This window comes from Megascapheus bottae, chromosome 13, assembly GCF_031878675.1.
Source record: "Megascapheus bottae isolate mThoBot1 chromosome 13, mThoBot2.hap1, whole genome shotgun sequence".
NCBI lineage: Eukaryota > Metazoa > Chordata > Mammalia > Rodentia > Geomyidae > Megascapheus > Megascapheus bottae.
In genome coordinates this window covers 32,268,196-32,844,911 of record NC_143521.1, presented here as the reverse complement: position 1 = coordinate 32,844,911, position 576,716 = coordinate 32,268,196, and the positions used below count along the sequence as shown (strand labels likewise).

The following is a 576,716-nucleotide window of genomic DNA, read 5'->3' as shown; positions in this document are numbered from 1 at the left end:
TAGCAGCTGAAGGATGCTTGGTCAAAGTCTGGCATTGTTTTCCCCTTTTGCCTCAGAAGTTCTGTAATTTTACAATGCAAGCATTCAACACTGTTGGTTGTCAACGAACTGCCCCCGTCATTTTCTCTTGTACTCCAATTCTATTTCAGACCATGTGCAGAGTCGATATGGGGTGTGGAAATGACTATTTAAAGCATATAACTGTTGTTTTAAATTATTCTCACTCTAAGTAAAAATAGAATACACTCTGTTATCTTGAGTGAGAATTGTTGAGCTGCATAGCTCTGTATTCTGAATTTACTTGACCATAAGGCTGCTCAACTCTGTCTTTCACAAAATAGAACTGGTATAATTATGCATAGTATTCTGCATACCATATGGAAATAAACTACTTTTGAATGTGTGTGTGTGTGTGTGTGTGTGTGTGTGTGTGTGTGTGTGTTAGTACTGGGACATGAACTCAGGGTCTGTTATCAAGTTGAGTGTGAGGACAGTGAAGAGACAAATAGAATTAGTCAGAGCACAGTGGTCTATGTTTGAAGAGTACTGAGAACTCTAGCTGTGCAGCATCTAAAGATTGGAAGGATGACCTTGGATGCAATGCCTTCCACTGCTGATTGGGGGAGCCCTGGGTTCCGGTCATTTTTACTTCAAGGCCTTCAAGACCTTTGCTTACTTATATTTTATATCCACAAATAACAAGATTTAATACTTCCTATGGCTTTTTGTGAGCTAAGTATTACGGAATTCTAAAGCCCAGCTATACAGATTATAAAATTGACTATGGAAGAATGTTTATGGAAAAGACTAAAACAATCTATAAATATCTGGCACAAATTGGTACTTAAATATTTGTTACAGGAATGAAGGTAAGGGTAATTGAAAATAATGAATTCCATTTCCAATGAAATTGAGAGGCTGTCTCTAGCAAGATGAATTCATTTTGTAGCTTCCTAATATAATTATATCTGCTTAAACTCAATTTAAAGAATAGTTGTTATAGCTGGGTGAGGTGGCTGCAGCCTGTAATTTCTGTTATTTGGGAGGCAGAGATTGGGGAATTAAGATTTAAGGCAAAAAGAAGTTCTGGAAATTTTTCTCTACCAATGGCTGGGCATACTTGTTATCCAGCTATGAAGAAACAGAATAGCTGGGCTACAACAAGAGGAAACATAGTCAAATAGCAGCACAGGTCAATTTAATATAAAGAAAGACCCTACCTTGAAAATGACCAATGCATGAAAGAGTCAGAGGTGTGGCTTAAGTGGTAGAATGCCTGCCTAGCAAACACTTGAGTTGGATCCCAGGACCACCAAATTAATTAAATCAGTCACTGCTCAGTGACATATGAACTATTTAAATATTGTTTACAGTTTCAAAGTATATAAACTTTAAGGATAACAATTTTCCAGATGTTTATATTAATGTGCTTCTATGAGATTACCTATTTTCACATATCATACTCAGTCTCCAATGATAATGAACTCTTTGGAATAAAGTGTTTTCTGAGTATATTCCAAACAATTCATGGATAAGTTTTTTAATTAACATTTAACCTACATTTAGTGCTAGAGACATCTCTCAAAATAACCTTACATGGCATGTGTAGAGATTTATGCCTAGCACTCTAGTAAACGGATAGTAATGGAGCCTATTAAATATGGGAAAACATTAAGCAGGACATATGTTATCTATAAACTAAAGCCAATAAATATAAAATCCTATCTGAAAGAGAAAAGAGTTAAAATGCTTTTCAGTGTATTTGAGCTTTCTCAAGGGCAATTTTATAATTAATATCAAAGCCCTAACAATTTTTTATTGCTCCAGTTATTCCATTGCTTATGCACAGTGAAAATCATCATTAGAGGTCATTTTCACCTATGTTAAACTTTTTAGCACAAAAATTAGAAATATTTGTATATGTTATGATTCTACTGTGATGGAAAATTATATTCCGTATGCCTACCAAACTATGGTGTTTTTTGGAATACTTAGTAGTATTGTAAACTATTAAATAAAATGACATAAATATATATTTATAAAATATCTAATTTTTGGTTTAAAATGAATAGCTAGTAGCTCACACCTGAAATGCTAGTTACACAGGAGGCTGAGGTCTGAGGCTTGAGGTCCAGCAGCACAAACAGGAAAGTCCATGAGACTTTTATTTCTAATTAACCACCAAAAAGCCAGAAGTGGAGCTGTGGCTCAAATGGTAGAGTGATAGCTTTGAGCGAAAAGACTCAGAGACAGCTGAGTGTGGTGGCTCCCACCTATAATCCTAGCTACTCAGGAGGCTGAGATCTGAGGATCAAGGTTCAAAGCCAGCCCGGGCACAAAAAGACCTGAAACTTTATCTCGAGTTAACCTCTAGAAAACGGGAAGTGGAACTTGGCTCAAGGATAGGGTGGTAGCCTAGAGCTGAAGAGCTCAGGGACAGTGCCCAAGCTGAGTTCAAGTCCCACAACCCACAAAAACAAAAACAAAACAAAAAAAAAAACCTCAGTGCTAAGGCCTTGAGCTCAAATCCCAGGACTAACACAAAACAAAGAAAAGGGGAAAAAGAAAGAGAGGGAGGAAGGAAGGAAGGAAGGAAATAAATAATAGCTACATGCATTGGAAAAAAGTAAAAATTTATATTCTATATATTCTAAAACACTATCAGGTGCTGCTACTGCAGGACATACAAATTTTTATAATTAGATTTTAGGCTTTTAAAAAATATTTTCTACAATTAAAATGTAATTTTACTATGATCAAAATGTAATGATGCCTACTCAAAGAAAAGAGTAGCACATACCAGCTTATTGATGCCCCTTTTCATCAAAATCATATATTCTTAAATATATATTAAATCTCTCTCCAATTGCTAGAAGTGTTCTAGATACACAGAAACCAGAAAGTTCAAGTTCGTAACTAGAGTTAATTTGGTTCCTATGTTAACATCGTGATGGATCAGTCATCCCTAATTAAGGTCATAAGAACATGTACTTTTACACTTATGTCATTTACAGTACCCCTTTTAATTTATTCCCCAAGATGGTATTTGACCTTATACTTACAGGCTGAAGAGCCTGGGTAACTTACACAAATTCTTTGTCTTTGGATTACTATTCTTTGGGTTGCTGATTTTAACTGGCTAATTGGTCCTGGAATTAAAAAAAAATCCAAACTCAGGAATCTAACACTGTATACATTTGCTGAAAATGCAAATAAATATATTTTAATAAATCTAAATTAATGAATATCATTTTACCAAAGGTAATCATCATAGTTAATAATTGCTAAGGAGTATAGCTCAATGATGGCAGCATTTGACTGGCATGCATGAGAACCCTTGCTTTCTCCCCCAGCACTGTAAAGAATAAGTAAGTAAATAAATTTAAATTATAATAGAAATAATTCTCCTAGCAATTTGAGTGTTTTGTTTAGTTAATACTTGAAACATGCAGAAAATATAGCAATTATTTATCTACTATGTGAATTGACATGTTTATTGACATTTCTGCTTCAGAATGATTTTTCTCTAAGTAAATAAACTATTGTTAACGATAATGAAAGAACCATCAGGGATGGTGAAACTGGCCATTGGAAATTCGCTGTGGACTTGACACCATGTACTAACACAGTAGGAAAATCACTAACACTAGATGGCGCTTAGTGGCTTTTTAGCTGGTGCTTAGTGGCTTTTATGTCACTAGATTGTCTTCTGTCACATTCTTCCATTTTTCTTTTTACTTCTGATGAATCATGGGAGGGAGGGGAGGAGAAATGTCACCAGAACTCACCATGAACTTGTAGGTTGGACGCAGGCAGCTGTCCTGCCAGCCAGGACACATCTGAGGCTTACTACTCACATCAGTTCTTTAGTAGCATTCCCATTATATTTTAATGTGACTTTATGATAATGTTATTATATATTATTTCTAGGTGTATATGTGTTATGTGCCAATACCAAGGCTTGAACTCAAGACTTTGTGATGTCACTCAGATTTCCTCTTCCTTCACAGCTGGCATTCTACCACTGGGGCCACGTCTCCAGTCCAGATTTTTTGCTGGTTCATTTGAGATAGTCCCATGAACTTTTCTGCCTGAGTTGACTTTAAACCATAATTCTAAGTTCTCAGAATTATAAAGCAGAGCGAGAACAAGGCCTCGCATTCAAACTTCACTATCAACACAAAACAAAATGTAACAAAACAAAACACAGGGCCAGACACCTTTGCTCATGTCTGTAAATCCTAGCTACTCAGGAGGCTAAGATCTGAGGATTCTAGTTCAAAGGTAGCCCAGGTAGGACAATCTATCAGAATCAGTCTGAACCATCTGGCTTATATGCTTTTATAAAACAAATCTAGTGTTATGATAGGATTTACCTCTATGTCAGTTAGTGGGCCTGGGTAATGTGCCTGAGCTCTTCAGCTCAAGGCTAGCACTCCACTTTGAGCTACAATGGCCACAGTGCCACTTCTGGTTTTCTGGTGCTTAAGTGGACATAAGAGTCTCATGGACTTTTTTGCCCAGGCTGGCTTTGGACCATGATCCTCAGATCTCAGCCTCCTGTGTAGCTAGGATTACAGGAATGAGCCACCAGTGCCCAGCTTTGGGTTTGTTGATATTTTAGTTATTATAAGCATCCTCCCATATCATTTACAATAATTTTAAAACATCATTAAAACATCATTAAGTAAAACATAGATATACCCTAAATTGAATAGGGTATAATTTTTCTTTAACCTGGAGGGATTTTCTTTTGATTTTTTAAATCAGCTTACAATAGTCATAGAGAGAGCAATTTCATTGTTACATTTCCACACATTTACAATTTGTTCCAATCAATCACAACCCCTCTATTGCACTCTGGTATCCTTGGTCAATTTTCATAGTTAAAACTACTTCTACTATATTCATCTTCTTTCAAAACAAGGTGGCTTTTTGTATTTTTTTTGTTTTTTTTTGTTTTTTGCTAGTCCTGGGCTTGAGCTTAGGCCTGAGCATGGTCCTTGGATTTTCTCTACCACTTGAGCCACAGCACCATTTCCGGCTTTTTCTATGTATATGTGGTACCAATGAATTGAATCCGGGCCTTCGTGCAAGCTAGGCAAGCACTCTACCACTTAGGCCAAATTCCTGGCCCCGGCTTTTTGTATTTTTATTGTTTTCAAGTAGTTGTACAAAGGAGTTTCAATTCACCCTGTAAATTAATGAACTTCATTTATCTTGATCAATGTCACCTACAAGGAAGCTTTTTGTTTTGTTTTTGTCTGCTCATTTATTATTACAAGTATTGTTGAGATAAACATTTAGGAACATAAACTTTTTCCACATTAATACTTGTTCCTTGGATTAAAATACCTGATTTAGAAGTATCTGGCTCTACCTTCTATGAACATGAATAAATCTTGGAGAGAACCATGGAAGTGCATTGCAAAAGCTTGCTGTAGTTAATGCTAGCATCAGATATCCTCACTGTAGCAATATTGCATCTCAAAGGACAGGACAAGGACAAGGAGAAATAGAATTAGAGGGGGACACCAGTAAGAAAAGGGGATTCTGTAGGCTCTTGAGAGAGAAAATTCATGCCTGACTTTTATCTTTTTATGTTATATGGCTTTCAGCTTTGTTTAATGTGCAAAGCTAGGTATGTAGATAATCATAAGTGATAGAATATTCAGGTTCTGTGGGCCTCCAACTTTATCATTTGGAAGGAAGGTGAGGGAAATGAAAGTACCCAGAATCGATACTTTAGAGCATCTCTGGCCAAGCTGGGGCAAAATCATAAGACCCTATCCAAAAGGTAATTAAAGCAAAAGGATGAGTGAGTCAGAAGAGGCATGGCTCATGTGACTGAGAAATTGCCTAGAGAGTGCAAGGCCCTGAGTTTAATATCTCATAGTTTTAAAAAAAAGGAAGAAGGAAGGAAGGAAGGAAGGAAGGGGAAGAAAGAGAGAAAGAAAGGAAGGAAGGAAGAAGAAAGGAAAGAAAGAAAAATGCCCAGCCCTTTATCCTGAAATCAGGCTGCTATGGTTTGGGTGTGATCTTTCTATCTTTCCTAGGCTTATGTATTGAGGACTTGGTTGCCAGCTGTTGGAATTTTAGGAAATGATAGGGTGGTGAGGGTTCTGACTTCATAAATGGATTAATCTGGGCAATTTGCAATAGTCATGAGTGAAAAACAAAGCTTTGTTTTTAAGCCAGGTGCAGTGGCCTCACACCTGTAATTCTAGCTACTTAGGAGGCTGAGATCTGAGGATTGAGGTTCAAAGCCAGCCAGGGCACTAAAGAATGTGAGACTCAGACATCCAATTAACCACTAGAAAACTAGAAGTAGCTCTGTGGCTCCAGGGACAGGGCGGTAGCCTTGAGCTGAAGAGCTCAGGGACAGCCACCCAGGGCCAGAGTCCAAACCCCTCGACTGAAAAAAGAAAAACAAAAAGAAAACAAAAAAAAAACAAAACTTGTTTTTGTGAGTCACTGGAATTTTGGAGTCATTTGTTACTGCAGCATAGTGTATCTTACTCAAACTGACACATCAGCCATCTCCTAATCATTCTTAAGACTAGACATTACCATTAGAGAGAATCTATAGTCAATATATGGCTGCACTAATTAACAACCTAGGAAATTGCCTGTTTGGGGAGCCTCCAGTGAACAGCTTTTGGCAGGAGGCAGATTCTACATCTCACTAAGGAAGCTAAAAATACTAAGCACTTGTTCTCTCAGATCCTGCACTATAAGGAAATAGGCATGTGATCTAAAGTTACCAATCACACTATTCAGATCACCGAATCTTGATAGAAAGAATCAAAGACAGACCAGAGTAGAGCATTAGTTTCTATTCTAGTGACAGTATCCACTGTCCAACAGAATGACCACAACTAGAACAGACTCAAGCATGACCATGTGGGTTCGATGGTGACAAGATTTCCAGGCATGTGTTCTGTATTGTCTAGCTGTCTAGTTCCCCAGTAGCTGTTCATTTTTCTAAATGTAATTTTTCATTATTCACCCAATATCCTTGTAATCCATTGTTAAGTCATCCAAAGTTGTTTTCCATTACTTCAAAAACAAAACAAAACAACAAAAAACCCCAAAACAACCCTATTAGTATAAATCTACAAGGATCAAAATAACTTGGGTTCCATATAAAACCATGGTTTAAAAGCTCAATTTTGCAGTTAAAATCTACTTTTAAATGAAGGTTCATCTTCTTCTAATTCTTCTGAGAGACATTAAAAGGGAATTTCATCCAAGAGCAATATTCTCCACACTGACTCCACCTCTTTACTCACCTCCTTTAGAGAAATTCTCCTTATTCCTCAAGCTTCTCTAAAATTTCACATTCTTCCCCTTTCCATGTCTATACCAACAACTCGAGAATTTCCTTTCCTCTTATCTTCACTCTCCCCCCGACTCTTGGTTATTGCAGTCTTTGTAATTTGTCTGGCCAGGCCCTTACTTCTTACATTTTACCTTCCAGATATTTTTACCTTCTCTTATTTTCTCAATTCTGCATTATCAATTCTGCAAAACTCTGAGAATTAAGCTTGCCCAGACGAAATTCTGCTTAAAGTAGAGGTGGCAAAAAGGTAACTCATAGCCACATTAAACTTCTAAGTGTTGTACAACATTACTATTGTCTTTATTGAATTTGTTTCTAGTACTAAATAGTGTATGATTTCTCCTAAACATTTAGATTTCTGGGTCTTCAAAACAAATTCAAAAAGTATGCCAACCTTGGGGCCCTCATGTCCCCATGGTGAGAGGCAATTGGAGCTACCCCATCTGATGGGGTGTTAGTCTAGTTCTTCATGGTGTCTGCCCAGAAGTCTTCATTTCAGTTTCCTGTCTGCCTTGTACAGGCATTGTAATTTGCAATATTTGTTCCAGGAAGCACACCGAGAAGGACTCAAAATGTTTATGAGATTAAAAATCACATCTTCAGCAGGGTGCTGCTAACTGACTCCTGTAATCCAAGCTGCTCAAGAGGCTGAGTTCTGGGCCAGGAGTGTGGCCTAGTGGTAGAGTGCTTGCCTAGCATACAGGAAGCCCTGGGTTTGATTCCTTAGTACCATATACATAGAAAAAGCTAGAAGGGGTGTTGTGGCTCAAGAGGTAGAGCACTAGCCTTGCAAAAGCTCAAGAACAATGTCCAGGTCCTGAGTTCAAGCCCAAGGAATAGCAAATAAATAAATAAATAGATAGATTGAGTCCTGAGAATCACAGTTCAAAGCCAGCCTAAGAAGAAAAGTCAATGAGACTCTTATCTCCAACTTTTTGTGTGTGCCAGTACTGGGGCTTAATCTCAGAGCCTGGACATTGTCCCTTAGCCTTTTTCCCTCATGGCTGGCATTCTAGCACTTGAGCCACAACTCTATTTCCTGCTTTTTCACTGTTAATTGGAAATAAGAATACCAGAAATCTTCCTGATCAGGCTAGTTTTGAACCCCGAGCCTCAGATTTCACCTTCTGAGTAGCTAGGATTACAGGTGTGAGCCACTGGTGCCTGGCTCTTTATCTTCAATTAACCCGCAAACATTCAGAAGTAGAAATCTGGTTCCAATGATAGAGCACCAGCCTTGAGCACAAAAAGCTAAGTGAGAGCATAGGGCCCCGAGTTTAAGTCCTTGTACCTACACACACACACACACACACACACACAGAGGAATAGACACTTAAAGTTATAAACCCTGTTTATAGGCCAGGAGTGTGGCCTAGTGGTAGAGTGCTTGCCTAGCATACAGAAAGCCCTGGGTTTGATTCCTCGGTACCACATACATAGAAAAAAGCTGGAAATGGTGCTGTGGCTCAAGTGGTATAGCACTAGCTTTGAGAAAAGTCCAAGGACAGTGCTCAGGCCCTGAGTTCAAGCCCCACAACTGGCAAAAAAAAAAAAGGAAGGCACCAGTGGTTCATGCCTGTAATCCTAGCTATTCAGGAGGGGGAGATGTAAGCATAGGAGTTTAAAGTCAGCCAGGACTGGAAAAATCTATGAGAGTCTCATTTCCAATTAACCAGTATAAAGTTGGAAGTGGAGCTGTAGCTCAAATCACAGAATGCCAGCCTTGAGAGAAAAAGCTACAAGACAACACCCAGATCCTGAGTTCAAAGCTCCAGGAGAGGTACCAGCACACACAAAATAAATAAATAAATAAATATTAAAACAACAATAGTAACAACCATAATAAGTGAAGAATTTTATCTTTCTCTTCCAAATCTGTACTAATATTTTTTTGTTTTGTTTTTGCCAGTCCTGGGCTTGGGCTCAGGGCCTGAGCACTGCCCTTGGGGTTTTTTTGTTTGCTTTGGGTTTTTTTTGCCAGTCCTGGGCTTGAACTCGGGGCCTAAGCTCTGTCCTGGGCAAGGCTAGAGCTCTACCACTTGAGCCTCAACACCACTCCCAACCTTTTGTGTATGTGGTACCAAAGAATCGAATCTGGGACTTCGTGCATGCTAGGCAAGCACTCTATCACTAGGCCAAACTCCAGCCCTGTCCTTGGGTTTTTTAAAGCTAGAGCTCTACCACTTGAGCCCAGCACCACTTCTGGCTTTTTCCTATGTATGTACCAAGGAATTGAACCTGAGTTTTCGTGCATGCTAGGCAAGCACTCTACCACTGAGCCAAACTTCTGGCCCCATCTGTATTAATTTTTATAGAGAGTAGTGTCTTACTTGTTCCTAAATGATCAATTAGACTAAAATGTATTCTTACAAATGCATTGTAAGTCCCCAAGGAGAACACTTTTGAGGTTTCTATATCTCTACATGAAAGAGAAAATTGCAACACCTTTTAGCTACTATTGGAGACTCCAACTTCAGCCTCCCAAGTGCTGAGGTTACAAGTATGTACCATCACCACTCCAGCAAAAACAAATTATAACCTATGCTGGCCTTTACTTGAGATCTGCGCAACCTCATCTCTATCAGCTTGTAGACTACTGGTGAGCACCACCACAGCTGGCTCAACTTTAATATTCCATAATTGTGAATAAATATACAAGAACAAATTTCAATCTGGTAGGAGAGAAATCTATGCCAATGTTAAGGGGGGAAGGAATCCAATAAAACATTGGTTGAAATCATCTTAACATGGCTCATATCTCTGGAACAAACTTGGAAATTTTAGTATATTTTGGAATTTATCACATTTAGGATTTTGTGGAGGGAAACTGAGGGTTGGACATTGCTTAGAAGGAATACCTAAGCGTAGAGAAATAGCTGGGCGCAGGTGGCTCACCCCTGTAATCCTAGCTACTTGGAAGGCTGAGATCTGAGGATCACAGTTCAAAGCCAGCCCCACAGGAAAGTCACTGAAACCCTTATCTCCAATTAACCACCTCACCTCAAAACTAGAACTGTGGCTCAGAGTGGTAGAGTGCTAGTCCTGAGCACAAAAGCTCGGGGACAGCACCCAGGCCCTCAGTTCAAGCCCCATGACAAAAAGAAAAAAAAGAAAAAAAAAAGTGGAGAAACTTCCCTGCTGCCTCTCTACTTCATGTACTTAAAAGAGAATTTATACATGGCAGATTTGGGTTTCTTTACAGTTCTATTTTAGCTTCCATTTCTTGTCAGCTCTCTTGGCACTTTCTTCTATTTTCTTTTAATGTTTCCTTATAACATAGATGGTAACCACAGACAACAGAATGTTCCACAAATTGATGCCTTAAAGTACAACAATGTAATTACTTTGGAAAATAATTAGGAATCAGGAATTGTTGATGATTCTACCAGTAGGTATATATACCAGAGAAACTCCTGCATGTGTGCCCAAGGAGATATGTACAAAAATGTATTCGTGGCATTGTTGGTTAGAGCTCCTATTAATAGCTGAATAGATAAATTGTGGTCTATTCACAACAGACCAGAATGACCACATGATAATGAAAAGGAAATGAAAACATCCCCATCCTTCTTATATCACCTGTTCTAGTCTCCCAGCATGCAATCTACTCCACCTGTATCCATCTCCACCACACTATCTGATCTTGGCAGCCATCATCTCTTTAAAAAAAATCATCAAAAAAGCAATCAATCATCAATAAAGCATTCAAATCAATAAAAAATAGCTTTTTACTTGGCTTCTCACTTCTGCACTTTTGCTTTCTTTAGTCCATCCTCTACACAATATGAAAAACTCATTTTTTTAACTGGAAATTGGGTCCTGTAACTCAAGTGCTTAAAACATTTTGTGAATTTTGCAGTTGAAGACTAAATCCAAAGTCTTTACCTAGACTTATAAGGCCCTAAATAATCTAATTTCCACCTAAATCCCTAACATAACACCTGGCATTTTTCCTTACTACATTTATTTATGGAGGGTTTTTTTTTTAACTTTTTTTTTTATTGTAATTAGTAAAAGGGTTACATGATATTTGCCAGATAGAAGGTGCATTAATTCACATACATTGATACCCTTTCACATGTCTTGGTACCCGTTTCCCTCCCCCCCCACACCCCCCACCCGTCTTGGTTTTCCCCCCTATGGAGGGGTTTTTTTACCCTCTAAATTTTCAGTTTTCTAAGTTCTTTTCATGTCAAGATCATCCCATCTTTTCCACCTACCATTCCTTCCACTAAAAAAATTTTTTTCACCTTCTTTTCAGCTTAAATATGACTTCCTCAACGTCACCTTCTCACATACCCTATTTAAAATAGTTTTATTTACTTATATATTTTTTTTCTGGTCTTGGGGCTTGAACTCAGGGCCAGGACACTCTCTCTCTGTTGTTTTGTTGAAGGATAGAGCTCTATCACTTGAGCCACAGCTCTACTTCTGGCTTTTTAGTGTTTAACTGGAGATAAGCGTCTCACAGTCTTTCAGGACCAGGCTGACTTTGAACTGTGATCTTCAGAACTCAGTCTTCTGAGTATCTAGGATAGCATACATGTGGCAGCAGTGCCTGGTTGTTATTATTATTATTATTATTATTAAGTTTTTTTTGTGGGTCATGGGGCTTGAACTCGGCCTGAGAGCTATCCCTGAGCTCATCAGCTCAAGGCCACTGCCCTACACATTGAGCCACAGCCCCACTTTATGGTTTTCCAGTGGTTAATTGGAGATAAGAATCTCAGGGACTTTTGTGCCTGGGTTGGCTTTGAACCTTGATCCTCAGATCTCAACCTCCTGAGTAGCTGGGATTACAGTGTGAGCCCCAAAGTTTAGTTTATGATGATTTTTTTTTTTTTGCCAATCCTGGGCTTGTGCTCAGAGCCTGTACACTGTCCTTGGGTTCTCTCAAGGCTAGAGCTCTACCACTTGAGCCACAGCACCACTTCTGGCTTTTTTTTCTGCGTATTTGGTACGTAAGAAGCAAACCTGGGTTTTCATGCGTGCTAGGCAAGCACTCTACCAATAGGCCAAACTCCCGGCCCCATGAATTTTTTTTAACAAAATGAATACTAGGAAGCTGAAACAGGTACTAGGAAGGGAGGACAACGAAGGGAAGGCAGCACACAAATGGAGGAAGGTTGAATAAGTGCAGTCATTATATTGAATGAGCGTTATGTAAAAACTGAGCTATCTAAGTGGAGCATTGGGATAGGATAGAGAAAAATAAGGAAGAACGATGGAAGGAGCGACACTAATCAAGGTACACTGAACTCACAACCTGACTTCTAGAATTGAAACTTCTTTGTACAACTACTTAATAAAAACAATTTTTTAAGTTTAGTTTATTACATTTCTGGTGCTCAATCTTAAACCCTTGTACATGGTAACCACGACCGAACTACACCCCTCACCCACCTTTCTCATACCTTGCATTATTCATTTTCTTCAACAGGCTTGTGTCTGTAATCCTAGCTACTCATCTGGCTGAGATCTGAGTATAGTGGTTTGAAGCCAGCAGAAAAGCCTGTGAGAAGTCTATTTTATCTGATATGAGGATGCAACTCCAGCCTGTTTATGGGGGCCGTTAGCTTGATAGAGTTTATTCCAGCCTCTCACTTTCAAAAGATGTTTGTTTTTTGGGGTAAGATGTGTCTCTTGAAGACAGCAGAACGATGGCTCTTGCTTTTTGATCGAGCTAGACAGACTATGCCATTTAATTGGAGAGTTAAGTCCATTGACATTGAGAGTTAGGATTGAGAGATATTTATTAGTTCCTACCATTTTTAAATGCTTTCATTAGGGCCTGTGTCTTGACAGTTCTTGTGGTCCTTAGTGGTATGATGTTTAGGTGCCATTTCTTTCCCTATATTGCATTTATTTTGGTTTTCTATGTGTAGAACATCTTTAAGAATTTTCTGTAGTGTTGGTTTTGTTGCTACATATTGTTGCAGCTTTTCCCTGGAATGGAATGTTTTTATTGTTTCCTCAGTTATGAATGAGAGCTTAGCTGGGTACAGTATTCTTGGTTGGTAATTATTTGACTTAAGGGCATGACATATATGCTTCTAGTCACTTCTTGCTTGCATGGTCTCTGCTGAGAAATCTGGGGTTATTCTTATTGGTTTGCCTTTATAGGTTATTGATCCCTTTTCCCTGGCTGCCTTTAGGATCCTTTCTTTGGTCTCTATTGATCCAGTTCGGATTACAATGTGGCGGTGGGATGTTCTTTTCTGGTCAGGTCTGTTTGGGGTTCTAAAAGCTTCTTGTATCTGGATGGGCCTGCCCTTCTGGATATTTGGGAAATTCTCTGAGATGATTCCCTGAAGTATATTTCCAATACCATTGGCCTCTTTCTCCAGACCCTCCTCAGTACCAATCAACTCTAAGATTCCACCTCACTCCAGTTAGAATGGCCAAGATCAGGAAAACGAATAACAACAGATGATGGAGGGGTTGTGGCCAGGAGGGATCACTATTACACTATTGGTGGGAGTGCAAACTCGTTCAACCACTGTGGAAAGCAATATGGCAATGCCTCAAAAGGCTAAACATAGAGATCCCCTATGACCCAGCAATTCCACTACTTGGCATTTACCCAACCATCCAGAAACTAGGGCATACTAAATCCAATACCACAACAATGTTCATTGCAGCATTATTCACCATAGCAAAAATATGGAACCAATCTAGATGTCCCTCAGTTGATGAGTGGATCAACAAGTTGTGGTATTTGTACACAATGGAATTCTATGCTGCTGTCAGAAAAAATGCCCCATTTGTTAGGAAATGGAAAGTCTTAGAAAAAATCATATTACGTGAAGTAAGCCAGACTCAAAGGAACTTAGGCTCAATGGTTTCCCTCACTTGTCATAATCAGTAGAAACCTTGGGCTCTACTAGTAGAGATCTGCAATAGAGCAAAACCTGATACATAAGGTCATATAGTATGAAGCTAATTGAAAAGACCTCCAGGCTATTGAAACAAAAGCCATATAATGAATGATTGTTGTCCTTAATGTACTATGTTATCTCTCATCTCTTTTGCTGTCCCTTGGTTATCTCATATTGTTACAGTATCTCACTTTGTTATCTGATATATTGGATTTATTTGTATTTGGTTATTTGAAATTGGATAGGGAAGGAGGGAAAACCAAGACGGGGGGGGGGGGGGGGGGGGAGGGGAGGGTAATGGGGACCAAGACATGTGAAAGGGTATCAATATATGTGAATTAATGCACCTTCTATCTGGCAAATATCATGTAACCCTTTTATTAATTACAATAAAAAAAAAAAGCCTGTGAGACTCTTATCCCCAGCTAAGCACTTAAAAGACAGAAAGAGGTAGAGGTGTGGCTCAAAGTAGCTGTAGTGACAGCCTTGAGAAGAAATGACTAATGAATATTACCTAGGCTCTGAGTTCAAGCCCCAGTACAGGCACCAAAACTAAACAAAGGACTTCTCACAATTTATAACTATAATATAATGGTTTACTTATTTTTTTTAGGTTGCTTTGCTATGTGGGCCCTGTGTTCTTTAATGTTGCAGCCCCTCCATCTAGAACAATGCCAAGAATGCTAGTGCAACTCAGCAGATAGTAGTTGAGTGAAATCACTTAGAAAGCCACTTGAATATTGTTCCTTTATCCAACTGTTAGAAAGAAACAGATGTTCTTGGCAGTATTAGAACTATTCAGAGTATAATTCACAGAAACCCATTAAATCTGAAACCAGTTTGTAGTCTCCAAGACCTAACTCCAGGGGTCTCACTGATCATTTGCCTCTATATGCCCCACAAAGAGACCTAGTGAGGGGCAGAGAAAGGAGATTGGATACTTGGGAGCCAAGGAAAACTGTACTTGAGTACATCTTTCCATCTTCTTCAGCTGTCTTAAGGGTTATAGACATTAGCTTTAGGTTAAATTGGGAACAGGTGGTGAGACAGGTATGCTTGGTTAAAATGTTTCCCATTCACAGGATCCTTATCTCAGTCATTTTCTCTAGAAGAAGTTATCTCTTCTCACTTAGAGTGAACAGGGACCAGTCAGCCATTGTTGCCTAGCAGGTGGTCTATCTTGAGCTTTAGACACTTTATGCTACAAAATAAGAAGATATATCATCTGCCTATAGGGGAGTTTGCCTTTTGCTGCAAGGTAGTTATTGAGAGTAAGTAAATCTTGTTTCTCTGGAGCCCAATGTGACTCCAGGAGAGAATGGCTCAGATCAAAGGGCACAGATGCAAAGAGGGTGTCTGAAATGCCTAATCTTTAGGATAAAGATTACCCAGCAAAAAGCAGCTTTTCAGTTGCCTTTCCCAGTTCCTATTTATGTGAGGTTTCCTGGATCTTGAGGGAATTTGGTTTTACATGTTATACCAGAAGGGATAAATAGCTATAAAACAACTTGGTAGAAGCACCATTATAAAGCAGAATAAAGAGGGAGTAAAAGTCAGAAGGGATACAGATCAAATAAATTGCATAGGAGATCCTCTTTTAAATACCTACATGACCATGGACTATTAAAAAAATAATGTTTGAGGCCAGCAGAAAGAACCTTCTCTAATCCTACTTATGTAGAAAGCCTTGGTTAAAAATATGAGTTTGTCTTCCTTACAAGATGTGTATCCATGAATCTTGTTCTTCTTGGAGCCCAAGGTGATTTCAAACTTACTACCCAAGAGTCTGACCCAGATCCGAGATTATAGGTAGAATGTGTGTGGAAGGGAAAGGGAGGAGTTAGTACACAGCTTTTTACAGCTTTTAGTGAATTCACCAGCCCAACAAAAGCAGCTTTAAAGTTACCTCTAACAAACCTAACAAAAAGACTGTTATTAAAAAATTCTTGGGGCCAGGAGTTTGGCCTAGTGGTAGAGTGCTTGCCTAGCATGCATGAAGACCCGGGTTCAATTCCTCGGTACCACATACATAGCAAAAAGCCGGAAGTGGTGCTGAGGCTCAAGTGGTAGAGTGCTAGCCTTGAGAAAGTCCAAGGACAGTGCTCAAGGCCTGACCCCAAGCCCAGGACTGGCAAAAAAAAAAAAAATTCTTGTGTCGAGCTGGGAGTTTGGCTTAGTGTTAGAGTGCTTGCCTAACGTGCATGAAGACCTGGGTTTGATTCTTCAGTACCACATACACAGAAAAAAGCTGGAAAGGGTGCTATGGCTCAAGTGGTAAAGCTCTAGCCTTGAGAAAGCCCAGAGACAGTGCTCAGGTCCTGTGTTCAAGCCCTAAGACTGGAAAAAAAAATACATGTGTCTCTTGATTAGCTAAAGGGAAAGGTATTAGTTAGATGTATGGAACCATTCAAAGCCAGAATTAGAGTAAGGCAAAAAACTCAGGGATTTTATCTTATTTGTAAGCTCACAAATTATTCTTTCCCAGTTTCTCAAATTCTGACAGAAGACATGAGACAAAAGGACTACATATGATTTGTAGCAATATTAGTAACAATGTTATCAGTGTTTGCACTGGCTCTGAGTTTCAGTTCCCACAGAATTACATGAAGAGTCAGGTGAGGGTCTTGTGCTCATTGAGTTTCAAGTGAGAAACCACAATCTTAGGAAGCCCAACATTTATCAAATATATGAGCATACCTGGCCTCTTTCTTTCTTCCTTCCTTCCTTTTTTTTTTCTTTCTTTCTTTTTGCTCCTGATGGAGCTTGAACTCAGGGCCTAGGTGCTGTCCCTGATCCTCTTTGTGCTCAAGACTAGTGCTCTACCACGTGAACCAAAGACCCACTTCTGACCTTTTCTGCATGGTCTCACAGACTTTCCTACCCAGGCTGGCTTTCAACCATGACCCTCAGACCTCAGCCTCCTGAGAAGCCTAATTACAGGAAGGAGCCCCAGGAGCTTGGCTAAGGGAAGACCTTTTTATCTTTGCATTGAAAATAAACAAACCTGTTCTTTTAGAAGATGTTATGTCTATTTCAAGGCAGTTTACTATACAGAGATCCCTTGAAAAGTGAACTAGTACCTTGCTCACAAATGCAAAAGCTCCCAGGCCAACCAAATATCCCCCAACTAACAGAAGGATAGGAAAAACAGGAGCTAAGTAGACAAAAACTCTTGACATTTTCCACAGGCACATCTTGGGAGCTGTGATACTTTCTAGAATGGCTGAGGAAGTAAGGCCAGCACTTTTGTACCACTGAATTCAGGAAATATCTGTTGATTGTGTCTTCACTATTAGAGCTGCTTCTTGAGAAAAACACTGGTATCTCTGTCTAAAAGGGAATGTTGAAAATAGCATTAACATGCTTTCATAACATCCAGTATGGGAGACTGAATAGATTAGAACACTGGTAAGTTGAAATTATTAAATATTAAAAGGGCCAGACTCAGACAATAGAACTAGGAAGAAAACTCTCTCTCCTCCCTACCAGTCCCCCCACCCCGGCCCATCTTCTTGGGAAAACTACATTGAACTTCTCTTTGGCTCCTTCTCTATAGAGTTTCTGCTAGTTTCTTTCACAATTTTTCTTTCACTGTCAAATAAAGTTTCTGTCTTTCAGTTTTTCTGCTGTTCTTAACTTTGTTTCCATTCTGCTCAATTGGACAAAGACCCACTCACTGGTGTATCAACACAAAATAGTAGCAAGCTCCCCTCCCATTATGTCCTTTTAGATTAAATTACAAGGACAGGAAGACACATGGGGCTAACACCAACTGCCTTCCCCTTTGAGATGATAAGAAGCTGCCTCTCTTCCACTAGATAGAGACCAAAAATTCACTCTGGCCAACTCAGAGGACTTATGTCTGTCATCATAGCTACACCAAGACTGGGATCTGAGGAACAAGGTTTGAAGTCCAGGGAATTCTGTCTCCTATTAACCAGCAGGCTGGAAATGTGTCTCAACTGATAGCCAGCTGTGAGTGACAGCCAGTGTGAGTACAAGGCCCTGAGTTCAAGCCCTGGTGCCAGAACAAGCAAATAGAGACAAAAAACTGAAAGGTAAGTCTAGTAAAAGGAAGTCCTAATGAGGCAGGATATATTAGGAAAAATGAGGTGAGGTAAATGGCTACCAGGAATTCAAAACCTCAACTTAAAACAAATACAGGAGACTGATCTTCACTAATTAACTTCCCTTAAGATAAAGGGACCAAAGTCATTTTAGGGGAAAATGAGGTAGGATAGACTGGGAGAAATGAGGCTGGAGGAAGGCAACTTAGAAACAAGGTTTATAGAAACATAGAAGCAATATGTTTCTAAATTTAGAACTTAGAAAGTATAGTGCCATAAGTGATTATAGCAAAGATAACTTTGAAGTCAGACAGCCCCCTCCTCCTTTATCATATAAATGCCCCCTGACTGGGGCCAGGAGGGTGGGCTAGCACTAAGAGTGCTTGCCTAGCATGCATGAAGCACTGGGTTCCATTCCTGGGTACCACATATACAGAAAAAGCCAGAAATGATGCTGTGGCTCAAGTGGTAGAGCACTGGCTTTGAGAAAGTCCAAGGACAGTGCTCAGGCTCTGAGCTCAAGCCCAGGACTGGCAAATAAATAAATAAATAAATGCTCCTATGTCAAAAAGTTTTGAGTCTCTCCCTTTGAGAGCACTCTCTGTTACAACGTGCCTCTGCCTTTCCTACTTCTGTTTTTCTGCTTGTCTACTTGTTTGCTTACTCAATAAAACTCTGCGAAGTTTTCTATTTTCTTTTTTGCCATTCCTGGGGCTTGAACTCAGGACCTGAGCACTGTCTTTGGGCTTTCTCAAGGGTAGCGCTCTACCACTTAAGCCACAGCACCACTTCTTGCCTTTTCTGTGTATGTGGTACCAAGTAATCAAACCTAGTCCTTTGCGCATGTTAGGAAAGCACTCTACCACCACGCCACCCTCCAGCCTCATCTGCCAAGTTTTCTTACTGTTATAACTTGTCCAGAAATTCTTATTCTGCCATTGAAGTTAAGGATCCTAAGTAAGAGTCCCTACTTTTAGAGGGAAAGTTCAGTCATCTATTGTCCTTGTGTTTAAAACAGTAAATTGCACCTGATTCTAGCCACTCAAAGACATGAGCACATACATTCTCCCAACTTAGCAAGAATAAAGATCTTGGATGAGAGCTCCCATTTGGAGTTTTAGTCCCATTTCCTGCATGGGAAGTAGAAAAATGTTTCATTTTCCTATTCTCTATTTACTTACCTGCCTACTTATTTATTTATGCCAGTACTGGGACTTGAATTCAGGGCCTGGATGCTGTCACTTAGCTTTTTACTCTAGACTGGCACTCTACCACTTGAGCCACAGTTTTACTTTGAGCTTTTTGGTGGTTAATAAGAGACTCATGGACTTTCTTGCCTGGAATTGCCTGTAGCTGTGATTCTCAGATTTCAATCTCCTGAATAACTAGAGTTATAGGTCTGTGCTATAGCACCCAGCTACCTTAACCTCTTACACTAAGTCCTTGCTAAAACTTCTACCCTGTGACACATTCCTTGTTGTGAAACCTCTTGAAATGTTTTTTCCTCTTGTGTATTTCAAGTACCTTTGATTTTGCCATAAACCTAAGAAGCTGAGGGTATGGAAAACAATTCAAATAGGGGTATAAACACAATTTAACTTCTTGGCAATAACTCTTAATTCATAACAATGATAAATCTGAAATTATTGTGTAAAATAGCTTCTCATTAAAAAAAATACTTTTGGCCTCACTGGGATTTGAACTCAGGGCCTCAAACTTACATAGCGTGCTTGCTCAGCCAGTGTTCTACCTCCAGCCCCAATTCCTCATTGCTATTTTGAATTTGTCTTTCAAAGACTATGTGTGGCGAAGGGGCAAGTGGGATATTCTTTGATGTTTTCTTACCTAAGAAAATTTGAAGAATGCTGACTCTCTATAAATAAAAGTAAAACTAAAATATGTCTCACGACTTTTTAAAAATTCTAAATGAATACTAAAGAGATTAAAAACCACTTTAGATATTTTTAATATATTTTCATATGGATTTGAAATTCTGGTAAGCAGAATTCTTTGGATATTGAAGTCATAGTCTTAACAGATATACAAGCGATCAAGGCTTGCTGTCACTAGAGTAAATATACTGTCTAAATACTCTTTAATTTAGTGTTGTAGCTCAGTATTTTGTAAATAAGTCAGTAATTTCATTTTTGTTTAGTTTTGTTTTTGTGACAGTACAGGGGCTTGAACTCAAGGCCTGGATATTGTCCTTTACCTTTCTCACTCAAGGCTAGTGCTCTACCACTTGAACCACAGCTCCACTTCTAGCTTTTGGGAGGTTAATTGAAGATAAGAGTCTCAGACTTCCCTACCTGCACTGGCTTTAAACCTCAATACTCAGATCTCAGCATCCTGAGTATCTAGCATTACAGGCATGAATCATAAGTGGCAGGATATACATTTATTATTTTTTTCAATTACACTTGAGGTTATGCTGTTTATCTTAGATAAGAAAACCATGAAATTAATGTTGGGCTTGAGCCAGTTTAATTTACCTTACAGAGAATTCAGCAGAGTAAGCACTAAAATGCCAGCCCAAATTACGAAAACAGTTTTCAAATCAAGTATTTTATATCTCAACCAGTTTACATTTCAATGATAATGTATGTAGAAGCCTCTGTGCCTTTAAATTACTGTTAACACTTTTTGACTTTCTGTTCTTGAAACTGAAGATCATTTCTAATTTTTCTCATTTTACTCCAAGAGAAAACAAATCATTTTAGCCATATTTAGCAGTAGAGCTAATCTATGGTAGTGAATGTAAATAGAGCAAATTGCACATCTTTTCATGTGAGGAAAGTAAGTCCTATCAACAAATCTTCATTTGGAACTCAACAAAAGATGCTAATTAATGAAAAAAGGAAAACAGTTTCACAGTTTTGTATTCTTTACTATGCTCAGTCAGAGTAAGAAATACCATTAACGGGGCTAGGAATGAGGCCTAGTCGTAGAGTGCTTGCCTAGCACTGGGTTCAATTCCTCAGTACCACATATACAGAAAAAGCCAGATGCTGTGGTTCAAGTGGTAGAGCACTAGCCTTGAGAAAGCTCAAGGACGGTGCCCAGGCCCTGAGTTCAAGCCCTAGGACTAGCAAAAAAGAAAAAAAAAGACTATTAATACAATTTAACCATTTTAGAACATTTTAGCACAGTGTTGTTCAAGGCACATTATTGGTGCACAATGAGCCAAGGACAGAAATTGGGATTGAGCATTTAGAAATAACATGACAGTGCACATTTTTGTTTGTTGAATCTAATAATTAAACAGTTCCTGCAATATCCCAGCCATTTGTGTGTGTGTGGGAAAGCCCTGAACCCTCCAGCAATAGAGTCACCAGCACTCAGTGAAACAAGCTAGGAGCCATTTTAATAGCAGCACAGTAGCGTCTCTCCACCTTTGAGCTGCTCTCTATCAGCCGCTCTCTATCAGCCAGCGGAGCTGAGCTTTTAAAGGTAAACACCACACGCAGGTGGTAGTCACCATATGGCGTCACCTTACAAGACCCACAGTCAATAACAAGGAGGAATCCACACTCAGGTGGTTGTAACCACTCACAGATGGTCGAGCAGGTTACGCACTTTTACAAAAACAATTTGGCAGCTAAGTCTGCCATGTTATTACAGTTCCATTTTGTATATGGTGTGTGGGGGGAGATGGGGGGGAAGATTGGTACCTCAGGCCCTCACAGTCTTGTTTAGCTTTTTTGTTCAAGCTATATCTCCACCTACATATTTTAGCTAGTTAATTGGAGATGACAGTCTCTTATATTTGTCTGCCCATGCTGACTTTAAATTGAAATGTATAGATCTCAGCTTCTTCAGTAGCTAGGATTATAAGCATGGCCCACTTCATATGTCTTTTTAAAAATGTCTATAGACATAATGTTTTATTACATAGATTAATATGTATCTATGACATACAAACCCTCAGCTTAATTTTAATCATGTTCTAAAATCTAAGTGCCAGTGATTATATATAGAGATTCCCTTCTTGAATACTTGTTCGTTAAACATGTCATTTATAATATGATGTAAAAATCAATGTTAATAAATTCTTCAACTGTGTGAGCCTCAGAATGTCTGAAGCTTTTTTTTTTTTTTTGGCTAGTCCTGGTGGGCCTTGAACTTTCTTTTTTTTTTTTTTTTTTTTTTTTTTTTGGCCAGTCTTGGGCTTGGGTTCAGGGCCTGAGCACTGTCCTTGGACTTTCTCAAGGCTAGAGCTCTACCACTTGAGCCTCAGCACCACTTCCAGCTTTTTTTTTTTCTATGTATGTGGTACCGAGGAATCGAACCCGGGTCTTCATGCATGCTAGGCAAGCACTTTAACACTAGGCCAAACTCCCAGCCCTTAATAAAATGCAAGCTCAGCAAGGAAAGAAGTACATTGTAAATTGTAACATGAAAGAAGTAGAAAGAAGGATCCTACCAAAATATAAGTGTGGTCACATTATTTGTTAGCTTAGAATCCTACATTGTCTTCTCACCACATGGAGAGGGAAAACATCTGTTCAACCACTCTATAGAATTTTCTCTTGCCAAAATTCATCCCTCCAACATCCTTTCCCTGAGCTAACCACAAATGACCTGGTTTTCCCCTGAAAGTAGACCTATAATTGACCCAGGGTCTGTTAGTCATGCCCTTTTGTTTTCCTGTGGAGTTTACAAACTCACTTCTATAAAAATCTCCACTCAAAAGAGGCTGAAGGCATACCATTCTTGGGCATCTATTCACAACACCACAAACCAGCATACCATAAAGACACTTGCACATCCATGTTCATTGCTGCACTATTCATAATAGCCTAGTTATGAAAACAGACCAGATGCCTACAATAGATGAGTGGATCCCCAAAATATGGTACCTATACACAATGGAATTTTAAACAGCCATTAGAGAGAATAATATTATGACATCTGCAGGGAAATGGATGGACCTAGAACAAATCATGTTAAGTGAGGTAAGCCAAACTCACACAAACAGCGCATGTTTTCTGTCATAAGTAGAAGGTAGATCTAAAATACACTGGGACATAATAAATTATACTGACATTCATGTGAATGCCTAGAGACCAAAGGAGACTACTCTGAGGAGAGGAACAGAAAGAAATAATACCTTTGTGCATCTGATCATATAAAATACTATTTATCAAAATGAACCCCAGGAAATGAAAACAAGAGGTTTTTTTTCTTTTTTTTTCTTTTTTTTTTTTTTACTGTAATTAGTAAAAGGGTTACATGATATTTGCCAGATAGAAGGTGCATTAATTCACATACATTGATACCCTTGAGGTTTTTTTTTTTCTTTGCTGCTGTTTTTGTTTTCTTTTTCTCTGATTTGTTCATTTATATGTCTTTGGGAGAGCAAGGAAGGCATAGAAATGAAGTGACAAAGGGTGAATCAATGCAGCACAAAGTACTATGTTAACTATGTTAACTTGTGGGTGGTAATGGGAGAGAAAAAAACTGAGAAGGGAAGGGGTTACATTGTCCAAAAAGAAATGTGCTCTTGGACTGGGAGTTTGGCCTAGTGGTAGAGTGCTTGCCTAGCATGCACGAAGACCCAGGTTTGATTCCTTGGCACCACATACATAGGAAAAAGCTGGAAGTGGTACTGTGGCTCAAGGGTAGAGCTCTAGCCTTGAGGAAAGTCCAAGGATAGTGGTCAGGCCCTGAGATCAAGCCCCAGGACTGGCAAAAAAAAAAAAGGAAACTTGCTGTTTACATGACTTATGTGACCCCTCTATATAGCACTTTATAATAATAATTTTATATTTATGATAATTTATAATAACAATTTTTTAAAAATTAAAGAGGCTGAAGGTATAGCTCAGTAGTAGAATAGCAAGAATCTCAGCTTTACACACAAGAAGCCCTGAGTTCAATCCCCAGCCCTGCACCATTCCTCAAGTGCAAAGGCCTATCCTGAGTCTCCCATGTATCTACTAGTACATCTTCTACTTCTATTTCCCTGATTAATCCTTCTCCGTGGTGCTATTTCTGTGCCCTTTATTTGACCCCTTCCTGCCTTATTTGATTGCTACTTTAATAAACTCTATTCTACTTTATTCTTCCACTGCTTCTTTTTTTTTTTTAGAATCATAAGCATATAGTTTTAGGTGACTTCCTGCTTCTTATGCTAAAGGTGACACACTATAAAACCGATTTTGATCTAGTTATCTTTGAGATATGCATTGTTCTTCCCTTTTTATTGAAGTATAGTCTTTCATTGTGCAAGTGTGTTACCATTTGTTCAAGTAGTTGTCTCTCCTTAATAATATTTGGGTTGGTACCAAGACATGTGAAAGGGATCAATGTATGTGAATTAATGCACCTTCTATCTGGCAAATATCATGTAACCCTTTTACTAATTACAATAAAAAAATAAAAACTAAAAAAAAATAATAATATTTGGGTTGTCCTTAGTATTTTGTTACAAAGATGATGATAATGAATAGTCATGTATGTAGGATTTTCCATATATATATATATATATTTTTTTTTTTGTGGGTCATGGGGCTTGAACTTGGCCTGGGCACTGTCCCTGAGCTCTTCAGCTCTAGGCTACCTATCCCTGGGACTGGGCTGTGTCCCTGAGCTCTTCAACTCAAGGCTACCACCCTACCCTTGAGCCACAGCCCCACTTCCCATTTTCTTGAAGTTAATTGGAGATAAGAGTCTCAGGTCCTTTTGTGCCCGGGCTGGCTTTGAACCTTGATCCTCAGATCTCATCCTCCTGAGTAGCTAGGGTTACAAGCTTGAGACATTGCCCCCAGCTTCTTCCATATTTTTTGTTTGTCAGAGCCTTGGAAATAAGATTTATGGACAACTCCCTTTTATAAATAGAGAAAATTTGTGAAGTTTTCTGTTCTTTGTGACCAAGCAATTCATGATTGTGAGAACTCCCATCCATGCAGTAGGTTAACTTCTATTCTAGAGAGGATTTACTTCTATCTCTCTAATATCTTTCATATGCCTCCCCCACAAAACATTGCAGTTTTTCTTGCTTCTATAACTTACGTGGCACTTTTCACATTGCTTTGCATAGTCACTTGTTTATATCTCATCTTTCTAGACAATAAATTGCTGCAGACTTAAGTAACATATTCCTCTTTTTTTGTCATCTCTGATAGTGAACTTAGCTTGAACTGGTAATGGATTATCAAATGAATATATACAACAGGTTCATCCAGCACATGACAGTGCTCCTCTAAATTCATCCATAAATTAATGTCTCGAATAATACCTAACAATAAACCCCAGATGCACAATGAAAAGAAAAGATGCCAACTACTGGTGGCTCACACCTATAATCCTAGCTACTGAGAGGCTGGAATCTGAGGATCATAGTTCAAAGCCAACCCAGGCAGCAAAATCCATGAGACGCTTATCTCCAATTAACGACCAGAACACTGGAAGTAGAACTTTGGTTCAAAGTGGTAGAATGCTAGCCTTGAGCAAAAGAACTCAGGGACAGCGCTCAGACCCTCAGTTCAAGCCTCACAATTGACAGAAAAGAAAGAAGGAAAGAAACAAAGGAAAAGAAAAAAACCTCGTAAAAAACTAAGGGAAAAAGAAATAATGTTCATTATTTGTTTGGCAGTTGATGGAAATTGGATCCTTTCAAATAGCTCCTGTCTGGTGGTCCTTCAAAGGAACAATAAATGTTCTGGTCCAAATCTAAGTTTCTAGAGGTAAGCACATGTCTATTGCAATAGAACTAGCAGCTACATTATTGGGCCCAGGGAAAAGATCAATTTCCACATGGAGGGGATGACCTCTGATGATCACTTGACCAAGTGGAGGGAGTGTTCACATGCTTTTCCTGGGCCCCGACAGGCTAGATCTACTCTTGGAAGGACCTTGTGCAATATTATGACATGACTGTGAATGAATCAGAAGTGAAGAAATAGAAAGGCATGTTTTGTTTTTGTTTTCTTGTCTGTGGGAGAGGTTGAGGAAAATCATTCCCTTCTACAATATTTGAAAGCAATCCATACTTCCCGCTTATAGTACACAGACCTCCAAGCCAGGATGATCACATTTAACACTGTGATCTGTTTTGCCACCAATGCCTAGTGGTATTTCAGTGGTTTGTTGAAGAGCTGTCTACAGATGATATCATATCAGGATTTGGATTGAATGTGTAAGGACTCAAAGGATGCTTTAAGAACTGCTGATAGCTGCTTCTGACTCAGGGTTGACTAAACACCTGATATCTCCTGATCAATTTCAGCTGAAAAAAAAAAGTTCATGGCAAAAGTTCAAACTATTTGGTGATATTGTGTTGGGGGAGCAAGGAGACAAGTCTTCTAGCAATGCAGGTAGACGGGGTAGGCCAACAAACGAAGCAGATCTGTCTGGTTTGTGGGCCACCACTCTGAGCACCTCACCTAAGATAAACCATACTCACTGATAACATGGGAACCACCTGTGCCAGTCCCTACCTTACATCTTACCCTCATTTCTCCAGAGGAGAGTGCAGATGTGAGATGCGGGATCTAGTTTCTAGGTACTAGAGGGAGATCGAATCTGTTTATACATTGGTAGATTCTTGTACATTGGGGAGCCATGTAGATTGGGCTCTACTCCAGCAGATCTGATTACCAATTCTGAATGCTAGAAACAACACTTGCAGGTAACAGCATCCCTAACCCTTTAAATTTGACCGTTCTTCCATGTACAGTGCTGGAGGGCATGAAAAAACAAGTAATGGACATCACCTGATTTGGGCATTTATCAAGAATTAGCTTCCTATCGTACTGGACTCCATGCTTCTTGCCTCTTATTTTCTTGACACTATTTTTTGGCCTTTCTGTGTGTGCTCGACTTGGGGCTTGAATTCAGGGTCGGGGCACTATCCCTGAGCATTTTTTGTCCAAGGATATCTTTCCTACCCCAGCTGGCTTCCAACCATGATCCTCAGATCTCAGCCTCCTGAGTAGCTAGGATTATAGGAAAAAGCCACCAGAGCCCAGCCTATTCTTTGGCTTTTGATGTCTGTTTGTAGTCTTTCTTATTTCAAGACCTCTTCCACTTTTCATTGTCAGATCTAAATTCCTTTGTGTGTGTGTGTGTGTGTGTGTGTGTGTGTGTGTATAGGTCATGGGACTTGAACTCTGCCTGGGTGTTGTCCCTGAGCTCAAGTTTACCAGCTTGAGCCAAGCCCCACTTCCCATTTTCTAGAGTTTAATTGGAGATAAGGTCCTTTTGTGCCTGGGCTGGCTTTGAACCTTGATCCTTGGATGTCAGCTTCTTGAGTAGTTAGGATTACAGGCATGAGCCACCACACCCGGTTGGTCTATATTTCTTATATAAATTAACCATTAAATTTTCTGGGATTCTTTTCTAAGAATACACAGGAAGGTCCCTGGATAGATACAAAGGAGGCCTATTTGGGGGAAGAATGGTGGTGAGTAGATGAGGAAAAGGAAATGGCTAACCAAATGTGTGCATATGGAGATAAAAAAAAAAAAGTGGGTATCCTGGGTAAGAAAGCCTATGTCCAGAACTGGAGTAGTTTAAAAGCAAGAGGATATATTTCTGGAAGTGTGTAGTAGTTTCTAGACTACTTTGGAATGTGCTCATTCACACACATAGACATATAGGATTTGGGGACTGCTAAAATGCCTTTGAGCCATTGAGTAATAGCTTTTCATTCTAAATACTGTTAGTGCTTTGTAATTTTCCCATACTCTCAGGAATTTCACTAAGAGCTGCTGTGCAAGTAGGAGCAAGTTATGGAAAGGGCCACACCTGCCTAGAAAAGAAGCAACTCTTTCATCTAGCAACAAAGCAGGTTTATCATACAAGAGAACACCTGCAAAGCTCATTGGAATCAGTGTGATGCATTGGCTCTACTACTTGTTTTTATTTCAGTATCATTTCAAGAGTGGCTTTTTAAGCTTGTGCTCACACTTCTGAGTCACCAGAGAAGTGTTGTAATTAACCTGAAAGAGGAAAGTTTTAGATAGAAAAAAGCATATTCTTGTCTCCAAACTTCTCAGTAAAACTATCCTGAGCAACTCTTTTTTGGTTGTTTGTTTGGTTTTGGTCGAGAGGCTTGAACTTTGGGTCCTGGACACTGTCCCTGAGCTCTTCAACTCAAGGCTTCTCCCCTACCACTTGAGGCACAGCACCACTTCTGGTTTTCTAGGGGTTATTGGAGATAAGAGACTCTCAGACTTTAGTACCTGGGCTGGCTTTAAACCTCTGTCCCACATTTCAACCTCCTGAGTATCTAGGATTTACAGGCGTGAGCCACCACGCCCGGCTTTCCTCAGCAATTCTTCAGGGCTGTTGGCAGTCAGGAAGTGGAGCATGACCTCATTTTTTTAAGGATGATACATGCAGGATGGCATGTTGCTCTTTTGGAAGAGGAGAACACAACTTTCCAAAACCAGTCATCCATAATGCTTAGGGATGTTCACTTTAATGATTCAAGGCATAACACATTTATCTGAAGTGCTATTTTAGATCATTTGACAAGCATTTATTAGGCTTCTAAGCAGGGTAGTGACTTACCTGAAGGGTCTCCTGGTTGTTGTATACCCAACAGGAGTAAGTAGCAGAGTAGAAGAACCGATTAATGACATACTAAAGTCATCTGTGTAAGAGAAAATGGCAACTTGAACCACAGTTTATGCACAGGTCTGGGGAATTATTCAAAGATACTTTAAATGTAGAGCCAGCAAGACCTACTCACAAAGCAGATTTCGTGGACAAAACAAAATGAGTATGGATGATCACCACCAAGGTATTTTGCCTGAGTATTTCACAGAAAAGAATGGAATGGTGTACTTCAGTACAAGCAGATATGGGTATATGTTTGTGGTATGTATATGTCTGAATGAATTGCAAGTTCAGTTTTGGACTTGAGAAGGCTCTTATACATTAAATGTCTGGAACAGTGCCTGCCACTGTATCAGACAAAATTAACTGAGTAAATAAATGAAGATTTAGAGTAAAGCAATTGAATCAAAATACAAGTATATCTGTTATGGATTTTTATGTTTAAGCATATTCACACTCATGATATTTTATCAGAATTCTTAACTTTCTTTTACTAAATATTGAATTTGGTACTGATATGGGAGGTCCTAGAATAGGTAAGGACCTGAGATTAAGGGAGTAGAAGTCAAGGTCAAGCACCACAGTTATGGTAAGCTTGAGTCCACCATCAGGCTTGCAGATCTTCAACTGTTCCACATTATTGTACATCAACATCTCCTTGCCTCACATGAGCGCTAACTTCATAGTGGAGATGGAACTTTTTTTCCCCTCTCAGGATATATATTTTTAGGGTTTTTCTTTGAGAAACTGGCTAGTTAAAAAAATCTTTTTTTTTTTTTTTTTTTTTTTTTGCCAGTCCTGGGTCTTGAACTCAGGGCTTGGGCACTGTCATTGGACACTTTTTGCTCAAGGCTAGTGCTCTGACTCTTGAGCCACAGCACCACTTCCAGCTTACCCTGTGTATGTGGTACCGAGGACTTGAACCTAGGGCTTTGTGCATGCTAGGCAAGCACTCTACCACTAAACTACTCTTCCAGCCCCAGGCTAAAAATCTTTGTCACAACCCATCAACTCAAGTGAAAACTGCCACATGTGAAGCTGTCATGACTTTCATCTGATTGTGACCTATCTCTCTGGAAACAAATTCAGATATGTAAGAAACAGAAATGATGGCCGGGCCAAGCCGGAAGTGCCAGAGACGAGACTGCAACAAGCGACAGAGAGCGAAAGCAAGCAAGCAGAGCCCAACCGAGTGGTGGCCGGAGCAAGCGGGGCCAGGAGCGAGCGGGGCCAGGAGCGTGAGGGAGGGAGCCTGACCGGAGCAAGCGGGACCGGAGCGAGCGGGGCCGGAAAGAGAAGGGGGCCAAAAAAAAAAAAAAAAAAAAAGAAAGAAATGATGGCCGTGAGTTTGGCCTAGTGGTAGAGTGCTTGCCTAGCATACACGAAGACCCGGGTTCAATTCCTTAGTACCACATACATAGGAAAAAAACCAGAAGTGGTGCTGAGGCTCCAGTGGTAGAGTGCTAGCCTGGAGGAAAGCCCAAGGACAGTGTTCAGGCTCTGAGTTCAAGCCCTGGCAAAAAAAAAAGAAAGAAACAGAAATGATATTTAATCATACAGATGATACACATATTAGTTTGCAATTACTGTTAATAAGAGAAGGCATCTTTTGACTGAAGGGACCCCTCTCTAGATTTCCCTTTAAAATACAGAGTCCCTTGAGACCTCCCTTCCATCCCCTACAGGCATTTCCCATCTTCATGACAAAGGAGTACTTTACTCAAGCTGGAGTCTGTAAATTCCCTGATATCAGAGCTCAGATTAGGAGAACAGCTTAACCAGGTGGTTATCAGAATTCCTCCCCCACCCTATCCCCTTCACCTGCCAGGAAACTCCTTCCCTTTCCTTGGTCATCAGAGCAGTGTGCCAGAAGCCCGCCCAGATGATAGGTCAGCTCAAACAGCAAAGGTGTCAGTGGTTGCCCCAGCTGTCACTCAAGTATGTTGAGATTCCATTGGCCACCTGTGTATGGCCCAGCCCAACCACATGGCTAGTGGCCTATAAAAGAAGCCTGTAAGACTGGGCAGTGTTCCTCTCTCACTGATGTCTTAGAGACAGCTCTGACAGATCAGTATGATTCTCGATGCTAGGCATGGAATAAAAAACTGTTTAACTTCCGCTTTTGTGTCAGACTCATTCCTTTGATCACGGACCCTAATATTGGAAGACTGGACCCTAACATTGACTACGTCAGTAAAATCCTTACCAGTACTAATATTTTTTTTTTTTGCCAGTGCTGGCTTGAACCCAGGGCCTGAGCACTGTCCTTGGACTTTCATCAAGGCTAATGCTCTACCACTTGAGTCACAGCACCACTTTTGCCTTTTTCTATGTGTGTGGTAAAGGAGGAATTGAATCCAGGTCTTTGTGCATGCTACGTAAACACTACCACTAGGCAAACTCCCAGCCCTAGTTTAAAAAAAAAATATATATATATATATATATTTTTTTTTTAACACACTCAATGTTTCTTATTCTGGCTATGAATAAACATCTTTCTGGTCCTTGACTTTTCAAGCACTGAAATTCTAATTAGTGTGTATGTATGTGTGTTCATGGGGCTTGAACTCAGGTCCCGGGCCCTCAAGCAGTTTTGCTCAAGAATAGCACTCTATGAGTTTGAGCCACTGTTCTACTTCTGTTTTCCTGGTGGTTAATTGGAGTGAAGAATCTCACAGACTTCCCTGCTTGGGCTGGCTTTGAACCACAATCCTCAGATATCAGCCTACAGAGTAATGAGGAGTAGAAGCAAGGGCCACTAGTACCTGGGTTTTCTAATTAATTTCCAACTAATCAGATATTGTACAAAACATGGCCAAGACAAGAAGTGTGTGTGTTGGTACTTGGGCTTGGGTGCTGGCCTTTAGGGTTTTTGTTTTCCTCAAGGCGGCACTTTACCATTCAATCCACACTTTTACATTCATCTTTTTGGTGATTAATTGGAGGCAGTAGTATCACGAACTTTTCTGCTTCAGCTAGGGTCAAACAAGGATCCTCACTTGAGTGAGCTACCAGCATCCAGCAATAGAGTGCATGAAAACAAAACAAAAAGTTTAAAATGGGTGCTGGGAGTTTTGCCTAGTGGTAAGAGTGTTTGCCTAGCACACATAAAGATCCGGTTCTATTTCTTGGTATCACATACATAGAAAGAGCCAGAAGTGGTAATGTGGCTCAAGTGGTAGAGCACTAGCCCTGAGAAAGCCCAAGGGCAGAGCTAAGGCTCTGAGTTCAAGCTTTAGGACTGGCAAAAAAAAAAAAAAGTTAAAAATAGTTGCAGCAAGAAATCCATCCCTTGGTATAACAAATGGTTCATTTTCATCAGATGAATGACAAAAACAAATGAAAAGACTTCCTTGAAAAAAAATGCAAAAAAACCCCCCCAAAAACAAAAAAACTGGGAATACCTGTTGAGAGCTACTGATCTTGTAATGTTAAAGTAAGCAGAATAAGGAGCTCTTTGTGATTGTCCGAAACAGGTTTCCCAGCAGGGTGAGTACTAGTTTTATGCAAAGATCAGCTTTGATAGGAGGGTTATTCTAGACAAGTAAAATACAACCAGCCAGGAGGGCGGCCATTAAAAGTCCTTCAGAGAAGTCCACACCCAAATGTAATAGTGCTTGGAAGGGTGGAGGAGGCAAGAGTGGGAAAGCAGTAAAATAAGCCAACTAGTTCACAGTTGGCACCGAAACAGCAGCGGTGGTGATGGTTTGCTTTTGCAGCAGTACTGCAAAAAACGGGAGCCATCCGAACAAACTTTTACTTTCACTCATCTCCAGTGTTCATTACCTGTCAACATGGTTGTTAATTTTACTACACATTTTTTTTTAGAAAGTCAAGACACACTATGTATGAAAAAAATATTTTTTTGGGGGTGGGGGGAAGATCCAAGGAAGGTGCAGAGAAGCCGGTTTCTGTGCCTTGCTTCCCCAGTGAGTTGTAAACTTCCAATCGGAAAAAAATCCGCTTCAAATACATAATAAATAATGCCTTAAAAAGTGCTGGTGACTAGCCCACAGTGAGCACTACACAAAGTATGGTTATTATTTCGACCTTGGACCTCTGAGCCTCTGGAGATTCGGGTTTCTCGTTTTTGAGGCAAGAACCCGGTCACAGATGGTCTCTGGGGCTCCAGCCAAGCTCTGACAAGCTCCGATTTCAAGAGGGAACCAAACGAATGTGTGCCAAACAAGCAAACCCTCCCCAAGGGGCCCGACTGAGGCCCGCCCACAAACCCGGCTCGGGTGTCCCCCTGGCCGCGCGTCAGGGAGTGAAGAATCCGCTCCACGCCCCTCACGCAAGCCCGAGAAGCCTCGCTGATCCACAGCCACGTTCGCAATCTCAGCCCCGCCCGAGACAGGGCAAGCTGAGCTTAGGGTGGGGCCGGCGACCGCTGGGGCCGCACCCCACAGGCGACCGGCCCGGTCCCACCTCCGCCAGCACCCCGACCACACCCCTTCCTGTGAAACGCCACGCCCACACCAGGCCCTGCCCCGGCGCCCGGCACAAACCACGCCCACACCAGACAAGTCCCGCCCCCTCCGCCAGGCCCCCACCGCGAGCGCCGCGCCTGGTCCTTTCAGCGTCGGCGGGCGGCCACGTCCACTCCCGACGCTCTGAGGTCACCGTCGGGGCCGAACTGCAGGGGGCGGAGGGACGGAGGGAAGATGGCGGCGGAGGCCGGATATTGGCGCCGCCTCCCCCAATCCCGGAGCCGGCGCAGATGAGGCGGCTCGGCTGGGGCCAGCGGCGCTTCGGAACCCGAGCCGGGGGGACCCTGGCGGTGGGGCCTGGCCCAGCCCTATGCGGGCGCCTCGGCTAGAGTGAGCGGCGGCGGCGGCGGCGGTGGTGGCGGCGGTGGCGGCGGCGGCGGTGGCGACGCCTCGCTCCTCCGCGTCTTTCCCGGGCGCTGTGAGTCCCCGCGGGTGGCGGGCGGCGGGGCCAGGATGGAGGACGTTAACTCCAACGTGAACGCCGACCAGGAGGTGCGGAAGCTGCAGGAACTGGTAAAGAAGCTGGAGAAACAGAACGAGCAGCTGCGGAGCCGCTCGGGCGCGGTGCAGGGCGCAGGCCCGCTGGGCCCGGGCAGCCCGCTGCGGGCCGGGGCGTCCGCTCCGGGCTCCGGCGCCGCGTCCCCTCGAGGCTTCCCCTTGGGCCTCAGCGTTAAGTCCGGCGGCGGGGCCGGGTCCGGCCTCCGGCGGACGAGCAGCGAGGAACCGCGGGACGTCACCTGCTTGCTGGCGGCGGGCGAGGGCGGCTTGCTGGACGAGGTGGAGCCGCTGAGGCCCGACGAGTTGGAGCGCCTGTCAGGCTGGGAGGAGGAGGAGGAGAGCTGGTGAGCGAGCGCGGGGCGCCGGGCCGGGGGCCGAGGAGCAGCGGGCCGGGGTCGCCCCCGCTCCGTCGCCGCGCTTTGTGTGGCCGGGTGGTCTCTCGGATAGCGGGACTCCGTGGCGTTTCTCGCTCTGACTGCGGGAATACGGCTGGAGTTGGGGCTGCCGGGCGGGCACAGGGAAAGGGGCACAGCGCTAGTTCCTTGGGGGCTCCGGGACCCTGTGGGTGCTAGTTGAGGTGGGGGAGGGTGTCCTGTAGTTGACACAGCTTCGGACGGTCTGTTCGCCTAGAGGAGTCAGAGATGGAAAGCCGCTTGGTAGGGAGGGCCCAGCCTTTGTGTGAAATACCGGCTTTGGGTGGGTGTTTTGGATATTGGGGAGGGCTCTGCTGGATGAGATCTCGTCACCGGGTACCCTGAGCTGGAGGTGGGTAGGGCAGACCCGAGTCGTTCTCGTCCCGTGCGGCGGGCGGTCAGTGTTTTGGACCGGGCGTGAGGTTGGGTGTATTTCTGGTAAGGGGAGGCCGAGTGAATCAGCGCGCTCCCCCTTGGGGGATGGGGTGACGCTTTGTGTGAAAAGGGCAGAGCACGGTGTTGCTTTGTGTGAAGAGCCCCTAGCTCGCTCTTTTTTTCTTAAAGCAAGAATTGGGCCTGACAATGTCCAGAGCTGTGACGTGATAGTCATCAAACCTTTCATTTCCATGTCGTCTAGGGACATAGAGTCCTCCTTAAAAGTCTGAAAAATTTCTTGATGAACTTGTAACTCATACCTTGATATCACTTTCACTAATAGGAAAACGACACGGAAGGAAACTTTTGCCCTCTTCATTTTATTGCCACTTAAAGATGTCTGTGGGAAACTATCTTTTACTTGATTCAGCCTTCTTAAACTTAACTCAAATATCCCTTCTCATCGTTTAAACGGAAAGTTATGAGGTAGCAAACTCAAAGCCCTTCATAGACTGCAGGCCTGGAACTTTGAAGTGTTTTTGAGCTTTGCCTGGGTCATGCCCTGGCTTTGCCATTCGCTGGTCATATGACCTTGGGAAAGCTACTTTGAGCTTCACTTTTCCCCTCTCTATTTGATAGAACAAGTTTGAGTTCTTCTATAGAGTTGCAAAGATTAAATAAAATAATCTATTTCATACTTTTGCATCTGGAACCGGCATAAAGTAAATTCTCTGACTAACTACTGTTACTTTTAAACCTAGTTTCTTAAATCAAGAATATTGAGTGTGCTTATATGAGTGCAGCCTGAGATGCTAAAGGTTGTTGCTTGTTGAAAGGCTGTAATAGTCATGCTGAGAGTTAAGTTAAACAAGATAAGATGTGTGCAGTGAATTGTTGGTAGACTGATGAGACAAGGAGGACTGACAATTCCCAGAAGCTGGCAAGAAATAAGGTCTAAAGTATTTGGGAGAAACTTAAAGGAGGAAACAAAATGGCATTGAAGTTGAGGTAGGGTGTGACAACATTTCATGCTGTGGCAACTACATGTGGGATTTTTGTTTTTCTTCTTTCCTCTGGTCCTGGGGCTTGAAGGCAGGGCCAAAGTGCTGTCCTTGAGCTTTTTTTTTTTTTTTTTTTTTTTGCTTAAAGTTAGCACTCCTCCACTGAGCCACAGCTCTTCTTGCTTTTTGCTAGTTAACTGGAGATGAGTCTCATAGTCTTTCTTCTCCAAGGCTGGCTTTGAATGGCAATCTGTAACTAAGGTTGCAGGCGTGAGCCACTGGGGCCTGGCTGCATTACAAGGAGTTATTTCTAACTCCTAGCTGGGAAGATGAATGACAAAGGTACTCAAGAATATGCTATCAAACCTTTATGTTATTGCCATATGATAACCAAGTATTATTAGAACTGACTATAATAATGACATTTTCACAATAAGGGAAATCACATCCTACCAATGGAATTCTGGGCATGTATACACTTGAAACGAATCTAGAATCATTCAGATACCATCACAAGTCTCTTCCAAGTGATGATGATGATGCTCATAATAATAAGGATTAACTTCACTCATCAGCCCATTTTAGATTATGTATTATTAGAACACATTGAATCCACTTGGAGAAGCTGATTAAGTCTTGGGCTACTTTGGTTTCTAAGCATAGAATTTGTTAAAGTAAACAAGTGTCAGAAGTTTATTTCAACAAGATGAGATTACTGCTTGCTTCTTTGACCTGACTTGATTTTTTTCTTAAATTCTTTTTGGTGATAGTAGTAGGGTTTGAACTCAAGGTTTCTCCCTTGATATTTAGGCTGTCTGCCAGTGGAGCCACACTTATAGCTAGTCCTTTTGATTTTAGGAATTTTTGGAATATGGTCTTGGATTTTTCCTGGGCTAGCTATTTATATTTCCTGTGTAGCTGGGATGACAGGAATGTACTCCACCTAGCTATTTTTTGAGATGGACTCTTGTTAACATTTTGCCCTCACTAGCCTTGAACTGAGATACTTGGTATCACTGCTTCCTCGGTAGCTGTGATTATAAGAATGTGTCATATAAGCCAGGCACTGGGTGGCTCCTATAATCCTAGCTGCTGAAGGAGGTTGAGATGTGAGGATCATGGTTCAGAGCCAGCCTGGGCAGAAAACCTATGAGACTCGTCTCCAACAAACTACTCTGGAGCCAGAAGTGGTGTTGTGGCTCAAGTAGTAGAATACCAGCCTTGATACACTAGTATAATTTTCCTGTTTCATTTTGGAAAAAAATTATACTACTTGGTAAGCTGTTTTTGTGACACCTCCCCCCTCCCAGCCCCCAACACACGCATACATACACATGAATGGATTTTAACCTTCACTTTGAAGAAGATTCTAGAGAAACTCAAAAAAGTCTAGGGAAAGAAGAAGCTCAGGAACAGCACCTGGGTGTCAAGGTCCTTCGTCCCAGTCCCTCTCCATCAGCAGGAGGGATAGGAGAACACGCCCCTACCAGGACAAGCCTAGCCTAGTGAGGGGCCATTGACTACCTGCACCCAGATGCATCAGGCAGGTTCTTCAAGGTAGGAGTCTCTCTCCCCAACCTCCCTCCTGAGGAAGTCCCTCCAGCTAATATATCCTCACTATGGGTCTCAGGAGAGAGTGATAAAGCAGTAAAACACATTTGTAACCAATGGTTATCAAGTCTTGTACCCTGCCCCTTGTCTTGCCTTGTCTCAGCAGAAAGTTATTAGACATGGCATTACTCTGCTCCCAGCACCTGGGCTCTGAATTGAAGCCTCAGGACTGCCCCTCCCCCATCAAAAAAAATGCCACTGCACTGGCCTAGCTTTGTACATATCTCAATACTATATATGATTTAAGCTTTTTTCTGAAAATATTTTTGTGCATTAAAAGTTGAAGGGCTGATAGGGCCAGGAGCATAGCCAAGTGGTAGAGTGATTGTGTAGGGAGCCTTGGGTTGTGTTCCTTGGTACCACATACATAGAAAAAGCGCTGTGGTTCAAGTGGTAGAGCGCTAGTCTTGAGCTCAAAGGCTCAGGGACAATGCCCAGGTACAGAGTACAATCCCCAGGACTGACCAAAAAAAAATGTTGAAAGGCTGAGAGAGTTGTTGGTCAGTGGTGAGTACTTGCTTAGTTTGTATGAGGTCCTAGGTATCGTTCTCAGCACCAGGGCAAAAAGTCAGATAAATTATAATTGGATAAATTATGTATTCATGGTATAAGTTGAAGGTTGTGGATGTTAGTGGCAGAAAGATTCATAAGTAACAAGAATTTTTTAATTTATTTGATAACTAGTATATGCATGTATCTGAGTAACTGAAACCAAAGTTTCACAAAACTGTAGTTACTTTGTGCTATAAATGATACACTATTTTTACTATTTTATTTCATTAGGGAAAAATGATACTACTTGTCTTCGTGACATTCCCTCCTCTTCCCCTAACACATATACACATGAATGGGTTGTAACTCTCACTTTCAAAAAAAAAGATTCTAGAGTAACTTAGAAAAATCTAGGGAAAGGAACTAACATTATTGTTTATCATAGTATATAAGGATGTGCCAGGCAGTTTACAAATATTTCTTTTGGTGGGGGGAGAGTCATGGGGCTTGAATTCTGGGCCTGGGTGCTGAGCTCTTCAGCTCAAGGCTACTGCCCTACCCCTGGGACTAGGTGCTGTCCTTGAGCTCTTGAGCTCAAGGCTACCATCCCACCCTTGAGCCATAGCCCCACTTCCCATTTTCTAGTGATTAATTGGAGATGAGTCTCCCGGCTTTGTATATTGATGGGGCTGGCTTTGAACCTTGATCCTCAGATCTCAGCCTCCTGAGTAACTAGGATTACAGGTGTGAGCCACTGCGCCTGGCATTTTACAAGTATTTTTGCATTTACATCTAATTTTTTTTTCCCGGTTGTGGGGTTTGAACTCTGGGCCTGGATGCTATCCCTGAGCTTTTGAGCTCAAGGATAGCACTCTGCCACTTGAGCCACTGAGCCACTTCTGGTTCTCTGGTGGTTAATTAGAGATAAGAATCTCACAGATGTTTGTGCTGTACTAGCTTTGAAATGATCCTCAGATCTCAACCTCCTGAGTAGTTAGGATTACAGGCATGAACCACCAGAGCCCGGCTTGCGTTTAATTTATGTACATTTATAAAGTATATATTATTTTCTGCTTAAGGGAACTTAGTCTGACTTTCAAATAACACACAGTAAATGATGGAGCTAAGATTACCAGTTCTATAAATCAAACAATGCTGTTTCCAATATTTTTCTACATATAATGCTTTTTCCACATGACTGGTCCCTTTAAACATTAGAAGATCATGATGATACCCTCCCCACCATATACTCTGAACATTCTCTTCTGCAGAGTAAACCCCAGAAATTTCTTCTGTGTGTGTGTGTGAAGATGACGGGAAAATTTATTAGGAAAGCAAAACGTTTTCAGTAGACGGAAAGAGGGTCATCTGTTAGGGTAAGACTGTCAATGCACCATGGAAAGGTTGGTTTTTTTTTCTTGCCAGTCCTGGAGCTTGAACTAGGGGCCTGAGCACTCTCCATAGGCGTTAAGGCTAGAACTGGATCACTTGAGCCATAGCACCACTTCTGGCTTTTTCTGTGTATGTAGTACCAAGGAATTGAACCCAGGTCTTTGTGCATGCTAGGCAAGCACTCTATTAGGCCAAACTCCCAGCTCCCATGGAAAAAATTTTTTTTTAATTTTCTTTTTTTTTAATTAAAGAATTTATTAACATTGATTTTCACATATTTCAAATGATGTATTTAACAAACAAGTATTCAAGAAGGGAATCTCTATAATCACTGGAACTTAGATTTTAGAACATAATTAAAATTAGGCTGAGGGTTTATGTGTAATAGATACATATCAATCTATGTAATAAAACATGTCTATAGAGTTGGGGCGTCCTTCTCCGACATCTACAAGGGGGATAAAATGGCGGCAGAGCCTACGAGTAATCCCAGGACCACAGACTGCGGAGACCAGACTGTCAGTGCAGATCTACCTTTATTTTACAAAAACGTGCTAGCTAAATACAGACAGAGCAGTCGCAGCCACGTCATCAAATAGGGACGGCCATCAGCCATTGGTGTTGTGAGTCACGCCCCACTTGGTCCAAGTGGGTGGGACCAGGCGCCCTCTGACTCCTGACTGCTTGTGTCACTGAGTGTGTATGTGCTGAAGCACAGATAGCAAGCAGCAGGCTACCCCCACATAGAGTCATGTAGTTGTGTTTATATTTCCAGTACTATATCCATAGTATTGGGTGTGCAAATATTAAGTCCTTGCTCTTGTACTGTGTGGATATAATAGCCACATATTAAGGTTACCATGCGCCTTTTGTTCCTTTGGTCTTGACTTAATCAACATGATTCGCTCCAGATTCATTCACTTCCCTGTGAATGCCACTATTTTGTTTGTTGGCTATGTAGAATTCCATTGTGTGTGTGTGTGTATCACATTTTTTATATTCATTCATCTGCAGTAGGGCATCTAGGTTGTTTCCATCACCTGACTATTGTGAATAATGCAGAGATGAACATAGCTGAGCAGGTGTCCTTATGATGTCCAGGATAGATGCCCAGGAGTGGTATGGCGGGATTGTAGGGAAGGTCTATTTTAAGTTCTTCAAGAAACCTCCACACTGTTTTCCAGAGTGGCTGAACTTGCTTACAGTCCTACCAGCAGTGCATTAGGGGTCATTTTTCTCCACAACCCTGCCAACATCTGTCATTGTCTGAGATCAAAATCTTGGCCATTCTTGTTGGGGTAAGGTGGTATCTTAGGGTTGTTTTTATTTGCATTTCCTTTATGAACATGGATGATGAGCATTTTCTCGTATATTTTTCTGCCATTTTAACCTCTTTTGATAAGTCTCTCTTTAGTTCCCTTGCCCATTTAGTGATTGGTTTGTTGGGTTTGGGGGGATTAGTTTCTTTTTTTTTTTTATCAGTCCTGGGCTTGAGCTCAGGGCCTGAGCGCTGTCCTTGGATTTTTCTCAAGGCTAGAGCTCTACCACTTGAGCCTCAGCAGCCACTTCGGGCTTTTTCTAAGTAAGTGGTACCAAGGAATTGAAATCGTGTCTTCATGCATGCTAGGCAAGCACTCTACCACTAGGCCAAACTCCTGGCCCCTAGGGGGATTAGTTTCTTGAGTTCTCTGTAGATATTGGATATTAAACATTTGTCTGCTGTATTATTGGTAAATATCTTTTCCCAGTTGGTTGGCTGTCTTTCTACTTTAGTAGCTATGTTATTATCTGTGCAGAAACTTTATTTTTAGGTAGTCCTATTTGTCAAGTCTCTCTCCAATCTGTTGTGACCCTGGGGTTCTGTTAAGGAAGTTTTTGCCTGTGCGTATGAGTTCCAATGTCTCCTACTCTGTTATGTAGCAATTTCAGGTCTGATATTGAGGTCTTTGATCCATTTTGAGATAATGTTCATGCATGGCGACAGGCTGGGATCAGTATAAGTTGACTATAGCTATGTGGTTTTATTCCTGGATCTTCTATTCTCTTTGATCTTCTGGTCTATTTTTTTTTGCCAATAATATGTTGTTTTTGTTATGGCTCTATAGTAGAGTTTGAAGTCTGGTATTATAATACCATCTACATTGTTCTTTTTGCCTAGAATTACTTTGGCTATTCTGGGTCTTTTGTTGTTTGATATGAACCTTTGGATTACGCCCTCTATTTCAGTAAATGTCCTTGGGATTTTGTTGGGGATTGCATTGAAATTGTATATCAATTTTGGCAGCGTGGCCATTTTCACAATGTTGATTCTTCCTGTCCATGAGCATGGGATGTCTTTCCATTTCTTGGTATCCTCTTTGATTTCTTTGTTTTGGCTTTTATAGTTTTCATTAAATAATTCCTTCACATCCTTGGTTAGGTTAATTCCTAAATATTTTAGTCTTTTGGGGACTATTGCAAATGGGATCATTTTCTTGATTTCTCCTTCTGTTTGTGTTGGTGTACAGAAAGATTACTGACTTGAAGGTTGATTTTGTATTCTGCCACTTTGCCAAAGTGGTTTATTCTGAGAGTTTGGGAGTGGAATTTATTGGGCCGTTCAGGTATACAATCATGTCATCTGCGAATAGGAGTAATTTAATTTCTTTCCCTATGTGGATCCCTTTGATGTCCTTTTCTTGCCTTATTGCCTTGGCTAACAGTTCTAGCACTATATTAAAGATAAGTGGAGAGAGTGGGCATCCCTGCCTTGTTCCTGATTTCAAGATAAATAGTTCTAGTTTTTCTCCATTCAGTATGATACTAGCTGTAGGTCTGTCATATATGGCTTTCATTATTTTTAAGAATGTACCTCTTATTCCTATTTTCTGTAGTGCTTTAAACAAGAATGGATGCTGTATTTTGTCAAATGCCTTCTCAGGGTCCAGAGAAATTATCATATGATTCTTAACCTTAGCTGTAGTAATCCAATGATGTATTATATTAATTGTTTTGCAAATGTTAAATCAGCCTTGCATCTGTGGGGTGAAACCTACTTGATCATAGTGTGTAATTTTTAAAATTTATCTCTAGATTCTGTTGGTTAGTATCTTAATGAGCAGCTTTGCTTCTGTGTTCATCAGAGAGATTGGTCTGTAGTTCTCTCTTTTTTTTTTTGTAGGATCCTTCCCTGGTTTGGGGATGAATGTGATATTGGCTTCATAGAATGAGTTTCAGATGGCTCTCTCTGCTTCTATTTCTCAGAAGAGCTTCAAGAGTGTAGATATTAACTCATCTTTAAATGTCTTACAGAATTGCACAGTGAAACCAATTGAGCCTGGGCTGTTCTTAGTTGGCATGTTTCTGATTGCTTCCACCATCTCACTGAGGAAATTGGTTTGTTCAGTTGACCTATCTCTTCTTGGTTCAATGTGGGCAGCCTATGTTTATTTAAAGAATCATCTATTTCTACTAAATTTTCCTGTTTTGTTGAATATAAGTACTTATTCATGATGGTCTGGATTTTTTTGTATATCCATTGTGATTGTTCCCGTGGCATCCCTAATCTTGTTTGAGTCTGCCCTCTCCTTTTATTTTATTTTTTTTTCCAGCCCTAGGGCTTGACCTTAGGGCCCAAGCACTGCTTTGGGCTTTCTCAAGGCTAGTGTTCTACCACAGCACCATTTTCAGCTTTTTCTATGTATGTAGTATTGAAGAATCGAACCCTGGTCTTTGTGCATGCTAGGTAAGCACTCTAACACTAGCCAACCTCCCAGCCTGCCTTCTCCTTTTTTGGATTAATCTTCCCACGGGTCTGTCAATTTTGTTGACTCTTTCAAAAAACCAGTTTTTCATTTATTAATTTTATTCAATCTTATTGCAATTTCATATTTCAGATTTTATTTTTGTTATTTCTGCCCTACTTGTCTTAGAGTTAACTTTTTCTTGCTCCTCTAGGTTCTTTAATTCCTTCTTTAGGTTATTTACATTTTTTTCTGTCTTTTTAATATGGGCGATAAGTTTGCTCTTTGGGACTGCTTTTGCTGTGTCTCATAAATTCCTTTGTGATGTATTTATTTTCATTGCATTTGTAGGAAGTATTCAATTTCTTTTTTGATTTTTTTTCTGTAACCCAGGGGTTATTCAGAAGTGGGTTATTCAACTTCTATGTGTTTGAGTGGTTTTTACACTGTACTATGTTGTTCAGAACTAGTCTGATTCCACTGAATCAGATAGCATGCAGGAGGTTATATCAATCCTCTTGTATCTGCTTAGGTCTTTCTTTCTTTCTTTTTTTCTTTTTTCGGTCAGTCATGGGGCTTGAACTCTGGGCTTGGGCACTGTCCCTGAGCTCTTCAGCTCAAGGCTACTGCACTAGCCCTTGAGCCACCACCCCACTTCCGGTTTTCTAGTAGTTAATCGGAGAGAAGAGTCTCATGTTCTTTAGTGCACGGGATGGCTTTGAACTGTGATCCTCAGATCTCAGCCTCCTGAGTAGCTAGGGATGCCTAGTTACTGGGACTTGAGTGCCTTTCTATGCTTAGGTTCTTTGTGTGAACTGTTACATGATCTCTTTTGGAGAAGAATGTTCTGTGGGCTACAGAGTAAAATACATTGTGTTTTACTGTTGGATGGAAAACTCTGTGGATGTCTGCTAACCCCAGCTGGGCTCTGGTGTCATTTAACTCAGAGGTTTCTTTGCTTATCTTTTCCTTGGCTGATCTGTCCTTTGGTGAGAGTGGTGTATTGAAATCTCCCCCTATTGGGCCAGGAGTTTGGCCTAGTGGTTAAAGTGCTTACCTAGCATGCGTGAAGACCCGGGTTCGATTCCTTGGTACCACATACATACAAAAAAAAAAATGAAATCTCCCCCTATAACTGTGTTAGAGTTTATATTGTCCTATAGGTCTATGAGAGTTTGCCTGACATACTTAGGTGCTCTCATGTTGAGAGAGTTAATGTTTATAACTGTAATACTCTGGTTATAAATTGAATTCTTTATTAATATGTACTGATTTTACTGAGAGGTTAATTTTGTTAGAGATTAAGATTGCTACTCCTGCTTTTTTGAACGTGCATTGGAATGAAAATTTCTTTTCCATCCCTTCAGTTGGAATGTTTTTCTGTCTTTGGCAATTAGGTGGGTGTCTTGGAGACAGCATATTGATGAATCTTGTTTTCCAATCCAAACTGCTGTTCTTTTGATTGGAGAGTTAAGCCCATTCACATTTAAGGTAATTATGGAGAAGTGGTTAGCATCGGTCATTATTATTCCTTCTGTGTTTCTCTACCCCTTCTTTGTGCTTACTGATCTATAGGTGATAGCTTTTTGATGTGATTTCCTGCTGTTCTGCTCTTCGTTCTTGATTATTTAGTACTTTTTGTAATGTTGGATTAGTGTGTATGAATTCATATTATTTTGTTTCTCCCTTGAATGTAAATGCTAATTTCGTTGGATTTATCAGTCTGGGTTGGCAATTGTTGGTCTTCAGGGCTTGGATGATATTTTTCCCTGTTCTTGCATTGAGGGTGTGTGTGGAGAGGTCTGCAGTGATTCGAATTTTCTTGCCATTGTAGTATAGTTCTTTTTTGTGTTTGCAGCATTTAAGATCAGCTCTTTACTATTCAGATCTAATGTTTTTACTATGATGTGTCTGAAAGAGTTCCTTCTGGGATGTTGTTTATAAGGCTTCTGTTATGTTGGTGATATTTTCTTTTTTGAGACCGGGGTAGTTTTCTGCTATAATCCTGATGAATAAGTATTGTATTTGCTTTGTTTGAAACTCTTCTCCTTCATTGATTCCAGTTATACAAAGATTAGATTTCTTGGCTGTGTCTGCCCCTTCTTGGATTGATGACTCTGTTCCAGCTCTTGTGCTTTATCTTCCATTCCTGATATTGTATCTTCCATCTCAGGTATTCTATTACTTATAGCTTCTATTTTGGTTTGAATTGTGGACATTGAGCCCATCATGTCTGATCTGAGGGTGTTCATCTTTCCATTTAAAGAAGTATAAACTTTGTCTATTTTTGTCTCTACTTCTCTTTTAAAATCAAGAAATTCCTTGACAGTTTCCTTTTTATATTCCTGGACTTGTTTTTAGAGTTCTCTTTTTATTTCTTTGGTCAGATCTAATACCTCTTTGAGTGGTGTCTTGTCTTCCATCTCTTCAGATATCTTTTTGCGTGGTGTCTTCTCTCCCATCTCTTCACTCTTAGTTCCTTTTAGAAGTTGCCTGGGACCTTGATTATTTATATATTTCTTGATTTGTCTTTGTGATTTGCACATTGGGACTTCAGGGCTTGCCAATTACTGCCATTAGTTTGGTCTGTTGGTGGCTGATAGGTGGTGGTCTTTACTTGGTTTTGGACTGGTGGTTCTCTCTGGGTATCTGCATATGCATGGTTCTCAGCCCAATAATGAAATTGTTATTAGCTCCCTAGCTGACTTCAGGTAGCCGAGTCCAGCTGTGGATGTGCGTTTTTGGTATTTCTGGGGTCAGGAGGAGTGTATGGCTGGTTTCCAGCAGGGGGACACCAACTTTGGTGGCATGTTTACTGGTCCCCAGCAGTGGCACACAGTTATCTGTGTATACCTGGGATTTGGCTAGATAGCTCATTCTCAGCAGCAGGGATCAGCTGTTGATGTGCACCTTTGGTTCTATTGCAGCGGGGCACACACCTGATTCCCGGTATGAGTGGGTGGCTGTTGTTGGCATGCCTGCCTGCTCCAAATGGTGATTGACACTTGCTATTGAGCGTGCCTAGGTCTCAGCTGAATAGCACAGCTATAGTTATGATTGTTTCTTTATGGTCCTTTACAATCAGGAGGTTTGTCTTTGTTGGGCTGAGATGCTCAGTTGGTCTGCTCCCGTATTGGAGGTGAGTGACAGGTCAGGTGAAGACCACTCAGGATATAATTTCATGGGCCAGGAGTTTGGCCTAGTGGTAGAGTGCTTGCCTAGCATGCATGAAGACCTGGGTTCGATACCCCAATACCACATATATAGAAAAAAGCTGCAAGTGGTGCTGAGGGTCAAGTGGTAGAGTGTGCAAGCCTTGAAAAAGTCCAAGGACAGTGCTCAGGCCGTGGGCTCAAGCCCAGGACTAGCAAAAAAAAAAAAAAAGGAAATTAACATGCATTTTAAAGGTTCCCCATTTGTGTTTATTTGGTATTTGAGATTTGGGTTTACATGGACTATTACGAATTTAAGTTTCTTTCTGTGCAATAAATTAACATGGAGTCTTTAAAATGTATTCCATCACTTTTACAACCCCCTCAATTTATAATACACACACACACACACACACACACATATATCTATAAATATTTCTTTTTTTTTTTTTTTTTTTTGCCAATCTTGGGCTTGAACTCAGGGCCTGAGCACTGTCCTTGGACTTTCTCAAGGCTAGAGCTCTACCACTTGAGCCTCAGCTTTTTTCTATGTATGTGGTACCAAGGAATCGAACCCGGGTCTTCATGCATGCTATGCAAGCACTTTAACCACTAGGCCAAACTCCCGGCCCATCCATAAATATTTCTAATTTATAATCATGCTCAATAATCTTACCCCTTCTCCTTTTGTTTCATTTTCTTCCAGGCTATATTCATCACCAAAGAAAAAACTTACACCAATGCAGAAATCAGTTAGTCCATTAGTTTGGTGCAGGCAAGTTTTGGATTACCCAAGTCCTGATGTTGAATGTGCTAAGAAGTCTCTTATCCACAAACTTGATCAAACAATGTCAGGTATGTCTAAATTTTAATTGTGAATTCATCTCTTTGTTTTTAGTAAAAAAAAATATATATAGAAATATTGCTAAGCCACTGGTAGCTTATGCCTGTAATTCTAGATACTTAGGAAACTGAATTCTGAGGATTAAGGTTCAAAGCCAGCCAGGCAGATAAATCCAAAACACTCTCATCTACGCTTAACCAGCAAAAAGCTGGAAGTGGAACTGTGATTCAAGTGGTAGAATGCTAGCCTTGGGAAAGCCCAAGGTCAATGCTGAGGCCCTGAGTTCAACCATAGAACTGGCAAAAAATGAAAACCAGAAATAGTGTTTGATATGTATTTATGGAGACAATTCTTTGCTAGGAAGCATTTTCTGAATCACCGTGAGTATATATAGTCATGAGAACTACCCTATTATTCACTTAATAGTATTTTTAATCACATTTTTACTTAGTCCTATCCTAAAGAATTCGATAAGTAGGAGTTTGTATAATATTTTTCAGTACAATTTTTATCAAAATCAGAATGTGTGGTATCATCTAACTATATATATGAACTATATATATGACATGCACTCTGTGTATGTATATAAGCTTTTCAAAAATCCACTCATAGCTTTTTAAAGTAATCATAGAAAAATAGACATTATTTTTTTTTAAGTCATAACAATATTGATAGAACATTTACTAAAAAACTTGCTAGTAAGATGGACTTGGATGGGCCAGGAATTTGGCCTAGGGGTAGAGTGCTTGCCTAGCATGCATGAAGACCCGGGTTCAATTCCTCGGTACCACATACTTAGAAAAAGCCGTAAGTGGTGCTAAGGCTCAAGTGGTAGAGCTCTAGCCTTGAGAAAAGTCCAAGGACAGTGCTCAGGCCCTGAGCTTAAGCCCAGGACTGGCAAAAAAAAAAAAAAAAAAAAAAAGATGGACTTGGATTAATTCACTGATAGTCTATGATTTATTCATTCTGCATTATTTTTGTTGTTTGGTGTGGCTGCTATTTTTATTGTAATATTGAAATATTTAGTCTTTCTTGTGGTACAATTTTTCCCACTAAGAAGAATGATTTTTTTAAGCTAAGATAGACAGTGATTTAATGAAATTTTCAATAGAAAAGATTTTGAAATTTCAATATTAAATTTGAATTTTCCTCTTCTCATTAATGCAGCTTTCAAGAGGCAGAATTTATACAATAATCCTTTCAACTCTATGAGTTACACAAGTCCTTACAGTCCAAATGCCAGTAGTCCCTATAGCAGTGGTTTCAATTCTCCATCCTCAACCCCAGTACGACCTCCTATTGTCAAACAGCTGATACTTCCTGGAAATTCAGGTAAGGAATAGTCTTTTAACTTAACTGCCTACCTCAGAAATAACTTATTAGTAGTTCAAGTCCATTTTATTTCTGAACTTTTAAATAGAAAAAATCTTAATGAGGAGTCACTTACTTTACTGGGCAACAACAGTACAATGTTAAGTCATTGTATTACATCCATGTAATTTTCTTCAGTGAGAACTTAAAAATACACACATAGATATGTACATATATATATGTATGTATGTATGTGTGTGTATATATACAATTCAAGTTACAAATTTTAAATATCTTGTCTAATTAAATAGGATCACAAGCTTCATCTTTTAATCAGTAGTTATTGATTGTGTTGTAAAAGTTTTCATCAGCCTGCTTGGGTTGAAAAGGTTAAAAATTCTTTACTAAGAAGTTTTTTTTGCTAGTCCTGGGGCTTGAACATAGTGTCTGGGCACTGTCCTTGAGCTTTCTCAAGTCTAGCACAGTACCACTTGAGCCACAGTACCACTTCTGGCTTTTTCTGTGTATATGGTACCAAGGAATTGCATGCACTCTACCACTAGGCCAAACTCCCGGCCCCTTTACTAAGGATTTTTAATAAGCTTCAGTACATCAGCTAAATACTAGCATAAGGTTAAAATGCAAGTGTGCCAAAATATAATGGGGACTGTTTAATGCGAGAAATACTTTGGTATAAACTGGGGAAATTTGTGCTGCACTGGCTCTGTGGCTGATTCTGTCCCTGCATAACTTACTCCCTTTATAATTCATCCATTCATTACTCTTATAGCTGCAATTTTATGTCTTATTAGTTACATTATCTTTTTTGGGGGGAGGGTCAGTCCTGGGCTTGAGCACTGTCCTTGGACTTTCTCAAGGATAGAGCTCTACCACTTGAGCCTCAGCACCACTTCCGGCTTTTTTCTATGTATGTGGTACCGAGGAGCCAAACCCAGGTCTTCATGCATGCTAGGCAAGCACCACTAGGCCAAACTCCCGGCCCCAGTTCAGTTATCTTAAATAAGGTATTAACCACTTTATTTTTTTTTTCATTTCGTATTTTTTTTCTTTTTTAAAATTTTTATTGTAATTAATAAAAGGATTACATGATATTTGCCAGGTAGAAGGTGCATTAATTCACATACATTGATACCCTTTCACATGTCTTGGTACCCATTACCCTCCCCCCACCCACCACCTCGTATTTTTTTTTTTAACCTGTGTATTCTCTAGTGACTTTGATTCTGTTCTTTGCTTTATAAGTAATTTGCTACTGCTTACATTTATGGTGATTCCTATTGAAAATTTTAACCAGCAGTATAGGATTTGATTCAGGCCTATTTGAACCTATCCTTGTTCTTTTGCTGTCATGTGAATTATACTCTTTTTTTAATTGATAATACATATGTTTAATTTTTTGTGTGTTCTTTCTCTCTTTATCTTTCATGTTGGAACTGGCTCATATAGTCCACAATTCTGAAAAATGGGTGTTTCATATAACTTTTATTCCAAATATTAGTAAAAATGCTGGGATTTTATTTTTTAATGGGAGTTGGTGACCCAAGAAAGCAATTTTCTTAGAAACAACACTCTTCAGGCCATATTCTTTATCCATCTGACCATTTGTCTGTCCTTTTTTTAGTTGACTACTTTAAATTTAGAAAAAAAAATCATGGACTGAGAGTTTGGCCTAGTGGTAGATTGCTTGCCTACCATCAACAAAGACCCAGGTTCAATTCCTCCATACCATATAGAAAAAGCTGGAAATGGTGGTGTGTCTTAAGTGGTAGAGCTCTAGCCTTGAGAAAGCCCAAGGAAGCTCTCAGGCCCTGAGTTCAAACCCCGGGACTGGCCACCAAAAAAAAAAATCTAAGCTGGGTGCCAGTGGTTCATGCCTCATGCCCCTTATCCTAACTACTTAGGAGGCTAAGATCTGAGGATCATATTTCAAAGCCAGCCTGGGCACAAAAGTCCATGAGACTCTCATCTTCAATTACCAGAAAATTGGAAGTGATGTTGTTGTGACTCAGTGTGGTGTAGCACTAGCCTTGAGCTAAAGAGCTCAGGGACAGTGCCTAGGCCTTGAGTTCAAAACTTCACCATAAACTCCCCCCCCCCCAAAAAAAAATCTAGTCATTTTCTTTATCTTTTGTGCTTCTAAATATCAGAGCATTTTGGATCTCTATTACTGGTTTGGCAAGAGAATCTTGTAAATAAAATCCACATACAAGAAATTAACCTACTGTTCTTTTCTTGTTTTTCTTAAATGTCTAAGAAATGTACTTTTCTTACTGAGAAGTAGATCCTTGTTGATAACTGAATATGGAAAGAAAAAACTATCATATATTGATCAGAATATATTGATATATTGATATATTGATATTGTAGAACAGCTCCATCAGTTATCTTGAAGAAATTGAAATTCTTTTTTTTTTTTTTTTTTTTGGTTAGTCATGGGACTTGAACCCTGGGCCTGGGTGCTGTCCCTGAGCTCTCAGCTCAAGGCTACCGCCGTACCCCTTGAGCCATAGCACCATTTCTGGTTTTCTGGTGGGGATAAAAGTCTCACAGGCTTTAGTGTCTGGACTGGCTTTGAACTGTGATCTTCAGATCTCAGCCTCCTGAGTAGCTAGAATTACAGGCTTGAGCCACCGGAACCCGGCTAGAAGTTGAAAATCTTTAACGTAGAGTTAGTGAATAACAGCTACTTCCTAGGCACTATGTTGAAAGCTTAATTGTCCTATAAGAGACTAGAAAAGTTATACTTTAAAAGATGTTCTTGTGGGGCTGGGAATGTGGCTTAGTGGTAGAGTGCTTACCTAGCATGCATGAAGCCCCTGGGTTCAATTCCTCAGTAACTCATAAATAGAAGAAAAAAAAAAATAGCCGTAGCACTGTGATTCAATGGTAGAGTTCTAGCCTTGAGCACAGAGAAGCTCAGGGACAGAGTTCAGACCCTGAGTTCAAGCCCCATGACCAGCAAAAAAAAACCCTAGTATTAAAAAATTAAAATTAAGCATAAAGGATATAATTTGTAGTAATTGAACAGATATTCACTCAGTTTTTGTCTTAACTAATATTTGGGTTTTTCTCTCCTTTTTTTAAGGTAACTTCAAAAGTTCATCAGACAGAAATCCTCCACTCAGTCCTCAGTCCTCTATAGATAGTGAGTTAAGTGCTTCAGAATTAGATGAAGATTCAATTGGATCCAATTATAAGTTAAATGATGTAACTGATGTACAGATTCTAGCTCGGATGCAGGAAGAAAGTAAGTATTTTAGCTGATAAAAGTTATGATTTTGACGGGGTGGGGTGCCGGGAGTTTGGCCTAGTGGTAGAGTGCTTGCTTAGCATGCACAAAGACACAGGTTTTGATTCCTCAGTACCACATACACAGAAAAAGCCAGAAATGGTGCTGTGGCTCAAGTGGTAGAGCTCTAGCCTTGAGAATGCCCAAGGACAGTGCTCAGGCCCTCAGTTCAAGCCCCAGGACTGGCAAAAAGAAAAAGTATAAAAGAAAGTTATGTGTTTTTTTTTAACTTAAAGTATTATGGGAATATAATGTAAAAGTAGAAATAGTTAAATGGGCATTTCAGTGCTCATTTACTCGTTTTCAGAGTGTTTTGTTGTATGAGGAACAGAGAAAGGCAAGTTATATTCAGGTTTTGTGATTGGTATTCAGGCCCTTTGTGTTACTTTCTATTGGCACTCACTAATGTAATTATCACTGTTACTGCATATCTTTTTGTGTAATATATCACAATTATGGTCTATATTTAAGTACTATAAGAACCACCCTGAGTTTTTTTTTCATATCCCAAAGACGTTTTTGCCTTCTTGGTGACAAATATTTTCTGAGATTGTAAAGATATAATAGTTACCTTTATGAGAAAATTGTAATTATGACATTAAATAAAGGATTTGATGATACTTTACAGCATGGTCTTTGAAACTTTTTAGGTCACTTTATTGAGAATCCAATAAAAATTGTAGCTTCTGTGATCCTCAGTGTATATAAGCATAAACTTGTTCATGCTTTTTTGAGGGCTCAAGGATGACCTTGCCCTCTCCAATATAAGATGATTGTGGTAATATATTATTTTGTCTGTGCATTTTGTAAAACACCGTCCTTTTAACCTTTTTAATGAAAGGATCTTTGTAATATTTCACTTTGTAGATTAGCCAGTGACTGAGGATAGTGTAGCATCATTAACAATTTTTGTTTAAAAACTTCAGTGTCAGTGTACCTAAGTCCTTAAAAAAACCCACAGTAATAGAGTAAGCTTTATCTACCTGTAACACTTAAGAAACTACAGGGTGAGCTGGGCACTAGTGACTCATGCCTATAATCCTTGAAGTCAGCCTAGGCAGGAATCTTTATGAAACTCTTATCTCCAGTTAACCACAAAAGGCTGAGCTGTGGCTCAAGTGGTAAAGTCTTATCCTTGAGCACAAAAGCTTAGAGACAATGCCCAGGCCCAGAGTTCAAGCATCAGGACTAGTGCCTCTCCCCCCAAAAAGAGAAAGAAAGAGATTTACAGACAGACAGATACATAAGATTTTTCTTAGTCTGCGGATTCATTTCCCATTTTAATGCAGAAAGGTAAGAGCTTATTTCTCTTTGCTCCTAAAAACAAATAATAAGATGCTCATTTCTTCTGTATTTTTTTTTTTTTTTTGCCAGTCCTGGGCTTAAGCTCAGGGCCTGAGCACTGTCCTTGGACTTTCTCAAGGCTAGAGCTCTACCACTTGAGCCTCAGCACCACTTCCAGCTTTTTTCTATGTATGCGGTACTGAGGAATCCAACCCAGGTCTTCGTGCATGCTAGGCAAGCACACTACCACTAGGCCAAACTCCCGGCTCTGTATTTTTTTTTTTTTTTTTTTTACTTCTCAGAGGTTTAGTGATTTTGTTACCTAGCCAGAAAAGGTCAGTTATTTGTGGAAGAAAAGATGCTACTACAAAATTTTTTTTTGTAGTATTAAGGTTTGAACTTAGACCTTATGATTGCATGGCTTAACTTATTCAGTTGACACTCTGAACATTTGAACTATACCTTTAGCCTGACTTTTTACTGGTTATTTTGGAGACAGGATCTTGAGGACTTCCCTGCGTAGGCAAGCCTTAAAACTGTGATCTTAGTATCCTGAGTTGCTAAGAATAAATTCTATACCTTAGAATAAACTTATTTATTTGAACCCTAGCCTTTTAGATCTCAGTATTTTTGAAAATCTCAACTAGTTGGCTATTTTTCTTTACTTTAAAAAAAGTTGTTTTAATAAAGGGGATGTCCAGCAGGGTTATACATATCAGGTAAAGAGTACATTTTGGGGGGACAGTGTCATCCTTTCTTTTGTTCTCTCCCAGTTTGTCCTTCTCATTCCCACCTATAAGTTGTATAGTTCATTTTCAGCATAGTGTCTGGTAAGTCACTGGTGAATTTATATACTCTTAGTCCCTCCATTTCTGTGCCCTCCTTCCCCTCCTAAAGGCTGACAAATGAACAAACAAGACAAAAAGAAAGCAAAATCAATGAAGAGGAAAAACCTCTTTCCATTTTCTGGAATTCATTTCACTAAATATTATATGATCAGAGGCATATAGATATTAGGTCTTTGTGTTCCTCTCCTGAGAATATCCTTCTTTGATCTCACCATATATGAATGCCAGAGTCCTGTATGATTCACCATGTTGCTGTTATAAAGCATTTGTACAGAGATAATTAATTTCATTGTGCCATGAGTACAATGCATTTTGATCCATGGTACTCATTTCATAATTCTCCCCCTTCTCTCCCAACTCTCCCCATCCCCTCAAATTTTAGACAGCTGTTTAGTAGTTACATTTTGTTTTGCCATAAATACCAGAAATTTTAGCCTTTTGTAATAAATAATAGAAATTTTAGCTTTATTTCTAAGCAAGCCATCTACATATAAAAATAATTGTAATCCTAATGAATTAAGAAACAGACAGACGAGAGTCACAGGAGAGGGGAAGTAGGAGAAAAAGGAGAGGTGGTAACAATGCTCAATAGGAAATGTATTCACTGAACCCCTTCATCTTTACAATATAAGAAAGAAACATTGCAAAAAGTGTATGAAGGGCTGGAAGTTTGGCCTAGTGGTAGAGTGCATGTACGAAGACCTGGGTTCAATTCCTCGGTACCACATACACAGAAAAGCCAGAAGTAGTGCTGTGGCTCAATTAGTAGGGCACTAGCCTTGAGGAAAGCCCAAGGACAGTGCTCAGGACATGAGTTCAGTCCCCAGGACTGCCCCCCACCCCCTAAAAAAGCATATGGAATGCTTCCTTAAAACAAGAGTCTGTACCCTGCCCCATTATTTAGAGATGATTTGGTGGTGGTGGTGGTGGTCATGGTCATGGGGTTTGAACTCTGGGCCTGGGCGGTGTCCCTGAGCTCTTCAGCTCAAGGCTATCACCCTACACCTGGAGCCACAGTGCCACTTCTGGTTTTCTGGTGATTAATTGTAGATAAGAGTCTCAGGGACTTTTAGTGCCTGGACTGGCTTTGAACCCTGATCCTCAGCTCTCAGCCTCCTGAGTAGCTAGAATTACAGGCATGAACCATCATGCTCAGTTTTATTTTTCTTTAATTACAATATTTCCAGAATTTTTTTTTTCATGGGGAACAGGTGTCAGTCCTGGGACTTAAACTTAGGAACTCAGCACTGTCCCTGAGCTTTTCTGCTCAAGGCTAGTGCTCTGCCACTTGAGCTACAGCTCCACTTCTGTCTTTTTGGTAGTTAATTGGAGATGAGTCAAACCGATTTTCCTGCTTGGACTGACTTGAAACCTCAATTCTCAAATCTCAGCCTCGTAAGTAGCTAGGATCACAGTGGTAAGCCACTAGCTTTTGGCTATAATAATTAGAAATTTTTGTAACAATGAGAAATGTAAAATTACAGATTCAGGTTATTATCTAGCTCCTTGATTTTTAAAATGTAAATGTAGTTGTGTTCTGCTTAAGATCTTCTTAGTGGAGAGACTGAATTATGATTCTGGGTTCTCCCCTCCTTCTTTCTCCCTTCCTCCCCTCATTTCCTCCTCTCCTCCTCTCCTCTTTTCTCCTCTCCTATTTCCCTCTTCCCTCCCTTCTCTTCCTCCCTCCCTCCCAAAGTTTGAACTCTCAGGCCCTCAAACTTTTCTTTGCTAGCACTCTGCCACTTGAACCACAGCTCCAGTTTTGCTTTTTTTGCTGATTAGTTTGGCACAGTCTAGCAGACTTTTTTCGCCTTAGCTGACCTTGAGCCTCAGTCCTCTGGATCTCAGCCTCCTGAGTAGCTAGAATCACCAATGTAAGCCATAGGCACCCACTATCAGTTTTTCCTTTTTAAAACGATGCTCTTTCACTGATCTGTTGGATTTCCTTAGATGATAGTGCTGTGTTTGTTATAACTAGACATGAAGTAACTGTCGTTTGTTATTGTGGCTCCAAATCCAACTGAAGGGCTAAATGGACCCCAACAATTTGAGGGGTTTGAGTTTATTGGGGAATCTTTTTAAAGTACTCTGTTATCTTCAGTGCGTGCGATCAACCTCATACATACTATGCAAATTCTGTCACTGGACTACATCTGGAATCTATAGGTTTAAAGGTACTCTAGGGTGATTCTAATCTAGTTTGAGGAATGTTATGAATAGTACTTTCTTTTTTTCCATCAGTCATGGGGCTTGAAATCAGGGCCTGAGTGCTGTCCCTGAGCTTTGTCACTCAAGGCCAGCAGTCTATCACTTTTGAGTCACAATGCCACTTCCAGTTTTCTGGTGGTTAATTAAAGATAAGCGTCTTTCCAGTCCAAAATGACTTTAAACCATGATCCTCAGATCTCCAGCTTCGATAGTACCTTCTATGTATAAATATATACTTAAACATTTAAATACTAGCTGGGCATTGTAGCTAACGCCAGTAATCCTAACTACTCAGGAGGCTGAGATCTGAGGATCAAGGTTTAAAGCCAGCCCAGGTACAAAAGGACCTGAGACTCTTATCTCCAATTAATCTCTAGAAAACAGGAAGTGGGGCTTGACTCAAGAGTAGGGTGGTAGCTTTGAGCTGAAGAGCTCAGGGACAGTGCCCAGGCCAAGTTCAAGCCCCATCACCCACAAAAAAAAAAAAAAAATTTAAATATTATTCTGAAGGCCGGGAGTTTGGCCTAGTGGTAAAGTGCTTGCCTGAAGACCTAGGTTCCATATTCATAGAAAAAAGCCAGAAGTGTTGCTTTGATTTAAGAGGTAGAGCTCTAGCTTTGAGAAAGTTCAAAGACAATGCCTAGACCCTGAGTTCAAGCCCCAGGACTTGCTAAATAAGTAAATAAATAAATGTTATTCTGTAGCATCCTTTTTTGGTAGGACTTGCTGGAAATATCTAGATTCTGTGTACATTTTGCATTGTAATTTGAATGGAAGTATTATGTATGTAAAGAGTTTTATTTGTGGGCCTGGAGTTTAGCCTAGTGGTAGAGTGCTTGCCTAGCATGCACGAGGACCTGGGTTCAATTCCTTGGTACCACATACATAGAAAAAAAAAAAGCCAGAAGTGATGCTGAGGCTCAAGTGGTAGAGCTCTAGCCTTGAGAAAGTCCAAGGACAGTGCTCAGGCCCCAAGTTCATGGCCCAGGACTAGCCAAAAAAAAAAAAAAAAGAGTTTTATTTGTTCATTGATATATTCCGCTCACTAGTCATTTTTCCACTCAGTTTTTCTTCAACGCTAATCTCAAATTTAGATTACTGCCATCAGGTGTAAATTTTTTTTTCATATATGATTATACCTTATAATTTATTTTCGATTTAAGAAATCTAGGAAATAAAATTTATAGATTTTCATTAATTGCTTACTTTTAAGTTTTAAAAATAGTTAAATGTTTGAAAATATAGTTAAAATAAAAGAATATATTCATTATTGACAGGTCTTCGGCAAGAATATGCAGCCACTACATCTCGGCGCAGTTCTGGCTCATCTTGCAATTCTACAAGACGGGGTACTTTTAGTGATCAGGAACTTGATGCACAAAGTTTAGATGATGAAGATGACAATATGCATCATGCCGTATACCCTGCTGTTAACAGGTTTTCACCATCACCACGCAATTCACCTCGACCATCACCTAAGCAGTCACCCAGAAATTCACCTCGTTCACGATCTCCTGCACGGGGAATAGAATATAGTAGAGTGTCCCCACAGCCTATGATTAGCCGCTTACAGCAACCTCGCCTTTCACTTCAAGGCCATCCCACAGATTTACAAACAAGCAATGTTAAAAATGAAGGTACAATTTCAGTAGATTTTGTTTCTTTTTTCTCTTTTGTCGTACTGTGTTTGAATTAGGGCCTCATACTCTTATCACTGAGCGGCATTGCTAGCCCTTTTTTGTATTGTTTATTGTGATTTAAAATCTTATTTTTTGCGCAGATCTGTTTGGCCCTTAATCCACCTATTTTAGGCTTCTCATGATAGCAAGAATAACAGGATGCTCCACCACATTCAGCTTCTTTCATTGCGGTGGAGTCTTATGGACTTTTCTTTCTTCCTGGGCTGGACTGGAACTTTAGTCTTCCCCACCTCAGCCTCCCATATAGGTAGGATGACAAGCAAGGGCTACCACTCCAGTTATTGGTTGAAAAGACGTCTTGAAGAGCTTGAATTTAATCACAGTCCTCTCAAACTCAACCTCCCCACTACTATTATAGTGTGAGCTTTGGGGAACTAATGAGAGGGTGTCTTATTCTACCTATTTTCAAACTCTGAATTGAGATTCTTTTTTCTGTTGTTTTACTTCCCATCTTTTCCTCTTTATAATTTATGTAAATGAATAATTTTGTTTTCAATTCTAATAGTTTAGTTCTCCATTAGAATGATTGTATTTGATTCCTTTTTAATTGAAATTATATTATTGTAGAAAAACTGAGACGCAGTCTTCCAAACCTGTCCCGAACATCTAACACACAAATTGACTCTGTGAAAAGCAGTAGAAGTGACTCAAATTTTCAAGTGCCAAACGGAGGAATACCTCGCATGCAACCTCAGGCTTCAGCTAGTATGTATCTTTCTCATGCTTTCTGGTATCAGTAACAGAAAATGAAAATTGCAGATTTTTATTATGTGATGAATTAACTGCTTTAAATTGTTGCTACAAGATAATAAAACTGTTTTATATAGGAATCATTTCAGGGGAACACTAGGGGATTTAAAAGCCTGTGCTTTTGCCCTCTCCCACTTGAGTTGTACCTGTTTTGCTTTATTTGGGGGATAGGGTTTCACTTTTATGCTAAGCCTTCCTGGACACAAATCGTACTATTTCTGTTCCCTTGGGAAGCTGGAGTGACAGACATGCACTATGGCGTCCAGCTTTTGTTTAAGATGGGGTTTCTTTTGCCTACACTGGTCTCAAATTGTGATCTTCTGCCACCCAAACAGCTTGAGTTCAGATGTGAGAGCCACCAGCACCCAGCTTTATAGAGTTTTTAAACAAGCAAAATCTATTTTTAAATACAGTACATTAACTTTTGCTTGTAGAGGATTAGAAGTAGAAATAGTGACTCTAATATCCTATCCAAACATATCACTTAGTACATAAATTTTCTTTTGGAAAATCTCTTTGGTACTGAAGGTGTGCTCAACTAATAGAGTGCCAGACTGGCAAGCATAAGATTCATATTAAGTTAATACAACAGTTAAAGAATGTCAGTCATTAATAAGATAGAGCTAATGAAACTCATGAGTTATAAGCCATGCTTTTATAGCATCTGCACATAATCTAAAACATTTATACTTGGCTTTCAGTGCTGCTGAATTTTTTTTTTTTTGTCAGTCCTGGGGCTTGAACTCAGGGCCTGAGCACTGTCCTTGGGCTTTCTCAAGGCTAGAGCTCTATCACTTGAGCCACAGCACCATTTCTGGCTTTTTTTTGTCTATGTATATGGTACCAAGGAATCGAAACCAGGTCTTCATGCATGTTAGAAAAGCACTGTACTACTAGGCCAAACTTCTGGCCCCAATGGTGCTGATGTATAGTTGATTTGAATTATTACGATTTGAATTTTTAAGACAAATTAACATGAGCCAGGTACTGATAGCTCAACACCTACAATCCCAGCTACTCAGGAGGCTAGGATCTGAGCATCTCAGTTCAAAGCCAGTCTAGGCAGAAAAGTCTGTACGACTCTTATCTCCAGTGAACCACCAAAAGCCAGAAGTGGAGATGTGGCCCAGGTGGTACAGCACTAGCCTTAAGCATAAAAGCTCAGGAACAGTGCTCCGGCTTTGAGTTCAAGCCCCAGGACTGGAACAAATAAAACAAATTCTTACATGATAAAGCTTCAAACATCAGTACAACTGATAGAGCCATTATTCCCAATACCAATTCTGACTCAGAGTTGTTTTTCACAAGAAGAAAGTGCTCTGTACTTGAACTGTTCGAGTATCACAAAAATTTATGGCAATGAAAAATAACTTTTCGTAAAAACAAAAGAAAAAGGTTGGAAAACACATGTCAGTAGAACAATATATTGGCTATATATTACGCTACATGGTAATTACTTGCCTATATAGGGATAGAATTGCCATTGAATAACCACTGGCTAATTTCTTAAATTTAATTTTTTTTTCTGCCAGTCTTCGGGCTTGACTGCAGGGCCTATCATGTCCCTGAGCTTCTTTTTTTTTTTTTTTTTCTTTTCTGCTGTCATGGGGCTTGAACTCTGGATCTCTGCACTGTCTCCGAGCTGTTCAGCTCAAGGCCACCTCCCTACTCCTGGAGCTACTTCCAGTTTTCTAGTGGTTAATTAGAGATAGTCTCTCAGTCTTTAGTGCCAGGGCTGGCTTTGAACCACAATCCTCAGACCTCAGCCTCCTGAGTAGCTAGGATTACCACACCCAGCCATGAACTTCTTTTGCTCAAGGTCAACACTCTATCATTTGAATCATAGTACCACTTCTGGGTTTTTCAGTTTATATGGTCCAGAGAAATTGAACCCCTGGCTTCATGCATGCTAGGCAAGCACTCTACCACTAGGCCACATTCCCAGCCGTAGAATTTTTTTTTTTTTTAAGGAAAATTATTGTCCCTTCTCCCCAAGTAGTTAATAATTAAGCAAAATGTAATAGAGAAAACACTAGTGTTCCAATTATTATGCAATTTCACAAAAGGGTATTTTTATATTTGAGTAATGTTTTGGCAGAGTAGTTAAATTATTCTTTTTTAGTTGTATATAATTGCTCATTTTTATATTTGCAGCTACAGTAAAGACTACTTATAATTTAAAAGGTCACATAATGTGTATCTTTTAATAGAATTAAAATTGCCAAAATTTTTTGGAAAATAGATTATCTAGAATATCAATAGACTTAAACTTCTGTTTATAAAATTACTTTAAAGAATTTTGCTTAAAGCTTATAAATCATGAAACATCAAAATAGTATGTTACTCGTTTTTCCTGAAGTTTTATGTAAATCTTTGATACTTAAAATGTACATGTAAGTATCTCTTAATTTCTATGATTTTTGTAATAGCCTTTTTATTTTAATTTATAATTATGTACATATGGTAGCAAGTTCTGTGTAATGAATTTAGTTTGCATTTCTTATGTAAACTTCTGTTTCTAGTGTTACACTCCATTTTGTTTTCTTTCAAATTCATTTTTTTCAACTCTTAAGTGGCACAGCTTCAGTTCTTACTTGCTGGTCTGCATGAAGCTAACTTTGCAAAGTTGCTTACTTCTACCTTATTGAACCACTTCTTTTGCCTTGTTATTATGCCAGTTGCTATTTTTATATGCTTATTTGCTGTGGCTGCATTATTGTGGATGCTCACATTTAAATATGAGTTTTATGAGAGTTTTACTGTATTTTAAACTTTTGTAATGTCAATTTTCACCATTTTTATTTAGGAAATAGTTTTAAGAGAACATTACAAGTATCATGGGTACAGGCCATTTTCTCTGTTTCTTCAATTAAATGGAAGAATATTTGTCAACAGATTTAGCAGAAAATGGGATTTTCAGAAATAGATGGGGGAAATACTGGCTCATAAATAGTAGGAGTACACTCTAAGACTATTTTTAATCTACTCATTTAAAAAATAGCTAGTTTGGTTAGTATTTTAAAATACTGAAAAAGTTTTACAAAGTATACCTGAGTACAGTGGATCTATAGGACCAACATTGTACTCTGAAGTTCTGTGGTCTAAAGTTTCCAGGACAGTTGTCAGCTTGTACATTGTCCAGATGATTCTTATATCTACAAGGAAAGAACTAATTTATGTAATAGGAAGCATGAATTGAAATACATCTAATTATAATGACTTTAGTTCATAGGCTTATCGTTAGAATGGGTAAAGTATTTATGGAACATCAGTCTAAGAATAGGTAGTGCAAGGGGTAATCCTAGCTACTCAGGAGGCTGAGATCTGAGGATCAGGATTCAAAGCCAGCCCAGGCACTAAAGTCTGTGAGACTCTTATCTCCAATTAACCACTAGAAAACCAGAAGTGGCGCTGTGGCTCAAGGGGTAGGGCAGTAACTTAGAGCTGAGGAGCTCAGGGACAGAGCCCAGGTCCAGAGGTAGGGCAGTAACCTTGAGCTGGAGATCCCAGGGACAGCTCCAAGGTTGAGAGTTCAAACATTACAACCACTACCACCACCCCCCCCTACCACCACCAACAACAACAACAAAAAATGAGTAAGTAATTCAGTGATGTTGAGTCAGTTACCTAAACACAGGATTTCATAAATGTAGTATTTTTGATTGAATTGAGGTGATTGGAGACCTAGAATCTCATTCTTAAAAAAGTCTCACCTAATTTTGAGGCATAGTCAAGTTTGAACCACTGATTTGAACCTTAACTGAAATTGTATCAAATTTTAAATTTTTTATTATAAAGGTGATATACAAAAGGGTTACAGTTACATAATCAGTTATTTAATAGAAATTATTGGGTATATGTTCTGTTTATAGTATAAAAAATATAAATGTGTTGGGCCTGGAGTTTGGCCTAGTGGTAGAGGTGCTTGCCTAGCATGCACAAAGACCCAGGTTCAATTCCCGGGTACCACATACATAGCAAAAGCTAGAAGTCCTGTGGCTTAAGTGGCAGAGTGCTAGCCTTGAGCAAAAAGTGTCAGTGCCCTGAGTTCAAGCCCTAGGACTGGCAAAAATAAAAAATGTGAATAAGACAGCCTGTTTCTGCCAGTATTAAGGAATGACAGTCTAGGGCTTCTAAGAGAAAAGAGATATATAAATCTCATGAAGGAGGTGGAGGAATCCAGAAAGTCTCAGCTAGCTCAAGACGAGCTTACATGAGTTGCCAAAAGAGGGATCCTCATCCATGAAACATGTAATGGAAATTGATTTTTTTTTTTTTTTTGGTCAGTTGTGGGACTTGAACTCTGGAGCTGGGTACTGTCCCTGAGCTCTTTAGCTCAAGGCTAGCATTTTACCACTTGAACCACAGCGTCACTTCCGGTTTTCTGAAGGTAAATTGGAGTTAAGAGTCTCACTGACTTTAGTGCCTATACTGGCTTTGAATTGCGATCCTCAAATCTCAGCCTCCTGAGTAGCTAGGATTATAGACGTGAAGCACCGGCACCAAGCTTGGAAATTCTTAAGAATGACAGCTTGGCCCTAGTGCTTACAGAACTGTCAGATTGTCCAGGCCTTCATTAAGGTGCTCATTCTCTTTAATAGCTTACCATCACTGTTTCCTCATTTGTTTCTCATCTACTTGAACATAGTGATAATGGTAAACTGCAAGATTGAGACACATGCTATTCTGAAACATGCTTGAAGGATGTCAAATTGCTATGAAGTTACTTTTTTTTTTCCCCTCTTCAAGTTCTGGGCTTGGTCTCAGGTCCTGAGGTTTTCTCAAGGCTCTACCACTTAAGCTACACCACTCCTGGCTTTTTTCTGTTTATGTGGTACCGAGAAATCAAACCTGGGTATTCATGCATGCTAGGCAAGCTCTCTACCACTAGGCCAAACTCCAAGCCCTGAAGTTATTCTTGATACCAGTATGTCAAGAACCTAAACTGAACCCAAACAATACTAGACGTTCTAAGTAACTTTGATGTGAAATACAGTGTTAATTTGGGAGCTATTAATGAAATTAACAATTTTAAAACTTAATAATTGCAGCTCCTGTTTATAACTTACACCAGTAAATTTCTTCTTTTGAGGGAAGGGTGTTTTTTCACTAAGTTGATTATTGTTTCTAGAACTTCATAACAGAAAACAGAAGCTAGATTTTTTTGTTGTTCCTAAATTCTTCCTGGGATAGTGTACCCTCTTACTACCTGCACTTGGCAGGAGGGGCAGCACTTTCATGTTTTGATGAAAAGAGGGAAAAGAATGTGAGGAGACCTCAGAGGACACAGTTCATATGCAAAAATAGAGTGAAAATGGTTTGATTTTGGAGACAATGGAGATATACTAGAAAGAATAAGAAATACAATTTATACGATTTATAAGAATAAGAAATACGATTTATGTGAGAAAGTTATAACATTAAAGAATAGTTAAATGTTAAAAGAGAAAACAAAGGAACAATTTAAATTTATGTTTTTTTTTTTTTTTTTTTGTCTTTGCCAATTCTGGGACTTGAACTTAAGGGCCTGGGCACCATCCTTAAGCACTTTTGCTCAAAGCTAGTATTCTACCACTTGAGCCACAGCACCATTTATGTGGCACCAAGGAATCGAACCCAGGGTTTTGTACATGCTAGGCAAGCACTCTACCACTAGTCATACTCCCAGCCCCAAGTTTATGTGTTTTCATAGCTAACATTCTATTATTATAGAAAGATTTGGTATGTTTCACTTAAACTAGCACATTTTGTCACTTAGAAAATGACTACCTTTCTGTACAAAAAGGATTAGATGAGAATAATTTAAGATAAAAATTTAGTTCTTAGCCAGGCACTGATGGCTCTTGCCTGTAATCCTAGCTATTCAGGAGGCTGGGATCTGAAGATCACATTCCCAGACAGGAAAGTCTGAGGCTCTTATCTCCTGTTGACCACCAGGAAACCAGAAGTAAAACTATGGCTCAAAGTGGTAGACTAACCTTGAGCTGGAAATTTCATGGACAGTACCTAGGCCCTGAGCTCAAGCCCCGTGACGGACAAAACAACACAAAACAAAACAGAGTTCTTGTTTGGCTGACAATCATCTGATGATTGTGATAGTTTATGAAAATCATCATTCAGTCTATATCAAATAAATTCAGAAACTGATTGTATATGTAATCCCATTCTACTGTGTATTTCTGGAAAAGTGTGGCCCTTGTCTATAGATTGTTATGATTTCACTGTGAAATCACAGTGATAAGAGTCCATTAGATTTATCATAACTGTATTCAAATAGATTATTGTGGATGGTATTTGGCATAAACTATCGTAAAAAGTGTTTAGTTGTTAGCAATTTTAGTAAAGATTTCTTGTTTTCTTTGCCATCATTTACTGCTGAGTTCTCTTCTTTAGAATACTAGTCACATTGCAATTTCATATTTCTAGGGTTTCTTTCTACTTAATCTGGAATACTTTTTCCCAGTATCTAAAGCACTCACCAAGTCTCACTTTTCATCTGTGTGCAAATATCCTCTTAAGGAAGTTTTTCTGGTTACTTATTTGTAATTGCCGCTTAAATCTTCTTGTCCTCCTTTTCTACTTATTTTTCTCCTTGGCATAGCTATCACTATTGGGAAAGTTATACATTTTGCTACTTTGTTTATATTGGTTGTCTCCCCTTTTCTAAGTACTAATTTGATGAGAATTAAGAACTGTTTATTGAGTTGGTTGGCTACTGACTCCATTGTACCCAAAGTAATACGTGGAACAAAGCAGATACTCAGCTGCATGAGTAATTAAAAATAGGATGATTGTGTAGATGATGGATGGATGGATGAAAACATGTGAGTAAATATGTAGGTAAAGGATATTTGATGATTATAGTGCATTTTATGATACAGGTGCAAGGTAACCCGTTCATTTATAAAGTGTTTTTTATTCAATATGAAGTTTTTGCTAGTCTTCCTGTTTATTTAAGTTAAATTGGTATTAGACACTATTTGCCTATACTAATATATAGTGCTAAAAAAATTAAAAGTCAAATACATTTTGTAAGTTCATTAGCTGTGAGGTAATAATCATTGTCCAACTTGGTTAGAATTGAGCATATTCTTCTCTTTGTTCTCTAATAATTGATCAAATATTACTTTTAACCCCAGGGCTTATCTCTTCCCCTGCTACAATCTTAGGTATGGGATCTCTTTGATTTAAAGAAAAAATTTGTATGTCCATCCTAGAAGTATTGAAGTTCACACTAAGTGGAACAGGTGACTGCCCTGGTAGATGTGGGACTCCATAGGTAGTCCACGGTCTTAAGAATATTTGGAACCGTTCTCACCTCAGACCTGGGCTGAATATTAAATGATACTGTGAGAAAGTTCTTCATTGATCACATTAAAAAGCATATGCTAAGCTGGGCACCAGTGACTCATGCCTATAATCCTAGCTATTCAGGAAACTGAAATCAGGGCAGAAAAATCCTTAATACTCTACTTCCAGTTACCCACCAAAAAGCTGAAAGAGGAGCTGTGGCTTAAATGGCAGAGCCCTAACTGTGAAGGAAAAGAAAAACTAAGGAACAGCTTCCAGGCCGAGTTCAAACCCCAATACCAGTTCCAAAAAATACCAATACCCGATACCAGTACTTTCAGTGCACACCAACACTTACTTGCACCTCCAAATATGCGCGCGCGCTTTGTGTGTGTGTGTGTGTGTGTGTGTGTGTGTGTGTGTGTGTGTGTGTGTGTGTGTGATTTAAATACTACACTAAGGGATGGACGTTAAAATTAGTTGATTGTACAAGATGATGTTGAACACAGTAAAGCCAGCAGATTATGACTTTCAGGAGACTTTCCTGGTTCTGGATTTTCTTCTCCTTTTCGAGTGTGGGGATTTGTTTTTTTAGGGCATTTCATCTAACAATGACTGCTTTGCCAAAATGCGCTTTTTTACATTGAAGAAGTATTGCTTTTGTTTTCTATGCTGTGTGCTTGTGTTCATCACTTTTATCTTTTTATTTGTATTCTTTGCATCCTATAGCATGTTTGCTGGTGGCTTGTTTTCTCTTAGATATGTCAGCTAAGTGACATATTAGAGATTTTTTTCACCAATGAAAAAACTGGTTGTAAAAGTATGCAGTATGCACTAAGATTGTCATCCTTTTTCTTTTCTTCCTTGTGCTGCACTGAGCATCTCTTTAAAATCCCTCTGCTTCTAGGGTCTAACATACTTTCATCTTATGGTTTCTCTTCCTTGATAAGTTTTAAAGTTTATATTAAAATATTCAAATTTACAGAAGCTATAGCCTTTATCTTGTACTTCCAAGCAAATATTACAGTTCTTTATTTTTCAACAGCTTCGCAAAGGCTGAAAAATTTGCCTCGTACTTCCCTCAAAGCCAAACAGTTGCTTCAAACTTCATCTACAAAAAGAGGTAACTACAGCCTCTTACTAAGTTTAAAGTTTCAGCAAATGCTGTAGCTAAACCTTACACCTCTTGGCATTCTGAGCCAGTGATGTCTACAAGGCACATTTCAGTCTCCTTTTTCATAATGTGGATTAATCCCTTTTATGTGGATAAATCCAGAAGAAACATTTTCTACAGAGGTATGTATTTGATTGTTCTTCTGAAAGGAATGGAGTACCATTTTTCTTATCACAAATTAGCATTTAACTTAATGTGAGTGCTCTAAAGTAAATCAAATAGTAGGCATTCCGTGTGTTGTTTAATCTGTGAGACAGTCAGTAGAGAAACCTAAAACTGACAAAGCAAATCAATGGTACATATATTACATAGAAAAAAAATAGTAAAATAGAGAAATAGAGTAAATAGTAAAATAGAAAAAAATACCTGGAAAAAAGTTTAGGATCCAGCAAGTCATAATATTGGATGTATATCCAAGAGGAGTGAAATCAGTAAGGTGAGGAGATAACTGTACTCCCTTGTTTATTGTGGCACTATTGATTGTCACCAACAAATGAAATATTTGTCTATTAAAAAGATGAGAGCCTGTCATTTGTGACAGAAAATTGGATCTGGAGGACATTATTTAATGTTAAATGTAATTAGTCAGGCGGGAGTTTGGCCTAGTGGTAGACAAATATGTATGATGTAACTCACACATGGTGAGTTTAAGCCGGACATGGTGGCTCACGCCTGTGATCCTAGTACTCATGAGGCTGAGATTTGAGGATCATGGTTCAAAGCCAGCCCACGCACTAAAGTCTGTGAGACTCTTGTCTCCAGTTAACCACCAGAAAGCTGGAAGTGGTGCTGTGGCTCAACGGATAGGACAGTACTTGAGCTGCAGAGCTCAGGGACAGTGCTCAGGCCCAGAGTTCAAGCCCCACGACTGACCCCACCACTACCAAAAAAAAAATGTTGAGTGAGAAGAAGGGAAGATTTGTCATTGGGTACACAGTAGATTGGAGAAATAAGTTCTAGAGTTCTAGTATATAGAATAGAACTTAAAAAACAAGAATTGATAAATGAGAGGTTTTTAAATGTTCTCATTTTAAAACATGGTAAATGTATGAAGCTACGGGTATATTTACGACTCTGACTTTATTAGTACACCATGCATGCATGATTTGGACCATCACAATTTACCCTATATGTATAAATATACATATTTAATAAAAAGGATCATTCCTGTAATACTAGCTACTCAAGAGGCTGAGAGTTGAGGGTAGTGGTTTGAAGTCAGCCTAGGCAGAAAAATCTGTGAAACTCTATCTCCAGTTAACCACCAAAAAGATGGAAGGAGAGCTGTGGTTCAAGGGGTGGGTACAGCACTAGCCTTGAGCAAAAAAGCCAAGTGAGAGCACAAGGCCCTGAGTTCAAGACCCAGAAAATCACATGAGAGAAGTGAGAAGGAAGGAGGGAGTAGGGACAGGTGAAAACTGATAAACTAGGCTGTAGCTTAGTAGCAGAGTGTATGTTAGCATGTGTAGGGTCCTAGGTTTGATTCATAGTACACCCCAACCACATACACCAAACCTAAAAAAAAATTACATTACCTTAGCTGGGTGCCGATAGCTCATACCTGTAATCCTAGCTACTCAAGAGCCTGAGATCTGTGGATCATGTTCAAAGTCAGCCTTGGCACTAAAGTCAGTGAGACTCTTGTTTTCAGTTAACCACTAGAAGACTGAAGTGGTCTTGTGGCTCAAGGGATAGGGCAGTAACCTTGAGCTGAGGATCTCAGATATAACGCCCAGGCCCAGACTTCAAGCCCCACAACTGAAAAAATAAGATAGTACATTTCTTTTTTCTTTTCTTTTGTGGGTCACGAGGCTTGAACTGTGGGCTTGGCATGCTATCTCTGAGCTCAAAGCTACCACCCTACCCCTGGGCCTGGAAGATGTCCCTGAGCTCTTCAGCTCAAGGCTACCCCCCTACCCATGAGCCAAGCCCCACTTCCTGTTTTCTAGAGGTTAATGGGAGATAAGAGTCTTGGGTCCTTTTGTGCCTGGGCTGGCTTTGAACTATGATCCTCAGCCTCCTGAGTAGCTAGGACTATAGGCATGAGCCACCGCATCTGGCAAGACAGTACATTTCTAAACCATGATGAAAGGATATGGAACTTGACTTGATGTTAATATAAGTCTTGTTACATTATAAGATTCTTTATAATGTGTTTTTTTAAATAAGGTAGGTTTATATAGTTTTAAAGTTTTACTTAGAGGCATTATGTTAATGTGTTTATTTACATTAAAAAGACCATAACTTCTGGCCAAAGTTTTTGTCTTACCTGTCTGTCTACTTACCCACTTACTTATATTAAGTAGCTTTACAAAGGATTTTCAGTTCTGAAAGTCATATGAATACAATGCATCTTGAACAGGATCTCTTAATTTACCCTTAAAGGTTACTGTGTGCTATTTTTGTAATTCTGGTTTGCCAGGCTTTCTTCTTTCCATGATTAAATGACTTAACAGTCTAGTCTAAGTTACTGTGAATTAGAATTCTTGCTTATCTACCTGTCTCTTATTCACTAATCCAAGTTTTAATATTTTATAGGTGGTGTTGTGGTTTGTAGGTTGTCTTTATACTTTTCTCTACATTCTGAGCTAATTGAGCAGTGGCTACAGGATATAGAATGAGATGGAATTAGAAGGTTTTTGTTGTTGTTTTTGTTTTGTTTTGTCTTGTTTGCTTTTGCCAGTCCTGGGGTTTGATTCAGGGCCTGGGCACTGTGCTTGGACACTTTTTGCTCAAGAGTAGTGCTCTGCCACTTGAGCTACAGTGCCATTTCCGGCCTTCCTTTTCTGTATATGTAGTACTGAGGAATCAAACCCATGGCTTTGTACATGCCAGGTGAACTACCACTAGGCTGTGCTCCCAGCCCTAGAAGTATTATCTTAATTACTGATGAAGAATTAAGAATTGAGGGATATCTCTTTGATATAAGGCTAAAACCCTCTCCAATAAGAATAGCCACTCATCTGATTTTTTTTTTCTTTTTCGGTCATGAGGCTTGCACTCAGGGTCTAGGTGTTGTCCCTGAGCTCTTTCGCTCAAGGCTAGCTAGCACTCTGCTACTTTGAGTCACAGCTTCATTTCCAGTTTTTTTGGTGGTTGTCTGTAGGAGTCTCATGGGACTTGGTCAGGCAGGCGTTAGCCTCTTGAGTAGCTAGGATTACAGGTATAAGCCACCTGTGCCCAGCATTACTCTTCAGAATTTTAACTTTTTTGTATGTGCATCCACACAGATGGCAATGAAACTATAGTTTCTCTCTTTTCAGCCCTCTTTTTTCCCCACTAAGGCAAGGTACTGTTAGCTCAGCTTACCTTGAACTTTCCATCAGCATTTGTTGAGGAAATTGTTGTTTCTCTAGTGTATGTTTTTTAGTTCATTTGTCGAAAATAAGGTCCCTGTAACTAGGTTTATTGCTGGTCTTCTGTTTTGTTCCACTGATCTTAGTATCTTTTTGTGCCAGTATCATGGAGGATCTGTTATTAGGGCTCCATTATGCAATTTCTAGTCAGGTATTGTGATGCTTCTAGTGTTATTCCTCTGTTTGGGATTACTTTTACTATTCAGATTTTTTTGTATCCCTGTAAAACTTAAATTGATTTTTCTGTCTCTGGGAAGAATGATTTTGGGATTTTGGTGGGAATTTATTTTCACAGCATTAATTCTGCCAATGCAGGAACATGAGAGACATTTACCTCTTTGACTTTTTCTATTTATTTGCTTGTTTGTTTTGCCACTCCTGGGGCTTGAACTCAGAGCCTGAGCACTGACCTTGGGCTTTCTCAAGACTAGCACTCTACCACTTGAGCCACAGCACCATTTCTGCCTTTTTCTATGTGTGTGGTACCGAGGAATCAAACCCAGGTCTTTGTGCATGCTAGGCAAGCATTCTTACCCCTAGGCCAAACTCCTGGCCTGACCTTTTCTATTTCTTTTCCTTAGGGTTTTATGGTTTTCATTGTAGAAAACTTTCACCTCTTTGGTAGATTGAGAATGAAATCAAGAAAACAATTTCAGTTTGTTCTTTGTTGGTATATAGAAAGCTATTGACTCATGCTTGTTGACATCGTATCCTGCTGCATTGCTGAAAATGTTTATTCTCTCTAGAAGATTTTTGGTGGAGTTAGTAGGTTCTTCTAAGTATAAAATCATTTCATCTTTAAATAAGGATAGCTTACTTCTTTCATCCCTGTATGAATCCCTTTGATTCTCTTCCCTTATTCTTCTAAGAATTCTTGTACTAAGAAAGAGTGGGGACAGTGAATACCTGTCTTCTTCCTGACTTTGGAGGAAATTATTTTTAGTTTTTTTCCTATTGACTCTTGCTATATACACACCTTTATTATGTTGAAGTACATTTCTTCCATTCCTGGTTTCATCAGAGATTTTACTTTATTTTTTTTATTTTTTTTTGTCAGTTGGGTCATGGCTCAAGGCTACCGTCCTACCACAGGGCCTGGGCGCTGTCCCTGAGCTCTTCAGCTCAAGGCTACTGCCCTACCCCTTGAGCCACAGCACCACTTCTGGTTTTCTAGTGGTTAACTGGAGATGAGTCTCATGGACTTTAGTGCCCGGGCTGGCTTTGAACGAGATCCTCAGATCTCAGCCTGAGCAGCTAGGAGTACAAGTGTGAGCCACCATGCCCAACTGAGCTCTTACATTTGACCACCATTTTGCCTATTAGTAGTTATGACCTATTACTTATTAGTAATTAGAAATATATATCTCCTGAATTTAGGAGTGAGGACTTCAACTCATCTCTGTCTCTGAGCTTTTATGCTCAAGACTAGCACTGTACCACTTGAGCCATAGCTCCACTTCATCTTTTTGGTGGTACTTTGGAAATAAGTGTCTCATGGACTTCCCTGCCAGGATGGCTTTGAGCCATGATCTTCAGATCTTAGCCCTTGAGTAGCTAGGATTACAGGTGTGAACCAATAACATGCACCTCCTGAAAATTTTAAACAATAAAAATCTCAGACTCACTAGAGACCTGCACTTTACCCCTACATCCTGCCCCAGCAGTGATCAGGTATTCTTCCACTTCCCTCAAGTTGGTGTCAGCAGAGTTCCAGCTGAGAGTTGGGACATCACTCACCCTCATCACAGTAGCAATGGAGACATCAAATGGGAAGTGTCAGGATTTGTACCTCTGTGTACCAGATCAGGATGTTTTAAATCTTACAGGAAACTGCCACATTGTTTCATCATTATAGCAGTAGTGTTTTACATTCGAAATGCTCAGCTAAGTAATATTTGTAATTTTAATTATTTTCAATAGATAAGAGTGAGCAATGTCTTATACGTTTTGTCCAGCTATAAACAGAACACCTGAGTAAGACAGAAATGTGCTCCCATAGTTCTGAAGCCTGGTGAGTTTTAATTGAGGTGTTGCCATCTGAATGGGCCTTCTAACTACATGATGACACTGTGGAAGACCTGAGGGCAAATAAGAAAGTTTGTTTTCACTGAACAAAGACAGAAGAGCCTTGCTCCCAGAAGTTTTTTGTTTGTTTGTTTGGGCTTGGGCTTGGGCTTGAGCTCAGGGCCTGAGCACTGTCCTTGGACTTTCTCAAGGCTGGAGCTCTACCACTTGAGCCTCAGCACCACTTCTGGCTTTTTTTTTTCTATGTATGTGATACAGAGGAATCGAACCCAGGTTTTCGTGCATGCTAGGCAAGCACTCTACCACTAGGCTAAACTCCCAGACCCCACAACCTTTTTTTTTTAATAACTGCACCAATTTATTCCTGAAGGCAGAGCTTTCATATGTTAACATCTTCCAAAAAGTATTGCACTGGTAATTAGGTTCCCAGCACGTGACTTTGGAGATACATGTACCCTACAGTGGGTAGCTTACCTTGAGGACTTATTTCCAAGATGTTAGGAATGTTGAATATCGTTTCACTTCACTCCTAAACGTCCATATGTTTTCTCTTATGAATAGAAGCTAAAGTCTTTTGCCCTTTTTCTTTTTTTCCCTTTTTTTTTGTCAGTCATGGTGCTTGAACTCAGGATGAGGGTGCTGTCCCTGAATTTTCTTTTTCCTCTAGCACTCTACCACTTGGAGCCATAGCTCCACTTCCGGGTTTTCTGGTGATTAATTGGAGAAAAGAATCTCAGCCTTTCTTCCCATGCTAGCTTTGAACCTTGATCCTCACATCTCTACTTGCCAAGTTCAGGTTTAGGACACCAGTGCCTGGCTCTTTTGCTAATTCTGTGTTCATTTTTATTATTTACTTGTAAGAATTCTGTGGCTTCTGAATTAAAGTCTTTCTTATCAGATATATATTTTGCAAGCATTTCCTCCAAGTTTATTGTTTGCTTTTCATATTTTCTTAGTGACTACTTGCTGATGTGAATGTTTTACTGAAGGTTTTTCTAGTTTGTTTAGTTTAAAAAATAATGAATGCATATTAAATTTTTGGCTTTCTGTATTTTTTGGTATGATCATACGATTTTCTTTCAGTCTATTCATGTGTGAACTTACATAAACTACCTTATGACCTTACATGGGTGTGATGGAACCTTTTGTATATTGTTGGATTTGGTTCTTTTTTTAATTGTTATTAAGAAGTTGTACAAAGAGGTTATAGTTTCATAGGTCAGATTATGGTTACAGTGCTGGATTTTTATTTTTCTAAACTCTATTAAGGATTTTTATGTACATGTTGTTTTATTTGACTTTATCAGGGTAATGCTGATCTTATTCAATGACTTCTTCCTCTATCGTCTTGTTATAGTATTGAATCTCTTCCTCAGCACTGTAAGAAAAGAGAACCATTGATTTTATAATGTTATTTGGAAGAATATTTGAATTGCAAATTATATTTTATTAGAATACCTGAATGGCTTTTTTTTGTTATTATAAAGGTGATGTACAGAGGGGTTACAGTTACATAAGTCAGGTAATGAATACATTTCTTTTTGGACAGTGTCTTCCCTTCCCTCATTCTCTCCCACTTTTCCCCTCCCATGCCCACCCACAAGATGTATAGTTCCTTTTCAACATAGTGTCTCTAGTGAGTACCACTACTTCATGTTTTCACCCTTTGTCCATTTCTGTACCCCCTCTTGCCCTCCCAAAGACAGATAAATGAACAATCAAGACCTCCCCCCCAAAAAAAAACAGCAATGAAAAAAACCTTCTGGTGTTCATTTCAATAAATACTATTTTATATGATCAGATACACATAGGCATTGCACCTTTGTGTTGAACGGCTTTTTTGAGTCAGCAATCACTCCTAATATTGGTATTTGTCTCATTCATTCTTATATTTATTGATATTTTCAATACTATTTTAGTCTTCTAGTTTTGTCTCTTGTTTATTTTTTAATGTATTGGGTTGTTCTTTGATCTTATTTCTGTAATTTAATTTTTATGTTTTAATTGTTATAAAGGTGATGTACAGAGGGGTTACAGTTATATAAGTCAAGTAATGAGCACATTTCTTTTTGGACAGTGTCACCCCTTCCCTTGCTCTCTCCCAGTTTTCCCCTCCCATCTCTTAATGGCTTCTTAAGGTAGAAGATCACCTCATTAATATTATACTTCCTTTCTAATTAAACATTAAGAGCTTTAGATTTTGCGTGAGCACTGATGTTGATACAACCTTAAGATGATTTCATTTTCAATCAGTTCAGAGTATTTTCTAGTTCCCTATGATTCAATTAACCCATGTATCATTGAATATTACTTTTGCAATTCCAAAATATTTGGGACTTTTTCCAGGTATCTCTTTTATTTTTATCTCTATAAATTATTGATTGTACTGTGACCAGAAAACATACTTTATATGAAGCCCTCCATATAAATGTATATGGAGTAATATAGTAGCACTATTCTCTAAATATACCATTTACTGTGCAGAAGACATAACTACTCTTCTGCACTATTCTCTGAGCTACTTTTGTTGGTTTGGTGTACATGTTTTTTACAGTACTAGGTACTGAATTCAGGGCCTTCCACTTGCAAGGGAAGAACTCAACACTTGATCCATGCTTGTAGCTTTTTCTACTTTTAGTTTATTTTCCAAGTAAGGTGCATTTGCAACCTTGCACTGTGATTCTTCTATCTCTGCCTCCCAAAGATCCAGGCTTCCAGATATGCACCACTATGTCTAGCTTGAGTGACGTGTGCCTGCACACATGTATTGGTTGCCAGTCCTGGGACTTGAACTCAGAGTCTAGGTACTGTTCTTGAACTTTTTTAAGACTATCACACTACCACTTGAGCCACATAATTTCACTTTCATCTTTTTAGTGGTTAATTGGAGATAAAATCTCATAGACTTTGCTGATCACTCACTCAGCTGCTTTCAAACCATGATTGTCAGATCTCAGCTTCCTAAGTAGCTAAGATTATAGGCCTCCCACACTAAGCTTATTTATATTTTAAATAGGTAATCTTACAGCACAACTTAAAAGTAAAATTTGGGATTGGAAGTATAGCTCATAGTAGAGCACTGAACTAGAAGGCACTGGGTTGGTCCCCAGAACTGCCAAGTCCTCCCTCTTCACTGAACATTGATTATTTTAAAGTCTTTTGTGTTTCTTGATAGGAACATTCACAATTCCTGGCACTGATCATGGCTTTATGCAGATCAGTGTTAGCATCTGCTATTATTATCCTTCTCTTAATATTTATAATAGTGAGTAATTTTGAAATAATGTGTTTAAAGAAAATGAATGTAGTAATACTAGATTGCTTTCGACTATGAAAATTGTGGGGGGATAGTTAAGATTTGTTTCAATCTTCTGCCCGCCCCCCCCCCCCAGTCCTGGGATTGAGCTCAGGACCTGAGCCCTATATTTTGGACTTTCTCAAGGCTAGAGCTCTGCCACTTGAACCTCAGTACCGCTTCCAGATTTTTTTCTATGTATGTGGTAACCTGAAGAATTGAACCTGGGTCTTCATGCATGCTTGGCAAGCACTCTACCACTAGGCCAAACTCCCAGCCCCAATGGCGATGCATTTTTTCAGATATTTTTATTTTTGCTTATTTCCTTGTTTCATACGTTTTTATATTTTGTTTTGAAAAGTAATGTTTTCTGAATGTAGAATTCTAGATTGGCAGGCTTTTAAAACTTTAATGAGATTCTTTTGCTATCTTCGTTTCTATAGAACCTACATTCTTTTTTTTTTTGGTCAGTCCTGGGGCTTAGACTCTGGCCTGGGTGCTGTCCTTGAGTCTTCCACTCAAGGCTGCTGCCTTACCCTTGGGCCTGGGCATTGCCCCTGATCTCTTTGGTGCAAGATTACCACCCTTCCTCTTGAGCCGCAGCCCTACTTCCCATTTTTTCTAGTGGTTATTTGAAGATAAGAGTCTCAGTGGTTCTGTGCCCTGGCTGGCTGGCTGGCTTTGAACCTGGGTCCTCAGATCTCAGCCTCCTGAGTAGCTAGGATTAGAGGCATGAGCCACCGGCTTGTGCCTATAATATTTTAGCATTTTTCCTTTTCTTTTTTAAAAAAATTGATCTTTAAGATTTTTAAATTTTATTATAATATTCCTTAGTGTAGTTTTCACTGTTTTGATGCCTTGCTTTGAGGGTTTTGGGGGAGTTGGTTTTTAAACATATAAAAACAAATATGTGAGAATGACTTACAGAACAAAAACCTACTTTGGCTCATGGTTTTGAAGCTATAATCCATCATGATGGGAGAACATAGCACAGCAGCTCACAGTCAGGAAGAGAGGAAAAAAATGCGTAGCTAGTGGCTTTTTCTGCCTTCCCCCGCTGAGACCGAGCCGCCCAAATTCAGCATAGATTTTTCACCCTCAGTTAATCCTTTCTGGGAATACCCTCACTGATACACCTGAAGGTGTGCTTTGTGGCTCTCCCCAGGCACTTCTCAAGTTGAGAGTCAAGATTTGCCTTGCATATACTTCCTTCTCGCCACCACTGTTGAGATAGAAGTGAGGAAGATGAAATTGTGTACAATAACTCATTACTATGGCCCAGGTTTTCCCTTCCCTCATATCCCTCTCAAGTTAAAAAAGGTTGAATAAGATTCATTCTTTTCCCCTCTCCCCTTGTTCTGTCCCCACTCCTTTCCCTTCCTGTCTTGAGTCCCTTTCTGCTCTAATGTCAACTAATATGTTGATATTATCTGCATTGTTATCATCCATGTGTATCTGAATGTCCTTTCAGAAGTGACATAATCAAACATGATTAAGCATTTTATTTCATTTCATATCTGAGTATTTTAACATTAAAATGTTCTAATAAAATTGACATTCTTTTTAACATCCTTTTTCCGTAACTTCGAAGACATTTCTATATGCCCCTTGATTTACAACTTTCTTGTTTTGTGATATGTACAGCAAGCAGTCTGACCAGAATTTTTTTAAATAATATTGTGAATTTCTAAATTTTAGTCATCTTGTGATAAAGGACTTTGGGGATACAGCCACCAGATATTTAATATCTGAGCTGATTCTTTGGGAAGAGAAATGGGTTTCAAATTCTTTCAGCCCTATAGTCAACCTTTGTAATGTTCTTTTATGGCCCAAATTAGTTACTATAGTGAGGCAGAATCCTATAATGCATTTTCTTTTCTTACATTGTAGGTTACAACATCTGGCCTACTTAAAACATTTTTCAAAACAGTTGTAACCTTTTGAGTATGGACTTATTTATTTAGAATTTATCAATTACCTTTTTTCCCCTCTATTTAGCCCAGAAATATCCTTTATCCCTTGTATTTGTGTAAGTGAAGTGTTGAGCATACAGATACTCTAGTTCCTAGTCATCAAATATAGAATAAAATAGTGATTTCACTTAGGTTCAGATTCCACTGAAGACATTGGTTTTTCTTTGCCATTCCACAGTACCTTCTCCAGGCAAATTCCGCTCCCCTGCAGCACCATCTCCCTTGGCTCTTCGACAACCAGTGAAAGCATTTAGTAACCATGGCTCTGGTTCTCCTGGTAGCCAAGAAACAGCACAGTGCACACAAACCACCTCCTTACCCGGGCCTCCTGTGGTTCAGAACACAGTCTCAGCAAACCCCAGCAATATCAACAGTACTACTCTAACCAGACCTGCAGGGACAACTGCAATGAGAAGTGGCTTGCCCAGACCCAGTGCTCCTTCTGCTGGGGGTATACCAGTGCCTCGCAGCAAACTTGCACAGCCTGTTCGCAGGTAAGTGGCAAATGCTCTGTCTCAGAATTCTTGAATGTCAGCTCTGTATTTGATACTAAGCATAGAGAATCTTAATGGATTCCCACTAGAGAATTAGTACAGTTCAAATAAAGCATTCCTTCATTATTTTGAAGTAATCCTCATTTAGGGACATTATATCATTTTGATTCAGATTAAATTTGTCTAGATGATTAGTATGATAAACCATCTTATAGGACTTATAAAAAAAAGAGTCAAGGGCTAGGAATGTGGCACTAGCAGTAGAGTGCTTGCTTAACATGCACGAAGACTTGGGTTTGTTTCCTTAGTACCACAAACATAGAAAAAGCCAGAAGTGGTTCTCTGGCTCAGGTGGTAGAGTGCTAGCCTTGAGAAAAAAGCCCCAAAACAGTGCTCAGGCACTTAGTTCAAGCCCCAGGTCTGGTTTAAAAAAAGAGCCAAGTTCGTTGAAATTTGTTCATTTTTAGTACAGTGATAGTCAACAAAGATAATACGTTAGAATCTAGAGTCATATTTCAGATAAAACTTTTAGCTACCAAGCTTGAGTGAAATCTATAAGCATAGTTTTCAAATCTGATACAAGTCAGAATTATTAGTAGAATTTTTATAAATGTAGAATGACTGAGTGGAAGTGGCATGAAGCCCAAAATCCTGTGTGTGTGTGTGTGAGAGAGACTTTTTGCTATTTGTTTAATATCATTTGAGGTGATTCTGATCCCAGATGGGTTGTTAACCATGTATTTGCAATCTTTTATATACTTTTCAGGAAATAGTGGAATTCATTATTAATAAAAATTTAAGCACTTGTTTGAAAAAAAAGTCCTGTCATCCCATAGAATTAAACAGAATTACAGACTTCCTTAATTCTTCTTTTTTTTTTTTTTTTGCTAGTCGTGGGGCTTAAACTCAGGGCCTGAGCACTATCCTTGGGCTTTTCTCAAGGCTAGCATCTGCCACTTGAGCCACAGCACCACTTCCAGCTTTTTCTGTGTATGTGGTACCAAGGAATTGAACCCGGGTCTTCATGCATGGTAGGCAAGCACTCTTACCACTAGGCCAAACTCCTGGCCCAGACTTCCTTAATTCTAACATAAATATTGTACCCTTTCAGATTCCACCAAGAGAGTACAATGGCTTTTTTTTTTTTTTTTAACCAGTCCTGGCACTTGAACTCAAGGCCTGGCCACTGTCCTTGAGGTTTCTCAAGTCTGGTGTTCTACCACTTGAGCCACAGCACCACTTCTGGCTTTTTCTGTATGTGGTAACCAAGGAATCAAACCCAGGGCTTTGTGTGTGCTCAGTAAGCACTCTACTGCTAGGCCAAACTTTCAGACAAGTACAACAGCTTTTTGCTCTGTACTACATGATACAACTTATATTATTCACAGTAATGAGTAGGTTCTCCTGCTTTTTAGAGGAAGGTATTGAAGTTTAATGAGACTCAATTAAGTTATCTAAGGCCACACAACTAAGACAGTCCATTACAAGTTCTTTTAACCAGTACCCCATTCTGCCTGCTTCTTCAGTGTCAGATTTATCTTTCTGCCTCAGAATGATTAATAGGTTGGTTGTCATGTGGTTGAAAAAGTAATACCATCTTCATTTTAATCTTAGAGCTGTGTTAGCTAAGACATGTTAGAAGAAGACACCTGGTTATGAAAATGGGAGGAAGAGAAAGTGGTACTAGTGGCCTTTTAGAGTTTTGGGCTTAGATCTTTGTGATTATGAGGCTGAAAACTAAACCTAAAACTGTGTTTTAAGAATGGTATGATTAGTGGGGAGGGAAATGGGGACCAAGACATGTGAAAGAAGGGTATCAATGTATGTGAATTAATGCACCTTCTATCTGGCAAATATCATGTAACCCTTCTATTAATTACAATTAAAAATATATGAAAAAAAAGAAATAAATGTAGCTGGATTGATAGAAACAGCCAAATGGGTGCAATTAAAATAAACTTCATTTTTTTTTCTTTAAAAAAAAAAAAGAAAAAAGAATGGTTGGTTAGCAGAGCTCATGCCTGTAACATCCTAGCTACTCAGGAGGCTGAGATCTGTGGTTCAAAGCTAACCTGGGCACTACAGTCTGTGAGACTCTTACCTCTAACCACTAGAAAACTGGAAGTGGTGCTGTGGCTGAAAGGTTGGGGCTATGGCCTTCAGCTGAAGAGCTCAGGGACAGTGCCCAGGCCCAGAGTTCAAGCCCCATGACTGACAAAACAAAAATAATAAAATAAATGGTATGGTTGTGTTTTTATAAAGATATGCCAATCATTATGAAACTAATTTTTTTTTTCAGATCTTTGCCAGCTCCTAAAACCTATGGTAGCATGAAAGATGACAGTTGGAAAGATGGCTGCTACTGACCAGCAAAAACAAGGTTGCACAAGTCCACAGCTTCATGGATACCCCTTCACCACTCTGAAAAACAACTTTTATATGCAGACTGTTCTGATACAACTCTTGGGATTCATAAAATCTCAGCCCTCTCTGTCCTAAACTAGCACAACTGACAGAGATGATCAAGCAGCACTTTAATGACATTTAACATCAAATGTGTTTGGTGATCATACAATCACTTCCATGGATTCACTTTTTAGTTTTGTTTAATAGAAATGGTTGATTTTTTTTTAATATTTGATGGAGACCAAGGTAAATACCAAGTGGATGCCAAAGAGAAATGCCCATTTGTAATGAAAGTGTACTTTTGTACACGGAAAATGGTTGGGTGCAGGCTATCCAAAACCACATTCAGCCATTAACTGTATGAGTAGTATCAATAAATATTTGTGTCAATGAGAACTAATATCCTGACTAATTATCTAGTGTCTCACTAGTACATGAAGATTGGATTGGAAGACAGAAAGAGGAAATGAGCAAGAGATTTCAAACATTGAGGAGAATTCTATGAATTATTTTTGGCAAATTAATTGGAAGATGTTGTTTTGTTTAGTCTTAAGTTTTGGGCATAGCTCATCTATCACCACCACCAGATGATGGTGCCATGTGCATCCATTGTGTTGTTGCATTGACACATCCAACGTGTGTTTGTTTTGATTGCCAAAAGGGCTTGATATCAGTTGTACAACATTTCTAAACTTTATAGTTCCTGGCTCAGGAAAGATGGCCTTTGCTATTGAAACCTACTTCTTCAGGCTACCCGTGACAGAACCAAAAGATCTCGTTTCCATGATGGGGAAGAGCAAGTAATGCATGTCTTTATTCTTGATATAACACCTCAGTGCTTACAACCTGGAGCAGAACCATACAGTAAGAGAGAGAGGGTGGAAAATCTATGCACTTAAATCTACAAAATCTCTGGTGACGACAGTGGTATTGTTGCTATTAATGGCATAATGGTCTATTTTGTGGTAGGTAAGTCTAGCCTATTAAATCCTACTTAAGTCTATCCACTTTAAACTGAGTAACTGAATGAAGTATCTTTTTTCTAAAATATTGCCCCTTTTGACTTAGATTCTGCCTTATATCAGTTTTTCCATTTTTGGTAACCTATTACATCTGACTCATAACTTGTTTAATACATGCTTGCTGTCTCATGGCAGATGTAGCCTTGAAGTTACCTGTTTTGATTTTGTCAAAACTAAAACTTCCTCCTGTAGTAGGCTTGTCATTTTTGATGATGAAGTCTTTTAACAACTCTCAATTAGTGGCAGTTAAGTCACCTAAAAGATTCTAGATATTTAAACGTAAGTTTATTTCCTGTTAATCAAAGATATTCTTTAAGTTGGCAAAAAGAAATTGAGAGAGAAATGGAAGACTATATTCAGGACAGTATTGAGGTTGAAGAATGAGGAGAGACAAGGAGAGTGATAACTAAAACCGTGCCCCCATTCTGCCTTGACCTATGCTGGGTTAATTAGTGCCAGTGTGTCCTGGGGTGGCATTCCCTCAGCATAGTCCTGGGTAGTTTGTAGCAGAATGCAGGGAAGAAATTCCAGGAATTTGAAAGTGATGGCGTGGGTCTGGAGAGGATGGTGTCAGAATTCTACATGATCATAAACTAAAAAAATGTTGCTTTTCAGAAGAAAGAAAAATAAAGTATCTGCTTTGGTGGGGGAGTATCTCATGAAATCTAAGTAAGTAAAAGAAAGAACTAGCCACAGTGTATTTTTAAAAATGGTATACACACAAAACAGGTCTCGGTTTTCAGTGCAACTTTAAAAGAAAAAAAATATATATATGCTGCAATCTATTAAAATAAATTTTAACTGTTAGAAAACATCGGTTACATTTTTTTAAGTTAGATAATCAGTTTCAAGAGGAGTATTCAGGTTATTTAACTTTGTTTTTAAATGGCTGCATCAGAAAAAAATCTATTTTTTTTAATTAAAATATTTCATCACTTGTTAAAGTGTATTTTCAATCTGAGTTTGGTAAAGTATTATTTTACTTGCTGTTGTACTACCACAGACGGTTGGCTTGTAGTTTCCTAAAGAGAAAAATTGCCTTTTTGCTAGAAAGCCTTTGTGTATTGCCAGTTTTTCTGTTTGGGAAAATCTAAGGGTTTACTGTGGTTAGTCTTACAGAAGAAATGTGGATTTGATAAACTAGTGCCTATGATTTTAACTTATGTTTGATATATAGTAGTAAGGATTTTATGAATGTTGATTATTTTGTGCCAACAACCCAGAATTGTCACTTATATATGTAAGCAGAAAACTATGAACTCTGCTTCCAAAGTTATTTAATTTTCTTGGTGTTTGAATGTTATTTTTTGTAAGTGTGTTAATAAAAGTGTAAAGAATTGGAAAATATAAATATTCTTAACTCAAGCATTTGCTGGATCATTTTTCTATAAACCTGTTTGTATACTATAAAACACTCTCTGAAGAGTTGACTTTTTTCAGTTTTCATACCCTGGAAATCACATTTTGTAAAACTGGGGACCATTCATAATTACCAAATACTTTTAAAAATTATCTCAGTGCATCGCTTTTATATTTAAAAAAAAGGTTTTTTTGAAGGAAAATCAGATACATATGTGGCCCCAGTGTTTGTATGACTCTAGGATGATCTAGACTGTGTATGTTTAAATTGACTTTTTACTGACTGTACAGGTGTCCATTTTTGACATTATGCATGGTCCTTTTAGATCACATGAAGTTTGATTTGCAAACATTTCTATAGCCTAACTTGTATATGTGGTTGCCTCCTTAATAAACAGCCTGACCATAATGTTCATTATTAAATTTATATTCATTTTCAAGTGTTTTATTAATTTCTGGATATATTTCTCCCTCAGTTGCCTTCTAATTAGTTTTAATAAATTTTTCATTTCCTTTTTTAAATACACAACTCAAATCCCATTGCCCTTTTAGAGTTAGACTCCATAGTGTTGGATTGTATCATGATATTTCAAATATGGATTATTTGGCGTGAATTTAACTTACTCCAAATTGGTTGTTCTTGGAAATTTTTCACCTGCTACAAACTCGTATTTATTTAGAAAAAATTAACATAAATGAAACAAGGAAGTTTAGGGCTTCCAAGAGGGAAAATGAACACGTTCTCAAGCCCAATAGAATATTGAGGTAATCACATGGATTGTTTATGGCTGGAAAATGAACAGTTGTGCACATTATTTAAACAATCCCTTCACATTTGAATTTTTCCAAGTCAACTAGAAAACTTTAAAATACATTGAATAATAAATATCATACACTAAATAAGTTTGTCTATACAAACTTGTCTATGGTGCAACAGGAAACTTCATATGAAGTATATTCTGGCACATTTACTGTATTACATTTAGAGAAGCTAGATATAGTGGTATAAGCTCAGCACTCAAGAAGAAGGCTGAGGATCATGCATCTGTGCCTATCCTGAAGTACATTTTGAAACCCTATCGCAAACATGGTTTACTTTGAATTACAAGCAGAAACTTAGCTGAAGGGAATACTCTAATGTATTTTGAATTATCCTAAATAGAAATCTGGGTAGGTAAATGGCCCTGTGCAAAATGAAATAGCTTTTACTCATGTGCAAGATTTGCCACAATCTGGTTACAACTGAGTTAGCTGCATGCCAGTTTTAAACCAGGGTCCATCTATATTAGGTCACGTTATTTTCTCTTTAAAAATGAGGGGGAGGGGCCGGGAGTTTGGCCTAGTGGTAGAGTGCTTGCCTAGCATGCACAAAGACCCGGGTATGATTCCTCAGTACCACATACATTGAAAAAAGCTGGAAGTGGTGCTGAGGCTCAAGTGGTAGAGTGCTAAGTCTTGAGAAAGTCCAAGGACAGTGCTCAGGCCCTGAGCCCAAACCCAGGACTGGCAAAAAAAAAAAAAGAGGGAAAGGTATGAAAGTATATATACATGGAGTAAGTCTGGTGGTCTGTTGTACAATTGGGTAATACTTTATGTTTCAAAGAAATAACAAGGGTTATTCTGAATTTTCTTACCACAGAGAACTGATAAATGTTTAAGATGATGGATTTGCTAAATATACAATTGCATGTCAGTTTAAAATAAAAAGTAGAAAAATACACTGATCACAACAATGCAAAAAAAATGTAATGATTTTGGAAGTAACAGACTCATTGCTTTAAAAGCAAAAGTAAACTGAAAATGTCAAGAAATACAAGGAAGAAAAGTGATGCTTGCCCACAATCCAACCATTCAGAAATAAATGTCTAAGCATGCTTATCATAAATGGTTATAAATGTGGAAGAGTAGGACATTTATTTTTTGCCAGTCCTGGGGCTTGAACTCGGGGCCTGGGCATTGTCCTTGGGCACTTTTTGCACAAGGCAAATACTCTGCCACTTGAGCCACATCTCCACTTCCAGCTTTTTCTGTGTATGTAGTACCAAAGAATTGAACCCAGGGCTTCGTGCATGCAAGGCAAGCACTCTACCACTAGGCCACATTCACGGCCTAGATATATGCAATATTTCTTTTTTTTTTGTCAGTCCTGAGGCTTGAATTCAGGGCATAGGCACTGTTCTTGGGTATTCTCCAGGCTTCCACCCTACCACGTGAGCCACAGCACCACTTCCATCTTTTTCTGTGTATGTGATATTGAGAAATTGAACCCAGGGCTTCATGCACTCTACCACTAGGCCACGCTTCCAGCCCTTATTTCCTTTCCTCCTATCTCCCTCCCTCTCTCTCTTTTTTCCTTTCTTTTATCTTGGGGCTTGAACTTGGACCTGGGGCTTCTACTATGCTATTGTGCTCAAGGGTAGTGCTCTACCACTTCCAGCCCCAGCTCCATTTCCAGTTTTCTCATAGTTGTAGATAAGCTGCTGGGGGCTCATGCCTATAATCCTTGCTACTCAGGAGGCTGAGATCTGAGGATTGCACTTCAAAGCCAGCCCAGGCAGAAAAGGCCATAAGACTCTCCAATTAACCACCTGAAAATCAGAAGTGGAGTTTTGGCTCAAAGTGGTAGAACACTAGTCTTGAGAAAAAACAGCTTTAGGGACAGTGCCTAGGCCCTGAGTTCAAGTTCCATATCTGATCCCCCCTCCCTACACACACACACACACACACACACACACACACAGTCTCACGGGGACTTTTATAGATATAGATACAGATACATATTATGATGTGATATATGGCCAAAACTGGACTTCAGTATCCAGCTTTGAAACTGGATAATTATGCACCCGTTAGAAAGAGCAACGCAAAGCAGCTCTAGACAAAATGATGTGAGATGACATGTGAGATACTTAGTTAAAAGAAATGGCAGTTGTCAAACTGCCTTGTGGAATACAGTTTGTCGAGAGCTGGGGGTGTAGCTCAGTAGTAGAGTATATGCTTAGAGACCCTTGCATTTTGTCCCCAGGATACTCATCTCAACATATTTTCACTTCTGCTTGATTGATTAGCAGTGACTGTCTTTGTAGGAAAATCAGCAATTGCTAGCAGGTTACCTGTGGAGAAGGAAGTGGAAATCAGCTTCATGATAGCAAGGACTCTTTACTTGGAGGGGGGAGGGGGTTGTTTATTTTTGTCAGTCTTCCTGCTTGAACTCAGGGCCTGGGCACTGTCCCTGAGCTGTTTTGTTCAAGGCTATAGAACTCCACCACTTTGACCAAAAAGTTACATTTCCCTATGTCAATAAAGCAGGAACTGTTATTCAGGCCTATAGCCTGAGCTAAGTGTAGGTAGGAGGATTATGATGTGTGTCTGGGTTTTAAACAAAAATTCAGAACTATATGTGAAAAAGCAAAGAGGGCTGGGATGTGACCTGCCTAGCAAATGTGAGTTCTAACTCCAGTACTACCAAAAATCAAGAATAAAAGTGAAATATAGCACCTAGCTTGACTGCCCTACTGAAGACGCATCTCACTGGATGAAGCAGGTTAACTGCTCTGCTGCTTGTGATGTCATTGTAAGATTATATTTTCCTTTATTATGCTGGGCTCCATGGAGGGTTTTATAAAGAGCAATGGCTGCTTCTCCCTCTGGTCTAAAATTAGCAAGAGCATTGTGCATTATCTGGCTCTTAGTCCTCTGTATCCAGGTCCTGGCCAGCATTTCCTTGTGAAGTATAGGACTGTGGCAGCTTTGAAGGACCTAGAGGGTCTACTGGGCCCTTGCTCTGTGGCATTTTCCCCCCTATTGTCAAAAAGTTCAGGTTTCTTCATGATGCTCAATCGCATGTTCTAGCAGCTATTTGAAGTGCTTTACCTAACTAGATACCAAGTTTCTAATTTGGCTAGAGAAAACAGCAAATGAGAGAGGAGAGATGTCCTGTGGCATGGATGCTTCCTCTTGCCTTCTGACACACTGGTCTGTGTTATTTATGTAAATATAATCTTAGAAAGGAGTCATGAGCACGGAATAAGTGACACTTAATGACACTTTCAGTATCAAATGCTCTGGGTTCTTCAAGCCAAGATGGCTTAAGATGCTCTTATCTACTCTCAACACTAGAGGGAGCGCGTGCTTGCACTCAAAGGACAGATTTTTCATACTTGTGGAAATAAAATTCGGATATGTGATGATTCAATGTGGTATCTTGGTCCCATCTTGAAACAAGGGATAGCAAGTTAAAAACGAGGAAATTGGTCAGGCGCTGGTGACTCACGCCTGTAATCCTAGCTACTCAGTAGGCTGAGATCTGAGGATCACAATTTGAAGCCAGCCCAATCAGGAAAGTACCTGATACTCTTCTCTCCAGTTAACCAGCAGGAACTTAGAAGAAGAGCTGTGGCTCCGAGTGTTAGAACACTGGCCTTGAGCAGAAAGCTCGGAGACAGCACTCAGACCCAGAGGTCAAGCCTAGACTGACTGACTAAAAAAAAAAACTTTAAGTGATGTATGAAATTTGTTCTTGATAAAATGTTGTCCTTAATAAAATAGGAAGTGGCACTGTGGCTCCAGGCGTAAGACTGAAGAGCTCAGGGACAGTACCCCAGCTCAGAATTCAAGCCCCATAACTGAGACACACACACACACACACACACACACACACACACACACACACACACACACACACACACACACACACACACACACACAATGTTTCACATAGATTATCACAAATGCACCAATGTGGGGAAATGGTATAAGTTCTCTGCTGGTGTTTTAAGCCATGTCTTCGGTACTACTTTTTGTTAGTTATTTCTGGACATGAAGGAGGGCAGTGTTTAAGACTTCTACCTGGGCTCACTTGCAACCATAATCCTTTGGTTATCAGCCCCTGAGTAGGTAGGATTACAGGTGGAAGACCTTGGGACCTGGCTGTAAATTAATTTTTTATAGAAAATGCTTAAATGAGACTGGAACTTACTTTCCATTTTCTTTATTCTTGGAGCCATGAAATACACTTTAGGAAGACTAAACATATGGACAAAGTAGCCACTGGAAAGAAGGAGTTTGCTCAGTGAGATTTAATTATATGACAATATAAGTAGAATTAGACTCATTAAACAATGTAAATATAAAAATAAAACTTTGGTTTCCTAGCAACAGGAACAGTCTCGAGACAAAATTCAGAACCAGTGTCAAAGAAGTTGTTTGAAGTCTCTTGATAACTCATGTATGGATCACCTTGAGATCTACCTTATACTGATGTTCCAGCTGAAAAGACATAAAATGGATTCTAAAGTGTCAAAAATATGTTGCCATTGTTTGGGGAGCAAACAAAGAGGTTCATATAGCACAGATTGTGATATTTCAAGGTTGAGAAGATTAAGATCTTTTTAAACATTTGTTGTCCTGGACACTTCATGGACTTTTTAAGTCATGTGATTACATTTGGAAATTTCCTTCTTATTTTACAAATATACAGAGGCAGGGACCATGTTTTGCTCCTGATTCTTTGCTCCTAAAATACCTAGAACCTAATAATTATGGATGAATGAGTGAGTGCCTGAATGAACAAATGAATGAATGAATGCAGGAGAACAAATGCTTTAGGATGAAGCATGAATTTTTAGATGTGTCTTGCTTTAGGCATAAGTCCTAAGAGCCTGTCCCTCAATAAATATATCAGGATTATAAATTTAGCCAAAGAATTAACTACATATATTTGGTACTTGAAGCCTTGATCATGATATAAACTCCCTGGATATGTATAAAAAGTGGCCTATAGGGCTGGGAGTTTTGGCCTAGTGGTTAAAGTGTTTGCCTAGCATGCACGAAGACCCGGGTTGGATTCCTTGGTACCACATACATAGAAAAAAGCCGGAAGTGGTGCTGAGGCTCAAGTGGTAGAGCTCTAGCCTTGAGAAAGTCCAAGGACAGTGCTCAGGCCCTGAGCTCAAGCCCAGGACTGGCAAAAAAAAAAAAAAAAAAAAAAAAAAAGTGGCCTATAAAGCAGATCAGGCCTTTGAATAAAACAAATTGTGTCAAATCTTCCAAACAGAAATGAAATGCAAGGAAGACATTCCGTTATCCTCTGGCTTTCTGTAGCTCCCAGCAAGATGTCTTTATGAAGAGTCACCTCTCCATCCACCATCTGTGGAAGCAAAGTAGTAGCACACACAGGCAGATAACAGAACATAGAGGAGAAGCTACTGGCAAATGATAAAAGTGGTCCAAAGAGAAAAACAGGTGAACAGTTCTGGCTCACCAGTTCCCTGCTCACCTTGAAGCAATTCAGAACCAGCCCAGATCCTCTGTTCTTAAAAACACCCTCCAGTAACCGGGAGTTTGGCCTAGTGGTAGAGTGCTTGCTTAGTATGCATGAAGACCCAGGTTCGATTCCTCGGTACCACATACATAGCAATAAAAGAAATAATAGAAAAAAAAAGCCCAAAGTGATGCTGTGGCTCAAATGGTAAAGTTCTTGAGAAAACCCAAGGACAATGCTCAGGCCCTGAGTTCCCTCCCCACGACTGGCAAAACAAAAACACTTTCCAGTACTCCAGCCCCATGGTAGGCAAGTGGTTCTTCCAAGCCTGTGCCCTGTTCTCTAACCACATCCTCCCCTGCTTCTCCAGACTTCCTCCCTCCGACAAGTCTCATGCCCCTGTGTGGAAGCTCAAGCCTGTTTGTTCAGCCTAACTTGATCTAACGGCTGGACATTCATTTAGGGCTCCTTCTGGGTTGGTCAGAGGCATAATCACCTGCAGGGACTGACTCCCTCTGTCCAGTTTTTCTCTCTGTCCCCCTCTCCCCAACCCCATCTTCCAAGATTCTCCACCATCACCACACCCTTCCCATGAAACGCTGAGGGAAACGGGCCCTGCAAGGCGGCTTCCTGCCAGAACAGGCTTGCTAATGAGCTGGCAATTGAATTTGCCTGTTGTACTGGTCGGGTTTGGGTACCTGGGAGCCAGTGTTGGAACACACACTGGCTGAGATGATGATGAAGTGCAGATGTCAGCACGTGGGTCTCAAATCCTGCGCTGCCCACCGCGCTGCACTGTGTGGGAAGGAAGTAGAATGGTGGTTTGGATCTGGGACATCCCATATACCTAGGAGTTCATTTTCCATTTATTGTGAGCTATGAGTAAAAACGCAACCTTTTCTCTAAAAAGTGGAAATAAAATTTATCCATAGCCTCGATAAAAACAATAAAGAATTGAAGAACACAGTGAGACATGCCGTGTCTAATTTTGGGAGGGGAAATCTGAGCCAGTCGAGGGAAAGAATCTGAGCAACAAAACTTTTGTGCAAAGCAGGTGTGCTGCCACTGAACCCTTAGTCTTGAGCCTCCATCCTCACATGTGGAAGAGAACAGAGTCAAGACTCAGGGCCACCCGTGAGGTAAAAGGGGTGACATTTTCTATAGCATAGGCACACCAGTGCGCTATGCAAGAAAAGAAATGATCAGAACTCAAGATCTCTGCCTTCCTATAGTAACTGAATAGGGAGAGAGAGGAAGAGAGCTGGGGGGTAGGGGTACAAGAGTCAAGAGTGGAAGAAATCATGGCCATCGATTGGTTCCAATAAGGGACTATTTAAAGTGTTCCAATAAAGTTTAACATATAGGATGAAAGTGAAACTACCTGAAATTGCTAGTATTTGGCCATTTATTACCTTCAAAAACAGAAATCTTACATATTTCAGTGTATTACATGTGTAACAGATATTCATAAATACGTTAAGGGGCTATAATATTTTGAACAGGAAAGACCGAATGTTACAGTGGAAGAAGGAAGAACTTTGCTTGAATACTACCTTGGGTTTTATCAAAAAGCAATGTTTGTTGTGGTGTGGCGTGAAGTCACGAATTTTATCACACAGCTGTAACCTCAGCCTGGTATATGTTTTTTATTATAGAAGTTATTAACATTGATTTTTACATTGCGTTTCAAATGACACATTTAACAAACAAGTATTCACAAAGGGAATCTCGATATACTATGATCACTTCAGCCTGGTATATTTTTAGTTATCCAATTTATAAATGAAATTTTGAATTTGAAGTATATAAATGACAGCATAAAGACTCGATGCCCAAAAGAAAGGAAGAAAAAAATGGAGGGATAAAAAGTGAACAAATGCTCACTGGACAAAAACTCACGGAACAAGATGGTGGGGAAAACCGGGAGAGAGCAAGGGAAGGAGTGACTGTCCAAAAAGAATCTACTCATTACCAGCTGGTGTAACTGTAACCCCTTTATGTTAACAATTACATTTTTTTTAAAAAGAGGAAAATTTGAAAAAAAAAAAAAAGGCAGAGAACTAGTTTCCCATCCTAATTGCCCCTTGAGTAAAAAAAAAAAAAATGCCAGCCAGGAGCTGATGGCTCACATCTGTAATCCTAGCTACTCAGGAGGCTAAGCTCTGTGGATCATGGTTCAAAGCCAACCCAAGCACGAAAGTCTGTGGGGAAAAAAAGTGTCAAATTAAAATCCTAACATAGAAATAAAACATTTATAAGCCTGTATATGATGATGTTATAGGAATGGCAGAGTACGTAGTGGGGGGATATTATAATGCTCTAGCAGAGTAGAGGGGGATCATTTCCAAAATCAGATGGAATTATTGATCCTTATTGGTTTCCTTATTTGTTTCACATGACAGAGGAAGGCTAAATACATAGCAAAGTCATTTATTTGTCTAAGACACACAAATCAAATCCTTTTCCCAGGCTGCTGATTTCTAAGTAACACCACATAGAACCTTGTGGCTCTGTGGTATGTGGGTAAATGTTTGATAAAAACCAGGCTTTGTCTATAATATTTGCCTGGTTTTGTAATGCAACTAACTTCCCCTGATGGGCCAAGAGTGTAGCCTAGTGGTAGAATGCTTGCTTAGCATGCATGAAGCCCTGGGTTCAATTCCTTGGTACCACATACACTGAAAAAAGCTGGAAGTGGTGTTGTGGCTCAAGTGGCAGACACTAACCTGCCCAAGGACAGTGCCCAGGCCCTGAATTGAGCCCCAGGACTGGAAAAAAATTCCCCTGATACTTTTCACAAGGTCTGTTTTCAGCCACCAACATGACTGTATTGAAGGTAGAGTTGGAAAGAAAGCACAGGAATGACTCTGGGAGAAGATGATCCCAGCATAACTTGTGATTGTGACCAGTTCTTATTTTCTTATGAAAAAGACAATGGGCCGGGAGTTTGGCCTGGTGGTAGAGTGCTTGCCTGGCATGCATAAAAACCTGGGTTTGATTCCTCAGTTACCACATAAATAGAAAAAGCTGGAAGTGGTAATGTGGCTCAAGTGGTAGAGCTCTAGTCTTGAGAAAGCCCAAGGACAGTGATCAAGCTCTGAGTTCAAGCCCCAAGACTGGCAAAGAAAGAAAAGGAAAGGAAGAAAAACAAAAAGAAAAGAAAAAGACAGTGGATCTTCAAGATGGTTCTTGGTCCCCTCAAGAGGCACAATTCTATCTACTACTCAGAAACATGGAGGGGACTTAACACATTCTACTGTGTTAAGCCACAGAGATTAAGGGCCTGTTGTTAAGGCAATTAGCAATTGCCTTGAGAGAAACTGCAACTACACTCTAAAATGTTTGATTTTTTCCCAGCTCTTTTTTCCAGCTCAACCTCTGACCAAGCATCTCATTATTTAAGTCATATACTTAGCAAATTCTGCTTCTTAAAGATCTTTACTTAAATTTTGAACTTAGACAATGACAGATGCTGGTGGGGTTGTGGAGAAAAAGGAACCCTACTACACTGCTGGTGAGATTGTAAACTAGTTCAGCCACTCTGGAAAGCAGCGTAGAGGTTTCTTAACGAACTGAAAATTGACCTTCCCTATGATCCAGCCATACCACTTCTGGTCATCTACCCTGAACATCACAACCCAAGATATGATAAGGACACCTGCTCAGCTATGTTCATCTCTGCACTATTCACAATAGCCAGGCGATGGAAACAATCCAGATGCCCTACTGCAGATGAATGGATACAGAAAATGTGATATATATATATATATATATATGTATATACAACGGAATTCTACATAGCCAACAGACAAGATAAAATAATGGCATTTGCAGGGAAGTGGATGAATCTAGAACGAATCATGTTGAATGAGACAAGTCAAGACCAAAGGAACAAAGGCACATGGTATCCTTAATATGTGGCTATTAGATCCAAACAGTACAAGAGCAAGGACTCAATATTTGCATACCCAATGCTATGGACATGGTATGGGAAATATAAACACAACTACATAGACATAAAAACCTATGACTCTGTAGACATAACGTTTTATTACATAGATTAATATGTATCTATGATATACAAACCCTCAGCCTAATTTTGATTATGTTCTAAAAACTAAGTGCCAGTGATTATATATAGAGATTCCCTTCTTGAATAATTATTTGTTAAACATGTCATTTGAAATATGATATAAAAATCAATGTGAATAAATAGTTTAAAAAAAACAAAAAAAATTTTACTTAAAAATCAACCATTAGGGCTGGGAGTTTGGCCTAGTGGTTAAAGTGCTTGCCTAGCATGCATGAAGACCCAGGTTCGATTCCTCGGTACCACATACATAGAAAAAAGCCAGAAGTGGTGCTGAGGCTCAAGTGGTAGAGCTCTAGCCTTGAGAAATTCCAAGGACAGTGCTCAGGCCCTGAGCTCAAACCCAGGACTGGCAAAAAAAAAAAATCAACCAGTACCATAATGAGGCATTTATCAAATTACAAAATAAATGATTCATAATTTTCATGAAAGTCTTTCAGGAAAACATGAATAGCAGACATTTTACTTAGTTTTAAATTAAAAAAGCTTAACTATAATCCAATTATTTTGAAAGCATTTCCTATCAGCAGATTGTGATTCAGTTCTATTGAATAAGCACCTTAACCCTTGAAAATACAGCTACTAACAGATGATGTACCCACACTTGATTTTCTTGGCACACTTTTACCCTGGAACCTACCAATGGTGGAAAAATGATCCCTATTGCCAGGGTCAGGTAAATTAATTAAAGACTGCAGTAGAATTTCTTAAGAAAATTTCTTATATTAACACAAGCTCTAAAATAGAACCCATCTAGTGCCATATGCTGTCATTGGCCTCCACTGATTTTTGTCTCAGTACTAAGTGTAGCCATAAGGAGAGAATCCAGAGGCTAATGGCAGTGCAAATTAAAGCCATGAATCTAATTTGGAACTACTTGAGTCATCAAAATGTAACTGACCAATTAGACAAGCCAGGGGATGCTATCTTCTTGCATACGAGGGAGGTATCCTGACCAGGGTACCAGGAGTACTCTGAGTTTTCACTGGGCATTCCCTCTCCTCTTGGAGGCACTTTTATTTTGGTTAGTAGAAATTTCCAGCAGCAAATTTGGCTGTCATCCTCTCCCCTTCCTGAGACTCGATTGGCAATCAACTCTGATATGACATCATGGAAGGCAGGGACTGGAACAGCATTTTTTAAATGACATGTTCCTGTTGAAAGAAGAGGGTATGGCCTCATTTTTCAGCTAGAGGTTCAAAAAAGTTTTGTGTATGTCTTCCATATTATAAATAGGTAAAGTCCCAAATTAACCATCAGAAATAATCAGGAGACATTCTGATATCCCACATCATTCTGAAATAGTTGAAGAGCAGTAGCAGGGGTGTAGGCTTGCGTATTGCTAGCTGCCAAGGGCCTCTACAACTGTATACAAGTCCAGTGGTTATAATCTATCGTAAGGTTCCCAATACGTGGTGTGTAAATCATCATGCAATAGAAGGGTTATTACTGACATGTAGGTTGTAGGTGTTTTGCTGCATTTGATTTATGAAATTGACTTTTGAGAAACAGTTGGCTAGTTAGGAGACTGGAAGGACTGCAGGGTGAAGCACACCAACTGGACTAAAAATATATGATGAAGAGGAATGGGATGCCATGTATCTCCAGCTTTGAAGGTCATGGGACTTGCTTCTAGTCCTAAGGTTGGAATGGAGAATTTCCTAGTTCATCCAAGCAATAGGTCATGGAAGGAAAATTTGTATTCTTTTTCTGCCAGTCCTGGGGCCTGAACGTGGGGCCTGGACATTGTCCCTGAGCCTCTTTGTGCTCAAAGCTTGCTCTCTACCACTTGAGCCTCAGTGCTATTTCTGGCTTTTTCAGAGTAGCTTATTGAAGATAAGTATCTCAGAGACTTTCCTGCCCAGGCTGGCCTCAAATCGTGATCCTCAGATCTCCGATACCCAGTAGCTACGTTTATGGATATGAGCCATCAGTGCCCTGCTGATAGCAATGTTTTTTGTTTTTTGTTGTTTTCCCCAGTCCTGGGCTTGAGCTCAGGGCCTGAGCACTGTCCTTGGGCTTTCTCAACGCTAGAACTCTACCATTTGAGCCTCAGCACCACTTCTGGCTTTTTTCTATGTATGTGGTACTGAGGAATTGAACCCAGGTCTTTGTGCATGCTAGGCAAGCACTCTACCACTAGGCCAAACTCCCAGCCCCTGATAGCAATGTTTATAATAGGCAACAATTGTCAAGTTCTTACAAGAATAAGATCAAGTTGCTTTTATGAAGATTTACAGCTACTTAGCTGAGAGCTGAGGGTTATAGTTTAAAGCTAGTTTGGGCAGACAAACCAAGAGATTCATAGTCCTAATTAGCCAGTTGAAAAGAAAAAAAAATCCTAGAACTAGAATTGTGACTCACATGATAGAGAGCTAGCCATCACCAAGAGATTAACATTTCAACAGGTGGACGGGCAAGAGGAGGGGGCAATTTAGTGTACCAGAGGGAAGTTAGCCACAGGGGCAGGGCTCTGAGAGACAGTTCACAATGTCTACTTCTCTCTCTGATCTTGCTCCCCTTTCTTCTTCTTTGAAAAGTAGTTTTTATTGAGATATAACTTACATACTAAAAAATGCACAAATCGCCCAGCTTTGTCATTGCTGTAGGGTCCATAGATTTCTCGCCCACCTTTTGGAAATAGCCCCTAAAATTCTTGGAGTTATTAGGGAGGGAAGGAGTCTTGCTTCCAATTTCTCACCTAGATAACCCGGAGGTTGGTTTTTCCTTGTTTGTTTGTTTGTTTGTTTGTTTGTTTTCCAGTCCTGGGATATGAACTCGGGGTGTGGGCACTGTCCTTGACCTTTCTCAAGGCTAGCATTCTACCACGTGGGGCACAGCACCACTTTGGCTTTTTCTGTGTATGTGGTACCAAGTAATCTAATCCAGGGCTTTGTGTGTGCTAGGCAAGCACCCTACCACTAGGCCACACTTCCAGCCCCTAAGGTTGTTTCTTATGTTCTGTGCTCTGGACGATCCTCCCCAGCTTAACCTCACCCTGGGGCTCTGAGAGCCTAGTATGTATAAATAGATACCATTCAAGGGGCCTGTTTCTCAGGATATTTTTTCTACTTAAAGTAGCAGTTTTGATATTTTATAGCTGGCGGAAGTTCCAGAATAGTTTATCTTCAGCATTGCCAGGAACAATTCATCTTATTAAAGCCTATTCACCTTTAAAGGCTCAATTCAAAGGTCATCTCTTACATAAATGCTTTCCATCTTTCTCCTGGAGGAATTAGACTTCCTTGTGCTAAAGAAAAAAAAAAAAGCTTCCCTATTCCCTCCGACTGCCTCCATTCCAGTGCTGTAATTCACAGGCTGCTTCAGCTATTCCTATGTGTCTCTCTCTCCACCCTACTTACCAGCTACCCAAAACAGGCACTTGGAAATACATGGCTCATGTTCTGCATCCAGTTTAGTGCTGACTGGGCTTCATGCTCACTGAGTTAATTAATTGATAAAATTATGATTGAAGCCAGTCGTAGTGTCTCATGTCTGTAATCCTAGCCACTCAGGAGGCTGAAATCTGAGGATCACGGTTCAAAACCAGCCCGGGAACTAAAGAACATGAGACTCTTGTCTCCAATTGATCACTAGAAAATGGGAAGTGGGTTATGGCTTAGCCTTGCAATGAAGCGCTCAGGGACGGTGCCTAGGCCGAGTTCAAGCCCCTTAACCCACCAAAAAAACCCCAAAAAACAATAAAAACATTACTAGACCTCAGTATTTCCATTGACAAGTTCAACTGATAAAAACAGCCTTTGATCAGACTTTTTGTTAGTGCAAGTTTTGGGACTGAGAGCTGTCCTTGAGGGGTTTCGCTCAAAGCTAGCTCTCTACCACTTGAGCCACAGCTCTACTTCAGGATATTTGGTGGTTAATTAGAGATGCATATCATAGGACTTTTCTGCCTGGGCTGGCTTCAAATCACAGCTCTCAGATCTCAGCCTCCTGAGTAGCTGATTACAGGTGTGAGTCACTGGCACCGAGATGATTAGAGCATTCTGTCTTTTGTTGACGACTAGTAACATTTGCTCTCTTAGAGGCTGATGTTATCTAAATTATCCTTTGAGATTCTGTGTGTCTCACTGGTCACTTGTGAATTGGAAGGGATTCAGCCCACTTTCTGAATAAAGTTCTGGCTACAGCTAGGGGTCAAATTCTTTCCAGGTGGAATTTGGTTCAGCATACCAGTTTCCCTGAAAGGATGTCCACCACTCTGCTTGCTTCTCCTGCATCTCTGATGATGTAGGTCTGTGCTTGGAAGGAGACATGGGATTACATATCCCCCGGCAAAGAGGCGGGGTGCTGAGAGAAATGAAGTGGCCCCAGAACTAGGTAGACTTAAGAAGTAGACTAGAAGAGAGAAAAACACTGACCACCCCCACCGCTACACACACACACACACACACACACACACACACACACACACACACACATACCCCAAAGTGAAAAAAAAATCCAAAGTAACAGAATAACACTGATATTGAGTCTAAGGTCAGCTTTGCCTAGAACTGGAGAGATGTAATTTTTTTTTTTGCCAGTCCTGGGCTTGAGCTCAGGGCCTGAGCACTGTCCTTGGGCTTTCTCAAGGCTAGAGCTCTACCACTTGAGCCTCAGCACCACTTCTGACTTTTTTTCTATGTATGTGGTACTGAGGAATTGAACCCCAGTCTTCATGCATGCTAGTCAAGGACTCTACCACTACGCCAAACTCCTGGCTCAAAAGATGAGATTTTTGTTTGAGCACCACTGGCTCATGTTTGTGAGCTACTCCGGAGCTGAGGATCCCCATTTAAAGCTAGATCTGGCAGAAAAGTCCATGAGACTCACCTCCAATTAACCACCCAAAAGACCAGAAGTAAAGTTGTGGCTCAAGTGGTATATTGTTAGCACAAAAGTGCCTAGGCCCTAAATTCAAGCTCCAGGATAGGCACACACACACACACACACACACACACACACACACACACACACACACACACGCGCGCACACACACACACACACACACAGGGAGAAAAGGAAAGGAGTCTCCAGATGGCATGCTGTAGTCCTGGAACATGAATTTCTTTCTTGGTGTGTTCACTGGGTTTGTATCACTTGACCAAGTAACGAACAAAACTACTTAAGAGAGGAAAGATTTATTTTGGCTTATGGATTCAGGGTAGTTATTTCATAGTCCTGGCTTTGTCCATTCTGGGCCTGTGGCCGGGAGGACTTCACGGAGCTGGGGACATGTGACAGAGGCTACTTATCTCATGGTGGACAGGAAGCAAGTGCATAGCGCACTCCTGTAACCTGCCTCCTCCAGTCATGCTCAGCTCCTGCAATCTCCATCGTCTGCCCAAACAGCACCTCCAACCGGGATCAGGTGGGGAGCCCAGGAGCTCGTTAACACATGAGCTCGTTTCTTTCGTGGTCAATAACCAGGAATATAGTACACCAGCGCATGCAGTTCTTCAACTCTAAAACTGTCTTCGTCGTGGATCTCTGTAGTGCAATAGACTTCCTCCCCCGCCACCTCCCTACTCTCCCTACCTTTTCTCCTTTCACCTTTTGTCCACTTCTAGGATGCTCAGTCTGCAGTGTAAGACAGGGCTTGGCTTTGTATGCTAAGTATGTGTTCTTTGGACATGGTCTTGCCTTGGACTGCCAGCTCTAGCACAAAAAGCGCTTTGGTCAATCTAAGAGTTGGGGATTTAACTCTTAAATGGAGTGGAAGAGCACTTGCCCTGCTCTCTGAGTCTTTTCCTCAGCTCTGTCAAATACATGACAAAAATAAAAAGGCCATCCTATGCTGGGCACTGGTGGCTCACCAGTAATGCTAGCCACTCAGAAGGCTGAGATATGAGGACTGCAGTTCAAAGCCAGCCCAGGCAGGAAAGTCCGTGAGAGTCTGATCTCCAATTAATGACCAGAAAAACTAGAAGTGGAATTGTAGCTCAAAATGATGGAGGACTAGCCTTGAGCCAAAGGAGCTAACAAAGAGAGTAGGCCTTCCTGAGATTAAGCCCTAAGACCACACACACACACACACACACACACAAAGTTCAGTTCTTTTTTAGAGGTTCTGATTCAGTCTCATGCCAGGCCCAGTGGCATGGTTAAAGAGATAATGAGTCAGTCTTTTTTTCTTTTCTTTTCTTTTCTTTTTTGTCAGTTATGGGGCTTGAACTCTGGGCCTGGGCACTGTCCCTGAACTCTTCAGCTCAAGGCTACCACCCTACCCCTGTAGCCATAGTGTCACTTTTAATTTTCTAATGGTTAATTGGAGATAAGAGTCTCGTAGACATTAATGTCCAGGCTGGCTTTGAACCTTGATCCTCAGATCTCAGCCTCCTGAGTAGCTAGGATTACAGGTGTGAGTCACCACACCCGGCCATGAGTCAGTCTCATAAAATAATAGATAGCATTTTAAGTGAACATTGTCTGCTCTGAGCTAGTCATTGCACTAATACCTCGATGTGCATCCTTCTGCTCATTCTACAGCACTTCATCCAGCAATTGACAAGGAAACAGGCAGAGAAGTCAGCTATGATTTGAGTGTGGGGATTCCTTGTCTTGGAAGATGAAGGTCTGTGAATTCAAAACCCATATTCTTTCATTGGTCTCTACATACATTTTTTTTAATTTTTAAATTATTTGTAGCATTCCCAGATTCATTTCTATTAAACGAATGACAGTATCAGCATCTTCATTAGAAATGTACTTTCTGGAAAAGGAACAGAGCTCAGTAGTAGGGTCCTTGCCTGGCACTTGTGAGGCCTGGGATTTCATCTTCAGCCCAAAAAGAGCACAAGTAAATAAGTAAGTAAATAAATGGGTAGTTATATTTTTGAGGCCTTTCCCTCATGCTTTGTGAATCAGAATTTTTATGGATACTCAAGTCATGTCTATATACATGAAAGTTGGAGAAATACTGTGAGTTTTTGTTTTGTTTGTTTTGTAGTGCTAGGATCAAACCCCAGGGCTTTCTACATACTAGGCAAGTACTTTACTGCTGAGCTACCTTCCCCCTGAAGCACCATATTAATGCTTTCTCTATTCATTTGTACCTCATTTTGTTATGAAACAAATTAGCAGTGTGCTTTCTCATTACATGTGTTATGAAAATACCTCGAATTTGATTCATTATTGGTTACATCCATTCAATGAGATTTAGAGGAACTAATCTGATTATTTCTCCACCAGACTATTACAATTATTTCTTATTTTGGTTTATCTGCTTCCAATCTCGTCTGTCTTTGAATCCTTTCCAAACAAATTTTGCAACAGTGGCACACATTTGCAAATATCATGTAGGCGCCAGATCCACAATAATAAGAACAAAGTGCTGCTGTTTGGGTTGAAGTGTGTGTAAGGGGAGGGCAGGGGTCAGAGCAGGTCTTCTTTTCCCCCTGAAGTGACTCTGACCCTTTAGATGTATGTGGAGCACAGACAATCACACTTGTTCTATTTGATTTCAACCAGGGCATTGTGACTTTTCCATGATCAATTATGTGACACATTAAAAATAATTTAGCAATTCATTCGGTACCTATCTTTGGTTTGAAAACTTGGCTTGACATACCTTGAAGTGGGTTCAAGTGTCACATTGACCTGAATTCCAGGATGCTCTGTAGACAAGCTAAGTATGGGTAACACCTGGAGAAAGAACTGGGAAGGTGTCAACACGAATATGGTTTTAATGAAAAGGTGAAGAGTCATATAGACAGCCGTAGGCAGGTTGTAGGTCACTATCAGGAAGAGCTTTCTTAAAACCACCCATTTGGAGACGGGGAGTTTGGCCTAGTGGTAGAGGGCTTGCTAGGCATGTACAAAGACCCAGGTTTGATTCCTCACTATCACATATATAGAAGTGGTGCTGTGGCTCAAGTGGCAGAGTGCTAGCCTTGAGGAAAAGCCCCAAGGTCAGTGTCCAGGGCCAGAGTTCAAGCCCCAGGACTGGCAAAAAAAAAAAAGGAAAAACTCCCATCCCCTCTGAACTCCCTTGCCTCTACACCTTTCACAAGTCTGTGTCCTCATGGGTGCTCCTCTGCCTAGAAACTAGAAACTCTTGACTTTCCTGTCCGAATTTTACCAAGGTACTACCTTCAAAACAGATACACCAAAGACAGGGTTAAGAGAATGAGTGAATGGCTGAATGGAGTGGAGGTACTGGAAGAGAGTAAAGGAAGAAACAGAGACATGTAGATCTCTGACCTTCACTTCCTGCTGTAATTTCTCCCGGGCCCAATATGCTGTTCTTGGCTTTGGGCTTTCTGACACTTCTGCGTGTGACTCTGAGGCATCTGTCCACATTTGTCTGAATGCTTTTCAAAGGCAGAGATTTTGTCTTATTCATCTTTGTGGCCTCAGGGCCTGTGACAGTGAAGATTATTATTTGTGTGTTTGTTTTATAATGGAACAAATTAAAGGATGCTACTTTTTGTTTTAGGGGGTTTGATCTCTCTTTCCTTAGCTCAAGAGGGCGCTTGAAAATATTCTCTTCAAGTAAAATTAAATATAATGTGTTTCTTAGGGATGGAATTTACCATCAGTATCTCTCCAGTTTCCATTTTTTGATAATTACAAGAATTATTTCTATTGATCCCCTAAAGGACAAGCAGTATTTTATCATCCATATCCTATTCTGTTTATGTGAGATACACATTAGGAATTTCCTCGTTTGTGCCAAACCCGGCAGTGCACAGAGCCAGGCTTTTTTTTTTTTTTTTTTTTTTAAGTAACTCATTAACTTGGACATAGGAAGTGACGAGGTAATCCATCTCTTTTTGCTCTCTTAGGAGATAGCTTCTATTTCTTTGGCCCACAGCCTTTTTCAATTTAGTGTATATATTTCCAGAAAATTCTTATTTTCTTCCCACTTCAATGGGTAGTAAATGTTAAGTGATTTAGACTATTTTCAATGATAACTGTAGAGCTCTTGATTCTAATGTCTACTTCCCCATAATTCAATACTGAAATCAAGCTGTAGTCCTGTCCTGTCTCACCAGCATCTTCATCTCAGCCCTCTGCTCTCAGCCTTCTTTATTTGCTGCTTTCCCCTCCCCCACAGAGATTTTAATTTTGTTAAAACCTTTTTACTGCAGCTGTGACTCAAGCAGCCAGCTAGCTGCAGAAACACGATGTCATTTAATATTCCAGCACACAGCCCAGACAGTTCCCCATCGGGTCACTTGGAGACACACTGTTGAGACTGCTTTATTTGACAATGATTGGCACACCCCGCTGTTGACAAAAACAGCAGACAGCATGAAAAACCAGCTCCAGGGCTCTGCACAATAGCTGTGCTTTTAGTACTAGCCCATAAATGGGGGCCAGTTTACAGAAGTGGATTGGTCAGCAGGTGACAATCTGTCCCTACATCCATAGTCTTGATTTGCTCTGTGGTCCATTCATGAATCTACCCCATCCACTCATTCAAGCAAGTCCCAAGTGTTCTCTTTCTGGCTAGGCGTCTTGCAAAAACCCAGAGCAATGAGCGCACAATTCTTCTTTAGCAACTGCACTTTTGTGGAGAAGGCTGTTTTCAAGAAGTATTTTCATTGAGTCTGGAAAAAACACAAAGACAGCCCTTGGTATCAGGAGGATTTCAAGGATTATAGAAGCCATGAGATTTGAAGTGAAGTTTAAAGGATGCACTAAATTATTCCAAATTGGAAAAAGGAGCAAATGTATTGCCCACCAAGGAAATACAGAGGTAAAGAAGCAAGAGACTGGCTGGGGTGGTGCTGTTAGCCAAGGTGGAAAGGAGATCGAGGCTGAGAAGGGCTAAGAAGTCAGTTCTCAGCATGATTATAGGATCTTTGGTGGCTCTTGGGTGCAGATGAGTTTTGCGGCTAGAAACAAGGAGTTGAGGGTCAAAGCTGATAGTGTAGAGCAAAAGACATCTGACAAAGACAGCACCTAAGAATGTACAGAGTAAGAAGCACAAAAAGTGCCAAGCTAAACTCATGGGTCTGACTAAAGGATAGGAACACAGGGACAAAGCAGAGAAATGCAGCCAGAGATCAGGAATACACACTGTTTCCACAGCCTCACTTTTGTAGACTTCCTATCTGATACCCATTCAGAAATGTGTTTCAAAACAAATCAGGGCGCTGGGAATGTGGCTTGGTGGTGGAGTGCTTGACTAGCATATATGAAGCCCAGGGTTAGATTCTTCAGTACCACATACACAGAAAAAGCCAGAAGTGGTGCTGTGGCTCAAATGGGAAAGTGCTAGCCTTAAGCACAGAGAAGCTCCAGGACAGGGCCCAGGCCCTGAGTTCAAAGCCCAGGACTGGCAAAAAAAATTAAAAAAAAAAGTTTATTAAGCTGGGCACCATGGCTCATGCCTGTAATCCTAACTCTGACAATCGCAGCTCAAAGCATGAAAGCCCCATGACTGACAATAAACAAGCAAACAAATACATTCTGTCAAGGAGATTAGAGCTCATGCTTTTTACATGACTGTAAAAGCCCTAGACACCTTGCCCACCACTTATGCTCTGCCCTGTGTACTCTGCTTTCCACTGGAACTGATGTCTGCTCCTCCCCCCACCCACAAATCTGTGACTTTCCTTTGCATTTTGCACATTCAGCCTGTGAAGACCAGAGGAGCGGGGAAGTCCAGTGGCCTGAGCACGGGCCTGAGGAGATGAGAGGCCTTCGCCCAGGCCTCTGGATGGGCCTGTGAACAGGTGAGTGGCCTGACAACAGGAAGAGAGCAAGAGGCCTGTGGAGAGCTGAGGGAGAAAAAAAAAAACAAAAACTGGCCCCTTGGAGCCTGCAGGTGCTCCTAGTTCTGAGGCAGTCCTGGACAAGGCAGTTGCAGACGGACTAATAAAACTCCTTTTTCACCTTTAATTGCCTCCATGGGAGTTTTCTCGACCTTAGGTCATTACAAGACTGCAAACCAGAACTCACCTCTCCAGCTCCATGTGAACCTGCACACCGAAAGTTTAGTGTATGGCATTATGGGGAGCTGCGAACTGAGAGCCCTCACCACACTTCACATGTTGTTGGGTCTCCCATCACCCTGCTGTCTGTCATTCCACTTTCCAGTGACATTTTGGAAGATAGAAATGTACAGTTAAGAAATGTAGGTGTTAGCTGAACTCGGTGGCTCCCACCTGTAATCCTAGCTGCTCAGGAGGCTGAGATCTGAGGATCAAGGTTCAAAGCCAACCAGGGCACAAAAGGACCTGAGACTCTTATCTCCAATTAATCTCTAGAAAATGGGAAGTGGGGGTTGGCTCAAGGGTAGGGTGGTAGCCTTGAGCTGAAGAGCTCAAGGACAGTGCTCACGCCGAATGCAAGCTCCATGACCCCCCCCCCACAAAAATGTAGGTGTTTATGCTACAGTATTGCAAAAGGAACAGATAACCAAACTGTCTAACAGAATAGAAAAAATGTAATTATATGTCACAGAATAGTGTTCTGGGAAACCAGATTCCAGATGTAATGATAGTCTTATAACATTATGTTGCCAAGTGGTGATATAGCCATCTTTGTTTTTGTAAATATACTCTATGATCACACAACAATGAATCACTAACAATGGCTGGGTGCCCATGGCTCACACTAACTACTCAGGAGACTGACACCTGTGGATCATGGTTTGAAGCCAGGCCAGGAAAAAAAAAGTCTGTGATACTCTTAACTCCAAAACCACACACACACACACACACACACACACACACACACACACACACACACACACAAAAGCTGGAAGTAGAAACAGCTCAGCCTTGAGCAAAGAAGCTAAGGGATAGCATCCAGGCCCTCTTCAAGCCAAGCCCTTAGGTTTAAAAAGAAAGAAAAGGAGGGGGAGGAAAGAAAAGATGTACGGAATGTAAAATTGTCAGAATAGTCTCAGAATCATATGAAATTAGCGTCCTTTATAATTTTCCCAATGAAAATGAGTTAGACAAAGGCCATTTCTATGATTGGTTAACTATGGTAATGGAAAAGAAGTTTTTACTATTCTAAGAGAAATTTACCATTGCAGCATGTTGGAAAATAACACTTCCCAAAAATAAGTATTAAAAATAGCCTTTATATTTTTTGTGGAGTGACAGAATATCAGACAATTCTAATCTAAACCCATTAGTGATATCTAATTGTTTTGCTAGGTATTGTGCTTGCTGTCAACTCCCCTGTTTTTCAGTAATGAGTCTCAAAAAATGACTGCTTTTTTTTTTAACCTTTAGGTCAAATAAATCCTCAGTTTAATATCCTGCTAGAGCTTTGTAGATATTGTTTGTTCCTATTCATTTTATCAGATGACAGACACCTCTTGATACCAGGCTTTCTGCCACATGAAGATAATTATGTGAAGTTGCTAAGAAAACATGCTTCAAACATGAAGTCTCTGAACCCAGGCTTCAAAAAGAAGTTGAAATTTTAGGTTAAAGAATAGGTGAGGGGCCGGGAGTTTGGCCTAGTGGTTAAAGTGCTTGCCTAGCATGCATGAAGACCCGGGTTCGATTCCTCGGTACCACATACATAGAAAAAAGCCAGAAGTGGTGCTCAGGCTCAAGTGGTAGAGCTCTAGCCTTGAGAAAGTCCAAGGACAGTGCTCAGGCCCTGAGCTCAAGCCCAGGATTGGCAAAAAAAAAAAAAAAAAAAAAAAAAGAATAGGTGAAAGCACTGTTGTTTAAGATTAGGGTTAATTATGAAACAAAATTAGCAGAGAAAAGAGAGCAAAAATATTCTCCTATATAAAGCAAACACTCTTACCTCACTGAAAAAGGTACAAAAAGCCACGGCCATGCCCTGAGCTGTGAACAACACGTTTGCACATAGCAGCAATCCTCAGAACACTGATAGGGCCTCAACCCATGTAACCTTTAACAGTTTCTACAAAGCATCTCCACGCCAAGCTTGTGTGCCTCCTCTTTGCCCAACTAATACATTCCTTGCAATTGAATGCCATTTAACTATGTGGAAATCTTAGCCTTTGGAGACAACCTCAAATGTCAACTTTCTTACTTCTGGTAAGGTTGGCAAAGAAATATTGGAGATATGTTAAATAACGGATTCGTTGTTTAACTGAAATTTAAATGTAAATACACATTTCATATGTTTTTTGTATTTGCTACATCTGACATCTCTACCAGTGGTACTTTCTTCAACATGACCTCTGTCTACTTGGTCCACTAGGTCCACCAGACAGTCCCCAGCAGGTTTTTGTTAGGTTTGAAATGGTATGGTCACTTGACTTTGGGGATTCAGGCTTGGTAGGTAAGTAGGTACTCCACAGCTGAGCCCTTTTTGACATAGTTTTGAGATAATGTTCTTGCTTTTTCCTGGGCCTGTGCCTGGACTGTGAACCCTCTATTTTAGGTTTCCTACAGTAGCTGGAATGACAAGAATGTACCACCACATCCAGTTCACAAACCTTTCTTCCAGCACCAATCCTAAACCATGATACTCCTGATTTCAACCTCCCAAGTATCTAGGATTACAATGTGAGCCACCAGTGCCTGGCTAGAAATTTCAATGGGGGGGCAGTACTGGGATTTATACTTACGATATTGTATGTTAGAGGGCAAGCACTCACCATGTGAGCCATACCTCCAGCCCTTCTCCGGGAAGATGTTAAATCAGTAGCACATGTCCAGACCCTCACTTACTTCATGAATTTCCTTAATATGATGTTGGCTCTTATCAATATGTAAAACTGATTCCTAAACTAACATTACTGACTCTTTATGTATATTGTAAACGTTTTCTCTTATTTTGTAATTTGATTTTGCTTTTGTGTGTGTGTGTGTGTGTGTGTGTGTGTGTGTGTGTGTGTGTGTGTGTGTGTGTGCCAGTACTGGGGACTTGAACTCAGGACTGGGGGGCACTGTCCCTGAGCTTTGGTGCTCAAGACTAGCATTCAATCACTTGAGTCACAGCTTCACTTCCAAATTTTGGTAGTTAATTAGAAATCAGAGTCTCACAGACTTTCTTGCCTGGGATGGCTTTGAACCATGATCCTCAAATCTCAGCCTTCAGTAGCTAGGATGACGGGCATGAGTCACCCATGCCTGGCCAACACTGATTGTCCAGCAGATCCCTTTCTATGTTCAGTGTTCACTGGTGGTACACATGGCTTTCAAGTCTCTCCTCTCCTCTCCCTCCTCCCCCTCTCCCAAGCTGGACTTGGTTGGATGAGGCAACCTCTTGTAATGACTGCTTATTTAATCTGATTGTGGATTTTAATATCTTTAACTCAAGAGGTGCTCTGAGGAAAATGGTCTTGGTGCATGTTCTTGACTTATCCCATGGTTCTAGGCATTTAAAAGTGCTGTGCTGGTCAACTTTCTATCAATGCAAACAAAAAAACTGAGATAATCAACTTATAACAAGAAAAGTATTATTTTGTTTCATAATTTGGGAGTTTCCAGGCCACGATGGATGGCCTCGTTGCCTTTGGTCCCTGTAGTGAGATAGCGCCTGACACAAACGGTATAACAGAACTGCTCACTTCATGGCTAGGAATTACTTGAGGGTGAAGAAGGGATCAAGATCTTACAATCCCTTTTGAAGATACCCTCCAGCCACCAATGACCTACAGAACTCCCACTAGGTCCCATAACCTCTTAAATGTTCACAACCTCTCACTCATGCTATCCTGGGAACCAGGCTCCGCATTCAAGACTCCAACCAGAGCAAGCTTCTGCAGTCTCCTTTTCCTGTCTGTTTCTCCTCATGCCTTCTCTGGATTTGGTTAGCATGTTCACTGATACATCTGAATATTTTCCTTTCACCTGTACACACATAAATGCAAAGTTGGGCTTAAATTTTTTCCAGTCCTGGGCTTGAACTCAGGGCCTGAGCACTGTCCTTGGACTTTTTCAAGGCTAGAGCTCTACCACTTGAGCCTCAGCACCATTTTGGCTTTTTTCTATGTATTTGGTACTGAGGAATCCAACCTGGGTCTTCCTGCATGCTAGGCAAGCACTCTACCACTAGGCCAAACTCCTGGCCCCAACTTAATGTTTTTAAATCATGACCCACTTCCTCCAAAGTTCAGTAGATACATTTGGGGGCGGGGTTTAGTGCTTTGGAGAAGTCCAAAGGTACATTACTTTTCCTGAATGGTCGCAGAAGAGCAGCCTCCATAGGATTAATCGTCTAATGGAGAAGACAAGTTATTCGTGGTTAAGAGTGCGTTCTCATATGAATGTTAGCCTTATTTTTCATATCTTCTGCCCTTTACACAAGATTTGGGAGGAAAAAATGCAAATTTGTGACCCTACTACACCATTAGACAATGTATGTCATCCATCTCCATCAAGGAGATGTCAGGGAAAGGGACAGGGACCTGGGAAGAATTCATTCCAGCCCCAGGCCCATGCTGGTGGCTCATGCCTGTAATCCTAGCTATTCAGGAAGTTGAGATCTAAGGGTCATGGTTGGAAGCCACCCCCAAAGTCCCCTAATTAACCACTAGAAAACAGGAAGTGGCCTTGTAGCTCAAAATGGTAGAGTGCTAGCCTTGAGCAAAAGAGCTCAGGGATAGCACCCAGGCCCTGAACTCAAGTCCCTTGACTGATAACAAAACAAAAAGACTAACCTGGAGCTAAGACTGAGCCTCGAGTTCAGCCTAGCCACCCATATGTTGGCTTTCACAGCTCAACTGGTGGTAATCCTTACAGTTACTTCACACGGCTAGCTCAGTCCCTCTGGAAAGGCAACCTCTCCTAAGAAGCCTGAATCAATTTGTTTGGGGATAAACCTGTCTCAACCAGGGAATCTCAGCACTTCATTTTTTTGCAGGCATATAATCCCAATGCCAGCGCTTTATTCAGAACACTTTATAAATCTGCGGCCACGGACATATCTTCTCCTCACCTGCCAATAACTTCTTAAATGTACTTTTGTTTTGCTTTGTTTTGTTTTGTTTTCTCAGATACTCAGAAGAAGCTGAGCTCTCCCTGAGCTTCTAAAAACCTCTCACTCTGCAAACACAGACAATTACTTGTGGTTTTGGTTAATGAGGCCAACATGTCAGATTCCTCCTTTATTAAAAAAAAAAATCAAGCTTGTCACAGTAGGATAGCAATTCACAACAAATTATTGCATATTTCAAAAGAAATAGTAGAGAAGATTTTGAATGTTCCCAACACAAAGAAATGACAAATGTCTGAGGCAAGGTGATCACTGGCGTCATGTGCATTATTCATATATCACAGTGTGCCCCATAAATATGTGCCTATGTTCCATTACTATGTATCCAAATTAACCTTTTCTTTTTTTGTCAGTTATGGGGCTTGAACTCAGGGCCTGGGCAATGTCTCTGAGCCCTCTACCACTTTGAACCACAGCTCCACTCCCAGCTTTCTGCTGGTGGATTGGAGTAAGAGTCTCATGGACTTTTCTGGGCTGGTTTTGAATCACTATCCTCAGATCTCAACCTCCAGGGTAAGTAGGATCACAGGCATGAGCCACCAGCAATAGACTTTTAAATCTACTTTTGAGTGGAGTGTGGAACAGTAGTTTTTCTCCATGGCTTTGCTGAGAAAATCAAATGCCCCCAAACCACCAGCATTCATTACTGCTTTCTACTTTAAGACAGAGCATAAAAACCATTAAAAATGTTTTGTGTAATTCAAGTCAGAGCCAGTGTATGCTGCTAGAGAATGGATCTAATTGAGCCAGGTCCAGGTCTTGATGCCAGGCTGCAGTCTATTTAAGCAATTTAAACTGTTTATGTAGAAGGTTTGTGTGCAAGCATAGATCACTCCTCCTCCACCTGCCCTCCCTTACGTTCTCCAGATTTCATTAGGAAAGGGGCAGAGGTCTGGTGTGCTGGTGTGAGCAGCAGGGTGACCGGAGATAACAACGACGCACTGCATATTTCCAAAAGCCAGAAGAAGGCACGTCTTCATTCTAAAGAAATGATCCGTGTTTGGAGAGATCGAACCTAATTTGAACATACCATGTAGACAGGAAGATCCAAACATCACACGGTACCTCACGCACAAGGATGATGTATGACTTAGAAAAAAATATATTTTTTAGAAATTAAAAAGGAAAAGAGGCCGGGCCCTTTCAGAGGACTTGGTGGGTAGCCAGGCGGGGTGTCCTGGCTTGCACTGGTCCTGTCTTTGTTCCACGCTGGCTGGCCGCAGGCACACAGAACCACTTAGCTTGGATTAAAAAGGCGGTCCTGGGGCGGGGCCTGTGGGAGCGGGGCGTGGCCGGCGGGGCGGGGCCGGCGGGGCGGGGCAGGGCCAGCGGGGCGGCTTCACCTTGCGGGGGCTGCACTTTTCCTAAGTGCCAGCCAGAGAGTGGAGAAGCAACGGAGCCCCAAGTCTGCTTACCCCACTGACGCCACCGGGCACGTCTGCGGCCCCCGAACGGACGGACCGAGGCGCGCGCGGCCGACCTCAGCCTCCCGCCGACAGCACCATGGACGGCTCCGACAACGCCACCCAGCTCTTTGCCGCGTCCTCCCTGCCGCCGGACAACGCCACCCTGCCACCCAATGCCAGCAGCGCGAGCCCCGGCATGGACTTCCCGCTCGTCCCCGCTTCCAGCGCCGGCCCGGGGCCCGAGGTCGATCTGGGTCTCAACCTCAGCTTCAGCCTTGGTCCGACGCCGACGCAGACGCCGGTCCCGGAGCCCACGAGCAGCGCCTGGGCGGGCGGCGGCGGCACGGAGGGCCCCGGCTCGTCGCCGTTCCCGCGGCCGTGGGCCCCCCACGACCCCCCGTTCTGGGACACGCCGCTCAACCACGGGCTGAACGTGCTGGTGGGCGCGGCGCTGTGCATCACCATGCTGGGCCTGGGCTGCACCGTGGACGCCCACCGCTTCGGCGCGCACGTCCGCCGGCCCCTGGGCGCGCTGCTGGCCGCGCTCTGCCAGTTCGGCCTCCTGCCGCTGCTCGCCTTCCTGCTGGCCCTGCTGCTGCGGCTGGACGAGGTGGCCGCCGTAGCCGTGCTCCTGTGCGGATGCTGCCCCGGCGGCAACCTCTCCAACCTCATGTCCCTGCTGGTGGACGGCGACATGAACCTCAGGTAGGACCCCCGCCCGACCGGGGAGCAGAGGGGGTGCAGGTGGTCCGGGGGAGGGGAGGGAAGGGCCGAGCGGGGGAGGGGGGTGTGACCCTGGGGACCGCTGGGCCGGGACACAGCTGCTGGAGTGTCACCCGGGGGTGTCACCACGCGCTTCCTGCCCGGTGGCCCGCGGTGAAGACAAAGAGAAGCGGGGAGGTGTTGAAGCCAAGCAAACTGGAGCCACGGGCCCCGTGAAGACGAGTCGTCGTCTCTTCCGAAGCAGCAGCGTGGAGTTTCATCCAACAAGTAGCGTCCGCCGGCGCTGGGGAAGGCGACAAGACAAAAGGACAAAAGCCCCTGCCCTCAGAGTCGCTCGGACCCCGTCCTGACCGGGGTGGCTGCCTTCTCTTGCCTTGGGGACCTCTTGTTTCCATGGGTTATTTCTGTGATCTGATGATCCTGCAGCCTCCAGGATTTCCTGTGCGCCCCCCGACCCCCGGGTCCCTCCGTGGAGGGAGCGGGCTGGGTGGAGGGAGAGGGCTGGCGGGTTCTTGGGCTCCCAGCCCGCCCCGACCTCTGGTTTCCTGTCCCGCAGCATCATCATGACCATCTCCTCCACGCTCCTGGCGCTGGTCCTGATGCCCCTCTGCCTGTGGATCTACAGCCGGGCCTGGATCAACACGCCCCTGGTCCAGCTGCTGCCCCTCGGGGCCGTGACGCTCACGCTCTGCAGCACGCTCATCCCCATCGGCCTGGGCGTCTTCATCCGCTACAAGTGCAACCGCGTGGCCGACTACATCGTGAAGGTAAGGAGGCGCCCTGCCTGCCGCCTCCGCCGCCTGGAAAGGGCTGGGAAGGCCTGGGCAAAACCTGCGCGCATCAACTGCCCAACATTCAGTTCTACCTTTTAGATCTGGGGAAGTGGCGCTGTGGCTCCAGGGGTAGGGAGGTAGCCTTGAGCTGAAGAGCTCAGGGGACAGGGCCCAGGCCCAGAGTTCAAGCCCCACGACCCACACATAAATAAATAAATGAAACAAAAATAAAGATATAGTTGGGGACCCTGAGTGTGGCCTAGTGGTGGAGTGCTTGCCTAGCATGCACGAAACCCTGGGTTCAATTCCTTGGTACCACATACATAGAAAAAGCTGGAAACAGTGCTGTGGCTCAAGTGGTAGGGCACTACTAGCCTTGTGAAAGCCCAAGGACAGTGCTCAGGCCCTGAGTTCAAGTCCCCGGCCTGGAACAAAAAGAGTTGAAGCAGGGTATTATAGTTCATCCTATAATCCCAGCACTCTGTAGGCTGAGTGAGGCCAGAAGCTCCGCTTGGAACTACCTATCAAGAAGGCTCCAAAGACACAGCTTGATTGAAAACAGCATCCTCTGGGGGGGGGGGGAAGCGTGGGGGAGGGCCAAAGGGGATGACACTGCAAGTCCATGGCAGGGTTTTCCCACGAAATCCATAGCATTAAAATGGAAGCAGATTAAAGAAGAGAGGGTTTGCATTCTTTTTGAACAATATTTCTATATTTTCAAAGGTGGAGATCTAGCTCTTTGTGCCTTTAAAATACCTTATCAATGAAAAAAAGTCAAAATTACTCAGATTAAGACACTGAAAAATTATATTGGGTCGACATAATGCAAGGTAGAAAATATTGTTCTGAAGCAGAATAGAAATTGGGTTCTGGATAATATAATTGATTTTGTCACTACTTAATTTGTGTTTCATTTCCAGTTCCCATTGTGTTCTCTTCTTTGATTTCTGAAGGTAGTGATAGGGTGGGGTTTTTCTTATTCTAGACTGTACTTTCAAACAGTTCTATTTTCAAACAGGCAATATTTCCAATATTGCTTTATTTAAATCATTGGTGTTTTTGCAGTGGTATAATTTTCTAATACTTGTAAATTATACTTCTTTGAAAGCTAAAAATTAAGGAAAAAGAGTAAGCCATAAATAGGAAGTTCATCAGATAAAAATCTATAATTATCATAAAACATACAGCTTAATTCCTATAGACAAGTGATGAGAAAAGCCCTCTCAGCATTTCAATTTTATAGACTTAAGATATAATCTTTGGTGTTTTACTTATGTTAGCTTATTTTCTGAAATACTCTGATTACACAGAGGAACCAACTTTTTATGAATGTGAAAAAAAGAAGGCTCTATTCTGTATATAGGTTAAGAAATGAGTAAAAGAAATCCTGATAAAAAATCCTACTCCATACTAAACCTATATATATATGCATGCAATAAATATGTACAAGCATATAAATATGCATATATTTATACACGTTTCCTACAAGAACTTGTAGATAATCTTAAAATGCATACAGAATTAACCAAGTTTTATCATTAAGCTATAATACAATGGCATTTACTACAAAATGATAGGAATTGCAAAAGCTACTTAGAAGAAATAGTTGAAATAATAGAAACAATTCAGTAAAGTAGCTATCTTTGCAATTAGGCAACTCTACCCATGTTCTTTAATTAGCACATCATCAGGACATGGGTTTTAGAACTAATTACAGTTTTACCAGCACATTTGATCTCCTCGAATAATTTTATAGTTTTAATGAACTTTGGAGCCAATATTTTCAAAGTGAAGAATCAGATTTCCTGTCAATGTTTTCAGTATAACACACTTTAATGTAAGTTAGGATGTGCAGTATTTTGGTATCTGCCAATTGCAAATATGTAATATGCATACTTCCTATAGTAATTATTTTAGCATCTTTTACATCCAATTTTTGATGAGTCCAGATAATGATCTGCCAATCCTACAGTCTCTAAAAGGATTCTTTCTCACACAGCTAGAGAAACACAGGAATAATCCTTATATCTGTTCTCTCTAGATCTCTAGTTTCCTACGCTCATTATAAAAAGCCAGGGAATTACCAATCTGGAGGAGAACTTTCAGATTCCTACCTTGCTATTTACACAGCTTATTCTACTTGAATAAATGTTAGAACATCAATATGATGTGTTTTAGAGAGTCAGTGGTTCTAAATCCAATACTTATCTATTTTAATAACTCCCAAGGACCATTAGAAACTTGCAGATGGGATATATTTCTCATGAACATATGAAAAAGGGGGGGCGTTGCAACATTGCAAAGAATTCCTCACATCCCTGGGGGTGATGGGCTCAATTCTAAGTGCCCCATTTTTATGAGGCACATTAACACATTAAACACACATACTGAACAGTCAGGAGTGAGCAATAAAGTTACATGATGGACGCTGAGAAGCTGGGGACAGTCTGCCTGGAGAAAAGTAGAGCATTAATTTATCAGCTTTCAAAGACTTTTTTCAGAAGGCTTTTTATTGTGCCCATAAAAGCAACAGCTAGAGGTTAGAGAAGGCAAATTGTCATTAGACACAGGACGAGTGGTGTTGTCCTTCATGGATTTTGAGGCCTCCAGAAGCTGTGACCTATATCCATCAAAGCTGTCTGTCCATTTTGTGTGGGAGGTGGGATTCGATGGGTGTCTCCTGCCTGAGTTCTTCTTCAGCAGTTTTCTTCCTGATGGCTTGTCTGTGCATTTCTGTTACTAGGTTTCCCTGTGGTCTCTGCTCATGACTCTGGTGGTCCTTTTCATAATGACGGGCACTATGTTAGGACCAGAACTGTTGGCAAGTATTCCTGCATCTGTTTATGTGGTAGCCATCTTTATGCCTTTGGCAGGCTATGCCTCAGGCTACGGCTTAGCTACTCTCTTCCATCTCCCACCCAACTGCAAGAGGACTGTTTGTCTGGAAACAGGAAGTCAGAATGTGCAGCTCTGTACAGCCATTCTCAAACTGGCCTTCCCACCACGCTTCATAGGAAGTATGTACATGTTTCCCTTACTTTATGCCCTTTTCCAGTCTGCAGAAGCAGGGATATTTGTTTTAATATACAAGATGTATGGAAGTGAGATATTGCACAAGCGAGAGCCTCTAGATGAAGATGAAGATACAGACATTTCTTATAAGAAACTGAAAGAAGAGGAGATGGCAGACACCTCCTATGGCACAGTGCAAGGAGATAACTTAATGATGGAAACCACCCAGACTTCGCTCTGAACTTGGAGAGGCACAGGAGCTCATGTGTCAATGATATATTACTTCATATTTATGGCCTGCGATAGGCGTATGTTTACATAAGGGGTAACAATTGGTTTCCCTTCTATCTAATGGTTTTGATCTTCCCTTTGTAGGGTTGCAGTGGCTTAGTAACCAAGTGTCTTCACAATTTACAAATCACTGTTGGAACTTATCATCCATCTGGATCACCCAAATTGGAGCCTCATCTTGTTACCCGTGTTTCTAGATTTCTTTCCTCACCAATTTCTCTGAATGTTTCGTAGCTAGATCACAGTATTTGAAAAACAGGGGTTGAGAAGTATAGAATTTTGGTGTATCCCATGAGTAAGATGAGTGATTTTTTTTGTAAAGCATAAATGAGTTTAATGCAATTGTAAAACAATGTGTTGCCCCACAGTGTTGAATTTTGACCTTTAGAAAAGTCCAGAACAGGTCAACAAAGCAGTATGTTATTGTCAAACCAGTATCCTGTCACAAAATGACCATGTATTTGATGACTTGATCTGACATCTATTTATTGATAATGAACCACTTAACATCTTTCTAGCGGACAAGACCTCTTCTTTCCCCTTGGGCTTCTGCGTTTATGTGAACACATCCCTGGGCAGTGCGTGGAAGAATGGTTTTTGGTAAGGGCAAATCGCTACTTGCAGGTCACCCATGGGGGCTGGGGTGGGGGACAGGAGGAGAACAGCCGGGGCGCATCTCCACACGTCGAGAGGGCTGGGGGCTGGGGAAGGGAACCGAGTTTGCCCCGAGGACAGGTAATCAGCATCAGGCCTGTTCCCAATTCTCAGCATTGTGCTCAGGGGCGGCGACGCAGGCACGTGGGGACCATCAGGGACTGGGGGCCCTCGGGAGATGGGGACCACCTGCCTCCGCTCCGAGGGCTGATTCTCGGGTGGGCGTCCTGCCTCCACCGCTTCCTTTACAAATCTCCACTTTTCCTGGCAAAGCAAGCCCTCTCGGCGCATCCCCTCGACGCGGGCGCCCAGCCCCGGGGTGGGGAGAGAGGGTTTCCCGGGGCGGGGCGGTGGGGCTGCGCTGGCCTCGGAGCTCCCGCCTCCTCCTCCGGGCCGCCTATTTAGGGCGCGGGTGCGGGCGGGAGCGGCTGGGCTGCGTACATGGCGACCCTGGGGGCGGAGGTGCTGGGCGCCAACATGTACCCGGCGTGCGCCCCCTGCGCGTACCCTGTCCCCGGCCCGCTCGCCGCCGCGGGCAAGGCTGTGGCCGCCGCTGACGGCTGGTGGCTCCGCGCCGGGGGCTCCTCCACCTCCGCCGCCACCGCCGCCGCGTCGTCGTTCCCGAGCTGCGCGCAGCCCACGGCCGCCGACTCCCTCGACGGCCTCCGCCGGGCGCAGCTCCTGGCGCTGCTGTCGCGGATGAGCGCGGGCGTCGGGGCGCGGCCGCGCGGGGTCGGGAGCCGCGAGGTGGCGGTGCAGGTGACCCCGCGCCGGGACGCCGCCGTGCAGTGCTCGCTCGGGCGCCGCCCGCTGCCGCGCCGGCCCCGCACCCCGGCCTCCCCGCAGCCCGCACCTGACCCCGGCGCCCCGGCCTCCCCGCAGCCCGCGCGCCGGGGCCCCGCGCCCGGCAGCCTGGCGGGAGGTGGCCCGCGGCCCGCGCGCCTCCCGCGCACCGTCGCCGTGTTCTCGCCCGTTCCCCGCCGCCTCATGGCCTTCCGGGAGGCCGAGCGGGGGCCGGAGGGCGCGGCGAGGGAGACGCCCCGACGGCCGCGGGCGGAGGAGAAGGAGGGAGAGGAGGAGGAAAAGGACAAGGCGGCCCAGGCGCTGGGCGCCTCGCGGGAGACATGGGGGGCGCGGCCGCCCGCAGAAGCCGGTGAGGACGCAGCGGCCCCGAGCCCCGCGCCGGCGAGGGACGGGGACGGCGGGGTCAGCGCCGAGGAGGCCCCCGAGCTGGAGCTGGGCGCCGAGCGTCTGCCCTTCCAGGTAAGCCTTTGCAGGTGAGGCCAAGGTGGGCTCTGGCATGGGGTCTCCCCTTGAGCCTGCCATTTTGGGGACCCAGGGAGATGTCCAGGCAGGTCTGGTCAGTGTGAGATTTCACAGACGGTTTTTGAGGCCGGGATCATCTTTCCCCAGTGGCAGCCACTCTCCAACCAGGTCCCCATTGGCCAAGGAAAGGCCTGAGTGGTGTTTTTTATCCTCCCGTGTTCCCTTCTAAGAGCTGCCACACATTGCTGTGGTGGTGGCAGTGGGTTGTGGAGAGAAAATATCTTCTTGTGGACTACAAACGGACCTAGAACTTTCTGTGGAGTTGAAATTAGTGATTCTCCAGCTTCCCAACGTGCTGGGGGTTTGCACCACACATGGCTTTGCCTTGCTTTAAATAAAACGCCTCCATTTCCCAGGCCTGACTCCTAAAAGGTCAATCTCCTCAGAGAGCATGAGGGAAAGCTTACGAAGACGGACATACATATACTTCCATAGTTCCTATTAAATGAACTTTGCTTACAGATACTTGTGGCAGGACCTTTTGATGGAAAAGTTAACCTTGAGTAAAGATCGTGAAAGTATCTTAAGAGATGGAGTCCTTTTTAGCATAGCAACTTCCATCTGTGAATGATCTGGCATTATCTTACCGAGAAAAAGCCTACTCAAGGAGCTGGAAGTTTCTAAGAACTCAGTGTTTAATTTTTCACTTGCCTAATAAGTCAGATTCACCTGGTGTATAATTTGTTTGACTCACTATATTTTGGAGACTTCCCCACACCTTGTCCCACTTTCCTCCCTGATGTGGAATGAAGTTGCCAATTGTAAGGATCACCTAGAACCTTCCCAACCTCTGAAAGGTTCTTCAGTTGTGTGTTGGCTAAACTCTGCTACTGGGTTCAGTTCTTAGAGCAGAAGTACGGCTATTACCACTGCAAGGACTGCAACGTCCGCTGGGAGAGCGCGTACGTGTGGTGTGTGCAGGGGACCAGCAAGGTAAGAGATGCTGTCGGGCCATGGCTTCTTCTGGCACAAAGGCCTGCGGGGCTCTGGCTTTAAGTTTGTTTCTCATCACAGGTTTACTTCAAACAGTTCTGCAGAACTTGTCAGAAGTCTTACAATCCTTACCGGGTAGAAGACATCACCTGTCAAGTAAATTAAGTGTTTACAGTTTTGTCTGAACTGGGTAGTGGAGGGTGTTTAGCATTTTCTCGACTGTAACTAGTTTTCTAAGGGCTTCTTTCTATTCTTGCAAAAGCCTGGTTGTATTAGGCTTTTATGGAACCTGTGTATCAGTACAGAAGAATGCTTGTTTGCTTGCTACTCACAGCCCGATGTGAAAGAAAACTAAAACTAAACAACAAAAAATCCTACTATGGGGCCGGGAGTTTGGCCTAGTGGTAGAGTGCTTGCCTAGCATGCACGAAGACCCGGGTTCGATTCCTTGATACCACATACATAGAAAAAAGCCAGAAGTGGTGCTGAGGCTCAAGTGGTAGAGCTCTAGCCTTGAGAAAGTCCAAGGACAGTGCTCAGGCCCTGAGCTAAAAGCTCAGGACTGGCAAAAACAAACAAACCCCTACTGCTTAAAATAGTAAACCATGTTTCACTGTAATATGAAGCTGCCTTTCAGGAAGCACATTTTGCATATACTCCTCTTGTCTAAGAGCTCAAAGAGGGAGTTTAAGCTCATGCTAAGCTCTGTCTTAGTGGTGAACTTATGGCTGGCTTACAATTAAGCACTGTCAGCATGGGGCCAAGGGTTTTGATAGTCTAGCTGTATTTACCTGTTATCACACAGCAAAGAAGTCCAGATCGCTATTTGAGTCTAATCAATGCCCTTGACTTTAAGTTGGATTTTGGGAACCATGAACATCCTAGGGTGTGTGGAAAGTATGGAAAACCATTTAAAATCATTTAGAGCAGGTACCCTTTGCAGAGGCTTTCAATGACAAGTGCACCCCCACTCGTCTTCTCCCTTACCCTCAAAAGCAGGGTGAAACTTGTGAAGTTTTCTGGTGAAACAAGTCCCTAATTGAGAATCGAACCTGCTGCCATAGAGCCCCTCTTTCCCCTGTTCCTATTATGAGATAGGGATGAATCCAGTGTGACAGAGGCACCTGTCTTAGTAGTCAGGACATGTTTGGAAGTCACTCTGAAGTCTTAAGGTTCATCTTTTTTGTTTCCTTCTCACTGTTTCCAGAGCTGTAAAAGAACTAGATGTTCCTGCCCCGTAAGACTTCGCCATGTGGACCCAAAACGCCCCCATCGGCAAGACTTGTGTGGGCGATGCAAGGGCAAGCGCCTTTCCTGTGACAGCACCTTCAGTTTCAAATACATCATTTAAAGGATGCACAGATTGTTCTGCCTAGTGGGTGGAATGGAACAAACAAGCGAGTCTTTTCTGTCTGCCCTTTATCTCCACCTCTCCCTTCTCCAAATCCTTTGTGAAAGGCAGTGTATTCTGAAAAAGCCCGCAAATAAAAATACTGCAAAAACAACCCTAAAGATTTTTATGCAGTTTATATCAAGGTTTAAGAAGAGTGTGCTAGCTGGGCGTGGTGGCTCACGCCTGTAATCCTAGTGACTCAGGAGGATGAGATCTGAGGATCAAGGTTCAAAGCCAGCCGGGCACAAAAGGACCTGAGACTCTTATCTCTACTTAACCTCTAGAAAAACTGGAAGCGGTGCTTGCCTCAAGGGTAGGGTGGTAGCCTTGAGCTGAAGAACTCAGGGACGGTGCCCAGGCTGAATTCAAGCCCCATGACTCACAAAAGAAAACCCCCCCAAAACAAAAAACTTGCTACTGACAGTCTGGGCGTATCACCTTGACCTTGTTATCGTCTTTTAATGATGTGTACTGGGCTAATCTGTGGTGGTGAGGTTTGCAGACACTAGAGAACTGTTGATAGGGGCACCTAACTATGAGAGGTACAGTGTGGATCTATACACAGAGCTGAAGCCCCTAAGAAAGATGCTTAGCAAATTAAACAACCTTCTAGTCATTAGAGCTTCCTTTCAGGCAAGGTCAAGGTACAGCCTTGATGTGTAGACTGGTAACCAGGGCACACAGGTGGGGGTGGAGGTAGGTGTTTCTACACACTGGTCAACGGGCTGCCGGGGTGGGGGGGGGCAGCGCTTGTTGATGTTACAAATGAGGCCTGAACAAGGTAGCTGGTTTGGGGCAGCTTCTTTAAGGTGAATAACAAAATTCAAGTGGACTCTGGGTAGTTTTATTTTGGGGGGGCGGTGCTAGAGATTATCCCTGGGGTCTCAAGACTGCTAGATGTACCATATCCCTGTCTCAAGACTGCTAGATGTACCATTAAGCTACTATATCCACAGCCCCTTGTAGCTTTAAAAAAATGAATTCTAAGAGGCTGACATCTGAGGATTGTTTTTTTTTTTTTTTGCTAGTCCCGGGGCTTGAACTCAGGCTCAAGTGCTACCACTTGAGCCACAACACAACTCCCAGCGTTTTCTGTGGTACTAAGGAATCAAATCTGGGTCTTCACGCATGCTAGGCAAGCACTCTACCACTAGGCCAAACTCCCAGCCTGAGGATTGAGGTTTGAAATCAGCCCTGGTAGACAAATCTGAGCAACTCATCTCCAACTCGCTACCAGAAAGTTACAAGTGACGATGTTGCTCAAGTGGTTGAATACTGGCCTTGAGAAAAAACAAATGAGGCCTCGAGTTCAAGTCTTAGTACTGGCACCCCCTATTTCTCCACCCAAACCCCCTAAAAATTTCTGGCATGATAGTTTGTACCTGTAATTGCAGCGCTGGTAAGGCTGAGGCCAGAAGTTTGAGGCTATCGTAGGAGATCCTGTCTTAACTGCTGAGAGCTAGGAGCTCAGCTGCTCATGCCACTCTGGAGCCCAAGACCTGGAGTATCTAAGTTCAGGGCCAGTGTGGGCAGAAAAATCTTTAAGAGTGTTTTCAAAATAGCAAGGGCCAGGAGTTTTGCCCAGAGCTTGAATGTCTGCCTAGCATACATGAAGAGTGAGGTTCAATTCCTTGGTATTGCATACATAGATAAGTCAGAAGTGGTGGTGTGGCTCAAGTGGTAGGGTTCTAGTCTTGAGAAAAAAACTCAAGGATAGGGCTCAGGCCCTGGGCTCAAGCCCAGGACTGGCAAAACAAAACAAAGCCCAAACCACAAAATAGCCAGGAATCTGGAGTCATGGCTCAAATGGTAGAGTGGCAGCCAAGTAAAACAAGCCAAACAAGTGGACAGCCCTATGTTCAAAGTTCAAACCTCAGTAGTGGCACTGAAAAAAAAGTATGTGTGTGTGTGTGTGTATATATATATGTGTATATATATATATGTGTATATATATATATATATATATATATATATATATATATATATATATACCGGGATTGGTTCCTCAGTACCACATACATAGAAAATCCTTAAGTGGTACTGTGGCTCAAGTGGTAGAGCACTAGCCTTGGGGAAGGCCCTAGGACAGTGCTCAGGCCCTGAGTTTATTCCCCTGGACCCCCCCCCCAAAAAAAAAAGATAACGACAAGTAAATGAGCTAATGTTGAGAGACTAGATAAACTGGGGGTGGGGGTGTGCATAAAGGTGGATGTTTGCACTTGTTCTAACATGTTTAGGGACTTGTACAAGCAGATTGTGGCGTGTGTGTGTGTGTGTGTGTGTGTGTGTGTGTGTGTGTGTGTAATGGGGCTTGAACTTAGGGCCTAAGCATTTGTTCTTCTTCAAGGCTAGCAGTCTAGCACTTTGAGCATAGACTCCCCTCAGTTTTTTTTTTTTTTTTTTGCCAGTCCTGGGCTTGAGCTCAGGGCCTGAGCACTGTTCTTGGGCTTTTCTCAAGGCTAGCACTCTGGCACTTGAGCCACAGCACCACTTCCAGCCTTTTTCTATGTATGTGGTACCAAGGAATTGAACCTGGGTCTTCATGCATGCTAGGCAGGCACTCTACCACTAGGCCAAACTCCCGGCCCCTCCCTTCAGTTTTTAGGTGGTTAATTGTCTCAGTCTTTCCTGGCAGGGCTGGCTTCAAATCATGATCCTCAGATCACAGCCTCCTGAGTAGCTAGGATTACAGGTGAGCCACCAATGCCCAGTTGCAAATATAAAGTTTTTAAAACAGAAATTCTATTAAGATGGGTAGTTACATCATTCCTTCATGTTTTTTGTTAGTTTTCCTAACACGGCAACTAGTTCTGTGTTACTACTGAGGAAAGTAAGGGCAAGTAGGTATTTGGCACTTAAGTTACAACAGCAACATCTTATCAAGATGACTCTGTCATCTGCTTATACACATGATCTATGGCTTAAAGAATGGGAAGAGGTTTTCTAAAACAAATCAAGAGGCTAGAAGGAAATGTTCCAAAATGTTCTCCCTGCTGCCAAGGGAAGGGATGACTACTGTCTTATTTCTTACACTTTCTAAAGAATAACCTAAACGGTGTAATTGCTCTCCCTGAGGTGATGGTGTGACCCGAGAGGAGCCCTGCTCTGGCTATGAGTCTTTTCAGAGACCATACAACGATTTCCTCAATGAAAGTTATGTTGTAGATCAGGTAAATTATTTTCTAAATTGTGTAAAAGCCCTTTATCTTGTTTTGCTATTTCACGAATTTACTATCTAGAAATAAGTTTACTGAATTTATTATTAAGAGCTGTATGTGGCAAAAACTAGGCTTTAAGTCATAAGTTAAACAATGGCTTTATTTTCTTAATAATTTAAAACTTCAGGGGCCAGGAGCATGGCCTAGTGGTAGAGTGCTTGCCTAGCATGCACGAAGCACTGGGTTCGAGTCCTCAGTAGGAAGAAAAAGCCAGAAGTTGGTGCTGTGGCTAAAGTGGCAGAGCATCAGTGTAGAGAAAGTCCAAGGACAGTGCCCAGGCCCTGAGTTCAAGCCCCAGTACTGAGCAACCTATCTCCCCCCTTAAAAAAAAAAACAAAACATTCAGATTCAGAGGAGCAATGAAACATAGATAAGGAAGATCTAATTGCAAAAACAAACAAAATGGCCCTAATGAATTTGTATCCTGCAGGTATAGTCATTTTTGTTATATTAGTACATTAGTTGTACATAAATTCAAAAAGCCAATTACAACTATTTCAAGTTTTCTTTTTTTTTTTTTTTTAAACTTCTGGTACTGGGGTTTGAACTCAGTAAACTCTTCTTACAAGTTTTTTCACTCAAGGCTGAGGCTCTATCTCTTGTAGCACAGTTCTGGCTTTTTGCTCGGTAATTGAAGATAAGAATCTCTCAGATTCTTATCTGTGAGCCAGCATACCTAGTTTATTCCTAATCCTCCAATCTCAGCCTTCTCAATAGCTAGGGTTACAGGTGTGAGCCATGGGAGCCTTTTTAAGGAAAAAATGACAATTACTTTAAGTGCTGCATATTTTTAATCTTTAAAAAAAATGCCACAGAAGCCAAGAAATACAATGGTTTATTTTTTTATTTTTTTAAAATTTTAACAAAAAGGATGTAGGGAGGGTGAGAAGGTAGGGGGAGTAAGACAGGATGTAAAGTGTGGTTGTGTCTCTGGACACCAGCCCTCTCTGCCTGCCCCATACCCAAAAGTTATTAAATAATTTAAAGGACACCATTTACAGTACCAGAACACCATCAAAATATTGTTTTTTCTTTTATCAGGGTCAAAAAAATACAGTGATTACGAATGCGCCGTGACCAGTAGGGAGCAGAACTTTGGCCAGCAGCCCAACGGCGTGCACAGTGCCTTCAATGAATGCACTGGAGCATAATTACATTTCTGGCAGGGTCCACACCCCCAAGAAAGGCAAAGCTAAGCATTTCATTTCTGCATTCCAAACTCTGCAACCACAGAGCCCAGTTTCAAAGAAAAGTCACAGTGGATAAAGAGATGCATATAAAAAATAGAAGGTGTTCCTTTCAAATCAGGAGTCACGGGACTACATTCATTTCTTTTACAAAATGCTATTTTAAAAAAGGACAGAGAATCCAGTTCATCTTATGCTACAGACTCAGTGGATAAATAAGTATAGTGAGAGTTTTGGTAGTCAGTCTTCAGGCTTCTTTTGTGTTCTCCAGAGCCCCAGGTTCCTTTAACACGAAACAAGTCAGTCCAGAAGAATTGCAGAAAAATGCATTTGCATCTCTTCTTTTGAATTCTGCAGACCTCATAGCTTGTAGGCTGGGTGGTCTACCATAAATGACCACAATTCTTCCTTTTAGCTTTGTACACCTACTCTTGTATAACAGTGCATGGCACAAATGTACAAGAAAATACTGGTTTTAGGCTATACAGTTTCTATAATAATTATGGAGTAAAATAAGTTAACTTTTCTAATGAGAATCGCTGACAGCCAGCATACATCTTTATTTTTACATTTTAAAGTCTCTGCAGGCATCTACTTTGGTTAGTTATCAACAATGGTAACGTAAGCACTGATCAGAGAACTGAGCAGCATTCCAATAACCTTAACAGATATATTATTTCTTTTTGAAATACTGGGAAAGCCCAGATTTAAAATATTATTAAAATGTCTAACATTTACACACTATGAAGAGTTAGAGCTAATAAAATAAAATTTCTTCAAAAATAATCTTGCAGTGCTCTTTTAGGCATGCTCTGAGCTATCACCATCAGACATCCACACCTTGAAAAATACCCAAACATCCCCACTCACACCCACACACCCACACACACATACACACACACAAATTCCTTACACAGACCAAAAATAACCACCCCCCAACACACAAAAACAATCCAAACCCTTATCCCATAAATTGAAAGAAGTCAATGGTTTCTGCAAATAAGTCTGTGTATATCCGCGTGAGCGGGTTTTCATGTAGATGGTCAAGCACTAACTGTAGATTTTGTGGGTGAATCTAAGTAGCTTTGCAGATCATCTGCTCAAGAGTCAGCTGTGACTTCAGCCTCATTTCTCCTGTTCATTTCATCTGTTTCTGATGTTCCAGTATCAGGTCTTTATTGCAAACGTTCTTGGAATTCTTTGCTTTCACCAGAAAGTAATGTATTTGTATGCATCACTTTTAGCCCTTTTCTTTTCATATTGGATATGTATTAAAAAAAAAATCCTTCTTCATACAGTTAATTGTGGGAGGTATCGGCAGCTTGTTACAACAATGACAAGTTTTTTTTTTTCCTTCTTCAGATCTTTGCTTTTGCTAGTTTTAGTTATTCTTTAATTGTAGGTACTGCCAGAAAAGTTATCAATGAATTGCAAGGGTTCATAAAAGGTGCTTGGTTAATATACTTAATTATCTTCAGTTCAGTTTCTCTCCACAAAGCCTGAAATGTCTCAGAATCCAGTGCTCACCATATTCCCAATTGGTTTGGCCTGTGATAGGGGTTGGTATGTTTGCACCATGCGCAGAGACTCTCTTATTTCCAGGTTGAGTTCCATCAGTTTGTAGTTGGCTTCTGACATGTCCAGGTTAGAGCCTATGACCGCAAAGCTGCCTGTCTGGCCCAGTGTCTGATGGTGGAAGTAGATGTGCAAGAGCGTCTGCACGGCGTCATCCTCGCAGCTGCCGAAGATGTCATTGGGCCAGAGAGTCCTAAAATACACCACCGTTCGTGGAAGCCGTTAGTCACAAATAAAATAGGTATCTGAACAAATATTACTCAAATGATTACCTGCTTGTTAAAGAAACAATCTAACAGAGTCGAGTTTCCCGTCAGAGACATGGCTCACTGAAACATGACATCAAAGACCAAAACCTACACATGTCTCCTGAGAGAAGGGCCCATGTAAACCCTTTAAACCACTGTATGTTTTACCTGAATGCTTTGACTTGGGCAATAGCTGGCACAAATTCCTTATTTTTCAAAGTTTCAATGAGAGAATGAATGGCAGTTTCTATGGTGGTTTGTGCAGCCTTGGAAATGTCGATTTCTTCATTTTCCGAAGCAGCTTCCGCATCTTTGAGGATACTCTCCAGGTGGGCCAGTTCCTCTGACATGTTGATGACCTAGAATGGAAACAACTCTCGGAATTGGTTCTAAGCTCCCAAGCATTGGAGCTTCAATTTCATTTTACTTTTTATTTTTTTGCAGTCTCACTTGGTAACCCTGGCTGCCCTCTAATTTTAAGTCCTGCCCATCCCCTTCAAATGCTAGCATTAGAGGCATTCACCACTACGTTTAAGTTTTTTTTTTTTTTTTTGGCAGTGAGGGGGGGCGGGGGGTTGGTTGTGGGACTTGAACTTTGTGAACTCTGGTCCTGGGCACTGTCCCTGAGCTCTTTAGCTAAAGGCTATAGCTCTACTATTTGAGCCACAGCACCACTTCCTGTTTTCTGGTGGTTAACTGGAAATAAGACTTTTGTGCTTGGGCTGGCTTTGAACTATGATCCTCATATCTCAGCGTCCTGAGTAGCTAGGATTACAAGTGTGAGCCACCAGTGCCTTAATTATTTTTTTGACAAATTAAAATGTTTATATTGTCTCAACACATGATAATAGATTCATTTGTTGGGGAGAATCAAGATGTCTATTTAAAGTTATTTAATCAAGGTACTTTATTATAAGCACGGATATGTATGTACATTTTCTTGTTTACAAACGCAATCATTTTTCCAATTCTAGTTATCTTTGTGCCTATACATGAATGGTTTACCTTTTTTTGCTGGGGGGGGGTGAGGTAAGGGGGGGGAGTTATGGAGCTTGAACTTTGGCCTGAACTCTTCAACTCAAGGCTACCACCCTACCCCTGGTCCAAAGCCCCACTTACATTTTCTAGTGATTAATTGGAGATAAGAATCTCTTGGCTTTGTATTGCCTGTGCTGGCTTTGAACCTTGATCCTCAGATCTCAGCCTCCTGAGTAGCTAGGATTACAGGCATGAGCCACCATGCCCAGTGTGTTTTTACCATCTCGATTCTTATATGCACCCATAAAATTAAATACAACTAGCCTATAATTTAAACCAGATGTCTCAGTATAATTTTATGTTCGTTGAACTGATGTATTTTACTTGACTTTTAAAATGGCACATCCCATTTCTGTTACTAAAGCCTTTTATCTTGAGTCTATGAAGACAGCTAGGTATTGCTGGTCTTTCTAGTACAACCTGACAGTACAAAACATTAATAGCAACAATAACAGCAACAAAAGATCATAAACTGACAAAAGTGATTCAAGGTAGGTAGCTATGCTAGAAATGAATAAATGTCCACCCAGTGCTTACCTCTGCTTCGTTTTTTATTGTATTAACTTGGCTGATGAGTTTACAGTAGGCTTGGAACAGAAGCAGCAGTTGGAAATGCAGCTTGTATAACCTTCTGCAGAGCTCCAATTCCTATAAATAAACAACATTGCATTTAATTTGCGTGTTAGCATATGTGGCTAACAATTATAATCATGTTAAAATGGTCTTGGGATTTTTCTGTAGTAATCAAATTAATAGGGTGTGAATTTTAGGAGGGGCAGATGAAGGAAAGATGCTTTGAAGACAGGCATTTAAATAAAACAAGGCTCTTTGGTAACATATTCCACGTTTACTTCGGACACATAGAAGGTGTCAGAGGGCAATACAGTAAATGATTTAAGAAGGATAAACTCATAAACTCAATTTACAGATGCACAAGCTTACTAGGGATCCTACTGCATCTATCAATAAGATACTGAGAAAGAAAAGGGAAACGGGGTCATCACCTCTTAACCTAAAGAAGTGTCTGTTTAAAAATGAAGTCATTTTTCTAAGCAAAATCACTTGGCAATCTCATTTAAAAGTGAGACTGAAATGGGCATGTGCACTTCGATTAAAAAGGTTTTTAAAATTGGAAGGAGATATGTTAGTTATATCTAGAAAAATGTGTCTGCTAATTGCACATATATACTTTTATATGTATATAAATGGTAAAACCAAATTTCATTATTTTATAGAATTAACATTTCATGTATTAGGGATATGCAAACTGAAGCACACACTATTTTAAAAGTAGTCTACAACAAGGTCACAAAAGGACAAATGAAAACCAGTTTGTCTGGCAGAGATAAGGAGTCCATAAATCAAGACAGGTCACTTACTGCTAGAATTTCCATTTGCTAAGCAAGAAGGTGATCGGGTCACAAAAATACAAAGAAAGAAAAAAGACCAAGAATTAGTGTAAGAAATTTTAACTAGGGTCACAGATGTCTCAGGTAAAATGGAGAACATATATTTATACCCCAACAAAAATGTTATTTCTAAAATACAGTTTTCTAGATTTTATTGCAACAATTTAGGATGGCTCTTTTTTCCCCTCCCAACTTTCAAATAACTCAAATTTAGGCCATAGTTTTTGTGTAAATGCTACATAGAATAAAACTAATGTGATCTTGGGAATCTTGGCTATTCAAAGTGTCTGTTATCCAAACATTTTAGCTTTTCTAATGAGCAACAATTGAAACCGTCAGACAAGGCCCAAGTCTTAACAAAATTTTCATTAGTAATGTGGAAAATGGGTAATAGAAAGTGAATGAAATGCTATTATTTTCAAGAAAGAACTGCTTATGATCTTAACTACTTACCCATGAGAAGATTCTAGACTTTCTACCCTTCAATGTCTAATTGGTCCCAGGTTGTCTTGTGCTGAACCACAGGGCAGAATATCAGTGTTTTATAGTGTACCCCAAATGTCATCTAGTGTCAGAAATGTGACCTAACTAGGTGTGAATCAAAGAATATAATGTATATAAAATACATCATGAAAAGTCTTCATTTATGGATTATCTTAAAAGTTACACTAAATTAGCTACAGCAACTTGGTGCAAGTCTCATTAAAATAGCAATTTATATCATGTAAATATGGCTTCCAGAAGGCATTCTTAAGCCTGCCTTTTTACACGAAATCCTCTTGAGGACTGTTGACATAGCATTTATTCCTGTTGATTTAGAAGGGATTTGCTAAGCAAAGGTGAACTTCAGTCCATTCTGTTCACTAGGACAGCCCATGGGTAAATAGAAGCAGAGCACAGTAGCATAAGGTTTTGCTTCTAAGGCTTGGATTTCTGTAGTTTATTTCATGTGGAATTTTGAGTTTGAACTAAAACTTCTCATTTCTTTGGGCATAAATAGGAAAAGCTCTACAGTACCTAGCCAAAGCCTCTGCCCGTGCTTACTGTAATGACAGCACTGTAGATGTCCTCCTATGGCTGTCAACTACTAAAACAGATTGCAGCTGCTTTTCAGTATGTTGACATTTGCATGTATATGCTGTGTTATTTCAGTCAATAAAGCTTTATTGATTATGCACATGATCACTAGTATACAATGACAGCAGAGACACTTGTGTAAAAAAAGTGCCTTCCATGCACACAGCACTGAACACGAAAAGTAAGGGAAGATACAAATCAAAGGCTTGAACACATAGTTTGCAGTTTTTCATTTAGTAGGAAATCTGAAGCTATGCAAGTTGACCGAGAGTCCTGAAGAAAGGGAAAGCAAGCCCTCTGCATAGTCATCTAATTTGTAGGGAAAAGTTACCAAGAGAATCACTGAAACACTGGCCACCAGGCCTTTCGGCTCTAATTTTGGGCTAGTACTAACTCCACATCGCTTAATTTCTTCATCCAGAGGGCTGGAGTTTCCCCCTCAACTAGCATAGGACTTGAACTGCTTTGTCTTGGTTTGAATCCTGGTCCCACTTTTTCAAATTTTGTCTAAATTAACTTCTCTGTGCCTCAGTTCTAAAACAGGAATGACTAAAAGGAACAAACTGCTTGCCTGGGTTGTAAGGACAGCGACGATGATTGCAAATACCTATTAGACCAGTGCTGAGAAGAGTACAGTAAATGAAACTCATTTTTCTCCACATTTCATTGCCCTAAAACTTTGTATTTCATTATAGCTTTTGTAGAGATTAGAAATCTATATCATGTAACTACTTAATTGTAGACTGTCTAGTCCATAAACGCATTTTTCCAAATGGAGTCACTAGATCTTGAAAATATTCTCACACCTCTTTCCCTACAAAATATAGTGCTGCTATTTTCATTGACTTCATACCAGGGAAAAATTAATTTATCTAATCAGAATTTCACTCATTTGGATACATAGCCATAGGTTTGCTTTTGAACATGTACAGAACACTAATGCCGAAAAAATTTCTTGCTCTAAGAGTTGATGCATCTAAATGCCAGCCAGACAGCCGAGATATCCCACAGGTTATCTACTGGAAGTTATTAAGTTTCCGTCACAAGCTGGTGGCTCATTTTTATAAAAGTGAATTTTTTCATTACTAAACTAATATTTCACCAAACCTAATTTTTACAGAGATTGTTCTGATAAGCAATATGAAAAGGTCTGCAATATTCTCTATTTCTAGGAATACGAAGTAAGAACATTTGATCACATATGCTGCACAGAAACACATTAAAAGCAAGGATGAGAGACTTACCTGTGTATCTCTGTTTATCCTATATATATCTTCTTTGGCACCAAATGTCCTTTTACAATTGTCTAACCACTGAAGAAATAAGTAACAGCAAATTTTAATGCAGTTATTGTTTAACACATGATGAGATTATCCATAACAAAACTACAAACTTTAAATGACTTGAAGATCTCAGATTGTAGATAGAACACTTTCATTGAACACATGAGGGCCTGGGAAGAAGTCAATATAAGATCTGCACTACTGTGACTTTCCTAATGAAAATTAGTATAAAACAGTCTTCTAGGTAAGAAAAGCCTTTTGTTTGCAGATTTTATTAGAAATCTCCATGATCTGTTCCTGACCTTTCCCTAATTTAAGAAGAGATAAGGAAAGATTTTCTTTCTCCCTGGTCAATTTAATAAGGCAACTTAGAACTGACCGGATCTGTTTGCTTATCAGAAGTGTAATTCTCAGAAGACCACTGTCAGTTTTAATTAGTGAAACAGAAACCAAGGTACACTGAAATCTTTTGCTTCTTTTTAGATGACAATAAATGGTCAATGTTATTTCTAAAGAATAGTGGATGTAAATTGTGGTTCAAAGCTAGCCCAGGCACTAAAGTCCATGAGATAGTGGATGTAGAAACCAAATATGTTTTTTCTTTTTCCAAGGGTTATTCTCAAAGTTGATATTTAAGTACATTTTCTTCTGTTAAATAAAAACAAAAAGAATAGAACTGTGGCAGAGCAGAAAAGAATGCTGGAATCACAGAATTTCTAAACTGAAATAAGTTCCTAGGTTTCTAGGTCACTTCTTTTGATGTTCCAAGTTTTTTTTTTTTTTTTTGAGGGGGATATATTAGCTGTATTACATAGTTACTCTGAAGATACTTCAATATTAGACATTTAAAATTCTCAGAGGCATCTTAATGTTCTGCATAGAAAGAATTAAAGTCAGGCATCTCAGTTATTTCTAGAACTGTCTCTTTGACCTTCTGTTCCTTTTATCCCAATCACTCAGACTGTATCGGGCCCCTTGGGCTATTTTCTTGACAGCATCTCTGGAGAAAAACATGTTAAGCTTTTCGGGTGAGATGTGGCCAGTGGCAGCCACTGTCAAAAGCTATCAACATATTTCTTAACATTAGCAGAATTCACTTGACACCTACCATAGCTGGGTGAATTTATCTCTATTCATATACATTAAAATGTTTATACACTAAATTATCATTATGGCAGTTCAATTTTCCCAAGAATACCAATAAGCTTGGAAAAAATAATTTCGGTTGATTCTTTAATAACCTACTCATTTTTTAAAATCACATACATATTCAGCATATTAGGGAGCACTACTGAATGTAATTATTATTTCTTTGCTGGTTATGGGGCTTGAACTCAGGGCCTAAGTGCTATCCCTGACCTTTTTTGAGCCACACAGTTCTGTTTCAGGTTTTCTCATGGTTAATGGGAGATAAGAGTCTCATGGACTTTAATGACTGGGCTGGCTTTGAACCATGATCTACATCCTAGCTACATTAGTGTAGCTAGGATTACAGGTATGAGTCACCAGTGCCTGGCTTCAGTGCAATTATTTCTGATTGTTAACCTGTTAAAGACAAGCCTCAACTACCTGCAAAGGGCAGGCCCACACCTTTGCCAATGCATGAAAGACAGCAAACAGTCCCAGACCCCATTCTAATTGATCTCCTTTGCTCAAAGCCCCAGTGAAAGTTCATATTTATCTAATGAGGAAGCTCTGCTCTGGGTCTGATAAACAGGCTTATGTAAAAACTCAATGCTCCAAGGCAAATTACATGCACTGAGAACTACCGGCCAGGACTGGGTCACTACAGGCAAGTCCTGAAGTGAGCTCTGTATTTGTCCTAGTGCTGCCTCTAGAGGTCTTCCTGTACATGTCCCTGGGGACAGGCTAAAGGGACAAGTTTGTATCCACAGTTTCCCATTGTAATTAAAGATTGTGAGAGAGTGAATGACACAATTTTGGAGAAAAGGGAAGTTCAGAGAAGTGAGGCCAGTGCAGTGCTCCTTCCTCTGGGGACCTGGTCATTGTTAATGATGAGCGCAGGGAGTAGGACAGGCTTACTAACAACAAGAAACCTAGTGATTTCTAGGCACACTGTGCTAGGGAGATACATGTCAAAGAATATGTAACAAAAATACTGGTGGGATCTGCGTAGATACCTCAGTAGTAAGGTGCCTGCGTAGTATGGCACAAGGCTAAGTTTAATCCCCAGTACCACCAAAAAAGGTCAAACTAGTAGAGTGAGAAAACTGCATAAAGTGTATGACTGGTAGAAAAGGAGAAGGGAGAACACAAGTAGGGAAACAAGACTAAACAGGGCAAGAAACAAGAAGATAGTGATTTAGGAATACAAATATACAAATATAATTTTGAGAACATTCTTTTTTACTGCATTACAGTAGTACTTCTGTTTAAATTCTGTGATTACATTGTGAGATCTGTTACTGGATTCTCTATTATATTCCATTAGTCTTTGATCCTGTTTGAGGTGTGTATTAAGTCATACTGGGCGTGTCTAAATTTAAACTTCGTTGTTGTTCTTTATGGACAAATATGGAAAACCTCTTTTTGTTGACCAGGCTTAGCACTTGAACTCAGGGACTGGGCACTGTCCTTAGGCTTTCTCAAGGCTAGCACTTGACCACTTGCACAACAGCACCACTTCTAGCTTTTTCTATGTACATGGTACTGAGGAATCAAACACAGGCCTTCGTGCATGCTAGGCAGGCCCTCCACCAGTAGGCCACACTCTTGGCCCCAAGAAAAAACTTTTTTTTTTTTTGTGGGATGTGGGGCTTAGACTCTGGGCCTGGATACTGTCCCTGAGCTCTTCAGCTCAAGGCTACCACCCTACCTCTGGAGCCACAGTGCCACTTCTAATTTTCTAGTGTTTAATTGGAGATAAGAGTCTGAGGGACTTTAGTGCCCAGGCTGGCTGTGAACCTCGATTCTCCAATCTCAGCCTCCTGAGTAGCTAGGAGTACAGGTGTGAGCCACTGCACCCAGCTGGAAAAACCTCTTTATAAAGAAGAATAGTAAACATTTTAGGTGCTACAAATACTTAAGTCTTGTAATATGAAAATAACAAACAAATGAGATGGCTGTGTCCCAGAAAAGTTTATTTACAAAAATAAGCAGTGGGCTAGATATGATCTGAAAGCTGGAGTTTGCTGAACTATAAGAAAATCATGTGCACTACTGTTTGTATTGTATAAACTTTAAAATTGGATAAGGAATTTCTATAAATGGTCAGAGATTTGGAATCAGGTCATAAATCTACAGTTCATTTTAGGAGAAAAAAATTATATTTTTATTGAGTATTCTAATGTAAAGACAGAACATAGTTAGATCCTGTACTTATTTGGTGGTCTTTTTGAGGAGGGATGGGAAGAGGCAGGAAGTATTGAGGTTGTACTTGGTTAAGTACTCTACCACTTGACCCACACCAGTTCTTTTTATTTTCATTATTTTTATAAGAGGATTACAACCCTGGACTAAAAAGTGAACCCTTCCATTTTGCTTCCTAAACAGTGGAGATGATAGTCTGTTTTCTTTTTTTTAAAACTGTAATGTATAGAGGGATTACAGTTATATTCGCCAGATAGTAGGTACATTACTTCTCACACATTGATACCCCTTGACTGTGCAGTTCTCAAGACTGCTGCCCTACCCCTTGAGTCACAGCGCCACTTACGGTTTTCTAGGAGTTAATTAGAGGTAAGAGTCTCATGGACTCTAGTGCCTGGGCTGGCTTTGAACAGTGATCCTCAGATTTCAGCCTCCCGAGTGGCTAGGATTATAGGAATGAGCCACTGAGCCTGGCTTATTATGTCAGCTTTTTGAATAGCTAAGATTGTAAGTATGGTTGTCTGGCATTCACCATATTCCTTACTCTTAATTTATATACTTGTGATCATCAGTTTCTTACATTTTTTGGGGGAGGGGGACTGGAATTTGAACGCAGAGTCCTGTGCTTCCTGTCCCTTATTTATTTATTTATTTATTTAGTTTTTTTTTTTTTGCCAGCCCTAGGCTTGAACTCAGGGTCTGGGCACTGTCTCTCAGCCTCTCTGTGCTCAAGGCTAGTGCTCTATCATTTGAGCCACAGCACCACATCCAGCTTTTTCTGTGTATGTGGTATCAAGGAATCAAACACAGGGCTTCATGCATGTTAGGCAAGCACTCTGCCACTAGGCCATGCTCCTGGCCTGGCCCTCATTTTTTTTTTTTTTGTGGATCATGGGGCTTGAACCAAACCTGGGTTCTGTCCCAGGGTTACAGGCATGAGCCACCTCGCCTAGGCCTCCTTTTTTAATAACTCTTTTTGTGACCACTCCATTTCATGGAATTTTTCTACTTGAGACATTGTGTTGTTTTAGATATTGAACTATTTTGGATTTCAGATGTTTATATTTAGTACTTGTATCTTATATTCCTAACTATAATATAGAGGACAAGAATCAGACTTTACACTTCATTTTTCATACTTGTGAACAGTCATCTATTCTGAAACAAAAGTGCGTTTGCTATGCAGTTTGCCTTGAAAGGGAGAAGCATATTTTCTTTTCATATTTTGTACTTACCACTTGAAAACACACCAGATTCATGCTACGGGGCTATTTTCCAATGTGAGATTGGAATGGAAGCATTTCTTAGCAGGTAACATTAGCTCTACCCTTTGCCCACACATTCACACATCACTGGGGAAGGGGGGAGTACTGTTGGTGTTGAGACATTCTAGACCACGGTTCCGTCATGCATTTGCAAATTTGCTTCTGTTTTTCCATTTGCAATGTTGACAGCAGCTAAGTCTCCACACTGATGCCTTTTGTAAATCTATTGTCTTCCAGGCTCTCTTAGCCTTTGGTAGGACCAACTTCTCAAAACCAAAGGCGGAGTCAATGAACAGGGAAGAGAGTTTCTAGACCCCAGCACCAGCACAAGCCCCAGGCTAGTGCTAAGAGGGCATCTTGTTCTGTCCGGGTTATTCTGTGGACAAACATAAACTACCTTTTCGCCCTATAAGATGACTGACCTGTTCAGCTGCTTCTCTTTTGGCATTGTAGGTATCCAGGTGTTCTTGCAGCTCCAAGACACTGAACTTGAGTGTTTCTAGCAAACCACATGACATCAGCTGTCAAATCAGACACACATCGATCCACATTACACTGTGAGCACAGTCAGGAGAATAACTTCTGGATCAGCTGCTTATCCCTTACCACACTGTCCCATTTTGGCACAGGCAGGAAATGGCACAGCAGACACTCAGTACACATCTCTGAGGAGCTATCCCTGAAGATTTTAAGCCCCAGTTTTCTGAGCATACAGCTGTATAATCTACACAACATGTGCTTGGATGCAAGTCAGAAAAGATCAAGGCACTCTGTCATAAGGAGGCCACTTATCTTCTATTCATGGTCATTCAACAACCAGGAAAAGGAGACATCTCTACCCTTCTGCTTCACCATCTGGGAATCTGTGGAGCCAGGATAAGGGCTGGGAAGATTAGAAGCAGAGCACGGGGGCTTTATGTCGAATAGTCTGGAATAGCATGTTGCCTCTATATATTATCAAATTGAAAATATGAACCCTGACACTTTAACTTTTAGAATTCCTCTTAAAGAAGACCCCACTGAAGGATGCCATTCCAACTTCAATCTTTCTAACAAGGCTGCATGTGAGTGCTTACCGTTTCAGCATCCACAAAGACTGTTGGACACTCAGAGCACATCATCATCACATCCAAGGAACTTTTAAATTTGGTACCAATGCGCTGCAGACTCTCACCCAGAAAGCCGACTGCTTCGTTAGTTATCTCTCCAAATTTCCTCTGAATTGTCTGCGAGGGAAAGCGCGCAACACTTAGTATCATATAAAGGCTTTTTACCTTTAAATACAATAATTTACAACTGGAATACACTTTTCTTTTACAATTATTGTAGTGGCGTATACAATCTGAAACTCACCTATAAATGTTACACATTTTACATACCTCTTTAGGAAATATAGCAATTTCTAAAAATGATGAAAACAATAGTATTAGGTGGAAAAAAAGCCCAATGTCATATGACATTTACTTCCTGAGACAGAGGGGCTGTAGGCGGCTTATCTCTGCAAGCCATGCCCTTGCACGTGGAGAATTCATCTTCTAAAGTCAATTTCTATCTGAAAGGAATTATTTTTTTTTTTCCAGTCCTGGGCTTGAGCTCAAGGCCCGAGCATTGTCCTTGGACTTTTCTCAAGGCTAGAGCTCTACCACTTGAGCCTCAGCACCATTTCTGGCTTTTTTCTATGTATGTGGTACTGAGGAATTGAACCCGGGTCTTCATGCATACTAGGCAAGCACGCTACCACTAGGCCAAACTCCCGGCCCCCTAAAAGGAATTTTTAAGTGTAGTTCATGATTCTTGGTATAAGCTGCTGTCTGTGTTGTCATAAAAAGTTATTAAGGGTTGTATGTTCTCAGAATCCAAGAGTATTTATTCACATAAGCCACCAGGCAGTGACAGACCCAGAGTACTTGGTGAATTAGAATAGATTACCGCTGTAGTTATTGCACAGATAGTTAATGCCTACCTACATATGTATGTATAGTGCTGTTAGATGGCACTGGGATTCAGGGAGAGAGTGAGGGAGGGGCTTAAATGGTGGCATTTCTCTGTGCTGGATGTTTCTGGCTATAGAATACCGATGTAGTACCCACATTCCATAGAGTACTTAAAAAAGAGCACTGAGCAAGTGTGGAGCATTCAGTGATTGCTCAATGCATGACAGCTCTTACTGCTTCAGACTGAAAGCACCCACAGCAGCTTCAGGGCTCCGTTCACACAATGATGGAGGCAGCAGTTCATTTAATACCTACTTATCAACTTGATGGACTTTACAGAAAGCCTGAAGCCTTTGGTTCTGGGTCTGTGCAATGGAAGCACAGTGCAGGAAAAACTCATCAGATGTTACAATGAGCGTTTATTCTAATTGTCTTAGGATGTCCCCGAAGGAACTAATAATTACATAATATTTCAGCAGCCAAGGACATTTTGTGAATTTAAGTACTACTACTAGCTTAGTAGTAGTAAGATTATCAGTATAGATAGCAGAAAAAAAACCCCAAAAAACAAAAAACAACCCTGTAGCTTCATCAGGAAATTCCATAGTGGGGAGAGGGAGAGAACAGTACTGGGGTTTGAAAACAAGACCTTGTGCTACTAGGTAGGTGCTTTACTGCCTGGCCACATTTCTGTGTGTGTGTGTGAGTGCATGCACATAGATGCGCCCATCCTGGGGCTTGAACTAGGGCATGGGCGCTGTCCCTAATTTGCTCAAGGTGAGTGGGCTAGGGCCACAGCTCCACTTCGGATAAGGGTTTTATGGACTTTCCTGCCTGGACTTTCTTTGAACTGGGATCCTCAGAACTCAGCCTCCTGAGTAGCTAGGATTATAGGCATGAGCCACTGTGCCTGCTTCTCATGGTTGTTTTGGCCTGCATTTGGATGGAATCCAGATCTTAAATTTGGCTGTCCACAAAGCTGTGATGACACATACACATGGCTGTGCTCGGCTGTAAGTTGAGAAGGGATCTCAAACTTTTGTTGGGGTTAACAACAAACTTTCGTCCCTTCAAAAATAGTGAAGTTCCCGGCCTGAGCTACCCCATGGCTCTGTTAGGTGAATCTGATGTGAAGTCTCAAACCTTCAGCCTCACTGACCTGAAACAGCCTCGAAAACACATGAAAAGTAAACACGGCACAGGACCCGTCTGTGTCTGACAACATTTGATTGACGTGGCAGCGCCAGGCTTCTTCTTCATCATCATAGGCCACTGGTTGAAAAGCCGCAATTATGGCAGAAAGAAAGGGTGAGGGCAGAGGTGAGGTCTGCACTTCTGGAAAACCATCCTGCTCGTCCTCGTCTTGACTGTTAATAAATATCACAGCAGCCGTCAAACTACCTTAGAAGAATGGGTTGAGTCATATCACCACACACACACACACACACACACACACACACACACACACGCACAATTTAGGAAATACAACAGACTAACTTGCCTCCCTATATTTTTTGCACATCATAGATCACAAGTATGCCCCACATTAAACTTACTGGTTGAGATATTCTGTATGGATCATTTAATCCAAGTTTCACAACTCTAAAAAGGTTGTGATGTATGTAACTGTATTTCTATTTTGATTCTGCAAAATATGAAACAGTGTAGTGGATTAAATAATGTACATGGGTTACAGGGTAGGAAATATTTAAGCCAGAATTTGAACCAAAGACTATACATGCAAAGCCAAAGCTACTTGTCAAGGCAAAGCACACGATGTCAGCTCAGCTATATTTTGAGTACATGCTGAGTCTAGCAGTAAGGTAGATAAAATGAAGCAGAAGACATCTCATTTCTCTGGAGTTTATGTACCCAGCAGTCAGGCACTATACAAAACATAAAACAGTGAGGATGCTTGTGATGGATACTCTGATTTGAATTACTGAAGATGAAGAAGTAGTTGAGTCAGACACTTCATAAAGAAATGTGTTAGGGTCTTAAAATTACATGATGTCTATTATAAGAGAGCCCCATAAGGCTTTACAGAAACCAGACCCACACTGGGTACTGGTAGTTCATACCTGTAATCCCAGCTTCTCAGGAGGCTGAGATCAGAGGATTGTGGTTCAAAGCCAGTCCAGGCACGAAAGTCCATGAGACTTTCATCTTCAATCACCAGAAAACTGGCAGTGGCTCAAGTGGTAGAGTACTACCAAAAAAGGCTTGGGGACAGTACCAGGCCCTGTATTCAAGCCCCAGAACTGGCACTGGCACTGGCACAAACGCTCACGCACACACACACATACACACAAATGCATTTTTATAAAATGCTTTTTTTAAACAAAAAAGTAGTTAAAATCATTTTATTTTTCATTTATTTATTTATTTTGCCAGTCCTGGGCTTGAGCTCAGAGCCTGAGCACTGTCCTTGGACTTTCTCAAGGCTAGAGCTCTACCACTTGAGCCTCAGCACCACTTCTGGCTTTATTCTATGTATGTGGTACCGAGGAATCGAACTCGGGTCTTCGTGCATGCTAGGCAAGCACTCTACCACTAGGCCAAACTCCCAGCCCCTCAGTTTAATTTTTTAAAATGAAGAGTATGCTTATGGACAAAAACACCTGGGGCTCTTTAGGAGGGACTGGCACGGAAAACTCATTGTGTACTGCCAATGGTATCTCACCTAGACAGTCCAGAGAAATCTGCTTCTTCTTCTTCACATCTTTCATCGAGCTCTTTCAGAGCCAAGGTAACATCCTCTTCACAGACTGACTCTGGGTAGCTTTCAGGAGCCAATGCTCCTGAAAGCATATCAGTTTCGTCTAAGTCAAGAATTCCTTGACAGAGAGAGTCCTCCTGCTGGTCTTGAGTAATGTATGAGCCTTCATCTTCAAAGGCTGTAACGTGATCCTCCTTTAATACTGAGCTCGTGTCCTGTGAAATGACCCATTTTTAGTGAACTTCAACATTATAGAAAGTACTTTAGCAATAGCTTAGAAATGATTCCCATCCACCCACGTTTCTTTGATCAAGGAATCTTCCTTCGCATGGTCTTACTTTTAGAGCTACTGGACTCATGATTATATAAGATTATTTTTATAAAGAAGCTTGGGTTTTTGCTTTGGATATATTTTTTTTTTCAATGCCGAGTACAAGTACCGAACTCAGGGACTCACGCCCTATTCAGCTCTAAGTATTTTGCAATTACACTTTATAGCTTATTGCCATAAAGACAAATAAGAAACCCTGTCTTTCTGTTCTCTGTTATATATAGGATTCAGGTGTTTACTTGGAAACAGTCCTTTGGGAAAAACAGTTTGTATATTCTAATTCTACACAAAGAAAACTTTCCTAACTAACAATTTTCTCTTTACTGTATTCCCATTATTTTAAATCAGTAAATTCTCTCTTCAGCAAGGACATGAATCAAAATACTGAACCCACTGGTACTGGGCTGTGTTCACCCAAGGACCAGGTACTGAGTAGTTAGAAAGACCCCCAACCTCCACCATCACAGAAGTTCTTCATGGTATCAATGAGCTCAATGCCGAGATGCAGGGGCAGTTATAGGTAACAAGATGGCAGTAACACATTTCAGCTTTGAGCACAACCATTATCCCTCTAGAGGTTGAGATGAAAAGACAGTAGGAAATTAAACTGTACTTCTGAAATCCCTAAGTAAATGATACTCGAAATATTAGATATAATAATGTTGCCATATGACTGGCATGGGCTAGAACTGATACATACTGGTTCAGTGAATGGATTATCATCATCAAAAAAGAAAAATGCAGGGATGAACAATGATACCTGCTCTAGAAGAGTGGAGGGTAGTAAGAGTGACAGATGGGGTGAGTTTGACAGGGACATATGGTAGGCAAGGGTGGCTGTATCACAAGAAAACACCTCTTGTATAGCTGACACATGTCAGCTGAAGATGCTGTCAAAGCAGACAGCATGAGGACACTGATTTTGCTTTGCCATTTGAACAGATACTAGCTTAAACTTAGGTTTGAACCAAAGTACTAGCGTTCCCAGTTTTAGGAACAAAGATCAAATTCTTCCAGTACCCACACTTAAGTGACTTTAACGTTACACTAGTTTTAAAATACTTTTTTTCATGGCTAAAAATAAGTTTTTTCTCCAAAGCAGGAAAATTTGTTGAGGATTGAGCCCTTGACCGTAGATTAGCCTGGACCTTGACCAGATCTGGACGGGTTCTCTGGCAAAAATTATTGCCTAACCATAATTAGCTGCCACACTAACAATTGTGTTAGGCCAAATGAAAATAGTGGCTAGTAGCATGATTCTAAGGTGGATATGGTCACTATACAGGGCATTGATAAGGGGAAGACCGCACATTTTTGGAGTCTCTTGGAGGAAACAGCATATAGGGTCTTAGACAAAGACAGGAGGGGTGACATTTCAGTGAAGGAGAGCTAAGATATAGGTATATAGGAGAAAATATAACCTGGACTAAGGGAACATGGGCTAGGATGGAGCTAAACAGGGAAAGCAGCAAACCCTGTCTTCACAGAACAGCATTTAAAAAAGAGTACAACACAGCCATGTCGTAATGATCCTAATAGTTTTCATTCAATAGATTCTGTGGTTTTCCTTCTGAATGTCTTCTTTTTTTTTTTGCCAGTTGGGACTTGGACTCAGGGCCTGAGCACTGTCCTTGGACTTTCTCAAGGCTAGAGCTCTACCACTTGAGCCTCAGCACCACTTCTGGCTTTTTTTCTATGTATGTGGTTCCGAGGAATTGAACCTGGGTCTTCATGCATGCTAGGCAAGCACTCTACCACTAGGCCAAACTCCCGGCCCCCTGAATATCTTTTTAAAGATTCAGCCATGGAATGGACAAGCACTAGTCATTTGGGAAGATACTTATATGATGATGTCAGACATCACCAAGGATTCTTACTGGAATGCTTCTCTTCCTCCATCACATTGTATCTCAATCAAACATTATTACAAGCCAAATAGTCTACCTTGCTTTTCATTAATTTACAAACTTACAGTAGGCTATTGTTTGTTACGGAATTGCAATTTCAATTGCAATTGTTGTTTCTTTTGGCCAGTCCTGGGGCTTGAACTCAGTGCCTGGGGATCTTTGAGTTTCTTATGCTCAAGGCTAGTGCTTCATCCTTTGAGCCAGAGCTCCCCTTCTCAAAATAATGTTTTAATCAATAATTATTATCACATTATATACATGAAAATTTCTAATATCACCTCAATTTCACAACGAAAGTACTTTTTGGCTAGAGGAATGCATTCCATTGTTTCTATAAAGATTTTTGAGAATCGAATGTCCTTGAATTTCATGTAATACAAAGATACACACACATGCAATGCTATATCAAGATTAATTTCCTATAATGAGTAATTTCTGTGTAAAACCTTTGTGAAGGTGTCTTAATAAATAGAAGTGAAAAATTGAATGCCTTCTAGATAGCAAAGTAGAATTTGTATACATTACAGGGAAGTAGGGGATAAATAGCTAAAGTTTCTGTCATGACATGAAATACATTAGCCTATCCTTCCCCCATCTTTGGTGGTCCTAGGGTTTGGACACAGGGCCCTGTCCTTGCTAGTCAGGAACTCACTGCAGAGCCTTGCCTCCAGTCCTTGTATGCATTGGTTATTTTTAGATAAGGGCTTGCTCCCTGACAAGGTTTGTGTCTGGACACTCATCTTCCTACTGTTGTAGCTTGGATGGCAGGCCTGTGCCATCATACCCAGCTTCTTCTACTGTAATGGAATCTTCCAGACTTTTCTGCCTGCTGGCCTTGAACTGCAATCTCATAATTGTATTATTTAAGAAGGTGCTTTAAAAATTTTGGTTTTATTTGAGTATAGTAGTGTTTCTCAAAGTCCTAGCCCTCCTACTTTTCTTTATTAGAAAACAATTTTGAGCCACTTGAAATTAGGTCAATATAGCCAACAGATGCAATGTTATATCTTGATAGCCATTCTTTTGACAGTGATTTAAATGTCAGAACTGTTTTCTAAATGAAAAGGCATATTTTAAAAATAGCCCTTTTAGTCTTACCCTGATCTAGTGTCCCAAGAAGTATATAGTAACTATTATAAAAGATACAAAAGTAGTAAATTGAAGTGGTTTTCATCTAGGAACAGTGCTTGAAAAGTAAGTTCATTAAGTTTTGTTGAATGAAAACATGCTCCATCTGAAAGAATGCAGTATTTCCCAAATATCAATTACTTCAGGAGTAACTGACATTAAAGAACCAAAATATCAGTTACTTTAGGAATAACTGAAATTCTTAATCAGAGGATATTTTTCCCTTTGTTAAAAATTAAAATAAGACGCTAACTAGATCGACTTTGTTTTTAGTCTATTATTTGTTTTCCTTCCTTCCTTCCTTCCTTCCTTTCTTTCTCTCTTTCTCTCGTTCTTTGCTGGTTCTTGGGCTTAAACTCAGCTTAGCACAGTCCCTGAGCTGTTTTGCCCGGGGCTAGCATTCTACCACTTGTGCCACAGCTCTATTTCTGGCTTTTTAGTGGTTAATTGAAGAATGTATCTCACACTGACTTTCCTGTCCAGACTGGCTTCCAACTCAGATCTCTGCCTCTTCAGTAGCTAGCATTACAGGTGCGAGCCTCCAATACCTGACTGAAGCGTTCTCAATTACCTCAAGAAGTAAAGCTCACTAACATAGCTATTTCTCGAAGGGATGAAAAGGATGTGAAGATAATGTCTACAGGATCCCTCATGTCTTAGATCCTATTCGCCTCTCCTAGGATTTCTACCCTTCTTGCACTTGATTTATTCTTCCTACGGAATGTATCATGCAACTCCCATTGTCATGCCGTTCCATATGCCACCGCTCTGCACGGAAGGCCTAACGCTGTCCTTCAACACCAGGCCTCTAGTGCACAGCCTGTCACTGTTCTCTAAGTTTTCACGAAGCCTTCAACATATTCACTACTGAGTTTCTCATAATGAGATGTAATTGGAAAAAAATGCCTCTTCTCTCGTGATCCAAACAGCAAACTCTCTGAGAACGTGGTCAACCCCTACTCCCTCACTAGATGTGACATCTAATGCAATCGTAGTATTTGTGTGTTTAATTATCTAAGCCTTAGCCATGTTAGTTCAAGCATTTTAAAGTCTGCTGATAAGAAGCCAGAATGCTTTCAGTTCAAAATACATCTGCTTACTGCTGAAGATGGCTCAAACATAAAATAAATTCTCAGACTAAAAAGAACATGTATGAGACTTTACCTTTTTAAAATAAGACAATCTAGTAACTGGATTATATTTATAATAGCTGCATTAATTTCTTTAACACTGACAAAAATTACAATTTGTAATACTTACCAAGACATAAAAAAGTACATTTCACAGAGCTGTAGCAATTACATTAGAAAATCTATAATAATCTTTAAGCAAAACACTAAGAAAACTAATACTTACTTATTTTTGGTCAGTCATTAGCTTGGAATCTGGCTTACTTCTCACAGGCCTTTCCAAAAAACACAATACTAGTGGTTCAAAAGTCCTTTGAAAAGGTTACTGAACCAACTGCTAACACAGCTGGCCTGAGGTCCTCAACCCCTTATAGCACCAATCACATAAACCCCACACAAAGCAAGAAGGGGAAGAGAAACAAAAGAAATGTAGCACCCCAGGCGACGCCTGCTGTCACCAGAGAAGCTTCTGCATGGTAACCAAGTCATACTCTGCAATGCAAAATGCTCATATTGACACACTCAAGATTATTTTTAACCTGTAGGTCATTTCCTCAACTTGTCAACTTAAAAAAAAAAATCAGATTTGACTATTTTGTTTGAAACAACCCAACAGGTTAGAAATACTAGGAACAAATCAAATGATTAGCACATTAGCTGAAAACTCTTGGAAAGAAAGCAAGGGATGTGGCAGAGTGCTTCAAGTAACCTAGATTGGCCATGCACCAGCCCCATGTCTCCCCACCTCAGGCAGCTGGCTGCTAGCATTATCTAGACAAGTCTCCAAACTGGGGGTCTCAGCTCTGATTTGTAGCACTTCTTCTGTCGTGTTGCTGCTGGCGGAATCCTGAGACTGAAGAAGCAAGTCAGGATGCTCTGGTGTCAGTTCATCCACAGCAGAGTCACTGTTTAACTGGAAGGAGACATGGTGGAATGAGGAGTTTGTTGTTTGTGAGCCAGCAACAGTCACAAGGGTCACATGTAACTTCCCACATCATCAAGTATTTTAGGAGCTTCTGGGATTTCCTAGTTACCCCTCCTTCCATCCAATCTACTCCAGAATGGGTGCTGGAAACACAAACAGTAAGTGTGTGTCCATGCAGGTTTAGTTCAACGTGGCTAACTGAAATGGAAGAAGTCTATATAACTTTGTTAGCTTTGAGTAGAAATTCATACTGTTGTGGTTGTTTCAGTCAGCTTCAAAACTTATGAAGGCAGGAGCTCTCCGACCTGTGATTTTAGTGTCAGAGAATTCAGTAGGGTGAATTTTCACGAAGTACCTTGGGTGGGCTACAGTGGCTGTTTGCTTATAGAAGCAAAAATTCAATACCATTTTTAGCAAGATTTTTTTTTTTTTTTGTCAGTAGTGTTTTTTGTTGGTCCTGGGGCTTGAACTCTAGGCCTGGGCGTTGTCTCTTCAGTTCAAGGTTACTGCCCTACCTCTGGGCCTGGGCGTTGTCCCTGAGGTCTTCAGCTCAAGACTGCTGCCTTACCCCTTGAGCCACAGGACCACTTTTGGTTTTCTAGTGGTTAACTGGAGATAAGAGCCACATGTTCTTTAGTGCCCCAGATAGTTTTAAACCTCGATCCTCAGATCTTAGCCTCCTGAGTAGCTATGATTACAGGTGTGAGGCACTGTGCCCTGCCCAGCTTTAAGATTTTAAAAAATTCACAAAAACAAAGTCAGAGTGGAAAAAAATTATTGTTTAACAATAGTTAAGTTTGTTTTCTCTGAAAAGTAGTCATTATTAACTAAAAAAAAATTATCTATTAGGGCCGGGAGTTTGGCCTAGTGGTAGTGTGCTTGCCTAGCATGCATGAAGACCCGGGTTCAATTCCTTGGTACCACATACATAGAAAAAAGCCGGAAATGGTGCCTTGAGAAAGTCCAAGGACAGTGCTCAGGCCCTGAGCTCAAGCCCAGGACTGGCAAAAACAAAAACAAAAAAAACCAAGCATTTGGGCCGGGAGTTTGGCCTAGGGTAGAGTGCTTGCCTAGCACGCACGAAGACCCGGGTTTGATTCCTCAGTACCCCCCATACATAGCAAAAAGCCGGAAGTGGTGCTGAGGCTCAAGTGGTAGAGCTCTAGCCTTGAGAAAGTCCAAGGACAGTGCTCAGGCCCTGAGCTCAAGCCCAGGACTGGCAAAAAAAATAAAATAAAATAAAATAAAAAATCTATCAGTTGATATGCAAGGGAGGTGTAGACATACTGGGGCAACAAAATGTCAAAACAGAAGATAGGAGTTGGCCAACCACAAACTGACAACGTGTCACTTCACCCAAAGCCAGCTTAGACATCATGGCTATTAGGCCCTGACCTGCAGAGCGTGGTTGTTTCCTTAATGCAGTTCCAACCCTACTAGCGCTGCAGTTTTTGTCTATTTCCAAGGTTTTTTTTGGTGCCCATAGTGGGGTTTAAACTCAAGGTCTGGGTACTGCCCCTAAGCTTTTTTGGTTAATTGGAAGTAAGAGTCTTATAGAGATTGGGTTGGCTTTGAACTACAGTCCTCAGTACTCAGACTCCTGACTAGCTAGGATTGCAGGCATGAACCGCTGATACTTGACTCTCCCCCTCTCTCCTCTCCTTCCCCTACCTCCCCAGCCCCCAACAGCACTACCATCTGAATTGAGGGCCTCACGCTTGTGAGGCAGGTACTCCAGTCATGCCTCCAGCCCTTGAGCCTTTCTTGCACTCTCATATTTCTAAATGAAAGATGACATGATGACTCTTGCAGCCTTTCTCATTTCTTCTTTAAATCTGCATCTAGCCCCTGGGATGTGAACCAGAATTCCCATATAATTCATGCAATCTTGAAAGGGACCAAAGCTGTGCTTGGTCTTTGTACACCACACTAATTAGGGAAGAAAAGCAGATATGGACTAAGGAGTAGTGTTTACCATACCGATACCAAGAATATATACAGTTTGAGAAGAGGTCCTTAAAAAATGCCCAGAGCAACTCACTGTGATGAGGAAAGAAGTCAGATGAACTATCCTCCAGCGGCTAATGAGTGCATGTATCAACCTTAGAACTTCAGAACTCTTATTCTGGTAAGTGCATTCTGTCCACAATGAAACGACAGTCGGAAGCCCCGGCACTGGAAATCACTAGCGGGGAGGTGGGTGCGTACCATCTGTGTGCGGGACAGGATCTGGCTGGCCGTGAGGGCTGCGTCCTCCTCGGAGGACTCATCGGTGTCCTCCTGGTTCGTCAGTGTCAGGCTGGGGGTGCTGCTGGAGCACTGGTATTCCTGGAGGGACGGTGTGTCCCCCTTGTCGATGCTGTCCAGTGAGCGCCGCCGGACTCCCCAGTTGAAATTGTCCATGCTTTCACCCTGGAAAAGCAAGATAGGACTTCTAAGACCTCAAAGGTAGTTTATGAATATTGTCACTCTATCTATACTGAGAACACTCTATATATACTGAGGAAAACATATACTGAGATGAAAAAAAATACTGAATACATCATCAAAAACAGAGTTTCAATTATCCCTTTCATTTCTTTAACCATTTAAATCCTGATTAAATGTTTACACTTAAAGAGATAACTTGGTTAATAGCCTGTTTTTTTTGCTTAGTAATTTTCTTGATATTCTATCTTGAATGACTGTGGGACTCTACTATGTCTACACTCTAGGTCATTTCTACTCTAATACACGAGCACGAATGAGAGCACAGGAAGACATACACACCACAGACGACAACGACAACAATCCACAATACCAGGCTGCAACTTACCTGCAGCTCCTGGTTAGCAAAAAGGAAAACACACAGCATTAGAAAGAACGAAGACAAACATTCAAATATACACTACATTGTTTTGGGAAAACCAATTTCTAAAACTCAGACTGATTCAAACTCTGGATTATGCTTTGTTCAGGAAGTGAGCATGTGACTTCAACTACTTTTCAATACAAAATATACTGTGAAAAAGTCAGAGACGGACACTTAAAACAACATTTCTATGATACACTTTGGTGACACAAACTTATCTTTAAAATTTACATGGATTTCATACTTGGTACAATGCAGAGAACTGACTTAAATACTCACATTCAGCTGACAACATATAAGGTCACAATTATTTTAATCTGTACAACTGTCCTGGTTAAATGCAATGGTCATTTAAAAAATTATTAAATTAACTTAAAATCAAGATCAAAGAAATGGTTGCAGTTTCAAAAGGTCAAGAAGTATACAAAATTTCATTCCACTCATAGAATATGTTGTGTTTCTGTTAGTGTAAGCTGATTTCCATTTTGTAAGGATATAATTCTCCCCACCTTAGACTTTTATATGATGAACTACACGAGTTAGCAAAATATAACTTATTTCTATCTCTTTACCAAGAAAGAAACTATTCAGAATAGAAGCTTTAAAATCTTAAAAAAAAAAAAAAAAAGACGAGTGGTAGAGCGCTTGCTTGCCTAGCATGCAGGAAGACCCAGGTTTGATTCCTTGGTACCACATACATAGAGAAAAAGCCGGAAGTGGCTCTGTGGCTCAAGCGGTAGAGCTCTAGCCTTGAGAAAGCCCAAGGACAGCACTCATGTCATGAGTTCAAGCCTCAGGACTGGTAAAAAAAAAGATTATTTAATTCAAATGGAGTTTTAAATAGAAGACAAGGCTAAACACAGTGTCCGGTAGGCCTGTCCATTTGACCCCCAGGTCTGCCCTGAATGTTTCTCAAGGAACCTCAGAAGCCCCTTGGGCTCTGCAAAACTACCTAGACTTTGGAAACCATCCTTCTAGAATACATCATTTCAAGTAAGATTATTATGTAGCATATCCACACAACATCAACAACAGCCCTCAAAATGTATGGCAAATATACAGCAGGTTTCAAAGTTTGGGGATATTTTAACTTCATTAGTGACAAAGCTCGTTTTTAAGCAATCAAAATATATCCTATACCAGGATTATGACCAGGATATAGAAAATACTTATCATTGGTTAGGCTTAATTAGAAGGTCTAAATTAGCATCTCTATATCTCTTCCCAGGTTACTATGATTTGAATTAAAGGCAGAACTATACCATATTCAATCCCTTCAGATTAAGGTTCTACTAAAAGCAGAATTTATTGCAAATGACATTTTAAATTACTAGATGAACATGAGCGCATCTCCAGTGCTCCTTAAAGACAAAGAAAGAAAGAAAGAAAGAAAGAAAGAAAGAAAGAAAGAAAAAACCAAAAGAAGAATTATTATATTATTATAAAAATGTCAGGCGGCTGTAGTTAATAAAATGGGTACTGGGACCCAGAGTTTGGCCTAGTGGTAAGAGTGCATGCCTAGCATGCATGAAGACCCAGGTTCGACTCCTTAGTACTACAAACATAGATAAAAGCCAGAAATGGTGTGGTGGGCTCAGGTAGTAGAGCTCTAGTCTTGAGAAAGCCCAAGGATAGTGTTCAGGCCCTGAGTTTAAGCCCAGGACTTGAAAAAAAAAAAGAAAGAAAATTAACTGTGCTGAAATGTGTTTTTAGACATTTAAATTCTGAAGAACAACAAAAACCCCAATGGCAGAATTTAGATATGATTTTTAAAATATGTGTGTGTGTGTGTGTGTGTGTGTGTGTGTGTGTGTGTGTGTGTGTGTGTGTGAGAGAGAGAGAGAGAGAGAGAGAGAGAGAGAGAGAGAGAGAGAGAGAGAGAGAGAGAAAGTGCACAAAGAATGCATACATGAACTTGGCTTGAAATAAAAACGATTTTGTAGCCACAGCCCAACAAAAGAATTGCTTCCTAACAGCCTAGGACAGCAGGGCAATGTTATTATGTCTGTTACAATGCTCATTTCAGAAGTGGGTATATGTCTCAATCTGAGTCAATAAGATGGAGCAAGAAGTTTGCTAATAAGCATATTTCTGGAAGTGACCCTCACTTCCTCCAAACACTGCTGTGGGAAGGGAGGGTTAATACACATCTGTGACATCTGTGACAGCCACTTGGCTACTGGCCAGGGTTAAGCTAATGGGCACAGCCAGAGACTTCATTGGGTCACACTAAATACAAACTTGAACTCTGGACTGAGTCCTAGAGACGAATACTAACAAATTCAACTTTTTTGCATTTAGAAAATATCTAAAATCACAGTCAGCACCTTCTAGAATGGATTGGTTTAAAAGAGAAAGCCTTTTAATATTGAAAAGGAATAAGGAAATGGGAAAAGTTAGTGACATCATCAAGAAAAAAAGTATTTAGGAACGTCAAAGGGAAAATCTCAGTCGTCTGCTAGAGAGAAGCATTGCAGACAGCCAAACCTTCGTTGGTAATCAATTTAGTGACAACTGCTACGTTCTTTAAAATTAAGTTTAATGTAATACTTTTACTATTTTTCTGCAAATTAATCTGTATACCATGCAAATCATTTAAATCTAAGCATAAATAATGATGGGGCTAGGTGATGTTAGCTCATGCCTGTAACCCGAACTACTTAGGAAGTGCAGATCAGAAGAACAAGGGTTCAAGGCCAACCATGACAAGAAGTTGCAAGGCCCCACCTCAACCATTAACTGTCACCTCAGTTACACTGGAGACTGAGATTAGGAAGATGGAGGTTCCAGGCCAACCTAAGCAAAAAAGCTCATGAGACACCATCTCAACAAGAACAGCTGGATGCGGTGATGCCTGTCATTCTAGCTATGATAGGAAATGTAAACAGGAGGAACACACTGAGACTGTATTTGAAAAATGAAGTCACAAAGACTGAGGCAGGAAGAGTACCTACACCTAGCAAGACTGATGAACTGAGTTCAAACCCAACTACAATCGAAAGCTCTTCCCTCAAACTGTGGCACAGCAGTGATCCCTCATATTAAAGAGAAGACAGGTAAGAGGATCGATGTTAGAGGACAGCCTGGACAAAAGCTAGCAAGATGCTCAGTGACATACTCTCGTAGTCCCAGTTATATGGGAGGCAGAGGCGGAAGGATCACTGTTTCAGGCTAGTCAGGCAAAAGCTTCAGAGCCTTTCTGAAAAATGAACTAAAAGAAAAAGGACTGAGTGAGTGGCTGCAGTAGTAAATCAAATGTTGAGCAAATGTGAAGCCCCGAGTTCAATCTCTAGTAATGTCTCTAACAAAAGAATCCAAGTTTTACAAATATAAAAGGGCTGGATGCATGGCTCAAATGGTAGTGCACTAAACTGAGCAACCAAGCCTAGTAAGTGTGAGACCTGAGTTCAAACCCTAGTATTAAAAAAAAGGAAAAATAATAAAAAGAAAAAAAAAGGTAAAGCCCATATTCTTACCTCTGCATCTTCCAGTTCAACATCTAAAAAGTCAAAATCTTTAAATACGCCAAACTGTTGTTCACTGGTATTGTCCTCCCCAGCCACTTCCTCCTCCTGCGTGGCGTCTTCTGTGGTGGAAATCAGGCTGGTCTGCTGGTCACCAGCTTCCAAGTCCTCATTAGATGAAAATATAACCTGGTGCCCGAAAAGTAGAACACATCCCCCCATCAGCTTTGTTACTGTGTCTGGTATCAGCACCCCACGCGTCCCTGTGGCCTCATCTTCCTGTGGATCCTGAGCTCACACTCATCCCACCTCATGCCTAACTAGTGGAGTATCTACTTTGCCAGGGTAGTTGCCAGGCATTACAGCAAACCCCTTTTCCCCATTCTTGATACTATACAGTCGACCAGCAAGGTAATTGCTGCGGGGAGGAATGGCAAGCTCCAAGGGATCGCTGTCACAAGAAGCACCTCCTCCAGCCTCCTCTGGGCTCCAACTCCAATGCCTTGGTCCCTGTCAGCTGGAAAAGGCCACAGTTGTCACAGGTACACCGAGGACAGGAAGGCTAACCATTTGTGGAGTAGAAGAGTCAATTCTCAAGCTTTTATACATATACAAATTGACTCTTCTACTCCACAAATGGTTAGCCTTCCTGTCCTCGGTGTACCTGTGACAACTGTGGCCTTTTCCAGCTGACAGGGACCAAGGCATTGGAGTTGGAGCCAGAGGAGGTGGAGGAGGTGCTTCTTGTGACAGCGATCACCTTGGGCTTGCCATTCCTCCCCGCAGCACTATGCTGGTCGCCGTACTTATTACCGATGATGGGTGTCTACACGGAAGCAAAATGTCTGCATGTCATTCAAGTAGTGCACCACCAGACAAACCAGTGAGGGTTAGAAGTGGACCTACAATGATGTTCTCCACAAATATTCAAAAAAAAACACCACATAAGCACAGAGAGATAACTGCTGAAAGAAAAATCAACGATCAAGTGTTTATTTTCACTAAGAGACTTAATTGGTATGAATCACTTTATATATGAGATTGAAAGTTTATTTTTCTTCTCAAGGTGCTAGGGATCCAATCTAGGGCCTTTGGCATGCTAAGAAAATACTCTATCACTGATCTGTATCCCTATTACCTAGTATATAGAATTGAGCCAGTAACCAGCTACTAAGAGGCTGAGACAAGGAGGCACAATTTTGAGGCCAGCCTGGGCAAAAAGTTCATGAGACTCCATTTCAACTAATAGAAAAGCTGAGTGTGGTATTTTCTACCTGCCATCCTAGATTTGTAGAACAAAAAAAGCAAGGGTCTATTTGAAATAAAAAAAAACAACAAAAATACCAACAGAACCAGAAAGTGGAGGTAGGGTTTGAGTGGTAGAGCAAAAAAGCTAAGCACGAACATGAGGGCCTGTCCATGAGCTTTATTACTCAAGGTTAGCCCTCCACCACTGAGTCACAGCTCAACTTCTGGCTTTTTGGTGGTTAACTGGAGATAAGAGTCTTGGACGAAGACTTTACTGTTGGGCTGGCTTCAAACCACGATCCCAAGATCTCAGTCTTCTGAGTCATCCAGCTATGTTTTGACACAGATTACCCTCTCCGTTGCATGGAATAGACACTTAAACCTGAACCATCTTTCAATGTCTCCTGCCTTCCAAAGAGGACTTCTCCTAGACCCTCTGAGTAATGACACTGGGATATTACTGTGCTGACTTTAATTTGTTAAAGTGCCTGTCTCCCTGAACAACACGTACCCCCGGGTCCTATGTGACTTCACTGGACCTCCAGCAGATATCCAGAGCCTATATATAGCAGTGAGTAAGAAGCTTCTGAAGAAATATTAAAATGGAACATATAAATGTTTTGGGAACTGTCTTCAAACAAAAGAATGAAGCAATATATGATCAGAGTCTGTTTCAGGAGAAACAGAAAGAGCATGCTTTTCTAGCATTCTCCCACACTACAATTTCATCTTAACCATACTCAGATGACATTTCCTAAAATAAACATTATCAAAAAATGCATTTTGTACCTAAAATACAACTAAAAACGTTTTGGATAAAGTAAGATTAAATTGCCATAAAAATATGTTAATCTGTATAATCCTAGTCAATATAATAGGAGATTCCAGGCTTTTATTCCCTTAACTGTCCTGAAATAACCTCTAGTAATTTCCTTCCTCAGAAATTCTTCCTTTGATTTTCAAAAGATGATTTTGATGATACCTCCAGACTACTAACAATGGGCTCAGAAGGGTTCTGGGTTCTGAAGAAGAAAAAAAAAATGGGGTAGGATGGAGACAGACTCTCAGCAAGGGTCTTCTTTCTCTTTCTCTTTCTCCTCCTCCTCCTCCTCTTTTCTTCTTCTTCTTCTTCTTCTTCTTCTTCTTCTTCTTCTTCTTCTTCTTCTTCTTCTTCTTCTTCTTCTTCTTTTTTTTTTTGCCAGTCCTGGGCTTGACCTGAGGGCCTGAGCGTTATCCTTGGACTTACTCACTTGAGCTACAGCACCACTTCCGGCTTTTTCTATGTATGTGGTATCAAGGAATTGAACCTGGGCTTTCATGCATGCTAGGCAAGCACTCTACCACTAGGCCAAACTTCTAGCCCTTCTCTGTCCCTCTCCCCCCCTCGCCTGCCCCCTTCTGTCTCCCTCTCTTTCTATTATTTTTTGCTAGTCTTGGGGCTTGAACTCAGGGCCTGAGCACTGTCCTTGGGCTTTCTCAAGGCTAGAACTCTATCACTTGAGCCACAGAACCATTTATGGGCTTTCCTATGTATGTGGTATCGAAGAATTGAACCCTGGTCTTTGTGCATGCTAGGGAAACACTCTACCACAAAGGCTCCTTTTCTTGAACTTAGATTCTCTCTCTCTCTCTCTCTTGCTTGCTTGCTTTTTTGGTCCAGTCCTGGGGCTTGAACTCAGGGCCTGGGCACTGTCCTTGGACACTTTTTGCTCAAGGCTAGTGCTCTGCCACTTGCGCCACTTCTGGCCTTTTTCTGTGTATGTGGTACTGAGGAATCAAACCCAGGGCTTTATGCATGCTAGGCAAGCACTTGACCATTAGGCTAGGCTCCCAGCCCCTTAAGACTTAATATATGCTTCTCCCAAACTGCCATTTGTGACTACCGAGGGTCACTTACCTCTCTACCATGACTTGCTTCCTGAAGCCAATCTTTTAAGGACACATTATAGTATTCTATAACATTAGTTTATTTACTAGGAAGCATTTATCATAATGCTTCTTTGCCTGTTTTCTCTGTAAGTTTCCTATGTGTCAGCATTGCCCCTCCTATCTTGGTTTTCATAGCAGCTACCACACAGTGTGGATGTGTGTGACCTCAGCTAATGCTTGCCGAATGAGAGTACAAACAAATGAATGGGAATTCCTAGTAGAGAATCTCTATCAATTCCTGAGCATCTTACCTCAGAGATGTCAAAATGAAAATCTAAGGTCTTCCCAGGCAACTCCTTGGAGACGTTATTGAAGATTTTGGTGAAGGATATTTCAGGAGAGCCCATGTCTCCTCCGTAGGCCTTTGGGATGTCATTTGGCACCACAAGGCTTGCAGAACGTGACACCACTAGTTTTAATATGTTGAGGGCTTCTTTCCAGTAAGGACTCTGGTTTAAAACATAAAGTCACACATGGAAGTTATAAATGCATTTAACTGAGAACAGGATTTTAGGGTAGCTGTGGATCACCAAAATATTATTTCTACAAAAAGTATGTGAAAGATTCATTTTCCTTTGAAATCCTTCATAGAAGGTTTGAATAGCAAAAGGAGAAAAAAAAATACAAGTTGTTATTTGTAACTGGTAGGCTTATCAGCAACTATAGATCTAAGGATGTTACCATATTGGAATACCAGCTTTTCTCTCAGTAAATTCTTTTTTTTTTTTTTTTTTTTTTTTGCCAGTCCTGGGCTTGAGCTCAGGGCCTGAGCACTGTCCTTGGGCTTTCTCAAGGCTAGCACTCTACCACTTGAGCCACAACACCACTTCTGGCTTTTTCTATGTATGCGGAGTGCTGAGGAATCGAACCCAGGTCTTCATTCATGCTAGGCAAGTACTCTTACCACTAGACCAAACTCCCAGCGCTGATTTTCCTGTTTTAAAAATATCTAGGAAGGTTTTTTTTTTTTTTTTTTTAAATAACCAGACATTAAAAACCCAAACTCTAAAATATAGAATTTTAAAAATGGTTTCTCCTAGCCAAGTGCCCATGGCTCAAGCCTGTGATTCTAACTACTCAGGAGGCTGAGATCTGAGGACAGTGGTTTAAAGCCAGACCAGGCAGAAATCTCCAATTAACCACCAGAAAATTGGAAGTGGCACTGTGGTTCAAAGTGGTAGAGTGCTAGGCTAGAGTGAAAAAGCTCAGGTATAGCACTCAGGCTCGAGTTTAAGCCCCACAACCTACAAAAAGAGAAACAGAAAAAAGGCTTCTTCTTCTAAAAGTAACATGTGTCTATCATATAGAATCTAGTTAACAAATAGAATGGTACAAAGAAAACAACGAGTCATAATCCAGTTCAGAAATGGTAAGCGCTTCCATTTGTGTACATATATTCCATGTAGCTGCTTCCAAAAGGAGAATAAAGAGTCCTTTGTCAATTACTTTGAAGACATTATGCTTGGAAATTTATATTACTTCTGAGCTGTTGTAATTATACACATTGTTTCTTGCTGAACCAGGCTACCTGCAAGTCTTATAGTCACTCACCTGTACATATTTGCTAATAATCTTTATGATCTCCAGGTTAAATTGCTTGGCTGGGGCTGCAGACAAGTCAACGTGACTTAACAGGCTGTAGATAATCTGCAGTAACGATTGCTGCATGCTGGACAGTCCTTTTTCTAACAACTAAAAGTGATCATAAAAAGTAGAAATTAATCAGGTTAAATATAAAAACAGTATTTATGCTTATGGTGTAAACATAACAGGCTTAACCTAGGAGTTTATGGTTAGATAATAAGAGATCTGGAAACAAAAGGAGTAAAAGCTCATGTCTACCATTTCTACTTTTTCTTGCTTCAGAAAGAATAGGGTAATTATTCATCGTAATAGTGTCTCATTACCTTAATTAATTAAGTGAACTGTCACTGACTGTAGGTTCAAAGGAAAACTACCATTATCAAAGAATAAGAACTTGATTTTTTGAGGGGCTGGGAGTTTGGCCTAGTGGTAGAGTGCTTGCCTAGCATGTACGAAGACCCAGGTTCGATTCCTCGGTACCACATACATAGAAAAAAGCCGGAAGTGGTGCGAAGGCTCAAGTGGTAGAGCTCTAGTCTTGAGAAAGTCCAAGGACAGTGTTCAGGCCCTGAGCTCAAGCCCAGGACTGGCAAAAAAAAAAAAAAAGAACTTGATTTTCTTTTTTTCTTGGTGCTGGTACCAGAACTCATGGTCTTGAACTTTTACTTGACTTGCTTACTCACGAGATATGCTTCAAATCAGCATTTTATTGATTAAATTGGAGCTAGAGTTACTTGTACTTTTCTACCCTAATTGGGAATGTGGCTTAGTGGTAGAGTGCTTGCCTTGCGTGTATATAGCCCTGGGTCTCTCAGTACCACAAAATAGAAATGGTGCTGTGGCTCAAGTGGTAGAGAGCTAGCCTTGAGAAAAAAGAAAGTCAGGGTCAGTGCCCTTGCCCTGAGTTCAAGCCCCAGAACTGGCAAAAGGAAAAGAAAAGATGGCATGTGTGTGTGTGTGCTTTTTGTTCAAGTTTGGTAATCTACCACTTGAGCCACACTTCCAGTTTCTTTCAGAAAAGATTTTTAAGTTACTTGAAAATTTTGTGCAAGTAGTTAACAATAAAAATTTGTAAATTTACCTCTGCCAGGTATGTCACAAGGCTGAATGTGGTGTCTGAGAAAGAGTCATGCAGGTATCTGCACACGACATTGATCCAGTTAGAACAGTCTCTGGAGTACGTGTGCGTACTGTACAAACTCATCATGTGAGCCAGATTCACAAGTGTGGGACATTTTTCTTCTGCACAAACCTAGAGAACAGACGCAATTAGTTCACTTGTCAAAAAAAAAATCAAGATACATGTTTAAGCCTGGTTTTATGCCAATGCATTTTTTAATGATACAATTGTGTATTCTAAAATTGCAGTGCAATTCAATTAGTAGAAATATCAAACGGAATAGCAAAAATGACAACATTCTTAAGAGAACAACAGATGGAAATAGGATTATTGCATGAAACTCTTCTAAGAAGTATGGCCTTTTCTAGTCTGACATTACAAAAATTCAGGTAAAAATCCACCACCCTATGGTCCTGTAAACTTTATTCATGATTACTTTGTCACTGTTTGGCCCAGTTCTACATTTCGGTATACAAGACTCAACATGAGCTTTCTAAGCTGGTGTGGAGTAGTAGTGTTAGGGAGAAAATGTCAGTCTTCAGTCTCCAGGGTATCTCAAAGCAGCCTCAACATGTGAGACGTATTCAAGCACTTCATCGGTGCCATGTCATCTCCACTAGATTACAACCTGCATTCTAGACCCAAAAAACTCCTCATCAGGTAATCATCTAAACTTGGAGAGCTATGGCCAGCCTTTTGGGGGCCAGTCCATAACCAAAAGGAATTCTCAAAGTTTACTTGCTTCTGTATTATGGAATCTGAATTAAAAAATGTTTGGGGAATCCTATTGACTGGGTGAATATGTTTCTTACCCTCCTCTAGAGGATCCCTGAATCATCTAGAACTGCAAAAGGGCCCTGCTACTCTTATATACCTATTTATCATGAAAGATTAGACTCAGTATGTCTGCCTTTTATTTTCCTTTATTTATTGATTTTATTAATGTTTAGCATATACTTGTTTTGTATATAGTTCAACAACTGCCTAAAGCATTTAGTAATGAAACTGAGTATTATCTTTAAAACACACACACACACACACACACACACACACACACCTTTCTCATGAATTATAAATTACTTAGATAATTCAGAAGCCATTTAACAGAGTTGGTGAATATCAAATTATCACTGATATCATCACTGGATAGGTGTAAGATATAAAAGTATATAGTATATATAGTATATAGTACCTGAAAGTTATTCTACAGAATTACTAAAAGCAACTGATTTTTTAACTTATGAAGCACACAAGAGAAAAACTATTATTTCCATTCAACATATAATTTTCTGTGTATTTTTTAAAATCCCATAATCTTACTGTTTCACAGTATCTTGTTCAAATATCTTAAAAACATAACAAAATTTCTTGAGGGATGAACACTCATTAAATTTTCCTTTTTATGTTTTTTTGTTCTTTTTTGTTGTTGTTTCTTGAGATGGCTCACTATGGAAATCAGGCTAGATTACATTCTTTTGCCCTTAGCTTCTCTTTCAAGTACTGTATTGTGGGTGTGCCATTGTGCCAAAGAATGGCTTTCTTTTTTTTTTCTTTTTCTCTTTTTTTCTTTCTTTTCTTTCTCTTTCAGCCTCCTGAGTAGCTAGGATTACAGACGTGAGCCACTGGTGTCTGGCAGAATGACTTCTCTCTAAGAAATTATTATTATTTTTGTCGGCCACGGGACACCTGGGCATTGTTCCTCAGCTCTTCAGCTCAAGGCCCTACCCACCCCCCTAGAGCCACAGCACCACTTCCCGTTTTCTGGTGATTAATTGGAGATATGAATCTCAAGGGCTTTATAGTGCCCGGGCTAGCTTTGAACTGGGATTCTCAGATCTCAGCTTCCTGAGAAGCTAGGATTACAGGTGTGATCCACTGTGCCTGGCTAAGAAATTATTTTTACAAGACAGATTTTCTTGGAAAATATGCTGTGACATTTTATAAGAAATGTCCTAAGATTCAATTTTGAGATGTTTAAATCTCTAGGTTAACAAATGTTTCAGACTGTTTCATAACAAATTTTCTCAGCATACTATTTTTGCCATAATGAGAGAACCATATTAGTCCTAAGTGCTGTCTCATTTTGAAATTCAGGGCTCTCCATGGGCACACACAGCAGAACTGGTGCTATTTACATAATGAGGAAGCACATAATGGCAGAAAATTACTCTCAACAGTTCTAAGTGGGAGAATAAATTAAGGAATGCATTTAATTCACACCCTGCAGGTTGTTGAAAGCATAAAGGGAACTTTTGTATGCAGCTCAACAGGAAGAAAGCAACCTTCAAAACAATTTATCACAGAAAGCACCATTTGAGTTCTTAAAGAAAAACAGCTACCTGGCAGTTTCCCCTGGCCTCCACTTAATACTCAGGGCTGACATGCTCACCAGACCAGACTCCTCAGGGAGGCGAGCTCCTCGGCCCACTCCACAGGCTGCTTTGGGGCCTCTACCTCCTCTACCACAGTGCTTGTGTCATTCATTCTCTTAAAATCCCACATTGAACCAATAGGCACATTTGTTCTTGCATTTTCTAACCCATCTTTTAGGAAAAAAAAAAATCCTTATTTTCTAATGACATGTCATTAGAGGATGAAAAAAGTTATTTTAATATTTGTCATTTTCACATCTTATTAGTGCAAACAAGAACATGTAGAGTTGGTTTTCTTTAGGTAATTATTTTGTGTGTGTGTGACTGTCCCCTAATACTGGGACTGGAATTCAGACTCTGAGTTCTTACTTTTTTTTGTTTACTCTACCATTTGAGCCACACTTCAAGTCTTGGGCTTTTTAGTGGTTAATTGGAGCCAAGAGTTTCTTAGATTTGTCCACCTGGGCTGACTTCAAACGTCAATTCTGAGAACCTTGGACTCCTAAGCAGCCAGGATTACAGGTGTGCGTCACTGACTCCTGGCTCAAATAACCCATTTCAAAAGATAGGATTTAAAAGATAAAAAAAAGAATCAGGGGCCAGAAACACAGCCTAGGGGTAGAGTGCTCACCCTGGGTTCAATTCCTTGGTACCACATACTCAGAAAAACTGGAATTGGTGTTGTGGCTCAAGTGGCAGAGTACTAACTTGGAGCAAAGCGTCCAAGGACAGTGACCAAGCCCTGAGTTCAAATCTTAAGACTGACAAAAAAAATCATAGTTTTATTTGATTCATTTAAAATAAAATCAAGAATAAGGCACATTTTGGGCTGATTTCCTCCCAGTACTGTTTTTATTTAAGAAATGAAGTATGTGTCTATTAACTAAACAATAGCTTTATAAAAGCTATTTTTAAAAATGGTAGTATAATGGCAATATAGGATCCTTTCCTCATCAAACTCAGTATACATAGCAGAACTGGGTCATAAGAAGGGGTGTTTTTCTTGACTTTGTATGTTTCCTTTGTTCATTTTCTGAACTGTTAACTGATTCTCAGGTTTTAAGAAAATTGCTTCTATAAAAAGCTGTTTCTGAAAATTTTCTTTCCTTGTTCTCTTTGGCTGAGAATTTAGTTTTTTTTTTCCTCCTCAAAAGGCTTTTAGCCTTTAGCCTTCATTCTGAGAGTCACTCAAAGTTCACCTCATTTATTCCTGTCCACAGACTACTAAATCTTTCTTTAACTCATCCTTATGCTGTCTATATTTTCAGCTGGAAAAGCTGAGTGGCCAAAATTTGTAGAAGTGATTTAGGAGTTCCTTTTGTTTTTAAGTTTTGTTTCTTCCCTCCCTGCAACTTGTATTTGTTTTGCTTCCCAAGTGCTAGGATTATAGATCAGGAACTATGACATCGTGTGTGTGTGTGTGTGTGTGTGTGTGTGTGTGTGTGTGTGTGTGTGTGTGTGTGTGTGTGTGTGTTGAGGCGGGGAGGGATGGGACTTAATTGTTAAGATAGGAAATCAGGATGGGAGCATGGCTTGGTGGTAGAGTGCAAGCCTCCAGGTTCCATTCCTTGGTACCACATACATAGAAAAAGCTGGAAGTGATGCTGTGGCTCAAGTGGTAGAGTGCTATCCTTGAACAATGCCCAAGGACAGTGCTCAGGCTGAGTCCAAGCCCCAGGACTCGCAAAAAAAAAAAAAAAAAAAAAAAAAAAAGATAGGAAATCATTTAAAAAAAGAGAAAACATCAAAATCATATTTTACAACTAAGATGTACTTTAAAACTCACTAAGTGATTTACAAATAGCCACACTATGGTTTGCAGAACTATACAGTGGGAGGAAAAGTGCTGAGTAAGGAGGAAAAAAAGGAAAGAAAGTAGAGAAGAGGAAGAGGGAATAAAATGTTGAGAGCAAAAAAGACAGAGGGAGAACTTTCAGTATCTCAAATACACTGCCTGCCCTGCTCCTCTTCATGGCCTTTCACACACAAACCCTTCAGCCCTGGATCCCACACTTGGCCTTTCATCTGGAGACCTTACTGGGCTGATCCTGTTCTGTCCTGGATACCAGCTGAGGTGGGACTTCCTCTGGAAGACCTCTACTGTATGTGCTGCTGGGGAGCTCTTCACTATCACTGAGGAAACACCAGGCTTTAGGTGATTGTCTACTTCCCTGACTACATTTCCCACTACTTTGCTTACTATTCAATTATTTCCAGCTTTAACACAGTGCTGGAACAATATTTGGTAGAGAAACTGACAGAGAGAGAGAGAGAGAGGAGAAAGAAAGAAAAGGAGCAGAAAATGACTCAGACTCAAGAGGAGGGTTACACTAATTAATAACTTTATTCTCCTGCTATTTACATTACTATGTAACTTCTATATAGACAAACAGAACAAACATTTAAATGTCAAATTCCCATAGGACAGAACAGTAAGATTTCTTAGAAGAAATTGAAGAACAATGTCCTTATAGTATTAGTTGTAGTATAAGATTTGCTTACCTTTGCTATTCGACTAGCTGTTTCTTTGCAAAACTGAGTTGGGCTGTCAAAATGCTGGATTAAATGAGGCAATAAGCAAAGGATGTTAAGAGGAAAGCCTATCAAAAAACAAACAAACAACCAATTTTATTGCATACCATTTAACAAGTTTAAGGTACTTTACTTATTTAACTTTTGGTGGTGTTAGGGGTTTGACTAGGTAGACACTCTATCACTTGAGTTAGAGCCCCAGCCCAAGGTATTTTTCAGATGATTTGCAGTTTACTCTTCCTTCCTTTCCTGGAGTACCTGATCTCTTACATCCTTTAAATAACTTAAGCTATCTAACATATTAAAAAGACCTGGCAGAAAGCAGATTTCAAAACAAATGATGACTTTATACTTCAATTACAGTAAAGTGCAATTATATGAACATTGCTACAATTACATTAACATCACCTGACAACTGGGAAGGATCCACCAATGTGTGTTTGGAGACAGAAATAAGTTTACTGAGGAGGTGTACGGTCATTTCTTGAGTAGACACTGAGGTAAAACCTTTAAGGAAGAGCTGTTGAAGGCCTGGAAAATTATTCCACTTCAGTTTGTTTTGTACATTTTCAATCTTCTCTCGACTCTCTGATTTATCCAAAGGCAAGTGGATAAGCAGTTTGTTGAGAAGCCTGAGAGCCAGGAGGTATTCGTATTCATAGTCTGATTCTAATAAAGATGCTGCTATCCAAAAGATGGTGGCCATCAAGTTGGTAGGCTCAGTAGTGGAGTGCACATCATACGTGCCTTTCTCCCGCAGAGAGGAAAGGCTTCTAGTCCTAGCTAAGCTACTGCTATGGTTTATCCGTCCATCCATTATATCCAGTGTGTTACTGCGCCGCCGGTCACCTCTTCGGTCACCAAATAGACTTAATCTCAGAGAGTTACTTCTTGTATTACTGTTGTATCCCAGATAACTGCTATCATTAATGGGACTTGTGCTTAGATTGAGTTGTCCAGTGCTTTTCCTGTTAGCTGCATACTTGTTTCCCATTATAGGATCACGGTATGAGGTTCTTTGGGAAGGGAAAAAAAGAAACAATGAATGTATGTCTCCCTAAGTCACTTCTTTGCATATTAACTTTATGCCCTTTAAAACTGAAAGACAGTAACTATTACCAGAACAATTCTGTCTCAGCTGACTGACTTTCTTTCCTTCATTTCCAGTTTTGACTCCAGAGGAAATGTACAACAAAGAGTACCATTTGTACGGTGGACATTGCTTTTTGAGGCAGGATGAGGTTTGAATTGCTGAGAAAATTCTGCTATAGTAATCAGTATCAGATCTGGGATTTAGGAATGAAGCATGTCCAAAATAGACCTTATGTGCTTACCATCTTCAAGCCGAAAAGTCTTGCTGTGCCTTTCTTTCTTTCTTTCTCTCTCATCCTCTCATCCTCCCATCCTCCCTCCCCCCTCCCTCCCTCCTTCCCTCCCTCCCTCCTTCCCTTCCCTTCCTTTCCCTTCCCTTCCTTCCTTCCCTTCCCTTCCCTTCCCCTTCCTCCCTTCCTTCCTTCCTTCCTTCCTTCCTTTCCTTCCTTCCTTCCTTCCTTCCTTCCTTCCTTCCTTCCTTCCTTCCTTCCTTCCTTCCTTCCTTCCTTCTTTCCTTCCTTCCGCTGGGGCTTAAACTCAGGGCCTGGGCACTGTCCTTGAGCTTTCTCAAAGCTAGCGCTCTACCACTTGAGCCACAGCACCACTTCCAGCTCTGTCTACATATGTGGTATCAAGGAATCTAACTCAGGGCTTCATGTATGCTAGGCAAGCACTCTACCGCTAGGCCACACTCCTGGCCCCGTGCCTGTTTCTTTACATGGCACATTCTCTCCAAGAAAACCTAACTCGAAGATGTAATTTTGATTACTCCTTCTTCTTCATATCCAACCATCACTGAGTAAAATGATATTCACTGAACGCCTTCTAAATGTACCAGCAGCATGTACGCAAAAAGCAGGAAAATGAAGTCAAGACTATTAAAGGTGACAGACAACACAAATGTACACATTTATAGTTAATTACTGTGATTCAACTATAAAGAACTGGTTAGCTCCAAGGTCATACTTGAGCTGAACCATTAAAAGCAGACTGTGTGCTCAGGGAGTGGCAGCAGTGAATCTTGTGAAGGGGCCCAAGAGCAGAGTAGTAATGACACAGACACTGGAAGCGCCCCAAGACACCCCAGAAGCCCTCTCCATCTCAAGCCTGTGTTCCACTCTACTCAGCTACTCCTGTGGGCAACTCTTACTGCAGATGATGGAGTAACACAATGTCATGACTCTGTGTATTTTGACACTGGTATCCCATATTCCATAGATTGCTTTGTTGAAGCTCTTACTGAGAAAGGGCAGAAAGAAGATCATAATGTTTCATGGTTTCAGCCAAAGTATCAATTGCAGATTCCAAGGTAAGAAGGAGCTCAATTACAAATCCCTGAGGAAAGAAAGGTTAGGTTTTAATTAATTATGCTTGAAAAAAAATTGCAATGGATTTCCTGATGAGATTTAAAAAGACAACAAACTTGACATTAATATCACAAAATAATTAAACTCCTGAGTAACATAATTTTGCCGACTGATGAAAACTCATCAAACTAATGGTATAAATTGCTTAAAATGGCACTCTAAGCTACCCCAAATTTCTCAGGTGACAATTCTAAGAATCTTCTTTGTTCTTTCATTAAAAATTGTAAGTCTTAAAAAATATCACTTTAGAAATATGCTCTAGGAGGTACTGGTGGCTCAAGCCTATAATCCTAGGTAGTCAGGTGGCTAAGATCTGCCACCTGCAGTTTGAAGCCAGTCTTAGGCATGAAAACCAGTGAGACTCTCATCTCCAATTAATCACCAAAAAGCTGGAAGTGCTGTTGTGTCTCAAGTACTAGAGTACCAGCCTTGAGTGAGAAAGCTCATGGACAGAGCCTAGGCCCTGACCTCAAGCCCAAGTAATGGCTCCCCTCCCCACTCCTAAAAAAAACCTCTAAACATGACTGCCTTTTGTTATGCCCACAGCTTTCCTGTGGTAGATCCTAACTTACCACCATCTCACCCTGCATTCTTACAACAACCTCTTGTCCTGCTTACATTCATTCTTATCCTTCCGATGGAGGTTTATCAAATTCAGCACCTCAGTTTATAGGCACAATGCATCTTGATCAGTGTCAGCCCTTTTCATAATTCTCCTCCTCTCCCAACCTCCCCTCAATTTTCCTAGTTCGATTTTCACATCAAGCTTAAGTTACATACTGCAATATTTCACTTAATAGTCTTTAAAACCAAAATATGACTTTTCTATTATTTAAATTGAACATTTTTTATCATTCTGGAATGGTATTCAGGTGTGCAGTGTGTCTGTAAAGCTTTCTCTGTGGGGTTTAAGACTGGGTATGATCCAAACTTGGTTATTAAATATATATTTTAGATTATTTAACAGTAAGTATAAAACTTTAACTTGGCTTAATTATCTGCCTGCTTGGAAACTTGGAATGAGCAATTCTACATGACCATTATCTAGCTCTAACTACACGACTCTATTTAGCAGCAAGTGCCTGACCACCAGAAACTGTCCAATAACGGACAAGAAAATGTAAGGACCCACCTGGGCGTCTTCTCCTGGGTCCCCTACAGTTTCCACAAGCCTGGAGAGAACATCAGAAAGCATAGCTGCAGACAGTGGCTGCTTCAGGGCCCTGAAAATCTGAAAGGATCTCCCAGCATAGTGTCGAGAGGAACAAGAAAGCGCCGTCTGCAGAGCAACTTCACCAAGATGATGTTCCAAATGAATGCCTTCTGCAAAGGCAACAGGCAGTGGCTCACGATCACATTAAAACCAGAATCCCGTATGCTCTCTGGCCCACCAGTCAACACTTTGACTTGTGCAGGTCTATGCTTGGTCTTTGATTAAACTCCATTTGCATGTTAGATGGAGCTTCATCCTAGTCCCCAGGGAAGAAATCCTTGGGACCTGCATTTTTCAACCACAGCACCACTAACATGTAGCCCAGGTAATTCTTGATGCTTTGAAGGGCTGTTCCTAACACTATGATGTGACCCACATCTCTGACCTCTCTCCATCAACCCCATGGACCTACTCAGGAACTGAAACAAGAGTGTCTCTCTAGTCACTGTAAATGTCCCAGAAGCAAGACCAGCTCTGCAATGTTCTACATGACCAATGCTCTGCAAACACACGTCTTTATTCATTGTTTAGCTCTGTTAAATACTAAAGAGCCTTAAATTATATAAGTTTCATACATTTAGTGACTTAATAAATTTTTTTTCTAAAAGGCTTTGATTCAGACATGAACTACAATTCAGCTAAGTTTTACCAAAATTTCAACTGTACCTTAAAGTATCTCATTAAAACAATTTTTTTCTAAAATAGTTACTTGAGAGATACCTGAGCTTGACTGCTTAAAAACAGAAACCACATGTTTCAAAAATGTAGTTAACTGTTCAGCACTCTTTATGTTAGGGTTCTTGGCAGAAACATCCTCATGGTTCCAAAGAGGCCCTCTTTTCCTAAAACAGAGGACAGATGAATTTATAACTTACATCCAGTTTTACATCCAGTTACTCCCCCTAAACTGTGCTTGAACAAGTAGAAAGGATATTAATTGAATAACAACAGTAGGTTATGGTCTACTTTTATTATTCATGTACATGGATATGGAATAGTTTGGAGAAATATGTAATTACAAAGTCTACTTTCATTTACACCAAATTTTCTAAAAAAGTGAAAGGAAAAGATGATTGGTTACTATCTATACATCACAAACAAAACACAATGCAAAGGCAACAAGTTACTCAATAAAAGTACCATTTAAAACTGCCATTGTAATCTCAGGCCACCATTTTGGTTAAGCTTATATTCAAAGTGCGTTCAATGTCCTGTACGTGGGCATGACATTCTCTGCTAAGCCACCCTATTCACTGCTATGAGGCAGCTTTTCTCCACACATGAATTCACCATCTCCCCCTCCTCATTTAGTTCAGTGTTACTGTGGGTGTGCATGTCCACAGCGGAGGACTCATACATGCAAGGCAAGGGCTCTACCATTACACTACATGCCATGTACATGACAGACCACTAGTTCAACGATTTTTAATATCATTTATAACCATAGGCCTTGATTTCATGGCTTTCCAGCTTGAATTTTTAAAAGATTTTTAATAAGTTTGTCTAAAAAGCCTCTTTTTCTCAGCATACCAGCCAGAATGGATCACTTCTCTTTCCAACCACCTTTTGTTTCCCTGTGACCCAATGTGTTGGCTTTCTCTGTGTGACCCAGATCCTTTCTTCCCATCTATTTTCTTTTGTATCCAAGTACTTTGCATAGACTGTAATAAGCATTTTCTAACTGACTGATAATGAAGGAAATCAGAGTATTTATATAATCAGGCAATACAGTATGTTCTTTGTGCAATTAGTAAACAAGCATAATTCACTCTTCTCAGGTACAACTACATCCACGTAAATACCACATGATACCAACACCGCGTAAAACCATTTTGTGTGAACATGGCTTAGCTGCTGGATGGTAAGAGCTGCAAGGGTACCTTGACGTAATAAATTCCATGAGGGTTTTGACTTTTCCATCCTGTTCCACTGAGATGTCCACCTCGTTGAGGAGGGTGGTGTGCAGGTGTGAAATGGCAGCGCTGTTGTTTCCTAAGCTGATACTAGACGAGGTAGAACTTGAGCTAAGCCCTGAGTCGGTCATGGGGGAGGGCTGGTAATCAGGTATAAAATCGTTAATGCCTGCTGAAAGAGAAAGCTGTCATGAGTACCCACACAGAAAAGAATAGAAAAGACACTTAAGAGAACTACCCTACCCACAGACACTCACCAGCGTGTGAGATGGGGAGGCATCTGTCAGTGCGAGCCAATGCAAAAGGGCTCTGCTGATGATTCTCAGAAGCACAATCACAGTAAGTAATTTGTTTACAGCCATCCACAATTACCAAGCAGCCCTCTGCTGCCATCTACCAAAAACGGATGGAAGTGCCAGTCTCTTAACATTTTGGCCTATTTTATCAATCTGTATTAAAGAAGTCCCTTTCTTATAAGGTGAACTGATTTTTTAATTCCTTGTGGAAAAGATTCTATGTTTTTATTCATTTTATTAAGAGATTTTAGTACCCGTTTGCAACATTTATAGTAAAGCATTAAATATTATTCAGTTATTAATGAATACTATATTCATTAAGCAGCAAGAAAATACTTTAAAACAACAAACTATGGAATTTTAAATAAAGTGACTTAACATTAAAAAGCAGTTTTATTCCATTTTTCTTTTAATAGCTTTAAATATCTTACTTTAAACATAGTTTTGAAAAGATTTGTTTTAAAATCTTGCCTTTCAAGTTTGCAAAAACTAGTTCCTTACTAACTACCTGCTTTTAAGTAAATGATAAGGTTTTAAGTAACATTCATTAACTCTGTATGTGATATCTAATTTTAAGAAAGGATAATTTTATTTCAATTTCCAAAGATAATGATTTTTTTCAATCGTCTGTTTTTAGCCTGAAGGTATCAACGAGTGGAACTCATTGGGATCCCTCAGGGAGAACCACAGCGGACTCTGATAGTAAAGGACATCAGAAACAAACACTGAGATCATTTTTATATAGAGCTTCATTCATTTGGGCTTCATTACTTCAAAACATGTGAGTTTTTAAATGCCACAAAGATAACCAATTGGATAAAAATTTTCATGTCCAACTTGGTCAAATTTTTTTATTTTGGGAGTGCAAGGAATCCAATATAAATCACCAAATTTTCATAAATAGCACTCACTATACGAAGTACTTCCTTTGTAAGTTTAACAAACACATTCAAAACTTAAAAGTTTCTGTGATATAAGATCCTTAAGTGTAATTCAGAAAAAGCGTGAGAAGCTTTTGGCGCCCCTCGTTTTAGACTAGACGTAGTGGCATCTCAGGAATACAGAATTTAAAAAGGACTCTCTCTACCTTGCAAACTTTTGAGAAAAGTGAAAAAAAAAAAAATCTCAAGATGAAGGCATTTCTAGGCAGTTCGGAAGTTCTCTACTTCCTCTTACTCATGTGCCCAGAAGAAAAAACATCCATATGAAGAAGTGGATCAAACAAAATATTCTCAATTATTCAAGTCTGTCTTGTTGTTTGGAGGCCTGGCCCAGCCCCTAGAATCATTGTTGGAGGAAGATGCTTTACTGTATGGACCCGTGATTAAACAAAAGCCTCCAAAACCAAATGAGGAGGCAAAAGTTCCACAAAAATAGTTTCCTCTCTTCAATACAGAGAGAAGTGGAAAGCCAAATAAGAGTGATTCTTCAATTCCTTTGAAAATTCCTTTGCAAAGAAATGTAATACCAAGTGTAACCCGTGTCCTTCAGCAAACCACGACATCAGAACAGATTTTCTTTTTGGAGAAGTAGAAAAAGCGGATGATTCTGGAACTGGGAGAAGATGGCTTCGCAGAATATACTTTAAGTAATTTTCTTAATTTTGATTATGTTTACCTAAGTTTAAAAAACCTTACTAGCGAGAAACTACTGTTAACTAATTAGCATTAATTAGCACTTCCTGTTTAACAACTTGCTTAATCCTCTTGAAAATATTCTGAAACAAAGGTATGATTATCCTCAGAGGTGACACTAAAGCACAGAGATCAAGTAATTTTACGAAGAACATTTAATTTGTAAGCTACAAAGTATTAGAATTATTTGTTTTCCTTGGGTACAGAAAAAAAAATCAGTCACTTGGTGACAAAATTCTAATTATTTGGTAGGTATTCTGCCCAGAATCTAGTAAAAACTCACTACTTGGGCCAGGAATTTGGCCTAGTGATAGAGTGCTAGCCTAGCATGCAAGAAGATCAGGGTTTGATTCCTCAGTACCACATACATAGAACGAGCTGAAAGTGGTGTACTGTGGCTCAAGTGGCACAGCTCTAACCTTGAGAAAGCCCAAGAACAGTGCTCAAGCCCTGAGTTCAAGTCCCATGACTAGCAAAAATAAATACTCATTACATATATATATATATAAAGAGCAATACAGGCTCAAACTTTTTTTCATCATCTAATTGCTATTGTCATTTTTTTCATATATTTTTTATTGTAATTAATAGAAGGGTTACATTATATTCACCAGATAGAAGGTGCATTACTTCACATACATTGATACCCTTTCTCATGTCTTGGTCCCCATTTCCCTCCCCCCCACCCTCACCCCTCATTTTGTTTCCCCGCCTTCCCTATCCAATTTCTAATAACCAAATACAAATATATCCAATATATCAGATAACAAAGTGAGATACTGTAACAATATGGGATAACCAAGGGACAGCAAAAGAGAGGAGAGATAACACAGTACATTAAGGACAACAATCACTCATTATATGGCTTTTGTTTCTATATCCTAGAGGTCTTTCATTTAGCGTCACATTGTATGGCCTTATGTATCTAGGTTTTGCTCTATTGCAAATCTCTGCTAGGAGAGTCCAAGGTTTCTACTGATTATGACAAATGAGGGAAAACATTGAGGTTATGTTCCTTTGCAGACTCAAACTTTTTAAGGCTAATGCACTTATTAACTGGTAAATAAACAAACAAATGATATTCAAAATAATATGACTATATTAAAGTTTTGTTACCATGTGAAAGAAAGTTTTATTCTAGTATTTCACCAGATTTCATAGTAATATAGATGCAAAGTAAATAAATACCTGTGAAAGTATAATCTAAGTGTGCAATTTGTTTGACTGTTAGCACCCTGGGCTCATTGAACTCCTTGTTCCTGAGTAGGACAGAAGCAACAGTTCGGATGTTACTGTTGGGTCCCATCACTATTAATAAGTGCAGAAGCAGGCGTTTACAATGTTCATACACCTCAGGGTGGCAGTGGTCAAACCCTGAAAAGGACAAAAGAAAATTGTCTTCACTCAGAAGAAATGACCAAACTCAGGTCAAAGAAATGTCCGGGGAATTGGTTCCACTACCTACCATCAATGCCAAAGTTTCACATAAATGGGGGAGTATCAGCAAATAGCACACCTCCTCCTTCATACTCAACCCATGAGATGCTATGTAAGTGGTTGTAACACAATATTGACTAGGAAATAATGAAAAGAAAAAAAAAGCTGCACCTGTTCACTATGGACACAAATCCCACACGTATCCCCGATGTTTCCCCAGAATGTTTATAAACAAGGTTAATCAAATCCATGGACTTGGTGAGTTATATGTTCACTGGATACAGAGTATACTTTACATGTTTAATTTTTTTTATTGGTCTTTCCACTATTATGAAGCTTAGTGTGCCAGGAAGAATCACCATGTTTTGTTTCATTTTTACATTAGTTATGTGGAGGTTTATAATATATTCCAATCTCACCCTCTTAAACTCTGCTTGCCTCCTTCCTCAAATAATTTCATTAGGTTTCACTGTAGTGTTTTCATAGATGCAAACAATTTACTCAGCCCATGTTCATTATCTTTCATTCTCCTTGTTAGTCTCCTCCCTCCCATCAGATCCCAACCTCTTACAAGCCTGTTTCTCTAAGTCCTCCTCATTGTTAGTTAGCTTTCATCAAGGCTTGTTGTGCTGTTTTCATATATAATTGCAATGTATTTCAAAATTATTTACTGTCTTTTTCCTTTCTGTTTTCCCTCCTTTCCTAAACAGTCCCTAAGGAGAAATCACAGTTTTAAATTTATTTCAGGTCTGAAATTCAGTGAGCATGTGGAAATTATCCTCTTGTTATATTACACTAAATATAAATGAAAAAAATCCCCAAAACTTAAAGGGACAGGCTTTATGTGTATGCCTAGCAAGCAGTATAAAATGTCTGAACTGCTAGGTGCCCAGGGCCCACACACATAATCCTTGCTACTTGGGAGGCTAAGATCAAGAGGATTATGATTCTATGGTAGCTCCAGCAGAAAAGTCCAAGACTCCATCCCTGCAGTGGGAAGCTGGATTCATAACACAGAGGAAACAAGATCCTATCTTAAAAATAACTAGCAAAACATAGGGCTGGAGGTTTGCCTTAGTGGTTGAATAACCAGCCGGGAAGCATAAAAAGATGACTATTTTGATTTGCTGCAGGAAGCAAATCCTAAAAGCAACAAAGCTTTACAGTCATGCAGTCACATGTTTATCACACTTGGAGTTTCAAGTATAACAATCACACTGTTCAACAGTGAAAAACACAATCTATTTGCATTTTCCATTCACTCTGCTAGTCTGTGACCCCACAAATAAATTCATTTCTGTTTGAGCTACATAAATTTCCTGGGTATGGTGTACATGTGTTGGTGTGGGGAATTTCAGGGGCACCTGGACAGGAACAAGAATAGGAGTGACTTGGGGAGATCATGGATGAGGGAATTTCAGTGGTGGAGAGTGTTTTTCGCATGTATACAGTCCTGAGTTTGATCCTAGGGATGCAAATTAACATGCTCGTGGTTGGAAATCAGGCTGAAGTCAGATAAGCCAAGCCCCAAAAGCCAAATACCTCATGTTTTCATTCCTATGTGGAATCTAGACCTAAGCCAATAATGATCACGATAGCAGTAATAATAGTAATGGGGCATAAGTGTAAAAGGGAAATTGCTGGATGGAGGAAGGAACCAGAAGGAAAAGGTAGGGGGAAAGGGGCAGTTAAGTGGGGAAGAGGCGCGAAGTACATACACAGGTGAACATGATAGCATGATGAAATCCATCAGGTACTGTTTAGAAAGGTGGAGAGGGAGGCAAGAGAATACTGAAGAGACGGTGAACTTCCAAAGAAATTGGACATATCTATGCCTAGGCAGGAAAGTTCATGAGACACTGTCTTCAAAATAACCAACAAAGAGCAGGGCTGCAAGTACAGCTCAAGTGATAAGAGCAGGAGCTGGGCAAAAAAGCTGAGTACACAGGAAGATAAGGTCAAACCCCAGTACCATCAACAAAAAACAAAAAGAGGAAAAGAAATCAGGCTAACTCCCCCTTAGAATGGCAAAGTGTCATGGTGCAGAACAGAAATGTCTAAGAGCTTTCTTTTAAGTTGTCATACAAACATAATGTGCAGGAACTGAAAATGGAAGATATCTTACCTATAAAAATTGCATGAAGAAGAAGATGGAGATAGCTTCCCCATTCCACCTTCACACTGTGATCAATGATCAGATCAGTCAGAAGGATCACGGCTATGTTACACCTGTGATAAACAGACTGTTATTAACGTTTTACCAGATCTGAGGAAACCTAGAAAAAGGTTTGCGTAAATTATTCAAAGACTCAAGGATTGTATTTCATGGAAAAATACTTCTTAAAGAAAAAAAAGGGATAACAAATGCAGCTGAAGAAACTGTTAAAAGTGATAGCTTCATAATAAAAGATAATGGCTCAGAGGTCCTTGAGTCAAGGGCTACATTTTATCTTTCTACCTTAAAATTCAGCCCATCGCTTGCTACAGAGGTGTTCAATATAGGTGTGGTGCATCGCTAACTTCTAAAAGAACGTAGACCTTGCTCAATTGTGATTTTACTCAGGGGATGTCGATTCAAAATACAAGTGCTGACTACAAGAAAGTCACATTTTTTCAGATGTAGTAACTGGGTCCCAGAAAGGTCAAGTAACTATGCCAGACACCCAGAAAGGCAGCAACAGAAATGAGATCTCATATTATCGATTACATAGTTAAACAACCAAGTTTTTTTAGATTTCATAAAATGGAAAGCGGTCTAATTTTGTCTAACTTGGTGCATGCAGCATCTTGACAAAGAAGATGGCGTCTATTCTGTGTTGTCAGAGAGCAGAAGGAAGCTGAAGTGTGCAGCAGCAGCGTGGCTGTGTGGAGGAGGATTGAGGCTCTAGGTCCACCTGTGAAGAGGTAATCCAGGTGATGACGTTTCAGGCACGTAATCCACCAGCGGTGACCAGCAGCCTCCAGCTGGTGGGAAGGGCAGTGGCTCTCCTTGGTTATGCTCCATCACTTTCAGTCGCCAATTAGAATAAAGTGGCATTGAATCACCTATCAAAATAAAATGATCTCATTTTCTACATCATCTCATTTCTGCCAGTATAAGCAAATGCTAGCAAGACACCAACAACTATTTATAGCATTGGAAAGTGATCAAATGTAATTTCCCACTAGTTCAACTTACATTTTCTAGGAGGACCTGGGTACAAATAGTATCAAATTAGGCAGAGAGAAGAGATAGAGGTAGAAGTACAGGTGGAAGAGGGGATGGATGGGGTGGGGGGAACTAACGTAGGTAGGTAGACAGGTAGATATGTAGATAGATAGATGACAGAACTATCACTTCAGATTCCATCCTTTGTATCAAAACAAAACTGCACCGGTCCCCCTTATGATTGCCCAAATGATGACCAAGCCAGATCACAGCATAGGTGTGCCCTGTAGCAACGACCATCTAAATTTCCTGGACCAACACAAACCAGCTAATACAGAAATCTGTTCTATTACAGTAGGGCTGCAGGGTGCAGTAAAAAAAAAAAATGATGTCAGAAAATGTAAATTCTGTGTGACATAGGTAAGTCACTTAACCTCTCTGGACCTCAGTTCCATCGTGCACAAAATGGAGATTAGGCCAGATCACCGCTAGGGTTCCTTCCTGGTTGGAAAGCTTGTGCTTCTCTTCTACCTTCCTCAATGTTATAATAAAACTCCAGTGCAATACTCCCTTGGATATCCAAGAAAGTACATTATAGAAAGATGAGCATCTGTGCAGAAAGAAGCAAGCCTGTTCAACAAGAACAGGCTCCTTCCAGTGTCTGCTCCATGACGCTTCTTCAAGAGCAATTCTACTTCCTTTGATTCATCTTAAGAAAAGTATTTGTTTGGGTTACATACTCACTACTTAAATTGCTTATTTAAAATTGTTGCTTAAAATGAAGATGTTTCAGATTATATTGGAGCACCACTAGTGGCAGTTATATATACACTTAAAATAATTTCCTGGAAAAAATACAGTTTATGAACTTTAATCCAATTAACAACACATCTCCTCAACAAGATTATATAAAAACATTTGGAATTTTTACTTTTTTCTTCTTCATAAGATCCTCCAGAGCTGCTACTGTACCGAGATTCTAGCCTGTGATGCTGGCGGTTTAAGTGACTGTTCAGTCCGCTGTAGATATCCAGGTGCACATAGCTATAGTAATGAGAAAGGAAGTTAATCACAGTTCATGGTAAACTGGTATCTGTACTTTGTGTTCTACTCTCTATTGTTTAAAGAAACATCATCAGGCACAACGCACTAGCAAAAGTGCATGTTGGTATATATTAATTTCTATCTTGTAATGCAAAAGCTTAGGCTTGTAGGCAATTATCCATACCTAAAGCTTCTCTTAACGTAGGGAGTCTCATGAAACCTATTTTATATAAAACAAGTAAGAGTATTCACTTAGAAAAAGCCTCAAGGGGCTGGGAGTTTGGCCTAGTGCTAGAGTGTTTGCTTAGCATGTGCAAAGACTGGGGTTTGATTCCAGAAGTGGGGCCGTGGCTCAAGTGGTAAAGGGCTAGTCATGAGAAGGCCCAAGGACAGTGCTCAGGACCTGAGTTCAAGTCCTGAAACTGACAAAAAGTAAAAATAAAAGCCTTGAAAGCAAAGCAGTATGAAGGATGACTTATTGTAGATGGGGATGAACCTCAGGGCAGAGGGCTTTGTCAAGCATGAGCAAGACGTGGGTTCAATCTCTAGTAATGAGGGAGTCAGGGAGATGACTTACCACATTATGCCTTTTTACCATTACTAGATATTAAGAAATCTAGCATATCAGCACCCTTAGTTTTTCAAGATTAATGTGAACATTTCTCCAAATGGGAACATTTCTTCCATAGAATGCAACACAAGTCAATACACATTCCAAGGCAGACATTGCCATCAACTGTGAGGATAATCAGGATCTGTCACACGGAAAGGTTAATGAAGAAAACAGAAGGAATTACCTCTCCTCAAGGTTCTCTTTTATGGGCTTATTGTCAGGGTTGCCATCTGTGGGAGCTACCATTGTATTGCTACTAGAAGTAGTTCCTGCCATGGAAAATAAAACAGTCCCAGTTAACTTAGAAGATAGTCAGAGACAAAAGATGGCAGTCAAAACTCCACTGAAATAAAAGCAAACTGATTTTTTTTTTTTTAAAAAAAAGAACGTACTCATAAAAACCAAGAAGAGGGCCGGGAGTTTGGCCTAGTGGTTAAAGTGCTTGCCTAGCATGCATGAAGACCCGGGTTCAATTCCTTGGTACCACATACATAGAAAAAAGCCGGAAGTGGTGCTGAGGCTCAAGTGGTAGAGCTCTAGCCTTGAGAAAGTCCAAGGACAGTGCTCAGGCCCTGAGCTCAAGCCCAGGACTGGCAAAAAAAAAAAAAAAACCAAGAAGAAAAAGAGACATCAGCAGCTCACTGTTGGATGCTTGACAACAAGTAGACAAAGAAGTAATTAAGTATTACAATGGCAGGAAGCCAGGGAAGCTAAGAAGCTTTCATAATGTTGCACCCTCCTCAAGGCTGGGGGGCAGCACAGAGCATCTATAAGAAAGGGGTTGCTACAAATAGAATTCTGTTAGTCTAAAGGGATATTCAGTGGTGAGTGGCTATCTTGCTCAAAGTCTTTATAGTGAGTTCTTCAGAGGAATTCTGAACCAGGGCACACTGTACAGCTAGAGGAGAAATCACACGTGAGGAAATCTGAAATCACCTTTTTTGCCCTGCACCCTTCTGACCATTGGCCTTTCACAGGCCAGAAGACTGTGTGCATGTTTGTGGATGGAAGTTATGTAATCCACAGGTATATATACACACACACATCTTCTACTGAATAGATTAATTAGTAGAGATTCTCCTTCTTAGAAATATAACAAATCCAAGAGATTATTAGTAATAGTGATATCACCAAACAAAGGAGACAGTCAACAAGTTCCAACTATACTTATAGAGCTTATTAGCTCTTATATACATATATACTTATATATATATATATATATATATATACTTATATATACTCTACTCTTAACGAAAAGACAATTCTAGAACTGTTAGGCTTTCAAGGAAAGCTTTGTGAAAACAAATGAGAACAAGCTGCAACATAGAGAAAACAGGAACTTCAATTGGAAAAAAGAAAATTTATGTCACTTACTGGATACAGAAAAAAACCCCAACTGTCTAACCATGAAACCTGAATCATATACTATTTTAAAAATCCTAATTACAGGGTGGGGAGTTTGGCCTAGTGGTAGAGTGCTTGCCTAGCATGCACGAAGGCCTGGGTTCAATTCCTCAGCACCACATACATAGAAAAAAGCTGGAAATGTTGCTGTGGCTCAAGGGTAGAGCTCTAGCCTTGAGAAAAGTCCAAGGACAGTGCTCAGGCCCTGAGTTAATGCCCCACAACTGGCAAAAAAAAAAAAAAAAAAGGTTTCATTGTGATATTTGGGCTGGAGTTTGGCCTAGTGGTAGAGTGCTTGTCTAGAATGCACGAAGACCCGGGTTCAATTCCTCAGTACCACATACATAGAAAAAAGCCAGAAGTGGTGCTGAGTCTCAAGTGGTAGAGCTCTAACCTTGAAAAAGCCCAAGGACAGTGCTTAGTCCCTGAGCTCAAGCCCAGGACTGGCCAAAAAAAAAGAAAGAAAAAAAAATCCTAATTACAAAACTCTTAGGCTCATTATCTAACTATAATGACTCTGTACATCACTTTCACAATAAAAACATAAATTAAAAAAAAACAAAAAACCCAATTAGGAATAAAAAAATTTTCAAGAAATGAAAAACTTCAATAGAAGAGATATTAGAAATTATCTAGAAATTAGGACACAAGGCTCTAATGAAAACAGAAGAAACGTAAATTATAAACATAAATATCTTGAATTATACAACGTTACTAACATACTAAAAGCATTTAATATAAACTCAAAAAAGAGTTTAACAGAATTTTTATCTGTAGCTGGGAATTTGGCTTAGTGGTAAGGTGTTTGCCTAGCATGCATGAATACCCAGGTTCGATTCCTCAGTACTACAAAGAAAAAGGCAGAAATGGTGCCGTGGTTCAAGTGGTAGAGCTCTAGCCTTGAGAAAACCCAAGGACAGTGCTCAGGCCCTGAGTTCAAACCCCAAAACTGGGGGGGGGGGGGGAGAGGAAGAAATTTCAAAATTTCATCTATAATAGCTTAGATATTATATAATGTTAACTGGAAGGTATTACCTTAGGGATGTAATTTCTTCAACTCAAAATATTGTAATTAGATAAGTATGAGTTATGCATATTTGTTGCTTTCATGCACACTACATGTATGTAACTATATCAATGTACTACAAAAATTGTAGAATTTTTACTCAAAAAACTAGACACCTTCTATATCAAATTATAATGAAGTTATACAAATCATTTGTAAATTATATAAATTTGATCAATTTAATGTGTCTATTACACTCATTACAAAAACAATTCATAACACAAGGATATTTCTATTTTAATTCAGAATAAGGTTTTATCTCAAGAGTATTTTATTTATTATTTTTTGCCAGTCCTGGGACTGGAACTCAAGGCCTGACCACTATTTCTCAAGGCTAGAGCTCTACCACTTGAGCCACAGCACCATTTCTGGCTTTTTCTATGTATGTAGTACCAAAGAATCAAAGGCAGGTTTTCATGCATGCTAGGCAAACACTCTACCACTAGGCCAAACTCCTGACCCCTATCCCTCAAGAGTATTTAAAAAAAATTCTTTCACAGTCAAATTTCTTTAGCTATATGAGGATTTACCAAACTTTGTCAAATGAGTTACTACACATGACTCTTATCTGTTCATGATTCCTCAATAATGATATGGAAAGGCACTTGCCCTTGTGAAAACAGACATGTTTTCTGCTACCAGCAGCCAGTTTCCTGTGCTCACCTGAGGTGACAGAGGGGATTTTGCAGCTGGAAGTAATGCGGTAGTAGGGGGGGTTGTCCATGTGAGTGACCCCTGCACTGACAGGATCCGTCAGCTGTAGCTCGCTCACCAGCTCCTCCAGCAACTGCATGGTTTTGTCTCTACCTAGATAAACGATAACTTTCTTCACCTGTACAAAGCAAACCGTTTGGAAGAGAAAGAAAGCAAAAGTCTCATTTCATAAATGTGTCCACTTACACTCACTCCAAGTCCAGCTTTCAGTGGAACAGGAATAAGCACAATGCACTCATAAAGCAGCCATGATGGGCTCCACCATGTGTGTGTGTGATCTGTGGGGCTTGAAGTCAGGACCAGGGCCACAGCTCCACTTCTGGTTTTCTTTTCACTTATTTACTTTTTTATTGTTGGGGTAATGTATAGAGGGGTCACAGTTACATTTGCCAGGTGGTAGGTGCATTACATCTCACACATTGATACCCCTTTCTCATGTTTTTGTCCCCGTTTCCCTTCCCCCAACTTCTGGTTTTCTGGAGATAAGAGTTGCATAGACTTTTCGACCCAGGCTGGTTTTGAATCACAATCCTCAGATTCAGCTTCTTCTTAATTTTTTTTTGTGGTGGGTCATGGGCTTGAACTCGGCCTGGGCGTTGTCCGGAAGCTCTTCAGCTCAATCTCTTTACCCTACCCTTGAACCAAGCCCCACTTCCCATTTTCTAGAGGTTAATTGTAGAAAAGCCATATAACGAATGATTGTTGTCCTTAATGTACTATGTTATCTCTCATCTCCTTTGCTGTCCCTTGGGTATCTCATATTGTTACAGTATCTCACCTAAAATCACAGATGTCAGGCCACCAGCCCCCAGCTAGCTACACAGCTTTACGATCTTCCCTTTACTTTTGTTGAAAAAGAAGAAAATAAAAGCTTTTCTATGTAAGTTTCTGTTTAAGCTTTAAGTATTTAAAACTCTCCTTTGATATTTACTGAGCCTGTCTGTAAATCCACGACTTATCTTTTAGTTTGACTTCCTCCTCTGTGTTGAACAAAAGCAGCAGAGATGTCATTACAGCGAGGAAGAACTAGAGCTAGCTCACACAGAGAGCCCTGGATGGGGAGGAGTGCAGATCTCAAACTTCTGGCCCAGGCCATCTGCAAAGTTACTTGCCATTTTCTCACTGGGGGCCAATTATAGTGCTTATATCATTCAGTTGTTCAGAGGGCTGACTTAAGGTTTACAAAGCATTTTATTATTACTCAAAATGTGCTCCCAAGCAGCTAAGCACTGGTGGCTTACGCCTGTTGTAATCCTTGCTACTTAGGAGCCTGAGATCTGAGGACTGCAGTTTGAATTTAGCTCAGGCTTTAGGAATCTCCATGAGATTCTTATCTCCAAATAACCACCCAAAAGCTGGAAGTGGAGCTGTGGGCAAATGGTAGAGCAATAGTCACAATAAGAAAAAAGTTAAGGGACGGTACCCGGTCCTTGAGTTTAAGCCCCAGTACCAACACCAAGGAAAAAAAAGATAAAAGTAAAAAATGCTGTTCTTATAGCACAGTTATCACAATTTGAAACTGGAATCAAAGAGTTTAGGGCCCCATAAGATTTCAGAGTCTTATCTCCAGATGGCCCACAAGTCCACAGAAACACAAGCATCCATGTTTCAGAGAACGCTGGTCAATGTTAAATCATATCCAACATCTTATGGGTTTTCAGTGGTAACTGACCTCACTATCTACCCAAGGGGCTCAGTTCCCTAATTCTCTGTTCTGTGGATCAGTTCTATGTGAACAGGTAGTGCGCATTCCCACTTCAGGGCCCTGGCTCTTCCTCACTGAAGAGCCCTCAGTTGACATTCAAGCCTCAATTCCACTCTCTTCTTCAGGAAGTTTTCACTGACTTCATAAACAGATGTGGACTGGAATTCTAGTCCTGTTAAGTTGCAGAATTACAGCCCTATTAAAGCCTAAATGGCTCTGTGGCTTTGAAGTCAGTATTACTCTCTCTGCAAAAGTTATCAAATAAATATTTATTCTAAAATGAAATCTATTAACATAGGTAAAAGAGCCTTTCATTTTTGGTGCTGTTGCTTAAGAAATAGTAATTAGGAAGCCAAGCACTGTGATGTATTCTTATAATTCTAGCCACTGACGAAGGTGGAGACAGGAGGATTGCAGAGAAAAAGAGTGTGAGCATGTAGAGGCCATTCGAAGTATTAGAAAATTGATGCTGGAGGAAATACCTGAAGGAAGTGAGGAATAAACGGTGTGACAAGAAAGAGAAGTACAAAGGTCCTGAGGTAGGAATGCCTGGTGTTATGAGCATGGCTGGAGGGCAAGGAGAAATGTAGATGTGATCCTAGATCACTGTGGGGGTCATGTGATCTGGGAATATACAGCCATCTTTCCCAGTGTGTCTTAAAGAATCTCAACCCAGTGATACACTGTGAGAACAGTTCACATACACTCAAAAAAGACTGGTTCTGATGGAACCATCCTGAAGAACTAGTCCTCTAGGGAACAGACTCTTGGGAGATGATACCAAGTGAAACAGGTATCTGCTCGCAGGTACACTCAACTCAACCCTCATGTTTGGTAAGTTTAATGTGTTTTCTAACTCTGGATGGTTTTAACTTCTCTATTTCTCTTTACCTCTATTCTCAGACTTGCTTTTGCTTGCTTAGACAGGATCTCAAAACTGACCTTTTCTGTCCAAATGTCAGCTTCTTCTATAAATGTACCCAAATTTGGTGGGCTCCCCTGCAATTCCCTTTGCTCTCAAGTATCACCTTCTCCCTGCAGACAACTAGGGTTCCTTGGTTTTATTTTCCTTTATGCCCTTCCATTGTAATTTACTAACTTGCTGATAGTTAAAAGTTAAGTGAGGGGCCGGGAATTTGGCCTAGTGGTAGAGTGCTTGCCTAGCATGCACAAAGACATAAGTTCGATTCCACAGTCTCACGTACATAGATAAAAGCCAGAAATAGTGCTGTTGCTCAGGTAGTAGGGTTCTAGCCATGAGAAAACCCAAGGACAGTGCTCAGGCCCTGAGTTCAAGCCAAGGACTGGCAAAACAACAACAACAACAAAACCCAACACTGAAGTGATATTCATAAGCTTTGTAATTCAGAATGATGATCCTTATCAGTGTGACTATAAAAATGAGTACACATGTAATAACCCAATCCCAATAAAGGAAACAAAAAAGTGAAGTTAATAATAATACATACGTAAGGCAAGAGGCTTGGTTCACTATTCACCCCACAAATACTGATCAAAAAGTGCAAAATGATCTTCAGGTTCTTCGGCCAGCCATCTGCAAGTGTGGTCCATACATTCTCCATTTCTGACCAGGCCAGATCATCCCCATACTACAGATACAGACATCACAGGCTTCAGCAATGAGCGCAGAGAGCCAAACATACTGCCCATAAACACTCACAAGTAACAATTTCACAGCTTTCATTTTCTCCACACATTAGAGGAATAATCTTTCCATAAATCTGAGCATTAATTGCACTAATCTCATTAGGTTTTAGTTAAGGAAAAAGATCCATGTGACGAGAGTTCGTTTTTTGTTTTTTTTTTCCCTTGTGCTAGTACTGGGGCTTAACCTCAGGGCCTTGGTACTCTGCAGTATATTTTTCACTCAAGGCTAGCTATCTACCATTTAAGCCACAGCCCCACTTCTGGATTTTTGGAGGTTCATTGGAGACTAAAAACCAAAACAAAACAACACTCTCATGGACTTTCCTGTCGGGCTGACTCTGAACCTTGGTCCACAGATTTCAGCCTCCTGAGTACTGAGAATTATTGACATTAGCCACCAGTGCCCAGCAAGAACACTTTTGTTTCCCTTGTCTTTTAAAGGGGCTCTATAATTCTCTTTGGTTATTACAGGATTACTGATCTCTGCCAGCATCTGCCCAGGTTTCCCTCCCTCAACTCCATTACTGCGCAGCATCCCCTTTTACCTTTGCTGTCATATACATCAGGTTGTTCAAAACCATGGCAGTGGCTTGTGGGGATCCCCAGCCTTCTCCCCGTAACCAGCGCCTGCTAGTCACCATGAGTTCTCGGTCTTTTAATGACTCCTCCTCCTCCTCCTCCTGCCGTCTTGCTGTGGGCAGAGGCTTCAGATCCACAAGCTCGATGTTGTTCATCCAGGGCAGCAGGTAGTGCAGCATGACCTGCCGCCCTGCGGGGTGAGCTGTCTGGATCCTCTGGCTGATCTCTAGTTCCAAGCAAATCAAATGAGATAAGTGAGTCACTGTGGTGTCCTTCGACCTATGATGAATTTCAGTGTCTCCTTCTTAAATGTCAGGAAGCCAGATTTTACTCAGGACACTTAACCATGATAAATTCTACTTCTTCTTTTCATAAAATTCACTCGATGACATTATAAAAAATGAATAGCTAATTCAAATCACATAATTATGGCTGGTTTTATTTCTGGGGGGGATAAGGTTTTGCTATTATAGTTCAGGTTGGCCTCAAATTCCCTTTCCTAAGCATCCAAAGTGCTGGGATTATATGTGTGAATCACCATGCCTGGCCATATTTACTTCTATGAAGTATAAATAATGTCTGGGTTGGAGGCATGGCTCAGGAGTGTCAGCCAATTAGTGAAAGCAAGTGCCAGATAGCAAGTTTGAGTCCAGAGCTTGGACAAAAAAAGTATATTGTTTAATGAGATTGTAAAATGGTGCATACTGTATGGTTCCTCCAAAAAGTTAAAAATCAAACGGTGCCATTGGCTCATGCCCATAATCCTAGCTACGCAGAAAATTGAGATCTGAGGACCAAGGTTAAAAGTTAGCCTGGGCAGACAAATTTGAGAGACTCTTGATTTCGTTAACCAAAAAGCCAGAAGAGGAGTCATGGATTAAGCTGTAGAGTACTAGCCCTGATGGAATAAGCTGAGCTAGCACAAATCCCCAAGATTAATCCTAGTACCAGTCCTCTCCGCCCACAAAGTTAAAAATAGTTCTGCCATCGAGCAATCCCTACTACTCAGTAAATACCCTGAAATAATTGAAAACAGAGGCTCAAATGGGTATTTGTACACCCATGTGCACCACAAGAACTGTTCATAGATGAGGGAAAAATGTCAGTTGATAGACAAAGGCTGAGTAAATAAGATGTGGTCATGTACTATTGAAAACCTCACAGCACTAAGAGAGGAAAATCTTGTTAAGTGCTCCAAAGTGGATCAAGACATCTGAGATAATTCCATCACAACAATGAAAACAATCTAAGATTCTACTTCTACTGTACATTTACAGTAAAATATAATGTAATATAGAGTGGTGAGCACCAGTAATTGAGAGGGAAGAAAAAGCCTACAGAGCTTCAATTCTACAGGATGAAAAAGTTCTAGTAATAATAATTTACAACACTGCATATATTCAACACTTCTAAAACTGTATACTTAAAAATGAGTAAGATGGGGAATAATAATCTCTCTGGCACTTGTACCAAATATTGTTAGCTTATACTATCTGTGGTTTAAGTGTCAAAATGCTAGCCTAGAGTGAAAAAGCCACACATGAATGTGAGGCCCTGAGTTACACCTCAGTCCTGGCACAAAAAAGAAAACTGACAGTGAAAGAATACCTAACCACTCACCTGAGAATATGGCGAGTGTGAGTTCAGGATAGGCCCTTGCTAATTCCTCAGACAACTGGTAATATGAGACAGAATACAGATGTGGCAGAGGAGACAGCTGGCTGAGCACTCCATCTGTTCTCTGAACCTCCAATTTGTGAGCGTAGCGAAACATCTTCGGTTCCAGAATCTACAGGATGACAATTCCACTAGATTCTGTTAGTACTTTATGAGCCTCTGAAGTTCAGCTATAATTATAAAACATTTCCCCAACAGATAGTCCAGTTTAAAAAGCACATGCTTATGTATTTTACAAGAAATAATAATTAGTAATGCCAGGAGATGTTTGCAAAAGGCAAAAACTAATTAGAAGTATTAATGATTTGACTTTAATGCCACAGGTATAGGTTAGTAGTACAGCCTGAAAATTTACTTGTAACTTAATGTACAGTTACCTGAAAAGGATCTATCACTTGTCTAGATAAAAAATACGACTATAAAAATCTATACAGTCGGGCCGGGAGTTTGGCCTAGTGGTAGAGTGCTTGCCTAGCATGTACGAAGACCCGGGTTCGATTCCTCGGTACCACATACATAGAAAAAAGCCAGAAATGGTGCTGAGGCTCTCAAGTGGTAAAGCTCTAGCCATGAGAAAGTCCAAGGATAGTGCTCAGGCCCTGAGCTCAAGCCCAGGACTGGCAAAAACAAAAACAAAAACAAAAAACTATACAGTGTCCAAGCACCAGTGACTTGCAACTCAATTATACCTACTTAGGTATACCTAAGTAGGAGACTTAGGAGACTGAGATCTGAGAATTGAGATTTGAAGCTAAGCAGAACAGAAAAGTCTGTGAGACTCTTATCTTCAAATAACCAACAAAAAGCCAAAAATGGAGCTCTGAATCAAGTGGTAAAGTGTCAGCCTTCAGAGGACAAAACCGAAGAGCAGTGCTGAGACCCACTTCTAACATTGTGTGTGTGTGTGTGTGTGTGTGTGTGTGTGTGTGTGTGTGTGTGTGTGTGTGTATAGTGGAAGAATTCAAAAGGTATTTCACAGATAAACTAAAATCCCCTTTCATATTATAGAATATGAATTATATATAATATATACATATAATATATATAGATAATATATACTATATTATATTACACATATAGTATAGTGCTAGATCATTACTTCTATTCTTAATAAAGGCATTAAGTATAATTTCTAAGAAGGTCCTCCCAGTATTAGTAATATTAGCATCTTTTCTAATCACTTTAAGTCCTTGGTAAGATCAAAGACTTTTGTCCAATTAGTTAAATGCTGTATAATAATAACATGCCTGCAATCTAAGAAAACTGATGTGGTACTATAAATGAGCTAATTACTCTTCACATAGCCCCCAAACAAACATTAACAGTTACTTGTTACCTTCATCTTAATAAATTTGTATTTGTAAATACCTTCACATACGTAAGTGTTAATATGTGTAATAGTTCTGTAACATACTTCTGAGTAGTTATTACTTACAGACTTAAACATCTATACTATATTTTCACAATAAACAATAAGGCAAAATAGTTGTACTAGTATGTTTTAAAGGTAAGAAAAAAATTAGGCTTCGTTAGACCCTCAGTTAAAAAAAAATTAATAGCTGTTTACAAACCTGCAAAAGCTGCATAGCAACTTCATAGATGCTTCTAGAAGCGTCAGCTGCTTTAAACAGTATCAGATTTAGGAGCATCACTGTGTCACACTGAAAATCCCTGAGGATAAATTTCACATGTTAGATAGCTAACCATGTTTAGAGGCTGCAGACCAGTGAAAAACACGCACAAAGGGCAAGAGTATATGTATCTTCTAGACCTAAGGGGCAACATCAGGGACAAAGAATTTATGGTGATCATTATCCTTAATAGACAAATTACCCTGGTACTAAGGGAGAGAAAATACAAGTATTTAAGTATTTCTGAAATAAAAAGGAGACATTTTGTTTTAAAAAATGTACATGAAATATAAGCCGCAGGGCCCAGAGTTACCTGTTCTGGAACACATTTGCGATGGCTTGAAAGCAGCCGGCTGCCACCCTCTTGGAGCCTGTGTAACACCGGTCCACAGCCCAGTACATCAGGTTGCTCTGATCAGGGTTCAGCTCCAGCAGCAATGTGACTGCTTCACAGCCCAAATGATGAACCTGAGGAATGTTCACAAATTGCCAGGGAGAGGATTATTACTTGCTTGTGCACTCTCCATCTTTTCTTAATGTATTTAATACACAATTCATTTTCCTTCTCTTTAACTCCTTTAGTGAGGCAATAAAAAAAAAAAACAGCAAGGGTAAATTATATTTGGCTCCCCGTTTTCTTGCAGATTCTTTCGTATGAATAATTCTTCCAACACAGCCTACAAATGCCACTGATGATTATGAGTAATGAGTGCTTTTAGAAAAATGAACTGGTAGTCTCAAATTATTTTTTAAAATCAAGTTCTAGTCTAATTTGTCACAAGAAACATTATTTTGAGGGAGAGGAAAATGTAAGCTCCCTCTCTCTCTCTCTCTCTCTCTCTCTCTCTCTCTCTCTCTCTCTCTCTCTCATATTGGTACTCGGATTTAAACTGATTGCATGGGCACTACCCTTGAGTTTCTTTTGCTAAAGTCTAGCAAACAAAGAATATACTTCTTCCACAGACTCCAATGTACTCTGTATTAATATTTTAACGATTCAGAGCCCTATTTAGACACTAAGTACTTTTTTTGTTCACTGGTTATCATTCTACCAATTCAGCCATGCCTCCAACTCCTGACAGTTTCTTTTTAATGATCACACATTAATTGTGAATAGTGCAATAATAATTAATTATGAAATTAAGGGAATGTTCAGAATTACCTTTTTGTCCAGAGAGTCCAAGATGTTATCCAACCATTTGTACAGATAGCCATCTGATGAAAGTCCTACATTATCTGCAACAGGGCCACAACATAGTACAGCAGACATAGCCTTCAAACAATAATATTAGAATTACATTTAAAAATTTTAAGAGGGTAAATGTTGGTTGCTTAATGAGAATAGGCGAGGTATTTTCTCTCATGTCTATCTAGCTACAACAGCTCAAACAAAAAATGTAATAGTAACTTTTTTTTTTGCCAGTCCTGGGTTTCAACTCAGGGCCTGGTCACTGTCCCTGAGCATCTTTTGCGCACGGCTAGCACTCTACCATTAGAACCACAACACTACTTCTGGCTTTTCTGTGTATGTGGTACCAAGGAATTGAACCCAGTGCTTTGTGCATGCTAGGCATGCACTCTACCACTAGGTTACACTCCTGGCCCAACTTTTAAAACTTTTATAGGAAAGTAAATTTATCAGAGTTTAAACAATACTGAACAGAACTGAAAAAGGCTAAGAAAAGTTATTCAAGGAAGCATGACATTCCTTTGACAGAATCCCAAATTCCGTATAAATTGGTGATCCAATTTTATACATTATGGAACTCTTGTTCTGAAATAAAGTTATGGTGTTTTGTAGATATAAATACATTCTAATACTGTTGAGTCCTGTGAAGAAACCCCTCAACTTATTTATGATATCAGAGACACAACAGTATATCTAACTTTACTCTAACATGAGAAAAAGAAAGAAATTGGGGTTATCGGTAAATACCTTTAATGCACAGTACTGATGTCTATTGATTTGCATATTCCTATCACTGTATCTGTCCAAGGGCGTGAACATAATGCTGAAAGGGCCTGCCCAGTGACTGAACAGCATGAACAGACTGTGACGAAGGCTCTGTTGAGGAAAAATACTTCTTCTCTGGTGCACTGTAAATAAGAACATAGTGCTTCTTTTTATCTTAACATGACACCAGTTTCTTTATTGTGAAATATGGAAGGCAGTAAAATAGAAAGCTTACATTTTCATTTGATGCATTCAAAACCTCCATAGTAACAGAGGATATTTACATATATGCAAATCCCAGAAACATCATCATGATAGACAAACTAGTGCAGGGAGGCTTGCACAGAGAAGGGAGTAAGAGCTGTGCTTCCCTGGACTATCACTGGCGTTGTAATCTTACAAGGAATCTTAAAAAAATTAGTTTTAATATGACAGGGATACAATATGGGAAAAAATGGAACTAAAGAGAAACATTTCTTGGTCCATATATAGGAAATTGAAATTAAATTTCCCCTTACAAAGAATCATGACTTGCACCACAAACATAAGAGAAGCAAATTTAGTCAGGTGTTGATGGATCAGACATGTAATACTACTTTCTTGGGACGCCAAGATCAGGAGAATGGAAGTTCAAGGCAAACCTCATTTCAGTCAATAGGTCTTATTAGCTACATGGGAGGCATAAATAGGTACGTACAATAAAGTCCAGGGCAGCATGGGCATAAGAGGGAAAAAAGGGCCGGAGCAGGTATGTCTCAAGAGGGAGAGTGCTTACCAAGCAAGCCTTGAGCTCAAATCTCATACTTCAAAAAAAAAAAAAAAATAAAGAGCCCTAGGGCTTTGAGAAATAGTAGTTTAGATGATGTTTTCAGTTGTTTCCTGAATCAATATTTACAAAAATTTAAAAGTATTATGATGGAAATGGCAAGAAAAGTTCACAGTCATAGTAAGATACTAGTTCATATTTTTATATTGGGATTCTTTGGAACAGAAAACTTAGAGAAAGGAACATTTGTTTCCTATAACTAGCATAACTTTCCTTCCAAAGATCAAAACAGGGCTCCTGAACTTGAAATTTATGAATCTAATTTTGTGCTTAAATGACCCTGTTATAAAATACAACCTATGCTTTTTAGAAGCCAACTGCTAGCATAGAGTATTCAACAAGTTAATATTTTTCAGAGAGAAAATTACTATTTATGCAATTCATAAAAAAGTCAGCATATTGAAGATCACACTAGTAATTAATTCTTTAAAATGGAATTTCGTACATTGATTTTCATGGCACAAGGTCAGTCAGAAACAGGAACACATCTGTTCAATGAGTCTATCAATAATACTTTATATACTTTATATATGTGGCCTATATTCTTACATAAAAAAAGTATCATGTTGGAGGCCAGGAGTTTGGCCTAGTGGTAGAGTGCTTGCCTAGCATGCATGAAGACCCGGGTTCGATTCCTCGGTACTCCATATACATAGCAAAAAGCCAGAAGTGGTGCTGAGGCTCAAGTGGTAGAGTGCTAGCCTTGAGAAAGTCCAAGGACAGTGCTCAAGCCCTGAGTCCAAGCCCAGGACTGGCAAAAAACAAACAAACAAACAAATAAAAAAATATCATGTTAATTTTTAGTGATCATTTGGAGTAGTTCATTCTTTGCTTGTTGAGTCTAAAATAAATTTGTCCAAAGAGTTTATCTTATCTAAGTGATCTTTTAAGATCTAAAGAGCTTATCTTATCTAAGTGATCTTTTCAGATCTTTGTGTGAGTGCCTTGACTATGGAAAAAATCTATCTTGGGGTTGCCTTTTGGTTTCTAATCACAGGCACTAATTTATAGGTAAATAATCTCTGGCTAACCGGGTGGTGCTGACATATTTCCCAGGATGTTCTCAAGTTGCTTTCTTAGATTACAAAACCTACAAAAGGAAGAAAAGGTCACAAAGAGCATTAATGCGTAATGATGCATTCCTCAACGGAAACAATACCTGGAACATTCTGAATGATATTCGCCACTAAGGCACTAAAATGGCATCGTATATCCTTCAGTGTGTCAGAATCCTTTTCATTTTCTGCTTCCAGGAGTTGTCTGGTGAGATCTACATATTCCAGTAGAGTGTTGTTGAGGAAATGTGTTTCATTATCAAGGCCACCACTTGCACTGAAAACATGACAGAGAGAATGTGACTTCAAATTATTGTTTACCTCAAAATAAAATCCCAGTGATCAAAATCAGAATACTGTACACTAAACTTTGCATAGTCATGCAGAATAACATTTAACATACAAAAATTCAATGAATATGATTGTGGCTTTCTTACCTATAAAAATTGAGCCCAGTTGCTGGTGGCTTTTACTTGGCTAAGAACTAATGATCACAGGTCAAAGCCAGCCTGAGCAGGAAAGGATATGAGAATCTTATCTCCACCTAACTACTGAAAGAGCCAGAAGTGGAGCTGTGGCTCAAGTGGTAAAGTGCTAGCCTTGAGGATAGAAACTCAGTACACAGGGCCGAAGTTCAAGCCCCAGGATTGGCACAAAAAAAGAGAGATATAAAATTAAAAAATTTAAAAAGTGATAGTGCATCTTAGCAGCTTCAATGCTTTTAAAAGTTATATTATCCCTTAGCCTAATTTTGATTATGATCTAAAAACTAAGTGCCAGTGATTGTATATAGAGATTCCCTTCTTAAATACTTGTTTGTTAAACACGTCATTTGAAATATGATGTAAAAATCAATGTTAATAAATTATTTAATTTAAAAAAAGTTATATTATTTGGGGCTGGGACTTTGTCCTAGTGGTAGTGCTTGCCTACCATACACGAAGACCCAGGTTCCATTCCTTGGTACCAGGTTCCATTCCTTGGTACATTAAAAAAGCCAGAAGTGGTGCTGTGGCTCAAGTGGTAGGGCTCTACCCTGGAAAAAACCCAAGACATTGCTCAGGCCCTTAGTTCAAGGCCCAGGACTGGATAAAAAGTTATATTATTCAATTTAATTATGAATGCTAAACGTTACTTGCTCTCTTAAAACACATGATGCTTAGTAAAGAAAGAAGGAGCTAATGGGAAAGAAAGGATCAGTGTAAAAAGAGAGGGGGTTATGGTCGTTTGCAGTCTCTGTGGCTATTCATAATATGACTTAGGCTGGCAATCTTCTTGGAAAGGCATGATGGATAATATAAAAATTTAAGGAGAATGAATTTAAGTAAAAGCAAGATTAAGTCCTTGAGTTTCCTCAAGACTCTGAAGCTAAGATTCCCTTTGAGGAAAGATTTCTGTGTGTCAATCACACCAGTCAAGAGATAACTGGTTGGAACTTGTCTTCTTTCTCCCGTGTCAAATGAATGAATTTGCGAATAATTTTTCTTTCCCTCAATGAATATATATTTCAATTATGGATGAAGACCAATTAACACATGGGAAAGCATTTAGTGGACTGAAAACTGCACAAAAACTAATCTTCACTGAGGAACTACTTTGTAACAGGGACCAGGAAACAGACCTTTCTTAATTGGAATTCACATTTTCTGACTTAACCAACAGGAAAAAAAAAGTATGCAGATATAATCATCCTCTAATAATAAGGAATCTATTAATTACACTTACAAACCAAGCAGATGTATTCAAAACTACTATTGTTCAACAGTGAGGAGGACTTTTCTGGTTAAATCTTCAATGTGCCATTATTTTTCAATTCCCCAAAAAAGTACCACTTAAAGATCCTTCACTCAGTAATATATTAAAAAGAAAAAATGATTCAGACATATAGTAAAAAGAAATAAAGCCTCAAATGTTCAATCTTACTTTTCCTAATTTCTAATATTGTATTTTAGTGGGAAGACAGAGAATATTGTTTCCTTTTTTAAAAAATTCCGCTTTTCACTAAGAAAATTTGTTTTTTTTTTTCAAAAAAACCTATTTGATTAAAATTCTATTTTTTTCATATATTTTTTTATTGTAATTAATAGAAGGGTTACATGATATTTGCCAGATAGATGGTGCATTAATTCCCATACACTGATACCCTTTCACATGTCTTGGTCCCCATTTCCCTCCCCCACCCCCACCCCTCATCTTGTTTTCCCCCGTTCCCTATCAAAATTCTATTTTAAAAGCACTTTCACAAGCTTTCAATGCTAAACCTGAAAGGTGTTAGTCACACTGAGAAACAATCAGAACAAAGCCAAGGAACCCACACATGGTGACTACGCTTGTTAGATTATTAATGCTATTGCCCTTGAGACTTCTTTGCAGTTACCTCCTCTGGATATAGTCAGATCCATTCTTATTTCCTTCAGTGGTTGGATTAACACCATTACCCTTCTAAGAAAATAGTTTTCTTTCTTTTCTTTTTTCCCCGGTTGGTTGTGGGGCTTGAACTCTGGGCCTGGGCGCTGTCCCTGAGCTCTTCAGCTCAAGGCTACTACCCTACCCCTTGAGACACAGTTCCACTTCCAGTTTTCTAATGGTTAACTGGAGATAAGAGTCTCATGAACATTAGTGCCCGGGCTGGCTCTGAACCGAGATCCTTAGATCTCAGCCTCCTAAGCAGTAGGACTGTAGGCATGAGTACCCGGCAAGATGCTGGTCTTAAAGAGTCATGAAGCCTTTCTCTAGCAAGAACTTGAGGTTTTGTGATTTACTTTGTGAATGATAGAAATTTACTTTTTAATGTATGTGTGTGGATTTCAGAATTTTTCTCAGCAGAATAAATTGGAATAAATTAACCTCAATTAATATTTGCTCTTTGGTGAAATGATTTTTCTTAAGCCCCAAAGAAACAGATATTCAAAATGAAGAAATAGGTGAATTTGTCAGGGCAACTACACTGCAATCCTCCTGCCTAGAAAACAACATTACAACAAATAAAAAAATCAAAAGGTACATTCTAACCCCTCCCCCCACACCAAGCAATCTAGTTCTGTGGTATGTTTTGTTTTTTTCTTTTTGGTAGAATTTTTCATATGTTTTTTGTTTATTGGTTAATAGATTGGATGCTTCCTTGGTAAAACAATGTTTACAATGATACACACTGACATTTTGGCTGGGAGAAAGACTACATTCCCTAATCATTCCAAAGTGGAAAAAACCCCACATCCAGTACCAACCTGTGACTAACAACACCAGCATCTGCCAGCAGTTCAAATATTCGTACCAGCTGTACTCGTAGTATGTCTCGACGCCTGCGCCGTTTCATATTCTACCCAAAGACACAAATGTATTCATTAAACAGCCACCAAGGACATGCCAAGAAAACGTGCTATGTGACTTGGAAAGAACAATGTTGAATACAGAGTTTGGGTTTTCATCAAAATGATTGTGATTGTGCAATACAGATTTGGAGCACTCACTCAACCATTGCAACAAAGGAGTTAATGAGGTAAGTAATTACATGATACTTTCAAATAAATTTGATTTATTTTTGGGTGCCAGTACTAAGGTTTGAACTCAGGGAGCAGATACTGAAAATTACATGGTTTACATGATGATACTTCAAATAGATGGGGGAAATAAAGATACTAGTTACTTCTAGGTGATCTGCTAACCTGATGATTTTATTTACTGTTATCAGGGTTTGAACTCGGCCTCATTCTCACTTGGCTTGCTTGCTTACTTGGCCTGTACAACTAGAGTTGTGTGGTGCAGGTCTCCTCATCACTTTCTCCTCTAGCTCATCACTTATGAAGCAGCTTTCATAAGGCATAGCAATTAAAAACTTGGTTCCAGTGGCTCACACCTGCAATCTTAGCTTCTCAGGAACCTGAGATCTGAGGGTTGAGGTTCAAAGCCAGCCTGAGCAGGAAAGACTGTAAGATTATTATCTCTAAATAACCACCAGAATGACAGAAGTGGAGTTGTTGCACAAGTGACAAAGCTCCAACTTTTGAGTGAAAAAGCTAAGGAACCGGCTAGATGTTAACGAGCTCAAGCCCTGTCAAAGTAACAACAAAAACCCCCAATTAGTCTCTTGAAGTATCATGCCCACAATCTACTTCTCAGCCTTCCCTAGGTAGGACAATTGGCAAATGACCAAATAACTACATTTCTTGCTTCTCTGGGGTCTTTCTAAAGTTGACAGAAACTCTCTTTGATGGGGCAGATTGAATCTTAGGCTCATGTTCAAGGCATTATCACTGTGTAGAGGTAATAGTTTTCCTTAAGAACAACCCCGTCCCTGCCCTGAAATTCAGAAGCATGAATGCCACTCCTTTGTTTTGTTTCCTGGAAGAAATCATCACACATGCTTCCTGATCTTTCTGAAACAAAATACTTATCAACAAAATGGGATTGCTGCTGCTTCTCTTCAAGGGGGACGAAGAGGAGAGTGAGCAATCACCTGGACTGTTCCTGTTTGCAGGATAGCTGTCACCAACTCCTCTCCAGTTTAAATCCAGTGGTAATTCTCCAGCAGTGCTCTATATCAGCTGTATCTAAGGTCCTCTGGGGATTTTCATTCAGTAGACTTGGGAATCTGTAATTCTTACCCAACTCCTTGGGTAATTAAGATACATATCTTGTTATATAGTCTATCTTTTTTTTTTTTTTTTGGTCCTGGGACTGAACTCTGGGCCTGGGCATTGTCCCTGGGCTCTTCAGCTCAAGGCTACCCCCTACCTACCTCTTCCATCACAGCACCACTTCCAGTTCTCTGGTGATTAATTGGAGATAACGGTCTCATGAACTTTAGGCAGCCTATCTTTTATAAAATTTGTAAAGACTGTTTTTTCTGACTAGAATGCCTTTGCCTTGTTTGTACTCTGGGATACATGCTTGAGAAAAATTCAACTCAAGTGCCAGCATTTCCTTGATCATGCCTTTCTTTCCCCAGAAGGAAGACTCTGAGGTTTTCTCCTCTGTAATACCTTTCCCTGTCATTTTATTTTATTTGTACTTCTAAATTACACAGATGACTGTCTCACTAGAGGTTTGATTCCAAACCCAGGGTCAGGCTACCAAAGCAGGTGAAAAGTGTCACAGACAGTGAAGCTGGCAAAGGTGAAAACATTGAGGTCATTTACAGGAAACACTTGCCAACTCCAATCCATACTCTACTTCCGGCTCTTATATAAGATACCTTTATTTAAAAAATCCATTGAAAAATTGCTGTATCTATGTTCTCCTGTGGGGGCAAAGGAACATACCTGGGTAAATCAAGTTTACACACTATATAATCTTTCTCTGTTAATCTCAAGCTTCTAGTACAATATGTAGGATAAAATGTACAAAAGTGAGTGTTAGCCAAATAAAATTTAATGACAAAAAAATGAAAGTTACCTCTGGTCTTCTTTCAAGTGCTTCTTTAATTATTGGATGTAATTCCTCTATTAATTCCCTAGAAGAAAAATGATATACTTTTAAAAATTAATAGCTAGACAGAATCTGAGGATATAATAATGATATAAATTGGTGTTTACAATCATATTGATTGTATTGTTTTAAACATCATCTTTGTTTTCTTTTGAATGTAAAATAACACATTACATTATAGAACTACAAATAATACAGGCCAGTTAATAAATTTATAGAGTATTAACAATGTTTATTCTCCATCATTTTATAATCATATTTTATGTGGCTGAAGCATTATTACATATGAATGCTGGTATCATTTATTTATTACTTAACACTAACAGTTACTTTCACATGTCAACACAATGGGATACCACAAATTTCCTCACCATTTTTATTAATTATTGAATGAATCAATTTCATTGGACTTACTTCTATAACTGATTCTGCAACTTGGTTCAGTAATGACTATTTTCATTTCTGATTTCATCTTTAGGGACTAATTTTACAAATGAAATTACTGGGTCAAAGGGTATGCACTTCATAAAAATTGTTAATTTCTATTTAATCCCCTCTATAAGTACTGGGGAGTGAACCAGTACTTGATAATCTAGTACTCTTTTAACATTTGATGAGTGGATCAACAAGTTGTGGTATTTGTACACAATGGAATTCTATGCTGCTGTCAGAAAGAATGACATAGCCCCATTTGTTAGGAAATGGAAAGACTTAGAAAAAATCATATTAAGTGAAGTAAGCCAGACTCAAAGGAACTTAGGCTCAATGGTTTCCCTCATTCATCATAATCAGTAGAAACCTTGGCCTCTACTAGCAGAGATTTGCAATAGAGCAAAATCTTGATACATAAGGACATATAATGTGAAGCTAATTGAAAGGACCTCCAGGATAGTGAAACAAAAGCCATATAATGAATGATTGTTGTCCTTAATGTACTATGTTGTCTCTCATCTCCTTTGCTGTCCCTTGGTTATCTCATATTGGTATAGTATCTCACTTTGTTATCTGATATATTGAATTTATTTGTATTTGAATATTTGAAATTTGATAGGGAAGGGGGGAAAACCAAGACGGGTGGGGGGTGTGGGGGGGGAGGGAAACGGGTACCAAGACATGTGAAAGGGTATCAATGTATGTGAATTAATGCACCCTCTATCTGGCAAATATCATGTAACCCTTTTACTAATTACAATAAAAAAAAGAACCCCCCCCCAAAAAAACAATGAGGAAATAAAGACTCAAATATACTAATCTATTTAATTGTAATCTAGCCAGATAACTGCAAAAAGGCTGCTGTGAAAAAATCCTAGTAAGTATTCTGCTCAAGTTTCCCATGCCTCTAAGAAACACATGTACAGAGAGAAAATACAATTACCTAAAAGCTCCTGGGTTGGTCCTGCCAAGTCCTAGAACCAGGGATTCTGTGATTTCCATGCTCTCAGAGCGCATCATTGGAACTATGTGCTTAAACAAGGATGAGGGGGATGGGATACCAATAATCTGAGAAAAAAGTATATTTACATCAGCAACTACTACTTAATTTGACATTTCAACAGCCTTTGGTCAAGGACAACAAAGGGACAGAATTTTGGCAATGAATGCTGCTTCAAATTCATGTACAGTATATACTCTAGAGAAATTGACTTATCCAATAAGTTCAGAACTTGTTTGTGGCTCTCTTAACATTGATTCATCATCATAAAAACAGCTGATGCCCCCCAGCAGACACTACATATCTTTTGATCCATGATAAGTAGAAAAAAAATTACTTCTAAAATAGTCATCAGTATTAAAGTAGACACCTTGGTCTTAAATGTTCCTTCAATCATGCATTTGGTATCTTTTATGAGTCCCCACTCTACAATTTAAGAATTCCAGGGATGAGAAGAAAGAGAAAAGTATTTACTTTTCCCTGTTGAAAAGCACTATCTGTATCATTGATTACCACTAGAAATCCACAGTAATAGGAAGTGGATTTCCTGAAGTATTTTCTTCTTCGGTGTAAGTAAGTAAAGCACTTGCAACACTCATTTTATGGTGCCCTTTGGATTCCAAGGTGGATCTGGAAAACTTACTTTGGAGTCAATGCTATAGCCACTGTCAGGGGTGGACGCCAGCGTCTCGGGAGGAGAACATCTCACAGAGCCTGCCGATGCTGGAGATGACATGGACGTTGCCGCACTGCAGCAAAGAATCAGATAGTTTCTCCACAGGCCAATGTATGAGTCACTGCTTGTGGTTGTATTTACTTTCTTAGCATTGATAGGGCTACTAAGAAAAAGCAGTACAAAAAAAAAAAAAAGGATTAGTATTTTTAATACAGGAAAAGGAACTCTTAGAAAGGGGAAGTGACTGGCAAACAACACCTCCCGATAAAATGTTGAGCCATCTTTATAACCCAATTTTGCCATTGACTTTCAGGATAACTTCTGTAATGGCAGTGTTTTTGTTACAAGTATTAGGATGATATATTTGAGCGAGGAGTGTTTCTGAAAGCAAATTGGAAAATGACCAAACACAGATTCTGAGCCCCATTTTGCCTGTTTAATCACTCAAGATTTAATGGCAAGTCACTGATTTCTGTATCTCCCTTTCTTTCATTACATAGGAGAGACATACCAATTTCAGACAGATGGAAATCTGAATATATGAGAAGGGACTTTGTTTAAAAGATATCTTAACAAATATACATGTTTATTTTTATAAGAAAAATACATGAGAATGATATACATTTTATTGCCATAAAAGGTATATTCCAATCATAAAACAATGTTTCTAATGATCCAATCATTTGGAATTTTACAAAAAATTGAGCATCTTACAATAATTATATAACTTGTTATGCAAGTAGATATTTCTACTTTTCTATAAATTCTTCCTTTGGGGGAGTTAAGATAATAATATGATGACAACATACAATGAACAATAAATAGTGAAAAGACTGATACACACAAAGTCAACGTGTTTCTAAGATCAAATTTTTTCAATTTTCTTCTTCCTCTTTTAGTTATTAATATAGGATACCACACTAGTTATATGTCTTCTGATTTGTATCATTTTTCAAATACATAAACCACAAGTTTATATTTTAAAATTTATACTAGGAAACTGGGCACTGGTGGCTCATCTCTGAAATCATAACTACTCAAAATGCTGAGATATGAAGATCATAGCTCAAAGCCAGCCAGAAAAGCAAGTCTATGAAACTCTTATCTCCAATTAACTATCAAAATGCCCGGAGAAGAGTTATGGCTCAAGTGGTAGAGCACTTAACTTGAGCAAAAAAAGCTGAAGGACAGTGCCCACCTGAGTTCAAGCCCCAGGACTGGCACAAAACAAAACAAAATTGTGTATTAGGAAAATCACTTACTTTATATCAACCTGGGGGGACAACAACTGCAGCCTTGTGTATGCAAACATCCAGGCATAGCTTACAGCTGTAGAACAGTGTTTAGGAAGGTTTTCTTGCTTTAAAAAACTAGAGAGACTGATGATCCATGGGTCTTGGCCTTGGGTTACATGTGCAAATATCCATATGTGTGATGGACTAATCACATCAAACTGGTGACTAATAGGAGAAGAGTTCCATTCTGCTAATGTCTGTAAATCTATAGAGCTCGGGCAATACAATAAAGTAGTCTAGAAGAGAGAAAAACAGAGAGAATTACTGCACCTTTTAATGGTTCGCTATCTTAGCATATTAACTGCTTTAAACTAGAAGTAATCTACTGGGGATTCTAGAATATGAGATAATATGAAATCCAAGATAGATTAAAGAGAGTAATGAATTTGTAAAAATTACATACAAGTTATCTGAAGTAACAGAAATATGTATTTTTCTGAGAGCAATGGAAATTTGACCACATGGACTAATGGGTTTTCCATTATTCTCAAAAGGATCAATGGACCAAAAATGCTAAGAATTACTACTTAAGAAATACATAAATATTCAACTTTCATAGGCAAGCTGAAACTGCTGAAGAACTAAAAAGTAAACTACTGACTTTCATGTTGATATGCCCTAACTATGCATGAGTGACTGGAAGAGGATAAACAGTGGTGTTTCTTCAGAGGCACACATTAAGCATTTGTCTGACAACATATAAAATGTGAAACTGAAAAACTAAGATTTACCTTCAGAACATTCTTGGCATTAAGCACTGCTTTGGGCACTAAAGGCAAGTCATCTAATACTCTCCTCTGTAGTTCAGTTTTTAACAAAAACAAGATCCTTTCAATTGTGTAGACTTTAATCATCTCTTAGGCTTAGAAAATATTGCTAAGTTCTTTTGGTTGTATATAACTCATAAATTGTAAGAGCCAGCTGTTATGCAGAAAGCACATTAACATTTTGTCCACGGATTCCAAAATAGGATGAAAAGAAAAGCCAAGTAGCCAAGTGTAGATATTATTCTTCTATCAGTCATGAGTTTTCACATGGCCACTATATGAGATCCCCATCCCCACCAAATAAAGTTAAGAAAGTTTGTGTTAAGAGGCTGGGAGTTAGGCCTAGTGGTAGAGTGCTTGCCTAGCATGCACAAAGATCTGGGTTCAATTCCTTGTTACAACATACATAGAAAAAGCCAGAAGTGGTGCTGTGGCTTAAGTGGTAGAGCACTAGCCTTGAGAAAGCCCAAGGATAGTGCTGAGTGAATGCCCCAGGACTGGCAAAAAAAAGTCTGTGTTAAGTTGAGCAGGAGCTGTAGCTAAATGGTTCAGTATTTGCCTGCATATACAAAGCTCTGAACTCAATATCTAACATTAATAGTGATAATAGCACTAAATTTTCTCTGCAATGTTTGCTGAGTGTTTCTATTCATTTTACTAAGCCAAATTACAGATGGTGTTTGCATAGAATATTGAACTACATACAGGACCCCCTGCAATTCATCTCATGTGATAAATCAAAAGCATTCACTGCAGTGGAGTACAAGCTTTTCCTTTGAATTTCAACAGTGTTTTCATTATTTTAATCAGGATCAGTACTACATCAAAAACTATGAGCTGTTATGAATAGTAATAATCTACAATACCATTAAATTTAAGAGAAATGTCATAGATTTGAAAGATGGTGATTTTTTTCAAGGTACTATTATGTTTATTTTGATAGGAATAAAAACAAGCTATAGCACAAGCGAGGGTAAGGGTGTGTGTGTGTGTGTGTGTGTGTGTGTGTGTGTAGTATATATGGTACTGGGGTTTGAACTTAGGGCCTTGTGCTTGTTAGCCAGAACTACACTCGTGACCCAACAAATGCCATTTTAAAAATAATTTTTTATTTTTAAGGTATTTGTCAATAAAATTCACTTATGCTTCTTTGTATATGTCTGTGTCTGCCTTAAAGAGGCAGAGGGCCTGTGCCAGGAGTTTGGTCTAGTGGTAGAGTGCTTGCCTGGCATGCACCAAGACCCAAGTTTGATTCCTCAGTAGCACATACATAGAAAAGCCAGAGGAGGGCTGTGCCTCAAGTGGCAGAGTGCTAGCCTTGAGGAAAAAGCCCAAGGACAGTGCTCAGGCTCTGAGTTCAAGTCCCATGACTGGCAAAACAAAAAACAAACAAACAGGGGAAAAAAATCCATACCTGATCAGCTCCAGTGAGATGTATGAAGCTCTCCAAAATGGATGGGCTCAGCCTGTCCATCACATCTATTGCTAATTCATCATCACCCTATAAAAAGAAGACAGTGTCTTTAAAACATTGTGAATGTATGCATAAGCAAAGTAGCCATCGCTGAGTAAACACTGAGAAATCCACTTTGCATCTTTGTTACAAAGGGAACTGAGTGCAGACACATTAGCTTAGGTCTTCTTAGGACGATTTTGTTATCTCGGGGTAAGTTCCACCAATGTGATAGCAAAGGAAATGGAAGAAAGATGGACACCAGGATGGTTTTAAGTACTTCCATTAGATAACTAAGTGAAAAGCCCAAATCTTACCTTAGGTATTTCCAAAAGTGCAAACAAAGCCCGAATTTCTCTAAGGACACTGACGGCTAATCTTCTAGTGGCAGGTCGGCTGCTACAGAGAATAACAAGTGCAAACCCTTCTACGACATGGAACACACTGGAGTATGGGCTCCTTTCCAGAGGAGGGGGATGGGATGCTCCATTAGCAACACCATGCTTGAAAAAATTAAATATAATTTAAAAATACAATAGAAATATTTGCATATGTACACTCTAAAGAAAGTCTGTCTTTCTAGAAGTTTAAGTATTTAATTAATGCAATATGCATCAAGAAAAGATGTTTCATTGGCAGCCTGGACTTCTGTTATCTTCTGACTACCTTTTTTTTTTTTGCCAGTCCTGGGGCTTGAACTCAGGGCCTGAGCATTGTCATTGGGCTTTCTCAAGGCTAGAGCTCTACTTTAGCACTATTTCCGGCTTTTTTAATGTATGTGATACCAAGGAATCGAACCCGGGTCTTTGTGCATGCTAGACAAACACTCTATCAGTAGGCCAAAGTCCCAGCCCCTCTGACTACCTTTTAACCTTGGAAAGAACACTTGTACTATTTCTACAAGAGGGGGCTGGAATGCATCTTTCATACAGTAGCCAAGCATCACCTAGGAGTTTGCTACAAACAGGCTTTCTGTGCTTGGTGATTTGTGTGTGCATAAAGTTTGAGTGGCTTGGTTGGCTTAGATGGTTCTGCTCTATAATGCCAACGTTCTGTAATTTATACATTATAACCCAACAATGTGACCTCCTTTATGGGTAAGGAACCCAAATATTGTAACCATGCAACACTAAAACAATCAAATAATCCAAACAGAAGATACTGAACATTTTTTATTATATAAGCTTTAAGAATACTGGAAATACCCCTAAGTATGATCTAGAATTTTCTATGCTCATTAAAATCTGACTGCTACCAAAGAAAGAGAGGTAGAAAACTAGACAAATACCTTGAGTAAATAAACTGGAAATTCAGTACAAGAGATTAAAAAAAAATAGTGTTTGAGAAAGTAAATGTGTATGAGCATCATTATTGATCATTCTCTACTCAACACAAAAGGACAGTGTGAACTATTTGGTACCTGTGAGTCCTGGTTTTTGTTATGCATCTGCGCTGCTTGTTTCCACTGATTTATTAATTGTACCAACATCTTTACAGCATTATCAAGAAGGGTGGGGTGGACATCAGTCACTTCACGAACAATAAAATAAACAAATCCTGAAAGAACATCCTCCCGCCAATCTGGAAAATCAAGCATTAGTGCCTGCAGAGTATTGAAAGCCAGAGCACGAAGTTCTTCATCCATATGAACCGTGAGCCTACAAAGAACCAAATTTTGTTAGCAAACCTCAGATTCTTTCCTATAGTCTTATCATATAAAACTTAAAACTATATTAGAACATGTTTTTCTTCCATGTTTTGCAAGAAATAAAAAGACAGAAACAAAAGCTCACTTTTTTGTGCTATATTCATTCTTATGCTGGCTTACACTCATTTAAATTTGCATATGAAGAGATTCATATTAGTTGTTTTTTTCAAAACTGTATCAGAATAAAATAGTTTGATTCTTAAGAAGCTTAGAATACACATAACATCAGAATCCCAGTTAACAAAATTCTTCAATCTTAAAATACTATATATTGCTATCCTATAATTCAGGAGTGGGAAATGTCTGGCCTGCAATCTGAAGAAGGCCCCTCAAAATTATTTGGTACATGACAAGACAGAAATGTATGTTTCCTGTCAGCTGTTCTTGGCCAGCTGCCTGTACTGGAAATCTTGTATGGTCCACAAATGATGTTATAAATATGCAAATGGCCCTTGGCAGGAAAAAGGCTCCTCATCCCTACATGATGTCCAATCATAAATATCTTCATCTTATCTCACATTATTTAGTCTTTCACCATCACTGGAAAGAACATGACTTAATCATTTCTTCTAGTCAGCTGATGTGATTGTTAAACATTAGATGATGAGATGATGAAAGAAATAGAAAAAACTGAGATGGAATCAATTTAATAGAAACAATTCTTGAAGTTAGGAATAACATCATAAATAAGGTATGCAGCTAAAATGAATGCGTATACTCAATACATAAGGCCATAAAGATAATTTAAGTCTAAGTAAATCATATGTACAAAATAAAATTACTTGTGAAAGACATTAAAATAATATAGAACCATGAACATAATTTTATATAATTTGAACAGAATATAGAAAATGTAAGTAAGAAAGCCTTAAAAAGACCAGGAACATAGCCTAGTGGTAGAGTGCTTGACTAGCATTCAAGGAGCCCTGGGTTCCATTCTTCAGTACCTCATACAAAGTCAAAAGTGGTGCTGTGGCTCAAGTGGTAGAGCATTAGCCTTGAGGTGAAGAGCTAAGGGACAGTGCTCAGGCAAGCATTCAAGCCCCATGACTGACAAAAAAAAAAAAAAGCCATTAAAAGCACTGTAATAATAGTAATAGTATATTAATAAGAGTTTCTGGTTTGGGCCAGTAAAAACTGTCCAGGAAAGGTTATTTCCAATTGACAAGAAAAATGCTGGAAGTGACACTGTGGCTGAATGGTAGAGCACTAGCCTTGAGCAAACGGCTGAGGGACAGTGATCAGACCCTGAGTTCAAGCCCAGGACCAGGGATTGAGGGGTAGCCACCATACATACATATGCAGCTTGGAGAGGAAGCCCTGGGATTTAAATAAAGGGCCATATCACCATCTGCATGCTGCAAAACTCAGCTCTGATCTTCTCAAGCCATGTTCTGGGAAGGAATCTGAAGACAAATTGTTCTACAGCTACACTAATATGGAAGAAGTCACTTGACAGCAACAGCAGCAGTTATATACGTGCATCCTAACAAACAGGGTTAAAGAAAGGCTTTCTAGTGTACACAATGTCTCACAGCCACATCAAGGGAGATGGCTGTGGAGAGGGGAGTGACAGTACTACTTTAAAGATTATTTGAACATCTAGGAATATCTAAGTATCTTACACCTAGCTATGTGAGATAAATGCATGAGTTAATTACTCATTGTAAAGAGAGATATGAATGGGGCTTGGCCAATTAAAAGCAAGGAAATTACTTAACTTCCCTTAGAGACTGCATGCAGGTCTACAAATTTCCAATGCATCTTTGTTTGGCTGTGTCTTTAAGTACAGAAGATTTAAACACAGAAATTCTAAAGGTTATGAATACAGGACAAAAGAGAGCTGACCTTAGGATCTTCCTGACCATGGAAGTAAAATGATCATAAAAGAAAGACAAAAATCAGCCACACAAACTGCCATTCCCTGTTCAGATACATGTTCCTTAACATGGTTCCCACCCCTAGCTGCCACAGGCGCAGTTTCATTCTGTTGGGGCCATTCCAAGTCTATCTTGTAGCATCACCTTCCTCTAAGACATAGATTTAGGTGAGTAGGAGAAAACTGAACCGATTTGAACAGTAGCTGTTCATTGCTCTCCCAAGGAAGAATAGTCAAGGTTTATAGAGTTCCCATTTCTAATGCTAACATTTATTTGATAAGCTCTGCCATTCATTCAGGCAGCTTCTCCCTAGGCTGTCCTCAACTCATAATCTTCCCGTTTTAGCCTCCTAAGGACCAGGACCAAAGGCATATACCCCCACACCAGACACGAAATACTGTAGTGTAATTCATGGGAAAAAATTAGGAGTTGGAATAGGAAATGAAGGAAGATATCCAAGAGTGCAGTTTCTGCTCACCAAACTCACTGGAGACAAATATCATTCTATCTCTGCAGTGGATGTTTTTAAGAAGGGATGGAAGGAGTTCTTAGAGCAATTCATTTGCTATATTCATTGTGGGTTTAGTGTCAGGCTACATAGGAGACTGAGATCTGAGGATCATCGTTCAAAGCCAGCCTGGGCATGAAAGTCTGCAAGGATCTTATTAACCATTAGAACACTGGAAGTGGTGCTGTAGCTCAAGTGGTAGAGCACTAGTCTTGAGCTGAAGAGCTCACGGACAGTGTTAAAGCACAGGGTTCAAGTCTCCATGACAATAAATAATAAATATGGGTTTATAATGTTAGTAAAAGCAGAAGTGTATCATAAATTTGAAGCGACAGTAACACAGCACAGAGTAATTTTCCATTACCTTGCTAACAATTCAATGAGGTCAGTTCTGCTCATACCATCTGGAATCAATCTTGGAATTGCAGCTATACAAGTTCTAAACAAATCAATTTTGGGTTTTCTTTCTCCCCTGAAAGATGAAAAAAAAAAGGATTCAAAAGTAAGTATAATGCATTTAGACAAAGAAATTAAATTTGGAAATAAAATCAGGAAGGAGGGATAACACCCACAGTAAAACTTGTGTACTGTAAGAAAGCAAACATAAAGCCTAGTGGTAGAGGTGCTTGCCCAGCATGCATGAAGACCCGGGTTTGATTCCTCAGTACCACATACATAGAGAAGAGCCAGAAGTGGCACTGAGGCTCAAGTGGTAGAGTTCTAGCCTTGAGAGAGTCCAAGGACAGTGTTTAGGCCCTGAGTTCAAGCTCAGGACTGGCAAAAAAAAAAAAAGCAAACAAAAAACAAGATGATTGGGAGGGAAATGGGGACAAACACATGAGAAGGGGTATCAATGTTCAAGAAGTAAGGCTTCAACTACCTGATGAATGTAACTGTAACCCCTCTGTATATTATCCCGACAATAAAATAAAAAAATGACAGAATAAAAAAATAGATGAAAAAAAAATCCACAGGTCTGGTAGGTAATTATCAGCCCTTAAACAAAATAATTAAAGCAGATTTGAAGCATAAAAAGTATTCATTAATAGAAAACAAGGCCAGGTACTGGCAGTGAGGCTAAGCTGTGGAAGATCACAGTTCAAAGCTAGCCCAGGCAGAAAATTCCATGACAATTCATCTCTGAAACAACCACCACCAACTAGATGCCCGGCTTAGTATAGTGCATTAGCCAAGCAAGCAAGAAGAGCAAGCATGATGCTCTGACTTTAAACTCTAACACTGCCAAAAAACCAAACCAAACAAAAAAGCACCAATTGTATAGCAACCATATTACACATTATTTAAACAAATTCAATTATTTGACATATTCAAACTTCAAGTAAATTTAGCCATCTATAGATATTTATATAATATTTCATACAAGAGTATTGGTGTCTAAATACAATTTTTTTTTTTTTTGGTGTGTCACAGGGCTTGAACTCGGCCTGGGCACTGTCCCTGAGCTCTTCAGCTCTAGGCTATCGCCCTACTCCTGGGCCTGGGTGTTGTCCCTGAGCCCTTCAGCTCAAGGCTACTGCCCTACCCTTGAGCCAAGCCCCACTTCCCATTTTCTAGAGGTTAACTGGAGGTAAGAGTCTCAGGTCCATATTCTGGCGGTCCTTTCATTCAGCCTCAACAAAAGCCATATAATGTGTGATTGTTGTTCTAGTTTACTATGTTATTTCTCATCTCTTTTGTTGTCCCATGGTTAATCTCATATTGTTACAGTATCTCACCTTGATATCTGGTATACTGTATATATATTTATTTGTTTATTTGAAATAGGATAGGGAAGCAGGGAAAATAAGATGAGGAGAGAGAAAGGGGGGAGGGAAGTGGTGACAAAAACATGAAAAGGGCTATCAATGTTTGTGAAGTAATGCACTTTCTATCTGGCAAATACAATGTAACCCTTCTATTAGTTACAATTAAAAGAAAATGTCCAAAAAAAAAAAAAAAAAGAGGCTCAGGTCCTTTTGTGCCCATGCTGGCTTTGAACCTTGATCCTTAGATCTCATCCTCCTGAGTAGCTAGGATTACAGGCGTGAGCCACTGAGCCCAGGAATATTAGGATTTTTAAAAAATGTAATAGTCTAGGGCCGGGAGTTTGGCCTAGTGGTTAAAGTGCTTGCCTAGCATGCATGAAGACCCGGGTTCAATTCCTCGGTACCACATACATAGAAAAAAGCCGGAAGTGGTGCTGAGGCTCAAGTGGTAGAGCTCTAGCCTTGAGAAAATCCAAGGACAGTGCTCAGGCCCTGAGCTCAAACCCAGGACTGGCAAAAAAAAAAAAAAAAAAAAAAAAATGTAATAGTCTATACTAAGAAGAGTATCTGAATCAGAAACTGTCATATGTCACTGTTGGTTATGTTTCCTCTTGTCTGCCTCGGGTATTCACATATCAATGTACATGTTTAAACTTTATATAATCAAATGTGCTGATTTTTTAAAACCCCACTGTATTGCTGTGTGGGCAGAGTGCTGGGAGAATTAAACTAGGTTTTGTGCAGGAGAAGCCAATGCTCCTGTACACTCAGATCTGTTTTCTTATAGTTAATCATTCTGGTTTTTTTATTTTTTTTTTACTTTAAATGCCTAATCTCTTAAAACATTTGCTTATTATATCCACTAAATATTTTAGTGAATTTATTTCATCCAAATTGTTCTCTATAATAAGATAATCCTTATGCAGAAAAGAATTAGGATAGTCTGAGTTTCCTTTCAGAGATTTTTCCATGGCCCCCAAGTGCATAAATTTTAGTTACCATAGTTTAGTTAAATAACACCAGTCCCCAACAACATGGTTGAATTGCACCTGATACCTATTACCTTTAATGACACACACTAATGGTGCACTAATGCTGGCTGATTAGTCTGTGAGGCACTGTTAAAGTGACCCGTGGCACTATGTCTTTGAAGGCTATTAGTTACAAGAGTACATCAGATGTCTAGTTCCTACACTTATAGGAAAGTGGCCTGCTGTGGTGCCTGCTTATTTCCAAATTGCTAATCAAAAGAGAGGATTCACCCACAAAGATGGAAGTTCAGGAAAGAACAGAAAAGTGGTAATACTGTAGTGAATGCTTACAATTTTATGTTGTCTCAGGATCCATTAAACACATACTAATTTTCTCATGTCTCTCTTGACAGTTTCTACCATTCATCATCTGCCAGTTTTTCAGTGTGATTCATCTGTGTATCTGCCACCTTCCTAGGAGTTAGCTAGATACAACCCACTTGCCTGGTCCACATGTACCAAGCATGTGTCTGACCACAGGGTCCAGCAGCATAGCATGGTCTCCGTTAATTTGTCACTGCTTTCCTTAAACACACCAATGAAAACTCCCTGTAGGCAACTTGTTTGAGTAATACACTGGCCCCAATAAAGACACTGGCCTTGGATTAATTTCTCTGTCTTCACAAATTCTCTGACCTCTATATGTGTGGCCTCCAGTCAGGCTCTGCCTAAGAGGTTTAAGTCTTTGTTTATCTTGTGCTTCTATAAATCAATGAAGAAACACTTTCTGTCTTAAAGACCTTAAATTAAAATGCACAGAGGAGAAATTTGAATTGAGTGTTAATAGAGTTATGGAGAGAGAACAGGAAGGGAACGTTGACAGTGCTGTCATTTGAGATGCTACAGAACAGTCAGAGGAACTGAGTTAAAGCAAACATTAACGAGGAAAGTGTCATTATAAAAGGAAGATGTACCAGAGGAAGTAATAGAAAAACAAAACAACAAAGACATTCAAAGAGTCATTATAATACACTAGTTTATAGTAACAACATGTTAGATAAATTTAAAGATCAAATCACCAACTTAATATTTTCTACAATATGTAGGTAGACTGCTCCATGACAAGAACTTGTTGCCATAAAAATGCATCATCCTGAGGAGGAAGTTTCTAACAATAAGGAGAAAAGGTGCTAGAAGACAATCTCAAGCTTATGGGTAAGGTGGAATGAAGTACTATTTATTCGAAACAAAACAAAAGAAACAAACAAAAAAAACCCATTCTATCCATCTGTACTGTCCAGTTACAAGACACAAAAGTATCTGATCTATATTTTCAGTATTTCCATTTCTTGATTAGCAAGACTCTGGAAGGAAGACCATTTGTCTGACTTATAAAGCTGTCCTTGCCCACACACACCTGGGGTAATGAGGATTTATTCAGTATTCATGGAGGAAGTGCAAGGCCTGGTCAGTCAAAAAACTAGACAGGGATCCAAATGAATTCTGTATCTACCCTAGTTTGATAATCATACCAAGGACAAAACTGAGCACATGGAAGGATACAGATAGCAATGTGAGAAGTATATAAAGAAATAGGTAAGCAAGAATCAACTATCTGTACTCTTGGAAAAGCTCAAATAATAAGGTAAATCATTTACTACGTACGTGATCATATCTTCAGGTTCCTTATTAGACATCTGCACACTAGTCATACACATTGGTCTCCCAACTTCTTTGTCCAAATGTCGGAGAATGCTATCTAGTGCTTTTCGTACTTGAGGATAGTAAACTGACATTCCTAGGGGAGGAAAAAATACAAAACTTCAAAATTATAAAATATCAGAAATTAAATAAAGAATACTTAAAAGAGGAACTTCAAGTTACATTTGCCTTTTTATGATGATCAGCTTCAGAATATTAAGTGGAGAAATTGTGCACTATTATGCAGAGAACTCAAATTAACTCAAAGAAATTACACATTTCCCACAGTATCTTGTGAGAAAATATTTAACGAGGATTCTTGACATGAAGATTACATATATGATCAAAATGCATTTACATGGTAGGATGGTATGTCATCCTACCATGGTATACACTGAGATAAACATATACATTTTAGATTTATTCATACTGGACAATTGTACAAAGCAATTTAGTTCAGGCAATACTAACCTATTACTTTTGCCTCTTCATCTGTCAAGGTTTTATTGAGAAAAATTTTCTTTACCCGAAGAGTATTTCCTGAGGGAAGAATGACTCCCGTTGTTGGCATTGGTGGCTCACCATCTTTCTGCTGCAAACTGTCTGCTATTACAAGGAAGACTCTGAGACCTATGTTCATTCTCTTCAGAGAAAACAGTTCCAAAAGGAAGAAATCAGTGTGGGGCATTATCTTTCCTTACATTTAAAATGTCTCATCAAATCATGCTGGGGGAAGCGGAGGACGAAAGGCAGAAGGCAAACCTTTCTGTGTATCATTTTTAATGAGGTCACCAGGACTTAAAGATTTTACTTTGGTATCAAACTCTCAAATGCTACCTATTTACCTCTGCAGTCAACTGTCCCTCATAATCTCTAACGTATGTTTCAAACTCACCATTCTTCAACTTGATTCTTCTGGCCCATCCCTCTTTTCTAAGAAGATAACTTTTCTCCTACTTCATAGAAAATGTAAGAAACCACCATCTAAACTTCTCAATACAAATCCTACCAATTTATTTAGAATGATTCCTGTTCTTCCTTCCTTTTGTTCTTGTTTCAGTAGGGGTGATGGTGATGGAAACCCATCTGCTCTTGCACTTTTCTGAAAACACACCATCAATGATCTTTGCTCTTCTTTGTAATCCTCAACATTCTCCTTTCAACTGAACATATCCCATGTCTCTTAATTATGTCCAATCATTATAATGGAAGAAACTCTCCCCATAATATTTGTATGAAGTAACTGTCATTCTTCACATTGTATCCCATTTGAGAGAGGCCTGGGCATCAAATATCCCTCCTCTCCTGAAACACTGCTGATACATCATATTAAAAAGGCTCCAAACAAAACCATGAACTTTCCTCCAAACTTGATTGCTTTTCAGTGTCTGGTCTGCCTTCGGTCTACATCACTACTGTCCTAGTCTAAACTGTCATCTATAATCTGTAACAAGAAGATGTGCACACCCCAGTAGGTGGGCAAAGTAATACAATGGATCACAGGAGGACAGAACTCTTTTTTTTTTTTTTTCTCATCAAGGTAAGATTCAGACTTTAGGCCTTGCAGTGACAGCAGAGATGCCTTCCCATAGTGTACCTATCATAAGGTCCTGTGTCACACACCCACACAAGACATTGTGGATGTGCTGAGCTTGGCTGACATACACCCATTTATATATTTTCTTAAGTATATTGAGATTTGTATATATTCAATTAAATGGGTTAACAAATTATTTTATCTCATTTTCACAAAAATGACCTTCACAAGCATAAGATAATACTACTTTTAGTATGAAAACCTCAGTAGGAATAAAAATTACTTTCACAAATTTAAGCGAGAGAATAAATGTCTCTGTGTGTATATATACATATAGGTGTATATATATATATATACATATGTACATATATGTATGTATAGAGATATTGTTTTTTCTTTTTTCAGTCCTGGGGCTTGAGCTCAAGGAATGGGCATTGGCTTTGAGCTTTCTTTAGGCGCTATAGCATTCCACTACTTGAGCCTCAGCAGCACTTCCAGTTTTTTCTGTGTATATGGTACTGAGAAATAGAACCTAGGGCTTCGTGCATGCTAGGCAAGCACTCTACCATTAGGCCACGCTTCTGGCCCTGAGAGAATATTTTTAAATCTGGAAATCTGAAAGTATGCTAAGTATATTATCGCCAAAAACACTGGTGGTCTACTTACTTTAAAAATCTGGAAGTTACTATTAGTTTATCTTAAAAATCTTATATATGAAAAGCTTCAGTAACTCTACAACATAGTAGTTAACCACAAACAAATCCATCTTAGGATTCCCAGTACAATAATTTAAAACAGGAACAAAGGCCACATTGACTTGGCTTTTCTATATCAATTGTTATTACATTCCGATAGGTTATTGTATTACAGAGCACTTCCAACAATCTGAAATGTAATGTCTCAAGAGTGAAGGGGGCAGAAGTATAGCATTAAGCATCTTTTTCTCACTGTGAACTTCACTTGAGTGAAAGGATTTTAGGCATTCTCTACAGGAGAACACCAGAAAACACTGTGAAGGAATGTTATTTATTTTATTAAAGTGTACCACAAATATGAATCACTCCAAGTAGAAGAAACCTGAATTCATCTTGTAAATTGTAAAAGCCAGCTAAGCTAGATGATTTGGAAAATGTTCTCGCTCAGTCATTTTCTACCATGCTTAACACCACTGTTACAGCATTCAGCCAGTACCTACAAAGCTAAATAACTTGTCCTGTACCACATCTGTAGTTAGGACTCATATTTAAACATAAAAGCCCTGACTTCAAAAACTAGGCTCAAATACTAGTACATATATTTACCTCTGGATTAATAGTGAAAGTTTTAGTAGATTTTCCAACACTTAGAAGATCAAATATTATTTCTTTCATTGCAAAATCCAAACGTTCCTAAAAGGAAATAAAAATTAGTAAGACCTTGTACTTTGCTGGTATAGAGTAAGTATATATGTTTAAATGCATTTATATAACATAGTATATATGTTTAAGAATTATACATATAATAGCAACAACACAAATTTCTGTCCTTAAAGTGTTCATGAGTTCAGTTAGCAGGAAAGAAAAAAATGTGAGAATTAATTAAATCTAAAACATATGACTAAAATATACTACTTAAAATAAAACTATTTAACATCTAAACTACTAGTTCTCAACACTCATTCACCAATGAATAGTGGGTGCCATGAAGAACAACATTCAAGGAAAGAGATCTCCTAGGAAAAGTTAACTAAGAACATAACATCTGAAGTGAGTTAACACAGATCAAGCAGAATATTGAAATTAAGTGATTAATCTAAGGGAAAGATAAATTCTAGAAAAGAAAAACTGGCAAATGACGGAACTTATTTCTAAGCCTAATCAGTTTGCTTTTATTAATCTTTTTTGATATAGTATGCTAATTTAAGGAGCATTTTTCTGTGCTGAAATAAATAGAAATATTTAAATATTTCCTATTTTTTCACTGCTAAAAGAAATTCATTATGGATCATGTGAATCATCATTTCAGTTTAAAGTGAACATAATGAATACCCTGAAATCAGTTTTTTTCTTTAAGCGAGGATATCTATTGCAGTAGGACCTATGTCCCAAAAGAGAATGTGACTAAAACCTTGGACTTGCTCACTTAAAACCTGTGTAATCCCATTTTAATGAACCTTCCGTCACCAAAGAGGCTGAATGCTAAAATTGTAGTTCTCAAGGTCCTCTGTTACAACAGGATTTAGCATGTGATTTACTCATGTGACTCTGGAAAATGGGGCAATGGCAGTAGAGGAAATAGATGAGGAGTAAAAGGAGGGGAGGGAGAGGAGGAGGAAGAGGAAGAGGAAGGAGGAGGGAAGATGCACCTCTGGTCAGGGAGTAAGGAGTCTGTTTTACTGGTGGACCATGGCGGAAGCGATACGATGCTGCAGCATATTTAGAGGAGACAACTTTCCTTTCTTTTTCTTTTTTTTTTTCTTTTTTTTTGGGGGGGGGGGCGTTCACTTGTGGGGCTTGGACTCTGGGCCATGACATTTTCCCTGAGCTCTTCAGCTCAAGGTTACCACCCTACCCTTCCTGTTTTCTAGTGGTTAATTGGAGATAAAGAGTCTGTCATGGTCTTTAGTGCCCAGGCTGGCTTTGAACCCTGATCCTTAGATCTCAGCCTCCTGAGGTACCTAGGTACCTAGGATTACAGGTGTGAGCTACAGAGCCTGAAACTTCCTTTTTAAAACAGATTCTGATTTTGACTGAAGTGGCCACTTCTTCAACAGTCTAATTCTAAAGTGCTCTCCTCACTATGAGATTAGTGACAATTACTAACAATTCATTTAGCTATCACTCCTTCCCTAAATGGTCCCATGGGGTTCAACAAGAATGTCTACTATCTGTACCTAAGTACCTGGATTAATATAGACTATGACAACAATTTTCTAAGAAATCTTCCAAGAGATTTGGAGATGAAAATATTACCCTCTGTATTTGTTTTTTAAAAATGTTACTTTTAACAATTCAATATTATACTACAGTTTTATCAGCATAGATAGAGAAATAGATAGATCTGTAAGAATTAAAATTCCTAATTACTATGGGATATGCTTCTGAAGGCTTTATTAAGTGATAATGAGGTGGAACACTCACCTGAGCAATGAACTGAATAATCTTCACAAATATGTTAAGAGGTGTGTCACGGGGCACCACGCTTCGAGAGCCTTTTGGGAAAAGTGCTGACACGATGCTCATTAAACGACTATAGGGTGAAAAGATTCGGTTACCATGAAATGACAACATCAAGAACACATTAGCAAAGAATTACGATTCTTATCAGGGCAGATTTATATTCCTTCTCAAGATATCTAATTATAATTCCACCAGTGTGATTTCTAGTAAGATTTCATCAGGTACTTTATTTTGAAGCCAGGGCTTTACCCACTGAGCAACAGCTGCATCCCAAGATTGTGTTTGAGGAGAAATTTAAAAGAAAAGCACTCACCTTTGAGTTACAGTGTTGCTTTCACATTTTATTCTAATAACATAAACCCACAACAATCTATACAAAGATTCCAGTGCAACTCGAGACATTTTAGGATCTTTATTCTGTTTAGAAACAAAAAGAGAGTAACAGTAACTTTAAAAAAACATACTAGCAATCCTTTAAAGTCAAATACTTTCTATTGTCAACTGTCTTTTTTTGTTGTGTTTATGTAAAAAGTTTACATATCAAGTAAATAATTTAGTAAGGGGTAAGTATACATGGCTCAAAAGTAACCAGAAATAATGCAATTCCTGATACTTTCCAAATAAAACACTAAAATATTAAGTTTCTATTAATATTTCAAAGAACTGCCAAAACGACACACACATAAATTATTGATAATTGCTTATACCACAATATGAACATCATGACACAAGAAAAAGCACCCATCTTTATGGTGATTCATTTACAGCGACAATTTTAATGTGTTTATCTCCTTTAATTATTTACAAAATAACTAAAACCAGATACAATGGTGCACATGTACAATCCCAGGACTTGGAAACAAAATGAGGCACAGAAACTGAGAATCACAAGTTCAAGGCCACCATGGCCTACACAGTGAGACCCAGTCTCAAACAAAATCAAAATAAAATTAGTTAAAAAAAAAACAAACCAAAAGGATAAGAGTTTTAAAAAGTGCACTCATCAATATGACTATCAAAATTACTGGGTGCCCCTGGCTCATGTGTGTAATCCTTCCTTATTCAGGAGGCTGAGATCTGAGACCAGCACCAAAAAAAGGGGAAAAAAAAATATCTAAAGTATTGTTTTCTTCATTGTACTGGCAAATGTTCTGTTTTTAACATTTTTAATTTCTAATAGCTAGATATCAGTGAACACCTTATTTTAAAATTGGGAGATTCTGGTAAAGAATGAGCACTTGTTACATTTTCTGTCTTTTAAGGACATTTCCAAGGGGTGAGTTTAATAGTAAGCTTTTGGAAGAATGCTCCTGCTGTGAGCTACTCATTGACAACAGCGGAAGCAGGTGGGAATAAATACTTCAGACATGCAATACAACATTGGCAAAGGGAAAAAATGGCACACATAAAAGAAATAAAGCAATATTTGACTTGTAGCATCAACACAACTCACCTGAAGTGTTTCTATTTGTTTTCTGATACTGTTGTTAGATGGCATCTAAATAAAGCAATGTGAGACAGCAAACATAAACATGAGATGCAGCACATGCATGTTAGGTGAAAATAAGCACAAAACAAGACAGCTCCTCACCAAGGTCTCTATTTAGAAGAAATTTTTATTTTCAAAACAGTGGCCAGAAGCACCAAGAAAAAAAAAATTCTATGTCCTAACAGATACACCTACAACACTCAAACTAAGAAAACCTAAATGTTAACTGCCGAATTTTTTCCTAAAACACTGCATGTGAGTTTGAGTAACTTCAGCGTTTTGTTTTGTTTTTAAAAACAGACTATCGGAAAATAATGTCCAAACTATTTCTGTAAGACATCTACTCTTGTTCATCTGTCTCTCTCAATAATTCCTCAGAAATGCTAAGAATAACTTTCCACATAAGTACCTCAATATGGAAATGAGAATATACCAAATTCGTTTTCACAGAAAAATTAAAAATTGAACTCGTCAGCAGAAATCAAGAGATACATGTTATTTATGGTCCATTTTTCCTGGCTGCCAAACTAAAAACTTGTTATGATGTTTTTTAACAAACTGTATAATATCTTAAAGTATCTATAAAAATCCAACCTATTTACTTTAATGACTCTAAATAACAATGCCTCCTTAACATCCCAGAATGACAGCCAACCTATTTTCTCAAACTATACAACATTCCATATGGTGTAATCAAAGATAACAGCGTAGGCAGAAAGAATAAGAGTTATGAAGCTGGGTCAATCTGGATTCACAGCTACCTGATTATTTACTGGCTTCCTAAACATGAGTAACTTGTCTTCTTTCAGCCTTAAGCCTTAACACAATAAAAATTAAGTAAAACGAGTCTAGCATCCAGTAAACATCAGTAAAACTCAGTATGAAGGAAGAGTTGGTCTAAGAAATGAAAACCAATTTTAAATGTTTTTTTTTTAATCAAGAGATTTACTAGAATAATGTAACTCACTAAGTAAGATCCTGATCTTAGTTCGACTTTTCCAGTACAAAAAAAGAAATAAATAACTGACAATTTCTTCCTTCAATGCTCACAACTCCTTACCTCAACTAAGCAAGGCAGCCACATTATCTAAAACTGAAGGAACAGGAACGAAGTCATAGAATTTCTGCTGAATAGAGCCTTAATGTAAGTTACGGGTTAATGGCCAAGACAATTATTCCAAATATTCATGCTAAGTGGCTCTTATCTCCTTTAATCTGGCAGACTGATGTAGTCATTAATGAAAATGGACAATGGGCCAGAAATATTAAAAAGGAGGTAAGGAAAAAAATAAAACAGTGCATTTTTAAATGAAAGCCTTAAGAAAAAAAAGTTAAGGTACTGCGAAAGGATTGCAAGTATGTTAGGTGGGAACATATATATAAAAAAAAATTCCAACAAGCAACAGAAAAGTATGAATTATCATGAAACAAAGCAATCTTCCAGAAACACTTAAAGGCACGTATTTAAAATATCTTATGCAAAGTATGAAAATCATACTACTCAGTAAGTGATCCTTATTGAAATAAGGATATTAACAAGTATAATGCAATGAATCACATTTCTTGTCTGGTTTTAAGTCAAAAAGGGATTAATTAATTTACTTTGGTCCTAGGAATTTCATAAATAAAGCAAAGAGGATATATAAGCTCTTATCCAAATATGAATAATATTATTATATATAAGAAAATAGAAAAAATGATTTTTAAAAAACATATAATCCATATATCTTTGAAATAAAATTTTTTTTGAAAATAATGCCTAACAACATGAAAAAGATACACAGGATTACATCTGGTGGAACATTCCCAAAGAATAAGGTAGGGGCCGGGAGTTTGGCCTAGTGGTAGAGTGCTTGTGCATGAAGACCCAGGTTTGATTCCTTGGTACCACATTCATAGAAAAAAGCTGGAAGTGGTGCTGAGGCTCAAGTGGTAAAGCTCTAGCCTTGAGAAAGTCCAAGAACAGTGCTCAGGTCCTGAGCTCAAGCCCAGGACTGGCAAACAAAAACAAAAACAAAAAACCACAACTAAAGAACAAGGCAAACAGCTGTCCTGAAGCCCACAGAGCCACCATGAGCAGAGTGGTCTGAGTTAGTCAATTAAACTATCAGTGTTAGGCCGGGAGTTTGGCCTAGTGGTAGAGTGCTTGCCTAGCATGCATGAAGACCCAGGTTCAACTCCTCGGTACCACATACAAAGAAAAGAGCTGGAAGTGGTACTGAGGCTCAAGTGGTAGAGCTCTAGCCTTAAGAAAGCTCAAGGACAGTGCTCAGGCCCTGAGCTCAAGCCCAGGACTGGCAAACAAACAAAAAAACTATCAGTGTCTCCACATTTCATGGTTAAAATGAGATACTCCGTCTCTAATGTACCTCTGAATATAACAGGAAAGACAGGAATGTTTTTATAGTTTATAAGCAAATATTTAAATAGACTCCTTTAACATTCAGATATTCAAAGGACTAGTCACACGACATGCAGATGAGAACTACTCCCGCTTTCTTTGTCAGGCATTAATTGTGCTCCTACCCAGAGAAGAAAAGTAGATGCGGCTAGCAGAGCATGCTGGGAAGAAGACAATCTCTCTCTCTCACACTTCTATTGTCAGTACAAGAATGAACACGGATGTGCCAAATAGTGTTAGTGACAAGTGTCTGTTCACACAAGTTCTAGTATTTCCGGAGATTGCACATCTGTCTAGCTGGACTAACATCATGTGTATGTAATCACACACCATTACACTACATGTGAAGTTAGTGACATATTATTATCAAAGCTAAATATGGATTATGCAGACTTGAGCCAACATTACTGAATTTTCTTGACAAAAGACAAGTTTATGGAGAGTTTTGTGAGATTTTTCATTCAATATTTATTCACTTCCATATGTGATTCCCTATAGAAGAAATAAAGTACATAAAAAAGGAATGAGGAAAAATACTATTCAAGTGTAGCAACAGGAATGAAAGTTTTATTATATATTGTTCAAAGTATACATATAAATGAAGATTGATATTTATGAGTTGGAAATTTAATTATTTCTTACCTTTAAATGTGACAAACAGTTCTGTAGGAAAATATGCCAGTTATTTAAAAAAAACTGCTTCTGACTGACACATAAAAGGCAGGTAATTAGTGGATACAAAGCCTGTAAGAGACAGGAAAAGAGAGGATTAACATTCTTCATGGAAAAGCACTGGATTTGTTTTATTTTGTCTCTTAAAAGAAGGGAACTGAAAACTAAATCTTCTTAGGCAGTTTTCCCATTTTTAGTAAATACACCTCCACAGAACCACTAACGGAGAATGGCAAAGGGTACATTTTCTCTAAGAAAAACTGCTTGACCTGTCATCCAAGTTAGCGTATGTTCTTTCTAGAACATGGAACATGCTCTCCCTCATCAATTAAAATGGTTATTAACACAGACCATAGGATCTGAGGCGAGACTGTCATTTGAATTTCAGTTTATACTGGCTACACTGGGACTTCGGTGTCTCCAGGCCTTATTTTGCAACACATAAAGTGGATGACACCAACTGAAGACGTCTTGGGGTCATAAGGCTTCATGTAAAAGAAAGCATTGTTAAAGTATTTGACAGAATGCCTCAACACAGTGTTATTATTGTTGTTTCATCTCTAGTTTTACTTGAATATTTGAAAATTTCCTCAACTGTCTGCAAGCTATGGAAAGAAAATGAAGAAATTAGTTGAGTAAAGAAAATGCCTTCAAATCTGACACTGTATTTTAGTTCTATAGTCCTACTTGAGAGGTTCATGGTGGATCAAGGTTCGAGGTAAGCACCAGAAAAGGATTTGTAAACTCCAACTCCACCAATAAAAAGCTAGGTATATGCCTGTCATCCACACTACATGAAAAGCACAAATACGAGGATTACAGTCTACACTGACATTGGCATAAATGTGAGACTGAAAAATACCTCTAAAATCAACCTAAGCACAGACAGCTCACACTGTAATCCTAAGTGTTCAAGAAGGTGAGATTTGGGGCCGGGAGTTTGGCCTAGTGGTTAAAGTGCTTGCCTAGCATGCGTGAAGACCCGGGTTCGATTCCTTGGTACCACATACATAGAAAAAAGCCGGAAGCGGTGCTGAGGCTCAAGTGGTAGAGCTCTAGCCTTGAGAAAGTCCAAGGACAGTGCTCAGACCCTGAGCTCAAGCCCAGGACCGGCAAAAAAAAAAAAAAAAAAAAAAAAAAAAAAAAAAAGATGAGATCTGAAAGAAATGGGGACCAAGACATGAGGAAGGGTATCAATGTTTGTGAAGTAATACACATACATCAAATTTGTCCTTGCATTACACTTTGGGGATTTTTTTTTTGCCATTACAGACTTTGACACTCTTTTAAACATCTACTGAATTCATAAATCAACTATTAAAGTATCAAATTATGCATGTGAAAGTTTGAAATATGTCTCCATACCAATGAATGCTTCTTCCTGGAGCTCAGTTCAAAAGTGGTTTGATAAAGCATCTCTACGAAATTCTTCAAACAAGGAACATTCACTTCATTTTTAACAGCCTAGAAACAAGGTAATGCAAACAAAAAAGAGAATGGTTACACACATTAAACTCTACAAGGGCTACAAGAACTTTCTATAAGGACTAAAGTTAGTTAATAATTCACTGAGATTAGAGTTAAGTCTTATGTACCAAGTGTTCAGTCAATAAGATAAACCCTATCTTTCCAACAGAAGATCAAGTGAAAAAGAAAGGCAAACAGGCAGAAAGCACAGTTAACAGGTGTGGGGAGAGCAAGCTGTCTGGGCTCAATAGTCTTCAGAAGGTTGGCCTTTTAGACAAACTTCATCAGGATATGACATCTAAGCCAAAATCAATAAATCATATTACATCTGCTTCTGTGTAAGCCTTCTATGTAAAAACCTCTGACTGCACCTCCCACAGCTGGACTCCTGGGTATGAGCATCTGCCACATGGTTTGCTTATCCTCTCCAGAATAGCTCCAATATACCCTTATTTCTTCCTTCTGTCTGAAACACCCTTCCTGAGAATGTAATAAGTCTTTGCCATAATCTGACACTCTATAAATCCCATGTTTGTTTCCTGGTCTCCATACTAGATGTAAGCTCCAGAGCAGAATGTCTTTTCTATCTTGCTGTCTCTCCTGTGCACAGACAAGGCCCTACACATAAAAAGCATTCGATACACATTGTGAAGGAAGAGAGGTCAGCCAGAGAAAGAGGGAGGGAGGTCGTTAGAGAGGCAAAGTGTTCTTGTCAGAGGCTTGCCTGTATAGGCTTAGGGTCATGGGCTGAATTATGTTCTCACAAAAATCAAGTGAACTAAACTGGAAAAAAGGTCATTACAGATGTCATTAGTTAAGCTAGGATTAGAGGGCCTCTAATCCAGCATGACTGATGTTCTTTTGAAAAAAGGAAACATCTGATCTGGGTACTGGTGGTGTATGCCAACAATTCTAGCTACTTAGGAGGCTTAGATGCAGAGAATCACAGTTTGAAGCCAGTCTATGTAAAAAATTTTATTGTGATTCTATTTCCAAAATAATCAGCAAAAAGTTGGACTGTGACTCAAGTAGCTAAGTGCCATCTAGCATTACAAAAAGAAAAAGTGTTGTCTACCTTACAAATGTAACTGTAACCCCTCACACATCATCCTGACAATAAAACTAAAAATAATAATAAAAAAGTGTTGTATATTTGAGGAATAGGATTCAGATACAGGCTGAAAGGAAAGGGCCAAGTGACAACGAATCCAGACACCCTGTGCTGCTTCAAGAAAACAAAGAATGTGAAAGATACAACGAAGAAGCTGGCAGAAAAAAACCCTTGCTCACAGCCCTTATAAGACCAAACTGTGGATCTTGCTTCTAGCCTGTTACTATGAAACAATAGACGTTCTGTCGTTAAGCTACCCATTAGGTGGTAGTAATCAGAGCAGCCCCATCAGACTGATAAAGGGTGACATAAAAGCAAACATGGAATCAGAGAACTGGGCAACACAGTAAGCAATGGACCATCTGCTTCTTTGGATGAATTACCTGAAAAGCTACCACCTAAGATCAGATATCTGCCACAAAGTTTCTGAGTTTCCCAGGAAATTACTATTTCCCACAATATGAAACCAAACAACTTCTAAGGAAAGGGAAGGGCATGCTAATGACAACAGATTAATGACAAGGCTTACTCAGTTAAAAACATGGGTAGGAAGATAAGAACCAGTTCTCACAGCAAACCAGTAATTCATGACTTTTGTCACTATTTTTTATTTTTATTTATTTATTTTGCCCGTCCTGGGCTTTGAATTCAGGACCTGGGCACTGTCCTTGGGTTTTCTCAAGGTTAGAGCTCTACCACTTAAGCCACAACACCATTTCTGGCTTCTTTTTTTATGTATGTGGTACCCAGTAATCAAACCAGGGTCTTCATGCAAGCTAGGCAAGAACTATACCACAAGGCTAAACTCCCATCCCAAGTCACTATTTTTTAATAGTGCCAATGTTTACTCAAGAAAATAATACAGGTTTAAAAAAATACATGTACCAATCACTCTGTCATGTTTTCTTACTGAGAACTGCAGGAAAAGTTAAGAAATTAACTTTCTACTTGTTCACAGCATTAGTATTATAAACTAACTCATAATTTGCTCATAATTGTCATAAGTCAGCAAACTGAACTTTCAAAATGAAAGCCACTTTTCAGTATGAAAATAAGCAGCAGTTTCTGAAATTTTAAGCAGAATAAACTAGATAAAAGAAAAAAATTAACTTCTATTTCTAGTCAGAGTAAAGGAGGTTCTACTTATTTTACCATCTGAATCAAGAAAAAAAATAAAATAAATAAAATGATAAAGGAAAACATACTAACAGCCAACAAAACAAGTGTCCCCTGGAGAATAGGAAAGCACTTTGATAAACTCCCATGCTGGCCTTGTAATAGTGCCTAGAAAGTACTTTCAAGGAAGAAATAGAAGCACGAGGTCCTAAGGCTTTAACAACAGAGGAATGGCATACAAATTAAATATACTTACAGCAGCTACAGGGATAAGGATCTCCACAAATAAACCAGCAAGTGCATGTTTTATATCTTTATCTTTTACTTCTAAGAAATACTGAGCACATTCCTTAAAGGGAAAATGGTATATTTAGATTAACAACGAAAGGAAACAGATTTTGTAATATTACAACAATTTTGTGAATATTCTTTTAATTTACAAAAATAGTCAAAGCACCCACAAGTCAAAAAAAATCTCAGTCTGTGAGAACTTAAAAAGTTAAAATCAGGAATTCATGATGCAATTAATTTATCTACCTTTGGGTGCTTATGAATGGTCATAAGAATATGAACTCCCTTGTTAAGCTGATACTAATTTCTACCCCGTAGAAAGTATATCACCTGCATAAACTGAAATGATGCTTCAAAATCTTCTACAGGATACATTTTCACCCGGAAAAATTTCATTCCCATTATTAAGCTGATTACACTTTGGACCACGTGTGGACTTTGTTCCTTCTGTCGTAGTTCTTTCAATTCAGTCACAAACTTCTTCCTTACAGCCTGAAACCTTTAAAGTACAGGAGAACAAAATTTGATGTGAATTAAAAACTGCAATTTCCCACATGATCTTTAAGGATGAAATCAAAAGGTCTGTTGCCTGTAACACCTCCTTTTTCTGACCTTATTAAAATGATCAAAAAAGAACACAAAGGGATATGTAATTATATAAATTTTTTCCTTGGTTTATTTTTAGGAGTTCTTCATTCCTGTGATACTATCAATCAGAACAATTGCTATTTATTAATAATCAAATAAATGACATGCTCATACAATATGCCGATATTAGGAATTGAAACTTCAGTTTTAAAGTCTCTTTTCTAAGTTTGTGATGATATAGACACCACATTGAAGACTATAAATCTTTCAAAGAAAGAAAGAAGCTAGTTACAGAATGCCAATGATTATCTAAAACTAATATCTCAGGTAAGGATTTTGGTTTAGTGGTAGAGTGTTTACCAAGCATTCATGAAGCCCTGGGTTCAATTCCTTGATACCACATACACTGAAAAAGTTGGAAGTGGTGCTATTGCTCAGTGGTAGAGCACTAGCCTTGAGAAAGCCCAAGGACAGTGCTCAGGCTGATTTGAATCTGGAATCATACTCAGGACCTTTGGGTCTGTACCTGACACGAGGAATCTAACGCCAGGTGGACCAGCTTTCCCAGGTCAGGTACCAGGAATTTGGTCTAGTTTCCCTATTCTCACAGTGTACTCTACTGAAAATATCTCAATTGTGCTACAGCTCTGTGACAGCTGGACTAGCAAAGTTTACCCGACTTCAACAGTTGATTAGGCATTTAGATTATATCTTCAATACCATGATATAGTATTCTCCCCAATCTAACTTGTTCATGTATTACTTAGAACTTCTGGGCTATTTGATATCACAATTCTTTTTTTTTTTTTTTTTTTTTGCCGGTCCTGGGCTTGATCTCAGGGCCTGAGCACTGTCCTTAGACTTTATCAAGGATAGAGCTCTACCACTTGAGCCTCAGCACCACTTCTGGCTTTTTTCCATATGTGGTACCGAGGAATCGAACCCAGGTCTTCATGCATGCCAGGCAAGCACTTTAGCCACTAGGCCAAACTTCCGGCCACAATTCATTTTTAATTAAGAAAATATTCCTCATGTCTACAATTTTATGCCTACATACAGAGTTTGAATTCTAGGCTTCTAACACTTAAAACACAATCCCAGTCATTTCTTGCTTCAGTCTTTTTTTTTTTTTTTTTAAGATATTGCCCTCTTTGCCCAAGCCAGCCTCTGACCACTGTCTTGTCAATCTGTGACAACCCAGTAGTTTGGATTTTAGGCATATACTATCATGCCTATCTTGTCTATAAAATAAATATTTCACTATCTTTTACTCGGGCTGGCTTCACAAACATACCAGGCTTTGTCTATTTCTTAATCTTTTTTTGTAGCATGGGTTATCCCTTGTGTATTAAAGGGTAAAAAAATGAAATAAGTCATTACTTAACGTTAAAATTCTAACTACTGGGCTCGATGTGGCTCAGCGATAGATTACCTAGTAAGCACAAGACACAGAGTTTGAACCCCAATACTGTCCCACCACCTCCAAAGGGATACTAATCATCAGACATTTACAATAATCTTAGAATTTAGAAAGGTTGTTATGGGGGAGGGGCATGGTATATGGCAAATATCCTTTCAAAGGACCTAAGTAAATATGAACCAATCATTTTCTCTTACTTATTTCCCAGTAGCAACAAAAGGAAATCCAAAAAATTCCAAAATTTTTAGAGCAATCACAAGCTGTAAACAGTACTTTGCTTAGTTAGGATCATGGATCAGTACAATTCAGTGAGGGCAACATCTAAACAATATTTCAGCAAAAGAATCTTATCTTTCCTTGGTATCTCTTCTACCTATTTGAAACTTTCATATTTAAGACAAAATAAATAGAAGACATTGTGTTGCAATCTTGAGAATAAAAGGACACAATCAAAAAGGAAGGAAGTTATCAGCTCCTGTAAAGAGCTCTAAATGGATTTTTAAAAAACACTTAGCTGGGCACGGTGGCTAACACCTGTAATCCCAGCTACTCAGGAGGCTGAGATCTGAGGATCAAGGTTCAAATCCAGCCCGGGCACAAAATGACCTGAGACTTTTATCTCCAATTAACTTCTAGAAAATGGGAAGTGGGGCTTGGCTCAAGGGTAGGGTTATAGCCTTGACCTGAAGAGCTCAGGGACAGTGCCCAGGCCGAGTTCAAGCACCAATACCCACAAAAATAAAATAAAAAACACTTATCACAGAAGGGTTAAATAATAAGAAATAAGGAAATTTGTGTGGATTATTTGTGAAATTCTGACTTGCTTAATTCAGACATTCATGAGAACTTTTCAAATAAATTGAAGCAAGTTATGCACAGGAAGAATGGAGAACACAGTATCCTCTATGGAATAGAAATAAAAGCAGACTCTGTGATCACACAGTGACACCAGTGGGGAACCTAACTAACACTGTGGATATCTACTCTTATTAGTTAGTTACGAAGTATTCTTAAATGTACATCAAATACAAAGCAATTTGGTGTAAACTTACTTTGATTGGGCAAGAACCCCTATTACCTCTGCATATAAATCTGCAATTATATGCACATTCCCAGTGTTGGTTCCTGAATATCTGAAATAACAAAGCAAACATCATAATTCAATAAATGTTTCTTTTTTTTTTTTTTTTGCCAGTCCTGGGCTTGAGCTCAGGGCCTCAGCACTGTCCTTGGACTTTCTTAAGGCTAGAGCTCTACCACTTGAGCCTCAGCACCACTTCTGGCTTTTTCTATATATATGATACCAAGGAATCGAACCCGGGTCTTCGTGCATGCTAGGCAAGCACTATAACCAGTAGGCCAAACTCCCGGCCCCTAAATGTTTCTTTTTTAATGCTCTTTTGTAAATGAACTTTAAAATTATACAAATTTTCTTTGAAAATATAGGAACTTTCCTCTGATGTATTTTAATTTTCCATAAAATTTAATCTTCAGGTTCCTAAAAATCCTATCTGAAATGGTAAGAATTATTATTATTATTTTTAATAAAATCCTTCCTAGGGGGCAGGAGCACAGTCTGGTTGTCAAATGCTTGTTTAGCATGCACTAAGCCTTGGGTTAAATTCCCCGGTACCACATACTCAGAAAAAGCTGGAAGTGGCACTCTGGCTTGAGTGGCAGAGCACTAGCCTTGAGCAAAAGTGACCAAGGACAGAGCCCAGGCCCCGAGTTCAAACACCAGGACTGGCCAAAAAAAAAAAAAAAAAATCTATAAGCAAGATAATTGCTTTGAACTCTAAAATGAAATCATCAGTAAATTTGATTTAAACTGTCTCAACCTAGACTGGGGAAAAAACAACCATTCTTAGTTGGCATTTTACTTACCCTTCCTTATGTTTAAAGTGCTTAAAAGCTAAGTTTAGAACTTCGTGAACTAAGGGATCAGGTACAGGATGAACAGGAATCTAGAAGGTAAAGAAAATTATATAAGGAAAACAAACTACATTAGTAGGTCATTGCAAATATTTTCATTTTTGTTAATCAACTGACCCCTAAGATAATAAATAAATACATGAAGATACATGCAAGAAAATGAGGTTTTATATGCACTGCTGGTGGAAGTGTAGAAACAATTTAAGGAATGGGACCAGAGTATGTCACCCCATAATAAGCTATATGGGATACAGGTTGTTCTGAGCCAAAGGCAATCAGAAACAGATGTCTTCATTGTAATGAATTTAAAATTACTTGAGAGTATATGTTTTTCTAAAACTACATAAATTTTCTGATTAGGTTTTGATTTGCCATGAAATTTAATCTATAGTTCTTAAAAAGCCAATTAACAGTGGTAAAAATGTGTGAAGAGGGCCGGGAGTTTAGCCTAGTGGTAGAGTGCTTGCCTAGCATGCACAAGGACCCAGGTTTGATTCCTCGGTACCATATATACCTCTGGCCTTGAGAAAGCCCAAGGACAGCACCCAGGCCCTGAGTTCAAGGCCCAAGAATGGAAAAAAAAAAAAAGTGTGGGAAGATCTTCTCTGAGCCAGGAAGTGGAAACTAATCATCACTGGAGACAGGAAACCAGTATAGAGATACATCTATACAAATAAGCCTTAGTAAATAACCCTTTTATCTTTCATTAGTTTACTCAACATATTTATCATCAATCCATAACCCACTGTCCTAGAAAGTAAAATCTTTTTCTGTCTTACTAATTCCCTACAACTTTGATAAGTGGTATCTTAGATAAATGATATATAATCTTAGGCTAACCATTCTTCATTTCTTTTCCACAAGAACCTACCTAGTTACAGCCTTTTAATCCTTGTAGGTGAGCACATTCCATTATAAAAGTGTAAAGATCAAACTGGGCACAGATGACTAATACGTTTAATCCTAGCTACCCTGGAAGCTGGGATCTGCAGAATTACAGTCACGGCCAGCCTAGGCAGAAAAGTTCACTAGAACCCATCTCCAAAATGACTAGCAAAAAACGGAATTGGAGATGTGGCTCAAATAGTAGAGCACTAGCCTCATAAGTGCAAGACCCTGAGTTTCATAGTACTACCACCTCCACCAATGTGTGCATATGTGTATAAAACAATTATTTCTTATTGCTATGTTAATTTCAGAATACTGACTGGCCAATGAAGCAAATATATGACAATTTTTTAACCCAGTATACTTCACTTTTATAAGTAAACTATAAATTGTCTTTAAAATAAATACTTTTTTCATTATAATGACAACAGTATAAAGACTAGGGACTTTTAACTTGCTATGTAACTTTGAGTAAATTCCTTCTTGCTTTCAAGGGCAGATAATACAGAAAATCTATATATTATTTGCTCCATAAGAATGCAAATTCTAGGCCATTAAAATTAGAGATTTTTCTCACCATTCCCATCTTTCTATGAAGGAGTTCTACCAAAATTCGTACTCCTTGAAAATTACAAGTAGATAAAAGGCTTAGAACGTAAAATGAAAATACTAAAAGCACAACAGACGAAGTCACCTTTGTGTTCTCCCAGCCGTGTTTTCTTGGATTAGGACAACAAAACAGCCCCCAAATTATTGGAATCACTTCTCTTGTTCTGTAAGATTTTAGGCAGCTGGGTCACTACTTCCTAATATCTACAACATAGCCAGTTGTTGGCAAAATTGGGCAAAAACAGGATGTGTTTGATTGGGCAACCTGATGCCCAATTCTTGCTCAATAATCGATGGTGATCCTTAAATGGTACACAAAAATTCAACTAAAATTCAGTATCAAAAGATGATTGGGGGGGAGGGGAGGAAGGGAAATGGGGACCATGACATGTGAAAGGGTATCAATGTGTGGGAATTAAGGCACCATTTACCTGGCAAATATCATGTAATCCTTCTATTAATTACAATAAAAAATATATTTAAAAAAAAAAAAAGATGATTGGAAGCTAGGAGTGGTGGCTCATGCCTTTAATCCTAACTACTTAGGAGGCTAAGATCTGAGATCAAAGCCAGCCCGAGGTACAAAAGCCCATGAGACTCTTGTCTCCAACTTATTACTATAAAACGGGAAGTGGGGGGCTGTGGCTCCAGGGGTAGGGTGGTAGCCTTGAGCTGAAGAGCTCAGGGACAGTGTCAGTCCCAGAGTTCAAGCCCCATGACCCACCAAAAAAAAAAAAAAAAAAAAAGGTTGGTTCAGATCTTCCCAATGCCATAGTGCTTATATTTAAGTACTCGTCTACTCTTTTTTTTTTTTTAAAGAGTATTCATGCATTGTACGGCTCTTGTACTAACACTAAAATTTAGCTTTCACTCCCAAATTATTCTTCTCATTGTTTTTGGAAAAACATTAACAAAGTTAATTTTGTTCTCATGGTCAATAACAGTATTTAATTTCATATTTAAATTAAATAAAAATTTTGAGACCTAACGTGTTAACACTAAACTTTAGCCATATTTGAAATGATACTAGCTATTTCTACTTCATTTCATATCACTAATTTTACTAGCAGGAATAAATTTTTGTTTTTAAAGGAAGAACTGGCAAAAAAATTTTAACTACACTGTAAAATTTTCACCAACTCACTACACCTAAGAACTTTTATCCATACATGAAAATAAAAGACATAATTTATTGATAGCTCAATAAACTGAGCATTATTACATTTAATATAATTTAATTCTCTTGATTTATAAGAAATGATACTATGATCATCCATTTTTATAAAAAGGGAAAAGTTTGTAGATAATGGAGTTACACAGCAAGCAAGAAAGGGAGCTGGGAATTAATATGTTCTCTGGCCATTTCCTAGGGTTCATAATGAATTGTTGGCACAAGATAATTTCTCTGAGCACAAAATGCTCTAACCAAGTCAGGCACGGTGGTACAAACCTAGAATGCCAGCATCAGCATTTGGGCGGCTGAGCTAGGAGGACTCTAATTCAAGAGTCACCTAACTCTAGCAAGACTGTCTCAAAAGTGTTAGGGATGATGCCCTGTAATCCTAGCTACTGAGGAGGCGAAGCTCTGAAACTTGTGGTTCAAAGCCAGATAAGAAATGGAAGTTTCATGAGACTCTAATCTCCAATTAACCAGCAAAAAGCCAGAAATGGAACTGGACATCAAGTGGTAGAAAGTCAGCCCTGAGTAGAAAAAGCTAAAGAACAGAGTGGGGATCCTGATTCAAGCCCTAGTACTAGTACTAGTAGTACCACTACCACAGAGGGGGAGAAGGTAGGAAGCAAAAGGAGACAGAAAGGGAGGGTGAAAAAAGGATGGGGTGACTTCTTAAATATGTGGATTATTTTGTTGTTATTGCTTTTTCTTTTCTGATAACTGGGGATTGGACCCAAGACACTGCACTTGCTAGGCAAGCACTGACAAAGCTACATCCCAGCCCAAATACATGGATGTTACTGAAGACGTAAGTTATCCAAGGAACAGTCATTTACTCCATGAAAAATCAGCATTAAGCTACAGAGAAAATGATTCCTGAACCATTGTGTACCAATACTTCATTAGTCTAGAGACTTATAAAAATAGAAACTGAAAAATATTATAATGTGGGTTATTATGCAAGACAAAAATAAAAGATCTAGTAGATTCAAGATATTACACTTTGACTACTCTCAAGATCTATTAAACTCTATGTAATCTTGACAGAAGAAAATTGGGTTCATTTGTTGTGATATCAGAAAGTTCTATTTTTTTTACTTCATTTCTGTAGTTTTGGAGAAGCTAAAACAGATTTGCCTTTTACTCCTGGAAAGGGCTACCAGGGAATTTTATAGTAAAAGAATATCTACATTTTTTGGTGATCTATTTTTTTCCTTGTTGAGTACATTTGAACCAAGGTATTGAAAGAAATGATGAATGACAATGGAAAGGCATGGCTAGTAGGAATAATATGGTGAAAAAAAGACAGATTCCTACTAGAGCCACCATATTTCTGTCCCACACTTGGGGAGTCCACACAATCCATAAATCAGAAATGATTGTGTGCAATGAACTTGAAAAATGAGCCAACTGAAAAAAGTTGATTGATTCTGAAGCTTTCCTTTTAGCAAGGATTGTGGAAGAAGACAAGGAAAAGTAAAATTGAGAAGGGGGACCGTAACTATGAGGAAGATGGGGAGGCGAAAGAATAGACAGCAGGAGGACAAAGAGAGGCAAAAGAGCTCCGCAGGTTTCCCATGAGTTGAAGCCCTAAAGCCAGTGCAAGAGGCAGTACTTTTTTGATGCGAAGGGACTTACTTCTAGGGGAAAGTCATCTGTAAAGGAGAAAAGACATTGTGGAGTCTGATTGTAGAGCAGCCAAATGTCTGAGTAGGGAGTATGCAATTGGTCAGACTGAAAGAAGAAACCCTATGCAAAGTCATCAACAACACTCTGTAGCATTCAACCAACCAAGTCCATGCATGGTACATTCTGATCCCCAGCTCCTCCCACCCTACTGATTCTAACTTCAGGGTCCTAGCATCCCAAATGAACATATAGCTATGGCTCATTAGCATAAATTCTGAAGGAAATTTGTTCTTTATAGCTACTGAAAAATCTTATAAAAGATATGGATTAAGGGTTATGGATTACCTTTAAGGTGTCTCTCTTTTACATATTTGTAATTATTGTAGAGTTCAGAGTACAAGATAACAATTATTTCACTTCTATTATAAATGTAACTACAAATGATTATAATTCAAAAAACATGTAGAAAATAGACTACCAATTAGTTTTTATATTTACCTTTGCTATTTATCATTATATACCCATTCTATGTAACCAAATGAAAATTACCTATCTAAATGTCATATATGAAATATGACTTCTTTCTTTAGGCTCTCTTTTTTCTAAACCACACATGTTCATGACTAGAAATGTAATGAACATATTTGAATGATATATAACCTTACTGTGAACTTTCAAAATCAATAAAAATATCTCTACACTGGTACTAACGTTGCATTAAAAATTCGAAGATGACATTGACATGAGGCATTTTCATCTTTACTGTCCATTTTATTCAGAAGTAAGTTCAGAGACTGCAACAATGCAGAGCACAGTAGGCATTCTAATGCTCATGAATGTATGCACAGAACCCATCACCTATCTGAAAACTATTTGCACTTGACAACTAAGTCTCACCTTTATTAAATCATCTCATTCCTCAGCTATAACTGCATAATTATTACATGTTGAAATACAGCTGCAGGCTTAGAAAGAAAAAAATGAAGCAGAAGTAAGAGGGGATAGAAGTAGCTAAATGACAGGCTGACTATAGTTAAAGCTAAAAACCCATATTTAATCTGATTTCCATTCAACTGCAACTTGCTAACAAAACTCCATATCTAAGATGTCATATGAAAGAAAAAAAAGAATAGGGAAGATAGACAGGTACAGGCAGGAAAGCCCCAGGCAACTGAAAGAAGTGTAATTAAGTTCAAGGTGTTTAGTTTATGCAAGTCAGAACTAGAGAGGTAAGATACTAAATGAAGAAACCAAAATATGGATTCGGTGTGAACAAAGGATTAAGAAATACAGATTGCAGACCATGCACTTACCTGTTTTAGAACTTCAACTAAAACTAAACAAAAAATGAAATCTACTGCTAAGTCTCGTCTTTCCAGAAGATAATCTCTTTCTCGTTGCTGTTCATCTCTGAAACAAAAATGCCAAATTAGTCTTGCATTACAACTGAGTTTCAGGACTGCTGGCTGGCAGTTCATGCTGCATAACTGTATTCCTGCTTGCTTGCTACAAGTTAAGGAGGGGATGGTTAATAATTGAAATAGTGTACACAACATGTTGTTTCATTTTAGACACTGAATATTCACACATACACTTCTCTACTATATCTATAAGAAATCAAATGTAAAAATTATTATAAAGAAGAAAACTATTTTTAAATTTCTTTTTTTTTTTTTTTTTTTTTGCCAGTCTTGGGCTTGAGCTCAGGGCCTGAGCACTGTCCTTGGACTTACTCAAGGCTAGAACTGCACTTGAGCCTCAGCACCACTTCTGGCTTTTTGCTACGTATGTGGTACCGAGGAATCGAACCCGAGTCTTCGTGCATGCTAGGCAAGCACTCTACCACTAGGCCAAACTCCTGGCCCTATTTTAAATTTCTTTAGAGAAGGTAGCATTGCTCCATCTTAAAATTGAGAATGGAAACGAATGTTCTAACTGTTTTGAGGTGAAAATACAGTACGAACTACAAAGCTAAGTTGAAAAATCACAAATGGCATCTGTGAAAATGGATGATGCTAAATTATGGGCAACTGCCTGAATACTACAGCTGTTCTATGCCATCTATGTCTTCCTAAGGTGGAGAAGACAAGTTCTAAGATTTGAGGCCAAGAGAGTGTCTAGGTATTTTATTCGTACTGTATCATAATTTTTCCCTTTACAAACCATGTGAATAAAATCTTAACTTTCTCTATGACTGTTAAGGCTCCTGTGGCTGAACTGCAGAAGTTCATTTTCACATAGCTACTACTGGGAATAGCATTGCAGGGCTCCATCTAGTTTAAGTGGTACTTCCTGATCTGTGATTCAAGTACGACTCTTCCTTTCCTACTTACTACCACCTTCACAACAAAAGTTAAGTCTTGCTCTTTGCTGACAAACGAAGGAACAACAACCTTCAGCAGTCAACATTATTACTACCTTTGCCAGAGACGTTCAGATATGAGGTAAAAAGTGAGGAAAAAATGCCACTCTTACCCCTTAGACTTTGTGCTAGATCGAGGCCTGTACTCGTAAGATTCATCTTCAGCTCCATTTTGTCGTCTGTACCAGTCAAACAAGGTGCGGAGTAAGGAAGGGAGACAGTGCTCTGCTACTGAGCTCATAGAGCTTATCAACTGAAACAAAAGGTACACCAGAAAGTAAAATCCAGCATCAAACAAAGCATAATAACTCTACTTGATACCATTTGGAAATGAAAAAGCATAGCAACTCAAATGCAATAACTGTGCTTAAAAATTAAAATAAGAGCCAGGTTAGCCACATAATCAAATTAGACAGACAGTTTCAACCATTAATAACTTTATCCAAAATCATTCAGCTTATTTCAATGGCATTCAAATTCTTTTCACCTTTATATGACACTCACATGTGTGAAACCATGCCCATCAGCAACAGCTCTGACCATGCACATGGCTTCTTATGGCAGAACTCTTAGAAAAACCAAGAGTAAATGATACCCACTTCCTGTCTCAACAGCTTCTCTATGCTTATGTGAACAAAAGATACCAAAGTATTGCCATTATCTGCCTGAAGTAGCTACTATTAAAGGGCTGATGACTGTTCTTTATCTTGAAGCTTCCAACAGAAAACTCTCTGTATAAGCATTTCTGTATCTAACCTAACGCACTGCTCATAAAATTAATGTTTCTAAATCATCATTACATTCAAATATGCTCCGTGTATATCTGTTGATTGATTTGAAAAGGTAAAATAGGTTGTACAAATACTTGAGGCTCTGTAAGTTCTATGACCATAGGAAGAGTTAATAAAGATATGTCATTATCTCTAGAAATCAAACATTTTAATTCCCTAACATTTTATATTCTGCATAACTTCCAAATAACTTCATCCAGGAAAATAAGAAAAGAATAAAGTAATTTATTGATTACCTTGACTTACTTTTTGGTTACTTCTATCATCCTTTATAACTATTGTTACCATAATTTATATAGTTTCTAATACAAGCAATTAACTCTATGTAACTGTTTTTAAAAATTGCATTTTACCAAATTAAGAGATATACTCAAAGGAAATCCTTTTTAAAACCTAAAAAAAAGAACAACAAAACATTTGCTACTGAAGTATTTACCAGAACAATTTATCTCACAAGGAAAAACATCTCTAAGACATGATCATCCATAGTTTTTGATAGTTAATATCGGAAAACAAAGAGAATCATGATTCTTCATTGATTAATGAAGTGTACTCAACATGGGAATAATCTAAGATTTGAGAAGCACTATGTAAAGTGATATGATTATAAAAAAGAACTTGTGTGGGCCAGGAGTTTGGCCTAGTGGTTAAAGTGCTTGCCTAGCATGCATGAAGACCCGGGTTCTATTCCTCGGTACCACATACATAGAAAAAAGCCAGAAATGGTGCTGAGGCTCAAGTGGTAGAGCTCTAGCCTTGAGAAAGTCCAAGGACAGGGTTCATGCCCTGAGCTCAAGCCCAGGACTGGCAAAAAAAAAAAAAAAAAAAAAAAAAAAGAACTTGTGGGGCTGGGAGTTTGGCCTAGTGGTAGAGTGCTTGACTAGCATGCACAAAGACCCGGGTTCAATTCCTCGGTATACATACATAGCAAAAAAGCCGGAAGTGGTGCTGAGGGGAGCTCTAGCCTTGAGAAAGTCCAAGGACAGTGCTCAAGCTCTGGGCTCAAGTCCAGGACTGGCAAAAAATAAAAAATAAATAAAATAAAAAGAACTTGTCTGCCTATTTCTGGTTCCTTTTGAGACTGGGGTCTGCTTGCCTTGGTGTGTGTCAGCCTATCATCCAGAGAGCTGCAATAAACATAGGAGTTGTACTGTCCTACATCACGTTGTGGTTCTGATATTGCAGAACTTTAGGGAACATGATAATTAACAGTACATTTCCACCAATTAATGCTAGTCTTTTAATCCAGTGAGTTAGTCTAATCTAAACATGGACTTCTTTTTCCTGTTTTTTTTTTTATTATGTAAGTATATATATTTTTTCCTTTATGTGGTACCAAGGAATTGAATCTAGGGGCCTCATGCATGCTAGGTATGCATTGTACCACTAAGCTACATTCCAGGCCCAGACTTTTTTTTTGGGGGGGGGGGGTGCAGTCCTGGGCTTGGACTCAGGGCCTGAGCACTGTCCTTGGGCTTTTATCAAGGCCAGTGCTCTACCACTTGAGGTACAGCACCATTTCTGGCCTGTGTATGTGGTACTGAGGAATCAAACCCAGGGCTTCAAGCATGGTAAGCAAGCACTTGCTTTACCACTAGGCCATGCTCTTGGCCTGCAGACTTTTTTTTTGGTCAGTCATGGGCTTGAACTCTGAGCCTGGGCTCTGTCCCTGAGCTCTTCAGCTCAAGGCTACCACCCTACCCCTGGGTTGAGCATTGCCCCTAAAGCTCTTCATCTCAAGGCTTACCACCCTACGCTTGGAGCCATAGAACCCTTCCCATTTTCTAGTGTTAATTGGAGATAAGAGTTTCTTACACTTTAGTGCCTAGCTAGCTTTGAACCACAATCCTCAATTTCAGCCTCTTGAGTAGCTAGGAGGCCAGACTTTTTTTTCTTAAGATATATCTTGAGTAATGTGGCCAGGAATACTGGGTGACAACAGAAAGCTAATCCAGGTTATTGATTATTTCAAATAATCAACATATAATAAAATAATTATGATAAAACAGTATTTGAATCAACATATAATAAAAGCAGAAACAAATAATATTATGGAATGGGTCACATGACTTTTTAGAGACTTTCTGAGAGAAATTTCAAAGTTATACTGTTAAAATGATTAATGATGAAAAGTAAAGAGTAATAAAATGCTAAATCAAATTTTGATTTAAGGTGAATTAAAATCAATAAAGTTCATAATTTGTTCTACTACTTGATTAAAAATAAGCAACTATTAGCTGGGCACTGGTGGCTCACACCTGTAATCCTAGCTACTCAGGAGGTTAATATCTGAGAATTGTGGCTCAATGCCAGTCCAGGCAAGAAAGTCCATAAGATTATGACCTCAATTAATCACAGGAAAAAAAAAAAAAAGGCTGGGGGGTGGGGGAGCAAAAGTGGTTGACTCAAGCAGTAGAGTTAACTAGTCTTGAGCAAAAAAGCTCAGGGACAATGCCAGGCCCAGAGTTCAAACCCTAGGACTGGAAAAAGAAAAAAAAAAATCAACTACTAATATCAAAAGAAATTTCTTAATGTGAGACATATTTGGATCAGATCATTAGATTGCACAATTTCCTTCAAGAAAAATGTATCCCATCTCCTCTTCCCCCCGCAAAAAAAAAAAAGACATACCTGGTCAAACTGAAGGTCTTCACCTCTCTGAAGAGATCTGGATAATAACTTCTCCTACAATTAAAAAAAGTATAAATACAAAATATTAGAAATCCTCCATATAATACACCATTTTTACCTAAGAATTTGTTGTGCTTTTGTTCACTTTGTAATTAGGGTTTTTTGTTTGGTTTGGTTTGGTTTTTGTCAGTGGTGGTGCTTGAACTCAGTCTGGGCGCTGTCCTTGAGCGACAGGGCCACTTATGGTTTTCTGGTGGTTAACTGTAGATAAGAGTCTCACAGACTTTCACGCCTGGGCTGGCTTTAACTGCAATCCTCAGATCTCAGCCTTATGAGTAGCTAGGATTACAGGCGTAAGCCACCAGTGCTGGGGGATGGATGTTTTAGAGAAATGTAAACTCCCATCTTGCTGAATCACAGTACTAGGACTCAAACTTACACTCTCCCAGCTATACTCTAATAGGAATAACTGTGTCACAAGATCAAGTTCAACAGTGTTTAGTGTGCTTAGAAGCTAAAAGTTCAACAAAGGTCCTGTTTAGATTGAAGTTCAATCTAAGTTACCAGTATGTTTTTATTATTCAGTTCATTCATTTGCCTACTGTTCAGAGTCTCCCATGATGATATTAGCTGGGCTTATGGCAGCAAGGTGGCTTTGACTTGACAGCTGGCTTTGCCATCATCAGGTAAGCAGTCTTAGGCTAAAATGTGAACTCTCTGAGCTTTTGGTTTTCTCATCTGATAAAACAAACTACCAAGATGCTAGCCTTAGGTATGATGAAAAAAGAGGTGTTCCATTTGTCTCTATGTACTGTAACAGTTCAAAAATAAAGACTAAAATTTACCTAAAAACTAGCTAGACTGGCAGCAGCTTATTTCATCAAAATTCTCACTCATTATTATATGATTTAGATGTAAGTCTGCTGCCAAGTCTATTCTTTTATCATTTCTTTGTTCATCGGTAGCACAATGGGCAAAGCAATCTACACATTTTATGCAGAAACTCTCAACTCTTGACAATTTTTAAAGTCTTGAAAGTAAACTATGAACTCAGCTTATCATGTACAACTGGTTTTGTCTTTTTGTTGTTGTATGGGGTATTAACCCAGAGCTTTGCATGGGTACTAGGCAAGTAAAGTGAAACTCTTGTTCAAAATACCTCAAGTAGAAAAGGGCTAGAGGTATGGCTTTGACAGAGCACCTACTTAACAGAGCACAAGGCTCTGATAGTTCAATCATTAGTACCACCAGAGAAAGACAAATTAGCATTGAGAGATTACAGTATCAATCTAGTTGTAACTGAGGGAGAAGGGAATCTATCTCCTTGTGTAAGTACTGGAGACTGGACTCAGAGCCTCATACTCTCGCTTGACCTTCCCCCCCTCCCCCCCTCCCCCCTCCCCCCTCCCCCCTGGTAAACTGGAGATAACAGTCTCTTGGATTTTTCTTTTCAGGCTGGCTTCGTATGTTATTTACAAACCACACTTTACGTATTAACTTGACTGGATAAAGAGATATGAGGAGACGGGGTAAAGCATTAGTTCTGGGTATGGTGGTATGGGTGTTTCCAAAGGAGAGGACATTAGAATCAATGCACTTATTGAAGTGCATGGACACCATCCAATCCACTAAGGGAAAATTCAATTTACATACTTACCATATTGAAGAGGGATTCAATAGAGTTAAAATTTCCTTCTCTCATTATGACCAAACTTTATCAAAATAAAATCACAAGTGTATTTTTGCCACAGAAATATAAAATTTTCCCTATGTGTCTGAGAATCATGTTTCTAACTAATTTAAATGGGGCCAGGCAAACTTGGTTTCCAGACTGGGGTCTGGGGCTTGTCCAGATCACAGAAGCCCTCACAGGCTTCACACTTAAGCTGTTATCTTACAGAATAAGTCTTCAGTCCCTTCAGCCAAATTGTACACTATTCATGTGTGACATGATGACTATTCTATACAATAATATATGTACCAAATTAATTAGCTCTAAAATTTAAGTAAGACAATGAGTAATATTCTTACAAAGTCCAGCGAACATTGCTCCCAAAAGCATCTGACAACTTTAAAAGTCCATGTAAGAAAACTTTGTATCTAAGATGGAAGTTGGGGTATGGTAGCCAGTTTTCTCCCAACTTATCTGATCTCCAGTTCTCTGTAAATACTGAATTTTTAGATCTTTCATGCCCAGGCTGGTTACAAACTGTAATCCTCAGATCTCAGCCTCCTGAATAGTAAGGATTACAGGTGTGAGCCAATAGGGCCAGGCTATGAATTTGAAAAATTGCTAGCATTTACCATCATTACGAAAGCATGTACTAAATGTACTGCATTAAGCATCAATCACTAAAAAGAACTTTGTTAATGTCTCAGCTTCATTATAGAATGGCTCAGGCTGTCCTACTCATACTCATTGGTTAAGCTGACATACAGCACTCTCCACTAATTTATAAAGTATATTCCCAAGACTCCAAGTGGATACCTAAAAGCAAAGAAAGCACCAAACCCAAATCACTGCTTTCTTTTTAATATCACAATAATAACAAAACAGAACAATTACCACAATATACTATGAAGAAAGTTACATAAAATTTTCAAATAGTTTATTTCTGGAACTTTCTACCTTTATTTTTTTTTTCTTTTGTCAGTCCTAGGCTTTGAACTCAGAGTCTAAGCGCTGTCCTTGGGCTTTCCTCAAGGCTAGAGCTCAACCATTTGAGCCACAGCACCACTTCCAGCTTTTTCTGTGTATGTGGTACTAAGGAATTGAACCCAGGACTTCATGCATGCTAGGCAAACAGTCTACCACTAGGCCACACTCCTGGCCCACCTTTAATATTTTTGCATCATGGTTGACCTACAGTAACTAAAACCATGGAAGAGGGAAAACTGTACTAACTTTCAGGACACAATAATTTTTAAAGCGTTGACGGTCTATGTAACTTACCTCTAAAGATAAAATATATTACTATCTACAGTGACATAGGCTTATATAAAATGATATAGTGGCACTTTTTTCACAGAAACACCAAAATGGAATAAATACAAAAATGGCAATTGAAACTGGGGGAAAAAAGTAAATATATATATTATTTTCATTTATAGAACTAACATAAAACTGCTAGAAAGAATAAGGCTAATTTAAATAGGATGATTTATATAAGCTTTAGTAAAACTATTTCTAATTTTCATATGGATACTATTTTCATTACAATATAAAAATGAATGATTTTAATGTATACAATCCTTCATATTCTAATTTGCTTCTACATTGTGCATACACAGACTACCAATAGCAACAGATAAAAGAAAGCAGGAGAATTTACTAAAAAGATTTTCAAGCACATGAAAATAATGATACAGAAATACAAAAGTAGGCTGGAACATGCATAACCAACATTCTCTCCACTAAGATAATGGTAATATAATTTTTATATTAACAAAATCAAAAAAATCAAAGAGAAAGTGAGTGAGAACATAATTAAGTCACTGGCCACAATGACCACCCTGGCTCACCCCTGTAATCCTAGCTGCTCAGGAGGCTGAGATCTGAGGACCACGGTTTGAAGCTGGCCTAGGCTTCATGCATGCTAGGCAAGCACTCTACTACTAGGCTAACTCCGTCCCCAAGATTATCTTCTTAATAAAAGGCAAGATAGGTTCCAACTAGGAGATACAACAACTGAAAATGAGGAACAACACTGAAGATGGTTAAGAAAATTTTGTATACTAAAGTCCCTCGTTGTCTTCTGCCTCTAGCTTCTGATTATGCTTGCTAGCAGTCAATGCCTAAACTCTTCCACCTCTAGGTAGTACAAGAACCATCTCACAGTACTTTGATTAATTACAGGGGAGAAAAATATAGAGCTGAAGTTGCTGGTCCAGATTAGACACTGAAAACCACAACAGAAATCTGTTCCAGGTAGGTTCCCCAGGCTGACACCTATAATCCTAGCCACTGAGTTAGCTGAGATCTGAGAATCATGGCTTGATACCAGCCTGGACAGGTAAGTCCATGAGGCTCTCATCTTCATTAGCCCCATCCCCACCCCAAAGCTAAAAGAGGAGCTGTGTCTCAAATGAGAGAGCCCAATTTTTTTTTGTTGTTTTTTTCAGGAGCAAAGGAAGTTTATTTTGCCCATGAGCAGCAGGAGGGACAAGCATTTGAGAGTGGACCCTGTGCCTTTGACCAGGGGAAAGCTCCAATTTTGAGCAAAAAGGCCAGGGGATAGCAGACATGCTCAAGCTCCCTCCCTCCCCACTTCTCTCTCTCTCTCTCTCTCTCTCTCTCTCTCTCTCTCTCTCTCTCTCTCTCTCTCTCTCTCTCTCTCATATATATATATATATATATATTACATCATATACACACACACATACACTCACACATGTCTCCCTCTTAAAATACACATATAAAAATAAACATGCCAAGGAGAAGACAAAACTAATGAGACAGTTCTGGCAAACCAATCACACAGGAAAAAGAAATTCTTTTGAACTACATATGTATCTAATATTCTCAAAAAACAAAGGAAAGTGGTGTGTAGTGGCTCATGCCTGCAATCCTAGCTATTCAGGGGGCTGAGATCTGAGTACTCTGGTTCAAAGCCAGCCTGAACACTAAAAAGCTCATGAAACTCATCTTCGATTAACGACAAAACTCAGAAAACTGGAAGTGGTGCTGTGGCTCAAGGGGTAGGGCGGTAGCCTTGAGCTGAAAAGCCCAGGCCCAGAGTTCAAGTCTCATTACCATGGGGGAGGAGGAGAGAAGAACTGCGGATTTTTTAAAATACTGGGGCCTAAGCCAGCTACTTAAGGTCTAGATGATCAAGCTTTTTCTACCTTGTTTTCTAGTCCTTGGCAATCTACAAGATTAATAGGCAAGCAAGGCTTTACCTGGGCCATTGCCCAAGATCGATCAATCTCCTTTTAGGAAGAACCTGAAGTATTGAACTGCATAGTTTCCAAGCTGCAATTTCAATCAATGATGCCCTTCCTCAATCTTTCTTCTAAAATGAAGCTGTGCTCAATATCAAACTCAGCTAATCTTTGGCTTCCTTTAGCCTCCTTAACCTGCTTTTATTATGGTTTCTAATAAGGGAATTAAAAAGCCAGTTTTCTCATTTTAGTGGTAGATTAAGTTCTTTCAGCAAAAGCCACTTACATTTGTGCTTCTAAGTGTTTCTGTAACTCGCTGTCCTGGCAGAACACGAGCTCTCCAATCTCCTTGTACCTGACAAGCTTTGGATGCTGTTGATTTTAAAGTGACTCTGCAAGAATGTCCTTAGAAATCAAAAGAACTCTTTGGATGACTGCTTATCATCTCCAAAGGGTGATAAGCAGAATGAATTTCAAAATAAGTAAAAATCATAATGTTTTATTTCATAAATTAATATGTATCTATGATATATACAAACCCTTAGCCTAATTTTGAGTATGTTCTAAAAACTAAGTGCCAGTGATTATATATAGAGATTCCCTTCTTGAACACTTGTTTGTTAAACATGTCATTGATGTAAAAATCAATGTTTATAAATTCTTTAATAAAAAAATAGTAATGGAGGCCAATAAACATAAAAAAAACTGTCAATACTGGATTAAATGTATCTTAACTATCTAGATGCTATGGATTTCCAATCTACCCAGACCTGGATATAAATGAAGACAAAGCTGACAAAGTTCTGACCTAGAAAAAAAGAACTGCTGTGGTGGACAGAAGTACAAGGGGTAAGTGTCTGTACAATTTGACCAGGACTTGGGGATTTTCCTGCTGTGTACCTCTTCTCTCCAAGAGTGACGACAGGATAGAAACATTGATGTACTTCTGGAACCCACACCACTACCTATCTTTTAGAATCTTAACAGACATCTCTGAAATTATCTGTTAAATGAATAAATAAAATACTGTAACACCAAAGTATTCAAAAAGAACTGAGAAGTCTGATAGAAAAATGACATAATGTCTTATTAGAACAGAGTACACACAACAGCAGTGCCTTTTAAGGCTCAATTCAATTTAAAATACAGATCTCCAGCCTTTCCTTTTCCTAAAAGTATCTACAGCATGGGCAGTGCTTCAGATACAGAGAGGAGACTACCTGGTCCCTGGCATCAAATAGCACATCAGATTATGACAGTCAGGATCTACATGTACATACAGACATGCCCATGTACAATTAACATGTGGTCATATTAGAGACACTATCCACATTATTATGGTATTTAGGTTAGAATAGGACCACTATGAAATGTTTATAAAAATTGAGTAAAGTTGTAATAATAATAATAATACAGATGTAAAAAGTATTTTCAGTTGTGAGAAAAACACACGCGTGCACACATCTGTGCACACACACATGCGCGAGCACGCTCACATGGGCTCGCACGCGCGCGCGCACACACACACACACGCGCGCGCCAAGGTGTATGCGAGAAGTATTTTAAGTATCATGACAAATTAGAGTAAGAGAACCATAAGACATTATGCAAACTAAAACAAGGCTAAAACCTGGAAATACCTATCAAGAACTTGAACTTACTCTTATGATAATGAGTAAGAGCTCTGAAGAGAGAGGTGACAATATCTGAGTTGTATATAAAGTAAAGCCCAGTGAATAAACGGAAATGAGAGGTTGATGGCCACTCTGTCACACCCCGTGTGGCAGTACCTGAGGTCAAACACTAATGAGAAGCAAAAAGGAGAAAGGTTTTTAAAAATAATAACTGTCATCTTATAAGCTCAATCAAATTAGGTAATCACATCCATATTTTCTCTTAAAGCTTTCAAATTTTGACATTTTAAAATTAAAATTTCTTTAAGAATATATAATATTTGAAAACTGATTAAGACCAAACCACAGTGTTTTCAAAATGTGTTGGGCACCAACTGAAAATCCTTGAAGCTGTGCGGGATCCTAGGTGTTGGTACATTTTATACATTTCTACTTTTCTGTATTTTCCAATATTATAACATATTTTAATATTTATTTGTAAAACTTTTCCTTTCTTAGGTGTATATTATTTAAGTAGGCTACTAAAGCAATGTATCAAATACTTAGAGATCATTAAAAAAGGAAATCAAAGTTTAGTGGACTAAGTGCATTTTTGACTAAAACTTATCATTTGGTCATCTCTTTTTTGTTTTATATCTTTTCTTGATACCAGTATAGGGACTAAAAGTTAAGGATTCATGCTTGTTCTTCCTTGCTTTGGTATGTATAACTTTTTTGGTATTTTACAACTTCAGCCACACCTCCACTTTTGGCTTTTGCTGGTTGACTAGAGGTAAGTGTCAAGGATTTGCCTACCCACGCCGGCTTTCGACCACAATCCTCAGATCTCAGACTCCTTGTTAGCTAGGATTATAGGCGTGAACCACTGGCATTCAACATTACGATTATTATTTCTAAAACAGAACTTTAATATTGTGCACATACTATAAATATATAAAAATCAATAATGAAATTTATAATGCAATATATAATGATGTGCATGGTCTTGAAATATACACTTAATCAATATTTTAGCTCTCTATCTTAAATATTTCACAGATTCTTTCCTCAGTATAATACCTGAATGATTAGGAAGAGGCTCATCTTTGCAAACAGTAATTTTAAGTCTTGTTTCACTAAGAAAATTAAGAGCATGTAACAATTGTCCCTTCAACGAGGTTGTCACCTCTCCTCTCTTCTGTTCTATCTTTGTGAGGAAGCACATAGCTCCTGAAAATACTATTATAGTATGTGCCCATTCCACACTTTGGCAATCAAAGCTCTGGACTTCAGACAAGAAACAAGTCTTCTGAGTCTCAAGCTGATTAAACACTTTACTCTAATCCAGCTTCATAAGGAACAAATTAATTTCACCTTCTACATCCTCAACTTCATCAGCATCAATGCCCATCTTATCTCATGCACTGTCATCTACTCCCTTAAAACCCACAGTAACTTATTTATACTGCCACACCTGTGTTTGCAAAGTTACGTGAACAAAGTTACGTCAATAAGCTGACTGTTCTCTAAAACAATCAGAATGCTCTACTTCCAATTCCAATAACTTCTTATTGAATTGTTTCTCTGTAGGCGCTCTACCACTAGGCCATGCTCCTGTCTACCACTTCAGTCTTAACCCATCCCATACCACAGGTTTTCCAGTCACATTATTTCCTTTGAAAATTTTTGTTAATGCAAAAGTAAAAAATAAAAAAATTCAGATTTACAGGTCAGCTTTACTCACCAAGGGTTCAGCCATTACAACTTCAATTTTCTTTTCAGCTTGAATGGCAAACTCTGCAAAGAGGCTCTTGATGACATATTCTCCAGGCTTGACATCAGGGTCAATCGTAATGTTTGACATGATGATATTCTTCTTTCCACAAGTGGAATGAAAGTTAGAAGAAGCACAGTATTTGTTTACTTTGCTCACTGGTGCTGAAGCTAAAAGGGAAAGAAACAAAAGAACTCTATATTAACAGTCAAGCTCGATGAGACCTACACCTTTACCTTATATACAGCCTGCCCTAAACTCCACCTACACCACTGATTTCAATTTCCCATCTCTTCTATTTTTCCCTTACCTACTTCATTTTTCTCTGTTACGCTTGCCACCTAACAAACTGCCAAGTATATCTACAATGGCATTATATACCATGTATATTATATACTGTGTTTTTTCCTATACTCCTACTGTGAGTTACTAATGAGACTACAGATTCTTGTTTGTCCTTTTGTTCACAGATGAATCCAACTAACTAGAACAATGACTGGCACACACTAGATGCACAAGAAATATTTATTGAGTATATGAACTTTAATCGGTGACTGCAGTAAAAAAAAATAAAACAAGGGGCCGGGAGTTTGGCCTAGTGGTTAAAGTGCTTGCCTAGCATGCATGGAGACCTGGGTTCGATTCCTCGGAACCACATACATAGAAAAAAGCCGGAAGTGGTGCTGAGGCTCAAGTGGTAGAGCTCTAGCCTTGAGAAAGAGTCCAAGGACAGTGCTCAGGCCCTGAGCTCAAGCCCAAGACTGGCAAAAAAAATAAAAAAATAAATAAATAAATAAAACAAATAGAAAAGGAATTACTTTGGAAAGCATGCTCACAGACTACTTCATTGAACACAGATCCTAAACAGTAAAAAAGAGCCAGGTGAGGGAGCTCACGCCTGTGATCCTAGCTACTTAGAAGGCTGAAATCTGACAATCTAGGTTCAAAGCCAGCCTGGCACGACAAAACCTGAGACTCCTCTCTCCAATTAATCACTAGAAAACAGGAAGTGGGGCTCTGGCTCAGGGGTAGGGCAATAGCCTTGAGCTGAAGAGCTCAGGGACAACACCCAGGCCCAGAGTTCAAGTCCCATGGCCTCCCCCAAAATAAATATAAATTAATTAATAAATAATTTTTTTAAAAAAGAGGCAGCATGGCAAAAAACCAAAAACAGCACAAGACTGAGAACAGATGTTTGAGAAACATGAAGGCCAAGTGAGGGAACAGGGGTAGGATCATTTGTCAGAAAGTAAACTTTAGAGAACCTTTTAGAGCTTGTTAAAGAAATTAGATTTTATTTCTAAATGCAACTATATTGGGTGGAAAATATTAATATGGAGACAAATGAGATCTTATTTCTCTTGACGATTTCTCTCACTTCCCTGGAGAATGGTTTTGAAGAGGAAAAACAGAATCATTATAGAAATCCAGGTGAGATGATCAAAGCCTAGGCTAAGAGGAAAGCAAACATACAGGAATGGGGGGAGGGGAAAGGATTTGACATTTGTATCTTTTAGGGGCTTAGCTATCCAAGGGAGGTAATGATGGCTCATGGAGTCCTATTTGAATCATTCAGAGGACTGTGTGTCATCTACTCAAATGGGGATACTAGTATATGGCAAACATTAAGTTGGGTGAAACTTGGTGGAAAAAGAGCACACACATTTTGCATGCTAAAGGGTTACCGCTGTTTCAACTGCTGCAGCCTATCTTCATGCATAGTATGAACCCTCCCTCCTTCAACTTCAGCTTGTTTGATCTCCTTTGGCCTAAGATACCTACAGTATTCATGGGAAATTCACAAGTTTGTACTTCTCCATCTCCACCTAAACTCTACTGCCTTTTTCATACAAGTAACTACAAGTTACCTTCATTCTTGAAGGGGAAACAACATAATTATTCCAATACTGCATTTCTTTGTATATAAAAGGGCAATAAATCTGTTCAAAACACATAAATTCAAAACTTACAATAAAAATTGCTATCAAAAATCTACTCTATCAAATATACTATGAAAATATACAGAAATCTATAAAAACACTATTCATCTATGAAAATATTAATCTTAAAAAATATATTTTTCACTCCAAGTTAAAATATATTATGAACTATATTCTAGAAGCAAAACTGTATAATAAAAAATTCAAAACAAAAATTCACAGTTCTTAGCCAGGCGCTAAGAATATGCCTGTAATCCTAGCTACCCAGGAGGCTGAGATCTGAGGATCGAGGTTCAAAGCCAGCCTGGGCACTGAAGTCCCAATTAATGATCAGAAAATGGGAAGTGGGGCTGTGGCTCAAGGGGTCCCTTGAGCTACAAGAGCTCAGGGACAATGCCCAGGCCCAGAGTTCCAGCCCCACAACTGACCAAAACAAAACAAAACAAAAAAACCCACACACAGTCTTTAAACACAGTGAACATTATTTTACACAAAGACCTATTTGTTTACTCTTATCATGATCCAACATTGTGCATTATTGAGGAGGGAATTCTGTTAACAAATGTCATGGTGGAAAAAGATCCTAAAAAAAGTTTTTAATTATTCTAAGTTGCTAAGAGTACTACTCAGACTTTATCAAATAATCTACTTTTTTATTTGTATTACATTTAATATATTCTGAAGATTTCAGTTACTTCAAATTTTATATCCCACTTTTAACTTTACACAATATTTTCCCAGACTGTACAGTTCATATAACCCATGTAGAAGCTCTGAAGAGGGATGGGAGAAGATTAGAATCAGGATTTAAACTCACAACTGATGCTTCAGGATAATTTTCCATAGGATTTGTTTGTCCAGCACCATTGTTGTGTTCTTGGTGCAAATAATCTACTTTTTGCTAACTTCTACTTACTTAAAAATTAAGCACAGGCAAATATCCTGAGGTATAACATATTTACCAATATAGACAAAGTTGTAGGAAACCTTTCCTGAGTCCAAAGCAGAAAAACTTCAAGTTTGAAAATTAAAATATATTTTTCTCATTAAAGTTACCATTAGTTGTATTCATTTTGTTTCTTAGTAGGTATCAAAACATACTTGTTATATTTAATAATACAAAAAAGTTAACAATAAACATATTTATTGATAGTTATATCAGGCCACTAAGCAATCTAATCTCACAGCATATAATTAGCAAAATTTAATGCAATGCTACATATTTTAAATGACATTTAAAAAATGCTCGATGGCATGGTTGAATGTTCAAAATATAGTGTTTGATGTGAAAAAACAAAAACAACAACAATAAATAAATTAGGAAATGTGTGCAAAACCAAATAAAGTCAGGAACATATTTGCAGCACATAATGAAGAGTTAACTATATTTACTTTCTTTTTAACAGCTGTTTTTCATTGTAAAGATGATGTACAGAGGGATTACAGTTACACAGGTCAGGTAATGAGTACATTTCTTTTTGAACAGTGTCACTTCTTCCCTCATTTTCTTATCCACAAAACATTAATGAGATCAACTAAAGAAATATTAACATTCTCAAGTTGAAAATAGAACAATTTAAAAAGATAAAACAGAATAAACCAAAGTAGAATTTAACCCAGCACATTGAAGAAAATCATCAGATAATCTATTTTCTTTATCAAAATTGTTCCCTCTGACTTCATATTCCAGTATACTGCCCAGCCTTGGTAAGAGTATATGAAATTTTTTAATGTTCTGCTAATAAGAGAGAAGCCCAGATAAATCAGTTTAAGCAAAAAGAGTAGTTCCCACATAGTGACATTTTACTACTTGAATTAAATATTTTATCATTTTAAATAATAATGTTTCTCTCCATGCTACTATAAAATTTGAAAAATTTATGTAAGCTTGAGAGAGCTAAAGGCATACGTATTAAAGTATAATTCTTTTTTTTTTTTTTTTTTTTGCCAGTCCTGGGCTTGAGCTCAGGGCCTGAGCACTGTCCTTGGACTTTCTCAAGGCTAGAGCTCTACCACTTGAGCCTCAGCACCATTTCTGGCTTTTTTCTATGTATGTGGTACCAAGGAATCAAACCCGGGTCTTCATGCATGCTAGGCAAGCACTTTAACCACTAGGCCAAACTCCCGGCCCTAAAGTATAATTCTTAAGAACAAAATCAGGTACTGAATTAGAAATAGTAAAAACTCAATGTCATATTAAACATCCTTGGAATATAAATCTATGAAATTCTAACTGCTAACAAAAGGAATAAAGTAAGACTTAAGTATTTACATGTTTTTGCAACAGAAAATAAATATTTTAGGTGGACTATAGCACTGTGCTGATTTATTTAATATAGTCAATAAAATGACTATATTGTTCATATTCTTTCACCTTTTATATGCTTAAAAACACAATTTAAATCCAGTCAAGAGAAATACAGACAGACCCATAACCCTTAAATTATAAAAGTTTAGGTTTATAACTTTATAAGAGCTTTGATAAGGGCTTTTCTCTGTCTCCACTATGCTTTACAATGTTCTAAATAAAAGCATCCCTAAAAATATATAAGATTATCAAAAGGTAGAGTCTTTCTGATCCCTAGAGAAAGATATGGTATAAAAAGATCTCCACAGAGTCTTCTGAAAGATACCAAGCAGGGCTTCATGGATTAAAAACCTTTACTGTGCCATCATAGATGTATCCCTATATTCATATTACACAAAAATACTCAAGGGCAGATGATACAATTCTGAAATATAACAAGGTACTATATAACTTCTATTTTAACAAATATTAGTTATATTCATTAGCAGTAAACTTATCAATTATCATTTAAACAATAAAACATAAGAAGGAGCTAGTGGTATAACTCAGTAGTACAGTAACTTGTCTAGAATAGGTACAAGGTCTTAGGTTTGATTCCCAGCAGCATAAATTAATTTAAAAAAGAAAATGTGAACTGGGCAACAGTGGCTCAAGCCTATAATCCAAGCTACTGAGGAGGCTGAGATCTAAGAACAAAGGTTTGAAGCCAGTCAGAGAAGGGAAGTTCATGTAATTCTTATCTCCAATTAGCCACCAAAAAAAAAAAAAAAATATATATATATATATATATATATATATATATATATATACAGAAGTAGAGGTGTGAGTCAAATGCTAGCCTTGAGCAAAAAAATGCTCAGGGACAGGCCCTGAATTCAAGACCCAAGATCAGCACACTAATAATAATTATCATAATAATTATTATTATAAAATGCATACGGTAAAATAACCAACAGAAGCAAAATATATCTTCATTTTAAAAGCAAATTCTTAGTTTTAAAAAAAAGAGATGACATTGATCAAGATACAGTGTATTCAGAATCTCCTTTGTTAAGTGGCAACTTTTGTACAACTATTCAAACATAATAATAAATCTATGCCAGTGAGCTATTTCACATATTCCAACAAACTGACTCCAGTGTTTCTATAGAAAGAAAAAAATGACCTAGAATAGACAACAAAATACTGAAGGGAAAGAATAAAGTCATGATGATCCCTGACTTTAAGACATATTATAAAGCTACAGTAATCAAGACATTGTGTTACTGGAAAAAGAATAGACAAACAGATCAATGGAACAGAACAGACAGCCCAGAAATAGACCTACACAAATACAGTCAACTGATCTTTGACAAGGGAGAAAAGACAAGTCAGTGAAGAAAGGAGACTTTTCAACAAATGGTGCTAAAGAACTAAAAACATTGTTTTTAAAAAAAATAAAAGAAAGAATCTAGACACGGAATTTTTACCTTCTACTGAGACTAAAAGTAGTTCCTATTGCAACTGTAAAGTGCAAAAGATTCACTCCTAGAAGATTAAAGAAAAAAAACAAAGAAAAAAAAACCCAAACTAGGTGATCTTGGTGTAAATAAACCCATACATTAAAACCATGATTCATGAAAGAAAAAAATAATCTAGATCCAATTTACTAAGTTTTACACAAAAAAATTAAGAGAATGAATGAAAAAAATGAGCTGGGAGAAAATTTTACAGGGCTGATACTAAAATACATAGAGAATAAGAAAAATTACTCAACTAAAAAATGGGCACAAGCTAACTGCTTCACCAAAGACATACAGATGTCAAATAAGCATATGAAAAGATGCTATATTTAGGGGATTGCAAACAATGGCAATACCATGACAAGAATGACTCAACTTTCAAAAGCACCAAATCTCAACAGGGTTTTTAGACTTCCACACACTGCTAGTGGGAATGAAAAATGCTACCAAAATGTCTTCAGAAAGCTTAATTTCTTATGACTAAATGCCAAGTCAAGGGGTTTACGCCTGTAATCTTAGCTGCTCAAGAGGCCTAGGTGGGAAAGTTCATGAAATTTTTACTCTAGCCACCAAAATGCCAGAGTAGAGCTGTGGCTCAAGTGGCAGAATGCCAGCCTTCAGCAAAAAAGGCTAAGGGACAGTGCCCAGTCCTGAGTTCAAGCTCCAGCTCTGGTACACACATACACACACACACACCGACAACAACAACAATCCCCTGTGCTTCAACAATCCCCTATGCATCCAACAATCATGCTCCTTCATCTGTATCCAAAGGAGTTGAAAACTTGTAACACAAAAAAAGCTTCGTGTATGTGTTTATGGATGTTCAACTCAGAGGCAAATAAGATGGTGTACAATAGTATCATGAAGCAGTAAAATCAAGAAATGTGAAAACATGTATGACTAATCAAAGAAGTCAATATGAAAAACTACAACTGTGACATTCAGGGAAATGGAAAACTTGAGTACTGAATACCAGACAGAGGAAGGAAAAGATGAAAAGGCTGAGCACAGAAGATGTGCGTGTATGCATGCACATATATGTGTGTATGTGTATATACAGACAGACAGACACACGCACACGCGCGCGTGCACACACACACACACTCTCTCTATGTGTGTGAGCGCGCGGCATGTAATAATAAAGGAAATGAGAAGATGGTATATATGGGAAATCTCTATTTTTCTATGAACTTGAAGTGCTCTAAAATAAATCTTTTCATTTAAAAGGAGATAAAGGAGCCAGGTGCTAGTGGCTCACACCTGTAATCCTAGCTACTTGGGAGGCTGAGATCTGAGGATCATGGTTCAAAGCCAGCCCAGGCACAAAAGTCTGTGAGACTCATCTCCAATTAATGACCAGAAAACTGGAAGTGGTGCTGTGGCTCAAAGTGGTAGAGCCATGACCTTGAGCTGAAGAGCTAACCGACAGGGCGCAGGCCCAGAGTTCAAGCCCCATGATGGATGGAGGGGAGGGAAAGGGGAGGGAAGGAGAGGAGAGGGGAGGAGAGGGAAAAGAGGGGAAGGGAGGGGAAGGGAAAAAGGAAGGAAAGAATTACAAGCCTATTCTACTTGATCAGAACAAGCGCCTGAAAGAATTCGTATCAAACATATGTTCAAGTTAAAACTTGGAACAAGCTAAGACAGACATTTTGAAAACAAAAACTAGTTATATGATTCACTAGTTAAAAGGAGAAATGAAGAAACCAAAGCCAATATTCTGGAAATGTAGCAAACTCTAACTCTGCATGGGGTATATACCTTTGGTGTTAGTATATCTTTCAACAAAGTAACCAAATAAAGAGATGGGCAGACTGGCCTGGAATTTATACTCCTCCTGCTCATACTTCCTGGGAACTGAGATTATAAACATATGCTACCACATGCTTATAATTTATAGTACTTTCCCAATATTTAACCAATTCTTCTGAGTTCATTTACTGAAATTCTATCTCTGGTTTTACTATCGTGAACTAGGTCTATACTCACTTTCACAGCTTTCTACTCTCTCCATCTGTCCCTGTTGATAGCACAACACTCAGTTATTGTACCTTTTAATAGGTTTTAACACCTGTTGGCACAAATATTCTCTCTTCTTCAACATCTTCGACTGTTGTAATCATTTGTATTCTCAAATTTATGAAAGTCTCCACACATTAAATAAAACTGGCATCCTTGCAATAGTAAGATTCTTCATTTAGAAACCAGCATATCCTCAAGTAACTTGTATTCTTTTGTGTACCCAAGGCAAAATGTACCCTTCTTTCCTTAGAATATTTATCTGAATCTTCTTCTTATTCCTAAGTAATTTCCATCTATTTTCTGTGAGTCCAGTCATTTCCCCTCAATATTCAGTTCAGTGCTTTTGCTACAGGTTCAATTTCAATGGGTAGAAAAATCAAACTTTTGTTTGTTCTCTGAACAGATGTCCTAAAACATTTATTTATCCTAATCTAAACTAGTCCCACTGAAAACAGTTTCTAAACATAGCAGTCCTATGACATCTTTGGCACGCTTTCAATGCTTTTTACTTGAAGTCTGCTACAGAAATAACACTTATTATGAAGCATAAGCAAAATGACCTGTCATCTAAATAATCCATTATTCACTCAGCTAGAGAATCCCTGAGTTATTATTTTCTGGTACTTTTAGGATAAGCTTTCAGAGCTCAGCTAAAAAGTACTCTAAAACCTTAGAAGATAAGGTAGCATTTTAAAATTTTATGTGGGAGCTGGGCGCTAGTGGCTTACTTCTGTAATCCTAGCCACTTAGAAGGCTGAGATCAGATGATGAAAGTTCCAAGCCTGTCCTTTCCAGGCAGACTCCATCTCCAAAATAACCAAGCAAAGAAAAAAGTCAGGGTAGAGGCATAACTAAGCTGGTAGAGTGCTAGGTGGCAAGCAATTCAAGCAAGATCACAATGCCATGAGTTCAAGTCTCCCTCCCATTCTCCCCCCACATAGACACTGTAACAATCTTCCACAGATTTTTCTCTTGTAGAAAAACACAAGTTTAGCCGGGTGCAGAGGTTCATGCCTGTAATCCTAGTACTCAGGAGGCTGAGATCTGAGGATTGTTGTTCAAAGCCAGCCTGGGCACTAAAGTCCATGAGACTCATCTCCAACTAACCATCAGAAAACTGGAAGTGGTGCTGTGGCTCAAGGGGTAGGGCTGTAGCCTTGAGTTGAAGAGCTCAGGGACAACACCTAGGCCTAGAATTCAAGTCCCATGACTAACAAAACAAAACACCCCCCCACACCCCCCCACACGAATGCACACGTGCATCTGAGGCCCTATTCAGGGCATCCCTTAAGAATTCAACCACCTGATCAAATGCTGCAGGCTCATTCCTGTAATTCTAATTACTCAGGAGGCTGAGATCTGAAGATTGAAGCTCAAGGCTAACCCAGGCAAGAAAGTCTATGAGACTCTTGTTTACAATTAACCACTAACATGCCAAAAGTGGAGCTGGGGCTCAAGTGGTAGAGCACTAGCCTTAAGGTCCTTTGTTCAAGTCCTAGTACCAACGAAAGAAAGAGAGAAAGAAAGAAAGAAAGAAAGGAAGGAAGGAAGGAAGGAAGGAAGGAAGGAAGGAAGGAAAGAGAGAGAGAGAGAGAGAGAGAGAGAGAGAGAGAGAGAGAGAGAGAGAGAGAGAGAGAGAGAGAGAGAGAGAGAGAGAAAGAAAGAAGAAAGGGAAAACAAAACAAAAGAATCCAAGCACCAGAATATTGCAGGCCCTTGATCAGCAAATAACTCAAGCTCTCTATCTGATATAGCCATCTTCTCCAACTCCTGAGCATCAGAGAGAAGAAAAAGACAAGACAGGACTTCCTCTTAATATCTAAACTGGATACTGTCCAACAGAGGCTAAGGCTACTTTCCCTTCCATCTCTTAGGATTTCTCCTGAAAATACAGTAGCAGTCTAACCCACACTGAACTGACAGACTGTACATCTAATGGTGTCTCGCAGTCACAAACAAATAAAAGCAAATGTTAAATATTTATTAAGCCCCATCCCACTTGCAGGTTATCTCACAGACTGGAGGTTAAATGGTCCTGAAAAAGTTGCATTGAAAGTTTCCTTCCCAGAGTAGCTCTATTGAGAGATGCTGTGGACTTAGAAAGCACGTCTCTGTGGGAAATCTGCAGGGCACTGTGAGTGGAAGCCCCAAACCCCTTGCATCTTCCTTTTTGTTTCCTATACATGAGGTGAGTGTCACATGGTCCACTACATTGCCGTTCTGCACCCCACACCAGAAGTGTAAAAACGATGCATCTGGCCCATCGGTCGATTGAAACCTTGAAAACCTGATTACATCGATTCCTGGTCCTGCAAGCGGGAAAATTATTCCATTTATACATAACCTCATGATGTGAAGAAAATCTTGGCATCTGTTCCAGGAAATCAAGAAGTGTGCAACTGGGTTGGAGTCCTCTCAAGCAGCCTCTGTTTGGGTGATGTGTAAAGTTGTGAGAGTAAAGCCAAAGCCACAATGGGTACATGTGAAGGGCCTACTGTAGGCAGTTGTAGGCAGTCTGCAAAGTTGCCCAGGAAGAAGCCATGGGGAGGGGGGGGGCTATAAGCAAAGCAGTGCAGAAGCCAAGTGCAAAAATTTACAAGCCTGTCACCCACCACAGTGGGTTCAATCCTCAACACGAATCTTTAATGTTTGTCTGCTAGTTTGGGTTTTGCTTTGGACCAGTCTCTCCTTACTAATTTCCTAATCCTTTCAAAATAATAGTGTTTACATGTGCCTGTCCAATCACTGTATCTTAGAAGTAGGTAATCTGCTTTCTGTATTTGCAGAGTGGTTCACAACTGAGTTTGTCTTGAACCTCAGAGGAGATTTTCTACTAGGACTTCTGAGGTTCTATGAATCTTCAAGAGGGGCCACATCAAAGATCCATAAGCTACTGGGAGTATTCCCCCAAGGAATAGTGGGACTGTGGTCCCTTCTTCTTCACTTCTGCTTCTAACCATTGAGGTGAACAGTGTTGCTCTACCACCCTCTCTTTGCTGTTGTCACCTTGTTGCTTACCAAAGACCTAAAAACCATGGTTTCCACTCAATCAAACTCTACAGCTTCCACAGAGGCCATGAGCTACAGTAATCCTTTTCTCTTCATAAGTTGTTAACTTAGACATTTTGTTATAGCAATAAAAAGTTTAACAATCTTCAGATACCAATCATATTATACATTTCATATATATGTACTATATATAATAGATATATTATTTAATAGATATATAACATTCCTGGAGTTCTGACTTCAGTAACAGAGTGCTTGCCTAGATGTTGAAAAATACATAAAATTTCCAATGTAATAATCATATAGAAATGAAAATGGATTAAAAAATACTATAATCACTTAGAAATGAAAATGGAGCTAAGTCTTTCATTCAGAAAATAATGTAGGACAAGTTTAATAAGAAATATATAGAAGTTGCCATTTAACAAAGCAGCATACACATTTCACATGTGTCTACAATTACTTAAAGATAATTTTTAAAAAAGAATTCACACACAAAAAGAAAAACAGATTATATGGAAGAAATTATAAGGATTTCTTAGACCATAAAATAGCTGAACACATGGAAATACATACTGGTAGATGGGAGAGCATAACATAATTCTCTCAAAATTAACAAGTTTAATGTAATTCTAATTAAAATGTTGATAGTACCTTGTCTAAACTGTACATGGTAACGTAATATTAGAGTAGGCTTGTGGGAATAAACATCCAACCTACATGACAAAAATTATATTTTATTATCAGCCACCAGTAACTTATGCCTATAATCCCAGCTACTCAGGAAGCTGAGATCAGAGGATTGCAGTCAAAACCAGACACGGCAGAAAAGGGCAGAAAAGTCCATGAAACTTTTATCTCAGAAAAGTCACCATGGTGACTCACGTGATAGAGCATTAGTTTCAAGCAAAAAGAGGCTCAGTGTCAGTGCCCAGGCTGTGAGTTCAAGCCCAAGGACCAGAAAAAAAAATGGTATTTTAATAAAAGAATACTTTCCATAATCATTATCAAATCATTATCATTCTATAATCATTATCAAAATAGTGGGTCTTCTGTATTCCAAAAACAAAGTCTGATGCATATGAAATTGAAAATTAACTTTTTAAAGACTGTATAAAGAAAACCAGATGAGATGATTGGCCAAGATGGAAAAAAAATTAACAACAAAAAAGATGAGTACATTTTACCAAACTTTTAATGTTTAAAATACTGAGAACAAATGATGCCATAAACAAGGACAAAGTTGGAAAATTGTGATGTAAATAATATCAAGAAAATGACAATAAAGAAAACTTGGCGAAGGTAAATTGGAAATTCATACAAAACAAAGCTAAAAGTCCAATAAACACATCAAAAACTGCTAAAGCTTAGTCCAATCCTGAAAAACGTAATCTCACAATGAGATTTAGTTTTATATTTGTGCATGTGAATGTGTGTGTAACACAACGCACACTTGCTGAGGGCAGTGAAACTGCATCTGAGTATGGGTAGTGCAGAAATGCTCTGGACAAGGCTGTGGTTCCCCACACAACCTTCGGATGAGACCTTCACTGTGTATGAACTTACTCCCTATGGACAGCAAAAGGAGCTCGGGCCAGCCGTAGCATTAATATCCACTTGGCATGTTTCTCATTGTGAATTAGTAAATTGGAAAACTTCTAAAACCTATCTGTCATAGTGTTTATTATGATTCTGTCCTCTGGAAAAGATTTCACCTCGGCTCTCAGCATGATGGCAAAGCCAAGCATTCTGACTGGATCCTGAACTTCCCCAACCATCTCTGGTGACATTTTAAATCAGAACCAAAAATCTCTGGAGTGGGGCCCCAGCATCTGTGCATTTCTGGAAGCTTTACCACACTGACTCTATTGCAGACATTTCCTTACACACTATTCTCCTCAAATGGAACAGTTGGCTCCATACAATGAGTTCATCAAAATTAAAAGTTTCAAAAGCTACATAAAAATAAGAAAACCTAGCCAGGCCAGTGGCTCATGCCTAGAAATACTAGCCATTCAGGACTCTGAGATCTTAGGATCTCAGTTTAAATCCAGCTCAGGCAGCAAAGTCCATGAGGCAATTATCTCCAATTAATCACCCCCAAACCAGAAGTGGAACTGTAGCTCAAAATGGTAGTGTACTAGACTTAAGTGAAAAAGCTCAGGGACTGCACTCAGGCCTGAGTTCAAGCCCCACGACTGACAATTTAAAAAATAATTAAATAAATGAAATGCCATTTAAATAATACCATGAATAACCCATTGGGCAGTTGAGAGAAATTTAAACATATGTAGGTGGTTGGTAGAGATCGAACAAGGTAAAACAATTAAACACTCTTGACAGGAGTTTTATCATACCAGAATTTTGAAATATCAGTTTTTCTCTTGAGTTTCCATCACTCCATTTCACTTACCTAGCCTCCATGCACTTATCATGTACATGATTTTGAAGAAAGGGAGTTCAAGGACATAATAATTTAAAATCATTAATTCTTCTGTGCCGTATACCCACATGTAGTCTAGTGAAATTCCAATCACCAAGGTAACCCATTATTCTTTTTCTGCCTATATTCTCCACAAACTAAAACATACAAAATCTTCCTCCACAGTTCTCCTTTCCTCTTTCCAGATGAAGTTTACAGTTTCCAATACACTCCAATAGGCAGCCTTGAGCAGCAAACCATAGTCTTCTCTGCATAAGAATAAAGTAATAACTTTAAAAGTATTAGTTATTAGGGCTATTTTATTGGAATCATCCTTCTTTTCGCTTTCATGGTTTCCCTATAATAAAAATGACTCATGGCGGGGCTGGGAGTTTGGCCTAGTGGTTAAAGTGCTTGCCTAGCATGCATGAAGACCCGGGTTCGATTCCTTGGTACCACATACATAGAAAAAAAAGCCAGAAGTGGTGCTCAAGCCCAGAACTGGCAAAAAATAAATAAATAAATAAATAAACATTGAATATATATAAAAAAAAATGACTCATGGCCAGGTGCCAGTGGCTCACATCTATAACACTAGCAACTCACAAAACTAAGATCTAAGGATTATGTTTTGAAGCTAGCTATAATCCTAGCTACTCAGGAGGCTGAAGATGACAGTTTGAAGCCAACCTAGGTATAAGACTTTTAGCTCTAATTAATCACTAGAAAGCTGAAAATGGAGATGTGGTTCAAGTGGCAGAGTACCAGTATGAGCAAAAAAGCTAAAGGATCTGTTCAAGCCCCAGTACTAGCAAGGAAAGAAAATCATGAAGCCAAATAAACACACAATGTTTCGTCTTGAAAAAAAAAAAAAAAAAAAAAAAAACTTTGTGAAATAAGTAGGCTGATGATTCCCAAATTCAACGCTGTCTAGATCTATCACAAGGGTACCCAATTATAGAGCATTTACTTTCCTTCTTTGTCTAATATTTCCCAAAACAGATTTCTCTGAGAGAAGAATATTTCAGCAATAAGCAATAGATTTTTTTCACTTTGATCAACACTAATTCTCAACAGATTTATCACTGAAATTACTGTCAATGGGAATGAAAAATTATCCTGTAAGATTTTTACAAAAACCTAGTTCAGTCTCCATCTCTCAAGATATATTATTCCTACCATTTAAATATTTCCCATATCTGTGATTAGATGGATGAGCTTTTCTGTAAGGGCCATAAAAGGAGTATCTACCATACAATGTATATTACATAACTGTTTGGCAAATTAAAGAAATACCTCGGTATTTTTTCAACTTTCTTTCCTTATCTGGCCTACTGCAATAACATTCTTTCTCCCTGCATACTGTGTATCTTTTCAACACTTTTCTACAACTCTCATCCTATGAAAGACATCTGATAAAATCACACAGCAACTGTTATTATGAATTTCATCAATGGTTCCCATTTCTCTTTTAAGATTAAGATCAAAAGGCTGGGCTTGTGGCCTAGTGATAGAGTGCTGGCCTAGCATGCACGAAGCCCTGGGTTCTATTCCTTGGTACCACATACACAGAAAAACCCAGAAGTGGTACTCTGGCTCAAGTGGTAGAATGTTAGCCTTGAGAAAGCCCACGACAGTGCTCAGGCCCTGAATTCAAGCTCCATGACTGGCAAAAAGAAAAAAGAAAAAAAAAAAAAAAAAGAAGATTAAGACCAAAATTAGTAACAAAGATTTCAAGATCTTATGTGATCTAACTATGGCCTATCCGTGCTACCTCATTCTCATCACTCTTCCAAGAGCTGCTTCTCCCAGAGAAACTAGCTAATTCCTTCCACTTCTTGCCCTTGATTATCACTTCTGCCCACCTAATCTTCTTCCAAACTGTTAGGTACTTCTCCAGATTGCTTAACTTACCACTTCCTTAGGAAAGTAGTTCATTAAAAGGGGCAGTTAAATGAAGTTAAGTGGATAAAGAGTTTGGAGCTGAGCAGGTAGCACAGTGGTAGAGCATTTGACTAGCATTCCTAAAATCCTGTGTTCAACCCCCAAGCACTATAAACAGAAAGGGAAAAAAACTGTGTGTGGAGTTGAGGTATTGTTAGTATTTGCTTGTCTGAGCCCCCAGTTTACTTCCTGTAAAATCAGACATTTGTCAACTGATAAATAAGCAAAACATATTCATACAAAGGAATATTATTTCATTATAAAAAGTATTATGCCACTGTAAACAAAAAACAAAACTATGGAGCAATAGGTATGAAACTTGGAAATAGTGAAAAGAAGGTAGTCACCCCCACAAATAAACCACCTCTATTTACGTTTTCAATGACATGAACTTCTTTTGGAGATGATGAGAATGTTTTGCAATTAGGGCTAATAGCTACACAAATTTGTAAGTACATAAAGAACAAGCAAATTGAAGATTTTAGGAAGATGTATTTTACAGCACGTAAATTATAATAAAGAAATTCTGAAAACAATAATGGTCCTCATCAATTTTTATTATTATGTGAGATGAGCATATACCCATACAATGTGAGAGCATATACACATAGTGCATCCCAAAATACCAGGCCAACAGATGGCAAGGTTTATTTCAATCAAAAAACACACAAATATTAACTGAAATTTAGATGAGGGAATACTGCCTATCTTGTAATCCAAGCTGAGTGTTAAAAACTATAACTTCTCAGGCTGGGAGTTTGGCCTAGTGGTAGAGTGCCTGCTTAGCATGCACGAAGACTTGGGTTCAATTCCTCAGTACTACATACATAGCAAAAAGCCAGAAATTGTGCTGTGGCTCAAGTGGTAGAATGCTAGCCTTGAGAAAGCCCAAGGACACTGCCCACACCCAGGACTGGCAAAAAACAAAAAACAAAAACTATAACTTCTCATTATGCAAAAATCCAAGTAATCTATGCAATTTAGTTCCTTAACCTACCAGACATTACTCATACTTTATGAAAGTATTTAAAACACAACAATTCATCCTATGCCTCCAAGCATAAAAGCCAAGTCCTACAAAATACATTTAAATAAAATGATGTAAGCAAAATTCTATGAGTGTTACAGTACATGCATCTGTGGACTTAATTAACACTGCAGATAATAACTGGACAGGATCTAAGTACCAAACCAATGCTTTGTCTTATCAATTCTAGGGAACTAAGCCAATCTTTTAAGTGATAACACCCTTACTACACAGCTGGTTTAACAGAATGTTCCTGATTCAGTAATGCCTAAAACTGTTGGCACAAAGACAAAATCCTGAATTTAGGCCATATGAATGTCACTTCATTGTTGTTACTGAAAAAAATAAGCTCAACTCTAATCAAACTTCAGCAGCACTACATCAACATTGTGCCAACTAAGCAGGCCCGAATCTGAGAGCACCAGCAATTAATATAAAAGTACCAGCGGGGGCGGGTGTGTGGGTGTGTGTGTCAGGAGTTTGGCCTAGTGGTAGAGTGCTTGCCTAGCATGCATGAAGACCTGGGTTCGATTCCTCAGTATCCCATACATAGAAAAAAAAAAGCTGGAAGTGGTGCTGTGGCTTAAGTGGTAGAGTGCTAGCCTTGAGAAAAGCCCAAGGACAGTGCTCAGGTCCTGAGTTCAAGCTCCACAACTAGCAAAAAAAAAAAAAAAAACCAGTACCATCAACTCTATAATACAAGCCATGCAAGCTGAACTTACAAATACAAAACATTAGTATAATCAATGATAAAACACTATACATAATACACTATACTATACACTGCACATTACATATTATACTATATTTTTTCTTTTTTGGAAGGCAGGAGCAAGATCTAAAATATATAATTTATTTAATTAAAATGTATTTTTCATTTCTTTCTTTATAAAGGCTATTAATAAATCAGCTTTTTCTATGTTTGTCCCAAGAAATTCACTAAGTGAAACACTCACTAAATGATGAAATATTTTAAATCACTATGGTATCATTTTTTGCATTCTTGCTTCAAAAATTGCTCCCTTGGAAGGCATCACTGTGTAGTACTATTAATACCCAAAAAGGAAAAGAAGGATTATATACGTAGTCTATCTTCTTTGTTACTGTTAATTCATTTCAACAAAAATTACTGCATCACTATATAATTTCTTAGTTGCCTATACATTACCCAGAGCTTAACTGATTATTAAATTTACAAGAACAACAAAAAGATAATCAATCTATACCCCAGAGGATGTTACACTCAAGTAAAAGTAATGACACAAGGGTAAGTTGTTCAAAGATGATGCCAAGATGTTCAAAGTGGAGCACAAAACAGGAAGCACTCAAAAGAATCTGATTCCAAGGATGGATAGTGAAAGATAATCATGAACTTCTTATGAAACAGGTCTGAGGATGCACTGCAAATAGACAGAGGCAGAGGTGCATTCTAGGCACAGGCAACAGCTATTCCCAAGGCATAGGATGCTTTCAGGGATAGATAGACATAGCAGAAGCGATGAAAAATGAGCTAGGACTGGAGGAGGAAAAGCTCTGTCTCATAAAGGACTGAAAGACTGAAGTGAGGGGGGGACATGAAGAGCAGTTTGTTAAAAGGGACCTTGCGCAACAATTGGAAGACACATCAGGACATAACAAGAGTGCAATGGCACTGACCCAGGTGACTGTGGAGAGAGGGGTCTAAACTACCCCATAGCTACACAGCAACAGAAGCCTGGAGAGAGCAAGGAAGCTTAGCAACTTGAGTAACAACTCCTGAGCAATGATAAAATGGGTGGAGGGGAGTGGGAATTGATTGGCTCCTGGTTTCTGACTTAGGGAGACTGGACCTCAGTTCTGTATACCACCATGGGATATATCCAAGTACTCACCCTCAAACCCAAGAAAGACTCTTTCCCTCTAAGTCTCTTCTGATCAGGATTCCTTCCATCTCTGCACTTTCTGTTCCTTTCATCTATAACAGTTACCTCGTAAGTCAGAACATACATACATCATCGCTCATGCAACTTCCTTACTGTAACTTTCCATGGTATTTTCTGTCTCTAAATTCAGACAGCAAAGATCATTTCTCACTTCCTCCAATCTACTACAGTACAGTATATGCTCAACAAACGTCATCTGATCCTCGTTATGGTTATAAAAAAAACACTCTAGAAAGAAAATGCTAACTACCATCCTTTTCTATAATGCTTTTATCCCTTCCTCCCCACATTTCTCTAATTCAATGGAGCTAAGTGAAGATACAAAAGATATACAAGCTGCTGAGATCCTTTCCTTTTCCAGGGCTCTAGGAGATATGATTAAGGCCTAATTGAACATTGGTTCATACCAACAATTTATTTTCAATATTAATGAAGTGCTTTAAATCTGAAATAAATAAATAAATAGGGATATACTAGAAATGATCCAGAGCAATGTAATGCCCACAGACTGAATCATTTTACTACTAAGAGCTAAAATTCAAGGCTTCGCAAACATCTGTTTTCAGTACACTCTTGGATTCAAGGAATATGACTAAATAAGACTTGCTGTGGCTGGTCCAGGCAATAACATGTAGGAATATTTAAATAACCACAAAATAACTACAGCAGTTGACAAGTACCTAAACAAACCAAATTTTTACAGGCAAGGCAAGCTGCTAGGGTATCATAATACATTGCTCTTCCATAAGAGCCTGTTAATTTTATCTTCATCTCAATTCACTTTATTATTTTAAAATAAGAATAAATGGAAAGATGGAGAAATGAGAAATATTAACAAATATACTATCATATATGTCAACAAAAATATATTCTGTATTACTAGCTTCCTTTGAACTAGTAAAAGTACTGAAGTTCAACTGGTCAATAGTTATAATTCTCTCAGCATTTTAACTATGTATATTCACTTTAAAACTTTCTGAAAACTAACATTTTTCTGACATCTGGTGCAAAATACCTCTACCAGGAAGACTTACTTGAAAATAAAAAATGAAAGGGCATATGAAGGCAGAATGTGTGGCATATTATAAATCTCCAATTATTTTCAATTAAAGCCTTATCTCAAAAAGACTTTTTCTTTGGGTCAGCATTTGGTCTTTGATACTATTTGCTTATAAAACAAAACTATACTAAATAAATGTTTTCATAAAGAGTTAGCTGGAAAAAATTTAAATTTCACTTCTTATATTTTATTCATTATCTCACTCGGGCAGCAGCACACAGTTGGGAGTGAGAGCTGAGTTCTTCCACTCATCCACATGACCTTGGAAAAGTCTCCCATTTCCCATACTTTAGATTCTATGGTCAAAACAAACACAGGCACAGAACCCACAAGTTTGTTTAATTCACTAGCTTGCTGTAATTATGGCAAAAAGTACACAAGCTCTGGTAATAAATAATTTTTATAAGTGTTTTGAGATCGTCAGAAAAACAAGTATGCTAGGAATGGCAAGAAGAAAATTCCTCTTTCTACCAAACCCACATTTTAGAAAGGGAGTTATAGGCAGGATAATAGCCTGGTAACATTAGTTTTACTGAGCTAACTACACCCTGAAATAACAGTAGTTCGTTGTAAATGTTCTTTACCAGAAAATGTGTTACATGTAAAAATTACTTGTATGTATTAAGTAGTTACACAGTAATTTCAATGATGAGAATAGAAGGAAACTCTTACATTAAAATAGTCCGATGTCTTAGCTACTGTAGGCTCAAACATACATTTTGTGCTGACAGAATTATGGAATAGTACTGGTCTCAGACAACCCTGCAGAAATTTTTATCATTTCTCACCACCTTCACTTCCCTCATTTTTGCCCAATTATGAGAAACTTTGCCAGCACAACACGTAAGAAAACCGAGGCTGGCAAATTTCAAGAGACTTAGACTACTTACTGATATTCTATCTGCCCAATGTGTGTGCATCAAGATTTTCTACCTACCTTAATGATGGTCATTCAAAAACATATTCTTGATGGTATTTTTCAACAGCTTTGAATCTATTTGGATGAGTCTAAAAGAGAAAGCATGCAAGGAATGGCAACAAGAATCGACACCTCAGCATTCCTCCTATTCAGGAAGGTATACTTACAGCTGCTGCTCCAGGACTTTAATAAAGACTTAATGCTAATTTCAAAAAACACAGAATCTTGTACACTCAACATTGTGTCTCAACCGGCTGCAAGAGCAGCAACGGCAGTGGTAGCAGCAGAGGCAGGGGTGGTGGCGGCGGCAGCAGCAGAGGCAGCGACAGCAGCAGTAGCAGCAGTAGCAGCAGCAGCAGCAGTAGCAGCAGCAGTAGCAGCAGCAGCAGTTTTGTTGACCAGTCTTGCCGCGCTGCTGTCCCCTCTCCTCTCACAGGCAGCAGAGGTTTGGCCAAAGTGCCTTGGCTTCATTACCATGCAATTTCACAGTGACGCACAAGTATAGGGGAAGCGCTCTGAATGCAGATGAACCATCCAGTTGAATTAAAGCTCACAAGTTTATTACAAGTGCCCTGAAGGACACCCTCACCTTTCTTTTTGCAGACCTGCACATGGCCAAAATTATCCTCTCTGTTTATGTCCCTGTTATCTGTTTGGAGGAGCAGAGCCTCCTTCTGGCTGCTTTCAGTTCATCACTACTGCTAGTAAACGGACATGGGAGGGAGTGCTGCCCTTGGATGCTAACTTTTCTCACTGTCTAAGGTCCCTAGGAAAAACAATGCAAAGATCTTTAAACCTTTTCCTTTAATAGTTGATTGTCCTACTCCCCAACTTAAAAAAATATAAAAATCAGTGGTGTTTCTCCACATGAAAGTCAGTTTTCTCTAGGCATTTGGGCAGTACATTTTCTGCACCCCACTCTGCACCCAGCATGAGCAGTGGCTCTCAGCATGCCTATGATGGACACAGTGTAGCCTCCCTCCCTGCTGGAGATAATGCTGGCTAATGAAATGAGAGATGATGTCATGAGCAATGGCTGAGCTTCTGTCCACCTCTGAAACTACCCGGCTCATGACCTTTTTCTGCTACATACAACTGACTCAAAAGAGAAAAAAACTTCATTATATTAAGGGAAGAGCATCAAAACAGAGTGGTTTATTCTTCCTACAGCACCTAATGACCCTGAAAACCTTCCAGTCAAAAAGTGAGCAAACAATGAAAACTAACTTGTTCCAATAAAAGACACATTTGTAAATTTTGTTCTTTTCCATAGAATAAACTTTTAAGCCAGACACTGGTGGCTATCATATATAATCCTAGCTACTCAGGCAGGCTGAGATCTGAAGATCACAGTTCAAAGCCAGCCCCGACACTAAAGTCCAAGAAACTTATCTCCAAGTAACCACCAGAAAATAGGAAATGGCATTGTGGCTCAAAGTGGTAGAGCACTAGCCTTGAGCTGAAGCGCTCAGGTACAATGCCCAGGCCCAGAGTTCACACCCTATGACCGACTCCCACCGCCCCCCACCAAAAAATTAAACTTAAATAGATACAGATAAAAGCCTAAGAATTTTTCACAACTAAAACAAATAATAGATTATATCAACATCAAACTAAAACTGTTCGGACCTCAAAGTAGTTTACTGTTACTTTGGAGTTCATGAAGCATGTGTTTAGGGTTTTCTTTCTCTGTGTGTGGTAATGTGTACTAAACCACCCACCATACTATGCCTCTTTTAGATAGCACAGAAAATTAGTAAATACAATGAAGGAAGTCCTAACTACATAAAACTTACAAACTGGAAACAACATCTTTCAATGTATAAGTACCACATGCTAAGGGGGAAAGGTAAACCACATTCATAAAGAAATGTGTACTAACAGTGGTAGTGTGGGCAGGTCACCTGAAGTTGCTGGGTTTTCTTCTTTCCTTCCTTCCTTCCTTCCTTCCTTCCTTCCTTCCTTCCTTCCTTCCTTCCCTCTTTCTCTTTCTCTTTTTCTTTCCTTCCTTCCTTCCTTCCTTCCTTTCTTTCTTTGCCAGACCTGGGGCTTGAACTCACATCCTGGACACTGTCCCTAAGCTTCTTTTTGCTCAAGGCTAGCACTCCACTACTTGAGCCATAGCACCACTTCCGGCCTTCCTGTGTATGTGGTACTAAGGAATCGAACCCAGGGCTGTGTACACATTAGGCAAGTACTCTACCACTAGGCCACACTCTTGACCCCTTTTGTTTTTATTTTCAGTGGGCCAAGAAATCTGATTCAAGAATGGGCTACCCTCACTCATAACAGCCCTAAAAGTCAATTCAAATGAGGGATGCAAATGCTAACCCCAGTCTAGAACCTCCATTCCAAAACACTTATTTTGCTACATATCAGACATTATCTCAGCATCACTTGAGGTTTTCTTGTTCTAAGGAAAAACAAATGCCTTCAGGTGTTGACTGAATAAAGGGCATTACCCTGTCTTAAGTCCAGCCTTGACCATTACATTCTTGTATTTTACCACTGTGTTAATATGCAAAAGATTCCATGCTGTACAGAAACTATTTATTTTTCTTCCTAAGGAAAAAGTACTCCCTAAAGTGATCTTTTCATCAAGTAACTGTTAATAGATTCAGGGAATAATGTGGTCAAGATCCAAACAAGGCCATAAAATCAAGGAGCAGAATGGAACCATGTCAACAGACAAGTAAATAGGACATAGTTAGAAATATTTTGCTATGTTCTATTTCTATTGAGCCAAGCTTACTTAAGACTTAAAAGCTACTTAGCCGGGTGGGTCACGTAACCCTAGCTACTAGGAGGATGAGATCTGAGGATCAAGGTTCAAAGCCAGCCCACACAAAATGACCTCAGACTCTTATCTCCAATTAGCCCCTAGAAAATGGGAAATGAGGCTTGGCTCAAGGATAGGGCGGTAGGCTTGAGCTGAAGAGCACAGGGCCAATGCCCAGGCCTAGGGGTAGGGTAGTAGCCTTGAGCAGAAGAGCTCAGGGACAGCACCCAGGCTGAGTTCAAGCACCATGATGCACCCAAAAAAAAAAAAAAAAGCTACTTAAATACCATTAGCTACAAGGCCCGATAGAGACAACTGAGGCTCATTCTTAAAACTGTATAAACTATACTAGTGATCATAAATAACTATTTACCACAAAATTGCTGGATTGTGGTAACTTGTATGAAAGAAAGGGTTAAATGATTTCTCACCGATTTATGAATAATGGATTTTCTTCTGTTTAAGCTTAAGCTTGTCTGTGTAGATCTAAAAGAAGAAATCAGAACTTGAAGTCTCTACTCTCTCTCATAAGTCTAGCACTCCATTACATATATCCTAGACAAATTAGTTCCTCCGGGAAATAGATTTCAGAGCTTATTTGGGAATTCTATTTTGTATCAGAAGTTCACTGTAAACACTGACCTAAGGAAAATGGAACTGAATACAGACTATTTCAATAGCCCACGTGGACAAGTATGGTTTTCTCTGAATTTTATTCTAAAATAAAAACAATAAATCAAACTGTCTTATTATTTCAACTACTGGTCAAAAACATCATAGTAAAACTTAATGGAGTAAGTATTGCCCTTCTAACCCTTCTCAAATTTTTCTTATTCAAATCACTGAGAAAATTACATACACATCCAACAATTCTTTTAAAGACCAAGCGAAAGTTCCACTGTATTCCAACTTATTTCTCAATCCCTTAGTAACAAATCCAATTTTTAAATTTAATGCCATTATTCTTCAAATGGGTTCTCTGCCAATTAATCACAGAAACTAAGATAGAGAGCCTAAAGACTATTGAAAGTTTATCAGAAAAGTAAGCATGAACGTTTTCCAATCTATGCTTTCTATGAAGTCAGAATTCCCCAAGTTGTATAAAGTCGTGTATATTTTGATAGCATCATCATAAAAAGATAGCCTCAGAAATTATTTTTGATAGCTTGTCCTTGAAAAAGCAGAAATGGTCTGACCTGGGTGTTTTCCTTCAACTATACTCCTTCTTGAGTTTTAGATAACAATACATTTCAATAATGATCTGTTCCTCAGAAATTCACAACTTCAGTATCATCAGCCTGTATGAAGGTGCTCCCTGCCTGGCAGGGTCTATGGTCAACAGTGGAGATGAGGATGATGCCGCATCATCCTTCACCAGCTTAGACAACAGGCTTCCTTCTTCTTGTAGTCAGTTCCCGTTTGCTATGCCTTTCAAAATGGTAACAACTCAAGGTATTAACCACTTGTTTTACATTTCTCAGTGGAAAGGAAACAAATGTACACTTCATTACATCAAAACAAGGCACACTAGAGAAAAAAATCTCAATGAATCTAATACAATACTGATATTTAGATGGAGTCTGAACAAGATCAAGTGTCCTTGATAAATAATGAAATTTGGGTTCTTCGAAAAAGATACAATTCATTAGAATTTAATATTCCAAATACTCCAAAATAAGTAAAATTCAATTTATAATTCATTCTTAGGAAAAGAACAGAAATAGATGGATTTTTCCTCATATTAATATCTCAAAAAATAATCATGAGGGCCGGGAGTTTGGCCTATTGGGAGAGTGCTTGCCCAGCATGCACAATGACCCAGGTTCGATTCCTCGGTACCACATACACAGAAAAAAGCTGGAAGTGGTGCTGTGGCTCAAGTGGCAGAGACCTACCCTTGAGAAAGTCCAAGGACAAGGCTCAGGCCCTGAGCTCAAGCCCAGGACTGGCACAAAAAAACAAACAAAACAAAACAAAACAAAAAAACCCATGGTATCCCAAACTAGTGTACATAGGGAAAAAAATAAAATTTATTAAGCTTAGCCTTGGGTAAATCTACAGAACAAAGGGATATTGAAGAAGAGCAAAAGGACCAAGAAGTCATAGAAACAGACAGCAATCCCTCAAAGCTCTTGGGCAATTTTCTTTTATTCATGAGGGGAAAAATAATAAATCATTGGGGCCGGGAGTTTGGCCTAATGGTAGAGTTCTTGTCTAGCGTGCACAAAGACCCAAGTGCAATTCTTCCGTACCACACACATAGAAAAGGCCAGAAGTGGTGCTGTGGCTCAAGTGGTAGAGTTCTAGCCTTGAGAAAGCCCAAGGCCAGTGATCAGGCCCTGAGTTCCAGCCCCAGGACTAGCAAAAACAAAAAACAAAAATTGTTTTCAAGTACATGCTACTCAATGATAACTACAAAATAGTGTATTTCATCAACTGAAGAAAATTTAAAAGAGAGAAAATTTAAATACAGAATTACGAAAGACAAACAAAATCCTACTGTGTTTTGGGAGAAACTAGCCCTAAGACAGACAAGAGCTATTAGCAAAAAGGTTTTGGGTCATATCCAAATTAACTGCTTATATTAGAAGGATTAATCAAATTTCTAATCATAGTTACAAGTGGATCTCCATAGAGTCCAGCAATGCATTAACATATTCAAATTAGCAACACAAAGCCTGTGAAAGTCATTTTAACTCAGCACTGTCATTTCAGAGTGAAAACTATAGAACAGCAATTATATTTCTTGGGTATGCCATTAAGGTACAATTACCATCAAGGTCTTGACACAGGTATTTATTAATAGTCCAATTTGTTCCTAGGTTTTGGTTTTAGCTCCTTTTTTATCTTTCACACACATTACAAAAAAAATTGCTTCCTCTGCTGTGAATGAAAAAACCAGACCCTGTAATCATGCTTTCTTCTTTGCCCTCACAGCTATGCCAACTTGTTATCTGCTAAGATTATTACGAGGAAAAGTCCATAGTGTCTGACTATGTTTAAAATATATTCTTGAGATCATAAAAACTTCAGACAGTAATTTTTAAGATATTAATAAAAATCCAGGGTGGGAATGGGAGGGAAAAACAGGGAGACAGTAAGGGGAAGGAGTGACAATATCCACAAAGAAACATCCTCTTTACCTGATTTATGCAATTAAAACATCACCTTTATAACAATACATCACCTTTATAACAATAAAGAATTAAAAATTAAAATCTAAATTTTTAAGCCTTCTATTCAAAAAGATCTCGGTTACTAAGTTTATATTTTTGCAACACATTACATATGTGTGTGTGTGTGTGCATATATATATACACACACACATGGGGGGGGACAAGGAAGATATTAGAATCATTAATACTAAGATACCTTCATTGTCAATATATGTAAATGACATGTTTGGAACAGAAAAGGGTATCTACCACAATTGGTTGATTTAACTAGGAAGAGTACAAATAAACTTCCATGAACCACCGATAGGGTGAACATAGATTTACTGCCCCCAGAGCAGGCCTGCTGTAAGCATGAAATGGGTGACACTGCTGACACAACAGAATAAGGAGCATGCCACACTATCCAGGCGGGCCTATGGCTCCCTTACCCAGGAAGCACTGTTCACAGAGAAAAGGCTTTCTTTACCCAAAGCCACACTTATCTTTTCTGTATTTGCCCTAAACGGTCAGTAGTAGAGTAAATCTTCAATCATTGAGAGGTGAGTTGGGTCAGGGTGCGATATGGTTGTAAGAATGATAAGGAAGAGTAGAAACCAGGAAATAAAGAGCTACCAAAACACTGAGGCATGAAGACAAGAAACACACCTACGATGTAGAGTTAGAAAAGATGAAGGGACTGTCCACTGCCACCAAACAGATGAATCAAAACAGAAAAATGTTTTTGCCTGGATAACTTTCATCACAATGAACTGTATTAAAAGTAATTTAAGGGCCGGGAGTTTGGCCTAGTGGTAAGAATGCTTGCCTAGCATGCACAAAGACCCAGGTTCAATTCTTTGGTGTCATACGTAGGAAAAGCTGGATGTGGTGCTGTGGCTCAAGTGGCAGAGTGCTAGCCTTGAGAAAAACCCAAGGACACACACATCTTGGTTAAATCATTTCTAGTAAGTTTAAAAAATACAATGGGAAAATTCAGAAGCCTAAGAGAAATTTTTATATTCCTTCAAATAACTTTTTAGGATGTTTTAAGAATATAGCAACTTGTATACCTCAGTCATCAAAGGACCTACCAAATCTTAAGATATTCTTTAGAGGCCAGGAGTTTAGCCTAGTGGTAGAGTGCCTGCCTAGCATACACGAAGACCAGGGTTCAATTCCTTGGGACCACATACATAGAAAAAAAAGCAGAAATGGTGCTGTGACTCAAGTGGTAGAGTTCTAGTCTTGAGAAAGCCTAAGGACAGTGCTCAGGCCCTGAGTTCAAAGCCCAGGACTGGCAGAACGAACGAACGAAAGAAAGAAAGAAAGAAAGAAAGAAAGAAAGAAAGAAAGAAAGAAAGAAAGAAAGAAAGAAAGAAAGGAAGAAAGGAAGGAAGAAAGGAAGAAAGAACAAGAAAAATTATCTGACTTATAAACCTACAACTCCTTTGTACCTCACCTTTATCATAACAATAAAAATATTTTTAAAAAAGAAATCAAATAGACAAAAAAAAAAACCTTTAAAAGTCTACGTGAGAACCAGGAGTTGGCCTATTGGTAGAGTGCTTGACCTAGGTTCAATTCCTCGGTACTACATACATAGAAAAAGCCAGAAGTGGTGCAGTGGTTCAAGTGGTAGAGCTCTAGCCTTGAGAAAGTCCAAGAACAGTGCTCAGAAACTGAGTTCAAGCCCCAGGACTGGCAAAAAAAAAAAGTCTAGGTGAAAGAACAAGAATTGAAATACAGTAACTATAATTTACATTCCTAAGACTAGAAATCATTGTGAACTATCGCTTTTCTGAAAGTAAAACTATGATGTATAAAATATAAAATTCAGGAAAATACAACTTTAAAAGAAAAGCGGACTGATCTTCATCTGTCATCCATTTACAAAAATAAAAATAAATCACCTGGCAGGGCACTGGTGGCTCACGCTTGTAATCCTAGCTACTCAGGAGGCTGAGATCTGAGGATCAAGGTTCAAAGCCAGCCTGGGAACAAAAGAACCTGAGACTCTTATCTCCAACTAACCCCTAGAAAATGGGAAATGGGGCTTGACTCAAGGGTAGAGTGGTAGCCTTGGGCTAGAGGGCTCAGGGACAGCCCCCAGGCCCAGGGGTAGGGTGGTAGCTTTGAGGTGAAGAGCTCAGAGACAGCGCCCAGGCCCAATGACCCACCCACCCTCCAAAAAAATCACCTAAGATTGTCTGGGTAACCTTTTTCTTCTTTTTTTGGGGGGGGGGGCCACAATCCTGCCCCAAGGTTAACTCTTATCTAATTTTTTAAACAAAGAAATAATTCAGTCAATATACTTTATGATTAAAATGTGATAATGTATTTCTATCCACTTAGGTGACAGGATGGAGCTGAATGTGTGCTGGTGGCTGTTGCCTTGAGGAAAGAGTTCCATTGTGGGAAGGCCCAAAAAACAATATGATTGATAAAAGCCACTTCCAAACCAGTAGATCAAGGAGATACAGTAAGCAACCAAGGGTAATCTTTAAAGAATAAACCATCTAGTTCATCTAGCCTTCCAAAAATGGTCACAGGATCACAAGATTTTTTTTAAATCAAGTCTTTATGACCACTTATCAAAATATCTTATATGTTATAGGAAACAACCAAAGCCATGATAATAGATGATGTAGTTGAACATAGTACAGGTAAAAGACTATCGCAAGGATTACAGAAAATACAAAAATCGTAACAGTGGGTCTCAACACACTTTATATTTCCCAGAGAGGTTACCAGTACACAGTCTCCAGTGATAATATTCTTTTCCATATTTTGTCTTAGGAAAACTCTGGCCTCCAGGACAATCCTGGCCCATCATGAGTTTTTGTAAGTACAAGTCATAATGGGCCAGTCATGCACATTGACTAATGAATCATCTATGATTGCTTTTATAACCAAAGTTAAAGTTGGGTACTTGTGACAGCGATCTATGGCTTGCAAAGTGCAAATATTTACCATCTTGCCCTTTGTAGAAAAAATTTGCTGGTTCCTCTTCTGGATAATTTGTTCAGTTTGATATGTTCTCTGTCTTTAGAAACTGATAAGATGGCTGGAGGTTTTTTGTTTGTTTTTGTTTTGTTTTGTTGTGGGTCATGGTACTGAACTTGGCCTGGGTGCCTGGGCACAGACCCTGAGCTCTTCAGCTCAAGGCTACCCCCTACCCTTGAGCCAAGCCCCACTTCCCGTTTTTCTAGAGTTTAATTGGAATAAGAGTCTCAAGTCCTTCGGTGTCCAGGCTGCCTTTGAACCTTGATCCTCAAACCTCAGCCTCTTGAGTAGCTAAGATTACCACTGCCCTCTAAGCAATGTACTAGATGGTTATGAAAGAAAAATCAGTAAGCCAACTACAGCAACTGACAACAGCTCTCATTAAGTCAAAGTCTGTTCTATAAAGGACAAAAATCAGAGCTGAATTTGACTGCTTATTTTGCTGTGCATCACTGAGCTAAGCTTTAGGGTTACCCTCACAAACCAGACCAGCTGAGTATTCAAAAAATTCACACTAACTGCTCAAAGACACAATACTTTGATATGAAATGGCATAGCCAAAGTAGTAGATAATGCACAGAGAAATGAACTGGGATGAAAGGGTCAGGGAAATCACCTTAAGGCTAGTCACTCAAGAGATTTCTCCTCCCCTACACAATTACAGTTTCATAAAGTGACCAGGAATTGGAAGCAGTGATTATCTATAGTTGCCTCATCTCAAAGGTCACCATTAGTACTTGGGTAGGGCTAACCTTTGAACTATACAGTACTTCCTGAATTCTCTTTATAGAGTACTTTATTTCTATGCAACCAGCCTAGCATATGCCTTTAACTACATCTTGACTTTACTATCTTAATCTATTGCTTTTCATTTAACCATACCTTTATTTTCTTTAGTGTGTGTGTGTGTGTGTGTGTGTGTGTTGTTGTTGTTGTTGTTGTTGTTGTTGTTGCTTGCTTTTAGTTTGGGATTTTGCTTTTCAGGTGGGGTTTCACTCTGTTGCTCAGGCTGTCTTCAATTTCTCAATTCAAGCAGAGTCTCCCACTTCAGTCTTCTGGAGTGCTGGGATAAAGGCACATCGCTAAATTCAGCTAGTATGTTCTGATATATTTTAGCTATCATGCTCATTGTTATGCCTTTATTAAATTGTCTCCTATGTTTTAACTGATTACTAGTTATCTTTCTCATTTCCTTGGATTTGATATCATCTTCCTTTTGCTTGTTAAGTAAGAAAGAAGCAGAGTGATCCCTGAGAGAACCATCAGCAATCAGCCAGGAAGACCAATCTCTATACTACATTTGGACTAGGTGCAGCCTTAATCTAGTGCTGGATCCAAACAAGACTTATCCTTTAGCTGATGAAATCTAGTCTAGTCCAAGAGGAACCCTGGTAGAAGCAGGAAGTCTAAAGCATCAGGGGTAACTCCAGGGAAAAGACCTGGAGCAGTAGCTAAAAATCACCTGATAAGAGGAACTGAAATACAGTCATGCATAGACATACATTCTGAGAAATGCAATTCCCTTGTGTAAAACTCAGTGTACATTTTTATAAATCCAGGCAGTCCTATCATTTAGTGATATATAATCTTTTGAGACCACCACCATATATATGTATAATCTGTTATTGACCATGATATCACGTGGTCTATAGCTGTATTTGGGGGAGAAATGGGGAGGGTGGTTGAAGGTTGAATTCAGTGTGTCCCCCTTGTTAGACAGGCACTCTACCACTTGAGTCCTAACTCCAGATCTTCTTGTTTCTATTATTTTCCAAATAAGAGTCTTACTTTCTGTCTGGTTGGCCTGGACCACAATCTTCCTATTAATGCTTCCTTCTTACATAACTAGGATGACAGCTTGTTTATTAAGATGGTGTTGTCTCAAACTTTTGTCAGTCCAGGATGACAAACCAAGATCCTCCGATCAAAGCCTTCCAAGTCGTTAAGATTACAAGCATGAGCCATCATGCCTAACTTGCATGGCTGTATTTTTATCAGCCCGGTTAATGACTCAAAATCTACACAGTACATAGAAAGGGAGAAAGCTATGCCCTGCTTCGTAAAATGAAAACAAATGCTGTATTTCAACTGGTTTCCTCCAATTTCTTTCAAAAGTCAAAGAAATAAAGGCCCTGATTCTAACTCTTAACCATAGTTAAATGCCTCGATTTTTTAAAAATATACAGCCATGTAACCTGAGGAGGAAAAAAATCTAAAAAGCCTTCTTATAAAGTAATTAGGGTAGCTAAAACAAACACTAGTTCATCTCAATTAGCTCCCAGTACTTTCTGAACACTCATTCTTGTCATCTAGTCTTCAATGGAGACTTAGTTGCTTACTACCCATCCATTTATTCTCCTCATTTTTTTTTTCCAAAAACAAGTTGTTGTTTTTTTGTAAAGCATGTCATGATATTCCTCGACCCAGCACCAGGAGCATCAAACAAAACCCTCTTAGGCAATTTAATTCCTAGAGTCATTTAACTCCTAGAGAAACAAAACTGAAAAGATCAATTGTAACAGAAATGCAACTACAAAGAGTGTGTATACCCCTTTCTTTGCTAGTCAAGTATAATAGAAGCTTTTAAAATGGAAGTTGAAAACATGTGCCATTCCATTTTGAACATGAGCCATTTGGCTCACCCTTGGTGAGCTGGCTATGGTGAAGAGCTCAGCATGGAAAGAGTGATACCAGTACACCATTTATTATCATTCAAATCGGCCAAGTCCCCCAAAGAGGGATGGGGGAAGTTGCTCCATAAAAGGGCTTGCTCCAAGCCCAATGCACTGATGAGCAGGGAGGTCTTCAGCTCACTGGGGGGCATGCCCCTGAAGCAGACCATGGGACTGTCTCTCTTCCCCTTCTCACTTTCAGGACATGAAATAAGTAACCAATTGGGCTCTACCAAGTGCTTCTACCATGATGCACTGCCACATGTCCAGAGCTGCAAGGCTGACAGATCATAGACAGAAGCCTCTAAAACTGTGACCCACACTAAACTGTTTCGCTTCCTACCTTGTATCTTAGGTAATTTGTAATGGCAAAAGAAAGTTGATGAACACTGCTTAATACAAGTATCTCCATTCCTGATAGTCACCAATATTTTGTAATAAGATGGACATGGTATCTCAAGGTGTCTCTTTTAATGATTTTGCAAAAGTGACTGAAGAAATTATTCACTTAACAGCCTATCTTACCAAAATGATATAAAAATAATTATAACTGTTTATTAGAGTGAAAGACATGATCCAGAATTTAAGTTTCCTACTAAAATACTTCTCTACATTATAATGAACTCACCTAGAAAGTACAGAACTAACAACTGAACTGGATGAGTACACTAAAGTTTCTAATACATCAAACAGCACTGTAACCAGATATCATTTATAGAAAGAGCAAATACTGACTTTTACAGCAATGAAATGCTACAACACTTTATGATTTTTAAAAATTCAAATAATTTGGTTAAGCCTCCATGTGCTTCTAAAATTTTGGTAGAATAAAGTAGATACTCATACATTTCTTTTATCGTTAGTATCTATATTATTTATAATTAAAATTTATAATTGTAATATTTTATATTCTGTTCAAGTTATCGCTGTCTCCCCAGGGTCTTAGTGTACTAAAAAACTCAGTGATACATCAGAGGTTTGGGCTGTGCTTTTGTTGGGCAGGGTAGGGAATGGGACAGTGCTAGAGTGGGACCCAGAGCCTCACACATGCTAGGTAAGTACCCTACATGTCCAGATCCAAACTGATCTGCATTCATCTTTCTATAACTTAACATAAAAACGAAAAGGATATTTCAGCATTTCCTAAGCAAAAGATGACTAGAAGACTTATATAATCCACACTGCAATCGTTTTGATGCCTTTTTTATAGTTAGGGTCTAAATATGGCAAATAAATGACTTTAATAATAAAAAATTTAAGAAGTATATTTTGATTCAACAACTTTAAATGTAAAATTCCTGTTTTTTGGTGATTAATTGGAGATGAGCCTCACAGACTTTTCAGTGCCCAGGCTGGCTTTGAACTAGGATCCTCAGATCTCAGCCTCCTGAGTAGTTACGATTATGGGTGTGAGCCACTTCACCCAGCACATATTTTTCCTTTTAGGAAGCCATCTTTATGGTGTTTGACTAGAGCACTCTATTCTATTATTATACTAAAACAACTCTTTCTTTTCAATTTCATATTTTTTGTCAGTCCTGGGACTTGAACTCAAGGCCTGTGTGTTGTTCTTGAGCTTTCTCAAGGCTAGCACTGTACCACCTGAGCCACAGCACCCACTTCCAGCTTTTTCTGTGTATGTGATAGCCAAGGAATCGAACCCAGGGCTTTGTACATGCTAGTCAAGTACCCTACCACTAGACCAAACTCTCAGCACTCAATTTCATATTTTAAGAAATTATATAATAGGCAATTAAAATTACATTATGACAATAACAAGTATAGCTTGGTGTTTAAAAAAAGTTTAAGAGGCAGGCAAGTCAGGATGCTCACAACTCTTTCTATAGAAATGGAGTGGAAACGATAGCAGAGGGCAGCACAAAGAACAGGTAGTGTGCTGCACGCATTCATTGCTCCTGCACTGAAGGTTGGGGGAGGGGGCGTTGTTTGAGAATGGCTATAATTTTTTTTACCTATTAGACTATTTACCCATTAAAATTTAAAACTGAAAAACAAAATTACCAAGAGCATAGAAAAAGTTCTTCTAAGTACTAGCCCATTCTATCAATTATGCAGATACTTGTGTCAAAGGAATCATCAGTATTTATAAACAACTCTACAGCTAAAAGTAGTAGGGTGGTTTCTTCAGTCAGACTTGTTCTTAATCAATCCTCTACCAAAATTCCAATTGCTCATCTATCTGACAATCTAATCTAACATTCCTTAGAAACTTGAAAAATGCTGAACAGTTGAAGAAGTTGAGGAAAAACTGATTCAAATATAAAGATATGTGATTACATACCAATTTTGCTCTGGAAAAATAGCTCCTTATTTTATTACCTATCTTAAATATCTTCCTACCTCTAATTTCTCCTTAATTAAATGGTGAAACAACAACAATAACAACAACCCCTATAACACCCCTTAGGTAAATTGTTCCTTTTTTTTTTCCCTGGTTAACCATCTACATTATCTCAACCCCTCAACCACAGATAAGCATAGGCAGGAGGTACTGTTCTTGTGGATTATACAAAAGTAATAACAAATCTTGAAATTCAAAGAAAAGAAGTATTATCAGTAAATTGAAAATTAAGACCCTCACACTTTAAAATAGCTATATAAATCCTTTCATTTTAAAAGCTGATTCCAAAGAGAAAAACTGGTCAAATTATCCCATCAAGAACTTGCTCTGCAGCCCTAGGAATTTCAACAGAGATCAGGTTTGTTAGTGCTCCCTAAATTTGCTTTGTTTTGTCCTTAATTAGTTTAATTATGAAAATTCTTAACTATTGAGTTAATTCTGAATTCTAATGTAATCTACCCAAAATCTAATTTACTCCGAGGTTAAGGTACTTTTATTTGGAGGCAAGAACAGTCTGAGCTCATGGTAGCTCATGACATTAATCCCAAATACTTAGAAGGCAGAGAATAAAAGGATCATGGTTTGAATTCATGGTTTGAGGCCAGCTTAATCAAAAATTAAACAATACCTCATTTTCAACTCAGCTATAAAAGAAGAAGGAGGGTAACCACTCAACTAGAGACCCTATTAAAAAAAAAAAAAGGCTAGAAGCATGGCTCAAAGGATAGAGGGACAAAAAAAAAAGACCAAACTTAAAGAGAGGAAAAAGGAAGATGCAAGAGACATATCATATTTCATTTAAACATCAAGTCAAATCATATAGGAGGTGGCAAAGAACAGAAAATAACCAAATAGTTCAACTTGAGAGACAAAGCAAGTCTATATATAACTGTATATATTAAGACTTTATTTATGCAAACATATACTACGGAGCACAAAAACTATGCTGACTGATTTACAGCCTTTAGCTGAGACCAAAATGTATCAACCACTCAGTGGACTCCTCTGCATTGTATCTATTCATAAGAATGAAGAGTATAAAAACAGGTGGCTGCTAATGCCAACCAGTCTATGTAGATATATAGATATATACATTGTTTAAAAGTATGAGAGCTCCTATGTTCCTTTACATAGTTGACATTTTTAAAGTAGAAATTGTGATCTCTAATATATTACAACTGTGCTTTTTAAACTGATATGAAACAACAAAACAGAGAACGTCAGGTAACAGAAACTCTCACATCCTGTCCTGGAGGGCTTAATTTTAGAAATATTTTAAAGGTAATAGTGTCTACTGAAATTTTAAATGCATGTATAAACTTAGAAGCAATGATATATAAATATTAGGTAATCCTTAAATAAGTTAAATTGACTAACCATGATTAAAAGGTAAGTGGAATAAATCATTTTATTCAGTAGAGCACATTTTAAATTGCAACCACAATGTGGTAAATTCTAAAAAGCAAGTTTAGGTTGGCACTGGTGGCTCACAGCTATAATCCTAGATACTCAGGAGGCTGAGCTCTGGTTCAAAGCCAGCCCAAGTAGAAAAGTTTTCAAGACTCTTATGTCCCAATTAACCACCAGAAAATCAGAAATGAATCTGTGGTTCAAATAGTAGAGTGCTAGCCTTGAGCCAAAATGCTTGGGGACAATGCCTAAGGCCTGCTGAGTTCAAGCCCCAAGGACCAACTCAAAAAAAGAAGAAGAAAAAAAAAAACAGATAATAATCCATCTCATTTTACTAATAAATATATACATATACAGTTAAAAGTGGTTTTAATCGGAAATTTTAAAACTTAAAATATTTATCTACATGCTGGTCATTTGATTATAAAAAAATTGATTTTTGTAACAAAAGTACTATGATGTAAAATAATCAGCATATTGTCCAAAATTTTTTTGGGGGGGGAGGAAAGGAGGAGGGGATTAAGCAGTAGTGAAAAGATCAAACCCCAGGCCAAGCACATAAGAAAAGCACTTTACTGTTGAGCTACACCCCAGCCCTTAAAAGATTTTTAGTATTTCACTCCAATATCTTCACTCTAGATATTTATCTTTAAAACAAAACAGTGGGACATGTTTTTTTAAACTAAATGTAAGTCATTTCTATAGTGAAATATAAAATTCAGTATCTCATTTTAACTTACTTATGCGGCAAGTTTTAACAATGACATTTTTAATAACCCTTCACCATCAAAATATTTTCCAAAGATTTAAACTGCCAATGTTATTAATTATTTTACATGACTTTATAGTATACTTTTTCCTCTAAATTAAAGCAAAAATTTTAACATCAATTTAAACCAAATATAATTACATTCTAAATGTTTAAATGTTTAAATGAGATTTTTCACAATAAAGACTCATGCTACCTAGGTTTCATATTTGCACAGTTTTGTTTTCCCAAAATACTTCTGTAAATGAATGTAATTTTACTTTACCTAGTTGTTGATGCTGGTATCTGTCACAATTATTTCCGTCTTGACCACCTACTATCTTCTCAGATAAAAGCACACTACTAAGACGTTGCACCTTAACTAATCTTGGGAAACTTTCCTGAATCCTGTCTCGCGATTCCAAATTCATGTCTCCAGAAAAAATGGGAGGAACGACTCTCTTTAAAAAATCCATTTGAAGTTTCTTCTCCATTACAAGCACACAGAAAGGTTCCTACACCAACTTCCTTGATGGGAAGTTAAGGTACACTATTTGTGTCAAAGAGCAAAGAGACGTCATGTGAATTTAGGCGGTGCTACAGACCCACAGGTCAACCACCAGCTGTTTGGAAGCTGATTTTTAGGACATGTACTGTTTGTGCTGATAACAAACCAAAGAGCTTTCCACTGTAAAACTGCACTATGTGTAGACATATAATTATACAATGGGTGGTAACAGCAATATTGAGACCATAAAGTACTTAGGCATCTATCTAGCTTAACGTTTAAAACTTTGAAGACATTTGCTGTGATAATGTAAAGACAAATTTACTTTGGCCTGAGGTGTGCCTTTCAACTAAACCTACAATGAAAGCATAAAAACAGGAACTTGTATTAAAAAAATAATGCTTATCATTTTGGAAATCTACTAATAGACTTCAGAAGCAATTTCTATAGAGTGGGAAAACAGTTCCCTGAAAACTTCATCCTATATTATGAACACCCCAAATGTACTTTAAATACTCTTCCTTACTATGATCAATTTGATTATCAGTAGTACTGACAGAAACTTGAACATAAATTATTAAAAGAAAACCGATTATTTAAAATAAATAGATTTCAGCAGTGATACTCTCTATATACTATGTTGGAAATGAACTATAAAACTTGAGGAAAGGGAGGTTAGGAGGGATAAAAACTGGGAGAAAATGAGGGATAGAGTAACAGTATTCAAAAGAAAATGTATCAATACCTGACTATGAAACTAACTCCTCTGTACATCTTTACAAATTTTATAAACTAGATCTAAGAACATAAATTTGAAGAATTTACAATGCATAGGTAGGTATGCAGTAACCATCTATAATCACAGCTAATTTGGGAGGATCTTGAGTTCAAGGCCAGTTCATGTTGTTACAAACAAAAGGGCAAAGGGCATAGCTCAAGTGGTTCAGACTTCTTCAATAAGCACAATGCTCTGGATTCAAACTCCAGTAATTAAATTTTTTAAATTAAATTTAAGTACAGAAGCCAACATCATAATTTTCTTTCAAAATAAATTATTCTACTAAATACCTTAAAATAGAAAAGTAGCTGATTTTACACCCTTAATGTCATCTAAAACTATAACAAAAAATTTAATAGAAAGAATGCCTATAAAACACTTTGAGAATTGAAGTTAGTATCTAACTCTGTCCCTTTCTTTGCCTGCCCTCTGCTGGGGGGCAAGTGAGCAAGAAGGAAATGAAGAAACAAAGGGAACAGAAAAGGAGGAAACATTCTAAGTAATCATATTTGTAACTTTGACACATTTAAATAATTTCAAGGATCAATGCATCTAGTGAAACACATTTTTTTTTTTGGTCAGTTGTGGGGCTTGAACTCTGGGCCTGAGCTCAGTCCCTGAGCTCTTCAGCTCAAAGCTACCACACAACCCCTTGAGCCACAGCACCACTTCCAGTTTTCTAGTGGTTAATTGGAGATAAGAGTCTTACAGTCTTCAGTGCCCAGGCTGGCTTTGAACCATGATCCTCAGATCTCAGCCTCCTGAGTAGCTAGGATTACAGGCGTGAGCCTCGCGCCCAGCACAATCTCATTCTTTTAGCATACAACATGAAGGAAATTATTTACATGTTTCTAACCATGAAGCAAACATCTCTATACCTATCAGGAAAAAGTTGCAAAAGAAAAACCAAAGAAGGGAGAGGGAAATGGGGACAAAAACATGAGAAGGGGTATCAATGTATGAAAAGTAATGCACTGGGGCCGGGAGTTTGGCCTAGTGGTTAAAGTGCTTGCCTAGCATGCATGAAGACCCAGGTTCGATTCCTTGGTACCACATATAGAAAAAAGCCGGAAGTGGTGCTGAGGCTCAAGTGGTAGAGCTCTAGCCTTGAGAAAGTCCAAGGACAGTGCTCAGGCCCTGAGCTCAAGCCCAGGACTGGCAAAAAAAAAAAAAAAAAAAAAAAGTAATGCACCTACTATACTATCTGGCGAATTTAACTGTAACCCCTCTATACATTACCCCTCCAAAAAAAGAAAAAAACAAAAAGAAATGTCTACTTCTGAATTGTTTTTTTTTAATCTTCACTTTTCTACAATATTACTTATATAGCTAACTACTCCTTATATAATTCATTTAAAAGTAAAGTAGTAATAAAGTATAAGGCTCAAAGAACACTGAAAATATAGTACAAATTATGTCTGGATAAAAATGGGTTTAAAAAAAGGAAGTCATATGAAAGACAAATTTGCTCCTTTTTATGAATATGATCTCATGGTCATTATATAGTAGGCTTGTTGTTTGCCTCAGGCACAGAAGCTGGACTCTTATCTATGGAGCTAGTTTGGTCTTATCTATGGAGCCCAGAGACATAGCAGTGTGCAACACAAGCTAATTATAAAGGAGAAGTTACCTTCATGTTCATCCACAATACACAAAACAAGCAGCTGTGTCTCTGTCAACTCATTGTTTAAAACTGTGTTTGAGCTGCAGAGATGAAAGGGCTAAAGGAAAAGGTACCTTAAGACAAGAGGGGCTCTAAACATTAGGTGCCTCGGAGGGGACCACATGATTTTTCTCAGATTTCTTGTGTTCAACATGCATTTGCTGAGCAGCTTGTTCAGTGATCTACAAGATCCCAAAGGCACTGAGAGATGTTTCCAAGCTTACTGTTAAGGCAAGTCACCTCTCAGAGGTATCACTGATGCTAAAGGGTTGGCTTAAACATTGTGCCTGCACTGGAACTCTGTTTTCCCTGCCCAATCAACTTCCTGTCCCACTCTCAATTTTTACAGGTGCTGATCCCTAATCATCTTTGGTTTTCAGTGAGAAAATACGTTCTGAATGTTTTTATTATCTTTAAGTAGTTATACAAAGGCGTTGCCACTCAAGAAACAGTTTATGAATAAAGTGCCTCTTGACCAATGTCTTCCCTCTCAACATTCTCACCCACCCCTCCCCTCCCAACCCACTCACTTTTCTTCATTTTTAGGTTATGTATTGAATTTCTTTGCCATTTAACAAAGGAGCTTATGTATTCAATACATCTTGAAATAGACATCTTAAAAGCCATATTCTTTTTCAGCATTAGATCCTGAGATTATATCTAGATCACTACGAGTGTCCACTACCACCCACGTCTGAAGACAAAAGGCCACCTACCAATCTCTCTATGCACTTAAATGATCACAACATCCAACTTGCTATAGGTTGAGTCTTGAATGTTCCCCAAGGCTCACATGTGTCCCACACTAAAAGCTTGGCAATACGGAGTGATGGTAGACAGGCAGGGCTCAGTGGAAAGCCTGGTCCTTAGGAGACTATGGGTCCTGGCTCCCTCCTCTCTCTTTTTCCACTTCCTGGCTGTAAGGTGAGTGGATGTGCTCCATACCACCCTGAACTTCTACCATCCTGTATTGCCCCAGCGCAAGCCCCAAACAGTACACAGCCTGGAACCTCAAAACTACCAGCCAGAATAGACCTTGATGCTTAACTAATTAGTTATATCAGGCATTTCATAGTCGTGAAAACTTAGTAACCAAGAATTCTTTTCTAAAAGAAGCTTTAGAAAATATTTTAAAATCATCTTAGACCTTCATCATTATTGAGCCCCCAGAGTATTTACTATCTTACCGTGTCACTTGAGGCTGTAATTCCTTGATGGAAACTTGGATCATCTAATCCTGATTTTATGTCCTGAACAGTTTTCAGAATTAAGCATTTAGAAGCTTGTCATCCAAGGTTCAAATAAATGGCTTCAGCTCTGAAGAAAAACAAAATTCAACATTTGCACATCAGGTATAAGAACTTTTTTTTTCTTTTTTTTTTTTTTTTTTTTTTTGGCCAGTCCTGGGGCTTGAACTCAGGGCCTGAGCACTTGTGCTTTCTCAAGGGTAGAGCTCTACCACTTGAGCCACAGCATCATTTCTGGCTTTTGTTTTCTATGTATGTGGTACCGAGGAATTGAACCCAGGTCTTCGTGCATGCTAGGCAAGCATTCTATCACTAGACCACACTCCTAGCCCCAATATAAGAGTTACATACCTTGTGGCCGGGAGTTTGGCCTAGGGGTAGAGTGCTTGCCTAGCATGCACGAAGACATGGGTTTGATTCCTCGGTACCACATACATAGCAAAAAGCCAGAAGTGGTGCTGTGGCTCAAGTGGTAGAGCCCTAGCCTTGAGAAAATCCAGGGACAGTGCTCAGGCCCTGAGCCCAAGCCCAGGACTGGCAAAAAAAAAAAAAAAAAAAAAGAGTTACATACCTACCCTCTAACTATATAACAGTTGCCTACACTGAAGATATCCTCTTCCAATAACAGCATATTACATTTTTGTCTGTTTTTAGTACAGAAGTATTCAAACAGGCAAAATTATTGAGAATATTAACACAAACATCCATTATTCCCAGTTTCAATAAAAGTCACAGCACATCGTCTTCCATGTATATCTTCATAGACCTCAAGTCTGAACTAAAGAAAATCCCAGATCTCCAAATGTTTGTTGGTAATTCAGTATTTAAGCCAGACTTAATTGGCTACTAAATCATCATTAATTGCTTACAACACTTCTACCAATCAGTGCTCAACTCCCCCCATGTCTTCCATGTGCCTTTAAAACCATTTGTTCTAATCCAAATCTAAGCAAAACCTTTAAATCTCTTTTAATCTATAGTTTTTCCTTTTTATATGGTACTGAAGATTGAACCCAGGTCTCTGGGCATGCCAGGCAAGCACTCTACCACTGAGCTACATCCCAGCCACCTGCTCCCTCCATTTCTTTGTAATACTTTAAACAAGCCAATGCCTGAACTCAGATAATACCCCATTCAATAACACATTTACTACATTACTGTTTTTTTGCTGTTGTTGTTTGGTTGGTTGGGCTTTTTTGCTGCCAGTCCTGGGCTTGAGCTCAGGGCCTGAGCACTGTCCTTGGACTTTCTCAGGAATAGAGCTCTACCACTTGAGCCTGAGCACCACTTCTGGCTTTTTTCAACCTTGTTTTCAACCTTGTCTTTTGGGACAAATCACAAAAATAACCCTTCGATTCCAACAAGGATTGCTTCCTATCACCATACTGAGGTTTTCCAATGTCATACTTTTATGTGTTCACTATTGTTGGAGCCACACTATCATAAAACTGCCCCATTTTAAGAATTACCAGCATTGCTGTCCACATGTTTTCAGTACGTCTTCAGGAGACCATTTCCTATTCTCAACATTTCACTCTTCACAGGATCAATTCACCTTTAAGTTAGCCTGGAAAATATTACTTCTGTGGCTTTCTTTCTATAGTTATTATCATTTTGAGCAGCATTGGAGGTGTGGAAAGGTTTTGTCTGTTTCCCACTTGGGAAAGAGTTTCCTCCACGTATACAATTTGACATGAGCTTATTTTCCTTTTACTTGACTGATTTGGAGAACATTTTATCTGCAGAGTACATTTTACTCCCATTTTTCTAATGGTACTTTTATGACAGGGAGAATCAGAGAGGTTCCCTATAGGCAGTTATAGTGTACACTTGGCCAGTGCTGTGGTTTCTGAGGTTAGAAAAAGTAAAAAGGTCAAATAAACAAGGTCATTTAATATTTGACAATACTAAAGAGAAAATTGTAAATAGCTAAATAACAGAAAGCTTAAAGGGCAAGACTTGATTCCTGCAGTAGGAATACAGATCTAGAAATTTCCATAGGCACCAGAGAACAGCAGCCTGGACCGATCTTTGAGGACCCTCAGATCAAATGCAGTCCCTCAGGGATAGCCTGCTTTACCCCACTCCAAAATAAATAAAATGAACCAGATGACACAATAACCTCATTTCCTTTTTGAAAAGCAGTTTTTGAATAATTAAACAAATGCCAGTATTTGCCTAAATTTAAACAAGACATAAATGTGAGCATGTCTAGTATACATTAATATAGGAAATAATGTGAAATAATAGAGAAAAACAAAGGGTAAATGGAACTCAGTGATTTTTATTACAGCATTGTCATTATAAAGTTTTGTTTAGAATATTTTATAACTTGAAAAGGAGAAAAGAAAGTTAGGTGTATGGCACATTTGGTCTCAACAAAAAAAAAATAGTTTACTTATTATATAACAAAATGTCTTTTTCATAAAGAAAGAATGCTCACTGAATATTTAGGCAAAGGTTGTTAGAAATGCTACCAATCCTATAAAATGAAAAAAGATTACTCCTGAAGGTAAAAAGATGATCACATGTGTTAAAATACCTTCGGGTAAACTACTTTCAGAGATCTCAACTGGGGATCTAAATTTGACTTCAAAATGTATTTTATGTTATACTTGAATACAGAATACATGGTAACCTAGAAATACATTGTATTTTGACTAAGAGGAACTACATTTCAAAACATGGTATCCATGAAAGTCAACTCCTACGCTTCTATTAAAACTTTCAGAAACCTTGAAAGGACTAATAAAATTATATTAAAAAATGATATATTATGCCCAGCTTTAAGAATGAGAATGTAAGCATTATCAAATACACTTAAATGATCACAGCAAAATACCAAAATAATTATAATAAACATAAGCTACAGTAAATTCTCATGTAAAACATTAAAAACCTAGAACACATATCATCCTCTAGTTGACAGATAAAAATTATTGGAATAGGAGCCAGGAGTTTGGCCTAGTGGTAGAATGCTTGCGTAGCATGCACAAAGACCCAGGTTCGATTCCTTGGTACCACATATATAGAAAAAAGCCGAAAGTAGTGCTGTGGCTCAAGTGGTACAGCTTTGGCCTTGAGAAAGTCCAAGGACAGTGTTCAGGCCCTGAGTCCAAACCCCAGGACTGGCAAAAAAAAAAAAATAGGGCTGGTTGTAGGTTCGATCTCTAGTATCTAAAAGGAAAATTTAAAAAAAAAAAGTTGAAACAAATTTCAAACAAAAAACTATTCCAATATTTATTTATCTGCCTGTTCTGGCTTGAACTCAGGGCCTAACCACTGTCCTTAGGCTTTCTCAAGGCTAGAGCTCTACCACTTAAGCAGTAGAACCATTTCTGGCCTTTTCTATGTATATGGTACTGAGGAATCAAACCCGGGACTTTGTGCATGCTAGGCAAGCATTCTGCCACTAGGCCAAACTACCGGATCTTCGAATTTTGTTTATTGATTGATTTATTGATTTTGTGGGTCATGGGGCTTGAACTAGGCCTAGGTACTATCCCTGAGCTCTACAGCTCAAGGCTACTGCCCTACCCCTGAGAAAAGCCCTCTTTCTTCTTTTCTAGAGATAAAGATAAGAGTTTCGGGTCCTTTTGTGCCAGGGTTGGCTTTGAACCTTGATCCTCGATCTCAGCCTCCTGAATAGCTAGGATTACAGGCATTGTGCCACCATGCCCAGCCTTGAATAATTTTTTGATCAGTCTTTTACTTACCATTGAAACTTAGTTATAAAACTAAAAGTTTTTAAGAAATTTGCTTTTTCCCTAACCACTTTAAAAATGCTATACTTTTTTTAATACCTTTCTAAGTGGGATTTCTATTTTAACCTTTTACTTATTCTTTTTAACCTTCTCCCATAGAAATTGTAAAGTATGGAGAATATGATGACTAATACAATCACAGATTACATGACTGATAAAATGCTGTATAATGATATTACTAGAATAATTGGGCTTCAGTGCAAAAAAAGAAAATCTAAAGCTTTTGCTGATAAAGCAATGTTCTTTGCAGGTAAATTTGTCTATATTTTGTTGACGTTACATTTTTAGCTAGAATAGCAGTTATTGTCATAGTACTTAACCTAAGAAAATCAGAAATTTTCCATTCACAATTTTCCAAAGTTTTCTAGAAAGGCGTCATTATTCACTCAAATGAAAATAACATCCAAGTACAGATTTTCTTAAGTACTAGTGAATGAGTATGTATTTTTAGCATAAGTTTCCTATATTTCTATGTTGGCAAGGAAAAATAATGTCATTTGACCCAAAATGTATCTTATAAATGTTTTTCATTCTATGTTCCAATTTAGAATTCAATACCAAGAAAAAACATTAGTACAAATGTAGATCTAATCCAGTATGAAGCATGTGCTTCCAGCTTACAGGTCTGGAATATTCTTCTAGTCCCTAACTTCTAAATATCCATCACTACCAGTATATTACACATAAATTTACAGAATCTATTTACAACAAATATTTACTGAGCAGATCTATCTGCCAAAAAACAGAGAGGTGAAAAAAAAGTGAAAATAAAAACCTAGCCATGTGAAGTTTACTCTTTTTTTTTTTTTTTTTTTTGCCAGTCCTGGGGTTTGAACTCAGGGCCTGAACACTGACCTTGGCCTTTCCTCAAGGCTAGTGTTTTACCACTTGAGTAACAGCACCACTTCCAGCTTTTCTATGTATGTGGTACTGAGGAATCGAACATGGGTCTTTGTGCATGCTCAACAAGCACTCTACTGCTAGTCAGAACCCGCGACCTCACGCTTACATTCTTATAAAGTTCAGGGGTTATTCCTTTGCAAATCAAAAGGGAAAAAAATGAAGATCTCTCCAACCAATGTGCATACTTTAACAACAAAAGCAGTCCTGATCTACCCACTAATTATGGGTTAAAAGATCTAATAAAATAGGGAGAGGGGCGGGGTAGTGACTGAGTGGTACAGTGTCCAAATATGAAACCTAAGTTAAAACTCCAGTAATAAAGATTCAATATCTCATATTACTTTCTATTTAAGCCATATATAGTAGATTTTTTTAGTTTCATTATTTATATTAAAAAAAAACAACACAGTTCTTTTTATTTTTTTATTTTTTATTTTTTTAACCAGTCTGGGGGCTTAAACTTAGGATCTAGACACTGTTCTTAGACATTTTCTTAGACATTTTTTGCTCAAGACTAGCACTCTGCGATTTGAGCCACAGCACCACTTCTGGCTTTTTCTGTGTATGTGGTTCTGGGAAATCAGACCCAAGGCTTCATGCACACTATCACTAGGCCGCGATTCCAGCCCAGGTCTTATTTTTTGTCCCTTCAAATAAGTATAGTCTTTAAATGTTTATTTCACTATGCCTCTCATAAATTACAAGATATCAGATTACCTATTACCAGCCACAGGCTTTCCAGAATAATCCAATCTAACATCTTCAGTATCTTTATATGGAGATTTTCCCTTTCCAATTTCATGATTCTCTAGACTCATAAAAAGTGCCTCTTTTCCCATTCATGAATTTTGCTTTCAAATGTAGTTTTCTCTAAAACTAAATAATGAACTTGGAGATATCTTAGAAGTCATAGGAACACACAATAAAAATTATTTAATCGAAGACATCACATCATTTGAAATATGATATGAAAATCAATGTTAATAAATTCTTTAATAAAAAAATGATTTAACAATAGCTATCACAAGGGGCCGGGAGTGTGACCTAGTGGTAGAGTGCTTGCCTAGCATGCAGGAAGTCCTGGGTTTGATTCCTCAGTATCACATACACAGAAAAGGCTAGAAGTGGTGCTGCAGCTCAAGTGATAGAGTGTTAGCCTTGAGCACAGAGAGGCTCAGGGACACTGCCCAGTGCCCTGAGTTCAAGCCCCAAGACTGGCCAAAAAAAAAAATAAAAACAAAAAACTATCACAAGATAGACACAGTTTTCAGTTCTTGATTGTTATTAGAAAGCAACCACTATCTATTATAAATCTTGTCAGTTGTAGTTTGGAAACTACAAACATTTTGAGGGTCATTATGATCTTTAATCAGTGTTATACCTTTTATAGGCATAGCTTAAAAACATCAAATGATGAAAATTGTGGTACCTGATTGTAAGTCCAATAAAATCAAACCTAGAGGAAACAATGAAGTTTCATAAGCATATTTTATGATTATATGTCAATTTAAAAGAAATTAATTTACTAATCTAAATCATAAATAAGGGGGAGCAGCTCAAGCTCATATAGCAGGTAATTTAATCTCCAAAGCCTGTCTTTCCTCCTTTCTCTGTCTAATGTCTCCAGCAAGCCTGCAGAAACCCAACTTCCATAAGAGAAACTATGAAGGTACATATTCCCATTGTGAATTTTGATGATCTATTTCTCTGGGATTTATTGCCTAAAAAGAACATTTCTAATAAGGGATAATGAGGGGAGTAGTATAATGGAGACTTGGCTCACATGGTAGCAGTTTTTACTAGGCAAGCTTGGACCCTGGGTACAAACCCCAAAATGTAAAAAACAAAACAAAAAGGGAATTATCACCTGCAAGCTTACAACTTTTTTTTTTTTTTTTTTTTTTTGCCAGTCCTGGGCTTGAGCTCAGGCCTGAGCACTGTCCTTGGACTTTCTCAAGGCTCTACCACTTGAGCCTCAGCACCACTTCCAGCTTTTTCTATATATGTGGTACCAAGGAATCGAACCCGGGTCTTTGTGCATGCTAGGCAAGCACTTTAACCACTAGGCCAGACTCCTGGCCCCAAGCTTACAACTTTTAATGAAAGCCTTTAATATGTTTGTCTTTTATTAATAATGTCACTTCTAAAAACTAATTCTAGAAAGATCATCAAAAATGCATAGGAAACTTTACTTGCACAGAGGTTCACTGCACTATTATTTCTATAAGCAAAGTAGTACATTAGCTAAAGAACAAAATGAAGTAATAAAAAATCATAATATATTCACAAAATGAAATATCCATCAAGTTAAAGGAAAATATATTATTGGTTAATATACTAAACCCTAACCACATTTTGTGTGTGCGCGTGTGTGTGTGTGTGTGTGTGTGTGTGTGTGTGTGTGTGTGTGTGTGTACGCTGAGCCTACAACTTGAACTCAAGGGCCTGAACACTGTCCTTGAGCTTTTATGCTCAAGACTCTACTACTTGAGCCACAGCTCTACTTCTGGAGATAAAAGAGAGTTGGAAATTTCCCTAATTTATAGCTGGCTTCAAACCAAGAGCCTCAGATCTCAGCCTCAGTTGAGACTTTATAGGCATGATCCACTAGCCTCTTATGTTTTACATAAGAAAAGGGAGAGCAGGGTAGTAGGGAAGGAAAAGTGGGAGAGAAATGAGGGAGGGGGGACCACTCTAGTGGTAGAGTGCTTACCTAGCATACATGAAGAACCACGTTAAATTCCTTGGTACCACACATATAGAAAAAGCCAGAAGTGGTGCTGTGCCTCAAGTGGCAGAGCACTAGCCTTGAGAAAGCCCAAGGATAGTGCTCAGGCCCTGAGCTCAAGCCCCAGGACTGCCCCCCCCCCAAAATAAAGTGGGACGGAGGTAACAGTATTAGAGAAGAAATGTACTCACTATCCTACTATGTAACTATAACCCCTCTGTACATCACCCTGACAATTAAATTTTAAAAAGAAAAGGGAAAACAATATTTATAATCTTTTTCCACTTATTAGAAATCAGATTTAAAGGCAGAGACTAAATCCTGAAGGACATACTCAAATTATCAAGGTACTTAATCACAGAGTACCTCAGTCTCTCTATGATAAAGTAGCTCCAGTTGTTCATGTATGCAACAAAGATGGCAAAATATCTTGGGTTAGCGTGTGAATTTTCTGTTAAAGAAGAAAAGTACTTAAATAGTCTTTGACTACTGCAAGTAGATCCAACAAATTTTATTAGTTATATCACATTTGCTCACAAACAAACTTACTATTTCCCACAACAGTAATGAAGAAATGGTATTTGTCAAAACCCTTACCACCTAGAGATTGTCACTATTAAATCATAGCTTAATTAAATCTAGGATAACTTTGTTCAGATCTTTAAATACTTTAATCAAAGATGAACATTAAACTTTTCATAAATTGGAATTATTGTGTATAATTTCTAGATGTGGGCCCAGGAGCTTGGCCTAGTGGTAGAGTGCTTGCCTAGCATGCACGAAGACCAGGGTTCAATTCCTCGGTACCACATACATAGAAAAAAGCCAGAAATGGTGCTGAGGCTCAAGTAGAGCTCTAACCTTGAGAAAGTCCAAGGACAGTGCTCAGGCCCTGAGCCCAAGCCCACGACTGGCAAAATAATAATAATAACTTCTAGATGTGAAAACATCATTTTATAAAGATATTATTGTCATTTAATCATTCAGCTAATATTAAGCATCAGGTTCAATTATCTGCTGTTATATATAATATCTTTTGGGGGGGGGGTAGGTCATGGGGCTTAAACTCAGCCTAGGCGCTGTCCCTGAGCTCTCCAGGTCAAGGTTACAGTCCTACTCCTGGGTCTGGGCATTATCCCTGAGCTCTTCAGCCCAAGGCTACCACCCTACCCTAGAGCCAAGCCCCAGTTCCCATTTTCTAGAGGTTAATTGGAAATAAGAGTCTCAGGTCTCCTTTTGTGCCCCAGCTGGCTTTGAACCTTGATCTCAACCTCCTTAGTTGCTAGGATTACAGGCATGAGCCACCACCCAGCAATATAATAATATCTTGATTGAGAATCTTCATACATGGCTTTGATTTTTCCCTGAAGAACAGTATGGAAATATTACAGCTATCTCAAATGGTATGATAATGCAGAAAAATACACTGAAGGCAAGCACCAGTAGTTGTAATCCTAGATCTGAGGCTCATTGTTCAATGCCAGCCAGGGAAATCTATGAAACTCTTATCTCTAAGCACCAAATAGCCAGAAGTAGAGCTGTGGCTCAAGTTACAGAGCTCAATCCTAGACAGAAAGAGACAAAGGACAGCATATAGGCCCCAAGTTAAAGAAATGTATATATGTACAGGTGCAACATTATGACAAAGTAAAGGTACCAATAAAATCATGAGCGCAGGAAAAGGAATAAGCATAGAAAAGAACTTGATGAATGTTTAGGCTGAAGAGTGGAAATCTATCTACTATTCTCTCCCTTAAATATTTTGCAAACTATGTTAGTGGGGAAAATCATTTTAACATATATTTTTAGAAGTACACTTAATGTTTAAAATAACTTCAAGACAATTATGATTTAGCACACAACATAACAATTCAATGATTATCAAAAGAAATAATATAACCCAAAATGTTTAAGCCAAAATTAAAAGTGAAGCAAACAATACAGCATTCAGAACCTTTCAATTACCCTTGCCAGTAATTCCCACAGATAAAAATATACTACAATGCATTTTTCCAAACCACAGCTTCAGCATACCAGGCTGGTTCTCCAAGACAATATTAGTATTTACACTGTACAAGAATACAATTATGCCTCTGTATGTGCCCACATGAATATTTGATAAGTCATTTTATTATGTGGCAACATAAAATAATCCAAATTCTCTAGGTGTCTAATCTCATCTTGGTACCAAATTAGACACATCATAAACAATACTTTCAGATTAACAGAGCCACCAAAATGTTTTATTTGTGCCTTGAGGTATGCAAATAACATCAGTATGTTTCAGGTGTACTGAGAAGAGCAGTTGCTCAGTTGCAGTACAAAGGAAACAGTCATCAGTCTGAGTGGAGGAAAGGAACTGACCAAGCTTCACTGGAGTAGTGTTCACTGCCTTTCTTACCAGAAACTTAACTAGAAGACCACAAACGGCTTCTTCCTGAGCTCAGACTCAAGAGACAGCACTGTTTGATTGTGCCCAAAGTGCAGGGTTCCAGAACTGGACTCTACCACTACCCTGGAAGTTGTGCAACAGCTCCTGGCTCGAACTCAGAAGTGGTTCTCTTGCTGTGGCCTCTTCCCCATATTTATGAAAGAAAGTGCAGGTGAGATTTATAGATAGTGTTGACAATTCCTTCACTGTACAATAACTTGTAGAGGATAACAGCCATTCATTTAGATCATTCTCTACATAGAAAACAACACATTTCAAAGTTAGTCACAAAACATTACAAATCAATGTGGTCACCACAGATGCCATATAGAAGGTCACAAAGCATTTCCTTTTTAGTACACACCCAGTCTTTCACCCCATAAAAAAGCTCTATTTTTCACAGCATCTATCTTATTACTTTCACTTTTAACCCAAACAAATGTGTAACTTTTGTAAATGTTCGACTTTACAAATAGAAAAATACAAAAAAAAAAAAAAACTGAACTAAGAAATACTACAACCTGGATTATTTTACATTTTAAGAGAAGCCATTATTTACATGGCGATATATGAGATGAAGCTCTCAAATACAATTATAACATCACTCTGCTCTCATACTGATTCTGAATTTCAAAACAAAAATATTTATAGAAACAATAAATGGCCCAGGTGACTCACACCTGTAATCCTAGCTACTCAGGAGGCTGAGATCCGAGATCACAGTTCAAAGCCAGCCTAAGCACAAAGTCCATGAAATTCTTATTTCCAACTAACCACCAGAAAAGCAGAAATAGTGCTAGACTCAATGTGGTAGAGCACTGTCTTGAGCTGAAGAGCGCAGGGACAGTTCCTAGGCCCAGAGTTGAAGCTCCACAACCAACCAAAAAAACTAAAACACACACACACACACACACACACACACACACACACACACACACACACACACACACATACACACACACACACACACACACACACACACATAGATGTAACTTATAAAAGTGAAAATAGGAAGGGAAAGAGAAATCATGTTTTGACCAACAAGTCACTGAAAAGTTCTTCCCCCACTCCCCTCTCCCTGCTTGAATTCAAGGCCTAACATGGACTGAAAGTTCTTATTTTATATTTACTTTAGACTATACCCAATCTTTTTCTGTAAGGTCTAAAAATTCAATGAAAGCCTTCATAAAGCAAAACAACAGTCCCATTAGTCAAACTGAAAACATGCTTACCAATACCATTATTAACAGTTTAAACATGTGATAATTCAGTTGGCTGCAAAATTTCAGGCCAGCTGCTATTACATTATAAGGAGGACCTGACAAAGTACAAAAGGGATCAATTCTGTAGTTTTAAATGAAAATTCACTCAAATCACCCTGGTTCTCCTGAGCCACAGGATGCCCTTTTGCTTTGTTCTCACTCTATTTTGAGAACTATTTGGTCTCTATCTCAGTGAGTGCAGTACAGTTCTGGGTCATCTGAATAAACCTTTTGAATGCTACTTCCTGTCCAAGGCCCAATTTTTAGGTTATGCACCTCTTTTCAAGAAGTTGAAATCATCTAAATCATATTAGGTTAGACATAAATATTTACAGGGAGAATTATTCGAGTAAAGCCAAAAGGTGAAAACTATTCTTTTAAAGCTTTCTAGAAACTTAATACCATGTACAGAAACATAAATGAAAACAGCCTAATTAAATATAAAGTCCTACTCTACATAGAGAAGCACATAAATAATAAATATAAGAATCCATATCACCGGGTGTGGTGCCTCACACCACCTGAGTAATCCTAGCTACTCAGAAGGCTGTGATCTAAGGGACTTGGTTCAAAGCCTGCCCGAGCACTAAAAAACAAGAATGTGAGACTCTTATCTCCAATTAATCACTAGAGAAAATGGGAAGTGGGGCTGTGGCTCAAGGGTAGGGCAGTAGCCTTGAGCTGAAGAGCTTAGGGACAGCACCCTGACCCAGAGTTCAAGCCCCATGACCCACAAAAAAAAAAAAAAAAGAGTCCATATCCTAAGGAATGTGGGGCGGGACCACCTAGCACTGAGATCATACCCCACCTAAACCACCCCAGGAACAAGAGTGTGGAAAAGTTCCAAAATGGTACAAACATGATTATCACCAAAAAAAAAAAACAATGGCTTATCCTTTAATATACAAGGCTTCTTCATTAATGCTATTGTCTACTTGAAGCTATAATTCTCCATATGACTTAAAATAGGAAAGAAATGAAGTTTGGAGAGGGCAACTTAAGGAACTGACTAATTTTTCCAGCCTCATCATGTTTCTTTAACATCACTACTAGTTACATAAATCCTACACAGAATGCAATATTTTACTCAAGACAACTTTATCTTTTAAAATCTGTATTAATCATGAGTAATGTGGAAGATTTTTTATTTTATAGACTCTGCATTTTATAAATAAAAAATTTAATCACTCTAAATGTATTATAACCAAAGACCACAGTACCAAATGATAATTTAATTCTTACCTCTAAATACTTTATGATTCAAGATAACTTTTAAAGCCTGCACAGTGGCACATGCCTGTAATCCTTGAGAGGCTGAGATCTAAGGATCTTGGTTCAAAGCCAGCCTGGACACTAAAGTCTATGAGACTCTTATCTCCAATTAACCACCATAAAACTGGAAGTGGTGCTGTGGCTCAAGGAATAGGGCAGTAGCCTTAAGCTGAAGAGCTCAGGGATAGTGCCCAGGCCGAGAGTTCAAATCCCACAATTGACCAAGGGAAAAAAAAAGATAATTTTTAAAACAAACTCATATTCCACAAACTATTTACTTACTTATTTACTGAGGTGTATGTAGTACTCAGGAATGGAACACAGGGCTTCATGCATGCTAGGTGGGCACTCTTACCACTAAGCAATACCCCCAGGCCAAAAACTTCCTTTTTGAATAGGCTTAAAAGTTTAGTATCTACCACATTTCAGATAGAACAAGTAAATTCCACTCAGTATAGACCCAAATGTATTAGTCACCCAATCTTTTTATTATCAGTGACTACAAAAGTAATCACTTAACTCAAGAGGTAATTCAAATAAACTAAAAGATTTATGTTTGAAAATTACATATGTTGAAAACTATAACATAAAAAATTCACCACTTGCTTATAATTTCAGAGAAATTACCCTTCAAGGGGTAGGGTGGTAGCCTTGAGCTGAAGAGCTCAGGGACAGCGCCCAGAGCCGAGTTCCAGTCCCACAACCAACCAAAAAAAAAAACAAAGAAAGAAAGGAAAAGAGAAGAAATTACCTTCCAAGTAAAAAACAATATAACAGACCTACACTGTAGCAGATCCAATAAGACAAAGTGATTTTAACTTCAATTGAAGAAAGCAAGAAAAAAAAGAGGAGTCAAAGAAAGAGGAATTTTTTGTTTGTTTGCATTTTTTTTGTGTGTATCAATCCTTGGGCCAGAACTTCGCTATTATGCTCAAGGCTTGCATTCCACCACATGAGCCAAGGTCCACTTTCAGCTGTTTGGTGGCTAACTGAAGATAAGAGTCTGATGGCCTTTCCTATGTGGGCTGGCTTTGAACCTTGATCCTCAGGTCTCAACCTCCTGCGTAGCTATGATTAGACATGAGCCAATGACGCCTGGCAGACAAGGGATTTTCCAGTAAGGTGAGTGTACCAGGGTTGGGCATGTGGCTTAGGCATAAAATGTTTGCCTAGCATGCTCTGAATCCAATTCCCAGCATCACAGAGGGTTAAAAAAAAAAAAGTACTTAAGATCAGTCTGCAAACTATATACAATTGCACCTTTCTCTTCACAACAGATATATAACACTTAAGGGTTAGAACCAAGTACGAAAATATTTAACAAGGGGCTGGGAGTTTAGCCTAGTGGTAGTGTTCTTGCCTAGCATGCACAAATACCCGGGTTCGATTCCTCAGCACACATACATAGAAAAAAGCTGGAAGTGGTGTTGAGGCTCAAGTGGTAGAGCCCTAGCCTTGAAAAAGTCCAAAGACAGTGCTCAGGCCCTGAGCTCAAGCCTGGGATTGGCAAAAAAAAATAAAATAAAATAAAACCTTTAACAAATACACAGACTATGACACTAAAACTAGAAACATGACAAAACATAGTGAAGTAGGCAGTTAGTCCACCAGATGCCTCAAATAAGTGAAGTATACATTTCAATAATTCTCCACATTCTTTGGTCATTATCTGCCACCACGGGAATTGAATATTTTATGCTCGAAATATACTATTACTTCAAGTCATAAGAATTCTCTAATAGTCCATAGAAGCATACTTTTGTCCAAAAAAATGTAGTCTTATGTATTACTTGATATGCACTGACTGCTTCAAAAGGTAAGCTCTATCTAACTCCAAATAAGGTCAGCCTTTGGTAATTCTAAACAAAAAGTCTGTCAAAACTGTACTTGAGATTCTTTTTTTTTTTGGCCAGTCCTGGGCTTGAGCTCAGGGCCTGAGCACTGTCCTTGGGCTTTCTCAAGGCTAGAGCTCTACCACTTGAGCCTCAGCACCACTTCCGGCTTTTTTCTATATGTGGTACCGAGGATTCCAACCCGGGTCTTCATGCATACTAGGCAAGCACTTCAATCACGAGGCCAAACTCTCGGCCCCCAGTTCTTGAGATTCTTTTACAAGAAATTCTTATGCCTGATCTCCTCTAGTTTCATGTAATGCCACAAACTGCAATCTCTCTCAGCTCTTAAATTCTTGGTATTTCAAATTAATATATGTTTTTAATATAACAAAGACTATAATGAATCTTAAGACTGACATATCAATAAATGAAAATAAGAAAAAAAGTCATCTGAGTGAAGAAATAGGATTGAGCCTTCGGGAAATTAAAAAAAAAAAAAGAAAGTAGAGGGAAGGAGTCTGAGAACAGAGATGTCACGGTGGAAGGTGGGAATTTGAGAATGAGCTAGGAGAAGGCAAACAATCCATTGCCTAAAGCAAGATAATCTCACCAAGAGGTAAACCTTAAAAAAGAAAAAAAACAACAAAAAAAAACCAACCTTTTAAAAAAATCTTCCATAGGGCCGGGAGTTTGGCCTAGTGGTAGAGTGCTTGCCTAGTACGCACGAAGACCCGGGTTCGATTCCTCAGCACCACATAAGTAGCAAAAAAAAGCCAGAATTGATACTGTGGCTCAAGTGGTAGAGCCCTATCCTTGAGAAAATCCAGGGACAGTGCTCAAGCTCTGAGCTCAAGCCCACGACTGGCAAAAAAAAAAAAAAAAAAAAAATCTTCCATTACAGATAATGACCTCATTCTTTCTCTGTGAAGGAACTAGCATAACGTTTTGGAAAGGAAGTAATATAGGAACAAATCTGTGATTTCTAAGGTAACTTTGGAAGCAGATTAGATGAGATGGTGTTGAGGGGAGCAGAGAGTGTTAAGGGGAGCAAGGACTGGCGCCATCCAGAATGCCTACGAGAGTTCCCCTACCCCATTGTGGAAGGTCGACAATGGTACAGCCCAGCCACCTTGACCTCCCCACCCCCCCAATGAGGAGGGATATGTGGTATAGCCCAGCCACCTTTGCCTTTCTAGGGAGGGGCAACCTTGACCTTCTCCCCACCCTCATGAGGAGGGATATCCACTTGGGTGGGGAGGGGCCCGGCTTTGTGTGGAGACCTTTCCAATTTGCGAGCCAATTCCAACTAAGGTGATAGGTAAATTCGAACACTGGACTGTGACCCTATTGGCTACCTGCGTGTGGCCGGAGCTGGCAATGGCCCTCTGTGTATGTGACTATCCCTTTGGCCACCTGTGTGACCAGGTTCAACTGCATGGGTTTTGCCCTTAAAAACCCTGCGTGAGAGCCACTCGGGGTCACAGTGTCAGCTCCCGGGTCTGCACTGTGTCCCTGGCTGGTCAGTTCACCATCTACTTCCCCGATAAATTCACCTTTTTATATGAGACTGTCTGTGTTTGGTGGACTCTGGTGGGACGTGGAATCCCCTCCTCTTGACCCCATAACAATGGGATCAATGTTTTTAAAATCTAGGTAGTTCACAGTAAGTTTCTGAAATAAGGCAATGAGTATGAAAATATGAGGGACGAGTCAGGCCTTGGTGGCTCATGCCTATTTCCTCCTCAGAAGGCCTCTGAGACCAGCTGATCACAGTTTGAAGCCATCCCAGGCAGGAAAGTCCTGGAAATTCTTATCTCCAATAAACTACTCATAAAAAGCCGGAAGTAAAGCTGTGGCTCAAGAGGTAGAGTGTCAGCCTTGAGCAAAAGAAGCTCAGGGACAGCTCCCAGGCCACAAGTTGAAGCCCAGGGAAACGCATGTACTCACACACACACACACTCATGCTCACACTCACACACTCACAGAGAAGAATTAGTAAAGACCTGAAGTAGACTGAAAAGAATTTCACACTTGAACACACCTGCTAACCATGTACTTCCTTTCATGGATCACCATGGGTGGAGATGGGGTCTCACTGTGTAGAGCCAGGCCTCTTAGGCCCTCAACTATATAGCCCAGACTAGCCTGGCATTAGAGGTCCTCCCCACTCAGCCTCCCAAATATAGATGGTTGAAGTAAATCAGTTGACATTAACATTCCTTCTTCACTCCTCTCCTTACCAGCCAGTCAAACTGGCCTTCTCATCTCCTTTCCTGCCTTGGCATCCTTCCACAGATTCTACACCACAAAAGGTCACTTCAGTGTCTCAAGTAGGAAAATGTTCATGTGATTACATGACGAGAAGAACATAAAAACAGCAATAACTTGGATATGTGGGACATATTTACAGAAATTCAGAATAGATCTAAGTTATTCAAGTAGCATCATCAAATACAGATTTTAACAGGTACCTTAGCAACTGCTTTTGCTGAAATGCACTGACTACAAACCTGATCTCCAAAAGCAAGAGGAAGGTTAAGCATGTCTGCATCCATTTGATCTTTGCTGAGTCTCTTTCCTAAAAGCACCTTGAGTTCCAGCAAGGGAAAGACTAATCACTGCCACAAATGTATACTAATTGCCTCCCTACAGAAAAGAAACTCCCAAACCCTAGCCCACTTGCCATTAGTGTTCCAGGCTTTATCCACACAAAACTCCTAGATGTTGTGAACATAGATGCATGCAGAGACAAGTATCTTATCATGTCAGCATATCTAAATCTTTAGACTTGACCCCCCCCAAAAAAAATCTTAAATGTGATCAACTCTCTAGACCCAACTACTATACTGATTACCAACTAATACAAAGAACATATGAAAATACCTCACAGGAATGTGATTAGAAAAATTCTTAACTGTAAGACAATGACCCCATCTATTCATCAAATAAATTTTGAGGGGAGAAGAAGGGGGAAGAGGTACTGTAACCTATCCAGGAGGCTGAGATCTGAGGACCTTAGTTCCAAGCCAGCCAGAGCGGAAAAATCCATGAGACTCTTTTTGGGGGGGGATCAGTACTGGGTCTTGAACTCAGGGCTTGAGCACTGTCTTTGAGCTTTCTCAAGGCTGGAGCTCTACCACTTGAGCCACCCATAGCACTACTTCTAGCTTTTTTTCCTATGTATGTGGTACCAAGGAATCAAAACTGGGTCTTCGTGCATGCTAGGCAGGCACTCTACCACTAGGCCAAACTCCCAGCCCCCTGAGACTCTTATCTCCAATAAACTAGGCAGAAAAAGGCAGCTCAAGTAGTAGAGTGCTAGCCTTGAGTACAGAGCGGCTCAGGGACAGAGCCCATGTCCTGAGTTCAAGCCCCCAGGACTGGCAAAAAAAAAAAAGTTACTCTCTTTGGGAAAGCTAATCAGTTTGACTAGATTGGGAGATACCTAGATCAGTAAAGCTTGTCCTTAAGGGTCTTTACAGAGATGAATGGTATGTGGGACAGCCACAGAGGGGCACATCCATCTTGAATGTGGGCATCACTGTCAAATAGAAACAAAACGAAGAGAGACAAAGTCCCCTAATCCCTTCACTGCAGATTCATTGTCCCTCTATTTTTTATACTTTTTAGGAGAGCAACTCCCTGCTCTCTCCCTCCAGTCCTTAGTCCATTTCTACTAGGATGTTTCTACTCTGCCAGAGGCCTAAAAGCAATAGACTAAAACCTGTGAAAACCATGAGCCAAACTACATCTTTCCTCCTTTAAGATGATTTTTTCCCACATATTCTATCACGACATTTCTATATTTGTCCTTACTTCCATATTTCTATATTTTATTATTAGTATTGCAAACTATACCCATAATGTAATATGTAAAGAATGTTCTGAAGTCACTAAAAACCTGTCACTGGATGCTAGCGAGGTTGTGGAGAGAAAGGAACCCTACAACACTGCTGGTAGGAACATAAACTAGTTCAGCCACTCTGGAAAGCAGTGTAGAGGTTTCTTAAAGAACTGAAAATAGACCTTCCCTACAATCCGCCATACCACTCCTGGGCATCTATCCTGAACATCAGGACCCAAGATATGATAAGGACACCTGCTCAGCTATGTTCATCTCTGCACTATTCACAATAGCCAGGCAATGGAAACAATCCAGATGCCCTACTGCAGATGAATGGATACAGAAAATGTGGTATATATAGACAATGGAATTCTACATAGCCAACAGACAAGATATAATAATGGCATTTGCAGCGAAATGGATGAATCTAGAGCAAATCATGTTGAGTGAGACAAGTCAAGACCAAAGGAACAAAAGGTGTATGGTACCCTTAATATGTGCCTATTAGATCCAAACGGTACAAGAGCAAGGACTCAAAAGTTGCATACCCAGGGCCGGGAGTTTGGCCTAGTGGTAGAGTGCTTGCCTAGCATGCACAAAGCCCTGGGTTCGATTCCTCGGGACCACATACATACAAAAAAGCTGGAAAGGTGCTGAGGCTCAAGTGGTAGAGCTCTAGCATTGAGAAAGTCCAAGGATAATACTCAGGCCCTTGAGCCCAGGACTGGCAAAAAAAAAAAAAAAGTTGCATACCCAATGGTATGGACATGGTATTGGAAATATAAACACAACTACATTGACATAAAAACTTATGACTCTATAGACATGTTTTATTACATAGATTATTATGTATCTATGACATACAAACCCTCAGCCTAATTTTGATTATGTTCTAAAATCTAAGTGCCAGTGATTGTATATAGAGATTCCCTTCTTGAATACCTGTTTGTAAAACATGTCATTTGAAATATGATGTAAAAATCAATGTTAATAAATTCTTTAATTAAAAAAAAACCTGTCACTGACACTTAGATATGATTTCTTTTTTAAAAAAATTATTAGCAAAATAATAATGATGTTGATAATACAAGTATACATAAATAAAAGTATAATTTGTATGGACAGAGAACTAGAAAAGAGGGAAGGCAATGCAAAACAACATTTTAAAATTTGTAATTATTTTTTAAGTGTATTCTTACCACTTAGAAAGGGATGTTGAGGCACAGAGTTTGTAGAAAAGACAACAAATTCGAAAAGGATCCATCTAGAAACCTTTTCAACCAGGAGCTTAATTCTTTACAGGTACTCAAGTGGGCACACAGGAGCAAAGGAGTGATTCTCCATGGATGAAGCAGAATATGGTATGTTGAAGGCTGAAAGGCAGAAAAAAAAAAGGAATATGGTTAATAATACCCAAGCATAAAACAAATGTTTGTAACATTATGGTGGCTGCCATCATATATGTCTGTGGGTGTAGCTAATAAAATTAGTATTCTAATTCACAATTCAGTCAAGAACTCACTTATAAAAAATACATCAGGGACCCTCCCTACGATCCCGCCATACTACTTCTGGGCATCTACCCTGAACATCATAACCCAAGATATGATAAGGACACCTGCTCAGCTATGTTCATCTCTGCACTATTCACAATTGCCAGGTGATGGAAACTATCCAGATGCCCTACTGCAGATGAATGGATACACAAAGTGTGGTATATATAGACAATGGAATTCTACATAGCCAACAGACAAGATAAAATAATGGCATTTGCAGGGAAGTGGATGAATCTAGAGCAAATCATGTTGAGTGAGACAAGTCAAGACCAAAGGAACAAAAGGTACAGGGTATCATTAATATGTGGCTATTAAACCCAAACAGTACAAGAGCAAGGACTCACAAGTTGCATACCCACTGGTATGGACATGGTATTGGAAATATAAACACAACTACATTGACATAAAAACTTATGACTCTATAGACATAATGTTTTATTACATAGATTATTATGTATCTATGACATACAAACCCTTAGCCTAATTTTGATTATGTTCTAAAATCTAAGTGCCAGTGATTGTATATAGAGATTCCCTTCTTGAATACCTGTTTGTTAAACATGTCATTTGAAATATGATATAAAAATCAATGTTAATAAATTCTTTAATAAAAAATATTTTTTCATCCCCTCCCCCCCAAAAAAGTGGTGCTGTGGCTAAAGGGGTAGGGCGGTAGACTTGAGCTGAATAGCTCAGGGACAACAGCCCAGGTCCAGAGTTCAAATCCCATAACCAACAAAAAAAAAAAAAAGATAAATGCTGGGACTGGGAGCGTGGCCCACTGATAGTGTGCTAGCCTAGCATGCATGAAGCCCTGGGTTGGATTCTTTGGTACCACATATACAGAAAAAGCCAGAAGTGGTGCTGTGGCTCAAGTGGTAGCCTTGAGAAAGCCGAAGGACAGTGTACAGGCCCTGAGTTCAAGCTACAGGACTGGGGGGAAAAAAAGGAAAATGCTTTGCTTCTATGGTTAAAAGACAAGCTATCCTAAAAACATTATATTAAAAAAAGCTTGACTATGTATAAAAAGATCAGTGAACTATAAACATACATTTACTCATAAAATATTTAAGGTATGTATTTTTACTCCAAATTTTAAACCAATTTTCTGTTTAAACAACTCAATTTTCAGTCTAGAATAGACAACCAATGTTGAGTAGAAGAGTTCTTGAGTTATTTGTATAAAAGACTAGCATGGTTATATATTCTTATTCCATACCACACTCTATAAAATGCTGATCAACCCACTGAATCCCCTCTGACAGAGGCTGAGACTTTTCTACCCTCCAGATTACAGGCATGCTCCAGCCTAATCTCATAAACAGGAAGAGGCCACCAATATCAGTCACAGCCAAATTCCTCCCTCCTATGAAGGAGGCTTCATTTGTGAAAATATTTTTCACAAGGATGTCTAAACATCCTCTGTTTTCAAAGCTAAAGCTAAACCACACCTGACCTATAAATCAGGTAACTATTATGAGGTCTTCCTTACACTCATGCTCCAGATACCCTCCATATTCTCTTGTGATGACACAGTGATGCCTCTTGTTTCTTGTGTCTTTCAACTTAATCCTCAATTACCAGTCACTGCAACACTGAAATGTAAAAGATCACCATAAAAAAATTTTAAGTAGTCTTTCTATCTAGTCTGTGCTTCCACTCTAGGTTCTCCATTGCATCTCAGATATTGCTTCCGAACATATAATCCGGATCGCAAAACTCCCTCTTGGGTAATTCAGTCCCATCCAGGCCTACAGAAAAAATAAAAACTGAGCTCATGCTGCTGGGAGTCAGAAGGGAAGAGAAACAACCACTTAGTCCACATCCCTAAGGTTATTTAGACTTCCATCTGTTGTAAATACATCTTATTCGTTCCTACACCCTGATCTACCTGCTAGCTTTCTGCTAACCTGTATGTCTTCCCTTTTTTACTGTGTATTAAAATCTTTATAAAATTGCTTTTGAAGTAGAAAATCACCTACCCACTCAAGAGCTTCAGGTCTCTCAACTGCAAAATGAGAACACCCTCCAGGGTTGTTAGGTTCACAAAGATTATGAAGTGCTGAGCATCTCAAGTATTTTTAAGTGTAAACTCAGAACAATAGCTGGCAAGTATCATTCAACAAATGCTGTTACTGTTGTTCATTCAACACAATGAGTACCCAATAAATATTTCTAAATAGACATAACAATAGAAAATGTCTTTTCCAGCTACACTGTGCTCTTTGCTCTACAGGCAAGAGTTTGAAGTCTGACACCTCTGATAAAATTTTCATGTTTTAGTAATCTCACATACATCCATAATGTAAGAACAGCAAATCACTACATCATCATTTAATTACTTGAGTCAATAATATTTACCCAAAAGGGTAATATTTTTTTTTCCTCAACTAAGTAACATGCAATTTACCCTCTTAAGTATTTTAAGTGCACATTTAAAAAGTCACATTGGGCCCGGAGTTTGGCCTAGTGGTACAGTGCTTGCCTAGCATGCAGGAAGACCCGGGTTCGATTCCTCTGTTCCACATACACAGAAATCCTTCATTATCCCCACCCCATCCACTCTGCCCAGCCCCCAGAGCCACCCTTCCACTATGAGTTGTAACCACTTAGGTTCTTCATTTAACTGAAATCCCTGATTATCGGCCCTTAATTTGTGTTAATTATGATGTCCTCAAGACTCATCCATATTGCTGCTCTTTAAAACTATACAAGGTCTAGGCACCAGTGGCTCACACCTATAATCTTAGCTACTAAAGGGCCTGAGATCTGAGGATCACGGTTCAAAGCCAGCTTAAGCAGCGAAGTCCATGAGACTCTTATCTCCAATAAACTACTTAGAAAAAGCCAGAAGTGACACTGTGGCTCAAGAGGTAGAGCGCTAGCCTTGAGCACAAAGAGGCTCCGAGACAGTGCCCAGACCCTAAGTTCAAACTCCAGGACCAGCAAAACACACACACACACACACACACACACACACACACACACACACACACAGACACCCTAGCTGAGATATGCTATATAGCACTATAATTCCGATTAACTCAAATTACAGAAAGAGAAAAGGTAATAAAATGCACTGATCACCTGGCTTGGTGCCAGGTATTCCGCTATGTACATTCCATGACGTACCACTTAATGAAGTCCATACAATTCTAAGGAGGTAACTACCATTACTCTCATAGTTCCATAGACCATCTTATTTCCACTTTGTTTGCTGACATAGGCTTGTTTGCGATTATCTATTTAACTTCATATTGTCTCTCTCCCCAACAAAATGCAAGCACCTAAAATCACTGTATCCTCAAATAAGCCCTCAGACAGCAGTACAAGGGCAGATAGGGGCATTATAAAACAAATCAGGTTTCAAGGGGAATGTGGACCATGTACCAATTACAAGTAGATGCATGAGCCCATCTTGAGGCTTGAACTCAGGGCCTATGTGTTATCCCTGAGTTTTGTTTGCTTAAGGCTAGTGCTCTACCACTTAAACTACTTTCACCTTTTTAGTGGTTAATTAGAGATAAGAGTCTCAAGGACATTATTGCCTAAGCTAGCTTCTAACCATAAATCTCATATCTTAGCCTCCTGAGTATCCAGGACTTACATACATGAGCCACTGGAGGTGGCATGAAGAGTTACTTTCTTTTTTTAATTTTTTTTTTATTATAAGAAGGGTTACTTTCTTACAACCCAAACATTTTCTAGTCACCAGCTATTCTAAGACTCTGGCTCACATGTAAATTTCTTAGATGCCCAGGAAATGAGAGGCTTCCTTACTGCTAAAAACATATAGAGACAGGGTTGTTCTGTCTTGTGGAATGGGACAAAGATAGAAAACAAAGTCCTGAAAAATTCAATAGTTCAAGATGGCTGATCTTTAGGGAGCTCAAATCTATTGTAATGTCCTCATCTTGTATGAATTGCAGTTTTGGATTTTTTACTTATTTATTTATTTTGAGGAGGGACAGTATTAGGGTTTGAACTCAGGGCCTCATGCTTACAGGGCAAGTACTTGAGCCTTGACTGAAGACCTTTCAGCTTTGTTTGTCAGACAGGGTCTCTCATGCTTCTGCCAGAGCTAGTCTTGAAACATGAGATGCCTCCCAAGCAGCTGGGATTTCAAGCATGTGCCATCACACTCAGATGGACTTTTTTACATAAATTCATGTATATTTACATGAATTTACAATGGGAGAAGAGAGGTTAGGTTGTACATGTACTCTACTTCTTAAATATGTTCTCCTATAATATTAACTACATTTACATTTCATCTTCATTGCACATGTAACAAAAATATTCCTACCATCTTGTATTAATCATTTTCTCCCTTAAAATTGTTAATATAAATCTTATTGTATAGGTGATGTACAAAAGGGTTACAGTTATATAAGTAATGAGTACATTTCTTTTTGAACAGTGTTATTCCGCTCAGTTTCTCCCACTTGTCCCCTCATTCCCCTCCCTTAAAGTTAGTTGAAAGTTATATTTCAAGAGATTATTAAAATATTTATATACACATATATTTCCTTTTTTTTTTTTTTTTGCCCGTCCTGGGCTTGAGCTCAGGGCCTGTGCACTGTCCTTGGACTTTCTCAAGGCTAGAGCTCTACCACTTGAGCCTCAGCACCATTTCTGGCTTTTATCTATGTATGTGGTACCGAGGAATCGAACCCGGGTCTTCATGCATATTAGGCAAGCACTTTAACCACTAGGCCAAACTCCCGGCCCATATATTTCTAACTTCATTTCCTTCAGCTGTACTTTTCCACAAATTGTGGCAACTACTTCCACAATCAGAGGAATTTAAAATGTCATGAGAAATTAGGTTTTTTCCCAAATATTTTCCCTGAATAAATCTCTGTTCAACAAAAGTCTACACTTCTCATTAACTTTTTGTTTTCATAAAATAATTTCGTTTGATCACAGTACAAAAACTGTTAGCCATAAAAGGAGTACGGTGTTCACAAAGTAATTTTATCTTCACTGGTGTAACAAGAAGTCAGTGGTTTCCTTTCTGTGGAAAACAATAGGCCTTGGGAAACACATTCCCTGTTAAATGTCTTTTGCACTGTACATACACAATTGGTTCAACTTCCTAATAATCACCATTTACCAGAAATGGGAAAGATAAAAATCTGTCAGATACACAATGAGCTTGAGCAAGCCAAAAGGAGAAAAACAAAAATGACAAAGGCTCCTCAAAAATGGTGGGGCTGTCAATACTCTCAACCCACCACTATAGCCAAACCATTTTTAAAAGCTGAGAATAGCAGTTTCAAGGTAATAATCTCTCACCTTTCCCCCTTCCTTAGGGATCAGCACGAAAATATATACTATCTTTTCTAAATTAAGGAGAAAAACTAAAGACTTTCCTCCCTTCTTTATCAAAACATTCCTCTCCTCCTCTGCTCTGTGATAAAAGCCCTCCCCAACAGTGCTGTTTATTATGGCCTTGCTTCTCTTCTGCATCTCATTCTGTCTTCAATCCATCTGAAGACTCCCTATCTCTGCACTCCACAGGACTCCCTGTCAATGTTCCCAAGGCCTTCTGCTTCCGGGCCTCAGGTCATTGGAGCATTTGTTGGCATTCCCAAGGCCTTCCAGGCCTCACAAAATCCTAAGGTCAATATTAGTCCTCACCTTCACTGACTCACCTTCATTGACTTCCCATTTTGAAACACTTGCATTTCAAAATGCCACGGATTTTCCTGACACTTTTTCTCCCCCTCATGAACTGTTTTCCTGCTTCTCTTCAAACCACTAATCTTGAAAGTTCAACCCCCCCACCTGGATATCTAAAAGACCTCAAACTAAATATTAACAAAGCCAATCTGCCTCTCCGGAGCTCTGCACCTCTGTAAATACATCAGCATTGTCCTGACTGCTAGGGCCAAGTACCTCACACGCACATTCGTTTCCTTTTTTTTCCTCACAGCCGCCACAACAGTTTCATCAACCAGTTTGTCAACCCTGTCTTCAAAATACTAGTGGTCTCAAATCTGCCTCTTTTTTTTGGCGGGGGGAAGGCAATCATGGGGCTTGAACTGGGAGCTTGAGCACTGTCCTTGGGTTTTCTCAAAGCTAGCACTGTACCACTTGAGCCATGATACCACTTCTGGTTTTTCCGCTGTACGTGGTATCAAGAACTTGAGCCCAGGGCTTCATGCATGCTAGGCAAGCACAATCTACCACTAGGCCACACTCCTGGCCCTCAAATCTGATCTCGTCTCTTCACATCTTCCACTACCACTTAAAAATCATCATCACCTCTGTCCCAATTAAAGGGACTTAAATGATAATCCTGTATCTATTCATTCTCAACTCTCCACAGTAACCAAAATGATCTTTTTCTCAGTGGTCCAAATTTATGAGGCTTATTTGCATATGAGGTAATATGTCCTCAGCTCCTTCCTTACATCCAGACCGTGGAAACAACCCTCAGGGAGGTCTTTTCATCACTCCATCTAAGATTACTGATGGCCACTCGTTTGCCAAGTGTACCTTTTCCTCACAGAGCTTAGTATCCACTTGCTTCACCTCCCTGTCTAAACATCAGCTCTGGGAAGGAAGTGGCTACCTTCTTCACGTTTATCATCCTCCATCTCCTTGCCACAAGAATGCACTAAACATTGGTTGATCAAGTAAAGGCTGCCCATTATAATAAATAAGCACTAGGGGAAAAGATCAATAGTCTTGCAAACAGTTTGTGTAATAAAATGAATCTTGACAATGTCATAAATGATTTCCATTTGCAGTACTTTGTATATAGTGATGCAGAATGATAGGAAGGATGTCCTCAACAGAGAAAGTGAATATATTCTTGCATCTTTTCTCACATTCATGTTGTAACTGATGTCTCCAGAAAATAACAGGTTTTAATTTCTTTCCTTTCTTCCTGTTAATTCCTCAATCAATCAATCTACGTTCAGGTGACAAGAGGATTCACCTTTGATCCAGTTTTCCTTAGACAATTTCATAGAAAAAACTCAAGCATTGTTAGAAATTAAAGGAGTAGACGACATACTACACACCTGAAATTCTGAGTTTGCACAAAAATATCTTAAGGAATAAGGAGGAAAAAGAGAAGCAATCTGTCATAACATCAGCCATTATCCATTGTGGTGGAGATCCTTCTGCTAGTCCACACCAAAGCAAGACCCAGAAGAAATTACATGGTCAAATTCATTAGCTAAATAGAGGCTGCCATCCGCAGTGAACAAACTCCATTTATCCCTTGAGAAAAAGTAAAAGTGAATACAAGATCTGTCACAGCCAAGCAACTTTTCTGAATTCCAATGAAAATGACCAACATATGAAAGACAGAATCTTTTTCTCTTTCCTAAGATAGCTGCTCTTTGTTTCTAAGGGATGGAATCATGGTAAGACTTAGGAAAGGAGGGCTTACAAACCAGGACTGGAGATACGTGGACACTTGCTCTCAAAAACTGCCAATGAACCCAGCATATGATAAGGACACCTGCTCAGCTATGCACTATTCACAATAGCCAGGCGATGGAAACAATCCAGATGCCCTACTGCAGATGAATGGATACAGAAAATGTGGTATATATAGACAATGGAATTCTACATAGCCAACAGATAAGATAAAACAATGGCATTTGCAGGGAAATGGATGAATCTAGAGCAAAGCATGTTGAGTGAAACAAGTCAAGACCAAAGGAACAAAAGGTGCATGGTATCCTTAATATGTGACTATTAGATCCAAACAGTACAAGAGCGAGGACTCAATATTTGCTTACCCAATGCTATGGGAATAATATTGGAAATATAAACACAACTACATAGACATAAAAACTTATGACTCTATAGACATGTTTTATTACATAGATTAATATGTATCTATGACATTCAAACCCTCAGCCTAATTTTGATTATTTTCTAAAAACTAAGTGCCAGTGATTGTATATAGAGATTTCCTTCTTGCATACTTGTTTGTTAAACATGTCATTTGAAATATGATGTAAAAATCAATGTTAATAAATTCTTTAATTAAAAAAAAACTGCCAATGAAGGAGCTAGGAGTTTGGTCTAGTGGTAGAGTGTTTGCCTAGCATGCATGAAGACCGGTGGGCCAGAAGTGATGCTGTGATTGACTCAAATGGCAGAATGCTACCTTTGAAGAAAAAGCCCAAGGACAGTGCTCAGGCACTGAGTTCAAGCCTCAGGACTGGCAACAACAAAAAAAAAAAAAGCTAGGGGCCGGGAGTTTGGCCTAGTGGTTAAAGTGCTTGCCTAGCATGCATGAAGACCCGGGTTCGATTCCTCGGTACCACATACATAGAAAAAAGTCGGAAGTGGTGCTGAGGCTCAAGTGGTAGAGCTCTAGCCTTGAGAAAGTCCAAGGACAGTGCTCAGGCCCTGAGCTCAAGCCCAGGACTGGCAAAAAAAAAAAAAATGCTAGTGACACTGTATTAGTGACAAATTATACTTACTTTGGCACAGGTGATCCCCATTCACAAAGGCTTGGCTTATGGTTTCTCACCTTTATGCTATATGAGAGCAACATAAGTTCTGTAGAAACCATTCTTTGCATTTTGATCTATGCCCTGTCAGGTGATAAGCAGCATCTATCATCCTCTCGAAAGGCTGGGCAGTCACAGAAAGCTGCAGCAAGCATTTGATCAGCCACACCATGACAAGGACATGCAACCCATAGTCCCATCTAGCTGTGTGCCAGCACTGTTCAGAATTATAGGCATTCAATAAGTTACATGAGATAATCAATATTCAACACTTTATTATAAAGTAAGCTTTGTGTCAGACAATGTTATCCAGCGCGAGGCTAATGTAAGTGTTCTGATCGTGTTCAAGTTTGGCTAAGCTATGTTTGCTAATTAATAAGCTACAATATTTACATTAAGTACATTTCTAACTTCCTATTATTTTCAATTATGATGGAGTTTAGGAGGCCTATGTATCAAGAAACATCAAAAACCAATACACTGTTCAAACAAGATTGCCTTATGTTGCAATCCTTCCAATTATCAGTGGCTAAAAACATGATTTATATCTCACTTTCATCAAGTCCATGTCTTTCATGCTAAGTTGTTTTTCCTTAAAACTCTTCTACTGATTGCTAGGACAACTGCTAGGGATACAGATCCAGAGCTATTTTCTTCCTCTTTCTAAATAATGTTATTTTTGTCCTCAAGGTAGGCACAGTTGTGTGACTTGTGTTGCCCAAAAAAAAAAAAGTGATACAATGATCCCTAAACTTCCAGCAAAAGCATTTACTTGGGGTGGGAGACACTGATCATGAAAACCACACACAAGTAGGAGCAGACCATTTGTGAAACCTCTTTATACTTTCTCAATTTTTCTATGAACCTGAAACTGCTCTGGATAACCTAGTTTTCCAAAAAATTAATGGAAAGTTTTTCACTGGAGACTAAATGGAAGGTCTTGTGCTTGCAAGGCAGGTAGCACTGCTACCTGAGCCCAGCTCCAGCCCTTTATTCTGCTGGTTATTTGTTGAAACAAGATCTTGTTTTTTGCTCCAGTGTTTACCAGACCTTGAGAACACCTATTTTAGGCTTTCTGTCATAGCCACCATGCACATCTTCTTCACTGGGATGGATGCTTGTCGACTTTTCTGCCCAGGCTGGCCTGGAACCTCAATCTTCCCAATCTAAACTTACCACATAGCTGGGATTACACACATAAATCACTGCATGTGGCATGACCCCAATTTTTTAATCCTCATTTGGTTTAACCAATCTACAAATGTGCAATCTAGCTGATAATGACCTGGAAGTGTTTCCTCTTCGGATGACTTCAAGGACACCACAGAGCTAAAGCCTGCCTCAGATGGCTGGCCAATGTCTTCTCCATTTTCTTTACTGTTCTTATTTTTCATCATGCCTCATTCCTGAATGTCTTTTCTCTATACTTGAACTTGCCCCGTCTCACAGCTTTAAATACTATCTTTATGGCCTTTAAAATAGATTGATGTTATCAGTCATTCTCCACTATAAAAGACAATCTCAGTACTATGTCCTTCCACAGTACAATCCAATTAAAGCACTATTCATACTTCAAAAAAAAATGCTTTTTCAGAGAGGGAGGAAAAGAATCACTAAAGAACATACACTACTATTTTTAAAAAGAAATTTCTGTTGGGGCCGAGAGTTTGGCCTAGTGGTAGAGTGCTTGCCTAGCATGCACAAAGACCCAGGTTGAATGCCTCAGTACCACATACACAGAAAAGGCCAGAAGTGGTGCTTTATCTCAAGTGGTGGAGCTCTAGCCTTGAGAAAGCCCAAGAACAGTGCTCAGGCACTGAGCTCAAGCCCAGCAATGGCAACAACAACAACAAAAATCTGTTTACTAAGAAGAATCTTGTGGTGCCTGAGAAAAATTCATAGACCTTTTACTAAATTTTTATGTTTTTATTTTGGGGGTTGTTGCTGTTATTGTTTTTGTTTTGGGGATTTTTTTGGTGCTGGTCCCAGAGCTTGAAATTAGGACTGTGCTTGAGCATTTTTGCCTAAGACTAGTAGTGCTCTACCACTTAAGCCACAGCTCCACTTCCGGCTTTTTGATGTTAACCATATTTCTCTGTTCCCAGACACTAAGTTCCTATTTCTCATTAGGTATCGTTTAATCAGTCATCTAAAATGCCTCCTCATTTACTGTCCTCCACTGTTATAAGTTACCATGATCTTAGCACAAGCATTTATGATTTCAAATTTTATAGATATTTCTATTTGGTCCTGCAGTCCTCTAATGTTCCTTTTTGCAGTTCTGGGGTTTGAACCCAAGGCCTCTCATGTGCTAAGCAAGCACTTTACCACTTGAGCTATGCACCCTAGTCCAAATCCTCACCCCACTTTTTTTAGCCAGTATCTTGCTATGATAGTTGCCATGATACTCCAGGCTGGCATGGAGTTTTTGACTGCTTTGCTTTAGCCTAACCTTCAAGTATGCACCTGAATGGCCTCCTCTTACAGTAGCCACATTGCTGTCTCTTCCTAAAACTCAGTTGTAATGATGATGCTACCTTAATTGAAAGTTTTCTGAGACTACTTATCCAAATTTTTGAATACATGTTTTATCATTTGTTTCTCCACAAATTTAACGTTTTTCTCTAGCCATTTTCTATTTCTTAGTGTATCTTCACTAAGTCTTTTGTGACTTACTCTTTGCCTTCCTCTGTCAGTCTATGTGTTTACAGAGAAAAACAAAGAAAAGCACTGTAATTTCTTTTAAAAAAAATTTTGTTAGTGTATGCGGTTCTAGGGATTGCACTCAGGGTTTGGGTGCTGTCCCTGAGTTTTTATGCTCAAAGCTTATGTTCTACCTCTTGAGTCCCAGCTTCACTTCTGGCTTTTTAAGGTGGTTAAATGGAAATGTGAGTCTCACAGATCTTTTTGCTTATGCTAGATATGAACTGAGATCCTTAGATCTCAGCCTCCTAATTAGCTAGGATTATAGGCATTTGCCACTGGCATCCAGAAAAAAAAAAAACACTTATTTTTTATATTGAGTGCAAATCACATGATTTTATACTATATAACAGGATAGGAGATATTACGGATTTCATAATAAACTTGTATAAGCAATCTTTTGAAGTGGTTATTATATTAACTGTGGTTAATATAATGAAAATCTTTCGTGGTTTAAAATGATGCCTATAATTAGATTAAGTATAGGAAGGATTTTAAAAAGTTAACATTACTTCAAGTGAAAGATTTTAGTCCTGCAATGGTTTCAAATGCCACCAATGAAAAATTTTTGTTTTTTTTTAATTGCTATTATAAAGGTGATATACAGAGAGATTAGAGTTAAGTAAGTCAAATTATGAGTACATTTCTTTTTTGGACAATGTCACCCTGTCCCTGGATCTCCTGGTTTTTCCCTCCAGTCCGTATTTGTTTGTTTTTCGTAACCCAGGCAGGCCTTCTTTTGTGATCCTCCTGCTTTAGCTTCTGAGGGTTAGAATTACAGGAGTATACCACCATGCCTCACTTGCATTTTATAGCTGTGTCAGATGTTATTACAGCTTTTAGTTAGATGTTTTGATGCCTTTTTTAAAAATCAGGCATCTGCAACTAATGTGTCGACTTTGTTTGCTGTTCCAGCCTCTAAGATTCTTTGAGACTCCTTGCATAGCACAGTAACTCTGAACAAATAAATATCAACAGACTTCGGCATCTTTTTATGATATGTATGGTATTTCTCATTTTAAAGGCTCATTTTCCTTTCTTCTTTTCCCTTCAAAAGTTTTTCTTTCATCCCCAATGTCTACAAAGCTTACAGAATTTAAAAAAAAAAAAAATCCCCACAAGTGCTTTATTCGGCTATGAATGTCCCCTATAGACAATGAGCTGAACTCTTGGTCTCCAGCTGGTGGTGTTACTTTGGGATTGAGAGGTAGGGCTAGCTGGCAGGCAGGTTACTGAAGCTGGCCCTGGAAGATTATACCTGGTCCCAATTCCCTTCCTCTTTCTACACTTCCTATGTTAAATGAGGTAAAAAAAAAAACCTCTTGTGCCAAGGCTCCTCCCAAATGATGTTCTGCCCCAGCACACAGGGCCAAGTGACAGGAGTAAACTTTCTGAAACTGTGAGCACAATAAATCCTTCCTTGCATAAGTTGTTTATGTCAGGAATTTTGTCAGAGCAGTGCCAAAGTAACTAACACAATGAGATGCCACGGCTTGCTAGCTAGCACATCCTTCTTCTCAAAAGGCCTGGATTTCTATAGAGCTACCTGCTCTCATTTTGACAGTTAACAGTGAGTAGAAGAGCCGTGCAGTGGTTTTAATACAGGTCTACAAATTCTCTGATGCACCTCCTTCCAGACAAGGAGGAGCTGTGGCCCCTCCCTTCCCAGGGCTGGTTCTGGGGAAACCTTCAGAGACTGCAACAGAAGTGAGGATGACTTCGGAAGCATATCAGAAAAGGCCACAAGGGTCTCCAGAGACACCATTCTGAAGCCCCAGGGCTTCCTTGGGAATCCTGCTTCTCTGAGGCCACCCTGTGGAGAGACTACAAGAAGAGAACTCTCAACCGACAGGAGACCCAGCTGACTAATGCCTCCTGGTCAAGCCCAAACCAGTTATGCGAGTAGCCCCAAGTGAGAACCCCCAGCCTGCAGGAGCCCAGGCAGACCCCTGCAATGTAAGCAATATAAACTACTTTATGCTTTAGTAAACCAGATGCTAGAATAAGCAGGCTAGGAAGCATATTGCTTTAAAACTTATTTTATGGATGGGTGCTGGTGGCTTACATCTGTAATCCTAGCTACTCAGGAGGCTAAGATCTGGAGGATTTCAGCTCCAAGCCAGCCCTGTCAGGAAACTCCATGAGCCTCTTATTTTCAATTAACAACTAAAAAACTACATGTGGCACTGGCGCTGTGGCTCAAAGTGTTAGAGCAAGTGTCCCTTGAGCAAAAGCTCAGGGACAGTGCCCAGGCCCAGAGTTCAAGCTTCATGACCAAAAAAAAAAGGGGCCAGAAGTTTGGCCTAGTGGTTAAAGTGCTTGCCTAGCATGCATGAAGACCCAGGTTTGATTCCTTGGTACCACATACAGAAAAAAGCCGGAAGTGGTGCTGAGGCTCAAGTGGTAGAGCTCTAGCCTTGAGAAAGTCCGAGGACAGTACTCAGGCCCTGAGCTCAAGCCCAGGACTGGCAAAAAAAAAAAAAAAAAAAAACTTATTTTTATTCACATTTGTTAATATTTTGTGGAGATTAAAAATCATATGTGAATCCATAATCTTTTTTCTTGATATAGAAAGAGTTAGATTTGGGGGTTTTATCAAAGATCATTTTGTTAACTTTAGTTAAATGATAACGGGGGTCAGGAGCATGCCCCAGTGGTAGCATTCAGGAAGCCCTGGGTTCAATTCCTCAGTACTGCATACACAGAAAATCCAGAAGTGGTGATGTGGCTCAAGTGGTAGGGTGCTAGCCTTGAGAAAGCCCAAGGACAGTGCCCAGGCTCTAAATTCAAGCCCCAGGACTGGCCAAAAAAAAGGAAAAATAATGAAACAAGATGATAAAACAATTCATAAGTCTTGAATTCTAATAGGTTTTTGTTTTTGTTTAAGCCCTGCTTCTGCTACCTTGAATTTACATTGCTTCCACAATGTCATCAAAACAAAGGGGTGACACTGTTTGAAAATCAAAATTAACATCTGTATTAATATTTCATAGATAAGTCCTGTCAAAGGCAAGCCTTAGTACTGTTTGCTTATTAAATCCTCTTAAAGAGGATTTCAAGAAAATTCATTGCTTTAAAATACTTAACATAAAGAAAGCTCTCTATGAGTGCTCACTTATTTAAAGTATCAGGCATCAAATTATAATCTGGCATCCATTCCTCCTCCTTTAGGAATAGGACTGAGAAAAGAGTACCAACACCTACCTAAAAATTAATTTCCCAGCTTTCCTTGTAGCTGGCCAAGATAACATGACATAGTTCTGGCCAACAGCCATTCTGGGTAGGGGACATGTGGGTCCCTGGCCTGGATCTCTTTCCTCTTCCTGACAAAACACTACAACTGCCCAGATTTGGGTCTCAGCCCTGGCCTGCTGGCCTCTATCCAAAATTTGGAAGCAGATGTTTATATTATTCAAATACACACAGACAGACACACCATGCTGCATCAGCTGGGTGTCCAGCACTGACTGACCTAAGTAGTTGAGATGTACCAACCAACACAACATTCGAAGCATCTAGCCTTCATGGAGCCAGCACAATAGAGATAACAGGTAAACTATTAGGTATGTAAAGACAGCTATGAAAGAGAAAGTAGAAAGGACTCATGAGTGGGACAAGGGGAGAATAGCCCAGCCATGGGGAACTGTCTACAGACTCTGAAAGACACCTGGCACATTAAAGCAACAAACTGTTCAACAGGTGAGCAAGGAAATGGTAGGAAAAGGGGTTGGAGAGATGATGAGTACCCACTCAGGCAGAAGCTACCAACAGCTGCACTTGGAAAAGTGCAGAGCCACAGTGGAGTTCGATAGAAAATCATGTAAGCTGACAACCATTTTAAAGGGTTACTCTGGGGCCAAGAGTGTAGCCTCATGGCAGAGTACTAGGTTTGATTCCTCAGTACCATATACACAGAAAAAGCCAGAAGTGGTGTTCTCAGCGCTAGCCCTGAGAAAACCCAAGGACAGTGCTCAGGCCCTGAATTCAGGCCCAGGACTGGCAAATAAGAAGAAAAAAAAAAAACTCCACTCTGAGGGGTGGAGTTGCCTAACAAGCAGAGGGGCCTCAGTTCAAACACTAGTACTAACAAGAAATAAATTAAACAAACAGTCATTGTAGCTACTGTTCTGAGAACTGAGGAGGGAAGGAAAAAGAAAAATCCAGAATCAGGAGATCTCTAGTGAGCAGGCTATTAGTGACTTGAAGTGTTACCAAAACTCATATCTGAGCATGAGAAATTGTTTTTTGATTCAGTTGGCTCTGCTAGCTCTGTTCCCTGGAAACCATACAGGCAGAATGTCAACTGTGTTACCAGGCAACCCGGCTTAGGGTAAAAGTGATCCACTTGTCTTGACAAAGGGACTGGGAGGAGCTATTAAATACCTTGTAAGTGGTCAGAACTCTGAGCTCCACCTAATAGGATGATCCAGTAATGAGATATACCATGTACAGATTCTGGAAGCTACACTCACAGGCTGGTATATGGCCTACAAGCCATATACCTGGGGCACGCTGGCTCCAGACTCATCCAGGCAAGCTTACAGCTCTCCTCAGCTGAAAGTGGAAGAAGCCATTAGTTTGTAGACTGTTTTGTGTCTGTGTGTGGACTGCCACAAGGATCCACAGAAGAAAGGAGAAGAATGTTTCTGCTTGTAAACTATTTGCTGCCCCAGATCCTCCTAAGTGAAGCTGGTGTGGAACTTGGCCTGTGTCTGCTGAGTCCTCAGCAGAAAACTCCCTAGGTGTGTGTTGCTCTATTGTACTAAGCCAGACAGGCAATGGGAGTGACAGGGGCAGGAATGGCAGCAGTAGAAAGAATATAAAGCCGCCTATAAGTTTAGTTTAAAAGAGGAAGCCCAGGCTGGGAGTTTGGCCTAGTGTTAGAGTGCTTGCCTAACATGCACGAAGACTTGGGTTCCATTCCTCAGTACCACATACATAGAAAAAAAGCCAGAAGTGGTGCTGAGGCTCAAGTGGTAGATCTACGCGCTAGCCTTGAGAAAGTCCAAGGACAGTGCTCAGGCCCTGAGCTCAAGCCTAGGACTGGGGGGAAGCCCTTCTAATGAATAGCAGCAGAAATATGTCAGAGAAAAACAGGGATAGCTGTAAGATTTCTGACCTCAAAAACTAAAAAGATGGGCGTAAAACTGCAGGAGCACAGAGCTAGAGTTGAGTTCCCCTTTCGATGATTCCGAGTTGAGGGTTTTTCATCACGTTGCCAGGTATCATGTGCTCCCAAGGCAACTTCCAGAGAGGAGTGTACTTTCAAAACTGAATAAAAGGAAGGGGAGGGGAAGTGGGAAAAAAACATGGGCAGGGATAAAAACGCCAGACAAGAAACATTCTGGATAAGAAAAGTACTTACAATCTTATGTATCTAACTATAATCCCTCCATACATCACTTTGACAATAAAATTAAACCAAAAGAAAAAAAAAAAAAAAAGAACTGAATGAAAGCTGAGCACCAGTGTCTCACACCTGTAAACCCAGAACTCAGGAGGCTTGAGATTTGAGGATCACAGTTCAAAGCCAGCCCAGGCAAGTTTGTAAGATTCCTATCTTCACTAAAAACAAACAAACAAATAAATAAAGCCAGAAGTGGAGCTGTGGTTCAGGTGGTAGGATGCTAGCTCTGAGCACAAAAACTAAAGGACAGCACCCAGGCCCCCATTATGAAACCAGACCCCCAGCAAGCTTCCTTATGGGTCACCATGTCTAAATCAACCACTGCCAAGGAGATTAGAGCAAATGCAAATGACTTCAAGCTAAATAACAAGATTCCCTCTCCAAGCTGAGGAAGAGTCCAGAAAGCTTATGACTACTAAATTTCTCAACAAATCTGCTCTATAAGGAATGACCATTCAGTGTCCACCAAAAAGGACCAGAGGAAACTGGAGCTGTGCCTCAAGTGACAGTACCATCCCTGAAGGGAAGAACTAAGAGGCTCTGAGTTTAAGCCCCAATACTGCCTGATGCACAAATCCCACACACAAACCTGTTTCAAAGAGGCCAAGACCATATCAAGAAAAAGACAGGTAACAGGGAAGGAGTATCAAGTAAGATCAGGAGTGACATGATCAATAAAATGAGAGGAAATGGCATACCCTTGCTTCCTGAAAAGGAAAAATCACAATGAACTCTATAAAACATCACAATTACCAAGAAAGGAACATTCTTAAATTGTGTGATGTGGGGTTGGGGGGGGGGAGGGAGGGAAGCAAGAATCCAATTTAAAAATTAAAATCAACTGTAGAAGACAAAGCAGTGCCTGAAAAACTGCCAAAGGAAAATAATTTTGGCCTAGGCTTTTATATATAAATGACTGATCAAACTAGACTAAGTGTCCTATAACAAAATCAGGATGAAAATCAATGAAGTTTAACAGGAGCTACACAGGAAACAGTGGAAATGATCCAAGAGTAAGAATGGAAAAGTCCCAGGAAGACAGTTGGGAAGAGGATGAGACAATAATGTATCCTATTAAATCAGAAAATTGGTGAACTCCATAAAAAGAAAAATGGAACAGATTCAGTTCAAAAGACAGGATAATTAAGTAGCTGGCTTAATGACAAAAGGCAGTTCCTTTTTGTTTTTGGTTGGTCATGGGCCTGGGCGCTGTCCCTGAGCTCTTCAGTTCAAAGCTAGCATTCTACCACGTGAGCCACAGTCCACCTCTGGTTTTCTAGTGCTTGATTGGAGATAAGAGTCTCATGGACTTTAGTGCCTGCGCTGGTTTTGAACCTCAATCCTTAGATCTTAGCCTTCCAAGTAAGTAGGATTACAGGCGTGAGCCACCAGAGCCCAGCAGAAGGTTCCTTTCTCATTAAAAGAGAAACAGATACTCCAGCAAAATGCTGCTGATTGTACAACAGCAGACTTTCCTCCCTTATTTTTTCCTCACTCTATGAATCAGGTGAAATACATGCACCCTTGGACCAATCATTAGGCCCTCCTTTGCCAGTGATTGCTTTCTAGGTTGACGAGCACCCTGGTTCAGACCAAAGAAAAACACAGGAAAGTTACCTGAAGGTCTTCTTTCATAAAAGGAGATGAACTTACTATAGGGGATATTCTTTGACAGTGATAGATTTGAATAAGGATAGTATTATGGCACACAAGGAAATGCATGGATTGTTCACATCCAAAAGGTGAGAGGAAGAAGGTTAACTGAGATTCTCCAGCTGATCACTTCACCCAAGATGGCTTCAACTTCTTTTATGAGACAATGTCTCACTATGTAGAACAGGCTGGCCTTAAACTCACCATCCTTCCCTATCTCAGTCACTGAAGTACTAGAATGCCAGTTGGCTTTGGATTTCTGAAGACAGCCTTGGTAAATGATGGCGGCAGAATTCTGGCTATCACAGAGCTTCTCTAAGGTTCACCTTGACTAGAAGGCTGACTGGTGCTGGCAAGCATTACCAGTCCAAGCCTGCTTCTTCCTCCTTTCACTTCTGCAATAATTATACTTGTCTCAGCCACTACTTCTTGGAGAATACAACCCAGGACAATTAATAACATTAAATTTCTTGAGTTGAACCATTGTTCTACGATCACTTGAAAAAAGCCTTTCTTGTAATGATAGGTGGCAAAATATTTAAAAGTCCTATTATCACTTTTGGCAGCAAGGCAGCTGGCGCAGTGAGGGAGCGTGTTTCTGGGGTGTAGCAGGCGGCTGACTTTGTCGAGCAGTTCTGCTCCTACTGGGAGAGGGAAAAGCCATGGAAGGCCCCTATAGAATTCATCCTGCACTACCTGGACCTGTCTGACAGCGGCAGCCACCTGCACTAGTTGCTGTCCCGCTCCATGGCCCGGGCCAACCACCTCTTCCTGGAACACAGTTACAATAAAGCCCTTCTAGACAGGTGATAGAAATGGCTGACGAGACTGAAGCGGAAGATCTGCCACAATTTACAACCAGAAGTGAATTAATGAAAATGCACCAAAGTTAAGGCACAAGATGTATCACCTTTCCATCAATGCAGCAAGCAGAGAGGAGGCCAGGTAATGAAGTATGGCAGCTCTCAGGATTCCTGTATTGCCAACCTATGCAGGCAATCAGTCTATATGGGCCTTTAAAAGTCTACATTCCTCATGTAGTTATTGTTGCAAGAAGTGTGCATGGAGGGCTGGGAATTTGGCCTAGTGGTAGAGTGCTTGCCTAGCATGCATGAAGACCCGGGTTCGATTCCTCAGTACCATATACATAGAAAAAAAGCCAGAAATGGTGCTGAGGCTCAAGTGGTAAAGCTCTAGCCTTGAGAAAAGTCCAAGGACAGTGCTCAGGCCCTGGCAAAAAAAAAAAAAAAAAAAAAAGTGTGCATGGATATGTATATTTATGTACTTCTAAATCACCTACTTCAGCACTGTGCAAGCAGACTTTGTTTAAAAATGCTCCCTTTAGGGCGGGGAGTTTGGCCTAGTGGTAGAGTGCTTGCCTAACATGCACGAAGACCTGGGTTTGATTCCTTGGTACCACATATATAGAAAAAGCTGGAAATGGTGCTGTGGCTCAAGCAGTAGAGCTCTAGCGTTGAGGAAAGCACAAGGACAGTGCTCAGGCCCCCAGTTCAGTCCCCAGGACTGGCAAAAAAAAAAAGCCCCCTTTTTTGAGGTTGATGTAATAATTTGGATTTTTCAACAGTTTACCTATGTAATTGGGTTTCTTTGTTTTGTTTTGTTTTTTCTTGGCCTTTTTGTTCCCTGCTGAGACAAACCAGATCCATTGTACCATATGCCTACTCTACAGCAATACATACTTAGCTTCTTGTAGGGAATAAGAATCAGTCATAGGCCTGAGCTGCCATGAGCTAGATCATAGAAAGAGGCAGCCTACAGAAAAGCACTTGGCCTTAATTCTGAAAATTACTGAGGAATGGGGATGTAAGCTCAAGGGCAGATCACTTACTTACCAAGGATGTTCTGGGTTCTATTCCCCAGACTGCAGATAATAAGTAAATGAAGTTCACTGATAGGAAACTCATTTGGCCAGTCTTCCAGGAAGCTGAATAATCCTCACATTGTCCTTGTGTCTGGATCTTCCAGACTTCAAGTGTCTTGTGTGTATTCTCCCAAGAAATACTGTGTACAATCTTGCTATGCTGCAAATTTGGGATTTTTAATATTCCCCTGTAAATGTGTGCATTCCTTGCTGCCTTGGTGCTCTCACCATTAAGTCTGTACCTTTAGGTGCAAGCAGCAGGAGGGGCTTCATTACCAGCGCTGGTCTACCTATTACAACAGGACCCCTCACTGTAAGTCCCAAGCTTTAGTACAGGAAACTGGTAAATGAGACTGTGGTACCTAGCTTAGCTTAATCTGTTGGTGACTATAGGGATAAGCTAGCCAATGGAAGTAAGGAGCAGGGCTGGTTGGGCAGACATGGATTGCGCTTATTCATGGCTGAAGATGAAGGCCAGAGGCAGCATGCCTCACAGGGGCTAGCTACTCTGTGCAACCTCTCATTATTTTCTCCCTAGTAACAAAAAGGAGAGACGCAGTGAAGTCAGGATCTCCCATCTGTAACCTCAGATCTGTTTCTCTCCCATCAGAATACCATAGAGCATTATGGCAAGGATTAAAATAGCAAATGTTGAGTGCCAACCACAGTTTGAGTGTTAGCCACATCTGTTCCTCAAATGCAACCTTACTTTTTTCCATTGTGATCATTTATAAATTCGTGAGGCTTAAAACATTTTGCTATAAAATGAAAAATAAAACATTAATGTCTAATTCACCTTTGTCCACAGGTATCTCATGGAAAATTTCCTGTCTATGACAAAACCCCAATAAAGTATGATTTTCATGGCAAAAAAAAAGTCCTATTATCTAAAATTTTCTCACAGAAGATTCACCAAGCTGGAGCCTGGGAGCTCAGTCACACCTATAAGCCTGGTAAGGTAAACAGTTCAACAGTCTGTTGAATGTAATGAGAAACAAAAACAACCAAATTGACAGGGAGGGGACAGGCAAGAAAGTCATGGTTCTGATGTGGGGGAAAAACTGACAAAAGGAAAAGAATTCATTTGACTCTGATATTAGGAATAACTTCCTGTTTTATTGTCATGGATTATAAAAAGACATATAACCACCACCTTACCCCAAAAAGAATGGCCAAGACTCTGAACTCAGACAATGACAGTTGCTGGCAGGGTTGTGGAGAAAAAGGAACCCTACTACACTGCTGGTGGGAACATAAACTAGTTCAGCCACTCTGGAAAGCAGTGTAGAGGTTTCTTAAAGAACTGAAAATAGACCTTCCCTACAATCCCGCCATACCATTTCTGGGCATCTACCCTGAACATAATAACCCAAGATATGATAAGGACACCTGCTCAGCTATGTTCATCTCTGCACTATTCACAATAGCCAGGCGATGGAAACAATCCAGATGTCCTACTGCAGATGAATGGATATATAGACAATGGAATTCTACATAGCCAACAGACAAGATAAAATAATGGCATTTGCAGGGAAGTGGATGAATCTAGAGCAAATCATGTTGAGTGAGACAAGTCAAGACCTAAGGAACAAAAGGCGCACGGTATCCTTAATATGTGGCTATTAAATCCAAAGAGTACAAGAGCAAGGACTCAATATCTGCATACCCAATGGTATGGACATGGTAATGGAAATATAAACATAAGTATATAGACATAAAAACCTATGACTCTATAGACATAATGTTTTATTTCATAAATTAATGTTTCTATGACATACAAACCCTTAGCCTAATTTTGATTAAGTTCTAAGTGATTGTAAATAGAGATTCCCTTCTTGAACACTTGTTTGTTAAACTTGTCATTTAAAATATGATGTAAAAATCAACATTAATAAATTCTTTAATTAAAAAAGACATATAACCCACGCTCATTACTCCACAATATTTGCATAGTTAAAAAGACAGGATCCAAATAATAATAAAGCTCCAGAGACTCCATTAAAGCTTTAAGAACACAAAGAAAGCTGAGAGCCTGTGGCTCACACCTGTAATCCTAGCTATTCAGGAGACTGCAATCTATGGATCAAAATTCAAAGCCAACTCTGGTAGGAAAAAAACCATAAGACTCTTATCTCCAATTAACCACTAAAAAGCTGGAAGTAGAGCTGTGGCTCAAATGGCAGAAGCCTAGCCAACGCTCAAGAACAGTCCCTAGACTCTAAAAGAATACGCAAGAGCTTGTCAGTAAGGTACAAGGGAGAGAAATTACAGAGTTTCAAGGGTGAATTCACCTGCAGACTAGAAACTTCTATATATATTCCATCTGACTCATTTTTTAAAGTTTATACTGAGATAATTCACCATAAAAATAATCAATTCATTCACCATTTTAACTGAGTTTATCTTACTGAATAGCAAAAGTTCTTATTATTGTAGAATAACTCGTTTATTAGATATGTCTTACAAATATTTTATCTTGTATTGTAGGTTGTACTTTCACCTTAATGCCCTTTGAAGCACAAATGTTTTTAGTTCTAGTGAAATTAAACTTACCTATGGACTATTTTGTTTCTTGGGGTTTTGGTGTCTTAGTCAAGAAGATTCAGTGTGACCCAGGGTCACTACATTTATCCACATTTTCTTCTAAGAATTTTAGTTTCATCTCTTATATTTAACTCTATCATCCACTTGCACTTAATTTTTGTGTATGGAGTTAAGAAGGGGATCAAATTTATTCTACTGATATGGATATCCAGTTGTCTCCGCACTATTTTTTAAAGACTATTGTTAGAAAGAAAGACAGACAATTGTTGCCCTCACTGAATTGTCTTGGCACCCTTTTTAAAAAAGATAGGGCTGGGAGTTTGGCCTAGTGGTAGAGTGCTTGCCTAGCATGCACGAAGACCCGGGTTCAATTCTCCAGTACCACATACATAGAAAAAAGCCGGAAGTGGTGCTGAGGCTCAAGTGGTAGAGCTCTAGCCTTGAGAAAGTCCAAGGACAGGGTTCATGTCCTGAGCTCAAGCCCAGGACTGGCAAAAAAAAAAAGATAGATAGATGTGTACATATATATAATATATATATACAAACTATATACACATATATACACACACACATCAATATATACATCATGAACCATAAATGTAAGTAAGGATACATTTCTGGACTTTCAAAACTATTTAATTGGTATTTACTGAGGCTCGTTTTTGTTTGTTTGTTTTTGCTTACTTTAAGTAAAACTATTTATTCCTGAATGAACTTCTAGATTGCTTCCAACCAAACAGGGTACAGAATGATTTGATCTCATATATATATACCCCTTAGTAAGATTGCTAGTTTTTTTTTAAAGTCTTTGAGGAACTTTTATAATATTTTCCAAAATGACTACTTTACATTCCCACCAGCAGTGAACAACAGTTCCTCCTTCTCTGTATCCTCACCAGCATTTATTATGTTTTTGGAAGGAGCCCACTGAATGGAATTATCTCCTTTCTGGTTTTGTTATCCATGGTTTGAAGTATTTGCTTGAATACCTGTTCTCATTTCTTGGGAATATGCCTAAGAGTAGAATATCTGGGAAACATAATTGTATATTTAACTATTTTGTTTAAGGAATGATTAAGTCTTTCCCCCAGCTGCTATACCATTCTATATTTCCACAAGCAGTACCATGCGGGTTCCAGTTTTTCCATGTGGTTACTGACATACTATTTTCTGTTTTATAAATGTTGAAATGTTACCTCTAGCTCAGAATAGTATACAATATGCTCAATCATATACATATTATGTATAATACAGAATAATGGAAGATTATATATAGTGCTGTCTTTCCTCCCCCTCCTATTAGTCTACACTGTGATTCTGTGAACCTGCTAGAAGTTATATTACCTTTTGACCAGATCAAATTTATTACAATAACCAACAAATCAAGGACCAGAAGTATGGCTCAAATAGTGCAATGCCAGCTGGGTGCTAGAAAGCCATACAAAAGCTTGAAGCTGCTAGGCACCGGCGCCTCATGCCTGCAATCCTAGCTAATTGGGAGGCTGAGATCAAAGGATTGAGGTTCAAAGCCAGCCCAAGCAGGAAAGTCTCCAATAAACTACTCAGAAAAAAGTTGGAAGTAGAACTGTGGCTCAAATGGTAAGAGTGCTAGCCTTGAGCAAAAAGTTCAGGAATAGCACCCAAGCTGAGTTCAAATCCCAGGACTGGCAGGGAAAAAAAAAAAAAACCTCAGGACTCTGTGTTCAAGCCTTGTACCAGCAGCAACAACAACAAGGTCTGTATTCAATCCAATCACGTTGCTCCTGTGGTTTCTGAGCCCATGAATGGATAGACTTCACATCCATCAAAACATCATGTGAGCCCTCGCCGACCACTGCATTCACTTCATCACAAAAGGATACGTGATGAATTATAGCATATTGCTGGAAATTTTTATCTAGATGTTACCAATTGTATTCACTGACAACTTTTTTTTCCTCCAGTCATGGGGCTTTAACTCAGGGTCTGGGCACTGTTTTGGAGCTCTTTTTCCTCAAGACTCATATTCTATCACGTGACCAATAGCACCACTTTCACCTTTTTCTGTGATTAATTGGAGATAAGAGTCTCTGGGACTTTCCTGACTAGGCTGCCTTCTAACCTTGATCCTCAGATCTCAGTCTCCAGAGTAGCGAGGATTACAGGCAAGAGCAACCAACTCACCGACCTTTAAAAGTGTTATTCAACTAATTGTGTGATTGGTTATCTAGCCAACATTATCCCCATTGTTCAACAAGGGATACTGTAAAATCTGAGGCTGAATCCAGTTATATGTCTTGGGCATTCGCGCCTCTATGAAGAAGCGAGTTAGTCTAACTTAATTGTCTTTACACAGCCCATGTGATACTTCCATTTGAAAACATAATCATTGGCAGGTGTGGTAGCTCATGCCTATAATCCTAGCTACTCAGGAGGCTGAGATCTGAAGATCAAGATTCAAAGCCAGCCCAGGCACTATAGTCCATGAGACTCTCCAATTAACCACCAGAAAATCGGAAGTGACACTGTGGCTCAAGGGGTAGGGCGGTAGCCTTGAGTTGAAGAGCTCAGGGACAGCACTCAGGCCCAGAGTTCAAGTTCTACGACAGATCAAAAAAAAAAAAAAGAAAGAAAGAAAATGTAATCATAGTCAGTGTTTTGGGTAAATAATGACGCAAATTATACTACCTTTCAAAACAAAGACAGATTTTGTTAATAATATTAAAATAAAACAGTAACTAACAAAAAACAATAAAAAGTAATACAGATCAAAGCAACCCAAGGAACTAAGGTAATGCACATGACCTCTCTAAAATAAAGACAAATGTATCATTCACTTACTGTAGCTGAAGTTTATAAATTTATTTAAACCTACAAATTTATCTCAACCATAAAGAATTCAATTAAAAAATGCCTTTAGGCTTAAAAAATACAACGAACCTAGAAAACTGTACTTCTGTTAGTATACACTTACTGAAACAATTCTTCCAGTTCCTAGCTCAAATACCCTTTCTATAGAAAGCCTTCAAAGATTGTTCTGATCTTAAATAACATCTCTACTTTTCATCCATGAAACCTACCACTGTAACTCCCACTGACAGTCCTAATGTTTCCTGTTCTTTACTGGTAAACAGCTTAATGATTTATTAATTGCCCAACACCAAATTCTACAGGGTACAACTCCTTCCATTCTTTTATTTCATTACAACCAGCAATGCTCATGAGCCAGAAAGCATACATGTCAGGCCTCTAAAGAGTTAAAGTGAAAATTATCTGAGCTTCTGCAAATATACAAAGTGTCTGGCTCACAGAAGAACCAAAGGTGAATAACTGAAAGGAAGTAAGATCAGTGTGAATCCCCCAAAAGAGATAGCGCCAGGCATAATTCCAACACAGAGACAGAAGAGAAACAAACCAAAACACAGAGGTGACAGAAAAAGTGGAAGGAGTGGGACTATGGGATTGAAGGAAAAAAAGGCCATCTTTCTGAAATAAATAAATAAAATAAACTAGGAAGTAGGTGGAACAGGTTGTGTTAAGAAGAAAACATTTAGAACCTGACACGTATTACAGAAGCACTAAATCCTTATGATTGTTATAACTAGCTATCACAAGTTTTTGCACTTAACACCAATTTATCTGGAGACCAGAATTCCAAAGTGGGTCTTACTAGGCTAAAATTCCAGTGTCAGTAGAGCCATGTGTCTTTTTGGAAGTTCCTTTCCTCCTTCTCTAGTATATATAGGCTGCTCCTGGAAACTATGGCCTATTTCCTTCTCAAGCCACTCTTGCTGATTTCTGCCTCTTCTGCCTCCTGATTCAACTTTCCCAAGTGATCACATTAGACCCAACTACTGATCTAAAATAACCTCATATTAAGGTCTGCTGATAAGCAATTTTAATTCTACTGGCACCTTCTTTCCTTTTTGCCAGGTAACATAATTTCCACAGGCCCAAGGAATTATGATGTTGATATCTTGGGAAAGTAGGAGATTACTGTTTACTGAAACACAATGTGTGGTGCTTCATTTACAGAGAGTTACTGTGTTTTACTTACATAAGGAATCTGAGGCTACTTGTGGCACTCTCATAGACTTCAATGCAAAATAACAAGTTGACAGTATAGATATTACTGTAAATGTTTGTGGAATTGAACCAACGGAACCAGGATTCAGATGACAGCACTGCTTCCATTGTCTATTTCTAAAGTTCTCATTACCTTGGGGGTGGGCAGGAAGAGGAACAGAGAACCAAAACAAAACCAGCCTCAAAAAAAAAGCTACAATCCACTTACGTTTTGGTATATGAAGAGGACATATGTTAAGAAACAAAGCTAATAATTACAGGTAAAAAGATCAGGTATCAGATATAACTGTCTGAACCCATATATTCTGCCTGGTGGTGTGACTGTATAAGGAGAGGGAGGCATTGTAAAGGTAGACAATTGAAGTCCTTCTGAATGGGGTTCGTGTCCTATCCAAAGACACAGGGAGCAACTGAGTTCTTTTCACCAAGTAAGATACAAAAAGTGCAAAATCTGCATCCAGGAAGGGGCCCTCACCACAACTTGATCATGAAGGCACTCTGTTCTCAGACTTCTAAGCCTCTAAAAGTACAGGACACACATTGCTGTTTACAAACCGTGGTACTTTGTTTCAGTAGCCCAAACTGCCTAACACACTCTGATGTAATAAACTAGGTTAGATGTTATGTATAAGCCCTGTCAGCCATATCTGAATGAATCCTCAGTGGTGGTGAATTTGCCCATGATCGAGTGTATGGGTTCAATCCCACCACCAAAGAAAAGTCTCTGCAAGAATGTCTGCGTGTCTACTTTTTAGCCTTGTACCAACATGTGATATATCTAGGAATAAAAGCCTAAGTTCATAAGAAGAGGAACCATCAGAGAACTAAGTTTTGATGACTCTAGCTCCATGGTCCTTAATGAAGAGTCACCTTTATTCATACTTGGTAAGAAATCCAAGACTGGGAGACTGAGTTCAAGTTTTAGAACTGGCCCAAAAAACAAAACCCTAACATACAACATGAGAAACACAGTTGATAACAGCACACTGAACCAGTTATTGACACAAAGGAGAAAATGGTTGTGTGAGATAAAGGATATGTCCGTTTGTTCCATTCTCAAATGTTTTCCTCTTCAGTATATGCCTTAAAATACAAAAAAATTTAAGTAAATAATTTCTTTACCAAATGAAAAATGAGATCCTACAAGGTGTTCAACAGAAAAAAGTAAAACAATAAAGAAATAGCTGGTTGAAACTCTACCCAATATTTAAAGTAAACTAAAAATTTGGTATTGCTAAGAATATTAATGTATTGCTAAGAATATTAATGTAAAACTATACTCTAAGTTGTATCAACACAAACAGAAATGAGTGGCTACAAAGGTAATTTCTCTCAAATAAAACATTAGCATAAACTGGGTGCTGATGTAATTCTAGCTACCAATAGGCAGAGATCTGAGGATCACAGTTCAAAGCCAGCATGGGCAGGAAAGTCCATGAGAGTCTAATGTCCAATTAACTACCAGAAAACCGGAAATGGCACTGAGGCTCTATGCAGTAGAATACTAGCCTTGAGCATGAATTCAGGGACAATGCCCAGGCCTTGGGTTTAAGCCCCACAACCAGCAAGAAAAAATTAGCATAAACAGTTTTATATATAAGTACCTCTGAGGTAAAGCACCTGCCTAGCAAGCATAAAGCACTGAACTGAAACCCCAATGCTACCAAATATTTTTAAGTGAATTTTAAAAATTTTAAATAACAGACACATTTCATTATTTTAAATTCATCCTTGTAGTCTTTAAGGCCTTTAATTTCTGCTCCTTGAATTTGACATATTCCAATGTGTTCAAGTATCCTGGCATGTGTGCAGAGGGTTTATGATGGCTCTTGCAAGAAGTAGAATATCAAGTCATTGAAAAAGGAAGAAGAGAATGCATGGTTTGTGCCTGTAATCCAAGTACTCAGGAATCTGAGTGAGAGCTAGAGGATCTTAGTTCTAAGCTAGCTTGGGCAGAGAAGTCCAAAGACTTCTGGAAGTTGGTTTGTAGACCAGAGCTCCAGCAGAGCAAGCAAGTGTAAGGCCCTGAGTTCAAACTCTCTAGTACTAGAAAAAAGAAGGGGGTGGGGAGGAGAGGGGAGGAAGAGGGAAAAGGGAGGAGGGGGGAAGAGGAGGAGGAGAAAGAAGGAGGACTAGAGTATGACTCAGTGGCAGAGCATTTGGTTACTTAGCATGCATGAAGTCTGGATTCAATTCCCAACATACACACAAGGAGGAAGAAATAAAAGTTATTCTCTGTGCACTTAAGTTAGACTTAATAGGACAGTAATTACACAGGTCAAGAACTCAGAGAAAGTTAAACATCCACAAGATAATTATACCACCTGTTCACCACCCCTGAAATCAATCCGGAAGCTCCACCGACTTGTTAACAGTTCAAAACCTGGAAAGAAACAAAGGCAACACAACAAGGTCCTAGCACCAGAGCTCTGTGTATAACAAGTCTGTGGTTCCTCACCCCAAATTGTCTGTCACCTCTCTCCACCAAGTCACAGCATTCTGTACTCCGAACATGAAATTAGAAAGGAGAGCCTTCTGCAGGCAGGTGTAATGAAGACAAAGAAAAATATAACTGCTAACAGTAAAGTAATAACAAACCAACCCCCAAAACCAGATACAATTTAGAAAGGCATCATTTCCTTGACAAATAAAATATGGTGGTTTGTACACCATACTAATGGTTGGGATTTCTTCTGTAAATAAACTGTTAAACTCATTAACATTCTAAACACACAAATGGAACCCAACTGAACTATTATTTTCCCCCCCTGGAAATACAGACTGCATAATCTATCTAAAGTTTTAAATGGAAAACTCCTAAATTAATGCACATAAGAAGGGTACCATGAAATAAAAAGCAAAACAAGGAATCTTGATGATCTGAAATATGGCATTAAATCCATTCAGGCAACAAGAAATACGGATGAATATTTTACAATCTAAAAAACAAAAAAAATGGCTACTGCAGTAAGTAACAAAATATTCCTTTTTCATTGACCTTAGACATCAAAACAAAACCCCACATCTTAACCTCTTCAGAAGTTTGAATGCTATGAAGTACAGATGAATCTTAAACTGCTGTTTTCCAACAATGAGATGCAGTGGGTAAAAAAGAAAAAAAAAAATCAGGTGGCAGACCCTGTGGAGAGCAATAAAACACCAGCAATGAATTGTCAGGCTTGATCAAAAATGGTCACTCAAAATTGTAAAAGAAAAAAAAAAAGACCAGAAAAAATTAATCTACAATCAGTATAGAAAATTACAAAAGAGACAAACATAATGTGCATCCTGTACCACTTTAAAAGACAGAACATGCAAGGACTTATATTAATAAGGAGCCAATTAGTTTAGCTTTTATTTTAATATGCTAGAAAAGGGCTAACAGAAGTATTTTTGGTCATTATCAGGCAATATCAAAAAGCATGCACTAAAGGCCTAGAAGGCATGGTCCTATCATGTGCATGAGCAGCACAAGTTCATTTTGATCAACCTAAGTAGAAAAGCAGCCAATCAGAGAATTGTAGCCTACAGAGAATTGTAACCTATAGAACCTGCAGATGGGATCAGCTGATAAACCAAAACTTGACTGACAACTAAATGGAGTTAAAGGATTACAAAAATGTGAGAAATTAGAGGGCAAAAGAATGAGAGAGAAAAGATGCTAAATCCTTGGTGTCACAACCATACAGGAAGCAAGCCATCTTCAAGACTCCAATCCCCACTATTTAACCACAGGCCAAGCTCTGTAATTACAGTGCAAGATGGCTGAAGTGCTGTTTTCCTGTGGTGTTATCTATCATCTTACTATGTTCAAGTCTTGCCTGAAGTCTATCACTGGATGCTAGGACTGAGGTCAATTTAGCTGCCTTCAATTTCCGGTAAATTTGGTTCATTATCAGGGAAGTCAGGGATTAAATATATCTTCTGAGTTGGCCTCATAGAAAGGTTACATTTTGAAGCACTTTTTAATCAAATACAAGGACTTCAACAATTAAAGGGATTAAAACTTACTAAGTACTTTTAGCCTTTTTTTTTTGGTCAGGCGTGGGGCCTGAACACTGGATCTGGGTGTTGTCCCTGAGCTCTTCAGCTCAAGCCTACCACCCTACCCCTTGAACCACAGCACCACTTCTGGTTTTCTGAGGGAGATAAGTGTTGCTCAGACTTTAGTGCCCGGGCTTTGCACCACGATCCTCAGATCTCAGTCCCCTGAGTAGTATGAACCCCCACGCCCGGCTACTTCTAGCTTCTTTTAAAGTGCTGCCCTTTAAGTGCAGTCAGTAGAATGTGAAATAATTGTTGACTTTCAGTTTCCTAATGATTAAATAAGTACAAAGAATTATCAAAATAAGAGTAATTTTCCAAGGGCAAAAAGTTTTTTTCCCATTACTTTGCAGGCTAATGTAGAATAAGATTTAGATAAATTTTTCTTAGAAGAATCTTTCTGTGACCTAGAGGCAAGGCTCAAGTGGTAGCACACCAGCCTTGGCGAGAAAAAAGTCTGAAGGGAGTTTGAGGCACAGATTTTAAGCCCCAAGTACTAGCACAAAAATTAATTAAAAGAGAAGGGCAGGGCTGGAAGTACGGCCTAGTGATCGAGTGTTTGCCTAGCATTCACGAAACCTTGGGTTCAAGTCATTGGTACTACATACACAGAAAAAGCCGGAAATAGTGCTGTGGCTCAAGTGGTACAGAACTAGCTTTAAGAAAGCTCAAGAACAATGCCCAGGCCTTGAGTTCAAGTCCCAGGACCGGCAAAAGAAAGAGGGGAAGGAGGCGGGAAGGAGGAAGGAGGAAGAAGATTGGGAGAAAGGCAGGAGGAAGGAGCAAGGCAGTGGGAAGAAAATCTTTCTACAGTTGAACTGCATATCATGAAAGCTCCTAAGATTCATGAGAGGAATACACATTGATCAAAGTGTTAGTTTTCATTTATGTGAAATGTCTAGAATAGACAAAGGTACTGAGACAACATGTGGTTGCTTCAGCTAAAGGCTGAAAGACAGAATTGGGATTATTTATGTGAAGTTCTGGAATACAGTAAAAAAAAAATAACCACTGAATTATTTATCTTAAATAGGTAAATAGTATGATGTGTGAATTTTATTTCAGGAAAGCTGTTACTTAAGGCTGTTTAACTGTTCACAAAACTCAGACATGAGCAACCCTAGCTACACAGGAGGCTGAGATCTGAGGATCAAAGCCAGCCCTGACACTGTAAAGACCATGAGACGCTTATCTCCAATTAACCACTAGAAAACCAGAAATGGTGCTGTGGCTCAAGGGGTAGGGCAGTAGCCTTTGAGCTGAAGCCAAGCCCAGAGTTCAAACCCCACAACCGACCAAAAAAATAGTACTACAACATGAAATTTGCAGCATTCTTAGCAAACACCACAGGCCCCACCATGGGTCACTCTTGCCATGACCTGGGAAGCCCACCACTAACATCACATGGTCCCTTTTGTTTACAATTCCATTTCTTTCAAATGGGGCTCTGTGAATGTGATGGTGAGAGGGATCCATTTTATAAAAGCTAGAAATATTTAATACTGAATTATAATACAAATGTTTTTTTCAAGTTACTTTGCATAACAACAAAAAGAACCAGCATAAATCCTGGAAAAGGTTTTATTTACTATTTGAGCTGGAAGGAATGTGTTACTACTCTATGAGCAACACATGAACTGCATGCTATTTGGATAACATGTATGAAGTGTCAGGAAGACACCCCTAATGTCTGCAGGATTTCAGGAACATTCTGCCCCACAAGGCACAGAATTGTCTGTACTTTTTTTAAAAAATTTAGGGCTTACGGGTTCAACAGCTCTGTGGCACACCTGAACCCACGTCCTGTGGCAGGCCAGGTGGTTTGCTAGGATTACTTGGGAGAGGCTATTCAAAGCTGTAAACAAGCAGGGGAATAATAGACTTAGTCACTTCATCCTCAAGGCCTCCTTGGGTACACTCAGTCAGTGCCATACCCCCCAATTTGCTCTTCAATGGAGAATATTTTTTTTTGGCTGATTAGGCCACCTGGCAGGCTGCAGCTGGGCTGGCTACCAGGAGCCTCTGGAAACCCTTTTTCTCCAAGGGACTAGCTTAAAGAGAAGCATCTAGCTCATCTCACCTCCTACACCAGTCTAAACCATAGCCTCCCTATTCCAAGGAGCAATCCACAGTTAGGAGTCCGAGTTCCGAGTGATTTGGCAGGGAACAAACCTGTATTTTTCCCTTGGGAAACTGAGAGGGGTGTGCTGGCAATTTCGAAGCAAATTTTAACTTTTTCTCTAGAGATAAGAAATTTAAAAAAAAATTATTCTTGAACTTGCTCCAAAAATACTTCATGGTAAAGACAGGTAAATATGTTCCAGTATACTAGAGCTTGGATCAACTTTTTAAAAGATTTTAAAGTATACATTTTTAATTCAAACATTCTGGAGGCAGCCCTGTATCCAAACTAAACTAAATTAGGCTAAAGAGCCTGGACAAGTCAAAAACAAGTAAGTGTATAAAAATCACTATTTTATCCATCCCAAGAAGCACAATTTACTAATTTAAATGTTCAAATATTAATTTATGTGCAGTGATTATATATAGAGAATCTCTTCTTGAATACTTGTTAAACATGACATTTTAAATAAGATGTAAAAATCAATGTTAAGAAAATCTTAAAAAAAGATTTTAAAAAATGTTCAAATATGAAGAGATAGTATAAAACTGTCCTAAACACAAAAGCACAAAAACTGGAAGGCAAAAAGTCAAACATTAACAATTGTTACAATACAATCAATGGTGCTAGGAGATTCTCTTAATTTCTAAATTACATTTTTCCTTTTTATCAATATTCTACAATGAGCACGGGAAACTTCACTAATACAAATTTCCCTCCAAAGTAAACTAAACTTTTTGCAATTTGGATTTGGAGTTTCTCTACAGTTCACGGTTTATACAAAATTGGTGGGCTAACAAAACTGCTCAAACATTTTTAGGTAACAGTAAAAATGCTCCCAACTTCTCTTGCCCAATTTTGCCAAACCCCACAATCTAACGAAGGGAATTATAGATGGTCACTATGCCAACAGAGAGGCCATGCCGTGTACTAGAAATGTTTTGTAGAAGCAAAAGAGATAACCACTTCTGATAGGGAGACCAGAGGAAGAACTTGCAGCTGAGGTGACATTTATATAGGGTGGAGGACAGATGGGTAACAATAGTTAAAGTCAGAGCACACTCTCTGATCTCCCCAAAGGGAAAAATATTTTATAGATAAAAATAGCTCAAGGAGGGAACATATGCCCAGTCTACTTCTCAATACATGATAAGTAGTTTTTCAAATACAGAAGCCATGAAAACCTTCCCCTGTCCCCTCTTTAGGTTTGTTGTTGTTAGTTTTTCTCCTTTCATCCCAATGTTCTTTACCATTTTGGCATGAATCCTGTGTCACTATAAACTCTGCACTGATCACAGCTCTGAGACACCTACTCACTTTTTTTCCTAAGGATAAGAATTCTGATTATATCCATTGAATTGTATGTTGGAAAGCAAGACTGTCATCAAATTTCTACTTTATCTCCCCATAATACTCCTGACAAATGGGTACTTAACAGATGTTGCTGAAAGATTAAGCCTGGTTCTAATAAATGATAACAAATCATCATCATCATCATCATCATCATCATCATCATCATCATCAAAGGTATCTGTGCAGCAAATAGTACAAGATTAAATCACAATTTTATGCACCAACAAAGAGCATCTAGATTGTATATATTCTTCCCACAACGAACTAATCTTTATTCAAATTTTTATTAACAACAACAAAAAACCCATTGGGAGAGATGAGGTAGGGGTATCTCTGGAGTACAAGGCTTGACTAGCAGTCCTAAGGCCCCACCACCCTATATTTATTGGATATTTTAGAAAGGTCCAAAGAGACATACAGAATCCACACAGAAGTACTGGACAGGGCGGGAGTTTGGCCTAGTGGTAGAGTGCTTGCCTAGCATGCACAAAGACCAGGGTTCCATTCCTTGGTACCACATACATAGAAAAAAGCCAGAAGTGGTGCTGAGGCTCAAGTGGTAGAACTCTAATCTTGAGAAAGGTCAGTGCTCAGGCTCAAGCTCCAGGACTGGCAAAAAAATTAAAAAAAAAAAAATATTGGACTGTCCATGTTCGGCTCCCAAGTGTCTCAAGGCCCAAATCAAAACAACGTGTTGGAAATCTGTGTACACGTGTACACATACACACATAACACACACACAATGTTTAAATGGGAAACACACACAAAAAAAAAATATCTTGTTTAGGAAATATGGCCTCAATATTTTAAAGGTAATTAACTATTACTGAACATTGTCTTTTCATGATCTTTCAAAAATTCAGAAATCCTCTTCTCTACTGTTTAAATAAGCTGGTAATAAAAGATGGAAATTTTGAAGTTGTCTTAACATCTTTCTGGAATAAAATGAATAAAAAGAGTATCCCTAGATATTCAACTGTTATTTTTATCCCAGAAGAATCCAAAAGAAAAAAAAAAGAGAAATATAGAATGCAACATTGCCACCTATCATCAAGATGATCGTGTTTTTCTGTCTTCACTTCCTAACTTATTCTGTGGAAGAATAGAACTATCTTTCAATCATTATTATCTAAAACTGGCTTTCAATTTTCCAAGTATAGCTTCTGTGTTACTTCTGGGCCTTGGAACTTGCAATGTTCCACATTACTCAGAAGTTACTGGACAGGGAGTTAATAAACACACTTTAAAAGTTAGTATTACTTAAAAAAGAGAAAAATTTGCTGGAACTTGTGATTCAACAAAACTCAGACTTGTAAAATAATTCGACAAAACACTATAACTCATGAGTGGAAGGGGAAAAAAAAAAGAATGGAATGCTATTTTTTGATAACAAGTAGCAAGAAAAGCCTACAGAATAACACACCCAGTGCTACTTTGTTTATAAGGTCGTAACTTACACAGGCAAGCATCCCACAAAGACTAAGGAAAGAATCTGTCAAAAATGACTACTGATGAAAACATTCCCTGCTAAAGAAGGACTCTAACAAGGAATGTGCCGTTTTTAACTATGGCTTCTTTAACAAGTATTGACAAGTACTGCACCAAGTGATAACGTTTAAACTGAAAAGACATTTGTTCCTCCAGCTATACAAGTTGTTTTGGATACCTACAATTTCCCTAACTCAAACATTCCTTATTTAAAAAAAAACAAACAAACTTTATTTTCATCACTAGTCTGTGTTTTTCCCGGATCCTATAAACCCTGGCAAGCTGCTTAGTTGTTTTACGAAGACACCCCCCCCATCGCCCCCAGAACCCACACATCCTTCCAACTGTCTCAGCTACAGTCCACAATCAAAGGAAAGCAAATTCAGTGCGTTCCCCTCAACAACACACATTCCCCAAGACCCCTTTATTTAGTTTTTTATTTATTCTTTTAAAATCGTGGCCTGGGAGAGGTTAAGGATCCCACGTAATCTTGTCTCCTAGTTCTTGTGCAAAATCCACGCGAAAGAAATGCAATGTGCGAGGTGGCGAGAAAGCAAAGACCATCGGCAACCAAGCATCGCTGCGTCCGTGCCCTCGGCCCCCTCCAGACCCAAGGAGCCGAGGCTCTGCCCAAACAACCTGCCGCCCGGAACCAACAACTTCCACTCAACCGCACACACACGCGCGCGCACACACGCACACACACACACACGCAAAAGTTGCGAGGAGGAGCTCGGGCTCTTCCAGCATGCCGGTGCGGGTGCGGGCGAGGAGCCGCCAACGCGCCCTGCAGGCCGGACCCGCCTGCGGGCGGTGGCCCCGGCGTCGTCGGCAGGGCCGACCCCGGCTCCGGAAGGCTCCGGGCACGGGGGTGCAGCCGCCGGCCCAGGGCGGCGCGGGCACAACGCCCGGGTCCGCACCCCTCCCCACGGCCGCGGGCAGTGGGCGGAGAGACCGGAGCGAAGGGAAAGGCGGACAATGCAGGGCCGGGCTGGGCGGCTGGGCAGGCGACCTCCGCGGCGCTCGGCGGATTCCCCACCCGGGCCGCCCGCCGCCCCGCTTAAGTTTGCTCGCAGCCTCAGCGCTCGGTCCCCAGGCCGGTGAACTAGGATGTGGCCGCCGACCTCCCCGCCGCGCTCCGCCAGCGCCTCCCCGCAGCCGGGCGGTTCCCGCGAGCCCAGCCCGGCGCGCAGGCAGGCGGGCGCGCGAGGGGAGCGGGGCGCGCGAGGAGGCGGCGGCGCGCACTCAGCGGAACCGGGAGCGCGGCGAGGACCGGGCGCGGGAGGGGAAGGCGGTGTGAGGGGTGCCCGGCGCGCGGCGCTCCTCGAAGGCTCGCCGCGGCTCCCACGGGTTTTCGGTTGATCCCGGGGCTACGCTGGGTGTCCGTTAGGAGTCTCCGCCCGGGCGGCGCGACTGGCCCGCCGACCCGGCCCGCCTCTCTCCTCCAGCCGAGCGAGGGCCGGCGACCTCGACTCCCACCGCGCCCGGGGCCGCGGGGCGGCGGGCAGCCCAGCGCCGGGCCGCGGGCTGGAAGGGAAAGTGAAAAGAAGCGCCTTTCCCCAGGCGACACCTACCCGACCCCAGTCCAAGTGCAGCCGCCTGGCTTCTCCAGCGCCGCCGGTCCCCGCCCTCGGGCCCCAGGCTCCGTTCTCTTGACAATGGCGCGTCCCCTTTAAGGAATAATCCGATCGGAACCGATCCGTGGTTAAACCTCCCTCCGACTCGGATTTTAACCGGATTTCTCCCTCGCCCTCTCTCCCTCTCCTAGAACCCGACGGGCGCCGGCGGTGCTACGAGCTCTTCCCACCCCTTCCCTGCCCCGCCCACCCCGTCGCGCCTCTCATTGGTGCAAAGCCCTACCACAGGAACAGCAGTCTTCACCCACCATTGGCCATCCCACCCGCCACTCAGAAGTTACCCCGCCCTCTCCCCGCCCCCTTCTCCGGGTTGGCCCTACCTCTAATCACTCTGGGTTCTCTCCTCGAACGTAGCTTTGGAAAACTGGCAGTCAAGGCTCATCCTCCCGCCTCCGGAAAGCGAACTTTATTTTGATTGGTGGAAGGACATCTTCCTGTGCACCTGATTGGGCAAGGAGGAGACTGGTGTGCACGCCCCTTGTCCATTATTGCTTTACCTTCACCGGTTTGAGAAAGACAGTCGCCAAGTCTTCTCTAGGAAGGCTGCCTCTAAAACCACTTCCCTTTCGTTTTTTGGTTGGGGTCGAAGACAGATTCATGATATATATTAGCGTGGGAAAAGGAGAAAAAGGGGAAATTCAAAATCTTCCCCGGACCTGGAATACAGGGCTGGCTCTAGGGTCCTGGGGAACCTAATACTGAATGGAGTGGTTTACATTGAGTTAGAATACCTAACACCCTAGTTTTAACTCAGCAAGTTTTCACTCACTGTCCACTCTGCTCACACCCTGGATTCTCTGGCATTGAGCCACCTGGAAGAGCTTTGATCAAGCCTTGCAAACCTGGAGCTTTCTTTTAGTTTGCCTCACAACCGATCATTTAGAAAAGCATTGAAGTTTTTTTGTTTTTTTTTTTTCCTTAGAAGTTAAGACTAAGTCACGTCCTTTTGGTTCTGCCCGTTTGCACCGGAACTAAATTAGCTTTAAAAAAGAAAGATTAAACAGATTGGCCCCTCTTACAAACCACAAAGTGTAGAACTTGTCCCTCTTTCTGTAGACAGGACACACACTTCTTCCACACCCCTGCTGAACCCAACTATGCACCAGAAGGCTAGCATTTGAAGGACTGTGGTACATCTCCCCAAGGGGAGTAGAGAGTCTGTCATCAGAAGGTTGGCCTTGCATCATGGGCTGCAGTAGCTCAAGTTTCCCCCATGGAGCTGCTAAGAACCGATATAGTACTTTTTATAAAAATTGAGTACAGTTGTAACTTGGCTACCAATGTAGGAATGGTTAAGCATTCTCTCCCTCTTTGCTACTGAACATTGGATAGACTTGATATGTCAAGAGTATTAGTACATACACTCGCAGTGATATCCCACTGGGGTCCTATGGTGCTGAAAAATTAGCACCTCTCTCTGTCTCTCTCTCTCTCTCTCTCTCTTTCCAGCCCCTTTTCCTTCCCTCCCTCTTTCCTTCCTCCTCTCTTCCTCCCCTCTTCATCTCTCTCCCTCCCTGTCTCTCCCCCCTTCATTCCCTCCTTTCCTCCCCTCCCCTCCTTTTCTCCTTTTCTTGCTCTCTCAGTAGTACTAAGAAGTGAGTTTGGTGTCTGAGAAAGGGAAATAAACATAGATAATAACTAATAGATAGGCAAGACTTTTCCCTGAGTCCAAGAGAAAAATTTTTGTGCAGATACCCATAAGTACAGAGCAACATTGTCGGTAATTTAAATGTCCCTACTAAAGAAACTAGGAACTAGCTGGTTTGCATTTTTATAGCCTTCACAGATATAAAAATGTCATATTAAATGCCCTATACTTTTGTCAACCTGCTTTACATACAGTCATCCCTTCCCCCATATCCACAATGAAGTCTGTTAAGTAGAAAATGGCATACAACCTACACAGATTCTCTCTCTTCAGATCATCTCTAGATTATTTGTAATACTTCAAAGATACAAATGTTGTACAAATAGTTGTCATACTCTATTATTTACTGAACAATGAAGAAGAAAAAGTCTGTACATGTTCACTGTAGACACAGTCATGGTAGGACTACCTACAATCTTGATAGGTAGAACTAACTACATCATATATGTCAACAACCTAAGTCTCTCTTCCTTGAATATTTACCATCCAAGGTTGGCTAAAACCCAGGACACAGAACCTGTGAATATGGAGGCTCAACCATATGTATGTATGTCTGTGAATATACATATTCTAAAATGCAGCCTCCTAATTTACTACTTTAAAAGCTTTGTTTTTTTTTTGTTTGGTTGTGGTTTTTTTGTTTGTTTGTTTTGTTTTGTTTCTGGTGCTGGAAAAAAAAACCCCAGGGCCGTATGAATGTACAAAGTCTACCACTGATCTATATCACCAGCTCTAAGTCTTATACTTGTGCTTTGAGATTGTTTCTGAGTTCTAATAGTGTACATTAAAATATAAGAATTTCCTAATACCCAACATGATCTTTTGGAAATAAAGACATCCAGTGTTTCCAGTAGACACACACCTGCAGCTTTTGTTAAAGGTCAAGGTGACATTTTCAAGTTATTTCTGAAACACCTGCTTTCTGATATCCAACTTGTTTATGTCCATTTTGTCCCAGTGCATTGGGCTTATGGCTCCAGAGTAGGGTCAACAGTGACCCCCTTAAACAACTTTGCTAAAGATCACCATTCAGATATAATTTATTATTTTCTAAGTATTTCCCACTTGCCCACAATAAGCTCATTTACCACATTCAGCCCACACACACAGACTCCTAGCACAAATACTCCTGCTGGCATTTAACAGTGAAGAAGAATTTAGAAAATCTGCAAACCTGAAGCTTACAACACACAGGTCATTCTTTTTTTGCCAGTCCTGGGCTTGGGCTCAGGGCTTGAGCACTGTCCTTGGGCTTTCTCAAGGCTAGAGCTCTACCACTTGAGCCTCAGCACCACTTCCGGCTTTTTGCTATGTATGTGGGGTACCGAGGAATTGAACCCGGGTCTTCGTGCATGCTAGGCAAGCACTCTACCACTAGGCCAAACTCCGGGCCCCCCTACAGGTCATTCTTAAGGTTGTGTTATAGACTGGAAGAAATGCCAGTTCCATCCCTAGTGAACTTCATTGTTTGAACTTCATCTTTCTTTCTACCCAAGTCTATTTCTAAAGCAGATTCCCCCATTCTGGTTAACTCTAGGGTTTTGCACTTTTCTTCTTTCTTTCACTGATTAGTCTGGGATTTTGAACATGGGGTCTGATGCTGGAGAGTCGGGTGCTCTGTCACTTAAGCCACACTATTAGCATCCAAGATTTCTATTCTTTAAAAAGACATATTTACCAGGTGGAGGCTCATGCCTGTATCCCTAGCTACTCAGGAGGCTGAGATCTGAGGATCAAGGTTCAAAGCCAGCCTGGAAACAATAGGACCTGAGACTCTTATCTCTTCTTTCCTCTAGAAAACTGGAAGTGGGGCTCAAGGGTAGGGTGGTGGCCTTGAGCTGAAGAGCTCAGGGACAGCACCCAGGCCAGTTCAAGCCCCAAGATCCACCAAAACGAACAAATAAAACAAAACAAAACAAATGACGTATTTCTCCAACTTATCAATGGGACTAAACCTTTTAAATCCTTGTATTCAGATCCATGTTTATGTCTTTTTTTTTTTCCTGCCAGTTGTGGGCTTTGAACTCAGGGCCTGAATACTGTCTGTGGTCTTTTTTCAAGGCTAGAGCTCTACCACTTGAGCCACAGCACCATTTGCAGCTTTTTTCTATGTATGTAGTACCAAAGAATCGAACCCGGGTCTTCATGCATGCTAGGGAAGCACTCTACCACTAGGCCAAACTCCCAGCCCCCAGTTTTTGTCTTTTTAAAGAACAAAATACATTATGATCACTATTCTCTATGTAATACAAACTACCATACGTCAACCAATATTTTTCCTCGGAATAATTGCTGCCATTTTTGTTACAAATTCTTTTAAGTTCACTGTACATTTGTATAATAACTAATATGTGTTGAGAAGAGGGAAGAAAATGACTATGTTTCTATTCTTTAAAGAATATAATTAATCTCCACTCAGAAGCAAAAGAATTTTCTTTTTGTCTGTTGAAGCTCATGGGTAAACACCATATGAGAAAAGCAGTTTTTGGAAGCAGTGCTGTGGCTCAGGTGGTAGAGGAGAAGAGCTCAGGGACAACGCCCAGGCCCAGAGTTCAAGCCCCACCACCAAAAAAAAGAAAAAAGAAAAAAGAAAAAAATTCCTTTTCTAGTATAAGATAACTATTCAGTTACTAAACCATTACTAAAAATATCTTTCCTAGATACTTTACTAATATAAACAAAAATGAGTCAAAATATGAGGTTCTTAGTAATTTTATCATAAACAAATTTCAGAAAGGTATGAAGGCAAAGAAATACAGAACAAGGTTAGTCACTAGATAGTGGTATGGTAGATAAAAGGAATAACTTCCAATGTCGTGTGTGTGTGTGTGTGTGTGTGTGTGTGTGTGTGTGTGTGTGTGTGTCCTGGGTCTGAACTTGGCCGGGTGGCTCTACCTGAGCTCTTCAGCTCAAGGCTACCACCCTAACCCTTGAGCCAAGCCCCACTTCCCATTTTCTAGAGGTTAATTGGAGATGAGAGTCTCAGGTCCTATTGTGCCTGGGCTGGCTTTGAACCTTGATCCTCAGATCTCATCCTCCTGAGTAGCTAGGATTATAGCTGTGAGCCATCATGCCCAGCAACTACCAATGTTCTGTATAACCATAGGATAACAATGAATTTCAAATTTGAAATAGATGATAGAAATGAGTCTGTGTGTTCCCAATAGGATACACGTCAGAGGAAAGAGATATGCCAGTATCTCTGAGCTTATCGTTACATATTGTATATATGCATTAAAATTTCACACTGTGATTTAGAATTTTGTATGATTATTGTGCATAAATTAAAAATTATAAATATCTTCTAAAAGTTGGGCACTGGTGGCTCATACCTATAATCCTAGCTACTCCAGGCTGAGATCTGAGGATGGTGATTCAAAGCCAGCCCAGGCAAGAAAGTCCGTGAGACTCTTATCTCCAATAAACTACTCAAAAAATGCCAGCAGTGGCACTGTGGCTCAAGTGATAGAGTGCTAGCCCTGAGTACAAAGAGACTGAGGGACAGTACCCAGTCCCTGCGTTCAAGCTCCAGGATTGACAATAAAAAAAAAAAAAACCTAAAATAAAAGTCAACAATAATTTACTTGACTTCCTACAGTAGGCCCAAATTCAAATCCTCTATATTACACATATATATACATATATATGTATATATACATATATATACATATATATAAGCTCAAATTGCTTCTGGATACACTTACAAAATAATTCTTGAATATATGTATATGTAAATGTGTACCTTTGTTAAAAAAAAAACAACTGGTATCATTGAGACTATCACTAAAAGATCTTTAATCCATAAACAATTGTGATCAGTGTGTTTTATTTAGGCAGAAAGAAGACATTAATACATTTTTAAAGAATTTCTAATTCTTCCCTTACTTAAAATACTTTGGAGAAAAGCCAGACACTGGTAGCTAATGCCTGTAATCCTAGCTATTCAGGGGACTGTTCAAAGCTAGCCGTGAGATTTTTATCTCCAATTAACCACCAAAAGAAGCCAGAAATAGAGCTATGGCTCAAGCGGTAGAATTCCAGTCTTGAGCAAAAAAGGTCAGGGATAGTGCTCAGGCCCTAAGTTTCAGATTGAGTACTGGCGCGTGCACACACACACACACACACACACACACATTCGCATGCACAATCAGGATACTATTAACATTTCTTCCTTCATAATATCCATGAGGAGAAAAGAAACTGACTTTTTTAGTTTTCACTCTACCCATGATATTCCTGCCAGAATATATGTAGAGAAGCTCAAACTGCTTCTGGACACACTTACAAAATACCTCTTGAATTTCCTTGAATATGCTTTATAAAACTATCCTTTCTTTTTGGCACAAAAAGCTCCTTGCTCTAAAAAGAAACTCTCTGTTTAATCTTTAGGAGGTTTCTCATTGTTCATCAATGAGGTAAAACATTAATATTCAATCTAACCCCTTTTGTCTATTCTAGCCCTAAAAATATCTTTGAAGCACCCCAAAATACACATTGTTGTTACTTTTCAAATCAGATATTTTTAATTAAATTTCTCAAAAGAGTAAAAAAAAAATGCAGTGTATTTATAAACTGCTTTGTTAAATGACAACTCCTTTGTACAACTATTTAAAGATAAAAATAAAATTTTTAAAAGGGGGAAAAGTAATAAGCAGTTTGTCACTATTTTGCATGGTTATGTAGTACAATGGCAAAATTACTTAGAAACTGTCTTACACTCTTCCTGGAGTTTAATGTATATTTTAAAGTGTTATTCTGGTAAGTATGAATCTATAACTGGGAAGGGGTATAATACTTTAAAAGAAGACAGAAAGCAGTTCTCAACTTGTTCCTAGTTTGAGTTAGAAGAAAATAGATGGAACAATGTAGACACCTATCACTTAATTATCTCATTCTGGAAAAGAATTCATGAGATGTGCAAAGAACTGAAAGTCTGAAGTGGGAGGCAGTTACAAGGTTCCAACACAGACTGATCTCCTTGGGGAGGGTGAGGGAGGGCAGGGGAGGGCAGGGGAGGCTTCTATATGTTGACAGAGAGGCAGAAAAACAAAGGACAAAGGAAAGTTTCTTTAATCCCACCAAAAAAGTAAAATAAATAGAATGTTCCATTTCAGCAACAGAAGCAAACAGTTGACAATTGAGCAAAGCCATCTGCAGATGCTTTCTAACACAAGCTGACCCAGAGCTCAAAGCATACTATTATCTAACATGAGAGTCAGCACACACTGTGCACAGGACCACAGAGTGAATGCTTCAGGCTTTGCAGGCTAGATGGTCTTTCTCTATTGCAACTGCTCAACTCTATTATCACAGCATGAAAGTCACCAAAACCAATATGCAGGGTTATGTAACAATGAGACTTTTTTCTATTGATGCTGAAATTGAGTTTCATTTTTACATATCAATATTATTATTATTACAATTTTGTTCAATCATTGAACAATGTAAAAATTGCCAATTCTAAAAAAGCAGGCAGTGAACTGGTTTTGGCCTATTAGCTGTTGATACTCTAATTAACTAAAAATCCAAGACATCAGTAAATAATTATTTGTGTGTATCTCATACCTTAGTCTTGAGACTGTGTCTAGTACAAATGGAAACCAAAGGAAACAAGATAGAATATATGCTAACCTGATCACATGGTATCTAATTTGGAAACAATGGTATAATAAAGGCTATGAAGAAGTATCAAATGTCTAAACTATGAACTATACTCTAGGCCAGGTCAGGGAAGATGTCCCTGAGTAAAGATTCTTGGACAGGAGTGAAAAGTGATTAGGAATTGACATGGGGAAATAAGGAGGAGAAAAATAATTTAGGTAAGGAAGTTTAACATTTATGATACTTTTGTGGCCCTGAAAGACTTGGAAAACACAAGGTGAAGTAGAAAGAACAAGCTGAGAAGTTGGAAGGTTAAGTAATAGCCAAAGTACTCAAGGCTTAACCAATCTTATTTGAAGTAGTAGAATGCCACTGAGGGCTTTGCAGTAAAATTATGACCATCAGATTGGCAGTTTAATAAAAAGATCAGAAATATCACCAGTTGTGTTGTCACTTCTATTCCTAGAACTGCAACATTTGGGAAGCAGAGGCTGAAAGATGGCAAATTCAAGCTTTTCACGGCTAGCCTGGGATATGAGGTCCTATTTCAAAAATTAATAAACAAAAATAAATGATGGCTAACTGCAGCAGGGAGAATGAGTTAGTGAAAGACAAGAATGATAAGTATAAGCCAGGTGCAGTGGCTCATGCCTGTAATCCTAGCTACTCAGAAGGCTGAGATCTGAGGATCTTAGGTCAAAGCCAGCCCAGGCATGAAAATCTGTGAGACTCTTATCTCCAATTAACCACCAGAAAACTGGAAGTGACACTGTGGCTCAATGGCTGGGGAGGTAGCAGAAGACCTCAGGGACAATGCCCAGAGTTCAAGTCCCATAACTGACAAAAAAGAAAGGAAGAAAGGAGGGAGGTAGGGAGGGAAGGAAGGAAAGAGAGAAAGAAAGAGGAAAGAAAGAAAGAAACAGAAACAAACAAAGAGAGAGAGAGAAAGAAAAAGGTGAGGATAGAAGTCACAGGCTTTGGGGCTAGGAGTTTGGCCTAGTGGTAGAGTGCTTGCCTACCATGCTTGAAGACCGGGGTTTGATAAATAGAAAAAGCCAGAAGTAGTGATGTGATCCAGTGGTAGAGTTTTAGCCTTGAGAAAACCCAGGGACTGTGCTCAGGCCCTGAGTTCAAGCCCCAGGACTGGCAAAAACAAAGCAAAACAAAACCCAGCAGTCACAGGCTTTGACTCTAGACTCTAGGCCCTAGAGTCAAGCTTGTTTTGTTTTTTGTTTTTTGTTTTTAATCAGCCCCTTTACAGAAGGAAAAGCTAAACTACTTAATTTCTTCTTCTTTTTTTTTTTTTTTTTTTTTTTTTTTTTTTTTGCCAGTCCTACGCTTGAGCTCAGGGCCTGAGCACTGTCCTTGGACTTTCTCAAGGCTGGAGCTCTACCACTTGAGCCTCAGCACCACTTCTGGCTTTTTTTTCTATGTATGTGGTACCAAGGAATCGAACCCGGGTCTTCATGCATGCTAGGCAAGCACTTTAACCACTAGGCCAAACTCCCGGCCCCTAATTTCTTCTTTCAGTATAACTTTAGTTAACACCAGTTTACAAAAAGAGGGACAGCCTTAACTCAAACTCTGTTAAGAAATTATTTTATTTCCTGGGAATGAGGCCCAAATTCAGTGAGGCAGCTACCTCAGGCCCCTACAGAAGCACTTGTTAGGGTGATTCATTGCTACAAAAATATACCCAGTGCAATATTTGGGACATATTTATCCTAAGGAGTACATTAGTTTATCTAAAATTCAACCTTAACTGTAACTAAAATTCAACCTTAATTGGGAATCCTGTGTTTTTTCTTGGCAATCAAAAGGAAACAAAGTCTCCCCCATAAATCCATAAGTGCCAGCTGGAAACACCTGGTCTGGTAAGTTCTAGAATTCGGCATGAATTATAAAATCCCTCTCAGAATTCGTGTGTGTGTGTGTGTGTGTGTGTGTGTGTGTGTGTGTGTGTGTATGTGTGTGTTGGACTGGTAGATTTCACAGGAGTTGGGAACTAAAGGGGGGCTGTTCCTCCATGAGGCACTACCTGGCAAGTAGCAACAAATGGTGGATGATATGTAAGCAGCATCCACAGTCAACCAACTACTAACCTAAGCCACTGGAAACAAAAAAAGTGGGACTGAGAAAGTGGCTTAGTGATAGAGTACAGGAGGTCTCTGTGTTCAGTTTCTTGGTACCATATAAACAAAACAAAATACATCTGTACTGTACTGACCATGTACAGATACTTTTTTATTATAATACAGACAATACACTCTCACCACTTATTTACATTTACACTTTATTGGGTATTATAATGAACATCTAAAGATGTGTTAGGTTATATGCAAATACTATACTATTTTATCTGTCTACTTATTGGGCACTAGGAATTGAATCCCCAGCAGTGGCATGCTAAGCATCTTTTCCACCTCTAAGCTATACCATTAGAGCACTATGCTATGTGATGTAAGGGACTTGAGCATTCCCAGATTATTGTGGTGCCCTGTGGGTTCCTGAAACCAATCTTCTTGAGAGATGGCTGTAGTATACAATTCCTTTTGTCCTTCCTTCCTCGGGATTAGGAACTGAATGCAGGGTCTCCTGCACACTGCACAGCTCTTTTGTTTGTACTTGGTTTCTGAGAACACCTTACTTGGCCTACCTCCCACTGTCCATCCCCTCCTCACATTCCCCAGTAGATGGGATTCATGGCATGCTCCACCATATCCAGTTTACACTTTCTCCTTTACAGTCTTTGAGAACGCCTGTGACCTGTGGTTTCTCATGGCTCTCTGCCATGACCCTTGAATTGTGTTCATTCTGTTGGCATGTTCATTTCCCTTCCTCACTCATCTCAACATTCTCTTGGTAGCCAAGAATTTTTCTCCTCCTCAAGAACAAATTACTAAATTACTGAGTTTTAACTCCCTTTCATGAGTTTTATCACCAGCTGACATGTAAGTCCTTAGTGTCTCTATTATTTATTGAGGTAGTCTTCCAAGACAAAACAGTTTAACTTTCTATAAGAATTCAGATGCCACCAGTAATGATCAATTTTTTTTACCAAATTGTTACAATAGTGTAATGTTTTTGTCAGCATGTTAGCTAAAACAGAGCATCTATTTTTATTTTATGCACAGATTATACAGCATGGTCTTGGGGGAAGTTCAATAGCTTCTTTTTTTGGTCTGCAAATAGGGACATTGACTGTTCAGGAAAATCCCTGGTAGGCAGTATTTTGGATTCTATTGCAAATTCCAGATAACCCCCCCCCCACTTGTGTATTCTTCTACCCTTAAATCCAGTGAAAAGTTACAGCTGAGTTTTTTCTTACGGTAAGGAAAAAAGTTTGTGGTGAAGATGCAATAATTTATTATAGCAGATTAACATTAGCTGATCTCCAGGAAAAACAACAAAGTCTGGAGGAGACTCTGATGCCAGTGGCTCATGTCTGTAACATTAGGTACTCAGGAGAATCATGGTTCAAAGCCACCCCAGGTAGGAAAGTCCTTGAGATTCTTATTTCCAATTAATGACCAAAAATAAACTAGAAATAGAGCTGTGGCTCAAGTGGTAGAGCATCAGCCTTGAGCTAAAAAAGCTCAAAGACAGTGACTGGCCCTGATTTCAAACCCCAGTTTGAGTGCTTGTGTGTACACTTAACACATACACACACACACATACACACGCATGCATGCATACATACATGCACGCACACACACATACACATAATGTCTTCAGGAATAGCTCAGTGGTACAAGAAGACTGATACCATGGATTAGATATCCAGCACTGGTTGGGAGTTAGAAGTAAAATGATAAATAAAACTCCTCAGGTCAGAGTGAAAAGAGAAGCCAGGAAGATAGGAAAAGGTCAGGCTCTTTGGGACCAGAGTTTGGCTTAGACACTAGTCCATTACCCTTTCCAAAGTTTACCTTATGAATTTAGCTTTACTCATTTTTGCAGGTAGCTCTTAGATATTACAAAATCCATATGAGAGTACACAGATAAAGTAATCCCACTACCTTAACTCAAATAATCTTAATAATGAAAAAATACTTATGAATAAATATGTCTGCATGATCATCTATAGTGAAATTTAAGAAGAGAATTTGGTCAATAATTTTGATTCAGATACTCTAAAAATAGCTTTGCCATAATCACCATAAAATTATTAGTAATACATTCATCTGTTGAATAGTATTTGATTTTTTTCTTTAAAATACCCAAATAACAGCTTGAATGTTTTACTCCCTTTATGCAAGTCTAAATCTGGCCTGAATTTTAGTGTCAATGACTGCCAATAGGACAAAATGTGTGTATGTGTCCCCTATATATTAATTATATAAATGATAAACAGATTAGTAATTTAGTAGCCATTCTATATGAACCAAGGCTCAAGTTCAAGTAGTAAAATAAAATTTAATTGACATCATTTTTCCAGATATTTATTAAACAGGAATTTTTTTATCTGCTACATATAATAAAGTATTAACATGGTAATATACTTTACAAAATAGCTGAAAAAATATAATTATCTTTCAATAAACTATTTCTTATAGAGATATGGTTAACACAATAAGTAAACAATCTTTTAAATTGTCCTACAAAGATATCTTACTCTTAGGGAATTCTCCTTTTAGTCAAACTGGTCAAACAAATTATCTGTATAGTTTTTCCTTTCTGAAACATCTCTGACTCTGGATGCCTTAGTCATGCAGAAGGTCACAGTTCCCATATGCACCTTTTAGGAACCATATGTAGATATTTCTGATAGCTGTTGTGAAATCCTATTCAACACAATTTAGTATTTAGGGTCTATTTATAGGAGTCCTGTTATGTGAACATTTTTAGCCTGTAGAATGTCAGCCTGGTAATTTTCATGCAAGTAAGAAAACAATTTGTTCTTGCTTCTAAAATCACACTGACATCAAAAGTGTCCTTCACAGTAGAGAGCCTGTGACAAAGGAACTTGTAGCTGAAGAGTGAAAATAGTGAAGGAAATGCCATTACGTGATGGTGCTGGACAAGCAGTGACCCTTGGCGGCCAGCACAATGGAGGAAGAGTCATCACTGGGCTACTGCAATGAAAACAGTATTGGGCTTCAAGCTAACCTCACCCTTCTGAAATGATTCTGCCAACCTCAGGGTGTGTGAATGGGCCCACTAAGTGGATATAAACTATTGCCATTGTATAAGAATACATCACATGTGGAAATAAGAGCTGGAGGCATGGCTTAAGAGGTACAGCACAAGATGAGCAAGCACGTAAGCTAAGCAGTCACAAGGCCCTGAGTTTAAATCTCAGTACCATGAAAACATAATATAAATAATAATAGTAGTAATGATAATAATAGAAATATGGAAATGAATGCAAGGTTTAAAGATCATGCTAAGTTCAATGTAAAGCCAATACATAATGAGTGACTGGGAATCAATGGCTTTCACCTGTAATCCTAGCTACTCAAGATCATAGTTCAAAGCCAGCCCAGGCAGGAAACTCCATGAGACTTTTATCTCCAATTAACTACCAGAAAACCAAAAGTGGTGCTGTGGGTAGAGGGCTAAAAGCTCAGGGACAGTGCTCAGGCCCTAAGTTCAAGCCCTACAACTGACCAAAAAAAAGCAAGAAAGAAACAAACAAAAAACAGAACAGCTCCAAACCTGCAACATAGGGTTGTATGAAAACAATAAAAATGTGCCAGTGTAGCTAAAAAGACTAAAGGTCCATCAAGGGATATTTGGCCAAATAGGCAGAGAACTAGGAGAGTCACAGAATACCATCAGCAGCTTTCATACAAGCCCTCAGGGAGGAAGGATGTATCGATTGAAGTTGTCTGAGTCATCTGTCCATCCCAGGAGCAGAAATACTGCTATTACAAGTTCTCTATATGTGCTAACTCACATGGAGAACCATGGAATTCTGTGTAGCTCAAGGAGCTTTAGTTGACAGTGGTAGGAGGCAAGCCTGACTAGCTAAGCAGAAAGAGGCACTGGATAAGAGAGCACAGATCTGTCTCAAGAAAGGAAAAACTGCTGAGCTTCAGAAGGACCTGGACTGGAGAACAAGGGGTGACAGTGTCCCTGGTGTTTGTTTCTCTTTCCCCCTCCCTCTCCGCCCCCCTCTCTCCTGTAAACCCAAGTTCAACTAACTGGCAGTACATACATTAATACTTCACAGAGGCAGCCTTCATTCAACTTTGTCCAAGCAAATCAATCAGATTAGATAGAATCTCTGGGTCTAAATTGCAAATTGTTGGCTGCGAGTGTAGATCAGTGGGTGAGCACTTGTGGCATGTATGAAGCCCTTGATTTGACACTTAGCACTGCAAAATAAAAAAATTATATTTTAAAATAAATAAATTATAAATTCCTATGAAATAGAACCTGGTTGATCTCACCTAAATTAAGACTCTTGCCCTTATCATTTCCCTGTGGAGAGTGGTGTAAGATTACAATATAAAACCAGGAATAATAGAGGTCTATGTTTATAGAAGGAGGAAAAAAGAAGAGAGCTAGGAATGGTGGTTACTCAGAAAAAGAGTGAACCCACATGGCCTTAAAGACATCCCCAAAGGTATCTACTATAAAAAGGAACTGTTATCATTTTATGGATGAGGAAATGAAGGGATTTAGAGCTTAAGTAATTTGCCCAAGGACCCAGAGTTTGTCCATAGCAGACTTGAGATCCAAAGTTCAGCTTTTCTGAGTCTTAATCACCATGTATGCCTCCAATCTCTGCTTAGCAAGCACTCCCATTATTTGATATAGCTTCTTGTAAAGCCTCCCTACAACCATGTACTGATTATATAAACTTCATATCTTCCAATTCTTACAGTGATTATAGTTCTCAGGATAAACCAATAAGTTGGTATTCCAGTTCATGCATCATTATTATGAATTCCAGTCCAGTCCTAAGAAGTGGATCTGTTGCTTGCATGATGATGAAATTGGGTTTCAGATTTAGGAAGTTAAGGCTGATGGACATGATGGTTGTCAGTTCCAGAACTTTCTAAAGGGCAGTTCTGGCAAGACAATCATCTTCTTATTGAATGAAATAGCTTAATTTCTGTGAAGGTTGGTGCCTTTTTCTCTATCGGGCATTAAAAAATAACCTACTTTTCGTTTGTCTATTTTTCAAATAATTATGGACTTTTGGTGTCAATTATACAGCAAGCATCATGCTAGGTACTGTGAATAAAGTGAGGAATGGAGGCATGGTCCCTGACCTCAGGTTGCTTATAATCTAAACTAGTTCAGAATTTGACACAGGTAGAATTCTTGAAGGTTTGGGGAGGGGAATGAGGATGAAGTAAAAAAGAGATACCTTTTTTTTTTTTTAAATCTACAAGAGACAAATAAGAAAGGAGTAGGGAAGAAATCGAATCAATATTCAAAAACTACACAGAACTGAATTTTATGAGTGCTTGTTACGTTAATCATGGAAATGTCTTCATTGCATATTCTACTAGGAAGAAAAAGTACAGGGCAGCATAAATAACCCAAATTAAAGCAGACTTGGCTAAAAAAACAAAAAACAAACAAACAAACAAAAATCCCTACAGTTAGCAACAACCCAAGTATTGAATTGCTATGATTTTTCTTTTCTTTTCTTTTCTTTTTTACCAGTCGTGGGGCTTGAACTCAGGGCCTGAGCACTGTCCTTGGACTTTTTTTTCTCGAGTCTAGAGCTCTACCACTTGAGCCATAGTGCCACTTCCAACTTTTTTTTTATGTATGTGGTACCGAGGAATCAAACCCTGGTCTTCGTGCATGCTAGGCAAGCGCTCTACCACTAGGCCAAACTCCCAGCGCAAATTATGCTTTTCATACAGTTTATTATTTCATCTCATTTCAATCATTCTACAAATGTGTATATATCTGTTTATTGGTTTGTATCATTAAAAATGCAATTTGACTCAATTGATAGGTCGATATGCTCCATCATGCTTACTTACTCAGAACACTAAGCTATTGTCTATCCTAAAAGCACACTCAAATATTTTATTAACCTCATTTTTTCTGTGACAGACACAAATTTGGCATGGTCAAAGAAGAGCAGGAAATCCAAGTTGCTAAATCAAGGAGAGAGGTGTAGGAATGAGGTCAGAAAAGTGAACCATATCATTAGGGTCATATAAACATGAGTAAAGACTAGGTTTGTTTTAAATGCAATGGGAAATCATTCTAGGGCTTTGTGTAAATGATAAGATGTACTTCTGTATCTTCAGTGAAAACTGAAGTATCTGAAGACAAAAACAGAGCTAGAAAGACCTATTATAACACCATTGCAAAAGAAGAGAGGAAACATTGTTTCTGAATACATTATAATATAGAACTGATAGAATTTGCCTATGGTTTGAATATAAGGAAAAGAGAGAAGTCCAGATGAGGAACATTTGGAAAGGAAGAGTTTAGAAAGCAAATCAAGAGTACAAAGAGTGCTAAAGAGACATATAAGGGATGTCACCAAATAGGGACCGAAATATGAAACTGAAGATTAGGGGAGTGATTAGGAACAGAAATATAAACTGAAGAGCTTCACCTCATACCTACTTAAAGCCATGGAAACTAGGTAAGACCATCAAGGAAAGGAACATGAATGAACACAAAGAAAACAACAGAGCTGAGTGCTGGTGGCTAAAGCTTGTAATCCTAGAGACTCAGCATGCTGAGATTTAAGGATCAAGGTTCAAAGCCAGCCAGGACAGAAAAGTCCTTGAGACTCTTATCTCCAATTAACCACCAGAAAACAAAGTGGTACTGTGGCTCAAAGTGGTAGAGCTCTAGCTTTGAGCAAAAAAACTCAAGGAGGGCTGGGAGCATAGCCTAGTGGTAGAGTGCTCTCCTAGCCCTGGGTTCCATTTCCTGGTACTACATATTCAGAAAAAGCTGGAAGTGGCGCTATAGCTCAAGTGCCAGAGCACTAGTCTTGAGCAAAAATTGTCCAAGGACAGTGCCCAGTTCCTGAGTTCAAGCCCCAGGACTGGCAAAAAAAAAAGCTCAAGGACAGTGCCCAGGCACTGAGTTCAAACCCCACAACTGGCAAAAATGAAAAAGGAAGAAAGGAAGGAAGGAAGGAAGGAAGACAAGTCTGAGGGCTTAATGTGTTCTAACAATCTTGAAGGAGTCACTAATGATATAAGCAAAGCAGTAGACAGCAGTGATTTGAAAGCCAAATGAAGAGACACTTACACAAGGAATCATGGTGGTCCAATAAAATGCTGCTAAGAGGCCTAGCAAGAAGTGACTAATCTTGCCAAGGAAGAAGATATTGTTATATATTGACATAAGTGGTCATAAAGCATTTCAGTTGGTGTAATGTTAGATTGGAGTGATATTAAATGTTGGCCTATTGGAATTGGCGTGGGGTAAGTTGGAAATATGAGGTGACAAAATGGAGCCAGTAAGGACAAACTCTTTACTCTTTATTTTTTCAAGTCCTGGGGCTTGAACTCAGGGCTTGAGCACTGTCGTTGGGCTTTCTCAAGGTTAGAGTTCTACCACTTGAGCCACAGCACCACTTCTGGCTTTTTCTATGCATGTGATACTGAGGAATCAAACTTAGGTCTTTGTGCATGCTAGTCAAACACTCTACCACTAGGCCAAACTGCCAGCCCCAGAAATCACTTTTTTAAAATACATATTGTCATGTTGCAATGTTCAGCTGCTTAGTGCTGATATGAGGTACGTGGAGACTTATTTCACTCATAGATGGGGTTCTCTAATGAGTAAGGTGGAATATGAGAGGAGTAAGAGAGCTAAGAGCCTGTGTGTAGGATTGATGATTACAATAAGCCCTGTGAGAAAGGCAGTAAAAATGGAAAGATAGACTGGAAGAAGTGGTAAACCATTATATTGACTTTCCAAAAGGCTTGGGAGCAGTAATGATGGTAGAAGTAGAAAGCAGTGATGTGTCACAAGAGTATGGGATTCTAGAAACCAAGCTTTTTGTAGTAATCACTTTTCTATAGTTTATGATCATGATAGTGTTTTATTGAAAGAAAATAATATATGAAATATAAAAATTAAGAAACTAAGGGATCAAAATATAAAAATTAAGGGGGGTGTTTATAAGGATAATACTTATGGATTTTGATCTAACAAGTATAGGAGTATGGAAAAGTGATGGAGACACAGAAGACTAGATACTAAAACCTTGTCAAACTAGGAAGACTTAGCATGAGACTGACTCAATAAAGAACAGAGGTGAGGGGCCGGGAGTTTGGCCTAGTGGTTAAAGTGTTTGCCTAGCATGCATGAAGACCGGGGTTCGATTCCTCGGTACCACATACATAGAAAAAAAAGCCAGAAGTGGTGCTGAGGCTCAAGTGGTAGAGCTCTAGCCTTGAGAAAGTCCAAGGACAGTGCTCAGGCCCTGAGCTCAAGCCCAGGACTGGCAAAAAAAAAAAAAAGAACAGAGGTGATAGTGGTTCTTGGCTGTAATACTAGCTACCCGAGAGGCTGAAATCTGAGGATCACAGTGCAGAGCCTGCCCAGGCAGGAAACTCTGTGAGACTTTCTTCTCCAATTAAACACCAGAAAACTGGAAGTAATGCTGTGGCTCAGAGTGGTAGTGTGCTAGCCTTGAGCAGAAGAGCTCAGGGATAGTGCCCAGGCCCTGAATTCAAGTCCCAAGACCAATGAACAAAATAAATAAATAAAAAGAACAAAAGTGGTCTGATTTCACATGTGCTTCCAAAAAGCTGAGGTTGTTTGTTGTTGTTTGTTTGATTGATTACTCGCATGCTTGCTTTTTTTTTGTTTTGTTTTGTTTCTTTGTTTTTTTTTTTTTTTTTTTTAGGGGGAAGAACAACCAAATACCAAACCAGTAATGAAGAAATAAGGACATAGCCTGTAGGTCCTGTGTAAGTGAGGTATGAGATGGCTGAGGAAGAAGAGAAACCACAGATTCCAAACTATACAGCATAATAATTTCTTTAGTTGGGTAACAGTGAAAAGTAACTCTGATTGGTAGATCAGTAGATAGTCTGTGTTATAGATTAGACCTGGAACGTTCTTCAAAGGCTAGCGTTGAAGGCTTGGCGTCCAGCTAGTGGCCCAGTGGGGTCATGATACCCCTGAAACTGTGTATCAAAACAATTCTTTCCTCCTTGAGGTTGTTTTCCTCAGGCATTTGTTATAGTGATGGAAAGCTGCCTTACACACTGTGAATGACAAGGGCCCAGGATGCTTGGGATCTTTGGTATTTGGCTTAATAGGATTATTTCAGGCAGTCACTTAAGGAAAGGGAGATCTCAGTCTTTATAGCCTCAGCTTTCCCCTGGTTACTTAAGTCCTTTGTAGCAGAGAGTGAGGTGGTTTAGTACTCGGGGACTAGTGGGCCTTGCTGGCCATGTTGCCCTCTGTTTACTCTTACTGCAGGGAGAGGGCTGATTTTAACCAGGCCAATGGAAGTCTCATAGCTTTGTTTAAATCCTTCTAAGTCTTTTAGAGATAATTCCATTTAGTTATCAAGGACATATTCCCTTAGAAAATTCTGTCAGAGCCAAATGCAGATGCTGTGGGTCCAAGCATCTCACCCACGAGCTTAATGGGATCCGCTGTAGCCTGAATCCCTAGGAATAAGTCAGCTGAGATGAAAACACGTCAACTTAGAGATGACATTGGGCTTCCCTAGATTATATAAATGGAAATTGATATGATATAATGACTGTCCCTAAGGACAGGCTCTTAACATCACAACCAAAAAAGTCTCATAACTGATGTTTGTTAAGCTCCATGATAAAAAATCGATTCTATAAAAATAACTCTATTGCATAGCATTTTCTTTTTGACAATTGCAATCTTCATTCCCAATAGTATTGTCAAACACATATTAATATTCACAATTAGTCTGCATATAGTTTAAAAATTCAAAGCAGCTCAATGCAAATGAAATTTAGCAAACATTTTGAAAAACAAAGCAAAACAAAGAGAGAAAACTTACAGGCTGCTAAATGTTTTTCCAACAATGAACTGTGCTGGCTAAATAGAAGAGTGCAGTTCAAAGAATTGAAACTCATGTTCCAACAAGCTAAAAGCTATTAAGAGAGCTTGAGTAAGAACCTTTCACCGCTGCCCCAAGCTCTTAAGGTAAATTCATGACACAGAAGGGTGCCTGGAACAATGACTGTTTTATTTTAACATTTCAAGCCCAAGGTGTTAACACTTATGACTGCAGATTGGAATGCCCAGATGGTTGTACTTGAAAACTGATCAAACATGCCTAAATCTTGTCAGGACACAACATAAGGTTAATTCAAGCAATGAAAATAGGCAGTGCATTTCTAAATACACTGCTGGTATCCTGATCCTAAGTAAGTTCTTCATGAAAGCTAACTTCAAAGTACAGTGGGAAGACAGCTGAAATGTAAGATTTGATTACAAGGACTTGAACAAGAATGCTGTCAGCCAATTTTAAAATGATTCTTGCATGCACAATCTTTCCCATCTTTGCAGCTCCACTTATGTGAGTTGTGTAGACATGACTCCCCTTGAGAAAAGCCTCCTCTCCCTGGTTTGTTTTTTTTTCCCCTCAAGTCCTTTCCCAAAGCTGCTGCCAAAATCAACTTCCTCTGCTGCCATTCGAACAATGTCACTCCCTTCGGAACATTCCCTTTAATGGCCTCTGCTGCTCTTTGTGAGAGGCAGACTTGGTGCCCAGCCTTTTGGACAAACAAATTCCTGCCCAGATTTATTTAAGGCTCTTGCCTATTTTGGCAAATCTACCTCGTCATTTCCCTCTCTCTATAGCCTGCCTGCCTTTCAGCCACTTGACTTCTCTGGGCTCATTAATGTCTCACCTGTAAACATCCATTCTTTGTTGGCCAGTAAGAGTTATTTATTTTGCCATCGTTTCCTCCCTACTCCTGTTACACACGTCACACCCCAACCCCACAATACTAAAACATCCCTGGAGTTGTCTGTCTTAGTTACATTTCTCTGGAGTAGATAAAGCTGTGGCCCTAGTGGAAGAGTACCCGCCTTGAACAACAAGTGAATTCAAGCCCTAGTACTAGCATCAGGAAGGAAAAAAAAAAATCTCTGAAAATTTCATTATTTTTGAAGAACTATGCAAATAATCATCACATTGAACATTTCTGTCTAATAAAAACTAAGCACAAGGTTGGAGGTGTGGCTCAAGCAGTAGAGTGCCTACCTAGCAAGCATAGCCCCTGTACCATTTTAAAACAAGTAATACCAAAACCAAAATAACTCCTAAAGGATAAAGGTAATTTCCCCAAAGAGTGGAAAGACTTTTCAAAAAGAGTTACAGAAAAAGATACCTAATACTAACATAATAGGCAACATTTAGGGAAAGGTTCTGAAATAGAATCTTGTAGATTCTGGGATTTTGGCAATACTATTATTCCTCTTCCTCCTCCTCCTCCCTCTCTCCCACCCCTTGTCTTAAGTTTTCTTGTTTGTTTGTTTTAGACAGTATCTCACTTTGTGACCCATTATGAACCTGAGATTCTCCTGCCTCATCTTTCCAAGTACTAAGATTACAGGCTTTCAACATCATATCTACCCTTTTTTTTGGTCCTAGGGCTTGAACTCTGAGCCTGGTCATTGTCCTTGATCTTTTCAGTTCAAGACTACCACCTTACCCCTTGTGCCACAGCATCACTACTGGTTTTCAGATATTTATTTGGAGATGAGTCTCATGGACTTTCATGCCAGGCTGGCTTTGAACTATGATCCTCAGATCTCAGCCTCCTGAGTAGCTAGGATTACAGGCGAGCCACCAGTGTCTCCCCCCTGTTTTATTTCACCTAGGAGAACCAAATTCAAGCATCACCTTGATTATTTGAAAATTCTACTTCATTTTTTATTCTGTTTGAACATCATCTTGATTGTAAAATGAAAAAAATATCTGGATGAGCCCTTCTGGTGATGCAATAGCATTTGTAAAAAGAGCTATGCAAACCGGGTGAGGTGGCTCAAGCCTGTAATCCTAGCTACTCAGGAGGCTGAGATCTGAGGATTGCAGTTCAAAGCCAGCCCAGGAACTAAAGTCTGTGAGATTCTTATCTCCAGTTAACCAGCAGAAAACTGGAAGTGGGGCTGTGGCTGAAGGGGTAGGGCAGTAGCCTTAGTAGCCTTGAGCTGAATAGCTCAGGGACAACACCTAGGCCCAGAATTCAAGCCCCACCACCACCACCACCAACAACAACAACAAAAGTGCTATGCAAATACAAGATGTTACTACAACTTCCTTTAAATGCTCCCTTTGTTTGAGTACTTTACAAAGATTTTTCCTTTCCAATTTCTCCTTTCCAATGTTTATTTGCAGTGAAATACTGTGGCAGATAGATCAACTTTCTAAATGAGAAACTGCAACTTTTCAGAGATATTGAATTCCATTGCTGCTAATTTCTTTCATCCTCAGAGTCACCCAGACTAGGATTGGGTATAAATCCACATCCAAATCCTAGAGTGGACAATCTGCAGGCAGCTAGAGTAATGGACCCATGACTGTAACTGAAGGCAGGATCACCTCATTCTCACCATACTGAAAGTGAGCAAGTCACATATAAAATTGCACAATATCTTTAAACAACCTAAACACATTGTCCTGTGTACTTTAAATCGTCTCTAGATTTACTTAGACTACCTAATCAAACATGTGAATAGTTGTTATCCTGTATTATAATGCTGATCAAAATAAGTATCTGTGTTCAGTGCTGATACAATTAAAAAATATTTGTATCTGTAGATAGTGGAATACAGAGATGAAGAACCTAAAGAAACTGAGAGTCAATTGTGTCCCTCGAGGATTTTTCCTTTTATTTTTTTGACCAAAAACATAGAGTCATCCTATCTGTAGCTTGCATTTTGCGTTCTTGTCTCTTTCATTATTATCTTCCCATGTCCATTCATTCATGGGTTAGTTGGGATTCTTTCTGGGGCAACCATTAAAAACTAGTTTAAAACTGATTTTTCCCCTTTATTTTCCCTCATGTAACTTCCAGGTCCATAGGAACATCTATTTTCATTGCAGCTTGATCTACATACTCTAAAGATAGCATCCACAAACCTGTTCTCTCTTCCATTCTGGTCTCTGCTTTCCTCTTTGTGGCACCACAGCTTACAGCAAAACCCTGTTCTGAGGTAATCTCAGTCCAAATCCCATAGTGGAAAATCTGCAGCCAGCTAGTCATGGATCCATGACTGTAACTGCAAGTAGGACCAGTTGCATTCTAATACTAAACTGAAAGTGAGCAAACTTGTTTTACTAAAGAAAATCAGGATTTGACTACAAAAAGGAAGAAACCTAATGGTAGCTCATACCTAAAGTAGTGGCTGTTTGGGAGACTGAGATTGAAAGGGTCACAGTTCCAGGCCACACCAGGCATAAATGTTTATAAGACTCTATCTCAACAGAAGATACTGGGGAAGGTAGCCTGTGCCTCTTATCCCAACTATAGTGGAAAGGCTAAAATAGGCATGCTCATACATGGGCCTGAGCAGGAAATGAGACCCAATCTCACACCTGCAATCCTAGGTATGCAGGAGGCTGAGATCTGAGAATCATGCTTTGAAGCAATCCTGGGCAGGGGAGTCAGTGAGAGTCTTCACCACCAAAAAGCCAAAAGTGGAGGTGTAATTCAAGTGGTAGAACACTAGTCTTTTATTTTCTTTTCTGTCCTGTGGTTTGAATTCTGGGCCTCGGCACTGTCCCTGTGCTTTTTTTTTTTTTGCTCAAAGCTCGTGCTCCACTACTTGAGCCACAACACTACCTCCCACTTTTTAAAGTAGTTTATTGTAGATAAGAGTCTCAAGGACTTTCCTGAGCCCGCTGGCTTTGAATTGCAATCCTGAGATCACAGCCTCCTGAGTAGCTAGGATTACAGGCCTGAGCCACCAGTGCCTGGCAAGAGTATTAGCCTTGACCCAAAAAAGCAGGAGCACTCAGTCTAGTACCTGCACACACACACACACACACACACACACACACACACACACACACACACACTCTTATGCATGTACATGAAAGAGGTGTATTAGAGCATTTGCCTACTTAATAGGAAGGCCAGATTTAAATCCTAGTAGTGCAAAAAAAAAAAAGAAGGGACAAATGAAGCTTAGCAGGTACAGCAGTGATAAATGTTTTCTATGGTGCATATAGATTGACTCAAGCGGTGTGGCAGTTATTTTTTGAATTAGGCAATAATTTAATGCAGCTATTCTTTTTTTTTTTTTTTTTTTGCCAGTCCTGGGCTTCAGCTCAGGGCCTGAGCACTGTCCTTGGACTTTCTCAAGGCTAGAGCTCTACCACTTGAGCCTCAGCACCACTTCCGGCTTTTTTCTATGTATGTGGTACCAAGGAATTGAACCTGGGTCTTCATGCATGCTAGGCAAGCACTTTAACCACTAGGCCAAACTCCTGGCCCCTAATGCAGCTATTCTTATTAAGTATCCTAAGCCACTGTATTTTATGTTTATGTTATGCAATTTTAAAATTTAAGATTTTTTGTGATTCAACTGATTCCATATTCATAATAAATAAGTCCATATAAATAAAACATCACAATATAATTTTACTATTTCAAATCTTACAAGCTGGTTCATTAACTTGGCAGTGCTTTTTTTCGATGCGTTTGTTTGGTTATGGGGTTTGAACTCTGTGCCTGGCACTGTCCCTGAGCTCTTCAGCTTAAGGCTACCACCCTATCCCTTGAGCCACAGCCCCACTTCTGGTTTTCTAGTGGTTTACTGGAGATAGAGTCTCACAGACTGTAGTGCCTGGGCTAGCTTTGAACTGAGATCCTCAGATCTCAGCCTCCTGTGTAGCTAGAATTATAGGTGTGAGCCACCACACCTGGCAAAGAAATTTGTTATTTTTTTCCCAGTCCTGGGGCTTGAACTCAGGGCCTCAGCACAGTTCTTGGGCTTTCCTCAAGGCTAGCAGTCTACCATTTAACTCACAGCACCACTTCTAGCTTTTTTTCTATGTATGTGGTACTGAAGAATTGTGCCCAGGTCTTTGCGCATACTAGGCAAGCACTCTACCAGCAGGCCAAACTCCTGGCCTTGTCAGTGCTTCATATGAAAGTAAATATACTTTCCATTATTCTTATATTTTTTTGCCAGTCCTAGGGCTTGAACTCAAAGCCTTGGCACTGTCCTTGAGTTTTCTCAAGGCTAGCACTTGAGCCACTTGTGGCTTTTTCTGTTTATGTGGTACCGAGGAATTAAACCCAGTTCTTTGTGCATGTGAGGCAATCACTCTATCACTAGGCTATATTCCTGGCCTTTCTATTATTCTTTGAATTGTGGTCTCCAAAAAGAGATGAAGTTCTAACCCTCATGACCACAGAATGTGGCCTTATTTGCTAATCAAGATGAATTAGGATTTTAGGATGGGCCCTAATGTATAATACTGGGTGTCTCATGAAAAAAGAAATTTGGAGCCAGGCCATGATAGCCTGTAACCCTAATAACTCTGGATGCTGTGGCTCAAAGTGGTAGTGAAGAAGCTCAGTGACAAGACCTAAACCTGGAGTTTAAGCCTCACAACTGACAAAAAGAAAGAAAGAAAGAAGGAAAGAAAGAAAGAAAGAAAGAAAGAAAGAAGGAAGGAAGGAAGGAAGGAAGGAAGGAAGGAAGGAAGGAAGGAAGGAAGAAATAAATACATTTGATCAACAGACAGACGTATGGGGGAGGGAAATGTGGACAAAAACATGAGGACTATCAATGTGTGAGAAGTAATGCACCTACTATCTGGCAAATATAATTGTAACCCCTAGAGGGGTTACACAGAAAATACACAGACACACAAAAGATACACAGAAAATAAGCCAAGGAAACAGCAAGGCTTATTGGAAAACACCAGAAGTTAGAAAAGGCCAGGAATTCTTCCTTTTCTGTCTCTCAGAGAGAGGATGGTAGTCCTTCTGTTTCCTTGATTTTGAACTTCATATCTCCAGAACTCTGAGACAATCACTCTTTGGTACTTTGTTAAGTCATTTCTTATAAACCAACACAGTACTCAAAACTATGCTGGAGGATTGATTCTACCTCAACATATCAGTGAAATATCGATGGAAACAATGAGGCCAATGTTGCAAAGATGGGCAAAAATTAGAAAGCTGGATAAATGCGAAGATGTGTTTGAGATGTGGGAACATACATAAACAGTGTCATATACTGTTCTGGAGAAGAATCTGGTGGTATTGGTTCTAATAGAAAGATAAATAGCAATCTTATTTCTAGGTACAATTATTTTAAAATATGCTTACCCAGACCCAGGAGGGAATGGGTTTAGGGATGTTTGTTGTACTACTAAGTGTTGTTCAAACATTCATAACAGCCAGGGTGCCTATGTCTGGTTGAGTTTAGAGGTAAAATGTGGCACACACCACAGAGTGCTACATAGTTGTAATACAGCATATTACATATTCAAGAACATTGTGCATGGATTCCATAAGCATACTGAATTAAAAGAGAAAAAAAATCCAAATTATGATAAATCTGAAATACCAGTACATATGAGCAGCAGGGTTGAGGACCCACTCTATGACTATACCACAAAATGGAAAATTAGAAAATGAAAATCATGTCAGGAACCAAAAGAAACACAACTGCCTGTAGGCATTGGTTGTCAGTCACGACTGCTTCAGGGATTTCCAAGTAATATGTGAAAACTCTCAGCAATAACTAGATCATTAGTAACCTTTGGGGAAGATTAGATGAGAAAAGGAGATGAAAGACATTAGTTTGAAGAGTAAATGGGAAATGAGATAGAGGAAGGAGATGCTTACTCCAGGAAAAAAAATAATTTTGCAGGCTCTCTATCTGACAATGGAAGGGAATTTAAAATATGTGCACAAAGCTGGGTAAAGTGGCACAAGCCTTAGGCTGAAGAGGGATCATATGAGGTCAAGAGTTCAAAACTAGCCTTGCAATGTGGGAAGACACCATCTCAAACAAAATATATTCACAAAGCCTTTGAATATCCTTCTCTTCAAGAGTGTAATTTAGTTTTCTTCCATTCCCCTTGAATGTTGGTTGGACTTAGTTACTTGCTTCTGGTGATTTGAGGTAAGTGATGGTTTGTGACCTCTAATACTAGGTCATAAAAGCAGTTTAGCAGCTTCCTCTCCTCCTCTGTCGCTTGGTTCACTTACTGTAGAAGCCCTGTCTTACGGACTGTGGAGAGGAACACAGGATCCCTCCACCAATTGTGTGAGTAAGCTGGTTTAGAAGTGGATGCCTAGCCTCAAGGGGAGTCTTTAGATGGTTGAATCCCAGCTTTCATCTTGGCATAACTAAGTAAGGAACCCTGAGACAGAACCATGAAGATAATCTACTGCCAAATTCTTCACCCTTAGAAGCTAAGAGAAAATAAACATATGTTGTTTTAGGAATTATTTGTTATATGGCAATGAATTACAAATACAGGGACTATCTAGATTGCAAGAATTGGATCACTGTGTGGCTAACAGTATAACTTACTTTCCATATGTTCAAAAAAGACATGGAAGGCCGGGAGTTTGGCCTAGTGGTTAAAGTGCTTGCCTAGCATGCATGAAGACCCGGGTTCGATTCCTCGGTACCACATACATAGAAAAAAAAAAGCCAGAAGTGGTGCTGAGGCTCAAGTGGTAGAGCTCTAGCCTTGAGAAAGTCCAAGGACAATGCTCAGGCCCTGAGCTCAAGCCCAGGACTGGCAAAAAAAAAAAAAGACATGGGAAATTTATCAGAATTATTTGACCCTTTTATCCAAAATTGCCCACATATCTAAATTTATGTAGCTTGTGGTTGTTTAAAAGAAAGCAATACTATTTACTGTATAAATAAAAGAGCTGGGCAATTTTATTTTTATTATGATTGTATGGTGCATAATGACTTTATAAATTAATGATCTCCAGAAAAGGTGCTATGCCTTCCTGTCTTATAAAATTCAAACGGTACCAATTTTATTCATTCACAGTTTCATATCTAGCTTTAGCAGTCTCATTTAAGTTTGGGGAAACATTCAAAAGAAAACGATTTCTCCATTCTATCAAAATTTTCTCCCTCCATTATTTTCTGTTATTCACTGGTCCCACCTTTTAATACCAGGAGTCATTCCCACTCCTCTTCTTCCTTTTTCCCTCTTTCTCTTCCTCTTCTTTTTCTTTTTTTTTTTTTTTTTTTGTGACGGTCCTACAGCTTGAGCTCAAGGCCTGAGCACTGTCCTTGAGCTTTTCTGCTTAAGGCTAACACCTACTACTAGTACCACAGCTTCAGTTCTGGCTTTTTGGAGAATTGGAAATAAGAATCTCACTGACTTTCCTGCCCGGGTTGGCTTCAACCCTTGATCCTGAGATCTCAGCCTCCTGACTAGCTAGGATTACAGGCCAGAGCCACTAGCACCCAACTGGGAGTCATTCTTGACTTTCCCCCTTTTATACTTATGAATCTTGGTCTTTTTTGTTTTGTTTTGGATGCTGGTACTAGGATTTGAATTCAGGGCCTTGATCTCTTATTCTTTCTCCTGTGTAGATTTGATTGTAGTTGTATTCTCCCTCACTTAGATAGTTTAAACTTTCAGAGAAGAAAAATTTAAGACATGGGCTGGGAGTATGGCCTAGTAGTAGAGTGCTCACGTAGTATGCATGAATCCCTGGGTTCGATTCTTGGGTGCCACATACGTAGAAAAAGCCGAAAGTGGTGCTGTGGCTCAAGTGGTAGAATGGTAGCCTTGAGAAAGCTCAAGGACAGTGCCCAAGCCGTGAGTTCAAGCCCCAGGACTGGCAAAAAAAAAAAATAAGACCTACTGTCATAAGGTTATTATGAAATGAATTGTTCACTTTGTGCTCTAATTTGATTTTTAAAATTCTAAATTGGGAAATTGAGATACAAAAATTTTAAGTTCAAGGTCAGGAGCGAGGCCTAGTGGTAGACTGCTTGTCTAGCATGCAGGAAGCACTGGGTTCCATTCCCTGGCACCACATACACAGAAAAAGCCAGACGTGGTACTGTGGCTCAAGTGGTAGATTGCTAGCCTTGAGAAAGCCCAAGGACAGCCCTGAGTTCAAGCCCCAGGACAGTAAAAAAAAAAAATTAAATTCACTCTATGCAGCTGTGTTCTTGTTTAGTAGGTTTGATAAGTGTCATGAGAAAAGACACAGCAGATGTGCACGATGGCTCCTGAAATCTAAAGTGGGACAGATGGTTCTCTGGTTGATTGACAGGATGCAGAGCACGGCAGCCTGGGTCACCTCCTGTGGAAGATTTTTTTTTTTAATCCCTTTTGCTTCTGCCTGAAAATAAAACTACACATGAAGAAAAGCAGCAATAGCTATTTCAATTCTTTCTTTTCAACTGTTGTTAAAAAGATAGTCCACCATACAGACTCATCTAGATATGGAAGAAATTCTTTTTCTTTAACATTTGACTGACAGTTGACTCTGCAATAAATTCATATTTTTAGTAGATTCATAGATTCATATTTGACCATACTAATCAGGATACTGAAGACAGAGCTGAGATAAAAAGAACAAATACTGTGTTGCAATCCAACAGTGCTGATTACAACCAGAATAGCTCATCACTTGAAACCTAATGTTGCTTCTTTTAACTTTAATGTTGGACAGTTTGTTGTTGCTAATAGGAATAGTACCGACTTAACAGTCTTAATTGGAGATTTTTTTTTAATTTAAAAATCTTTCTAGTTCTTCTAATCTCTAATAATAAAAGAACTCACCTTTACTGCTGGTAAACTAATGCTTGTAAAATAATTTTGTATGAATTGTAAACTCATACTAATTGATTCTTCCTAGATTCATATTAGTATAGGTCCTATAATCTTATGGATGCTTCTCTTCATCTAATCTGCTAAAAAATAACCAAAACAACCAAAAAATGAAACAAGGTGCAAGATATATCCTATGAGAATATGTTTAGGCATAAATTGAGATGTATTCGGGATCTAGGTTTTCCAAAATCCCTCTAAATCATCTAGAAGAAACAAACAGTGGCAGACTCAAGGTTTCTCTCTGGAAGACTCAGAAATGGCAATATGCTTATAAGGAAGACTGGGAGTAATGATCTAGAAACTTCATTTGCACAAACTTGTGCTTATTTGGAATGACATGCAAAACCCATCAAGCCTGACTTTTGAAGAGTCGGCAAAAGGTTCTTCACTTTAACAAAAGTCTAAGACTACAATGGACCTTACATGGGAATAAACAAGTTTTACTCCTGAGTCTTACAAATAGGTTGACAATGGGTTCTTCAATCTCCCAATTGCTAATTGCTTTCCACTCTCAAGTAGAGTTGGTTCAGTTCCTATAAAATTGTTAAATCTTTAATGATGGGGGGAAATTAACTAGCTTCTGTAGTTATATCTTCCTCTAACTTCTGTCATTGATGTTTCAATGATGCTTTTGGTGGTTGTACTGTAAATCTTTTGAATATGAAGTATTTACACTTGATCATCTAGAAAACATATTTTTCTCTCTCTCCTGCTAGATATCCCCCCATATGTATTTTTGATGTCGTTTATTTTGCTGATCCTGAGCTTGAACTCAAAGCCTGGGCTCTGTCCTTGAGATTTTTTTTTTTTTTTTTTTTTTTTTTTTTTTTGCCAGTCCTGGGCTTGAGCTCAGGGTCTGAGCACTGTCCTTGGACTTTCTCAAGGCTAGAGCTCCACCACTTGAGCCTCAGCACCACTTCCGGCTTTTTTTTTCTATGTATGTGGTACTGAGGAATCGAACCCGGGTCTTCATGCATGCTAGGCAAGCACTTTAACCACGAGGCCAAACTCCCGGCCTGTCCTTGAGATTTTTGTGTTCAAGGCTAACATATACTTACCTGCTTTTTGTTTGGCATAATAGTGACTATTATAACTTTGATATTTGTTTAATCTGTATTTGGTTGCTATCATTTCTTTCCTACCAAACTTCTAGTCCATTGCCCATGATTTAAACTATTCTTTTACCAATGTCCTGAATGGCTTTGTCTTTCACAGATACATGGGATGTATCTCTGCCTTTCATTACCTTTTTCCTCTGCTGCAAAGGACAGAAGCAGCCAACTCCCAGTTATGCTCTCCTGCACATCCTTGCACTGACCCACTGCCTGCCTGGAAATTCAGTATAAGTTGAAATATTATGTATATGTTATACTATGGCATACACAGAATAACAATATTTAGGACTTGGGGTATAGTTAGGTGGGAGTGTTCTTCTCCAGCATGTGCAAAATCCTGAATTCAACTCCCTTTACTGCAAAAGAAAGAAAAAAGTGAAAGAACTAAGGAAGGAACGAAGCAAGAAATAGAAAGGCAAGAAAGAAATGAAAAAACAGGAGAAAAAAATGTATTTGTGTGATTTACTAGTATTTTTGGAGGGGTTTGAGCATCTATGTAAGGCTTAATTATATATACATGTACATATTTGCAATTAAAGATATAAAATATAAGGGGATAAATATAAAGATATTAGGTGCTGACTTTTATTAAATTAATATTGTATTATCTAAAACTTCCAAATAATGGAAATTTGTTTTTTAGACAAAGTCTTGCTATTGAGTCCAGGCTGCCTATGAACTCAAAGATGTTCCTTTCTCAGTCTCTAAGCCTCATGTTTGGCTCTGACCAAGGCATTGTAGTGAAAATCTTTCAATATTTTCCATCAAGATAAATTTAAACTGCAATAACCACTTAAATATTTACTAGCAAAATATCCAATCTGTTGCAAATGTAAGTTTTTCTAATATCAAATGAACAGAAATATAGCAATCCAGATGAACTTTTAGATAAAATTCCAAAAGAACTTTTTAATTTTAAAAATATCAAATAATGAAGTTCTAATTCTCATTGTGAAAGCAGGTCCCTCATATCTAGTTTGGTTATCCCAGGAAGAACACATAAACTACACTGAGTGAGACGTAGTTCACTATCTTAGAAGGCATTATTATTATTATTATTGTTGTTGTTGTTGTCATCTCTGGGGCTTGGACTCAGGGCCTGAGCGCTGTCCTTGGGCTGTCTCAAGGATAGAGCTCTGCCACTTGAGCCACAGCATCACTTCTGCCTTTTTCTATATATGTGGTACCGAGGAATCAAACCCAGGTCTCCCTGCATGTTAGGCAAACACTCTTCCACTAGGCCAAACTCCTGGCCCCAGAAGACATTATCTTAAAGACATTTTTGGGACTATAAAGATTTTATAAAGTGTCTTTTCTATAGGAATTATATACTGGAAACAAAGTAAGAGGGAAAAAAAATCACAACATAGCCCCAAACTACATTGCAGGGATAGAAAGCATGTACAAGGTGAAGAGTAATTCATTTTCTGGGGCATGTTTCAGAGATGAATTTAGAAGGAAGAATGAAGAGTCAGAAATTCGAAAAACTAATGCAGTTGACATGGTAAGGAAATAGGGGGTGCACAGGCAACAGTGACTGAGAAGTAAACAGGCTATTATTGACACACAGCTCTAGAAGCACAGAGGCAAAGTCATGGGCTCTGTGTGTGGTAGGAGTTATCAGAAAACTGAAAGAAGGGAACGGTTCAATCTGTGCTTTCTAGGTCTGTATCCCTGAAACATGTTTGCAGGAGAACGAAGCTGGAGTGGTTCTAGAGTCAGTGAAAAAGGTGGAACTATGGACAGGGCAAAAGGGTTGATTGGTTGGTTGGCTGGGGCCTACCCTATTGTTGAATCAACAAGAAACATTCAGCTTAGAGGAGGCACTCAATCAACATTGGTGGAACCAGTGTAAGAAACTAAGTAAATCGGGGGTGAGGTGGGGAGGTCAGGCGTGTGACAGCCACATGTCTGAGGAGCCAGAAGTTGAGAGGGCTGAAATCATCAAAAAGAGATTAAAATCCCCTTCAGATGTGCTTGTTTTAATCCTAACATCACGTGCTGCTGTAATGGTAGGTCATTACCAGGAAGATGGGCTCTCTGAAGCTCGGAGCCGTCTCTGCCACCCTGGACCCGGTCGGAAAGTAGACTCAAGAGGCGCAAACGGACTACCCAGTGCATCTATGGCTTAGCTTAGGGAGGGAAAGGATCTAGGGTGAAGCAGAGACACCCAAGGAAGGCCGGAGACGTCCTAAGAGGGGACAGGTCGGAGTTTTAGGGGCGCCCACCAACTGCTCATGGAACTGGAGGGGTAGAGGGGACAACGTCTACCAGCAGCCTTCCGGGAGGGGGGGGGCGTGGCGTCTCCGCGCAGCCGCAGTGCCGCTCTCGAGCGACGCGGGGATCCGGCGCGAAGGGCGGAGGGACAAACAGAAGGGTGAAGAGACAGAAGACGCAGGCGCGAGGGTGTCTGGCGAGGCTGCGCAGTGTTCTCCTCTGGCGGGAGATCTCGACGTCATTTCCGGCCTCGGGGGCTAGGGCTTCCGGGTCGCGGTCACTTTGAGCCCGTATCTGGGTGACTTCTTGGCTGTCGCGTCGCCGTCCGGCCCCCCCTTCCCCGTACCGCGTCTCCCCGCGCTCTTTTCCCCCTCACCGTCTCCTCTCGGGTTGCCTCCCGGTCTCGAACCCCGGATCTCCCGGGCTCGTCCTGTGGTCGCCCGCCTCTGCTGTCCGGAGGTGGGTCTGGTATCGCCGCTCTCCCCGGCCCCTCTGCGTGGTCCTCCTCCTTATTTTGTGCTCTCCGCCATTTTCCCGCCCGCGGGTGGACGGGTCGGGCCGGGCCCTCCCGAGTACGGGGGACGGCGGGAGGGCTGCGGCTGGGGAGGGGGGTGCGGGGAGGGCGGAGACGGCCCCGCGGACCCAGCCGGCGGGGGTCGAGTCCGGTCTCTGCCGTCGGCGTCCTGCGGTGGTGAAGAGCAGCCTGGTCCGTCTCGGAAGGATGGAGTCGTGGGAAATAAGGTTTCTTTTACTCCTCTCCCGTGGCTTTAAAATAGGGAGCCATTGGTTGAGACGACTCCACCCCCCGCGTTCAGTTGACCTTCCGTTGGGTGGTCGGTTCGGATGGCGAATTGGTGCCTGGTGGGACCTGGGAGCTGACCTCAATGGCCGATTGGATTTTGGAGGGTCCGCTTGTCGTACAGGGCATACTGCTTGGGGTGTCAAACGGGGCGTTCGTCGTTGCCCTGTGGTGTTATGTAAGATGGGTATTTGATTTGCAGGTCTCTTACATCCTGTGGTTTGAGGTGGGTTTTTTTTTTAAAGCTCGGTTAAAGAGACAATAGACTACGGTTGCATTGCATTTGAATCATGTATTCGTTTGGTATTTGAACATTATCTGACCCGATGGAGAAACGTTTGCAACACGGGAGATTGGTTGTCTGCTTTCTGCACGGGAGAAGGATCTGGCATCGTTTGTCCACCCCTCCCCTCTTTTTTTTTCTCTTTCTTTTTTTGCGTATTGCTTTGTGGAAGAGGTGGCGTGTTTCCTGATATTTCCTTCTAAAATGGAAGTCGGGAAACGACGAGATTTTTCTATTTGGAAAATTAACCCGATCTAGGCATAGATGGAAACCGTCCACTGTCGTTTTTTATATTTTAACCTTAACTGATGAATCCGTTGGTGAATACTTAAACATCTTTTTCCATCTAAGGGAACCAACAGGAATAATCAGTCCAAATTAATTAGACTTATGACTTGTATTTAGTTTGTGTCAAGTAAGATGTCATATTTAGTATTTACTAACATGTAGACAAGTAATTAACAGATTGTGATCGTTTCTGATATTTGACTGTTTTTGATGCAGGAAAGATGAATGGGAGGGCTGATTTTCGAGAGCCGAACACAGACGTTCCGAGACCAATTCCTCGTAACTATCATATTCAGTATTTATAATTAAAACCTTTTTCTGGATAAAGACAGTTTTATTGCCTGAGTAACAGTAGCAGGTGGGGTGGCTTAATGGGTGTGACACCTACATGGTGACATAGGGTTTCACGCACTCTTGTTGCCAATTTGAAATGTTTAATGATTTGAGTAAGGAGTTCCACATTTCCATTATACACTGGGATCAAAACCTAGTTCTGACTAGTACTAAATTGTGTTTGAAATCGAAGTTTGTGGGACCAGGAGTTTGGCCTAGTGGTTAAAGTGCTTGCCTAGCATGCATGAAGACCCGGGTTCGATTCCTCGGTACTACATACATAGAAAAAAGCCAGAAGTGGTGCTGAGGCTCAAGTGGTAGAGCTCTAGCCTTGAGAAAGTCCAAGGACAGTGCTCAGGCCCTGAGCTCAAGCCCAGGACTGGCAAAAAAAAAAAAAAAAAAGAAATCGAAGTTTGTTAAATGTTTACAAGTCAGTTTCATGAAAAAAATACTAGGTGTCTTTAGATAAGCTAATATTTGTCTTAGGATTTTTCCTTTGTGTGGGCATTTTATCATTTTTTTAACTTTTTTTGATGGAAAGACATAGGAGCTGATTACATTCCAACCGAAGAAGAAAGAAGAGTCTTTGCAGAATGCAATGATGAAAGCTTCTGGTTCAGATGTAAGTTCAATTTTCTGATGAACATGATTTGCTCCAAAATTTGTACCTAAAATTTTGACCTGAATTTGCATTTAAAATTATAATTCCATGTAGAACGAATTAGTATGTTCCTGCCTCAGGTGGCTAGTGGCATGTTTTTGTCATGTTGTGGTTGTTGCTCATAGATATTTTAAAAAATGGAATTGTGCACATTTTAAAGCAATATCAAAAACCACAAGGCAATATTGTCCGTTATAATAATATAATGGCATTTACTGAGTGTCTATTAGTTTTATGGAAAAACAACCCTGAAGGGATGGTAAATATTTTTTTTTGCTATACTTTTTTTTATTACATTTTTTTTAATTTTATTTTTTTATTGTAATTAGTAAAACGGTTACATGATATTTGCCAGATAGAAGGTGCATTAATTCACATACATTGTCTCTTAAGAGATGAAGAAATTGAGGCTTAGATATGTTAAATGAGATGTCGTGTAGTACAGTTAGTGAATTACTGTGTCTGAACTTGAAGCTGTAGCGCTCTGAAATACAGGCTCATTTTAACTCTCACCTTTAATAGCAGTGTGTATCCATCAGACAGATGGAACTACTTAAAATAACTTACAGTGAAAGAATATAAAGCAAAATCAGGAAAAGGATTATGAGGTAAAGTCCAGAAGAAGCCTGATGCAAGCTTCTAAAGTCTTTTCTCAGTGTACTCATACTTAACGGGCATCTTTAATTTTTAGGTATTGAGGAAGGTGAGTAGCCTGAGCTTTGAGGTATCAAAATTCAAGTCCTTTTCATTGTGTGTAACATAGTTCAAACTTACAATTATTTAGGTAAGTTTAATGTAGAGAACTATTCACTAGACAAGTTCTTTGCCAGATAGTTTACCATCATTACAGAATATTGTTAGTGCTGGTATAGAGAACAGTGATTCATGTTGTTTCTGAGTTATAAGTCACTTTAGAGTTATGGGAACTTTTGGATTTTCACTCTGTCACTCTGGATTATAAAGCTACAATATTTTCATATGGTTTATCATTTTTGTGCTGGTTCTGTGGGGCTTAAACTGAGATCTTGGGCACTGTCCCTGAGCTTTTTTTCAAGGCTAGTGCTCTACCACTTCAACCACAGCTCCACTTTCAGCTTTATAAAATAGTTAATTGGAAACAAGAGTCTTAAGAATTTCCTGACTAGGCTGGCTGTCATCTTCAGTTCTCTCAGTCTCCTGAATAGTTAGGATTATAGGTGTGAGTCACTAGCTACCACTCAGTTTTCATATACTTTTTTTTTTTTTTTTTTTTTTTTGCCAGTACCAGGCTTTAACTCAGGGCTTGAGCACTGTTCTTGGACTTTCTTAAGGCTAGAGCTCCAGCACATAAGGCACACCACCACTTCCAGCTATTTCTGTGCATGTGGTACTGAGGAATCAAACTCGGGTCTTTGTGCATGCTAGGCAAGCACTCTACCACTACACCAACCTCCAGGACCTTCATATATTTTTAAGGTGTATTTAACATAAATGTTCTGTATTTCTCTAGCTACCACATGATCATGCTCACATACGTATTTTGGTTTATTTAGTAATACAGGATTTAAAAACTCAAGCCCTCATATGACAGTTATTACAACAATGGTACTTGGCATTGCACTGAGTATGGTCTTGAACAAGGTTCTTAATATCTCCAAGCTTCATTTTCTTTATCTTTAAATGGGTGGTAATATTATCTAATAAAGGAATGATACAAAGTAACATGCACATAGGGTATTTAAGTATTCACCATGGATTATGCTTGGTTATTATTCAACAGTGGCTTATTTAAAGAATTCATATTCTTTCTTCCCTTCAGAAGTAATGTCATTTTTATTCTGTTATTGCATATGGTAATATTAATGAATTGCTACCTATTTTGGAGCCTAAGATGGATCCTTAAGTATATTGCTTACTATTTTGTAATTTTTTGTGTGTGTGCCAGTCCTAGGGCTTGAACTCAGAGCCTGGGTGCCTCCCCTCATTTTTTTTTTTTTCTTTGCTCAAGGCTCAAGATTTTTTTGCTCTACCACTTGAACCAAACTTCTACTTTGGGTTTTTTTGGTAGTTAATTGGAGATAAGATTTTTTTTTTTTTTTTTTTGCCAGTTCTGGGCTTGAGCTCAGGGCCTGAGCACTGTCCTTGGACTTTCTCAAGGATAGATAGAGCTCTACCACTTGAGCCTCAGCACCACTTCCGGCTTTTTTCTATGTATGTGGTACCAAGGAATCGAACCCTGGTCTTCATGCATGCTAGGCAAGCACTTTAACCATTAGGCCAAACTCCCGGCCCGAGATAAGAATCTTATGGACTGTTTTGCCTGGGCTGGCTTTGAACTGTGATCCTCAGATCTCAGCTTTCTGAATAGCTACGATTATTGACATGAGCCACTGGTGTCTGAGTGTAAGGTTTGTTTCCTCCTTCCCTTCCTTTCCTTCTTTCCCTTCCCCTCCTTCCCCTCCTTCCTCTCCTTCCCCTCCTTCCCCTCCTTCCCCTCCTTCTCCTCCTTCTCCTCCTTCTCCTCCTTCCCCTCCTTCCCCTCCTTCCCCTCCTTCCCCTCCTTCCCCCCCTTCCTGTCCTTCCTCTCCTTCCCTCCCCCCCTTTCTTTCTTTCTTTTTTTGTCAGTCATGAGGCTTGAACTCTGGGCCTGGGAACTGTCCCTGAGATCTTAAGCTCAAGGCTACCACCCTACCTCTTGAGCCACAGTGTCACTTCCATGTAATGTTTTCTTAAAAAGCATTTTTCACCATCTGTGTATGTAATATACGGTACAGCTTTTAAAGATGTAACAGTTTCTTTTAAAGGTACTTTACTTGTGCATTCTACTTGTAGAAGGTTTTACTGATGCTCATTTGTCTCCTTATGATACTCAAGGCAAATTAATTTTTCTTGTTATTCATAATGACTATTTTTCCTCTTCTGTAGCTGTGCCTTTGGCTGCCACAAGTATGTTGATTACTCAAGGATTAATTAGCAAAGGTAAATGCATAAATTTGGATTATTTATTGTTATTTGTGGAACTGGGCCAGGGCTCTGTCCCTGAGCTCCTTTTGCTCAAGGTTAGCACTCTGCCACTCCAGTCACAGTGCCTTCCGTCCGTCCGTCCGTCCGTCCTTCCTTCCTTCCTTCCTTCCTTCCTTCCTTTCTTTCTTTCTTTCTCTCGCTCTCTTTCTTTCCTTTCTGTCCTTCTCCCTCTCCCTCCCCCCTCTCTTTCTTTCTTTCTTTCTTTCTTTCTTTCTTTCTTTCTTTCTTTCTTTCTTTCTTTCTCTTTTTGTAGGTCATGGAGCTTGAACTTGGCCTGGGCGCTGTCCCTGAGCTCTTCAGCTCAAGGCTACTGCCCTACCTTTGAGCCAAGCCCCACTTCCCATTTTCTAGAGGTTAATTGGAGATAAGAGTCTCAGGTCCTTTTGTTCCGGGCTGGCTTTGAACCTTGATTCTCAGATCTCAGCCTTCTGAGTAGCTAGGATTATAGATTTGAGCCACCTCCCTTGGCAATTCTGTCCTTTTCTGTGATTTAATTTGAGATATGAATCTTAATAGACTTCTCTGTTTGGGCTAGCTTTGAATTATGATCCTCTGATCTCAGCCTTCTGAGTAGCTAGGATTACAGCCATCAACGTTGCCTAGAACATGGTATATTTCTTCTTGCTAAGCTTTTTTTTTTTTTTTAACCAGTCCTAGGGATTGAATTCAGGGCCTGAGCACTGTCCTTTGGCTTTCTCAAGGATAGTACTTTACCACTTGAGCCACAGCAATACTTCCAGTTTTTTTTCTACGTATGTGGTGCCGAGAATCGAACACTGGTCTTCATGTATGCTAGGCAAGCACTCTAGCACTAGGCCAAACTCCCAGCCCCTCTGTAGTAAGTTTTGTAATTTTCTATGTAGGTATCTTTCATTAGATTCATTCCTATATCTTTTTTTCCATTATAGCATTGAAAGCTATTAAATGTATTTAGGTTTAATAAGGTAAAGTGGAGGATGGGGGCAGGAGTTTGGCTTCGTGGTAGAATATTTTCCTAGCATGCGCAAAACCCTACATTTGATTCCTTTGTACCACACTACATGCAAAGAAAAAGTCAAAAGTGATGCTGTGGCTCAAGTGGCAGAGCATTTGCCTTGAGAAAACTTAAGGACAGTGCCCAGGCCCTGACTGAGTTCAAGCCCCAGGACTGGCAAGAGAGAGAGAGAGAGAGAGAGAGATAGATAGAGACAGAGAGAGGGGGAGGGAGAGAGAGAGAGAGCGCGCGAGAGCGTGCACACATGCGAGAGAATGAGTATTCACCTTTCTAATGGTTAGAAGTCTTTAGATGTTTAAAATCCATCAACACTGAATTCTTTCTCTTAAAAATAACTTAGTTCTTTAGGATCAAAAGAAGTTAATGTTGGAAGATAATATTTAAAGATAGTTGGAACTGGGACAATGTTCTCAAACAATGTTACTCAGAAATATTTAACTATTTGTTCTTTAGGAATCCTTTCAAGTCATCCCAAATATGGTTCCATCCCTAAACTTATATGTAAGTATGAATAGTACTGCATTTTTATTTCCTTTTTCATCTAAAAGTTTTTATCAAAATTCTATACATTTTGACTTACTCATGGTATTTATATGTTTTTTTTGTTTTTTTTTTTTTTGCCAGTCCTGGGCTTGAGCTCAGGGCCTGAGCAATGTCCTTGGACTTTCTCAAGGCTAGAGCTCTACCACTTGAGCCTCAGCACCACTTCCGGCTTTTTTCTATGTATGTGGTACCAAGGAATTGAACCCGGGTCTTCATGCATGCTAGGCAAGCACTTTAACCACTAGGCCAAACTCCCGGCTCTATTTATGTGGTTTTATATTCTGATTAGTTCATTTAAACTTGTACTTAGGAATATTTTTCTTTTTCTTCTCTTATAGTGTAATACAACTATTGAATTGAAATTATTGTGTTAGCTAGTATTTATTTAAGAAGAAAAATTTGGTCCCCATTTTGGGGGAAATGGGGAAGATACCCTAAGAACTAAACTTAATATTTTTATGCTGGTTCTGGAGCTTGAACTCAGGGGTTAGGTGCTATCCTGAGCTTTTTTTGCTCAAGGCTAGTGCTTTGCCCCTTGAGGGATAGTGCCACTTTGCTTTGTGGCGGTTAATTTTGTGGAGATAAGAATTTCACAGGTGCTGGGAGTTTGGCCTAGTGGTAGAGTGCTTGCCTAGCATGCACGAATACCCGGGTTCGATTCCTCGGTACCACATACATTAAAAAGAAAAGCCAGAAGTGGTGCCGTGGCTCAAGTGGTAGAGCTCTAGCCTTGAGAAAGTCCAAGGGTAGTGCTGAGGCCCTGAGCTCAAGCCCAGCACTGGCAAAAAAAAAAAAAAAAAAAGAATTTCACAAACTTTCCCACACCAGCTGGCTTTGAATCACCAATCCTTAAATCCCAGCCTCCTGAGTAGCTAGAATTATAGCTGTGAGTTACTCAAGCCTGACTTAAATTGAATTAAAAAAAAAGTTTTAAATTTATATTTTGCGATTTGGGCTAATATAAAGAAATGGAGTTTCTCTTTCAAAAAAGTAGTTGAGGCATTTCATGAATCTTTCCAATCAGGATAGCCTCTCACTTGTATTGAAAATTGGTACATAATATATTGAGGATAACATGTAGGTTAAAATTCATAATTCATTATTTTAAGGGATTGTACCTAGTTATATTTTTAAAAGCAACCTTGTGAAATTGGCTCAGTACATAACAAAACTAAATAGTATATTGAAATAATGTTACCTTAATGCAACTTTATTTTTTTGAGGGGGATGAATTATATCCATAAAGACTATGATATTTTGAACCTGATTTAATGTAATTTTGCTATTATTTTAGGAAATCTAAACCAAACAGATACTTAGAATTACTTTAGAAAAGTGTTTTTTTAGTGAAGTTTTTGTCTAAAAGATCTTTCAGTTATACTCTTGTGTTTTTTTTTTTTTTTACAAATAAGTTGCTTGTATCATGGGATACTTTGCTGGAAAACTTTCTTATGTGAAAACTTGCCAAGAGAAATTTAAGAATCTTGAAAATTCCCCTCTTGGAGAAGCTTTACGATCAGGACAAGCGCGGAGATCTGCACCATCAGGGTAGGCCTCATTCTGATCTTCACTTAAATTTTAATATCTATCTATCTATCTATCTATCTATCTATCTATCTATCTATCTATTTATCTATCTATCTATTGTGGGTCATGGAGCTTGAACTAGGCCTGGGCACTGTCCCTGAGCTCTTCACCTCAAGGCTACAGCCCTACCCTTGGCAAAAAACAAAACAAAACAAAAAACCTTAAGTTTAAACACTACTGGATTCATAAATTCAAAAATACTTTTTTTTTTGGCCAGTCCTGGGGCTTGAACTCAGGGCCTGAGCACTGTCCTTGGGCCTTTTCAAGGCTAGAGCTCTACCATTTGAGCCACAGCACCACTTCCAGCTTTTTCTGTATATGTGATACCAAGGAATCGAACCTGGGTCTTTGTGCATGTTAGGCAAGCACTTTACCACTAGGCCAAACTCCTGGCCCTAGAAATTCAAAATTTTTAACATTGAAAAGTTTATCTATTTTATTTAAAAACAAAGCACTGGCTCACCTCAAAAACTTTTAAGTAACCTAGGCTGGCCTCAAAGTCTTGATTTTCTTGCCTTAGTCTCTTAAGTCAGAGGATTAGATGTGTACCACCACCTCTAGCTAGTATTTAAATTTTTCTTTATAAGTACTCATTTTGACTGTGTGTGTGTGTGTGAGAGAGAGGGGGGGGGGAGGGAGGGAGGAGGGAAAAAACAAAGCACCTCTGCATATATTGAGGAATAATCTTTTTGGCCAGGAGTGTGGTCCTGAATTCACAAAGCCCTGCATTTGGTTCCTTAGTACCACATACACAGATAAAGCCAGAAATAGTATTGTGGCTCAGGTGGTAGACTGCTAGCCTTGAGCACAAAGCAGCTTAGGGACAGTGTCCAGGCCTTGAGTTCAAATCTCAAGACTGGCCAAAAGTAAAAAGGCAGAAGTATTGCTGTGGCTGGTTTTGAGTATAAAAGCTCAGGGGACAGTACTTAGACCCTACGATTCAAGTTCCAGGAGACACACACCCCAAAATTAAAAAGAACTAGATGGGCCGGGAGTTTGACCTAGTGGTAGAGTGCTTCCCTAGCATGCACGAAGAGCCAGGTTCGATTCCTCGGTACCACATACATAGATAAAAGCCAGAAGTGGTGCTAAGGCTCAAGTGGTAGAGCTCTAGTCTTCAGAAAGCCCAAGGACAGTGCTCAGGCCTTGAGCTCAATCCCAGGGCTGGCCAAAAAAAAAACAAAACAAACAAACAAAAAAATAGAATTGTCCATATGAAGCCAGAGTATCAAATATTAATATGCTGAATCTGAGAAAAGTTAGAGATTTTCTATATGGTCCATTTTCCTATTTTATTTATTTATTTATTTATTTATTGCCAATTTTGGGCTTGGGCTCAGGGCCTGAGCACTGTCCTTGGACTTTCTCAAGGCTAGCACTCTACCACTTGAGCCTCAGCACCACTTCCGCTTTTTTCTATGTATGTGGTACCGAGGAATTGAACCCGGGTATTCGTGCATGCTAGGCAAGCACTCTACCACTAGGCCAAACTCCTGGCCCCCATTTTCCTATTTTAAACTACAAAAACAATAAAAGGAAAATCTGTAATTTGTTAGAGAGATAGGACTGATCAAATTGGGAATTTAAACAAAACATTCAAATTTGGGAAACCAAACAGGTTTCCCAAACTAAATAAAGATAAAATCCTTCATTCTAAGACATTGACTCCCAATAAAATGAAACTATACTGGTGACAATGGCAACAGCCAACTTTTTTTTTTTCGGGCTGCCATGGGGCTTGAACTCTGGGCCCGAACCCTGTCCTTGAGCTCTTCAGCTCATTGCTAGCACTCTACAAGTTGAGCCACAGCGCCACTTCCAGTTTTCTGGTGGCTCATTGGAGATGAGTTTCACAGACTTGTGCACTGGCTGGCAATCCTCAGATCTCATCTTCCTGAGTAGCTAGGATACAGGCATGAGCTACTGGTGCCCAGCTAAATTTAAAATTTTATATGGATGCCTAGTGGGTATACTTTGTCCAGTATTATGTGAAAGGATATGCATATTGAAATTAAGACATGAAATTTATTTATTTACTTACTTATTCATTTATTTATTTTTGCCTGTCCCCAGCTTGAACTCAGGGCCTAAGCACTGTCCTTGGGCTTTCTCAAGGCTAGAGCTCTACCACTTGAGTCATAGCACTACTTTTGGCTTTTTCTATGTATGTGTTACCAAGGAATAGAACCTGGGTCTTCGTTGCATGCTATGCAAACACTCTACCACTAGGCCAAACTCCTGGCCCTGAGGTGGTTTTTCTTGCAAATAATTTTAGTACACATTAAAATTATCCTGAAAGTTAGATATTTACAAAATTATATGTCAGATGACAATTTTTAAGCTGAATAAATAAATCAGGGCTTTTTTTTAATGTTTTCTGTGGCAGAGATACAGATTTCATTTTATTGCTTACAAATAACTTTAGGATGATTTTACCAATTTAATAATTTGTTTTCATCCATTAACAATCGAGAACAATGACTCATTTTTCTTACATGGTATTCTTTTACAGGCACTATTCTCAAAAGTCAAAATATGACACAAATGTGAGTGGTCAGCTCTCTCCAGCAGCTGACAACATAGAAAAGGAGATGCTTCCTCGTTATGAGCCCATTCCATTCAGTGCTTCTATGAATGAATCCACTCCTACTGGTATTACTGATCATATTGCCCAAGGTAGAAACTTCTCTTGAAATGAATTTCAGCATTTTATGGTCCAACGTATGTATAAACTTTATTTGATGACCTTTTCTGCTGGATATATATCACCTGTATGTTCTAAACCATCAGCCATCATCTAAGCCCATCTATCAGCCTACTCAGTCTTTATTCCTTTCTTCATTCGTTTCCACACTCAGTATTTCACGAAGAACAGTAGGTGTCAGGCACTCTTGCTCTTGCTAAGTGAGGAAGTTAAGATGTATATAGACTTAGTGTCTGTCTTTTGGAAATCATTGCTCTGGTAAAATACACAGAAATGCAAAAAATGTATTGCAAATTGGTTTATTAAAGTACACATTTAGTAGAAAAGTATAGAAGTGATAAATTGTCCTTCATGAAATAAGAGGCTTCAGAGAGGCTAAAAGTACAGTAGATAGATTGATCTTAAAGTTTGTCAGCTTTTTTGGGTGTATGTAAGGAAAAATAACATATCTGGCTTATACAACTTTTGTCAAGTGAGAGATCCTTGAGAAAGTGTGTTTTAAAGTCTTGAGTATGAAGGTCTAAGTATAATGTGGAAGATTATACATACCAGTGAAATATCAGCAGCTTTGGATTAAAGCCTAGATTTGACTTATAATTGACAGTTGCTAGCTGTATATTATGTAGTTATATTCACAACAACTAATAAATAGTACATTCTTCCTTTTTAAAAAATTGTCTTAGCTGGGTGCTGGTGGCTCATGCCTGTGATCCTAGCTATTCAGTAAGCTGAGATCTAAGGATTGCAGTTCAAAGCCAGCCTGGGCACAAAAGTCTATGAGATTCTTATCTCCAGTTAACCACCAGAAAACTGGAAGTGGTGCTGTGACTCAAAGTGGTAGAGTGCTAACCTTGAGTTGAAGAGTTCAGGGACAGCCCAGACTGAGAGTTCAAGCCCTGGATGGGACTAGTGTATTAACTCATGGCCTCTAGCTTATAATTATAAGGCAGGCTTTGTGCTGCTGAATCATATTATCATATCTCCAGCTTGAGTTTCTTGGTCACTTGGAGATAATACTTGTTAGAGAACTGTTAGAATTAGATGAACTAGTCAGATGTAAAGCCTGTAAAGGAATAGACACAACAGGGCAACAGGTGTTAATAAGTTCTTTCTAACTTGGCATGGTGGCTCACCCCTGTAATCCTAGCTACTCAGGAGGCTGAGATCTGAGGATCAAGGCTCAAAGCCATCCAGGGCACAAAAGGACCTGAGACTCTTATCTCCAGTTAACCCCTAGAAAATGGGAAGTGGGGTTTGGCTCAAGGGTAAGGCGGTAGCCTTGAGCTGAAGAGCTCAGGGACAGCACCCAGGCCTAATTCAAGCCCCATGACCTCCCCCCCCCCACAAAAGTTCCTTCTTTTTTTTGTTCTAGTCTGTAATGAAAGGTGGGGAATTAGAAACTGGAAGCATAGTTCTAAAATCCTAAAACCCCCAAAACTCTGAAAACTAAAAACTTTGTGACCTGAGCTCATTTTGTAGCAAACCTTGACCTGACAATAAATAAAAATAATTTTTATTTATTGAAGAATTGTTTTTTTTTAACTATACATTCCTGGTTGAATAAAGGATTGTAGATATTTGTATTCTTTGAAACCTTGTTTTGAAGTGAATTCAGTAATGGGAGCAAATACAGCTGAAGGAACAGTTAGGTTTTAAGATGGGTATATAATCAGTCTTGGGGTTTGAACTTGTGGTCGAGGTACTGTCTCTGAGCTCTTTTGCTCAAGGCTAGCACTCTACCACTTTGAGCCTCAGCACCACTTCCAGGGTTTTGATTGTTAATTGGAGGTAAGATTCTCACAGACTTTTCCTGCCTGGACTGGCTTTGAATTGCGATCCTCAGATCTCAGCTTCCTGAGTAGCTAGGAGTACAGTCATGAGCCACCAATGCCCAGCCAAGATGGAAGAGAGTCATTTAAAGCAAAGGTAGGAATGCAGTGGGAAGACTAGTTGTTTATAGTTAAGGTTGGAGAAGCTGAGCTCTGGTGGTTCATGCCTGTAATTCTAGCTATTCAGGAGGCCTTAGATCTGGTTTAAAGCCAGTCTGGGCAGGAAGGTGCTTTCTCAAAGCTAGAGCTCTGGGGTAGGAGTGCTTGCCTAGCATGCATGAAGACAGCATTCGATTCCTCAGTACCATATACATAGAAAAAGCTGGAAGTGGTACTGTGGCTCAAGTGGTAGAGATCTAGCCTTGAGAAAGCCCAAGGTCAGTGCTCAGGCCCTGAGCTCGAAAGAAAGAAAAAGCTAGCGCTCTACCACTTGAGCCACAGTGCTACCCCTGCTTTTTCTGTATATGTGGTAACAAGGAAATGAACTCGGGGCGAGCACTCTACCACTAGGTCACTCTTCTGGCCCCCAAAACTCCTAACTTCAGTTAACTACCCGGAAGTACTGTGTTCCAAATGGTATAGTATTATCTTTGAGTAGTAAAGCCTAGATTCAGTCATCCCCCCCCCCCCCGCCCCCAGCCCACCAAAAATGGTTTGCAAAGACAGAGAAAGGAAATCTAGATAGGTCAGAATATGAAATGTCTACTGGCTGAATGTGGCTGTGCAAATTAATTAAAAATTCAGTTTCTTAGTTGCTTTGGTAATAGCATTTTAGTTTTTAGATTGGTAGTATGCTGCTAGCTCCTGTGTTAAACAGTGCCAGTATAGAACATTCTTACTGTGGCAAGTTTTGTTGCACATGCTCACTTAATTGTTCAGGATCTCTTAGTTCTCACTGGGTGTCCCTCTCCCACTGGTACAAAAAGCATCAAAGTATAATAAGAAATGGATAACAGTAGTCACAGTCACAATCTTATCTCCAGAGACAGTTTTTTTTTCACTGTTTAATTCTTTGTCTCAAATTCAAATTCATTCTTCTGTGTATTAGCCATGCACCATCTCTTTCCCTGTAATGATTTGTTTGTATCCTTCCTACCCATTTCATTAGAAAATTTTATGTTATGAAACTTCTACATAATACCAAAACAATCCCTTTGGTATCTACTCAAAGGTAACAACAAACCCCACCTTTAGTGGTATTTCAATACCCTCCACAGCAACCATCCTCTTGTCCACTTCTAGTTTGGGTGCATTTTTTTTCTCCCTTAAAACTTAGGCTTTTTCCTACTCTCCACATGGACCTCTAGTAGTTTCCTTTGTCTTTGCTCCAGGTGCTGCCCTTCCTTCTCAAAGCATCTTCTTTGGTCCTATTCTCCTCCTTTACTTTTGCTTGCTTTAACTAGGAATGCAAAGTTAATAATCTTTTCAAAGTAGAACACACTCCTAAGACTATTAGTCTTAGGTTACTTAAGTTAACTTTTTAACTCACAGTTATATATTTTCTTATTCCTTCCAGCTCTTTATAAACTTCCTAAAGCAGTAAATCATATTCTTTACGCAATATATGATAGTCATTTAACTTGCAAGTGCAGAAAGTATTCCTCAGTTTTCTCTTTGAATAGGCTTTCATTTATCACAGAATTGCAGAACAACAAAATATTTTTCTTCTGGATAAGAAAAACCTCAGACCTGGAAGGAATTCTAGGGATCATTTAGTCAAAACTGGCATATTTTACAGCCAAAGATCAGAGAAGCTTAGTAATTTGCCCAAGGACTCTTCACTGATTGTCAGTGTCTTCATTACCTTCAGAACTTTTAAAAGTATCCATGGTGAAAAGACATCAGATCAGTTGTTAATTGCTAATGCAACGCAAAGTGCTTCACAACCAGTATTGGATTATATTTTTCTTTACATCTTTTTTTTGTATCTAGAAAATGTTTTCTGTTAATTTAGAAGTAACTATAGAACTGAAAATGTTTGCTTTGTATCGGCATAGAACGTATTATTTACTAAAATAAAAGGTTAAGATTGAAAACATTCAATGTGTAGTTAATGTTGCTTGGAAAATTATGAATATTCACTGGAATTTCATTGAATTCTAAATTATTATTTTGATTTTAATTGTTATGATTACTAAAATGACATGCCTAATTTCTCTCACTGAAAAATACTTCTGGTGTGTGTGAGCCTAGTAGTAGTTCACTGAGTGTTATCTTTAGTATTTGATTCTGTCATTATAAAAGGTGTTTTGTAGTTTTTTTGTCAGTGTTTGACTCTTGATAAATACATCGTTCACACTTTGACTTTTCTTTGGGAAACAAGTACAGGGTCCCAGGGGTGAACATAGTTGTTCAGAATGAAAAGGGTGTCTTCTCTTGTTAAAGTCTAAAGTCTAGATTTATCCTTTTTAGTAGTTAGTTCAGTTGTTTATGTTCAAATACCATAAAGATGATGAATTTAAGTTTTTTAAGTAATTGGGCTATTGGCATAGAAACCCTGACTATGTTCTACTAGCCCTAGAATTGTTAATAAAATCTCTATCAAATTTTATTCAGCAGACTGTTAATTTTATACATACTATCAGTGATTTTTCCAGCTTAAAGTACTACCATTTTAATTCACTTAAATCATACAAAGTAGTAATTTTATTTTGTTACTCATCCCTTTTCTGGAGATGATTTGATTTTTAAAAACGTCATTAATTTTCAGTTATAGGAATAAAAGTTTAAAAGTATAAGAAGGAGCTAGGTACAGTGGCTCACACCTGTAATCCTAGCTACTCAGAAGGCTGAGAGCTGAGGATCATGGTTCGAGTACTAAAGAACTTGAGACTCTTATCTCCAATTAACCACTAGAACTCAGGGACAGCTCCCAGGCCCAGAGTTCAAGTTCCAGGAACCCCCCCAAAAAAACAAAACAAAACATACACACACACAAAGTCTAGAAGTATAAGAAGGAATAGACTTCAGTGTTGCAATTTCCTTGGAGAAGTGTATTATGTACTTTTGGAATGGTGATAATTTGAGCCTTCATTTCTTCCTCTTACTCTGTTTCAATTGTAGATAACAAGTATTTGTAAAACTTAGTTGCTTTAGATTTATCTAAATCTTTTTGTCATCACTTATTAACTGTTTGTTGTTTTAGGACCTGAGCCCACCCTTGAAGAAATTCCCAAAAGAAAAAATATTACGTATGAGGAATTAAGGAATAAGAACAGAGAGTTATATGAAGTAACTTTAACACAAAAGACTGACCCTTCAGTCAGGCCTATTCAGGAAAAAGTGCCAAAAAAAGAAGGTATGATAGTTTAGTCTGAATCATGTAACTTTAGAATTGGAAGCTGAAAAATCAGTTTAAAACAATTATAATAGTATGTCATTAAATTATTCCATTAATTAGGTAATTTTTAAAAGAGTAATTATTTGTAATTATGTTTTCCATTTTTAAGGTGTTGAAAATAAGTTGAAACAGTGAGAGTCAGGACAGTAAAACTTTAGTTTTCTAATATAGTTTAGAATATTCCCACTTTATAAAGTCACTTTGGGAACTGATACCTTTTTCCTACTGGTGCATCACTTCCATATCAAGCTTTGTTTACCTGAGGTTTATTGTTGGACTGTACTGCTACTTTGGACCAAACCACAGATTCATATAGAGTGACATTTATATGCTTGTGTATTTGGAAGAGTTATTATACATTTCCAAGAGACCAAATTGACTTTTTCTTAACATTATTTTTCTTTATAATCTGGTACTTAACCTATAAATCACAATTTCTTTTATTAAGCCCTCTAGGAACAGCCATATATTATCCAAAGTGAATTTTTGGTTACAGATGTTATCTCCAAAATGTTTTATAAGTCATTTTATATATTTATTTATTATTTATTGCAAGTCCTGAGCTTTGAATTCAAGGCCTGGAAAGTCCTTGGGCTTTCTTAATACTAGCATTCTACCACTTGAGCCATAGCACCACTTCCAGCTTTTTCTGTGTATAAGGTACCAAGGAATTGACTCCAAGGCTTCTTGCATGTTAGTCAAGCACTCTTCCACTAGGCCACACTACTGGCCCCGTTTTTAGTCTTTGTGTATGTGGCGGGGGGGAGGGTGGCAGGGGGAAGGGGTTATGGGGCTTGAACTGGACCTGGGCACTCTCCTTTAGCTCTTCAGTTCAAGGCTACCACCCTACCCCTGGGCCTGGGCCCTATCCTTAAGCTCTTCAGCTCAAGGCTACCGCCCAACTTTTGAGCCAAGCCCCATTTGCCGTTTTCTAGAGGTTAATTGGAGATAAGAGTCTCAGGTCCTTTTGTGCCCGGAGTTGTTTTGTGATGGGGTGGTGGTGAGCCTTTTTACTCAAGGCTACCTCTTTCTCTACCATTTTAGCCACAGTTCCATTTCCAGTTTTTTTGATAATTAGAAATAAAAGGATCAACGGATTTTGCTGCCTGGGCTGGCTTTGAATCATAACCCTCAGATCTCAGCCTCCTAAACAGCTAGGTTTAAAAACATGAGCCACTGGTACCTGACTTCATTTTAAATGGCAGTGTTTATTTCACTTAAAATAGCTTTTATAATAAAGATAACTAATACCTTTATCATTAAAGAAAAGTCCATCTTTGAAATAGATTTGCAGTATTGGTTGATTAGAAAACATTGGCATCAAATGGCCAGTACTCTATAAAATGTACTTTTTCCTATTAAATGATTTAGGCTGTAAGCTCCGCGAGGGCAGGAAGTAGTATTTTTCTCATTCTTTTCTATGTCTTCAAATATATACATTTGGGCTATCAGAAATGAAGTTTATTGCTTAGGACTTCAGTAGTAATAGAGTATAGGTGTGCTGGATTTGTACTTTCGTAGTTTTAACTGTATACTAGAGATTCTGTTATACTGTAATGTGAATCTGTGAACCTTTTCTTTGTAAAAGAAACTTGATTTTTTTGTGCTTTATGTAATGGAAAGAAAAGACTTATGAGGTAGTTTCATTGATTTTCTAATGTGTCCTTTAATTTAGGCAGAAAATTTGTAAATATAGTATAGATTCACAGGATCTAAAAGTATCAAAGTGCCCAACTTTATTTTCCATCAATTTTATTTATTGAATCTTAGGAGAAATTATAACGGCAATTTTAAAATCACAAGTGTGTATTTGTTGCAGTATTCCTGCTCACAATGTAGTTTCTAAAAATTCTACCCTGAAGTCTTGTGGAAAAGAAGTATAGCGGTGAATAGCCAAATGTGAGGGCCACAGGAGTCCCTAATGTCCGCAGAATAAAGCAGCTTAGACTTCTGACCTAAAAGGTCCATATAGTGCAGTCGTTATTGCGTCTCTACATGTTGGAATAACTTGAGCTTTCTGAAAGGAGTTAGTTCACAGATGGAGGCTTGAAAGTACAGAGCCTTAAAAACAAAGCTTAAATTAGAAAACAGCCTATCAGTGACTCATACACCCACCAGAAGATTGTAGAGTGACAGCTCATTAGAGAGAAGATTGAGTTATAATCTGAAGCTTTGATCATTTTCTTGCTGTTTTTCCCATGAAAACAATTCAGATACATTTTTTAAAATTTCTTGATCACTTTTTGGTATATACTGTCTTACATACAGCACATAAAAGTAAGTAGTATGGTAAAGTTGTAAAGACACCCAGGCTTTGAACCTAAAAACTTTGAAATCTCAGTGTACCTTGGGCAAGTTACTAATCTTTTATATGCTAATATATCTTATATGCTAATATACCTCTTATACACTAATCTTTATATCATAAGGTTGTCTGCAGATCAATTGCTCATGTAAAGTTTTTGACACAGGACATCTATAATTACAAATAACCCCTAGTGCACAAAAGTCTGCCCAGCCCTTTTATAATTTGATTTTAGTGTTTTTCACATGAGACACATAATTTCATCATCATTGCAAACATAAAAACCTAAGATGCTGTTTGGAATCATCAGTTATTTGTGCTTTCTTTCTAGTAAAAGTAAACAAATATGGCGATACTTGGGATGAGTGAAGAACGATGTCTTTGGACCTACTGAAGGAGTTTGATGTCCAGCTTTCTCTAGGTGGTCATGAATGCCTGCATGCCTTGAGCTCAGCAGCAGTCGTCATAAACACATTTAAAACTAAACCCCTGGTTTTTGTGGTTTGACTTAACGTTTTTAAAAACACAGATTTCAGTGTTTAAGATTATATAAATGTACTGGTGTTGGGGAACTCTGAATGATGGTATTATACCATGATTGTGTATAGTTAGAAATAGTTTTAGGTTACAGAGTAAGGATACTCATGAAAGTATTGAGACTGTGATGCTCTACAATCAGCGTATATGAAGATAAACAAAATCTGCATGCCAACTTGGGGTGGGTTGGTGGGTGGGCAAGCATAATTTCAAATGTTCAGCTTTATATCATATGCCTTTTTCATTTGCTGTGTTTAATGTTTATGGTAAATAAAATGTAAAGAGATATACATTAGCTCTCATATTCATTACTTACGTGTTTTTATTTGCAATTTGTTAATTTAACTTTTAAGTTACACAACCACTTTAAGGGCACAGTCTCCTTGACCTAAGGGCTTTCTATTAGGCCTCACCTCTCAAAGATTCCACTACTCCCAACAGTGTCATTCTTGAGGACACATAAGCCCTCTATGGGACATTTAAGGTGCAAACTATAGTCATGTTCCCCAAATTTACCAATTCCAGAGCAATGTCATATTTGTGGTTCAGGTGAAATTAAATTGGTGTTCTCTTATGGAAGCATGTTTCAGCTAAATACTGCCATGAGTCATCCCAGAACTGAGTTGCTTAAAATAGAGCTGGGTCTGTTGATGATTCCTAGAATCCTTGCACTTGGAAAGCAGGGGCAAGAAGATCACAAGCTCAAGACCAGAGTCTAGGGATAGATAATGAATGAAACCTTGATTCAAAGTCAACAGTCATTTTTTTTTTTTTTTTTTTTTTTGCCAGTCCTGGGCTTCAGCTCAGGGCATGAGCATTGCCCTTGGGCTTTTTCAAAGTCAGAGCTCTACCACTTGAGCCACAGCACCACTTCTGGCTTTTTTCTATGTATGTGGGACTGAGGTATCGAACCCAGGTCTTCGTGCATGCTAGGCAAGCACTCTACCACTAGGCCAAACTCCTGGTCCCAACAGTCATTCTTTCAGTGAATAAGGCACTAAGGAAGGCATGTGCTGAGTTGGCTACAGGCCTGATTTACAGTTAGGTGCTGGGCGGAGTTGCAGCAGTGGGTGACAGAGCATCTGGGCCCTGTCCAGGACATGTCTGCATTATTTTCAGGAATTTTTCGTGTCTGGATTCATTTGTATTTTCTCACAGCATGGTAAACTGGGGCACTCCAGTTGGGCCCTAGTACAAGTGCAGAACACACTGAGAGTGCATTGTCTTTCATGCACAAAAGGTTAGGAAGTCAGTAGCATTATGCTCAGAACAAATTTGCTGGTCAGGCTAGGAATATGGACTCCTCACCTCGTCAAGGAGGAACATCTGAATAACAACTCAGATCCCCATAGTTCATCCTCTTTAATCCGGTGTTGGTGTGGAAAAGACTACTTAGATTAATAGTCCTTGAATCTGAAGGAATCAATCTGAAGATCTGCTCCTGTAAATCATTCAGTTAACAAAAACTAAGTTTGCTGTGAACATTATACATTGAAATACCAAGAAGAAAACAGCTTTTTTTTTTTTGTGCAGATGGTGTACAATGCTCATCTGTACAATCAGGTACTTTGGGCTTTGAACAGAGTTGGACCTGGAAAGGGCATCCTGAATGTGGAGACTTGAGTATATAATATGCTACATGGAAGTTCACAATAGGTATATAATCACAAGATGGGGAGATGACATTTGTCATGTAGCTCTGTGCTGGTGGCTCAGGTCTATAATGCTAGCTATAGGAGGCTGAGATCTGAGGATCATGGTTCAAAGCCAGTCTGGGCAGGAAAGTGGGAGATTTCTCTCCAATCAACCACCAGAAAACTGGAAGATGGCACTGTGGCTCGAAGTAGTAGAGTGAAAAAGCCTAGGGACAGTGCCCAGGCTCTGAGTTTGAGCCTTTTGACCAACACAACAAAAAATCGATCTGATGAATGATAATGACTCATAATCTTAACTACTCAGGAAGCTGAGATCTGAGGACCAGTTTGTAGACAGTCCAGACAGGAAAAATCTACATAAGACTTATCTCCAATTAAACACCAAAAGAAGCTGGAAATGGAAATGTGGGTTAAGTGGTAGAGCACTAGCCTTGAGCAGAAAAAGCTTAGGGACAGCACCCAGATCTTGAGTTCAAGCCTGGGACCTGAACCAAAAAAAAAATAAAGGTCATGGGTAAAAACCTAGCTTGAGCTGACAGTGACACCATGACATGTTCTTAGACACAACAGTAATAGGACCAGCTAACAGCTAACATCCATTGTATGAGCATCAGCTCAGTTATCAGATGACTGTTGCAGGAAATGCTGGTGATTGGATTTGAATCATAGCTTCTATTGTAGAGCTGTGCTTGCCAGTTCTAGTTTCTGAAACAAAAGATGATAATCCCAATTTCTTCTGAACTGTTCATTTCCTTTCTCTGCAGATATGAGGGCCCTACAGGCCCCAGTCTCCAGAGGCCAGGATGTGACAGGCTGGAAATCCACTAGTGGTTGAGAAAATTTGAGTCCCTTAGCTGTATTTTCAAGACAAACACACTTCCTAAGATTTAAAGATCATTGTGTGGAAGAAGAGTTGAGAGTCACACTTGTGTAGCTACTGAAGTCACAAATTTCCATTGACCTTTGTGAAATTGTCTCCATTTGTAAAAAAACAAAAATACAAAAAAAAAAAAAAAACCCAAAAAAACTTCCTGGAGATTGAAGGATGGGAGGAAAAAAAACAAAATCCAACCCATAACCTTTTTTCCTGAAGGAGTTAGTCCACTGTGAAAGTGAGTGAACCAGGGCTCTCCAGAGGACCTTTCTGCAGAAGGAGCAGCTGGGCAGAGAACTGGATGGCACCATGTGTCCACAGGCATCCTTGCCCTGGAAGTACATATAGTGGTCTTGGAACCTTACCTGCCAGCCCAGAGCCAAGGAGACTTTGAGTGATGGGGTTTGATTGCATTGGATCTCAAACCTTGAACTCCAGGAAGATACACTTGGGATAGTTGTGTTCATGCTGTATTTCCAGTATGGCACAGAGTCTATGTATAATATTGTCTAGCTGCTACCATTCCCATATATTTTATTGTAATTAATAGAAGGGTTACATTATATTCACCAGATAGAAGATGCATTACTTCACAAACTTTGATACCCTTTCTCATGTCTTGGTCCCCATTTCCCTCTCCCCACCCTCACCCCTCATCCAAAAAAAGGTCTTAAAACCCTTAAAAATTGGAAACTTTCACATAAAAATCTACACTGTGTGGAAAATGGGAAGTTGGCTTTTTTTGGTGGGTCATGGGGCTTGAACTCTGGCCTGAGCACTGTCTCTGAACTCTTCATCTCAAGGCTACTGCCCTACCCTTGGAGCCACAGCGAGACCTCCGGTTTTCTGGTGGTTGATTGGAGATAAGAGTCTCACGTTCTTTAGTGCCTGGGCTGGCTTTGAACAGTGATCCTCAGATCTCAGCCTCCTGAGTAGCTAGGATTACAGGTATGAGCCACAAAGCCTGGCCCTCATGGACTTTACTACCCAGCCTAGCTTCAACCATGATCCTCACCTCTCAGACTTCTTAGTATCTGGGACTATAGGTGTGAGCCACTAGTGCTCTGCTTGAAAAAATAGGGAAGATTTTGACAAGTACTGAACCACATATTGGCACATAAGGTCTTGAAGAAAATGCCAGTGCATAGTCAAGAAAATGCCAATGCATAATATGCCATTAGGCCAACTGTACTCACTCGCCTCCTCTGACTAATACTGGACTTTTGCAGTCTTTAGGTTAACCACGGATATCTCTACCAAACCCTAAGTATCTACAAAATTGACCTGGGAAAGTCTTCTGTTGATGAACAGATTATATTATGTGAGCAGTAAGAATAAAGCCAGGCGCCTCACACCTGAAATCCTAGCTTTTCAGCAGACTGAGATCTGAAGACCACAGTTCAAAGCTAGCCTGGACACAAAAGTCCATGAGTCTATCTCCAATTAACCACCAAAAAACCGGAAGTGGCACTGTGGTTCAAGTGGTAGAGCGCTGGCCTTAAGCTGAAGAGCTCAGGAATAGGGCCCAAGCCCAGAGAGTTCAAGACCCATGACCAACCAAAAATTAAAAAAAAAAACCAAACTTGAAGAGTAATGTTAAATCATTAAGTCATTCAAGATAAATTTCATTCCTTGCATAATGTTAGCAGAAAATAGGTGAGTTCATCTATTCTGAAAGCAAGGAGAATAACTGCTTAAATGAAAAATTAAAAGACAATAAACATTCTATGCAGTGCATCACATAATATCTGTACAAATATAATCATGTAAATATGTAAATCTTTCAGAAAGATGAATATTTTGATAAGAGAAATAGAAATAAAAGGATTGTCCTACTAATCATTTTATTTTTTTATTTTTATTTTTTTATTTTTTGCCAGTCCTGGGATTGAGCTTAGGGCCCGAGCACTGTCCTTGGACTTTCTCAAGGCCAGAGCTCTACCACTTGAGCCTCAGCACAACTTCTGGCTTTTTTCTATGTATGTGGAACCACTAATCATTTTAAAGTATGATGTATACATTGTACAATCCTGGCATAACTTGGTGACTCTAAGATCACACAATATGGGACAAGATGTACAATAATCATCTTAGTTAAAGTCAAATGGAAATGTCTGACCAATGTTTCAGAATGTTAAGGTAAAAATTCTTCTAAAAGAATTTTAAAATCAAAGGAATCCTTTCTACCCATCTACTTATATAAGCTGGGATTTATAAATACACTTCTAAAGCACCACTGGAGTGACACAAGAATCCATCTGATTCAATCCTTTTGATGTTCTCTCTCTCTGGATAAGGATCTTTTTATTAGTGTCCTTCTTAAAAACATTTTACTGTGCTGTCTAGACTTCAAATGGAGGAGACAGGCTTGTTGATACTGGATAACCAATTTGTCTTTTCTTAGAAGTACATGAATGGGTAATGTAGGTTCATTTTAAATGCCATTAATCAATACTAAAGCACAGGTACTGTCAAGTTATGAGGGGTCAACCTATGATATTTTTACTACAAAGGAGCCAAAAAATACCCATACAACCATCCTGATTTTCATATCAAGTATTACATTTAATAAAGTATATGAGATATCTAACACTTCATTCTAAAATAAGATATGCATTATATGATATGGTCCAACTATAGTCTAGTGTTCTAAGGAAAGGTGGGCCAGGCTGTGATGTTATGTATAGAATATCTAGAATAAATGCTGTGTGCGCGCACGTTAGTCCTGATCAGAGACTAATGCTTTACCACTTGTGCCACAGCTGCATTTTTGGCTTTTTGGTGATTAACTGGAGATAGAAGTCTCATTGACTTTCCTTCTTGGGCTGGCTTTGAATAGCCATTATTTTTTGCCTCTCAGCTAGGCTTGCAGCCATTAGTTAATGGTGCCCAGCCACTTTTTTCTTTTTCTTTTTTTCTTTCCTTTTTTTTTTTGCCAGTCCTGGGCTTGGGCTCAGGGCCTGAACACTGTCCCTGGATTTTCTCAAGGCTAGAGCTCTACCACTTGAGCCACAGCACCAGTTCTGGCTTTTTGCTACGTATGTGGCACTGAGGAGTCGAACCCAGGTCTTGGGGCATGCTAGGCAAGCACTCTACCACTAAGCCAAACTCCTAGCCCTCTTTTTTTTTTTTAAAAAAAAAAAAAAACAGGTTCTGCCTTTATCAGCTCATGATCAGCTAGAAGGTGAGTATTAGTAACTGTTAAATGATAGAGTCTGTTCCTGAAACACAGGAAGCCAACCTCTCTTCCCGGATGTGAATATGTGCAACAGATAATATGCTATAGAATATCCAAGGCTTGTTGAACGACTTTCTAATTTTCTCCTTCTTGGCTTTCTTTCACACTAAGAAAGATCAGAGTAGTGATCTGCTTCAGTGAATAACTTCTCCACTCAGGATAAGTAGAAAGCCCAAGCAATAAATAAAATTTGATTAGAACTATGAAGATGTCAGCAATTAAAAAAAAAAAAGGTGAGGTGCCAGAGACTCAGACCTGTAATACCAGTTCAGCTACTCAAGAAGCTGAGATCTGAGGTTCAAAGTTCAAAGCCAGTCCGAGCAGGAAAGTCTACAAGACTCTCATCTTCAAATAAATAGCCAAAAAAAAAACAATGCTGGAACTGGAGCTATGGCTCAAGTGGTAGAGTGCCAGCCTTGGTGGAGAAAGGACAACACACAGGCCATGTTCGAGCCCTAGGAATGGTGTGTGTGTTCACCTGCACATGTTCCTATCAACAGTAATTTTTCCAGTACTCTGAGAATAATTTCTTTCCTTTTGATTCTGGTCCTTGAGATTCATCTGCTCAAAGCTATTGCTCTATCACTTGAGCCACAGCTCCCCTTCTGCCATTGTGGATAGTTAAATGGAGATAAGAGTCTTATGGACTTTATTGTGCACATTTGTTTTGGATCATGATTCTCAGATCTCAGTCTCCGAATAGCTAGTATTATAGGCATGTGTCACTGGTCCCAGGCCTGACCTGCTATGCTTAGCACTGTGAAAATGTTCTCATCCTTAGGAAATGATTTTTCTCGGTGCAGAAAATAACTGTGCCTAATTTTGAATTTTTACCAATAGCTGAGAGAACCAAGAGTCAATGTCAGTTGTCACTGCCCAAAGTTATACTGCATTTAAGAAGTTAGGCAGGGGTTGGGAATACAGCTTACTGGTAGACTGCTTGCCTAGCCATGCTTGAGGCCTTGAGTTCAATTCCCAGCATCATAAATTAGAGGGGAGGAAGATAAATGCTCTGTTTCAGATTTACAGAAGTAGAACTTTATTGATTGAAAAAATATATATACAAAACAAAGCCTAGTCAAGTCAGTCCATTTCATATACTTAATGTTCACACATAAAAATGAAAATGTCAGGGCCAGGAGTTTGGCCTAGTGGTAGCGTGCTTACCTCAGTGTTTCATATATAGGAAAATCTGGAAGTGGTGCTGTGGCTCAAGTGGTAGAGCTCTAGCCTTGAGAAAGCCCAAGGACAGTGTTTAGGCCCTGGGTTCAAGCCCCTGGACTAACAAAGTAAAAGAAAAAGGAAAAGGACAATGTCTATTTTTTTTTTATGCTTAGAATATTTCACATTAAGTGGTAACTTTTTTTTTTTTTTCTGGTCCTGGGGCCTGAACTTGGACTGGGTGATATCCCCGAAGTCCTTCTGTTCAATGCTAGTACTCAATCACTTGAGCCACAGTGCCACTTCCAGTTTTTTCTGCCTACTAATTGGCGATTAGAGTCTCACAGAGTTTCATGTCCAATCTGGCTTCGGACCACAATCCTGAGATCTCAGCCTCCTGAATAGCTAGGATTACAGGTCTGAGTTACCAGTGCCTGGCCAAGTGGTAACTTTTAGTGAAATTCCTTCCCCACATATTTTTTTCCACACATTTTTTAACCCCTATGATATAGGATTTAAGGTGAATTAAATAAAACACATCTATGTACATACACACCCTCTGTATTAATGATAACATATCTAAAGCATCTTCCTGAGACAGTGTAAAGAGACAAGAGATGATTCTGTTCAGCCAGATGGGCATAATACAAAGTGTCTCTGGCAGGAGTGATCTTTTTACTCATGCAACACATCTGACTAGAAAATACAAGTCCAATTGTTAGAACTGCCTTGGCTGCTTCTGAGTTCTAAGCCTACCATTGGAAGAACTGATTCTTCTAGTGGTAGAACACTAGCCTCAATTAGAGAAAGCCAAACTAGAGGTCAAGGCTTTAAGTATAAGCTCCACTACTGGCGCACACACACATAAAGAGACCCCAACTCATAATGATTGATAAAGTCACCCCAATACTACAATACATTTGATTCATACTGCAGCCTATTCAAATGAAGCTTTTCATTAAGTTAAAAGTATTGGCTCCTACATAAGGACACAATCTGTCCTGTCTTATATTACTGTCTACATATTACATGAAATTTTCTTTGCATCATGACTTCCTATCTTTGTCCTCATTCTTTCCTGTCCTCTACCAGAGAAAACACTGGGGGAAAAAAGCAGAAAAAGATTGAAAGCTAATTTATAGAACTGTAAGCAAGGCAGGATGCAACATCATTTCCTTTTTTGTCTGTGAGGGCTCCCCACGAGTTTTTAAGAAAAACACATCATGCTCAATTCAAAGGAGACCCTTCTACAGAAAACATTACAAAAGAGAGAGGAGGACAGAGTTTCTATTCTACTGTTACATATAGACAAATATAGAGGCTTAAAAATCCTCAAAAGACACATACACTCCAGTTTAGGAAGCTGAAGGCTGTGAACCTCCATTCTCACTTAATCCACGCCTTGTTTTGCATTTCTCACAGGTAAGCAGGCAGTGCCTAGAAGAGAAGGGAGAACAGGTGCTGGGTTGTACAATGGATGCTGTAGTCTTTTTTTTTTTTGCCACTCCTAGGGTTTGAACTCAAGGCCTGAGCACTATTCTTGGGCTTTCTCAAGGCTAGAATTCTACCACTTGAACCACAACATCATTTCCGGCTTTTTCTATGTATGTGGTACTGGGGAATCGAACCTGGGTCTTTGGGCAGGCTAGGCAAGCACTCTACCACTAGGCCAAACTCCCAGCCTGGATGCTGTAGTCTTAACGCACTATTACTTTGGGCCATTTTGTAAAGTTCATTAGCCTCACTTTTTCAGGAATAATTCTGTCTCTGTCTCTTAGTCTGTCTCTCTCCCTCCCTTCCTTCCTCTTCTTCCTCTCTCTCTCTCTTCTCTCCTTCCTTCCTTTCCTCCTCCTCTCTCTATTTCTTTCCTTCTTTTTTTCTTTTCTTCCTTCCTGTCATTATTGGCTTTAATTTAGGCTTGGGTGCTGTGTTTAAATCAAGCACCATCACCTCCCTCAAGAAGTTTCTGGAGTGCCACTTGCCTGACCATTTCCTCAAACTCTACATAGGTGCTCAGTTCTTTTTCTTTACTAGAAGACCTGACTGCTCTGTGAATGACTGTCTCTAAGATGATCAGGTAAGGGTCCTTTACAATGAGGCCTGCTCATTGGTCACCAGCCCAGAGTGAAGCTTTTGTGGCTTCATGTGTGTGGGCAAAAGAATCATACAACACAGGCTCTAAAGGACCCAAAAGACCATTCACTAGCACCACTTCCTTCATGAAGGAAAGTGAAATGTAGATTCCAATCTGTTTGTAATTGTTCTGGAAGCCAAAGTGGAGTAATAGCAAAAGAAACTCTGAGCTGGGTGCCAGTGGCTCACACCTGTAACCCTAGCACCTCAGGAGGCTGAGATCTGAGGATTGCTATTTGAAGCCAGCCAGGCATGAAAGTCCTGTAAGACTTTTATCTTCAATTAACAACTTAAAAACAGGAAGTGGAGCTGTGGCTCGAAGTGGTAGAATGCTTGCCTTGCGTGAAAAAGCACAGAGACAGTGCCCAGGCCCTGAGTTCAAACCCCATGACTGAAAAGGAAGGAAGGAAGGAAGAAAGGAAGGAAGCAAGCAAGCAAGCAAGCTAGCTCCTACAACTGAAGAAGAAGAAGCAGTCAACAAAAATTTCTCCTTTGCTAGTATTGCCTTTTCTTACTTGCCCTGCACACTGCAGCATCCTGCAGTCACCTCCTCTCCAGGAAGCTGATCCTAAAACACAGCTGTGCAGGGACAGGCTGAGACAAGAGTTGTCTGTAAATATGGAGTGAATGGCTCTCTTGCAGTTTGCTGCTTTAATGGAAGGGTTAAGGGTTTGGAAAAGAACTGGATTAGGTGAGCCCTTGGCTCTCAATGTCACCTCTGAAGATTCTGCCTCTGTCTGGGCTGCAGGTGGCTCATGAGGAAGAGACCAAGTTCAAGGCTCTGCTCCCCCCCCCACCCCACTGCCGGACTAGAGGACATGGCTTTTCAAAGTCACAGAATTAGAAAGAGAACTGGGCACCCTGACTTCCAGCCCAATGTTTCTTTCACATAGAATACACAGCGGCAAATGTGGGCTCTTTAGAGAAAAGTGGTCCCAACACTGAGTTTTCTGATTAACCACTTCTATTCTTCACAGCACCCCATGGAAACAGTGGTCCTGGTCATCATTTTATGCAGGTATATGTTCAAGGAAACAGATTAGAGGGTTCAAGAAACTTGGCTAAGGGGCTGGGAGTTTGGCCTAGTGGTAGAGTGCTTGCCGGGCATGCACAAAGACCCAGGTTCAATTCCTTGGTACGACATACATAGAAAAGCTGGAAGTGGTGCTGTGGCTCCAGTGGTAGAATGCTAGCCTTGAGGAAGGCCCAAAGACAGTGTTCAGGCCCTGAGTTCAAGCCCCAGGACTGGGGAAAAAAAAGAAAAAATGTAAAAAGAAACTTGGCTCAGGTCACACAGCTTCGTCGGCAGAAGTACTCCAACAACAGAGGCTGCGGCGCTGCTTACTTCCCCGAGGGAGAATCACAGAACTTATTAGCACTCTGAGAAGTTTTGCAGTAAAGAAGACATTAAATTCTCTGTAACTCAGTGCTGATAGAAGCCATGTTTGCTCATTAAGGTAAGGTCATCTCCCTCTACCCCACCCCCACCCTGGCCCCCAGGGCTTGAGTAACAGGGACTGCAGGCATGAATCACTAGTGCCCAGCTTATTAAGTTATATTTTTAAGGGCCCTGCATAAGGCCCTGAATACTGTCAGCGCATATTAGTCATTGCATATATCTTGAGTAAATGAAATAGGTAACTAAATTATGCATTTATTAGAAATAGCCATTTTTCTTCTTATAATGAACTTCATTACATATTACAAACCTGTTATGTTCTGGACCAAACCCGGCCCCACGCAGCTGATCTTCAAAGGAATGGAATTTTTTTTGGCATACTCCTATGTATGATGCCTTTCCCAGGCCAAATCCTATGAGACCAGCAACTATAAAATCAGGTTAAGAAATAAGATTGTTGAGAGGGTTATAATCTTGTCCATGACCTTTCTTTTTTTTTTTTTTTTTTTTGTCTGTCATGGGACTTGAACTCTGGGCTTGGGTGGTATCCCTGAGTTCTTCAGCTCAAGGCTACCACCCTACCCCAGGGGCCACAGCACCACTTCTGGTTTTCAGGTGGCTAATTGGACGTAAGAATCTCACCCACTCCAGTGCTCTGGCTGGCTTTGAACAGCGATACTCAGATCTCAGCCTCCAGAGTAGCTAAGATTACAGGCATGAACTGCAGCCCCCCTCCCCACTCCCCTGTTCTTTTAGAACTTTCCACTGGCCTAGAACCATTTCCCCAATGAATACTGATGGGCAACTGTGTACATCTTGCCTAGCTCTGGCTTTAAAGAGAAATTCACTGTTAAGCTGTTACTCAGAAAGAACTGAAAGAACTCAATGCAATGTAGTAAACAATGGTGACATTTTTCAGTCAATATGGGCAATTCGGTTTGGCTAGACTTTCATATTTCCAGTTCTTATAGACATCTCCTTTTTAAAAATATATCTGCTAAAAAAAAAAGTATATCTACCATTTTTCTTTTTACTTCCATGACTTACGTGCAACTTTAGGCAATGATCCAAATCTTGGATTAGCTGACAAGTAACCTAGGAAGTAATATGTATATGTCATTATTTCATTTTATCATATATTTAAATTTATAAAGAAAACTAACTAAATTATAAAGAAAACTTAAGATATACAGTCAATATACATATATTTTAGAAAAAATTATGATTCAATTTTGGCTGGATTTATAACTCTAATAGCAATTTTAGATGAATACTAGCTTTAAAGTTAGAAAAGAATAGGAAACTTATAATTCAATCCTGATTTAAACTGAGTTCAAAGACAGTGCTCTCCCCACTTTTAAAGCAACTCCATTCAGAAAGTTTCATTTAGACAGAATAATGGCCTTCTAAAGAGATCCACATCATAATTTTGTGTGTGCATATGCTGGTCCTGGGCCTTGAAATCAGGGCCTGGGCACTGTCCCTGAGCTTTTTTGCTCAAGGCTAGTGCTCTATCACTTAAGCCACAGCACCTCTGCCAGCCTTTTCTGGGTGGTTTATTGGAGATCAGAGTATCGTGGACTTTCCTGCCTGGGCTGGTCTTGAACTATGATCCTCAGATCTCAACCTCCTGAGGATCACAGGTGTGAGCCACAAGCACCTGGTCATAATTTTTAGAAACTGAATATGTGCTATTTCATAAAGGGGAATGAAGGCAGAAAAGGAAGATGCTTCTAGATGGTCCAGGTAGGTTCAACACAATTTCAACAATCCTCAAACATAGAAGACACTGGACAGATTAGAGAGCCAGCAGTGACAGAAACATCTGCCTCAACCTGACTGGCTTTAAGAGCATAAGAGAACACCTACTAAGGAACATATGTGGCTTCTAGCTAAAGAGAGAATGAAAACCTACAAACTGCCAAAAGAAACACAACTGGACCAGCGTCTGGATCTTAACCCAGTCAGACCTCCTTTGGACTTCTGGCCTCCAAAACTGTAAGATGATAAATCCATATTGTTTTAATTTTTTGTTGTTGTTCTTTTTGGAAGCATTGGGTATTAAACTCAGGGCCTCATGCTTTCTAGGCAAGAGTTCTGCCAGGTGAGTTACTCCCTAGTCTGAATCAGTATTGCTTTACGTTGTTGTATTTGTGGTAATTTCTTATAGCAGCTGTACAGAACTAATATACAATCCTGAAATCCTTTTACAGATGTAAGAGATGATAGATTTCTAGGTAGTATTTATAAAACAGTTTATAGGCCATCTGGTCACATTTTATTTTGTGTAAAAAGTGGTCTGATAAATGCGTGCTACTGATTAATGAATATATTTCTGTAAAAATACTATCTTCATGCACTGCTGGTGGGAATGTAAACTAGTTCAGCCACTCTGAAAGGCAGTTTGGAAGTTTCTTAAAAAACTGAAAACAGATCTTCTCTACAATCCAGCCATACCACTCCTGGGCATCTACCCTGAGCATCATAACCCGGGATATGATAAGAACATGTTCATCTCTGCACTACCCAAGTGATGGAAACAACCCAGATGCCCTACTGCCAATGAATACATACAAAAACTATGGTACATATATACAATGGAATTCTACATAGCCAACAGACAATATAAAATAATGGCATTCTCTGGGAAGTGGATGAAACTAGAGTGAATCATGTTGAGTGAGATAAGTCAAGACTAAAGGAACAAAAGGCACATGATATCCTTAATATGTGATATTAGATCCAAACAGTACAAGAGCGATGACTCAATATTCGGGTACCCAATGTTATAGACATGGACTTGGAGATATAAACATAACTACATAGACATAAAAATCTATGATGGGCTATATACTCTATAGACATAATGTTTTATTACATAGATTAATATATATCTTTGACATAAAACATAATTTTAATTATGTTCTAAAATCTATGTGCCAGTGATTATATAGAGATTCCCTTTTTGAATACTTGTTTGTTAAACATGACATTTGAAATATGATGTAAAAATCAATGTTAATAAAATCTTAAAAAATAAATTTAAAAAAAGAGTTAAAAAAATATACAGGCCGGGAGTTTGGCCTAGTGGTAGAATGCTTGCCTAGCATGCACAAAGACCCAGGTTTGATTCCTCGGTACCACATACATAGAAAAAGCCAGAAGTGATGGTAAGGCTCAGGTGGTAGAGCTGTAGCCTTGAGAAAGTCCAAGGACAGTGCTCAGGCCCTGAGCTCAAGCCCAGAACTGGCAAAAACAAAAAAACAAAAAAACAATCTTCATGGGCTGGGAGTTTAGCCTAGCATGCACAAAGACCCGGGTTTGATTCCTCGGTATCAAATACATAGAAAGAGCTGGAAGTGGTGCTGTGGCTCAAGTGGAAGAGCATTAGCCTTGAGAAAGCCCAAAGACAGTGCTCAGGCCCTGAGTTCAAACCCCACAACTGGCAAAAAAAAAAAATGCTATCTTCAGGGCCAAGAGTTTGGCCTAGAGGTAGAGTGCTTGCCTAGCATACACAAAGGCCCAGGCTCGATTCCTCGGTACCACATACATAGAAAAAAAGCTGGAAGTGGTGCTGTGGCTCAAGTGGTAGATCCCGGGCCTTGAGAAAAATTCCAAGGACAATGCTCAGGCCCTGAGTTCAAGGCCCACAACTGGCTAAAAAAAAAAATGCTATCTTCAGCTAGGCACTTATAGTCTCACAGATTTAATTTTAGCTACTCAGTAGGCTGAAATCTGTGAATCAAAGTTTGAAGCCAGCCAGGGCAGGAGTCTCATATCATTAATGAATCACTAAAAAAAGCCCCAGTAGAGCTGTAGAGCTGTGGCTCAAGTAGTAGAGGACCTGCTTTGAGCAAAACAGCTAAGGGTCCGTGCCCAGCCCCTAGACTCAAGGCCCAGTACTTTCTCTACCCAATGCTATCTTCAAGTTGTAAATGTAATCCATATCTAATGCAGAATCTTCATGCATAAGAATAATACTACAGGAGATTTGTTCTAGACACATGGCTCATATGGGCTTTGAGATTACACACACACACACACACACACACACACACACACACACACACACACACACACCATCTAGGATATTTCCCCCTCATTTCTTTAAAAATTTTGGTAATTAATTTGGGCCAGAAGTTTGGCCTAGTGGTAGAGTGCTTGCCAAGCATGCACGAAGACCCGGGTTTGATTCCTCGGTACCACATACATAGAAAAAAGCTGGAAGTGGTGCTGTGGCTCAAGTGGAAGAGCATTAGCCTTGAGAAAGTCCAAGGACAGTGCTCAGGCCCTGAGCTCAAGCCCAGGACTGGCAAAAAAAAACAAAGAAAGAAAAGAAAATTTGGTAATTAGCAGCATTCAATAAAATGGGCTTAAACAGAATGAGGTACTTTATATGTGGGTTCTTTATTATATTATGTGTGTTGGCTGGCAGGGAAAGACAAGGAGAAAGGCAGGAATTGGTAGGAAAACTTAAGAGGCAAGACAAAGTCTTGTGGGGTGATCAAGGTGGTGGTAGATCTTATGGTCTTGGGGACATTCCTCAGGGAATGTAGCATCTCCAAGACAAATGACTTGGTGGCCAGAGCTTGGGATGGGTTTTACCTCTCTGCCTGGCGCACGTCTGGACAGTGAAGGGTCAGGCTAGCCCTGGGAAACACAGTAACTTAATACAGAGAAAGAAGCCTATGGCTATTGTAACACATTTTTACAAACTCAGTAGCTGAAAAAAGCACAACTTTATTACCTACAGTTTCTAAAATCAGACTAACTGGGTTAAAACAAGGTAGTAACTAACTATATTCTTTAAATGGGTTTTCTTTCTGGAGACTTTAGGGTTTCTGTCCTTCACCCCCATTGCTCCCCCCACCCCCATCCATATTATAGAGAACCACCATAGTCCTCAGTTTGTATCCTCATTCTGGATCTTCAAAGCCAGTTGATTCTTTATGGTGCCACCTCTCTGGTTCTGCCTTCTAATCCCCTTTGTCATTTTTAATTTTGATTATGTTGCCCCCCCCAGGACAATGTTAAAATCAACTGATAATTCCATCTACAGCTTTAATTTGCTTTTGTCAGGCAATCTTATAGTCACTCATTTTGGGTTAAGATCTCTTCTCAGGGTGGAGTTAGGGGTGATGACTTAGGCTAAAAATAGGCAAAAAAATCCTTTACCAAAACCAAAACCAGTAAGTAGTGCTGTGGCTCAAGGGGTAGGGCGGTAGCCTAGAGTTGAAGAGCTCAGGGACAACACCCAGGCCCAGAGTTCAAGTCCCATGACTGACCAAAAAACAAAAACAAAAAAACCAAAACCAAAACCAAGATGTGCCTGGTAGGCAAAAAGCTGCTAGAAAGGTCACAGAAAGCTGAGCTCTTGGAAGTTTAAGCATTTAAAAGCATTGACTCTTACCTTGGTGGACAAGTCCCTGGGTGACAAGCATGCTTATAAGAGAAAAAGGCAGAGCTGTAAAACAAAAACACCCTTCAATACTGGCATCTTAACATCTGGCCTCTCACCTAGAAGTCATAGACAGTAACTCCAGCTTTTCCTCTTGCCTTCGTTGGCAGTGAGTTTTAATCACTTGCTATTTTGCTCATTCAACAAATACTTTTGAAACTTTGCATGGAGAGTTTTCTTAGGATCTGACCCAATCACTCAGCTGAACACACGGAAATAAAAAATCCTTTTCTGTTCCATCTCTGGCGTTCATGCTGACCAAATACAGTAAAACTCATGACTCTCATCACTGCATGTGCTGCAGGCAAATTAGGGCCCATGTTGTGTACTTAACTGTTGTATTTAAGAGTTGTACTATTTTTTTCCCTCCCTCCCTCCCTCCCTCCCCCCACCCCACCCCTTTCTTCTTTCTTTTTGTGATGCTCCTCAGACCTGAACTTGAGCTCTTGCTTAGCTTTTCCACCTAAGGCTGGCATTTTACCATTCCAGCCATACCTCTAGTTTTTTCTTGTCTTTTGTTTGTTTGTTTTTGCCTTTTATTTCTGATACTAGAGATTGAATCCCGAGTACTTGCAATAAGCAAGTGCTCTACCATTTGAGGCATACCTCCAGCCTAGGAGCTGCCTTTACATATATAGCTTCATATTTACTCTTTATTTCCTCTTTTCCTTTCCTCTTTTTTGCTTCTTTTCCTTCCTTCCCCCTCCCTTCCTCCCTCCTTCCTTCTTTTCTCTATTCTTTAATTCCTCTTTCCCTCTGTACCTATCTTCTTTTATTTTTGACATAATCATGTTACATAGCCCAGCAGGCTTTGAACTTGGGATCCTCTGGCTTTAGCTTTCAAGTGCTGGAATTACCACTTGGTACCTCTAAGCCTGGATGTTTTTGCATTTCCTTCCTTCCTTCCTTCCTTCCTTCCTTCCTTCCTTCCTTCCTTCCTTCCTTCTTCCTTCCCTCCCTCCCTCCCTCCCTCCCTTCCTCCCTCCCTCTCCCTCCCTCTTTGCCAGTCCTGAGACTTGAGCTCTGGTCCTGACCACTGTCCTTGGGCTTTCTCAAGGCTAGAGCGCTACCACTTTAGCCACAGTACCACTTCTGGCTTTTTCCTATATATGAGGAATCAAACCCGGGTCTTCCTGCATGCTAGGTAAGCACTCTACCACTAGGCCAAACTCCCAGCCCACTGCTTTTACATTTTCAACCCAACAGAATTCTATTAAAATTGTTAAGAAGTTAGCCAGGCTCCTAAAGAGCCTTATTTAAATTCATTAATTCTGAAAAATAATCTCTTTATACATTATTTATCCATTTTCCCTCCTTATCTCCTAGTCATTTAAAATGTACAAACATGGATTTTTATCATTGAATATTTCAGCAGATAATTGTGAAGAACAAGATCATTCTCCTGCATAATCACAAACCATTAGCATACAAAAATTTATGTTCCTTCAACAGTTATGATCATGAAAAAATGATACTGACTGACATAAAAATCTGTGCTTAAAATTTTCCAACTGGCCCCACAATGTCTTTCATATCTTTACATTTTTCTAAGGCAAAAAAAAAATCAAGGGTCATGCATTATATTTGCTTCCTAATCTGCTTTTATCTAAGACTGCTCCTTGTGATTCTTGTCTTGCATCACATTCTCCCCTCCACTCCCACAATTCGGATTTTTTTGCCTGTAGATTACAAGACTGTGTTCATGTGAAACATAGGCAGTGTTTACCCACACTTTGTTATTGTAGGGAAGTTAAGACTGTAAAATGCAGTTTTTAGTTCTGTAAAAATGTGTTCAAAGCTGGGTGGGGCGGCTCATGCCTGTAATCCTAGCTACTTAGGAGGCTGAGATCTGAGGATCAAGGTTCAAAGCCAGCCCAGGCACAAAAGGACCTGATAATCTTATCTCCAAATTAACCTCTAGAAAATGGAAAGTGGGGCTTGGCTCAAGGGATAGGGTGGTAATCTTGAGCTGAAGAGCTCAGGAACATCGTGCAGGCCCAGTTCAAACTCCATGATAAAAAAAAATGTGTTCAAGGATTTCTTCCAAAAGCAAAGAGGAGTGAAAAACATCTGTTCTTAGCAACCAAGACAAGCCACATGAAACCCATTTTTCCACTCACAGATAGTGAGCAAGTGGCAGGAAAATGGGTCAAACTGGTGGGAAAATGGTTTTCCTGCAGCTCATTTAAAATATTTGCTCATAGGCTGTCAAAAAAGATGAATCTCTGGAAGCACAATCAGTAAAGATGGTAAGGCCAGGGAATATTAACTTCTAGGAGGAGTTACCTCTCACACTGTTGATAACAAATTTGAGTGACTTATACAATACTGGGGTTGAGTCTATAGGCTTTATTGTACTATTTTCAAATGGTGAATCATTCATTTTATTTTAATTGGAAGAAACCTGAGGAAACAGATTGCTTCTGAATAAAAAGCTTGCATGGCTTTGTGGAATAGAAGGAGAGTCCAGAACAAGGCAGCAACACAGCAAAAAGGAGATGCAGAGATAAACGTTAACAGAACCCTGCCACTGTCCACCTGATCAAGAAATATTTATGAGGTATTTTTCTATGTGTAAGACATTATCCAAGGTGTTGTTATAAAGCTCCAGACTGGTCTGACACTATGTCTGAGCTGTGTGACTGACACTCACAACTCCTGGATAGTTAAGTTCTGTATGATATCCTTGGTACATGTTCCTTTTCACATGAGGGCAAGTTATGTGTGTATAACTTTTTTGCTAAGTGAGGTGAAGTGTTCTGTAATCAGATATTATATCTGTCCCCTCAAAGAATCTCAACATGGATTGAATATTCTAAACATCTCCACATGTATAAGTTTTTTAGGGAATTATGTAAAATCTCTCACCCCCAAACAAATCCTCATTACAATCCTAACAGTATACAGTTAAGAGCAGTTTATTGTAGAGTGTTAATTAAAATGAAGAATACAATTACCTCTCTTCCAGAAACTTTCTTCCTGACATTCTCGAATAATCTTGGCAATCTCTGCTTTATGGATGTGCATTTTTGATTTTGGACAGAACAACAGGCTCTATAGGGGACAATATAATAAGTTAATGGAGATAATTAAAACGGGTGTACTGGCATACTCTGCTAATCACCACATGTGGGAGGCTAAAGCAGCATAATCCTGAGTTTGAGTTCAGTGAGATTCTAACTAAAAACAAAAACAAACAAAAAAGGAATCACCACTGACAAAACCTGAAATCACAAGAAAATCTTTGTTTTGTCTGGAGCCAGTGGTGCCACCCAGCTGAAGAGCACTTTTGACTAGTGAAAATTTCAACTTACAATGGTTTATGGGGATGTAACCCCATAACGTCAAAGAGTACCATCATATTTGTTCTTGCCTGGGCTGTGGCTACAGCCGAAATAAGTCTTCTACACACACACACACACACACACACACACACAACTATCACAATTCCTGTGAGTCCTGAAGGCAGGATAAGAGCTTTTCTTCTACACACACACACACACACACACACACACACACACAAACACACACACACACACACAACTATCACAATTCCTGTGAGTCCTGCATGCAGGATAAGAGTTTTTTCAGAGTCTCTTTTAAGGAGCTCTGGTGACTGTTTTCTGTAGAGCCATAAATGTTTCACAGTTCTCCATTTCAGAGGCAGCTCAGGTGAGCAAATTCTCCTTCTTGTTACTTGTCATCATTTGTTTATTTGTTTCTCCTATATTTTGCTCGTCAAGTATTATCTCCTCCATAAGACAAAAAGAAAAGCTGAGAAACCACAAATCTCATTTACTTATCATGTATATACTCCAGATGATGCATAATATCCATCCCTAACAAGTTGGGAAAAATGTGCTCATGTTAATGTTTGGTCCTCTATCTGATGGCTAATTAGTAATTAAGGACTCTGCTTCACCGACAGCAGCATCTGTCACCAACATATGCTCACATGACTACTCTCAGTAACCAACATGTAAAAATAACCACAGTGCATCATTCTATTTGAGGCAATGAAGGGGTTGGCTCTGCCACATACAATTTTTTCCATCACCAACAGCCTCCATGAATTCCTGGAACCTGAACAGCAAAGAGTTTGTAAATAAGAAAGCAAGGGGTAAATAAACTTGAAAAGTCTTTTTGTCAAGATATCCCCAAATCACCTTTCCCTTTTTCATTTCACTTTACCTGCCCCAGCCCAACTCAGGTAACTATGTGAAAGTTCCATAAGATAGCAGACCCTCAAGTAAAAATATACCTTCTTGCCCAGTGGTGGGAAATGGTGATCTTTCTCTTGATTTCCATGGGTAGACACTGATGCCATGATGATTCTGTCCTCACTTCTTTCTTGTTCAGTCCTCTGGTTAGAGTCTACAGAAAGGAAAGAGTAACACTGTACTATGGCTGAATGTCTGCATATCAATGATTTATAAATCAAGGCCCAAGTATCAAGGTTACTTATTTGGAGAACTTATTTGCATTTGCCTGAATCTGCCACCACCTGCAAATCTGATTTCTAAAATTCTCTCTTGTTCTCTCTCTCTCTCATGGTGTCCAATTAGAGGTAGAGTAGAGTCACTCTGTACAGGTGCCTATAAATTGTGCCCCGAAAGGTATTTTAATGTATTACAAACTCCTTAACTGTACAACAGTTAGCAGGATCTATTATTATGGGCCCAGCCTGAGGATGCAAGAGGTAATTAAGCTGAAGTCACTGCTGAAAGAGTTCACGATTCGAAGGGAAACACAGCAGTCCCCAGTTGTTCAGGAGAGAAGGGATGCTGCCTCTCCTGAGGGAAGGAGAAAGAAAGAGCTGGCCTGTTCCGTCAGGAGTAACGATTCCTGCGATTTCAGATGTACAGGGGGTGGGGGCGGGTTTCAGGGACGCGGAGACCGATCGGGAAGGTAACAGACCCGCCTGGGCGACTGGCTGCAGCCGGGGAACGATCCCGGCGGGGGGAAGGTGGGACTGGGTGTCTGCGGGAGCCAGCCCTGGCATTCATTCGCCTGAAGAGACGGAAACGCTGCGGGATTCGGCCCCCGAGCCTGGGTGCAGGACCGAGCGCGGAGACGAGCTTGGGGAACGCCACCCCAGGGCGGAGGCACGCAGCCAGGAGGCCCCGCGCAGCCCGCGGGCACCAGAGCCGCGTGGGGACGGGCGGCGAGCGCCGTCCTGCGCGCGGGGAAGCCGCTCCGGGGCTGGAGGCCGACGGCGGCCCTCCTCCCCGCCCCGCTCCCCGGCTCCCCGGCTCGGGGGTCCCGGGAACAGACGTCAGGCAGCCCTCAGGACCCACCCCACCCCGTCGAGGGGGGCGCAGGGGCGGGGGAGACCCCATGTCCAGGAGGTCTTTGCCGATGTTACACTGGTTCTGCTTGGCCAGTCCTCAGGCCAGAAGCTTGGGGTCCCCGTGACCCAATTACTTCTCTCCCCCTTCCCCTCCCCCTCGCCTCCCATTTCCCCCTCCCCCCAATCCACACGCCGGGCCCCGGCGGTCCGGGCCCGCGCAGGTCCGGCCTGCGCCCTGCCTTCTCCGCCCTGGGAGGTGGGGGAGGTGGGGAGGATGGGGTGGGATGGCCCGGACGACGCCGGCAGGTGGCAGGGGCGGCGGGAAGGGGGGGGGGGACATGGCAGGAGGGGAGGACTGAGGTCACCGTGCTTCCGAGGGTGGAGGAGCCGAGGGGCCGGAACCGCCGCCGGCGTCGAGCCCCCGACCCCGGCTGGGCCCAAGGGGGTCGGTGGTGCCGGGAGCCCATGGACTCGGGGACCCCGGGCCCGCAGAGCCGGCGGGGTGGGGGAGGGGGGCCGGCCCCGCACCCCGAGAAAGCCAGCCGAGGCCTCCGGCCCAGGCTGCCTCCGCCGCAGCCACCCGGGTCGCCTCCTGGGCCCCCCAGGGTCCCTCCCGGGCCCTCACCTCCTTCTGCTGTCGCTGTCAGCTGCACGGGCCCTCCTCCTTCTCCGAGCTCCTTCCCCGTCCTTTTCCTGCTTCTTCAGGCTCCGCCCCCGCCGTGTGCGGGGTGGGGACTCCCCTCACCCCCCCACCCCGCCCGCACCTCCCCACCCTGCCCTGTGCGTGACAGCGAAGACTGACAAGGCTTTCCAGAACCGCCCCACGCCCCTCCCCGGCACCTAGCAGAGCCCCTCCCTCCTCCCCCTCCCTCCCCCTCCCCCTCCCTCCTTCCCTCCCTACCCCCCTTTCTTCCTTCCTTCTCCTTCTTCTTCTTCCCAACTAGGTATTTCCAGCCATCTCTCTGAAGTCCTGCTCATAGACCCTGAAGGGTGAATAATTTTCTTGGAAGATCTGTTCCCAGGGAGCAGTTCCCAGGTCAGGAGTTTGGAGTCAAACACGGGCTGTGTGGCCCCCTAGCCTTCCCCTGGAGGGGCTTTGTCCTCCCCACTTTTTCTGCTCCTAACCTTTGACCTTGCTAGTTTGGAAAGAGATTGTGAATCATATATGTGGGCCCTTGTACTGCCTTCCCCTTTCCTGCTGTCCTGATTGCCCTTCCCTGCCATGCCTCTGGTCCAGCCCTATCCCAAGCTCATCCCTCAATATCCCCTACACTCTGGGCTATTTTCTGTTCCTCATGTTCACTCAGCTTTTCTTTTCTTTCTATATCTATCTATCTGTCTGTCTGTCTGTCTGTCTGTCTGTCTGTCTGTCTGTCTGTCTATCTATTTATTTCCAGTCCTGAGGCTTGAACTCAGGGCCTGAGCACTGTCCTTGGGGCTTTTCCCTCGAGGCTAGCGCTCTGCCACTTGAGCCACAGCACCATTTCTGGCCTTTTTCGATGTATGCATGCTAGACAAGCACTCTACCACTAGGCTAAACTCCCAGCCCTCAGTTTTTGTTTTTTGATGCCAGTACTGGGTCTTAAACTCAAGTCCTCCCTCTGTTGCTCAGATTTTTCACTCAAGATGGGCCTTGAACCACTTAAGCCATGCCTCTGGTTCTGGCTTTTGCTGGCTGACTGGCTTCAACTTGTGATTCTCAGACCTCAGCCTCTTGAGTAGCTAGGATTACAGGTGTGAGCTCCTGGTAAGCAGCTCACTCAGCTCTGTTCTACCTGAGGCACCCTCCCACTACCTGGATTCTCAGTGGGTTCTGCCCAGATATGTTCCTACCCAGGCTTCCCAACATTTCCTCAGGATGGCCTCCCTTCCCCACCAGCCTGGCTTAAACAGGCTGGCTTTCTTCTCTTGTAGTACAGAATGCTATTGTTTTCTCCCACAGTACTTGTCACATTATGTACTTAATTCATGTCTATGTGTAAGAAGGAAAAAAATCTAAATAAACTCTCAATTTCCCTGGCTTTTGATGTACTTCAAAAAAACCCCACAAACTTTCTAAGTCACACAAATTCATACCTGTACTTTAACCTTTGGATCAAATTTCTGCTCAGTTCCACATGTAGACATGTTAATCATTTAAAGAATGTTTGGAATTAGTCATACAAGATTGTTAACCCTTGATACAAAATGATTTCAACTCGAAATATGCCCCTTTCTCTGAAAGCCATACAACTGCCTTTGCTATAAACCTTGATGAGTCCTCTCCCAGCCCTTTCCTTCTCCCCAAACATAACTGATGGTTGTAAAAGACACAACCTGCAAATTGAAAGCCCTATATAGTCTTCTAAAAGCACATGTCTTCTAAAAACAGATGCTTCCCTATAACCCAAAGGAAGATTCATTCTCAGCCCAACAGCCTCTTCCCCTGTTCCTACTTTCTGTGACAAGCTAACCTAGACCCCTGCCCTGCCTGACTTCACTCTTTCTGCCTAATAAAAGGAGACCTCAGTTGTACGAGAGAATATCATTGTCTCTGCTGTAAGGCTCTAAAGTCCCTTGTAGGCTTTTACCCCAAATAAAAGTCAGTAGGTCTGTTTAGTTAGCTTTCTGCCCTTTTTAATTCTTTGTTGTTGTTGCTGTTATTCCACTTGGGCTTTAGCACCACTTCTGGCTTTTTTTCTATGTAGGCGGTACTACGGAATCAAACCCGGGTCTTCATGTATCCTAGGCCAGCACTCTACCACTAGGCCAAACTCCTGGCCCTATTCTAATATCTTTATGATTCAGTTTCCTTACACCCCTAACTTTACCTTCTTAGCATCTCAGGATATAAAAAGATATTTGTAGAATGAACAAACTAATAAATGAGCCAAGGTTAAGGACACTTGCTGTGTTGGATTAGTGTCCTCCAATAGATTGCTAATTGTTAAGTTCTGGCTTATGGTGTTTTATTTTCCTTTTAACCCTTTTAATTATGAAACTAAAGGGGATCTTGCATTGGGTTACCAGAAATCAGAACTAAATAAGCCTTTGCCATTTTGTAGTCTGAAGAGATCAGCTTTCTAATTAGTTTTGTGTCTTAAATAAATAATCCTCCATTACACAGAAATGTAACTTCTAGCATTTGTCCTACAGCATTTTGCAGTAGTACACGCTTGATTTCCATCTCTATTTCTCTCAGGAATGTTCCAAGAAATTACCTTAAATAACTAGAAGTAATCTATGCAATGTGTAAGGATTGAGTAGAGACTTGGCATTTCTGATTTGTTCAAGCATTGTTGGAGGCATGAGCAGAGGACTATGAGCAAGAAAAGCCTGGGCCCTTCTCAAAAGGATACCTCCCCTCCTGAGGAATTAGCATTGGAGAGCTTAGGCCTGCCCTTACAAGTCTGTAATGATGTGTTGAACAGAGTTTAGCAGACTCAAGCTTACATTCTTTCACTCTTTTTACATCATCCTCAGGCAGGCAGTATTCAAATTCTTAGCAGGGCCTGCCAAGCCAACACCTAGAACCACCAAGGGCCCAGTGGAAAGTTCTCTTCTCACATGTTTTTGCATGAACTGTAGCTAAGCCTTTATTCATCGTTCTCTTCTTTTCTACATTTCTATTACTTAAAACAGCAACAACCAAAAAACAACACAAAACAAAAAACAAACCCTCAGCCCTAAGGTTACCTCTTGCCTGGACTCAAATTTAGTTTTCCACCTTCTGTGCTGCCCTGCCATTCTGGCATGACTGCCTGTTATGCTGTCCCTGTGCATATTCGTATAGCTGCTAAATGTTACATTCATTACATATATTAAGCACTCTATGCCAGGTACTTTTATTATTCTACTTTCTGTTGCTGTTCTAAAGCAGTGAAGGCTGGGTGCCAGTAGCTCATGTCTGTAGCTTGTACCTGTAATCATAGCTACTCAAGAGACAGATCTGAGGATCATGAATTGAAGCCAGCTCAGGCAGGAAAGATCATGAGACTCTTATCCCTAATTAACCAAAAGAAAAAAGAAAAAAAAAAAGGTCAGAAATTGAGCTGTGGCTCAACTGATAGAGCCCTAGTCTTAACAAAAAGAGTTCAGGGACAGTGCCCTGAGTTCAAGGCTTAGTATCAGCACAAAAAAACAAATCAATAACAACAAAAATAGAAGAAACATGGCAGGCTGGGTACTTTATGAAGAAAAGACATTTACTTAGCTCTCAGTTTTGGAGGCAGGAAGTGTAAGATTAGACAGCACAATTGGTTCAGCTTCTGGTAAGTGCTTAATGGTAGGTGGTTTCATTTAGAAGAATTTAGGAGCCAGGAAGCAGTCAGTTCCATAACTGTTCCATACTGTTGTGGGATTAACTGGGATCCCCAAAGGACTACCTTAATCCCCTCTACAAATAGCATCACCTCCCAACACTCCACGTCCTTCCTTCTTTCTCCCTTTCTCTCTTTCTCTTTCCTTCCTTCCCTCCCTCCCTCCCTTCTTCCCTCCCTTCCTTTACCCCTGTCCTTCTTTCCTTCCTTCCTTTTCCTTTTCTCTTTCCCTCCCTCCTTCCCTTCCCTTCCTGTCCCTTATATTCCTTTCCCTACCCTAAAAATTTCCCTCTTTTTCTTTCTTCCTCCTTTGTCTTTCCTTACTCTCTTTCTTTCCTCTGTCTTGTGGCTCTGGGCTTGAATTTCCAGACTTGACCTTGCTTAGAAGTGTTCAATCTCCTACCTTAAAAAATAGTCATAGGCCTTTTAAAACAAACCTAGAAATACATATTACTATTCAAACTTTACATTTACGAAAACTTGGACATAGAAAAGATAAGTTCCATGGCCAAGGTTGTAGCTGGGAAGTGGCAGCCCCAGGATTCAGGCCACCATGATGGGGTCCAGGACTTGTGTTCATCGTTTGTACTACATGTTCTATGTCCAGAATATCTATTTCAGTCTGTCTCCTCACATAGACTAAAATATAACAAGAGATAAGATGGATGCCTAACCAGTTAGGAAGGGGGAGGGACGCACAGCCTGCAGCCTAGGGGAGGTGGGAGGGGGCAGTGCTGAGCTTTAAGCCCTGTGTGGAATGGAGTAACACAAAATGCAAGCCTGGTTCTGGTGGCTCACACTTCTAACCCTGGCTACTCAAGAGGCCGAGGTCCTGAGGATCTCACTTCAAAAGCTATCTCAGCAAGACAGATCCAAAAGATTTTTTTTTTTTTTTTTTTTGCCAGTCCTGGGCTTGAGCTCAGGGCCTGAGCACTGTCCTTGGACTTTCTCAAGGCTAGAGCTCTACCACTTGAGCCTCAGCACCACTTCTGGCTTTTTTCTATGTATGTGGTACCGAGGAATCGAACCCGGGTCTTCATGCATGCTAGGCAAGCACTTTAACCACTAGGACAAACTCCCGGCCCCGGGTGGCAGACTTTTAAAAAATTAATTTACTTTATTGTTATTATAGAGGTGATGAACAGAGGGGTTCCAATGACATGAGTGAGGTAATGAGTACATTTCCTTTTGTACAGTGTTTTCTGCTCCCTCATTCTTTCCCACTCCCTCCCTAAATCTAATTGATTGATGTCTGAGGAAAAACTAATAAAACTCTTTAGAGAGATGAAGTCAAAGCCTAACAAAATGAGTACTAGGAAATGGATACTTGCAAGGGGGTGGGGAGTGGGACGGTGAAGGAGAGTAGAATGAGCAGGGGAAATGAGAATGCAGCCAATAATGCATTGCATATGCCACAAAACTGAGAAAAATAAGGGAAGAGTATGAAGATGTTGAAGGGATTACACAGATCAAGATGCTCTGTATACATAAAATGCTTTGTTAAATAGTAAAAAAAATTCTAGTGCTTGCTTAGCATGCACGAAGACCCAGGTTCAATTCCTTGGTACCACATACATAGAAAAAAAGCTGGAAGTGGTGCTGAGGCTCAAGTGGTAGAGCTCTAGCCTTGAGAAAGTCCAAGGGCAGTGCTCAGGCCCTGAGATCCCCCAGGACTAACAAAAACAAATAATACATAACCTAAAATTTAAGAAAAGTTAAGGAAAGGGCAGGATGGAGGGGTGGGTGGGAATGTTAGAAGAAGTGACATTTGGTCAAGAGACACTGTATGCATAAACTGCTCTATTGAATGGCAAGTTCATACAGTTACCTAAAGAAAAGGAAAACATGTCGAAAAAGAAAGACTTCCTGTTAGAAAAGAATTTTCTAGAATCATCTGCTACCCAGCCAGTATGTTTGATTCACTCTCCTCCAGGTGCTCCCTCCTTCCTGCCTCCTGGGCACCCTCGCGCTGTGCCCTGCACACCCTGCCCTAGTCAGCTCACACCTACCCCATGCTTCTCACTGGAGATACCACAGAACCTAGGAATTCAGGACCTGGCTCAGAGTTCCAATTAGTGGGCCTGGAGATGAAGGATTGTTTGGGACAGAGCCTGACATTTCGGTAGCTAAGGGCTTGCTTTAATTTTTTTGGAAGCAAATGTGCTGACTTTTATTGTTTTTTGAATTCACTTCTTTTGCTTATGTGATATCAAGGAATAGAACACAGGGCCTCATGTATGCCAGGCAAGCACTCTACCAGGAAGCCACATTCCCAGCCAGCTAGGAGCTCTTGAACTATTTGCTCCATTTGCCCTGTGTGCTCCACTCTAACTAGCTTTTTATTTGCCTCCACTGTAGGACACAGGAGACCGGAAGGAGAGCAGGAACTGTGTTCTTCACTATCCTGGCTGTGCCTGGAAAACCACACTGAGCTAGCAAGTGCTGCTGTGTGTTCTCTGGCAGTCAGAATGAATGATAAGTTTTCTCCCTGCCTCATTTCAAGGAAGTTGGCACCAGCGTTCCTACCTCTAGGCTGGTTAACGACTTGGCACTGTAGGAATCTATAGAATTCAGAAATGAAGCATGGAACTAACATTTAAAAAAACCACCCCTGGGCTGTATTTTATTGAGGGACCCTGTCCCCCACTGAGAGAAGCGTCGGGGGGATCCTGGAAGGAAGGTGTAGGAAGTTGTTTGAGAGGCTGAAAACGGGGTACAGGCATGTAGGTCCTCAGTCCCACTGCTGGCCTGAGGCAGAACCCTGAGTGAGCAGGTTCACCACAACCTTGACTCTCCCAGCCTGGTAAGGCCTGCTTGTGCATGCTTGTCTGGGCTTGAGATACCTTTTTGTATCTATCCACTTCTTTGGCATTATGAGTAAAGCTGGTATAAACACCCAGAAGCATGTTTGTGTGTGTGTGTGTGTGTGTGTGTGTGTGTGTGTGTGTGTTTCCAGTCCAAAGTCCAAAGTCTTTTTTCATCTTCATTTTTAAATTGTTATCATGAAAGTGACGTGCAGGGGGTTACAGCTACATGAGTCAGGTAAGGGTGCATTTCTTTTTGACAATGTCATCCCTTCCCTCCCTTTCTCCCAGTTTTTCCCTCCTGCCCCATTCATAAGTCGGACGGTTCATTTTCAACATAGTGTCTCGTGAGTCCCACTGTACATTCGTTCACCCTCTGTCCCTTTATTTCTTTGTCTTCATTGTCAGTCCAAAGTCTTTATCCAACCAATGGCCTGTTTTTCATCTGGCCGTCAAAGTGGCCACTGTGTGAAGAATGAAAAAGAAAAGAACCCCTCTACTGATCACCAGCCAAAGCACCAGTTGTTTCCAGTCCTGGCCCTGGGAAACCTCACTAGATATTTGCTATAAAGCTAGCCTTGAACTGAGATCCTTCTTGATTGCCACCTCCTGATCATTCCCAGCTTTCTTGAGGACCTGCAGTGACCCACCAGCTGGTGATTTCAGAAGATGGAAGGGGATGGGAGTCGGCAGGGGGCGGGAGGGGGGGGCAGTCATGGTTCCTCACGTCGAGGAACCTGGGCTCCTGGAAGTCATCCTCAGGCCACGTGGCCGAGGCTGTGAAGGTGGCGACTGACCTTGGCTGCCATCAGGTCGCCGGCGCCCACGTGTACCGGAACGAGGAGGAGGGGCGGTTGCCCTCCGTGAGAAGGTTCAGCAGAAGGTGGTGAAGCGCCAGGATCTCCTGGTCCTTGGACTCCCTGGACCTCTACCTTACTCACTGGCCACCGGGCTTCAAGCACGGGGCTGGCTATTTCCCTCTGGATTCAGCAGGCAACGTGACTCCCAGAGAGTGTTTTGGAACAGCTGGTGGATGAGGGACTAGTGAAAGCAATCCGTGCCTCCAACGTGCACCATCTTCAGATTGAGAGGCTCCTAAACAAACCTGGCTTGAAACACCAGGTCCAGAGCTTCCATACCTGATGTAGGAGAAGCTGATCCAGCGCTGCCAGGCCAAAGGCATTGTGGTGCCTGCCTACAGTCCCCTGGGGTCTCCTGCCAGACCCTGGGCCAAGCCCGGTGACCCTTCCCTTCTGGAGGACCCCAACATCAAGGCCATCCCAGCCAGGTACAACAAAACCTCAGCCCAGGTGCTGACCCCGTTCCCCAGGCAGAGGAATGAGCTGGTGACCCCCAAGTGTGTGACCCTGAGAACTTCAGGGGTTTTGACTTCGAGCTCAGCAAAGAGGACATGGCTACTTTAATGAGCTACAACCAGAGCTGGAGGAGCTGTGCCTGGGTGAGCTGTGCCACCCACAAGGATTACACCCCTTTTGAAGACAGTGTCCCAATGGCCTCATCACTTCCCCCCAGGCTCCACATCCTCCACTGCCTCGTGCCTCACTTCCTGAAGGACAAACCACACCTATGTCATGGAAACAACCCAGGAATGGTACCTCAACTGTTCTAGGTGTTAAGGGATAGAGCAATGGATCGAAAAGACAAAACTCACATCCTTAAGGGATTCAGTGGGAAGCAATACAAGATGACCAACATAAATAAGCAAATACGTAAATAAGTAAATAAATAAATAAGTAAAGCAAATAAATAGCTATCACACTGTGGCACAGTGGTGTAGGCTCTGGATCCAGATCTCCAAGGTCCAGTTGGGCTCCAGTGTTTACAGGATGTGTGGCATGAGTCACCTGCCAGGCCCCATTATGGGTCTTTTTTAATCTACAGTCCAGCAAGCTCTGACAGGTTCATCTGCACCAGGGCTGCTTAGGGGCTTGTGTTTTGGGGACCTTCTGTCCACCAGGCCTCCTTTGATTGTGGTAGGCCTGGTAATAAATGGTGCAGACTTGGGAATAAATATTTCTGTAAAACTCATAATGTTCTCACTGCCTTGATGGAACTCTACTGCACAGAGGGAAATATAATTACCTTGCTCTTTCCAGGGACATTTTACCATTCCTTATAGACTGCCACATGAATCACCTTCCTGGCAGGCTATCCTTAAATATACACTAATATAATCATGTCACAGTGAATATAACACTAGTGAATACCTTTCCACAAGGAAAGAGCTCATGTTGAATCCTGGTTTCAATGCTGGACAATACAGAATAAATAAGAGAGCAGGCAAAGCTGGTTTGGGAGAAAAATGGGCAGAGTCAGATCTTGACTTATATCTTTATAACATGAGATGGCTGTTGCTTGTAACAGAGGCAATTACAAACTATAGACTAGTTCAATCAGAGGAATTGTGGGAATGAAGACCTAGAAAGATAATTGTGTATGTGTGAATACATACAAGTCTTGGAACTTACCTGAAATGATAGCCTCAATCTAGCTATTGCTAGAGAAATATTTTTAATTATTATTATTATTTTTTTTTTGCCAATCCTGGGGCTTGAACTCAGGGCCTGAGTACTATCCTTGGGCTTTCTCAAGGCTAGAGCTCTACCACTTGAGCCACAGCATCACTTCCGGCTTTTCTATATATGTGGTACCAAGGAATTGAACACGGGTCTTCGTGCATACTTGGCAAAGCACTTTACCACTAGGCCATACTCCCGGCCCCAATGTTTTTAATTATTTGAGATTCTAAAGATATATATTAGCATATATTTGTTGAGGATAATGGTAAAAGTCAAAGATAACTTCTAAAAGTCAAAAGTCTAAACTTGGTGATCTGTCTAAAGCAATAGTTTTCAACTGGATCCAATTGAATCCCCAAGGAATATTCCACAATGCTTGGTGACATTTTTGATGGTCACAAATGGAGGAAGGTGCTGGTGGAATTGAGTAGATGCCAGCTAAACTTCTTACACCATACAAGATGGTTCCCTAAAGCAAGGGATTTCCAAGTATGTAGCATCAACAACGCTGTTGAGAAACCCTGGGGTAAGTGCATGAGGAAAGAGGGCAGTCAGCACACTGTCTGTAAGGGCAAGTAGAAAAGGTGCTATTCTACAGATGAAACTAAGTGAGAAAGGCTGAGGTCCCAGACGGATGTGTCCTAAGCTGAAATGGAAGCTATTGGATGCACACAGGCATTCCCCTCATTTTCCATTTCTGAGATGTATGCATCTGTGTAGCCATCACTGTTTCTGTTGTATACAGCATTATTTTCCCTGTGTCTATTTAACATATACGTTAAATCATATGATGTATATACATTATATACACACATATCATATGCACATATAATGTATAGTCAATATACATACACATGTTTATAATATGCATTATAAATGTATAGATACACAATACATAATGTAAATATACATATAGAATACATAATGTTATATAATAAAATATAATAAATTATATATATATATGTAAGTGGCCACTGAGCTCCATCCTTGTGAATATCTAATATACAAGTTCTTTGTAGATGCTTAATCTTTTAAAAGCCCCTAAGAATTTTAACTAGGGCATCGTTCCTTTATTATGATATAGTTATGAATGGTATATGGGTAAATGAGTATGTGGGAAGCAATGTGGTCCTTTTAAGGAGTTCATTGAGGGAAATTGTAAGGTAAATCTGAAGAACTTAGGTTGAAGCCCCAGAGAATGTACAATTCCTAGCTAAGATAATCAAGTGTGCTTATCAAACCTCTGTCAATTCCAGGAGCCAGAAAATGAATGTGGTTAAATCCTAAAGCAGATCTGCTGGCTCATATAACTGGGATTGTTCCTGGGGAAGCTCCTAGGACCCCAGGAGGAGCTGAAGTGACTTGCCGAGACCACTCAATCAGTTACAGGTCGTGATGTGTTTGACCTTGGATCCTGTGTCTCCCCAAGGCTAGCTTTGAGCATTAAGCTCCCTTTGACTTTGTGGAGCAGAAACATTTCCTGTCCTACCTCGGTGCTTATTCATGGCTGCCCTGATTATGTCACACTGATTCTGGAGTGTGAGCTGTACTTTGGTACAAAAATAGCTTTGCTTCCCAAGTCCAAAGACTGGCTATTTCTCACTTTTATTACCTGATATAATTACTCTTTGCCCAGTCTTTTGTGCAGACATCTGATTCATGACTCTGTCATTAACAGTTGGCCCAAATGCACTTTGGAAAGAGCATTATGAGCAGAGATCACCAATCAAGAATGTGTAATCCCATCTGACTATTTTAGTGTCCAGGGAAGATGAGAGGTTTGGAAAGTTACCTGTTGAAAAGATTGTCTCCTATTTATAGCTACAAAGCCAAATTGACTTTGGGGAGTATAAATGTATCCCATTTTTCAAACATAGGGACAGAATTTTCTAATGTTCAGCCACTTATTTTAGAATTGTATTATAAGAGTCCTAGATTTAAAAAATGATCACAGATGCTTTACATTAATGCTTTTGAAGTTGAATTCTTAACATTGACAGAGTATCTCAAGATCAGATGTAACAGATACGTCTCCTTTTCAGTTACTTATAGTGACATAATGATCTTAGCTGCTGTAGGGGATGACTTGTCCTCTGAGGTTTCATATACTGGAGACTTAATCTGCCATATGGTCAAATTGAAGGGTGGTGGAACCTTTAAGAGATGGGAGACGGTCTGATTATTGGGGGTCAGGTCCTTAGAAGAGATTAAGGTAGTTTGTCTTGGGACCCTGGTTAGTTCCCAAAACAGTGATTTGTTACAAACTTCCTGCCTTGATATGTGAGCTCTTCCTTCCACAAGTTCTTCATGCTACCATCCACTATGAGGCCCTTATTAGGGGCTGAGTGGGGTTGCATGATCTTGAGTTCTTAGTGTCCAAAATCATGATCTAAATAAACCTTGTTGCTGTTGGTGGTGGTGGTGGTGTACATGTGTGCATGTCTGTGCTGGTCCTGGGGCCTGGGTGCTCTCCCTGAGATTCTTTGTTCAAAGCCATTACTCTATCACACACTCCACTTTTCAGCTTTTTGGTGGCTAATTGGAGATAAGAACCTCACAAACTTTTCCGTTCAGGTTGGCTTTGAACCCCAAACATCAGATCTCAAGTCTCTTGAGTAGCTAGGATTATAGGCATGAGCTACCAGTGCCTGGCTAAATCTCTTTTTCTTAACGCATTACCCAGCTTCACTGTATGTGTTAGTGCAACAAAAAAAGTTGACTAATACACAATCTTTAACTCAAATGATTATTTCAGGAAATTTGTCTCTCTCAGGCTGTTCCATAGTGATTTTTCAAATGATTCAAGGATATATTTTCTATGTCTTCTCACCTGGAACTCGGACTGTGCCCTTGTCTGTGGTTGACTTTCATGGGTTCTTTCTGTGTAATATGTGGATACTACTTACACTCTACCTCTTAATTCTCTAAACATAGGATTCTTACATTCTATTAATTATTTGAATTGTTTTGTTCTGGCACCAGGGATTGAACTCAAGGCCTTGCATTCTTGCTTTCTTGCACATAGCTGGTGCACTGCCAATTGAGCCACTCCTCCAGTCTAATGTTTTGCTGGCTTCTTGGAGATAAAGTTGTCTGTGGACTTTTCTGCTTGGATTGCCTTCAAATCAAGATCCTCCAGCTCCCAGCCTCCTGAGTAGCTAGAATTATAGGAATGAGATACTGATACCTGCCTAGCATAAAAATTTGAAAATAATGATAAAGATGTACAAGACTGTCAATGTCTGAGACAATATTCTGTTTTACTACCAGGTCCAAACTCTTGCTTGGTCCCAGTCTCTCTTCACCTGGATGGAAAGTTTTAAATGCAGCAACATTCCATCAGAAGGATTCCATTTTCAAATGGAGAAAACCTCCAGTGCCAAGCTCCTTTGCCTTTCCTCTTTCAGGATTCATGATTGATATCATAGGGTACAGTAAAGTTCCCATTGATCAGAAGAAAATCTGCTTTACTTTGTGTAGGTCAGCACTTTTCAAATGGAGCATTTAGTTAGGGAAAGTTTGAATATGCCAGGATATCAGGGTTCTCTAGCATGCTAAAAGAATTGCTGCTTTTCGAAGGGACCTCAGAGGCAGAGAACTGAATAAGATATATGCCACAATTCGTGGCAGAGTTACTAGCTCAGGAGAGGCGCCTTTGTAATCCATCCATTTACTCAGGGTCAGGTTACCCACAGAGTACAACAAGCACAGTATATTGGGGCTCACAGACACTTTTATGAGCTCATGAAAATGATCAAATTTCCTTTCAGTCATAGTAAAAATGTACTTTCAGTTCAAAAGTATTTAATACCTAATGTGTCTTGTTGGGCGGCACCAGTGGCTCATGTCTGTAATTCTAGTTGCTCTTGAGGCTTGAGTCAGAAAGATTTGAGTTTGAGGTTAGCTGGAGCAGAAAAATTTGTAAGCTGTTATCTTGAAACTAACAAAACAACAACAACAACAACACCCAAACAAATACTCACATAGGACAAAGAAAAGGCAATCACCTCCAAAATGAAATATAGGGCTGGGGATGTGGCTCAAATGGCAGAGCAGCTGCCCAGCAACTCGAATTCCAGAACCACCAATGTATTTGTCCTTCTACCACTACGGCTGTAAAATGATGGTTTAAGGTAATTTTTTTGATGGATGAAAGAACCCACAAAGTAGGTAGAGCTGACTGCAACAAGCATTCAAGTCTGTTTTTTACCTAAAGCCTGATCCCATCACGTTCCCTCAGCAATAACGTGGACATTTTTTTCGATTTGAACACATATTTCTTTTCTTTTTCTTTTTTGCCAGTCTTGGGCGTTGAACTCAGGGCCTGGACACTGTCCTTGGGCTTTCTTAAGACTAGAGCTCTACCACTTGAGCCAAGCACCACTTTCAGCTTTTTCTACGTATGTGGTACCGAGGAATTGAACCTGGGTCTTCGTGCATGCTAGGCAAGCACTCTATCACCAGGTTAAACTCCCAGCCCTAAATGTATATTTCTATTTGAGAAGTGTAGATTGAGCAATGTGTTGTTGTATGTAAGGGATGTTATGTATTTTATTTGCGTCAGTTATCTTTCCTTTACTGTAACATATTCATGCAATCAACCTCTGAAGAGGAAAGGATTATTCTGGCTTAAAGTCTTAGAGTTTTTAGTCCATGACAGATGGGCTCTGTTGTTTGGGCCTGTGGGGAGGCAGCCTAACATGGTAGGTGGATGGTGGGGTGCACTCTTCATCTCATGGCTGAAATGCAAAGGAGAGAAGAGGCAGAAGCCCAAAAATCTCCTCTGAGGGCATGTCCTGAATGACCCAAGGCCTCCTCGAAGCTCCATCTCTTGCAGCTTCCACCACATCTCACAGTACCTAGCTGGGGACCAAGTCTTCAGCACATAGGTCTTTTAAGACCTAAACTGTACTGAGAGTGCTCTTGTTTTTTGTTTTTGCTTTTCTCTACTAAGTATCATGTTTTAAAATCAACACAAGTTGATATTTTGAGTTTTCAACACATTACTTCTACCTGCTACAAAATACTTTGCCCGCACCCTGTTTTACCCATCCACTTTCTCTCAACCATGAAGATCAGTTTCCAGCTGTCCTGTCAGGCTGCAGTGATCCACTGTGAACATTTCCTTCCTGGTTCTGTCCAGGAATGTCTCCACTTGGCAATCAGTGGGGGAATTTTTGAGTCAGAGGGTCCTTGCATGCTAAAGGATGTCAAAAGGCTCTTCAGGAGAAATACTGCTTTTCTTTTGTCATTTTTTCCTTTGTTTGGGGGTGTTAATTATATCAGGATTTGCTATCAGTTATGCTAGCTTCATAAAATAAGTTGGATAGTTCTCTTTTTAATATGCTGGAACTTTTTATGTTGCATTGGAAGTAGGAGTTCTTTGGAACTGTGAGACTACCAACCCACCAAATGACGACTGGGCCCAAAGCCCACTTATATAGGCAATTCTCTGAAAAAGTTTTCAATTTCTTTCTTGGCTATTGGTTCCAATAAATTTTAATGGTTATTCATCTAATATTGGCACCTGGGCAGGAATGGCTAGGTTTGTGTGTGTGTGTGTGTGTGTGTGTGTGTGTTTTCTTTATTACCTTGTGGTTTTCTTTACTACTTAAGGAGGACTCTCTGTGCTCATAGATGTTCTGCACCATTATTAATGGCCTGGAAGTAACTGCCCTCCACAAGTAGACAGAAGGAGTTCATTCTCTCCTTGTCATATAAATCTACCCTGGAAAATGAATAGGATTTTAAAAAAATGATTTCCAATATTTTTCTCTGAAATTGATGATGGTGCCGTACACTTTTTGGCATTGGTAGACATGCATGTATTTCCTCAAAGACTTTTCTTCCCTAAAGAAGAAATTTGCCAAGTCTGGCAAATTACTTTATAAATCGCGTGATACTTTTGGAATTTGAATCATTCTGTCTCTTCAGAGAACGTATTTTTCCCCTCCTTAATAATAGATACTCAAATTATTCTGGTATCATAAAGTTGCCCTTTCCTGAATCCTGTTTCACAAACGAATAGCTCAGGGAATGGGACCCGTGCATCTAAGTAGCCCAGAGCCACTCAGCTAGCAGCCTCTGGCTCACAGACAGAAAGGCAGCAGAGATGTCAGACACACAGATGCATGTAACTGTATCCTACTAATGAACAAGAAAACTCTTGGAAATGAAGTTTCCTCAGTGTTAGATTTGCTAGCACTGTGATCCCCAGGATAGACGGGGTCATCCATGCTATTCTGAACAGTATTGTGAGCTAACGAATGGATGTTTATGTCTTCCTTTTCTTCCCAGTGTCTTGTGATATAGTCCAGGCTGTCTTCAGATCTTCCAGGCTTAGCCTTCTAAGTGCTGAGATTACAGGTATGTTATACCCTACCTGTCTATGAGTGTTGTTTTAAGCCACTATGTATGGTATTTGTTATGCAGCAAAAAAAATATTGGTACATAAAGAGCACTGCATGGGCAGGCATTATTGGCTCACACATATAATCCTAATTACTCAGGAGACTGAGATCGGAGGAACCTGGGGAGAAAAGTTTATGAGACTTTTATCTCCAATTAATCATGAAAAAAACCAAAAGTGGAGCTGTGGCTCAAGTGACAGAGCACCAGCCTTTGCAAAAAAAACCCTCAGACAGCACCTAGGCCCCAACTTCAAGCCCTCTTACCTGGGCTTGCAATGCCCTTTCCAACTACCACTCACCCTTCTAAGAGGTCTTAAAAACATCTAGAAATCACTCCCAAACGTGACTGTCAGCAGAAATTTCAAATGACTAAGAAGGCTTATTTTTTTTAAATTGTCTTTTATTGTCATGGTAATGTATAGAGGAGTTACAGTTACATTCATCAGGTAATAGGTACATTACTTCTTAAACACTGATACTCCTTCTCATGTTTTTGTTGCCCTTCCCCTCCCCCCACCTCACGCAATTATCTTGTTTTTCCCCTTTCTGAAGGAGTACTTTCTAAAAATATTATCAGAAATAATTTTGTGGAGTCTTGTTGTATTTGAATTATGAAGATATTCTTAAGGCTTTAAGTTAAATTTAGAAATTATATTTTTATATAAACCTAACAAAACAAGAATACTGCCTTTTAGTTGTTTTCAGTTAAAGTAATTCAGTTTGAACAGATTGAATTCCCTTCACCATTGCTCCAAGTTATAAATTTAATCATATTCGGTTAGACATTTGAAATTGATTTTATATATATGATTGAATCCATTTTCTTAAGTGTTTGACAAGTCAAGTTTATGGCCCAATAATGGAAGCCTATCAAATTACTCTTTTACGTTCAATTAGCTAAATTTACGAATGTAGCTATCTTTTGCTCTCTTAGATATCTTAGTACTGGTTACATCTTTGTTCAAACAAGGCTTGTTAGACTTTCCAACCTAGAATTACAAGTTAGAGCCTAATTACATCTTTCAAACTGAAGAAGACATAGTATTGTACTTTGTTGGACTCATTAGTGCTAAGATTAAGCCATGAAATTTTCTAATGTTATGTTTTGATTTTATATTCTCTAATATTTTTATTTAAACCTTCAGATTGTTCTAATTAAGAAATTGATTCCTAGACTGAAAATAAAATGACTGGCTCTTTGGTTTTGATATGCTTCTGTATTGCTAGTCCTCTAATTCAGTTCTAATGTTTTCCAGTTGGAAGATTTTTGCCCAACCACAGGAAGCAACTGTACCACATCAAGTGGGTTGAGAGTTGAGCTTAAACCACCTCTAAATATAATGATCACCTCAACTATCATGTTCGTGATATATTTCCACCAGGGCCCAGACCTGTGGGCTCTATGTTCTCAGTACCACAGATGATCTTGTTGGATTGTTTTTGCATTTATGAAAGATAGAGTTTTGCAAGTCTCTCCTGAGTTGCCTATAACAAATATTTTTGCTAATGGATTCAGTTTTATATTCTTTCATTTTTGTTTTTTGGCTTGACATTTCAATGCCTTCTGTTGTCTAAGGCTGATCATAATTTTAAGACATTTACATTTCTTATCTTCTGGTCTTCCAGCACAGCATTATGTTCTTTGCTAGTAGCAGAACGGCAGATGTGGTTCGATGGGGGAGAAGGTTCTCTGCTCCCCTCATCTAGATAGGATCTTAGATGCAAAAATAAATTGTACCCAATGCAAATGAGCAAATTCATTTGCTAGAAGAGCAAGGAGAAGCATGAGTCAGCCTCTCTCTCCCACTCTTGCTTTCCTTTCTGTCCCTGCCCTAGACAAGATGTAAAGTTTGGGCTAACCAGACAAAGGCAAAAGAGTCTGATATTATCCCTCAGGATAAAATCCCAGGGAGGAACAATTTGCCTCTGAATCCTGCTTTTGCATTTGAGACACCAGTGACCATGGAAAAGTCATCTAATGTTCCAATACTGTTTCCTAGATTTTAAAGTACTCAGCTCTTGGGACAGTCATTATAATCACTTGAGTTTATGATGTTGAGTTTATGGACACTGATAGCAGTGTGTCCGGAACATAGTGCAGTATAATTGCCAGTTTATTGATTCATTTATATTGTCCCTGCCTATCTTGTTTCACATGCTATTTCCAACATCCAGCACAGGGCCCTGAACCAAGACTTGATGAACATTTGAATATTTAGGTCAAAGTTTCTCCAGCTGTTAGAATTAATTGTGTTGGGTGTTACTTGCATCTGAAAAGCCTGCTGGAGGTCATCTACAGAGAAGTGACATTCTGTAGGATGCTGTGGAGATGGTTTTGCATAATGTATGTTGATGCTGTTGGAGTGCAAAGGCTGTGGAGTCAAATGTGTGGAGAGAGGAGGAGGTGATTTAGGTATAGTCTAGGGTTCTGAGGTCAGAACTGGGTGGGAGAAAGATGGATGGTGAACGTATTGAGGATCTTTCTTTCTCTTGGATTTTACCATAGATAGGAAGATGTTTGGGGAGGATTGTGGAAAAGAGGTTTTTACGTGACACATGACATGGGCACAAGTTAAAAGCCAAGATAAAAAGCATTCTCGGCCCTATAGCCAGAGTATAGTGACCCTAGGTGACCATTACAACATGGCCACTTAGAGTGAGAAATGGAGCAGGTTGACCAGTTCTCTAGTTCATTACCACTGACATTTTGGATGAGATAGTTCTTGTTGCAGGATCTGTCCTGGGCGTTGTGAGACCATTAGCTGCAGCAGGAGGAGCCTACCACTCTAAATCCACCCAATCTCCCGCTAGTGGCCAGCAGAAACCACTCTAGACATTGGCTCAACTTTCCTAGCAGGGCTGGGGCCTGGAAGAGCTAAACTAACTTTCTCTCTCTCTCCTACACTCTCTCTCTCTCTCTCTCTCTCTCTGGATGTTATCCCTGAGCTCTTCAGCTCAAGGTTACCACCCTACCCCTTGAGCCACATTACCACTTTTGGTTTTCTAGTAGTTACTTGGAGTTAAGAGTCTCACAGACTTTAGTGCCTGGGCTGGCTTTGAACTGCAATCCTCAGATCTCAGCCTCCTGAGTAGTTAGGGTTATAGGCATGAGCCATCACACCAGGTTCTTTGTTTCATATATATATATATATATACATATATATTTAATATTTGATGCCTTTGGATATTCTGTCATCTTTTTGAACATTTATTCTGTCTCAGGCATACTAAGGACCTGCATAAACCAGGACCTTACATTTTGGAAGTAATTTGGGGTGGTAGTTGTAATCACGGTGACAGAATCCTAAGGAAAAATGAGCTTTGCAATTAGCCAGCTGGGACTCTTTAAAGAGTTTTTAGCCATAGTACAAATTCATGTTAAGGCAGAGTATGCCGGTGTAGCCTGTAATCCCAGAACTCAGGTGACTGATATAGAATAATTTCAAGTTCCAGGTAAGTGTGAACTACATAATAATATGTCTCCAAAAAAAGAAAATTAAAGAAGGAAAGATAAGCCAGGTGTTGGTGGCTCATGCCTATAATCCTAGCTGTTCAGGAGGTTGAAATCTGAGAATTGTGGTTCAAAGCCAGTGTGGGCAAGAAAGTCAGCGAGACTTTTATCTCTAATTAACCACCTAAAACTGCAAATGGAGCTGTGGCTCAAAGTGGTAGAGCACTAGCTTTGAACAGGAAAGCTCAGGGACAGCACCCAGGTCATGTGATTTTCTTGAGGCTACACTGGAGCTAGACTTCAGTTTTAACTGTGTCAGGAAGACATGAAGGGTGAAAGTTTCACATGGCAGAAAGTCCAAGGATTAAGTGTGCAAAGCCCTTTCTGGCCTTCCCAGTGCTATCACTGAGAAGGAGAGGATGGCGGAGCTATTTCCCAGGGGGCCCGGTGTCTGGAGATGTTTTTCCTTGTTTTTGTAGGTACTATGGGTGACTCACAGGAGACACACCCTCTGGGCACCGTTTGTATAAAGCGCTAGTTGTGACTTGTTGGCACAGAAATGATTTGTGCGGCGCTCATGCATCTCTCAGTCCTGGTGCCTTTCCTTTCTGGGCCTTTTGAAGCAGTCCACCCAAGCTTCCAAGTGGCCCCAAGGAAAAACACAAAGGGGTGTCCAGGAAGTGCACTGCTGAGAAAAACTTCCCAATGCAGCTATCGCTGGACCAGTGACAACCCTAGAAATCCATGTTCCTGGGATTAACTGGCATTGTGAAAACATGAGCTATTGTAGGGGAAGATAGGAAGGGCAGTTGCTAGGACACAGTTTGTAAGTTGAGTTCATAACCAAATGATAAGAGGAACCGGGTTAGACATTGACTAGGGTTGGGGAGATAGGTCGAGCAAGATCATTGTTAGGGACAAACTCATTTTGTAAGGTAGTAAAGCCAGGCACGCATACATCTGTGATGCACTTTATGCTCTGAAGATGGCGAGAGGCTTCAGGAGTGACTTAAGAAGAAAGACTAGACTTGAGTTGGTACCAGGAAGGAAAGGGCATTTAAGTTGAAGCATCAGTGGAATTTTGACACATGGAGGTGCTATAGCCCCAAGGAAAGGCATAAGATATATTATAGTACGAACAGAAGGACACCCATAGAAATGAGGAGGCCACGTGCTGGGATTTAAGACATGTTACCGACAGTGATGGAAGATGAAGCGATGACAAGAAAAATAGGTGCTAATAAACCAGTGGCCATTTAATGAATAAATTAAAGATAAGTTGTAGTAATTTGTCCATTTCCTCCCCTGCCCGATTGTATTTATTTGATGGTGGTGGGATTTGAAGTAGAAGCTGTGCTTGCTAGGCACTCATTCTATTCCTGAATAGATTCCTGTGGTGATGCAACCATCCACATTAATTCTAGACACTTTCATCATCTTAAAAAAAAAGAAAGAAAAAGCAGTCACCCATTAGCAGTCACTGCCTCTTTCTCCCTTTTTATCTTTGTCGTCAGTTTCAGGGTCTGAACTCTGGGCTTGAATGCTGTCCCTGAGGCTCTTTGTGCCCAAGGCTAGTGCTCTGCCACTTGAGCCACAATGCCACTTCTGGTTTTTGAGTGGTTAATTGGAGGTAAGGGTCTCACAGGGACTTTCATGCCCAGGCTGGCTTTGAACCATGGTCCTCAGATCGCAGGCTCCTGAGGCTCTAGGATTAGAGGTGTGAGCCACCGCCACCTGGCCCTATTTATCTTTTGAGTGTGAAGATTTTCCTCCTCTGGCCATTTCTTAGGATGCCCCACGAGGCCGTTTGTGACTGGCTTCTTTCACTTAGTGAGTTAGTCTCTGGTGTCCATACAGCAGCATATAGTATTCAAAAAGCATCTTTAAAAGTCACTTACGTTCTTCATTAAAACAACAAACCCAAACAATGCTTGTTTAACTTCTACAGGCATCGTAACAATGTATTCGCTCCAGAAAAGTAGGAAGTGGTCATGGCTTCTGACTCTCCCTGCCCTCCCCCCATACCTCACTTTATGAAAAATAACTGTCTGCCTGCTCAGCCTTCTCCAACTCTTACTGCATTCCACCCGTATGCTTTCTCCTCTTTCTCCCTTCTGCTCCAGTCCTCATTCCTTCCAAGCTAATTTTATTTAAAAAAAAAAAAAAGCAAGGAGGACCTATCTCTTTTTTTAGCCTATCTGCTTAGGCCTCTGTGTCTGCTGACTGGCCACGGGTCACTAGTCTTTATCCTGGCCATGGTGGCAGAGGACTTCCTTGTTGGGGAAGGTTATGCAAAGGGTAGGTAAGCTCCTTCAGAAAGAAACGAGAATTTTCTCAAATAACCTTGAAACCTATTTACTCAGTCATGGATCCGTAAGCTGGCCTGGGGATAAAGACAAAACGATGTAACAAAAACATGAGAAAGGATATCAATGTGTGAGAAGTAATGCACCTCCTATCTGGAGAATGCAACTCTAACCCCTCTGTATATTACCTCAACAATAAAAAAATGATAAAACCATGCTTTATATATACTACATACTTATGCTCTCTAATGAGTCATTCCGGCTCTCCCTCCACCCCCTCCACCCTCCCCGCTGTACACGATTACACTATATGGTTATATAACCATATTGTTATACTATATGGTTTTTATATAGTATAACTACTTAGTTATACTATATGGTTACATACATATGGATATAGCTACCTATATAACTATACACACATGGATATATGCATATGTATTTACATTTACATATGTATTTTCCCACCACCTCCCAATAATACTAGCAAATTATGAATCAGTGGATTCACCCACTGATGTCATCACAGCCCCTTATGATGTAACCACTTCCCAAAGTCTGTCCACTGGCAACTGAGCCTTTTCTTTTTTGGGGGGGGGGGAGGGAAAGGTAGGCATTTAATATCCAAATCACAGCCAAAGGAAGAGACCAAGATTGATGAATTTGGCCAGTAGAAGGTTTCTGTGGCCTCCCTGAGACCAGCTTTGTAAGAACAGACAGAGAGGAAGGCGCCCTGGGACTGAGGAGGCATGGGTGATTAGGCAGAGGTGTGTGTGAGGGGGTGAAGGGGGTAGAGGGAGGGCTGGAATGACTGCTGTCTGTTCTTTCATAGAGTAGCACAGAAAGAAGAGGAGAGAAGCTTAAGGGGAACACAGTAAGACTTTTGGGGGACCCTGCTTGTTTTAGTGCTGGCAGCTCTTCATTGCAGAAGGAAAGTCAATGAAACAGGGCTTTCTCTCTTCTTCTCTCAGGAATGCAGCACTTTCCTGAGAAGGGGAGGATACAACATAATAGTCTAATCTTTACCTTTTTCATTGCTTACAACCAATATCACTATTCTTGGTGTGTGCTGTTTGTTCGTTTTATTATGACATTCTTCTGGGAAGAGATCAAGATAAACTGGATTTGTAGCAAATGACAGTAAAACCTCTTGATGGATAAGTGTCCTAATTTGTCTGCTAGGCTACATAATTTCTTTCCATCTGTATAGTAAGTATCAAAAATAAAGAATTTTCATAGAGAAATGCACAGCTCATTGTTGATTGGTTCTGTTGCTTTTGGGCTTATGGTGTGAGGCAGTACATTGTGGTAGGCGAGAAAGAAAAAAGGAGAGGAGAGATTGGAGGGGAATAGCAGAGCAAAGTTCTTACCCTATCACCAGGAAGCCAAAGAGAGAGGAGGAAGAAGGGCTTGGGGTCCCTCAATTCCGTTCAAGGGCTCATTCCCAATATAATAACTCCCTCTCACTAAAGCCCAAGGTTCCACTACCCCCTCCCCCTCCATATCACCAAGTTTCACCACATAGACCTTTGGCGAAGCGTAAAGATCCAATCCATAGCAATCAATTATTGAATGGATATATGATTTAGTTTTTTCATCTGAAAGAATGATAGTAACAATAATAATAACAGACATATTAGCTGTTGTTCTTAATAGTGATTCCAGGCTCTTGGGAATCATCATTGGAAAGACTGTGGCATTCAATAGGCTTTGGCTGTTGTGATTACTTTGGCCGTTCTCATGAGTAGCATGAAATGCTCTTCATTTTCATAATAACTATTGGATACTTGCTTTTCACAAGGATTCACAATGAGGAGAAGCTGTTCTTGGGAAGGAACACATTGGCCTCTCCTGAAGGCTAATAGGAAAGATGACATTCTTTAAAAGACATGGTTTTGGTGCAGTAGAAATCTTAAGTACATCATTCATAATGGTAAAACCATCTAATTACAGTACAGGCAAGAAGCAGCCTGCTATTAAATGTATGTAGTATTTTAACCAGATAGGGAAGCTATATTTGTAGTTCATAGATTTCTTAAGACATTCTTTGGGAAGTTGGAGGAGAAAAAAATCCCCAAACAAACAAAACATCACAAACCCACTTTCCTCTAAATGCTCCAGAGTACTGAAGTGAAATGTCTGGTATCTGGCAAAACAAAACAAAACAAGGCAAAACCAAACAAAAATCTTTGCTCCCCAGTTCAGTGGCACACACCTACAATCCTAGCTACTCCGAAGGCTGAGATCAGAGGATCATGGTTTGCAATTAACCTGGCAAGAAAGTCCATTATCTCTAAGTACCCCCCAAAGCTGGAAACGGAGCTGTGACTCAAGTGGTAGGGCACTAACCTAGAGCAGTGCTCAGGCCCCAAATTCAAGCCCCAGGGTCATCACCAAACAAAACAAAAGCAGGACACACACACACACACACACACACACACACACGAAACAAAGCCCCCCTTTATCTTTGATGGTGAACACAAGGCTGTTATTTGAAATCGCTGTACCTTACTGCCACCTGCTGGCCAAGATATAACACAACTACCTCTAGTGGTAAGATTCAGTGAGTTCCCCCAATTCTCCTATAATGAAAACAATGCTATTTGACTGACTTCTAGAGGCAGGCCCAGGTTTCAAGCTATTGCTCTACAATTTGAACCACAGCACCACTTCCAGTTTTTTTTCTGTGTATATGGTACTAAGGAATAGAACCCAGGGATTCGTGCATGCTAGGCAAGCACTCTACTACCAGGCCATACTCTCAGGCTTTATAAGACATGCGGTTTGTTACATTTTAATGACCTTTTAAATGAAAAATTACAAAATTAGACTTTGAAGATGTATCTATGTTAGAATAAGAAATGACCACAAATCACATACTTAAAAAGTACGGTGACTATCACAAACACCACAAAATATAGAAAAGCTTTAAATAATACGATTATCTATCTCATACAGCTCACCAATGCTCTCTTGTTCTTAATAAAAATGATTTGGCAGTATTTTCTATGGCAAGAATACAATGGTAATTCACATTTTTAACGATCATGGTTAATCAAAATTTGTTTAATGTTGAGAGCTGAAAAACAGCTTTACAGTTGTTGGGTGGAATGTATGTTTGGAAGTTTGTGATCAGTACGATTTCACGTGTGTGGTGTGCTAAAAGATTTCAGGGTGTTTTCTAGCATGTTAAATGATGTTCTCAAGCAACCAATGATCTCCGATTTACTAAAACTTAAAAAGGAAAAGAAGAACCTTTCCAAATTTCTGATATGATAATGATTCTACCACCCATTTCTTCTTTTCCTCAGGATCCCAAAGTCCTCTTTTTCTTTATTATTGTTTTTTTTTATTGTAATGTATACCAAGCTCATCTTTGCACCATGCTTAAACCTGTGACATGAGAGGAAATGTGATAGGAAGTTAGAGCGGAAGGACGCAAGGTGTGGCCAATGGTGTTTAAAATATCTTCTTTCAAAAATTCTATGTCAATACTTGGCAGGGGCATGGGTTAAGGGGCAAAGTGACTACTTAGCAAGTTTGAAATCTTGGTAATCAGGTGACTCTTGAAGCACATTCCCGAGGCTCCATGGGCCACCAGACACATCTCATTGGATTCTTCTGTTCCCAGAAGGTGCCAGGGTGTGGGGACAGCTTGTTTTTTTGCTATTCTAGTCTGTGCTAACAATTGTCTTGATGTAGACACAGTAGGTGGAAAGTCAGTTTAAAATAGAGAATTACATATTAGTAACTTTCAAAAAGTGTACAGGTATGACCTAGAAAATATGAGACTGGCCGAGCTTTGTCCCTGGAATAACTTAACATGGGGTAAGTTAATTTCTTACTATACAATAAGAAGACTTAGATATTTGTCATACCAAATCACTGGTTAATTTGAAGATCCCTTTGAGTCTAAAAGTGTATGAACCATGCACGGAGAATAGCCTAACGCTTGTGAGATACCCTAACTTTCTCCATCTTCTAAAGGACGCCATGTTTTCTTGGCAGGAAGGCTGCTTTACTTGGTTTTATACAAACTGTTCTTCTAAACTCAAGCAGAAAAGAACTGCCTGTGCCCTGTTCTGACAGCCTTCTGGTAAGGATTGTACACGTTGCCAAACACACCCCTTGGCAAAAACAAAACACTGGGAAAATGACCACCATACCAGTTTCTTCAAATAGCTCGCTGAACTAAACCTATAACAGTGTATCTCCTCCATGTCATAACTGACTGGAAACCCATGCTTAATCCAACTCAGGGCCAACACTACTTGTGCTGTCTGTCCTTTCCTTCTCTTACTCGGAGACTCCATAGCCTCTGTCTTCTTGCATGTCACTCCGCCTCTTGATGAATTCCCTCATTATCCGTGCACCAGGTTGATATTGCCAGGCCAAACAGGCTGTTTACAAGGAGATATTACATCAAAACTTTTTTTTTAAATGAATGAACTTGCAGTAACTACTTGTAATTATTGTGCTTATTTTATTCTGTGTTTACTAGGATGCTAGAGTGGATTGATTTTAGTAAATTGGATACTTGTTGTGGTTACATTGCTTGTACACTATTATTGGCATGAGACTTCACACGCTATAATAGTACACAATTTCCTAACAGTTCCACTTTGTAGTGATTACCTGCAAATTTCAAATTAGCAAAGTAATATTGCGTGTGTATAGACATATGCATTTGCTAGCAGTTTGCCAATTAAAAAGTGTTTTAAAGATAATTTCAATATCAAAATCTTTTTGTTGGCACAGACATTGTATCTCCAAATGATATCATCCCTTGGGCTATGTTAACATTATTACTATCTGTCAGTTTTGAACCTTTAGATCTTTAGATCAAAATAAATGTTCTAATGTCTTCCCCCAGACCTCTTCAATATCTCCCATAAGGCACTGGGCTCCTTTTGCAAATTCATTCTGTGCCTCCACCAAGCTTGTTTTTGCATTCCAACATCCTATTTCTTGGCTTTTGCCTTCCTTCCATGCTTCTAGGACATTTCAAAACAAAGGGAAGCTCATCGAGTGACTTGTCAGAATAAGATCTGCTGCTTCCACCTTCAGACAGAAGGCCACCTGGCCTACCCCTGTCCCCTACTTTTCTCTCTTGACTTCTTTTTTTTTTCATCCACACTGGTGTTTTATTACAACTCAGAAAAAAAAAAACCCAGAATGGGCAAAAGTAAACAATCTCAAGCAACACATCACTAGTGATTAATTCAATATAAAGCAAAAAAACTAGTCATTTTGGGGTTACTCATCAAAATTCTAAACACTCTTCTCTTTATTTACCCACCAAAGAACCAGAATTGGTGCAGTGGCTCAAGTGGTAGAGCATTAACCTTGAGCAAAAATGCTTAGGAGTGGTGCCTAGGCTCCAAGTTCAAGCTGCCAAGACTTGTACAAACACACAAAGAAAATATATACCCAATGGTGTGTCCTTCCATGTTCTCTGAATGTTTTAGGAACTAACAAGGGAATAAAAGTTGCTAAGACACAGGGCCGGGAGTTTGGCCTAGTGGTAGAGTGCTTGTCTAGCATGCACAAAGACACGGGTTCGATTCCTTGGTACCACATACTTAGAAAAAGCCAGAAGTGGTGCTGAGGCTCAAGTGGTAGAGCTCTAGCCTTGAGAAAAATCCAAGGACAGTGCTCAGGCCCTGAGCTCAAGCCTAGGACTGGCAAAAAAAAAAAAAAAAAAAAAAGTTGCTAAGACAAGCCAGGGTGTGGGTGCATGGCCCAATTCTTGCAGTTTTCAGCACACTATTGTTTCTGCATAGCTAAGCCACATGCTCCTGTTTAGCCGTTACCAGTAATTAAGTGATTTAAAAAATCTCTGTCTGCTTAATTCCTTTATACTCCTTAGTTCAAAGACCCGGTGATAGACACAGGGATTTAATCAAGACAATGAATTTCCAAGGTGTAACAGAGACATGATAATATATAAGGATAACATATACCCTCAAAGTGTGCAATTATACCTCTTTATTCACTAAGCAAGAGTTACCCCACTTTCCAGCTGGGTCACCTCACTTTTACCTATGCTAATGACGAAGCTTCTGGTATAGCTGGAACTGTGCACTTGGTTTTGTCTGAATTTGACTAGGAAAGACTAGACATGAAAGAGAGGAAAGGGAGGAGATCAAAAGGAGAGGAGGCGGGGAAAGTGCAGGCAAATTGGAAATACTGCCCACCTGACAGTGGAATAGAATAGGCGTTAACTTGCCAGGAACAGCGGTACATGATCCACTGTGTCTTGTTCAGCTCATTGAATCCAGCAAACAAACTCCATGTGCTTATGTTTCCGTGGCAGGTGCTTTCACTGTTTCTGTCCTTGGCTTCTTAGACCTTTGGGAGGCTACATGGCTGGCTTGGGGATTTCTGTTATATACAGAGGGATTATTCTGTAAACACAAAATTCAACTCTCCCTTTTCCGAGATGGTTCCTTCTCAGGTGCTATTGTTTTACCTGTATCCTCTTGGACGTCACTCTGCTAGAGTGCTAGCTCCCTGCCTCAACCACCTGAGCTGGGGTGAGCTTTTGCTTTATAAGAATGATCTTTCCTTTGCTATCTTGAAACCTATTTCCTTAATGAGCAAACTGCCAGATTGTGGTTTCTTCTCTCATTCTCTCTGGTAGGGCCCCTGAATTGTCTTTCTCTAGCTGTGTCATGACAGACATGGAATAGAAAATGACTTCACTTTACCAGAAGCAGTTTCACATTTCTCAAGACAGGTGTAGCAACATCTATTTATTTAATCCTTCATCTAGCTTCTTTCTGCTTACATTATAAACCCTCAGAAGCCTGTATATTGTATATATCTTTTTTTCCAGTCCTAAGGCTTGAAATTAGGGCCTGGGGAGTGTTCTTGAGCTTTCTTGAGGCTCGTATCACTTCTGGCTTTTTCTGTGTATGTGGTACTGAGGAATCCAACCCAGGGCTTTGTACATGGCAGGCAAGCATTCTACCACTAGGCCACACTCCTGGCCCATTTGTATATGTCTTAAAATGCTTACATCCCAATGAACGTTCGAATACTGGCAAAAGAGAATGACCAAGAAGCCTACTATCAATTCAAAAGCTGTATCTTAAAGCATGATGCACTCTTGGCATTTGTCCCTGTAGTATACTATGCCTGGGGCAATGTTAAAAATGTTGTGAATTGGTTATACTGAGTAATCGTGTGTGTGTGTGTGTGTGTGTGTGTTTGATGTGCTGCTACTGGGACTTCAATTCAGAGTTTCAAGCTCTTGTGTACCTTTTTTTGCTTAAGGTTGGTACGCTACCATTTGTGCCACATGTGAATTTTTGTTGGTTAACTGGAGATAAGATCTCTCAGATTTGCTTGCCTGGGCTGGCTTTGAGCCACAATTCTTAGATCTCAATCTCCTGAGTAGCTAGGATTATAGGCGTGAGCCATAAGCACCTGGCATTTGTAGTGAGTAATCTTAATGCTCTGAGAAGATGTGCACATGCTAAATCTAACCTTTCTGATATTTTTTCCTACCCATCACATCAGTTTCACAGTTTGAGGACAGATCACAATTGCTTAATAAAGCCAGGTGTGGGGGCTCACACCTGTACGCCTAGCTACTCAAGAAACTGAGATCTGAGGATCTTGGTTCAAAGCCAGCTCAGGCACTAAAGAACATGAGACTCTTATCTCCAATTAACCATAAGAAAATGGGAAGTAGGATGATAGCCTTGAGCTGAAGAGCTCAGGGCCAACGCCCAGGTCCAGAGTTCAAGCCCCATGATCAACAAAAAAAAATTGCCTAATAAACACAGTATGCACAAAGCACTTGACATACTAATGGGATTCTTGTATTTGGTAACTCTTTGTAAACATGTATTTGTTGTGACTAGCCTTCCCAGGAGTTGATATATATATAGCATGATATAAATCTTTTAAGGTCTGTCAGACCAGTTAGGGCACTGATGCCATCGCTTCCCACATTCTGTCATTAGTTTCACTTTACGAGTGGGAAAAGGAGATTTCAGGAGGCCATGTATCCCATACTGCACCGTGAGAAAAGAAACCATCTTCAAGGACAGATGGCCTCTGTCCTTGCCACCCCCAAACTCCCTCAGGCTTGCTCACAGAGCCATAGAAGCCCTCACAGCTGGGCCATGCAGGCCTGAGAACTTGACTCCACCCCAAGGCTGTGAGTTCCTGCTTGTGGGGACAATGCTATGCTTGTTCCTCAAAACTCAAGGACCATGAGGGCTGCACACATAGACCAGTTTCAAAGAAATCTTAGGATAAATGACATATCAAAGAAATTGCCTCATGATAGGTCAATCTTATACAGTGCACCCTCTTGGTTTTTGGAGCACATTATCCTAATTAAAATAAACCTGTATTAAGATGGTGCTTTTGCTTGTAGGTCTAAGTGAAAATCTAATGTTTATATGAGGATGTAAATAAGACAGTTTTGAAAACATGTTTTTCTTCTTCTAGAGACCAGGGTTTAAACTTAGGGCCTTGTGCTGCCTTGACTTTTCCACTCTGCTGATACTCTATCATTTGAGTCATCTAGCTGATTATTTTGGCAACAGAGTCTCAAGGACTTTTTCCTAGCCAGTCTGGCTTCAAATTGTGATCCTCTATATTTCAGCCTCCTGAGTGGCTGGAATTGCAGGCATGAGCCACTGTCTCCTAAGAAACCTGTGAATAAAGACTACTTCTTCACCGGAGTTTTGGGACAATGTGGGGCCTCGTGATGACTTACAGAATCAAGGAGGAGTAGACCTTTGCCACTGTAAAATAAGAATGGATCGTCCTCTACATGGCTTTAAAGAAATACCAATCAGCATCACTGGAATCCTGAATGTCCATGATGGAATTACCCTTTACTTTAACTTACTTAAAGAAAAACCTTTCGAGTTTTCATTGAGACTAGAAAGTGTTTGTTATATCCAAGTGTCATCTTCTAGTGGAGACTTTTCCTTTCTTATGGGAAGAAATGTGGTCTCTAGGAGAGGAGGAGGAGACAGAATCCTAATGAAGTTTGTTCTTTCCAGGTAAAATAGTAATGTAATTTGCAGCTTTAGGTCAAAGAAGAGATCCCACCAAAAATGAAAAAACAATGACCTCTAACATTAAATTAAAGCCAGGCAGAATTTAAGTATGAACATCAAGTCAGCAGCAATCAACTTCCATGTATTGGGAGCATTACAGGGACACAGGCTGGATATTGCCATTATCTTTTTAGTTACAGAATAACTCACCTCTTGTCTGTGAATTATTCCCTAACTCAGTAGCAAGAAAACTGTGCAGAATGAGGGAGTTCGTTAAAAGCTCCTATGACCATGCTGTTTAACGTATGATACTTGAGGATGAAATTAGAAGCCACTGAGTCTGTTGTAGGAACCATAATCAAACCACCCTTACAAGCTACATTGGAAACTACCAGAAACCACCACCTGCCAAGAAAGGACACACTGGCAAGTCAGAAAAATGATTGCAAACATTGGAAATATTCTCTCCTCTTGTAGCTGGGCGTGTCTTCTGATGAAATCCCTCCTGCATTCAGTTCTCAAGTTCCTGCAGTTGGAGAAATGCCAGAGTGCCTTCTAAAAGGCCCGAGAAGGCCTTTCATACGATTATAGGATGAACATGGCACCAGCACCCTTATGAAACACATTCCCAAGGCCTATCATGGGCCTGGGCCAAATATGGAATGGCATTCTTGACTTCCTGGGCCCTGGGCTGTTTCCTGGGCTCTGTGCTGCTTACCTTAGTGTCTGTCTAAACCTCAAAGCCCCACCCCGCACTTAGCAGAGGTTGACAGCTGCTCACCAGATTTTGATTTCCTCTCTTTTCTGGGATAGATTGTATTTTCCAGAATTATTGGAATTAGTTGAATCCAAAGTGATAGAGACAGAGAGAAGGGGAGAGAGAAGAGGAAGGAGAGCAAAAAGGGAGAGAGGAGGGGGGGAGGGAAAGGGGCCCACAAATAGATCCCAAAATGGAGCCTTGAGTAGAGGAAAAAAAATACTGTGCCCTTAGTAGCAGTAAAGCTTTTCTAAGACTTAGCTTCAGAAAGGTACTGTACAAAGTACCTCCAGGTACTTAGAGCACAGGAGTAGATTTTTTTTTTATAAGCACGTGGAAATGAAGAATACATGAACGGCAAGGAAGGAAAATGCGGGGTCCATGTTTCTAGCTACTGAAATCCTTTATCTATGGAAGAGTGCCTGATACTTAATGCCTGCCACCCTGTCACAAACGTTTTAAAAAATTATAACTAACATATCCATTGCATTTTTTTTTGCCAGTCCTGGGCTTGAGCTCAGGGCCTGAGCACTGTCCTTGGATTTTCTCAGGGCTAGAACTCTACCATTTGAGCTTCAGCACAACATCCAGCTTTTTTCATGCATGTGGTACCGAGGAATCGAACCCGGGTCTTTGTGCATGCTAGGCAAGCACTCTACCACTAGGCCAAACTCCTGGCCCTATCCATTGCATTTTTTCAAACAGCTTTCTTGAGTCATAGTTCAATCCTCTATGAATCAGATATTTCACAAGCATAATATAGTGTTATTTATTTTTAGTGTTTTAAGTATATTAAGTTGTGCAATCAATTTCAGGTTAATTGTGGAACATTTCATCTTTTCTTAAAAGATGCTGTCCTTTATAATCCCTTTCCTTTCACCTGTTCTCTTCACAGCCCTAAAACATCCCTAATCTGCTCTGAGTATTGGTTTGCCTACTCAGAATGTTTTATATGAAGAGAATCATATATGTGATATTTTCCCTTTAAACTTTTTTCCCTTTAAGTAGTTGTACAAAGGGGTTTCAATTTGACATGTCAATTGGTGAGTACAATGCATTTTGATCAATGCAGCCACTTCCATCATTCTCTCCCATCTCTCCCAAACCCACCTAGCCCCAAAGGGGCCTGGTTCCATTTAATATGCGATTTTTGAGGGTGGGGAAAGGACGATTTGTTTCAGTTAATACACTCTTCTATTCTTTTTTATTTCTGAATGGTATTCTATTTGTGGTTATACTTCTATACTTAGTTATTGCATTTTTTATTGTTTCCAAGTTTGGATATTATCAACAGTTCCACTATTTGTATACAAGTTCATGTACGTTTTTATTTCTCATGCACAGAGCCTCAGGAGTAGGACTACGAGGTTCTATTGTAAACTTTATGTTTAGGTGTTAGAGGAAATGCCAGACTTTTCCAAAGTGACTATTCCACTTTACAACCCACCAGCAATAAACAGATTGCAAAGTCTCCATATTCTTGCCAACAAGGGTTAATATCTTACCCGGGTCTTTGTGCATGCTAGGCAAGCTCCTGACCCTGGGAGCTTTTTATTTTTATTTATTTATTTATTTTTGTGAGTCATGGGACTCGAACTTGGCCTCAGGCATTGTCCCTGAGCTCTTCAGGTCAAGGCTATCGCCTTACCCTTGAGCCAAGCCCCACTTCTGGGTTTTCTGGTGATTAACTGGAAATGAGTCTCACAGGCTTTGTAGTGCCCGAGATAGCTTTGAACCACTGTGCTCCTCATGTGCACAGGGCAGGGAGAGACACCTACACGTTAATGAAAGCTACCCGAGGAAAAGTAAAGCCTGATAGTTAGAATGTTTTTTGTTTGTTTTATTGTTGTTTGGGGTTTTTTTTGTTTGTTTGTTTGTTTTTTTTGGTTGGCCATGGGGCTTGAACTCAGGGCCTGGATATGGTTCCTGAACTCTTTTACTCAAGGCTTTGCACTCTACCACTTTGAGTCACAGCTCCATTTCCAGTTTTCTGGTGGCTAAGTTGAGATAAGAGTCTCAGGGACTTTTGGGCCCAGGCTGGCTTTGAGCTAGGGTCCTTAGAGCTCAGCCTCTGTAATCCTTTAGGATTACAGACATGTCACCAGCACCTAGCCCTGTTAGAATGTTCTCTAAGAGACCTCTTGATACATGCAGGATCCTACAATGGCAAAATTGCATAATTGCAATTGCAATTATGCAATTGTATAATTAGTGTACCCAGTATATCTCAGGGATTTCTGAATACTGGGAGACATTTATCAGTAAATCTGAGTGAGAATGAGGAGAAAACCCCACTGTAGTAAAGGTGGAAATAGATGTGCTGAGGTAGATGTGTAAAAATGTTCTCAAAATGTTCTCTCCTGCTCTGTGCATTATCTTTTTAGGTTTCTCTGTGTATGCTGGAGATTGAACTCACAGGCTCAGGTATGCTAAGCACATGCTTGACATCTGAGTTACATTTGACTTTCTTTTAACTTTCTTCATGGGGTCCTTTGAAGCAAAAAAAAAATCTATTTATTATTTATTTGAGGTAAGGCTATGTTACTAAGGCTGGTCTCACACTCCTAGATAAATGATTCTGCCCCAGATTCCTGAGTAGCCAGTACTACAGGCATTCACTGATGTACCTGGATAAAATTTTAGTTTGTGATAAAGTCCAATATATCTAATATTTCTTTTTGTCATTTGTGCTTTCGATGTTGCCTGAGAAAACCTATCATCTAATCCAAAATCATGAAGCTCTGTTTTCTTCTAAAAGTTTCATATTTTGATCTTTGGTAGTTTGAGTTGTATATAAGACTATATAGGCCGGGAGTTTGGCCTAGTGGTTAAAGTGCTTGCCTAGCATGCATGAAGACCTGGGTTCGATTCCTTGGTACCACATATATAGAAAAGCCGGAAGTGGTGCTGAGGCTCAAGTGGTAGAGCTCTAGCCTTGAGAAAGTCCAAGGACAGTGCTCAGGCCCTGAGCTCAAGCCCAGGACTGGCAAAAAAAAAAAAAGACTATATATAAAAATTCTGTATTCTTTTACATATGGACTGTTGACCCAGAGCAGTTTGCTAAAAAAAACTATTCTTTTGGGGCAGGAGCATAGCCTAGCGGTAGAGTACTCGCCTAGCATGCACGAAGCCCTGGGTTCGATTCCTCAGCACTCAGAAAAAGTCAGAAGTAGTGCTGTGGCTCAAGTAGCAGAACACTAGCCTTGAGCAAGAACAGTGTCCAGGCCTTGAGTTCAAGCCCCAGGACTGGCAAAAACAAATCAGACAAAACCCAAAAAACTATTCTGTCTTGGCAAGTATGTGAATATCATTTGATCCTAGATGAGAAAGTGGATTTCTGGACTATTCAATTCTTGTTCACTCATTTACACAACTCTATGAGTCAGAGTATTAGGAAATGATTGAGCTCTTTATTCAAAATGGCTAGAGACTTGTAATAATTTTATCTTTTTTTTTAGGCACTCCATCACTGTTTTCTAGAAGTGAGCTCTGTAGAGTGATTAAAGTGAACGAGAACAAATTGCTTTGAGCAGGTTCTAAAACAAAATAACAACCAAAACAAACAAACAAAACAAACCCTAACCTTCAAGCCATCCAGAATATGATAATATTTGAGAGAGAAACAACAGGTCTAGTTCATTTGTCCAACTAGGTAGAACATCTCCCACGTTTATAGAAATGCACACTCAAATATTGTTTAATTGGGGGAGCCGAGGCCCTTTTCCAAAGCAACCAGTTTGCTGTCTCTTGAGCAGATGTTGCAACATCTTTAAAAACCACACAAAATCCTGCCGCCTCTAGAATGTCTGGCTCCTCTTATAGAATGCAACGGATATATTTATGTTAATTTCCAAAGCTGGGGTAAAGAAACCCAGAGTACAGTGGGGTGATCCTTCACTGAGCCCGCGTGCCCTGGGGAGGGACCTGAAGAATGTCAAGGTCAGGGATACTAAGCAGGGCGACGGAGAGGCTCTCCAGCCTCCCCCTGCAGCCTCCCCCTGCAGCCTCCCTCCTCTGGGGCCCTGGTTTAAAGCAGGCCTCACTGATTTGGAGTTGCTTTCTCCCTGGCTGGGGGACTGCCAACGCGTCGACCTCCAGGATGCTCTTAAAGCAGTGGGCCAAGCAACCTGGTTTGGGTTGGAGCCCGCAGATCTCCAGGCGGGAATCCTGACCCTGCAGTCCGGGCAGCAGAGCTGCGGGAGCTGCGGGAGGAGCGGAGCGGGGTCGCGGTGCGGTGCGGTGCGCGCAGGTTGCTGCAGGCCGGGCCGCGGCGGGCTGGGCTGGGTTGGGTGTGGCGCGGGACAGGACGGCAGGCCGGGCCCCACCCTGTCTCAGATCTGTCCCTCAGCCGACAGATGGGCAGATCTGCGGGCTGGCAGGACCTGACGCGGTTCCCGGGGGCACCATGCCCTCCCTGTGGCGGGAAATCCTCCTGGAGACGTTCCTGGGTAAGCCCGGGTGGCTTGGTGGCGGGTGCCAGCTCCCCACGACCCGCGGTGGCGCCCGGCGTCCTGCCAGCTGCGCGGAACGGGGAAAGGTGTGCAGAGCCCAGAGGCTGCTCGTCCCGGGGAGCCGGTGCTGCGGAAGGACGGAAGGGAAGGAAACTGGAGACGGGACCTGGGTGGGGGGCTCCGGGGTCCGCAGGCTGGGAGCCCCCGCCCCGCCCTGGGATAGCACCCAAGGAGTGGGGGGCACTCAGAGGCTGGCCTTGAACTCGCACAGCAGGTGCAGGGCCCCGCCGCCCCCCAGCAGCTGACTCTAATCTCAAGTGCTCACTTTTGCAGCTTGGGGGGGAAGCATGTAATGGTAATTCTGGAGGAGCTGTAGGATTAAAATCGGCCTCTAGATCAACACTGGGGGCGTTTCCGGAGGGGACACTTTTTCCAACTTGATTCCAACTTGATTTCTCCGACGTGCCGCCTTTCAGGAGAACTCCCGATTCCATTTTCCTGGCTCGCCTTGTGTGCTCTCAGCTGAGAGGCAGGAGTAGCGCTAAGTTTCTCCACTGTGAGGTACTTGGTGCCCTTGCTCAGTGCTCCCGGTGACTCTGGGAGACGGGGCTTAGAAGTTCTCTTTTGCTGACTAACGAAAGGAGAATGGTCAGTAGCTTGCTAGACAATTGCTGCACAGGGCGGCAGACAGCTGCTTGGTAGGCAGACAGTGGAAATTGCTGCGCTGTTTGCCACTGTGCACCGCAGGGGATGACTGAACTTCTGAAGTGTCAGGATTCTCCAGCTGTTTTGGGGGTGTCCTTGTGTACTTAGCGTGTTTAGGCATTTGTTCTGAGAGAGTTGAGTGGAATAGCCCAGCCACTTTGGGGGGGCCTGGAACCCCCTCCAGCAGTAGAGCCACAGGCATTCAGTGAATAGAGCTAGGAGTCAGTTTAATAGCAGCACAGCGGCTACTCTCCACCATAGAGAGCAGCCCCCAGCCTTCAGTGGGGCTGAAGGCAAACACCACACGCAGGTGGTCGTAACCTTATGATGCCTACAGTCAATAACCACAAAGATGAGACCACACGCAGGTGGTCGTAACCACTCCCAGGTGGTCCAGCAGGTTAAGCATTTTTACAAAAAAACAGAAACAATTTGGCAGCTAAGCCTGCCAGATTTTACACGAAGAGCACCCAGCTCCTAGACCAAGCTGTCTTAACACTCAACAGAACCTAACACAGGGCTAAGTACCCATTGGTGTTAATCATCAGTATTATTTGAGATTACAGTTGGTTATTGGCAGAGATGCTGCTGACTTCAGGTCTGGGCGTTCCACTTCTCTCTGTCTCTCTAGGGCTAGGTTTAACAGCAAAATGTTGCCCAATTGAAGAGCTACTGGGTGTGTTTGAGATGCGCTGGGGGAACACCCATTCTTTCTGTTCATTTTTGGTATTCATGATACTTATGGATCAAGTTAGATAAGGGAGTTATCAATCAAGGTCCTGGCAAGAAGCCAGATTCAACTCACAGGGTCCGGATGAAGAAAATATACTAAGGGACCTAGCACAATTTAGGGAACAAACAAAGGGTACTGGCACCCAGTGATGGTGAGAGAAGGGAAGTGGAGGTGGGAGCAGAGTGTCAGGGCTGCTGTCTGTCAAATGATGCCAAGAGGCACACTTTCCTCTAAATGTTTCTTACAGGATATATTTCCTGGTCTCTCTACCATGGTCTGCCACCAATGATCTATTACTTCCCTCTGCAAACACTGGCGCTCACTGGATTGGAAGCTTTTAGCATAGCCTGCCTTTCTCCCGCACTTCTCACAATATCTCCTTTCTGGAAATTGGTTAACAAGAAGTGGATATTGGCTCTGCTTCGGATCATCACTGCTGGTAAGGTTTCAAGGTGTTTCTCTAAGATTTTTTAAATTTTTTGTTTGTTGTTTGTGGGACTTAGAGCTCAGGACCTGGGCTTGGTCCCTGGGCTTCTTTGTGCTCAAGGCTAGTGCTTTATTACTTGAGCCACTTCTGGTGTTTGAGTGATTAATATGAGAGAAGAATCTCACAGGCTGGGCTGGCTTCCAACCTTGATTCTCAGATCTCAGCCTCTTGAGTAGCTAGGATTACAGATCTGAGCTACCAGAGCCTGGCTCACTAAGTTTTTTTAAATCAAAAACTAAAAAGTGAAATGAACTGTTCTCAACAGGCTAGATTATTGATTCAAAACTCTAAGATTTTTTTCCAACTACTATTTTAGAAAAATTGATCTTCAGTAAAATTAGAAGACTAGACTGAGAATCAATTTGATTGACTGGAAAGGCCTAAAAATTCCTATGATAAGGAGAGAAAAGGTTGAAGAACAACTCAACTCCTGATTATGAATCAAACAAAAAGAGATCATTTAAATAATATTTCATGACAGTTATGAAACTCTACCCAACAATTACTGCACAAGCAAATAGTACACTAGGAAAATTACTTGCAACACTTTGCCTCACAGGGATTATTTCCACATTGGTTCCTACAAATAATGACCAACAACTTGCTAGACAAAGTGTGAAGAAGAAATGATCAATTGCTGGAAAGTAGGAAATATGGTTCTTAAAAACAGAATAAAATATGCAGTCTGTAATTTATGCATATATGTATAGTGTCACAAACCAATTGGCAGGAAAAAAAGCATGAGTGTACTCTGTGATAAGTGTGGGAAAATGGGCACAAATGTAATGTTGGGGGGCATGTTTATTAGAATAACTTCCATGGAGGGTAGTTTTGCAGTATTTGTAAAATCGGTACATAGCTTCTAATCAGTAATCTTACTTCCATGACTATATCCTACAGATATAGGTAAATGATAAATGTGCAAGATGATCCAGCCATTGTGGGAGTATCTGTCATAGGAAGACTTTAAAATTATTTCTAAGGGACAGGCTAAATAACCAAAGGTTATGGAACTTGAAATACCAAAACAGAATGCTATGTAACTACCAAAAAAGATATTATTAGCAATGAAACATCAAATGCTTTTAAAATCTAATTTATGAAATGAGTTGTATTAAATAGAACATGTAGAATGTTTATCTATTTAGTTTATTTGAAGATAAATTTAGCATTTGGCTGGATACAATTAAATATTTATAAAGGATTTTAAAAAAATGGTAGCACTGCTAGTGGGAAAATTGGCATATTATTATTATTATTATTATTATTAGCCAGTCCTGGGGCTTGAACTCAGGGCCTGAGCACAGTCCTTGTGCTTTCCCCAAGGCTAAGGCTCTAACACTTGAGCCACAGCACCATTTCTGGCTTTTTCTATGTATGTGGTACTGAGGAATCGAGCCTGGGTAATCATGCATGCTAGGCAAGCACTCTACCACTAGGCCAAACTCCCAGCCAAGCACTATATTATTTTTGTTCCTTTGAATTCTGAATTTGAATGGATTACACTGCCAAAGATAATAAAATTGAGATGTATACTTCCTGTTGTGAATTGAGGCTGTAGAAATGAATAAATATTGAGTACTTCTGGAGATGAACCAATAGTAAAAAAGTAAGAAGAGATTATGGAGAGTAGATTCCAAATGAAGAATGATACACGGTTATACGGGTTGTCGCTCTGGCTGAAAATGAACCATCTTGTCCTTTGGTTGTAACTCAGTTTCTCTGAGATTCCTTTGTGGCATTTGTTCATGAGTCACTGCATAGATCTTCTGTCTGGATGGAGCCATTGACTTTTTCAGAAGCAGCTTCAGAAATCACTAGGTTATTGCAGTAGTGTGTGTGTGTGTGTGTGTGTGTGTGTGTGTGTGTGTGTGTGTGTGTGTGTCTGTGCGCGCGCGTGTGTTCATCAATCCCTGGCAGAGGCAGAACAAAATAGATGCTAGGAGAGCTATGGTTTCTATGAAGGTGTACATCTCTGGTTTTTAAAATAGCCCCCAGTCAAAAGGAATTATGGGAAGGACTCCTGGAAACTGCCCTTTACAAAGTTGGCATCCACATACATGGAAAGACAGGCCGAACAATTGAGGAAAATTTCAGGTCTAGGAACTATAGAAATGAGGCTTTCTGACCTGAAAACTGAGGGTTACAGTAGCAGATTCCACTGCTGTTAAATTACAGAAATCTTTTATGAATCACCATAGCCTCTGCCTGGCAAGCCTTACCTACGGAGGCACCTAACTAGCAGTTCTACAGGCAGTTTTCATTACTTCAGTCCAGTTCTGTCAGGTAAAGGGTGGCCACAGGGAATATAAGACAGAGTAGATTTGGGAGGGGTGGGAATGGCGATCGATTGATGTGTCCTCTGTTGCTCCTCCTCACTCTGTGTAGAAACAGAACTGTATCAGGTGGGAAAGTAAAGTAGAGGAAGTCACTCAGAGTTGAAGATGGAGGGGCTAATCTTTTGCTAGCAGATGCTACTTGGAGGCTGCAATTAGCCATGACCTGCCTTGCAATGCCCTTTACATGTTTATTAAGGCCAGATGTTAATGGCTCAGGACTACAATCCTAGCTACTCAAAAGGCTGAGATTTCAGTTCAATGCTAGCCCTGGCATGATCTATGAGACTAACCAAAAAAAAAAAAGCTGGTGGTGGAGTAGTGGTTCAAGCCTCAAGAGTGGCATACACACACACACACACACACACACACACACACACACACACACACACACACGATGCTTCTTAAAGACAGGATGAAGGGCTTTCTTTTCTTTTTGGCGGGGGTGGTTTTGAAAAGTCCTGAGGTCTGAATGTTTCCTGAAGTCTCACCTCTGTTACCACAAGCTAATCACTGTGTAACTAGCTGTGAAATTCATTCATGCTCACCAATTTAGATAACATTTGACCATATATGTTTTGATCCACTAGGATCATTATGGTTAAAACAAAGAGACAGTAACAAATGTTTGCATGAATGTGAAGATAATGGAGACTTCATGCATTTCTGATGGAAATGTAAGAAATACTCAGTGGTACAGCTGTTTAGGAGTTATTCAAGATGTTAAACAATTTTTTATGTGATCCAACAGTCCTATCTTCATTGAGAGAGATATATATATGCATATATACCCCAAAAGAAAACATATGATAATATAGCAACGTGTACACAAATGTTCAATGCAGCTTTATTTACAAATATCAAGAAATAGAAACAGCTAAATGCTCACCAACTGAAGAATGGATAAGCAAATGTAATATATTCATATAATGTAATGTCAGGAGGCATAAAAAACCAAATATGGATACATGCTACAACACAGATGAACCTTGAAAATATTATGCTAAGAGAAAGAAGCCAGTCACAATGGGCCATATAATGTACGACTCCATTTATGTGAAATGTTCAAAATAGGAAAGATCCAGAGTCAGAAAGTAGATTGACAATTGTGAGGAGACCAGAGGTGGGAGTGACTTCTAATAGATGCGAGGTTTCTCTTTGAGGTGAGAAAGCTGTTCTGGAATTAGTGGTGATAGTTGCCAAACTTTGTAAATACACTCAATCATTGAGCTCTATACTTAAATATGGCTACTTTTTTTTTTTTTGTGCAGTGAACTCTTTTTTTCTATGCTAGTATTGGGACTTGAACTCAGTGCCTTATGTGATATTTTTACTCATGGTTAGTCTTTTATTACTTGAGCCATTGCCTCCATTTCTAGCTTTCTTCTGTTTACTTGGAGATAAGAATCTCACAGATTTGTCTGCCCTTAGTTGATTTTGAACCAAGATAATCAGATATCAGTGTTATGCGTAACTAGGATTATAGATGTGAATGGATAAACATGGTAAATTTTGTAGTGTATGGTTGTGCTCCAATAAGAGTTTGAAAAGATAAATGCATACAGTTATATATTAACTCAATTCTCTTGTGTGTAAAGATAGTATCACCAATGTCTAGCAAATGCAGACCAGAAAGGACCAACGTCTACTTTTCACAAGTGCTCAGTTCTCCTCACTTTGTAGGCAGCATCGCTTCCCTGGAGGCTCCAAATGCCACACTTCGACTGGTGGTCCTTGCCTTCGGTGTGTCTTCCTCATTGGTGGTGCAGAGTGTGACTTGGTGGTCAGGAAGTGGCTTGCAAAGGTATGATTCATAGCTCATGTACTTGGCAATATACAGGTAGGGTCAGTTTCCAAAGTGAAGCTCAGTGTGGGATTTGTACATTGAAAGTCTTGGCTTTTCATTTGAATATTGCTATGTATACAAATATGTACATACACACATATAGCAACTATTATATATGCAAAGATATAGATGTAAATAGGATTACAGTATAATAATGTGCATATTGTCTCCAGGGATTGAACCCTTACTCTTGCTAAATACAAAGTCTACCACTCACTCAAATCCTCAGCTCCAATAAAGCTGTAGGAATGAGAGAATGATTCCTAGCTGTCTAGGTAATGAGGTGTAGAGGAACTAAGCCAAGTGGATTATTTCAAAATGCCCACGAGACAATTTGAGATGCTTTTTTTTCTATCAGACTGAGATTCACAATGCATCTGGACTCATTAAAGAGTAACAGTACTTTTGTACCGGCAGGTACCTCCGAATCTGGGGATTTATTTTAGGACACATTCTTCTTCTTGTCCTCCGCATATGGTATACTTCATTAAACCCAATCTGGAGCTATCTGACGTCCAACAGGGTGATACTGACATTGACTGTCATAGCTACACTTGACCGCATTGGTGCAAGTAAGTATATGCTCAATTTATTTGGAGACTTTCTCTCTTACAAAGTTTACCTTTTTGATGTGAATATAATATATTTGGAAAAGAAAATTTATAAAAATAGTTTTTCTGTACTGTATCTCCATTTCAGCTTTCCTCCCTTCTCAACTATGGTCTAAGCAGATGACACCAGGCAAAACCACCAGTGGTGTGTACCACTGTTGATGGCAGTCTAGTTTCAAGCCTCATTCATTCAGCTGTCTTCCTCCTCTTCTTTCTCAGCCTGGCCTCCAGCGGGAGAGTCTCCATCTTCCATCTCTACACCAATCACAGTGCATCTGTAAGAATGGAAAGTTACTATAATCTGGGTGTTGGCAACTTCCTGGGTTTAATCCAGGAATTTGAAGCGTGAAAAGAAAGGAAATCTTTGTGTATTATTATCACTTTCTAAGCTAGCTTCCTCCTACAGAAACTGATTTTCTCTGAAATGTATACAAATCCTCCTTGTAATCTAACTTGAGATGCTTCTAAAAAGAATAGCGAAATGTGACTGGAATTTAATTAACTTGCTTGTGGCTTTTTGTTTAACTCAATGAGTCACTGTTCCCTTGTATATACATGGAGAAATCACATAGATATTAATGGAAACCTAAGGGGTGTTGGCTCCACAGGAACAATAAGTACTTGTATAGTTCCCCTCTGGTCTCAATTTTGGCTTAAAACTGAGGTAGCTGGAAAAGGGGGAAAGTAGCAGTAAAGGAATTATGTCATATTACCAGTAGACTATTGGTGATTTTTCTAGCCTCCTGTTGTATCTTTTAAAATTAAAAAAAAATTGTTGGTCTTGGGGATTGAACTCCAGTGCTCTCCCTGAGTTCTTTTGCTCAGGGCTAACTCTACTGCTTTGAACCACAGCTCCACTATAGTTTTGGTTTTTTTGTTTGTTTGTTTTTTTGAGTGGTTAATTGGAGATGAAAGTCTCACGTGAACTTTTCTGCTGGGGCTGACTTTGAACCATGATCCTCAAATCTCAGCTTCTTGAGTAGCTAGAAGTACAGGCATGAGCCACGAGGGCCTGGCTTCTTTATGTTTTATAAATCACTCCCTGGTAAGTGTGTCTTTCAGGTGTAGCCTGTCTTTTGTCCATATTTGAATTTTCAGACTTGACTTTTCTCCTCTTTCACCTCTGTCTAAAATTTATGTGACCCACTCACTAGCTGGTATTCTCTTATTCTGTTTTTGCCCTGTGCCTTCATTTCCAAAACTCAACTCTTCACCTATTCCTCTAGGGTATCTGAGCACAGAGCTGGTGATTATTATTATCATTATGAGTGCTTATTTTTAAAAAAAATTTACCTTATATGTTGGGTTACTTGTTGTCAGTGGAGATACTTAATCTTAGTTTTACTACATTTTACTCAGCAAATTGAACTTAGACCCATCTAAGTTCAAAGCCTCCAGGCACTCCATCTCCTTTTGTCCACACCATCCTTTCCTCCCCGGCCTTCTCCACAGCTCCCAGTCTATTCCCTCCTCACACTCCATTCTTAGTTTTCTTCCCCTTTGTAAAACCAGATAGCCAGCTCCAGAGGCATTCACCAAGGCTTCCTTCTTTGCTGCAGAGGACTTCACAGAGTCACAAGGCTGTGTCCTCTTGGGCTCCTTGTGCTCAACAGAAGACATTCTCTGCCATCCTCTGCCATGGTGACATGTTTGTACATGGAGTCATCTCTGGCCTGAAGGAGTCTCCTGAAGTAGGCCAGTGGGGTACAGTCAGGTGGGATACATGCTGCTTTTTCTCCAGGCCCAGTGTTTTGGTGTTCTACCAGCTGTGAGGGTGGTCCTGGGCAATTAAGTGGATCTCACTGGGCCTGTTTTCTAATCTGTAAAATAGAGTTAGTAAGGTCATGCACCTCATAAAGATGTGGTGTGGATTAAGTGTGCTAATAAAAAGGGCTGGGAAGAAAATTCATCAGTTGATGCCCTGTTGCTATTTTGGGGTGTACAGAGAATTTGGTGAGAGCCCTATTCTATTGTGTGTGTATTGGTACTAAGGCTTGAACACAGGACCTGGGCTCTGACCCTAAGCCTTTTTGCTTAAGGCTGTTGTTATACCACTTGAACCATAGGTCTATTTCTGGTTTTATGCTCGTTAATTGGAGATAAGAGTCTCGTGGACTTTCCTGACTGTGCTGGTTTGGTATCATGATCCTCAGATGTCAGCCTTTCAAGTAGCTAGGATTATAGGCATGATCCACAATCCTTCAGCTCTTTTTTGTTTTGGCTTTACTGGGGCTTGGACTTGAGCCCCTAGTTTGCTAGGCAACCTAAAATGTCTTGTACTTTTGGTAGCCTGATTTGCTGGAAATGTCCCACCCAAGTTGGATGACATTTAGTCCCTGAATATATCATTTTCTTTTAAAGCACAAATTTCAGCTCTATTCATTCTGTTAACCTTCTCAGATGTTCAGTAGCTGACAAGTAATTCTACTTGTCAAACTCTAAAATACCCTTTCTGCCTTACACTTAAACTGTGCCTTAGTTATTCTTTGAGAAATGATCTCAGCTGTTTATCATAGTTGTATACCTTGTCTCTTCTTCTAGAGTGAACTCCTTGAATCAGGTACCATTTCCTACCTGCTGAAAGTCTAGTGAATGGAGAACGAAACCATGTTTTGAGGCCCCAGGCCCAAACTCTGGACATTCCAGATTAGGTCTAAACATTTGCCCACATTCACCAAATAAAGACACATGGTGGCTCAGTGCTGGTGGATCATGTCTGTAATCCAGCTACTCAAGAAGCTGAGATCTGAGGATGGTGGTTTGAAGCTAACCCTGGCAGAAAAGTCTGCAAAAATCATATCTCCAATTAATTACCAAAAAGCTGGGGATGGAGGTATGGCCCAAATGGTAAAGCATTAGCTTTGAGGGAAAAAGCTAAGAGGCAGCATCCAGGCTCTGAGTTCAAACTTTAGTAAGGTACACACACACACACACACACACACACGCACACACACACACACGGTGAAGGATTTATTTGTTGCCTAGCAACCATGGCAAGATGGCACTTTAGTATATACTCAGGAATACAGACACTGTCCTCAATTAAAAAGTGGAGAACTGGGGATAGGAATTGAGAAAGGAATATATAGTTGAAATAGTGCAATGTCACAGGCTGGGTAGCGGCTTGGTGAGTCAGTGTTCTATAGCTTTTGGCTGTTCTCTTCAAGATACTGAAGAAAAGTCAAGGCATTGCCTGACTTCAGGGAAGTTTGCCTTTTGTCACAAGATGCCTATCCCTGAATCTTGTTCTCCTTGGAATCCAAGGTGATTGTAAAATGATTGTGGAAGGCAAAACAAATGGAGGAGTGTCTTGATTTAAGTTAACTTTTTTTTTTTTATTGTGGATCATGGGGCTTGAACTCTGGGCCTGGGTGCTGTCTCTGAGCTCTTCAGCTCAAGGCTACCACCCTAGCCTTGAGCCAAGCCCCACTTTCCATTTTCTAGAGGTTAACCAGAGATGAGTCTCAGGTCCTTTTGTGCCCAGGCTGGCTTTGAACCTTGATCCTCAGATCCCAGCCTCCTGAGTAGCTTGGATTACAGGTGTGAGCCACCGTGCTGACTGATTTTTTTTTTCATGCCGACTGATTTAATTTATATGTGTAGAAAAAAAGCCTTAAGTGGCCTCTTACAAGAGCGAATTTCTGTGGAACACTGCCGTTTTTCTAATCATTTTCTTTTTGATCCTAGATGATGATTGCAGTAAGTCTGAGGAGAGGAAGAACAGTAAAGTGACCAAGAATGTGGCCTGTAGACCTCACCGGCTGCTGGCAGGAGCTGCCTTTGGGAGTCTTTTGTTCCTTACCCAGTGGATCTTTGGCGAAGTCTCCCTTGTGTCCAGATGGGCAGTGAGTGGTCATCCCCACCCAGGACCAGATCCTAACCCATTTGGGTGAGTGTGAGTTTGGAAGCAATCAGGAAATCAGCAGTCCAGGCTGGAGGAAGAAACTTATCCCTTGCAAGCCAGCCACAGCTGTGTTCCCGGGGCATTTATCACCCCATTTCCTCAGGGACCACACACACATGTGTGTGGATTCTGGAATCCAGGAGCGAGAATGTTGTTTGCTTTATGCTTATGGATGGTGGAAAAGTAGAAGGGAAGGGGCAACTAAGGGTTGTGAACAAGAGGTACTCAAGCTCTAGCAAGGATACCATGGGAACTTATCACCTGCAAGAGCCTGCTCAGTGGCAGGGCTGGTTGCTTCCTTCCTTCCATTATAGTTCTGGGCATTTGCTGGACAGAGCGCAGAGCCATGATAAGAAGCTGCCAAATGGGTATAATAGTAGCATTTGCTTTGCAGATTCCTTAGGATGAAGAAACAGGTAAAGAGAAAAAGTCTTAGATTGATGCTTAGTATATTATTTGCTGTGTTTTCTTTAAACTCAGTTCATACCTAATTCATACTTAATTGAGTTCTATGCTGTAGCCAGATGTCCTCGTACAGCTTTGTTAAGACTTTTTCTATTCTCCTATGAATATCTGCCAAAAAAAGCAAAATGACAGCATTGTAATAGTTAAAAAAAAACAAACCAGTGTTGTAGGGCACCGTGGCTCATGCCTGTAATCCTAGCTATTCAGGAGGCTGAGATCTGAGGATCTTGGATCCAAACCCTACCTGGGCACTAAAGACTGTGAGATTTTTACTTCCAATTAACTACCATAAAACTGAATGTGGTGCTGTGGCTCAAGGGGTATGGTGGTAGCCTTGAGCTGAAGCACTCAGGGGCAGTGCACAGGCCCAGAGTTCAAGCCTCATGACCGACAAAAACAAACCAAAACCAAAACCAAACCAAAACAAAACAAAGTAACAGCGTCAATGACTGATCAAACTGACACTGGTCTCAGGAAGTCAGAGACTAATCCAAAGCAGTACTGGGTGGAAAAAGACAAACTATATAGAAACTATTGACTGAGATTTTGGTCTTTGTTAGAGTTGCTTAAAGTGTCCTGTGACCAGTATCACTATAATAATGTAAGAATATAAGGTAACTCAATTGTTATATAACATTTTCCTTGACCACAAGAGACTGCAGAGGCCATTTGTCAAGTCAGTTTTATGAGTTTAGTGTTGTATAACAGTGATTGGCTCCCATGGGGTTTCATGAGAACATAGGCTATTTCGTATCCAGGTTTTCTCTAGGCTATACCTAGAGGCAGAAAATATACTTTCTATTTCCTGTTTGAAACAATGAGAGAGTAATAATATGAGTGTCTTGCAGTCTACTCTGTGCATTTTATCTTATTTCTACAGAGGTGCAGTTCTGTTTGGCTTGGCTGCTGGATTGATGCTTTCGGCTTGTTCATGGCTTCACGATGCTAGTTTGATCTGGTGGATGATAGGTATGTGGCATACACCTTCGGATGAGCCTCACTGAGCTTGGTCACCCAGTTTCCTTGCATGCACATGCAGCTAGACTGGAAGGAGATACCGCTGTAAAAAAACACAAACTGCTCACCTAGCAGCTGCTGGGATTCTTTCCCTTCTTCAGATTTCCCAGCTTCTTCATTTCTAAGAAGAGGTTTGATTTGAATTCTGTTATGATGCTACATTTTTTCTTTCCCTGTTACATGTGACAATTTCACTCCATACTCATCCATTTCTGGGAACCACGTTTCTGTGAAGACTCAAACCATTCCTTCCCAATCACATCCTTTAGAAATGCTGGCAAGGGCTGTCATATTTCAGGCTGCCTCTTTCCATTTTCCTATTAGTCTCTGAGAACATGAGAGAGTCGGGTATTATTTTCCTGTGATAGAATTATGCTCCACCAATTATTCCTTTTAGCTTTTATTTCTAGTTAGGATTGAGACTTGAACTCAGGGCCTCAAAATCTTTAGCTCTCAGGCTCCTGAATAGTTAAGATTACAGCATGAGCCACCAGCTCCTAATTCGTTTTCCCTTTAAAAAAGCTGCAATACTTACACAGAAGTCATTGCTGGCATTAATTAAAACACCCATCTCTTTTACAGAGCAATACTATATTCAGTCTCTGTGAGAAAAAAATGTTCTTATGCATATGACTAAGCAGGTGATTCAGAGTGTTACCCAGATGCCGTGAGATGGTGGGTATTAGTAACAGAAAACATTGGAAGGAAACCACAAGAAATACATTCAGGCACACTGTCAGCACCATCATCCTGGGTGGACATGGGTTTGATCCAAGCAGGCTGGTGCTGGCTAGATCTTCTTCCTCCTGCAGTTGCATGAGAAAACCACTGCAGTCACGGTGGCCTGTCTTCACTGGCTGTAGATTTTCTAGCAGGCATTTTTCTGGAGTGTGGGAGCTGGGAACCTTATTTCCCACCAGGGAGCTGTTTTGTGAGGCTCTTAAGGAGAGGGAGCAGATAATAGTGCCAAAATTGCAAAGGAGCATCTGCAGCTTCCTATTCTGCATGCATTTGGAAGTGTGAAACAAGGCAGCAGAAGTTTGTTTGGCGTTTCTAGCAAGCCTTCGCTTACGGAATATAAGCAAAGTACTTATTGGACAGGTAATTGGCAGCTCTTCTTTTTTCAGCGAGGGAACTTGCAAACTCTATGATAAAGTTAATCTAGTAAGATCCTTCATTTAAAATTTTTATTTTGTTATTATAAAGGTGAGGTACAGAGTGGTTATAGTTATATCAGTTTCTTTTCCCTCGCGTTCCATCACTTTTGACAGCTCTTTTTTAAAAAACACAGGAGAACTAAGGAGTAAAACCACAGAATATTAAAGAACAGAAGAGCTATGACTTTATAATCTTGAACACTTTTTTCTACCTAATTAGGGCCACATCCTAGACAATCTAACTCTAGTTTCCCCGATTCTTTGAAATTTTGAGTAGCGGTTTCTTTTTTTTTTTCAGTCCTGGAGCTTGAACTCAGGGCCTGAGCACTGTCCTTGGGATTTCTCAAGGCTAGACTCTACCACTTGAGCCACAGCACCATTTCCAGCCTTTTCTGTGTTTGTGGTACTGAGGAATTGAACCCAGGGCTTCGTACATGCTAGGTAGGCACTCTACCACTAAGCCACACTCCTAGCCCTTGAGTAGCAGTATTAAAGACTCTCTTTTGGTGTGTAGTATTGGGACTTGAACTCCCAGGGCCTTGAGTTTATTAGGCTGCTGCTTGCCCCTCAGCCATGCCCAATCCTACACACACACACACACACACACACACACACACACATATATTTTTTAACATAGGTTTTGCTTTTTGCCTGGGACTAGCCTAGATCACAATCCTATCTATGTTTCCTTTGTAGCTGACACATATCACAGCATCCAGCTTTTCTTTTCATTGGTTGAGATGATAATTTTGCTAAACATTATTTTTCCCAGATCCTTTCCTTCTAACTCTTTTAAGTACTTAGCATTGTAAGCATAAGCTACCACATTTGGCAGAATTTTAAGGAAAACAAACTTAAAGTTTCTAACAGGATATGTGAAGTAGGGCAAATTAGAGCTACAACTCATCTCTGTTTCTGATCTTCTCCTGTCCTGAAATAAGTTGAGGGTAACTCTTATCATTGTATTTTATCTCTGGAAACTCCTTGATGAAGCATAGCTCCACTTACGATTCCACTTCTAAGTTTATATCCCCAGCTGGGGACTCAGAAGAAATTAATTATGGTGATGACCAAAGATTTCATAAAAGCAAAGTGTGGGTCCAGGTGATTTACACCTGTAATCTTAGCTATTCAGGAAACTGAAATGTGAGGAGTGTAGTGGCATATGCCATTATGCCCAGTTACCATGACAGTTCTTATAGGTGTTTTTGGAATATAGATTACCATGAATTCTTGGTATCTCAGAAGTGAATATTTGGAGGAAATTGGAAAAGAAGAACTAGAAGTGAAACTGTGGCTCAAAGGGATAGAACAACAGTTTTGAGTAAAAAAACTCAGGACAGTGACCAGGCCCTGAGTTCAAGCCCCACAGTTGACAAAAAAAAAATCCTTGGAATATATCACTTGTTTGAAATATAATTTAGCCTAAAATACAGAACTTACTTTAAAATAGAAACTAAATTTAAAAATGAAACGATAGCCAGGAGAAATTTAATGTTTTATTCCCCCCCCCAGATAATTCTTTATAGTAAAGCAAAGAAAATAATTTTTAACATTTTCAGATTAGAACAACATATTAGGATTTATTTCTTAAAAAGTCATCACAATAAGCCACTAAATGTGGAAAATTAAATCTCACAAAAAAACTAGTGAGAGCTATTTAAAGTGTCATATAATTGTTATCAATTTGATAATGAAGTTTAGAAAGAAATGATTTTGGCACTCTCAGAGATGTAGGTACTTGCCCAAGTTTTCTGGAGTTGGAAATGACTACAATCATTTTCCAAGACAGCACTCACATGTAATAACTTGAAGCAGTTTGAAGTAAGTAATTAAAGATGTGGAAGAGATTTACTGATAAAGGTGCAGATTGCATAACCTCCATACCTACAGGCTGTTGACTAAGAATGGAACAGAATGATGGATATTGGTAGCTCTCATCTGTAATCCTAGCTACTCGGGAAGCCGAGATCTGAGGATCACGGTTTGAAGCCAGGCAGGAAAGTTTGTGAGACTCAACCAGCAAAAAGCTAGAAATAGAGACGTGGCTCAAGTGGTAGCAGTACCCCTTGTCCTCCTTAGGCAAAATGTTAAGGGACAGAATCCAGGGCTTGAGTTCAAACCTAGTAACCATCCCTTCCTCTGCCCCCCTCCACAATTCCACAATAGGAATAAAGGAAGAAAAAAGAAAACTGATGGCAGAGTTGCTAAAGTAGTAAACCCACTGGGGCTATCTCAGTCATGTCTTTTTTAGGGGCTGTGCAGTTGGATGAATCAGTGTGTGAATAACAGGACAAAGTGCAGCAGTTAGATGGGTAGAAATTACTTTAGAAAGTGTCTTCATAGAACATTCTAGAAGTTACCCTGACTACATGTTTTCTCCTAGTTACTATCTGGATGGTTACATTTAATAAAAATACATTTGGCATTGCAGATTAATTTCAGTTTTTTTAATTGCTGCTACAAATGTAACATTGGTCATCTGAAGACCCCTTCTCTCCCCTGCCTCCTTTCCTTTCTCAAAGAATTAGCATTGGCCTGAGTTTTTTTTTTCTTTTTTCTTTTTTGCCAGTCCTGGGCTTGAGCTCAGGGCCTGAGCACTATCGTTGGACTTTCTCAAGGCTAGAACTCTACCACTTGAGCCTCAGCACCACTTCCAGCTTTTTTTCTATTTGTGGTACCGAGGAATCGAACCCAGGTCTTCATGCATGCTAGGCAAGCACTTTAACCACTAGGCCAAACTCCCGGCCTGGCCTGAGTTTTAACTGCATTCTCCTTTCCAGCTGGGCCCATGACTGGCCTGGTCATGCCAAGAGAATCCCATTAACCTAGGCAGACTTTGGTTTTCTCAGTTCTGCAGATTGAACCAGATACTAACAAGGTGCCTTATGGTTCTAAACAGGTATATACTGGTCATCCTATGAGCTACTACTCTCCTGTCTCATTCATTCATGCATGTATTCATTCTTTTTCTCCCCTTATAAACAGGAGCAGCTTCAGCTGCAGGTCTCCTTTACCTGCGCACCTGGGCAGCTGCCGTGTCTGGCTGTGTGTTGGCCATCTTCACTGGCTCTGTGTGGCCTCGAGTGCTGGGACACCTGATTAGCTCAGGAACAAGCCCTGGGGAAACCATGATTTCTGCCATGTTAGTGTATCTTCTAGAAATCTTTTTCTGTGCCTGGTGCACAGGCTTTAAGTTTGTTCCAGGAGGTGTCTACACAAGAGAAAGATCGGACGTGCTTCTAGGTGAGTACATTTCAAAGGTCTGGGTTAAAGAAATCAAGCAAAAAGAGTCCTGAGAAATGGCCAGCATTTAGCACTAATAGAAATCAAAAGATCAATGAAGACATAAAAAACCTGGAAGGATGTCTGAATGATAATTCAAAACAAATTTCTTAATTCAACAATATATTACCATAATGTTTGCCACTCTAATGACCCTTGAATGAATTGTTATGAAAAGCATTTAGTCGTTAAGAGGAATAAAGCATAAACCGGATAACGCATATGTTAGAAGCAGTTTGATTTTGATGTCCCTGTTGACCCTTCAATAAAGACTCATAAATACACATCGGCATGGGGACAATGTTGGAAGGGGTTACCTTGATCAAGATATGTTGTACTTTGAATCTGACTTGTTGAACTGAAACCCCTTTGTACAACTACTTAAAAAAAAGAAAGCTGGGCACTGGTGGTTCATGCCTGTAATCCTAGCTACCCAGGAGACTGATAGCTTAAGAGTATGGTTTAAAGCCAGCCTGGGCAAGAGTCTGTGAGACTCTCATCTCCAATTAACTACCAAGAGCCCTGGCCTTGAGCAGAAAAGCTTAGGGACAGGGCCCAGGTACTGAAACTGAGCCTAGGACTGCTTTGGAAGACATGTCTTTAAACCACATGTGGTATTCCAGAAAGAACTTCACAGGGTGTTAGTGCCAGTGTCTAGTGTGAGATGTACACTGCTGCCTCTCCTCTGTGGGAGCTTGCTTTGCAAATGTCGGCTTTTCCTCTGCTTTCTTTCAGGTGGCTGTATTCTGTCCTGCTCTATTTTCCTGTCCCATGTCCTGCCTTTTTCTTACTCCAGCTTGCTTAGGGGTCTGTCAGGTGAAGAATGAAAGTAAGAACTGTTCTGTGTGTGAATTTGTGTCTTTAGAATGTCATGACTGAGGAACTCTTGAGTTTCTCCTGACCAGGTGCACATGTGTGGGAAGCATGCAGTGTGATTGTTTTACAGAAATCGTAAGAGTGGCATTCTGTTGATGCCCAAACACCAATGTGTATTTTAATGTTCAGACCAGCTGTTAATTGAAGTGAATTGAAAACCAGTACTAAGCAGAGATAAGGACAAATTTATTTTCTAAATTTTGTTTTCTATTTCCTGGAAAATTGGACATAACTTTCTTTTTTAGTGCTGGTATTGGGGCTTGAACTCGGGGTCTTGTACATTTGCTCAACCTTTTCAATAACTGCTGGGGCTTTACCCCTTGAACCATGACTCCTGTTGGAATTTTGCTGGTTAATTGCAAACAGAATCTGCCTAGTCTGGCTTCAATCCAAGATCTTCAACTCTCAGCATCCTGAGTAGCAAATGACAGGTGTGAGCCATCACCACCTGGCTGTATATACCAATTTGACTTACTTTTTGATTTGGTTATATTATGTTTTGATTGGCATATTGTGTCATATTTCTACTTATATTTTATTATGCATGATGAAAAAATATGTCGTCTATAGGTATAGCTACTTTCTAGTGAATCCAAATTTAACTGAACTTTCGTGGCTGGCCTATGGGCATACTGTGATTTCTTGCCTGTATCTTCTGCCAGCACCCTACACCCAGAGAGCCATGTCCTAAGGCGCATTTGTTGCCATAGTTACACAACTTCTATGCTATTCCTCCCAGCAACCTGGTGCACTACGGGCTCTTCAGCAGCAAGGGTTGAGTCTCTATGGCAGTTCAGAAGGTTCTTTTCCCTTGTGCTCTGTTGAGCCTTTCTCTCAAATACCAGCATCCCAGCAACCAGGAAACAGGAAATTTGAGGCCATTCTTCACCAGGAAAAGGCTGGGTAGAATTTCTAAAGTGGTCCCTCCCAGATCCTCCCCTCATTTCTTTCTTTCTTTTTCTTTTTTTGCCAGTCCTGGGCTTGAGCTCAGGTCCTGAGCCCTGTCCTTGGACTTTCTCAAGGCTAGAGCTCTACCACTTGAGCCTCAGCACCACTTCCGGCTTTTCCTATGTATGTGGTACCGAGGAATGGAACCCGGGTCTTCATGCATGCTAGGCAAACACTCTACCACTAGACTAAACTCCTGGTCCCTCTTTCTTTCTTGTTTATTTTTGTCAGTTGTGGGGCTTGAACTCTGGGCTTAGGCACTGATCTTCAGTGCCTAGATCAAGATTAGCTCTCTACTACTTGAGCCACAGCATCACTTTTGGTTTTCTGGTGGTTAACTGGAGATAAAAGTCTCACAGACTTTTGTGCCCGGGCTGGCTCTGAACTGTGATCCTCAGATCTCAGCCTCCTGAGTAGCTAGGGATACAGGCCTGAGCCACCTGCACCTGGCTTCCCTCATTTCTTATGTATGTCCCTATTAGCCAACGAACTACTAGAGTAATTGCTTTGGAGCTGAGGGATTCCCAATTGAATTGTCAAGTTATGTTCAATTGAAGAGGAATTCTGATTCCTGTAATTTACTACTGGAAGAATTTTTGGATTAAACTATACTGCATTCTCACTTTCTCTTTTAACAGGGATAATGACACTAATTATCGGGTTGAATATGCACTTTGGCCCTAAGAAAAACCTTGACTTTGTTCTGCAAACAAAAAACAGCTCTAAAGTGCTTTTCAAGAAGAGTGAAAAATACATGAAACTCTGTAAGTATAACCTTTTCTCAAGAGCTAGGTGTGGCATGTACCTTATTATCCTAGCTATTACAGAAAGCCTAAAATTGGTGGATTATGGCCTAGACACATGTCCAGAAAGAAAGCAAGGCCTATCTGAAAAACTGCCACTGGAAAAAAAGGATGGAGGTATGGTTCAGTGGTAAGAGCACCTGTCTAGCAAGCATGAGACCCTAAGTTCAAACCCTAGTGCTGACACCAAATTTATTGATTTATGTATTTATATTTAGAATGGGTCTCACAATACAGCCCACGTTGCATTTGAACTTGTGACTCTGGCCTCTTGGGTAGCTAGGATTACAGTCATGCAGTACCATACCTACCGTACCTCATATGAAAGTTCTAATATATGAAGTTTACAAGATGATTTTTTTCCTGATTGTGGAGACTTGTTTTATGTTTTAGAATTTATTTTTACTTTAAGCCTCTCAGAACATATTCAGGGAATATTGTTTTGAAATCTAAGTTTAAAGTATGAGGTATGTATGCCGGTGACCCATGATAATTAACTTAGAAATTAGACATTTGGGGGCTGGGAGTTTGGCCTAGTGGTAGAGTGCTTACCTAGCATGCACGAAGACCCGGATTCAATTCCTCGGTACCACATACGTAGCAAAAAGCCAGAAGTGGTGCTGTGGCTCAAGTGGTAGAGCCCTAGCCTTGAGAAAAATCCAGGGACAGTGCTCAGGTCCTGAGCCCAAGCCCAGGACTGGCAAAAAAAAAAAAAAAAAAAAAAAAGAATCAGAGTTTTAAACACTGTAAACAAGAACAACAACAACAAAACTTTTCTGCCTGCTGTTTGTAAAAGCTCTCTGGGAAGATCTTTTACGAAGACCATTTTTTTTTTTTTTTTTTTTTTTTTTTGCCAGTCCTGGGCTTGAGCTCAGGGCCTGAGCACTTTCTCAAGGCTAGAGCTCTGCCACTTGAGCCTCAGCATCACTTCCAGCTTTTTTCTATATATGTGGTACCAAGGAATCGAACCCGGGTCTTCGTGCATGCTAGGCAAGCACTTTAACCACTAGGCTGAACTCCCAGCCCCTAATTTTTTTTAATGAAATTTACCTACCTAATATAACTGTCCTAAGACATGTATGTAAACTTCCAAACTGTTTTGTCAGTGTATTTAGAAAATACACAAGAATCTTTATCAAATCTAAAAATATAAATGTATGAGCACTTAAAAAAAAGAAATCAGACATAGGTAGACAAACTCATTAGATTCAATAATTCTGGAAAACAAATGTTTTTATTTTTTGTTTGTGTTGGTTGTAGGGCTTGGACTCGGCCTGGGTGCTGCTCCTGAGCTCTTCAGCTCAAGGCTACTGCCCTATCCCTGGGCCTGGGCATTGTCCCTAAATTCTTCAGCTCAAGGCTACCTCCCTACCCCTTGAGCCACAGCATCACTTCCGGTTTTCTAGTGGTTAATTGGAGATAAGAGTCCCATGGTCTTTAGTGCCCGTGCTGGCTTTGAATCATGATCCTCAGATCCCAGCCTCCTGAGAGCTAGGATTACAGGCGTGAGACATCATACCTAGCCAACAAACTTACTATGTATTTCTTCTTCTAGTTTTGTGGCTGCTTGTTGGTATAGGATTATTGGGATTAGGACTTCGGCACAAAGCCTATGAGAAGAAATTAGGCAAAAGAGTAAGTAATTGAAACCTTTGAAATGGAGTTTCATAACACATACAAACATACATATATATATATATTCATATACTTTACATATCACTCTTCTGATTGAATGCTAGACTTAGACTGAAAGACTTTTGGGACCCTGGAGCTCATCTGACATTGTAATAATAACTACTAAAGAGCCAAAGAAAGAGCTCGTGTACCAATGAACTGTTATTGTCTATTTAATAAGATATGGTATTGCCATTAATAAAAAGAAGAAAAGAAAAAGTTAAATGGTTTATCTGTTCTTCTCTGTAGGTATTGAGGGTGTGGCATGTATTTAGGAGTCAGTAAGTATTAAGCTATTTCCTCTTCATGTTATTAGAAAAGAATAACTGATGTCATATCCAGAAACTGTTTTAGGAAGCAGTCATTTGAAGTGAATGTGATACTGGTTAATTCAGTCATTGATTGATTGATTCATTCATATGATGTCTCTTGGTACATCTGGTGCCAGGGATACAAGTTCCCTATTGCCCAGGAGTTTATGTTCTAGTAGCAATAGTTAGTATTCAGAAACACAAACAAAGCAAGGCTATCACTTTAGATCCAATGGCTGTGTAGGAGGTAGTGAGGTGGTTAGTAAAGGCCACTCTGAGGAGGTGATACTTCAAATGAGAGAACAAGGCTAGCTGTTCAGACAGCTAGGAAACGGAGGAAACATGAATGAAGAATGGAGGGAGAACCATTGGATGTTTGAGGTACATGGCTGGAGCTGGGTGGAATGGGGGGAGATGAAGTTGGAGAGGTGGAGGAAGTCCACATCATTATAGGCTTGGCAGAGCACAGTGAAGAGCTCTCATTTCATGTATACTTGCAGTGGAAGCCACAGGGAAATGCCTCGAATAGGAAAGTAGAGAAAACGACGATCCATTTGGCTGCTGCTTTGGAAGACTGGTTTGTCGGGGCACATTGAAGGGGAATAGGAGTAGTAGAAGGGAATTCTGTCTTTTTTTCAGTTGTTCAAGGGAAAAGAGGATGGTGAGTTTTAAGTGGTGTGGGGCCAGTGGAGTTGGAAAGGAAATGGCAGGGTTCAGACTCTATTTTGAAAGTAGAACTGATAGGACTGAGTTGGTTGTGGCTGAATCAGGAAATGGATGAAAGCTATGCTTTTGGTTTGAACTCCCGCCTAGGAGAAGATGTCACTTTCTAAGGTGGGGAAAATAGAGACTAACTAATAGAGATTTAAAGTGATAAAATCCAAAATGAATTAGATGTATGGTTGCATGAGAAAGATAGCTTGATGGCTATAATCAGGTCCCTGGAAGTCTCTGCTGATAGTTTCATTCTCTTAATGATAGTAACCAAATTATAATCCTTCTTGTAAAATGATAAAACATGGTAGGACTTTTTTTTGACAGTCCTGGCTTGAACTCAGGGCCTGAGCACCGTCCTTGGGCTTTCTCAAGGCTAGAGCTCTACCACTTGAGCCACAGCACCACTTCCAGCTTTTTCTATGTATGTGGCACTGAGGAATTGAATCCTGGTCTTTGTGCATGCTAGGTAAGCACTCTACCACTAAGCCAAACTCCCAGTCCTGGTAGAATTTTTTTAATACAAGGATGTTACCATTTCCATCTCCTAGCCTGAAACGGTACAGTCCAGTTTGAGATTTTTTGAGGAGCAATTAGTAGAGATTTATTTTGCAAAGGTGTTTAGGGTTGGGCAGTGCAGTCTCTAACTAGCTCACACACCCAAAAGAGGAGCTGTGAGAGGGGTGTGTGCTCATGGGCCTTGGTCTTGCCAGTATGGAATGCCATGCTGGAACAGACTTTTATTAATCTGGAAAAGGCTTCTCTATGTCCCTCTGCATATGACATATACCCTGCAAGGGTAACCATTCTTAGTATAGCATTGTTTAAAAATGATTATTTTCATGCTTTTCTTTACATTATTACTATATAAGATAGATTCCCTGAAAAATATTTTTAACTTTCTCTCAATGATGTGCAATGTACTCTTTTTTTGGTATAATAATCTGTGAGATTCATTCACGTGAATGAATCTCATTGACTAGAGCTCTATTGTATGTACCATCTTTTGTTATTCCTTTCTTTTCCTTGTTGGTGGGCATCTAGATTGTAATTTTTTTGGTATTATAAGCACAGCTTACTATAAATATTCATTTTCTAAGCATTCCTCTGAACTTTTTTCTTTTGGCAGTCCTAGGGCTTGAACTCAGGGCCTCGGCACTGTTCTTGAGCACTCTGCTCAAGATTAGCGCTCTGCCACTTGAGACAGAGCACCACTTGTGACTTTTTCTGTGTTTGTGGTAACAAGGAATTGAACCCAGGACATCACGCATACTAGGCAAGCCCTTTACCACTAAGCCCACACTCCCAGCCCCTCCTCCAAAGTTGTAAGCTCTAAAATTCACAGAAAATGCATTATGTTCCTATAGCAATTCATTATTTTAATGAATTAAATGTAGACAAATGGATGAAGAAATTATTTTGCCGAAACAAGAATTTTGGTAGAGAGGTAGAAAAGCTAATTCTCGGGAAGGGTCATTGTTCACTGTTCTCCTAAATTCTTATTAAAACAATTCCTCAGGCACCAGCCAAAGAGTTCTCTGCTGCTATCTGGCCTTTCAGGTTTGGATATGACAATGAAGGATGGTGTAGTCTAGAAAGATCAGCTCAGCTGCTCAGTGAGACAGGTAAGTCTTTCTGGAATTAGTTCTAAGCAAGACTATACCTCGAGGGGGAGGGATTTCCAGATTATACACTTTGGAGGCTTTGATTGGCGGGCAAGTATGAGACAGAGCCTCTGGATCCACATCTGTCTTTGGGAGCAGTTAATTCAGTTGCTTCTGAAGAACACTTCCTGGACATCGTCAGGAGATGTATCATGTTTTTGTTGGAGCTGCTCCTGCTGGTAGTGGGACCCACTGTTGGGACCAAAAAGTGGGTGTATTAAATAGTCTAGAGTATGGAACAGACAAAACATGGGGTGTTGTTTTTGTCCTCATTCCAATGCAGGGTGACTCTCTCCACCTGCAGAGAAGCACCTGGGTGCTTCTTTCTTATGAAATCATTAGACCAACTTCCCTTCCATATGCCCAATACTCTCCCACGTACAAAAGAGGACAAGAATGAAGCAATCAAAGATCTAACTGCTCCCACCAAAGCGTAAACTCGAAGGTTTTCAGATAAGGCCTGGGATGATCTCATGCGTCATCAAAGAGACTGTGGCTACAAAAATAAATGAATAAATAGAACATTTAAATGAGGTAGATAAATGGGAGCTATCACCTTCAATTTTAGCTCTTCCATACTGCGCCTGACTTTGGGGATTCCCCCCCAAAAAAGTTTCTTGTGAAGTTGTACCTTTCCTTCTGGAATTGTAAGTATTCCCAAAACTGGGTTTACCTGTTTGCCATGGGAAGTAGGCATCGTTCCAGAAGACTCAGGGCTCTAGGGCGCTCAACACTGCTGAGCTAAGCATGCCTGCCAATGAATGTGGGACCCACGAAAGGTCCCCTGGGGTTTGTCCCTGCTGATGCAGTTGGAAAACAAATTCTAAATTATTTCCCCATCAAGAAAGATCAAAAGTAAGGGGGATTTATGAAGAAATTTGGGTTTAAGAGTCCCAGGACCAGCTTTGCTTTTGTACCCTAAGACAGTCTTCATTGTGTAATGCATCCTTTCAAATACATGAGAATTGCATGGAATTTCCAGTAAGATAAATAAGGGCTAAATTGTTCTTGGTGATAGCATTGGTCTTGGAGAAATTTCTGAGTTTTTCGATGACTACAATGCCACAAAAGCTTTCTCTGGCTCTTGGTCCTTATTTACATCTTTTGTGTAGGTCTCTGAGACAATCAGGCCAAAGTCTAAAGAAGCAAACAGTGGGGCACTGGTGGTTCACGCCTGTAATCCTAGGTACTCATGAGGCTGAGATCTGAAGATTACGGTTCAAAGCCAGCCTGGGCAGGAAAGTCCATGAGACTCTTACCTCCAGTTAACCACACAAAACCAGAAGTGTCTCTGTGGCTCAGGAGTAGAGTGCTAGCTTTGAGCCGAAGAGCTCAGGGACAGTGCCCAGGCCCCACGACCAACAGGAAAAAGAAAAAAAGAAGCCAACAAATTTACTTCCAATGGCAACACTATAGAGCTACTGTGTGCCATTCTATTGTTAGAAACAATAAATTTTGGAACAAATTAGGTCTCTGTGGAGGATATTAAAACTACTTGACATTTAGGGGAAGATGCTAAAATATGTAGAAAAGTTATACTTCCATCCTTCCCAATATTTGCTTAAGGTGTTCCACGTTTTAATTGTGTTCTAAACACAGGAAACTTGCCTTTAGAGCTCGGATTTCAACCACTTCCCTGTTGTGACTTACAAAGGAGTTACTTTGTTTGAGGTTTATGAGTAAAGGGAAAAAGGTTAAGGACAAGAATAAAGAAAGGGCATAGCTTAATTGCCTGCCTACCAGGTACAGGGCCCAGAGTTCAAACTCCAGTACTGTCTAAAGATAAAAGGTAAGTAAAATAAAATAAAAATTCCAAATCCACATCTCAATCATATACATTTAATTAAGGTTTTGATGTTTGTATTATTCCTTTGGGGTTATGTGCTGGAGAAATGAACTAAAACAAACATGACAAAATTCATTTAATGGCATATCATACTAGCAATTTGAAGAGTGACACCAGATTGAAATTCTAATGTTTGTTAGAATTATTTAAAGAGTATAAAACTATCAAAATGCATATGAATCTAGTTTTAATATACTAAACTATTAATGGGTGAAGAGGGCTGTCTATTGTAACATTTCTTTCTTTGATTTGTCAGGCATAGTTTGGTAACATTAACATACTCAATATAAATGAATATATTGAAAAAAATAAGAAATGTTTGCCAGGTGTGATGATTCACACCTATAGTCCCAGCACTTGGGAAAATAAGCCAGGAGATGATGAGTTTGAAGCCTATGTGGACTACAAAGTAAGATACTATGCCAATAAAACAACATTTTATTTTATTTTGTTGGTGGTGGGGCTTGCACTCAGAGCCTGGATGCTTTCCCTGAGCTCTTTCAATCAAGGCTACTTCTCTCCCATTTTGAGCCACAGCTCCACTTCTGGCTTTCTGCCAGTTAATTGGAGATAAGAGTCTTAGACTTTCCTATCTGGGCTGGCTTTGGACCACTGTCCGTAGATCTCTGCCTTCTCAGTAGCTAGGATTACAGACATGAGCCACCAGCATCCAGCAACAACTGATTTTTGGCTAATTTCTTTTCTTATTTTTACATTAAAAAAATTATGTGCTTAGACTGGGAATGTGGCCTAACAGTAGAGTTCTTGCCAAGCATGCACAAAACCCTGGGTTCAATACATCAGTACCATATACACAGAAAAAGCTGGAAGTGGTGCTGTGGCTCAAGTGATGGAGTGCTAGCCTGGAGAAAGCTCCAGGACAGTGTCCAGGCCCTGAGTTCAAACCCTACAACTGGCAAAAACAAAAAGAAAAATTATATGTTTTTCCTTCTTGTAAATCAGGTGCAGATTTTATAACAATTTTGGAGAGTGATGCTTCTAAGCCCTACATGGGTAACAATGACTTGACCATGTGGCTTGGGGAGAAGCTGGGTTTCTATACAGACTTCGGCCCAAGCACAAGGGATCACACTTGGGGGTGAGTATATCTTGGAACCAGGCTTGAGTATGGTCCTACAAGAGTAGGCTCAGGCTTGGAGTAAAGAGTTGATTATCTTCTTCCTGTGACTGTCGACTCATGCTTCTTGGGAGTTGTGAGGCACTGAGGCTTTGCATATACCTTAATTAAAAAATAACTCCTGTAGGGTTTATTTATTCATTAATTTAGCCAGTCCTGGGGCTTGAACTCAGGGCCTGGGCACTGTCACTGGGCTTCTTCTGCTCAAGGCTAGCCTTCCACTACTTGAGTCACAGCACCACTTCCAACTTATTCTGTTTATGTGGTGCTGGATGAATTGAACCCAGGGTTTCATGCATGCTAGGCAAGCACTCTACCAGTAAGCCACATTCCCAGCTCCATATGCCTTAATTTTTAAAGTAAGTTTTCTGTTACTGGTTATTTCTAGTTGAGGTGACAGCAACAGGCCTATCTGACCTACTGCTATCCTCCGAGAGCTTAGGATTGAATGAAGGAAAAAACCCAACAGGGCTGGGAGTTTGCCTAGTGGGAGAGTGCTTGCCTAGCATGTACGAAGACCTCAGTACCATATACATAGAAATGTGGTGCTGTGGCTCAAGTGGTAGAGCGCTAGCCTTGAGAAAACTCAAGGAGGGCCCTGAGTTCAAGCCCCAGGACTGGCAAAAAAACCAAAGCAAAACACAGGAATTCATTTGGCTTTCATATGCATGGATTATTTATTCTGTATTTAATAGATCTCAGATAGAAAAGATCTGGAAAAATTGTCTGGGAAGTTCCACAAAGCAAAAGTTGAATTCCCCACACAGCAATTATTCCACTAATAGTAGAGCCAATAATGCGATGCTGACAGTGTAGTCCCAAAGCTTCACCGTTAGGCCCCTAGAGCCCTTACGAAAACACGATGCCGTGCAGAGCAATGCAGCAACACAAGCTAAATATGACATGCAGTGTGCCAGTGAGCGGGCTGCCCTGTCTCTGTCGCATTACTGCTCTGGAGACCCTTAGAGAATGTCTTAGGGTGGCATGGCAATTTCTGCCCTGGGTTGAGGACATGGGAGGGGCTATGTTGATGTAGTCTCTTTTCATTCCCTTCCAGAATTATGGTGTTGTCAAGATACCCCATTGTGAAGTCAGAGCATCACCTTCTTCCGTCACCAGAGGGCGAGATTGCACCAGCCATAACCCTGACCATTGACATCTCAGACAGATTGGTGGATTTTGTTGTGACACACTTTGGGAATCATGAGTGGGTGTCTTTGGCTTACTTAAGATTACAACTTTTTTTTTAGCCATTCCTGGGCTTGAGATCAGGGCCTAAGCACTGTCCTTGGACTTTCTCAAGGCTAGAGCTCTACCACTTGAGCCTCAGCACTCCTTCTGGGTTTTTTCTATGTATGTGGTGCCAAGGAATCGAACCCAGGTCTTGACGCATGCTAGGCAAGCACTCTACTGCTAAGCCAAACTCCTGGCCCTACAACTATTTAAAGATAATAATAATAATAATAATAATAATAATGTAAACTTAAAATGATTATATAAACCCGGGCATGGTGGTTCACGCCTATAATCCTAGCCTATTCAGTAGGCTGAGATCTGAGGATCATGATTCAAAGCCAGCCTGAGCACAAAAGGACCTGAGACTCATCTCCAGTTAATCTCTAGAAAATGGGAAATGGGCTTGGCTCAAGGGTAGGGCAGCAGCTTTGAGCTGAAGAGCTCAGGGACAACGCCCAGGCCCCATGACCCCCCCCTCCCCCCACACAAAAAGGTTATATAAATGCCAAGAAATACCATCAGTATCTAACTTCATGTTTTATGAGATAATTTTTCTTACATACTTCTTACCTTCAAATGATTGTTTTCCTGGGTTGTAACAAGGAGACATAGGGGTCTTTGAGATGCAGGCAGGGATATGTTCTGAGGGGCTGTGTAGTACTTCTCTGTGCAGATGATACACCATACTCATTTCTGTATGCAATCTTCAATCTGTAAAGAGTGAGTACATTATAGCCTGATTTTACAGAGTAACACAAGTGACATAGGTTAGGCGATCTGATGTGATATGAGTCACTATTTCCAAAGGAATCGGGAAGTTAAAATGGCACGTTTAATACATACATGATTTGGATAACATGGTGTCAGTGCCTACATGGACATGCTAAAACATCTCCCCACAACGCATGAAACATGGAAATCTGCCTGCCTTGCTAGGCTCTCCATATCGGTAGAAAGAATGGGACAGAAAATACTCCACTTGGAAATGGATACATTCTAAGAAAAAGAGAGAAGGAAAGGCTTGAGAGAAGCCAGGTGCAGCTAATTCTTCCCAATCGAATTAATTTGGAAAGTGTTCCCTAATAATAAAGGATAGGAAGAGAGACCAGTGATGGTTTTCTAAGTCAGTCCCCCTACAAGGAATATGGAGAAACAATGAAAGAGTTTTATCCCGAAGAAGAATAATCATAAGCAGTGGCTTCGTCCTCACTCTTTCCTTGACTAATAGCGACCATGCCACTGTGACAGGATAAAAGCAAAACTAAAAGTATACAATTTATACCCTATGACATTAAACCAGATGGCAAGGTCCTATGTACTACAAAATAAGCACCTTAGTGACAGAAGAAGTCACAGGAATACAGAGTGACTTACAGTGGCCTAACAGTGTCTCCTAAACAGAACCGATATGTCTGTTATCTTATTGTTTTGGTTACCTCAGTTTTTCTCACTCTAATATTGATCTGTGAAAGCTTACTGAGTGTTTTCTGAAAGAAGATGGAACGTTAGCCCTACAAAACCTGCCTAATCTGAAAAAAATATTTATGACTGTCAGACTCTTGTTTACCTCTTCAGAAAAAAAAAGGAGTTGAAAGACAGGTGCTACTAGTGATCCATTTATATTTTTGTGTTGCTAGATTTTGGTTGCCTCTCTGATCCCTATTTAGCTTTCAATTACCTAGGTAACTAATTCCCTATATTGAATTCACTTGGAAACATCTGGAGCATTTCAGTTTTCTTAGCTGGATCATGTCAAATATGATGTCCTATTTTCTATCAAATGGATTGTAAGTCTCCTAAAAGCTTGATGTATCTGCCTAATTATCTTTTTGTTTCCAGTAATTAGTATAATAGCAACATGTCTAGCCAGTGTTTACACAGGAGAGTCATGGAGGCTTTAAAAAAATGTTCAAGCTGGACACTGGTAGCTCACGCCTATAATCTTAATTACTTAGGAGGTTGAGATCTGAGGATTGAAGTTGAAAGCTAGCCCAGGCTGCAAAGTCAACGAGACTCTTATCTCCAATAAACTACTCAGAAAAGGCCAAGAAATGGCACTGTGGCTCAAGTGGTAGAAAGCTAGCTTTGGGCACAAAGAAGCTCAGGCTCAATGCCCAGGCCCGAGTTTAAGCACTAGGGCTATCACAGACACACACACACACACACACACACACACACACACGTTCAGCTGAAGGAGCTATGAAAGTGTGTGCTCTGTAATTGTTAGGATTTTCTTTCTTAATGGTATTATTACCTCTTTTGTTTGACTGCTATTTAATTGTAATACTGCTTCAATTTCTTCTGATGAAAAGTTGAACAAACACTTTTATTTAGAAAAGCACTGACATTCACTTGAATCTGAAGTATTTGTGGAGATCATGCTGTTCTCAGCCAGTGCTCAGCCTTCTCAGTTGAAGGCATAGGCCTTATTTGTTGTATAATATTCACTTGGCCAGATAGGAATTGCTTGGGGTTGGTACCCAGACGATATTCTTCGGGAACTTAGTAACCTAAGAGTTAATAGAAATTGTGTTTACAACTATAACAAAGTACACATTTTTGCATTTTTTTTCAGAGATGACCTTGACAGGAAACTTCAGGCTATCACTGTTTCAAAACTACTGAAAAATTCTTCCCATCAGGTGGTATTTTTGGGCTATGTCACTTCAGCACCAGGTTCCAGAGATTATAGACAGCTCATAGAACATGGTAATGTGAAGGTAACATACTCTTGATAGGATTTCTGATTTATTAAATAAACTGCTACTTTTTCTTTTATGCACCCCCCCCATAACCTTACAGTATATAATCTGATTATTGATTGCCATAAAGGAAACCACCACAAAACGTGCTGATTGAAAACATCAGCAATCTGCTCTTTGGACAGGGCTCAGTGGGGTGCTGGCCTGGATGTTGTCATTGTGGTATTTTGGCATTCTCTCTTTATGGTGGCTGAGTTGAGAGAGAGAGAGAGAGAGAGAATGAGAGAGAGAGAGAGAGAGAGAGAGAGAGAGAGAGAGAGAGAGAGAGAGAGAGAGAGAGAGAGAGAGAGAGAGCGCGCGCGCGAGAGAGCATTCCAGAAACAAAGAATAATCTGCATTGCTCTGTCTGACTTCGTTTTCTAGGTCATTTAATATTGTTGTCCCTTTTATCACCCAGCATAATCACATTCAACTAAAAAAACCAAAGAAACCATAAACCTCAATCTGTTGATGTGAGGAGTCTCATCCATTCATCAACTATAAGGGTAGGAGAAGAAAAGTGAGTTATTGTTGTGGTCATGTTTGGGGAATACAGTCTATCTCACTGTAAAAGTTAGTTTAGGATACTAAAAGTAATATATGATATGAAATGATACACAATGGCTGTCTCTGCATGAGTCTTAGACTTTTAAAATCTAAAACAATGGAATTTATCACTGTATTGAGATATATGCACTGCTTGAAGAACTGACACAGTTGTTTCCTACTTTTTTATTCTTTTAAATTATATTTTATTTTTATTTTTTTGCCAGTCCCAGGACTTGAACTCAGAGCCTGAGCACTGTCCTTTGGCTTTCTCAAGGTTAGAGCTCTATCACTTGGGCCACAGCACTGTTTCTGGCTTTTTCTATGTATGTGGTACTGAGGAATTGAACCCAGGTCTTCCTGCATGCTAGGCAAGCACTCTACCGCTAGGCCAAACTCCAGCCTTTTTTTATTTTTAAGAAATAAAATCCTTAAGAAGGCTGGCAAAACACCAAACATACTAAATATAGTCATTTCTATGGAGAAATTGTAATATGTCTATGTAAATTTCTCATTCTTTTCATCTTGTTTTTAACTTCACAAGATAATAGTTGCAGAAGAAAAAAAATCTGTCTTTGGTTGATTTTACTACTTAAATTCTTGGAGTGTGACATTAAAAATGATAGGGTTTGAAACTGTAATAGACAGTGGCTTGAGTAAGAGAAAAGTGTGTTTTTCTCTCTGTGTGTAAAAGCCTTGATGATTACTCAGCACTCGTATGACATGCTAAAGTATCTGGATTTGGTGATTTTCTGCCATGGCCTCTTTCATCCAGGACTCCACTCTCATGATCTTCCACTTCCAGTGATCCAGTCGTGGAGAATGGCATTGATGCTCTAATTTGCAAGACAGAGGAAAAAGATCACAAAGTGGCAAAAAGCATATGCAAATTGTTTCTAGATAAAAATTCCAGAAAACTGACCCCCAATATAAATAGCTATATTTTATTGACTGGATTGTTGTCACCTAGCCACGATTCACTGTTCAGAGACTCAGGAGGTACAGTATTCAGTTTTGATGGCTGAAGAAGAGCAGATATTGGGGGGATGAGTTAGTATATGAATTCATAGAGAAGGTAAAAGTAGACTCATGATGGATTCCTAATTTTTTTTTTTTTTGCCAGTCCTGGGCTTGAGCTCAGGGCCTGAGCACTGTCCTTGGACTTTCTCAAGGCTAGAGCTCTACCACTTGAGCCTCAGCACCACTTCCGGCTTTTTTCTATGTATGTGGTACCGAGGAATCGAACCCGGGTCTTCATGCATGCTAGGCAAGCACTTTAACCACTAGGCCAAACTCCCGGCCCCTGGATTCCTAATTTTTGGCTCTAGTTAGTGGGTTTGTGATGGTGACATTATTATAGAGAATATATAAGAAGAACTTGCAAAGGTAATGAACTCAGCCTTGTGCTGCTCCTGAGGGCATATGTAGAACCTTAATGGGTGACTTTATGGATCTAGAAATTCAGGAGGGTGACCATAACTAGAAATATGCATCAAGGAGTTGCCAGCATATAGGCAAGTATTGAGAGCATGGACATAGATCATAACATTTATAGAGCTAGACAAGTACAAAAGGAAGACCATAGGGAGTCTCTTTTATTAGTCTGCCATATTGGATACTAGACTCTGAGTACTTCATAAAGAAAAGAGGTTTATGTAACCCACAATAAGGAGGCTAAAAGCCTAAGATCCGTGAGTCTTATTTGTTCTGTCTGTGGCAGGCCTCTCACAGAGATAACGTGGTAAAGAGCAGAAGAGGAAACAGCCAAGTACAAAATAGGCCAAGGGCATGGGGTAGCTTCCCTTTATATGAACGTGCTCGAGGAAGGGGTAATTCCCTCTGTGAGATCAGCAGGAATGCTTTCTGAAGGAGGGACTCCCTATTAATCACTTTCTATCAGGCCCCCATCGAGGACCAAGATAACATTGCATGACTCTTTGGGGGACTCACTTCAGTGACATGCAAACCATAGCACCCCAATAAAGCCATACTGACTGTTGTTATCATGGGAGATGGTAATGAGGGGAAAAAAGGTAGATCATCTCAAGAAAGAAATTTAGAGACGCTCAAGATAGTCAAGGAAAAATCTGTATGGAATCAAGGGTATATCATTTATCATTATGCAGCAAATAAACTCAAAACTCACTGGCTTAAAATAGTCTGTGGATTAGCTCAGTAGATTTTTTTTCCTTTTTTTTTTTTTTTGGTCAGTCCTGGGGCTTGAACTTTGGGCCGGAGCACTTTCCTTGGGCTTTCTCAAGACTAGCGTTCTACCATTTGAGCCACAGCACTACTTTCAGCTTTTTTTTTTTTTTTTTCTTAGTATGTGGTACTGAGGAGTCAAACCCGGGTCTTCGCGCATGCTAGGCAAGCACTCTACCTCTAGGCCAAACTCCTGGCCCAAGCTGGTGCTTTTCTGTTCTACCAGAGACCACTTGCATTGTGAGCTGGTGTGCTTATTATGGCTAGAGATTGGAGCGTGGTTTCCATTCCTACCCGTGGCACCTTGATGCTCGACTTTTGTCTCTACGTGGTTTCTAATCACTGCTAGCCTAGAGGGTGCCTCACTGACCAGCTGTGTGACTTGTGGCTAGTTCCTCAGTCTTTTCTGGGCCTCAATTTCCTCCTGTAAAGTGGAGATAGTAGTATGTATTAAGGTTGTTAAAGGATGATATTTCATCCTTCATAAGATAAAGTCTACAAAATCCTCTCAGTCTTACATATTGGATTATGTGTGTATGGTTCTATGTGCAGAATCAAGATAATGGTGTAAACTGTTGGATAAGATTCTTTTTGGCAAGTGTTAGGAAAAATTGCATCTCAAAAGGACAGTCTTATGTCTGTGTGGGATGTGTGCGGGTGTGTATGTGTGTGTGAGAGAGACATGTTTGTACATGGTGTTAGGGAAGAGGAATCTTGTTTGAATTTTGCCTAATCCTCTGTTGGTCTCCATTACCATGTTCAAAAGTGCTATTAAAGCTGTTGGTGGATTCTATTACTGCTATCTCTATTAGCCAGTTTATTAATAAAACAGAGGAATTTTAATCATATATATTTGGATGAGCAGATTTTTGTGTTTTAAGAAAGGAGTGTTTAAATTCTATAATCTTAAAATTTTTATAGTACGCTTTAAAAACCAAATAAAATAAAATAATAGTCATATACATATATACAGCTGAATGACCAAAAATTTTATCTTTCCAAAGGGATCCACATAGGGAAAGAAGAAATTAAACTATCTCGATTCACAGATGACATGATCCTCTACCTGAGTGATCCAATAAGCTCCACTCCCAAACTCTTAGAATTAATAATCCACTTTAGCAAAATGGCAGGATACAAAATTAACCTGCAAAAGTCAGTAGCCTTCTTGTACACCAACAATACACAAACAGAAGGCCAAATCAAGAAAATGACCCCATTTGCAATAGCCCCCAAAAGAATAAAATACTTAGGAATTAACTTAAGCAAAGATGTAAAGGAATTATTTAATGGAAACCATAAAAGCCTAATGAAAGAAATTAAAGAGGATACCAGGAAATGGAAAGACATCCCATGCTCATGGGTAGGGAGAACCATATAGTGAAAATGGCCATACTGCCAAAATTGTTAAACAAATTCAATGCAATCCCCATCAAAATCCCAAAGATATTCTTTACTGAAATAGAAAGTATAAGTCAGAGGTTCATATGGAACAAGAAAAGACCTAGAATAGCCAAAACAATTCTAGGCAAAAAAAAGCAATGCTGGTGGTATTACAATACCAGACTTCAAACTCTACTATAGAGCCATAATAACAAAAACCGCTTGGTATTGGCACAAAAATAGACCAAAAGATCAGTGGAACAGAATAGAAGATTCAGAAATAGAACCACATATCTATAGTCAACTTGTATTTGACAAAGAAGCCAAAGATATACAGTGGAACAAACACAGCGAATTATTGGTGCTAGCAAAACTGGGCAGCCATATGCAGAAAACTAAAAACTGACCCCAGCCTTTCGCCATGCACAAGCATTAACTCAAAGTGGATCAAAGACCTCAATGTCAGACCAGAGACTATGAAACTGCTACATGATAAAGTAGGAGAGACATTGGAACTTATAGGCACAGGCAAAAAGTTCCTGAACAGAATCCCAGGGTCACAACAAATTGGAGAAAGACTTGATAAATGGCACCACCTAAAAATAAAAAGTTTCTGCACAGATAAAAGCATAGCTGCTAAAGTAGAAAGGCAGCTAACCAACTGGGAAAAGATATTTACTAATAATACATCAGACAAATGCTTAATATCCAGTATCTACAGGGAACTCAAGAAACTAATCCCCCCCCCCAAACCCAACAAACCAATCACTAAATGGGCAAGGAAACTAAAGAAAGACTTATCAAAAGAAAAGGTTAAAATAGCAGAAAAATATATGAGAAAATGCTCATTGTCCATGGTCATAAAGGAAATGCAAATAAAAACAACCCTAAGATACCACCTTACCCCAATAAGAATGGCCAAGATTTTGAACTCAATGACAGATGCTGACGGAGTTGTGGAGAAAAAGGAACCGTACTGCACTGCTGGTGGGATTGTAAACTAGTTCAGCCACTCTGGAAAGCAGTGTGGAGGTATCCTAAAGAACTGAAAATTGACCTTCCCTATGATCCCGCCATACCACTTCTGGGCATCTACCCTGCACATCATAACCCAGGATATGATAAGGACACCTGCTCAGCTATGTTCATCTCTGCACTATTCACAATAGCCAGGCGATGAAAACAATCCAGATGCCCTACTGCAGATGAATGGATACAGAAAAGGTGGTATATGTATACACAATGGAATTCTACATAGCCAACAGATAAGATAATGGCATTCTCGGGGAAGTGGATCAATCTAGAGTGAATCATGTTGAGTGAGACAAGTCAAGACCAAAGGAACAAAAGGCGCATGTTATCCTTAATATGTGGCTATTAGATCCAAACAATACAAGAGCAATGACTAAATATTTGCACACCCAATGCTATGGACATGGTATTGGAAATATAAACACAACTACATAGACATAAAAATTTATGATTCTATAGATGTAATATTTTATTACATAGATTAATATGTATTTATGACATACAGACCCTCAGCCTAATTTTAATTATGTTCTAAAATCTAAGTGCCAGTGATTGTATATAGAGATTTCCTTCCTGAATACTTGTTTGTTAAATATGTCATTTGAAATATGATGTAAAATCAATGTTAATAAATTCTTTAATAAAGATAAAATAAAATTCCTAGGCATCTTTAAAAAAATTTATCTTTCCAAGGTAAGCCAGAACAATTTTTCTCTTATACATTTGCCTTTTTCATCATTAATCTGTTTTGGCTATCATTCACATTTTAAAATTCAATTTTTACAGCTTTTATGCTCCCATCATATATACAAAGAGGTACATGTGACATTCATAATAACAGATTAATTGGCATTCCTACATCTATCACTGAGCTGCACTCCCCCCACAAAAAACCCAACAAAAAGAATAAGTTATCGTATATTTTTTTAGTGACTTAAAAATGTGTTTAAGTTGTAATAATGAAACTCAAATCTCGTGAAAAGTCAGGTATATGTTTGCTTATAGAATATTTAGAAAGAAGACAGAGATTTTTCTCCGTTAGCATAAAAACCCTTGTTTATCCTTTCTATTCTTCTCAGATGAGAAATAACCCTGGTTTCAAGCTCTCAGCATCAAAAGGGCTTCTGATTACTCCCCAGATGTGTTTATTTCCATGATTGAATTGAACAAACTCAGCTTGAGCAGCGTCAGCTTCATGCTAAGTACCAAAGCACCAAAGTGAATTCTGAGTTTATGTACTCAGGAAGGGAAAGGGTGGACATAAAAACTGAAACCTGTGACTCCTGGTGTGGCTGGTGGGTGGATTGACTGGTAAGAAGTGCTCAGTTGTGCTTGGGAAAAGAAATTGGGAAAGCGGCAGGAGGATTCAGCCTAGAGTGTAAGAGCCCACTAAGCAGTCTAATTCCCTCTCCAGAGACCTTCTTCATCTCTGTGTTCCTGGTATCTAGTCCAGAGCTAGAGGGCCACAGAATGAATGAATAATTTGGAATTTAAAGGATCAGTAGGAGACAGAAGAGAAAATAGCATGCACACAGGTGTACTTATCTCTACAGCTCAAATCTTTTACAGATTATTATTCAGAACAAAGCACAGTTTTGTGTACTGAAAACACTCTCTGCTCTGCTCTGCTCTGCTCTGCAATAGGATATTGACAGCACGGATCAAGAGAGATGGTGTGAATACATTATGTATCGGGGGCTGATCAGGTAAGTGTGTAAGCTGTGGCTTAAGTGATAGAGCACCAGCCTTGAGCAAAAACCTAAGGAATGGCACTCAGACCCTAGGTTCGAGCCCCAGTATTGGCACACCCACAAAAATTCTTTGCTCCTTGTGGTTTCTACATCTTTCCAAAATAAGAACTATTTGGATAATGTCTATGAAGTGTTTTGAATTTCCTGGAGTGCTGAAAGCACTAAGTCAAAATAGAATATGGAATTTTTTCCTGACACATAAAATCTTTGATTTTTTTGGCCTTGTAAGTGTAGCTGAAAATAATGTGGGTGATATTTGGGTTTTTAAAGGTAAGAAAGAATTTAGGTAAACAGGTTCCTGAAGAAATCCTGGCATTAATGTAAAACCAATTTACATTGGCAGAATATTCATTAGTACATAAATTCATTAGTATATTAGTATAAAAGTAAGGTTGCGGGACCGGGAGTTTGGCCTAGTGGTAGAGTGCTTGCCTAGCATGTACAAAGACCCGGTTCGATTCCTCGGTACCACATACATAGAAAAAAAAAAAGCCAGAAATGGTGCTGAGGCTCAAGTGGTAGAGCTCTAACCTTGAGAAAATCCAAGGACAGTGCTCAGGCCCTGAGCTCAAACCCACGACTGGCAAAAAAAAAAAAAAAAAGTAAGGTTTCTAAGTATATTTAGTTAAACAATGTGCCTACTTCTTATTCATTTACTGTATTATAAAAGCAATATTTTTTAGCACTTAGGATAATGAAACAAGTTAATTATGGTCATGATACAGAGTCAATGAGACATAGGAAATTGGCAAACTAGTGTGTCATCAGAGGAACGCTGGGAATAGACCTCAGGTCCTTCCTGTACTCACTAGATTTTTTTTACATGATAATAAAACCTTTATAAACCATTTCTACTTTTGCTACAGGTTGGGGTATGCGAGAATTTCTCATGCTGAACTGAGTGATTCTGAAATTCAAATGGCCAAATTTAGGATTCCTGATGACCCCATTAATTACAGAGACAACCAGAAAGTGGTCATAGACCACAGAGAAGTTCCTGAAAAAACTCATTTTAATCCCAGGTACATGTGTTCCTTTATGTCATATAAACTGCCATGTCCTTTAGAGAAACCTAAGTATTACTTCAAAAATGAGTTAAGCATTATCATATGTTCTAGAGATTTGTCCCCAGTAAGGGAATCAATGGCAAAGATTTTCAAGTTCTGCTTGGGTTAAAGTTATGGTCCCTGCTTTCTGGAATGGACACACACGTAGGTAAAAAGGTGATGATATCATCGTCGTCGTCATCATCATTATCATCACCACCACCATCACTAAACAGCACCATCACCACCACCACAACAATGATGATAGTGAATAGTTAAATGCCCTCTGTCCCATATCCTCTTCCAGGTTCTTTGTATGCTATCTTAATCCCCCTCATTGGATGGCTAATCCTATGATACATATTTTGTTAATCAAAAAGGAGGCTCCTGTTGAGAGGTATGAGGTTCAGCAGAATTTTGTGGCAGAACGGTCTCATCTTTTGCAGGAAGCCTGGCAGCATGACGCGGTTACTGTGGAGTCTCAGCTCTGGCTTCAAATTAGATCCACTTGAACAGCTTTTTGAAAATACCATTGCTTGTCAGGTGCTGGTGGTTCATGTCTACCATAATCCTAACAAATCAGGCAGCTGATATCTGAGGACCAAGATTCAAAGTCAGCTTGGGTAGAAAAGTCTGCCTATCACCAATAAACTACAAAAAATGTTGGAAGTAGAGCTGTCCCTCAAGTGGTAGTGTTCTAGCCTTGAGCAAAAGAGGCTTAGGGACAGTTCCCAGATCCTGAGTTCAAGCCCCAGGAGCAGTGCACACACACACACACACACACACACACACACACACACACACACACACACCATGGATTGACTTGCATCCCAAACTGATTCATCAAGACCTCCTTTGGTGGAACTTAGGTTTGAGGGTTTAAAAAATCTTTTCTGTGTCATTTCATGTACAGTTAAAATTGAGACTATGCAGTGCAGATATTCTGCTGTGTAAAATAGGTTTTAACTGTTCAGTTTATAATAGAGGTTATTTATGTGCAGCAAAGCATGATTTGGGCTCATTTCTCTACTATGATTGAATGATTAGAAGAAACTTCTACATAAAACTCAACATAGAGTTGGGTGCTAGTGGCTCTTGCTTGTGATCCTAGCTACTCGAGAAGATACAATTACTACTTGAATTCTTTAGCTTTTGTGAGGGTATTTTTTGGGCATAATAATTGCCCAAATTGTTGTTTCAGTGATGGGACAAATGCAAGAAAGTCTTGTCCCCCATCTTCAAAATTTAGTTTGCTTTTACATATGTATGGATCATTTATTTCTTTGTGATTTTACATCTTTGTGATTGATTACATTAATATTGGTTTTATGATAGCTAAAGAAAACTACAATCAATTATGGCTGACATTTTATATAGGGCAATATTTTTCTGAAAAAGTTTTCCATGTCAATTGTTTCTTTTTTAGATTTGGATCCTATAAAGAAGGACACAACTATGACAACAATCATCATTTCCACATGAATACCCCCAAATATTTTTTATGAACTATTTAAAACAAGAAGTCATGGACTATGAAAACAGAAGAAAAAGTTCTCTAAGATCAAAAGAAGAGCTTGATGAAAGCAGGAAGACACAAACAACCACCATTTTAAAGAAGGATAATATTATGCTTTATAAAATATATTGCCCAACAAAAACATTTTCCAACTCTTCCATTTCTTAATGTTTTTGACCAAAAAAATAGAATGTGCAGTAATGTAAAAATGTTTATTATTAGATAAAAGAATTTTAAGATGACTTATCTTTTAAATTCTTTAAAATAGGAAATGGACCTATTGAGCAGCTAAAAGACTACTTCAAAAAGTAAAACAGCCTTATTCCTTCTTGGGGGTAAAGCAGGTCAAAAATACTTAGTCTAATTGTCAAAAGAACAACAGTCTGTGTAGCTGTTGTGAGGTAAAGCATTAGTAGCTGAGCTACCCCCATCTTTTCATGAGCTGTAGTACATTCATCTATCTTTTCTCCCACGCTTTTGATCACTCCAGGGTTGTGCCTGACACCTATGTAGATTCCACCAATCACTCGTCAGTGTTACAAGCTGCTTTTAGTGTGTGCGACTGCTGAAGATGACCTTGAGTTCTGGATAACTAAGGGGGAAAAGGTACTATTTATTTCAGACTGATGAGTTGAGAACTTAGGAAATAAGAGACCGTGCTAAGAACTAAATATGGGCCAATCGTTTTGTTGGCCACTACTAATCAGTTCTTTGGCATCTTGTTTATGAAATTGAGGCATTGTCCAACAAAACCTGGAGCATGTTAAACAGCAGTCTTTCTGCACATTACAAATGAGCTTTTTGAAAAGCACTTCCCAAGTACAGGACATTTGCTTTATTGCTTAGATTTTGTCACAGGAAATCCTTGGGTTATCTCTGGCAGAAGACACTGTGTCTTTACTAAGAAGCTATATTTCCATTTTCCTTTATCTCAAAATATTAAAAGGATATTCCCTTTTCTTCTCCTGAAGCAATGGTGAATAGTAATCTTGTCCTTTTATTTCTTGTCATCGGGGATACAATTGCTAGAATACTCTTGAGATTTAAATTTATGCTCAAAGTCTTTGCACACAACCTTTCCCTCCTCTTTTAAAGAACCGGGCATTGTTTTATTGCCTACATAGAAATGTGTCTCATTTTTCCCCCACACAAAATGCCCAAAGCATTTAAGAATACCTTGGCAATCTACATCATAGGTAAGCAGAGGAAAATGCCCCTCCAGCTGCTTCTGCATGTAGCCATGCTGAACAACACATCTCTTATGCAGACCCAGGACTTCAAAGTTACAACAAAATTAAAGTTCAATCAAAGCATCATTCACTTGGAACACGTTGGCTTTGTGGTTATCAAGCAGTCCCCTACTTGCAGCAGCTTGAATTTCCATAAAAGGAACAACAGGAGTGCCCGACTGCATTACTTGGCAGTGATGGTAGCCAAGGGAAGAAATGAGTATAAAGGAAAGACCACAGGAGCAGAGTCCGCTGCAAATGAAAGGTAGAGTGTCTGAGCACTGTGGGAGGAGGTCAGAGGGAAGGTGACATGGGTGGCAGTTGTATGGCCTTTTATTTCCCTTATTGTCAGTGTCCTGAGGTATGGAAAATTTCTGTGGCTTGCCATTCACTCGCTTTACTAGTCAGGACAGCCGGTGTGCCTCGGGGAGGTGCAATGTTTTCTAATAGGGAACGAGGAAGGCGGGGTGGGGGTGGTGTTTCTGCTAGGTTTGCATAAAGACAATTTTCTGTGGTATAGGAAAACTTACTTATTGGAATTACTACTCTATCCTGTTGTATCTTAGTATTTTCAACTTTGGATTGTGTTTATAGCAGTGCGATTCAAAGGGTATCCATCTGTATATTGTATATAGAGATATACATATAAGACATGCTATAATTATAGCAAATATTAATTATAATATTATACTTAATCGTAAATTAAAAATACACTTATGAGATACACTCAGAAGTGTTCACTTATGGGTGGCCCAAACAAATATCGGAATGAAATCGTAAATTCTCTCCCCTTATTTTGTCATTTTGCTAAATGATCCTGGGTTGGCAGAGGTCATTTGGCGTCTTCAGTTTACTTCACTAATCTGGAGTGTGAGGGGACTGTGAAATGTCACCATCTCACGAGCTGTTGTGAGAGTTAAGTGAGCCTCAAAGCAGAAACTAGCTCGGGAGCCTGTAACACCAGCAGTCTAAGTTCTTTGGCCTGTGGGGTAGCTCCATTAGTTGCAAAACACATCGGTATGTTAGATGTATGGAAGCCAAACATAAAGTCTCTTATTACCACACTTCGATATATTACACATTGAGAAGCCTTGATGGTAAGAACAAATGGAGAGAGCAGTGCACAAAGCTGTTCCACATATATCCTTTCCAAAAGGTGCTTAGAACTTTCCACTAAAATTCCAAGCTGCAAGAAATGGAAGTGCTGGGTTCTGGTGGCTCAACATCTGCAATCCTAGCTACTGAAGGGGCTAAGATCTGAGGATCATGGTTCAAGATAGTGCAGGCAGGAAAGCTCATGAGACTCTTAGCTCTAGACTTGAGGGAAATAGCTGAGGAACAATGTCCAGACTTTAAGCCCCACCATTGAAAACAACAAAGACAAGTAAAGAAAGACTGGCAATTCAAGATACTGTAGATGGAAACAGTTGGAGATCACACAGTTGCTAAGCATGCTAGAAAAGTCATATTGATGTTTATTCCAGGAGAATAAGCATGAGAGTCCTAAGTTAGGCTGTACAAGCTTCAGCCTAGCACCTGGACACTGTTGAGTGTATTCATGGTTATTGCTAACAAGTGTTGGCCAAAGCTTTTTGCTAAGACTCTTTAGAAAGTGCTCTAACCTTTTGTTTCTAAGAACCATCTGGGGAGCCTGGACAACTGGTACAATTCTGAGCTTTACCTCTAGAGGTATGGAGTGAGGCAAGAAATGTGTATTGTTTTTTTCATATATTTTTTATTGTAATTAATAGAAGGGTTACATTATATTCACCAGATAGAAGGTGCATTACTTCACAAACATTGATACCCTTTCTCATATCTTGGTCCCCATTTCCCTCCCCCAACCCCTGCCCCTCATCTTGTTTTTCCCTCTTCCCTATCTGATTTCAAATAAGCAAATACGCATATATACAATATATAAGATAACAAGGTCAAATACTGTAACAATATGAGATAGCCAAGGGGTAGCAAAAGAGATGAGAGATAACATAGTACATTAAGGACAACAATCATTCATTATATGGCTCCTGTTTCTATATCCTGGAGGGCCTTTCAAGGAAATGTGTATTGTTAAGAAGCTTCCTAGGTGATATTATTGCAAGGGTTTACACAAAAGAATTTATGGTTCTGAATCGCAGTTGTTTTTTGAAGCTGTTAAGCATTTTAGAGCTCATTTGGTGTAAGAGTTCTTAACCTCTTCACAAGAGCCAAAATGATTGCCACAAGGATAAAGGACCTTTTCATTAATTTATTCGGATTTGCCCAAATCACAAAGTTAGAGAGAATGAAAAATGCCACAGTTTGAATAGTAGTAAGTCATTGCAGACTGCACCCTAGATATTTCAGTATTTTACTTGATTCTCTCGTGTTGAGTTTAATACTACCTTTTAAGAAAACTCTTCAGAATGCTAGGGGGAATGAATAAGCAATAACACAGGGGTGACCCTGAACTCACGTTTCTGAAATTGTTAATAATTTTGAACACGTTGTTAGTGATAGATTTCCTTTTGATTTGAAAAACGTAATTGAGACACCTTGTATTGGAGCTAGTTGTCCCCTGAAATCGCAGTTCTTTTTTTTTTTTTCTGGGCGAGAACCTTCAAACTTTAGCTAGGCACACAGACACCCAGGGAAAATATCATTTCTTACATCTCTTGCATCTAGACATGACCATGGGACTAACTTCCTACCAGTAGGATAAAAGAAGGAACAAGAGTGTGGGTTCCAGACAATTCCCTTTCAGGTAAGGTCATTCATCATGCTTTTATTATTTAGTTTCAATAGTCCCTAGAGTAGCTTTGTTCCCATCAGTTGAAGCTCTCCCCAAGTTCAGGGATTTACTTCACTCAGGAGGTGAGGATATTATTTAAGCTAAAGACTTCTTGTTTTAGGGGAGTGGAATGGGACAAGAGGCACCATCACCAAGAGGACAAAGATTTTTTTTTTTGGGTCAGTTGTGAGACTTGAACTCTGGGCCTGCACACTGTCCCTGAGCTCTGAGCTCTCCAGCTCAAGGCTGCCGCCCTACTCCCTGAGCCAGAGCTGGTTTTCTGGTGGTTCATTGGAGATAAAGAATCTCACAGACTGTAGTGCTTGGGCTGGCTTTGAACCATGATCCTCAGATCTCAGCCTCCTGAGAAGCTAGGATTACAGGTGTGAGCCACTGTTCCTGGCTTGGACAAAGATCCTTGGAGGTTAATTCTTGGTGAGCAGGCTGTAAGGAGATAGAACAAAAGATCTTGACAGACAAATGACAAGGCTAGTGTGAGCAGGGAATTATACCAGACAGGTTTCAGGTAGAGTAAAAAAGGTGGAGAGAAGAAGATTTCCTCACTGAGTTGTGAGTTGCAGTGCTAGGAAATTTAGGGCGTCACATTGAGGAGGGGCTCGGTAATGGCTTAAGGAAGGTATGACCAGAAATGTACTTTGAGGCTGACTCAGAGAGCAGTCAGGAGGGTTTTATTACTGGCTTAGTCACTTGGGCTAATATATCAAAACCATAGACTGTTGGGCTTAAGCAACAGATATTTATTTCATTTACTATTTAGTTCCTGGGGAGGGTCTTCCTCTGGCTAGTAGATGGCTGCTTTCTCATTATGACCTCATGTGATAGAGAGATGTCGCCTTTCTTCCTCTTCCTCAAGGACATTAATGCCATCACGAAGGCCTTGTCTTTATCACCTCATCTAATTACTTCCCATAGGCCCTATCACAGAGGGTTATATTTTGTCACAGTTTAAGACTACAATAACTACCACAGACTGGGTGGCTTAGAAGTAGCACTATATTTCATTGTCTGGAGGCCAGGAGTTCAAGATCCAGGTCCCAGTGGACTCATCATCTGTATGGACCAGCTTCCTGGTTCATATGTGTTGCCCTTTCTCTGTGTCCTCCTAGGGTTGGAAACACATCAGGGGAGCTTTCAGGAGTGAGTCCCTTTTCTAAGGGAACTAATCTCATTCCTTGAGAAGGGTGATTCCGTCTCCCACCAAAGACCTCACCTCTTAGTATCATTAAATAGAGGTGAAATTTCACCTTGCCTACTTGAGGGAAAGGGTGGCTAGAAATATTCAGTGCATATTCTCTCCATACCAGGGCCTGAATTAGGGAGATTTGAGAAAGTATGAAATCCATAAAATAAGAGAAAACTAAAAAAAAGGATTATACTGCACAGGTAAAGATTTTATTAGTGAGCTGGAAGGTCAAAGAAGTTTCTCTAGAATGGAAAAAGTTAAACAGAGTTAATCAGGGAGGGAAAATTAAGACCCATGGTAGATAAGAAGTCTATGCATTTGTGCAGGACCAAATAAGAGAATGGAAGGAGAGATGACAGAGGGATATTTTCAGGGCTGATGGAAGACAAGAATTCTGAATAGGATGAAGGAAACTAAAGCTACATTAAGCGATACCCCAGGAGACATTTCAGAGGTCACAGTCCTTTTGCTACAGGATTTGGAGAGATTTCACATTGCTTAAGATGATGGGGTTGGGAGTTATTGTTTTAGTACCTCAATTTCTGCAATAACTGCTCCGAAACTCTGCTGACTACATGTGGAACAAGTAGCCAAGAAATATGTCTTGGTGGATATGCCTCAAGGGAAAAATGCTCCCCAAAATAATATGTTTAGATTCAAGACATGACATCACATATAACAGGATGCAACAGAATAGAGTGAGATAAACAATAATAACAATAATTCATGGGCTGGTTAACTATATCATATCTATGCTTGCTAGTGAAGCCTCATAGAAAATGAACCAGAGAATCTTATTGCTATGCCAGCTGAGTTTATTGAAATCTGCAGAGCAAGGAGAATGACCTTGGACACACCTCAGTAGAGTCCCAAGGAGGAAACGGGAGAAAGTGAGGGAAGGATACTTACAGGGAAGAGGAGTATGTATTCTTGATGCCTGGATACCGAATCTGGTAATTAATAACAGCAGTGTGGGACATCAAGTAACCTAACATAGTAATCCTAGCTACTTAAGACGCTGTGGGCTAAGGAATATGGTTCAAAGCCAGGCAGGGCAAGAAAAGTTTCATAAAACTTTTTTTAAAACTTTATTGTTAGGGTGACCTACAGGGGGATTACAGTCGCATCTGTAAGATAGTGAGCACATTTCTTCTCGAACATGAAACTCTTATCTCCAATTAACTACCAACAGGCCAAAGAAGAGTCTCTGTAGCTCAAGTGGTACAACATTAGCCTTAAGTGAAAAAGCTAAAGGATAATATCCAGGCTATGAGTTCAAGTCCCAGTATAACCAACTCCCTCCCCCAATCCAGCCCCCCCCCCCCCCCCACATACAGAAGTATAGTATCTGAAAACCTTCAGCACGTCCTTCGGACATTCCTCCTGGAAGTTAAATGAAATGACCAGTGTCCCTGCTTTTGTTCATGTGGTTCATTGAAATGGTGATGGGAACTTTAGTCTCATGACCATTTGTTAGGACCAAGGAAGAAGTACTGGCTGACTGCATTATTTAACGTTTCTGTTGTGTTAACATTCAAGTCTCAACTGCAATTGGCAAGCACAAAATGGAATGGAACAAAGCAGCCAACATAAGAAGTGTCAATTTTGTCATTTGGACAGATTCCATTCCTTTGTTCCATTCCTTTGGCTCTATGCTCGCCTGGATGGACTGCATTTATAAGCAGTTGTACCAGCCTTGTCTGTCTTGATTTCTTTGGCTTCAGCCATATTGGCCTCCTTTCTGTTAAACTATACTCTCCTACCACAGGGCATTTGTGATTGCTATTCCCTTTGCCCTTCTGCCTAGAGCAATTGCTCCACTGATAGTCATATGACTCATGGCTTAAACGCCTCTGATGCTCTAGTTACATGGGAGACTTAAAGCCTTCCCAAACACAGCTTAAATTATAGCATTACCTCTCCCTGAAAAAAACACAAATCAAGTTTTTATTAGCCAGGTTAATATAGAAAGTATGCTATATGTGCCTACATATTTCCATTTGTTTCCTGTAGCTCCCAGAACAGGATAAGTTCCATGAAAAAAATAAGGCTTTTAAATAACTTTGTTGAAATACAATCCACATGCCATTTGGTTTTTGTCTTAATGTATGACTCAACGCTTGTGTTTGTAAATGTTTCCTTTTTTTCCTAACCCTAACCCTAATGGGAATACAAATGATTAACCAGTCATAATTATAACTGAATCATTAAATTAACATGAGTGTTCTATTTTACGCAAATTCTAACTTTGATTGCACTTGTAATTCTTAAATTGACTTTCAGCTTCACTCTAAACTTTCTATACCATTTTCCTAACTGTAACCCGAACTCCATACTGAACTTTAACCTGTAGCTCTAATCCTAATTATACCCCATACCTAATACTAATGGTAACAAAAATACTCTAGTTTTCATTTATCCTAACTTCAATTCCACTTTGTAAAATAAATTTCAGTATTGCCTTTTACCTTAGCCTTTCTCCTAGCCCCAACTGGAAAATTAACCCTTACCCTGATCCAATAATAACCCAATCCTAAACACATCACAAATACACGAGGTTTCATTCATTCTAATTTGGACTGGAATAATACTTATTCTTTTTTTTTTTTTTTTTTTTGCCAGTCCTGGGCTTGAGCTCAGGGCCTGAGCACTGTCCTTGGACTTTGTCAAGGCTAGAGCTCTACCACTTGAGCCTCAGCACCACTTCCAGCTTTTTTTCTATGTATGTGGTACCAAGGAATCGAACCTGGGTCTTCATGCATGCTAGGCAAGCACTCTACCACTAGGCCAAACTCCCGGCCCTGGAATAATACTTCTTAAAATTCATTACAGTTGGCCAGGAGTTTGGCCTAGTGGTAGAGTGCTTGCCTTGCATGCACGAAAACCCAGGTTCGATTCCTCTGTACCACATACATAGAAAAAATCCAAAAGTGGTGCTGACGCTCAAGTGGTAGAGCTCTAGCTTTGAGAAAGTCCAAGGACAGTGCTCAGGCCCTGAGCCCAAGTCCAGGACTGGCAAAAAAATTCATTGCAGTTATATCCCAAATCTTACCCTTTGCCTAACCCTAGCCATAACCATAACTGGATAACTGATGCTAAACCTAACCTTAATTATACCTGAAAAAACAAAACTTAACAGAAATACACTATTTCGTACTCACTGTAACTTACTTCATGTGTAATTCTAACATTAAGCTTCATGTTAAGGCTAAACATTAACTTTTCCTAACTCTAACCCTAAAGTGGGCCAGAACCTTAATTCTAACCTTAATCTTTGTTATATTCCAATCCTCATAGTAACAAATTCAATCTAGATTTGATTCAGCATAACTAATCCACTGTAAAATTAGTTTCAGCTGTAGTCTAAACTCCATTTCCTGACTTGAACCCTAAGGGAAACCCTAAATGTCATCCAAACCTAATTAGCTGTGGATCCTAATGGTGTGAAAAAATACTCTGGTTTACATTGACCCTAACTTTTACTGGACTCTTACATACCAAAAAAAGAAAAAGTCTCAATTTGACTTTAAAGCTAAGCCATTTCTGAATCCTAACCCTAAATGGAACTCTAATCCAAACTCTAACTCCAACCATAGGTAACCTGAACTGTAATTGGAAGAAATATATTTTATGTTCCTTTAATTGTTCCATTTATTGTAATTGTAATACTTAATATATAAAGAAGTTTTACCTTAAACCATAGACTTTTCTCTTAACTCTAACTTGAAAATGAACTCTTAACCTAAAGCTATTGGTACCCTAATTTCAAGCATGCCAGTTTTCATATGTTCTGACTTTGATTGGACTCATACTTGCAGTTACACCCTAAAAGTTTCCATTTTCCTAATCCTAATCCTAAATGGAAGACTAAGAGAAATTCTAGCCCTAATTCTACCATTTTCTTAGAATGAACAAGGAATGCTCTAGTCTATCAAAATTTTAACTTTCACACTGCTTGTAATTCTAAAATTTACATTCAACCACTGTCCACTTTTTCCCTTTCCCAAACCCTCATCTAGGCCATAAACCTAAGCCTAATCCTAACCCAAACCTTAATCCTAACTGCTCCTCATATCTAATAGTAACAAAACATACTTTAATTTACATTTATTCTGACTTTAATTCCACTTATCTTTCATAAAATAAGTAGCTGTTTTTCCCTAAATCTTACCTATCCCAAACATAGTCCCAACTAGAAAATTTACCCTTTCTCTAGCAATACTGATAATCTTCTTAAACTAACACAATTTCACTTATCCTGATTTTGGTTTAACTTATACTTCTTAAAATATGTTGCAGTTTTATGCTAAATCTTATCCTTAACCATTATCCTTACCCTTATTGGACCACTAATGCTATCTCTTAACCTCAAGTATACTTGAATCCTAAAATTAACAAACATGTTCTATTCTGCATTCATTCTAATTTTTATTCCATTTGTAATTCTAATATTAGGTTTCTTTATAACATTAACCCTTAACTTTTCCTAAACCTAAACCTAGTCCAGGACAAAACCCTAATTCTAACCCTAATCTGTATTATACTCCAATACTAATAGTAAGAAAAATACACACTAACTTTAATTCCACTGGTCCATCCCCAAACAAATTGCTGTTTTGCTGTTTCCTGACCTTAACCTTACCTTAAGACAAACCCTAAACCTACAGCTGACTCTTTTGAACCTTGAATCCTAGTAGTGAGAAAAAAATAGCTTATGTGGATTGTAACTTTTACTGGACTCAGTTCAGTTTGACCGGAAAGCTAACCCATTTTTGAACTGTAACTCTAATTGCAACCCTAAACAGAACTCTAATCCTAACCATAATGATCATGAATCATAATTGCACAAAAATACTCTATTTTCTTTCACTTATATTTATTGTATTTACAATTCTTGTTATATAATATAGTTTTACCCTAAATTTTACCTTTTCCTAACTCAACCCTAACCCAAACTGGAAAAGTTACCTTTATCTTAACCCTTATGATAAGCCAGTTCTAAAATCAAGATAAACATGTGACTTTCATCCATCCTAACTCCTTGACTCATACTTCTTAAAATAAGTTACAGTTATACCCTAAATGTTTCCTTTTTCCTAACTCAAGTGGAATACTAATGGTAACCCCAGCCCTAATTATAACTGCTTCCTAAAATTAATTAATTAATTAATTAATTAATGCTCTATTCTCTTAAAGTTTTTTGGTTTTTTTACTCCCCTTGTAACTCAAAAATTTACTTTCATTTTCACCCTAAACTTTACCCTTTCCCTTATTCAAAACCTAATCCCATCATTCCCTAGGGGAAGGTGGGAGACAAAGCAGGCCTCAGTAAGGTCTCATCAGAGACCAGAAAGACATCAAGGCAAGGCCACTGCTTGGGCTGTTCTATGTGTCTGGACATTTAGTTTATCTGCTGCTCATTACTTGTGTGAGTTCAGTCATCCCCTCAGAGTCTCCTCTCTCACCACCTTGACTATTATAGACTTCAGGGTCAATAAAGACAAGTGACCAATTTATGAGAATAGTTGCAATGGGTGAAGACCAGAGCATCCCTTCCTCTGAGAAAATGTATCTTCACAACATGGCTTAGTAAACACAGTCTAAACTCCCTTTTACCTTGTGTTTCTTTGTGTAGTACATAAACTATATAACTAAACACAGAAGCTAAACCAGAGCCTTTAAAATGTGCTCTTGGAAAAGCCACATACCATTTCTTCGCATTACGTTGCTTATATGATGCAAGGGACATTTCCTTGCAAGTGCATAGCCTGAGGCAGACAGTAACAGGCTGTATTGGCTCAATATGGTTTGCCAAATGCTGAATGGCAGTGTGTGGCACATCAAAGGCCTTTGATAAATAATGGTTGTTTCAAGATTGAATAAATAAGCAAATAAGTGTTCCTGTTATCTGCTTCTCCAGGACTGGCCTTAAGGTTGGACCCATGGTTTCTGACACCTATGAGCCCACAGGCAAGAAAGCCTCTTTCCCTTAATTCTAAGTTTGGGGGAAGGTGCCAATGGGCTCAAATAGGTTTATGGGGGGCTTCCAGAGGGAATGGAGGACAGAGAAGGGGATCCCAATTGGGATCCTTACAATTTTGTGTGGTAAAAAATAGGATGAGCAATTCTATCCAAGAGAAGAGTCAGTCCTTTCCAGCAAAAGATGAAAAGTGACACAGAAACAGCTCCTGATAGCGCCCCCCCACCCTGCAACACCTATGGATCTTTGTTTCCTCATCTATGAAGTGAGAGAATGTGCTGATCTCACTTCTGAGGTTTCTGAGCCCCAATATTCCGTTCCCTTTTGTCCTGGGGTTCTGGTTCTGCTGTCACATTCTGTTCCAGTGCAGAAGGCGACGCGTGGAGAAAGACATGACTGTGGACAGTCTCAGTCAAGAAAGAGTTGATGGAGGTGAGCTGGAGGGGGCAGGGATGGATTCTGGGGTGGTTTCATGCCATTGTTCTCCTTCTCTTTCTCTCTTTCCAATCTTTTGTAAGGAGAAATAACTCATCTTTATTTTCCTCTGATTTAGCTTATCCAAGAACAGCAAGGCAGTCATCCACAAGTCTCTGAGGGCATGAGGCATTGGACAGGTAGGTCTCGATAAAACAGGTCCTGCTTACTGTGGGGTCTGTCTGACATTAAAAGCAAGGGAGGGAAATGGAGACAGGAAGACACTGAGGTCTTATAATCTTCTTTAGGGGCATTTCCTCAATGACCTCAGGATTTTATCTCCAGGTTTTACCTCAGAAAGTTTCGACTACCTTTCAGTAACAACCCTTGGATACCAAACCTTTAACACATGGGCTAGGGGTGGGGTGGGGGCCTTCATTCCAGATCTAAATAACAGAGAGGCTCAGGAAAGCAGGTAAGGAACTGTTTTTGTTTTAAGATGTTAAAAAAAAAAAAGCATGAGACTCTTCCCCAAGCACTCTTCCTCAAATCGTTCTCAAGATCATGGAAATACAAGACTTTTGGCCACCTGCTGATTCCCCCTTCCACCTCTGCAGGCTATTCCTCTGTGGTCTTCTTTAAGAATGTAGTTCGTTTATTTCCATTTTCTGCAGCCTATGAACAGAGTTAGGACCAAACAGTACAGTTTGCCTTCTCTCACTGAGAACAGGCCCACATGGGAGCAGTCTTTTGGGGACAGTCAGGGATAGACCCAACCTGTGAAGCCAGGACACCAGGAACCCACAGCAGGGGCCCTGAGTGACTGGAGCAAGGAGCTGGGACAGGGGGAAGGAAGGCTTTTGAAGGGCATGTGGAAGATGTGAGCAAGGAGGGCAGTTCTGAGATGGGTCAGGGGCTTCTTGTAAACCCACCTTGCCTGTGACCACACTGCTCAGCATGTGAGCCTGCTATGGATCCTCTAGTGTGTTAATGAGGAAGAGTGATTAAAGGCCCAAGCTCTGTAACTGGACAAACTGTGATTCATGTTGACTGTGGTGATGGACAGAGAAAATAGATTTTTCCCTGGCCCCAAGGACTGTGCAAAGCGGCACTGCCTACTAGGCTAGAAAAATAGGCACAATTCCATATGAAAGGACTTGAAATTTATGTTGGGGAAGAGGCCTGGGGAGGCAGGCAAGCCTCTGTTAAATGCCATACAAGAAGCAATGTGACACAATGATTACAAACACAAATTTTAGGCAAGCCTTAGTGCTAGGAAAACTTGCTGTGTGACTTAAGGCAAATTATGCATTTGTGCTTAAGTCTCCACACCTGGGAAATTACTTTTAATTTTTGTGCTGAACCTGGGACTTAGGTGCTGTTCCTTAGCTTTTAGACTTCAAGGTTGGCACTCTACCAATTGAGCCACAACTCAGGCTTTTTGGTAGTTTATTGGAGATAAGAGTCTCACAGACTTTCCTGCCTGGACTGGCTTCAAACCAGGATCCTCAGATCTCAGCCTTCTAAGTCGTTAGGGTAATAGGCACGACCCATTGGTGCTAGGCTGTAAATGAGTTTTGCAGAAGCATCTATTTGGGAAGATTAGAAGGGCTGAATGATTTAGCTTGTGTTTTCAGCTGGTACAGACTGAGTGGAACTTCCATGCGTGTCAATGTTTCTAGTCCCCAGAAGCTGTGGGCTTGAAATGTTGCTAAAGTCATGAAGATTTTGAACAGACTGAAGTAAGTTGGTCGTGATAGGTTTTTAAAGCAAACAACAATAGCAAACAAACAAGATTTTGAGTTGGAGGAATAAAGAGTAAAGCACAAACAGTTTTGTGCTCAAGGCTACGCTTTCAGTATAACTTACCGGCCTGGGGTAGAGGCAGCACAATGGGATAGGCTTAAGGCATGAGGGAACTGCCTTTTTTGGAGTTCAGGTGCTCTGAGCAAGAGGGGACAGAACCATTAGATGAAAGAGAAGGCAGAGGAAGATTGTGGTGAGGGAACATACAGCCAGTGGGCAGAAAAGCAGGTTTGATGAGAGGACCCACTTTGGAACTCAAACATCTGGAGAGAGATGAAATTGTTCTTAGCATCTCTGCCAAGATGCTTCATGTCTCATACCTTTACAGTGCTCTGCAGATTCAAGTTGGCCTTCCCTACTCTATCTCTGCCCAGAGATAGAAACCAGCTCTCCTGCCAAATTCTCAGATATCAGCCAACATAGAAACGAGTCTCACGCCTACAAAATTGATAGCCAAGATTTTAAATGGAAATGCTTGTACTCGAATGTCCCGTCTAGGAATTCTTAATGGATGAGAAGTAAGATGAGCAGGAGCCGCTCACCCATTCACCCTTCATTAAGAATAACTGAACTATCAGCTTCCATGATTCTTTTTTTGTTATTGTTACTGTTGTTTTGTGCCATACTAGGGCTTGAACTAACTGCCTGGGAACTATCCATTAGCTTTTTCACTCAAGGCTGGCTCTCTACCACTTGAGCTACAGCTCTTTGGTGGTTAAGTGGAGATAAAGGGATTCATGGGCTTTCTTGTTGGGTATAGCTTTGAGCTGTGAACCTTAGATCTCGGTCTCCTGACTAGTATTGCAGGCATGAGCTACTAGTGTGCCTGGTTTTGTTTTCTTTTCCTTCCTTCCCTTCCCTCCCTCCCTTCTCTCTCTCTCTTTCTTTTGACACAGTCAACCTGGGCTTGAAAGAAGACTTTTTTTTTCAGTTAGATTAAGCTACTCTGTGTGTGTGTGTGTGTGTGTGTGTGTGTGTGTGTGTGTGTGTGTGTGTGTGTGATGTGTGCGTGCGTGCCATGTGCATGTGCAGGCAACTATATGTATGTGCTTCTAGATTCTTTTTCAGGGTTGGACCTGTCCATTTTCCTTAGCTGCTGGGCTTTGTGGCTTTCTTTACCAACATGGCTTTGGAGAACAAAGTTCTTGCTTCCATAGTCCCTTATCACTGGCAAGGAAGTGAGCATGTAATTTTCAGAGCTCCTGTCCTCCCCTTGTTCCACGATTCACTCTCCCAGAATGCTCCACTCCATGATAATGAGATGCTCAGCTGGGCTGCTGTGCAGCTACCATCATCTGGAGATGGATGGGGTCTCCGGTACTGCCCTGGGAGGGATGTTAAAAAGACATTGTATTCATGAAAGGGGGTTACAGAAGGCAGGAGACATGAAGAGCCTGACAATACACAGAAGCCATTGTCTAAGTAAAATGGTTATTCTGTCTGCCCATCTCCTGCTAGCTGAAGTAATGGAAGCAATGCTATATTTCTGGAAGTCACCATAAAGGGTGACTTGTTTAGATTCAATTGGAAAATTCTACCTTTTGAGATTGAATTAAATGCAGCATCATTAGGACTTGATTAGCTCAATGTGGAATAAGGTGGAAAAACCCAATATAGAACATGTGGTAATGAATGAATACATTTTTATTCAAATGCTGTTAATTCCCTAGGCAGGTGTGATTTCCATAAAGTAAAAGGCCCTGGGTAAAAAGAAAAAGAGCCAATTTAGGCATCTTATATCTGTGCTGGAGAAAAAGACTAACCCCCCCCCCCAAAATACTTATTACTGCTTCCTTTGCAGTTGTGTGTTGAGAAGTCATGGAAATTAGAAATAGTTTTTAAAATAAATGAAATTTCCCTTATAGCTACTTGAGGCAAAAAGTTCATTGCTAAATGAAATTGAAATATTGATGTGACGTCTAATTAAAAAATTTTTAGTTTTTTTTTTTTAATTTTAAAGAGGGAGCCCTAAGATGGCTGCTTCATAGGGAAGAAGCAGTTATCTAGAACATTAAAAAACAGACTCAGGGCGGGGGGTTTGGCCTAGTGGTAGAGTGCTTGTCTGGCATGGACAAAAACCAGGGTTTGATTCCTCATACATAGAAAAAGCCAGTGAAGTGGTGCCGTGGCTCAAGTGGTAGTGATCTAACCTAGAGAAAGTCTGAGGACAGTGCTCAGGCCCCAATTCCAAGCCCAGGACCAGAAAACAAACAAACCAACCAAAAAACAAAACAAAAAACCCCCAGGAAAACAGACTCATTTTTACTTGAGCCTGTTCCTAAACAGGAACATTAGCCAACTGTCCCTATGTTAGCCTCACAAGGAGATAGGGAATGATGTCCAATAACTGAGTTGAAACAGTCTTCTGAGAGTTCTTCTCTTACTCTTAGGACTGTACATATTTTATCTTTTGGACCCTTGCTTACCTTTGAAGCATTACTTTGAAGGAACTGAATGAAGCCCAGACAAGTTGAGAACGGGGTCTTACTGTGAAGCCCAAGCTGGCTTCCATCTTCCTGCCTCAGCCACCTGAGTGCTAGAATGGCCACAGGAACTCTTCTATATCTATCTAAACTCCCAGTATCAACCAATTCTCATTAAGGGAGTGTTCAAAGTGTTGTCAAGTTAATACTACATGCACTTGTTTTCTACGCAAAATCTCACATCTAGCTTCAAGCTACACTAGTTTCACATGTTCTGAGGAAGGATGTTTTTGCATCATCAAGCACAGTGACTGTAGAACGCAGGATTAGTTTAGAAGAAAAGAAGGATGTGGGGTGACAAGCAGGCTGTGATAATGGGGAATGCGATGGGGAGCACAATGTGTGCAACAGTACATTTAAAATCTGCATGATTTGTTTAACAAGACATTACTGTGGTCCAGGAAATCTAATCCCTTCACTCAACGCTTTCATGTACCATTTACAACGTGTGGAAGAGCTGATCATCTTCACTATTCTGAAAAAAAGAGAGAAAAAAGGCTAAAATATTCCCTAGGATAAAAGCTCAGTCTAGAGTCAATTCCAAATGTTAATGTTTGTTTGTGACTTGGAAGAATGTATTTTGGCACCAGGAGAGGCTGCTATAAAAAAAAATGAGTCTCAGCTAGGCACCAGTGGCTCTCACCTGTAATCCTAGTTACTCAAGATTTTGAGATTTGAGGATCATGACTGGAAGGCAGCCCAGAGACTCTTATCTCCATGAGACTCTTATCTCTAAAAACCACCCAAAAGCTGGAAATGGAGCTATGACTCAAGTGGTAGAGCACTGGCCTTGAGCTAAAAAGCTCAGGGACAGTTCCCAAGTCCTGAATTCAAGTCCCAGGATCAGCACACATACACACACACACACACACACACACACACACACACACACACACACACACACGCACACACGGAGTCACACAGTCTCAAAGGAGTTACAGGAGTTACATGAATATGCATGGTAGGTCCCCCACTCCAGTAATTTATCAATTCTGTAATACCTGTACTAGAAAGATCAGAAAGCAGTCATGAGCTTGTGTTTAAATTTCAGTTTTCTGACTAAGAGATGGCAGGAAAAAAGAAAGCATGCCATGTTGTTAGTTAGGACCAGCATGGGAGAAGATGTCCTGGCTGGATAAGGACATTGACCCCATTGACCCTGGAATTGTGACCTGTCTATATGCAGATTCTAAAATGTGTAATCAATATTTTTATTATTCCCATAGCATCTAGGAAGTGGCTGTTTGCTTTTCTATGTATATGTATAAAAAGTAACGTATATTCTAGTGACATTCTTTGTCATGAAAAACTAGACAGATGAAGCATTTTTTTCAAACAACACAGTCCTCATTGGTTAAAAGGTTAATTCCAGTAAGACTGAGGGAGTTGCTCCTTTTCAGAGGAAATATCAAAGTAGAGAGTATGTCATATTTAGCACAGCCTCACTGTGTACCCTGGATAAATAATCTCATTATAACTATACTACAAAGTAGAGAGTTGCAGTTGAAATAAGATCAAAAGCATAGATAAAGAAGGACCTGTAATCAGGAATCTTTCTGATAATATCCTTTCCATAATAGAGTCATCTACAAAGGTACCTGAGAGTTTAGAAGTTGAAATCTGGTTGAAGAGTTTAGAAGTTGAAGCCAATTAGAAGCCTGGTTTTAAAATCACATTCATGTCCATATTACCATATCCTTAGAAGCAAATATCTGAGTTGTGTGGGGGTATATAGTAACCTGACTATAAGGAGAGGCAACCAACCATTCTGATCTTTTTCTTGTTTGAATTTTCTATATAAAATTCTAATGGTGCTAAAAACTATCCCAAAATGTATCTGATTAAAATTCATAGGTAGGTGCTAGTGGCTCATATCTGTAATCCTAGTGAGAATCTGATACCTGAGGATCATGGTTTGAAGCCAGCAGGAAACTAGGTGAAACTCATCTCCACTAAACTCCCAAAAAAGCCAGGAGTAGAGCTGTGGCTCAAGTGGTGGAACCATTAGCCTTGAGCAAAAGAAACTCAGGGACAGTGCCCTGACCCTGAGTTCAAGCCCTAGGACATGCATGTATACCCATGTGCTCATGGTACACATTCACACACACACACACACACACACACACACACACACACACACGAAATTAACAGAAAATTTTCAGTGAAATCATGTAACACTTACGGTAAGGTAACATGCTTTAATATTACCTTAAAGACACTAAACAAGTGAAATGAAATGGTGTAGCACTATCTCCAAATATCTCTACCATCTCAATTATTAATTCCTCATTCTGGGATTTGGATAGATTAAGGTATTGTAGATCGGAAAATTTCCTTGTGGAAGTTTATAAAAAAGCCACATTCAAATATGAAGCAAGGTTAGTTAATTTTCAAATAAGAAAGGGAGTATGTTAGCTATGTTTGGAACTTGAGCTTGTAATATTTGACCATGTGTCCTGGGGACAAGACTGAGGAGTTGAGACCTTAAAGTTTTTTTGCCAGTCTTGGGGCTTGACCTCAGGGACTGGGCACTGCTCAAGGCTGATGCTCTACCATTTGAGCCACAGCACCACTTTCAGTCTTTTCTGTTTATGTGGTACTAAGGAATTGAACCCAGGACTTCAAGCATATTAGGCAAACACTCTACCATTATGCCACATTCCCTGCCCAAGAACTTGCACTTTTAGTTACTGCTAGTCAAGGAACTTGTATTAACTGTTTTGAACTTCAAGTCTCATTTTCTTAAAACGAGGAAGTTGGATATAATAATTTCCACAGTTTCTACCAGATATAAAATTTCACCTTAAGCAACTTTGAGTTCACATTTAGGAACAATGAAATAGTGCCTAGGGAGAAAAAGATAAATATAACAAGGTTCCAGACCTGAAAGATTTATTATCTCATGGATTATTACAGTGGCTGGGAAATATTTGAAGAGCATCATGTGTTCATTTTATTATACTTGTTTTAATGTTTATTATTATTTATTAAATATGAAAGACAGAGATCTCAGCAGGTTGAGTTTTGTTGCAGACCTACTATAGCCACCTGGGTAGATTATTCTGCACTTTGCATAAAAATAATCACATTGACCCAACTCACAGGTATACTGGGAGATAAAGAAGGTGGAATATTCTATATAGTACTTTTTTTTGCCAGTCTTGCGCTATGAACTCATGGCCTGAGCACTCTCTTTGGGCTTTCCTCAAGGCTCTACCACTTGAGCCAGAGCGTCTCTTCTGGCTTTTTTATGTATGTGGTACTGAGGAATTGAACATGGGTCTTTGTGCATGCTAAGGAAGCACTCTACCACTAGGCCAAACTCCCAGCTCCTTTCCCCCCCCCCCCATATAGTTTTAAGAAAACCATTATGTGCCAATGGAGAACTGAGTTAGGGAAAAAGCAGCTACCAGATCCTCAACTAACAAGTTTATTGAGAAATAAAAACGTGGCATATTCTATTAAGGGTAAGGACACCATTTATGTGCCAGGGTGTGCTGAAAGAGAAAAAGCTGGTAGATGCTTCACAGGACTCAATTATACCGTTATAAACTTTCATTTCAGTAAATCAATATAGCAAATGACTAAAGAAAATTCTGGACTCACTTTAGGAGTGTCAGGAAGCAGGTCTTTTCTTGTGCTTTGAAAATAGTGTTAATCCTGAGACACCATAAGCAACAAAAACTCATTACATACACAGATACTACATTAAGAAGAGTAAAAACTTGTATAAAATACATTTTTTGTTTCCTAGATGCCGATGGGGTTGAAAATTAAAATGGGATAAAGAATGCAGGAACATCTTGATCTCAGAGTAAGAGCAGGCTTTCTTAGATATGCCTAAGAAAGGAATCTCAGATTCCTGTGGTAGATTCTTAGGAAAGGCCTAAGGATCCTTTAATTACCATGTTAAAGGTACCAGAAAGGGTGCTCTATGAAAGGCTCTGGTCTTGAGAAGACCTGCCCCGGTCACTCCAGTTCTACAGTTCTGAGATTTTGGATTTGATCAAGCGATTCATACATGTTTGGATGATAAAGGCGACATGGAGATAAAATTACAAGGATGTAATTTACTAAGCGGAATTAGGGGTTGAGATATAAAGCAAATTATAAGCGGGATGGTGCAGGGCATGCCTGCTTTTGACCTCCTGCTTTCAAATATCTTTTTTACTTGTAACACTGTGTATGTGATCTCAAAGTGTTGGTTTCAAACACTGAAAAGTCAGGGCGGAATTTGTGAAAATAGTGCCAATTTACTTCGGAAAGTTAAGGATCCGTGTTCGTTTCTATTGAGACCTTCCAGGGTTTTGTTTTTTCTTTTCCTGACAGCTTCAGGGCGACAGTGGACTTAGGTTTTCCTGGATGGGCACAGCCCCGGGTTTCTTTATGATATTTGGAGGCCTGCAAGACCTCGCTGGTAGCACCGGGCCCGTTAACAGCCCGTTTGTGCCGTTAAAGGAGGGAGAGAGGGAGGAGAGGTAGGATGGCTCCGGAAAATGCAGTGCGTTGCGAAATGGGGGAGATCTCGGCTGATCGTGGGAGAAACGGGATTGTTTCCCTCCAGAGGATCTATTAGAAATAAAGACGCGGCGATTCCCTTCCCAGCTCCTCGCTCGTAGACGTCCCCGTCCTAGGCGGGTGCGGACGGGGCCCCCGCCAAGCCGCTGTGCGGGCGTGCGGCGGGAGACACGGGGCCAGCCGTGGAGACCCAGGTGGGTCGCGCCGGAGCCAAGGCGGGGCCGACTGCTGTACCCCGAGCAGCGGGACTCGAGCGGCCCCGGCACGTCCGCCCGGCCGCGTTCGGCGGGCAGCATTTCGCGTGCTTTGTTTCGGACGCCGTCACGTCTTCCACGGTTGGTCCCCAGATCGACCAATCCAAGTCGCCCCGGGGCGGGGCTTCAGGGTCAAGATGGACCAATTCCTCAGTCTCGCCCCTACACGCGCTTTCGGACCCCCGGGGATGAGTGACAGCAACCGGGTCCAACCTGCGGCTCGAGAGCGTGGCCTCCGCCGGGGGCGTGATCAAGACGAAGAGCCAGAACCAATCGTGGTGCACCTAGGGGGGGCGGGCCTGGTTGCCAGCTCCAGGCCGGCGCTACCGGCACTCCTTTCCACAAATGAGAGCCGAGCGGGGGCGGTCCCTCGGCCGAACTCCAGCCAATGACAAAGACGAGATGGGCGGTCCGGGAGCTATAGGCGGCCGGTCCTCAGCTCCAAGCCGAGGTGCGGAGAGCCGGTGGGGGATCCGCGAGGCAAGCGCGGGAGTCGGGGCGGCGAGCTGGGTGTGAGCTGCCCGAAAATGCACTCGGATGCCGCCGCTGTCAGTGAGTAGCGGCGGCCGAGCGGGCGCCCGGGCGGTGTCTGCATTCTCCCTTCGGTCCCCTCTGTCCCCGCCCCACGCCTCCTGTCCCGAAACCAGCCAGGAACCCCTGCCCGGGAGCCACCCCTTCCCCTCCGGGGGCTGGGGCGGGCGGTGACGCTGCGGGCGTGGGGTGGTGGGAGGAGGAGGAGGAGGGCGGGGGTGAGGGGGGTGGGGACGGGCTCGGTGTCGGTGTGTGGGGGGGTGGGACGTGCGAGGTAGGTTCGGGACCCCAGTGTCCGGGATGAATGGAGGTGGAGGCAGCTGCGGGTGGGCAGGGCCGGCTGTGGGCACCGGGGTGGGAGAGGAGGGAGGGAGCGAGAGCGCGGGGCGCAGGGGTGAGCGGTGCGGGCGGCCCTGCCAGGGAGGCGGGTGAGTGCGAGGGGAGTGAGCGCGGGGGCGGGGACAATGGGAAGAAGGGGTGGATGGCGGGGGTGGGGGGGAACAATGGGGTGCGGGAACGGGGCAGCGGCCGAGCCGGGGCAGTGGGGCGGGCGAGAGGGACCGGGGCCGAGGTAACGGGAGGGCGAGGCAGTGGAGGGCATGGGGGTGCGGTGGAATAGTTGGGGCGTCCGGGGTGCGGGAGAGGAATTGGAGAGGGTTGGGGCAGGTGTTGGGACGTTGGGGTGACCGGAGGAGGAGGTGGGAGGTAGTAGCGTGGGGGCGCAGAGCTAGTTAGGGAGGAAGGGGTGGTGGGGAGAGAAGGAGGCACTGCCATGCCCACACGCGTCCGCGCCGGGACTGGATCGGCGGAAGGGCAGTCCGGGGCCCCCAGGGTGCGCGGCGGGGAGGCGGGCCCCGGGCCCCCGGGGTGCGCGGAGGGGCGGGGGCGGAGCCGAGGCGGAGGGGACGGGGGAGGTGTCCCGAGCTTGGAGCTTGGCCGTGGCCGCGGCTCTTCCCCAAGCGGTGGGAAGCGAGGTCAGTGTTGACCGGGGCGCGGGCTGAGGGACTTGGGAGGCGGGGCAGGGACGCGGGCTGCGGGTTTTCCGCGGCGGGAGTCCGAGGGGTCGCTGGTCCTGGAGCGTGGGTGGGTGGGGGGTTTGCGCAGGGGAGGTGTCAGGGTCTCGGGCGGACCGTGGGTTTGGCAGTCTGTGACGCAGTTGTCTAATTTCTGACCATCAGGTGTGGAGGATCTGGTCTGGAGATTCACTTTCCTGCAGGGAGGGTTGGGCTGGAGGCCCAGTGCAGTGCCGGGGGGGCCGCGACCTCTTCCCCGAAAGCGGGGAGGGCGCTTTTGGGGTTTCCTTTAGGGTCTGGCTCCAGTCGCCGGTGTGAAGGGGAAAAGGCAGGCTCGTGGAATTCTGGGACTTGTAGTCCGGGCCGCGCCGGGCCGCGGTTGGGTTGGATGCACGTGGGTAACTGTGGAAACGAGGCCCACAATGCAGCGCGCCCCTCGGAGCGTCCCCGTCCTGCACACTCGTGCTTTATTCTCGGGCTCCCGGGAGGCGACCCCGGCCCCCGGGACTGAGTCCGCGTCGGAGGGAGAGCTCCGGCCAAGCCCTGTGCGTCCACGCTGGGCGCTGGATCTCCGAGTTAATGATTTCCCCCTGCGTTTCGCGGCCTTGCAGAGTAAATGCTCAGTCCTGAATCTTGCAGCACGTAGGGTGTCGGTAAATATTTCAGAAATAGCACGAAATACCGTGCCAGTCCAACGTATGGAGCAGCTTTCGGTTGACACACAGCAGAGGTAGATCTAGTCTTTGTGAAGATAATATAAACTGTGTTGGGACTTCATGGCCTGGGTAGATTGCCAAGCATAAGAGGTTTCATACTTAAAAAAAAAAGAAAAAAGAATACACCTACTACCTGGCGAATGTAACTGCAATGTCTCTATACATTACCCCGACAATAAAAAATAAAATAAAAAATAAAAAAATTAATTCAAAAAAAGTGAGTTGGATCATGAAAGCAGCTTAATAGAATTTGAATGGAAATTGTCCCATTCAGAAAGCCAGCATGAAAATGTCTTCACCTTACCAAGAGGTTTGCCTTTTTTTTTTTTTTAGCAATGGGCTGCGCACACTTCTATTCAGGACCTTCCTACTAGATTTTTTTTAAATTATTTTTTTTAAGCCAGTCTTGGGACTTGAACTCAAGGCCTTGGCACGGTCCCGAGCATATTTTGCTCATGGCTAGCACTGTACACTTGATCTACCACTCTACTTTTGACTTTGTTTCTTTTTTTTTTTTTTTTTTTGGTGGGGTGGCATTGGAGTTTGTTTGCCAAGAATCAGACAGGCTTACCCACCTAGATGGCCTCCAACCCCGATCCTTGGATTGGAGGCCTGAGGAGATCCTTGGATTGGAGGCCTGAGCCATTGGTGCCTGGAATTCCCTTTAGTCAACCATCACATCCATTGCAGTTCCCTTTACTGTAATAACTCTCAATTGTCAAGTAGAGGGACATAAGATTGGTTTAGAGATGACAGATTATTTTTATATGATATATAAGTTATTCTGAAACTATTAGTAGAAGCTGTTAGTCTGAAACTGTTACTAAAAGCATATTTTAATTATCCTGATGCAATCCAAGGCTTTGAAAACTTTTTGTATGATTACAAGTATATTGCATAATGATTCTTTTTATATCTAAAAAGCTAGTCAACTTATTTTTTTTTAATGATTTTTATCTTTTTTTTTTTTTTTTGGTCAGTCGTGGGGCTTGAATTCTGGGCCTGGGTGTTGCCCCTGATTTCTTCAGGTCAAAGCTACCCTTGAGCCAAAGCACCACTTCTGGTTTTTTGGTGGTTAATTGGATAATGTACGATTTTTTAAAGAGAAGTAATTTCTATACATTATATTTGATTACAAGCATGTGGTGAATGTCCAAGAAATCCTTTGTAATATGTAAATATGTGATATGGGCATTTATTTTATTTTTTTTTGTCAGTTGTGGGGATTGAACTTTGGGCCTGGGTTCTGTCCCTGAGCCCTTCAGCTCAAGGCTACTGTCCTGCCCCTTGAGCCACAGTGTTAGTTCACGTTTTCTGATGGTTAATTGGAGATGAGTCTCATGGACTTGTGCACAAGCTGACTTTGAACCATGATGTCTCTTCTTACACCAGTCCCCTCTTTTTCTTCCTATTGCCATCGTCTTGAATCTGACCTAGACTTCTGTTGTGACAACCAGTGAGATTGCCTAGTCACTCTACTGAAGCTCAATTTCTGTTTGACCACTCCTCCCCATCTGGCTATGGAGCTTCTATTCTGTGTCCCCTGTGGAGACCCCTTGGGCTCTGTGCCCTCCCCTGGATATCTAGAGTACTGATAACTTCTGTTGCTCAGTTTCATATTACATAATAGTGGATGTTGTTTACTTATTTCTCCTTTCTCCAATTAGATTATTACCCCCATGAGATCTGGATCATGCCCCACTTAGCATGATACCTTGAATAGATGCTCATGTGTGTATTAAATCTCATTAGTTGTTGCTGAATTGTTAGTGAATTATGTAGACAGTTGAGTTCTCCCTGCTGCTGTCTAGCTTGCTTCTGATTCCTTTTTCATCATCTTTCTTTTTTCAAGGATTGAAAACTTTTGCTTTTTTGTTCTTTGCCTTACATTTTTTCTTTTACAAAGCCATACGAAAAACTACATAATATGTTAAACCTACATGTAGCTTAGTCTTGAAGAATGTATGTCATGTGGAAGTTAAGATGGTGGTAATATGGGAATGTCAGTGTGGTTGCTGACCTCATGTTGAGAGTTATGCATTCAGCAGTGTATTTTTCCCTTCTCTCTCTGTCTAAGGACTCTGTCTTTGTTCTAAGGATTTATTTCTTAAGTTAACAATATTAGTGAGATTACCGAAAAGGTTTCTTCAATTAGAAGTTGGAAATACAATTTGTAAAATAAAATTATCTGTAGTGAATCTGACATTAATGCTGATAATGGTAGCTGAACAGTCTGAATCAGTGTTAATAGTTTCCTATAGCTTGTTCTTCTCCTAATTTTGAAATTCAGGTTAGAAGTGCCTCTTGAGAATTATTCTTTTCAGCAGAACATGTATCTAAAATTGTTTCAAGAAAAAAACACATTGAAATGTATTTTAAATAGCTTCATATATTTTAGTAACCATTTCAGATGTAAGGATCTTTTTTTTTTTCCTGTAGCATTCTGGATTGTTTTTCTTTTAATTTGAAACATTGTCGAGGGGTTTATTTCAACCTAGAAAGATAAGCTTTTAGTTTTTGAATTAATATGTATATACTGAATATACCACTAAATGATAAGAATAAAGACCCTTCCTGCCCCAAATAGCATTACCTTTTGAGCTGATTTTATTTCGTTCATCTCTGAGGATTATTTTCTTGAGTGTTTTGGAAAACCTAAATTTTTATCAGTAGGGGTTACTGAGTGGGAGGTGGCACATTTATATGTATATAGCATGATCGGGTTCTGACGGGCATATTCCTACCTTAGCCGGGCAAGCTTCTCAGATCCTACTCACCTCTCCTTACTGTGGTCCCAAGGGAGGAGGCAAGCTGTGGGAAGAAGGCTAGAGCCTAGAGAGGCCATTTGGGGAGGGTGGTCAGTGCAAGCAGCTGTGTTGCTGTTGGCCTCCAGGCCCAGCCCTGTCTATGTGGCATCCTTCTCTGTGTTCATAGGTGTTCTTTTGGTTGTTAAGGCTACTGTCCATAATAATTGATGGTTTGTTACTCTACTGTTCATAGAGATGGTATAAAAAGTTGTGATAAATCTTGGACTTGCTCTCACATACTGAACACTTAAAAAAAAAACTGGGAGTGCTGTGTAAGTTTTGCCTCTGATGATTAGCACTTCACCTCATAAAATTGTCTTAGGTTAGTTAGATGGCTTGCTCTGTTGAAGGTTTTCCTGTGCATGGCTTCCCTGTGGTCCAAAGATAATGCCAGCATTTGCTCTGTGATATAATGTCTTCTCATTGCTCTGTGGGTCAGGTTGGGAGGTAGGAAAGCAGAGTTGTTGGGTGTGGTTCTTAGGGTCAGAATGTCTGCATTCATACCTTGCTCTGCCATCTTACTTTTGTCATTGTAGGCGAGTTACTCAGCTTCTCCTCATTTGGTCACCGAATGTTCGAGAACCTGTGAATCAGGTCCTATTTCTCAGTGTTTTTACTTTTGTGTGGAGAAAGGAGGCTGATCTTGTTTTATGCTGGGTGGTGTCATGTTCTGTATAGAAAAGTAAAGCAGACCACACAGTAAAGACAAACACACAGCTGTTTCTGCTTGTGTCAAGGGTGTTATGGTTTTATATAGTGTGGACAGGAAAGACCTCCCTGATAAATAAGGCTTTCAATTGAGAGCTGAGGAGGCAAAAGACCCTCTGGGCAGAGGGCAAAGCAGTGGAGAGGCACCGATGCCCAACAGAGAGCTTCCCTGAGTCTGAGGAACAGCAGAGACAGATATGCTGGAAAAATTGTCAGTTCAGGAAAGGAAAGGAGGAGGAGATGGTCTCCTGAAGTAAGAGATCGCAAGAAAAGAATTAAGAGAGATTCCTGCATTCAGCCATTCAACAAACATTTGATACATTCTTGTTGCCCAGACACTGCTGTAACAGAAGAGTGAACCAGGTCCTTGTGTTTCCAGAACTTTCTTCTCAGTGAATTCCACGCTTGGAGCAAAGTAGTGAGCAGGTGAAGTATGTGAGAAGAATGATGACTGTTGGGTTAGCTTGAAGCTCAGGATGCTTTGGGAAACTAGACTTCAGGGAAGACTTAGTTGTCCTGTGAGTTTAGCTTTTAGCTTTTGGAGTTTGAAGGAAGAGGGCAGGCTCAGAGCCGAGGGAGCAGTGGCTGCCACAGGAGACTGTGGTCATCTGAAGGATTTGTGGTGGGCTAGCATGCTGGGGGAGGTGAATTATGGATACAGGAGTGGAAAAGGAAAAAAGAGCAGGAAAAGGAAGCAAGAGCAAGAAAAGGGGAAGGCAGTGGGAGGAAGGAGAGGCACAGAAGGACACAGAAAGACAGGCATAGTTTTAATGCAACCTCTCTCTCTTTCAACGGAAGGTTAGGGTTTGTTCCCAGATGAATAAGCTGAGGTGCAGGAAGGTTAGGTAACCTCAAAATCACAGCTAATAAGCGTTGGGGTGAGTCTCTAGGTCAGGCCTTCTGACCCAAGGGGCTCCATGCCCATCTAATGCAGATAATAATTCTCACTGTTTTTCATTTGTGCAATTCATTTTCTCCTTAGAATAACCCTCTGAGCATACCATCGTGGTCTTTGAATGATGATGCTAGAGTAGTTGATAAGGTTATCTCCCATTTGCTTTTGACTCTTTCAGCCAAATAAGGATCTAGGATTTTTCTTTTTTTATTGTTGGGGTGCTGTATAGAGGGGTTACAGTTACATTTGTCAAGTAGTGGGTACATTACTTCTTTTTTTTTTTTTTTTTTTTTTTTTTGCCAGTCCTGGGCTTGAGCTCAGGGCCTGAGCACTGTCCTTGGACTTTCTCAAGGCTAGAGCTCTACCACTTGAGCCTCAGCACCACTTCCGGCTTTTTTCTATGTATGTGGTACTGAGGAATCAAACCCGGGTCTTCATGCATGCTAGGCAAGCACTTTAACCACTAGGCCAAACTCCTAGCCCCGGTACATTACTTCTTGAACATTGATACCCCTTCCCATGTTTTTCTCACACTTCTCCCCCACCCCTTCCAATCTTTTGTTTTTCCCCTTCCCTATTTCAAATAAACAAATACACACACACACACACACACACAGAGTCATATACAGTAACAACATGAGATAAATCATAAGGGAAAAAAAAAGAGAAAAATAGCTTCACATTGTACCTTAAGAACAACAATGATAATGATACACCTCTTGTTTCCATATCCTGAAGTTCATTTTGCTTAGCCTCATCCTATATGGCCATACATACGTATGTAGGTACGTAGCTTTTGAGCTGTTGTGAGGATTAGGATTTCTAAAGGCTAGCTCCTGCTCTGAGCCCCTCCCGCTCTGCAGGTTTGTTGGAAAGGCTGTAGGTGTGGAAACACTACTTTCAGTGGGGCAACTGGAGAATCGTAGCAAAGAAAAGTAAGTCTTCTGTACTTGCCAATGAAGTAATTCAATCTTTTCAGGTTTTATTTTCAATAGATGCATATTGAAAAATTCAATGGAACTTTTAAGATTATATTCAATTAAATATGAGATAACCTAATGACCCTGCAGGAAAGCTAGAAAACATAAAGTTTTCCCTCTTAGAAGAGTAATTACAACTTTCTTTTAGCACTTGGTAATATTTTTTTCCTTTAGAGAAAGTTTATAAACAGCGTAGTTATGTGGCCAAGTACCATGGTTCCTCTTTTTTTTTTTTGCCAGTCCTGGGCTTGAGCTCAGGGCCTGAGCACTGTCCTTGGACTTTCTCAACGTTAGAGCTCTACCACTTGAGCCTCAGGACCACTTCCGGCTTTTTTCTATGTATGTGGTACGGAGGAATCGAACCCGGGTCTTCATGCATGCTAGGCAAGCACTTTAACCACTAGGCCAAACTCCTGGCCCCACCATGGTTCCTCTTATCCTTTATGACTCTTTCTCGCTGTTCAGGGTTTAGTCTAAGTCCCTTCTACATTATCATAATGGAGTCTACTGCAATTCCCTGAGACTGATGTGTGGTGTGGGGTAGCACTGTGCTAAGTGGCTCATATACATCATTATTTAGCTCTCTCAGTAACCTCTGGCACACATGGGAACACTGAGGCACAGTGAGTCCAGTTGTTTAACCTGGTACAGAGCCACTCAGCTTGTGTACAGCAGAGCTGGGACTTCAACCCAGGACTTTCTGAGGCTACAGCTGATGTTCATTTCTCTAAACAAATCTGGAACTTTGTAACATGCATAAGATTTGGTGCTTTTTCACTCTGAAAATCCCAGTGGGTCAGTGGGGTGAAAAGGAATCTGGGGCCCTTTGTACCTTGTCTCATTGGGAATTCATCCAAACTGTGTATCCTGAAGTGGCTGGAGATGGCACTGGCAGGAAAGCTTGATGGGTGCTGTTGGGTGCACACCACTGCTCTTGGAGTGGTAACTTTCTTCCAGCCTCGTTTTTGGGTTCTGTGAGAGGTGGGAGGATAATGCCAGCAGCAGTATGCATGGGAGGCTTTAACATTGGATATTGTCCTCAGCGAAAAGCAGAATCACTTACAGTGACCATCCTTTTGGCTTTTATAACTCATCAATAACACGTATTTATTGGTAAAACAAATGAAGTTAACATCTTCCTCCTGCTGCCTCATTTTTTTTTCTTTTTGCTTCTGTCCAACTATCCAGCCTTGTAGTTGTGTTTCTGGATCTTGATGTTTGTTTCACACACTTACGGGTGCCCTTGCATTAGAGTCCCTTTTGGCTCTGTTGAGATTATTGGAGGAGTGGCTTGCCTGCTCACATCCAGGACATCAGTTCAGGACACTGCACATTAGAATCACCTGGGGCTGGTGGAGGAACGGTGAACACTGGCTGGCTTCTGTTTTCCTTTAATTATCTGGATTGAGGCCTGATTTGAGGGTTTTGCCGGTTCTAGGTATTTCTCATGTGCCATCAAGAAGCTGAATTGGGTTTGAGCCAGGACAGGAGGGCTCAAAAGATGCCCACCTTTCATGATAGCCAGTAACTAGGTGGTGCTTCCCATTTTAATTTCACTCTTGCAATGTCCTTATGGGGTAGACCCTATTTAAAAAAAGAATTCTTAGTGCTGGCCATCAACCATGTGAAACTCGTTGGTACCTGTAGGTTTGGGGTTTCCTAGTCTTAGAGTATGTAAGTCATTACAAAACATTGTATTTTAATAGCCTAAAATAGGAATGTGTTTGTGTTTACAAGTGAAAGAAGACCTGTGCCATGTCATGTAGAAAGGATTGTTAACTGCTGTGCAGTTGCAGATTAATACTGTAGATGATTTAAAACATTTCTTTTTTTTTTTTTTTTTGGCCAGTCCTAGGCTTTAACTCAGGGCCTAAGCACTGTCCTTGGGCTTTCTCACTGCTAGAGCTCTTCCACTTGAGCCACAGCACCACTTTCAGCTTTTTCTAAGTATGTCGTATCAAGGAATCAAACCCAGGTCTTTGTGCATGCTAGGCAAGCACTCTACCACTAGGCCAAACCCCTGGCCTGAAAACATTCCTTTTTATTATTAGTTCAAACAAAGGTAAGCTTCACTGTGTGGTGGATTTTATATTCTAGTCATTTTGAGGCAGAACTAATTTTAATGCAATCCTTTTTTATTTAAAAGCACATTTTTGTATTTTCTTTCAAAATCCCATGTACTGTATACCTTTGAGCTCAGGACTAATTGCTAACTTGTGATCTGACCTGCATGTTTATACTGGCTACAGGAACATTCTGGGATATAAAGCAAATCTTAAGTGTGGTGAGACTTGAGCAGATTCCAAATATCTTACCATCATTCAGTTGCATCCAGCACACCCTCACATCTATACTAGTATCAAGTTGAAGCGTCTTGGAGAAATTGTTGCACACGGTCTGTTTCTCCATCTCCTCTTTTCCTGCTCTCAACTCAGCCTCGTATGTTCTGCCCCAGTTATGCGATTGGCATCTTCTCAGAGGCCATGTTAGTAAACTACTTTCATGTGCTAAGTCTAGAGACTGTTTTCAAAGCTTTAGTCCCTCTATTTTATTCATATCTGCCAGGGGTGAACATTCAGGATAGCGTGGTGAATAAAGCATGTTCTTGGCCTCTTGGAGCATGGACTCCAGAGAGAGTGACAGATATAAATGTATATAATACATTCAGTGTCAGAATTGTGACGATCCCAGAAAATAATTGCCCAGAATAGGCAAATCTAGAGATCAGAAGTAGTTGCCTAGTGGAGTGCTGAGGAGGAGCAGCTGATGGTGAAAGTTTTGTAGTGAATACATTGAAACCATTGGATTTGTTGTACACTTTGAGTGAATTGTATATGTGAGTTCTCAACAAAGCTGTTAAAATACTCCCAGCAAGTGGTAAGTGCTCTGAAAAAAATTGAAGTACCGCTGTGGATAGGATAGAGGCAACCTTGCTGCTGAAGTTTGAGAGAATAATTAAGGAAGACAGCTGTTGGTGCTTATGAGCACAGAGTCTTTGAGGCAGAAGGCACAGTAAATTCAAAGGCCCTGAGGTATAAGAATTGACTGGTGTATTCAAGGAAGAGAGTGCTGAAATAATAGGGCCAGCAAGGCTAACAGAATAAGTTGACCTGGGCACATATCATAGGGGGCCTTCTGATGACCTTTTTTCCCCCTTTAATATGCAATACAGAATCTCCATGATGGTAATCAGTAGAAACCTTGGGCTCTCCTAGCAGAGATTTGCAATAGAGCAAAACCTTGATACAAAAGGCCATATAGTATGACACTAAATGAAAGGATCTCTAGGACATAGAAACATAAGCCATATAATGAATGATTGTTGCCCTTAATGTACTATGTTATCTCTCATCTCTTTTGCTGTCCCTTGGTTATCTCATATTGTTACAGTATCTCACTTTGTTACCTGATATATCGGATATATTTGTATTTGGTTATTTGAAATTGGATAGGGAAGGGGAGAAAACAAGATGAGGGGTGGGGGTGAGGGGGAGGGAAAAGGGGACCAAGACATGCGAAAGGGTATCAGTGTATGGGAATTAATGCACCATCTATCTGGCAAATATCATGTAACCCTTCTATTAATTACAATAATAAATATATGAAAAAAATTACCTTTAAAAAAAAAGAATCTCCATGATGGAAGTCAGAGGTTATTACCTGTCTTGGAGGTGTTGACAGGAATCTGTTCTCTACATCATTGCTCTCCTTATCTGTAGTTTGTCTGGACCATGGGAAAGAGCTTCTGTTCCTGCAGGGCAAGGAGCAAAGAGAACTGGAACAGTGGACACTCAGCTACCGAGTCCCTGTAGCTTTAACTGAATTCTTTCTCTTTTTCAGAACATTTAGTAAAATTGGCTTGTCAGGAGAATGAGCTGTGGATCCCATGAGGCTTGGAGCACCCCTAAACATTCTGTGTTGATTCTCAGTTAGAGAGGCAGGCACAGTGTTGTGCCACTAGGTTGTCTTCTTGTCCTGTCCCAAATTCATTCAGAATGAGTGCTGATTTCTTTTTTTTTTTTCTGGTCAATAACTTTTTATTGCATAAGCCATGCGAATTTGAAAATAATACACCTTTCCAATGTAATTTAGGGGTTCCCAGGATTCATGGAAATACATTTGACCTGCCCGAGCCTCATCTTGTTAATGACTCAAACCCCGAGTTAGAGAGGCCATCTGTGGTGTGAGCATCGTGGAATTATTGGACGCTGTATAGATCAGGCTCATCAAATTCTATGACGTGCTGATCTTAAAGGGATACAATATTTGGAAAGTTTTAGAAGCATTAAACACTGGCTTCATCATATCTGATTGACAAGCCAAAACATATAAAATATAAATCGAGAATATGGATTTTATTTCCAAACACTGTGTTTCTGTCGTTTTTTATGGTACTCGAACCCAGTATCTGGGTCAACATGACCTGCACTTTGCAAGTGACCCACCGTGATGGGTGCCTGGCTGAAACGGATGGGCAGGACAAGGAAAGTGCCCTCTAGAATTGCTCACGGATTGTCTATCACTCAGTGTGAGTGGCAGGTCTCTGTTTTCTTGACCTTGATTTTAAAGATAGATCATATGAACGTAGACAATAAATTATAAAGTGTGATGACCCATGTACACACAGAATTATCCTGGAGAAAACAATCGCACTTTCATGCAAGTAAATTTAGGCAAGTAAATTTAGTTCTATTCTTCTGAAGAATGGAACTATTTTATTTATAACTTTCTTTTTTAATATTTTTTATTGTAATTAATAAAAGGGTTACATGATATTTGCCATATAGAAGGTGCATTAATTCACATACATTGATACCCTTTCACATGTCTTGGTCCCCATTACCCTCTCCCCCTCCCCCATCTTGGTTTTCCTCCCTTCCCTATCCAATTTCAAATAACCAAATACCAATATATCCAATATATCAGATAACAAAGTGAGGTACTGTAACAATATGAGATACCCAAGGGACAGCAAAGGAGATGAGAGATAACATAGTACATTAAGGACAACAATCATTCGTTATATGGCTTTTGTTTCAGTATCCTGGAGGTCCTTTCAATTAGCTTCACATTATATGTCCTTATGTATCAAGGTTTTGCTCTATTGCAGATCTCTGCTAGTAGAGCCCAAGGTTTCTACTGATTATGACAAATGAGGGAAACCATTGAGCCTAAGTTCCTCTGAGTCTGGCTTACTTCACTTAATATGATTTTTTCTAAGTCTTTCCATTTCCTAACAAATGGGTCAATGTCGTTTTTTCTGACAGCAGCATAGAATTCCATTGTGTACAAATACCACAACTTGTTGATCCACTCATCAACTGAGGGACATCTAGGTTGGTTCCATATCTTTGCTATGGTGAATAATGCTGCAATAAACATTGTTGTGCTAGTGGATTTAGTCTGTCCTAGATTCTGGATGGTTGGGTAAATGCCAAGTAGTGGAATTGCTGGGTCATAGGGGAGCTCTATGTTTAGCCTTTTGAGGCACTGCCATACTGCTTTCCATAGTGGTTGAACGAGTTTGCACTCCCACCAACAGTGTAGTAGTGATCCCTCCTGGCCACATCCCCTCCAGCATCTGTTATTATTCGTTTTCCTGATCCTGGCCATTCTAACTGGAGTGAGGTGGAATCTTAGAGTTGTTTTGATTTGCATTTCTTTTATGACCAGAGATGTTGAGCATTTCTTCATGTGTCTATAGGCCATTTTTGTTTCTTCTTCAGAGAGGACTCTCTTTAAGTCTTTGGCCCATTTTTTAATGGGATGGTTGTTACTTTGGAGATTAGTTTTGGAGTGATTCAATTTTTTGAGTTGTTGATATATGTTAGATATGAGGCCTTTGTTGTTTGGTTGGTGAAGATCTTTTCCCACTCTGTAGGCTTCCTAATTAATTTACTAGCTATGTCCTTTGCCATACAGAAGGTCCGCAGTTTAATGCAGTCCCACTTATCCAGCCTTTCTCTGATTTGTTGTGATTCTTGGTCCTTATTAAGAAAGTTTCGACCTGTGCCAAGGAGGCCTAGTGTATCTCCTATTCCTTCCTGTAAAGTTTTCAGTGTGTCAGCTTTCACCTCCAGGTCTTTGATCTATTTGGAGTTAATTCTAGTGCATGGTGACAAAGAAGGATCCAACTTTAGTTTTCTGCAGGTGCTTAACCAGTTCTGCCAGCACAACTTGTTGAAGAGGCTGTCTTTTTTCCATTCTATTTTTTTGGCTCCCTTGTCAAAGATTAGGTGGCCATAGGTCTGTGGTTTAATATCTGGGTCCTCAGTTCTATTCCATTGGTCTTCAGGCCTGTTCTTGTGCCAGTACCAAGCTGTTTTGATAATTATAGCCCTGTAATAGAGTCTAAAGTTTGGGATTGAAATTCTCTAGTGCTGTTCTTTCTGCTAAGAAGTGTTTTTGCTATACGGGGTCTTTTATTATTCCATATGAAATTTTGAATTGCCTCTTCTATTTCTTTAAAGAATGCCATTGGGATATTGATGGGTATTGCGTTGAATTTGTAGATAGCCCTTGGCAAGATTGTCATTTTCACGATGTTGATTCTTCTAATCCAGGAGCATGGGAGGTTTTTCCATTTCCTTAGTTCTGCTTTAATTACCTTTTTTAGGGTTTTAAAGTTTTCATCAAAAAGGTCCTTTACATTCTTAGTTAAGCTAATTCCTAGGTACTTTATTTTCTTTGAGGCTATTGTGATTATTGCCTCGTTCCTCTCACTGTTGGTGTAAAGGAAGGCAGTTGATTTTTGAGGGTTAATTTTATAGCCTGCTACCCTTCCAAAGTTTTGAATCAGCTCAAGGAGCTTGGGAGTAGAGTTTATAGGATTCTTTAAATACAGAATCATGTCATCTGCAAAGAGGGATAGTTTTACTTCCTCTTGGGGGATCCTACTTGGATCCCCTTTATGCTTGCTTCTTGCCTTATTGAGTGCTGATTTCTTTTTTTTTTTTTTTAAATTGTATTTTATTGTCAGAGTAAGGTATAAAGGGGTTACAGTCACATTTGTCAGGTAGTGGGTGTGTTATTTATTGAACTTTGATACCTTCTCTCATGTTTTTGTTCCCTTTTCCCTCCCCCACCTCCTCCCAATCTTCTTGTTTTCTCTCTTCCATTCTCTATTTCAAACAAACAAATAAATGGATATACAATATACCAGATAACAAAGTCAGGTACTTTAACAGCATGAGATTAACCATAAGGGGAAAGAAAAAGAAATAACTTCACATAGCACATTAAGAACAACAATCAATAAGATAAACTTCTTGTTTCCATATCCCAGAGTTCATTTCATTTGGTCTCATCTTGAGTGCTGATTTCTTATATTCCATAATTTTGTCTGATTTTACTGTTTTTGCTACCAACGTGGCTATGAGTCTGCCCTTATTTCCTCCCACCCTGACCCATTACAGGTTACTTAATGGTTTTCATTGTCTTGGAAAAGCATGTACTAAGTGCATAAGGCTGTATTTAAAAGGCTTATACCTGAGAATATTGCTTACTGATTGGCAGTCTGCAGTTTAGCTGGTAATAAAATACTTCAATGAATCATTAGTGGCCAGAAGAATGAAGTATACTTGAAATGGAAACAATATTGGTGCTAGTATCTTTTCTTTACATCTTTTTTTTTCCTTCTTCTTGTGCCAGTCCTGGGGCTTGAACTCAGGGCCTACGCAGTGTCCTTGAGCTTTTTTGCTCAAGGCTAGCTGTATACCACCTGAGCCACAGCTTTACTTTCAGCTTATTAATGGTTAATTGGAGATGAGACTCTCATGAACTTTCCTGCTCTGGCTGGCTTTAAAACTGCAGTCCTCAGAGCTCAGCCTCATGAGTAGCTAGGATTATAGGAATGAGCTATTTCTACCAGGCTATATCTTTCTTGTTTTAAATGAGGAACTATGCAGTTTGACTTAATTTGTCAGAGAAATATACTTCATTTTTGATCAGGAAACAATATACATTTTTTTCAAGTTTTTAAATGCATGTAGTTTTGTTTTAACTGACTAATTTTATATGATCAGACAGGGAAGTTGACATAACTACCACCTTCCACATAATGTCTTTGTATGTGTTAGCATTTGTAGCTATTTGAAATAAGCATTTCTTGCCAACCATATTCTTTGTCATATAGAATGTTAGAAATTATTTCTATCTAGCTGTACCCTGTACTGTTTAGCCACCCTCTCCTCCCTCCTGCCTTTTCTCACGCTTTTTTAGGCTTTTGTTAACTATTCTGTGCTTTGAAATAATGATCTTACCCGTAAAAACATTCAGTATTTTTCTGTGACTGACTTATTACTTAATTCCATGCTTGTTGGTGAAAGTTACAGAATTTCATTCTGTTTTTTTTTTTTATAATGAATAATATCCCATTGTGTATATACTCCACATTTTCTTTACCTTCATCGGTTGATGAACACCTAGGTTGATTCCATATTTTGGTTATTGTAATATTGTAAATAGGACTGCACTAAATATGCTAATGTACATGTCTCTGCATATTGATTTCAGTTCCTTTGGATATATATCAACTAGTGAGATAGCTGAATCATGTTGTAGCTCCATTTCTACTTCTTTTTAAATGGACAAATGACTTGAGTAGACATTTCTTCAGTGAAGTTATACAAATGATCAAGAAGCTTAGGAAAAATGCTCATCAAACTAATCATCAAGGAAATGCACATCAAAACCACAATGAAATACCATCTCACCTAGTTAGGAGAATTAGAGCACGAGCCAGGTGCTGCTGGAGATGAGGCAGAGGAATTCTCATACAATGGTCCGTTTATTTCTTTTTCTTACATTATTTTTCTGGCCTGTTTTCTTTCTTTTTTTTATTGTTGGGATAATGTATAGAGGGGTTGCAGTTACATTCATCAGGTAGTGGGTGTATTATTTCTCACACATTGATAACCCCCTCTCATGTTTTTGTCCCCATTTTCCACTCCCTCCCCTTTCCAATCATCTTGTTTGCCTCCCTTCCCTTTCCTATTTCAAATAATCAAATAAATGTATATACAATATACCAGGAAACAAAGTCAGACACAGTAATAATATGAGATTAACCATAAAGGAAAAAAAAGAGAAGAGAAATAATATAGAGTACATTAAGAACAACAATCACATAATCACATAAGATAAAGCTCTTGTTTCCATATCCTAGAGTTCTGTTTTCTTTTTTGAAAAAAGCAAAAGAGTTCAATTGTTTTAGGGTTAGCCACTTTTTATTTTTCCTAATATTAGACCTCATTTAAGTTTATATATTTGGTTATTAAAAAGTTTGGGTTAGAAAAAGCTGCTGCTTTTTTTCTTTTTTCCCCAGTTAATGGAGTGTGGAGATACAGTGGCCTCTTTTTTTTTTTCTTTTATTAGAAGTAAGTTGGACTGGGAGAAAAATCTGCATAGCTAGTTCCTTTGCCAGTGTTGGAACACTTGAGCACCAGTTGAAGCAGCTGGCATGTGTTTTGGGACTGCGATTTAAATACTAGACTCATACAGTGTTTGATGTAGAAAATGAGATTGGCATGTGGGAACTGAGACTTGAGTGCATTACCATTCATGTGTTACATCTCGTGCTTACTAAGTAGGACGTAGGACAGGGCAGTTAATGGGGCAGTTGAAATTTTTTTCCTCTCCACCTTTTTTTTCTTGGTTTGCCAAGTGAATAAAAGTCAGATTTGCCTGTGCTGAATGGCTATTTTCTGCAAATTCAGTGTATTCAGGATCCTTCCATTTGTACTAGCACCATGTTTCACAAGAACCTGATTATTTCCTGCCTCAGTACAGTAGTGGCTATCTCTAGCTGTCTTCATAAATGGCCACGTTAGGTCCAGTCTTCTGTCATGCAGGCTGCATACTTGTCTAAGAGTAAGCGCTCTAATTCTCTAATTAGTTCACTCCATGACACCCAGACTCTCACAGGTGTGCAGCTCAGGCTGAGTTCTCTTGTACAGAGGTGAGGGAAGCAGACTCTCTCCTGGGCTTTGGGAGCTCAATGCATTCAGTGTGGTAACACATCTTTACTTCTGCTATATCTTGCTTGTTTCTATGTAAAATGGTAGATAAATTACTATTGAGTAGAGCTTCACTGTGCTTGAATCTGCCATGTTTGCCCATTAATTTGCATACACCTTGGTTGCCTAGTTGAGAGTGCTTACTCTTAGGACACAGTCTGTTCTAAATTCTCAAGCAGAATTTACAGGCTCCTTCATTTTTGTCTTTCCTTTGGTTATAATATGTATCTTACAAATACTTTGAATAATGCCAGGCATAAATACATGTCACTAATGCCATAAAGTAGAACATGATAATGTGTAAAGAGTGCAGAAAGGATCCCAGTTTTTGGCCTTGGAGGTGGCAACCCTTTAAAGTGTGAAAAGTCCTTAACTAGGTGAAAGGGGAGGAAAAGAACTCAAGACAAAGAGAACAGTCTATGCTATGGCTCTGAAGAGGAAGTATACTTGGAGTGTTCACAAAACAGCAGAAAGCTCACTGTAGCTAAGCAAAATGAACAAGGGGCAAATGAAAAGAGATGGGCTTGGTGAGATGTAGAAGTGGAGAGTGCAGGATTTTGAGCCCATGAAAAGGAGTTTTCTTTGCTTAAGATGCCCTCGCCCTTCTCGGATGAGGTTAGAATTAACTTTTTTTAGATTGTTGTACATGTTAACTAGTTGTCCCTTTATTACTAAGCAATTACTACTTTTCTTTCTTTCTTTTTTTTTTTTTTTTGCCCCTTCTGGGCTTGAGCTCAGAGCCTGAGCACTGTCTTTGGACTTTTCTCAAGGCTAGAGTTCTACCACTTGAGCCTCAACACCACTTCTAGCTTTTTTCTGTGTATGTGGTGCCAAGGAATCGAACCTGGGTCTTGGTGCAAGCACTCTACCACTAGGCCAAACTCCCAGCCCAATTACTACTTTTTTATTGATTTGAAATATTATGTTATTATATATCATTTTGTATATACACAGGCATGTCTGTCACTCATTTGTCTTTTTGTACACATCCTGTATATTTCCATACACACTATTGTAATTACTATACCTTTGTACCAGCATGACAATTGTGGTCTTGAAGTCACATCTGTCCTCTTGCCACCCCTACTTCCCTAGTTTCTACAATTAAAAGTTTACTGGAAAGCAGCCTCCCTCATTTATTTGTATATTGTTTATGGCTGCTCCTGAACTACAGTGACTCAGTGACTGAATAATAGAACAGACATTAAGATCCAGAATGCCTGAAATATTTACTCTGGCTTGCCAGCCTTTGCTTTATACTATGTATTGGTACCTGGTAAAGTAGATTGCTCCTCCTCTTCTTTTTCAGCAGTTTGTTGTAGTCAAGCAAGTCTAGCATTTTTGTCCTGTGTTAATTTCAGACCCATCTGCTAAACTTGCCTAGCTTTCTTTCTTTACTTCTTTTTTTGAGTTTGAAAAGAACCACAGAGTGGGCATAAATAGGAAACTGCATTTAATTTGTAGCTTAGTGAGGAAGTACTTGCTATATAATGGCTTTATGTTTCTTTCACTAAGGCTTTTAGTGTTTCTTCATTTGTCACACACACACACACACACATAACACACAACTGTTACTTTGAGATTTCCTCCTGGTTATATTTTTCAAGTAAAAGATAGCTTTTACTCTTTATGTATTTAGTTTCTGACTCTCATATGGGAATCAATTGTTAGGACTTTTGGTTTTTATTTTTTTAATTATTATTATTATTATTTTGCCAGTCCTAGAGACTGAACTTAGGGCCTGAGCACTGTCCTTAGACTTTCCTCAAGGCTAGTGCTCTACCACATGAACCACAGCACCACTTCTGGCTTTTTACTGTGTATGTGGTACCAAGGAATCAAACCGGGTCTTCGTGCATGCTAAGCACGAATTCTACCAACTACGCCCAACTCCTGGCCATGGCCTGTTGATTTTTAAATTGTATAGTTTTGCTTGACAGTCATTGTCACGAACGTACCCTTAATCATTTCATTCCTAACCTTTACATGACTGCCTGTATTATGAACTTCTGTAGCTACTATAGCTTAGGGAAATTGACTCTGATCTCAGTGATGTTCATTATTTTTCTTTGCTAATGTGTGGGTCACAGCAAATAACAATCAAAACAAACTAGACAACTTTTATACCCCACTAGCATTTGTTGATAGCTTTAAGAATGCCAAGAACATAACTTAGGGAAGCAAGTGATCACGCAGGCTTTGCGTTTTTTTCAGAGCTAATGGTGGGTTTTAGTGTGGACTACAGAGGGGAGTGTGCCTGTCGCACACTTTTTACTGTGGAAAGCCATTTGATGATGGAGTACAATTGACTTAACCTCACATTTTTCCTTTGGAATTGAAAGATGAGCAGGAGGAGATTTTGATGAATCAGTTAGTACTTCCCTAGATGCATTCTCTGTTAAGCATTTGCTCTTTACCCCTAATGTCTAGGCTTTAAGGAAGTGAAATCTATTTTAGATTTAAAGGTCTGTTACTTGCCCTGAGCACTGAACCACAAATCCAAAGTGTTAATACTTGTGCATTTATCTTTCCCCCTCCCCAGTTTGTATCATCCTAACTGCTTACATTAATAAAATTAAAGATTGTTCATGGTACCGGTTTTCACTTCTTTCTTTCTTTTCTTGAGTAATGTAGTGATGAAGTGGTCTTAAAAGGGCTTAGATTTGGATATGGACAATTACTGACATAAACTATTATTTATTGAAATCTTTGTGTAGTCTTCAGTGAAATAAAACTTCATGGGTAGAACCCACTTTTTTTTTTCCCCACTGTGTTGAGATTACTGCAGTCATTGTTACAAATGTCATATGGTGGGTATAAATACAGCAGTGCTTTAATTAGCTATAGAGATGAATCAGGTCACATGCCTGAGTCATAGAATGAATTATATTTTGGGGTCTTTGAGGCTTATAGGGCCTGAGTTAGACACGTGGAAAGTAGATATTGTTATAGATAACTATTTGATGATAAGAATGCTATAAGAAGTGTAGTAGCAATTGATAGCTTAATAGTATTTGTGATAGGTACCTGAGGGCTTGTTTTCATTCTTCTAATATTATGAAGGATAATTCTAAGTTCTCATACAGATGAGGAAGCTAAGATTTAGGTTAAATAACAGCTAGACTTCATACTTAAACAAGCTGATAGACTCTAGTATTTTGGCAGGAAGAGTGAATACTACTTAGTGCATGCTTGGAGCTAGAAGTAAGGTTTTGTGGAATGATATGGTGAAAGAAGTTTGGAAGTGTGGAAAGGGTCTTGCTCTTAAAAGTCCTGAAATTCCAGATAAAGGGCATTACCATTTCTACTTCTTCCACATTCCTATACTGGAAGGAGAAAGATTTAATGAACTCATTGTGTTTACGTTGTCTTTTGTGAACTCTGACATTTCAAAGAATGGTGTGGAGGTGAGATGACAGGCATAATGTGAGGACCAGAAGGGCCTCACTTTGTGTATCACCTTTCTCCCTTCCCTCCTGTATGGCCTCTCTGAAAAGAGAATCTGAAGCCCCCAGTTTTCTGTTTGGGTTATTTTGGAGGGAGCCCAAGAGTTTAATTTACATATCTAGATGATAATAGAATGTATTATTGGTCTTTCTGATTTTTATTTGTTGTTGCTAGAGTTGGAGTCTTGCTAGTTGCCCTGGTTCGCCTTAAATTGGCCACCCTCCTGCCTTAGGCCCCAAGTTCTGGGATTACAAACATGAACCGTCATTCCTGGCACCATTTAACCCTACCTGCCTACCTGTTCTAAAATGGAGAGAATCAGAGGTTATGGTTTAATAGCAGGTAGGGGAGGGGTGTGGGCGTTGGCTATTTCAGTTCAAGAGGATCAGGAGAAGGTTGGCACTTCGTTTTCCCTTTCATTTGTTTTTCTTAAATGTAAACGTGAATAACTTATACACAGATAGACATACAGACTTGCAAAAGCTGCATAGTCCAAATGCTGTTCTGAAACCCTTCCTGTGTAATTGTACTAATTAAGATGGAAGATGCAGATTCTGTGCAACCTTATTCACATGCCAGATAGTTAACATGTCTATATTTGAGACCTGTTTAGAGTCTGAGGTCCTGTGCGGGCTCTCTTGGGACCTTTTAGGTGGCTGCCTGGTTAGAGCAATGCTCATATAGTATACCAGTATAGCTGTCGCTTCTGCTGATGCCCATGAACATGAAGGGCTCTGCCGTTGTTCAGAATGCTCTGACCTGCAGGCCTGCCAGGAACTGGATTCTTAGCAAGATCTAAAAGAGAAAGTAAATGTATCTTTCCCTCCCGCCCTCCCTCCATCTCCCCTCCTCTTCTTCCTCCTCCTCTTCCTCCTTTTTTTTTTTGCCAGTCCTGGTACTTGAACTCAAGGCCTGAGCACTATCCTTGGGCTTTTTCAAGTCTTTCCGGCTTTTTCTATGTATGTGGTATTGAGGAATCGATTGAACCTGGGTCTTCATGCATGGTAGGCAAGCATTCTACCACTAGGCCAAACTCCCGGCCCCAAATATAATTTCTTTTATCCTTTTTTTCTTTGAAAGTAGACTTTTCTAACCAGTAGCAGGAAAGATATTTAGCTTCCTAGATTGAGAGGGAAAGCTCAGAGATCTAGCCCTAGCACAGACAACTTGCATGGTAGTATCTGGCCCTGCATGCTGTCCCTGAGCTCTTCAGCTCAAGGCTAGTTCTCTACCCTCTGAGCCATGGCACTACTTTCAGTTTTCTGGAGGCTAATTGGAGATAAGAGTCTCATGGACTTTAGTGCCTGGGCTGGCTTTGAACCACAGTCCTCATATCTCAGCCTCCCAAGTAAGTAGCTAAGATTACAGGCATGAGCCACCAGTGCCCAGCTTTAGTTGCACTTAATATGTGTATACATTTTCCATCTATTCCAAGAAAAGGCGCTTCCTTTCATCCTTCCCACTAAAATGGCATCTCTTGGGAACTTAACCTAATCTTGTTAAGATTTCTTTCATAGTTGGAACCCTTATGATAGAAAAGAAAGGAACTAGTTTAATTTTGTATATTTTATGAAAGCACTTCTAATGGTGGAGTTTCAAATTTGAAATTATTCATCAGTTTTCCACTCATTCGTATAGCCTAACGTGTATGTGGACATGTTTTATAAAAGTATTTGAAGTGAGGAGTGCAGAAACCTGTCTGCTTATGGTTTAATTGTGTAGGATTCTATGATGGAGCAATTCCATTTGTCTTTTTTTGTTGCATGATTTATTGTGTAACTTTGAAATGCTCAGAGATGATACAAAGTGACTCCTTGATCTTGGTCTAGTTTCTCAGGAGTGTGCACAGGCCTTGCAGTAGTGACACACTTCACTATTGCAGTGCTTGTGGGCTCTGGAGCTCCAGGATAGCTCTGTGGTTTATCTACGTTGTTGCAGAGGAAGAGGAGGGGGTGGAGAGTCCAGTTTTACTGCTGTATAATCAACCACAAACTAAATGTAAACAACTATATCTTAAGAAGTGCTGACTGTTGCAATTTTTTTATTGTTTTCTTGCCAGGATCTTGCTTATTATATACCAGAAATTCTAGGAAACAGCTGTGGAAAGCGAACACATTTCATTTGAGATCTGATCTCTGTTGTTTATGTGGCTTGTTTAATTTGCTTGTATTTTTTGTATCTTACTGTTCAAGTTTATTGCAAGTGTGATTTTACAGCTGTCACAGTACTTTCCTTTTACCTTAGAATCATGTGAAATTTGGTTGGGAACATTTGACACTATGAACATTTGGTTGGAAATTTGACTTTATTGTCATATTTTTATTTATTTTTTAATCTGTCTGTCTGTCTGTCTGTCTATCTATCTATTTATTTTTGTGGGTCATGGGGCTTGAGCTCGGGCCTGGGCGCTGTCCCTGAGCTCTTCAGCTCAAGGCTACCACCCTAACCCTTGAGCCACAGCACTACTACTTCCGGTTTTCTGGTGGTTAATTAGAGATAAGAGTCTCACAGACTTTAGTGCCCAGGCTGGATTTGAACCTCATGCCTCAGATCTCAGCCTCCTGAGTAGCTAGGATTACAGGAGTGCCTGGCTCAGATTTTTTATTTCTAAGAGATAGCTTAGTAATTGCGTAGCTGGGTTTTTTAAGTTTATAAGTATCAAATTAAATGAGATGTCAAAAACATTTATCTTTCCTTTTAAGGGCTCTTAAAATAATATTTTTTTAGTGGTCTTTGCAGTTTGGCAACTAACAGTGACTTTTCTCCTTTTTCTTTTGAAGACTTTCAGCTGAACTCTCATCTCTCAACACTGGCAAATATTCATAAGATCTACCATACCCTTAACAAGCTAGTAAGTCAGTCTTTTAAACGTAAATCTACCACCTGCTTTGTCATTTCGTACAAGTGTATTCAGTTTAAAAAATGAATTTATGGGTTAGGTAGCAATTGCTTATGGATTCTGAATCTTAAAACTTGCTATATTGCACGCAATTTCTTATCTAACAATGTGCATATATTTCTTACAGAATCTAACAGAAGACGTTGGCCAAGACGATCACCAAACAGGTATCTATGAATGCTAACATTTTTTTTCAAAGTATACTAACATAAAACTATGAAAGAGAAACATTAGCCACAAAAGCTCTGTGTTGTTATCTGTGCATTCAATTATCAAGTTGCTACTTGCTTGAGTATGTCATTCAGGTAAAGCAAAGGCCTCTGTGTTGCACATTACTCTCCATTCCTGTGCATCTACAAAGTTAGGGAGCATTATAACATCCTGAGGGCTTGTTTTAAAGATTTCTGGGCTCCACCCATAGAGCTTCTACAGAGATTTAGGGTTGGGGCCTCAGAGTTTGCATTTTTCACAAGTCTCCAAATGTTGTTGATACCTCTGGTCTAGGAGCTCTCTGTTTTTGTTTTTGTTGTCTCCTTTTTTCTCCTTGCTAGTACTTTTTGCTAGTTTGAAATCAGAGTCTCGGGCTGGCCTGGCCTACTTGCTCAGCTGGCACACAGCTATTTGAGCCATGGCTTTACTCAGGCTTTTTGCTGATTATTTTGAAGATGGAGTTGCAAGGACTTTGCTGCCCAGGCTGGCCTGGAATCTTGATCTTCCAGATCTCAGTTACTTGACTTGCTAAAATAATAGGCATGAGCCCCTAGCCCCTAGTAGGAGACCATATTTTGAGAATCTTTTTTTTTTTAATGTTCAGCGCTTATAAAGTTCAGAAATTTGCATCTGATTGATAGCTACTAAACTTCTAGCAAGAAAAATGATTAAGGTATCTTTTTTTTTTTTTGCCAGTCCTGGGCTTGAGCTCAGGGCCTGAGCACTGTCCTTGGACTTTCTCAAGGCTAGAGCTCTTCCATTTGAGGCTCAGCACGACTTCCGGTGTTTTCTATGTATGTGGTACTGAGGAATCGAACCTGGGTCTTCATGCATGCTAGGCAGGCACTCTACCACTAGGCCAAACTCCCAGCCCCGATTAAGGTATCTTTTAAAGTTTGAAAACTCCCATAGTAATATATGAATCTCTGCTTATCTTAGTCTATTTGGGCTACTGTAGCAAAAAAAACCTTACCCTGAATAGCTTACTGACAACAAAAATTTGTGACACATATTTCTGGAAGCTAAAAAGTTCAAGATTAAAGCACCAGCAGGGCCAGTGCCTGAGTAGAGCTTGTTTCTCCTTGAAAGCATCCTCCTGTGGCATCCTCCCACAGGAGTGAGGACTGTTGAGGTGGACATTGCTTTAGGCTTATTTTGTCAGAGTACTCATCTCAGTCATAAGGGCTCTCTGTACACATGACCTTACCTCTCCTAAAGCCACCACTTTATTTCAATACTTTGGGGATTTGATTTCAACATAGGAATTTTGGAGGGACACAGACATTCGGGCCATAGCAACCTTTATTGGAAAATTTTGAATAGCACAAAAGTAAGTGAAAGGTGAAGGGCCTCCTTAATGTCCCCCAACCCCACTGCTTATTCTAGTACATAACTTCAAGTTGGTTCTTCCACATATTTTTATGTATATGTGTATATTTATGTGAACTGTTTGTTTTAAATTTAGAATCCATGATATACATTTCATATCACATCTTTTTTAGTGTGTATGTAAGTCCTAAAGCTTGTACTCAGGCCTAGGTGCTAGCAATTCTTGAGCTTTTTTTTTTTTGCTATGGCTGGTGCTTTTTTGTGGTTAATTGGAGTTAAGAATCTCACAGACTTTTCTGCCCAAGCTGGCTTCCAACTGTGATCCTCAGATCTCAGCCTCCTGAATAGCTAGGTTTACAAACTAGAGCCACTAGAACCTGGCTCTTTCTTCATTAAATCTTATATCTTGGAAATTGGTTTCAGTCTATTGAAAATTAATGTAAAATGGAGATGGAAGTAACAGGATTTTTTTGGGAAACAGATTAGTTGCACCGTAAGAATGCACATGCTTTTTAGAGTTTCATCTGAATCCTTGGCCACAGCTAGGTGAGTACAGGTGGGTTGTCCCTTTAACCCTGCTACAGCCTTGAAAGGATTCACACCTTTTCTGTCTATTGCTTGACCTGGCAGGCAGGTCTGAAATAGAGCTCCAAGGAGCAGGACTCTGTGTTCAGCTTCTATTCTTTGGCTCACCAATCAGAGCACCCTCTTCTAGGGGACTGGGGAAAGGGAGTGAGACAGACAACAGGTGTTCTAGAAGGTCAGGGATGTGAAGGGTCTTTTGTGTGTGTGTGAAGGGTCTTTTCATAGTAACAGACTTACGATGAAAATTTCTTCAACGGTTGCATTTTTTTCCTTTTAAAAATGTTTTTTTGGTGATATTAGGGTTTGAACTCTGGGTTTTGCCCTTGCTAGGCAGGAACTTCACTGCTTAAGCCATATTCCCAGCACTTTTAGTTCTAGATATCTTTAGATCTTGCTTTTTGCCCAGACTGGCTTGGATTGTAATCCTCCTATTTATCCTTCCTGCTGAGCTTGGTGCCAGCTGCTCTCCACTATGCCCATATTTCTCTTTTGAGATGGAATATCATTTTTTCTTTTTTGACCTTGAACCAGCCTGGAGCTGAGCTCAGACTCCCACAGAGTTGGGAGTACTATACAGTGGCACAGTGGCGGCTGTGGTTGGAATGAGCTCTCATGGACTTTTTTGCCCAGGCTGACTTCAAACTGTGAGTCTTCCTGTCTGCTTTCTGAGTTAGGATTTTAGGTGTGAACCATGCTGACTGCATAAGCTTCTAGTACATGGATCTATCAGAATATGTTTCTCTAGCCTCCATGTGTTTCATATTGTATGCTCAACTTTTAGCTATTTGCAGTAATACTGGAATAAAACTTTCAGGGCCAGTTTTAATAGTTAAGGGGAAAACAATATTCTCTTTCTGAAGCAATATGTTAGGTATAGTCCATTCCCTATCTGGATATAGTATTGCTTAATGATTCAGGTACTCAACAGAGTATACTTGAACAATGAAGCAATGTAAAACCGGTAATATTTGAAAAATCTAAACAAGCATAATCAACTGAAGTTTTTCCTTGACTGTCTCTTGTCCAGGACTCTGTGTTCTAGAAAGTACTAAGCTTATACAGAAGATTGTGTGTCCTTCTGTCTTCTCTGAAACTTCTCTAGAAAGCTTGGAGGGAAATGGAGGTAGGGAGTAAGATATTGGAGAGGAAAAGGAGTGGAAGGGTGGGAAGAAGGGAAGGAGATTGACTGATAGAGAATGAATGGCTTTGAATAGTTAGAAAAATAGCACAAAGTAGAATGATTTTTTTTGACAGTCCTAGGGCTTGAACTCAGGGCCTGGGCACTATGCTTGAGCTTTCTGGCTAGAGCTTACAATCTGAGCCACAGCACCACTTCTGGCTTTTTCTATGTATGTGGTACTGAGAAATCAAACCCAGGTCTTTGTGCATGCTAGGCAACCACTCTACCACTAGGCTACACTTCCAGCCTCAAGAATGATTTTAAAAAAGTTACTATTTTTTTAAAGGACAAAACAGAAAGGACAAAAAAGCTCCAAGTAAACAATGACAGGTATCAGAAGTCAATTATTTAGAGATGAAGGGAAGGAAATTTTGTCTTAAGTAGTAGGACAGACAAAACCTGCATTTAGAAAACAATAGATTCCCACAAGCAAGCAAATATTTCAATGAAATGAACTGCTTTTTATTTTTGCTTTATTGTGCTGGCCCTGGGACTTGAGCTCAGGACCTGGATGTGCCACATGAGCCACAGCTCCACTTCTGTGTGTAGTTAGCTGGAGAGAAGAGTGTCATGGACTTCCTTGCCTAGGCTGGCTTTGATCTTCAGTCCTTAAATCTCAGCCCCCTGAGTAGCTAAGATTATAGGTGTGAGACAGTGTGCCCAATAACATGGCGTTTTCAGCAGCCTGAAAGTATTCCTGTTTTGGGCTCAAGGGTGATTGTGCCTAGAAGAGTTGTCATCTTTGGAAACTTACTTCTCAGGATTGAGTTTGATTTATCCTTTCTGTGAGGTGACAGAAATTCTTAGCTCCTAAGTAGCTGGGACTAGAGGTGTGAGGCATTGGCTAGACATGATTTCTTTGTGAAAAGGCCCTACAGTAGTCACTCATGCTAAGGTTCAGAGAAGGATCTAAACTAAACTAAACAAACCCTGCCATGTAAGCTAGTAGATAAAAGTTTTGAATAAACCAAAGAATAAACTGGGCTGATAGGGTCATATTTGTGACTAAGTTTTTCATAGACATAAGAAAATTTTACTTGTAAAACTTTCAACAGAAAGCATTTATCAATAAAATAAAAAAATGAGAAAGTTGTTTATTTGACGTTTTAGTGTTTACTGTGGACTGTCCACTGTGGACAGGTAGAATTTAGTAAAAGGCAGTCATATACCAGTGTCTATGAAAAGGCAGGAGGAGCTAGTGAATTAACTAGAAGACATTAACTAAAGAAGACTTTATTTGTTTGTTTATTTATTTTTTTTGGCCAGTCCTGGGCTTGACCTCAGGGCCTGAGCACTGTCCTTGGACTTTCTCAAGGTTAGAGCTCTACCACTTGAGCCTTAGCACCACTTCTGGCCTTTTTCTACATATGTGGTACTGAGGAATCAAACCCGGGTCTTCATGCATGCTAGGCAAGCACTCTAACACTGGGCCAAACTCCAGGCCCTGAGAAGACATTATTTTAAAGTTTTCATTTCCTATGGACTAAGGAAGTAAGAGAGAGAGAGGTAGGTGTGTGTGTGTGTGTGTGTGTGTGTGTGTGCGCGCGTGCGTGCGTGCGCGTGTGCGTTTGTGTGTGTGATCTCCCAATACTTGGGGAAGGGCCAGGTGCTGAGAACCAAGTTATGATGGTATTGGAAGATGTCTTCCCTTCACACACACATCTAGGGAGGGAGAACAGCTCCAAGTAGAGGGCACACACTTTTTTTTTCCCCAGTCTTGGGGCTTGAACTCAGGGCTTGGGCACTGCCTTGAGCTTTTTTTGCTCAAGGCTAGCACTCCATCTCTTGAGCCACAGTGCCACTTTCCACTTTTTCTGTTTATGTGGTACTGAGGAATTGAACCCAGGGCTTCATGCATGCTAGGGAAGCACTCAACCACTAAGCTACATTCCCAGTCCCAGTACAAACTCATTTATTGGCATTTCACATTCTTTGCTACTTTGCAACCCCATCCTGAATCATTAATTGAAAAAAATAAATCTTGTCTATTGTAGTCTTGGAAGCTTTCAATGTTGTGTGTAAACAGGTTTCATGGGGAAGGTGAATGAGGTACATAGGCTGTGAACAGCATTCTGTCTGGTTCTTCCTTTCTCTTCCCATTTTTTTTTTTGCCAGTCCTGGGGCTTGAACTCAGGGCTTGGGCACTGTCTTTGTACAGTTTTTGCTCAAGGCTAGCTGTCACTTGAACCACAGCACCATTTCTGGCTTTGACTGTGTATGAGGTACTGAGGAATTGAACCCAGGGCTTCGTGTATGTGAGGTGAGCACTCTACCACTAAGCTACGCTCCCAGCCCTCTCTTCCATTCTTGTTCTCACTGAGATTAGGAGATACTGAATTATCAGACAAGGTGACTGGTGGTCATCTAGTTAGGCTTGGTGGAGATCTGCTTCTGAGATGAGGGAGTTATCTAGAATAAGGTATGGGCAGGAGCCCATTTGGGTGGTTTCCCAGTTTATAAGGAGTGCTGCTGTTGTCTAATGTGCCCCCTAAAGTGTATCATCCAGGGAATTTAGCACAGTGGCAGAAATCTAAATAGGATCTAAGATTCGGGTTCTCACTCTGTTTATTGCACTTAGCAGAGTAGTTACGTTAGCCTTGCCTTGTACATGTTTTGCAAGAGCTGCCTATATTGCTATTTTCACCTTGCCTTACATTTACCTAGTCTGCTTCAATCTGGCCTCTGACCCTTACCCATTTATACTATTCTTCACTGCTCAGTGCTCTGACATGATGGGCCTGTGTGTGGCAGTGGATTGCTCTGTCCTCCAGAATCTCAGAGGATAGGAGAGCCTGGGTTTCCTCACTGCCCATTCCCTGAGGTATCCATAGTCCCCATTTTTCTGCTTCTCAATGGGTTTTCATTCCCAATAGAGGGGCAGCAGATAGTGGCTAAGAACTGGCTTGGCTGGTGGACCACCTGGGTTCCTTTCCCCAAACCTGGTCATCATATACTTAGTACCTAAACATTTACTGAATGTTTTTCTTCATGAAAATCTTGAGTCCAGTGTTCTCATTCTTCAAGCAATGAGTAAACAGGAGGCCTAGACTTGTTAGCAAATGTCCAGACCACAGTTAGCTGAAGAGTTTGGAGCCCAGTGATTGAATGAGGGTCATCAAATCTCAGCAAGTCTCCTGTCCACACAGCTCATTGAGAATCCAGGACCTTCAACTAAGGGACTAAAGAAGGAGAGGTGTGTGGCCCAGAATTCACCACTTCTTATTTCAGAGACTCAGAGACCTTGGCAAGTCCCCCAATGCTGAGCCTTAGTTTTTCCCATCTGTTCTATAGAGATAATTGTTCTGCCTAGCCTGTCATTTGGGGTTATTGTGGAAACTACATGACATACCTGATAACATATGTGCCAAAATGGGAAATATAATTCTTCCAATTACCTTGTAATTTATAATAGATTAAGACAGTCTGAAGCAAGACTGCTGGGCCTGAATCCTAGTTTTGTTCCTTGTGTCACCTTTTGCCGCTCTTGTAGTCTTACCTGCATGAGGAAACTGCACTCTTCCTACATAGCCTTCCTTGTTAGAAGCTTCACAGTTACTACATGCAAGACTGAGGGGCCTGGTCGCTTTCTAAGTTCTCAGTACGTTTTCAATGTTGTTCTTTTCTGCTGTGAAAAGTTAATACTTTCTGCTTCCTGCTTAAGCCCTGTGTGGAAGTGGTAGTAGAGTTTTCTCCAAGAAACAAGAAAAGTTACTGTCGAAATTTCAAAGTCAGGTCAGACTTCTCACCCAAATGCAAATCTTGTTTAGGATATCCCTTGAAGTGTGGAGTGGGGACTGATGTGCTAGTTGGGTTTCAGAGTCCAGTGACTGCTTGAGCTGGCCTTGCCTCTGAAATGTATAGATAGAAGAGCAGGACGGTTGCTCTTGAAGGGAGTTAGACGTGTAAGAGAGGCAGAAAGCTTAGATGAATTTAGGTGATTTCCTTCAGTATGTTTGGAAGGTGAATTGAGATCACTTCTGTTTCTGCTGGATTCGGAGTGATGGAAAATAGTCACTTGTGCTTGTCATGGCTACTAAAACTCACTGTCTCTCTGCATAGCATTTACTGATAACATGTCAACCCCTTACAGTACAAGCAGTGGAAACTTGATTTAGTGGATACTGCTAGGTGGGTGTGACTTAACTGTACCTCTTAACTTTGTACCTCTTAATTTGTTCTCTAGGAAGCCTGCGGTCTTGCAGTTCTTCAGACTGCTTTAGTAAAGTGATGCCACCAAGGAAAAAGAGAAGACCTGCCTCTGGAGATGACTTATCTGCCAAGAAAAGCAGACATGATAGGTATGATGTCAAGACACTGTTCGTTAGGCATGTGGAAGGATTTGCCTGTCTTCCACGGTCTTAGCATGCACTTGGTGGCTACAATACTGTCTTGGTTTGGTGGGTATTTCTTTAAGTGTGATTGCTTAATACTTGCTTTGTGTTTGGGCTTAGAAGACAAAAACAAAACAGAAAGAAATTGAAGTTTTGAACTGGGTCATTGAATTGTAGTTTGAAATCAGAAAGGCAGAAAAGGCTGTGAGATGTTTCTCCTGTTAACCAGCTATCAGACTGTAGGCATGGATCAAGTAGAAGAGCCCAGTCAAGGAGGCACACAGAGTGGGAAACACTGAATTCGAGCCCTGATACCAGAAAAAAACAAAAACTAAAGTCTTAATCCATTGATCCTCTTTTTTTTGGGGGGGGGGGGGTGAGTCGAGGGTGGGTCATGGGGCTTGAACTCAGCCTAGGCCGCTGTCCCTGAGCTCTTCAGCTACACCCTACCCTTGAGCCAAGCCTGACTTCCCATTTTCTACAGGCTAATTGGAGATAAGAGTCTCAGGTCCTTTTGTGCCCGGGCTGGCTTTGAACCTTGATCCTAAGATCCCAGCCTCCTGAGTAGCTATGATTACAGGCATGAGCCACCTCGCTTGGCCTTCTTTTTTTTTTTTTTTGCCAGTCCTGGGGTCTGAACTCAGGGCCTGAGCACTGTCCTTGTGCTAGACCTCCTCCACTTGAGCTACAGCACCACTTCCAGCTTTTTTGTATATATGTGGTACCAAGGAATCAAACCTGGGTCTTTGTGCATGCTAAGCAAGCACTCTACCACTAGGCCAAACTCCTGGTCTGATTTTTAATTTTTTAAATTTTGGTTCTGTACAAATTGTCACATAAACTAGTCGTTAGAACATGTCCATCATCTCACATGCACCCATGATGCCCAAACACATCTCCATCTCTACTCAGTCTAGGCAACCACTAATCTACTTCTTTATGGACCTTTTATGTAAACAGTCTTTTGTGTCTCTCTTTGAGCTTAGTGTGTTTCTCAGGCTTATCTATTTAATGGCATGTATCAATATTTCATTTATTTCCTGAAGACATTCCATTTTGTAGTATTGGTACTTTTTTCATATATTTTTTATTGTAATTAATAGAAGGGTTACATTATATTCGCCAGATAGAAGGTGCATTACTTTACATACATTGATACCCTTTCTCATGTCTTGGTCCCCATTTCCCTCCCCCCATCCCACCCCTCATCTTGTTTTCCCCCCTTCACTATCCAATTTCAAATAAATATTGGTACTTTTTTATGTGGAGGATTTTAGGTAATTCAGGTATTATAATGTCATACAAAGAATTCAGGTTATTTTCTAATTATAGGTTTTGAGCTAATGTAGGGCTATCTGGACTCAGGGTTAAAGCTTATTTGTTTGAATCCTGAGGCATCATCCATATCCACCTTTATTTTTAGTAGCATGTCTTCCTTTTATAGAAGAAATATAAAACTTTGTATTTTTCAGTTTCAATAACTTAATACTCATATCTCTAACCATGGCGCTGTGTGTGTGTGTGTGTGTGTGTGCGTGTGCGTGTGTGCGCGCGCGGTGTGTGTCTACGTCTGTATTTGTGTCTGTGTCTATGTCCATGTGTAATAGACAGAGATCTGTAATCAAAGATATGCACAGATACTTGAGTGTATATCTAGAGCATAAGTAAAAAAAAATCACTAAAAAATAAATTATATGTGATTTTATATTTTTACACATGATATAAATAAAAGCATATATATATACATATTACAATTTTTATTTCTGAATTGTGAATTTAAAGCTATGGCTTCCTCTTGTTCCATGTAAGGTAACACTGTCTGCCCTCAGCTCCTGGTTAAGGATAAGGAATTCCTATGAGTTGCGGGGGGAGGCTGGTGTTCAGTGCTCCAACTTTATCTGCTGTTTCTAAATTGCTGGAACAATGAGAGCAGCAGGAACCAGGGTTCTCTATCCTTTCTGCTAAGGCTTTATAAGGATTATATGAATCAAACAACCATATATAAAAGACTTTATCCATCAACCATATATCTGACTTAATTCTTTACTTGGAAGCCTGGACGTAATCTGATGTTTCTTACTTGCTTATTGTCCTCTAGGATTGCCTACTACTGATAAATTGTTTCTTAGACTATTTAAGTCATTTCTTAGACTATGCTGTGTTCTCAACTTGACTTTTAAGACACAGAAGTCAGATTTTTATGATCATTAATTGAAGAAAACACCTGAGACATTGATTGCTGTATCTTGACTATAATTCTATATTCTGACTGGTGACCTAGAAGAGAGTATATCAGATAACTATTGTTGTGTAGTTCTTACTGATTATTTGTTAATCAAGCAAAGACATGTGTTACTTAATAGTACTTCCTTAACCTTGGGCTCCTATTATAGTATGACTGCATTTGGTGTTGCAGTTATGAAAGTGGAAGCTTGCAAATGTGGGAAGCAGAATGTTTAAATTTAAAACATGATTAAATAGATGTCTGACCTAGATAAAAGAGAATAATAACTTAAAATTGCTTTTTCAACTTATAGTATGTATAGAAAATATGATTCAACCAGAATAAAGACTGAAGAAGAAGCCTTCTCAAGTAAGAGGTGCTTAGAATGGTTCTATGAATATGCAGGTAGGTAATCACTCACATTCTGTAAGACTGATCCTTAGAGATTAAAGAATTTCAGATTTAGTGTATGTGTGCCTTATGTGTTTGTGTCACTGCTGGAAACGGGGAGAGTGGAAGGGAGGGACATAGTTGAAATGAATCTCTAAATGTCCTATTTATAGCCAGCAGCTAAGCCAAAGAATTCAGAACACTAGAAGGGAACTGAAAAGATGAAATGCACTTGGGAGAAATACTTTGGATTGCTGGGAAGCCTATTTAGAATGCTGATAATGGGTAATTATTTGGTTTAAGCATTGAAGTTAAAATAAGCTTTACTGTTTTAAACTCTCATGTAGTATAATGGAATTTCTTATTTGAGAGTATTTTGAAGGATCATTTGACAGTAAATGTTTATTTTGTCTTTTAAAATGTCTTAAATTCAGTTTCAGTTTTGCAGTGTATCTGTGGTTGATTGGATAATACAATGCTACAATCAAAGCCTTGTGATTATGTGTGGTATAAAAAGAGAAAAACATTTTTAGATCAAATTTGAGCTTTTGGCTCTTTGACTTTTCTTTTTTTTCCTCTTCGTATTTCATTTGAACTTATAACCTGGTAACTGGATAGTTCCAGCTCCTTAAAAGCCAGTTTTGCTGTTATAGTCTGTTCTAGACTCAGGTGCCCAGGTGTCTCGTCTTATTTTAAAAATGTAAGCTGAGTGTGTATATCATTCCTTTACACTATCCCTGGCTCCACAGGATAATGTAGATTGCTTATTGTCCCTTTATTGGAATGCTTTTCACCACTTTTCTGTCTGACAATAATTGTTCTATTAGTTCTCACTGATTGTTTGTTGATCAATGCAAAGCCTATATCATTAAGTGCTTGGCATTTAATTCGATATTTTTATTTTTATTTTATTTTATTTATTTATTTATTTATTTTGCCAGTCCTGGGCTTGAGCTCAGGGCCTGAGCACTGTCCTTGGACTTTCTCAAGGCTAGAGCTCTACCACTTCAGCCTCAGCACCACTTCTGGCTTTTTTCTATGTATGTGGTACCGAGGAATTGAACCTGGGTCTTCATGCATGCTAGGCAAGCACTTTAACCACTAGGCCAAACTCCCGGCCTTAATTCGATATTAAGGTATGACTTTTTCATTGTATTTTATATCTTTCAAACTTTTTATATATCTTTTCAAACTTTTTTTAATATCTTTTCAAACTATTTTATATCTTGCAAACTTTTACATTAGCTTTATGGTCTTTGTACTCTGTTCAAAACTTGTTTTGATCCCTTTAATTGAGTTAAGAGTTAAGATTTTTCTCTGTGGCCTGATCTGGCCATTTTCTGCTTACTGGCACTCTACCCTTTTCTGAGAACTTTGCCCTTTTGTCACGAGATTAGTCTAGGGTGGTCTGAATTTTCTTATATTTTTAGGTTTAAGGTGGGAGAAGAGCTTTTTCTTCATTCAGTGGTGGTCTCAAAATGATATAGTCTTGATTCCTTTTGTTTTTTCTTGAGATTTTTGGGCTACTCAATATCTACCTAGTGGATTCTCCTCATTACTTTAATTAATTTCAACTGGATTTTGTTTACGGGGTATAGATACCAAAACAAACACTTACATGGCTTTGGAGTTGATCTATTTCATGTTTACTTTATTAGTCCTGGTAAAAGTGGTTGACACATTGCCAAGGGTTCAGGAGTAGGAGCTGAATGAAATTTCCCATTTTCCTGTTAACTGATCACAAGAGGCTTTCACTTTCCTGTGTTAGTTTGCATTTATTTTTGATACTAAATTATAAAAAGAAAGTTTAAACAGAAAACCCAGCCATAGTAGCACAGCTGTTTTGGTTTTGTGTTAAATGTCAAGTTCTTTTTCCTTTAAAAAGAGAGCAAGGTAAAGTTGCCTTGTTTGCTTTTCTTTGGCTTCAAAAAGGTGACATTTGGGGAATAAAAACGAAATCATGTTATTTAGATTTCTTGAGATCCCTGCTGAACGGTTGTTTATAATTCTTCCCTGCAAGAAGTTTATGTGGCTGTATGTGGCTGTCTCTTGTTTTTGTTCTCGAGTCTCCACTTTTCTGCTCTTTTCCTCCATTCTTCTTCATGTACTTGATAAATGGCTTCAGATTGGGAATAATAGAAAGTCCCAGTTAGCATCCATTTTTACTTTGAATATCCTAGTTGCATGAATTGAAATTGTAGGTTAGAATTGTTCAAGAAAAATAATCTGAAAAGAATCACAATAATCAATAAGGTGTGCCACTGGCTGTGTTTATCTGGGCAGACCTGGAGGCCACATGAGGGCCTGGGCTTGCTTACCGGGCCCTAGGAGCAAGCCGATCTGTTTGGGCTGAGGAGAGATGTTGATTTCATACATTTTCATCTGGAGTGAAGTTGGTGGGCAGTAGGAGGAGGCCTTGTATGTGATTGCTTTACCTAAACCAACCTTTACTTCTCTTACCTGTTCCTCACCCAGCCTGTCCTACAGCCTTACCCCAGCTCCTTACAGCTTCTTGATGACTGCTTTGTACAGTCAACTCCTCATCTTAAAAAAAATCCTGTTAACACGATTACTGATTTCTAGAAGTTTGATGAATAACTCATCTCTACTGGGGACCTCCTCCTCCTGTCTTCCGTGATTCTGACTTTATCTTCTTTTTCACTTTGGTACTTCAGCTCTGTGACTTCAGATGAAATGGCGAGGGTGGGGAAGAGTACATTTAACTTTCATCTGACACTGGAACTTGTTGCTTTTCATAAGAATAAAAATGGCTAGTTTTATATAAATTATTATAAAATACCTTCTTTTTGAAATGTGTCTTAAGAATAAGACGTTAAATCAAATATGTGTCAGTACTGATTTTGTAGTTATTCTAAAGGTCACACTTGAGGAGGTTATGTTAACTCTGTACCCCTGACTGTATATGACATGCAATCAATCAATTTAGACACATTAACATTTGAAAAACAAGTGGTAAAATCATACTGGGCTGGGAGTTTAGCCTAGTGATAGAGTGCACAAAGACCCAGGTTCAATTCCTTGTTACCACATACATAGACAAAAGCTAGAAATAGTGCTGAGGCCCAAGTGGTAGAGCTCTAGCCTTGAGAAAGTCCAAGGACAGTGCTCAGGCCCTGAGCACTGGCATACACACACAAAAATCATACTGACTGGTGTATGCAGAGTGGGTTTCATGGTGTAGTCCCTTTGAACCATTTATAGTTTAGGAATCTGAAACGTATTTTGTCTGAGAGAATTAGAGGTTGAGAAAAGAATGGACTAATGGAGAGAGGAATGGTAGGGAAATACAGTCATAATATTCAATGTACATATAGGAAAATGTGACAAGGGAATTAATGAGGGAGGAAGAAATGTTGAAAGGTTGATCAAGGTGCATTTTATGTATAAAGTGACATTTTGAAGCCCTTTGTACAGCTATTTAAAGATAGTAATAAATAATAGATTGCAGTAAAAAAGCACTTTAAAATCAGGAATAGTAAGAATGAGAAGAATTTTTTTTTTAACAAGGAATTTTCCCTGGCTTTGTGCGGCACCATTTCTTAATGAATCACAGATACCAAGAAAAGCATCTATTCCTAAAGACAAAACCTCTTTCAAATCGGGAATAGATGAGTATTTCCTTATCTGATAATCTTTACTCCAAGCATGTACTTTATAGTAGTAGAATGTATAGTATTAGAATGATGAAAAGAACGCACACACACACATGCACACGCACACGCGCTACAGGCATGCAAGCGCCCTCATGCATAGTGAAAAAAAGTCTTAGCTAACAAGAATACAATAGATTTAGAGGTATTGTTACAGAAAGATTACCAAACACAAAAACAGCATAGGTAAACAAATGGAAACTGCAGTTCATTGAATATTTGCTGACACAGAAGCACAGAGCATAGAGATCTGGAAGGAGCCATTCCTAACTGGTAAAAAATAAATAAACAGAAGCAGGAAGTGGTATTGTGGCTCAAAGTGTAGAGAGCTAGCCTTAAGCAAAAAAAGCTTAGGGACAGTGCCTAGTCCCTGGGTTCAAGCCCCACATCTGACAAAAAAAAAAGTGATGCAATTTGTTTTTTACTTTATATAACAAGTGTAGGTTGTGTATGAGCACACACATGTGTGGGTATGTATACTCTCAACTCCAAAATTGCCAGGATATGAAACAATAAACTACTAAATGTTTTCCCATTTTGGTTACTATTGAGTAAAGGGTGCCCTTGTCATCTTTTAAAAAATATTATTTTGGAAATTAGTAGCCCATGCTTTAAATGGGCATAATACTGGAAAGTAGGAGGCAAAAATAATCATCTGTTGAAGAAGAAATGATGGTTTTATTTCTGGAAAGCAAAAGAGAAGTGCCTGGACAAATTTAAGAACATTAAGCCAGTGTGGAAGAAGCATACTTAAGAACTTTTTCATATACAGTTGGCTCTGGAGTATAGGAAATGGGTACAGAGGAAGCTTTTTTTTTTTAAAGCAGTTTAATTTTTACTGTTAAGTGAAATTTTGTACCATACTCATATACAAAATTACACCTAAATTAAATAAGCTTTTATTTTATTTTTTTTTCTATTGGCCAAGATAATTAAATTAGAAGTACTTTTTGTTGTTGTTGTTTTACCAGTCCTGGGGATTGAATTCAAGGCCTGAGCACCCCCACTCCCCTATAAGGCTAGAGCCCTACCCCTTGAGTCATAGAACTACTTCCAGTTTTTTCTATGTATGTGGTACTGAGAAATCGAACCCGGGTCTTCATGAATTCTAGGCAATCACTCTTACCACTAGGCCAAACTCCTGGCCCAAGATATGTATTTTTAATGGAGATAAAAGAATCAGGTAGGGGCCAGGAATTTGGCCTAGTGGTTAAAGTGCTTGCCTAGCATGCATGAAGACCTCGGTACCACATACATAGAAAAAAGCCGGAAGTGGTGCTGAGGTTCAAGTGGTAGAGCTCTAGCCTTGCGAAAGTCCAAGGACAGTGCTCAGGCCCTGAGCTCAAACCCAGGACTGGCAAAAAAAAAAAAAAAAGAATCAGGTAACAGTTGAAAATATGGAACATGCATTTTTTTGTTACAAAATAGCACATTGTCATTAAAAGGAAAATAAATGCTAGAGAAAAGAGCATTTGCTTTGGCCAGATCATGTGGAAGCCCTGAGTTTGGGCTTTATCACTCACCAACTACAGAATTGAAACCTAGAAGTGACCCAAGGCTCTCTATTTGGTGCTCCTGGTGATTTTTGTGTTCATTCTGTACTGAGAAGAAACACACCATGCTTTTACTGTGCATTTTGTTTTGCAGTTACTCCTATGTTTTACCTCCTATGTACAGGGCAGGGACTGAGTTTTACGTACCCTAAGCACTACTACAGTGCCTACTCCAGGATGGTTCTTATAAATGTTACTGATGTGGACTGAGATGTAGGAAGATGGGGAGAGTCTGCTGGCCTTCCTAGATGTGGAGGCAAAAAGAGAAATGAGGAGTGATTCACGTATTTTGGTTTCATCCATTCAGTAAACATGCCAGGTGGTATGCTGAGGTGGTAAAAAGAATGAAACAGCTCTTGCTCTTCTGGAGCTTTCAGAGAAAAGCAGAAAAGCTGGCACTTGAGAATGCACCATGCATGGGAGAAAACCACTCCTGCATGGGTTACAGAGGACAGCCTGACTTGGCTTCTACAGGTAGAAGATTGGGACAACTGTCTGATTCTAGTCTTCAGGAATAGGGGAGGAATGGAGAATGAGTTGATAGGAAGATTGGCTGGGGCATACAGTGTGGGATGGTAGGTGGGTGTGGTGCAGAGAAACACTAGATCAGTAGGTATTTCTGGTTGGTAATTTCTGTTCATTGAATAACCATTATGGAGTGGCATATATCTGAGAGGCTTGCTTTGTAGGTGGGAAAGCAGTAGATCAGTCTTATTTGACAAGCTTAAAGACTTGGACTTTAGGTATTGGGAAGCCACTGAAGAACTTTAAAGCTGGCATGGGAATTGTGTTTGAGATAGACCCCTTAGTAGTTATGTCCCTGATGGATTGGGAAATTATAAGAGAATAAAGCCCCTAATAGAGCTGTGCCAGGAGGGTTGGATTTAAGTAATAGTGTGGAGGAAAATGGGGTACTGTTGATAGTTGATTGGTGGTAGAGAGTGAGTTAGGGGAGGATGGCTGTCAGATTTCTATTCCTGGTGGCCCCCCTAGAGACAGAACACATGAGAAATAAGCATGGCACAGAGAGACAGTAGGCTTTGTTTCTGAGAAGGTTGGTTATTATAAAGATGTGAAACGCAGTAGAAGTAGGTTTGGAGTAGAAGATAAACCTAGTTATGGTAAACAGGAGGTAGAATAGGATAGGCAGGTTAATGTGGCAGACAAATGTAAGGAAGATTGTAGGGCTAGAAATAGCTGAGTAGTACCTGAGAGTTTATAATAAACTGGAAGACCTCTGATGATGGAACTCTGTACATTTTAATACAGTTGTAGAAGCAAGAACCCATAGAGAAGCCAGAAGGAGAGAGGAAGGAGAGAAAACCAGACAAGGGGCTGCTTACAGAAGCCACAGGAGAGGACACAGTTTTGTGATTAAAAGAGAACTACTTTAAAATTTCAGAGATCACAAAGAGGCCATACTAAATAAGGATGGGATGTATCTACATTGCTACAAGAATTTTAATGAAAAAATAGAAGCAGGAGAAAACAAATTTAGTAGAAGAATGGATAAAATAAATATGGAACAAAGGTGAAGCTAAAAGATGTTATTAGCTACATCAAATCCCTTCCCACAGTATTTGTTAAGCATTGGCTTCCAGAACCCCTGGAGGTACTAGAATTCATAATGTTCATGTCCCTTATGTAAAATGGTGAAGTATTTGCAGTATAGTCGTAAGTAAGTCCTGTACTATACTATAAATGTTGATATAGACACAGGTTATGTGGAGATTTTTTTCCCTAAATATTTTCGATTCTCAGTTGGTTGAATTCATAGATGTGCAACCAAGAAATACAGAGCATCGACTATATTATACTTGATTATTTTTTCTCATGTGAAAAAAGCATTTATATTATCTTCTTAATTTTATAGAGACTGATATGTGGTTCTTTATTATATTTCTAAAACTGGATGTAAAATGTATTGAAATTTTTAGCACAAATAAGAGTAAAACTTTCTTTTAAGATAGTTTAAAGAACAGGATTTAAACTTAAGTACCCTTATCTTTAAATAACATGTACCATATCCCAAAAGTTAAAGGACATAGTGGTTGAGTTAAAAGATAAAACACATTTAGACTTCTTTCAAAATTTAACTGAAATTCCACGTTTCAATTTATACTTAGTTTTCCTTCTAAAGCGGGGGTTAAGACCCTGAGTCTTTCTTGATGGGCATGTAATCCTGCTGTAGTAGTGATGATAGACTCGGTCAGACTTAACTTAAAGGACTGTTCTGCATCACAGGTACTGATGATATTGTGGGTCCTGAAGGCATGGAGAAATTTTGTGAAGACATTGGTGTTGAACCAGAAAATGTAAGTCTACTTTAACTTAGCAATGGAAATCAGTTATTTTTCTTTCCTTTTGGCCTATCTCAAATAAAGCAATAATAAAGAAAGTAATTATGCTATATTTTATGGGACCATCTAACAAGTTTTAATTCTAGTTTGATTTGTAAACATATTTTCTTTCTTGCAAGTGGCATGGTATAACTGTAGCCTTTCCCCTCCCCACTGGCTTGATTTGTCTAGAAGGCATAGTGATTGAATAATTAGACTAGATGATTAAATGTGCTATGGGCATCTATAGACAGATCAGCTAAGGTACCTGGATGCTGTGTAATTTTGAGATTAAGAGTAGTTATTTCTAGATGTTGAATAAGCTTTGAGTAGGTTGTGTTATCATGAATTTTTCCCAGATCTATCAAATTCCAGTTGAGTTTTAACTCAGAATATCATTGCTTTTCAATATAAAAGCACTAAGTCTTTCCTTTGAAATTTTTGGTCACTTTGTATAATTACTTCTGCATAATGTACTGTATCCATACCTGATGCAGTAAGTCTTTTTAAATATCATGCAATTGTTGCATATTTTTTCTTTCCTCATCTCTTACACTAAAATGAAAAATTATGCTTCTGCACATGCCTTTGCACATAAATGATTCAATTTGACTTTGCACCAGCTTCCAATTTCACAAATGTAGTGCCTAAATGAATTTGTGATCTGCAAGAGGTCTCATGAGATTTCCTGAGACATTTTGTGCCTATATTATGTGTCTTGCTTTTAACTCTTTTTACCATTAGCTCTTCAGTGCCTCTGTTGTCTTTATCTCACCCTGAATTCATAATTTTTGTAAAGTGCTTTTAGAATGTCTTTTACTCATTATGTGGATTTTAAAAATAATTTAGTCTAGATACAGTGGCTTATGCCTGTAATCCTAGCTATTCAGGAGGCTAAGATCTGAGGATCATGGTTCAAAGCCAGCCTGGGCACTAAAGACCATGAGACTCTTATCTCCAATTAACCGCCAGAAAACTGGAACTGGGGCTGTGGCTCAAAGGGTAGGGCAGAAGCCTTTGGCAGAAGAGCTCAGGGACAATGCCCAGGCCCAGAGTTCAAGTCTCATAACCGACAATAATAATAATTTTAGTTTTTAAATTACTTTTAATTTGCGTGTGTGTGTGTGTGTGTGTGTGTGTGTGTGTGTGTGTGTGTGTGTATAGCTGAACTGCTGTCTGAACTCAGGGCCTTGCACTTATAAGCTGCTGCTTTACTATTGGAGCCACACTCCTAGCTCTTCATGGTGTTATTTAATTAATATATATATATATATATATATTGGGTTTTTATTGACAGTTCCTTGGACTTTTTCAAGGCTTAGAACCCTACCATTTGAGCCACAGCACCACTTCCAGCTTTTTCTGTGTATGTGGTACCGCAGAATTGAACCTGTGCCTGCTAGGCAAGCACTGTACTGCTAGGCCAAACTCTCAGCCCCATACTGTTATTTTTTGAATAGAGTCTTACATTTATGCCTGGGCCAGTCTGGATTACCATCCTTGTCTTTATAATTCCTCCACAGCTGGGATGATGTGCATGTAGCATTACATCCAGCTTCTTATGGGTAGAGATGGGCTTCAGTTCCCTGGACTGGCCTTGAACCATATGATCTCAGTCTCTTGAGTAGCTGGGGTTACAGACCTGAGCTATTGCACTTAACCCAGTTCAGGTATTTTGATAAATAACTCACTCGGATGTAAATGTTTGGGCTAACCAGGTGAATTGTATTTTACCTGATCTAGTCCATGAACAAGAAAAGGACATTTCATTGACTTTCAGAAGGCAGTTTTCTGCTGGGAGCTTCGGCAGGGTTGGCATGTTTTCCAGTAGTGCTTTTGGAATGGCAGTGAGTTGTTCCTAATGGGGTTTAGAGGCTTCACTTTGAGGACAATGTATGATTAGAAGAATGTGCATCAGGACACAAACCCAAAGTCAGATGAACTTAGAGGATCAGGAGGAGACTGGAGGAATGCAAGGATTAGCTGAGCATTTCACTTCCAGATGGGAAAGTGTTCCAATATACTGATGCTGATTCTAGCTGAAGAAGGAAGACCCAGCTCTGCAAAGTTCACCATCCCCAATTACAGTAATCAGTAAAATACAGCTACTTTGGTACCCTTTTCAGGCAGTTAGGAGTCCTTTAGAACTCTTATTTCTCTGAGTAGAAATAGGTGAAATAGAAAGTTATGTTGAAGTCTAGTAGACCAAATTCACAGTGTCGTTCCAAGTATGGATTATTGTACTTCAATTCCAAGATGATGTCACACACTGTATTTCATATTGTCCTTAAGAGTGTTGATGAATAAACTCTTGGTATGTGGTCAGTCAATTTCAGACACATTCCAAAGCCTGTTTGCCGTAATGAGCAAGAACTTTAAAAGAATGTAATAAGACTCTTGCTTTCCCAGATAGTTAGTTTATGAAATGTAAGAAGACCTCTAAAATCTAACTCATTTTTCTTTACCAAGATAAGGGTTTAAAAAAGAAAACAAAACAAAAAAGTTTTTGTTTTGTTTCTTTTGCCAGTCCTGGTCTTGAATTCTAGGTCTCGGTGCTGTCACTGATCTCTTTTTGTTCACGGTAAACTCGCTATCACTTGAGCCATGGCACCACTTCTGGCTTTTTTGCGTAGTTTATTGGTGCTAAGAGTCTCGCAGAGTTTCGTGCCCTGCTGGCTTTGAACCACAATTCTCAGGTCTCAGCCTTCTGAGTAGGTAGGATTATAGGCATGAGCCACAGGTACCCACCTGGTCGAAGTGCATGTTAGCTTCCTTGTAAAACCCAGTAAAGATTGCCTTGGTTATAGCTGCTGTCCTGAGTGGTATGTATGTGTGTGTGTTACATTCAAAAACTTCTATGTAAAGGTTTCAGTCTTTCTCATGGAGGCTGAGTAGAGTTAGAATCTATGTAGTTTAACAACATACATAGTTCATGTGAGAAAATGTGGTTTGGTTTACCTGGATAAGAAAGCTGAGGACTGTGGAGAAAATCCACGACTGTGATTAAGCTAAAGAAAATAGAACACCTTTTTTTGGGAAAACTCTTTCATTGCCCCACTGGCTCTAAACAACCATTTAAAATTTTTATTTTAACAATCAGTTAAAATACATAGTAATGTAACTTTTCTTAAATTTAAAAACTAAAGGCCTTCAAAAGTCTTTTAAAAATAAAAGTATTTTAACTTGTAACTGGATAAAACTCTTTCAATGTTTGCCAAACTAGAGCTAACTGTTGAAGGTCTCTGTTCATATTTTAGTGCCTAAATGACTAGCAACAGAAGCCTTTGGCAAGGTATTGATGTATTTACTTGTAGGGAATTTGATTGTCATTCTTCATTTTTTTTAACAGGTAGTTATGCTTGTCCTTGCTTGGAAATTGGATGCACAAAACATGGGCTACTTTACGCTACAGGAATGGCTGAAAGGAATGACTTCTCTACAGTAAGTCCTAAGGTGGGGTGGACTGGCGCTGCCCCTCTTCTGGGACCTTAGGAAAGAGTTCACTTATGGTTTGGGCAAACTTCTCTGAATATAGTGATGGATGAATTTGACATGCAGGTCAAATTCTCAGGGAGAGAGAAGGGGAGGGCACGAGAGGAGAGAAGGAAGTTAGTATTCTTTAATAGCAGATCTGTAGGCTAACCGTCTTTCACAGATGTGAAACCCATGTGTAATGTAATATGAACTTTCCTAATAGCTACATTAAAAAGGTAGAAAAAATAAGAGAAATTAATTTTAATATATTCTTTAATTTCAGTATCTAAAATATTACTATTCTAACATGCAGTAGCTTGAAAAATCAATATGCTATAATATGCATAAATAGCTTTGAGTTTAAGTGAGGGGGGGGTACAGGCCCTTGTGGGGTAGGACAGAAAGCTGTCTTTCACCTTGTATCTGAAGATTATCCTGCTGTTTCTTTTACTGTTTGATCTTTACAGCAGTGACACTTAACAGGAAATGACCTCACACGGGAAACTGTGGCCCTGTCATTCTCTGACTTCTGTGACTATTATGTCTCATGAGACACCAAAGAACTTGGGGAAACTTGGCTGAAAATGCAGCTACTTTCTAGAAAATCTTCAGTTGCTGCTTAAACTTCTCAAGGCTACTTCTTTACTAGCTTTTTCTCAAACTGCTGTCCTCTGAATGTCCTTGTTAAGTGGCCATTAGATAGCAATTAAGTTTAGGCAGGTAATTTGTCACAGCTGCACTGCAGGATGAGGCCCATTTAAAGTAGATCAGACTCTCTATTGACCATATTCTCCCTACTTGGGTATGTGAAGTGAAAAACAATTGCTGTGGACCTTTTATGTTGGGAGAGCTCTTCGCCCATACTTTGGGACAACAGTTCTGAATGTCTTTCAAGAATACGAATATTGTTTGAGAAAGATTTTGAGGTGAGGGAAATCCCAGAGAACAGGTTCTCTACTGAACTTCCCAGTTACCCCCAGACCCATAGATTCTTTTTTTTTTTTTACTTTTTTTCTTGTTTATTGTAATTAATAGAAGGGTTACATTATATTCACCAGATCAAAGGTGCATAACTTCACATACATTGATATCCCTTCTTATGTTTTTCTCCCCATTTTGCCCTTCCCCTCATCTTGTTTTCCCCCTATTCCCTTTCCTGTTCTTAAAGGCCACTATGGGAAGAATTTCAAGGAAACTTAAAAAGTAAGCAGCCAGCAAAGATTTATTTAGCAAAACAGGAAAAAGCAGGGAGAAATAGAAAGAGGAAAAAGAAGCAGTCCCTGGCACCAGACCAGAATGACAAACTCAAGTGGAATTCTCTGTCAGTACTTAAACCCTCTGAGCTAAGGGATTCCAATTTGAACTTTCACCTACATATGTGTATAACCTAGCATTTAGTAAGTTTGATGTTTTCGTGTTACCACTCAAACATGGAGACATGGCTTGAGGTATGTGCACAACCAAAGGATGTTGGGTATCTTGTTTCTTGTGATCTTCAGCATTCCTTTCTGGTCAAAAAATTACCTTCTATTCCTGGACAAAATTTCCTATCATGGGGAGTTATATCTCACTTAACATCTAAAGCAAGGAAGCATGATGGAAAGAATGCAGGAGTCTGCATTCTTGAATAGTTGACTCATTTCCTTGCTGCTTTAGTGATTTTATTTAGCCATGTAGTTATAGGTTGTCTTAGTTCTCTTTTAACATTTTAAAAATTTTGTATGAGTCTTATGTCACTGGTTGCATCCTTCTGCTGATAAGGCGGGGTTCTTCCGAAGTAGAGCAGAATTTCATGTCTCATCTTGCTGCTCTGTGGGTGACTTTGGGTTGTTTGATTTTAGCCGCATAGTAGTGGTCTCTGTGAGAGGTTTCTGTGCCAAACCCATGGAAACAAGCAATTGCACTTCCTCCCCTCCCTCCCTCCCTCCCTTCCTCCCTTCCTCCCTTCCTCCCTTCCTCCCTCCCTCCCTCCCTCTCCCTCCCTCCCCCCCTCCCCCTCCCTCCCTCCCACTCTCCCTCTCCATCCCTCCCTCTCCCTCTCTCCCTCTCCACACAATAAACTATGCCACCACCCCAAGCCAGTTCCTGATAGATTTGGTAATTACCTTTCTTCTCATTGGAGACCAAGGACCTGAGCTTTGCATGGTTTTGGATTGGTTGGTTTTCTTCTCTTTGACCTTTGCCATTAAGTTAATCAGAAGTTATTATTCATTCACATATGAATATATAAATACTAATATATAAACATATATAAATGTCATTATTTAGTACATACAATGCTAAGTAAACCCCTCTGTCATTCCTGCCTCAAACTTGCCTCCACTGACTGCCTTATCTGCTTTTCTAGTCTTCCTCACCCCTCATATGGGTTCCCAGTAGGTCACAGAAACCCTTTATTTTCTGACCCTGCTTGCCTCCCTTTATTCTATCTACTCTGTCCTCTTCTATCCACTCACTATTACTATAGATTTCTTACAATTCTTTGGACATGCCATGCTGTCCTGCCACAGAGCCTTGGCACAGGCTGTTTCATACATCTGGAAAGCCCATCTTACCTCCCCAAAAGCATTTCTGTATTTCCAGTGTATCTTTCAACTGTCAATTGACATGGCAATCCCTTGAAGAAGCCTTTTCTAACTTCTAAAATAGTCTTATTTTAATTTGTTGGACTGATCTGTTTGATTCTAATGTCAGGAAGAAATAAAGGACATTCTAGTTTGTTTCACCATAAAAGTTAAGTATTTACTCTTGATTTTTGGCTTTCAGGTTATTGTGTTCATTGAGAAAACACAGTTTTTATTTTTATAGTTTTCCAAAAAATAATTTTTGCAATTTTATTAGAAATAAATCAGTGTGCTTTTAATAATTACATTTTGATTCATACAGTAGGAAGACTTTATTTAGATAATATTTCTTAAATGTATTACCTATTTTTAGAATATGTAGCTAGGAGCTCAACAGAGAAACACAAGGAACTTTAGTACAGAAAAGATACAATAATGCTGTTGAAAACAACTGTAGGTTCTCATTTTTAAGGGCTGTATATATTTTTTTAACAGAAGACTGATTTGTAAAAATAACCAGTTGGTCTACTTCTTATGAAAAGTCAGCAGTGTCCCTGGTTAAAATAGGTTATCATTACCAAGGCATTCTGGGAAATGGCAGGCTTCAAATCTGGGGTGGGGAAAGAGCAAGGTGAGTAGGAGCATCCAGTGCCAGAAGAAAGCAAGGAAGTGCTCAGAAGACTGGTGGGGACATGTCACAGCACAGTGGAGCCACTGCCCAAATGGGAACAGTTTGTGCATTAAGAAGAAGAAAGACAGCGATGGATTATAGCACTGAATTCAAAGAAGAAAAAAGGAGAGTGTATAGACCCCATCGTAGTAGATGTAGACAGTAATGGTGGAAGGAATGACATTTTGCCCTTGCAGAAGTAATGAGCTGATGTAGGCAGGAATTGTCTGTGGATGCTACAACCATTCTGTGTTATAAATGGATCTTTCTGCACGCCACTGAAGTTGCCCCAGCGGAGGCACAGGGGACAACAGGGCTGTGCACAGGCCGCATGGGAGGTGCCATTGGCTAGGACCAAGGGTCAGAGCCTTCGTTGAGGGTTCATGGGGAATGCAAGCAAAAAACACAAGAATATTTCATTGATGTGTTTGAATGTCACTGGGTCACACTCTGGTGACCAGCTCTTTCAAATTGGCATACTAGTTTCTGTCTTGCTCAGCCTATTTGTGAGACTATGGCAGCATCAGGACAATAGTTAAAAATCATGTATTGAGTAAAATGCTGTTGAAGAAGAGTTTCAAAATATCAACTCACAGATTATTTGCTATTTCAAAACTCATAGAAATTAATTTTTAGCCATAATGGGACAGATAGATCCCCTCCTGGGATACCCTTGGTACAATACAGTTTATCAATGGTGTTAAACCTATGTAGAGACATTGGAAATTATCTGAAAATTGGGTCTAGTCTCTGGGTATAAGGGAAATTTGGAGAATGATGGACACCTGTACATGTGAACTATATATTAACTTAAGGAAGTTAACACTGATAGGAAGTTGAGTGATGTTAGTAGCAAAACGTTTATGGGTGAACCACCATGTTGGCAACTTCAAAGAATAGGCATGTGAGGGTGTGCTTTGTTGAAGGAAGCGGGTGGGTAAGCGAGAGCCTATGTGCCCCTCTTTCAAAACTTATGAATAAGTATAGAAAATAATGGTCATTATGGCTATTTCCTAACTTCAGGGTTTTTATTCTTTCCTATGATAAAGGTTTTGTTTCCCAACTTCTAAAAAATGAAAAGTTGAATCCATATTGTAATGTCCTTTAATTTTGTTTTCCCAGATGTGATACAACAGAAAAACTCAGAAATACCTTGGATTACTTAAGATCATTATTAAATGATTCTACAAACTTTAAGCTTATTTACAGATATGCATTTGACTTTGCACGGGTGAGTTTTCTGGAATCTATCCAGATATTTCCCTCTCTTACTTCCCCCCTTTATTATATTTTTGAGGTTTGTTTTTATATGCCACAACAAAGAATTCAGAGTCATTCCTAGGGTGTTAGTATTTCTATGTGTGTATTTTTCAAAACTAATTGGTTCTGGGTAAAAATTTTGTATGTTAGCAAAAGACTATAGTAACAGACATTTACTAACTCTTAGGTTTGGCATAAAAGTAATATGTAGGCATATAATGAAGAGTTTTAAATGTTTCTTAGATAACTTGGAAAACTTTTCCTTCTCACAGAACAACAAACCAACTCTGAGGTACTTGAATAAGCTAATCATTCCTTTCTAATCCAGTTTTACTTTGGGTGCTTTTAATATATTTGGAAATCATGTAACTTTCAAATCTAAGCTACTTTCCTGTTTGTTACATGGTGAGTCAAGCCCAAGTATATGACAGTGGTTCTTTAGGGTCTGGGGTGGAATGGGTGGGGTGGGAAATAAAGCTCTTAGATTGTAGTCTAGTCACCAAAGATAGTGAATTCCAATGTTCCAGTTGGCATTATAACCTTGTATTCATTCAAACATGATTCACAGGCCTTAGAGTTACCCTTTATTCCACAATGATGTTTTTGTCATTTCTGTGTATGTAATGGATTCAAATGGCTAGGCTTTCTTAGCTGGTTACATTTTCTAAGGATTTTTTTTTTAGTAGAGAACTTGGTGAAAAATGATTATTTCTTCCTTACCACCATGCTGAACTTTTTTTCACTTTTTTTTAACCTCTGGTTAGCAATAATTCCTTGGTAAATCCTGATGTGTCTGTAATAATACAATGTGCATTTTTTTCATTGTGATAGTCTTCTAGTAAAATTGTAGCACATGCGGAAGTGTATTGATATTGAAAACTCTAAGGTACTGTGGCATGATAGTGTATACCTGTAAGGGCAGAACTCAGGAGGCTGAGACAGGAGGGTTTCGAACAGAAATTAGCCTGGGCTACATAGTGAGACTCTTATCTCAAAAAGCAAAAGGAAACAAAAAAAGAAGGCGAAATTCTGATAAAGTGTTTGCTTAATTGCCTATATAATTGTAATAAAGTTAAATGACAAAAAAGGGTGCTTCTGTTTATTATGAGTTTTTCCCTCTCTGTATATATACTATATGTAGTATGAATTAAAGAAATAGCATAGTTTATACATGAAAACCGGCTCTTTTCTGATTTCCTTGCTCAGTGTCAGAATTGTCCCCAGATCCTCTGTGCTTTAGATTTAGGTTCCATTTTATTCCTGCCTTGCTTCGACCCTTGTGGGTTAGTCTCTGTGGCCCAGTCCACAGGGGCTCCACTAACCTCCTCATTTGTGGTATCTGTGCTGTAGCCCAGCCAGTTGTAGCCCTTGTAACTCTGAACCAGCACTTTTTTTTTAATTGTAAAGGTGATGTATCAGAGGGGTGACAGTTACATGAGTAAGCTAATAAGTACATTTCTTTCCCTTTTTTTTAAATTGTATTTTGTTGTCAGGGTTAATGTATAGAGGGGTTATAGTTACATTGGTCAGGTAGCGAGTACATTACTTCTTGAACATGAGTAATTTCTTTTTTGAACAGTATTACCTCTTCCCTCATTTTCTCCTGCATCCCCCCTACTCTCCTACCCCGCATTCCTGTCCCCCATCCCCTGTCCCCTGTCCCTTTCTCCCCAGGCTGCTGTTAAGATGCCTAGTGAGGGGCCAGGAGTTTGGCCTAGTGGTAGAATGCTCGCGTAGCATGCATGAAGCCCTGGGTTTGATTCCTTGCTGTGGCTCAAGTGGCAGGGCGCTAGCCTTGAGCAAAAAGTGTCCAAGGACAGTGCCCAGGCCTGGCAAAAAAAAAAAAAAGAGATGTCTAGTATCATCGTTGCATTGATTCACTCTTGTCCCTCTATTTCTGTGATTTCCCCTCCCTTAGGCAAATCAGATGAATTTCTAAGACAAAGGGTACAGAAACAGGGCAGTGACAACAGGGCATAAACCCAAGGAGGAAAAACAAGAAGGAAAAAATGCAAACAATGCATTATAAAAACATCTTGTTGGGAGCCAGGAACATAGCCTAGTTAGTGGTAGAGTTCTCGCCTAGCATGCATGAAGTCCTGGGTTCAATTCCTCCTTATCACATAGTGAGTGGTAGCCTTGAGCTGAAGAGCTCAGAGACAGTGCCCAGGCCTTGAGTTCAAACCCCAGGACTGGCAAAAAAAAAAAAAATCCACACATGCACACAAAAAAGTCTTGTTTTCATTTCTTGGAGTCCATTTTAATAAGCTTTATTTTATGTGGTCATATGTACCTAACTTTTGAGCTATTGTCATCCTCTGCTAAGAATATCCTAGACGTATCCTAGACATTGCAATGAGGGAAACCATGTAGCCTATGTGTCTTTACGTCTGGCTTGCTTTGCTTAAAATAAATTTTTTCAAGTCTTTCAATTTCCTTAAAAATGGGGCAATGTCATTATTTCTGATAAAAGCATAAATTCCATTGTATATATAATTCCACATTTTCTTCATCCATTCATCTACTGAGGGGCGTCTGGGTTGTTTCCATATCTTAGCTAATGGTAAATAATTTTGTAATGAACTTGGTTGTACTGGTAGTGTGGCCTTGTTTGAGAACCAGCACTCCACCTTTTTTCTCTTCTCATCCAGCATCTGTGTGAGCAGCGTGTCATCCCTCTTCCTTCAGCCCATTTGAACTCCCCAAAGCCTTCATTCATACCTTCCACTGCACTGCCTTTATGTTAGCACAGCACTTCCTGGCATGTGCAGTCAAGTTGCCTCACAGCAACAGCTCTTAGAAAAAGCTAAAGATGGTTTCATCATCTCAACAGAGGAGAAAAATGGAAACAGCTCTTTTTGTTAATCACAGTAGATCTGACACTCAAACTAAGGTCTGCTGCCTTCAAGACCAGTCAGTAATTTACTCCAGGACCTTACAGTCCAGCCCTAACGTGCTTTCTGGTACACATCTGTGTTGTGGTGAAATTGTTTTAGCTGCGGATGACAGCCTGCCACCTGCCCTTAGCCTTTCTGCTTTCTGCTGTGGTCAAGCCTAGAACCCCCAGCCCTGCCATCCCCAGCATTGAGGCGAGTCACATACTTCCACTTCATTCAGCCTCCTGGCTCAGCCCGTCCTGGAGGACCAGCTTTGCCCTTGCCTACACAGCTTTGAAATCTTTGTGGTTTTAGAGCTTAAGTATCCATCTTTATTACCCCAAACCAACCAGTATAGTTCTTTGCTTTTAATATGCATCTCACTAAATATGTATTAGTGAAAGAAACCTATTTATGTAATGATGGATAACAACCATTCATATTGAATTGCTATTTAATTACCAGAGCAATTTTGGTAAAAATGTAATGAAACTTTTTTGCTTTGATTTGAGATGTATTTTTATTTATTTTCAGTTAAAAATATATTCCAACTTTCCTGGTGGTTTCTTTATGTGAACACATTGGTTATTTAGAAATTATGTTGTTTATTTTCTAGATAATCTTTCCATTATAGACACCTAGTTTAATTCTGTTGTGGTTAGAGACTATCCCATGTAACTTGGTCTGTTTAATTTATGGTCTGCTTTAATTTATGGTCCACTCATGCTAAGCGTCAGATCACTGTGATGTCTTGCAGACGATATCCTACGCACTTCACCACTGAACTATATCCCGAGCCCTAAAGTGAATTTCTTATAGAAGACATTAAGCATTTGACAATAAGTGTCTTGCGATGCTAAAACTACAGTCAGTGTAATTAATAGTATAGTTCAGTTTATATCTCTTTGCTTGATATTTTCCCCATCATTTCCCATATTTGTCCCATCATTTTGGGGTTGTTGTTGAATTTCTTTCTTCTTTTCATGCCTTCTTTTTAATCGAAGGTCTGTTTAAAATGATTATTTTTCCACTACTGCTTTATTGCCCTTGTCTGTATTTCATTATCGCTAGTAGTTATGCCTTGTAGTATCTATTTTTAAATTTTAACAGTCTCTTTTCAATAATGTTGAACAGCTTCAAATATAAGAACTTTTATAACAAAGTATTTCCATTTCCATTTTGTTTTACCATATTTTATGCTATTGTGAACATTTTATTTATGCTGCAACTCATAATACATTCTTTTTTTTTTTTTTTGTGAGTCCTGGAGCTTGAACTCAGTGCCTGAGCACTGAGCTTTCTCAAGGCTATTGCTCTACCACCTGAGTCACAGCACCACTTCTGTTTTTTTCTGTGTATCTAGTGCAAGGAATCGAACCTGGGTCTTTGTGCATGCTAGACAAGCACTCTACCACTAGGCCTAACTCCCAGGCCCATTGTTGCTTTTTTTTTTTTTTTCTTTATTGTGGGTCATGGGGCTTGAACTCAGCCTGGGTGCTGTCCCTGAGCTGTTCAGCTCAAGGCTTCCATTGTTACTTTTTAAAATCAGCAAATATATCTGTTGTAAATGCCCAGTATACCTCATTTCTTGTTCTTTTTTTGCCAGTCCTGGGGCATGAACTCAGGGCCTAGACATTGAGCTTTCTCAAGGCTATTGCTCTACCACCTGAGCCACAGCACCGCTTCTGTTTTTTTCTGTGTATGTGGTACTGAGGAATCAAACCCAAGGCTTTGTACATGCTACCTAGGCAAGCACTCTATACCACTAGGCCAAACTCCCAGCCCATATATATGTGTGTGTGTGTGTGTGTGTGTGTGTGTGTGTGTGTGTGTGTGTGTGTGTGTGTATAATTTGTTTATTAATAGAAAATAAATATTAAATATATATTACATATATATGTAATTTTTGCCTCAAAACTTCTTTAATGTCTCTCAAAGTACAGAATTGATGAATTTTCTAAAAATCTTATTTTTGCCTCAGTTGGCTAAGGTACTTCTTTGGATAAAAAGTCTTAATACTTTATTCTTGCAGTGATGTCTTCTCATTGTCTTCATGTATTGTGTGGTTTCTGGTGATAAGTCTGATATCATCCAGACTTCGTTCTTTCATACTTTTTTGTGTTGGTTTTTGAGTACATTTATTCTATTTTTACTGCATTTCAGAATGTGAATTATGGTGTTCTTCTATGATTATTACCTTTTGATAGTTATATGGAGTTTCAGTTCAACATATCAATTTCCGAGTACAGTGCATCTTGATCAGCATTACCTCTTCTGTCATTCATTCTCTCCTATCTGTCCAACTCCACCCATCCCTTCACCTATATACATTGAATATTACTGTTTTCTCCCACTCTTCCTCTCTCCATTCATTTGTCCTCTCCCCCCAAAATAACACACATATTCAAAGTTCCTGGTGTTAGATTGTAAGTTAGTTGACTATAGGAGTCACAGAGTTTTCTTATGGTTATTTTAGTTGAGGCTTTTTAGATCTGTGACTTGGTAGTTTTAAGTTGGGAAATTAAATTGACAGTCACTTATTTAAATATTTTCTGTTCTCTATTTCTTGGACTATTAAGATATTTGTTAGATTGCTTAGTGCTGTTCTATCAGCCAGTGATACCGTATTTACTCTTTTTCCTCTTCTATGCTTATTTTGGATAATTTTTTATTACTTCCAATACTAATCTTGGTCATGTTTAATCTGTTCATCACAACAGGGATATTTTTCATTTCAGATACTATATTTTTCATATTCTGAAGTTTCATTTGAGTCTTGTTATAGCTTCAGTTTCTTCATCATATTTCTTTGTCCCTCCTTGAACATGTTTATTTTAAATGTTTAAAAAACCTTGTTTGGAGATTTTATTATCTGTCATTTCTGGGTGTCATTCTGTTGGCTGGTTTCTCTCTTGATTATGATTCATACTTTCCTCTCTTGATGTTGCTAGATATTCTTCATTGATATTCTGCATTCTGTTTTTACTTTAAATAGTGATAGCTTTCTTTTTCTTCTGTATGTGTGTGTTTGTTTTTGTGGTAATAGGTAGTGAATCCAGAGACTTGTTTGTGTTAAGTAACTGTTCTGGCATTAAGCTACACTCTTTGACCCTTTGCCTAGATTTCCTTTTTAATTTTTCCTTCTAGTGAATAGTTAACTTGTAATCAGTTTGATCCTTCCTTCAAAAGGGCTGCTCGAGAGCAGCCTTTTATTCAAGCAGTGTTTAAGCCTAACTAGTAAGGAAGTTTCCTGCTGAGGATTCCCCTAGTGTTCCTAGCATATTATAAGATCTTTCCATGCTGACAGTATAAATATAATCTGTCCTCAACCTTGTGTAAGTCTTGGGAATCTCTGTGCAGTTGTAATTCAACTTTGTCCACTCTCCGGTTGCTTCCTCTCACACATGCACACATCAGTGTTTGACTGAAGACTTGGGAAGACTGCTCTGGAGACTTCCAGGCTTCTTAGAATAGGTCCCTTTGGCTCCTTGAAATTCAGGCTTTTTCTCTAATACAGGAAAACATGTGGGCTCTGTTTGGGTTTCTATTTCCTTTGCTATGGTCTAGAATCTGCCTTCCCAAAATAAGGTGGCCTCATATAGGGCATTCCTTGTTTCCTTTTTTCTTAGGAATCACAGTCTTATGCTACTAATATTATCTGGTTTTCTAGATATTTTTAAATGAAAAATTAAATCTGATCTTGATTGGAAGTAGAACTCAATTCTCTCCCCCTCCCTCACTTTTTTTTTTTACTACTAGTTTAATGAATCGTAGGTGCAATAAACTATAATTAACACAGCTGATCTTTTTAAAATCACAGCTTCACTAAAAACAGAACTCCCTGACAGTTTTAACATCTTTAATTTATTCTGGTAACAATGTTGCCCTATAACATTAAACACTCAGAACAATTATTTTGTATGTTTCCTCTAAAAACGAAGCTATGATACAGTACTAGAATGTGATTGACTGTCTAGAAAGGACCACTTCTCCACAAAAATTGCTCTCCCCTGGGAGTGATCATTTCTCTCAACTTTAGAACCTTGCCTCCAAGTAAACGTAGTATTCAGTTAAAACTTTTCTTATTCTTCCTAACACTTCTAGTTTTGTAGATGTGATAGAAGTGTGATCTTTTGGAACCAAAGGAACCTTAGCAATCACTTGGTCCACCAGTGTGCACAGATAATGAAGCAAGCCTTAGAAGAAGGGGCTTGTGCTCTGCCAGTGACATGCAGGCCAAATGCCTCCACAGAGCTGTTTTCACCCCCAGCTCAAACTGTCATCATCTCTAGGGTTTTATTGGAGGATGATAAAGGAATAAAAAGTGCCTTACAGCCTTTTCATATAGTTAGAGCTTTGTCTTCCTGTATTTATGCATAGGGGTCATTTCCCTTCACAGGGTAAATTGTTAATGTATTAAACAGGTAGTATATGGACTTCTTTAAATTAAGCAGTTATTTTTTCATGTCTCTGTTTTGTTTTTTGAGACAGCATCTTGCTACATGCCTAGGCTTTTTCTCAAATTCCTGGATTCCAGAGAGTCTCCTGCATCAGCCTTCTGAGTAGCTGAAGAACAAAGCATATGCAAATATGTCTGGCTGTGGTTTCATTTTTGAAAAGGTCCTAATGAGAACAAGATATAGGGTAAAGAGCGAGATTTTTAAAAATGAGTGTTTTATTTTAATCTGTGACTAGTGAGTACCAGTACATTTGGTTTTTAATGTTTTGATGGTAAGAGTCATAGAGAAGTTGGCTGTTGGCATTTTGAGTAAATGCAGGGTTGAGTGACATGCTAACAGAGCATCCAGAGCCAGGTAAGGCCATGAATTCACAATGCTGTCATTGTCCACAGCAGTAGAGCTTGCTTCTAACAGAGCAATCCTGCCTGATACAAAAAGAGACAGATTTCAAATGAGAAGTTTGCTGACTCCCAACACTGAAGTGGAAAGAAACCGTGTGGGGGGATGATGGTGGCGTGAACCAAGCTGGAATGGGGAAAGGAGCATGATGAAGGCAGTGCGCCAGGTGGAGAGAGAGAGGTCTTCAGTGTAAGGGCAGTGAGGCAGAGTGAGCAGAGAAGGAATAGGAGGATGTGGCTTGCGTTCTCACTCCTTCAGGAATAAAGCAGTTGAATTGGATATTCAGTGGAGGAACTCTTCCTGAGACTTGATCTTGTGACAAGCTAGTTACCAGATCAAGCTAGTCAGTGCCTCGGCTGTTTAAAGATGTATTTGTGTAGCATCATATTTACTTATAGGTGTTTATCATTTAACTATTTTATTCCAGTTTTAGTTTCTTTGCTCATTTTCTACTTGAGAGAGAAAAAAAGAGCTTGTCACAATCTTACAGGAGAACTTACAATGAGGTAGCACTTTTTCCTTTTCTTTTGTCAATACGGGGGCTTGAACTTAGGGCCTGAGCACTGTCCTTGGGTTTTCTCAAGGGTTTTCTCTGCCACTTGAGCCACAGCACCACTTCTGGCTTTTTTCTATGTATGTGGTACTGAGGAATGGAATCTGGGTCTTTGTGCATGCTAGGCAAGCACTTTACCACTGGGCCAAACTCCCAACCCCCACTTTTTCTTTTAATATTTAAATTTTCTAATCATTTCATTATTTTCCGCATTAGCAGTTATTGGCGTTTAGTATTATAGCATTTACTCCATATATAGTATTACTATAGAGCTTTTTTTGTTATTGGTGGCAGAGGTTATGGGGCTTGAACGCGGCCCAGGCACACTGTCCCCGAATTCTTTTCACTCAAGGATAGTACTCCAAGCTACAGTTCCACTTCTGGTTTTCTGGTGGTTTATTGGAGATAGGTGTCTCAAAGACTTTCCTGCGTGGGCTGGATTTGAACTGTGATCCTCAGATCTCAGCTCTCTGAGTAGCTAGGGTTATAGGTGTCAACCACAGTGCCTGGCTGTTATATTTTGAATGGGACCCTTTGGCTTTGCAGCTGTCCTGTTAGAGGACCTGCAATTTTAACCTGCATTTAATGAAGACCACATGATAGAGAGTCCGCATGAATATTGTGAGGGATTGCCACATCCTTATCTTTTTGGTTTGTATTATTTGAGAATGACAATTGTTTTCTATTCATATTAACAACTTAACTTTCATGAAGTACCTATGTATATACTTGGTCAAGTGGTGGCTAGGTAAGGAGAAAAGTTTCTATTTCTTTCCCCCAATGAGCCTTCTAGGGATGCCAGTCAGCTCGTGGCAGGCTGTCTCAAGGCACTTTGTGCTTAGATTCCGACCTTGGGATGCAGAATCCACTAGCCCCCACCTTATTCCTTGGCAGTCCATAGCAGACAGTGGCAAGATGGTTGGTGACAATGTACTCTTCATTTCATGCAAAGAGCTTTTTGGATGTCTCCTTGCATTTGTCCATGTGAATTTTTATTTTACTACTCATGGCATTTAAATGCCTGATAAGCATCCTGGGAGATTGATTTCACTTTCAATTGGGAACCCCTTTACCTACTTAGAAGGCCTCTAGGACTCAGTGTTGTCCTAGGAGGTCTCCATTTTGAGGCTGTTTGCTGTGGGTTCTCTCCAAGTTGTTCCTAGAATTTTGGGCATTTCTAGGTATGGTTATTCACACTTAGCCATAAGTCTACCCACAGGCATTGTTGGTTGTCCATGAGATGCCACTACTCAGATTGTGAGTGCGTCCATAATATCTCTCTCTTATTTGCTAGGCAGAAGATGGTGTTAGTGATTTCAAGCTGCTGGCTGCACCCTGCAGAGCAGGAGTGAGTGAGTGCTGTTCAGCTCCGGTCCTGTGAGTCTGATGCCTTTCCTCCATGTTTTGGCATCACTGCCAAATGCATTGAAACTCTTCGTGATCATCAGTTTGTTGGATGACTATATTGTTACAGAGTCTGTCCAGGTTCTTTGTACCTTTTTTCTTTTTTGTCACTTTAGTGTATGTCCTTTGTGATGGAGAATAGTTATTGATGGTGAAAGAAGGCACAGTATATATCGAAGCCAGACTAGAGGTTTAAGAGATTAGAAACTGCATAGGAAAACATTTCAGAGCACCGGTGTTGTCAGTCTAGAAAGCACATGAGCTCTCGTTTGACAAATGGACTTTGGAGCATCCCTGTGGTGCCACGTGTGTTTCTCAACACTCCACCCATTTTTCTTGTGAATTGCGTCATGGTATGATGTTGCCTTCCTTTTATTGTTGGTTGGGGGCTTGGACTCTGGGCCTGGGCACTTCCTGTTTTCTAGTAGTTAATTAGAGATATGAGTCTCATGGTCTTTAGTGCCTAGGCTAGTTTTGAACCATAATCCTCAAATCTCAGCCTCCTGAGCAGCTAGGATTACAACCGTGAGCCACCGTTCCTGTTGTACTATTGCCTTCTGCCAGTGTTGCAGGCCCAAAGGTTGTTTTCCATTTGCTTATACTATACATCACACAGGCATAGCACTGAAGCACAGGAAACCAGCAAACCTCAGCTGGCAAAGGGCAGGCAGTCTCTCAGTAACCTCTCTGCTGTCCTCTTCTGCTTTGGGGGGTAAGCACTACCTAGGCATAGCAGGCTCATGTGTCCGGCTAAGAAACAAGCTTAAAATGCTATAGGAAGGAGACCCCAAGAGTTTTCAAAAGGTGTGGAACTGGGATGCCCCATCACCATCAGGTTTCCAACAGAAGGGTGGTGAATAGCTGTTATACCTGGTAACTGCAACCAAAAGATAGACCTCTGTACATCTTTCTTAAGTAGCAGGCTTCTGTATCTTCATCTCCTTTGTTTGCACTTGTTGAGCAGGGCCTTAACATCTGCCGCATTGCTGTAGTCTTTCTCTTTTACAAATCATGGGATGGGTAGAAGTTCATTGTACACTAAAGAGTAGTTGCTTCACTGTTAAATCAGAATTCTCCTGTGCTTGCATTTGTGGCTAAGTAAGGGGGTCATGGACAGCACCCACTACACTGGGATGGCCACATGCTTTCTTTCTCCATAGAAAACACCCAGTGTAGTTGAGATAGCAAGTGATGGCCAGCTTTGATTGTAAGGTTACTTCCTATAGTCCAGACCCCTTCATTCCTTTCCATTGGAACTGTCCACCTGTAGTTCTCTAGAACGGAGATTTGATTTATCTCTTTCCTGTTTTCCTTTCATTTGGTGACTAGTGAGAGCTATTATATGAAGAGAGTCATGTCTAAGCCATGCAGAGGTTAAAGAGACCTTGTAAGAGTATGTCCTGTTTTCCACAGCAGGTAGATGGGGGAAATACATCTCACAGAGAATCTCCACATCTTCCACCTTTATTGTGAGCTGATTTCAATTCTAGAATGTTTTGAGTACAAGACAGCTTATTCTATAAAATACAGAGTTGGAAAAATGTATTTTATTAAGGACACATGATTTTTAAGCTTGAAAATCAAAACCTTAAACTCCAGTTAGTGAACTATAGAATCAATAACCTTGATTTTAAGGATTAGCATTACCATGAAAGAAAGAAGTTACTGGATTGTAAATTTTTATTTTACCCACAAAATGATTGTAGATACTGCTGTTATATAATTGACTTTGTGTGAGGGTAACTATTCAATTGATATGGATTTCTCACAAATAAGTATATGTACTACTGATAATTATCAAGCCTTCCATTGTGTTTTACTACCTGCTTCCCTCAGTTTCTGTTCAGAGTTTTTATGGTATATGGTAAATGAGCAGTTTACTAATTTCTTGCTGAAGTATAATACAAATTTGAATGCTTGTTTTTGTTTGTTAAACAGGAAAAGGACCAGCGCAGCCTAGACATAAACACTGCCAAATGCATGTTGGGACTGTTATTAGGAAAAATCTGGCCCCTTTTTCCAGTTTTTCACCAGTTCTTAGAGGTACCAAATTATTTTTATCAATTGTATGCTTGCTTGCTTAGAACTATCAAATATATTTGTGACTTAACCACTTTATATAACTTTTGTTTGTTGTACTTTTGTGCTCAGGAATTTTGGTGCCATAATTGCTATTAGTCATCAACAACCTGTCTTCCTGGAGCGCATCTGAGTGTGCGCATGTCGTGGCACGTGCATCTTCCCACGTGAACACGCATCAGAACAGCCACAACTCTGTGTCTCCTCTCCTCTCCCAGCTCATTCTAGAAGCTTCACTACTGCCTAGATTTCCTGTTCTTTTAACAATAGAAAACTGAGGTTACTTACTTTTATGGCTGCACATGAAGTCACAGTTTTAATGAGCCAAGGTTAAAAAGCAGCCCTCTGTCTTAATACTCAAATTAATCTATTCTTTACTCTTGTCTCCAAATGTCTTGGGGACTTCTTACAACAATGAAGGTGCCATTACTATGTGAACTGACAATATTTCCTTCTGTGTAAATTGCCTTCTCAGTTATTGCTTGTTTGTTGAGCACACTTTTTTGGGTCGCAGGTTATTTGGAACTGCTTTTGTTAGAGGGTCCTATGGCAGGACCTGCGGCTGTCTGATGTGTGTGTGTTTGAATTGTCTTGGATTGTCTCATGGCATCCTCTCGGCTGTCTTCCCTAAGTCATTTTAGAAAATGCCCTTTGCAGACAAGGATTGAGGGCAGGGGGATTAGAGCTTTTAGAAAAACGTTTCTCTTACCCCAACCCTAACTTCCCTTTTGAAAAAGTGTTTCTTACAGCTTGCTTGATCTAATTGTCCAGGAAAACTAAAGCTAGTATAACTTTGAAGTCTGTTGTTAATATCTGCTTGCAACATTATTTACTGGAATCCAAAAGAAATTTTTAATGTTAGAAATATTTGTTGACAAAATGGTCCATTCTATATACAGTCTTAATTTCTCTGGTATTTCCACAAGATAAGCTAGGATGATTTAGAAGACGCCCTGATTTGAATGAAGGTCTTTCAGCAGACAGACTTTCTGTAAGGCAACTTGATTTCGCACAATTCCAAGAACATCATCAGCAGTTTCAAGACTGATTCTTTCTTTTAATTACTTATTAGCCTGGTAGCCTGTGCTTGCTCTGGCATTACTTTGCATTTTTCTTCTGTCTGAAGATAGCAATAATCTTTTTACTCCAGCTTCTTTTGGGTTTGTATTCTCAAAACCCTTGACTCAACTCTCTGGGTTTTATATATTTTTCAATTCTCTTTGTGGTAAGGATTTAAACATTGTTGGTTCTGGATTTTGATTTCCAATCTTTAGATGGTGTACTCTATTGTAAAATATCATTAGAGTTTATTTCATGTCTCTTCTGGTTTCTTTTGTGATTCAATTGAAGCCTTTCAGTTTTCCTCAATGGCAAGAGCACATCATGGAGACCCCCGGTGGCGCTTACACAGGTTCTCAGCAAATGATGACTCGCTGCTACCTGACGCTCAAGCCAACATCTGGGCAATGAGCAGTGCTGACCACATCAGGGGTAACTCTTTGCTTCTACTTGTGCCAAGTGCTGGATGAAATGCTTTCCATAAATTATATTAGTTGTCTCTTTATCCTTGTAGCTTTACTAGGAAGAAAGTAGCTCCTCTATTTGACTTCAAAGGGCTCTCCGTTTAGGCATTTCACTTATGAGGATTTGCAGTTTTGTTTCTTTGATGTGCTCGCCATCTTGGGTTGAGTCCCCATTGTTATTTTTTTTAGTGAAATTGTCATCTCTTTTATCAGACAAATTCTTCTCTTGTTCACCAGTCCTCTTAGTTGGATATAGAGCGGTAAGAGTGAACCTTACATGATCCTTTCTAATTTGTTTCATATAGGAATGGAAGCCTCTGCATTTGTTCATTTTAAGTGTCAATAATTCATATTGCTTTTTCCTCTATTAGCAATCAAAATATAAAGTCATAAACAAAGACCAGTGGTGCAATGTGCTGGAGTTCAGCAGAACAATTAACCTTGACCTCAGCAACTACGATGAAGATGGAGCGTGTAAGTACTGGGTAGTGACTGCTCCATCCTTGTGCAGTATACATCTCCTCCCCAGGGAAATGCTCTGAGCCATATTGTTTGTTTTCTTTCTCTCCAGGGCCAGTTTTGTTGGACGAATTTGTGGAATGGTATAAAGACAAACAGATGTCCTAGGACTTTATGCATAGCAGCGCGAGAGTCACTGTTACCACAATTATGTCACCCATTAGCCATAAATTGCTGTTTGTATCAAAGCGCATGCTGCTTTTCTTGCACTGTCTCCCTTTTGCAGGGATGTTTTGGTGTTTGCTATCGAATGGGCCCAGCTCTGCTTGCTGTGTAGCATTGTTCTCTTGGAAGGCTGCTTTGCAGTTTGTACTTACACTACAGATTGGTGAATTTGCCAGCATCCTCACTGTGATTATGTGTATATTGCTGTTTAAATTTTGTATATGTGTATAAAAAGCTTCACCTAGAGATTATTTCTGCAAAGATGTATTGTAAAGATAATTTTGTGGCATATTTCTAGTCCCTTTTATCAAAGGAACCAATGATACTTCATTTGGTCTCAAATGTAGCATTTCAGAAAACCAGACAAAACAACTGTTACTGTTGGCAGACATTGCCAGAATTAATCTTACTGCTTAAGAGGCCAACTTCTGGAAAGGAGGTAGGAGTCATATAACTTTTAGGTGGCCTATGCCAAATATTATTTGGTTTACTTGACAATATTAGTATTTTCAAATGGTGAAAGTGATAATTATTTGATCATTTAGACATGTAACATGCCACAAATCATTTCCAACATGCAAGGTGTATAGGATTTTGACTTTTAGTATTAAAACTGTTGTAAGCTTGAATATAGGTACAAATGAACAAGTTTAAGATGCACCTCTTTTTTTAAAAAAATGGAATTTTAAGTTCTCATGAACTCTCTTCAATGATTTTTTTTCCCTCCTCTGAACTCTTTTAGTCAATGTTTGTAAGCTGGTGCTTCCTGGCTCACTCCAAGTGAAATTACTTT

The 576,716-nt window shown here is 39.9% G+C and overlaps 8 protein-coding genes and 2 pseudogenes across 20 annotated transcripts; 8 read left to right on the top strand and 2 right to left on the bottom strand.

The window, feature by feature from the left end:
* The first annotated feature begins 33,719 nt into the window (after positions 1-33,719).
* Slain2 (SLAIN family member 2) lies at positions 33,720-83,075 on the top strand. Of its 2 annotated transcripts, XM_090343628.1 has the most exons (9): positions 33,720-34,185; positions 46,706-46,854; positions 48,011-48,175; positions 51,261-51,422; positions 57,082-57,441; positions 58,072-58,209; positions 66,590-66,667; positions 77,546-77,861; positions 80,161-83,075. In XM_090343628.1, exons 1-9 carry the CDS (start codon positions 33,797-33,799, stop codon positions 80,225-80,227), a joined length of 1,824 nt encoding a protein of 607 aa, XP_090199754.1. In that variant the 5' UTR covers positions 33,720-33,796; the 3' UTR covers positions 80,228-83,075. The 2 variants fall into 2 exon arrangements, with proteins under 2 accessions (XP_090199754.1, XP_090199755.1); XM_090343629.1 differs by lacking the exon at positions 66,590-66,667.
* A 27,241-nt stretch (positions 83,076-110,316) lies between these two features.
* Positions 110,317-115,593, top strand: Slc10a4 (solute carrier family 10 member 4). The gene is made up of 3 exons (XM_090344073.1): positions 110,317-111,002; positions 111,577-111,787; positions 114,537-115,593. Exons 1-3 carry the CDS (start codon positions 110,395-110,397, stop codon positions 115,044-115,046), a joined length of 1,329 nt encoding a protein of 442 aa, XP_090200199.1. The 5' UTR covers positions 110,317-110,394; the 3' UTR covers positions 115,047-115,593.
* Positions 115,594-116,191: 598 nt separating this feature from the next.
* On the top strand, positions 116,192-119,514 carry Zar1 (zygote arrest 1). Of its 2 annotated transcripts, XM_090344071.1 has the most exons (4): positions 116,192-117,013; positions 117,917-118,009; positions 118,091-118,165; positions 119,217-119,514. In XM_090344071.1, exons 1-4 carry the CDS (start codon positions 116,192-116,194, stop codon positions 119,358-119,360), a joined length of 1,134 nt encoding a protein of 377 aa, XP_090200197.1. In that variant the 3' UTR covers positions 119,361-119,514. The 2 variants fall into 2 exon arrangements, with proteins under 2 accessions (XP_090200197.1, XP_090200198.1); XM_090344072.1 differs by lacking the exon at positions 117,917-118,009.
* Positions 119,515-123,446: 3,932 nt separating this feature from the next.
* Fryl (FRY like transcription coactivator) lies at positions 123,447-342,894 on the bottom strand. The gene is made up of 64 exons (XM_090343158.1): positions 342,677-342,894; positions 304,999-305,172; positions 285,701-285,830; positions 245,331-245,530; positions 237,093-237,146; positions 233,784-233,923; positions 232,622-232,718; positions 226,961-227,040; positions 226,129-226,209; positions 223,399-223,567; positions 223,034-223,126; positions 220,449-220,547; positions 219,054-219,155; positions 215,975-216,019; positions 214,835-214,938; positions 214,483-214,591; positions 212,665-212,751; positions 210,298-210,469; positions 209,791-209,923; positions 205,753-205,860; positions 202,713-202,950; positions 201,610-201,795; positions 201,254-201,340; positions 199,040-199,308; positions 197,745-197,940; positions 197,045-197,169; positions 195,637-195,694; positions 193,470-193,561; positions 190,347-190,519; positions 188,344-188,504; positions 187,570-187,680; positions 186,721-186,875; positions 186,348-186,447; positions 184,720-184,888; positions 183,066-183,325; positions 182,322-182,462; positions 179,097-179,265; positions 176,148-176,232; positions 175,238-175,350; positions 174,053-174,203; positions 173,284-173,387; positions 170,910-171,095; positions 167,759-167,963; positions 166,599-166,720; positions 165,798-165,988; positions 164,539-164,633; positions 162,615-163,222; positions 162,177-162,274; positions 157,264-157,434; positions 156,150-156,290; positions 154,850-155,047; positions 152,086-152,247; positions 151,434-151,709; positions 147,315-147,518; positions 144,927-145,094; positions 139,650-139,900; positions 138,126-138,333; positions 136,109-136,258; positions 135,455-135,553; positions 130,399-130,467; positions 128,048-128,065; positions 127,206-127,316; positions 125,799-125,989; positions 123,447-125,575 (listed from the first exon to the last, which is right to left on the bottom strand). Exons 4-64 carry the CDS (start codon positions 245,448-245,450, stop codon positions 125,317-125,319), a joined length of 9,117 nt encoding a protein of 3,038 aa, XP_090199284.1. The 5' UTR covers positions 245,451-245,530; positions 285,701-285,830; positions 304,999-305,172; positions 342,677-342,894; the 3' UTR covers positions 123,447-125,316.
* LOC150055783 (XRN2 binding domain-containing protein 1 pseudogene) lies at positions 324,124-324,949 on the top strand (annotated as a pseudogene).
* A 26,223-nt stretch (positions 342,895-369,117) lies between the features above and the next one.
* Ociad1 (OCIA domain containing 1) lies at positions 369,118-394,573 on the top strand. Of its 6 annotated transcripts, none has more exons than XM_090343621.1 (9): positions 369,118-369,176; positions 376,652-376,714; positions 377,310-377,390; positions 380,334-380,387; positions 381,880-381,927; positions 383,382-383,517; positions 386,069-386,232; positions 391,235-391,387; positions 394,066-394,573. In XM_090343621.1, the coding sequence occupies exons 2-9, from the start codon at positions 376,657-376,659 to the stop codon at positions 394,101-394,103; spliced, it is 732 nt and encodes a 243-aa protein (XP_090199747.1). In that variant the 5' UTR covers positions 369,118-369,176; positions 376,652-376,656; the 3' UTR covers positions 394,104-394,573. The 6 variants fall into 6 exon arrangements, with proteins under 6 accessions (XP_090199747.1, XP_090199748.1, XP_090199750.1 ...); XM_090343619.1 differs by lacking the exon at positions 369,118-369,176 and adding an exon at positions 375,332-375,524; XM_090343620.1 differs by lacking the exon at positions 369,118-369,176 and adding an exon at positions 375,703-375,806.
* A 7,842-nt stretch (positions 394,574-402,415) lies between these two features.
* Ociad2 (OCIA domain containing 2) lies at positions 402,416-414,561 on the bottom strand. 2 transcript variants are annotated; one of them, XM_090343625.1, is made up of 6 exons: positions 414,451-414,561; positions 413,147-413,243; positions 410,142-410,195; positions 405,779-405,826; positions 405,042-405,159; positions 402,416-402,636 (listed from the first exon to the last, which is right to left on the bottom strand). In XM_090343625.1, the coding sequence occupies exons 1-6, from the start codon at positions 414,514-414,516 to the stop codon at positions 402,555-402,557; spliced, it is 465 nt and encodes a 154-aa protein (XP_090199751.1). In that variant the 5' UTR covers positions 414,517-414,561; the 3' UTR covers positions 402,416-402,554. The 2 variants fall into 2 exon arrangements, with proteins under 2 accessions (XP_090199751.1, XP_090199753.1); XM_090343627.1 differs by having other exon boundaries at positions 410,142-410,173; positions 414,451-414,540.
* A 1,383-nt stretch (positions 414,562-415,944) lies between these two features.
* On the top strand, positions 415,945-424,211 carry LOC150055779 (aldo-keto reductase family 1 member B1 pseudogene; annotated as a pseudogene).
* Positions 424,212-451,476: 27,265 nt separating this feature from the next.
* Cwh43 (cell wall biogenesis 43 C-terminal homolog) lies at positions 451,477-491,637 on the top strand. Of its 2 annotated transcripts, XM_090344069.1 has the most exons (16): positions 451,477-451,519; positions 453,208-453,399; positions 457,467-457,587; positions 458,047-458,201; positions 461,928-462,129; positions 463,490-463,578; positions 467,772-468,029; positions 470,531-470,656; positions 472,251-472,330; positions 474,914-475,019; positions 477,868-478,003; positions 479,100-479,249; positions 481,854-481,998; positions 488,827-488,888; positions 489,800-489,955; positions 491,406-491,637. In XM_090344069.1, the coding sequence occupies exons 1-16, from the start codon at positions 451,477-451,479 to the stop codon at positions 491,482-491,484; spliced, it is 2,100 nt and encodes a 699-aa protein (XP_090200195.1). In that variant the 3' UTR covers positions 491,485-491,637. The 2 variants fall into 2 exon arrangements, with proteins under 2 accessions (XP_090200195.1, XP_090200196.1); XM_090344070.1 differs by lacking the exon at positions 467,772-468,029.
* Positions 491,638-503,023: 11,386 nt separating this feature from the next.
* On the top strand, positions 503,024-575,946 carry Dcun1d4 (defective in cullin neddylation 1 domain containing 4). Of its 4 annotated transcripts, XM_090343617.1 has the most exons (13): positions 503,024-503,110; positions 503,232-503,292; positions 536,047-536,117; positions 536,293-536,332; positions 543,653-543,767; positions 546,338-546,429; positions 553,883-553,953; positions 557,327-557,418; positions 561,808-561,916; positions 571,528-571,581; positions 573,576-573,680; positions 575,611-575,713; positions 575,811-575,946. In XM_090343617.1, the coding sequence occupies exons 1-13, from the start codon at positions 503,105-503,107 to the stop codon at positions 575,864-575,866; spliced, it is 975 nt and encodes a 324-aa protein (XP_090199743.1). In that variant the 5' UTR covers positions 503,024-503,104; the 3' UTR covers positions 575,867-575,946. The 4 variants fall into 4 exon arrangements, with proteins under 4 accessions (XP_090199743.1, XP_090199744.1, XP_090199740.1 ...); XM_090343618.1 differs by lacking the exons at positions 503,024-503,110; positions 503,232-503,292 and adding an exon at positions 512,585-512,705; XM_090343614.1 differs by lacking the exons at positions 503,024-503,110; positions 503,232-503,292 and adding an exon at positions 513,637-513,658.
* Positions 575,947-576,716: the final 770 nt, after the last annotated feature.

Coding starts and splice junctions, on each gene's coding strand:
- Slain2 (XM_090343628.1), top strand. CDS start 33,797: ATGGAGGACGTTAACTCCAACGTGAACGCCGACCAGGAGGTGCGGAAG. Junction 48,176..51,260: donor GATACTTCCTGGAAATTCAG/GTAAGGAATAGT, acceptor CCTTTTTTTAAG/GTAACTTCAAAAGTTCATCA. Junction 77,862..80,160: donor CTTGCACAGCCTGTTCGCAG/GTAAGTGGCAAA, acceptor TTTTTTTTTCAG/ATCTTTGCCAGCTCCTAAAA.
- Slc10a4 (XM_090344073.1), top strand. CDS start 110,395: ATGGACGGCTCCGACAACGCCACCCAGCTCTTTGCCGCGTCCTCCCTG. Junction 111,003..111,576: donor GACGGCGACATGAACCTCAG/GTAGGACCCCCG, acceptor CCTGTCCCGCAG/CATCATCATGACCATCTCCT. Junction 111,788..114,536: donor TGGCCGACTACATCGTGAAG/GTAAGGAGGCGC, acceptor TTCTGTTACTAG/GTTTCCCTGTGGTCTCTGCT.
- Zar1 (XM_090344071.1), top strand. CDS start 116,192: ATGGCGACCCTGGGGGCGGAGGTGCTGGGCGCCAACATGTACCCGGCG. Junction 117,014..117,916: donor CCGAGCGTCTGCCCTTCCAG/GTAAGCCTTTGC, acceptor TACTGGGTTCAG/TTCTTAGAGCAGAAGTACGG. Junction 118,166..119,216: donor TAGAAGACATCACCTGTCAA/GTAAATTAAGTG, acceptor CACTGTTTCCAG/AGCTGTAAAAGAACTAGATG.
- Fryl (XM_090343158.1), bottom strand. CDS start 245,450: ATGTCAAACATTACGATTGACCCTGATGTCAAGCCTGGAGAATATGTC. Junction 214,592..214,834: donor AGCAACACTGTAACTCAAAG/GTGAGTGCTTTT, acceptor TTCACCCTATAG/TCGTTTAATGAGCATCGTGT. Junction 139,901..144,926: donor CTAGCAGCCAGCTGCCTGAG/GTGGGGAGACAT, acceptor GTCATTTCACAG/GACACGAGCTCAGTATTAAA.
- Ociad1 (XM_090343621.1), top strand. CDS start 376,657: ATGAATGGGAGGGCTGATTTTCGAGAGCCGAACACAGACGTTCCGAGA. Junction 376,715..377,309: donor CGTTCCGAGACCAATTCCTC/GTAACTATCATA, acceptor TTTGATGGAAAG/ACATAGGAGCTGATTACATT. Junction 383,518..386,068: donor CGGAGATCTGCACCATCAGG/GTAGGCCTCATT, acceptor ATTCTTTTACAG/GCACTATTCTCAAAAGTCAA.
- Ociad2 (XM_090343625.1), bottom strand. CDS start 414,516: ATGGCATCAGTGTCTACCCATGGAAATCAAGAGAAAGATCACCATTTC. Junction 413,244..414,450: donor TCCCACCACTGGGCAAGAAG/GTATATTTTTAC, acceptor TGTCCCCTATAG/AGCCTGTTGTTCTGTCCAAA. Junction 405,827..410,141: donor CCAGGGACTTGTCCACCAAG/GTAAGAGTCAAT, acceptor ATTACTTCCTAG/GTTACTTGTCAGCTAATCCA.
- Cwh43 (XM_090344069.1), top strand. CDS start 451,477: ATGCCCTCCCTGTGGCGGGAAATCCTCCTGGAGACGTTCCTGG. Junction 468,030..470,530: donor AAGATCGGACGTGCTTCTAG/GTGAGTACATTT, acceptor CTCTTTTAACAG/GGATAATGACACTAATTATC. Junction 481,999..488,826: donor TAGAACATGGTAATGTGAAG/GTAACATACTCT, acceptor GCTCTGCAATAG/GATATTGACAGCACGGATCA.
- Dcun1d4 (XM_090343617.1), top strand. Junction 546,430..553,882: donor ATGGTTCTATGAATATGCAG/GTAGGTAATCAC, acceptor TCTGCATCACAG/GTACTGATGATATTGTGGGT. Junction 571,582..573,575: donor CTGCACCCTGCAGAGCAGGA/GTGAGTGAGTGC, acceptor TTTGTTAAACAG/GAAAAGGACCAGCGCAGCCT.